This window comes from Panthera pardus, unplaced genomic scaffold (assembly GCF_024362965.1).
Source record: "Panthera pardus isolate Hobbes unplaced genomic scaffold, ASM2436296v1 HiC_scaffold_8, whole genome shotgun sequence".
NCBI lineage: Eukaryota > Metazoa > Chordata > Mammalia > Carnivora > Felidae > Panthera > Panthera pardus.
In genome coordinates this window covers 25863022-26336822 of record NW_026527013.1, presented here as the reverse complement: position 1 = coordinate 26336822, position 473801 = coordinate 25863022, and the positions used below count along the sequence as shown (strand labels likewise).

At 43.1% G+C, this 473801-nt stretch overlaps 5 protein-coding genes, 2 long non-coding RNA genes, 1 other non-coding gene and 2 pseudogenes across 46 annotated transcripts; 3 read left to right on the top strand and 7 right to left on the bottom strand.

The window, feature by feature from the left end:
- Positions 1-1530: 1530 nt before the first annotated feature.
- On the bottom strand, positions 1531-68106 carry ABHD6 (abhydrolase domain containing 6, acylglycerol lipase). 2 transcript variants are annotated; one of them, XM_053898533.1, is made up of 10 exons: positions 67724-68106; positions 43756-43823; positions 35401-35552; positions 22144-22300; positions 19363-19476; positions 17796-17928; positions 13995-14152; positions 10543-10597; positions 10228-10328; positions 1531-2670 (listed from the first exon to the last, which is right to left on the bottom strand). In XM_053898533.1, the coding sequence occupies exons 3-10, from the start codon at positions 35517-35519 to the stop codon at positions 2494-2496; spliced, it is 1014 nt and encodes a 337-aa protein (XP_053754508.1). In that variant the 5' UTR covers positions 35520-35552; positions 43756-43823; positions 67724-68106; the 3' UTR covers positions 1531-2493. The 2 variants fall into 2 exon arrangements, with proteins under 2 accessions (XP_053754508.1, XP_019325497.1); XM_019469952.2 differs by having other exon boundaries at positions 43756-43820; positions 67731-68106.
- A 16106-nt stretch (positions 68107-84212) lies between these two features.
- DNASE1L3 (deoxyribonuclease 1 like 3) lies at positions 84213-105264 on the top strand. The gene is made up of 8 exons (XM_019469955.2): positions 84213-84471; positions 91582-91670; positions 95097-95204; positions 95794-95906; positions 98603-98715; positions 101336-101493; positions 104691-104787; positions 105090-105264. Exons 1-8 carry the CDS (start codon positions 84331-84333, stop codon positions 105201-105203), a joined length of 933 nt encoding a protein of 310 aa, XP_019325500.1. The 5' UTR covers positions 84213-84330; the 3' UTR covers positions 105204-105264.
- A 7538-nt stretch (positions 105265-112802) lies between these two features.
- On the bottom strand, positions 112803-118336 carry LOC109279091 (protein ATP6V1FNB). 2 transcript variants are annotated; one of them, XM_053897716.1, is made up of 3 exons: positions 117230-118336; positions 115870-117125; positions 112803-113530 (listed from the first exon to the last, which is right to left on the bottom strand). In XM_053897716.1, the coding sequence occupies exons 2-3, from the start codon at positions 116375-116377 to the stop codon at positions 113406-113408; spliced, it is 633 nt and encodes a 210-aa protein (XP_053753691.1). In that variant the 5' UTR covers positions 116378-117125; positions 117230-118336; the 3' UTR covers positions 112803-113405. The 2 variants fall into 2 exon arrangements, with proteins under 2 accessions (XP_053753691.1, XP_019325501.2); XM_019469956.2 differs by having other exon boundaries at positions 115870-118336.
- Positions 118337-123725: 5389 nt separating this feature from the next.
- Positions 123726-266809, bottom strand: FLNB (filamin B). 7 transcript variants are annotated; one of them, XM_053897889.1, is made up of 47 exons: positions 266342-266807; positions 209905-210153; positions 206913-207010; positions 204035-204182; positions 196266-196384; positions 195146-195223; positions 193557-193719; positions 192542-192739; positions 189805-189942; positions 188148-188274; positions 186929-187065; positions 185211-185404; positions 183892-184005; positions 183135-183278; positions 182768-182891; positions 182269-182429; positions 180950-181040; positions 180520-180689; positions 175227-175344; positions 172815-173077; positions 170881-171478; positions 170050-170223; positions 168895-169057; positions 168048-168208; positions 164200-164367; positions 162788-162880; positions 161875-161998; positions 160487-160643; positions 159255-159444; positions 157311-157558; positions 154809-154880; positions 153988-154090; positions 153254-153394; positions 149698-149826; positions 148461-148634; positions 147119-147277; positions 146629-146832; positions 145226-145378; positions 144997-145119; positions 141922-142188; positions 140944-141081; positions 139798-139913; positions 135492-135624; positions 133895-134071; positions 128997-129215; positions 127625-127828; positions 123726-125348 (listed from the first exon to the last, which is right to left on the bottom strand). In XM_053897889.1, the coding sequence occupies exons 1-47, from the start codon at positions 266631-266633 to the stop codon at positions 125161-125163; spliced, it is 7902 nt and encodes a 2633-aa protein (XP_053753864.1). In that variant the 5' UTR covers positions 266634-266807; the 3' UTR covers positions 123726-125160. The 7 variants fall into 7 exon arrangements, with proteins under 7 accessions (XP_053753864.1, XP_053753865.1, XP_053753866.1 ...); XM_053897890.1 differs by having other exon boundaries at positions 154842-154880; XM_053897891.1 differs by lacking the exon at positions 154809-154880.
- On the top strand, positions 187259-192972 carry LOC128775636 (uncharacterized). The gene is made up of 2 exons (XR_008420504.1): positions 187259-187371; positions 192675-192972. It is a non-coding gene; the product is annotated as an uncharacterized LOC128775636 (long non-coding RNA).
- Positions 266810-324359: 57550 nt separating the features above from the next.
- SLMAP (sarcolemma associated protein) lies at positions 324360-473087 on the bottom strand. Of its 31 annotated transcripts, none has more exons than XM_019469959.2 (24): positions 472317-473087; positions 408499-408652; positions 393021-393093; positions 387476-387512; positions 385443-385505; positions 381926-382021; positions 381603-381674; positions 380102-380242; positions 378910-379047; positions 377683-377851; positions 377544-377594; positions 377031-377081; positions 372173-372235; positions 359987-360046; positions 354416-354496; positions 354050-354109; positions 341799-341921; positions 340672-340746; positions 338169-338489; positions 337620-337737; positions 334008-334179; positions 329800-329934; positions 327683-327772; positions 324360-326272 (listed from the first exon to the last, which is right to left on the bottom strand). In XM_019469959.2, exons 1-23 carry the CDS (start codon positions 472512-472514, stop codon positions 327689-327691), a joined length of 2535 nt encoding a protein of 844 aa, XP_019325504.1. In that variant the 5' UTR covers positions 472515-473087; the 3' UTR covers positions 324360-326272; positions 327683-327688. The 31 variants fall into 31 exon arrangements, with proteins under 31 accessions (XP_019325504.1, XP_053754039.1, XP_019325502.1 ...); XM_053898064.1 differs by having other exon boundaries at positions 408505-408652; XM_019469957.2 differs by lacking the exon at positions 327683-327772.
- On the bottom strand, positions 401064-403173 carry LOC109279096 (uncharacterized). The gene is made up of 2 exons (XR_002086014.2): positions 401748-403173; positions 401064-401651 (listed from the first exon to the last, which is right to left on the bottom strand). It is a non-coding gene; the product is annotated as an uncharacterized LOC109279096 (long non-coding RNA).
- Positions 403388-405008, bottom strand: LOC109279127 (rab GDP dissociation inhibitor beta-like; annotated as a pseudogene).
- LOC128775616 (pyruvate dehydrogenase E1 component subunit alpha, somatic form, mitochondrial-like) lies at positions 420060-433101 on the top strand (annotated as a pseudogene).
- Positions 459236-459338, bottom strand: LOC128775758 (U6 spliceosomal RNA). The gene has a single exon (XR_008420737.1). It is a non-coding gene; the product is annotated as a U6 spliceosomal RNA (small nuclear RNA).
- Positions 473088-473801: the final 714 nt, after the last annotated feature.

Here is a 473801-nt window from a genome sequence, read left to right as displayed (position 1 = left end):
GGCACCCCAAGATTTTATTTCTGCCCCCCACTCAGGAAGTCCCCCTTAAAATTTCTTGCAGGGCTGGTTTAGTGGTTACAAACTCCTTTAATTTTTGTTTGTCTAGGAAACTTTTAATCTCTCCTTCTATTTTGAATGACAGCCTTGCTGGATAAAGAATTCTTGGCTGCATATTTTTTCAATTTAGCACATTAAATATATCCTGCCACTCCTTTCTGGCCTGCCAAGTTTCTGTGGATAGGTCTGCTGCAAACCTCTTCCCTTGTATCTTAAGAACTTTTTTATCCCCTTGCTGCTTTCATGATTCTTTCCTTGCCTGAGTACTTTGTGAATTTGACTATGATATGCCTTGCTGATGGTCAGTTTTTATTGAATCTTATGGGACTCCTCTGTGCTTCCTGGATTTTGATGTCTGTGTCCTTCCCCAGGTTAGGAAAGTTTTCCACTATGATTTGCTCACATAACCCTTCTACCCCTTTTTCTCTCTCTTCATCTTCTGGGACCCCTATGATTCTGATGTTTTTCCTTTTTAATGAGTCACTGATTTCTCTAATTCTTTAAAAAAATTTTTTTTAACATTTATTCATTTTTGAGAGACAGAGAGAGAGCATGAGCGGGAAAGGGGCAGAGAGAGGGAAACACAGAATCTGAAGCAGGCTCCAGGCTCTGAGCTGTCAGTACAGAGCTCGATGCGGGGCTCAAACTCACAGACTGTGAAATCGTGACCTGAGCCGAAGTCAGACGCTCAACTGACTGAGCCACCCAGGCGCCCCTGATTTCTCTAATTCTTAAATCATGCTCTTTTGCCTTAGTCTCTGAACACTTTCCTCTGAACACTGCCGTTAGCTGCAGCCCACAGGTCTGACACATCACATTTTCATATCTTCTTTTTTTTAAGATCTGTGTTCCACTCTTCTCAATAAATTAAAATATTCAGACCAAGTCCTGCATTCCAACTTAAACTATGAAGTTCATCTCACTTTATTTCTAGAACTACTTGGCTACAGACTCTCTGTAAATAGATTCAGAAGAATGAAGTTCCAGGGATTTTAAGGGCTCCTAAGTGCAACAGACAAGTGTCACAAGGAACAGTTTGATGACTCTTGTCTTTTGTTTTTGATACACAATTTCAGCTGAATAAAAATTGTAGAGGTGCCTGGGTGGCTCAGTTGGTTGGGTGTCTGACTTCGGCTTGAGTCATGATCCCGTGGTCTATGAGTTTGAGCCCCGCATCGGGCTCTGTGCTGACAGCTCAGAGCCTGGAGCCTGCTTCGGATTCTGTGTCTCCCTCTCTCTCTTCCCCTCCCCCACTCGTTCTCTTTCTCTCTCTCTCAAAAATAAATGAACAATAAAAAATTTTGAATAAAAATTGCAAATAAGACTTAAAAGAAAACTAATAACCCATCCAAACCAGGCTTTCCAATGCCTTAGAATAAGCCTTAAAACAAACAAAACAAAACGCCCTTTTTAAAATTGACACGAAATCTGCCAACACTGCACTTAAATAGGAGCTTAGGAATGGAAACTGTCTGCATGTTGCTGATCTAGATTTATTAAATTTATGTCATGTCATTGTGATCACTTTTACAGCTGTTTAGACTTATTTTCAATCACATTACTGTTCACAGAATTCACAGAATTCATTAACAAACTAGTATTTTACACCCAAGGGTCTTCAGTAGCACAGCAAGATAGACACGAGGCCCACGAGGTGCTTTTGTGTGATTATTTAGATACAGATGTCTAGAACATTATTGCTTTATTAGTCCTATTTTTAAAAATAAAAAGTTATTCCCAGGAAACCCACCCTGCCGGGTGCTCTTCACACTGTGACTGTTCTAGGCTCCCTCGTGATGGAGCTGACATGTGGGGACCCATCAAACCACCCACCTGTGTTCCCCACTGCTCTGGCAGGTGGGAGGGCTGGCAGCAGTGGAAACACACCCCTCCTCGCATGTTAATATTTTTCATAGCTTGCTGTTTCCCTCCCTGATCTTGCAGCTGACAAACTGCATTCATATAGGGGTCTCTAACATAAAACTTAAACTAGACATAGACAAGAGGGGCTCAGCAAATGGAGACTAATGCTCCTAAAACAGCCACTGACCATGCAGGGGAGGATGTTGAAGCAACAGAAAAACCTCGAGTCTCAGTCTGTGAGGGATGTTTTGAAAGAAAACGGTCTCGGTGATTAGGGTCCAAGGCAGCCGCTTTGCAACATGAACTTGAAGACTTCTGGGTAGATTTCATGGCTGGGTTTTCTCAATTTTGTTCCATGTGAGTTTCTACATTGTGAAAAATATCTTGGAGATCTGCTCGTGGCTCCCGAAGCTCTGTGGATCTGTCGAGACTGGGGATAGGGGACTGGCTTCCTCAGGGATGCTGGCTCTCTGACCGCGTTTGGGGCAGGATCCCTGAGAAGTGGTGGCCGCATCAGATTTTGGAGATGGGGGCAGATGCTCAGTGCCAAATGCAGGCTGCGGTCGTGGGGCCTCAGTCCAGCTTCTTGTTGTTGCTTGTGTTGTGCACAGAAGCTAAGAAGTCGACAATGAGCTTGGCTGTCTTCCGGGGCCTCTCCATCACCACTGAGTGCCCACAGTTTTCCAGAAGTTCCACCTGGCAGTTGGCAATCGACTTGGCCAGCATGTCTGCCCCAGACACGTCAAGCACCTGTAGGCAGGACGAGAGAGGAAACCAGATAGAAAAGACTCAGATGCCTGAGTACACGCTTTTGGGGAATGGAATGCCACCTGAAGCCTGGCAGGGGTGATTTGTGGGATCAAGTCACTTCGGTGTCGGGGCTTGTGCCCTCTGACAGATATGACTGCATGCCTCATGTTTTCTTCTGCAAGTTGGTGCTAGGAGTTGTGTCACTGCCAGCATTACTAAAGTGGAAATACACAGCCCCTGCCTGGTCTGGTAGGGAAGCCAGACGGGTCAGCAGGCGAGGGTTCTGTTGGGGGAGCATCCTGGGAGCTGAGAGTGCACAAGGGAGGAGGATTCATGGATGATGTGGGACAGGGGGGCACATCATGGCAAGAGCAGGAGACGGCAGTTAGCTTGGTGCTGAGACACAGCATGCAGGGAGTGGGGAGTGCATGGTGGAGAGATGGGGTAGGGAAGAGGGGCCTGTTCCCCCAGCCATGCTTGGGGCTCAGGCCTCCATCTGACAGCAGTGGGGGTCTGTGGGGCTATGTTAGGGATGGACATGATCAGTCCAGCTGTGGGAAAGAGACGTAAACAAGATGCAAGAGGTGAATGTTAATTATCCCAAGCTGGAGATGGGGGAATAGCATCTCTTTGAAGGTCTTCTGGGGGTCCCCAGAGCTGTGTGACTGAAGGCCTTGAAGTTTGTGAATAACGGGGAACGCTCTTCTGATATGAAAGCCACCACTCTCCAGGGCTGAGCCTTTCCCAATAAGGCATTTAATTTCATTGTGCCCTAGGTTACCTGGCCATTTACACCAATCCAGTGTTTCCTCCCCAACACCCTATGTAGTCTCAGATTTGCATTCGTTCCTTTTCATGGCTTTCACCTTCGACTCATCCCACGCAAGAGGACCCCTCCCCTCATCCTCAACACAAAAGCAGGACCCACAAAAAACTCAAGTGCTATCTGTTTTCTTTTTTCCTTAAAAATTTTTTTTAATACTTATTTTTTTTTTTTTTGAAAGAGAGAGACAGAGTGCAAGCTGGGGAGGGGTAGAGAGAGGGAGACACAGAATCTGAAGCAGGCTCCAGGCTCTGAGCTGTCAGCACAGAGCCGGATGTGGGGCTTGAACCCACAGACTGCAAGATCATGACCTGAGCCAAAGTTGACGCTCAACCAACTGAGCCACCCAGGTTCCCCAAGTGCCTTCTGTTTTTGAGCTTCATTTTCATCAATCCAGACCATTAGAACCAAGATTTTCCACCCAGGAAGTGGAGCGACAAGCATCCCTCAGCCAAGGCACAGAGCACAGCAAAGTACCCCCGGGGCCACAAATAGGAGCAGCTAATGGGGAGCTTAGTGAGGGGGGCACCCTGCAGAGGAATCAGACACCTCTGCCTTCCCTTCACTCACAGGTAAGGCTGTCATGGCACCTGTCTGAGCAGAAATAAAGTCCAGATTCTGTGGAAAAATACCCAGAGGAAATGCAAGTGGACTCAACTGGTCAAAGTATGAAAAAGTAGAAACTCCCAACTGAATATCCTACAGAGGGCTCAAAAATACCCACATGAGCCTCTAGCTTTGACCCTGTTATGCTGGTCAAATCCAGCATTCCCCACGGTCACTCAGAGGTACATGCAATAACAGCTGTGTGGACCCTCATGCACGTCTACGGGAACCACACCAGCTGTTTCTTGGGCAAGACATTCATACAGATGGTCAAACAATCTTCTCCATCCCATTTCAGGCCAAGGCCAAAATTAGGGTGAAGAAAGTGAGGCACTGGCCTTGGGCACAAAACCTAAGCAGGCTCCAAAAAACTCAGTCATCAATATGGAGATTATTATTTTTTTAAGTAAGCTCCAGGGTGGAGCCCAACGTGGGGCTCGAACTCAAAACCCTGAGATCAAGAGTTGGATGCTTAACCAGCTGAGCCACTCAGGTGCCCCAAGATGAAGATTATTTTAATGCAGTATTTAAAACAAACATTAATGCAAAAAGATCCATCATGAATAAAATATAAAAATTATAAAGATAGGATCTAACCTTAGTTTGAGCCCTGTCAGGCATGATAATGTAAGTAGACCATAGGCTGCTGGAGGGTAGGGATCCTGTCTGTCTTGGTCCCTGCTATATTCCCAGGGTCTAATATGGTGTCAGGCACATACTAGGTGCTCAATATAAATCTGTTAGCTGACTTAAATGCATAGGCAGTCAGTCAGTGGGTTTGTCCCTTTGCTAGTTTATTTACTTTTTTTAAAATAAGGCATCTTTTTTTTTTTTTTAAGTTTATTTATTTATTTTGAGAGAGCCATAGAGAGGAGAGTGCTAGCAGGGGAGGGGCAGAGAGAGAGGGAGAATCCCAAGCAGGCTCTGTGCTGTCAGCTCAAACCCACGAAACTGTGAGATCATGACCTGAGTCAAGATCAAGAGTCAGATGCTTAACCAACTGAGTCACCCAGGCGCCCCTATTTACTTTCTAACTTGCTCACTCATTCACTGTGTACTCTGGGTCACCTGCATACCAGGCACTGTGCTAGCAGGATGAAGGGACATAAATAGTAATAAACCTTGTGTATCCCCAGAAGGCCCTCCCACTCTGTGGGACTGAACACAGAGGGGAAATACTTAAACTGCTGTGCAGAAATCCTCTCAGGTTTAGTTGTGCAGGCTGTATACTGGCCAAATCCAGGGGGCATGACTGACATAAACAACAATGTGCATAGCTCCCTGCAGTCTACAATACAGCAGCTACAGAACCTACAGGGGTCCAAAGAACAGGGAGACTGCATTCAGCCTGGAAGGGGCTGGCCAGTGACACCAAATTGTTGATGATAGAGGAGGAAAAGAGCCAGATGCTTGGGAAGCAAAAGGCTATGAAATAAAGGGCCCCTAAAGCCTTTGCTATTTGGATTCTGCCCTGGGGATGGTCCATAGAACACACAGAAGATCTGATTGTATTTATAGCAGGCCCATGGAACGTTATGCTCTTTTTTCAGAACAAAACGGACTCGAGTCCTGGAAGAAATTCTGGACCCTAGCCAGAGGCCAACTATCACAGGCAAAGGACATGAGTAATAAACAACTTATTTTTGTGTAACTGGAGAAAGATCACCCTCATATGTATTCACTTAAGCCTCACATTCACCCTAGTAGAAGAGAAACACAGGATTTGGAGTGGCTGAGTGGCTTGCTCAAGGTCACGGGCCAATACAGGGCAAAGGCAGGGCTGGAACCTAGACTTTGCCTAAGCCCAGCAACCTGGTTTCTGCATTGTCCCCTTGTTGGTTCCTGAGAGCCCCAAATAACCTTTGGGGTTTCTAGAATGAAGAAAGGCCTTCATTGTTCTAACTTGATTCTGATTGAATAAGCCCCTGCTGGCCTACTCTGTGTCCTGCTTCTCCCCTCAGATGCACACAAAGCTTCTTTTAGTCCTTTGGCTGCTGCAGAAGAGATCAAGTGAGCCCTCCCTCCTCTCCATGCCCACCTCCCTGCACTATACATCCTTGACACACCTGGCCGATCTGGGATAGCTGCACACTGATGCTATCACCGCTCCCTCCCCCCATGTGCTGGGCACACAGTCCTGGCTTCTCCTTCTAGGAGACCATCCTGACCTTAGAAAGGCTCCATTTCTGGGGCGCCTGGGTGGCTCAGTAGGTTGAGCATCCAACTTCTGTTCAGGTCATGATCTCTAGGCTAGTGGGTTCCAGACCTGCCCAGGGCGCTGTGCTGACAGTTCAGAGCCTGGAGCCTGCTTCGGATTCTGTGTCCCCCTCTCTCTCCACTCCAGCCCTGCTTGTGCTCTCTCTCTGTCTTTCAAAACTGAATAAACATTAAAAAAAAATTAAAAAAAAAAAAAAGAAAGGCTCTATTTCTCATTGCCTCCTCTTCCTTTACATTTTAGAAGAACTCTGAGTTAAGATACAATTTCTAAAGAACAGTTGCAAACAAACAACATAAATCAGTATGGAGGCTCTATTATCGTTTGTGTCCCCCCTAAAATTCATATCTCGAAGTACCAACTTCCAATCCTTCAAAAGGTGACTTTATTTGAAAATAGGGTTGTTGCAAATGTAATTAGTTAAGATGAGGTCATACGGGTGCAGGGTGAACCCCTCACTCAATATGATTGGCCCCCTTACAAAAATTTAAACACAGAGACACACAGGTATAGGGAGAATGCCATGTGAGGATGAAGGCTGACAGCAGGGTGAGATATCTATTAGCCAAGGAACACAAAGATCACCAGCATCCACCAGAAGCTGGGGAAGAGGCATGGTACAGATTCTCCCTGACAGCTCCCAGGAGGAACCAAATTGCTGACAACTTGAACTTGGACTACTAGCTTCTAGAACCCTAAGATAGTCAATTTCTATTGTTTAGGCCACCCAGTTTGTGGTACTTTGTTATGACTATCCCAGCAAACTAATACAGAGCCATCTAATAAAACCTATTAAAACGTTATTATTAAAAAAAAAATTTTTTTAAAGTAAGCTCTATACCCAACGTGGGGCTTAAACTCACAACCCCGACTTCAAGAGTTGCATGTTCTACCGACTGATCCAGCCAGGCACTCCTAACACCTATTAAAATTTTAAAAAGCACTTGTCTTTTGACCCAGTGAGTCCACACCAAAGAATTCACACTTTGCGTATGCTCTCACACTCCACAAACTCATACCTGTACTGATGTTCACTGAGGTACTGTTTAATAGCAAAAAACTAGAAATTATCTAAATGACCATTAGTAGGGCACTAATTATATACACTGTGGCAGAGCCATAAAATGGAGTACTATGCAGCTGTTACAAGAATCACGCAGGGGCACCTGGGTGGCTCAGGCAGTACGTGTCTGACTCTTGATTTCCACTCAGAGCATGATCTCACAGTTCACAAGATCAAGCCCTGTGTTGGGTTCAGTGCTGACAGGGCAGAGCCTGCTTGGGATTCTTTCTCTGCATCTCTCTCTCTGCCCTTCCCCCCACTCACTCTCTCCCTCAAAATAAATACAAAAACTTAAAGAAGAAAAAGAAAAGGGGTGTGTAGGTGGCTCAGATGGTTGAGTATCTGACTTCAGCTAGGTCATGATCTCACAACTTGTGGGTTCAAGCCCCACAGTGGGCTCTGCCCTGACAGCACAGAGCCTGCTTCAGATCCTCTGTTTCCATCTTGCTGCCCCTTTCCTGCGCATTCTCTCTCCCTCCCTCCCTCCCTCCCTCCCTCCCTCTCTCTCTCTCTCTCTCTCTCAAAAACAAACAAACATTAAAAAAAAGAAGAATGTAAACTTTGTTTGGGGCAAGAATCATTCACAGATGGTAAATCTGGGGGGGGGGGGAATGTTTGATGAGGAACAGGATATTTCAAAGTGTCTCCAACAGACTCCTTAACAGTTGCAAGGAGAGAAACAGTAACTCTACAATGAAGAAATGAGACATCTTAACCAGGCAATCAACATTAACATCATGAGGATGGGCAGAAGGACACTGTGTGTCCGAGATGTGAAATCTTACCATGCATGAGCTATTCCAGTGGTGATACAAAACCTGAGTTTAATCATGAGGAAACAGCAAAGTCAAATTAAGGAACATTTCATAAAATAACTGACCTATACTTTTCAAATATCTTAACGTCATGAATGACAAAGGCAGAGTAGGGTATCGGTCCATAATAAAGGAGACTGCAGAGACATAACATTTAATATGTGATCCTGGATTAGATCCTAGTTCAGGGAAGCAAGAGAAGGAGAAGGATTCCATATAGGACCTTGTTGAAACAGCTGATGAATTTGAAATATGGATGGTAGATTAGACAAAGGCATCGCATCAGTGTTAAAATTCCTGAATGTGGGGCGCCTGGGTGGCTCAGTCGGTTAAGCGTCCGACTTCAGCTCAGGTCACGATCTCGTGGTCCGTGAGTTCGAGCCCCGCGTCGGGCTCTGGGCTGATGGCTCAGAGCCTGGGGCCTGTTTCAGATTCTGTGTCTCTCTCTCTCTCTGCCCCTCCCCTGTTCATGCTCTGTCTCTCTCTGTCTCAAAAATAAATAAACGTTAAAAAAAATTAAAAAAAAAAAAATTCCTGAATGTGGGGAGCCCGGGTGGCTCAGTCGGTTAAGCATCTGATTTCAGCTCAGGTCATGATCTCACAATTCATGGGTTTGGGCCCCACATTGAACTTTGTGCTGACAGCACTGAGCCTGCTTCGAATTCTCTGTCTCCCTCTCTCTCTGCCTACCCCTCCCCCCACTTTGTTCTCTCTCTCTCTCAAAAATAAATAAACTTTTTAAAAAATTAAGAAAAAAAAGCAGGATTTAACCACTGGTCTTATCATTTTTGTGTGTGTATAGAAAAACTTATTACTTAAATACATGAATAAAAGTCAGGAAAATAAAAAATATATATATTAAAAAATAGAGCAGTAAATCTGTGTGGGCTGGTATGAAATGATTTCCAAGATACATAAATTCCTACATATATGAAATAATAATGTGCAAAACAGTGCATATAGCATGTGTGAACAACTTACAGATAAAACTTATCTATGTATGTATATGTATGCTTAGCATGGCAGTAAGTAAATAATGGTCCACTGCCTGTTTTTGGAAATAAAGGTTCATTGGAACTCTGCCAGGTCACTTGTCTGCATATTGTCTATGGCTGCTTTTGCACAACAGCAGAGCTCAGTAGTCGCGACACAGATAGTCACAACTAAGTAAAAAATATTTGCTGCTGTCAATGTCTGCCTAAGAAAATTTAAGAAATAAATGTAAGACAGTGAGAACTGCCTCAAGGAAATGGGAATTGGAATGTGGGATGGAAAAGAGATCAAATTTTCATCAGAAACCTTTTGGTATTCTTTTTTTAATGTTTGTTTATTTTTGAGAGCACGTGCGTGTGCGTGGGGGAGGGGCAGAGAGAGCAAGAGGGACAGAAGATCCGAAGTGGGCTCTACACTGAGAGTAGAGAGCCCAATGAAGGGCTAGAAGTCCTGAACCACAAGATCATGACTTGAACCAAAGTTGGACACTTAACAGACTGAGCCACCCAGGTGCCTCTACCTTTTTGTACTCTTTAAATTTTTTTGTAGGGGCGCCTGGGTGGCTCAGTCGGTTAAGCGGCCGACTTCAGCTCAGGCCATGATCTCGCGGTCTGTGAGTTCTAGCCCCACATCAGGCTCTGTGCTGACAGCTCAGAGCCTGGAGCCTGCTTCAGATTCTGTGTCTCCCTCTCTCTGACGCTTCCCTGTTTATGCTCTGTCTCTCCCTGTCTCAAAAATAAATAAACGTTAAAAAAAATTTTTTTTAAATAAATAAAGTTTTTTGTACTATGAGACTACATGGCTTTGATAAAAGTAATCTGTAAAAATGATTTTAAATTGCCTTTCATTTTAAAAGATCAGTGTCATTGCTCTCAACTCAGAGAATGACATCCCTCATAAATATCAGCACCTGACCCAGGCGTGTTCCATCTCTTGCTGGTATCAGAAACCAGCTGATGAGGCTCACTTTATAAATGACCTCTTGTTTTTCCTCAAAGGCCAGTGCAACTGGCACAGGTGGCCCCAGGGACACACTACATACCTGGTCTTGTTTTCCCCAAATGATCTGCGTTGGGACCTTGATCTTGTCCATGTTCTGATGGAGGGAGTATCTTGACTTCTCACTGACGATTTCCAAAAACACTTCAGAAAACGAAAACAAAGTGAGCACACGCTGGGTACCCGCTGCAGAGTTCAGGGACAGGCATTGAGTCCAGGCCACTACTTTCTGTGGCCCCAGAAAACTATCAAAGGGGCCCCAGAAAACTAGCCAAGTCTCAGAAATGGAAACTAGAAGAGCCAGCCACCCATAAAGCTTCATTTGTCAAGAGCAAAAAGCTGAAACGGCACTACTTACGCTTTCGGTAGAAGTTGTTATGAGGGATTCGGACGTCAACAAGGCCTTGCAGGATCTACAGAGAAGTGACCCATAGTTAGAAGGCAGGAGATGATTTGTTTCCTTGGGCCCCCCAGGGCTCTGGGACAGTGAAGGAAATAAAGTCCAGCAATTTACAGCATTGGCATTGTCAAGGTTTTAAGGCCTGGTCCTCCAAATTCCCACAATGTAGTATGCATTGTAATTGACTCAGGGTCATATGATGCTTTTTCCTTTGTAATTAAGGAGGAACGTGGGTAGTACTGGGAAGCCAAAGCATGTAAAAAACACCTGAGATGGGGTCACAGCCACTTCATCTTGAGATTCTCTGCTAAGCTTAAAACACAACCTGGCTGGAGATAACATCAAATAATTGTTTAATAATATCCACATGCAGAACAAGGTCTACTAAAAAAATTTAAACTATTGGGGTTGATGAGCCTCTTGAACAATAAAGAGATAAACTACTGAGAAAATTCTGGGAAGGGTTCCATAGTCCTTTGCTTATTATTCAATGTTATCTTTGTCTTCCTTGCAGAGGGCTGGAGAAGGCTGCAGCAAATGTGGGCAGGCCAGATCTCCTGGACCCGGAATCCTGACCCAGAGACATGCTATGGGCAGAAGGAACACAGTCCTCCTCTTCCTCGTGCCCCAGGAGTTGAAGTAGAGTACAGTCTTCACATTAGCACTGGCACTCATCTACCTGGGAATGGTTCAAGCCCCTTAAATGACTCTATGGAGTCCTGTGTGCTGACTGAAGTGGGAACATCCAGCCAGAACTGCTCTAAACCAACCGTCTGGAGCATGACTAGAACCTGACCATTCTGGAAGTGGAAGCCTAGAGGTTGAGACCAATGGCAAGCTGTCCAACACACTGTCTCAGCATCAGCCATTTTCTTTGCTCTACTATTTATCTTGCCCCCATGTATCTATCCATCTTGCATCCTCCACCCATCCACCTGCTCTACCCATTCTGCCACCCATCCACCTATCTTGCATCTCTGACTCATATGTGCATATATTTATCCGTGCATCCACCTACCCCGCATCTACCCATTCGTCCAACCTCCATCCCTGATTCATGCAGACATCCATCCAACCACCCTGCATCTCTGAATCATACACCAATATATCCATCTATCCTGCATCCACCCATCCATCCACCTTCCATCCCTGCATTCTCCAGGCAACCTCCCATCCATCCATCCTGCACTTTTAATCACCTAAGCATATACAGGCATCAATTCATGTGTCCATCTACTACTCCTCTGCATCTACTAATATGTCCATTCTCCATCTCTGCATTGTCCGGGCATCTTCCCGTCCTCTGGCCCACCTAATCTATACCCAGGACCTATTTGATGCAAGCACTGTGCTAAAGGCTGCGGGGGGGGGGGGGGGGGGGGGGCTGATAAAACAGCCAGTTAAAACAAAATCCTTGATTTTGCTGAGGTTAGAGTGGAAAACACAGGCAAGTAAATAGACAGACATAACAACATGACACAGAAGGCAGAGTGCCTGATGCTCCTTGTCTCCTAGAAGGGAAGACTTTTAGAGCTGCCGCTTACTTTCTCCCAGTGTTTTCATATCCCTGACAACTCAAAATGTGGAATTTTCTTTTTTTTTTTAACATTTATTTATTTCTGAGAGAGAAAAAAAACAAGTGGGGGAGGAGCAGAGAGAGGGGGACAGAGTATGCAAAGTGGGCTCTGTGCTGACAGCAGCAAGCCCAATGATCTGCGAGATCATGACCTGAGCTGAAGTCGGATGCTCAACCGACTGAGCCATCCAGGCACCCCAAAACACGGAATTTCCTAAAGCGCTGTTTGACTACTCTAGGCTGGGAAGAGATCACAGCTGGGAGGGGATCAATGCAAGCTCACAACTAAAAAGAGGATATCAGGGGTAGAACATACCCCAGAAGCAGACTCTGGGTGCTTCTACACCCCTTAACTGAGTCGTGTTCACACCATCTGAACAGAGCCCGTTCCCTCAACTCCTAGGAGGCCCCACCCCAAGGCAGAGTCCAGTTCCTACACTAGAAAAGATTAGTTGCAGTTATGAGACTGAACCACGCATTCTTATCTCTTGGTTCCCACACCCCTTCCCCAGATTCACAGCTTCAATCAGACCGTGACCTGCCACAACATCCTGCTGATGGCTCTAACCAGTCCCTCAGCTCTACCTGTATATCCAATCTGCACCTCCAACTGTCTGCTTGACATCTACACCTGGAGCCCTTACAGACAGCTTGAATAAGTCCATATTGGAGCCTGTCCCCAAGACCCACCCTCCCTCTCTCCTTCCCCTACTCAGAAAATGCTGCCTTTATCCAACTCAAGTACCAGAAATCACTTGTGACTCCTCACTGTCACACATCCTCCACTTCCAATTTGCCATAAGTGCTGTCTGTCCTTCCTCCAAAACATCTCAGGTCTCTAGTCTCCACTGCCACTGCCTTCATCTACACCACTGTCACCTCCCAGGTCACAGGAGGACCCCAATGGTTCTTTGTGTCTGTTTGAGCTCCCCACAGTCCTTCCTAGAACTCCAGGCTCCTTCCCATCACCTGTTGGGTCCTAGGTGATCTAGCCCAGTGGATCTCAAAGCAGTTTCTGCTAGTCCAAGAGGTCAAACTATTTTCATTGTAATGCTAAATATTACTTGCTCTCTTCAATTTCATTCTCTCAAAAGCATTGTTTCTCAGAACCTACTTGTCGAGGGATAGTGTCATCATACTGATTATGAGTGCCTGTAGGTATGTTCTCGTGTTTTGCATTTTCTGAGTTTTACTTTTTGATATGGTAAATGTCAATAGTCAGAACCTCCATAAACAAAAGCTCTTTGGGGGGTTCTTAATAATTCTTAAGAGTGTAAAGCAGTCCTGAAATTAAAAAAAAAAAAAAAAAGGAAAGAAAAGAAAAGAAAAAGAAAAAGAAAAAAAGAAAAGGAAAAAGAAAAAGAAGAAGAAATGTCTGCTGTAGCCCTTGCCTCTCTCCCTCCCTCTCCCTCTGGGCCCCATTCACCCAAGCCTCCTTCCAGTGCCTTAAACTTACTTATGTTTTCCCCATCTCTGCCTACGCTATTTTCTTAAAGAGGTTTATCAAAGTCTCCACTGCCTCCCTGCTTTCAATCACTATACACCAGCTTCATTTCCTCCATAGAACTTACCACAGTTTGTATTTGTTTACTTGTTAGTTGCCTGTCTCCCCGCCACCCCCCTCCAGGCCAGTGTCTGCACAGGTGCCTTCTCGGTCTTATTTCTTCACCATTGCGCCCAAACACAGTGCCTGACATGTCACAGGCACAGTACAGACATGCGCTGAGTGACTAAATAGATGAGTACGAGATGCAAGAACTGTGTGAAGGAAGCCGGCCCTGGACGCCCAAGCCTCTGGCAAAGGGCAGGCAGACTGCTGCTGAGATCACGTTACCTGCTGGGGCACCTTGAAGCGGACATAGGAGCAGAGCTGGAGCATTTCACTCATCTCTTCTGGAGTGGATGGGATCAAGGGGATCTTCTCTATGGCGGCCGAGTCCTGCAGTTCTTTGAGCCGCTGTATAAATTGATTATCAGTTGAGTACTGCAGGCCTGTGGGATTTAAACCAAAACAGCTTGGCAATGTATCTTCCTTCTTACTAATTCCCATTTTAGAAGGAAATCTCCAATAAAGGCCCAGAGCTAATATATTTCAGGTGTTTTTCACCAAATTTCTTTTTCATCAGTACTGCCATCCTTGCTCAAGGTCAAAACCACACTCTGAGAAACACAGAAAAAAAAAAAAATCCTTCAGGATATTTTAGGGACTGGTTACTCAAACTGTGGTCCATGGACCAGCAGCACTGGAAGCCCATAAGAAATGCGGAATCTCAGCCCTTCTCCTAAGACTCTTGAATCAGAATGTGCACTTTAACAAGATGCTGGGGAGGCATATGTATGATAGAGTTTAAGAAGCATTAGTTGATAAGACAACTTGCCTGAGCCCCTGCACATTCATATCGTTAAGGGGAAGGCTGATAAAATACATGAAGGAAAGAAAACACAGGCCTGGAATGACTGACAACTCCTTCCTTTGGCCTGGACCCACTTAGTAATCTCTTTTTTGGGGTCAATACGTATACACAGTGAAAGAGAGACCCCTTCTGAGCTGTCTGCCATGTTGCCCTCCACGCAGTCCCTCCTTGTCCAGATCATTAGGTGTTCACTGAGACTGAACAGCGTTGAGACTGACCATCATTTCCTATCTCCCTGGAGCAAGACACAAGAAAATTCACATGAGCTGATATGCACAGGAGGGCAAAACTAATTTTCACTTCCAACACTGAGCAAATGTCTAGATGTTTAACTTAGCTGACAAGCTACATTTCAGAAAGAAAGGCAGTGACATCAATACTGTGCTGCAGAAATCCACACTTTATAAATCTCCTATATTCAGCAATTCCTTTAAAGCTAGCATGGGCATCATGTGGCTTTTGCGATGCCATGGGGCAGATTACACGATCTATTTCCTTTTACTTTAAAAATAATCCTAGATTAAATGTCATGTGGTATCCTGGACCGGATCCTGGAACAGAAAAAGGACATTAGTGGAAAAACTAATGAGATCCAAATAAAGCCTAGAGTTTAGTTAATAGTACTGTACCAGTGTTGGTTTCTTAGCTGTGACAAATTTACTTTGGTAATGTGAGCCGTTAACAATGGGGGAAGCTGGGTAAAGGGTATATGGGACTCTCTGTACTATCTTTGCAACATTTCTGTAAATTTAAAATGATTTCAAAGCAGGGAGCACCTGGGTGGCTCAGCTGGTTAAGCATCTGACTCCTGAGTTTGGCTCAGGTCATGATCTCACAGTTTGTGAATTTGAGCCCTGCATCAGGCTCTGTGCTGACAGTGTGGAGCCTGCTTGGGATTCTGTTTCCATATCTTTCTGCCCCTCCCCTGCTTGCTCTCTATTTCTCTCTCAAAATAAACTTTAAAAACTTTAAAAAAATGTAATTATTTCAAATTAAAAACAAGTTTATCTTTTCATTTTCACACACAAATAATTTTAAATTTCCAATTGAAACTCAGGTGTCAAACTCTTCTCTGAGTCATACATTCAAAAAAGCCAGTTAGATCTGATCTTCCACAAGCGATCAAAAATCTAATAACTTCCACAGGAGCTGTTTTTCCAGTTCTCAAACTTAATTATAAAAAGCCCAAATGATTTCAGACATGGTGCTTGGGAAAAAGAGAAAAGAAAACCCTTTGGGAGTTTACCTTCAATTTTAATGTCCTCAACAGACCTGAAAATGACTTTGATAACTAAAATATTTTAAAGGTCAATTTAGTTAGGTTTCAGTAGAAGGTTCAACTCATGGTGGGTTCTAGCAGATAAAGGAGGTAGTAGGTAAGAGTCACATAAAAGAAGTAGTGGATGTTAAAGGATTTCCAAAGAAGCCACAGTTCTAGAGTCAGACATCCTAGGATCTCTTCTTATCCTGGCTCCAGCATTAACATAATTTCTTTGTGCCTCAGTGTTCCCACCTATAATACTATCTTGATCTGGATAGTAAATGCACATGTAAAAAGTCATTGAGATGTACACTTAAAATTTGGGTGATTTACTATGTGTAAATCATACTCCAAGAAAGTACCAGAGAGATGGGGGGAGGGAGCAGAAGGAAAAAGAAAGAAAAATTAAGATTTTTTTTCTCTAACACATTACAAATCCAAGTTTGAAGACATATAAGAAAAATGAATTTTAAAAATCTAACTTCAGGGGCGCCTGGCTGACTCAGTTGGTGGAGCATGTGACCCTTGATCTTGCAGTTGTAAGCTCAAGCCCCATGCTGGGTGTAGAAATTACTTAAAAAAATAAAGTCTTTTTTTAACTAAAATCTTTAAAAAAATCCAACTTTAGAATGTAATTTCTGGGGACATATTACAGCTCAAGTTGACATATGCATATATACATTGATTGAAAAACAAAAAATAAGGCTTATTATTTTTTTTATTTTAGAGAGAGAGCACACATGTGTGCCCATGAGCAGGGGAAGGGCTGAGTGACAGAGGGAATCTCAAGCAGGCTCCATGCTCAGCACAGAGCCTGACACAGGGCTTGATCCCATGACCCTAAGATCATGACCTGAGCCAAAATCAAGAGTCAGATGCTCAACTGACTGAGCCATCCAGGCACCCCTGTTTGTTGATTTTTTTAAAAAAATCTTGTTATGTATCAAGATTTCTAAGTTTTCAGCAAAAAAGGAGAAGCATGAGAACAGCACTTTCACCTCATAAGGATATGACAAGAATTAAATCCATATAGGGAACTTAGCTCTTAAGAGCTCAATAAATGTTGGATATTAATATTATTGTTATATTTCAAAGTACTGTATTTAAGTGCTGCAAAGTACTATACACATTTTAATTAACCACCTTGAATTCTTTGTGGAAAAAGGCTGGCTCTACATTTTAAACATTAGCATGTACGACCCAGCAATTTATCCAAGGGATACAGGTATGCTATTTCGAAGGGACACATGCACCCCCATGTTTATAGCAGCACTATCAACAATAGCCAAAGTATGGAAAGAGCCCAAAGGGCCATCGATGGACGAATGGATAAAGAACATGTGGTATATATATATATGCAATGGAGTATTACTCAGCAATCGAAAAGAATGAAGTCTTGCCATTTGCAACTACGTGGATGGAACTGGAGGATATTATGCTAAGTGAAATTAGTCAGAGAAAGACAAAAATCGTATGACTTCACTCATATGAGGACTTTAAGAGACAAAACAGATGAACATAAGGGAACGGAAACAAAAATAATATAAAAACAGGGAGGGGGACAAAACTGAAGAGACTCATAAATATGGAGAACAATCGGAGGGTTAAAGGGAGGGGTTGTGGGAGGGGGCATGGGATAAATGGGTAAGGGGCATTAAGGAATCTATTCCTGAAATCATTGTTGCACTATATGCTAATTAATTTGGATGTAAATTTAAAAAAATAAAAAATAAACAAGTTAATAAAAAAAAAATCTAAAAAAAAAAAAGCATGGTTACGATTATGGTTATACAACTACTGTTTGGTTAGTTATCTTTAAAGCACTGTATATCTCTAAAGTAGATGTTGAAAAAAATGATTCTAAAAGACAGCCATAGCAGACACTGCCATCTGTTCCCTAGAGATTCAGACCCTGCTGTGCTCAAGTCACACATGGGGTTATTTTAGCCTTGTAACTCACCAGCAGGGCATACAAGACTTAGACTGCAGACATCTGAAGGGTAGTAAGCAGCATATACCCCAGCCACATGGCCACCCATGGAGGTACCTATCAGGTGGAAGGGTTTTTTGTTCAGCTTGAGGCATTCTACAAACTAGGAAGAGAAAAGAGAAGGAGGCTTGGTTATATAGCTGTAGTCAACAACAATAGTGATTACATAGCAGAAAACCTCTGTACCTCCTGTGAGGACAGCTGACAAGGTCTATTAATGAAAGGGGGTCTGAAATCTACTGGATCCATTATTCAGACAAGCCTTATGGCATATAATACTCTTTACCTGACACAGGTGATTGAAGGGTCATTTATAAGTATAAAACCAACAAGAATTCTCCTAATTCATGAGCCAGCAAACTTTTTTATAAAGGTCCCAAGAGAAAATATTATTTGCTTTGTGGGTCATATGTTCTCTGTTGCAGCTACTCAACTCTACTGTTGTAGCACAAAAGCAGCCAGAGATAATACGTAAATGAATGAGCAGGGCTGTATTCCAAGAAAACTTAGCTTACAAAAATAGGTGGCAGGCCAAGCACAGTTTGAAGACTCTTGCCCTAATTTAAAGCCCTTTCCATCTATCTAACCATCCATTCATATGACAACCAACCTGTCTATTCAACCATCCAACCATTCAACCAACCATCCACACATCTCAAAATATTTATTGGATATCTATTATGTACAAGGAACTATGGTCAGCTCCTGAGGATACATCAAAGACCCCAAAAGATAAGGTTCCTGACCTCATCAGAATACACAATCTAAAGGGGGGTGGGGTGGGTACAGACATTAAATAAACATCCTCAGGGTACCTGGGGGGCTCAGTCGGTTAGCGCCAACTTCAGTTCAGGTCATGATCTCACAGTTTGTGATTTGAGCCCCGCAGTGGGCTCTGTGCTGACAGCTTGGAGCCTGGAGCCTGCTTCATATTCTGTGTCTCCCTCTCTCTCTGCCCTGCTCCTGTTCACACTCACTCTCTCTCTCAAAAATAAACATTAAAAAAAAAAATCCTCATCTGGGGAAAATATGTACTGTTAATCTGAAACTTACAGACTATTAAATTCTGAACTGGTTCATGAGACTCATGATTTTGAAAACTCAGCCAGAGGGAGGCTGAAGCTAGATGCTAAAATAGAACAAAATGCAAAGAGCACCCTTCCCATCCTCCACAACTAGGCAGAGGGGCTATCATGATATTGTGTCATGTAGGTGGTAAGCAAAAAAACAGACTCTAGGGAAATGATCTTGAGAATTATAAACTCCTTTTTCAAGAGCTAAAAAAAATGTCCATACCATATTTCTTGAGAAACAACTAAAACAGGCTTAAAGGAGAACAATATGCAATAGGTCCTGGCCCTCCACAGCTGACCAATGATACCATTTGGGTGCCATTTTGTTTGTAAATATTTGCAGACAGAATGGATTAGAGACTGGTTACAAGTTAGCATGGAACTCTCTTACCTGCTCTCCAGGCTTGGGCATGTGAGGTGGGGAAGGCCCAGTCTGAGCAATTTTGGTAGAGCTTCCGGCTTACCTGGTGTATCCTCTTTACTTGACCATCTATGGACAGGTCATCCAGGGAGGACCGGGTGGTACCTTCATGTCCCGGCATGTCCACGCAGACCAAGTGCAGGTTCTTTGGAAGGAACTGAGAACACATGGGTGCAGAGAATCAGTATGTGGTGTGCAGGACATGTCTGCCCACTCTTCTAGGGAGGTTGCCCCCACTTACCAAGTGACCTGACAGCCATCCCTGAGGATGGTGAGCCTACGCCACCCAGTGTTTTACCCCAGTAACATCTGATACAAGTACTGCCAGTAACCCTCATAGGGAGCAGAGGCCGCAAAAGATCAATATACAGATGGGAGGGGACTCAGGAGATGTCTGGAAAAGGGGGGCAAAGGTTAAGGTAGTAAGCTGGAATTTCTTGTTTTCTTTAATTTTTTTTAAACGTTTATTTATTTTTGAGACAGAGACAGAGCATGAATGGGGGAGGGTCAGAGAGAGAGGGAGACACAGAATCCGAAGCAGGCTCCAGGCTCTGAGCTGCCAGCACAGAGCCCCGACGCGGGGCTCGAACTCACGGACCGCGAGATCATGACCTGAGCTGAAGTCAGACGCTTAACTGACTGAGCCACCCAGGCGCCCCTCTCACTGTTTCTCGATGCCAATCGGCATCTACTATCTCCTTCTCCTTTCACTCACCCCTTTCACACTTACTCAGTTATGCAGCCACTGACTTGGAACTAAAAAATAAGCCTCTGTTCTCCCAGAACACAGCCAACTGGAGCAGCCCCGGAGCCAACAAAAGCAAAGCTTTCTCTAAGAACCATGACTGTCTGATCACCCTACCTCTGGTTTCAACTTTTTTTGTTTTTTGTTTTTTGCATTAATGTCTAAATCCTGGGAGGATTATTATTCTAAAATACCTTCCATTTATATTTGTGCCACTTTGAACCAGGAAACTGAGAAACATCAGTTACCAATAAACAAATATCCGGTTACATAAAAAACATCTGAGGGGCATCTGGGTGGCTCAGTCAGTTAAGCACCTGACTCTTGATTTCAGGTCAGGTCATGATCTCACGGTTCAAGGGTTTGAGCCCCACATGGAGCTCTGCACTGACAGTGCAAAGCCTGCTTGGGATTCTCCCTCTCCCCCTCTCTCTCTGCCCTTCTCTCTCTTGTGTGCTTATTCCTCATTCTCTCAAAAATAAATAAATAAATACATACATACATACATAAACTTAAAAATAAACAAACAAACATCTGAGTTGGGGCAGGAAGCGAGAGGTTCATTAAGGCATGGGGATGCCTGTCCTTCCAGTGGAATCTGGGGATGAGAACACAAGGAACTACAGGATGTGTGAGCCCTTTCCCCCTCGTGTAGATAATACTTGGAATCATTCAGGTATAGTTCTGCTTGAGGTGGGAGTCTCTCCCAGCCTCCACCTGCACCACCTGGTCCCTCTGACCAATAACGCAAGTTGCCACACCCAAGGAAACCAGGACAGAAGGCGAGCAATGTGGAAAACCAATCTCAGGAAGCTGCTAGATAAAGATGGTTTCTCTAAATGACTCAGGAAAATTAAAAAAAAAAACAAAAACGAAAGTAGAAGGAAGGGAGGAAGGGCAAGGGAGAAAGAGAAAAAGAACAAAAGGGAGAATGAGGGGAAGGAGGAGGAGATACTTGGAGTATAAAAGAATAAATGATTTTGAGGCACCTGGGTGGCTAAGTCGGTCAGGCATCCGACTTCGGCTCAGGTCATGATCTCGCAGTTGGTGAATTTGAGCCCCGCGCCTGGCTCTGTGCTGACAGTTCAGAGCCTGGAGCCTGCTTTGGATTTTGTGTCTCCCTCTCTCTCTGCCCCACCCCCACTTGCACTCTGTCTCTCTCTCTCAAAAATAAATAAACATTGAAAAAGAATAAATGATTTTGTTAACCTGATCTTGATAATCATGACAAATTCTGAGAGGAAGGTGAGTGTCAGAAACCTTAAGAAATATTCATGAGACTTAAGTATTTCTAGGGTACAGATTTTACAAATAACATTCAACTCAGTAAATTTTTTCTGAGAAAAGGATCTGAATAATACAGTTGACCCTCAAACAACACAGGTTTGAACTATGCAGATCCGTTTATACATGGATTTTTTCGATACAGTATAGTAAATGTATTTTCTCTTCCTTATCATTTTCTTAATAACATTTTCTTTTCTCTAGCTTACTTTATTGTAAGAATACAGTATATAATATATATAACATACAAAATATGTATTAATCAACCATTTATGTTATTGGTAAAGGCTTCTGGTCAACAGTAGGTTATTTGTAGTTAAGTTTTGGGGGAGCAAAAAAGTTATACGTGAATTCTTGACTGCATGGTAGGTGGGCTCCCTTAACCCCCATGTTGCTCAAGGGTTACCTGGATACTGAACTTAGCTTTTTTTTTTTTTTTTTAATTTTTTTTTAAGTTTATTTATTTTTGAGACAGAGAGAGACACAGCATGAACGGGGGAGGGTCAGAGAGAGACGGAGACACAGAATCGGAAGCAGGCTCCAGGCTCTGAGCCATCAGCCCAGAGCCCGACGTGGGGCTCGAACTCACGGACCACGAGATCGTGACCTGAGCCAAAGTCGGACGCTCAACTGACTGAGCCACCCAGGCGCCCCCTGAATTAGTTTTAAGATGATTTGAGCCACGGTTCTGGGTTCCCTTTGCTTTCCATCATTGCTGATGACATCACATGCAAATGGACACCCTTTTCTTTATTGAGTGACCCCCTCTTGAGAGAGAAGAATCTAGAACTGCACCTTGACCACACTGAGCCACATATCCTTATGTGCAGAGAATCCATGGAGCATGAGGATGGAAGGTTTGTGCCCCGGCCTGCCCCGGAAGGAATAACAGAACTGATAATCTTCATGGTAAACATAGCAGACCTGCATGCCCAACGTTCTCCGCCAGTACCTGGGGAGGAAACATAAAGGTGAAACAAAACCAGCAAACTCCAGAGAAGTGGTTTTGGAAGGGGCACATGCCCTCTTCCCCATATGTCCCTGGGGTCCCCCACCCTCAGGGAACACTGAGTGAAACCATTCCAGGAAGCACCTTAAATGAATATTCTTGTATGTAATTTTCTAATAACCTCTAACTAGGAGGAGAAAAAAGAGTAAGAGAGTGTTTTCTGAAGAGGCATGATATATAATAACCTCTTGTTGATATTTATATCTTTTTGGCATTTTAAATGGCGGTATGACGAAGGAGTAGGTGGTGAGATCTTTCTAGGTGTCTGATTGGCCTTTCTTTGCCTTGCTTGCTCGAGCTACAGCTGAATTCGAAGTAGCTGGTGGCAAGGTTGGGAAGAACTCCAGAAAGGTCAAGACAAAGGCAGGTTCCTCTCGTAGAGAGCTGGCTTGCAGTTCCTGGTGGGTCATACTCATGGACACCTGAAATCTAGGACGAACAGCCATGGATGTGTGGGCACAGCTGCACCATGTACAATGCAGCCATCCTGGAGTAAGTACGTCACTGCAGAGGGGCTCTGACTGGCAGGAAATGATCAAAAGACTTGAAGGTAAAGCATATTACCACTCATCACTTGCAACTTGCTATTTGTGGAGATGAAGAATTAGACTCTCTCCTTAAGGCTACAATTGCTGGTGGTGGGGTCACATCCACAAATCTCTGATTGGGAAGAAAAGGCAACAGAATACTTGTCCAAGGATGCCTGGATTCCTTATGATCTCAGGACTAAACACTCTTGACAGCTGTCCAGCGTTGGTGAGTCCAGTGGACTCTGTCTCTGTGAAAAACACAATTCTGTTCTTTTGTAATTCTATTTGAGCAAGTAGGAAGTTTAATTAGCTTTCCAACCAACCAAATTTCTGCTTTTGAGTCTTAAGCTTATTTAAGTGTTACTGTGGCTTCAGAGAAGCTATTGATTCTAAAGTATTTTGATAGAGTTGACTGGATTTTATTTAAAAAATTTTTTAATGTTTATTTTTGAGAGAGAGAGAGAGAGACAGAGCACAAGCGGAGAAGAGGCAGAGAGAGAGGGAGACACAGAATCGAAAGTAGGCTCCAGGCTCTGTGCTGTCAGCACAGAGCCCGACGCGGGGCTCAAATTCATGAACTGCCAAGATCATGACCTGAGCTGAAGTTAGATGCTTAACTGACTGAGCCACCCAGGCATCCCTAGAGTTGACAGGATTTTAATTGTGATGTAGAAGTCATAGTAACAAACATTTTGTTTTATACAGACATTATTTCCACTCTGGTGGATAAGCTCAATAAGGGTCATATCCCTCTACCCCAAACATATATACATATACATGTATTAAAATATGCATATTTAAAAATATATATTAACATATATATTTTATATATGTAAGTTGGTTTCTTCCCCCTAGAGATTTTGAGAGTGAGAACGTGACTGTTAAGAACCATCTGCATCGGTCCTCTGGTTTTATTCCTCACAGCATATGGCAGTTGGTTGGAAGCTCAGGTTCTGTTGGTTATGTAAGACTTGGCAGTGCTGGAGTTTGGCCCGAATTTGATTTCAATATGGAATTACCATCAAACAAATGTAACTCTCTGCATGAAGAATCTCGCCGAGATGAAAGATAATTAATTCAATCAGAGATTCACTTTGTGGTATACTTTGCACCAGAGAGGTAGCCAAGTCTTGCAGAAAGCAAACAGCCTAAGCTGATCGGTGGTAACTAACCCTTGGTATAAAATAAAGGACGAAGGGGATGAGGATATACATGCATATTTACTTGCATCTACATACACAAAGCAAGAAAGCATACACAAGACACTATCAAGATGAGTATCTGGAGTGGAGGTGGGATTATAGTGAGAAGTAGGTGGAAAGAGAACAGAGCCAGGAGGGAGACTTTCATTACTTTCCTTTTTCAATGAATGCATTGCCTATTCAAAACGTTAAAAATAACATTGGCTAGCTTAAAAGCTCTTATGACAGAGCAAGCATATGTCAAAATTCTAAACCCTGGCACCATAAGATGAGTTAGTTGGTTCGTTCGTTCATTCATTCATTCATTCAATCATTCATATCCCAGCTCATTCATTTATTAACTAAGTGATCTTTTTAAAAACTTAAATATAGTGTTTTATTAGTTTCACGTGAACAATATAGTGCTTGGACAGTTCGATCCGTTACTCAATGCCTGCCATCTGTCACCACACAACACCACATAACATTATACTGCTTTTATAGTATTCTTGACTATATTCCCTGTGTTGTACTTTTCATCTCTATGATATATTTATTTTGTAACCGGAATGTTGTACATCTTAATCCCCTTCACCTATTTTACCCATCCCCCCCCACTTCCCCTTGGGCAGATACCAGTTTGTTTTCTGTATTTATGATTCTGTTTCTGTTTTCCATTTGTTCGTTTGTTTTGTTTTTTAGATTGCTCACATAAGTGAAATCACATGGTGATTTCTCTTTCTCTGTCTGACTTACTTCACCTAGCATACTACCTTCTAGGTCCATCTACATTGTCACAAATGGCAAAATCTCATTCTTTTTGATGGCTGAGCGATTGATACTCCGTTGCGCGCGCGTGTGCACACACACCCACACCCACACCCACACCCACACACACACACACACACACATATACTTCCAAGGTCCAAACCCTTCATCCTGCAAGTCTCAGACTTACTAGATTACAAGAACCTCTAAAGAAAAGGACTTAAATATTTCTCTTTTTTTTATTGTGGCAAAATATACGTAACGGAAGATTCACCATTTTAACCATACAATTCAATGGCATGAAGTACATTCACAATGTTGCACATCAACCAACACCATTGTCCATTCTAGAACTTTTTCATCATCCCAAATAGAAATGCTATAACCATTAAATAATTACTCCCCATTCCCCTTCTCCCCTCAGCCCCTGATAACCTCTATTCTGCTTTCTGTCTCTATGAATTTGCCTATTTTAGGTACCTCATATAAGCAGAATCATACAAAATTTGTTCTTTTGTGTCTGGCATATTTCACTGAGCATAGTGATTTCAAAGTCCATCCATGTTATAGCATGTGTCAAAATTTCCTTCCTTTTTAAAACTGAGTAATGTTCTCTTTTATATAGGCACCGTATTTTGTTTATCCCTCATCTGTTGATGAATATTTGGGCAGTTTCATTTTTTGGGCTATCGTGAGTAATGCTGCTATGAATGTCAGTATACAAATATCTGTTTGAGTCCCTGCTTTCAATTCTTTGGAGTATATACCCAGAAGAATTGCTGGATCATATGGTAACTCTATGTTTAACTTTTTGAGGAGCCACTAAATTTGTCACAGCAGCTGTACTATTTTACATTTGTACCAGCGATGCACAAGGATTTCTCTATATCCTCACCAACACATGTTATTTTCCGTTTATTTTTTTTCTGAAATAATAGTCACCCTGACAGGTGTGCAGTATCTCACTGTGGTTTTGATTTGCTTTTCCCAAATGACTAGGATGTTACGTATAGATTTCTTTTTATTGAGATATAATTGACATACCATTAAACTCACCCTTTTAAAAGGTACAATTGTTTTTGTTTTTGTTTTTGTTTTTTAAGCATATTCACAAAGTAGTGCAACCATCACCACTCTCTAATTCTGGAACATTTTCACCAAAAAGAAACCAGATTGAACAGTACACTTTAAAATGGGTAGAAAGATGGGGCGCCTGGGTGACTCAGTTAAGTGTCCCACTTCGGTGCAGATCATTATCTCACGGTTCATGCGTTTGAGCATGCATCGGGTCCTGTGCTGACAGCTCAGAGCCCAGAGCCTGTTTCAGATTCTGTGTCTCCCTCTCTCTCTGCCCCTCCCCCACTCATGCTCTGTCTTTCTCTGTCTCAGAAATAAACATTAAAAAAATTAAAATAGGTAGAATGCTAAATTTTATGTTATGTATATTTTACGACAATTAAAAAAAGAAAGAAAGGGGCACCTCGGTGGTTCAGTCAGTTGAGCATCTGACTCTTGATTTCAGCTCAGGTCATGATCTCATGGTTCATGAGCTTGAGCCTCACGTGGGGTTCTGTGCTGATGGTGCCGAGCCTGCTTGGAATTCTCTCTCACTCTCTGCCCCTTTCCCACTCTCTCTCTCTCTCTCTCTCTCTCAAAATAAACTTTATAAAAAGAAAGAAAGAAAGAAAGAAAGAAAGAAAGAAAGAAAGAAAGAAAGAAAAAGAAAATCCATACCAATCAACATTCACTCTCCATTGCCCTCTCCCTACAGCTCATAGCAACTACTAGTTTCCTTCTGGTCTCTTTATATTTACTGTATGGATCTGCTTATTCTGGACATCTCATATTAATGGGGTCATTCAATCTGTGACTTTCTGTGTTTGGCTTATTTCACTTTAGCATAATGTTTTCAAGTTCTTCTGTTATAGAATGTATTCGTACTCCATTCCTTTTTAAGGCTAAATAATATCCCATCACCTGGATGTGCACATTTGTTTATCCAGTCATCAGCTCACGAACATGTGAATTATTTCTACTTTTTAGCCATTAGGAATAATACCACTATGAACATTCACATACAACTTTTTCTGTGGACGTATGTTTTCAGTTCTCATGGGTGTTCTCAGTTCACCAAAGAGTAGAATTGCTGGATCATATGGTAGGGTTTTTTATTATTATTTTCCATTTTTATTACTTATTTTGAGACAGAAAGAGAGAGAGAGAGCACAGGAGTAGGGGAGGGCAGAGAGAGAGGATCCTGAGCTGACAGTGTGGAGCCCGACGCAAGGCTCAAACCCGTGAACTGTGAGATCATGACCTGAGTTGAAATCAAGATTCAGACACTTAACTGACTGAGCCACCCAGGCACCCCATATGGTAGCTTTTTAAAAAAACGCATTTTGAGGAACTGCCAGACTGTTTTCCGAAGTGACTGCACAATTTTACATTCCCACTGGCAGTACCTGAGAGGTCAATTTCTCTAAATCCTTCATTGTTAATTTTTAGAGAAACTTTTAATTGAAATATAAATCATATAGAAATGTGTACATATTTTAAGTGTACAGCCTGATGAATATGCAGAACTGTCTCGAACTACCCAGGCGCCCCATTTGGTAGCTTAAAAAAAATGAACCCAGTATCTGCCACCCAGATTAGGATCTAGAATATGACCAGCAACCCAGATGCCCACCTCAGGTCTTTCCCCATCAGCACCCCCAAAGGTAACCACTACCTCACTTTATCTCTTCAGGAAAGTTTTACTATTTTAGAACTTTGTCATACAATAAGTATTTGTCTGTATCAGATTTCTTTCACTCAGTATTGTGTTTGTATTATAGAATATAGTACTAGGTCTTTCCTTTTCATAGCTGTATAGTATTCCGCTGAATACTCTATGAATAATTTTACAGCTATGCTTTTATTTATTTATCTGTTAAAGTATTTTTTTTAATCTTTATTTATTTTTGAGAGAGAGACAGAGAAACAGAGCATGAGTGGGGAAGGGGCAGAGAGAGAGGGAGACACGGAATCTGAAGCAGGCTCGAGGCTCTGAGCTGTTAGCACAGAGTCCGACACAGGGCTCGAACCCACAAACCATGAGATCATGACCTGAGCCGAAGTCGGACGCTTAACTGACAGAGCCACCCAGGCACCCCTATCTGTTATTATTAATTATTATTAGTATTAATGGAGACTGGTGTTTCCAGTTTGGAGGTATTACAAATGAAACAGATATGGAATATTCTTTTATATGTCTTCTGATCTCTGTCTCTGTGTGTGTATATGTATATATATATGTACACATATATATATATGTGTGTGTATATGTATATATATATGTACACATACACACACACACACACACATACACACTTCTGTTGTATGAAGTGTGAAATGTATGAAATTAGTATGAACTAATTTACACTTTCATCAACAATATGCCAGATTCTTGTTGCTTCACATCCGCACTGGGTTGAATAGTATTCCCCCCAAATTCATGTCTATCTGGAACCTATGGATATGACCTTATTTGGAAACAGGGTCTTTCCAGAAATAATCAAGTTGAGTTAAGGTCATACTGGATTAGGGTTGGGCCCAAGTCCAATATGACTGGTGCCCTTATAAAAAGAAGGAAATTTGGACACAGAAACACACAGAGGGAAGAACACCATGTGAAATACAGAGGCAGACAGTGGAGTGACCCATCTACACATGAAGAACACATCTACAAGTTAGAGAATGCCCAGGATTTCTTACAGTCACCAGCAGCTAGGGATGAGCCACTGAACAGATTCTCCCTCAGAGCCTCCAGAAAGAACCAACGTTGCCAACACCTTGATTTAGTATTTCTAACCTCCAGAACTGCGAGAGAACAAATTCCTGTTGTTTTACATCACCCGGTTTGTGGTCATTTGTCACAGCAGCTCTGGGAAGCTAATACAACATTCTGGCCAATACTTGGAATTATAGTCAGCTTGCTTCACTTCAGCCGTCCTGGTGGCTGTGAAATGGCATCTCATTTTGGTTTTATTAAATTCCCCTTATGGCCAGTGAAGTTGAGCACCATTACATATGTTTACTGGCCATTTTAATACCCCTATTGTGAGGTTTTTCTATGTTTTCTTTTTTAAAAAATATTTATTCATTTATTTTGAGAGAGAGAGAGAGAGAGCACACGAGTGGGGAGGAACAGAGAAAGGGGAAGAGAGAATCCCAAACAGGTTCTGTACTGTCAGTGCAGAGCCTAACGTGGGGCTTGATACCATGAACCCTGAGATCATGACCTGAGTCAAAGTCAACAGATGAACGTGTAACCAACCGAGCCACCCAGGCACCCCATGGTTTTTCTATGCTTTCTTATAAAAGCTTTGTTTCATTTAGATCTATAATCCACCTGGATTTGATTTTTGTGCATGGCACAAGGTTGTAGATGAGGCCGTATTCTTTTTTATTGCTATATTACAAATTACCAAGTTGAGCAGCTTAAAAAAACTCATTTATTAGCTCACAGTTCTATGGGTCAGGAGTGAGCTTACCAGAGTTCTCTCCTGAAGGTATCACAAAGCTGAAATCAAGGCCTCAGCTGGCTCTGATCTAGAAGCTCTGGGAAAGAATCAGCTTCTAAGCTTATTTAGGTTATTAGCAGAATTCAGTTCCTCGTGGTTTAGGACTGAGATCCCTGCTGCCTTGCTGGCTGCCAGCCAGGGGCTGTCTGCTCTCAGAGTCCACTGGCATTCCTTCTCATGGGGCCCTCTCCGACTTCAAACTAGCCATAGCACTGAATCTTTCTCATGCTTTGAACCCCCTCACTTTTTAATGTTTATTTTTGAGAGGCAGAGAGAGAGAGAGAGAGAGAGAGACAGAGCATGAGTGGGGGAGGGGCAGAGAGAGAGGGAGACAGAATCTGAAGCAGGGTCCAGGCTCTGAATTGCTAGCACAGAGCCCAACAGAGGGCTCAAACTTGTGAAGTGCAAGATCATGACCGGAGCCAAAGTCGGATGCTCAACTGACTGAGCCACCCAGGCACCCCTGAACCCCTTCACTTTTATTTTTTTTTTCTTCAATATATGAATTTTATTGTCAAATTGGTTTCCATACAACACCCAGTGCTCATCCCAAAAGGTGCCCTCCTCAATACCCATCACCCACCCACCCCTTCACTTTTAAAGGCTGATATGATTCAATCAGGCCTCATTGGACAATCTCCTTATCTTTAGGTCAATTGTATACAACAGAACTATGGAAATGATTTGCCATCATATTCACAGGTTCTGGGGATTAGAGAGGTAGATCTTTGTGGGGCTGTTGTAATTTTGCCTACCAAAGAGGTCAAGATTAACTTTTTTTCCGGATGGTTATCTAGTTGACACAGCCCCCTTTCCCCACTGCAAAGCAGTGCTACCGTTATCATAATTCAAGAGACTGTATCTATGTGCATCTGTTACTGCGCTCTCCTGTCCCACTGGGTTTTTTTGTCCTTCTTCTTCCTCTTCTTCTTCTTTTTTTTTTTAGAGAGAGACAGAGAGAGAGATCTTGAGCAGAGGAGGGGGGGCCAAGAGAGAGAGATGGTGACAATTTCAAGCAGGCTCCACACTGAGCATGGAGCCCAATGCAGGGCTCAATTCCATGACCCTGGAATCATGACCTGAGATGAAATCAAGATGCTCAACCAACTGAGCCACCCAGATGCCCCTTTCCTTCTTTATGCCCCTTTCCTTCTTTATGCCTTTTTTTTTTTTTTTTTAACATTTATTTATTTTTGAGACAGAGACAGACAGAGCATGAACGGGGGAGGGTCAGAGAGAGAGGGAGACACAGAATCGGAAGCAGGCTCCAGGCTCTGAGCTGTCAGCACAGAGCCCGATGTGGGGCTCGAACTCACGGACCTCGAGATCATGACCTGAGCTGAAGTCGGCCGCTTAACCGACTGAGCCACCCAGGTGCCCCTCATTATGCCTTCTTTACAAAGCCTGGACTTACTGTTGCTTTATAATTAGGTTTGACAGCTGGTCATGTAAATCATCTAGTATTGTTCTTCTTCAAGACTGTCTTGCTTGGGGCACCTCTAGGCTCAGGTGGTTAAGCATCTAACTCTTGGTTGTGGCTCAGGTCATGATCTCACGGTTCCTGAGATCAAGCCTGGTGTCGGACTCTGCGCTGAGAGTGCAAAGCCTGCTCGGGATTCTCTCTCTCCCTTCTCTCTCTCTCTGCCCCTCCCCACTCTCTCTCTCTCTGTCTCTCTCAAAATAAATAAATAAACTTTAAAAAATGTTTATTTATTTTTGAGAGAGGAGGGAGCAGAGAGAGGGGGGGACAGAAGATCCGAAGTGGGCTCTGTACTGACAGCAGGCAGCCCAATGCGGGGCTCAAACTCATGAACCGTGAGATCATGACCCGAACTAAAGTCGGATGCTCAACTAACTGAGCCACCCAGGCACACTGTTAAAAAAATTTTTTTAAAGAAAACAAAGACTCTTGCTCAACTGGCTCTTTACTTTTCTTTATACATTTAAGAAGCAGTTTATTAAACTACACTAAAAAAAAAAAAAACCCCTGCTGGGATTTTAAATGGGTGTACATTGAATCTATATATCATTTCAGGGAAATCTGACATCCCTATGATAGAAAGTCTTTCAACTCACAAATACTGTCTACATCTCCATTACTTTAGGTCTTTCAGAATTTCTCTAGTACTTTGTATTTTTCTGTCCAGAGGCCTTCTACATTGTTCTTTAGATTTATTCTTAAGATAAATTCGGTATTCTATATTTGTTGATACAATGGTGATTAGTATCATTACAATTTTTTTCATTTTCTATTTTTTGTTGCTGTCATATAAGAATATAACTGATTTTTGTTTACTTACCTTATATTTAGCAATCTTGCCAAATATTTATTAATTCCAACAACTTATCTATAGATTCTTTTGTACTTTCTGTGAACACAATCATGTCATCTGCAAACAATGTTAGTTTTCTTTTTCAATTCTTGTCCGTTTTTTTCTCTTATATTTATAATTCCTTATCTTCCTTTCACAACTGAGTTTCTTTGGGAAGTAAAAATCTTTAAAGATCTCTCTCTCCTTCATCCTGTGAACAGTCTTAATATTTGGCCCGATGAAAATAAAAGCTGTCTCTGATGTCACCCACAGTGGCCCCAGCCCCTCTAATTGTGGTCCTCTGCTGACTCAAAGCAAAGCATCTGATGCCTCCTACAGGGGCGACCATGGTCCACATCACTATGTAGACAGGCTCGTCATGCTCCAGGGACACTGAGTCATAGAGAGAGCTGTTCTGAAGACCGGCCATGGTCTACGGGGGATGCCTGTTCCTGTTCCCTAAGGGGCTCAGAAGACCCCAGGGAGAAGTCCAGGAGACAGCCTGCTGTGATGGTTACACCACACCCTCATGGGCATCTGGCAGGGCAGCTTGGGGTGTTTGGGACGCCCAGCTACCTCTACTGCCTGCTGCTCCTGCTCACGTAGTGACCCTGACAATTAACCTGGCTGACCTAGCTCTGCAGAGTGAATCCATCCGTGGTCATTATGGGCACCTGAGCAACTAAAGGCATTTGGAGAAATAACTGTGGTTAAGGAACATAAGTGACTCACGGTAAAGCTGTTCATCCTATGACACCCACTGTGTAAATGTCACCTGCAATGAGGTGAGTTGAAGGAAACAGGCTGTGCATTTTGGTGGGGCGGGAAGAGCAACTCACAGGATTTCCGACAGCTCTCTGCAATGGCATCATGGGTTCTAGTACCATAATCACAACCCCCATGTTCCAACATGACCTGGCATGAACCAAAAGGTTTTCTAGGATTTTCATTCTCTCCAACCAGCTGGGTTTCTTCTTGGCCTGTGTGCCTGAGTACATAAAATAAAGGGCAGCACTGTGTTTGTCCTCTGGCTACAGCTCTAAGCCGAGTGACAGGCATGAGCAGGCTTTAAGATCACATGCCTCTGCACTGTCATTTAATAAGAGACTGAATGTTCAGCTCTGTGGGGCCTCTCAGTGCTTTACTGGTATTATTTGTTAATAAAAATGAATTATTTGCTATATGGCATTATTCGCAATAGCCAAAAAGTGGGAACTACACAAATATCCATTTAAATAGGTAATATGTGTGTAACCATACAATGGACAATTATCCAGCCATAATAATGAATGAAGTACTGATACATGCTACAACATGGATGAAACTTGAAAACATGCTAAGTGAAAGAAATGAGACATTAAGGGCCACAAGCTGTATGATCGCATGTATATGAAATGGCCAAAACAGGCAAATCCAAAGGGACAGAAAACAGTTACAGTTGCCAGGGAATGAAGGGACGGGGAAACTCTGAGTGACTGTGATCAGATACGGGGATTCCTTTTGGGAAGATGAAAATGCTATGCAATTATTTGGTGGTAACAGGTACACAACCCTGTGAATAGATATATATTTTTTTAAGTTTTTATTTTTAATTTTTTTTTAGTAATCTCTATACCCAACGTGGGACTCAAACTTGCGACCCCAAGATCAAGCGTCGCAAGCTGTTCTGACTGAGCCATCCAGGCCCCACAACGCTGCGAATATATTAAAACTACTGAATTATATACACTTTAAAATGGTGATTTTTATGTTATGTGAATTATAACTCAATAAAAAAGTGAATTATTTGCTATGAGGTCAAATGTCAAAATTATTCTGACCGTCTTGACCCTGAAAAGCCCTCTCCTTGAAGGAGTTTGGAGGTTGAGGGACTATGCGGCATGGAGTGGGATTTCTGCACGTGGTGGGTGGAATTAGCCTGTATATAATCACACCTCTGTATGTAGCCATATCCATGGTTACAGGCCACATCACTGAACTGCATTCTCTGCCTTAAGAAAGATGGCATTTGTGTGTGGAGGTCCATGGTGCCTCTGCAGGGCCACAAGGGGTACACGACCCTGGCCTCTCCTCGTCAGGGGCCACATGGGAGCCTTAGTCCCAAAGGAACCCTGCTGTCAATGCTGCAGGGCAATGACACTTAAGTGGCCAGAATCTCAGCTCCGTCATTGCAGAGGTACGTTCCGGATGACCCTCTGAAAGGGTCACCACCACTGCACCCTCCTCCAAGAGGGAGACGGAGAGCACGGGATGAAAAGCTCCCTTCTGTTCAATTAGCTTCTTTTCAAGGATCAGAGCCTGGCTGGCAGGCGGAAAATTCCACACGCTAATGAAACAAAAGGGAGCCGGAAAGGAGAGCAGATAAAGGGCACAAGCTCAACCTCCCTGCATTCTTTTCTCCATGCCTGGAAGGCAATTCTAACCGCCAGGGTCCTGGTTAAATCTCCTTGTGCTTCACTTTTCCCGGCGGCACAGAGAGGAACCAGGTCTATTTCAGTACTGCCTTCGCCAGGGGACACACACCACTGGGGACGAGGGGTGATTTTATTTGGTAAATGGACCACGGCATGAAAAACCACTGAAGCACATCATGAGAAAGCAAATCTCCCTTCACTGTTAATCTTCTGATTCCATCAGTGAGGAAGGCTGTGTTCGGGCTGCCGTATCTTTCACACCTCTCTAGACTTTGTAACAAAGAGAAAGGAGTGGCCGTATTTTTGGCAGAGTAGAATTAAAACACTGTTTAATGACATTGTGCTTATTTAATTTTTTAATATTAATTTACCATTTATGGCAAGTACAGCAAACAGAAATTTCTGCTTTACAGTAGCGATATTGATTTCACTCTTAAATTGATTTAAGGTAAAAAAGAGGGACTTAACTCTAAAGAAAATACAAAAGGAAAGTAGAGATGTTATACAGATAGGACAAGAATCATAAAGATGGTACAAGAATGATAAAAATTTTGGAAACTTCTTTTTCTTTCTGTCACTTTACTAATGAACATGTTTAGAACATATCTAAAACCATTCTGTTCCACCCAGGCCATCTCCTTGGCCCTGGTCTTTCTAATTCATTTTTCAGTGCACATCTCTGCACCTGTCAGGATATCACTGGGTTAGCATCCAATGGCCAAGATGGGGCACTGGGTGGCTCAGTCAATTAAGCGCCCGACTTTGGCTCAGGTCATGATCTCGCAGCTCATGGTTTGAGCCCCTTGTCAGCTCAGAGCTGTGCTGACAGCTCAGAGCCTGGAGCCTGCTTCAGATTCTGTGTCTCCCTCTCTCTCTGCCCCTCCCCCATCACACTCTGTGTCTCTTTCTCTCAAAAATAAATAAACAAAAAAAATTTAAGAATCCAATGACCAAGAAAATATCAAAGGAGCTCCCATAAACATGCACAATTCTTGCCTGCAGACAGAATCAGTGACTTTGGGAGTGAGGGCAGCCTCCCAGGCAAAGATACTATCAGAAACCAGAAAGAATTTACCTGGTGAGGAGTTACCACCAATTCTTCAAGAATACTCCCCAAACTCAAAACAGGACATCTTTGAACTTTTCTGTATGTTTGAAATAGTTCATGGTAAAATGTTGAACCACCACCACCAAAAGGGCAAAAGTCACCACCAGAGAAGATGACACTATTATTATGATACTCTTGAATACTTCAACTATAAAATTAACTTACCAGTAGTAGATCTTTATCAGTGCTGACGGCCAAAGGAGAAATGAGGCTACAAATGCCAGGATGGGGAGGGCCAGCGTCCCACCTGCGATCACAAACATGTTGACCACATCAAGATCCATCCTGCTCTTTAAGGCTGGCAGACACCTGCAGGGCTAAAGAGAGTGACAGCACTGAAACTCTGTCTCAAGAGAAAAGGAGAAAAGGCAAAGTGGAGGAGAGAAGGACCCAGAATGAGGGTTAAGGTCAGGAGGAAACAAAAGCTGACCAAGTGCTTAAAAAATCTAAATAGGCATAACAACTAAATATAATAAGGAATCCTTGAGAGGATCCTGAATTTTTTTTTTAAGCTATAAAGGATGTTGTTAAAACAAATGGGGGAAATCTGAGTAAGGAACAGATATGAGATAGCATTACTGAATCAGTGACACAATTCTTGAGTGTGACGATGAAATTGTGGTTACGTTTATACGTAGAAAATCTTTGCTCTTAGGGCCGCCTGGGTGGCTCAGTCGGTTAAGCGTCCGACTTCGGCTCAGGTCACGATCTCACGGTCCATGAGTTCGAGCCCCGCGTCAGGCTCTGGGCTGATGGCTCGGAGCCTGGAGCCTGCTTCCGATTCTGTGTCTCCCTCTCTCTCTGCCCCTCCCCCATTCATGCTCTGTCTCTCTCTGTCTCAAAAATAAATAAATGTTAAAAAAAAAAAATTAAAAAAAAAAAAAGAAAATCTTTGCTCTTAGGAGACTTCTGCTGAAGTATTAAGGGGTGAAGAATAGTGATATCTGCTACTCATTGTTCATTTCTGCTACTCACTTTTAAAAATTGAGAAGAAAAAAGTCACTGGGGAAGGGGAAAAGAGAGAACATTAAAGCAAATGTGGCAAATGTTAACCTCTGGTGAATCCAGGTGAAGGTTACATGGTAATATTCTTTCAGCTTTTCTATAAGTTTGCAATTTTTAAAAATTAAAAGTTAAGAGATGCCTGGGTGGCTTAGTCAACTAAGCCCTGCATCGGGCTCTGTGCATCGGGCAGTGCACAGCCTGCTTGGGATTTTCTCTCTCCCTCTCTCTACCCCTCCCCCCACAATAAATAAATAAACTTTAAAAATAAATAAATAAAAATTAAAACTTAGGACAGAGAACCCGAAAGACAGAAATGGAAACGATCTATGTGTGCGCGTGAATGCTACTATCACGGAAAGGATGTGTTAACAAATCAGTAACAGTTCATCTAAGGTGGGTAACTAGTAGCTGGGGTTGTAATGCCCGAGGTCGCGAAACCCCCCATAAGAGACCACCAGAGTCGTAAGTCAAAGCCAACCGGCAAGGGTCGTTTATTGCAGGTTCGAACCTGGACCTCCGTGCACTCGTTGCCAGTGACGCTAAGAGGCCCCGATCAGGGTTGGTACAGCGTTTTTATAGACAGAGACAAATAGCATAGGGGAGGTTTCAGATTATGGGGGGTCTGATTAGTTGATTTTAAAGTAAGGACATTTGTTGTTCTCTGATTGGGCGTCCTTTGTCTGTCCTTTGGCGGGAAGGCTTTGTCTGTTACTTGTGGCAGGAGAAAAAAAGGGGAAGGGGGAAGGGGGAAGGGAGAAGGGGGAAGGGGGAAGGGGGAAGGGGAGGAATGTGTTAAGCAAGATTACAGAAGCGAGAAAATGCTGGTTAGTAAGTATTTTCATAATCTTAGGGTATAGCAAACTAAGTCTAGAAAAATTTAACGGTGCTCACATCGAACAATAGGCAAGACATACAAAATTTGAAATTCATTTTCTACAGGGTGTTAGGGATAGAAGGAAAACTTGTTTTTTTAGCATGTACCTTTTTAAACCTTTTGGTTATTTATCACATATATGTATAATAGCCTATTCAAAAATAAGTCCCATACAATAAAAAGTTAAGAGGGAACAAATCAAAACGGTAGAATTTGCATTGTACTTTCTGAGGTCTTCTTGAAGACTAGATGAACACATCTGAAGGCTAGAATGGGAGCACCAGGAGGGCAGGGACTATCGTGTGTCCCCAGCACCGAGAGCAGGTCTGACACAGCACGCAATAAATGGGAGTGACTATTCCAACAAGACTTTGTTAGAAAGAGGCTGCAGGCTCTTTGGCCTGCTGGCAAAAAGTGATCAACCCTTGGTATAGCACACCAGTCCTGTCAAACAGGCAGGACTTTTATTTCATTTTATAGGCTGGGAAAAGTAAGGCACAGAGAGGCTAAGTAACTTGCCCAAAGTCACTCAGCCGGTTGAATCAAGATTACAAAACAAACAGGTTTCTCCTTGGACCCACCCCCTCTGCACCATGCTATACGTCGTCTAATTTTTTTTTTAAATGGCCTTTTTTTCAATCTTCATAAGCTCTCTGCTGTTAAATACCTACACTTGTCATCACTCCTAATTTCTCCATGAAGCTATGGCATCTCCATTTATGTTCTGTCCTCTACAAGGGGTTGGTGAAACAAGCCCCTCACAGTCTAGGGGGAAGTGGAGGAGACAGACGAATATATAGGTGGGTTAGATGGTTCTTAGTCACACGCACAGGCTCTTTGTGGGTACCATGCTGAACCCGCAGGAATGAAAGCCCTCTCAGGGGCAGAAGCACTGTCTGTGTTTCTGATTCAACTGGCCTCTCAGCTTCTCAATCACTATAAACACTTTTCAGCACACTTAAGTCACTGGCCTGCTTTCTCCTAGAACTAGAGCTCCTTGAGAGTCAGGCCAATCCGTATGTTCTTTCTCAGCGCCCCAAGAATAGTACAGGACACAAATACAGTGCAAATGAATGAATGAAAACCTAAGTTACAAAATGGGCTCAGTCCTGTTTGTTTTGGGGACAATCAACCATTCCCAATGATGCTGTAAGAGAGCTGACTTTTTTCTTTCAGTAATTACAAAACTCCCTGGAGGAGTCACCTATTTAACGCAGGGTACAATTTACCATGCTAAAAAGGCCTCACTGTCAAGGGGTAAGCAAATTACTTTCAGACTGAAGAGAATTTTAGAAATCTGTTTGAACATTGGTCACAAAAGAGTCAATGACAATAGGAACTGTCACCTTCAAGAGGACTTTTCCAAATCACACAAAGTCCCTAAAAACTGCTGAGGGTTACTATGAATTCTGATTCCTGAGCTGCAGGAGGTTAATTCGTGATGTTCCTTTCGACTAGGAACTAGAACATTTTATGCCCAAAGCCATTATTTCACTGACCCTGACACTGTGGATGGTAGCCCCAAGGTCTAATCATCAAAAAGAGGCACCACGGCTTTGCCAATGCCTGCTATGGACCTCTCCATCACTTTGGGGGAAAGTTTTATCTGGCTCCACCTCCCATTTAATTGCAGAATGAACTTCAATTAGGAGTTTTTGTAGAGCCTGATTAAAGAAAAAAATTTTTAACATTTTATTTATTTTTGCAAGACAGAGAGAGACAAAGCCTGAGAAGGGAAGGGGCAGAGAGAGAAGGAGACATGGAATCTGAAACAGGCTCCAGGATCAGCACAGAGCCTGACACGGACGGGGCTTGAACCCACGGACCGTGAGATCATGACCAGAGCAGAAGTCAAATGCTTAACCCACTTAGCACCCAGGCACCCCTAGCCTGATGAATTTAGTAAGGCATGGACTTACAGAGAAGCCTGTTGTACACTTTCCCTGAACAGGTCAAATATGGACAGGCCCCGGGTGAAGAAACTAATGCTTGCTTGCTTCCTTCCTTCCTTTTTTAAAAACGTATTTATTTTTGAGAGAGAGAGCATGCATAAGGGGGGATGGGCAGAAAGAGAGGGAGAGAGAGAATCCCAAGCAGTCTCTGTTTTGTTAAAGCAAAATAAATCGTGAGATCATGACCTAAGCCGAAATCAAGAGTCGGACGCTTAACTGACTGAGCCACCCAGGTGCCCCGAAACTAATGCTTTCTGACTCTTCTATACACATAGTATACATAAGGAGGAAGTGATGATCCCTACCTCTGCATCATCCTTCATTTTAAAGAGGACTTGCCCCAGCCTTTCTTTAAAAAGGAAGCTCTCCGGGGCGCCTGGGTGGCGCAGTCGGTTAAGCGTCCGACTTCAGCCAGGTCACGATCTCGCGGTCCGTGAGTTCGAGCCCCGCGTCAGGCTCTGGGCTGATGGCTCGGAGCCTGGAGCCTGTTTCCGATTCTGTGTCTCCCTCTCTCTCTCTGCCCCTCCCCCGTTCATGCTCTGTCTCTCTCTGTCCCAAAAATAAATAAAAAACGTTGAAAAATTTAAAAAAAAAAATAAAAAGGAAGCTCTCCTACCCTGCGGAGGTTTGTTTATAGGATACTCTATTGTACCCAAAGGAGAGTCTGGAGACAGGAAAACTGAAACCTTGTGAACCTGGAACCACCAATGACTGAAAATCAACTAAGGGGTGGAGAGTGGAATTTCCCAAAGGATGGGGCCCATACAATTGATGTTTGCTTGCAAGATGACGTTAGGGAGCAGGAGAATACTGAATAATGCTCAGGGCTACACAGCATTAACTGGGTAACATAACACTGACATGCATACAGAGAAATCAGCTTTCAGTTCTTATTCAGTTCTGTCTAGGTCAAAGAGAAATTCTCAGTATGGTGTTATTAAACACCTCTCTAAGCCTTCCCCTCCTGCAAGCAACAGTAACTAGCTACTTAATAACATGGTTTCTTTGCGTTGATTTTTTTCCCTCCCTCCTCTTCCTTCCTTCCTGCCTTATTTTTTTTTAAGATCTAATATTAAGCCCTTTGTGAATGGGCCAGCATCCCATCTAGCAAGTACAGGGATGCTTTCAATTTATGAAAATTAATTTTTAAAATTAAGTTAAAAGGAGTCAATTTAAAGAAAAATGCAAAGTAGGCAATATATAGGTCTGGTGAAAATCATAATGGTGACACATGAATGGCTCGGGCGCCAACCAGGCTGGGGGGGGGCACATTCCCACTGCCTCTCTACCAGGAAGAGAGCTTGGTTTCCTCAACTATTAAATAAGAACACTCATCCAAATCACCTCTTCTGTCTTCTCCTACTCAGACTTAAAACATTTCTCAAATTATGCCAGGCAATTAAAGAGTAGGATCTGGCTTGCCCCCTCAAGAATCTTACTCCTTGTTACATGTTCCCAGAACCTAAAACAGTACCAGGCAAATATCTGTGGCTTGACAATGCTTATTGCCTGAATTCTTGAAAAAGATTGAAAAAGAGAAAAAAAAATTGCACTCATTTTATGTATCTGTTGTGTGAAAGCAAGGCACCCCAGTGTTAAGGACAATGACCTCCGTGGCCTTGTGGCACAGGGCGAAGAGAAGCTACGTTAGGAAGAGAGCTGTACGTTCTGACACCAGGGAGAGTCACACAGACTCACATCCCAGACTGAGCCTGCCATCCGGCCTCCTCCTGTTAGCATCCAAGCTGTGCATGTAGGGCCTGTATCTCTGAACACAGGGATGAAGACTGATTGGATAGAGGAGACACCAGTGGATCCACATAAACAAACGTTGCACCTCAAAGTCCCTCGTCTGGGGGCTAGGAGTAAGGCATAATGTGTCACGACTGTCTTTTCAAGTTCTCACTGATTTGGAAAACTGGGAATCCTGAGTTCTAACACCTTAATCTCAGGGTATAAAGCAGAATCCCAAGAGAAAACAGAATATGAGACACTTTCAAAGAATCTTGCCTTTCCCTAGATATTTTACTCATACACCATCAAGTCTGACAGACTAAAGTTCTGGTCTCTTCAAAATAATGATTATTGTAACCACTATAGCAACAATAATAATCAGGACCATCACAGCCAAAGATACAAGACTGACAACCTCCACCTATTAAATACCTACTGTAAACCACGCCCCACACAGGCAGTTCATATACATCCTCTCATCTCATCCCTCACAACATTATGAGGTAGAAAGCATTTCTCCCACTTTATTTTTTAATAAATATTTTCTTATTTGTTTATTTATTTATTTATCTATCTATTTATTTATTTATGAGAGTGAGTGGGGGAGGGCAGAGGGAGAGAGAGAATTTGAAGCAGGCTCCACACTCAGCATGGAGCCCGACACAGGACTTGATCCCACAGTCCTGGGATCATGACCTGAGCCAAACTGACTGAGCCACCCAGGAGCCCCTCTCCCACTTTAAAGATGGAGAAACTAAGGCTTAAAGAATTTTAAAGTGCCCCACAGGTCACCTGGCTGGCGAAGAGAATGGTCTTTATTTCAAACCAATCCTACAGATGTCCCTGGTTCATGCTCTGTTGGTTTTCTCTCAGGGTTTTCTGGCTGCAGGATTCACTGTGCATCCACTATGCACAAGGCAGGGGGTCCAGTGTCCCCATTGGCGCTCTTTGCACTTTTCTAGAACTGTTTTAAGAGCAAGTAACATGCTAACTTTATAAGTTACCCGTTAACTTATTACCCTTTTCCTGCTGGTATCTTTTAAAAAACTTCCCAGTGCCGCTTACAATTTTTTCCCTTAATTCAGCAATATGAAAATGTTTTCTCCAATGTTTTCCGTTAGGGAAACACTAAGCTCCTAAAATCTGAATATACTATCCAAGCTCTTAAAGATTGTTGCATCTACCTAATGCTGCTTTCTGAAACTAGGCTCTTGTCAAGATAAACCAATCCCTCAAAACTATCACTAATGATCAACAGTTAGAAAAAATACAAAGATGTTAATTAAGATCCTCTTATGTGGAAGCCCCAGGACTGAGGACACAATAATTCAAGAAACGGTCAGTTCTAACTCTTGTCATACATATCATCTTCATCCTGGAAGAAAATCACACTGAAATTTCCCAACAAGCAGTTAAGCTTGTTGCTTGCTGAGGCATCACTGAAAGTGTGGCATGACCCCCAGGAACACTGCTGTGAGGTGCCCAACTCTGCCCCCCTCAGTCTGGCTTTGCAGCTCTCACAGCCCTGCTGTTGAAACCAGCATGCGGGGCCTGGATTCTGAGATGTTCTCCTCTCTCTCCCCCTAGATATTCCCATGGTGCTCTCCTCACTCTCTCCACTGGATATTCCCATGATGCTCTCCTCACTCTGTCTCCTGATAGTCCCATAATGCTCTCCTCACTGTCTTCCTCGGACAGCTCTCCATCCCTACATCCTCCTCCACCATTCCCTTCTTCAGGGAATTCCAAACTCAACATGCCTGGCCAGTACCCCCTTCCAGACTTTTCCAAAAGCCTTTTGACTACCACATGACTCAGAAGTCCCGCATCTCTCCCCCTTCTCCTGATTCATTCATTTGTGCCCATCCATCTAGCTTCCCAGACTGTGATATGTCCCCCTCCACTCCTGTTAATGCACAGGTGGAGAGGTGCCAGCACTGAAGCCAACTTGTGAGTCTAGACAAACTATGCCATTCAATACATGACTATTTAAATTTAAATTAATTAAATAAAATCCAGAGTTCAGTTCTACACTCACACCTGTCACATTTTAAGTGCACGGTAGCCACACAGGAAAAGGAGCTGTCCATATTGGACACCACAGCTTTAGAGGGTCAATACCCCTGAAAGCCTCTTGCAACCAATTCCTTAGGCCAGTCTGGTTCCACATTTACTAGGAATGTTGGGTGGGAAGAAAAATTCCCACTGGGTGTGAGATACCAGGTGTGAGACAGATCACAGCTCCCTCAGCCACCACACAGGGTCCGGGTCATCCTTTCTTCTTGCTCCCATTCTGTCACATCCCTAACACTAGTTGCCAGGGGAATCTTCACAACTCACATCATGCATTAGGCTGCCCAGGTCTGATGTGAACTCAGACTACTTGATATGATCCCAACCCAACTTCCTGGGCCAACTCCCACATCTCTGCCTGCACCCCAAATAACCAACTCCTGTCCCCATGCCAGCCCCGCACAGCCTCATGCTTTGTCTTTCCCCAGGCTGCCCCCTTCATGTAGAACACTCCCATGTCCTGGCTGCCAGATGAACCTCTCTGCCTCTCTGCCTTTGGGGCTGATTCGAGTATCACACTCCCCAGGTGTGCATCTTGGTTCCCAAAGGCTGAGTTCTTCTAGACCTCCAAGCTTCGCACCCTGCTCCTGGCACACTCTGAGAACTGTCCATAGGGGGCTTCTGGGTATGTATCTAGCCTGCAGGTGCCCAATCTCCTCCCCCCAGACCACTGAACCAGAGAAATCACCACTGCCGGTTGGCCTGGAGACGGGTTTTTTGGGGGCTTATAGAGGAGCCTCAGGCTCCTTAAGAGCTGCCTTTTTTCTTTCTTTCTTTCTTTCTTTCTTTCTTTCTTTCTTTCTTTCTTTCTTTCTTTCTTCCTTCCTTCCTTCCTTTCTTTCTTTCTTTTTTAAAGCAACAGTGTTAAAAAGCCATACTCACTCTTCAAAGAACACAGCCTTCTTTCCCAACTGCTCCTGGCTCTGGCAGAAGCTGAAAATGAGATTCTGGAATCACAAGAAAGAAAATGACAAAGCATTAAATCGTAATGAGAAGGTGAATGAATTGCTAACAGCCACAAAATTGCTGGCTTCACCAGAGACTGAGGTGGGGGTGGTGCGATGGCTCGCATGGCCTTCTCTCCTCCTGGGCACGGGCACAGGTGTGGCTTCATAGCCCACCTTGTGTTTGGCTCACCTACCCCAATTAAGAAACCAGCACAAAGGGCAGGGCACAGCAGATAATGGGCCAGGCCTAGGAAGGCATGAAGGAAGTCAAAGAAGAAATGTGCAGTGACAGGACAGAGCTGGGAGTGAGCTGGTGACTCCTGGACTGCAGTGGGGAGAAAGGCAAGAAGCCGGGTATGTGTGGGTGGGGGTGGGGGGTGGGGGGGACAGGCACACTCAGGTGAAAGGGGGCTCTGAGACCTACAAACGTAACTAAGACCCCCAAACAAAGACTGAAACTTGCCTTCTCCATTCGTCATTAGGGTTTACCTAAAAGTTGTACTTAGGAAGGAATGAGAAGGGGTGCCCGGCTGGCTCCATTGGTAGAGCATGTAACTCTTGATCTCGGGGTTCAAAGTTCGAGCCCCACACTGGGTATAGAATTTATTTAAACATTTTTTAATTAAAAAAAAAGAGGGGTGTCTGACTGGCTCAGTTGGTAGAGCATGCAACTCTTAATCTCAGGGTTCTGAGTTCAAGCCCCAAGTTGGGCATAGAGCTTACTTAAAAAATAACATAACACAACATAACAACATAACACAGAATAAAGAAAGGAATGAGAAGGTGGCAGCCAGGAACAAATGAGGATAATGTTTCTACCAGAGTGGCTGCTAGAGGGACCCCACAGCTCAAAACCAGGGCTGGATAGGGAGACACAGTGCCAAGGCACCATGGCAGAAGAATGAGGAGCCCAGCAAGGGAAGGTAAATCCACAAAACCCCTGAATTATTTCAGAGGAGTCAAAGAGTTAAACCTAAAAAAGTAAAATAAAACCATGGAAGTTCTGTAAGACAACATAAGAACTCTGTTTGAAAATATCTCAGCAGGGAAAGTCTAAGTAAGATAGAAGGTCCAGAGGCCATAACGAAAAGATTAACATGTTCACTGCATAAACATGTTTTCAATGTCCACATGGAAAGATACACCATGACCAAGATCAAGATTTGTCAATACATACTCAGACACAACAGACTAATTTCCTGAATGTACAAAAGGTTCCTAAAAATCAAAACAACAACAAAATCCAATAGGAAAATGGGCAAATGATCTGAGTAGATAATTTATCAGAAAGTAAACACAAATGACTTTCGAACATATAAAAAGACCCTCAAGCTCATTTATAATAAGAGAAATGCAGATTAAATTGACAAGCTAATGGCAGTCTTAATTTTTTAAAGTGGTATCTTTTTTTTTTTTTAAGTTTACTTATTGATTTTGAGAGAGAGCACACAAGGGAGGGCAGAGAGAGAGGGAGAGAGAATCCCAAGCAGGTTCCACACTGTCAGCACAGAGCCCGATGCTGGGCTCAAACTCACAAACTGTGAGATCATGACCCAAGCCAAAGTCAGCCACTTAACCAACTGAGCCACCCAGGCAACAATGGCAATCTTTATTTACCGTACCAGCAAAAAACAAAAAGTTTAGTAACAGTCTATGTTGCAGAGACTGTGGGCAAATAGATGCTCTATACAATGTACCAATTTATATTCCCATGAACAAACTCTATGCATGGCAATTTGTTAAAATCTGTGACATTGTAAAACGCACATACCTTCAACCTAAGAATCTCTTCTAAGAGTTTATGTTTGTACCTAGTGTATGAAATCATGTTTGTGGAAGGTTACATGTCACGGTAGAATCTATCATGGCAAAGGAGTGAAATTAACTCATGCCCACTTATAGGGCATCTGTTAAGTAAACAATGGTATAGCTTTATAAGGAAGTATTATGTATAGCCATTAAATACAAACAAAATTAAACATAAGCCATTAAAATAATGAGGCAGTTCTATTTGTCTTTATGAGTAATGACCTCCAAGGTTCATTCTTTTTTAAGATTTTAAAAAATTTATGTTTTTATTTTGAGAGAGAGAAAGGGAGGGAGAGCATGAGCAGGGGAAGGGCAGAGAGGGAGGGAGTGAGAGAATCCCAAGCAGGCTCCACAGTCAGCAAAGAGCCCGATGCAGGGCTTGATCTCACGAACTGTGACCTGAGCTGAAACCAAGAGTCAGACACTTAATCCACTGAGTCACCCAGGTGTCCCCCAAGATTCACTGTTAACTCAAAAAAAAAAAAAAAAAAAAGCAACACCAAAAAACAAGAAACAGCAGAGAATGGATAGAATAATACCTTTTGCATTAAAGGAGACAGAAAGAAAGAGAGGAGAGGGAGGGAGAAGGATACACAGGAAACTGGTTATCATGGCTGCATCTTGTATCTTTTGACCTTTTTTTAGAGACAGAGAAGGAGCAGAGGAAGAGAGGGAGAGGGAGGGAGGGAGGGAGAGGGGGGGAGAGAGAGAGAGAGAGAGAGAGAGAGAGAGAGAGAGAGAGAGAGAATATCTCAAGCAGGCTCCATGCTCACCAAGGAGCTCAACACGGGCATGATCCCATGGCCCAGGATCACAACCTGAGCGGAAATCCAGAGTCGAACGCTGGACCGACTGAGCCACCCAGGTGGCCCCCTGTTATATCTTTTGAATTACTATCATGTGCATGTGTAAGGCTTTCTCTATTTAATTACAAAATATAATATAAAGTCCTAAAATAGAATGGTCTATCCTGCATTGTCCAATACCGTTGCCACTAGCCACATGTGGCTGTTTAAATTGATCAAAATTAAATACAATGTAGAATTCAGTTCCTCAGGTGCACTAGTCACATTTCACCTGCTCAAGAGCTACATGTAGCTAATGGCCACCACCCTGGGCAGGAAGCATAGAGAACACTTTCATTAGCACAAAAACTTCTTCTGGCCAGTTCTGGACTCTAAGCTAATTAAAAGGCCCACAAGCAGGGGCACCTGGGTGTTTCAGTTGGTTAAGTATCCGACTTTGGCTCAGGTCATGAGCTCACGGTTCATAAGCTCAAGGCCTGTGTCAGGTGAACTTGAGAACCATTCCGGGCTCCACACTCTCTCTCCTCTCTCTCTACACCTTGTGGGATTCTCTCTCTCTCTCTGCTCCTCACTCACTCCCACTCTCTATCTCTCTCAAAAATAAATAAATAAGTAAGATACAGGAGTTCAATTTATTTAAAAAAAAAAAAAAAAAGGCCCATGAGAGAGAGAACGACCAAACCTTAATTGTTTCACATGATAAGGGAAGAAACAAATACAAATATGAAGGCCGGTAGCCTGCCTCCCTCTCTCTCTCTCTCCACAAGCTACACAGGCTGCCTACTAAGATAACAAAGACTGGGAGAGCTGCTGCCTTGTGTGACTATCCAAAGGTTAAGTCAGTTTGACAGGAACTTCAGTCCTCCTTGATCAAGTCCAGCATTCTAAGACAAAAGATAAGGATTTCCATTCTGGAACCATACATGTGCATAAACTGGAAATGCATATCTCCTTTGTGGCTCTGAGAGAGGTACTGATAAGAGGAGAACTCTGTCTCTCTAGGTTCCAAAGTGCTAGCAACTGGTTCCCCCTGGGTGTTCTGGCTCAAGAACCAGCCAAGCCCACAACTCCCTCCCCAGCTTCTACCAGCTAAGGCAGCTTGTCAGGCAAGGAAATTCAGCCTAGCCTGGCTGGTCCTGTGGGCAGGGAATCAGAGAACCAGATAATCCTGTTACCGGATTGCCTGGAGAAGGGGACACAGTCAGTGGGGAGAAAGTTATGCAGTTCAATCAGGACTTCTGCTGGAAGGGAAGTAGCTCATGTGTCTTGCAGCTGTCTTCTAAAAAATTGTATCAGTCAAGGGGCGCCTGGGTGGCGCAGTCGGTTAAGCGTCCGACTTCAGCCAGGTCACGATCTCGCGGTCCGTGAGTTCGAGCCCCGCGTCAGGCTCTGGGCTGATGGCTCGGAGCCTGGAGCCTGCTTCCGATTCTGTGTCTCCCTCTCTCTCTGCCCCTCCCCCATTCATGCTCTGTCTCTCTCTGTCTCAAAAATAAATGTTAAAAAAAAAAAATTAAAAAAAAAAAAAAGAAAATCTTTGCTCTTAGGAGACTTCTGCTGAAGTATTAAGGGGTGAAGAATAGTGATATCTGCTACTCATTGTTCATTTCTGCTACTCACTTTTAAAAATTGAGAAGAAAAAAGTCACTGGGGAAGGGGAAAAGAGAGAACATTAAAGCAAATGTGGCAAATGTTAACCTCTGGTGAATCCAGGTGAAGGTTACATGGTAATATTCTTTCAGCTTTTCTATAAGTTTGCAATTTTTAAAAATTAAAAGTTAAGAGATGCCTGGGTGGCTTAGTCAACTAAGCCCTGCATAGGGCTCTGTGCATCGGGCAGTGCACAGCCTGCTTGGGATTTTCTCTCTCCCTCTCTCTACCCCTCCCCCCACAATAAATAAATAAACTTTAAAAATAAATAAATAAAAATTAAAACTTAGGACAGAGAACCTGAAAGACAGAAATGGAAACGATCTATGTGTGCGCGTGAATGCTACTATCACGGAAAGGATGTGTTAACAAATCAGTAACAGTTCATCTAAGGTGGGTAACTAGTAGCTGGGGTTGTAATGCCCGAGGTCGCGAAACCCCCCATAAGAGACCACCAGAGTCGTAAGTCAAAGCCAACCGGCAAGGGTCGTTTATTGCAGGTTCGAACCTGGACCTCCGTGCACTCGTTGCCAGTGACGCTAAGAGGCTCCGATCAGGGTTGGTACAGCGTTTTTATAGACAGAGACAAATAGCATAGGGGAGGTTTCAGATTATGGGGGGTCTGATTAGTTGATTTTAAAGTAAGGACATTTGTTGTTCTCTGATTGGGCGTCCTTTGTCTGTCCTTTGGCGGGAAGGCTTTGTCTGTTACTTGTGGCAGGAGAAAAAAAGGGGAAGGGGGAAGGGGGAAGGGGGAAGGGGGAAGGGAGAAGGGGGAAGGGGGAAGGGGAGGAATGTGTTAAGCAAGATTACAGAAGCGAGAAAATGCTGGTTAGTAAGTATTTTCATAATCTTAGGGTATAGCAAACTAAGTCTAGAAAAATTTAACGGTGCTCACATCGAACAATAGGCAAGACATACAAAATTTGAAATTCATTTTCTACAGGGTGTTAGGGATAGAAGGAAAACTTGTTTTTTTAGCATGTACCTTTTTAAACCTTTTGGTTATTTATCACATATATGTATAATAGCCTATTCAAAAATAAGTCCCATACAATAAAAAGTTAAGAGGGAACAAATCAAAACGGTAGAATTTGCATTGTACTTTCTGAGGTCTTCTTGAAGACTAGATGAACACATCTGAAGGCTAGAATGGGAGCACCAGGAGGGCAGGGACTATCGTGTGTCCCCAGCACCGAGAGCAGGTCTGACACAGCACGCAATAAATGGGAGTGACCATTCCAACAAGACTTTGTTAGAAAGAGGCTGCAGGCTCTTTGGCCTGCTGGCAAAAAGTGATCAACCCTTGGTATAGCACACCAGTCCTGTCAAACAGGCAGGACTTTTATTTCATTTTATAGGCTGGGAAAAGTAAGGCACAGAGAGGCTAAGTAACTTGCCCAAAGTCACTCAGCCGGTTGAATCAAGATTACAAAACAAACAGGTTTCTCCTTGGACCCACCCCCTCTGCACCATGCTATACGTCGTCTAATTTTTTTTTTAAATGGCCTTTTTTTCAATCTTCATAAGCTCTCTGCTGTTAAATACCTACACTTGTCATCACTCCTAATTTCTCCATGAAGCTATGGCATCTCCATTTATGTTCTGTCCTCTACAAGGGGTTGGTGAAACAAGCCCCTCACAGTCTAGGGGGAAGTGGAGGAGACAGACGAATATATAGGTGGGTTAGATGGTTCTTAGTCACACGCACAGGCTCTTTGTGGGTACCATGCTGAACCCGCAGGAATGAAAGCCCTCTCAGGGGCAGAAGCACTGTCTGTGTTTCTGATTCAACTGGCCTCTCAGCTTCTCAATCACTATAAACACTTTTCAGCACACTTAAGTCACTGGCCTGCTTTCTCCTAGAACTAGAGCTCCTTGAGAGTCAGGCCAATCCGTATGTTCTTTCTCAGCGCCCCAAGAATAGTACAGGACACAAATACGGTGCAAATGAATGAATGAAAAGCTAAGTTACAAAATGGGCTCAGTCCGGTTTGTTTTGGGGACAATCAACCATTCCCAATGATGCTGTAAGAGAGCTGACTTTTTTCTTTCAGTAATTACAAAACTCCCTGGAGGAGTCACCTATTTAACGCAGGGTACAATTTACCGTGCTAAAAAGGCCTCACTGTCAAGGGGTAAGCAAATTACTTTCAGACTGAAGAGAATTTTAGAAATCTGTTTGAACATTGGTCACAAAAGAGTCAATGACAATAGGAACTGTCACCTTCAAGAGGACTTTTCCAAATCACACAAAGTCCCTAAAAACTGCTGAGGGTTACTATGAATTCTGATTCCTGAGCTGCAGGAGGTTAATTCGTGATGTTCCTTTCGACTAGGAACTAGAACATTTTATGCCCAAAGCCATTATTTCACTGACCCTGACACTGTGGATGGTAGCCCCAAGGTCTAATCATCAAAAAGAGGCACCACGGCTTTGCCAATGCCTGCTATGGACCTCTCCATCACTTTGGGGGAAAGTTTTATCTGGCTCCACCTCCCATTTAATTGCAGAATGAACTTCAATTAGGAGTTTTTGTAGAGCCTGATTAAAGAAAAAAATTTTTAACATTTTATTTATTTTTGCAAGACAGAGAGAGACAAAGCCTGAGAAGGGAAGGGGCAGAGAGAGAAGGAGACATGGAATCTGAAACAGGCTCCAGGATCAGCACAGAGCCTGACACGGACGGGGCTTGAACCCACGGACCGTGAGATCATGACCAGAGCAGAAGTCAAATGCTTAACCCACTTAGCACCCAGGCACCCCTAGCCTGATGAATTTAGTAAGGCATGGACTTACAGAGAAGCCTGTTGTACACTTTCCCTGAACAGGTCAAATATGGACAGGCCCCGGGTGAAGAAACTAATGCTTGCTTGCTTCCTTCCTTCCTTTTTTAAAAACGTATTTATTTTTGAGAGAGAGAGCATGCATAAGGGGGGATGGGCAGAAAGAGAGGGAGAGAGAGAATCCCAAGCAGTCTCTGTTTTGTTAAAGCAAAATAAATCGTGAGATCATGACCTAAGCCGAAATCAAGAGTCGGACGCTTAACTGACTGAGCCACCCAGGTGCCCCGAAACTAATGCTTTCTGACTCTTCTATACACATAGTATACATAAGGAGGAAGTGATGATCCCTACCTCTGCATCATCCTTCATTTTAAAGAGGACTTGCCCCAGCCTTTCTTTAAAAAGGAAGCTCTCCGGGGCGCCTGGGTGGCGCAGTCGGTTAAGCGTCCGACTTCAGCCAGGTCACGATCTCGCGGTCCGTGAGTTCGAGCCCCGCGTCAGGCTCTGGGCTGATGGCTCGGAGCCTGGAGCCTGTTTCCGATTCTGTGTCTCCCTCTCTCTCTCTGCCCCTCCCCCGTTCATGCTCTGTCTCTCTCTGTCCCAAAAATAAATAAAAAACGTTGAAAAATTTAAAAAAAAAAATAAAAAGGAAGCTCTCCTACCCTGCGGAGGTTTGTTTATAGGATACTCTATTGTACCCAAAGGAGAGTCTGGAGACAGGAAAACTGAAACCTTGTGAACCTGGAACCACCAATGACTGAAAATCAACTAAGGGGTGGAGAGTGGAATTTCCCAAAGGATGGGGCCCATACAATTGATGTTTGCTTGCAAGATGACGTTAGGGAGCAGGAGAATACTGAATAATGCTCAGGGCTACACAGCATTAACTGGGTAACATAACACTGACATGCATACAGAGAAATCAGCTTTCAGTTCTTATTCAGTTCTGTCTAGGTCAAAGAGAAATTCTCAGTATGGTGTTATTAAACACCTCTCTAAGCCTTCCCCTCCTGCAAGCAACAGTAACTAGCTACTTAATAACATGGTTTCTTTGCGTTGATTTTTTTCCCTCCCTCCTCTTCCTTCCTTCCTGCCTTATTTTTTTTTAAGATCTAATATTAAGCCCTTTGTGAATGGGCCAGCATCCCATCTAGCAAGTACAGGGATGCTTTCAATTTATGAAAATTAATTTTTAAAATTAAGTTAAAAGGAGTCAATTTAAAGAAAAATGCAAAGTAGGCAATATATAGGTCTGGTGAAAATCATAATGGTGACACATGAATGGCTCGGGCGCCAACCAGGCTGGGGGGGGGCACATTCCCACTGCCTCTCTACCAGGAAGAGAGCTTGGTTTCCTCAACTATTAAATAAGAACACTCATCCAAATCACCTCTTCTGTCTTCTCCTACTCAGACTTAAAACATTTCTCAAATTATGCCAGGCAATTAAAGAGTAGGATCTGGCTTGCCCCCTCAAGAATCTTACTCCTTGTTACATGTTCCCAGAACCTAAAACAGTACCAGGCAAATATCTGTGGCTTGACAATGCTTATTGCCTGAATTCTTGAAAAAGATTGAAAAAGAGAAAAAAAAATTGCACTCATTTTATGTATCTGTTGTGTGAAAGCAAGGCACCCCAGTGTTAAGGACAATGACCTCCGTGGCCTTGTGGCACAGGGCGAAGAGAAGCTACGTTAGGAAGAGAGCTGTACGTTCTGACACCAGGGAGAGTCACACAGGCTCACATCCCAGACTGAGCCTGCCATCCGGCCTCCTCCTGTTAGCATCCAAGCTGTGCATGTAGGGCCTGTATCTCTGAACACAGGGATGAAGACTGATTGGATAGAGGAGACACCAGTGGATCCACATAAACAAACGTTGCACCTCAAAGTCCCTCGTCTGGGGGCTAGGAGTAAGGCATAATGTGTCACGACTGTCTTTTCAAGTTCTCACTGATTTGGAAAACTGGGAATCCTGAGTTCTAACACCTTAATCTCAGGGTATAAAGCAGAATCCCAAGAGAAAACAGAATATGAGACACTTTCAAAGAATCTTGCCTTTCCCTAGATATTTTACTCATACACCATCAAGTCTGACAGACTAAAGTTCTGGTCTCTTCAAAATAATGATTATTGTAACCACTATAGCAACAATAATAATCAGGACCATCACAGCCAAAGATACAAGACTGACAACCTCCACCTATTAAATACCTACTGTAAACCACGCCCCACACAGGCAGTTCATATACATCCTCTCATCTCATCCCTCACAACATTATGAGGTAGAAAGCATTTCTCCCACTTTATTTTTTAATAAATATTTTCTTATTTGTTTATTTATTTATTTATCTATCTATTTATTTATTTATGAGAGTGAGTGGGGGAGGGCAGAGGGAGAGAGAGAATTTGAAGCAGGCTCCACACTCAGCATGGAGCCCGACACAGGACTTGATCCCACAGTCCTGGGATCATGACCTGAGCCAAACCGACTGAGCCACCCAGGAGCCCCTCTCCCACTTTAAAGATGGAGAAACTAAGGCTTAAAGAATTTTAAAGTGCCCCACAGGTCACCTGGCTGGCGAAGAGAATGGTCTTTATTTCAAACCAATCCTACAGATGTCCCTGGTTCATGCTCTGTTGGTTTTCTCTCAGGGTTTTCTGGCTGCAGGATTCACTGTGCATCCACTATGCACAAGGCAGGGGGTCCAGTGTCCCCATTGGCGCTCTTTGCACTTTTCTAGAACTGTTTTAAGAGCAAGTAACATGCTAACTTTATAAGTTACCCGTTAACTTATTACCCTTTTCCTGCTGGTATCTTTTAAAAAACTTCCCAGTGCCGCTTACAATTTTTTCCCTTAATTCAGCAATATGAAAATGTTTTCTCCAATGTTTTCCGTTAGGGAAACACTAAGCTCCTAAAATCTGAATATACTATCCAAGCTCTTAAAGATTGTTGCATCTACCTAATGCTGCTTTCTGAAACTAGGCTCTTGTCAAGATAAACCAATCCCTCAAAACTATCACTAATGATCAACAGTTAGAAAAAATACAAAGATGTTAATTAAGATCCTCTTATGTGGAAGCCCCAGGACTGAGGACACAATAATTCAAGAAACGGTCAGTTCTAACTCTTGTCATACATATCATCTTCATCCTGGAAGAAAATCACACTGAAATTTCCCAACAAGCAGTTAAGCTTGCTGAGGCATCACTGAAAGTGTGGCATGACCCCCAGGAACACTGCTGTGAGGTGCCCAACTCTGCCCCCCTCAGTCTGGCTTTGCAGCTCTCACAGCCCTGCTGTTGAAACCAGCATGCGGGGCCTGGATTCTGAGATGTTCTCCTCTCTCTCCCCCTAGATATTCCCATGGTGCTCTCCTCACTCTCTCCACTGGATATTCCCATGATGCTCTCCTCACTCTGTCTCCTGATAGTCCCATAATGCTCTCCTCACTGTCTTCCTCGGACAGCTCTCCATCCCTACATCCTCCTCCACCATTCCCTTCTTCAGGGAATTCCAAACTCAACATGCCTGGCCAGTACCCCCTTCCAGACTTTTCCAAAAGCCTTTTGACTACCACATGACTCAGAAGTCCCGCATCTCTCCCCCTTCTCCTGATTCATTCATTTGTGCCCATCCATCTAGCTTCCCAGACTGTGATATGTCCCCCTCCACTCCTGTTAATGCACAGGTGGAGAGGTGCCAGCACTGAAGCCAACTTGTGAGTCTAGACAAACTATGCCATTCAATACATGACTATTTAAATTTAAATTAATTAAATAAAATCCAGAGTTCAGTTCTACACTCACACCTGTCACATTTTAAGTGCACGGTAGCCACACAGGAAAAGGAGCTGTCCATATTGGACACCACAGCTTTAGAGGGTCAATACCCCTGAAAGCCTCTTGCAACCAATTCCTTAGGCCAGTCTGGTTCCACATTTACTAGGAATGTTGGGTGGGAAGAAAAATTCCCACTGGGTGTGAGATACCAGGTGTGAGACAGATCACAGCTCCCTCAGCCACCACACAGGGTCCGGGTCATCCTTTCTTCTTGCTCCCATTCTGTCACATCCCTAACACTAGTTGCCAGGGGAATCTTCACAACTCACATCATGCATTAGGCTGCCCAGGTCTGATGTGAACTCAGACTACTTGATATGATCCTAACCCAACTTCCTGGGCCAACTCCCACATCTCTGCCTGCACCCCAAATAACCAACTCCTGTCCCCATGCCAGCCCCGCACAGCCTCATGCTTTGTCTTTCCCCAGGCTGCCCCCTTCATGTAGAACACTCCCATGTCCTGGCTGCCAGATGAACCTCTCTGCCTCTCTGCCTTTGGGGCTGATTCGAGTATCACACTCCCCAGGTGTGCATCTTGGTTCCCAAAGGCTGAGTTCTTCTAGACCTCCAAGCTTCGCACCCTGCTCCTGGCACACTCTGAGAACTGTCCATAGGGGGCTTCTGGGTATGTATCTAGCCTGCAGGTGCCCAATCTCCTCCCCCCAGACCACTGAACCAGAGAAATCACCACTGCCGGTTGGCCTGGAGACGGGTTTTTTGGGGGCTTATAGAGGAGCCTCAGGCTCCTTAAGAGCTGCCTTTTTTCTTTCTTTCTTTCTTTCTTTCTTTCTTTCTTTCTTTCTTTCTTTCTTTCTTTCTTCCTTCCTTCCTTCCTTCCTTCCTTCCTTTCTTTCTTTCTTTTTTAAAGCAACAGTGTTAAAAAGCCATACTCACTCTTCAAAGAACACAGCCTTCTTTCCCAACTGCTCCTGGCTCTGGCAGAAGCTGAAAATGAGATTCTGGAATCACAAGAAAGAAAATGACAAAGCATTAAATCGTAATGAGAAGGTGAATGAATTGCTAACAGCCACAAAATTGCTGGCTTCACCAGAGACTGAGGTGGGGGTGGTGCGATGGCTCGCATGGCCTTCTCTCCTCCTGGGCACGGGCACAGGTGTGGCTTCATAGCCCACCTTGTGTTTGGCTCACCTACCCCAATTAAGAAACCAGCACAAAGGGCAGGGCACAGCAGATAATGGGCCAGGCCTAGGAAGGCATGAAGGAAGTCAAAGAAGAAATGTGCAGTGACAGGACAGAGCTGGGAGTGAGCTGGTGACTCCTGGACTGCAGTGGGGAGAAAGGCAAGAAGCCGGGTATGTGTGGGTGGGGGTGGGGGTGGGGGGGACAGGCACACTCAGGTGAAAGGGGGCTCTGAGACCTACAAACGTAACTAAGACCCCCAAACAAAGACTGAAACTTGCCTTCTCCATTCGTCATTAGGGTTTACCTAAAAGTTGTACTTAGGAAGGAATGAGAAGGGGTGCCCGGCTGGCTCCATTGGTAGAGCATGTAACTCTTGATCTCGGGGTTCAAAGTTCGAGCCCCACACTGGGTATAGAATTTATTTAAACATTTTTTAATTAAAAAAAAAGAGGGGTGTCTGACTGGCTCAGTTGGTAGAGCATGCAACTCTTAATCTCAGGGTTCTGAGTTCAAGCCCCAAGTTGGGCATAGAGCTTACTTAAAAAATAACATAACACAACATAACAACATAACACAGAATAAAGAAAGGAATGAGAAGGTGGCAGCCAGGGAACAAATGAGGATAATGTTTCTACCAGAGTGGCTGCTAGAGGGACCCCACAGCTCAAAACCAGGGCTGGATAGGGAGACACAGTGCCAAGGCACCATGGCAGAAGAATGAGGAGCCCAGCAAGGGAAGGTAAATCCACAAAACCCCTGAATTATTTCAGAGGAGTCAAAGAGTTAAACCTAAAAAAGTAAAATAAAACCATGGAAGTTCTGTAAGACAACATAAGAACTCTGTTTGAAAATATCTCAGCAGGGAAAGTCTAAGTAAGATAGAAGGTCCAGAGGCCATAACGAAAAGATTAACATGTTCACTGCATAAACATGTTTTCAATGTCCACATGGAAAGATACACCATGACCAAGATCAAGATTTGTCAATACATACTCAGACACAACAGACTAATTTCCTGAATGTACAAAAGGTTCCTAAAAATCAAAACAACAACAAAATCCAATAGGAAAATGGGCAAATGATCTGAGTAGATAATTTATCAGAAAGTAAACACAAATGACTTTCGAACATATAAAAAGACCCTCAAGCTCATTTATAATAAGAGAAATGCAGATTAAATTGACAAGCTAATGGCAGTCTTAATTTTTTAAAGTGGTATCTTTTTTTTTTTTTAAGTTTACTTATTGATTTTGAGAGAGAGCACACAAGGGAGGGCAGAGAGAGAGGGAGAGAGAATCCCAAGCAGGTTCCACACTGTCAGCACAGAGCCCGATGCTGGGCTCAAACTCACAAACTGTGAGATCATGACCCAAGCCAAAGTCAGCCACTTAACCAACTGAGCCACCCAGGCAACAATGGCAATCTTTATTTACCGTACCAGCAAAAAACAAAAAGTTTAGTAACAGTCTATGTTGCAGAGACTGTGGGCAAATAGATGCTCTATACAATGTACCAATTTATATTCCCATGAACAAACTCTATGCATGGCAATTTGTTAAAATCTGTGACATTGTAAAACGCACATACCTTCAACCTAAGAATCTCTTCTAAGAGTTTATGTTTGTACCTAGTGTATGAAATCATGTTTGTGGAAGGTTACATGTCACGGTAGAATCTATCATGGCAAAGGAGTGAAATTAACTCATGCCCACTTATAGGGCATCTGTTAAGTAAACAATGGTATAGCTTTATAAGGAAGTATTATGTATAGCCATTAAATACAAACAAAATTAAACATAAGCCATTAAAATAATGAGGCAGTTCTATTTGTCTTTATGAGTAATGACCTCCAAGGTTCATTCTTTTTTAAGATTTTAAAAAATTTATGTTTTTATTTTGAGAGAGAGAAAGGGAGGGAGAGCATGAGCAGGGGAAGGGCAGAGAGGGAGGGAGTGAGAGAATCCCAAGCAGGCTCCACAGTCAGCAAAGAGCCCGATGCAGGGCTTGATCTCACGAACTGTGACCTGAGCTGAAACCAAGAGTCAGACACTTAATCCACTGAGTCACCCAGGTGTCCCCCAAGATTCACTGTTAACTCAAAAAAAAAAAAAAAAAAAGCAACACCAAAAAACAAGAAACAGCAGAGAATGGATAGAATAATACCTTTTGCATTAAAGGAGACAGAAAGAAAGAGAGGAGAGGGAGGGAGAAGGATACACAGGAAACTGGTTATCATGGCTGCATCTTGTATCTTTTGACCTTTTTTTAGAGACAGAGAAGGAGCAGAGGAAGAGAGGGAGAGGGAGGGAGAGGGGGAGAGAGAGAGAGAGAGAGAGAGAGAGAGAGAGAGAGAGAGAGAGAGAGAGAGAATATCTCAAGCAGGCTCCATGCTCACCAAGGAGCTCAACACGGGCATGATCCCATGGCCCAGGATCACAACCTGAGCGGAAATCCAGAGTCGAACGCTGGACCGACTGAGCCACCCAGGTGGCCCCCTGTTATATCTTTTGAATTACTATCATGTGCATGTGTAAGGCTTTCTCTATTTAATTACAAAATATAATATAAAGTCCTAAAATAGAATGGTCTATCCTGCATTGTCCAATACCGTTGCCACTAGCCACATGTGGCTGTTTAAATTGATCAAAATTAAATACAATGTAGAATTCAGTTCCTCAGGTGCACTAGTCACATTTCACCTGCTCAAGAGCTACATGTAGCTAATGGCCACCACCCTGGGCAGGAAGCATAGAGAACACTTTCATTAGCACAAAAACTTCTTCTGGCCAGTTCTGGACTCTAAGCTAATTAAAAGGCCCACAAGCAGGGGCACCTGGGTGTTTCAGTTGGTTAAGTATCCGACTTTGGCTCAGGTCATGAGCTCACGGTTCATAAGCTCAAGGCCTGTGTCAGGTGAACTTGAGAACCATTCCGGGCTCCACACTCTCTCTCCTTTCTCTCTACACCTTGTGGGATTCTCTCTCTCTCTCTGCTCCTCACTCACTCCCACTCTCTATCTCTCTCAAAAATAAATAAATAAGTAAGATACAGGAGTTCAATTTATTTAAAAAAAAAAAAAAAAAAGGCCCATGAGAGAGAGAACGACCAAACCTTAATTGTTTCACATGATAAGGGAAGAAACAAATACAAATATGAAGGCCGGTAGCCTGCCTCCCTCTCTCTCTCTCTCCACAAGCTACACAGGCTGCCTACTAAGATAACAAAGACTGGGAGAGCTGCTGCCTTGTGTGACTATCCAAAGGTTAAGTCAGTTTGACAGGAACTTCAGTCCTCCTTGATCAAGTCCAGCATTCTAAGACAAAAGATAAGGATTTCCATTCTGGAACCATACATGTGCATAAACTGGAAATGCATATCTCCTTTGTGGCTCTGAGAGAGGTACTGATAAGAGGAGAACTCTGTCTCTCTAGGTTCCAAAGTGCTAGCAACTGGTTCCCCCTGGGTGTTCTGGCTCAAGAACCAGCCAAGCCCACAACTCCCTCCCCAGCTTCTACCAGCTAAGGCAGCTTGTCAGGCAAGGAAATTCAGCCTAGCCTGGCTGGTCCTGTGGGCAGGGAATCAGAGAACCAGATAATCCTGTTATCCCGATTGCCTGGAGAAGGGGACACAGTCAGTGGGGAGAAAGTTATGCAGTTCAATCAGGACTTCTGCTGGAAGGGAAGTAGCTCATGTGTCTTGCAGCTGTCTTCTAAAAAATTGTATCAGTAAAGAAACAAGCAATAAAATATGCAACGTATGCCCTGACCTAGCCTAGCATCTTCAAAACACCACTGCTCGGGTTAAGATGTAGACTATGGTGATCGTTTGAAATAACTGCCTGCCAAGAAAGCCCAGGGGCGCCTGGGTGGTTCAGTCGTTAAGCATCCAACTTGGGTTCAGGTCATGATCTCATGGTTGCAGGTTTGAGCCCTGCGTCAGGCTCTGTGCTGACAGCCTGGAGCCTGCTTCAGGTTTCGTGTCTCCCTCTCTCTCTGCCCCTCCCCCACTTGCATTCTGTCTCTGTCTCTTAAAAATGAATAAACGTTAAAAAAAAATTTTTTTTTTTTAATGTTTACTTATTTTTGAGAGAGACAGAAAGCATGAGCAGGGGAGAGGCAGAGAGAGAAGGAGCCACAGAATCTGAAGCAGGATCCAGGCTCTGAGCTATGAGCACAGAGCCCAACATGGGGCTCGAACTCACAAACTGTGAGATCATGACCTGAGCCGAAGTTGGACGCTTAACGGACTGAGCCACCCAGGCGCCCCCAAAACTTTTGTTTTAAACAAGAAACCCTACAGAAATACAAGACAGTCTCCTGCTGGATAAAAGAGCCAAAGTTACTTGACCTTTGATCTCCAAAGATCCCAAAGACTTCAGGCTCTCAGGGAGTCCAGAACAAATTTTTATTCCAGCACTTCTCTTACAGATTAGTGCAAATGCATGCACTGTCATCAGCTGAGGTCACCTCTCAAAGGTAAAGTGCTAGAAAGAGCACCGCTTAAGTGACTATCTTCCACATGACTGAAAAGAATTAAAATAGCCTTCTATATGGGTATGCAATAGCAGAGGGCCTAAAATAGAACCTCAGCACCCCAAAGAAAAACATTCTCCCATTGTGGAATCTGTGATTGGAAATAAAAGGAAAAGCAAGGAGATTAAAGAGGGTTTTGTCACTTCTAAAGGAGGTGAAGTTGGTCGACAGCATTTTCTAACTGCAGGAACAAAGTCGGAGTTCCACAAAAAGGAGCCCTGTTATCAACAGCCAGGAGGTTTTTTTTTTTTTTTTTTTTTTAATCAGGACAAGACTTCTGGCTCCCAGCAGAGGCCCAGCATTCAGGGCCCTTTGTGAGCTGGTCCCCACCTTCTTTCTAGCCAGAATCTCCTTCCGAAGGACATCTCTGTAACCCAGTAGAATCAGCATCAGAAAAAGGGACGTGGTGAAACCACGTGGGAGAGTTCACAGTTAAGAGGAAAACAGTTCTGTTTAGAACTTAATCCACATTAAAAAAAAACCCCAAATCAAATGTATTTTAAAAGCAATAGTAAACATTAAACAAAATTAGGTCATAACTGCAATCCTGTGCTAATTCTTAGAACAAAGAATAAATCTCACGTGGATCATTTTAAAGCCTGATAAATCCTTCCAGTTAACATTTGGTGACCAGGGCTATTGCAAAAAGGACATTTTTGCAAACATACCCAATTGATCTCTCAAGGGCTTACTTGTTTGATTTTCAAGGCTCTTTCCCCTTTTCTTCATCAGGTGTCACACTGCCAGATCCTCATCTATTACTGCCTTGACATGTCATTCCAGCAGTTCTCCAACATTGCTTGCTTTCATTTCATGAAGTCTTGCCTCTCTCACAAGAGTTACAATTTCAGTGTTTGTCCTGTATGTATTTGCAAAACATCCTACGAGCTGGGAGAGATGACCAAGATGTAGATGGTCCCAGAGCCTGGCTTGAATACAGAGGCAGGGGTGATAGAGTGGAGGCTCAGTCTGAACGTCGCAAGTTCATTACTGAATATTTTCCTACTATGATGACTTCCGCTTCTCCTCTATAATCTGGAAACCACAGGGAATCAGATACCAGAAATGCTGATACTCTGACCCTCTGGATGACCGCACCTGAACCGGTTTTTTATTTTTCTCTATTTCCCCCAATCTCTCCACCTGGAGGATGCCCATGACTTACCCCGATCTTTTCCTTCACGAATCTTTCTGGCAGAGCTAGGAGTTATCTCCTTCAGTGTACCTGCCCTTGGTCCCCCAGTCATTAGGAACCTCCATGCCTCAGACATTTTGTCGGAATACTCGTCTCTTATGGCCCTGGGGATGTGTGTCTTTTATCACAGTACCCGTGAGAACACTCACTGTGCCCTCCACGAGGCTGCAAGTCTTCAACACGAGTCTTACTACATCTCTGCACCTTGCCACAGCACTTGAGGACACACTGCCTTGCCTGTGGCAGGCACTTCGTAAATAAGGATAAGCCAGGAGGTCACAAATCAACAGGGCTGTCCACCAGTGCCACTGCAGGCCACTCTTTCACTCTGTTCCTCATGGTCACCAACAAAATGAACAATCTTCGCAGTGCTGAGTTTTAGAGGCCTTTCCCAGATGGGAGGCTGGGGCTCAGAGAGGTTAAGCAAGCTGCCCAATGTCACACAGCTCTTTCTCTGCCTCCATCCCATTCCACCAGTGGCTCCCAGTGGTCCTCAGCACGATTCACACGGCTACATAGGATTTCATACCTCCCCGTCTCTCAAGCATCATCCTCTCCTGTCACACACCCCCCCTGTCTCTGAGTGAGCTATAATCCCTGACATGCCATGCTCTTTCATACCTCCACGGCTCTGGCACGCATGACACCCTCTCCCCCATGTGCCTTTTCTCCCCCCTGCCTGGTGAGCTCCAGCTCGTCCTACAAGTCTTGGCTGGGAAGCACAGCCCCAGTCTGTAAATGCTCCTCGGGGGATTCAGTTCTGCAGTTCTACAGCCTGGGTTCAAATCTCTGCTCCGCTACCCACCAGCTGTGTGACCTTGGCGAATCAGCTGACCTCCTACAGCCCCTGTGAAAGGACAAAATGAGAGGATGCGTGGAGACTGCCCCAAGCAGTGACGGGCAGATACCAAGTGCTCACTCTGTACAGCCGGGAAGACCCTGCCTGCCCTCCCACGCCTGGGGAGGCAGCCCTGACACCCCTCCATCCCCTCCAGTGCCACTCAGATGCGGGAGTCAGTGGGCGTGTCTGTGCTGCTGTCTTGATACTCCCAGAGTCTAGCCCATTGCTCCATTCCCAAAATTCATCACACACAAGGCTCGAATCTTGTTTGGGGTATATCACAAAGTAAACATCCAACGCCAACAGCCACAGAGCCACAGCTTCTGGAAAATAGCCCAAGGCAAAGGCTGCTATTACTTTATATAATTGCTTCACAAAAAGAAGAGGATCCCAACCTGCAGCAGTGTAAGAACCTCTCCCCACGTCATCCGCAGACTGCCCTGTGCCCCTGAATCAGCAGTTTCCTTGGTGCAGCCCCAAACGCATCCAACGACAGGCAGTGACACCCTACGTGGCTTCTGGGATCGGAAAGCCTGGAATACGATCCAGAGGGTTTCTGAGGGCCCAGTTTAGGAGCATATCTTGACCTTCTTTCAAGAGACAACTACATCCAAGGTCAGATAGGACTTTGGTTTGCAAAAATTGTGTCTAGATCAGGGTTTCTCAGCTGTGGCACAACTGACATTTTGGGCCAGCCAGGTCTTTGTTGTGGGAGGCTGTCCTATGTATTGTAGGATATTTAGCAGAATCTGGGACCTCTACCCACTCGAAGCCACCCCTAAGTCGTGACAAGAAAAAATGTCTCCAGACACTGCCAAATGCACCCTTGGGGACAAAGCTGTCCTCAACCGAGAGCCCTTTTGGAGGAAGTGAACCCACTGACCTCCAACCCTGGATTTATTGCTAAAGTAAATCAATAAGGAGCATTCTTAGCCACTTACTATATCTACCTTGAAACACTGTCTTCCAGTCCTCAGGGATTTTTTTTCTTTTAAGTTCACAGTCTTGAAGGCCTGGCTGCACAGACTCCCCCAGGTAGCATTTTAAAAATATAGATTCTGGGAAACCATCCCCAGAGATTCAGATTCATTTGGCCTGGGGCAGAGGCTGGACATGGGTATTTTTAAAAAATTCCCTAGGTGGGGGCGCCTGGATGGTTAGGTTGGCTAAGTCTCCCACTCTTGATTTTGGCTCAGGTCATGATCTCACGGGTGTGAGATCGAGTCCTGCTTCAGGCTGACCAGGATTCTCTCTCTCCCCCTCTCTCTCTCTGCCCCTCCCTTGCTCCTGTGCATGTGAGTTGCATGTGCTCTCTCTCACTCTCAAAATAAAATAAAATAATTTAAAATTCCCTAGGCCATTCTAACATGCAGCCAGGATGGAGAAACACTGCTAGAAGACATTTCATTTGATTCCGTCTTCTCCCTAATCCTTTGAATCTGGCAGGGTTAAACGACAGTGAACCAGAAAGTGAAAATGAGGCTAAGGGGATTTAAGTATCATCCTAATTCTTTTTTTTTTTTTTTTATAAATTTTTTTTTTTTTTAACGTTTATTTATTTTTGGGACAGAGAGAGACAGAGCATGAACGGGGGAGGGGCAGAAAGAGAGGGAGACACAGAATCGGAAACAGGCTCCAGGCTCTGAGCCATCAGCCCAGAGCCCGACGCGGGGCTCGAACTCACGGACCGCGAGATCGTGACCCGAGCTGAAGTCGGACGCTTAACCGACTGAGCCACCCAGGCGCCCCAAGTATCATCCTAATTCTTGACAATGAAATATCCTCGGCACATTCCATTTCTTGGTCCCCAAGTGACTTGCCAGAAAGAATGGAACTTAACCCTGTTCGCCCATGGCCTTTTTGATATAAACAGCGCCATCCTGCAAAACTTTCTGGAAAGATGGAAATGTTCTCCATCTGCTCTACCTAATACAGTCACTATTGAGCACTTGAAATATGGCTAGTGTGACTTAAGAGAATTTTTAAATTTATTTAATTTGAAGTTGATAGCCACCATGTTGACAGTATGAAAAGTATTTATGTCCCTACAGGGTCACAGAGATAAAGTCCTATAGCCTGCTAAATGCCACAGAACCATGAAAACTTACAAAAATGTATGCCTTAAAATATCTAAGCGCAACAGTCTTGAAATTATCAAAGGCAATCCTAACTTATGCCAATAATCAAATTAGGAGAAATTTTAACGATTTTTTTTTCAACCCGCCGAGCCGGTTTTCCAGCATATTCCAAACACTTAGCTTTGAGGGAGACATTCCTGGTCCTTTTCTTTTGAACACTCATCACTGTAAAAATTGACCTAGTCACCAAAACAATCAGGCATTGGTAAAGAATATGACTGGTAGGGAAGCAGATTTCTACTCTGAGCTGCTTACTAGGAAAAAACACTCACTGTTATTTTCCTTCTCTCCCTAATCCAAAGCAAATCTTTGATTCAAACCTTTTGCCCCAAAGATAAGTCTGAACCAACACATAGTGCAAACCCATGTAACCTCTAAGAACGAGTGTTTTATCTTCCTATCAGTAGTTTCACAATTACTTACAATTGCATGAACTGTATTCACACGTTTACTCTAGATATGTGCAGCCTCACAGAACTCAAAGCTCAGATTTTTAAAGCTAAAAAACAGAAAAGGCCATTCTTTTTACCAAAGCAATGGACGGTGTAGTGTCGAAGAAAGCTTCAGAGGCCTTTCTGACCACACACACAAGATGCTTATCTCAGGGTGCCTGGCTGGCTCAGTCGGTGGGGCATGTGACTCTTGATCCTGGGGTTGTGGGTTCAAGCCCCCTTTGGGTGTAGAGATGATTTAAAAATTAAAATCTTAAAAAAAAAAAATGCTTACCTCTTCTTGGTTGGGACTCCTCTGGCCCACCTCTAAGCAGAGTCAATATGAGCCAGTCAGTAACGACTGAATACATTTCCAGTAATTCAAAGTGGTAGCCAACACTGTCTCACTCTCCATAATAGCTGGTGCTTACTGAGTGCTTACCACATGCTGGACCTTGTGCTTTATCTAAATCTTACCATTGCCTTCTGAAACAGGTGCCATTACCAGAAGCTAAGACTCAGAGAGGTTAGATAATAGGCCCATGGCCACACAGGTAGCAGTGGTAGCAGTGGGATTTGGACCCAAGTTTCTCTGGGGGGAATCCTCTGGGTCATGAACAAAAACAAACCTGTAATTATAATGTTAGGTACCATGCTGAGCCATTCTCCCTGTGATCAGGCTGTAGCTCAATGAAGGGAGTTTGGTGTTGCAGGGTTCAGAAATTCTGAGTCTATCCTTACTTTGGAAACCATGTCATAACTCTCCCCACCCCCCACCCCCACCCCGGATCTCTCTTTCTCTCTCTCTCTCCCCTTTTGTCCTGGGGCTTCACCAGGCAGATGGGAAAAAGGGTCTTGAGGAACGCTTCTGATCCCGCCAGCATAGCTGCCCCAGAGAGCATAGGCAGACACATGCAGACAGAACTTTCCAAATGCCATCATGAAGGTGGAAGGCAGTAGGATCCCAGTTATAAGATCCCAGGGGAGAAAGGAATCACTTTCAGTTGGGGCCAGGGGAGGAATCAGAGGTGTGTTCCTGGAGGGGACCGGTGAGCTGGAGCTAAGGTAAGATTTAGACTTCATAGATTCCAGGGAGGGCATTCCCAGAGGAGGGAAGAGCTTAAGCAAAGGCAGCAGGTCACCTGCCTGGATTATAGCACAGGAGGCAGGGGGTGGGGGAGGGGGGAATCAGGATACAAAGAGGGAACAGAATCTCCAGGGGCCTAGGCTGATGGGCTGGGGCAGTACTGGGAACCCAGGAAGTGAGGACTGACCATCCCAGGACATGTTTAGCATCCCAGCCCTGGTACTTCTTAGCTGTATGGCCTCCAGCACGTCCCTTCTCTTTGGGCATCAGTCTCCTTGAGGAGGACACCCAGGACCCCTCGTTGGTCTGAGAAAATATTTTTAGAAAAATAAATTGGCGCTAAGAACATAGATTATTAATTTCTCTTATTTCTGACTTCCTATGTTATAAAAATGTTGATAAGAATTTATTAGTTACGGTTGGGTAAAAATAAGTCTAGTGGTTCAGAATGGGGGCTTTGAGGTCAGATCCACTGTGCCCTGGGAAGGGGGCACATTCTTCCTCTGAGAAATGGGCATAACATTGGTACCTACCTCTGGGAGCTGTTGGGAGAAGTAAGGCAGGTAATCCTCTAAAGGTGCTTAGCACATGATCTGGCAGCCAGTACTTATTCCACGTCAGCTATTATTTATAATAACTTAACTCCCAGCCAGGTAGAGCCAGCCATTAGGGTTTTCTGAACAGGTGAGAGGTGAGGCAAATGCTGGTCTCCAGTCCAAGCTGAAACCTGTTCTTAATCAACCAAACCTCGGAGCACAAAAAGGGCTCAAGGTACATATCCCTGGATGCACAGCCTCTAGACCCTCTGGCACCCTCTTCCTCTCTCCCTATCTCTCTTGTCAACTTGGCCTCCTCCACTCATCTGCATGTGCTCTGCCCTGCAGCCAGCGTTACACAATCCGAATTTCCAAGGCTGCCAAGAAGCCAGTGAAAGTGTAGGCGGGGGATGCTGGGGGTTGCCGGGGGTTGCCGGGCGGCACCGGGCTGTTGGGATGGTTGTACCAGCATCTTGACTCAAGGGTTGCTGGGAGGAGAGGGCATGAGGCCAGGGTAACTGGGGTGGGCTGAGGAAAAGTGAGCTGAAAAGCTGCTGGGGGTAGGTATTGGCTGGGGGAGAGAGGTCCCGAGGGGCGCAGATATCTGGGGACCGGACGGGGGTTGGCGCCATTAGCTGGGAGGTCGAGCTGCAGCCTTTCCTCGGGAAGTGAGAGGAACGAGGGTGCAGGAGCCTCCAAACCATCCAGCCACCCGGAGGGACGCAGAAAGACTGGTGCCGGAGCCAGCGGTGGGAGGCGGAACAGAAAAAGGGTGCAGGTCCCCGACCCAGCCTCACCTCGTCCCTGGGCTTAGGGCAGCAGGCAGCCTGGGAAGTGGGGGCATCTGGGATTCGGGGAATGTCAAACCTATCCAGGCACTGGAGGGGAGCGTGCAGGGGCTAATGCCGGAGCGAGAGAACGGAGTAGAAACAGAGGTGCAGGTTCCCGACCCATTTCGCCCCGTGCGCCGCTTGCGGGGCGGCCTGGCAGCCTTGCAACGAAAAGTGGAGGGCAGGTCACAGGGCCGGGGCGGGGCGGCGGGGGGGGGAGCCCCCGGATACCCTCGCTTTCAGGTGCGCACCCCCCGCCCGGCCCGCCGGCGCTCACCTGACCTCAGGCGCACGGATAGTGCCGCGGGATCCAGAGGCCAGTCCTCGTCCCCCAGCCGCGCTCGCGTCCGGCAGCTGCGCTCGTGCCCGCGTCGCTCGGTTCCCCGCGCCCGGCTCAGCCGGACGCCTTAAAGGCGCGCCGCGCCGGCCTGAGTCAGCCGACGGAAAAGCCGGCTCCGCCTTCGTCGCCCCTGGCGCAGCTCCGCGGCCGCAGCGTCCGGTCTACCCTAAGCTCCTCTGCGCCCCAGCTCAGAGCGTTAAACCCGGAGGGGCGAGTTAGTGGCTTCCACAACCCGACCTTGGCAACCTGTCTCCAAGCACTTAAGAGCCCAGGCCCCAGTGCCAGCGGCTATTGCTCTCCGCGCTCAGCGCTAAGTGCCGAGGGCAGAACCCGGCCGCCCCGCCCCGCCCCTAAACAGCTCACTTAGGGCAAAGGCTGCGGACTGGGACCCAAGGAGCCACAGTTCCACAAGGCACCGCCAGAGTTCGTCGAGGCGTTGTTTCATTTACTGAGCAGCTACTATGTGCCTAGTGCTACTGGGCACGTGGCTCCAAAGTGACTCTGGCTGGATCTCTGCCCCCCAAAGGCTCAGAAAGATAGGCACAGGCTCACAGGCAAGCCAAGCAACACTGCCTTACACATGTCGTCTCATTTAATACTGTAAGGTACGCGTTGTGATTGGCTTCCTTTCTCAGAAGAAAGGTGAGCCGCTTGCCCATGGGTTCAACCTATAAAGGACAGGATTGGGAATTCAAACCCTGCACCTGGTTCCAAAGCTGGGGGGGCGGGGGAGAGGGTGGGACACAAAATAGTAACCTTGGAAAGGCTTTCATCCACTGCTGGTTGAATCCCCACTATGGTCATTTCTTCTTTTTAAGGACAGTTAAACCTAATTAGGCAAATAAAAAATTAGGAGGGGAGCATAAAAGTTATCACCCATTAAATTCAAATGGTGTTGTTTGACTAGCTTATCTACCACAAAGCCTGGATTTTTGAGCATCTGGCCTCAGTTTACCACTGCACCCTCATCTAGTATTCTGAGGGTGCCCAAGCTGAATTCTACCACTTTGGCCTTTGAATGGGCTGTTCCCTCCACCAAGAACTCTTCTTTTTCTTCTTGGCCTGACTACTTCCTCTTGACTGTGCCTCAATTTATTTATTTTTTCTATGCCTCCATTTAGATGTCACTTCCTCCAGCAGGCCCACACTGCACTAGGGACTTCTTCCATCAGAGTGTTTATTCATTCATATAATAAAATCTTACTGAGCACTTACTATGTGCTGAGCAGTGTGTGAGGGGTGGGGGTGAGGAGTGGTATCTTCTGCTGCCCTGAATGAAGGCTTCCTTGTCTGCCTCTTGCTCCAGACCTAGGTGGGACCAGTGCCCAGCAGGACTCTCTTGGTATTTAACTCCACCACAAAGGCAGCCTCCCTCCTGCCAAACCCTCCAGACTGGCAGAACCTGGTTGAGTTGGGCAGGTCCTGGTTTTTAAGAATGGGTCATGGACAAAAAGCTTCAGAGATGTGGCAAAGGAACATCTCTGAGGCCACTGGTAACTACCTTGTAAAATCTGCCTCTGTTAGTATGCTGGAATCCATCCAGAGTTAGGGACAATCTCCCTGGCTTGGGCTGAAGCATCTTCCTCTAAGACATTGGCCATCTCATCATTCAGATTTCAAGAGTTACATTCGACATGCTTCATGGAATTGTTCTCAGAGCTTCAGGGATAGTGTACTCATCAAAGAGTAAGTTGCTCAGGATTCTCATGGATCATGATTAACCAAATATGGTGATTTGGGAGACCTATCTGAAGAAATTAATCAGAAGACAACAGAGTGATATGACATGAAAAATATGAAAACAAGATATTACAAAATATGCAGAATAGACTGAGCAGATCTAAAATCCATTTAAGCAGCATCAAAGGAGGAGAGGCCAGGGGCGCCTGGGTGGCTCAGTCGGTTAAGCGGCCGACTTCGGCTCAGGTCATGATCTCACGGTCCGTGAGTTCGAGCCCCGCGTCAGGCTCTGTGCTGACAGCTCAGAGCCTGGAGCCTGTTTCAGATTCTGTGTCTCCCTCTCTCTGACCCTCCCCCATTCATGCTCTGTCTCTCTCTGTCTCAAAAATAAATAAACGTTTACAAAAATTCAAAAAAGGAGGAGAGGCCATATTTGAGGTGGTAAAGGGTAAGAATTTCTAGAGCAGAAAAAAGACACGAATCCCCAGTTTTAGGAAGCATAACACATCCTAAGCAAGATAAATAATAGGAAATCCACACCAAGAGACATTGTAGTGAAACTGCAGGATACTAAAAACAAAAAAGGCCTGGCTGTCTCAGTGGGTGGAACATGCGACTCTTGGTCTCAGGGTTGTGAATTCGAGCCCAATGATGGGTGTAGAGATTACTTAAAAATAAAATCTTTTTAAAAATAATTTATTCATCCATTTTTAGAGAGAGAGAGAGAGAGAGAGCACACATGTGTGTACATGTGAGCAGAGTAAGGGCAGAGAGAGAGGAGAGAGAATCCTAAGCGGGCTCCACACTGTCAATCTGCACTGTCAGCACAGAGTCCCACATGAGGCTCAAACCCACAAACCTGAGATCATGACCTAAGCCGAAATTAAGAGTTGGTTAAGCATCCAGGCTCTTGATTTTGGGTCAGGTCATGAGACCAAGCCCTGTGTTGGGCTCCATGCTGAGCATGGAACCTGCTTGGGATTCTCCTCTCCCTTTCTCTCTGCCCTTCCCCAACTTGCCTGCTCTCTCTCTCTTAAAATAAATAAAAATCTTTAAAAAAATAAAAATAAATAAAAATAAAAACAAAGAACTTAAAAGCAGCTAGAGATAAAAAAGACAGATTATTCCCCAGAAAAGGAATTAGATTTCCTGCAGATTACTGAATGGCAACATAGGAAACTCAAAGGCATTGAATAATATCTCCAAAGACCTGAGAATTGGATCCTTAGCCTTTCAGGAATAAGGGTTAAATACAAATAAAGTGAATTTACAACTGGAAGACTTGACAAACTGAACTTCTAAGATATACCTCAGAAAGAAGAAAAAAAAGACCCAATTAAGAACTGAAATGAAAGAAGGCATACTGAGTGAGGAAATTGGTAAATAGAGTGAATCTAAACAAAATTGTCAGTACAAAACAATAATGATGACATAATGCATAATCCATAAGTTTATTTTTAATTTTTAATTTTTTTATTTTTTTAGAGAGAGAAAGAGCAGAGGAGTGGGGCAGAGGGAAAGAGAGAGAATCCCAAACAGGCACAACACTCAGTGCAGAAATTAAGAGTCGGACACTCAACCAACTGAGCCACCCAGGCACCCCCATAATCTGTATGTTTACACAAGGTCAGAACTAAAATAAGAGACAACAATAAATTAGGAATGAGGTGGTAAAAAAAAAAAAAATAGTGTTCCAGTGCTTTTGCATTGGTGTGGGAAGGGAATTAAGATAGTAATTTTGGCTTTATTAATTATGTGTGGTACATTGTCAATGGTATTCACTAAAGTAATATAAATAACATGTATAACTTTCAAACTGGGGGGGGGGGGAATTACATAAGCCAATAAACAAATGCCAACCAACCCAAAGAATTGTAGAAAAAGTAAGATTCCTCCCCCCAAAAAAGATAATTTTTAAAAAGTCCAGATTTACTAATAATCATAGCAAATTAACTAAACTCATCAATTAAAAGTCAGAAATTGTCAACTTGGATGTTACAAAAATCCAAGAGGTGCTGTTTCAAGAGGCACTCCAAAAAATATAGGAATTTGGGAAGGTTAAAAGTAAACGTGTGGAAAATGATACACCTCACAAACAGTATCCAAAAGAAACACCACCACTGTGTTATGGTGACTGACTAACAAAAATCATTAAGGATGGAAAGTGACACTACATAGTGATAACAAGTTCAATTCACCAGCAAATTCTATCAGTTGTCAACTATAGAAAACATGAATCTTATTAGAGAAATTGATGAAATATTTAGTCAAAGGAAAAACTAAAGCCTGATGATTCTAGAAGTGAGTCTAAACTTTCAAGACATATATCATATTACTCTCTCATAAGCCCTTCTAGAAAATAGAAAATGAGAGAACACATCCCAATTCACCCTATTATACCAGTCTAAATTCCATACCAAACAAGATCAGACCAATATTACTCCTAAATCCCTCAAAAACATAGAAGTAAAAATCCTAAATAAAATATTAGTAAATTGAGTCCAGCAATACATAAAAAGGATGATGTATCATTACCAAGACAGGTTTATTCTAGGAATGTCAGGATAGTTTAACATTAGGAAATCTATTCCTATAGTTAACCACATCAATATATTAAAAGGGAACCATAAGATCATCCCAATGTTTGCAAAATTTTAAAATTCAACAGTCTTTCTTGGTAATAACTGATAGGAAACTAGGAAGAGAACTTCCTTGATCAGGTTAAAAGGCAGCCACCAAAATTAAAAACCTACAACAATTATCATTTTCAATAATGAAAAGTTAGAAATGCTTCCTTCAAAATCAGAAATGATTCTAATCAAAATCTCAACAGGGCTTTTCAATAATTAATTAGGAACGAGGTGGTAAAAAAAAAAATTACGAGTTGGTAAAAAAGAAAATTATGAGCTGATTCTAAGATTCATATGGAAGAGCAAAGGTCCAAGAAAAGTAAAAATATTTGCAATGAAGAAGAAAAATTAGATATCAAGACTTGTTATAAAAGTATAGTTATTAGGACAGTGTGTATTCATGTAGGGATAGATAAAAACACTAATGAAACAGTATAAAAATCACAGAAAAAGAAGCACCTTGGTGTCTCAGTTGGTTAAGCATCCGACTCTTGATCTCAGCTAAGGTCTTGATCTCACAGCCCAGAACTGGACTCCATGCTGGGCATGAAGCCTACTCAAAAAAAAAAAAAAAAAAAAAAAAAAAAAAAATCACAGAAACAGATCCACATACATAAGGAAACGTGACTTATGAGGGAGGTGACATTTCAGATCACTGGCGAAAGGAGGGACAATTCGGTAAAAATGCTAGGACAATTGATTATTCATATAGAAAAACATGGAATTTAACAACCCACCCCTCTCCAAATTAATTCAAGATAAATTAAAGACTTTAATATAAGAAGCGAAACTAAACTTTTAGAAGGACAACGTAGGAGAATACCTTCAGGGTCTTGCCAACACTTGGAACCATCAGACTGACTGCTTCTAATCTAGTAGGTCTGAAGGGGTATCTCATTGTGATCTTAATCTTTACGCGTATCATTAATGGGCTTGAGCAATTACTCATATATTTGTTTGCCATTGTGTTTCCGTGTCTGTGAAATATCTGTTTGTGTCATTTCCCCATCTTCCTAATTGTCTGTGTCTTAATGGTTTGTAGTTATATGTGCTGCAAAGCCCAGTTTGTGGCATATCTTTTCACTTTCTTTAGTGCTTTTGGACAAACATTAATTTTGTCAAACTATCCTTTGTGTTTAGTGCTTTTTATGTCCTGTTTAAGAAATCCTTTCCTACCTCACCTAAACCACACTGACTGAGGTTAGGGGAGATAGCAGTACCCCAAGGACACTGGGGATACAGGTACCAAATTGGGACTGATGGCTGGGCTAGCCAGGTAGCAGGTGAGCAAACACGAGCTCCAAGTGTCTGAGTCACTGGAACAACTCTCAGGTGAAGACAGTGGATCCGGGTCCAGCTCTGCCACTTACAAGCTATCTGTCTGTGTAAACCTGAGTTTCGCCATCTATACGTAGGAGGTGATGACGAACAATTGATGATGGTACCAACCTCACAGGGCTGCAGACAAGATCAAGCTGAATAGTGTATTTACAGGTTAGCACCAGACCTGGCACAGAGGACGTGTGCATAATATCAGCCATCAGCATCAGTGTGGTTCATACACCAAGCATTTACTGGGCTCGCCCAGTTCTGAGAGGGGCTTAGAAACCATCTTTGAATAGTCAAGGATCAGTTGCGGAACAGACATTATGAAGCCTCCAGCGTGAACCGAGAATCAATGGCTGAAGGCTACTAACGTGTGTGTGTGTGTGTTTAGCACATAGTTCTTCTTGCTAAGAAAACACATATTTCTTAAGGTCCTCACAGGTTTCATTTCAGCATCCACATCACTCATGACACTGTCCTGAGACCTGTCCCTCTTAGCTGTCCCTGGTGTCTCTCCTGGGGCCCTTAAGCATCCCACCAGGTAGCCACTTAGATATAAACATCTTAATGACACTTTCAAAGATGTATGTTACATTATGCCATCTAAATCACGATGCCCTCTAATCTAATTTATCAAAAGGATAATGCTTCTTCATTTGTTTTTATCTTGTCTCCTTTCTGAGCTGTGAGGTCATGCAGGGAGCTGGATCACACATCCATGTGGATGGATTATAGTTTGGTCACCCTTCAGGCAGTGGTTCCTGATGCCCCAGTTGGGGTTGTAGGGACTGGAGGTACTGGGTACCCAATGGGACTGGAGCAGGAGGTACCAAGTTTGGTCATCTCTTCCCAGTGGCACACAAGTGGCTGGAAACAGGCCAAAGAGCCAGAGGTGGAAAGGACAATGGGAGGAAGTAGAGAGGTGTGGGGCAGACAAAGCAAAGGGGAGAACACAGCTGTGGGGAATAGACTGTCATCTACTCCTTTGTGTCAGTTCTCAAGTGGATTGTTCTCATTTAAAAACATAGGATGAGCAGATGTTAATTAACAGGTAGTGAACACTTCTTCATTCCCTACCCTGTCCTGGGCATTGTGCTTTTCATGCACTATCCCATTTGTTTTCATCTTTACAACAGTGTGCAGTGTGGATATTATGACTTCCACCATTTAACAGACAAGGAAACTGGGCTCAAGGTTAGGTAACTTGCCCAAGCTTGTGTAGCCAGCAAGTGATGCAGTAGAGACAGACCTGTCTCCAAATCTGTGCTCTTAACCACAGTACTCAATGAACACCTTCTACACTTGCACATGACTCACATTTTGCAGGCTGCTGTGGAGACTCCACCAAAGTCTTGAATGATAGAATGGGCGTTGGTGGAAGCTCAGGAAATTGTTACTGAGGGTCTTTTTCTTAAGAAATCCACCACATTTGAGTGATGGCAGCTCTCCGCTGCTATGGCTACATGTAAACGCAGCTTGGCTGGATCTGATTGGGTCTCCATGGAAACATGACTTCCACTGACTACTGCTGCCAGAGGAGTCTCCTTCCAGTCTCTGAGAATTCATCTCAAACATCGTTCGAGACTTCATCTGCACCACATTTATACATGAGACCACTGAGGCAGTGCAGAGTGATGGCCGGGAACACAGGATTTGCTCTCTGACAGGCCTGACTCTTCATTTACCAAGTATACACTTCTGACAAGTTGCTTCCTTTCTTTGGGTCCCAGTTTACACCTCTATAAAATAGGGGTAATATAGTACTTACTTCATAAATTTATTCTAACCATTACTAAATTCTTTCTTTAAAATTGTTTTTAAATGTTTATTTTTGAGAGAGAGACAGAGACAGAGAGAGACAGAGAGAGCAGGGGAGGGGCAGAGAGAGAGAAGGAGACACAGAATCCGAAGCAGGCTCCAGGCTCTGAGCTGTCAGCACAGAGCCCAACGCGGGGCTCGAACTCACGGACTGCAAGATCATGACCTGAGCCGAAGTTGGACACTCAACCGACTGAGCCACCCAACTGAGCCACCCAGGCACCCTAACCGTTACTAAATTCTTAAACAAAATAAATGTTGACTATTGTTATTACTCTCCCACTTGCTCATTCTCTTCCTGCTGCCCTTGTTCCCAGCTAAACTAGGGTAACCAATTCATCCCAGTTTGCTCAGGACTTTCTCTGTGTTTGCACCAAAAGCCCCCCTCAGTTTTGGGCGAACTGGGAGGGTTGGTCACCCTTCCTGACTCTGCAGTCAGAGAGGTCATAATGGTCCAGAGAAAATGGTGGCCAATGGGGCTCAAAGAGGTTCGAGTCCAAGATTTACATTGGTAATTCATATTCATAATTGTTTTTTGGCCACTGGATACACAATGAAGACTCAGAGGCACAGAAACCAAAGGCAAGTCCAATTAACTATCTAATTTTGAGTCCCCAAGAGCAAGAGCTGCCTTATTCATCTCTGTATCTCCCTCCACATTTAGTATGCTAACTGTTAAATGAGTGAATAACAAATCCCCTAAAACACCCATGATGCAAAATGATCCCCGGTTCCAGGCTGGGACTTACTTGTGGCAACAAATCTCTAGGGCTGAATTCTTAAGGTCATGTCTTAGGAATGACACTGGCCTGCACGTAAATCTGGTTCTTGGCTGACTTCGGAGCAGGCTCTGCCTGTAGAGGAGAAATGTCATCCTGCAGTAGGATTCCTGCATCAAGAATCATTTATGAGTCACTGGTTGAAGATTGACACCACCTGGGTGGCTCAGTCAGTTAAGTGCTCAGCTTATGATCTTGTGGTTTGTGAGTTCGAGCCCCATATCAGGCTCTGTGCTGACAGCTCAGAGCTTGGAACCTGTTTTGGATTTTGTGTCTCCCTCTCTCTCTGCCTCTCCCCTGCCCACACTCTGTCTGTCTCTGCCAAAAATAAATAAACATTTAAAAAACTTTTTTAAAAGATTGACACCTGCTCATAGCTGCACTCCTCGCCCTGTCTTTGGGACTGATGTAATTTTCAGTGGATTTGTAAATAATTGTCCAATGGGCGATGACTCAGGAGGGATATCTGCCCCTGGAGAACACCACACCCCCTACTGAGGTCCCCTACTCACAGCATGGGGTATCTCCCAAGTTCTCATGCTCCTTATGTGTGGGGTAAGCTGGAGAGTTCAGAATATGGGGGAGAAAACATCCCAGCTTGCTGGGAGTCTAGGGGGTGGGACATGGATTGTTCTCAGTGTTCTGAGCTGGAATACTGGCAGGGCCTTGTCAGTGCTACATACCAGAGAAGAAATGGTATAGGGGACCAACTAAGTGCTCATACTCTGGTGTCAAACAGTCCCAGCTTGGTAGCTCCGAGAGCTGGTGCACGCGACACCCTCTCTGAGGCTAGTTTCCTCATGTGTAAAATGAAGATAATAGTAGTACTTGGATGGTAGTGAGACTTAATGGACCTTGTACATGAAAAGAAGATGGACAATATGGGGCCTAATAAAGCTCAACACCTGTACTGCTATTATTGTTTTATTGTGATCCAACATAAGCACCAGTTACAAGGAGAGAATAGTGCCCAAATCAACAAACACAGAGAGGCGTGTCAAACAGCAAGCACTCAATAAATGTTAGCGACTGTTATTAAGAGCTTTTAAATCACAATCTACTTCCTGTGTCTGAGTCACCTGACTTCCCTGTGACTACCAGGAGATGCTTATTTAAGAACTTCTGTGAAACACCTAAGCAGTATTCCCACTCAGAATGCATCACCTGAATAATCATGAGGAAGCCTCAGACAAACCCAAACTTAGGGAAAGCCAACAAAATAGCTAGCCTGCACACCTCAAAAATGCCAAGAATATAAAAGACAAAGGCTTAGGAATTTTACAGGTCAGATTAGAGGGCGTCAAGGACATAGGACTGCTAAGTACAATGCATAGGCGTGGATTGGATCCTGCACTAGAAAGAAAAAATTGCTATAAAGGACATTATTAGAGTAATTGGTAAAATTTGAACAAGGTCTGTAGATTAGGTAATAATATTGTATTGTTGCTAAACCTTCTGGTTTTGATGTGTTAATTGCCTTGCAGTTATATAAACGAATTACTTGTCCTTAAGAAATCACTTGAAAGTATTTAAGGATAAAGGATCCTAATGTCTCTAACTTACTCTTGAACGGTTGAGGGAAAAAAAATCTGTATGTATAAAAACTAATGAAAAATTTCATTAGTAATGAAATTTGCATTTCATTACTAATGAAATAATGAAAAACTAATGAAAAAATGTTCATCGGTGAACCTGGATGAAGGGGATACATGAGTTTTCAAGCTATTTTTGCAACTTTTATGCATATTTGAAATTATTTATAAATAAAAATTAAAGCATAATTAACTAAAATGAAAGAAACTTGGCACCAAACCCTTAGAAGAAGAAGAAATTGTGCAGTTAGGCAAGCAGCCAGCTCCCTGCTCAAGACCCACCAGTCAGCAGCTGTGAGAAGCCTTCCACCTCTTGGTCCTGTTTCCTCACTCCCCTCTCATGGTCAGCCTGGAAGGGCCAATTTTACACTAACAGGTAGCTTTAGAATCGGCCACAGAAGCAGGGAAAAGTCCTTGGGCTTGTTCGTGCGTGTGGCAAGGAGAGAAAGGCAATGGATCCAGCGCAGTGCAGTGGCCAGGGGGAAGCGTTGGGGTGATGGGGCTCCAATGGCATCGTGTGGCCTGCCCGCAGCCTTAGGTGTCTCAAAACAGCAGGATGAAAAGCGCTGAGGTACCAGAAGAGACTGTTCTAGCAGTGAGATGCTGCTCTAAGGAGGAAAGATGAACGTGGCTCCCCAGGAGAGGAGCAGTGCTCGCTATCAGCCAGAAGAGGGCGCTGTCTTCTCCCGTGTCATTCTCTGAATTAACAGGCATTGCGCTCTGAGTGTGCCCACAGTGTTTTTCAGATCTGCAGATCGCAGGAGCAGGACTAGGATGAGGTGAATAAGGCGGGATCATGAAAGTGAGGGTTGGATTCCGTCTTCATTTAATATTTGATACTTTGTTCATAGTGGATGCTCTGCGTTAGTTTTGCTTACTCAAGATTAATTAATTAGTGAAAATATTGCAATAAAATATGATTTATCTTGATTACTGAGTTGTCTGTCACCCCCTTAAATGCCTGAGACCAGGGCATCATTCTCCTCCTTCTGGTCCCACCCTGGGAGATAGAACCCATTAATTGCAAATACCACTGGCTCAGAGTTTGCAATTGTTCAGATGATGTCTGGAGTTAATGGGCCTTTTTGTACCATAAAGAAAGGGTGCCTAAGGGAATTAATCCCAACACCTGAATTCCTCCTTTTATGTCGCTTCACAGTCACTTTACAGGCTGGGGCCTGACTTCATTATCTCTAAACCTCAACATTCTCATCTGTAAAATGGGGATAACAGTCCCTTCTTTGTACAGTTTATTCTAAAGGCAGAGTATCACCCCAGCTGAGTACTTCCTAAGGGCCAGACACTGCTGAGTCTGGCCTTTATTTATAAACTCACAAGATGGTCACAGCTTTACAATGTAAGAGCTATTATATCCCCATTTTTTACTATTTTTTTGTTTTCAACTTATTTTTGAGAGAAAGATCGTGAGAGAGGGAGGGGCAAAGAGAGAGGGGGACAGAGGAGCCAATTGAAGCAGACTCTGCACTCACAGCAGGGTATGAACCCATGAACCGTGGGATCATGACCTGAGCCGAAGTCGGACATTTACACTGCTCCCAGCTCTGCTCCAGAGATCTGCTCCAGCTATATGAGAACTTAGTACTCAGTGCTTCCTGAAAGGCAGACGCTATGCGCAGGTGGCTGCTGTATTTCTTTTGTCTCGGTGGTCTGGGGCTTCCCTTGGTTATCCAGGGACCTGAGTTCCCTGGATCAGTGTCCTCACAAGCTGGTCGAGAAGCTGGGCTCTGGAGTCAATCAGAGCACCATATCATTCATTCAACAATGATTTACTGAGCACCTGCTACATGCCAGTCCTGTCCTGGGCAGTGCAGACACACGTAGGTGTCCTTGTCCCCGCAGAGGTGTGTAGGGGGAGACAGACAACACACAGCCCATAGATAACCATACATTATGATACATGCCATGAAGCAAAAGACACAGGCCCCATGGAAGAGAATAAAAGGGAAGACATTGATGGGCTGGGGGGCTCTGGCAAGGTTTCTCTGACAGAGTGGCATTTAAGCTGAGACCTGGAGCGGGGAGGAAGGAAGGGCAGCATGGGTGGAGCGAACAGCTGTGCAAAGGCTCTGAGGTGGGAACTGAAAGCCTCTAGGTGTGAAGGGAGGCCAGGGGAGGAAGAAGGGAAAAGAACAGTGTTACTTTGAAGAGGTAGAGGTAAGTAGAGGCCACAAGAATCAGCTTGGTCTTTAGGTCAAATAAAGGGCCTTTGAAGGGTTCTAATCAGAGCAGTGACTGAGCCCTGAGCCCTGTTCTTCAGAAAGTAAAGGACTTGTTTGAGGTCCAGGAACAGCCTTGTGTGGAAGAACCTGTGTGAGGTCAAAACCCAGAGCCTGCTTCATCATTTGTAAATCATCATACAAAGGTGAGGTGTGTCACGATTAAGCAAATTTAAATAAGGCGCCTCCCCTCACAGTTGGGGTGAGGGAAGCTGACTGAAATGTGATAACCAGAGCAATTTGCATGCACTACAAGACTATTGCTAGGGCTCATTTATTACTAGAGAAAGAGTGACATTAGTCACTGGAAACACCTGTTTGGGTCATGCGGCTTATCCCCCCGCCAGGAGTGGGGACTTTCCCACAAGCCCCTTGGTTTTTTTTTGCTACTTTTGTTACTTTCTGTTACTCAGCCTGTACACGTTCACTCCTCCTGAAGTCTCCACCTTGCCTTCCATCTTTTTCCCAGTGTTATTGCCCCACACTGACTCCTGTCCCATCAGGGTCCATGGTGGATGGCTGTGGCTCCCAGTGATGTTTGGGACCATGTGTCTGACCTCCTGATCCTCATTTCTACCCATTCATATGACATGCATGGGACCCTTCAGTAGGGGCTTATTAACAAAGATGAGGGTGTAAGGCTTTGAGGGGACCTGATTGTCCCTGCCACATTAGGACGGTATTTCCCAAGGCAGACGTTGTTCGAGATATTGAAAGGAATTATATGAAGAAAAAGTTTCTGTGGACAATAAAGTCAGGACGCCCTGTTTCAGTACAGTGAAGCAGCTTTCCTTATTGCAGAACTTTTCAGAACATTTAAGATGCTAATGTGCGTTATAAATCTCCAAGAAGAAGTAATACATATTTGTCCTTTTTCCTAGAAGCATCTTATAGACTAGTGGTTGAAAGTACATGCCCCAGGAAATGTCATCCATAGCCACTAAGTGGTAGTAGGAAGGACACTTCAAACTGTGCATCGTTGGTCAGGCCAGGGTCTGCCTTTCCTTCTGGGCTCCGGGCTCTAGGCTCCTGGAAGGAACTGTCTCAAACTCCCAATTCCCAGCACAGGATGGACAAGTGTGGGGTTTCTCCTTTCCTTGAGCCTGCAGTACAGCCTGGTCACTCCAACCCTTCCATGTTATCAGTGACTCTTGAGGCCAGTTGAAAGCTGCCTTTCCTTGGCTCAGTTGCACAAAGACAGAAAACATGTTGCCACCGGCATTGTTTAAACGGTTTAAAAAAAAAATAAAAAGCTGTTTAGTACTTTTTTTTTCCTTTTTAAGTACTAAACAAACAAACAATACCCAAGTGTCTACAGTAAAAAGTGAAAGTCCTACTTTGGTCACCTTCCCATCTCTCACCTACAGTGTTTGCTCCTTATTAAGATTTTTGCTGTGCCTGGTTTGGCGGGGGAAAGGCCGGTCTGGAGTCCGAGTGACTCAGTTCATGACCCAGCTCCAATGGGCTAGCTGTGTATCTTTGGGCCCAAACCTCAGTTTGCTCATCTATAAAATGGAGGAAGCATAGCTTAAGGGCTTAGAGGAGTATTGAGTGATATGAAACACAGAAAGCACTCCGCCAAGCCCCTGTACCCAGTTGGCTTCAGTTAAACTTGAGGCTTACAATTTTCTTTCCAGAATCCAGGTACTTTTTTTTTTTTCTAAGTCCGATTCCACGCAGTGAATGTGCTGATTACCGAATGGGGTCAATGTTTTCTGACTGTTCAGGTGATTTTTTTTAAGTCCTTAAGGGCAGTTTCTATATGCAGAAACCACTCTTCAGAGGTTTACTTTATTTTTCAAATTAATATTCAAATGATCAAAGTTAAAAATTCAAACACAGATTAGTTGACTCACATCCTAAGATTAGCTTACTTTTTTAAAATATTTTATTTTTAAGTAATCTCTGCACCCACCATGGGGCTCGAACGAACCAACCCCAAGATCAAGAGTCACATGCACCATAGACTGAGCCAGCCAGGCACTCCCAGGTAACTTACTTTTGATACTAGCAACTAAACATTATTCCAGGACCCTGACAGGATTGTTATTGTCTTAGAAAATGTCGTCCTTGGGGCACCTGGGTGGCTCAGCCGGTTAAGTGTCCAACTTTGGCTCAGGTCATGATCTCGTGGTTTGTGGGTTCCAGCCCCATGTGCAGATAGCTCAGAGCCTGGAACCTGCTTTGGATTCTGTGTCTCCCTCTTTCTCTGCCCTTCCCCCACTCACACTCTGTCTCTCTGTCTCTCAAAAATAAATAAACATTTTTTGGGGCGCCTGGGTGGCTCAGTCGGTTAAGCGTCTGACTTCGGCTCAGGTCACGATCTTGCAGTCCGTGAGTTCGAGCCCCGTGTCGGGCTCTGGGCTGATGGCTCGGAGCCTGGAGCCTGCTTCTGATTCTGTGTCTCCCTCTCTCTCTGCCCCTCCCCCGTTCATGCTCTGTCTCTCTCTCTGTCTCAAAAATAAATAAATGTTAAAAAATTTTTTTTTTAATAAAAAAAATAAACATTTTTTTAAATGTCATGCTTTTAAGTTCAGCTTATAAAATTTCTTATTCTTTTCATAAGCCCAGGTAGGATTGCCAGATAAAACAGAAGATAGGATGCCCAATTAAATCTGAATGATTTAAAAGTCACATTTACCTAGTGTTTTTATTTGCTAAATCTAACCAACCCTATATTCGGCAAACTTAATTACTTTTAAGGGGTCATAGATCCATTTTCAAACATTTTACACTTCTTTTATAAATTTAATATACTCCATTTCCTTGAAAACTTCTTCAGTTGTCTGAACTAATGAAAAAGCCATCTTTTAAAATACTAATTCTTTTTTTTAAGATTTTTTTATTTTTAAGGAGTCTTTACACCCAATACGGGGCTCGAACCCATAATCCTGAGATCAAGTGTTGCACACTCCACCAACTAAGCCAGCCAGGTGACCCTAAATATTAAGTAATTTTAATTAATTAAACTTATGGAAACATAGTTAACCCCAAATTCTCATACAGGTTTCAGAACGGTGCATACGGTTAGTAGGAAACCCTTAGTAAGGTTTCAATTTAAAGTCACGAATCTGGATCCATCCCCCTAATTGCACATTTTACGTTGGAATTAAAAAATTGTCGGTTAAACGGGCCAAAATCTCTCACGTTACACGTTCATAAAATGTACGCATGTACAGAGTCCTTCTTAAAAGTCACAAAAAGCATGTACCACACTTAATTCTAAATCTTCTTCTCGTTGTAATATGCCTATTTGCCAGGCAATCACCACCATTTCCCCTAGAGATTTAAGGAGGCCTGTTATAGGCTCTAGAGAGCTTTGTCTCACCAGGAGCTCAGGAAACCATTATTTCCCTCCATGTGCTCTTTGGGGCTATCTCCTTAGCCTGCCTGGGCATGGTTGGTCAGAGATTTTGGCCAGGATGCTGACTGGATGTATGTTAGTTCTATATCTGCACCTCTCTCTGTGGCTACAGCCACCCGCCCATCACTTCAAAGAGGGGGTTGTCCAGAGATCCCAATGCTGGCTTCCAATTCTCATTACCCACCTTCTTCACAGAAGAATTTTCCTTGCCCAAGTCTGCAAAGCTCACTGGGGCTTACAACTTGATTGGATTTTGCATTTCAGATCTTCTGTCTCCGTGCCCACATCTCCAAAACTCATTTTACTTAGGTCAAAATCCTACAGCTCTTACAAAGCCTTCCTTTCCTGGGTCATACAGCTCTTACAAACATTAAAGCAATATCTGGTTGAATTGTGGATCTTTCTAGGAGCTTTAACTGGCTCTTCATCCTTAAAGTCCAAGCACATTTTCCTGACCCGTTCTAGCAGGCTAGTAGTTGCTGTTCTTGGGAACACACTGCCAGCATGCGGTGTATTAAACTGTATACAGTAAAACTGCCTTAAAAAATTATGTAACTCAAACTAGACTTGACCTTAACAACGCCCATCGGGGCGATTAGAGAGTTGGAGCCTGGGTGTGTCCAGGGACAGCTGGCTGCCAAATCCCAGTGAGGACAGAAAGCCTGGCAGGATTTCCCTCCAGCCCCCGCTTCACTGCCCCCTCACAGAAGGCTTCTGCACCCCAGCTGCCCTCCGGGGTAGATGGCTTCCGAATTATCAATTCTCAGGGAAAGAAGGCAGATGGCATGCCACCACAGGACAGATGACCGGATGTCACAGCTGGCTCCCAGTTGGGATATGAGTGACTTTGCGGAGGATGGTGCCCAAATTACGCAGGCCGATTTCCTCACCAGAGTGACAAAAACAGGGGCTCCTCAAAGACTAGCCCCTTTTCTCCATTTCCTTGGGGAATGAAACCCATGATCTTCAGTTCCTCAGAGAAGTGAAAGTAGCAACAAGGAATCCAGTAATTCCTGTTATCTGCAGGCTTTATAAGTCAGCTGAGCCTGAAGTAGTGGCCTAGAGCCCGCACACCAGACACCGCTGCCCTCTCTCTGAAGCCAGAGGAACATCAGGATGCCTCAGCCGCCCACCTTCCTCCTGCTTCTCCTCCTTTCCACCGGCAGTGCCCTGGCCCTGAGGCTCTGCTCCTTTAATGTGAGGTCCTTTGGGGAAGCCAAGAAGGAAAACAAGAATGCCATGGATGTCATCGTGAAGGTGAGACCTTTTCCTGTCGGAAAGAGCGCCGGACCACCCTCGCGCCCTCTCTGATGCGTTCAGACTTTAAGAGACTCAGGAGATGTTCCACTCAAGTTAGTCGCTGGGGTGAAGGTAGCAGCCGCCTTGGCATTTTGTCACAATAATGGCAGCAGTAATTCCAGTAACCACATCACCTCTCTGGGCTTCATGTCATCATCTGAACGTGAGGGTAATGCCAGTACCTCCCTGTAGGACGGTTTTGGGGAATGCTTGAGTTGGCACATGTGAAGCCCCTAAAACAGTATCTGGCTCCCGGTTACTGAACGCCCCTGTCAGGCACTGCAAATATGTGATTTCCTTTCATCACCCTTAAAAAGGAGGATTTTTATCCCCACGAAGAGATGAACAACAAAAGGTGAAGTGACCTCATATAGGTGGTGGGTGGGTAGGTGGAGGGGAGCTGGGAGGCCAGCCCAGCCTGGTCTTTTTACCCATCAATGCAGCACAGATTTTTTCTGCTAACTCTTTTCTCTCTTCTTTTCTTTCTTTCTTTCTTTTTTTTTTTTTCATTCTGTTTTGTTGCTTTTCGTTTTTCTCTTTTCTTTCTCTTTTTCTTTCTTTCTTTCTCTTTCTTTCTTTCTTACTCTCCTCCCTTTATTTCTTTCCTTCCTTCTCCCTCCATCTTTCTTTCTTTCTTTCTTTCTTTCTTTCTTTCTTTCTTTCTTTCTTTCTTTCTTCTTTTTTTCTTTCTTTCTTTCTCTCTACACCCCTCTCTTCTTCCTTCTTCACTGCCCACCTCATCAACCTTTTCCCAACTATCAATTCTTATCTTTCTCTCCACTTAGATAAGACTTCCCTTGCACAGGGCGCCTGGGTGGCTCAGCCAGTTAAGTGTCTGACTTTGGCTCAGGTCATGATCTCATGGTTTGTGGGTTCAAGCCCTCTGTCAGGCTCTGCACTGAGCCTGGAGCCTGCTTCGGATTCTGTGTCTCCCTCTCTCTCTGCCCCTCCCCTGCTTGTGTTCTCTCTCTCTTCCAAAAATAAATAAATAGACCATTAAAAAATTTACATATATGTGTATATATATATGTGTGTGTGTACATACATATGTATACACACACATATATATACATATATATGCATATATACATACACACACACACACACACACACACACACACACACACATATATATATAAAAGACTTCCCGTGGGTATTATGACCAATGTCTGGAGATGCTGCTCACATTTCTTTAGAGTTGCTTGACTCTCTTTACCCTACAGGTTAATTTATTTTTGATGATGCTGGGAGCTGAAACCTTTCCCAGGGCTCTGTCTGGGTATTATCACCTTAGAAACCCCTGGAGGCACCAGGGTATGGTGGGAACACCAGGAGCTCTGGGGTCAGATCCCACCAGGCAGCTGTGTGAGCAAGCCCGGGAATTCCCTTCTCCTCGCTGAGCCCCTGGGCCTTTCTGAAAGTGGGCCTTACACAACCTGTAGCACCAGTTGGCCTAGAGAAATCAAGGTAGAGCCCGTGAGTGGGCAGGTGATCTCACACAGAGCTGCCACTATTGGCATTAATACACAAAGTGGATTAGAGCAAGGACTGGCATGCTCTGCTCTTACTTACATGGTCCTCTCCCTGGTTGGCCCTGCCCTTTGGACAGCACCCAACGCCTTCCAGAGATTGTTGTTCAGCCAGAAGAGCCATGCCAAGCCTGTGGGAGCCGAGACTCCCTGGCTCAACAGGAAACTTTGACATACGAGGAAACTATTTTCCCTGCTTCCTCACACAAGGGCCCGTGGAACCCGGGTACCGACTGTGTTCCCATTACCTTCCTCACTTATTCTATCCAGGCAATGTCATCAGAGTCTTAAGAGAACAAAAGACTATCTTTTGTTCCTTGGTGATTCCATTATTGGGGGCTTATACTCAGCACCTCCCCTGAGCGGCTGTGTCCTACAGGGCTGACGGATGGACAGCCATCACACCAAACGCCAAGCATGGGAAAAGTCTTTGTCAAGGACTCCTTACTTTCCCCCATTGTTGCAAGACCATCCTGTAATCAGAGGTCATCCCCAAATACCTCCAGAGCCATTGAGAGCACAAACAATAAAACCCAAACCCAGGCATTCAGGAAAGTAATATTTACAGGGGCTAATGTCTAAGTACCTACTATAGGCCAGGAATTTTATATCCTTTGTTTTTTTAATGTTTATGTTTATTCATTTATTTTTGAGAGAGAGACAGCACAATCAGGGGAGGGGCAGAGACAGAGGGAGACACAAAATCTGAAGCAGGTTCCAGGCTCTGAGCTGTCAGCACAGAGCCCAACGTGGGGCTTGAACCCATGAACCATGAGCTCATGACCTGAGCTGAAGTCAGATTCTTAACTGGCTGAACCACCTAGGTATTCCCAGGAATGTTATATTCTTATTATGACATAGGTGGCATTGCCCGCACTTTGTAATCCAGAAAACAGAGACTCAGAAAGAAGTGACTTACCCAGGATTCCATAGCTGTTAAGGGGAAGGATCAAGTCCAAACATATGACCCAACCATATTCGTGGAGGTGCGTTTTCCACTCTTCCATACTGGATTTATCACTTCAGAGACGAGCCCAGTTTCATCACGCTGTTGTCATTATGACCTTCATCAGGGAGGCTGGAGAGTGAGGGAGGCCTGCCGTCATCATCTTGGGTTTGCTGGCTGGCACCATGGGCAGTTTTCCAGATGCCAAACCCTGCCTGCTTCTGTCTGCTTCTTCAGTTTGTGTCCTTAAAGAGCGAAGTCTGTTCAGCCAACAAACACTCGGTGAAGGTAGACCACGTGCCAGCTGCTCTGAGGCACGCACTGGGGATAAGATGGTGGACATGGGAGGCATTGTCTCCCACAGCACATGATAATTATGATTTCAGGATTGCTTACTGTATGCCGGGTCCTTCACACTTAGTATCCAAGTTCAGCCTCATAGCCCCGCTGGTTGCATTTTGTAGACGAGACAACTGGAATTCAGAGAGGAGGAGTACATTGTCCTGGGCGTCATGGAGCAAGTGAGCAAAAGAACAAGGGCTTGGACCCAGGCCTAACTGACCCTCTCTGGGCTCTTTCCCCACCATGCTGGTTGCTCCCTGTTCAGAGGCACAAAAAAAGGTTTAATAGGCTTCTCTGGCCCCAGAGTGTTCATAGAGTTCTCCAGAGTGTCCCTTCCCTTCCCCCCAGCCCCACTCACCACACCACTTGCTGGGAGCCCCTCACTACTTGCCATGCTCAATCCCTACTCCCTCCCTCTGTGAACAGCAGCCTCAGGAAAATCTTGAGTTTCAGGCTTGGGAGGGCCTTCTGGGGGCCCTCACCTTTGGAGCCTCATTCTGAGGAGATGGAGCCCGGGGGGATCTATTTTTCCCGGCCTGAAATTGGGGCAGAGAAAACACACATCAGTGGTGGATTTGAAAACTGAGGAAAATGCTCACAATGTCATGTGAGATTTAAAAAAAAAAAAAAAGACCCAAACCGTGTAATAAATATTGCCACTGTTTGCTGAGCGTCTTTTCTGTGCCAGGGACTAGACTGAATGTATTATTTCCATCATGTCCTTTAATCTCTATGGCAACCCCATAAGAGGGTACTGTCCCAGTTTACAGATAAGGAATCTGGCGGTTCAAGGAACATTCGTGACTTGCTCAAGATCACACAGCTGGTGAGCGATAGAGTCAAGACATGAATCCAAGGCCATTTGATTCGATGCCTATATTTTCAACTAACAGGCTAGTTATTCTGATGCCATTTTGTAAATATGTGTAAGTATAGAAATCACATGAGAAGTGTCTGAGTGGTGGCTTTACAGGTCATCAGGTGATTTTTTATAGTCTTTTACATTTTCCAAATTTTCTACAATAAGCAACATTATTTTTATAATTAGAAAATTATAACAAAATTATTGTTTTAAGTTTATTTATCTTGAGAGAGAGGAGTAAAGAGAGGGAGAGAATCCCAAGCAGGCTCTCTGCTGTCAGTAAACTCTGATGCGGGGCTCAATCTCACAAACCTCGAGATCATTACCTGAGCCAAGATCAAGGAGATGTGGGGCTCCAGAGCGTTTGTTATTGAGGCAAAAGGGTTGTAAACAGGGAATCTAAAAGCTCAACCCTTCAGGGGCGCCTGGGTGGCTCAGTTGTTTGAGTATCCAACTCTTGATTTCGGCTCAGGTCATGATCCCAGAGTTACGGGATTGGGCTCCAAGCTAGACATGGAGCCTGCTTGGGATTCTCTCTCTCTCCCTCTCTCTGTCCCTCACCCCCACTCAAGCACACACTTGCGCTCTCTCTCTCTCTCTCAGAAACAAAACAAAACAAAACGAAAAAATAAAAGCTCAACCCTTCTGCTCAGAAAAGGGAGTCTGAACTCTGGCCCATTTTTGTCCCGCGGCAATGGGTTACATTCAAAAGGGACCTTGGTCTCCGAGGAGGAGCAATCAGGGGATGTGGGGATCTCCTCCGTTGTTGAACATAGTGGTCAAGCAGGGCTCTGCAGTGGATGATCCCATTATTCACATTCACAGGGTGTTCGCATTACTTAACTGCACTGAGGCAGAGTCCTCAATTATACTATGGGGATAACAAGACGGCCAACATCCAAGGACTATTATAAAAATTTAATGAGTTGATGACAAGAGCTAACACTTATAAAGCCAGGCACCACATGAGGCACTTTATGTAAGACAATTTATTTAACTTATGTTAAATAGACTCTCACCTGTCACTTTTTTTTTTTTTTTTTTTGAGAAAGAGAGAGTGAGGGTGCAGGGGCGGGGCAGAGAGAGAGGGATAGAGAGCATGAGCGAGGGGGCCCTTGGGGGGCGGGGCAGAGAAAGAGAATCCCAAGCAGGCTCCATGCTTGGTGTGGAGTAGCTCAGTGTGGAGCTTGAAGCAGGGCTCAGTCCCATGAGCTGTGAGATCATGACCTGAGCCAAAATCAAGAGTCAGACACTTAACCGACTGAGCCACCCAGGCGCCCCATCATCTGTCATATCTTAATAAATATTGGCCATCATCTCCTCTCCCATAATTACTTTATCCTCAAGCAGTTTCCTTTTTTTAATAACACTTTAATTTTTTAAAATTAGAAAGGTATCATTTTTTAAGTTAAAAAATTTTAATTTCTAACTTAATTTTATTAAGTTAAAAATGGTCATTATGGACTACTTTGAACATATAGAAGCATATAAAGAAGAAAAAAAATATCAGCTGTTACCCTATCACTTGAAGATAAGAGCTATTGGCATTTAGGGCATTTTATGGGCATTTTTCTATGCAAAAATAAATACATAAAACTGCATCTGGGGGTGCCTGGGTGGCTCAGTTGGTTAAGCGTCTAACTTCAGTTCAGGTCATGATCTCATGGTTCGTGGACTTGAACATGTGTTCACAGCTGTCAGCTGTGAGCTGGCTTCGGATTCTGTGTCTCCCTCTCTCTCTGCCCCTCCCCCGTTCACACTGTGTCTCTCTCTGTCTCTCAAAAATAAATAACTGTTAAAAAAAAATTAAAAACTGCATCTGTTTTGCAGCATGGAGACTGCCCTGTATCACCAGTTTTGTATTCTGCTTTTATATTGGAAGTATTTCACATGTTGTTAATATTCTTTTAAAACATGACTTTTAATGCTACATAATGTCCTATGCCATGTTTACAACATCTTGCATTTAATGCTTTTCTATTTGGGGATACTTAGGTTGTTTCCAAGTTTTTGTTGTGCTATTGCAATGCCTCTTCCTCTTTGATCTGTACAAGTAATAATAATAGCGATAATAATTTCATGTGTGGCTCCAAATGCCTAGCACTGTTCTAAGGACCCGTTTAATCCTCCAGCAACCTTGTGAGGGAATAACTGTCATCATTCCAATTTATAGATGAAGAAACTGAGGTGCAGAGAAGTAGTAGATATTTCTTTATAATAGAAGACCTTCCTCAAAGGGGGAAAACTAGGCCAAAGAGTAAGTACATACTCCAAGACTTTTGATACATACTTTAAAGTGCCTTCCAGAAAGGTCTGACAGAGACCAGTGACTAAATCAGCAAGGTGGCTCGGTGGCAGGACCCAGCTCTCCCTGATGTTTTAACAGCATGGTAGGCTTTGTAGTCACAAGAACCCGAATTCAAATCCTGACTCTACCATCTATACTGGCTGTGTGACTTCAAACTTTTCACTCAAACACTCTGAGCCTGGTTTTCTCCTGAGGTTAGTGAGCCAATAATCATAGTTCTCTCACAGTGTTGGTGAGGCTTATGGTAGGCTCACAATAAATGTTAGCCCTTGTAATTTTTATTATTATTATTTTGTTGCCAGGTGAACTGGGGAGACCCATATCCATACTGGCACCTCTCACATACTAAGAGCTTAAGAAATATTTATTATTATTATTATTATTATGGTGATTATTCAAGCAAAAAAAAAAAAAAAACAAGATATAGGACATGTGATCATAGGCTCTGGATTCAGATTGCCTAGATTTGCATTCTGCCTTGGCCATTTTCTAGCTGAGTGACTTTGGATAGTTTACTCGGTTTTCCTGGAGCCCCAGGCTCCTCATCTTTAAAACGGACATAACTGAAAAGAAATAAACATTAAAAGGTGTGGGGGGGGGGGCTCCTGGGTGGCTCAGTCAGTGGTGAGTTCGATCCCCACGTTGGGTGTAGAGATTACTTAAAAATAAATTATTTTTAATGTTTTATTTTATTTTTGAGACAGAGAGAGACAGAACATGAACAGGAGAGGGGCAGAGAGAGAGGGAGACACAGAATCACAAGCAGGCTCCAGGCTCTGAGCTGTCAGCACAGAGCCCAACGCAGGGCTTGAACTCACGAACCGTGAGATCACAACCTGAGCCAAAGTTGGATGCTTAACCGACTGAGCCACCCAGGCACCCCTAAAAATAAATTTTTTAATCAAATAAAATAGACATCAAAATACGACCTGCCTCACAAAGTTCTTCACTTATTTCAGTGATAAAATTCATTACTTTAACAAAGCACCAATCCTATACCTAAAACATAGTAAGTGCCCAATAAAAGATTTTATTACTTGCAGTAAATGGCCTGAAACACCTGGGAATTCTGTCTTCACAGGTCATCAAACGTTGTGATATCATACTCCTGATGGAAATCAAGGACAGCAACAACATTATCTGTCCCATGCTGATGGACAGACTAAATGGGTAAAGACGGGGCTCCTGGACCCTCTGCAGACTCAAGGTCAACTGCAAGGACACCTGAAAAGCCTCAGGAATTGAACCAAGGGTGAAAGCCAGCACTCACCCTGACTACCAAGTCACATGACCAACACTGCCCACACTTCCAACTCCATTAGCCAAAGTCCTGAGAACTTTCAACCAGCTAGTTTTAATATGATAAAGTAAAATAGAGGGAACAAATGAGGAGCCAGGACAGAGAGAGAAACAAAAGAGACAAGGGGCTGAGCTTAGAACTACTGTTATAAAAAAAAGGTTGAGTGCAAATATGAAGCTATGGTATGCCCGCAGGCTGGAATATGATGTAGCCGTTAAAAATCATGATCACTACAGAATAGCTTAGAGCTAAATATTCCAGCATGGAAAGATGGCTGCAGTATATTGAAAACAGCAGGTTCAGAACCTTAGGTAGAGTAGCCCATTTTAGTAATCACATTACACTATACATGAATAAGCATGTGTTTGAGTTTGCATGAGCCTAGAGGAAAGACTGGAAGAATGTGCCCAAACCATTAATAGTGGTTACTTCTGGGCCAGGGGAGTGGGTGTGATTGGAGGACCATTGTGGAGGCAGTCAGTGAAGAAATGCAGGATATTTACTTTTTATTTTATATATTTCTATATGATTTGAATAGCTTACAAAAAGCCTGATTTTACAACTTCAAAAAAAAAAAAAACCCAAAAGATAATGTCCTCAAATATTTTTAAATTACGTTGGATTATATTTGTGATTTATATTCTTTCTCAAAGAATAATCAGCAAACCCACCCACCTGAAAATCATCCCAATGTGAGTTTTAAAGGCATATTCAAGGGGCACCGGGGTGGCTCAATTGGTTGGGCAACCGACTCTTGATTTCGGCTTAGACCACGATCTCCCGGTTTGTGAGTGTCAGCCCCGCATTGGGTTCCACACTGTCACAGTGCAAAGCCTGCTTGGGAATCTCTGTCTCTCTCCCTCTCTCTCTGCCCCTCCTGTGCACTCTCTCTCTCTCCCAAAATAAATAAATAAACTTAAAATTTTTATTTTTTTTTAATATTTTGTTAATGTTTATTCACTTTTTGAGAGACAGAGACAGAGTGCAAGCAGGGCAGGGGCAGAGAGAGAGGGAGACACAGAATCCGAAGCAGGCTCCAAGCTCTGAGCTGTTAGCACAGAGCCTGACACGGGGCTCGAACCTACAAACTGTGAGATCACGACTTGAACCAAAGTTGGACACTTAACCAACTGAGCCACCCTGGTACCCCTGTTATTATTATTATTTTTTAAATAAATGAATGGTCAATCCAGCCTCATTCAGCCTGGGAGGAAATCTTGGACACTCTCCTTCACACAGAGGGTCCCCTGGGCTAGTTCCCCCTTCTCCGGGGCTCATATTCTCATCTGGAAATATGGAGTTGGGCTGAGCTTCTCCATTCAGCCTCAGCAGCTCTTCTCTTTCCAGATCTGATCTTTGATGATGGAAAAGGGAGTTTAGTGAAAGGGTCAGGCGCCTACACTCAACTCAGACCACTTGTGTTTGGATTTTGACTCTGCTATGACTTCGGGCAAGTTACTCACCCTCTTTGCACCTCATTTTCCCTGTGTATAAAATGGGACTGGTAATGGAACCCATCTTCCCGGAATGTGGTGCTGATTAAATCCTGCATATAAGTGTTTGGGCTGTGCCTGGTCTGTAGCAGTGACCAGTCAGGGCTGGTGGTGTCTATTACTAGTAAAAGGAAGCAAATTATGATGACAAATGATGGTCCCAAGGGCCGCATGTAACAGCTGCCATCGGTGCCCTAACTACATGCCAGGCATCCAGTTAATCAATTTACGTGTGCTATTTCATTCACTCCCACAACAGCTTTGTGGGGTGGGTACTATTACTGTTTCCCTTATAGCTGAGGGAACTGAGGAACAGAGAGAAGAGACTTGCCCAAGTTCACCCAGCCAGTAAATCGTGGAGCTTACCTTTGAACCTGGGTCATTTCTGACTCCAAAGCTGGTGCTCTATTCTGAACCTCCTGAGCTTTCCTTAGAGGGACTCTGGTCAGTTTTCAGAAGTACGAGGGGACAGGGGCTCTATGCCCCTCCCCACAGCCAGCCTGGATTGAGTCTTCCCACCCCAACTTGCCTCAGTTGTCCCAGCCCCCCTAGACCATGCCACTGACTCCAGGCAGAAGCAGGCCTGTTTGTCCCCTTATCCCTCGTAAGCCAACAGGAGCCTTAGTCACCTCACAGCTGAGTCACGGCAAGAATTTTGCCAACCCAAAATTTGGTAGGCTAGATTCAGAACAAGGTCAACTTTCCCAAACTGGAAGCCCGGTGGAATCCAACGTCCACATTCCTCAGGCCCCAGTAGCCAGACCTGCCTTAGAATATGTATCTAGTGGCACCTTGATGGTTCAGTTGGTGAAATGTCTGACTCTTGATTTCGGTTCAGGTCATGATCTCATGGTTCGTGGGATCAAGCCCCAAGTTGGGCTCTGCACTGACACTGAGGAGCCTACTTAGGATTCTCTCTCTCTTTCTCTCTCTCTTAAGATAGATAAACTTAAAAAAAAAAAAAAAGAATATGTACCTAAAGTCCTAGGAATTTCTGTAGGGCCTAGGTTGGGCCCTAAATGCTCCTTCTGCTACTAAACCTGAGAATATGCTATAGCTTAGACATGCCCTAGATCTTTCTGTGGGCAAATGGGTTAGACCGTGCCAGGCACTGCCCAGGGTGAGTTATCAGCAGGTTTGGCAAACACATGGAGAGTCAAGTTTCCCTGGTGTAAATGAGGGGTAGAGGTAATGGGACTTCACATTTGTATCGCCAGCCCCCAGAACATAAACAATAGCTGGTCTGAAATCATAGTTCTAAGACTTGTGAGAAAATGCTTGAGGGTTTTCAGAGCAGGAGTGAATGTCCAATGAAAACGTTACTAGGAATTCTGCATATGATAAATGTTCAGCAGTAGTGCATGGACAGGGTGACCTGATAAGGTTTCCTCCACCAGGAAGTATGAGGTCAGTCCCAGCCATGAGCCAGAGTGAGATATGGAGCAGATTCTGGCCTAAAGCTTCTATGGTCTCAATAATGTCCCACAGGTGCAGGGCAAAGGGTGTGGATTTGGAGTATGTAGGATCTGAGTTCAAATCCCAGCTCTACACCTGCAAACTATACAAGGTGGGTAACAACAGTACCCATCTTCTAAGGGTAAGAGTTAATGGCTGTCAAGATCCTGGAAGATGTCACATTCCCAGTCAATGGTGGCCCTTCTTATTAGACCCCAAGGTTATGATGAACGGTAACCCTTCTCCATGATGCCATTGGTGATATGGATACAGAGTGAAGATAGGGGAACATGCAATAGGGGGATGTTTATTTTTTAAGATGCATAATGTAAAATCTCTGCATTTTAGAAATTCAAGAAATTCAAGAAATTCAAGAAAAGGCATAATGTACAACTATGTGATTAGCTCTCGCCTTGGAAGAAACACATATAAAGAGCAGTATGCCTTTCTCTACAAGTGAGTATAGCCTATGCTTCCTGGAATGTGGTTCACTTATAAATGATGACTGTGAATTGAATCAAAATGCTTATCTTTTCTTCAAAACCAAATGTTGACCTCTAACCAGTTCTCAATATTGATCAAAATAATTGCTGTCAAATTGACTCTGAAGCAAAGCGTTACCTCTTCAAACTAAAGAGTACAAGCAGCTTCCTAACACCTAATTTGTTGGTTGAGTCAGTGACTGCCTGGTCAGGAGGGTCAGGAGTTCTTTATCCTCCCTCATCAAGTCCTGGCCCAGGGATGGAAACCTGAGTTGCCCAGCATGGCTGTCTCTGAAACTTCAGAGTTTTGTCTTCTTCCTACAGTAATTTGTTCTAAGTCTGAGCATTAACTTATGGGTGCCCCAGGTAAGTGGTACTGCTCAGATCTCCAGCTTTCAAAGGGTCCTGGCCATGGAGAAGAGTAGATGGAGCCTTGTTCTCGGGTGAAAGATCCCTTGCAGGGCAAGAGCCTGCCTGGGGGGCTAATGAAGCCATGTCTCTGCTTCTTGAATGAAGATGTCAACTGACTCAGCTGGAAGTGCTTCCTATTTTTTCTCCCCTAGGGAAAAGCTACTGTCTGTGAAGAAACGCTACCTCTACCATGACTATCAGGCTGGAGACACAGATGTATTTTCCAGGGAACCCTTTGTGGTCTGGTTCCAGTCACGCTACACCGGTGAGACCTAAGGCGCCAGTTGTGAATAACCTCCCTGTGATCCCATGAATGGACAATAGCCCCAGATGTGAGCGGGGGTCCCAGGGTTTATGCAGCATTGTTAGGGAGGCATCAAACTTGAGATGGCCATTGAGAACGTCTGATACTTCAGTGTTAGGGATGCAGCCTGGCTTCTCAGAATGCCAAGACCTCCTCCCTTAGAATGCACCTGAAGTCAGTGGTAACTCCACTCTTGTTGGAGCAGTTAGGCTGATGGAAATTATTTACTGCAATTCTTGAGTTGCAGTCAAGCATAGCTTCGTTCTGAAAAATCGCAGTGGTGGCCAGCAGAAATGAACCCCAAACTAAAGTCTCCCTCTGCCTCTAGTAATGACATGGCAAAGTCCTCCAAGGACTGGGTATAGAGGGGAAATCCAAATGATTGCTCCCTTAACTTTGACAACAACTACACTTATATAAGCCACTAACAAGTATTGATCCCTGATTAGTGCCAGGTTCCTGCAACCTTGCAACACCCTGCAGGTTAAGACCTAGGATTGTCTCCACTTTTACATTTGAAGAAGCCAAGGTTCGAATAGGTGGAGTCACTTGTCCAAGGTCACCCAGCAGCTCTTGACATGAATGAGCAGGGCTGTAACCCAAGCCACTATCTTGGGAGCACATACTCTTAACCACAGTGCATCTTGAAATGGAAAGTCAAGAATTAATTTGATTTGCAGATTGAAGCTATATAGAATCCAATATCTTTTCAGGACCTACTACGTGCCATGGTCTGTTCCAGGCACTGACCAAGGCAGACAAAACCCCTGCCCTAGTGAAGTTATGTTGTAGTAGGCAAGACAGATAATGACCAAATAAATAAATGTATGTGAGCATGTACCCCCAAATTTATACTACACAAATATAAACACCCTGAACGATGAAGTTAACTATTCCCACCCTGGCTAATTAGTACTTCAGGAAAACCAACATGGAAGAAAGGTGGAGGAATTTCCAGTAGAAGAAGAGAAGGATCTGGGGGCTATTTAGGACAGAAATGCACGTCAGAGAGCATGTGTAATAGCTTCATCGTGCACACAATTCACACTTAGCTGACCAGAGCAGTGTTTGGAGAGCACCCTGCCCCCCGCCCCAAGTGATTATTTCTTCTCCGAGAGAGTCTTCAGCTACACACAGCTAAACATTGCTAAACAAACCTGTTTGTCTTGGGCCTCCACCTTTTCACCCTTCTCTATCTCTCCTCCCCTAGGATGGCACTTCAGCCATGCCCTGTTTAGAGTTTTTTTTAATTTATTTATTTTGAGAGAGCGAGGGGGAGGGGCATGGATGGGGAAGGCAGAGAGACCTAGAGACAGAATCCCAAGCAGGCTCTGCTCTGTGCTGGCAGCGCAGAGCCCAACGCAGGGCTTGAACTCAAAAACCATGAGATCATGGCCTGAGCTGAGACCAAGAGTTGGACGCTTAACCGACTGAGCCACCCAGGCGCCCTCTTGTTTGGAATTTTCTATCTTGTACAAGGAAACATTATGTCCCCTGTATTTGAGATTAAAGATAGAGTTAGCCATTCATCTATCTTTTTTCCCTTTTATTCATTTACTCATTCATTCATTCATGTATTCAATCAACAGTTTTGAGCATCTCCCATGTGCCAGGTGCTGTGCTAGGTGCTGGAGCCAAGAGGGTGAGCAAGACAGAACTCAGGTTCCAGTGGGCCAAACTCAGAAGCACAGCAAGTAATCTCAGGGCACAAAGGAAATAAAAGCAGGGTGCATTCCATAGTGGGGTGAGGGACCAACCCAATTTAGGTGACATTGGGTTGTGACCTGAAGAAGCCAGTCACAGAAGACTGGGGAAAGGGCCATTCTGAGGGGAGGTGCCAGTAAGCTCAGAGGTGGAAAGGAGTTGGGATGTGTAGGGAGACCAGAGAGAGGATGGGGGGTGGAGTGGAGGCCTGAGAAGAGTGAGAAATAAGGCTGGTGGGTACGTGCAGGGTCCTGGAGACAGGCTGCAGGCTCTGAGTCCTGACTTTCCATTGTGTGACCTGAGCAGTGATTCCCAACAGCCCCTAGCTCCCGAGTAGGCCTGGGGACCCAGGCACAGGACGAGGGAAAGCTGGGGGAAGAGGCATTCAGAGCACAACAGCTCCATTGCCAGGTGGGCGAGGCTCAGTTCCAAGGCTCCCTCTGTCCCTCCTGGTGGGGGGAGGTTTTCAGATATTTCACAAAAGGCCACTTTCTTTTTTAAATAATGTTTGGGTTTTTTTTTTTTCCTGATTACAAAAGAAGCATAAACTAACAAGCCTCCTTTTTTTTTTTTTAATTAGAAAAAAGTTTATTCTTTAGTACAAAAGCCAAACAGGCTTGACTTATTAGTTTTTAAAAAGTAGAGAATATAATTTTTCAAAAAATGAGAAAATAAAAACACCCACAATACCAGCAAGCAGTACTGTCTACTGGCTTTCTCTTAGCTCTGCAGGTGAGTGGGAGAAAAGAGGCTTTCATGTACTGAAAATGCCGGCCTAATCGTCCTAAGAACAGTCATATCTCAGCCACCGGCTGGACCCTCTAGAAATGAGGGGACCCAGACAATGCAGGCTGGGCCTTCTAGGGGGACAGTCTGTTTCCCTTCAGCAGTGTTCATGGAACCTTCCTCTGTTCAGGGAAGTGTGTGACCTCTGCCTCTTTCCTGTTCCTCAGTTGTCAAAGACTTCGTGATTGTCCCCCTGCACACCACCCCTGAGACCTCCGTTAAAGAGATTGATGAGCTGGCTGATGTCTACACGGATATGAAACGTCGCTGGAAGGCGGAGGTGATGACCCTCTGTGTCTGTTGAATTCCTGTCTAGCAGAGGCAGAATGTGGTTCTGGGGAGGGATGAGGGACTCCCCAGGAGGGTGGGGGGTGGGGCAGGACCTGTGCAGACCCCCACTATTTTAGAGCCTCACCTCTGCCTTAAATACCCCTCTTGCTAAATTTGCCTGGGTACTGTCCACGTGGGTCTCAGCAATTCGTACACTGCTCCCCTAATAATGGCTGCCCAAAATCACTGGGTGAATAGCTATTGCCAGGCCACACTGAGGCTGAACATGCACAGGTTGATTTAATCCTCCCAATAACTCCATGAAGTAACTACCTTTCTCATTCTCACTCTGCAATGAGAACAGTGAGACACAGAGGGATCAAGAGTCCTTCACTGCAGGTGATGACTCTCAAATTGGTTCATGAAAGGAAGAGCAATTTATTGGTTTATGTGACTAAAATGTCCAGAAGTAGTTCAGGCATAGCTGGATCCAGGGCTCAGACAAAGTAATCAGGGCTTGGCTTGTCTGTTTCTTTCCATCTCTTTGCCTTCCTTTCCTCTGGGTGGGCTCCACCCTTGGGAAGGGAAGATGGCCACCAGCAGCTTCCAGACCCAGTGGTCTGAGACAGATTTTCTGTGTCACAATACAATAAGTTTCTCAGGATTGGGTCCCGTTGGCCCTGATTGGGTCATTCATCCATCCCTGAACCAACCACTGCGATCAGCTCTGGTTAAGAAGCTCTGATTTGTTAAATCAGTGTGAGCTTCAGCCCAATCTCACAGACTGGGGTGAAGGAGGAAAGTAGTTTCCCAAATAATCAAGGGGTGCTATTCTCACAGAAAGGGAATACATCCACCATCCGTCTCGGCCTCATCTGGAAAACGGGGATGTCACCCGCTGTGGCTATGAGGGCCTGTGAAAGCTCTTGGCAAATATGGAAGTGTTCCAGAGGGCTCTTCCTCATTCCTCTTTCCTCCTTTTGGGATGTGATTCCAGTGACCTCCCCTTCCCCCCTCCTCAGTTCCACTGTTCAAACTGCAAAATGAGTCAAGGAAAGTGTGGACACAGAGCTAGGACATGGAGAGCACCAGTGTGTAATTCATTGCTTATTTGTAAAAAGCAAGACAAGAGAAAGACTCATCCATTCCTAAAATTCTGAATTCATTCATTCACACAACAAGAATTTACTGAGCATCCATTACATGTCAGGCACTAGGGAGACATCGGTGGCACAAGAGTGAACAAGAAGGCCGTCTTGTGCTGAGGACCCTTCAGTGAGACAGATCAGGATTTAATTCTTGACTTTACCACTTGAGCGCATAAGTTGAGTGGCCTAGAACTTGTCACTTTATCCCTCTATCCTGTTTCCCTTCTACCTTCTAGTGTTTATTGTGAGATTTAATTTAAACTTTATGAAACATTTAATGCTTGGCCTGACAGGCGGTACATGCTCAGCAAATCATGCCTATAACAATAGGAGCTGGTGGTCACTCGGGTTAAGGATGACATTCTGACCTCGGCCGCGCCCATCAATCTCAGGGAAAACCATGGTCTCTGAGGTCAAAATAAAATGTTTTTGAAGAAAACTCTAAAGTCAGCAACAGCCCCAAACAACAGCACTGGCAAGGAAACCTGACGCTTCCTCTGGATTGAGGAATATTAAAATCCTGTTCCAAGAGCTCTGAAGGGAAAAACACTTCTAAGACAGGAGGTTCTGCTGGTGGCCTCTGGGCAGGGGTGGACAACTCACTCTGTCACCTCCTTCCTTTCAGGCTCTTCCTACTTCCTCAGTAGACAGAATTTCCACAGGAGTGAGTTCCCAACTTCCAAACAATAGGACAGAAAAGCAGGGTGCCAAAGGTGTCAAATTAGCCACCCAAATTCATCTGTCCTGCTCGGAAACAAAAGGCGTTGGTACATCCATATGTTTATCCTCTACAGTAGTTTGAGCCAGAGAGATTTGAGGGAGATAAATGAGCTGGATTCTTTGATCCCCACCTAACTCCGCAAGCTGAATTAGAGGGACACAATGACTAAGAACAGGAGGGAAGGGCCACAGCAAACATCCTCCTTCCCAGTGAGAACACCTTCCCTTGTACGTTCTCCCCTGACAAATACTCATCAAAACTGTGACTCAGTTTTAAACTCTAAAAAAAAAAAAGAAAGAAAAAGACCTTGTATTACTTTGCCAAGTGCAGCCAAAGACTGGGTGACTTAAACAACAGAAATGTATACCCTCACAGCCCTAGAAGCTGGATGTCTAAGGTCAAGGTGTCAACAGGCTTGGTTTCTCCTGAGGCTTCTGTCCAAGGTCTTCCGTCCATGTCTCTCTGTGTCCCAATCTCTTTTTATGAGGACACCGGCCATATTGGATTAGGGGCCACCCCTATAACCTCATTTTACCTTAGTCACCTCTTTGAAGGCCTTTCTCCAGATACAGTCACATTCTAAGGTATCGTGTGTTAGGACTTCAATATACGAATTTGTAGGGGTGGGGGGAGGGCACAATTTAGCCATAACAGACCCCGTTGTTTGCTGAGTATGGGAGGTGGGGCCATTGCTAGCAGTTCTGAACAAAAGCATTGGCAATAATACATACAAGGTGACGGTTCCAAATAACGTCTTTCAGAATTTCATTTTCATGGGTGACTTCAACGCCGGCTGTAGCTATGTGCCCAAGAAGGCCTGGAAGAACATCCGCTTGAGGACTGACCCCGGGTTTGTTTGGCTGATAGGGGACCAAGAGGACACCACAGTCAAGGAGAGCACCAACTGTGCATATGACAGGTAGGAGGCACCTGCCTGACTCCAGCTAGCCCATCCAGTGCTTGGTATGCATCAGGAAAGGTGCCTTTCTCTGGGCGGAGGAAGAACCTGGCTTGCAGCGCTGAGTCAATTAGACTTCAGGCCCGGCCATTGGGTACTTGTGCAGTGTGCAAACTTCATGGCCGTGTCCGGGAGCCCTGAGCATTGCAGCTTAACTGTGGCTAGTGCAGGCTTTGGTGTGAGACAGGTCTGGATTCAAATCCTGCCTCTACCATTTCATGTATCTGTGCATATGTCTGTGTCTTTGCTTCCTCATCTGTAAAATGGAGATTGCAGTCATGCCTCATTCATGGAGCCACGATGAGGATTAGATGAAGTAGTATATGTCTTCTCACACAATGCCTGGCATATGGTAAGCGTTCCATACATTCACCGGCTGTTAATTATTTCATCACAAAGACATACCACAATGCATTCACTCAAATCCCCTGTCATTGGGCTTAGGTTATTACCAAGAGTTTCCTGGTAGAAGCACTGCTGAAGTGAACATTCTATACATGTACTTTGTGCATATATTTATGAATTCCTCAGGGTAAAACTAAAAATGAGACAAGTAAAAAGGTATTTACTTTTTTTTTTTTTTTTTTTTTTTTTGAGAGAGAGGGTACAAGTGAGAGAAGGAGAGGGAGAGAGAGAGAGAGCAGCAGGGCTCACCTGGAGCGAGGCTCAAACTTATGAGCTGTGAGATCATGAGTCAAAGTCAGAGGCTTAACCTACTGAGTCACCCAGGCACCCAGCGTACTTACTTTTTTAAAACTTTTGCTACAGGGGTGCCTGGGTGGCTCAGTCAGTTAACCCTCTGACTTTGGTTCAGGTCATGATCTCACAGGTTCGTGGGTTCAGGTCATGATCTCACAGTTTGTGGGTTCGAGCCCTGCATCAGGCTCTGTACTAACAGCTCGGAGCCTGGAACCTGCTTCAGATTCTGTCTCTGTCTTTTCTCTGCCCCTCCCTGCTTGTGCTCAGTCTCTCAAAAATAAATAAAATGTTAAAAAAGAAATTAAAAAAAAAACTTCTGTTACATATTCCTAAATGCAAACACATACCTGTAAGTAATAGCATTCTAGGGGCTCCCGGTAGGCTCAGTGAGTAGAGCACTCGGCTCTTGATCCCGGGGTGTGAGTTCAAGCCCCATACTGGGTGTAGAGATTGAATGAAAAAAAAAAAAAAGTAAATGATAACATTCTCTCACAGTTGTAACATCTCCCTGGGGAATTTCAATCAGCTCTCACTTTTGTTTCTTAAACTGAGACGTGGGGAAGGCCCTTGAATTGTGTGCATGTTCATGATCTCCCCACCCACAGCAGAGACCGCAGGCTGGGAAATCCGCTGTGACCGCAGTTCCCAGAGTTCAGCCTGCCTCCGAGGAAGCAGGAGACGGCTTCTGCCAGAAGACAGCTGTTCTCACTTCTCTAGTTTTGAGGTCTGGCTTTCATTTCCATCCATGACCTCCTTTGTTCCTCTCGGAGCTTTCAGGGCTGGTGTGTCCTTTGCAGAAGTCACTGCTCCAGCTCTCAAGAGTGGAAACAGCCCTAGCACTGGGGAAAGCGGAATCAAGGCAGGAGGGTTACAAGAGGGCGAGCTCGCAGGTGCCTGCCTCCTCTCTCTCACTTTGACCACTTGCCAACAAAGCTGGTTGGAGTAGGCCACTCACCCACCAGCCTGTTCACCCACCAGCCTGTTCACCCACCTGCCTACTCACATGCAGTTGTGCATTGACCGTGGGCAGGTCAAGAACCTTCTGCACCCCTGACCAACAAGAGGGAGGTGATTGAAAATAATGAAGCAGAGAACAGTGAATCACAGGGAAAGATGTTCACGTAAGATTGGGTGGGGTGGGGGGACAGGTTAAAAAAAGATGTTTACTGAAAGAACCTCAGTTTTATACACATATATGCCAAAGGATGGCAGGATTACATGTGCTTTTTTTTTTTTTTAATTTCTCATTTTGCTGCTCTGAATTTTCTATGTTTTCCGTACAAGCGTATATCTTTTAGGGTTTTTTAAAAAGGCATATAAATTTCTGACAAGGAGAGTAAAATGAAATGGTCTCAATTCCAGTCTCTGTTCCGTGTTCAGATATTTATTGAACACCTCCCATGAGCTGTGCTCTGCTGGACACAAAAGATGTCAAGAGCTGGCCTGTGCCACGCCTTGGGAAAGACTTCAACGGCCTGCACACATATAGAGGAGTCAGAAATGGGGGTCTTAACGATGTTGCTCTCTACTCTCTGGGTCTGAAGGATGGCTCTAAGAAATCTCCGGCCGAAGGTGAAGAGTTCACTTGGGGACTGAATTCAAAGTTAACCCCGGTGGTATGGTAGCAAACACAGGAAACCAAGTCACAGGTCGGACACAGGGAAAGCTTGGTGGAGAGGCATGAACTGGCAGTGTGACTCACCTTGTCCTTGTTCAGTCAGTGGGTTGGAGCCATGCAGACCCCGACTCATCACTCCACCTGGGATACATTAGAGTCCATGTTTCCCAGACTCATTTAGCTACCATGTTCCCGGTGTTTGTTATCACCGCAAAGCAACCATACTATGGTTTTTGTCTGTATTTGTCTTTAAGTCCATTCATTTCTAATGAAATAAATTGATTTTTAAAGGAAATTTCATGTTAAGGTGAGAAACAATATCCTTTGTTGTAAATTGAAAATAGCGAAAAATAAGCCCTGTGAAAATCAAACCATGTTAAATTCTGCCTTAGTTCTCTCGCTTGCAGAATGCTTGGTGACTCCAGCCTGCTCTGTCTTGGTCAAAATGGGAGCTTAGGGGGTTATTAAAGATAAGCCGGTACCTTTCTCTATAATCAAATCAAGAAAAGTGAAAAATAACTGTGAAGGGAAAAATATTCTCACTATGCAAGTCATCGGTACGTGGTGTGGTGTCCACGTATCATTTATAATCTTCTCCTCCACCATCAGGGCTAACTGCCCACACAGGGAAACACTGTTTTGGAGCCCATGGGGCCACGGCAGGGCTTGGTCCCATTTCCCAGTCTGAGGCATTGTCCTAAGGGTCACCAGGTCTGCACTTTGAACATCACTCGGAAGAGCCAGGCTGCTCAGTCCATTCCAGATGTCAAACAGGAAATTTGGTTGGTCTCAGAAATCAACAAGGTGGATTAATGTGACTGTCTTCCCTCCCCTTCTCCAGGATCGTGCTTCGAGGACAAGAGATCATCAGCTTTGTTGTTCATGGATCAAACAGAACCTTTGACTTCCAGAAAGCTTATGGGTTGACCAAAGAGGAGGTACAGCTGCCATCTTGTCTTTCTGTGCCACTGTCCTGGGAAGATGAGTTGGTGTCACCCTTTGAGGTCACCACTGGAGACACAACACTGGGCCATTGGACCTTGAGTCTCAAAGCCCATGATTCTGTGACTTGAAGACCTGTCTCAATTTCTGATTGAGCTGGTCCAGGGATGATGCTCACCAGTGTGTGTTCTGTTGGGTGACTTTAGGCCTTTTGTCTTCCCACTTTGAACCTGAATTTGTTCAGCACTAAAATGAGAGTCTCCTAATCCCCAAATTTATCTCCTTTTTCTCTTTATAGGCCTTGGATGTCAGCGACCACTTTCCAGTTGAATTTAAACTACAATCTTCAAGGGTCTTCGCCACCAACAAAAAATCTCTCTCTCCAAGGAAGAAAAAGACCCGTCGCTCCTAGATACAAGAATGCCATTTTATTAACCATTTCTTGCTTCTAAATAAAACAGCTTTAACAGGTATGAACTTCTGCCTGCACTCAGGAAACAAGTCTGGTCCAACTGCTTTCATTTTTCAACTTGAATTTAATCTGACTTGAGTCAAATTGGGAGGACAGTCTTCTCTTACCCTTCTTGGGCTCCTACCTCCCCTGACTTACCTAAAAGGAAACTGGAGTCTTTTGCAGTCCAAAAGGACAGTCCCAAGAAAGGCCAAGGCCCCAACTGTACCCTAGGATTTGGGCAATTATCTGTTTGAGGAATCTGTTCCCTCCCGTTCGAGGTCAGGATGGTGATCATGTCTCAGGGGGATGAAGAATGAAGGCCATCCCACCTGGCCTCCCTGCCTCCAAATTGTCCTCCAACTCAGCAAGCCCAGTAACCACCAGTGCCATCCTTTGAAATTCCATTCTGACCACAGCCCACTTGCATTCCCAGCCTTGCTTCGATACCCTGCAGGGGCTCCCACCACCATCTGGAGAGAGCCCAGAGTTTTTGGATGCCCACAAGGGTCTGTATTTTCTGGTGTAACACATCAGCCTCACCTTCATCCCATCTTGCACCCTGTGTCCAGCAGGACTGGCCCTTCCCTGCATGGCCCCAAGCCTCCCTCCTCCTGGGCTTTGAGTAGGCCGGTTGGCTGGCAGAGACTCAGGGTTTTGTTATCATTCTACAACCAAAGAGTTACAGAGGAGTCCTGCCAGCACCATTTTGCCTGTATCCATGGTGACCATTCTTGTTTGTTTCACTTCGCTTTCCCTTACATTGCTTCTTTTGTTCAAGTGGTACCTGAACATGGCTAAATATATGAGCAGTATCAAAGAATAAGCAGAGACAAGAAATGCTGCCCCGGGACCTCACCCACTCGTTTCCTGTCTCAGAAGCAACCCCTCTTACCAGTTTATGCATCCTTCCAAGAGAGTCTATGCATAAATAAGCACCATATGTAACCTTGAAACATAGAGTATATTATGCATGGTCCTACTTCTCGCTGATTTTCCTTAATATATCAGAGACGATGTGACTTTTGATATAAGAAAAAGAGACCATAAGCCTGAGTTTTGAGATTTGGTTGCATCTGACTGACAGAATTAAATCAAAAGGGTTCCGCTTATATGGGAAAACCATTTTCCCCCAAATTTCGTTGGAATGGTGGGGGGGAGGTGGTAAGGTTGTAAAGTTCCTGTCACCTCCTCTTGTGAGCAGGGCTCACTGACCCAGGAAGACATCCAATTTCCAAGGTCCCAAATGGTCAAGCAGGCAATTCCCAAATGAGCTTACTCTGGAGGAGATGATGATCCTTTCATTCCAGAGGCCAGCGGCATGGCTGGGACAAGAGCCCTGTGCTCGGTGGGGGAGGCAGGGGAAGGTGGACCAGACCAACCACTGTCCTGTCCACTGCTCCGGCTGGTCCTTCCCACCCTGTGACCTCCTTGGTTACAGGACATCCCTCCGTCTCTGCATTGGAGCAGCTTACTGGAGCCATGGGCACCTGCTGGCTCTGGGGCCACTCTGCCCGGCAAGAGGAGGCAGAGTGGGGCTTCTTCTTACTGGTCACAACTTAACAGGGCCATAGACATGCTCCCATCCCTTTGGGTCACCTGGCCTGACTGGGTCAAGGAACTCTTGTGCCTTTTAGGGGAAGGAAGCTACACCTTGGTGGTACACAACCTTTCAGCTTTGGCTTTATCCAGAGGGTTTGAAACTGGTGTGTCCCAGAATCCCAGGGGACCTGTCGCCATGCTGATGCCTAGGCTCCAGGCCCCCAGAGGCTGTCTCAGAAGGTCTGGGGTGGGGCCCAAAAGCCTGCATTTTTGAGAGGCTCCCAGAAGACCTGAGGATAAGACTTTTCTTTCATTAGTTATTGAGAAACCAGATCTTAAACTCACTCTCCTGGCCCTGCTTAGTGAGAAGAGGGTAACATGAGGAGGGGATAGGCTCACTTTGGAGCCATAATCTGTACCACCTACGAGCTCTGGGATGCTGAGGAGGCCACTTGCCTTCAGTCCCCTGATGTGATCAACCTCAGAGGTGAAGTTTCAGTAAGATAATGAATGTAAAACACTGAATGTGTGCCTCACACTTAGCAAGCCCTTGACAAGTGGAGGCTATATTTTTATTAGCAGGACTTGCTCCGTCAAAGGGTGGCTCACTTTAAGTCTTTGGGTACATATGTCTCTCATTTAATTACTTTGAATTTTTGCTATATGAGGAATCAGACCAAGGTTCCATTTCTTTATCTTTGATCACAAAAAGTATTTCAGCAAGTGAGTCTTGAGAAATTGAGATGCCCCTCTTCCATTCCTATTATTTTCTCTTTCTTATCAACATCCCCTTCCTGCCTCAAACACAGCAGCATTTCTTTCATGCTCTTCATCCTGTCTCTGTGGGCTGGGGGCCAGAGGGTGGAGGGAGTTTCTTCAGTTCAGCAGCCCTGGCTCATATCTTTCCCTTGGGCTGGAGAAGGCAAGTATAAGGACAGTTGTCAAACCAGGAAAATAAAAGGAGACAGAGTTTTTGTGTCATTAATTAAACTCAGACGGCACTACTGTGCCATCTTGGAGAAGGCAATAGTCTTCACATAATTATCCTTAAAAGAAAATATTTTTTGAACCAAAAGTAGTAGACATTGGGTAGTAGGATTGTTGTAATTTTTCTTTTAGAAACACTTCCAGATGGAAACACCTAACTTACAGAGTTAGGGAGCGATTTTTGCTGGTACAAATTGGGGATTAAAAAATTGACAGTGTTGGGGCGCCTGGGTGGCGCAGTCGGTTAAGCGTCCGACTTCAGCCAGGCCACGATCTCGCATTCTGTGAGTTCGAGCCCCGCGTCAGGCTCTGGGCTGATGGCTCGGAGCCTGGAGCCTGTTTCCGATTCTGTGTCTCCCTCTCTCTCTGCCCCTCCCCCGTTCATGCTCTGTCTCTCTCTGTCCCAAAAATAAAATAAAAAACGTTGAAAAAAATTAAAAAAAAAAAAATAAATAAAAAATTGACAGTGCTTCCTAGTACATTCACGTTTCTCAAACAATGTTTGAAGGATATAAAATGGGATGGGACCAGGGATACGAGAACTAAAATTCAGTTAAAGAGGGGCACCTGGGTGGCTCAGTCAGTTAAGTGTCCGACCTGATTTCTGTTCAGGTCATGATCTCATGGTTGGTAAGATGGAGCCTTGCATCAGGCTCTGTGCTGACAGAGCAGAGCCTGCTTGGGATTCTCTCTCTCCTTCTCTCTCTGCCCCTCCCCTGATCACACTGGCATACTCTATCAATAGAAATAAACATTTGAAAAAAAATTTAAAAAAATCAGCTACAGAAAGGTAAACCTCACTGTGGTTGCTTGAATTTGCCCTCCACCGTCCTGCCCCAGAAGTTTATACATAATGTTTCTCAGCCTAAAGCTCCCCTCCCCTTTGCCCCTCTTCCCTGCAAACACAATGTCCCTGTCTCCATAGGCCTAAGGCTTTCATAGCCTTCAAATCTCCATGCAAATCTCCTTTCTCTGAGATGAATGCTGCAGACACACACACACACACACACACACACACACACACATGCACACACACACTTTTCCCAAGTATCTGCTCATGAGGTAGGAACATGGGCTTGCACATATTCTCCAGCTGGCCCAGATTCCAGCTGATTGGTACAAGTCCATGTTCCTATTTCATGAGTTCGCCAATGGCAGGGGAAAATCTATGTTTATCATTTGCAAAAACTCCTTCTGCTGATACACTCTTCTCTAGGAAACTCTTAAACTTCCCCCATCAAATATCCTGAAGTTTCGTTTTATTTTTTTGACATATTTTGAGATGTTAAATTTTTTTTAATGTTTATTTATTTTTGAGAGAGACAGAGACAGAATGCAAGTGGGTTAGGGGCAGAGAGAGAGAGACACACACACAGAATCCAAAGCAGGCTCCAGGCTCAGAGCTGTCAGCACAGAGCCCCATGTGGGGCTCCAATTCAAGAGCTGTGAGATCATAACGTGAGCCGAAGTCAGACACCCAACCGACTGAGCCACCCAGGCACCCCTGAGATATTTTAATAGTTTCATGGAGGTTAGAAAATATCCTTGGGGCACCTGGGTGGTTTAGTCAGTTAAGAGTCCGATTTTGGCTCCGGTCATGATCTCATGGCTCATGGGTTCGAGCCCCACATTGGGCTCTGTGCTGACAGCTCAGAGCCTGGAGTCTGCTTCAGATTCTGGGTCTCCCTCTCTCCCTGACCTTCCCCTGCTTGCTTTCTCTCTTTCTCTCAAAAATAAATAAACATCAAAAAAAGAAAATATCCTTAAAGAAGATAATAATAATAATAATAGCTACTACCATTGACTAGGGCTTGCTGTAAGAAGTCATGCCATGCACTCTCTCACTAAATTCCAACCATGGCACCAAAAAGGTGGGGTCTGTTGTTATCTCCATTTTATAAATGAGGAAACTGAGGCCCAGAGAAGTTAAACAACTGCCCATGGTCACACAGCCGGTAAGTAGTGGAGTCCAGCATGACTCTTCCATGAGGCACAGTAGGCACAGAGCCTAGGGTTTGTAATACATTTTTTAAATAATTTTTTAAAGTTTATTTTACTTATTTGGAGAGAGAGAGAGAGAGAGAGAGAGCACAAGAGGGGCAGAGAGAGAGGGAGACAGAGAATCCCAAGCAGGCTCTGCCAGCATGGAGCCCGATGTGGGGGTCGAACTCATGAACCGTGAGTGAGATCATGACCTCAACTGAAATCAAGAGTCAGTCACTTAACTGACTGAGCCACCCAGGCTCCCTAGGGTTCATAATACTTTTGAGGGCCATGGAAATGTTTTCTTTCAGAAGAAGGAATAAGATAAAATTTTAGGTTGAAGTAAAAACCTTAATACATAATATTAATATATTTGTATTTATACCAACATAGTTATAAAATATACTTTTTAATATTTTTTGTGGAAGAAGGGATGCATGAAGGCAAAATGCCTAGGGACCATGAAAGTCATAATGTGGCTCTGCTGGAGTGAAAAACTTAGTTTAGGTCAGTCCGTCTTAAAAGTTTAGGTTTTCACTAGGCCAGTCTAACCCCATTTTACAGGTGAGGAAATTGAGGTCCAAGGCCACACAAAGGAATGGCAGAGCCTAGCATAGAACGTAGGTTTCCAGCAGGTCAACCAGGGTGCTCTGTGGTTAGACAGCACCACCTGGTGGTCTTTCTGGGTACTTCCCTTAGTCAAAGGACCCTAAACACAGGGTAACAGACTCAGATATCCCCAGGAAGCAGCCACACAGTCTACCCTTGGGCTCCACACTCAGCAGGAGGGGAGCCAGGACAAGGAGATTTCTTGTTGGTTGGTTGGTTCAGGTTGTCATCAGAATTCACACATTCCTGGCCCCTCACCCCTCTCTCAGGATAAGAATTATCCCTCAGAGTTAATATTCATAAAGTGCTTAGACCAGCCCTGTTCCGTAGGGATATCATGTGAGCCAATATGTAATTTGAAATCTAATAGCCACATGTAAAAAAGCAAACTTAATTTTGGTAATATATCTTATTTAACCCAGGGGTCAGTAAATGACAAGCTATAGGTCAAATCTAGCCCACTGTCTATTTTTTTGAGAGAGAGGGAGAGAGAGGGAGGGAGAGAAAGAAAACAGCGAGAGGCAGAGAGACAGAGATAAAACCCCCCAGGAGGGAGGGAGAGAGGGAGGGTGGGAGGGGGAGAGGGAGGGGGAGAGGGAGAGGGAGGGGGAGAGGGAGAGGGAGAGGGAGAGGGAGGGAGGGGGAGAGAGAGAGAGAGAGAGAGAGAGAGAGAGAGAGAGAGAGAGGAACGGGACTCACCTGAAGCAGGGCTCGTGTTCACTGGAAGCAGGGCTTGAGCTCACCTGATGTGAGACTTGAATACACCTGATGTGGGACTCAAACTCAGAAACCGTGAGATCATGACCTGAGTGAAGTCAGATGCTTAATGACTGAGTCACCCAGGTGCCTCTGCCTATTTTTTTTAAATAAAGTTTTATTAACACATAGCCATGCCTATTCATTTATGTATTATTTATGGCTGCTTTTACACCACAACTGCAGAGTTGAGTAGCTTGGAGCTGAGACTAGATGGCCCACAAATGGAAAATACTTACAACTAGTCCTTTCCAGAGAAAGTCTGCCAATCCCTGGTTTAACCCAGCATGGACAAAGTTGGTCATTTCAACATGTAATTCAATATAAAAATTATTAATGAGATACGTTTCATGTTTTATCTTATCAAATCTTCAAAGTTTGGTGTGTCTTTTATACTCACAGCTCATTTCAATTTGGGTGAGACACATTTCAAATGCTCAATGGACACATTTCAAATGCTCAATGGACACATTTCAAATGCTCAATGGACACATTTCAAATGCTCAAATGGTAGCTTATAGCTACCAAATGACATAGTGCAGCCTTAGAAAAATGCATGCAAATATCATATTGGTGTTCATTAAATACGTTCATAAATAAATGTCCCAGAAGAAATAGGCCCTAACACCCTGGGACATCCACTGTGTGGAACGAACCTCTTTTCCATGCCTCTAGAATGATGCTAGTTACATAGTATCATCCTTGAGAGACTTGAGAAAATCGTCACTTAAACCATTTTTGGAAGGGCTAATCTAGTTACAAAATTCCAACTGAGAAAGGCTGCCCTGGCGGTGGCCTATCCTCTTCTAAGCAGCTTGCAGACTTGCTGCTGACAGAGATCATCATCATAATTAATATAATTCATGGACAGAGGCACTTGCTAGGCATTTTCTGAGCATTGTTTCATTTAATGACAGAAATAATGGTGACTCCCTCAGGAAGCCTGTCCCAAGACCTCACGCTGGCTTCAGGGCCTCCTCTGTGCCCCAAAGGTGCCCCCCACCCCCACACTGCCCCATCCCAACCATCCTCACCCTGTGCTGTGAGCCACATCTGGCTTCTTATTCCCCAAGAGCCCAGGCTGAACCTGACCTTCAGGAGCTGCTAGATCAATGGATGTTACAGTCAATCAAATGGCCCTAGAGGAATCCAGAGGTCCTTTGGTATTTGATTAAATTCAGCAGGCAATTGCCAAGCACCTCTGGTGTGCAAGGCTGCGGTGCAAGTTCCAGCAGAATCGCACGCACACATTGGCCCTTGCTCACACTCTCTGCCTCTTGCTCTTTTGCACTCAAGTACTGTCCCAAAGTTGATGAGGGAAACCCAGGCAAATGAGCTCAAATTGGAGCTTTAAGTGGCCTAGCTCTTCTGTGAAGTTTCAGGGTAAGAGGCAGACCGGGAGAGATACAACTCTCCCAGCCTTCACACATCTAGAAGTCATAGGATATGTTCTCACCAACAGAATGTAACAGGAAGTAACATTTGTCAGTTTCAGGCCAAGGCAGTTAAGAGTGGGCGTGCTGTCTGCGGACTCTCCATCTCTCTTCCCTGGTCCCCAGTTGGATGTAGAAGGACTCAGGGAAGGACTCCAAGGCCCTAGGAGATGGCAGAGCCACCTTATGGGACAGGCCTGGATCCCCAGATCCGTGTGTGGCAGGTGGCCGGTTGAACATCAGACTGCACTGTGTTGTAAGAAATATATCTTTACTGGTTAAAGCAAGTGGGATGTAGTGGCTGTTTGTTACAGCAGCAAAGCAAACCTGACCCATGCAGGCTCTTTGTGGGGTGGGTGGTGAGAGAAACAGCAAGTCAACATGGAAACCACTTCTTCCCTAAACTGTGGGATACACAGGGACCAAGCAATTCTGCTGTGGGTCCCTTTGATAAAATGAAGAGCAAGTAAAGACTGGGAGAGAGTCCCCTCCTCCACTTAGCACCATAATAAGATCTTAGTGAGCCCCTCCCCTGCCCCCCCCACCCCCACCCCCACCACTCTGCTGCTGGAGCACGTGGGAGACCCCACTGTTTCCCCCCAGGAGAGCAGCTAGCACCCTACACGTTGCTGGTGATGGAGGGTTTGGGGGCTCTGCAAGGAGCTGATTCTCTGAGGACATACAAGAGGCAGCAGGTGGGCCACCGTGAATCCCGGAGGGGTGCCCAAGGTAGACAGGAGACAGGGCTGGACACAACAGAGGGAGGGTGGCTGGGGCTGGCAGCATCTCTGCTCGGCAGGGTCCACACAGACGATAGGAAGAAGCAGGAGCAGCTTCTGAACCCCCAGCGAGTTCACATTAGCTGGTCTGTTCGCCGTGGAAAATGGAAGACACCGCTTTTGATGTAAAAGGTCTTTGTGATGGGCTGGCGCCTGGCATAAGTCGGAGCCCTGGTGTCCTTCATGGCACCTGTGTCCCCTGGAACACAGCAAAGGCCTGCCTGAGGGGGGGCCGCCGTTCCTCCCACCAGCCCTAGCCCAACCCAAAGGGCGGAGAGTCAGCAGGGACCCCCTGCCACGACTGCTTGGGTTAAAATAGTGAAATACTTGTGTACAGTTAGGAGTAGTGGCTGCCCCTTGCGCTCCCAGATCCCTGCCTTAGCTCTCCCATTCCTTCTCAGGGTCTGGTACCTATATGCCACACCTGGCATAGCGTGGGAGCCTCAAGATCCTGCCCAGGATCTGCCCTGATGGGTGGCTCTCAGGTCGTTGTGATTGTTAACTCGTTTGACCCCATCCCTACCCCCAGCTTACTTACCCTTCATCACATTTCTCCCTTTAGTCTAGTGATAGCCCATCCATCCCAGCACTTCAGAGTAAGAACCCCCAGGGTCCTGGCCAAGGCTGCACTAGCTCCCCAAATGCCCACAGGCTGCAGGTCCTATCTGCTGAATTAAGAAGGAGAAGGACAGGGACAAGGAGAATACCAGTTACCATTTGTTGAACACTTCCTATGCGCCAGGCGCTAGAAGGATACTTTCTGTGTGTAAAAGGGCATTCGGGGTTGACCCACTGGGGCCCAGACAATGTCTTCAACTCCTCTTCCCCAAGCTGTTTCCACCCCCAGGATGACGCAGCTCCTGTCTGTAACTGGGCTGGGGAGTGGGGAGAGATGCTCAGCACAAGTTCGGTCATTATTCCTCATCCGTCCCCCAACTGGTTGGGTTAGGGGCATGAGGCCAGAAGCTTACAGAATGTTCCAGAGATTCTAGGAGCAACTATCTGGGACCTTGACCACAACCACTATGGAGGCAAACAGTCTTCCTGTCTTTGCCCTGAACCTAGCACTGCCCTAGTACACAGGGGGCATCCAGAACCATCCAGAACCCCTGGCTCTGATGTTTAGGTTGCTGGATAAAGTACAGGATGGTCAGTTACATTTGAGTTTCAGATAAATGATGAATAATTTTTCAGTAGAGGTATGTTCCATGCCGTATCTAAGACATGCTTCTGCTAAAACATTACTGTTTGCCTGAAACTCAAATAACCGGGCATCCTGTAGTTTATAATTTGCTCCATCTGGTGGCTCTATGCCTGGCAGTGGCTTCACAGGCAGAGGGCATAAATCTGTGGGCTGGAGGAAGAGAGGAGGAGCAGAGAGGACCCATGTGGTGTCTAAGCTGAGACTCACTCTGTGGGCCCAGAGGGTCAGGCCCCTACTCAGAAGAATCTGATGGAATAAAATGCCTTAGAACTCTGTTCAAACCCCTCCCAGCAGGCCTTCCCTGACCACCTGTCTACCACAGGAGCCCCCTCAGTCCCCACTCTTTGTATAGCCTCAACACTCACGTTCTCTGACATATCCTCAGGGACAAAAAGTGCCTCACATATTCAGGTGCTCACTAAACCTTTGCTGAATGACTGAATGAATAAATGAATGAATGAACAAACCAGAATCCAAACCTGGGCCTCCTAATTTCAAACTGAGTCACTCTTTCATGCTTGTTCATTCCCTAGCTCATTTTGGGGCAGAGCTGGGATTCAGTGACTCCAGATCTCCCTGCCTGGGCTGTCCCGAAAGAAAGGATCACATATTGAATGAATGAATGTCTGCCCTGTACCCACCTCATGGGGCTTCTGTGAGGAAAATTTCTGTTCAAGGTGCTTTCCCGTTTGATTTCCCCAAAACTCTGTGACATAGGAAGGAGGTACTGGTGTATTCCCATTTTTCAGATTTGGAAACTAAGGCCCAGAGATGTTAAAGTTCTTGCTTGAGCTCACACAACTCTCAGGTGAAGGACCAGGATTTGGACTTGTACTTCCTGATTCCAAACCAAGGCCTCATTTCCTAGTCCACATTTATTCATTTGTTTATTCGTTCCACCATCACAGCTCCCCCAAGATGGGAGCTGGCAGGGCATTAATAAAATTAACTAAGAAGTCCTGGAACCCACAGGGCTCATTAGGCCAGCTGGATACTCAAGGAATGGCGACTCAGCGGGCCTGGTGCTTTTATAGGCTCAAAAAGCTGTAGAAGTGCAAGGGCGCACTCAAATCTGCCTGGAGGGTTTCAGAGGACTTCCTGGAGGAGGTGACATGTGAAAGTTAGCCAGCAGAGGAAGAGGCAGGAGGCACATTCCAGGTGGAGAGATGAAAATGTGCAAAGGTCAGGAGGTGTGAAGGCGTGTGGCCTTCTGGGAGAAGGGGGAGCCAGAGGGACGTGCTTGTGCTTGTGAGGGGTGAGGAAGGACAGGGCTGGGGAGGAAGACCGGGCCTGCCTACAAAGGCCTGGAGTGGCAAGATGGTGGTGGCCCTTACCCACGTGCCAGCCGTACTCCCAGGATGACAGGATCGGGTACAGAAACTTCTCCTCAGGCTTCTGGCGATGCCGCTCCCGGAGGTACAAGGCCCGGCCTTGGCCATCGTGAGAGAGGCCTTGGAAGAACAACTGCAGGGTCCTGGGGGGAACCTGCCTCATTTCTAGGCCCTCTGGCTTGGGCTGGACTGACGGCCCTTGAGTTGCTCTTTGGGCCTCCCAGACTTTGTTTCCCTTGGGCGACGGGCCCTGGACACCCCCTCCCCCAGACAGCTGATCCCTGACCCCCTTGGACTCTGGCCACCTGACCTGTACCTCCTTGCTCTCAGGGGAGCTGGTGGCAGCCAAGGCTGAGCCGAAGGGGGCCCGCTGGACCCGCTTCCTGGGCGTGGGCCCCCCCTTTAGGTACTTGTGGCCATAGTGGATCTTCCAGGCGACCCGGGCTGCGGCCTCCTTCCGGATGCACTCTTGCCAGCAGGCTTGGTTCTGGGTGGTGCACAGATCCCTCATGGCAGTGAGGGGGAAGGAGAGGAGAGGGAGGAACCATTCTGCCCCATAGCCCTTCTTAGGCCTGTGTTTGCTCTGCTGGTGTCCATCTCCAAGGATACGTGCAGCCAATGAGGGCTGGGTTGCCAAGGCTGGAGAGGAGGGGCTGGGCCACGTCAGGGGAGGGGGACTAGGGCCACTCACCAGCAATAGGACAGACCAGGCTGGGAAAGGGAGCAGAGGCTGGCCACAACCTACCCAGGGTGCCTGGCAGGAGGCTGTATTCTACCCCAGAGGACTCTTTCCCCCTCATACCCAGAGGGTCCCCGGGAGCTGCACGGGGTACCATAGGCTCTATTCTATTCAGCACACCTACTATGCACAGGCACCCAAGGAGGTCCAAAGAAGGCCCAGTGTCCACCCTCAGGAAGCTCTGGACATTTGGCCGGGGGGTTGCCATGGAAACTCTGGACCCCAGCTCCTCAGGCACAGCTCTGACACTTGATAGCTTCCTGGCATCATTTGAACATCGGAATGACAGCGGGAATTACTTTTAGTATTAAGAGAAAAGCATTAGACCGGGGTGTAAGAACTTGGGACGGTGCCTGCCTGGAGGAAGCGCTCCATGAATGTCACCTGCTGTTTAACAAGGTACTTGTTTCACAAGTACCTGCTAGGTGCCAGCTGCTGGGCTGAGTTCTGTCTGCCTTAAACCATGTTCTTCAGTTGCTGGAGCTCTCGTTAACCTCCTTTCCAGATGGGGGGTGGAGGCCTGCAGAAACAACGTGCCAGCCCTAGGGTGCACCGCTGGGGTGTGCAGGCGCCTACTCTGTGCCGGGCCGTGGGCTGGAGGCGTTACCCAGTGATCCCACTCACTGGAATCCTCACAGTGACTTCCTGGCAGGCTCTCTTCCATCACTTTTGCAGATGAGGAAACTGAGGCTCAGCAACGTTCATCTGGTTGCACTCCAAATGAATTGACTCCAAAACCCACACCCATTTGAGACAGACACAAAATTCTGCCATAGAATGTGACAGCATCATGCGAGAGGCACAGGGAGCGGGGCACGGGCAGAGGAGGACCCGCCAGTCACCCCGCAGCACCATAAAGTCAGCCTCCAGGATCCTCACACGCTCTGCCTCTCCTACCAGCGTGCTGCAGACATGAGTACCGGTGAGAAGGATGTTACCCATAATGCCCCAGGGCCACTCACCTTTCCACTCTGCTCAGTATGCTCTCATTTATTCATTCAACCAACATTCATTTGCTCTTGACCCTGTTGCCAGGCAGAGCCAGGTACTAAAGGTAGATGAGGAGGAACAGAGTCCACTTGCTTCCCGTCCTCAGGGTTTCGCAGTCAGCAGGGGAGACAGACTCATAACCAGGGGAGCAGGGAGTTGGGAAGACGATCAGGGAAGGCTTCCTGGAGGAGGTGCCCTTTGCTGGAGACCTGAACCGTGAACACGAGGTAACCAAAGACTAGGGGCAGAATGTTGCAGGCTGGGACTCCCCCAAAGTAAGAAAGCGTTCGGCTGTCTAGACTGTCCTCTGTCCCTCAGTCTTCCCAGGGGTAAATCGAGGGCAATGAAGAAGTTTGTGGCATTTGGGAAGATTAAGAGCCAGCTGATTAAGTAGGACAGCCTGAGCCTGGCATATCTCCTCTGGAGCATTCACAACAGTCATCAGTTAATTGTGCAATCACCTTTTTAATCAAAGGTGTCTGAACAGGCCGTAAACACCAACCGTGCTTTCAGTACTGAAGGCGTTTCTGTGTGCCAGAAGCTGCAAGTGAACAAAGCTGACAAAATGTCCCTCCCTCACAGAGCTTGTGCTTTCTGTGTCCTGTCCTGCTCAACCCTGCATCTGTTACCTCCAGAGCACCTCTAGGGGTACTGTCTGGTATACAGTTGGTGCTCAGAAAAAGTGCTCAAGGAAAGGAGGAATAGGCAGACTTCACATTGGTTCTGTTGCCCTGCGGCGTGCGCGGGAAGGACAGAGGGAGGAAAGTCAGAGGAATTGCGGGGTGGGGTGGGGTGGGAGGACGGGGCAGAGGTGGGTGTGCCCCTTCCTGGCTTCCTAGACCCGGTGCCTTCCAGACCACAGGGTTGTCTCCCCAGCCGCAGTTCGCGTGTCCGAGGCGACCCCTGGCGGTCACCACAGTGACGACAGTCGGAGCGGCTATTCTTGACAACAGGCTCTGGCAAGACAGGGGCTGTGCAGCGGGTGGACAGTCACCCCCTAGAGGGTAGTGGGGGGTGGAAGGGTATAAAGGAGACTCTAAAGTACTTCCTTCCAATGGATTCAAGGACAGCCATTCGCCCACAAAGACAGTGCCCACCTGCTAGCCAGGCCCTTGCATGCACAGCACGGCTTCATGGCCTCCTAGATTCAGGCTTTCTGGGTTTTATCATGGCCTTGACCATTACTACCTGTGTGGTGTTGCACAGGTCACATAACCTCTCTGAGCCCTGGGAAATGCCCCTGTAAAAAAGGGGGATAATCATAAGACTTGGTGCCTAGGATTAGTGTTACTTAATTACACTTTATTTTCTCTAGATTTACTCATTCAAACCCATCCAGTAACCTCTGGGAAGGTGTGGGGGCAGCCCCAGACGGGCCTCTGGTCTAGGACTCTGCTAAGGGAGAAGGGTCACTGAAGCCTGGAAACCAGGGGAGGCTGGGAGGTGAGCGGGGGCCCTCCCTGGTGCACCCGACTCACATAGTTCTCCTCTCACCTTTCTGACCACTATCCCAGGCCACCAAAGACCCCCTCTGCTCCTAGTGCTGCCATTGGCCATGCCATCCACTCCCACTGATGACTCCCAACCCACTTTCCAGTGCTGGGCTCTGTCCCCAGGCCAAGTGCCTCTCCTATTTGTACTTACTTGTGTCCTTAAAGTAGCCCCTCCTGGATTTAAGCTCTCTGCACAGAAGAACCCTCTTGAACACCTTTCACCAGTAGTAGTAATTTTATGAATTCTTATCATGTACTAGACACTAATATGTTCTTTACATTCATTTTGTCAGTTAACCCTCAGGGTGCGAGTCACCCTGCCTGCCTCAGAACACTGTATGGGGTAGGTTCTATTACCCCATTTCACTGGAGAGAAAACAGAGGCTGTGAGTTCTTTGAGAGTAAATGATCTGCTAGAGGTCAGGGCAGGGTGGGATTTGAACCTGCTGGCCAAGCTTTGAACCACCATGCTTAACAAATTCCCCATGAGCCCCTTTCCCCTCATTGAGGTACCCCTTTCACTTTGCCTGGGGGAGCCGAGTCTCCCCAACACACTCAGGCAGCTCCTCTTCCAGCAGCTCTGGGTGGGGAAGGATTTGGCCTGTCAGTTGGAGGATGGTTGTACTGGGAGATCTTTCTGGAGGTTAATCTTAGAAAGGAAGTTTTCTACTTTCCCATTGTACGGATGAGGGCACTGAGACAGAGAGGTTTCTTGGAGGAGGTGCCCTTTGAGATCTGAACTATGAATGTGAATTGGCCAGGCAAAGAGTAGAGGAAGAATGTTCCAGATTGGGTCTCCCAGTCTGCAGGGCAAGAAATGGTAAGGCTATCTAGACTGCTCTCTGTGCCTCAGTTTTCCCAGCTGTGAAATGAGGACTATAAAGAAGTTTGGGATATTTGGGGAGATTAAGAGCCAGCTGGTGTCTGAGCCAGTAAGCCGCAGACCTGGGATTGGTGTCTGGACTTGAACCTGCAGCACCTGACCCACTGCTTTCTGAGTGTTTCTCACACACCAGGATACTCTGCTGCCACAACGCCCAATGCCGGAGGCTGGCATTTCCGGGGCATGGCGCTGCTTCCAAGATTTCCTCTTTCTCAGGGACCACCCCACCAGCGTTCAGCATCAGCTTTGCTCTAAGAACGTCAGTGGCGACTGGGAGAGGCATCCTGATGTCTTGGGAAGGCGGTGGTTATGGCAGAGGGAGTTATGTGGTCAGTACAAGGCTCCAAGACTCTTTCATCTTTGAGCTTTGTCCTTGGGGAGATAAGCAAGTCTGAAACACGTAACACCCTTGGGTGTGAGCCACAGGCCAGGCTCGTAAATCCCCTATCTCCTGCCTGCCTGCTTTGGAGAGCTCTTGAGGGAGAGAGAAGGGGCGTGGGGTGGGCCACCCTAAATTCCTTGCATGTGAGTTGGTCCCCTGTGGGCTCAGGGACCCAGACAAAAGACTTATCACAAAGCAAAAAGGATCCCTTTGTTTAAGAGATTCCTCCCACCATGTTTGGTCAGCATCCTTAGGACAAAGCTGGAGCGAAAACATCCAATTCGGGCTTGCCTTGAGCGATAGGACATTTTTACTCCCTCTTCAAGTTATGATTTGCTATTGTGAGGAGGAAAAAATTTAGCCAAACAAGATGTGCTTCTTTCTGGGAGAGAGTTTTCATTAGTGAAATGCCCTGATTACAAAGCCCCTTCCCCCTCCAAGTTAATGGGGATTTGAAAAGATTCCATTCCTCTCCTAGACCTTGCTTCCATCATGCTGAGCATTAAGCCCAAAGAGCACTTAATGAGTTTGTTCCCCATTTTAAAGTACAAACTTGGGTGTGTGTGTGAGGGGGCGACAAGGATCAAGCCCTCATTTTGCCATTTACGTTTATTCTGCTAATTTTTAAGGCTGTGCAATTTTTCGGGGAAATTAAATCCTGACTCATTTTACACCAAACTCATCGAGAGGTGGCTTTCAAGGCCCCTTTGAAGTCTTAAGACCAGACATACGGTTAAGGGCCCACGTGCCCATAAGTGTATTGGAAACAGACATGTTAATAAAATGTTTCCTTTTTGGCAGCAGGGAGAGGAGGCTTGAGGAGGGCTGCCAAGGGTTGCCAGGGGAAAGTGGATGAGGAAGAGGCAGGCATCGGGGCTGAGAAGGGGACAAGGCCTTCACTGGGTTGAGGTTTCTGCAGGTCAACTGTCAGTGCTGTCTGCTCTAACCACTAAAGACTGACGGCCCAGTCAGCTCCTGACAGGAAAGGGGCAGAATCAACAGGTGAAAGTCAGAAAGGGCCCGGTACCTGTTCGAGGTCGAGTTTCAAAGTCATCGAGGCGTTTGCACAAACAACAGCCCGTTGCCACGGCAGCAAGTCCAGGTGCAATAAGAGTGCCCTGTGGCTCTGGCCATTGACCAACAGAGAGGTGCACAGCACGTGAGTTGTGTGGGATGTAATGGGTGGGACCCGCCGGGGCAGCACCAGGTGCGGCCTTGTATGAGGAGTTGGTCACAGAGAGCAGTAGCGAAGACTCACAGCCCCCAGTGAGATTTCACGTGATCCTCACAATGAAAGGGGAGGCAACCTCCCCAAGGCCACACAGCCACTGAATGGCTGAGCCAGTGTTCAAACTCCACCTGATGCCAAAGTTCAGCAGTTAACATATAAATGCTGCCTCCCCAGCAGAAACCAGCCGGACTTCACCGTCTGTCCCCCTGTGCTCCTCTGCGGGTAAGGTCAGCATCACTAGGCAGAGTCTGGACAACCCCCAAAGCCCACCACCCCCGTGGGAGTTCGGGAGCAGTTATTCCCAACACAGGCCCACAGATAAGGGCGCCCCCTCCAAAAGGAGAGGCAAAAGAAGACCTTTCCTCCAACCTTCCTCCCACCTCTCAGAGGGAAACAGGCCTCCGTCCTGGTCAAAAATGAGGTGCCAGTGATGAGGGAGCTTGGGGGCAAGCTGAGAGCAAAATACAGTTCTGCCCCCCCACCCTGCTGCCCCCGGTGGAATATGTGTGATATTCCTCAGACACTCCTGGCTACCCAAGAACAAAGGAAAGGGGTTTAAGTGCTTGCCATGGTGATGTGGGAAACCAAGGCAAATGAAAAACTAAATTCCCTTACTGCCTGCAGCCCACTGACAGTTCCTTGAGATGGTAGAGTGACCTTCCTCTAGGAGCTCAGCTGGATGATGACACTATGCCAGGAGCGAAAGAGAATCTTAGCTTAACATTATCCCAACCCCGAGGATCCTGTAAGACTACTTCCTTTATCTCAACTGCCCCAAGATATATGCTGGCAATCATACTCCAAGCTTATGGCCCCCAGTATACATCTGAAGAGTCTCATGACTGAGGTTTTATTAAATGGCAATAAATGGTATTTCCGAAGCAACTGCTAGCCCCTCAAGGTCCTGGAAACCTTCCTTCCAGAATTCCTTAGAGACATACTCTGTCCCTGACCCCCTCCCAACCTGAGGGTATATAATGAGTTACGCATCACAACCCCAGTGCAGCTCTTTCTACCCATGGGTCCTGTCTCCATGCTTTAATAAAATCGCCTTTTTGCACCAAAGATGTCTTCAAGAATTCTCTCTTGGCCGTCGGCTCCGGATCCCACAAGCCCATCACCACAAAACTTCATCAGCAGGAAGAAACCCACCAAAGGATCCAGTGTTCCTTCCCTGCTTTTCCCTTCACTCCTCACCCCCAATGGAAGGCTGGGGGGCCGAGCAGGGTCTTCCAGGGGCTTATCTGGGGGCTCCTGGTGCCATTCCTTCTGTGTTCCTGCTCCCAGAGGTATAACCAGGGAGGTGGGGCTCCCACACTGGGGAGAGAAAGGCCAGGGCCTAGGGTGAGCCCCACATGAGCCTTGACACCACGAACATGTCCATACAGCACCAGAGCTGGTATCCACACTGTAAAGTGGTGTCACAGGAGTGCCGTGAGGGTGAGCAGGAGGTCAGGGGCTAGGTATCCCAGGCATAAAGTCAGGCACAAGCTCCTCCTAGCAGAAGCAGCAGGGAGAGGAAGACACTAACACCAAACACAAACCCTTTTGTCCAAGGGCAGTCGGGACAACAGATGACAGAGCTTCTTGTTTGAGTGAAATCCCTGAGATGACGGTTTTCTCGTGTCATCAGGAAAAAGGCTTTCTTTCCTAGAGGCTGTGTTGGTGTCGAGACCCAGTGTGCCCCTTCCCCAGTGCCCTCACTGCCAGGCCCAGCCTGTCTGTCTGGCCTCTCCTGATGAGATATTCCCAGCAGGGCTCACAAAGAAGCAAGCCACCCCCTGCAAAAAGAGGCAAGGCTTGGGGCGCCTGGGTGGCTCAGCTGGTTAAGTGTCCGACTCTTGATCTCGGCTCAGGTCACGATCTCCCAGATCTCCCCCTTGTGAGTTCAAGCCCCGCATTGGGCTCTGCGCCGACAGCATGGAGCCTGCTTGGGATTCTCTCTCTTGCTCTCTCTACCCCTCCCCAACTTCCATGCGCCCCCCCCCCCAACCCCACCAAAATAAATAGATACACCTTTACAAAAAGGCACGTTGAAACAAGTTGTTAATCTGTGTCCTTTCCACCAGGGGTTGGCAAGAGCTGGTCAGAGACTCAAACCTTTTATTCAGAAACACCACCCTCCAAGAACACTAAGGAAGCCTGACAGAGCAAACATTTAATAAGTTATAAGATACAATTTACAGTTGGCTTTTGATTCCAGTTTTGCTTCCACATCCCAGTTTCCAAAACCTGTGGCCCTTTCACATTAGGCTTCAGGCTCCTCTGGTTTCTAACAGGGGGGCTATTGCCAACACTTGCCCCCAGCTGCTACATCCTGGTGACTGTCCCCCACCTCGCTCCCTGTCCCACCCACGGAGGCACTTGTGACAACAGCAGCCACTTCCTTAGGACCAAATCAACAAAGTCTGCCTGCCCAGACCACACCACCCATCCGGGCCCTGAAGTCAGGCAGTGTTCCCCAAACGCTTTAACTTTATTCCAAAACCAGCTCAGATCTGCAGGAAGGGGTGCAAAATGCCTTACACCCCATTTTTGGAGCTTTGCACCTGCACAATGCTGTCTAAACAGCCTCGGATGTGATCAGGGCCAAAATGAATACAAAGCCACCGAGAGCTGCGTAGCTGTCCTATTTCTGCCCAATGGTGAAAGACCACCGAGGAGCCACCACCGCCCTTCCCATCTCCCCCGCAAAGGTCAGCAGGAGTTTCATTCTTTCCTTCTATAATTATTTTCCAGAAGTGATCCCAGGGTTGACTGGAGGTGGGTGGGGAGTGTCGTGTCCTGTGACAGGCCTCTGTATCTGAGGGCGCTGACACAGTGACCCACCTGTGGTAATTTCCAACGTGTTGGCAAGACTCATCAGACTGACAAACAGCTGGAGTGTGTGGTTAAGCCACTGCAGAGTTTCCTTGGACCCAGCGACTTTAGTGGCCTTTAAAGACAAAAGCAAAAACGTGGCTGCCAAGATGGGCACATGTTACAACTTTGCAGGAAAATAAACACTCAGCATAATGGGAGGAGAGGCACGAGGAAGCATTGAGGCCAGCGCACTCGCTGCCCTTGGCCAAGTGTGGAAAGGCCACGGATGGGCGTGGGGGTGGAGGTGAAGAGTGCTGAAACGATGGCATCTGCCTAAGAGCCTTGTATGTGACACGGGCACTGGGAGAGATGAAGCTGGTTTTAAGTCTTCTTTTCTAAATGACAGCCTACGCTAGGTCGCCTCTTTCCCCTCGTCCCTCCCCACCAGTCTCGTTTCATTTTGTGTCACAAACTGGCAAGCCAATTTCATTTTCCAGAAACGTCAGTCTTGCGGGTGATCTGTGCCCCCAAGAGGTCCGATTTGAACCGAGTGTACATGGAAATCTTCTCAGCCCATTGAATGAGTTTGCATTTCTTAAAATTCCCCAACACGTCCCTAAGGAGTCAAGTCTAGGACTTATTTCTGAAGGCACTTTTTTCAGGATGGGGGTTCAGACCCACAAACAGGCTGGAGGAAACTTTGTATAAAACAAGTTACAAACAAGCAACAAAAGCAACCACCAGAACTCCTCCCAGGATTTGATGAGAACTGTTTTAAGGCACTGTGACGTGGAAGGGGCTGCCGGGGATGTGTTCCTCTCCCCACTTCACGGCCAGAACATAATCCCCCTTCTCCTTGACAACGTATGTGACATTGTATTGTTGGTTGCCCACATGCTTCATGGAGACCTCTTCGCAGGGGGTGGTTGGTCCATGGACACCAATCAGCAGCATGTTGGAACCTGGGAGGCAGCGAAAGGTGGTTACTCTGTCAGGATGCATCACAGAAGGCAGAGGAAGGGGAGGGGATATGGGAGCCAAAGGAAAGGTACCAGTGGCAATTATGAGCATAAATTCATAGAGCACAATGGCCTGGGTTCAAATCCTGCCCAGCTGGGTGACTTCCTAGCTGGGTGACCTTGGATGTGGAACTTTACCTCTCTCTGCCTTAGCTTGCCCATCTGTAAACAGATGCTAGCACCTACCCCATGGGCTTGTTGTGAGGTTTACAGTAGTTAGATGTGAAGCCCTTAGCTTGTAGCAAGGGCTACAGAAGTGATGGCTACTCTGATCTCATTTATTCTCATAAAAAACTTAAGGAAGGTGCCTTTATTACTCCCATTTTAAATAATAAGAAACTGACTTTTAGAAAGAGACTTCTAAACTTTTCCGGGATCACATGGCTAAATTTGGGGAAGGAAGGAAGGAAGGAAGGAAGGAAGGAAGGAAGGAAGGAGAGAGGGAGGAAGGAAGGGAAGGAAGGAGGGAGGGAGAGAGGGAGCAAGGAAGGAAGGGAGGGAGGGAGAGAGGGAACAAGGAAGGGAAGGAGGGAGAGAGGGAGAGAGGGAGAGAGGGAGGAAGGAAGGGAGGGAGGGAGGGAGGAAGGAAGGAAGGGAAGGAGGGAGGGAGGGAGGAAGGAAGGGAGGGAGGAAGGAAGGGAGGGAGGGAAAGAGGGAGGAAGGAAGGGAGGGAGGGAGGGAGAGAGGGAGGAAGAAGGGAGGGAGGGAGAGAGGGAGGAAGGAAGGGAGGGAGGGAAAGAGGCAGAGAGGGAGGAAGGAAGGGAGGGAGGGAGAGAGGGAGGAAGGAAGGAAGAAGGGAGGGAGGGAGAGAGGGAGGAAGAGAGGGAGGGAGAGAGGGAGGAAGAGAGGGAGGGAGAGAGGGAGGAAGAAGGGAGGAAGGGAGGGAGAGAGGGAGGAGGGAAGGGAGGGAGGGAAAGAGAGAGGAAGGGAGGGAGGAGGAAGGGAGGGAGAGAGGGAGGAAGAAGGGAGGAAGGGAGGGAGAGAGGGAGGAAGAAGGGAGGAAGGGAGGGAGAGAGGGAGGAGGGAAGGGAGGGAGGGAAAGAGGGAGGAAGGGAGGGAGAGAGGGAAGAGGAAGGGAGGGAGGGAAAGAGGGAGGAAGGAAGAAGGGAGGGAGGGAGAGAGGGAACAAGGAAGGGAAGGAGGGAGAGAGGGGGGAAGGAAGGAAGGGAAGGAGGGAGGGAGGGATGAAGGAAGGGAGGGAGGGAGGAAGGAAGGGAGGGAGGGAAAGAGGGAGGAAGGAAGGGAGGGAGGGAGGGAGGAAGGAAGGAAGGGAGGGAGGAAGGAAGGAAGGGAGGGAGGGAGGGAGGAAGGGAGGGAGGGAGAGAGGGAGAGAGGGAGGGAGGGAGGGAGAGAGGGAGAGAGGGAAGAAGGAAGGAGGGAGGGAGAGAGGAGGAAGGAAGGAAGAAGGGAGGGAGGGAGGGAGAGAGGGAGGAAGGAAGGAAGAAGGGAGGGAGGGAGGGAGAGAGGGAGGAAGGAAGGAAGAAGGGAGGGAGGGAGAGAGGGAGGAAGAGAGGGAGGGAGAGAGGGAGGGAGAGAGGGAGGAAGAGAGGGAGGGAGAGAGGGAGGAAGAGAGGGAGGGAGAGAGGGAGGAAGAGAGGGAGGAAGAGAGGGAGGAAGAGAGGGAGGAAGAAGGGAGGAAGGGAGGGAGAGAGGGAGGAGGGAAGGGAGGGAGAGAAAGAGGGAGAAAGGGAGGGAGGAGGAAGGGAGGAAGAGAGGGAGGAGGGAAGGGGAGGGAGGGAGGGAGAGAGGGAGGAAGGAAGAAGGGAGGGAGGGAAGGAGAGAGGGAGGAGGAAGGGAGGAGGGAGGAGGGAGGAGGGAGGAGGGAGGAGGGAGTAGTAGAGCCAAGTTTCCAGCCCAGATGTGCTAGAAGCCAGAACTCAGGCAACTAATCACTGACACCCAAATAAATATCCAAGTTCAAACTGCAGTTAAAGCAATTATCGGCACAGAAGGAGCCAGATCATTGATTCAGTTTGCCCATCTGTAATGGGGATAATGCCACCCTTCCTGTCTATCTTGAGAGCATCTGAAAGAATCAAGAGGCAACAGAGAGGAAAATCATTTAAAAACACTAAGTGCAGGACAATGGGGTGATGAACAAGGTTACTTCCAAGTGGCTGGGTGGCAGGGGTAGGTGGGCACTGCAGGGAAGACCCAAGTCAGCACAGGGTGCCTGGCCTGCCTCCACCCCGACCCTTGAGCGGGACCGGGCTACCTACCGGCTTTGCTGCAGTCCACCAAGAAGGAGCTCTTCTGGCCCACAAAGGCCTTCGAGAGCCCTGCCCCCTTGGAGGTCACCTTGCTGGCGTCCGAGGAGGCCTTGGGGATGGCGCTATAGCAGGTCTCTGTGGATGACCTGGTCACCGACTCCACCAGAATAGATGAGGTCTCGTTGGCTGAGCCAGGGCTGACCAGACGCTGGCCTAGGACGTGGAAGGGAGGGAGGGAGAAGTGAACGGCCAGAGCAAGTGGGTCCTCTCAGCTGGAAGAGGTGAGCACCCCAGGCAGAAGCCCCAGGAAAGTCCACGCACCCCAACAGCTGGATCCAAAAGCCACCACGTCCTCATCTCACCCCAACACCTGAATCTAAACATCACCATTTCCCCATCTCACACCCACAGTGTCCTCCAAATCCCAGAAATTCCTCCCACATAGCCTCCTGCCACCCGGCAGGATTCACTTCTTTCCATTTATATAGATATAAAATACTCTATGTATAAGCAATGTGAAAGCAACATTACCCGCTGGGGAGAACATATAACAAAATACCAAAAATGGTTCTCTCTGCGTGTGAGAGGATGATTTTTCTATCCGAATCTTCTAATTTTTCTGCAATGAATCTATACTATGCCTATAACCGTGAACCAAGTAGAGACACGCAGAAGGGATTTACCGCAACATTTACGGTGATTACCTTGGGCCCTGGGCTGTAGGGTGGTTTTGACTCGTATTTTTTCTAGCGTTCTGAAGGACCACATTTTTATAAACTTAATAAAACCTTTGATTATTTTAAAGATAAAGGTTAGATGAGGCACCTGGGTGGCTCAGTCGGTTAAGCATCCAACTTCGGCTCAGGTCATGATCTCATGGCTCGTGAGTTCAAACCCCATGTCGGGCTCTGTGCTGACGGCTCAGAGCCTGGAGCCTGCTTCAAATTCTGTGTCTCCCTCTCTCTGCCCCTCCCACGTTCACGCCCTCTCTCTCTTTCTCAAAAATAAACAATCATTAAAAAAAATTTTTTTTTAAATAAATAAAAGTAAAAGAAATAAAGGAATTTTTCAGGTCTCGAAGATTTCAAATATGTAAATATTTCTTTTCTGTCAAAAACAGAAAATATGATTTTTCAACTTCTACACTCCTACTCTGCCAACTTATTTTGTAGCAGGCTGACGCCAGTACCTACCCCACGGGCTTCTAAAGGTGTTTACCCCCCTGAATGTGTCCTATCATTTCTTTATATTCAAGAGTCAACGTTAGATTCAACGTATCTAAAATTACCCAAAGTTTCTAGTATCAAGTAACTCTGTTGACAATCTGACAAGACAAGCTCCACAGAGAAAAAGAGTAACTTCAAAGCTGTTTGCTTGTTACCTGTCACCTTGGCCTTGAAAGGACTGCCCACAATGTGGTTGGGCCCGCCATATTTGACACCAATCAGGTAGTTTCCAGGAGCCATGGGGGTGTACATGACTTTGTACCCTTCTGGGGTTTCCTGGCAATCCATTTTAACCTTGGAGGGTCCTTCAATGGTGACAGATAATGTCCCTGGCCCTGCTCGGGTGGTGTTGATGAAAAATTCAGACTGGATACCTGGGAGAAAGGAAAAGGGAATGTCTTACTGGTTTGGAGGGATGAGGGGGTGTGGTGTGCAGAGCTTTCCCAGGGGCAGAGAAGCAGTGGTGGGGACACACATAGGTTCCCTCACGGGGGCGGGGGGGGGGGGGACAAGGGGGGCGAGTGGCAGGGAAACCCCTGGTACTAGCTCTGAGCTCCTGACACGGAGGGCCTCAGGCCCTGGGGGCGGTAACTCCCTTTCCAAGGCGGAGGCAAGAGTGTGGCTGACATTTCGCCCACTAGCACCAACAGCCAGGACACCCTGTTCTCTCCTCTGGTCACGAGCAGTGGCTGAGAGCAAGAAGCCCGAGCCATCCTTGTGGGTCTGAAGCACTGTTTCAGCTGCCAGGGCCCAGCCCTGCCTCCAGTGGGTGGGGGATGCGTGGGCCCCTCTGACCTTTCCTCTCTCCTCTGCGTGGACTGGAGAAGCTGAGCAGGCCCAGCATCTCCTTCTTCTCCGGCAGGATCCTTGCCCCAGGCTCCATGCTGAAGACCGGGGCAGCTGCTAGGATCTGCCAGCCCCCCACTTTGCCACGAACACCAGCAACAAGAACAGGGCCAAAACCAGCAGCTCCCGCTAACTGAGCTACACTTGCACCACTCAGGCTCCAGATCTCATACTAAGCATCATGTTAGGTGCCCAGTGATTCCTGTTTGACAAATGACAGGGACTCAGGGAGGTTCAGGCACTTGCCAGTCAGCGCTGCAAACCAGCCCGTGTGGCTCTGGAGCCTCTTGACTGGCTGGGGGACCTCCTGCACAGACATCCTGCCTTGTGATGAAAGAAGACCTGAGCCGACCAGTGACCATGCTGGCATTCCTGCCTGAGCCCAATGCCCTGCAAAAGTCCCCACTCCAGCAGGCCCTTTGCAGTCCAGAGAGGGGAGGAGGTGGTGGGTGAGGGCTGCTGGCTACATCGCCCTCTATGGGCCATCCCTGGTACAGCATCCTTTTGCCAGGCATTGCTTTTTCCAGAGCCCTAGATGCCACCCCAGCTGGGAACTATTTTGGTTTAATTATAGCTCCTAAGCCAGAGAAAGAATTATTGTTCTGGCTATCAATAAAACAAAGGCGCTGCTATCATGCAACCCCCAAACACACAAACCCAGCTGCTTCTGGAAGCTCCTGAGGCTCCTGTCCCAGGCGCAACCCCCCCGCCCCCAACTATCTCAACCTTATTTCTGAACTGTAGAGCCAAGAAGCCTCTCATGCAGCAGCTGCAGAGCGAGGCTTTGCGGGGAAGGAAGGGGTGTTGATCAACAAGGGGACGGCATTTCCAGGAAGTAGCTGCAAGGCAATGATAAGGAAAGATATTTTTGAAGTAAAGATGAAAAGACCTGGCTGTAGTGAAGCCCCACCGATTTTAACAAGTTGCTCGGTTCCTGAGAAAGATCCGTGAATCCTGGCTGTGAGGGCTCGGAAAGACAGGGGAGCTGAGGTGGGAAAAGGCAACTAAGGAATCGCAGGGCAAGAGCTACCTGGAACAACCTATCAGGCAGGCTCCTTCATTAATCCCATTTTACAGGAAGGAAGTGAGATTCGGTGAGGTCAAATCTCTTGCGCCAAGTCACACGGCTGGGGAATTGCAGAGCTGGGATGTAAACACAAGATCTGCCCAGCCTGGACCTAAGGCACTTGCCTGAGAGAAGTCAGGAGAAAGAAAATCCACACGCAGGAGTCCCTCTGTCCACTGCCTCCAGCTAGAACCAATACGTACCCCAAACGTCTCGGGCATAGCAGTCCTCCCCCCCAACCCCGCAGATGCACGGCTGAGTTCTTGTGAGTTCAGTGCATGTTTACTGCAGCGCTACTCCATCGTGAAGGTGGGCGAGGGGTCCGGGGAGGGAAGGGGGCTCTTCCGATCCCCCTCGTGCACCCTGCTGATGCTGGAGCCTTTCAGGCTGCTCTCCCAATCCGGAGTGTCTAGAACTCCCTGGTCTAACTCTTGACCTCTCAACTCCTCTGCAACAGAAAGTCCCACCCCAAATTCATCACATTCCCCTGCTCCAAAACCTGCAGAATGGGCCATTTCAAGCTCACGCCAAGAGATACAGCAAGCCTACCCATAAAAACACAGAGAGTTTGCTTTTTTCTGAAGGTCAGGATGCCAGGCCCTCTAGCAGCCAAGCATAGATACCTTTTCATTCCATGCACACTACAGCTGTGTAATCTTGGGATGGATATTTGGGAAAAGGCTTGGGAGCAGGAGGGCTAGAAAAACAAGACGCCCTCCCCTTGACAAGAGCAATATTTACACAGGGTTCAAAACAGGCCTGCTCTGTACCTCTCCCTCCTGGCTGGGAGTTTCCCTGCAAGACGGGCCCCTTCTCTCAGTGGCATCTAGCGCTTGCAAAGCACAGCCTGAAACCCAAGCTCCCGAGAAGGCATGCGAACAGCCAAGAGGAAGCAGGAGAGGCCCGAGCGCAGCAGGTGTGACCCAGCAGGAGGGTGAGGTGGCTGCTGGCAGCTGCAGGAGACCTCAGTGGCTGCTGTGGGACCTGGACCAAGGCATGCATGGTTCCAAAGGCCAGGAGGGCCCCACATAGTCTTTAATGGTGTGTGGTTTGCCGGGGACCAAACGCCTGCACTACTGCCCGGGAAACGTTCCAGGGCAGCTGGGAGAACAGGGGTCCTGGTTTAGGATACCCCACAAATTGGGCCACAGGTGCAGTCACTACCTCTGAGCGAGCCAGCCACTGAGAGAGGCAGCAAAGCACCGGGGTTAAGGGCATAGGCTTTGAGTCATGGACCTGGACTGATTCCTGGTCCTGTGCTCTTTCAGCTAAGTAAGCTTAGGGAGTGACTCAACGTTTCTGAGCCTCACTTTCCTCATCTGTAAAATGTAATGGCTTAGGGTGAAGTGTTACCATGCCTCCTATAAGGGGCAAGCTGCTGGCCCAGAGTTCAGTGTGGAGGCAGACTGGATGGGCCTGGGGAGTCCAGAAGCACTTACACCACCCCTGTGGGTGGTTCTGCCGAGGCTACTGCTTTGACCAGAGTTCTGGGGTGGCATGCCAGCCCGTCAGTCACTCCTGCACCTGGGCAGGGCCCCTTGGCCACTTAAGACACTGGCTCCCTAGGGCTGGATGCCAGGTAACTACAGCCACTCATCCCGTTGCCCAGTGGGAGGCAGGTCTGCTCTAACCCCCTCGCAGCATCGGGGGAGACTAGATCAAAATGCATACACATGAGGGACTCAAGCCTGGGACTGGGCTGCCTTCCAAAGGCCCAAAGTAATACCCAGTGCAGGGGTGCCTGGGTGGCTCTAGTCGGTTAAGCGTCCAACTTCAGCTCAGGTCATGATCTCATGGTTTTTTAATTCAAACGCTGCATCAGGCTCTCTGCTGTCAGCACAGAGCCCGCTCCAAATCCTCTGTCTGCCCCTCCCCTGTTCACGCACTCTCAAAAATAAAAACATGAAAAAAAAAAAGTAACACCTAGTGCAAACTGTGTCCCAGTGAGTCTGTGTCTACGGACATGTCCTGCAGAGAAGTGTGACTGGATAAGCTCCCCATGCTGGCACTCCATACCAGTGACCCACCCAATGCCCACCTGTAGGTTCATGGTATGAACACTAACTGCAACCATTACAAGGTGGGTAGATCTGTGTTTTGACATAGAAAGTTCTTTAAGATGTCAAGTGAGGGACACCCAGGTGGCTCAGTCGGTTAAGCATCCGATTTCAGCTCAGGTCATGATCTCACTGTACGTGAGTTCAAGCCCCGCATCAGGCCCTGTGCTGACAGCTCGGAGCCTGGAGCCTGCTTCGGATTCTGTGTCTCCCTCTCTCTCTGCCCCTCCCCCACTCGCACTCTGTCTCTCTCAAAGATAAATAAACATTAAAAAACAAAAGATGTCAGGCGAAAAATGTTGTACAATATGTGCAACAAGATTGTTTCTGTAAAATAGAAGCAAAACGATATGCTACCTTCTTAACAAATGAACCAGCTAAGCAACCAAGCGACCAAGCATGAGGATGTCAGAAGGTCCTCCCCAGAACTGCCAGTGGTGTTTCCTTTTGTTCTATATGGAGGGAGGGAGAAGCAAGGAGACGGAGCCAGTCCCGTTTCCATATGTCTTAGCTGCCTGTCTCTTCCACAGTCAAACGTGTTCCGTCCATGGCAAAGACTAAAAACAAATCGTAACAAGCCCAAAGAGCTCTAGAGCTCTGCCACCATCTTTTCTCCTTCTCTGTTAGGACCGGAAATTAAAAGGAGGCGGCTATGACAGGTCCTACTGTCGATTCAAGGTTGTTTCTGGGAGCCCAGGGACTGTGTGATGGAACCAATGGTAGGAGACCTCCCAGGAGGCCCATTACACACACTGAGTTCGGTGCAGGCAAAGAAACCCTCAAAAGGAAAAGATGGGGTGCTGCAATCCATCATGATCAGTGTCCCGGCCCTGAAGTCAAGGCACAAGGCCAAGGAAGACAGGCAAAGCATAGCAAACAGTAATGAGGTTGATAACACGGTCATCAAGGCCTTGCTCCGGACTTATTGTGGGCCAAACCACACGTCCCAAAACAACCCTGGAGAGCAAGGGCCCCAAGTGCACATTACTGCAGCTTCCCTGAGGAGAGTGTGGAGAAGGCTTCCCGAAGCTTGATGAGCGCCCGCTGGCTCAATCAGAGACGAGAGGCGGAGGTAGTGTGTTACCTGTGGTGCCCCCCTCGAGCCCCGCGCCATAGGCAGACACCAGGGCAGGGTTCCCCGCCTGTCCAGGCTCCCCGACGCGCACTTTGAAGGGGCTTCCAACCACGTGGCTCCCGTTGAACTTGACATCGATCGTGTGGATGCCATTCTCGTGGGGGATGAAGCGAACGGCATACTTATCTAGGAGAGCGAGCAAAGCACAGGGTAAAGCCGAGGACGCAAACACTACCACGCGAGGTGAGGACGATGGATGGAAGGCCAGCCTGAGATGGTGAATTTTAAACCATAAGACAACAGCTCTACTGGAAGCCTGGCACCCAGTATGTTGCATTTCAAAACCAGATGGGGGCCTATTTCTGTGTCCCTTGTCAACCCTTTGGGAAATGCATCCAAATCTCCAATTCTAGGTTTCATCCTCTCTGGTGTCTGTCTCAGGAGATTGCTTTATGAAAAGCTCACTTGTCACAGAGTTGCTCTACTTGGCCGCTTGAAGGGGAAAAAAGTTGGTTCCAACCGGCATTAATGCTTCTGAATTAAGCTCTAAGCTAGCAGGTGCCCCCCGCCAGGGCAACAGCCAGGTTTTTCACCGTGTGTTTGGGTCACGGCATGTGGCAAAATAATCTGTCAACTGAAATGGACACGGAGAATATCCATCCGCCATGCACCGCCTGAACACCCCTTCCTCCATGAAGCCCTCCCACCTGGGAGGCAGACCTGTTCTCCCCCCAACTCTCCAGATGTCTACCTTCACTGTACATGTGGCAGGGCACACAGCAAATGCCCAATAAAGGCAGTGATCACAGGGTTCCTCCTCAAGCTTCGGGGCCCACATTCACTGTCACTTCCTCTGAGAAGCCCTCTGGGCCTCACCAACAGAAACTATTTTTCTCTCCTGCCCTGATCATTTTTGCCATTTGGTTCTTGGTTCTCCTGTGGCATTGGTGACCACCTGGGGTCCTCTCCAGGGCACTGCAGGCTTCTGGCCAGGTCCCCAGTCCATTCTGAGCCCCTCTTCGAGGGCAGGCATCATGCCTTACCGTCTTGCCAAGTCTCTCACACTTAATACATGTTCCCTGGCAAAACGGCTAGTTAACATTGATTATGTCAGAGAATTCTGTACATCAAGGGAGCAGGCAGGAAAATCTTATGCTATTAAGCATACTAGAGACACAGATTCTTTGAAATTTAAATTTAGGGATGAACCTCAATGCACTTTTCCCTCGGAGTAAAGTGAGATCAAATGGTACTTACTCATGTCATAAGGTCAATAAAGTAATAAAAATCTGTAAGATTTTGTTAAAATATGAGAAAAAAATCACAATTGAATGTAATGTGAAAGGAATCTGAAAAACAACCGAAAATAAAGCAGTATTTGTTTAGAAAAAAGAAATGGAAGGCTAGATCCCAAAGCATCTCCCTGTCCCTGGCAAATGTTTATACCCTGATTTGTAAACAACGCCTGGCAACAACAACAGAAGGGAATCTGAAGGCTGGCTGGCCTCCGTGAGGCTCATTAGTCCTCTGCTGGGGAGCACGTTTGTAGAAATGTGCCTTGGGGAGGTGCAGATGCCAGGACCTGCACGCCCTGCCTCTGGCTTACCTGGCTCGAGCTCAGACACATGACACTCCTCCACGGCTCCTGACGGGCTGTGCACCTTTGCATCAATCTTGCCTTTCGCCCCATTCAACCTTATAGCAAAGGAGGCTGGCTGGTTAACTTTTAATCCCGATTCCTGAGAATTTAATACATTAAACAAGTTACGGCCTTTGGTGTTTGGCCTTTGGTGGCATACACTGACCCGACCCGGGACTCCAGGGGACAGTTCTCATGCAAATAGGCCCAGAAGGTTTATCCTTATAACATGTGACGACAGAAGAGCAGGTGGCTTGTTGCACGCTTCTGGTTTTAAATAGAAGAGAGTAGAGACACTCAGTGGGGTGGTCTAGCGCCTTGATTCGTGCTGGAAGAAACAGTTACTTGATTCGGAGACTCAGTCATCTGGTTAACAAAACTATATAGTTTCTGCATCCCAAACAAGACCTGGACAACCAGAAAACCCAGTGTCTTCCAGGTCAAAAAGGAAGTCCCATCCCCCCCACCCTACCTTTTTAAAGTTTATTTATTTTCACAGAGAGAGAGAGCTCATGAGCGAGCTTGTGAACATGCGCACACAAGTGGGGGAGGGGCAGAGAAAGAGGGAGAGAGAAAGAATCCCAAGCAGGCCCCACACTACCCACGCAGAGCCTCAACTCATGAAAGGTGAGATCATGACCTGAGCCAAAATAGACACTTAAGTGATGCCCCAAGGGCCCCCTTTTAAGAGGAGCCTGGCAGCTGACAAAACCATGTAGTCACCAACATGAACAAAGTTTTACATCATTGCTCTTTTTTATCTCAAGGGTAGGAATGGAGACAACATTTAACAAACTTGTAAAGGGCTATATATGGTTAAGAATCAGCAGGACCTAGGTGACTACCACTTCCTGGCTACGTAAGTTGTTTAACCTTTGAGTCTTGGTTTCCTCATCTGTAAAATGGGCACAATAACCAAATATATACCAGAGAGCTACTGTGAGGATGAAATAAAGTTATGCATTTGAAGCACTCAGCACAGGGCCCGACCTGTACACAGAAAGACTAAAAAATCGTTAAATATTAATAAGCATTTAGAAGTTGTCTGTACCCCGCTGAAAACACAATAGGGAAAAGGATAGCTTTCACTCTTCACTGGGTAAGTTTCCCCCTCCACTCTCTGGGAGGAAGGGATTAGAGATCTAGATGATTAAGATACAGATACATATTTTTAAAGCAGGCTCCACGCCCAGTGCAGAGCCCTGTGTGGGGCTTGAACTCACTACCCTGAGATCAAGACCTGAGCTGAGATCAAGAGTCGGATGCTCAACCGACTGAGCCACCCAGGTGTCCCATATGCTTAAGATATTTTAAGATTGGCCAGTCCTGAACTGCAAAATTTTACAAGTTAGCAGTTTTGATATAAACTTGATTGGACAGCCACTCCTCACTGTGTGATTGAAGAACTTGGGGGGGTCTTGTTAAAATACAGATTCTGATCCAGTAGGTCTGGGGGTCTGAGGACAGCCTGAGAGTCTAGGATTCTTTTTTTTTTTTTTTTTTTTGAGAGAGAGAGAGAGAGAGAAAGAGAACAAGAGGCAGGGAGGAGCAAAGAGAGAGGGAGAGAGAGAATCCCATGCAGGCTTCTCGCTTTTAGCACAGAGCCCAACTTGGGACTTGAGCTCATGAACCATGAGATCGTGACCTGAGCAGAAATCAAGAGTTGGACACTTAACTGACTGAGTTACCCAGGTGCCCCCAGGGTAGTTTTCAAAACTTAGACTGCTGAATGGTACCATTTGTCTTTCCTTTTTTCATAAATGTCTTTTTTTTTAAGTTTATTTATTTTGAGAGAGCGAGAGAGGAAGAGAGAGGATCCCAAGCAGGTTCCTTGCTATTAGCACAGAGCCCAATGCAGGGCTTGAACTCACAAACTGAGATCATGACCTGAGCTGAAATCAAGAGTCAGACACTTGATGGACTGAGCCACCCAGGCGCCTTGAGATTCTAGGATTTTAATAAATTTCCCAAGCGAGGGGCGCCTGGGTGGCTCAGTCGGTTGAGTGTCCGACTTTGGCTCAGGTCATGATCTCACGGTTTGTGGGTTTGAGCCCCGCATCGGGCTTTGTGCTGACAGCTCAGAGCCTGGAGTCTGCTTCGGATTCTGTGTCTCCTTCTCTCTCTGCCCCTCCCCTGCTCTCGCTCTGTCTCTCTGTGTCTCTCTCTCTCTCTCCCTCTCAAAAGTAAGTAAATATTAAAAAAAAAAATTAAAAATAAACAAACAAATAAATAAATAAATTCCCAGGCAATGCCAAGGCTGCTGACCCGGGACCACATCTCTGTAACAAGGCACTGAAATTGCACTGCCTAATTTGGTAGTCACTAGTCACATGTGACTATATATTTTTACATTTAAATCAGTTAAATTAAATAAAGTTAAAGATTTGGTTCCTCAGTTACACTAGCAACACTTCAAGTGCTCAATAGCCACATGTGGCCAGTGGCTACCACATTGCACAGGGGAGATGTGAGACATTTCCATTGTTGTAGAACATCCTATTACACTGTGCTGTGCCAGAGCTTACAGACTGGGGAGCGAGGACTGCACCCAAAATTAAGGAATCTTTGATCACCAGATTGCCCCCAGCCCATCAACCCTTCCTCCACAAAATGTCAGCCGACTCCAATTTTCTAAAAAGTCTTAAAAGCAGGACAAAACAATACATGCCTCTCTTTTCCTAACCAGCACCAGATGTGGGCCTGCAGGCCTCGAGCAAATCTCCGATAAATAATTTACGTATCACTCAGCACCAAGTGACCCAGGAAAAACAGGACAAGCTGACACTCGTCCCTTCTACCGTAGCAGCTAGTTACAAACGCCTGACGGATACACAGCCTGCTGCACACTTACTCAAATATTTATGACCTAATTGTGTTGAGAGGACTCTACAGAAAAGTTTTCTGGAGAAGATTTCTCCAAACCAGGTTTTTGGAAACAGAACCATATACATTACCTGAATCCATTTGCCGCTAAATCCTCAAGAGAGAGATAAACACCTCAGAAGATCTGAAAGAAATCTTCGAGATGCATGAGGGCGGTTCTTTGCCCTCAACAAATGCTGGGTTTATCTCCCTCCATAGGTTTTAGTTAAGTCGGCCACAAAAGGAACTTCTGTTAAGAAGCCTTTAAATGAAACACAAGAAAAACATCTACACCACAGTGACCAGCTAGCACCCTTGGTATGCTCCAGATGAGGCCTCTTCAATCTGTGGACCGTGATTTTTGTTTGGGGGTCAGTCTGGGTTCCCTGATATTTCGAACAACTAGCAATTCCAATTCTCCTCAGGGTAAGGTCAGAATCTGAAATGTAAACCAAATGCATGGAAATAGATCCGATGACATCACCAACCTGAGATACAGGACTGGGTTTTCATTCAGTATTTTTAAGAACCGGGGGTAGCTGAAAGCTAGTTGGAAAGCCCCTTAACCAAAAATCAGATTTTGGGATTGTGGTGTTATTCCTCAACCGAATTGCTTACTCCTGATGCAGACACCTAGTTATTTTTCAATGTCCTGAGCAAAGACCCAAAGGCATCTCTAGTGGTTCTTAGTTTGGTTGCCGGCTCTAATGCATCCTTGAATTCAAGAGCCTATTTAAGACAGTAATCACATGCTACTGTGCCAGGGTGGGGATTAAGGAGGCCACCGTTAAAACCACAGGTTCTGGAGCCACAGAGACCTCACTCTGCCTCATATTAGCTGGCTCCTGGTAGCCATAACCAATCTATACCTTGGCTTTTCCATCTTTAAAATGGGGTCAAGAGAAACCTACTGACCAGGCTGTTGCAAGGATTGAACAAGGTAATACTGATGAAGTTCTTACACAGTGCCTTGCACACTTATAAATAAATCACCATAGTAAAATCAATCACAATTGACTTACTTGACAAAAAGGAAGCCAAAAATAGTAGGCAAAACATCAATGGACTGTTAGTCTTGTGTTTGTTCTGTTTGAAAGCCCTCCTTATCGCTTAACCAATTATTAACAGGCCTCCTTTGTTTCTCTTGAATAACTATTTAAAAAACAAACTTGTTCTCAAACGCTGAGGTGTTCGTTGACTGTGGCTCTGTGTTCACTTGCCCCAACTGTCTCCTGTCCTCAGTGTGGGGGCGGGGGCTGACTCTGCCATGGGAAATCTCCCCTATAAGTTGGCAGCATGTGCGGTCAAACCGGGATGGGCCCTTGACTGAGGGGATTGAAGCGGCCTCCGGAGTCCAGGGCTTCACTGGTCGGCCTGTGGCCAATGAGATGGATGCTTCCTTGCGTCTCACCTGAAGGCTCAGAACAGTGAGGCGGCGGGCGTCGTCGGACGGCGCGATGACTGGCACCAGGTAGGGACTTTCGGGGATGTGCTCATCGTTGAACTTGATGGATACCTCGTAGTTACCTGTGGGGACAGGACAGTCCCATCATTTCAGAGATTCTGCGAAGGTGGTTCCAGAGCAGTCTCTTGCTTCTTTGCTAGGACTGAAATGTCTTCCAAGAGATCCTACCCCCGCTCCGTGGCCATGGCTGGTGGGTTGAGGGCAGGTCACCTGGCTGAAGCCGAGCCAATAGGAGTCTCTTAGTTGGGCAAGGGCAGAGATTCTTAACCTGGGTCCACAGGCCCTCTCCAATGGCCTGTGTATACAGCTCAGGAGACCCATGAAACTTGAATGGGGAAACAAAAATTTTATCTTTATTCTCACTAACTTCGAGCTAAAATGTAGCATTTCCTTTCTTTAGAAATGTCAACAAGAAACCACGGCACATTAGAAGCACTTGTGACTTTGTCACCAACAAAGATCACAGACATTTTTCATCACTTTACAGTTTTACATACAACTTGACATGTCATTTATACTTACCACTATTTTGAAATTGCGGTAGCTAATAGACCATCACCAAATCCTACGATTTAATGTATTAATGAAGATAACCATCTGTTGCTGTGTTACACATTTCTTGAAGATTTTGATAACTACATTTTAGTATAATTGATTTCCTTTATAATCCAATGTATTTTATTCTATATGTTTTAAAACATTATCCTGAGAACAGTCCCCATAGGTTTTATGCCCAGAGGGATCCATGGCACACAAAAGGCCAAGAGCTGCCGCTCAAGGGAGCTCAGATGCTGAGGCCACTCTTTCAGAGAAGCCACAACAGCTAGTGGCCAAGGATGGGTGGAGAAGGCTCGTCCGTGGAAAGAACGACATGGTTGAATGAAAGCCGGAGGCAGAGGGGCCAACAGAGAAGGACAAGAGAACAAGAATTCCTGCCCCTTGGAGGTCTGACATGATTTCTAGGAGATGCTCCCATGCGCCCATAGAGACAAATTCCTCTTTTCATTGAGCTAGCTTGACAGAATTCTGCTCCTTACAATCTAACCATCCCCCTACAAGGAAAACGTCCTCAGCTGGTCCTTGGTTACATACCAGGCTCCTGGGCAATATAAGACACACCGCACGATCCATTTTTATGGTCATCAAACGTAATCTCGGCCTTACTGGGGCCCTCAACGGCAATGGACAAGCCCCCAGCGCCTGCTTCCCGGGTCCAGATGCTGAACTCAGCTGAGATAAAGAAACACCTGGTTAGTGACTGAGCCCCAGATAGGCCCTCTTGCTCAAACGATGCTGGGTTACATGCTGCCTTTTTCTTTAACCCCAAGCAGGGCCCTAAGGGAAGGAATCACTGATGTTTCCCAAGCACCACCCATGAAAACATTAAGTTCATAAGAAACAAGACATCTTTGAACACACCAACTAAGGCAGAAAAAGATGAGAATGTTCCATTTTTGTCCCTGTAGATCTTTCTGCCAGCAACCACCACTACAATAGGTTTTGTAGAATTCTAGTGTGTTCCACGGAATGTTATTGTTGAAGGATGCTCTACAAAGAGCTTTGTCAGTCTGCTCCTCACTCCGACGCCCACACACTCAGTCATGATATAGGCTCCGAGGAGTGCCCCCGTGAGAAACTTGTTTAGCTTTGGGTCAGCGAGCCATTCCCAAACATGTTTAGCCACAGAAGCCTTGTTTAAAAAAGATTTTTTTTAATGTTTATTTATTTTTGAGAGAGACAGACAGACAGAGCGTGAGTGGGGGAGGAGCAGAGAGAGAGAGACACAGAGTCCAAAGCAGGGTCCAGGCTCTGAGCTGTCAGCACAGAGCCTGACACGGGGCTCGAACCCACGAACTGTGAGATCATGACCTGAGCCGAAGTCGGATGCTTAACCAACTGAGCCACCCAGGCGCCCCTACAGAAGCCTTGTTTTAAAGAATGCCCCTTAACAACCACCATCGGAATCACATACACTGAGTCTTTCTCTGGAATAGGGTGAAGGGTGCGGGGTGCTGACACCGCCAGGCCCCTTGTCTTCTACCCAAGTAAAAAGCCTGCCCGAATGCTCACCTGGGACACCTGCTTCTCCTCTCTCCAGGCCGGGGCCTCCCGCACGGACCTTGTGGGCGCCCCCCTCGCCGAGTGGCCCCACCGTGAACTGGAAAGGGCTGCCGGTCACATGCTGGCCGCGGTACTTGACGCTGACTGTGTGAACACCCATCTCCTGGGGCACAAACCGGACGCAGTGCGAGTTCTTCCCCATGGACACAATCTCTGCCTCGGTCACGCGGCCAGAGGGGCTGGTGACATGGGCCGACATGTCACTGCTGTCAATTTCTGAAAGGGGGCAGGAGTTTGGGGAGGTAGAGAGAGCAGGGTTAGGGTGAGGGACCAACACAGAGCAGGACATGCAGGACAGGCAGCAGAGGTTGGCAAGGCGGGTGCAGCCCAGGGGTGTGGGATGCTCAGGCTTTTTCCCATTCAGCCGGGATACCTACCCTCCTGTCTCCCTCAAATCCTGGGAGGCTGTGGCCAGCATGGAGGCAGTAGGGCCCCTCTGGCCACCCAGTGCAGAGAACATTCTAGGGACAGTGACACTTTTTGCCCCACCAAGTACTTTTACAGTCTTCCTGGCTGGAGCTAATTCCACATGGCAGTTTCAAACCAGAGTCTGGGGCTGGCAGTTACAGCATGTAAATAAAAACTACAATAGCTCAGATGTTTCTAAGCCAAAGGTAGTATGTGGCCATCTAGCATGCTTATAGAGGCTCTTCTCCATAGGTGGGTAAGGGTAGAAAACTCCAGACGCATCACCCCGTACTTTCAAGAAGCTTTGGCATTTCTTTTAGGCAACAAGACAAAAATGCATTTAGAGAAAAAAGGTGAACACCTGTTGGTCACAACGGCAAAGGGAAACCATGCGTGAGCAAAGCTTTGAGCAAATCAAATACCAGAGGCCGTGCTTTCAGAAAGTGACATCTCAGGTCACCAACATTGGGAAGCAGACCACGTCTGCTGCACCTGACACGTGCTCATGCCATGCCAGTGACTGTGCCTGCACTGACGTGGTGGAGACAGGTACACCGCATGCTGGGTGACCAAGTAATGCCATCACCTAGAGCCACATGAAGCGCGCTCGCCAGCCCTACACGATCTGGGCTGAGCAGCCATGACTTTGAGCCCTGAGGACAGAGAAAGGAAGGGGGGTTGAGGAGAGGGTCACCCCACATGGCCTGGGTCTGGAAGACATCTGGAAGTTGGTGAGCTGTCCTCTGACAACAGGGGACCATTTAGGTAATGAGAGGAAGAGTGAGTCTCATCCAGAGTCATCTGGTACCAAGTAGCTGATCACAGCAAATAGAAACTGAGCCAGAGAGTCTTTAGATAGAGTAATCGACCACACTAGTTCCTCAGGAAACAAACAGACAAAGGGAACAAGCAGCTGATTTGCACAACGAGAAATGTAAAGCAAATGAAAACACAGTCCATGTCCCTCGTGACCCGAGAAATGAAGCTGGAAACCGGACCCCTTATTTTCCATCAGAATGATCAAAGTGGGAACCAAACACAGTGCCCAGTGCTGGTGGGGGAATGGATAAACGGGTACTGATCCTTTTTCTGGAGGGCAGTCTGCCAAGGTGTAGCAGTTTTTGAAACACATCAGCCCAGTAGTCCCACGCTGGGACATCCATCCGACATGAAGGTAGCCTGAGCACACAGTGGAGAACGTTCGTTCCAGAGCGCCGATTGTTGGAACCCAGGGATGGAAAAGAGTGTACTTGGAATAGGACATCGCATACGATGAAGGATGGTGCATCGGGACAGGGAATGGAATCTCATGTACTCACTAAAAATTGGAAGTATCTTTTTTGACGTGGACTATGGTGTGTAACAAGGACACAAGTATGATCTGAAACGGACCCCACGTGTTCATGAGGCTGGAGGCAATCAGGGTTCCGCTCCGGGCCTCAGATGTGAACCTCAACCTCCCCATCCCCCCGGCTGTTGGGGGATGAGGTGACACTTACTTTCCTCGTTTTTGAACACGTGAACTTTCCGCGATCACAAGGCATTAGCTCTTTCTAATAAGTGATTCTGTGTGGACACTGCAGCAATGAGGCTTTCCCCACATTCTCATGTGACGACTGTGCCTCTGCCCAGGAAGAACCCGCCACCCGCCAATGACTGCTCAGAAGGCAAGGTAAGTAGACATGGGACAAGTTCGGAAAGAGGGGAAATGCAGTGTGGGAGAAACGGCCCCCCTCTCCAGATCACACCATGAGCTTCATCTGAAGACTCTATAGATATTCCGTGCCACAGGATCTGTCCAACAATATAGTGTGTGCCAGCCTCTGGGCAGAGGACCCTCAGAATCTGCACTCACAGTGACGTCTCTTTTTTTTTTTTTTTTTTTTAAATTTTTTTTTCAACATTTTTAATTTATTTTTGGGACAGAGAGAGACAGAGCATGAACGGGGGAGGGGCAGAGAGAGAGGGAGACACAGAATCGGAAACAGGCTCCAGGCTCCGAGCCATCAGCCCAGAGCCTGACGCGGGGCTCGAACTCACGGACCGCGAGATCGTGACCTGGCTGAAGTCGGACGCTTAACCGACTGCGCCACCCAGGCGCCCCTGACGTCTCTTTATAGAAGGAACCCCAGGCCACATTCAGACAGACTGAAGTGTCCGTTTACACAGTTCACGGCCAAAGGGCTGAATGTGGCCCACCCACCCAGTCTCCACTCTCATTTTAGGGATGGAAGGGAAGAACTAACTTTGGGAGGATGCCATAAGGCTGACACTTTTGAAATACTTCCAAATATTGGCATCAGCAGGGTCAGTTCTCTCACTGACCTGACTCTATTCGACAGAGAGTAAATTCAAATCTAAAAGCTTATTTATCTTCCCCCCCCCCATGTGACACAGTAAAGCTATTTTCATTCAGAAGAACAAAAAGGTGGCAGGTAAGCAGATTTTTTTTCCTCAGGTGGGGCTCTGTGAAAACAGTATTAAAAATATAAATAAATACAATACTTACTTACTTAAAAGCAGTCACCCATAGAGGATTTAGTATGTTCTAGGCCACACCCGGATGTGGTTTCTAGTGGCGCCCACCGCCCTGACCCCTAAACAACTCATACTCACCTGGGATTTTCAGGTTCAGGTCACAGATGCTTCCGACAGTGGCAACAGACGGGGCCCGACTGGTACGGGTGATGCTCTCCTTGACTCTTCCCTCTCCGCTGATCTTCACGGTAAACGGGCTCCCTGCAAGAACCAAGAAGACCCTTGTGAGCAGCCCAGATAGGCTGAGGCACAGCATTTACAGAAAACCTAGGTGTTGGACGGGGAGGGCAGAGGGGACCAGACTCACCAGGCACGTGCTCATCAGCAAACTTGGTGGAGACGATGTAAACCCCAGGCACAGTGGGGAAGTAGGAGACCTTGCAGGTGCCATCTTCCAGGTCCTCTGTCTGGATGTCCACTTTGCTGGGGCCTTCCACAGCCAAGGATATACCACCATAACCTGCAACACCGTGGCCCAGAGCTGATGGGACTGCAACTCACTGGGGGTGGGGGAGCTCCATGCATGCAGCAAGGACATCAGGCTCTGGAAATGCAAACCGCTATTTCCAGATGTCAGAAAGACAGTAATGTAGGCAGCCCCAGACAGAGGAGCAGGTTAAAAGCTCTGAGAAATCCTGTAGTGAAAAACCCTGCTGAGCATGGCTTTGACCATAGAACTCTTTTCTCAATGATATCCATTTAATTTTTTAATTTTTTTTAGAGACAGAGAGTGAGCAAGCAAGGGAGAGGGGTGGGTAGTGAGGAGAGAGGAAGCAAGAGAGCGAGAGAGAACTTAAACAGGCTCCATGTTCAGAGCCTGACATGGGGGCTCGAGCCCATGACCCTGGGATCATGACCTGAGCTGAAACTAAGCGTCTGACGCTCAACTGGCTCAGCCACCTGCAGCCTCTCAAGGGTATCTATTAATATCCCACAGAGCACCTGTCCCACAGAAGCCACTGGGAAAGCCACTCTGGCCACACGCTTCCAAGAACGGCATGTATTAATCACCGGCTGTAGGCCTGACAATTTGAATTTTTAAACTGCTCCCAAGGTGCCTCAAATGTCCAGCCAGGGAACCATTAAGACAGCAGATCTGAAGGTTTAACAACCTGAAGAATCAACAAGGAGCATCAACTCACCAGGACCAGAAAGTCTCTAGCCCTCTCCCGTGGGACTGTGACTTTGTCTAGAAGTCACCAATGTGACCATCACTCAAGAAGGCAGAAAATGAAGATACTGTCATGTGGCATAGTTTGGAGAGGGCCAACCAAATTCAAACCATTTTAAAGAGGGTACAGGAAGAGATTCCATATTTCCATGAAAGCATCCCTCAGCTGACACAATCTTGGCCAGCTGGACCAACCTCCTTTGCTTGGGCTGAGTCGAGGAGACCCTGGAAAAGCTGCAGAGAATGGCGGGAGTACACATAATGACAGAGATCTGTGAACTGTTTTGACTCTGGATTCAAATGCCAGAAGCAGATGGGCTGTTAACTCTTAGAAGCCTGTTTCTTCATCTAGAAAACGCATATAATTCCCACTTCACTGAGGCTCATGGGACTTAAATGATAACGCACATATAAGGACCTACATACAGTTAGAGAGATGCTAAGAAAGAAAAGGAAGATGGTAGGATGGAAAAACGAAAAGAAGCAAAAAGATCATTCCCGTGAGCTCTGGGCCTTTTCCTGGGAGCATCCCCACATACCCGCATCCCTTGTGTCCACGATGAATTCAGACATTTCAAAAGTCCGGCCCTCTGACAGGCCACGGCCATAGACTTTGGCTCTGCGTGCATCACCGATCTCAGACTGGACCACCATGATGGACACAGGGCTGTTGGCCACGTGGCTGCCGTTCTTCTTGATGCTGACCAGGTGTTCACCCACCTCCCGGGGGATGAAGGAGATGCCTGTACCAGAGCAAACCTTCGGGTTTGTAAAGTGGGAGAACAGGATGAAGGAGAGGAGGGGGGAGGGAGACACACTCACAAGAAGGGAAGCAGGACTTCCCTCCTGACTCGCCAGCATCCAAGAGCGTGGTCGACATCGCCATGCAGAATCTCACTCAGACTGTTATCACGTGTGACCAGAAGGTTTATCACCTCATACTCTAATGTGCTACCAATTGCCCAGGACCGGACTGGGGCAATGCCCATCTCCCACCCAGCTCCAGCCAGGAAGGTGGCCTGGGCTCACCGATGTGGTTGTTGGGCAGCCTCTTCAGGAGACAGGGCTCGTCACGGCCAGATGGGGCCTTAATGCTGGCCGTCAGGGTGCTGAGGTCGGTCTCGCTGATGTCAAGCAGGAAGTCAGCAGCAGAGCCCAGCTTTACCTGAGAGCACCGTCTGCTGTCATCTGGGAAACAGCCCCCCCCCCCAAATGCGGCTCTTGTTACATGTGGGTCTCCCCAGCTCTCTGGAGCCCTCATTCCACATGCCATTTACAGATGATCAGGTGAGAATTAATTACCCAAAGTTAATTGAAAATACCTGTCTTGAACAATAAGCAGACCTAACCAACAATGAATGATTGCTAATTATGTCTGGTTAAAGGGAACTGGCAGGCACTGGAAATTTGAGTCTTCTCAGACCACTTTTTAAAGGAGTCTTTGCCAGTGGGCGGCACCTGTCACCTGTCTGCCATTGTCTTGGGCATTCCTCAGGTGAGCACTCATCATCTTCTACACAATACTGCTGACTGCTTAATAGGTCTAAACAACTTAGGGATATCCTTAGGGATAGGAACCTCATTTTTCCTATCTCCTTTTTAAATGTTTTTTAAAATATTTTTTTAATGTTTGTTATATTTATTTTTGAGAGAGAGACAGAGAGAGAGAGAGAGAGAGCAGGGGAAGGGCAGAGAGAGAGAGGGAGACACAGAATCTGAAGCAGGCTCCAGGCTCTGAGCTGTCAGCCCAGAGCCCAATGCAGGGCTCAAACCCACAAACCGTGAGATCATGACCTGAGCCGAAGTCGGAAGCTTAACTGATTGAGCCACCCAGGTGCCCCCTCATATCTCCTTTTTAACCCACTGATAGTGTGATATGAACACAGTCAGCACAACAGACATTAGGAGTGTGGGCTTTGAATCAGATAATGTGTATCTGAATCCCAGAATACCCATGTCCGAATTTGGCTAAGCCACTGTCTCTCCAAGCGTCAGTTTTTCCATCTGTAAAATGGAGAGAAAATCTATCTAGTAGTGATGCTGAAGGGCATCTTTGGGTCCATGTAGCCATGTAATAGGTATCTGAATGCCTCTATCTGAGGGCCTGCTATTTGCAGGCTGCAGTCAGACTGGCACAAAAAAAGTGCCCTCCGAATGGCACTGCTTGGTTTTCCTTGGATTACCGGGTAAGGGAGGAATTAGGCCAACCCAACGGTGACTTTACACCCCAATTCCTCCCTAAGGAGTCTGTGTGAAACCTCCATGTAGAGGCCTAGCCTCCTGTTGCTGGTCTGATGGGGAGAGAGGCTGTTAGGACAGCTGTACTTCCCCATACCTCCAGGAAGCCCCCCGGCAAGCCAGGTGACCTTACCTGTGATCTTGGCCGTGAAGGGGCTGCCAGGGATGTGCTTGTCATTGTACTTGACCAGGATGCTATAGTCACCTGGCAGGGTGGGCAGGTAGGTCACTGTGCATGTCCCATCTTTGTTGTCAATGCAGCTGATTTCGGCCTTTGAAGGTCCCTCGATAGCCAAGTCTAGGCCCCCTGTGGATGGGAGGAAGGAAGGAGAACCTTTAGGGAGACAAAGATTCCTTGTTTCAACAGGGATCATACCTCATCCAGGGCAGTCCCCATGTGAGGAACAACAGACTGACACACGCCACAGGAGCCAGAGGCCAGGGGCACGTCAGAACAAAGCAGTTCACGTGGTAAAATTGTCCACTGGAAAGACACTCCACCATCTGATTTCTTCACTACAAATGACCCCGAAGTTCTCTCTATTCTTAAGGATACTTGGGATGTGAAAGGAATAGCATCCTACACACCAATCATGCGTATGGGAGAGTCACACACACACAGCCCTGTTGGTTGGGCACTGGATGCCATCCTGAAAATCCCTGGGTGGGCGCCTGGCTGGCTCAGTCGGTGCAGCATGTGACTCTTGATCTAAGGGGTGTTGAGTTTGAGCCCTGCATCAGGTGTTGAGATTACTTAAATATAAAATCTTAAAAAAAAAAAAAAAAAGAATCACAAATTTAGAAGTCCCACGATGACAATGGTCATAGGCATAGAGCTTTATCTGGAATGGGCGGTAACACATGTAGTCAGTCCGCTTGATATTTGTACATGTGCAAGATAGAACAAATGCAAAACCATCATTTTCCCAAAACATGCTTCAATTTCAGGCAAGTCACATAACACATTTCATATAATCAATATGATTTCGATCAGAACACAGAGGACTTCAGAAGTTCTGTTTTGGGTAAGACAGAGCAGCTGTACATAAGACATTTATGAAAAACGGGGCACCTGGGTGGCTCAGTTGGTTAAGCGTCCGAGTCTTGATTTTGGCTCAGGTCATGATTTCACAGTTCGTGAGGTTGAGCCCCATGGTGGGCTCCACACTAACAGCAAGGAGCCTGCTTGGGATTCTCTCTCTCTCCACCTCCTCTCTGCCCCTCCCCTGCTCCTTAATGCTCTCTCTCTCTCCTCCCAAAAACAAACAAACAAACAAAGAAACAAACAAACAAAAGCTACCCTGGAAATGTGTCCACCTAACTCTCCAAATGGATGGCCAGAAGCATAAAACCACATAACCACACGGTACCTTCTCCTGCATCCTCGGTGACGATGGTGAAGGTGGCAGTTTTGTTGGCCACTCCATACACCAGGCCTGGACCGTATGCAGAAACACTCCCACTGTTCGGGTAGTTCACGTAGAACTGGAGCGGGCTCTCTGGGTTTGCAAAGAACACAAAATTGAGGGGGACTCATGGAGGGACAAATGCATAGCTTGGACAACCAGTGTCTTAACATTCACCTAATAGCAAGCAAGGCTGGTATCTCCTACACAGAGGTAGAAATTGAAAGGAAACTCCAGGGGCACCTGGGTGGCTCAGTTGGTTAAGCATCCGACTTTGGCTCAGGTCATGATCTCATAGTTCGTGAGTTTGAGTCCCGTGTCGTGCTCTGTGCTGACAGCTCAGGGTCTGGAGCCTGCTTCAAATTCTGTCTCCCTCTCTCTCTCTGCCCCTCCCTCACTCTCACTCTGTCTCTCAAAGATAAATAAACATTAAAAAAAAATTAAAAAAAAAAAAAAAAAAGGAGACTCCAGTAGAGTTCACCATGCTGGGACACCCAACAGGTCTACTCGCTGCCTTTTTTTCAATCACTGCACAAGAAAAACAATCCCAAGGTTGCTCCAGTCTAGAGGGGGGCCCAAGCAGGGCAGTGCAGCTCAACTTAACCAATAAGGAGGAAACATCTGGCCATGAGGAAAAATGACCCACTACTGGAGGGAACACAACTGGAAAGGTCTTTTGGGAAGGCCATTTACCATGCTTTCAAAATATAAGGCCCCATGAGGCCCCTAGGAATGTATCCCTAGAAATCTTTCTCCCCACCCTGCTCCCAGTTCTGTACAAGGACTTCATTTCCACAGTGCCCAGATCCAAATTAGGAAAAGGCTGCAGTGTCCAACAATAGGGGGTCAGTTAAAAAAACATTGGTCTACTTGTGCAGTTCATTAAAAACAATGAGGAATGGGGCGCCTGGGTGGCTTAGTCAGTTAAGTGTCCAACTCTTGATTTCAGATCAGGTCATGATCCCAGGGTCATGGGATTGAGTCCCATGTTGGGCTCTGTGCTGACAACACAGAGCCTGCTTAGGATTCCCTCTCTCCTTCTCTCTGCCCCTCCCCCATGGATGTGTGTGCATGAGCGGGCTCTCTCTCTCTCACAAAAATAAACATTAAAAAAAACCAAACAATGAGGGAGATCTGTGTATATTATACTTGAGAGATTATAATGTGTCTCATTATAAAGAGGAAAAGGAAGGGCGCCTGGGTGGTTCAGTTGGTTAAGTATCCGACTCTTGATTTCAGCTTAGGTCATGAACCCAGGGTCATGGGATCAAATCTTGTGTAGGGCTTGTGCTGAGTTCCTGCTTCAGATTCTCTCTCTCTCTTTCTCTCTCTCTCTCTCTCTCTCTCTCTCCCCCCCTCTGCCTCTGCCTCTATCCCCTGGTCATGCTCTCTCATACTCTCTAAAAATAAAAATAAAAAAGAGAAAAAGGCAAGTTGCTATATAATATTAATGCCATTATCTCATTTCCTTGGAAGAACAAATTTATGTATGCATGTAGGTAGGCACAGAGAGAAACATCTGGAAAGATACACACCCCAGCAGTGGAAGTAGAAGGGAATGGGAGAAGACATTTTTTACTTTCTCTACATCTGCATCTTTAGAATATTTAGATAAAAGTAGATAATATGTTTTCACTTTAAACAAACATTATGCACACATGTATGCATGAACCACAACAAACATATCAAGCTAGGAAAAATATTTGTTAACTTCTATCACAAAGGGCTAATCTCTCCAATATTTAATTTGCTCTCAGAAACTGTTATGACAAAGCCAATACAGAATATTGGCCAATGGCCAAATGGAAAAACCTGGCCAAGGAAATAAGTGCTCAGTTCACAGAAAAATACAAATAGTCCTTAAACATACAGAAAGTTGCTCACTCTCATTCACAAGGGAAATACAAATAAAGCAACACCAAAATACTGGTTTTTGAACTGTCAGTGTGGCCAAGATCCAAAAATCTGACAGCCTATTATTCCATTGGCAAACTGGTGGAAAAGCAGGTGCTGGTCTACATTGCTGGTGGGTGTCTGAATTGGGGGAGCCCCACTGAAGGGCAATTTGGCAAGATCGATCAAAATGATAGATGTCTATACCTGTGTCCAGCAATTCCTACCCTGGGAACTAAATCTCACAGATATACCTTCATGAGAGTGAAATGATGGAATAAAGGCCATTCATTGCAGCCTGACTAGCGACAGCAAAAGGGAGAGAAGAACCTGAATGTTCTCCAACGGGGGGAAAGGTGAAATCTATCACGGTTTATCCAAACGGTGCGACATGCTCTATCATTAGGACATGCAAAACTCTCCTGGATATACAGTTAGACTGGAAAGGGCAAGGTCAGAGCCATGTGTAGTGTATGCTACTATTTATGCATAAGTGGGAGAGGGCTTAAGAATCTATATTTCCTGGGGCATCTGGGTGGCTCAGTCAGTTAAACGTCCAACTCTTGATTTCGGCTCAGGTCATGATCTCATGGGTCCTGAGTTCAGGCCCTGCACCAGGCTCTGTGCTGACTGTGCAGAGCCTGCTAGGGATTCAATCTCTCTTTCCCTCCCCCACTTGTGCTCTCTCTCTCTCTCAAGATAAATAAATAACACTAAAAAAAATTTAGGGGCACCTGGGTGGCTTAGTTGGTTGAGCATCCAATTTTAGCTGTCATGATTTCATGGTTTGGGGGTTCGAGCCCCGTGTCGGGCTCTGTGCTGACAGCTTGCTCAGAGCTTGGAGCCTGCTTTGGATTCTGTGTCTCCTTCTCTCTCTGCCCCTCCCCCACTTACACTCTCTGTCTCTCAAAAATAAATAGATGTTAAAAAAATTTTTTTTGAAAAGAATCTGTATTTCCCATTTGTTTATAGAGTCTTAAAAATGTTCTGATATCCAACATAAAAAATTAACAGTAGTCAGGTTCAAGGAGAGGTCAGGTGGCGATACGGGTGGGAAGGAAACTTTTCCCCACATCATTTTTTAAACCATGTGGAGATGTTGCCTACTCAAAATATTAAATTTAAAAATAGAGAACCATTTGAACAATTAAAAAAAAAAAACAAGAATAACACTGTGCTGGTTGATGGACACAAAATCTGAGCTGAATTTCCTTGTCAAGGGCACTGTGAACATAAAGCAGCTTGTTCTCTCTCCCGCCCCCAAACCCCACACTCCATAGGGCTCTGTAGGCCAGGCTGGAAAGTCCCTTCGTGCGCCTCACATTTTTCTCCCAGCTCACCCTGTGGCCACACTCGGCATAGTGACAAAGACAATCATGAAGCTAAGGGCCTGAACTGTGACCCAGGATGCTTAGCTGCATTGTCCCTTCTGGAGAGTGGCTGGATCTGCTGGGGACACGGGCTGTTTGATTTCACAGGGACACCGACACTGCCTTCCCGATCCTGCCACTGAGAACTGTTTCCCACACAGCAGCCAACTGAACGTCTCTGCAAACCTCCCAGACATTCAGGCCCAAGTCTTGTTGTCCTGCGGGGAGTGCTGGCCAAGGTGCCGAGCCTGACTCACCAGGGATGTGGCTGCCCATATATTTGATGTGCATCTCATGCAGCCCGACTTCAGTGGGGGCGTATCTGACGGTGACTGTGCCGTCCTTGTTGTCCACAATCTCAGGCGTGGCCGTCTTCCCAGAAGGCATGTGGACCTCTCCTGTTAGAGCACAGGAAGAGAGAGCCATGAGCCCACCAGCGGCTTCCCCCAGAGAGGATGAGCACAAAGGCCCAGGTGGCCTTCAGAGGCAAGAGCACTCACTGCTGCCTGAAGCATCCAAGATCCACAATGGGAAAACAGAGACACGTTTGCCTTTATTTTGTTCCCTTTTTCTTCTACAAATGCAGCAGGCAACTCAAGTAAAGAGTTTTTTACTTTTGTTCTGACAAATGAGAAGCTCACACAAGACTAGAAAAGACCACAAGGCCAGGAGAATTAGCAGAGTATCAACTCAAAGAGAACGAGGCATTAAAAGGAGGCTAGAAGAGAAAGTTACTCTTGTACAATAGGCTTCAGTGTCAATGTCATATCTGGAAAGGTGCAAGAATAAGAGAAGGCAGGAAAAAAGGAGGGACAGGAACCCGACAGTTGTAACCTCAGGGGCTCATGGACTGATCCCCCCACAGCAAGAAACAGGGGTGCTAGGTTCAGGACCCCAGGTGTTGGGGACAGGTGGAACCACCTCCCAGGCACCCTTCTGGAAAGCTAGTGCAAGCCAGTGAGAACAAAGCAGCTTTCATGACAGTGCTTACCGGTGATTTCTCCTTTTCTGACGGCAAATGGAATGACCAAGTCGAAAGGCTTAAAGCCCAGGCCGTTCATGTCACTCACTGGGACATAGGCCTCCTCGGTTACCTAAAAACAGGAAGCAGTGGTCACTGGGTAAAGTGGACAACCGTGTGGGCCAATGAAACAGCAGAGGGCAGAGAGCAACTGGGAATTTTGCAAGCTAGTGCAGCCGGGGTGTGGGGACGTGGCTGCCCGTACAGGACGGGCTTAGTCTAGCTGCCCCCAGGGCCAGAGCAGGACCTGAAGGACTGGAGAAGTTATGCTGACCAATTGCTAAAAATCACTAGGCAGTTTGCTTGTAAAATTCCCAGCAGTGCTCACGGGACAGTGGAAAAGTAAGAGACAGCAATGTCTGTGAGTCCCAAGAGGCTCCACCTGGAAAGGTTTAGTTGCTTGTGGCCTGGAAAAGAAGGTGCGTTTTAAGTGGCAGAAAGTAGCAGCGGGCGGCTTTCCCCCTGAACAGAAACCAAATGTGCTAGTGGCGGCTGAGAGTCAGCAGGAGGGCTTGAGGATGGCCCGTCTTTCTCTGAACCGCGGAGACAGGCTACACCGAGCGTGATCACAGACATGACGGCTGGAGATTCGTGGAGCGCATACGATGACACGGGTGGGTCTCATTACAGAGGAAGCGGGGATCATTGTGATGGACTGATCAGTGGGGGACAAACCAATGACCAGGACACCCAGAGGGCTGAAGCAATCCCCAGAAGCAGGCTGCAGCTTTTCTGAAATGAAGGCTGAGTAAACACAGAAACGCAAAAAGGAGAAAAAAAAAAAAGTGTACCCAGGGCCTGAATCCGGGGGAACATGCATTTACCGGTGCCTCCTCCACGGCCTCGACTTCCCCATCTGTGGCCTGGTCAGTGGCAAATGGAGATTAGTTGGGAATCACATTGAAGGGACATTGCTACTTAGATGCTACAACCTGAGGCTGGCTTCCTCCCCATCTGCTCCGTCTTGCACAGCAGGGAGCCACTCCCTCCAGCAGGAGCCTACGTTCTTTCTCCCCTTGTGGAGAGCGAGTGGGATCCTTTCTTCAAAGGTCAAATCCACATGCCCTTTGAACCCACGATCCCACCTCTATGAAGCAGGCCTATCGACATGCTAGCAGGCAAGTCCACAGGTAAATGATGTATGCAAGGCGTTTTACCACAGCTGTTGATGGTCATGAGAACATGACCTAACCTAAAACGTCCAACTGGCAGGGAGTCAGGTAAGTAAATTATGTAAACCTGTACACCTGAAGAAGCTACCAAGTCTGATGAATTAATGTGGAAGGGTATGTATGACACCCTGAGGGATGGAAGCAAGTTGCAAAGCAATGTGTATGATGTGACCCCACGCATGAAGTTGATGTGTGTGTTGTGAAAATGGGAAAAATGAACACTAGTCACTTTCGTGGCATGAAACTGGAAAAGTGGTCTTCTGTTATTTGGTAAGGGTCCATGGTCTTAATGTGTTAAAAGTCTTTATAAGCTCATTTTTGCTTTAAACCACAGACTTCATGTTCCAATCGACCTGATAAAGGAGGGATCGTCTTCTACCACAGTCAACACTGAACTGGAAGGCCACCCCCTGGAGGAAGGCCTACACGCCTGCATTTACTCCTTTGTATTTTGGCATCTGTGGAAAGGGGACTTCATTTAGAAAGGCTTCAATTTTTGAAACAGCCCTCTCCCCATCTTCTAGGGCTCTCTTGTAGCTTGGGGCCATGCAGGGGCAAATTGGCCAGGAGAACGATCTTTCAATGGCCACGCTATGGCCTTCAATCCATTCTCAACAGTGATGAGCAGATAAGCTGGCTTCATGATGTATTTAACTGAACCAGCCTGCTGGGCCTCCCTGATACATGAGCTGTGAAGGCAGTACTGTGTGTTCATGTCCTTTTGGCCACAAGTCTGTAGAGAGAGGCAGGGAATCCACATACAAAGAAAGTCTATCTAGGTAAGGCTGGAAAAAGCTTGGAACAGGAGAATAAAGACCCAAACCAGGTACTGTGGGTGACTGCCCTTTTCTGCCTAGCTCATTGCACCAGCAAGGCCCGGGGACCACTCTTCCATGATGCCTATATATTCTAACTCACCAGATAAAACCCGCTACAGACTAAAACGGATTCTTAAAACTGTAACTGGGGCCCTTCTCTGGAAATAAGGATATAAACTCTCTAGCTGCATTTCTTTTCACCCTTTTCTATTGAAGGAGAAAAACACTCCCAAATGAATAGGCTCAAAGTTGACAAGGGCTTACATCCTTGAGACAAAAAGGAGCCTCCAGATTCTTGGCAGAATGTTTACAGATAAACAAATATCTATGGAAAGGGGGAAAAAGGGCTACAATAGATTACAGACTGTTTGGATGGGAGGCGTGGCCTTCTCTTTGGAATGTAGTCTCTTCTCTATCACTACATAAAGTGAAATCGTGAGAAGGGGCTTCGCAGGCTGTGTGGGGCCAAGTCACAGAGGCCTTATAAGAACTTTGTGGTTGAGCACCGCTGTTGCCCGTGGCATCAAAGGACACTGTGTAAGGGGAGACCCACAGCACCTGATGGCTGTCCACAGCAGGCACTCTGGGCTCAGTGAACTTGAGCCTGAGCCTTGTTCCTATACCTCACCTGCAAAAGGGCCAACAATGCTTGGTTTTCTGAAGGTCAAATGAGATTTCTAATATTTTCTTGGCTGAAGAACCTTCATAATCAGAGGAAGGTCCAAAAGTCACTCGCTGAAAATTAAAGAACCTCACCATTCTCTGGCCCAGAGGCCCACATAATGGTTTCCCTTTGCACCAGGTGTTACTATTCAAAAGACATGCTATTTCCTGTACCTATGCAAAATCTGAATCTTTCCAAAACAAAACTGGAGGTACTTTGTGTCCTGGGATACAAGTCAAGTCTGCAGACATAACGGCATCAGGAACCTCTCTCCTCAAGGCCATGGAGATGAGGGAGGAGGAAGGAGGAAGAATAAGCAGAATAAAAAATGTGATGTTTTACTTACAAACATTTTTTGTCAAAGTGTATCTTTCTGAGCTGGGCTTAGGCCAGGATATTGCTTAAGACCCTTAGCATGACAGATACTTTGGTGGCCAATAAGGTTTCTTAAAAACTCTTAGAGCCAAGGGTCTCTGGATTTCTAGAGATTATTCTAGGACTCTATAAGGTCATGACTGCTTAAGAAAAATTTTTTGAAGAAAAAAAAGTGGAAGGGGATGTTCTAGCCAGGATTTAACGAATGGCAGCTGTTACTATTTCTATCCTAGCAGAGTGCTCTAGGGAAGGAATTTTCCTTACCATGACAGTGAAGGGGCTGTTGGGAATATCAACGCCGCCAAAGCGCACATAGATCACATAGGTGCCTGGCTTGGCGGCCGTGTAGAAGATGTCGTAGGTGCCATCCTCGTTCTCGATGACATCAGCCTCAGCCTCGGTGCCGTCTGGGGTCAGAACCGTGCAGGTCACTTTCCCCTTCCCAGCAGTCTTGGCATCAACCACAAAGCCCACTTCCTCGCCGGTTTTCACAGTGGAGGCGATTCCAGGACCTGTAGAAAAGTTCAGGGGAAGAAAATGGAAGCTCTAGCTGTAGACAAGGGCCCTGGAGGCCCGAGAACAAATCTCATATTCATGTGGGTGATTCAAGGTTCAAGCATTCAAGGGTATGGGGATGACAGTCAACTTCCCTAAACAAATATATACTGGGCATTTTCTTAAGGGCAAGTACACACCAAAGTGATCCAAACACGGTCCCTGCTCCCGAGATGTTCCTAACCTAACCTAACAGGCAGGCAGATGTAGGCCAGGCACCAGGAATGACAGCTCAATGTATTGTGGAAACGTGGAGGAGGAGCTAAGTACAGAAAAAATTATCAATTGTTCTTCAGAGAGGAGTCCTGTAGTACATCTCTATAAATAAAGTCCTAAGAACGTATATCCCAGGGTTGCCACATTGACAAAGGGCTTTTTGAGATAAGGGGAATGGCTGAATTCTGAAGGACAGGTACTCTTGGCTAGGGGAGACATAGAACCTCTGTCCCCAAACCATGACTAGTCTCTATCTGTCTGACTTGTGGCACCCCTTCATACAGGATCCACATATCAGGAAGTGTAGAAAAGTGAGCTAACAGCACACTGGCAAAACAATTTAAAAAACCCTCCAAGTGTGTAGAAGCAACAGGGAATGCTAAGAACACGTTGCTCAGACAGTGAGTAGTAGAAGGAAGCCTGGGGCCAGTTTGTGGAAGGCCTTGAATGACAGAGAACTGTGGCCTCCGAGAGCCCCCAGGCTGAGAATATTCTGCTCAGGATTCCGCCCCAGCAAAGGAGGGAATAGGGCCTGGAAAGCAGGGAGTAAGTCCACACCCAGTATCATCACTCCCACAGGTTAGCAAAGGCAATCTAGTCGTACCTGGCACAGCACAGACCTAAGAGGTGGCAAATTGGACTGGCCAGTGTTTCAAAATTTCTCAATTTTTGAGCCCAAAATTGCCAAGTTGAGGAGTTTACAACTTGCTCTAAAAGCCAAAAGTTTTTCCCCATTCAGAACAAGAGAAGATAGGAGAGAAATAGAACACATCCATGGTGGACCTATGTGTGATGTAAAGAGAAGCAAATCTGTTTCATCTCAGAGATGGGGGATTCATGTTGAGGAATCTGGTGCAGTAGCATCAGAGTAGCAAGAGCTGTTCTTAGAAATGGAAGGGCCCATGACGGTCTTCATGTCTTAGAAACTGAAGGAAGTATGATGCTCAAATGTATTCCTGGAGACATTCTGAGAGATACAGGCACAGTCTCCAGTGCTAAGGAAAAAACCTAGATCCTTGAACGCGTTTCTCTAACGCTGACCCGAAATGCTCTTGAATAAATCTTGAATAATTAAACCATCGACTCATGAAAGGGAGGCACACATGTGCAGCTTTTCATGGGAGCCACTATCTCTCAACCAAAGCGCCCACTTCAAAAGTAACATAATAATAGCTTCCATGCGCCTGGCACCGTGCTAAGCATTGTTCGTGCCTGACCTCATCTGACCTTTGCAATAACCCTGCAAAACGATCTCTGATCCTGAGAAGAGTTTCTTGAATTCAAATGTTCTCAGCAAGATCTTCTATCTGAGTCTGACTGAAGCTCAGGGTGGTTGAGCAACCTGCCCTAATCACGTAGCTATTAAGTGGTAGAGACGGGCTAGCCCTTGGCTTTCTGATTCCAAAGCCCACACTCCTGACCTTGACCTGCACTCACCTGTGGCCAGACACTTGCTGGCATCTCCTGTCTGTGTGGCCCGGATGCGGTAGGGAGACAATGGGATGTCATCCCCCCCATAGGTGACCCCAATCATATAGCGTCCGGTCTTGTCAGGGATATAGGTGACAGCATACGTGCCATCTTTATTGTCGTGGACAGTGGCTCTTTTGGGCTTTCCCTCTTGGTCCTGGGAATCACAGAGAAATGCTATTTAAGATGCTGTCATCAAGATGTAGAAACCATTCATGGGAAACCGAAACACATTCTGCTCATTGATTTACACCCCTCTTCAGGAAGAGACAGAATTACTGGCTTAATACAATCTTTTTGGGGGGTGGGGTTAGGGAGAAGAAAGAGTCACAGATCTCTTTAACACCATATGGACATGGTCAATGTTTAGGAATTTTTCGGTCAAGTGAACATGTAGTGATTGAGCTCCGGATCCACTAAAATACAGGGAGACAAGAGGGCTCCTGCACTTGCACCACCACATCCACTCTCTCCCTTTTGTCTTTAGTAAAAGGTGCCCAATTCTTGGCTGGGTGGACTGCTCCCACCTCCTAGCATCCTCTGCTACCAGGTATGGCCATGTGACTTGTGACAAAGTTCCAATAAATGCGAGAGAAGTGGAAGTACACAGAGCTGCTTGAAGTGGCTCATTGACTCGAAAGTCCCCTTTTCCCCTGCTGCTCCTCTTCCTCCTTCCAGCTTGCCATGTGCATCAGAGGGCCCGTGGTCCACGAGGAGGCCTCCAGAAGAAGCCACAGTCAGGACACAGGAGCAGAGAGATGGAGCCTGCTTCTCTGCGGAGCCATATAGCACCCAGGTGGCTTGCCTCCCGGCTTGTTTAAACAGAGGGAATAATCCCATGTTTAAGCCACTCTTGTTTGCCGGGTATATTGTGATACGCAGCAAAGCTTAGTCCTAACTAATCCGATGAGTAATTGAAAACATTTTAAAAGAAAAACAGAGGAACAGATATAATAGAGATCAAAATACATGAGATTCATCCACACGTGGTATTTGGAGCTACCCCTTCAGACCTCTCAGGCAAGCATGTTTGTTCTCTGGCACAATTACTGACTCTCTGGTCGGAAAAAAAAAAACAAAAAACTGTCAAACACTTGCATCAGGCCAGAAATTGGTTATTAAAACCTTATTCTTATCCCTGGCCAGGAAATCAGGTCTTTATTAATAAAGTTGGACCCTAGAAGAGAACTCAAAGTTACCGTTATCTGAACAGCAAGCAGGCCTTCCCCGGCATCTCTGGCATCGATTGCAAACTCCACAGGCAGACTGGCAGGCACACCATAGGAGCTGAGGCCAGGGCCACTGGCAGTCACTTTGCTGGCATCATATGTGGGAAGGACCTTGACCTTAAAGGGACTTGAAAGACACACACACACATCCCCAGTCAGTGTGGATACCATCAACCATCAACCCCTGCTACATCTTTATCTCCCTTACACAGAGACTGGGCTTGAAATGAGGGATTTCTATAGCAGATAAGATAGTGGGTGCCTTAAGTACCTTAGACCCAGCAGAAATTTACAACCATGTAACCATCATATGACAGACTGGCTTTCCCTGAGTGCATTCCATGCGATACACACTAATCCCCAAGTTGATTTGGGAGACAAGGTTAACTCACTGTTGTTATGCTAAGAAAATGGTTACCAAAATGGGAAGGGAATATTGGAATTAAGAGACAATACTGGAACAAATAATTAGAATAATAAAATTAATATTCTATCATCTTCTTTTCTATTTTTAGAATGCTTTAGATGGTGAATTACCTATTAACAAAGTAATACATAAATATAATATATAAATCATGTATTTCTATATACCTAGAGCTATATGTATATTAGGGGTATGGGCAAAATTTTTTCATCTTAAGGAGTAGAAAAAGAAACCTTCAGAGGCTGTTTGGAGAGTGGAAGAATGTAGGAAACATTTCATATTAATATGACTGAGGAATAGGTTTCTATCCAACACCCTCTGGGAATGCTATTGCCAACCAAATCCTCAAAAGAAGTAAAAAAGTAAAAAAAAAAGTAAAGAAGTCAAAAAGTAAAAATCTTTGTCCTAATCAGAAAATTACTTGCAAGGCCACCAGAAAGAAGACTTTGATGAATTAATGCATTCCTTGTTTCTTCAAAGATTCCCAACTCCTTAATTTTAGCTTGTCTTTAAATTAAAGATGGCTGAAAAGAACAAAGTAGGAGGAAACAGGATGCTAAGAAAGGAGCAGACACAAATATCAAGGCTAGTGTATTGATATACCTGTGCAGAGCATGAAGGTTCTCGGTGATACCTGCTGATCTGATGGGTGGATGGATGGGTGGATAGATGGCTGGGTGGGTGAGTGGGTGTGTGGATGGATGGATGGATGGATGGATGGATGGATGGATGGACGGACGGTTGAGTGGATGGATGGATGGTTGGGTGGTTGGATGGGTAGATGGGTAGATAGACCAGTGGGTGGGTGGATAGGTGGATGGACAGATGGATAAATGAATGGATGAGTGGATCACCAAGGCAGTGCTGGTCAATCCTGCAGAGGAGTAGGCTTCAGGCTGGTTTGGACCCTCTTCTGTAAGTGTCAGGAGCTTACCTACGAGGGATCTCTTCATCAGCGTATTTAACCGAGACCATGTAAGGCCCCTCCTGGGATGGGGTGTAGGTCACTGTGTGTGTGCCATCCCCATTGTCCACTATGTTCACCGGCTCCACCAGGCCTGAGAACAGAAATGATAAGTCTGAGGAACTGCTTGGACTCTCCTTCACTCCACCCTGGGCTGAGTTTGAAACAGAATCACATTCATCCCAAACCAATCACATTGGTTTCCACTGATGAGTAACATTAAGGCAGGCAGGCCATAATCAGAGGCCTGAGAAATCACAGGAGACAGGATCCCCAATTCATGGTTGCAGAAATGACCCCAAGAGACACCTTCAGCTTTCTGTTGGCTAAAGTACACTCAGTCAGCCCTTGAGTATAATTAAGGAGACTGCCCGTGCTTGTGCAAAGATGCATGTTGCAGACATGCTCTACCCTTTCAAGCTGGTTAGGCATGCTTGGGATGTGGCAATTTTACTGTACAGCTGAGGAAGGGCCAAAGAGTCCACAATTCTGAACAGAAAAATTAACCAATGGGCTGGCCAGTCAAGACTTATGGCCACCTTTGATCAAAGACCAGTATGGCGCCGGCAGGATGGGCATAGGTGCAGGACAGGTGAGGGTGTCAATCTCATGGGGTGAGGGGACCTTCAAAGTGATGCCTACAGGGGATGGTTAGAGACTATGTTAAAACATAATCAAGGCATGCATTGCGTTGGTAGATTCCAGATCCCAGTTCTGAACGTGAGCATCAAGGATGGGTTAACGGCAGAGTAGGTTAAGCAAAGCATGGTCTACTCAGTAAGCAAAGCAGAGGAGGCAGGAGCAAGGCAATGTGAAGGATGAAGCCAGCAAGAGGCATTCAGGTCACATAAATTAGAGCAGCAGGCAATAGGAAAATGCAAACCTGTCTCCGTAAAGTCACCCTTCGGGTCACCTTTAAAGAACTCTGAAATGGCTTTCAAGGGGCTGCGCCATGACTGGGAATCCACCTCATCAACTAAAATTAAAAGGCTGTTACTTCAGAGTCCTCCATAATAATATAATAGAGGTAGATATCTAAGTAAAGCACCCCCCTCCTCTCTCTCTCTCTCTCTCTCTCTCTCTCTCTCTCTCTCTCACACACACACACACACACACACACACACACACACACACACACACACACAGGTCATACAAGCTCAGTAACTATTAGAATCAGATTCCAGCCCCATGACCTCATTTCCCTCAAACCACGTCTGCCCTGAGCTTCAAAGGGCATAACCTCCTGCTGAACCCCATTAAGGAGAAAGTTCCTCTTCAAAGAAGGAAGCCCCCAATTGCCATTTCTGTGAAGCCAAGAACACATCACTGGGGAAAAATCCAGATAATTTAAGAAATTAAGCAGAGAATGGCACACTTTAAATGCTAGAAGAGGAAATGTGATCGTCTACCAAATAAGGTAAACTTCAATGCACTTCAGGGCTTTGTCCCAAAATGGCCTGCTAGCCTTACTGAACCCCAGTGTTCCAGGCTGCCAACAGGGCAGGCCAAACTGGCAACAAAGGCCATTTCCCAAGAGACCCTCTCCCTCCAGGAAGTTGGGACAATGACAAAGCCATGTGTCACATGGGAGGAGTAGCTGTCATTTCCAGAAATTTGGAGTGTGTTCCACATGGGCACAAAGGCACCTCGAAGAAAATTATCACCTCCAACCCCATTGCCCACCCAAATTCTAGACCAACCCCAGTCACCTCACAAATGCTGAAATGTGTAACCAAGCAGTTTTAACAGTATTACACGGGAGAGCCCAAAGACTACTTGCTTCATCTCACTACTTAAGAAAAATAAAAATTTAAAAAGATATTAAGAGGGGCTCATGGGTGGCTCAGTCAGTTAAGTGTCCAACTTTGGCTCAGGTCATGATCTCACGGTTTGTGGGTTCGAGCCTCGCATTGGGCTCTGTGCTGACAGCTCAGAGCCTGAAGCCTGCTTCTGATTCTGTGTCTCCCTCTCTCTGCCCCTCCCCTGGGGCTCATGGTCTGTCTCTCTCTCTCTCTCAAAAAAAATAAATAAAAAGCATCAAAAAAAATTTTTTTTAATTTAAGAAGACACTCAGAGCCATATTATTAAATAGGGGAAAGACCACTAGAGAAAGAAGAGGTCTGCCTGCTTATTAAGCAGGAGCTTCTCCTGTTTAGAGTATGGAGCAATAAAACAATTTAAGAAATTTAATTTTAAGTTCATGACCAAACTCAAAAGTAAAGTGCCTGCTGTGGCTCACGGCTGCCCCCATCTGGGGCAGGTGAATGTCAGCAGGGGGGCAGGATGCATATTCACCTCGTGGGCCCAGGACCCTCACTTCCAGTGGGGCCAGGCCGGCCTTGCTGCTGTCCACTGTGAAAGACTGCAAGATGCGAGCTCGGACACCGGAGCCCAGTCCGGGGCCAGCAATCTTGACCTTGCTAGGATCCACGACATCTTTCACTGGAACTCTGAAGGGACTGCCTGGAAAACAAGTCACAGGATTCTGAGCACGGGAGCCTTGCCTTGTGTGCACCCAGAATCACACTGCTGCTCTGCATGGGCCCTTGGTGGTTTGGACCTTAGTCAGTTCCCCCCACCTTGCTGTGTGTGCACCCATGTGCATCCACTCCATGCAGACACTGTGCCAGGTGCTGGGCCCAGAGTGGCTAATGGCCCTTGAGGAACCCACAGTGTAGAAGGGCGAGGCACACAAGGCACTGTACTATCACATAACATGTTAAGGGCATGGACAAGCCCTGGTGGGGCACTTAGAAGGCAATGAGTCCAGTCTTCAGGAGGCCAGGGGAAGCTTTCCAGTGACATTGAAGCTGAGACATGAGAGTGAACAGATAGCATCCAGGGAAGCAGATGGAGAGGGGTTTTAAGCTGTGATGGGCATATGCAGAGGACTGGAGGTGAGGGGAAAGACAGGCTATTGAGGAAAATGAAGGAAGACAGCTGAGTGGTGGAAGAAAGAAGTGGAAAGGGCTATAGAGGCAGGGAGGCCTTTTGGCCCACATTCAATATTCTCTCCCCAAACAGCTCCCGAGGGCTTCCTGGAATCCTCCCCCAGCAACGTAGCCTGCTTGGTTCCCTGGTCATTGGGTGAACCCTTGCTTTCTCCCTGTCAGCTGTGGTCCTCTGACTCTTTGAAGGTATTGGTTTTAAAGACCAAGTTAACAGAAAATGCTGCGTGATCAGGATTTGCAAGACGAGCACTGAACAGAGAAGCCAGGGCTGGACCAGGGACCCTCATGGGATTCCCCCACCAAGGGGGACAGAGGAAGACCTCCTCAGAGCTGAGTCAGAAACGGGAGCCCCAATGGCTCTGGAATCATGCCCCCCTCTGGCTTCCAAGTCCATCACCGAGGGGCAGTGATATGCATCTCTTGCTGTGCGCAGAAGTCCTTGTGTTCCCCAAGAAGGCTGGCAAAATTAATGACTTCTAACTGCCACACAAACTCAGGTGTCTCTGCTTTGCATCCCCCACCAAATTTATCTGTTGTAGAATTAGGGGTGGTACATTACAAGATCACACAAAGAACAGAGACCTTGGCTTTTTAGCAATAGCTGGGTTTTGACGGCATCAAAGTTTTCAGCTAGCTGAAATAAATGGCTGACCCTGGCAAAGACAAACATCACCCTCCATGTTTGGGTTTAGGGAAACAAAAGGGAGCTTCAGTTTACAGAGAAACGGCTGAGAATTTCAGTGTCAGCAGGTGATGGCCATCGACTACCCCTGAGGCTGATCTCCAAGTCAGAGCCCCCACTGGAAGGTGTCTGAACTCTGCATGAGAGTAGCCAAGAACTAACAAAATGACTTTAGACCCGAGGTATGAGGTGGCAGATACCAAGCATTACCTGCCCCCCATGCTGTGCCCCAGGCAGACATCAAAAACCAATCACAGCAGCTCTTCTTCCTGATGCCCTTATCTCAGTTGATCCAGTTGATCTAAGAACCACCACCAACCGACCATAGCTGGCCCACCAGAGGAAACTAATAGGCCACAGCGGGTAAACTAATAACTCCACTACAGGTCTGTACCAGGCCAGGAAACACTGGACTATGTTTAACCAATCAGAATTCCCATGAGAGCAAATCAGAAGCTAGCAGGTATGTTTCACAGCTCAACACCATATGAGTTACCTTAGCTAAGCAGCCCAATACTAAGACAACTAACCAACACTTTCCTAAATAACTCTGCCTGGGAAGGGCCTGGGATCTGGGAAAAGCTGGTATTCAGCTCTGAGAGGCAACAGAGAGTCTGAAGCATGAAGACGTACCATCTACCTCTGGTAAGAAAATTCCAAGTGGGTCTCTCTTTATTGTAATTCTCAAAGATGGCTGTCTGCTTCATGCTCATGCATCAGCCACAGGGGTCCAAGCCCGCACCCTCTTCTGCAAGGGGAACTCCAAAGCTGATGGCATCCACCAGACCTTCCCAATAAAGTCAGAACGGTGTTGTTATCTCCACGACCAGGAGATTGTCTTCTCCACTGCTCCCTGCCTGGGTGATGATGTGGATACCTACCACATCATCTCTCCTGAGAACAGCCTTCCATCTGTTCTCTGTACTCTCCTCTACCATCCCCCCAACTGCAGAGCTGCAGAGCTCCAAAAGATACCCAAGGCTCTGCATTCTGTCACTGAGCCCTGTTCTTTCTTTGTAGCAGTTATCAGGAGAAGTCGCATAAACACCAGCCAGGAAGTTCCCGGAGCTCAAGAGCTTTGACTGTCTTGTCCATGACTGAATGCGTCTTGACTAGTGCTTACAGGGATTTAGAAAGCTATGATCAGCTGCAAAGCCAAGTTTGAGGAGAAACTTACCAATTTAAGTTTCTTAAACTCAGAAAGACTTAAGCCTTCAAAGAAAATCTAAGCCTTCATAAAATTAAGGCTTAAATGAACATCTGAGGAGCATTAATTTGAGCTGAATGTCAATGCTTTCAGATCAATGTGAGAGGAAGAGTGAGTTTGAACGTGTGCACACGTTTGCATGTAATAAAGGAGGGAAACATACAGATTCAGGAAACTGTTTGGTCAATGCACACTCCACTTCCCTGGGAGTAAGTCGAAAACCTAAAAGTAAGCTCCTCAGCCTGGTCCTTCCCCTTCCGTCTCACCCTGGCTTATGACTTTTAGGGCAAGAATAATACTGACCAACCCAAGGCTCCTCCTGCCCCAGGAGTCTTGGGGGTAGGGTTCCGACCTCTTTCTCAACATATCTAAGCCAAGGCATAGGCTGACTCAGAGGCAGCCCCTAGAGTCCTTACCTGTGTCCACTCCATACCACAGTCACCTACCCATCTAGATCTGTGTTGAGTGGCAACTGTTTCATTAAATAAGCAGAAGCAGAACCTATGAAAATCCCTCCCCTGGAGCATGAAAGGTGGAGGGCCCTTTGCCACTTAAGTCATGTATTTCCTCATTGTTTCAATCATGTATAGCAGTGGTTCTCAACTAGGGATGATTTTGTCCCCAAATGGATACTTGGCAATATCTAGAGACATTTTTGGTTGTCACAAAATGAAGGGGGGTGGAATGCTACTCAATACCCTACAATGCACAGGACAGCCTTCCCACAACAAAGATTTATCCCACCCCCAATTTTTTATGTAATCATCAACCCAACATGGGACTCAACCTCACAACCCTGAGATCAAGAGCTGCATATACCACCTCCTGAGCCAGCCAGGCACCCAACAAACCCTGTTTTATAGCCAGTGCATATACTACATCATTAAATAGAAAAGAAATTAATAAATAAAAATTTGAGTCTGCATGTCTCTTTTGGCTACCAGGACTGTCAATGAAAAACAGAAAGTAAGAAAACACGCCTAAGGTGCGTAAGAACCAACCATAGAATAAAATGGAGATTTTCAACGTTCTAAAAAAAAAAAAAAAATCAGCTTTCACTTAAATTAGGTCCTCCAACATGTGAGCAACCATTTGCAGTCAAAATGCCAAGTTGATGTGTTCTGCCATGTTACTGGTCCTCCTGGCAGGTGGGATATTCTTGGAGATGCAGCCATAAAGCAAATTCTCCCTTTGCAGTCACTGCAAATATCAGACTCTTTCTCCACTCAGAGATAAGCAAAACAAAACGTGCTTTCACGCGAAATCAATTGTTCTTTGGGTACCTTTCTGAGGGAAGCCTTACCAGGGATGTGGGCTCCTCCGTATGTGATGTTAACGTCATAGTCCCCTGGAGCAAAGGGGACGTACTCAGCGCTGCAGCTACCATCTTTGTTGTCTCTGCAGTTGATCTTCGACTCTGATGGGCCTTCGACAGTTATGCCAAGCCCACCAATTCCTGCCCCTCTGGAAAGTGTGGAGAAGAAAGCACAGTGGTACTAGTGGTTCATGCTAGTCTGCCTATTGTCAAAACTATTTAAAATCCCTCTATAAACGATCCCATGTAGCCAACCTGACTCAACTACTGTGACACCTCTCACACAGAAGATTTCTCAACAGTATAAGACAGATTTAACCTCTCCTTTCCAATGCTTATTCTTCTTTTGATTAAAAAAAAAATTTTTTTTTTTTAATGCTTATCTGGGGCAGGTGGGGAGAGAGAGAGACAGCAGGAGAGGGGCAGAGAGAGAGGGACAGAGTGAGGATCCCAAGCAGGCTCCACGCTGTCAGTGCAGAGCCTGACACAGGGCTCGAACTCACAAACCCATGAGATCATGACTTGAGCTAAAATCAAGAGTCAGATGCCCAAACAACTGAGCTGCCCAGGCGCCCCACAGGAGGCATACTTCTAATATCTCACCTAACTATGAGATTGGCTATATATATTTCTGCATTATCAAGTTAAGGAGCTTCCATCTAGTTCTGCTTTGCTCAGCAATTTTATGACTATCACCAGGAGCTTTCTGGTAACTTTTTGAGTACCAGACTCCATGACACATACGCAGAATACACCCGTAAAACTCAGAGCAGTTGAACTACCTAAACCTACTCTTTTTAGAGAGTCAACACACAGAGCCCAGGACCCTGCTTACCTAGTAACCACGGTGAAGACATTGGGTTTGTTGGTAAAGGCCTCTTTCAACCCAGGTCCTTGGGCTTGAACCCGAGATGGCTGGCAGCCTTCGGTTACAGCCACTTTGAAGGGACTATTTGGGACAGGTACATCATCGTAGGTCACCTCCACTACATGGAGACCTGTTCAAAAACAACAAACAGAAGCATATTTGTACAGGAGTCACCTATTTGTGGGAAATAACACTCTACTGCAGAGTTTCACCTAGTACCCATACCTACCTGCTATACCATGTTATTTGCAACAAGTGGTTAAAGAAATAGTACAACATCGGTATGATTTGATTCTTTTTAAATGCACTTGTTTATTTATGCTTTCTGTTCACCTGACAGACACATAACTCTCCCTCCCTGACACACATATGCACAAGGTCTCTCCTCCAAGCAAATATCACTACATCTGTATTCAAGTTAGTCATCTTAAATGTATTATCCTGATCTGGAAACACTCCATGCAGTCATTAGCCAAGAGACAAAGGGGGAATCCATGAAATAGAATATACATGCATTTACATAAAGAGATTGGAAGTATCTGCACCAAAATATTTATAGGAATCACATATCCAAGTAATGAGGATATATGGTACTTTTAATTTTTTACCTTTTTGTTATTTATCAAATTAAAAAATGTTTTTATTAATGTTTATTTTTGAGAGACAGAGTGTGAGTGGGTGAGGGGCAGAGAGAGAGGGAGACACAGGCTCTCGGCTCTGAGCTGTCAGCACAGAGCCCAGTGCGGGGCTCAAAGCCATGAACCGCAAGATCATGACCTGAGCCAAAGAAGGACGCTTAACTAAGTCACCCAGGTGCCCCTCAAATTTTTAAATAATTTTAATATTCAAGAAATAAATTATGTAAAACAAACTCTACAAATGGGCAATACGCATGACATCACTCATAACCTGCTCGGGTGAGCCTGAGGCTAAACCTGGCCCAAGTGTCAACATATAAGGAGGCATTATAGGGGAGGGAGATTTCCACATGTCCCTGTCACTTTGTACATGCCTCTGTTGAGACAGGCCAGACGCATGAGGCAGGAGTCAACACCAGTCACCAAACGAAATGGCCCAGCACAGCTATGAACAAGGGTCATGTCCAAGGAGAAATCAACTCACCTTTCTCAAAGGGCGTGTACTCCACCTGGTAGGTCCCATCGGCATTGTCTGTGACGAAGCACTCGGTAGAGGCCCCTGAGGGGTTGGCGACATGGGCTTTGATGTGGTCACCCCCAACCTGTGTCAGGGGCCGTGAGTCAACCGTGAAGTCGGTGGTGGCCTCACGAAACACATCTGCAGAGCAATCACACAGATAAGAACGTCACCTATACCTGGGACCCAGGACCAAATCCAAGAACCAAGGTCCTTGCACTTTAGATACGTTAGGTCTAGTTTCAGTGACAGCAGACAACTGTTTTCTCTGACTCTCAAAATCAACAGTATTAATGACCACCTCCCCCTACCACCACCCTGCAAAAGCTGCTTCCTCCCGGGTAGTCCGTGGAAGCCCCAGTGAGAACACAACCACTTGTACACTTTTTGGACAAAGGTGGGATCTGGGAACAGGTTAAAGGACAAAGACAGATCTGCTCTGCAGCAAGTGTGGTATTAGCACCACATCTGAAACCTTTTCAATTCAGTGTCAAAAATGAAAGATCTTGAATTCCCACATAAAAATCAAGGTTTTTAACTCTGCCAGAGAAACAGGAAAATCTGCAGGCAGTGCTGGGCCCTGTTCCCCACAGAGAAACGTGAGGGTCAGGCAGCAGAAATGCCATGTGCCCACTCCTTTGCCATGGTCCTTCTCTTCTGGATGCAGAGAGCACAGGTGAGTGTTTTCTTACACCCCACCTGGCCCCAGTGGGCATATGAGTTCAGAGCTCCACTCAGCTTCTGGGGACCCCTAAGTCCCAAGCTATTTTGCAGCTTCCCTCTCTTTATGAAACCTACCTTTTCCTTCTATTCCTGGCCCAAAGACTTTGACCCTGCTGGTGTCCACAGCGGGCTCCACCTTGACCCTGGCGGGGAAGTGGGGCACGAGCTCGCCTCCATACTTCATGGTCAGTGTGTACATGCCGGCGGTCAGGGGCACATAGGTCACCGCATAGGTGCCGTCTTTGTTGTTTTCAATACAGACTTCAGCTTTCGCTCCCGAGTCTGACACGGCTTCCAGGCCCAGGGCCCCGGGCCCTGCTTCCGAACAGTCAACACTCAGCAGCCCAGCTTCACCCACTTTCCCATGCTGGAGACCTGGCCCCGAAGCCACGACTTTAGAGGGGTCGAAAGGCATTTCAATGTCGGCTTTGAAGGGAGAACCAGGTATATGGACCTCTTCAAAGAGAATGTTGACAAAGTACTCCCCGGGCTTTGTGGGCAGGTAGGAGACAGAGCACGTGCCATCGCCATTGTCAGAGCATTCAATTTTGGCCTCGCATGGGCCTTCCACGGTGAGGCCCAAACCTCCGGTGCCCGCTCCTTTGGTGTCGATGGTGAACTCCGCGGGCTTGCCCACGAGACCACCTTCAAGGCCAGGACCATGGGCCTTCACCTATTTGAACAGAGAATAAAAGTCGAACTGCGCCTGATGCTGGAGTGGCTGCTCGGCCAGCACCACTTCACACCCCAGCCTGCAATCAGGCCTCTCAGCTGAGTGGCCCTTCTCCCTGGGGCCTAACTCATGTCACACAGACCCGAGTTGGAGCCACGGTGCAATCCAGGCTGCAGATGGCTACCAAAGGGAGACACGGCTGCAAGCTCAGTCAACACTGAAAGCTATAGCACCGAGGCGTGGCCCTCTGAAGCCCGGCATGTGACTTCCACTCTGCCATGCCCAGCATTCCCGAACCACAGGGCTGGAGGTGGAGACTAACAAACACACGCGGGGCTGAACGCTTGTAGCATGGTTTTATGGGCCTCCCTGTTGCTTGGAAGGCTACACCTCCCTCAACAAACTCCACATAATAAAAAACTGCAGTGGTGGATACCTGTCCTTCTACATTTGTCCAAACCCATAGAATGTAGACCACCAAGAGTGAACCCTTGTGCAAACTACGGATCTGGGGTGAACAGGATGTCAGCGTAGGTCCGTCAGTTAGAACAAACATAGAACTCTGCTGGGTGATGGTAATAATGGGGAGGCTGTGCACATGCAGGCACAGGAGGTATGAGGGAAATCTCTGTACCCTCCTCTCAATTCTACTAGGAACCTAAAACTGCTCTAAAAACAAAAATCTAATAAAATTTTTAATTTATTTATTAAAAATTTTTTTTTGAAGGTTTATTTTTCAGACAGAGAGAGAGAGAATTTGAACGGGAGAGGGGCAGAGAGAGAGAGAGGGAGAGAAAGAACCCCAAGCAGGCTCTGTGTTGTCAGTGCAGAGCCCGACACAGGGCTTGATCCCACAAACCATGAGATTGTGACCTGGGCCGAGGTCAAGAGTCAGATGCCTAATTGACTGAGCCACCCAGGTGCCCCACTCATATATTTTTATATTGTATTATACAGCTTCTGCAGGGTGAGCTCACTCTGCATGCTGGACGCTGGCCTCCACCCACACTATCTCACCTCACCCATTCAGGCTCACCCGTTATTATGCTAGCAAATGAAGGGCTAGAACCCAGGGACAAGGCCCTCACCGAAGCCTCACCACCAGAGATAGAGAGAGAAGACGAGCAGTGGGAAGGATGGCAAGCTGCCCAGGTGACCCCCCCCCCCTCCCCGGCCAAGGCTGAACTATAGGACAGAAAACTTCCGTCAGTCGTTGAGAATGGACTTTCCTCAGAAAATGATTTTCTAAAGGTCTTTGTCAAGCAGGATCGGTGAAGGACCACAGTGTTATATTTGACAACAGGAGACACATCCTGGTACAAAAACACAAGCTAACCTTGGTGGGATCTGGTGGCAGTGAGGCCTCTACCGTGTAGGGGCTCCCAGGCACGGGGTGTCCATCGTAGGTGACGTCTACAGCGTAGAGCCCCTCCTCGCGAGGGATGAACTTGGCTGTGCTGCTCTCCCGGCCCACCACGGGCGCCACCAGACACGGCACGACCTTCCTCGAGGGGCTCAGGATCGTCACATCCAGCTTCCCCTGGCCTCCTGCCCCGTTTGTGTCAATGGCGAACTCCTGGCCCTTCCCGACTTCGACTCCTGGAAAAGGGGAACATGCCGAAGTGATGAGCTGACCCTTTTCAGCAACAAGAACAACCGAGAGCAAAAAACTGACAGTTCCTTGGACATGAGGTGTTATCTCAGCCCAGGCAACAAGCAGTGGCTGATATCGAGGACAAGAAGCAAGACTGAGTAGGGATAATCAGCATGTACCTGGATAATAACCAGTACAAGAACAATTATTAATTAATGATGATATTGATAACAATGATAGCTGACACGTACTGAATGCACTCTACACCCTGGCACATCATCTCATTTAATTTTTACCACAACCCCATGGGGTATTTGTCAGTGATGGCTTTAACACATGGGAAAACTGAGTCTCAGAGAGGTTAAGGAATGTGTCCAGGGTGACACCCAGCAGACCAGAAAGGTGGGACTCAAACATAAACTTACCTGATCTCACAATGTGATCTGCTGACTGGTAAATTATAATCTGACACTGTCCTCTACTTACTTCAGGTGTTAACTTTATATCAAAACATTCCCATAGGCCAATGTTTTATTTACTAACTCTTGGCAGCAAATTTAGTCCTACAGCCAACAAGGCAAAAGTCACAGAGCTGGCCGGTGCAGGGGCACTGAGGCGAGTCTGAGGAAGTGACTCTCTGTACTGCGCTGATATCTGAAAGTTCTCTGCAAAGCAGGGCCACAGAAAACCCATGTGCTGTATTTGACAAAAACAGGGGAAGGACTTTGAACCCAAAGGAAAGCACTTGGGAGCACAGGGCCTCCGCCACAAGCCAGGGAATTCCTGACTCTGGAGCCTCAGAGCGCCATGGCCCAAAGGCTTTTCTAATCGCCATTGTGCTTTGCCTGGTCTGCAATTGAAGCCCTAAGTGTCTTAGAGAAAAAGCAACAATGAGGAGACACATGAAAAGGACTGGACAGTGACGATTCATATGCTCAGAGCTGGCTGCCCTCCAAGGACAAAGCCAGCATCCATTTCTTGCTTCAGAGACCCCAGAGCTGGGAGGTGGCTCATGTATTTGGGTCACAGGTCAGTGAAGGCGCTCATGAACGGTCCACTGAGACCAAAGAGGCCTGCCTTGGGGGGGTATGCGCTGAGCCCCACGTGACCCTGAAATCAGGTGAATGTGTGCCACCGAGGCATGGCCGGGTTGCAGCCACACAGCAGCTCATGCCAACAAGGGGACATAGGTGTGCGTGTTCTCCTGGATGCAGTGCTGATGTCAAAAGGCAGGCTGAAGACACACGGGTATGGCAGGATAATTTTAATGCAAAATAAACATTGTCAAATGTTTTCTGCTGGCACATATGCACATATAGATGCAGAGGGAAGGTCTGGAAGGATAAAAACTGAACTGAAAACTCTGGTTAACCTAAGGGAGAAAAAAAGGTAGCAGAGTGGAGTTTACTCTCAACTGTGATGTTTTTTAGATGAAAGTGGATTTATGCATTGCTTGTATAAAAAAATAATTCTATGATTACGTGTTGAACTTCTGAAGATGAGTGATAACAACATCAGTGTTCACATTATACTATGGTCTTTACTTTTGTATGTTTGGAATTTTCCCTAATAAAATAAATTGAAACATTTTAAAATAAATGAAATGAGTTTGTACTGATAAGATACCTACCAAGCTAAAGGAATACTGGGATGGGGCTGGAGGGATGTATCATACTTGTGGTTTCTGAGCGCCAGGGAGTTGGCTTTTATGCTAGACTGTCTACCCTCGTGTGGATTCCATGGCCAAGGACAACTAGCACAGTAGAAACTCACCAGAAATCAATGTGTCCCAACTTCTCTATGTAATGAAAGCTTCCCACTGCGAGGCCAGCAGTTACGGAGGCCTGGCTATGTGCCAGCCCCTGAATCAGGAGCTCTTATTTAACTTTCAAAATATTCCTGTGAATGTCAGTATTCTTGATCTCCCCTCCCCGACTCTAAAAATGAGAAGACCGAGGATTGGTGAAGTCACAGAGGTCAGGAGGGTCACAGAGCTATCCTACAGCATGGCCCCAATCCACACCCAAGTCTGTCCCACTGCAAAGTCTCTTAAGGCAGAATGTTTCTCTGCAAACTGTCCTTTGAAGGGAATCTAATTGGCAGCCCCAGTTGATGGTCTTCAGTGACCTGCCCCCCCTTCATCCACACACTTACTGTTTTCCAGCCCATTAATTTTTATCTTGCTCAGATCCAGTGGAGCAGCCACGCCCACGGCAAAAGGGCTTTTAGGGATGGGGTCGCCACCATAGGTAACCAGAACCTGCATATTGCCCTGGAACGAGAGGAAACAGAGTGCACCTTTGGGCACCAACATCTAACTTGCTGTTTAAACCTGCCTTCCAGATCCTTCATTCTTCCAGAGACACAGGGCACTTGACTCCAGTAGATTTAGAGACATCACAGATATAGGGGTGCCTGGGTGACTTAGTCAGTTAAGCGTCCAACTCTTGGTTTTGGCTCAGGTCATGATCTCATGGTTTGTGAGTTCGAGCCCTGCATCAGGCTATGTGCTGACAGCATGGAGTCTGCTTGGGATTCTCTCTCCCCTCTCTCTCTCAGCCCCTCCCCCTCTCACATTCCCTCTCTTCCTCTCTCTCTCAAAAATAAATCAATAAACTTAAAAAAAAAAAAAAAAAGAAAGAAACAGCACAGATACGTTTCTCTAAGCTTCCAGCACCACGGCAAGAACAAGCGAGAAAGATAAAACCAGAGCAGCTTATAACAACAGGGACGACTTAATAAGCCTACTGTGCTCTGTGCTTTTAAGCATTTCCTTGACTCAATCTCCAAACAGTCCAAAGGGGTGGTTTCCCACTGTCATCTCCATTTTTTCAGGAAAGGAAACTATAGCTCAGGGAGGTAGAGTCACATGCCCCAAATCACATACCTGGTAAGTGTGAGAGTCGGACCTCCACCCACAGCACCCAGACCAGTGTCCCAGCTGCTCTGCCACATTACCTCCACCCAGCACACACCTGACTGTGGCCATGGAGAAAGCTGCTGGGTATGGGGGCCTCTAACTGAACAAAATCAGCTTTTTCTACATTCTGGAAATCAATTTCAGGCCACCAGATGGTGAAAGGGATTTGCAGACTGGAGTTATTCTAGGACCACCGTGTAGTCTCGAAACTCCATCTACGTCAAGGAAAGAAAGAAAAGTTGCAAGTGCAGAGGGGACCACATCTGTGGGCTTGGCAGGCCCCTTGCTAGTAGGCCAGGGGTCATGGGAGCACAGTACGACCATATGTGCCACGGATGTTCTCCTCCGGCCAGTCCTGGCCCACTCACATCAGGCTTCCCCTCCCCAGTCAGCTAAGCAACCCCTGCCCCCCCCCCGCCCAACCAAGACTCCATGAAAGCCCATGGCTGTCCCAGTAGATTAAGATCTCCCTCACCTTAAACATCCAGGCATAACATAAGAGGACGTGGAGGAAATCTGGGGGCTCACCAGAATTTAGGCTCTGCTGAAAGCTGTCACTGATCAAGTGTTAAAAGGGTGTAGCTTTTGGCCTATATATATTTTCTCACATTGCTTATAATAATAAAAAAGGGGGGAAGAAGCCAAGAAAGAAATTGATTGCCATCATTGAAGGAGGGAGGATTGATTCTCCAGGATTTATTAGCACTGCAAACACACTAACTGGCCCCCTGCCTCAAGGGTGTAACATTTCGTGGTAAAATGTACACAGGTCAGATCCAACAGAGCTGAGAGCCAGCCCAGGGACAGGAAAGGTCTCCTCTCTGTAATGAGGAAGGCAGGGAGTGATCCATTACTTCAGCCACCATGGCAATTTCACCACACCAGCTCTTCCCAAGCTTCAATGTGCCCACAAGTCCCTAAATCCTTGAGGGCTAGGCCTCACAGCTAACCAGAGGTCATGGAAAAACTTCCTTCCCCACCAGCCCCTATAAGTCTTCTCATTGCGTCTCTGGTGCACCACACGAGGAGGAAAAATCCTCTTTCAATTAAGCCTACCCATCCCATAAAAGAAAGTGTGTTCAGGGGTGCCTGGGTGGCTCAGTTGGTTGAGTGTCCAACTTTAGCCCAGGTCATGATCTCACGGCTTGTGAGTTTAAGCCCCGCATGGGGCTCGCCGCTGTCAGTGCAGAGCCGGCTTTGGATTCTCTGTCCTCACTCTCTGCCTCTCCCCTGCTTATACACTCTCTCTCAAAAATGAATAAACATTAAAAAAAAAAAAAGTGTTCTCATTACCAGTAATAAAACAAAACAAAACAAAACAAAACAAAAACCCAGGAAATTAACTCAACCTCAAATAACTTAACAAGGGGGAGGAAGAGATCTGAAGAGATTTACCACCTGCAAGGGCCTGTAGCATTTTAAGGTTTCCTGTGAGGCCTGGCCAAGGAACAACCAGAGAGAGTAGTGATGTCAGGAATGTGTGAGCAGTGACCACTGGTGCATTTCACAAAGACCTTGCTGACTGCAGGTCAGTTTTATTTTCTCCCCTATGTGCCTCTGAGACCTTAATCCTACCCTGCACAGCACATGAACACAAGACTCTGACTTGCGAGCTCAGGTGAGGACAGGACCAAGTGAGCTCCCCACAGCCCCCTCCTCCAGAGACCTCCAGAACAGGTAGGGCCTGTCATCCTGTGAGGCTCAGTGAACTCACAGGGTCTCCTCAAGGCACCCACTGTAAGTACGTGGAGTTTTTGATTCCCAGTGGCTTCTGACCTAGAAGGTCATGGAGCCGTTGCCACCAGCTTCTCAAAGCACTTGCTCTATGGGAGGGAGTATGGGTGAGAAACTGAAGGCTTTTGGGGACGCAGCCATCCAAAAGCACAGAAGGCAAACTCCCTGGGAGAATATGGCATTGTGTCTTCTCCTTCCTAAGAAATCAAGCCTTTGTCTGACCTTTGGAGGATCCTCAAGCCCCAGTCCAACAAGGACACTCCACCAAGGCAAAAGGAGCTCTGATCACCACCTTCCGACGAGACCATGGCTGGTCTGCTGCAGGGAGGCAACACTCAGAGACCCTGCAGGGGACAGTAGTAGCCCGCAGGTGGCAGGGAGCAGGGAGCCAACAATCAGGTGGGGCCACAGCTCCTCATACAGCACAGCCTGCATTCTGAGGGCGACAGCTCACCCTGGGCTAGAACCCACCGCTGTCTCTTCACACACACCAAACAACTACACTTCTGGAAAGTTCCAGCCTGATATTCCCTAAAACCACCATAAGAAGGTGCACCTGTGGGCCTCAGTCTTCAAAGTGCGCTCCCTGCCTCCATGTTGGGCACGGCCTTCTGGGCTGACCCAGGCTTCTTAACCACATCCAAGGGCACGGCTCAAAAGGCAAGCTTATTTAACCTAATCTGGAGCTGTACGCTGCTCTTCAGAAAAGAGAGATCAAAGGCAAATGAGGATGCTTGGCCCCACTCTTGTGCAAAGTTCTTATGTTGTCTCTGCTTGTGAGAAGAGGCTCTATTTTGTGTATTCACGCTTTAAGGCATAAATCCATGCAGAGAACATAGAGCACCAGGCCCTATGCTCAAGACTGGGAATGGAAAGATATATATGCTTGTATATATATGACATGATATCCCATCCTTGGGGAACTCACAGACCAAGAGAAGAAATACAATCTGTTTCCTTTGCCACAGAGAAATTGGCTAAACTGCAAGTTGCCCAAATAAAGGAATGGCAAACCTTGCTCTAAACACCAAACCGGGACCAGAGAAGAACCATGTGAGCCGTTCACATCGGAGGCAGTGACACACCAAGCCTCTGCCAGGCTCCTTAGACACATGATAGGCAGCATCTGAACAAATAGCTCCAAATGGCCACTGAGCCTGCAATACCCCTCAAACCTACTGTCATCCAGAACTGGATGACTTTGACCTTGGGGTGACTTTGAAGAAGTCTCCCCCTCTAGCCTCCACCCTTGCCCCAACTGGCAGCTGGGGCTTCTAGGGCAACAGGTTCTTAAGTCTCTTCTGAGGGTGCAGGTCAAAACCTGACTCTGTCTTAATGTCTGCAACTTACTTTGTGGCAGCTGAGCCAAAACCCAGAAAGGTTTATACATACAGGATAAAGCAAGAGTCTCAGAATGTTCTAGAAGAGTCTAAGTAAGACCTTGTGACCTTTCCAGTGTGCATGGCCATGTGTTCTGGTACCTTCTCCTAAGCAATGTGGAGAATTGGCAATAAAGATGATGTCAAGCTGGTGCTCCCGATGGTGAGGCTCCCAGCAGCCCTCTGAAGCATCAGTAGGAAAAGAATTACCCATTTAGCACTTAGCAGCCCGCTGAGTAAAGGGTATTCTACCTACGAAAGTATTAATTTTACCACCACTAATAATGAACCCCTCATTAAGGTAAAAACAAAAACCACAGGGAGAACATCTGGAGATAAGAGGCCACATCTATATTGCAGCACATGAGAACTCACCCAGAGGACCCCTCTCACTGCCAGGGAGGCTCTCAGAGTAAAGATTTCATCTCCTAGGATATGTAGCCCCCAGCGCAAGGGGACACCTAAGTCACCCCCCAATCCTCACTGTACCTCTCATTCCTTCCCACGAGACTCTAGGCAGCTCCTCCCTGAGAGGGCCAAGCAAGAGTGATGCTTCTCAGGTGGCGTTTCTGCAGAAAGCATCATCCCTGTTCTCCCACAAAGGGTACCTCACACAGGGGGACTGTTTTCCTCAGGAAAGAAGAAATCTGAGAGGTTTGAATGACCGTGTAGAACACTATGCATAAGTAGTAAAATCCAGGCTTTTTCTGAGGGTTATCTGTTCCTCAGACCCCAGAAGTGTGGCCAGGGAGTGAAATTTTGAACAAGTTAACATGAATGCATACACAGAGAGAGTGTTTCCTTGGTGCTTCCTGCCTAAAATAATCAGAGCCAAGTGGCCTGGATGGTCAGATCCTGTCTGTGTTCCTGAATTTTGTCAAAGGGAACAATCTGGGGCCCTAAATATACTATTTCGGGGCTGAGGAACTAAAGGCTGAATTCTCTTTGAGAGAGACCCACTACACCACCTTGTAAAAGGGCCAGCAAGGAAAAACAGAGTCATGGCCATTCCTTCCCCTGTGAGTAATTAAGAAAAGACTAAAGGAAAGGCAGCTGGTAAGGATGAGCGATGTGTGTGAAATAAGAGGGAGATACTAGGTGCTGAATTCCAAGAGCTCACAGTTTCCCTGCTAAAACCCAAAATGGACGTGGGAGATTGGGATGGGGAGATACGGGCTAGCTTCCTGCTTGTTCTTAGGGAAACCTTCAGGTCCTCCTCATAGAACCAACCAGGCCTTTTGCCAGAACCTCCCAGAGAGGCTCAGAATGACAGGCGTGAGAAGCTGTAGCCCACAGAGGAGCACTACAACAGAGCACAGATCACACCCTTGGTGTCCAAAGTACCCAGCACAGCACTGAGGGGGAAAGGGCCTGGGTGGGGGGCCAGGGGACAAGGGAATGGGAAGAACCCTACCTGCTGGGTGGGTGTGTATTTAACGGTGTGAGAGTAGTCGTAATTGTCGATGATGTCCAAATCCTTCACGGCGTCTCCAGGAAGGGGGCTGCTGAACTGCACATTCAGTGGGGCCTTTCCAGCCCCTTTGGTATAGACAGTGAAGTGGGTCGGTTTCCCATTTTCCACACCTGGAAGGATATACTGCGAAGTGGGGAGACAGGCCTGGTTGGAGTGGTTTCACTTTTACAACCAGTCTGACGGGTTCCTCAGCACTAGCTCTACCAAAGCAGTCAGCGACACGGGCTGGTGCTCGGCCACTGCCAACAGCTTGGGCAGGAGCACTGCCCCGACAGACACCTGCCTTTGGTGGAGAAGAGTCCCTCAAGGTCCCTGGACCAAACATGTCCATTGCCACTGGCCTGTAGAAGGCCTCCGGGAGCCGTCTTACCTGCTTTGCTGAGCCCTGGGCCTTCTGCCTTCACTTTGCTGGCATCATGGGAAGGGTCAACCTTCACTCTGAAAGGGCTGGCGGGGATTTCCTGTAGGGGAGACACTGTCTCAGTAGGAAAGTCCCTGAAGCGTCTGCCAGAGCTTAGCCTTCTGCCCAACATGAAGGGGGAGACCTCTGTGACTCTGGTGGGTGGTGGTGAGCAAACTTCTGTCACCATGGGCCAAGCCTTGCAATCTAGCCTCAGGTAGGGGCCAACAGGTGTCACTTACGAATGCCTGGATCCCTACATCACAGGCTTTGACCTGCTTACTGCACAGCTAAGGGAAGGTTTCCCACAAATGAATCTGAAAACTCTGAGCCTTTAACAACAAAGGTTGAGTACTTAGAATGTAAGAAATACTACCAAGAATAAAACCCAAACAATAACATATGGATGGAGTCACAGGGAAGGAAATGTCCTCCAGGTACAGCTCAGAGCTAAGGTTTGGGGAATGCAAGGAGCTGATCAGAAATAGAATGGCTATAATTCTTCAAAAAGAAAGTTGCAGGGGTGCCTGCATGGCTCAGTCAGTTGAGCATCTGACTTCGGGTCAGGTTGTGATCTCCAGGTTCATGAGTTCGAGCCCCACATCAGGCTCAGTGCTGTCAGAGTGGAGCCTGCTTTGGATCCTCTGTCCCCTTCTCTCTCTGCCCCTCTCCCTCTTGTACCCTCTCTCAAAAATAAACATTTTTTAAAAAACTAAAGAAGAATGTTGCAGATTATCAGAATAAAGGCGGAACAGTTTAACTGGCCGAAGCTAATTCAAGACCAACACCTTCAGGCACCTTCTCTTAAGATTCCAATCTTTACATGAGGTTAATATGAATCATCGGGAGTCCACTATTCCCTATGTTAGGTACCACTTGCCTTATCCTCATGATCACATGTAAATAGGAACTCTATTTGAAAGTTCAAAGCTCCTCTCCCTACAAAAGTTTGAGGGCCAAAACCTTTGCTTCAAAGAGGATGAAGTAGAACACTTCTAGAAGTTCATTACATTTCAGTCAAAAACTTGATGAATGTTTATAACAAACCAGTCTCCTTCCAGAGAGCCCTGCTGTAACCACTGAATGTGCTGTGCCTCACTTTGGTTAGAAAGTAGTAAAAACTTAATTCTGGGGTTATTTTTTTTTCCTTCATGGTTTTAAGGAACCAGAGAGGAAAACTATTAAGCAGAATTCTCAAGACAATGCCCTATTGCTAAAAAAAAAAAAAAAAAAAAAAAAAGGAAATATGCATACAGGTGGCCAGAAAGAACCCAGGCCCAAACACACACCTGAGATGCAAAGAGAACTTTGATAGTGTATCGCCCAGCAGCAGGAGGCACATATTTGACCGTAAACGTGTCGTTGGCGTTGTGAATAATGTCAAAGTCCACGTCTTCCTCATCCTCACTTAACACCCGGGCATCACATTTAATGCCAACGCTGACATCACCTGGAACAGACCAGCTTATGAGCGCACCAGCGTACAAGAAACAGCATGTCCCATGCAATCGCTTCCAGCTCAGCTCACCTAACGCCCCAGAAAATCAATTGGGAAGCTTCCAGTAACAAACCTGACAAAGGGATGGTGCTAAGTCAGGGATTTGGAGACGGGATGGAAGATTAGCAAAGATATGACCAAGAAACTGACACAGAGGCTCATTAGGTGAACAATTACCTATTCAGGTGCACTATTTCTTGGCTCAAAGTTCACTGCTTTTCAAACATTATGAAAAGAATGTTCTTCCTCAAGAAGCAACAATGACTGCACCAGGGGAAGCCCCCTCTCACCTTCCCCAGCCTCGGTACAGTCCACTGTGAAATGAGTAGGCTCATTTGCCTTCAGTCCACTTCGCTCCACACCTGGCCCAAACACCTTGACCTTCTGGGGATGACTACCCTGCCCGATATTGACCTAAAGAGGACATAGGAGAAAGTTATAACCAAGTTTTCCTGCACTTGGATCCAGTGACACGTTGTTAGTTAACATTGTTAGAAATAGTTTTGTTGGACAATCTAGAGTACTCTGCCCTTCAAACTACTCCATCTGTCAAGGTCCATCAAGGATGTATCTCCTTGACCATCCAGCATACAGCCCAGACCTACCACAGGACTTGGCTTTTTCATACAATGGCCAGGATTCTGTCTCACAACCTACCCTGTAGGGGCTGTGAGGGATGTTCACACCTCCCCAGACCACGGCAATGGTGTGCTTGATGGCCTTAACCGGGGTGTACGAGCAGGCATACGTCCCGTCCATTCGGCTCTTCATCTGGATGTCAATGGGCTGGCCTTCCCCATCCTGCAAAAGAGCAGAGGCTAAGAACAGAAACTGGCCCCTCACACTGTCTTCATCAAACAGGGTCACCATGGCTTCCCAAGACAATCAAGTCACCACCCATCCAACAAATCTTCACGGAACAACTACGATATGCCACATTCTCACAATGCAATCACCACAAGTGATAAAATACTGCCTGCTTTTATTTGTTTTTAATAAAAGCAAATGACCCAAAAATAAAGCCATGGCCACTCAATACTTCTTCATTTTAATTCCGGCATTTAAATCCTTGGGCCAAATTCAATTAAGTTAGATAAATATATTTAATAAATTCTTGTTTACAAACCTCCTGTCATGGACTAGGTAGCTTCAGCCACACTGAAGGACATTTACAAGGAAATCTGAAATCAAGCCTTGTTTCCAAGGAATACAAAACCCAAAGATGAGAAAATCACCTTGCTTTACATATTAGAATCTCATTTAATCCTCACATAACCCCATGAGATAAATATTCGTGTTATTCCCAAGGTGTCGATGAGTGAACTGAGGGTCAGATGAACTGAGCAACTTGCCACTATAGTGACAGATCTTGTCACCTGACAGTTATCTGCACAGGTGGCCCCTGGAAACTTACCTGAGCAAATATCTTTAAGGGAGCTTTTCCGGCATCCTTAGGATCCACAGTGAACTCAGCCAGGTTGTTGACAATGCAGCCAGATTTCTCCAAACCTGGTCCGTAAGCTTGGACCTGGAGCAAAGGGCCAATAATAATTCTCTTTCTGTGCCATGCCCCAACAATGCCCCTACATAATGACCAGTGACCACCAGGGAATGAGACAAGAACAAAACAACCCATATCTGGCTTCACAGTACCTACGTAACAGGATGGATATGGAAGAAAAATGCTCTAGCAGGCTGTAACTCAAAAATTATAAATAGTATCTTTAACCTCCCAGGAGGAAGAAAATTCTCAAAACCCAGGCCCCAAACTAGCCTGGGGCTCCTTGCCTTATTCTGAGCTGACATAGAGAACTTCTAGTGACCAGGACATGGACCTCCAGCCATGCCCAGTTTCAGTGTTCTCACTCTGACAGGGGCTCAGAACCTTCACCACAGACATTCCAAAAGTTTGAAGCTCCCAGGGAGGAAAAAAGACCAGCAATTGGCCAAAGAGGGATAGCAACTAGTCCAGACCGACATCAGCCTACAAACAGCTGCCCGGGTGGGCCACAATAGCACACATGGGAGTGTGGAAGCTTCCACCTGGCCGCCAGACTGCCTCAGACTTGATGTTTATCAGCCTCCTCAGAGTTTGACAGAAGCTCTTAGAAACACTGCTCCAATTTAAGAGAAGGGAGCTGGGGAGAAAAAAGCATGTTTAATTTATGAAGAACAGCTTCTGCAGCCCCCTGGATGGGCCAGCCACTGGGCTAAGGACTGTCCTCATGTATGTTAGATCCCCTGAATCATCCCAGAAATCCTAGGAAACAGACGCTACTATCATTCCCATTTTATAGAGAAAGGATCAAGAGTCAGAGGGGGTGCCTGCGTGGCTCAGTTGGTTAAACGTCCAACTTCGGCTCAGGTCATGATCTCACGGTTTGTGAGTTCAAGCCCTGCATCGAGCTCTGTGCTGACAGCTCAGAGCCTGGAGCCTGCTTTGGATCCTGTGTCTCCCTCTCTCTCTGCCAGTCCCCTGCTCAAGCTCTGTTTCTCTCTCTCTCTTAAAAATAAATAAAAACATTTAAAAAAGAGAGAGAGAGAGAGAGAGACATAAGTGACTTGCCCGGCATTAAGAAAGTATTAAGTGGTATTACCAGGGTCCCAGCTCAGACCACTGTCCTTCCTAAACTCTCAATGGCTCCTCTCTGCCATCCCTCAACATGTCTCTGGATACCATAGAGAGGGTAAGGAGCCAGGAAGAGAGCACAGAAACATAACAAATAGACTCACCAGATCTGGGTTGTAGTCTCCTGCAGCTGGATGGATGAAGGCCATGTACGGGCTGTCCTTGATGTCCTCATCATCACACATGATGTGAACGGCATATTCGCCAGGCTCCTTGGGCCAGTACTTGACGTCACATGAGCCATCATTCTGGTCGTCATACTCAATCTTTGCCTGGGAGGGACCTTCGATGGCAAACCCTGGGGGATGGGGTGAGAAGGACCCCTGGTTACATGGTGGAAAGAACCTATTCTATGTTACTACCAACTCACTCCCTCAAACCCAAGTATCAGCCAGAAGACTGAAATCTGTGCCCCTTTCCTACAAAAACAAGCCCACTGAGCCTTTACAAGAGGTGGAAGGGCTGGATTTTATACCATGCTTTTCGTTTTTCTTTTAAACATCATCTAATAAGGAAGGTCAACCAAAACCTTAAATCAATGCCCACCCTTTGCCCCACCAAATCCTCTTCCGGGTTTTCATCTGAAGGAAATAATCAAGGATATGTGTAAACAAAGGTACTAAGTATATGTACTCAGCATTGTGTCTTTAAGAAAACCATGGAAATAACAGGAAAGCCCAATGGTAGACGTATCCATGCAATGGAAGTCCAAAGAAGCCATGGAAAATCAAGACATGGCCTATATTTATCTGAGGTACAAGATACAAAGATTACCCCTAGATATTTTTTGTGGCATATCAATATTTAGGTGTGAATGTACAGAAAAAACGTCTAGAAGGATATGCCAAAAGGTTTAATATCATACCAAAACACTCATTATCCCTCTAGAAGGAAACACTAAAGGTGATTTCTTATTTTTTCTGGTTTGCTTATTTTTACTACCTAAAACACATAGTCACCAAACTATGGCCAGTGGGCCAAACTGACCTAGTACCTGTTTTTGTAAATAAGGCTTTGCTGGAACACAGCCGCATTCCTTCAATTCTATATTTTCTATGGCTGCTTTTGTGCTACAACTGCAGACTTAAACAGTTACAGCCGGGAGAATACGGCCCACAATACTAAAACATTTGCTATCTCATTCTTTATAGAGCAGGTTTGGTGACCACTGATCTAAAGTGATTCTATTTACATCAGATATGTATTTAAAATCGGGGTGCCTGGGTGGCTCAGTCAGTTGAGCATCTGACTCTTGACTTTGGCTCAGGTCATGATATCGCAGTTAGTAGGTTTGAGTCCCACATCAAACTCTGCTCTGACAGTGTACAGCCTGCTTGGGATCATCTCTCTCCCCCTCTCTCTCCCCCTATCTCTGCCTCTCTCTCTCTCTCTCAAAATAAATAAGTAAACTAAAAAATAATAATAAAATAAGTAAAATAAAATATACTGTTATGCTCCAAAGAATATTTATTCCCCAAATTTCAAATTTCAGCAAAATTTATTCATTCATCTAAACTAAGAATTCAGGCAACAATTACTTGCAGAGTGCCTATTATGTTCCAAGCGCTGTTTCAAGCACAACATCTGTAGAAAACCTCTGTCCTTGGAATTAATGAAGAGGCAGAGGGCAACTTGAAGGGCAAGAGGAAAATGAAAATCCCAATCCCACAGCCATATCCAGAGCTGGCCACGGATGGTCAGGAGGCAAGGGGGCTAAGGGTAGTGAAGCTTGGAGGAGGACTCAACTCTCAGCCTGACATTGGGACCAGGCCTCATGTAATCTCAGCTTTCCAGAAGCCGCTGGCCAGCTGCTTCCACCTACCCAAAGACCCCACTTCAGAGCCAACGGACTCTACCACGAAGTCTGCCGACCGCCCGACAATCCCACCGTGGAGGCCAGGGCCCCATGCACGAACTTTCTGCATGCCTGCTTCAGGGCCAACTTGAACTTCAAAGGGGCTAAGAGAAAAGGAACAGAAAAAGCATTAAAGAAGAACAAAGAAGAGACTACAAACAGCCATAAGTTGTTTGCACATATTTTTTCCACTCCTTTTACCTACAGTCCCAATGTCTATCTAGCCAACCCCTTCCTCCACACAGGTGCCCCCACGGTCATTGTTATGTCAACAATATAAAGGACTGTGGCTGCCTCGGGGCACTCAGGTGGCCACTGGGTGGGTAGGCACTCAAGACACACTGCCTTGCAATATCCTTCTGATCATTCACCCTTGAATGTAGACCTCACCAGACTGTGAGCTCTGGATGGTAAGAGACAGCATACTTCTCTAGATCCTGCTTATAAGAAGAAAACTAGGTTGAATAGGCTTTATCTCCTACATGAATGAATATGCTTTAACTTTGATATGGGAGAGTAAAAAAAAAGAAAGTTTGCTTAGAGAGGTGCCTGGCTGGCTCAGTCAGTAGAACACGGGACTCATTTGAGCCCCATGCTGGGGGTGGCGATTGCATAAATAAATAAACTTAAAAAAAAAAGTTTGCTTAGATTCTCAGAACCCTGTAATGCCCAGATATTTCTTAAGGTAAATGGAATTTATTCAGAGTTTAAAGTTGCCCCTAGGAAAGCTGGAAAACACATGAACAGGGGAGGGTAATTGTGATGCCCACAAGACAAAGCTGGAGTCTGCGTCCCTTGGCTCCTGACTGCACTCACGTAGAGAATTTTAATGTAAACCATGGCAGACTTTACCCCCATGGCATTCCTGAACAGAGGCACACATTGAAAGAAAGAGAATCTTAGTTTATATAAGGGTATATAGACACACAGCCCATTTGCTCTCTATTACTGCTCCTTCTGACTTCCCTGCTTCCCCCACCCCCCGCCCTCCACCAGCCCCAAACCACCAGCATTTGATTTAAAGCAAGGCAGCCGAAACCACAGTGACTTTCTGCTGTTTTTGAGAATAGGCCAAATGTCTGTGTGCTGCTATGAGGAAAAAAAAAAAAAGTTTTCAACAAAGCAGATCTCTTTCCCTGGACTAAGCACGCCTCCAGAGAAGACGCAACTCCGGCTGGAGACTCACCTCTTTGGAATGTGGTGTCCCCCCCACGTGATGGCAATGCTGTATTTCCCCGGGGTGCTGGGGTAATACTCAAATGCATAGACTCCATCCAGAAAGCCTTTCTGTTTCACCAGCTCCTCCAGACCCTCTGTGGGAAGAAAGCACACCATCTTTCCAATGCAATTCCAGGCTCAGAACAAGCATCCAAAAGACGAGAGCAGAAAGACAGCAATATCTACAAGACATAAGCCACAGAGGGAAACGAAGTGGGCTGCCTCAGAGTGTGAGACCCTCAAAACCTAGGAGATTAATCCAAGCCTAAAAATAGATCCATTTCTGCCTCAAAGTGTGGGGAAAAGGAAGACTTCCCAGCTAAACGGCATTAGTAGGCTCGCTGAGCTAAAAGAAGGCCACAAGGTCCTGGACCTCCTGGGACTATATTCAGACAAATCTAGTCCTATCTCAATTTTCCTTAACGATCATAGCTAGTAGCTGTCTTAGCCTCTCACAAAACTGAGGAGGGACAGAACCCTTAGGAGTATTTGGCATGAATTTCTGGCATAAATTACTGCCCTCACACATCTTTTTTCAAAGCTGGATGACAAAAGTGAGAAAGTTCCTGTATGCTCTCCACAAGAGGACAGGTTTTAGATGCTGCACCACAAACTCCAGACTGAGCCATCAGGTAGGAACTTGTTTTATGTTGAGCCCTGAGGTTTGGCTGGGAAAGCCACTTAGTCAAGCGAGAATCCAAGGTCAGAGAAAATGCCTCCTTGGCTCCTGTAGCAACAAGCCAGCAAGGAGGGCAGCCCCAGAGTAGGTTGGCTCCAGGTCTGGGCAGTCTAGAACCTTGGCCACCCTTAGAGCACAGCCCTCCTCACAGCTTGGTGCTCTGAGATCAAATATTAACCTCCTGGAGCTCAGAACACTCCTGCCCCAGCCTGTTGGGAACACAGAGGGTGGGAGAAACCTTGGCATAGGAAGTTCACATTCCCACTGAGGGCTGCTACACCTGCAGCCAGCAATGGAGAGCTGCTTATCTGCGGCAGGGGAAAACACAGGCAGAGCAGACACCTGACCTTGTGTCTGCGGTCTCCCTCCCCAAAAAGGGAGGAAGAATGAGTTGCAGAGTGCAACCCACCCCTCCATGAACAGCAGTTATCTACAAAGAAAACTTAATCTTAGGGGAATTTTATTCTCCTTCTATAAGCACTGATCATAGTAATTAGGTACTTGGCATAATTTCATCATCTATAAAATGTAACCTGTAGTGGGAAAATTACTGGCTTTAGAGACTGCGCTTGAATTCCAGCCCAGATGCTTATGAGCTGTGTGACCTTGGGCAAGACCCTTTCTCTTGAGCCTAGGTTTCCTCAAATAAAAAATAAGCCACTTCAGGTTGTCATTCCAAGGAGAGCACTTCTCAAACTCTATTGCATCACTGCTTTTTCTTTTCCCAGAAGCCTTAATATGTGAGGCGGACAAGCTACCACTGTTCCCACCTGTATCCAGGGTAGACGTAACTAATCAACCGATCCCCATGGAGCCCAGATTGCCTCAACTCTTTGACATAGCTCTCTGGGATCAATCAAAACCGGCTGTGGGATGAAATCCATATGCTATGGCTGCAAAGCCAGCCAAAGTCACACCTGAGATGAGGAAACAAAGCAGCACTTACTAGGACCCTTCACAGTCACACCGAGTTCTCCGCTTCCAGCAGCTTTGGTATCAACCTTGAAGTCTGCAGTCTCCCGGATGCGGATGCCTTTGGGCTGCAGGCCTCGGCCACTGGCCCGGCAGGCGTTTGGACTACAGGCTGCAAACACAGTTTTGACATCAATTCAACCTTTCATTCGCTAGAGTTGAGCAAGCCAAGGTAACTTGGAGCCACCCGCCAAGAAAATGTTTGCTCTGCACAGAGCGCCTGTAGCAGTTGCCTGAGGCCAAGGGTCCCGTTCAGGGAACACACCAGGCTAGCAAATAAGGACACAACATAACTTTGTCCAGCCACACCGCAGAGGGACGGTAGGGGCGTGGGGGCGGGGGGGCAGTTACTTTGGCACAGAAAGAAGGAGAAGCACAGCATGCATTTGCTGAGCTCCTGGAACCCGCTGAATCCTGGCATTTATCCTCTCGGTAGTGAAGGAGAGTTAAATCTCATTGCCATACTCAAGGGCCCAGTAATTGGGAAGACCAAACTTTTTCAAGTCTATTTGAAAAATGTAGCACTTGAAAACATCTGACCACGATCCCAACTTCAGATCAGCCATTTCTTAAAGTCGAAATGTGATCGTCTTCCGCATGAAGAGCCAGAGGACAACTCAAAAAGAGACCCATTCAACCCCACCCTGGCCATGGCAGACAAATATTTTAGTGCTGTCACCAGGTAATCAGAATGTGGGTGGCTATAAATGCAACAATTAGCAGTAAACGCCACTCTCCATTTGATTTCTGGATCTAGTTTAAAAAACCTGAAGTCAGATGTCTAAAAATTAAGGACCAAGGTAGTTTCTGGTACTTCTTACATGACAGGCCCACAAAACTACTGTCCCATGGTTGATAAAACGCATCCTTGTACCCTAGGAATTCTTTGCCAACTTGGGCAACCCTTTTATGTATAGAAAAGAGAAAGCAATGGGCAAAATGTCCATTGTTGTTTATTAAGTAGCTTTTCCTTTCCAAATCTGACACTGCACATTTGGTAGTTCTCTATATGCTAGAAGTGAGATCATAGACTCCAGAGGATGAAACTCTTTACTGCATAGAAGGAAGAGAATTCCTCCTCTGGCGCCTCCACCTTGCAATGTTCTCAGCTGGCTATTTGGCAAACAACTGCTTCCCGAAAAGATATACCTATATCCTAGGAGTTGGAGATTATTTTAGCTGGTTTATGGATGAACATAAGTTTTATGGCCACACTTTATGGCAAGTGACACTGGTTTTCCATTGTGAAAATGGGATGAAGATTCTTTTTTTATATGAAATCAGTTAAGTAGTGGAAAGGTGAGTACATCAAAAGAAAAACTCTATCAATTAAATACTAAATAGTACAAGTGATGGATGGATATGCAAGGTGAAAAATGTAGTCCACAAGTGAGAGGGAATCAGAAAACAATATTAGAACAGGAAAGCTGTTAAAAATTCTTTCCTGCATATGTCAAAGAGACTTTTATTTATGAATATGTCAGTCTTGTTTTTTTTCCTTTGTCAAAAGGAGAAAAGTCGGTCATACCAGAAATAAGTCACAACAGGATGACAGGACTTCCCCCGGAGGGTTTTTATGTGTCTTAAAAAAAACAGCCAAACACTCATGGAAATTCTGAACGCGGGTAATAGTCTCAACATCAAAAGGGTAACTGCTCAGTTCATATAAACACTAAATGGAGCTAAAGAGTTTGAAAGAAACCACCAGGTCCTCCACCATTTTGAGATGTCTTAGACATGTTTCAATGTACCTAGAGAGCAGGTTTGGGGTCCAGCTAGACAAGTAACAGTGACCCCCACACTGTCACGTCTTGAGGTCACAAACAGCACAGGCCCAGCTAACGTGTGCAGGTAGCACAGGGAACTGGCATGGAAGTCCCATTCAACCAGCCCTTACCCAGCAAGATGCCTCTGGCCCAGTGCTCTCAGTTAGGAAGCCAACAGCTTCGGGGTCCAGGCTGACCCAGAGGTAGGATTCAGAGAAGAAGCCAGTTCTACGGATGCAGATGCAGAGGACAGAACAGGAAAGGCAAGTATTGGTTAGAAAAGGCAACAGAGTTGGAAAACAAAACAAAACAAAAGAACAACAAAGTCAGAAGGAAAGGGATCTGACGTTAGAGAAAAAAGCATGCCCTGGCTGCAGAAGGGGTTTAGCAGCATGGGTAAGGGGTCAAAAGAAACCTGAGTTCTACTTCTACTGATGCCTAGTCTGTACTCACTGATACTTTATGTTATCCAAACCTCAGTGTCTCCACCTGAAAACTGGAGATAATTTTAGCACCTGAAACACACTGGTTGGTGTGATGATTAGATGCAGTCATGCTGAGTGCCTGACGGCCAGTAAAGGCCAAGCAGTGGAGGCCACAGGGCACCAGTAGTGCCACAGGTGCTAACCTCAGCCACAGACACCAACTGCCCAAATGGCCTCAGTCCTGCATCTCTCAGTGACGACCCTCCGACACGAGTGTTTTGGGGAGGACTGAATGCGTTAATACAAGTGAAGCACTTAGGTCAGCGCACAGCTCACAATAAGATGTTATATTAATATCTTGAGGACAAAGCAAGCCACTTCCCACCAAAGGGGACCTGGCAGAAAGGGGACAGTGCGAGTCTAGTGTGGCCCCCACTACACCCCTGGCCTCGGAGCCCAGCTGTGCACACCGTCAGCCTCAATGCCAGAAGCAGATATATTTGGCCACCCCAGCACTCACCTTCCCCAACCTGTACAACGAAGGGACTCTTGGGAATGGTGTCCCCAGCAAAGGAGACCTTGACCACATGGGGGCCAGGCTGTACTGGTTTGTACACACATCTATACACCTGGTTTCCTTTGTCTTCCACCAGTAATTCCACAGTGTTCTTCCCCTGGGGATCCTCCACTTCAACACCAATGTCACCCACACCGGCACCTAGGAGAGAACAAGCATTCTGTGAGCCCAGGTCACCTTGTCAGAACACTCACTATGGATGAGCTCAGGTACAAGATGGAGACCGAAGGAGACAGGTACTCTGAAGGTCAAAGTCCACGCCAAGACGCAAACAACTGTTTTCTGGTTGGGGGAGGAGGGTCATAAACTTTCCTTTTCTCCCATTCCGTATTTTCTAAGTTTTCTACACTGAAAAGAAAGTGATGTTCCAAGAATCGTGTCTTATCCTCCCCACCTTATCCTTATTCCTCCCCATCAGCCCCCACACTGGCCTTGCATAGAATTTGGTCTAGCAGATGATTCTCAAAACTTAGTTTCTTTGCAACGGTTATTCAAGTCAGAAATGTGTGCAGAAGTTACCTGATAATTAATAACTAAAGTCAAGCTTGAGTGTAAGATCTTAAAGAAGAAAAGCTGTTTTAGAAAAATCTATAAATACATGGGGCACCTGGGTGGCTCAGTCGGTTGAGTGTCCGACTTCAGCTCAGGTCATGATCTCACAGTTCATGAATTCGAGCCCCACATCGGGCCCTGTGCGGACAGCTTGCTCAGAGCCTGGAGCCTGCTTCAGATTCTGTGTCTCCCTCTCTCTCTGCCCCTCCTCTGCTCACTCTCTGTCTCTCAAAAATAAATAAATGTAAAAAAAATTTTTTAGGAAAATCTATAAACATAACCAACACACGTGGAAAAAGGCACTTTTGTTGTTGGTTGTTTGAAAAGACAAAAGGTCAGGCATCCCAAACCTTTGGGGCCCCTGAGAATCATCTCAGACTCCAGAAGAAAGCCTGGTCCACAATACCTGCTGTGTAGATGTCAAAGTAGGTGGGCTTATTGGCGATGTTTCCAGCAGTTTCCAAGCCTGGGCCTTTGGCAGTGACTTTACTGGCATCTCCCTGCGCCTTGTCAACATTCACTTCAAATGGGCTCTTGGAGATGTGCTGTCCTGCAAAGAGGACTGTAACCTGCGGGTGACAGATAGATGAGATATAGTCACTTCTCCCTGCCCAGGGAGACCACCATATGAAGCCACATGCATTAACAATCTTCTCTTCCATCCTCCTAACTATACATACAAAGGTGGCTGGAACCAGAGGCCCTGGTTAAGCAACTTGAATGGGACTCCCACCTGGCTCCATCGGCCACAAGGCTGGGCCTAGGACATCATGCTTTCAGCAAACTAAAAATGCTTACATCAGTTATGGCTAGCCAATATAATAGGATATGAACAAATACTTATACTTGAATCTGTAGATATGGGACCCTTGAAGGCAGCTGCAGAAGGGGCCACTGACCCCCCTAGTGGTACAAGGTATAGTTCCAGGATTTCAAACCCAGAGTCAAAATATTTTTCATGGAACCAAAAATCACTCTCAGATACATAAATTTGAGATACAGTATAGATTTTCATTTAAAATTTGAGTTGGGGGTGCCTGGGTGGTTCAGTCAGTTGGGTGTCCGACTTCAGCTCAGGTCATGATCTCACAGCTCATGGGTTCGAGCCCCGAATCAGGCTCTGTGCTGACAGCTCAGAGCCTGAAGCCTGCTTCAGATTCTGTGTCTCCTCTCTCTCTGCCCCTCCCTGCTCATGCTCTGTGTCTCTCTCTCTTCTCTCAAAAATAAATAAACATTAAAAACAAAATTTAAAAAGTAAAAATAAAAAATAAAATAAAATTTGGGTTGGAGCTCTCATCTTTTAAATTTGAAGGGGCATGGAGTTGGGTTTCATATGAATTGACAGAATTAATTACATCATAAATGCTCCCTTCAAGATTTTTTTTCTCCTAAATTTGTGATATCCTAAAGGTGTAAGAAAAATCTATAGCCATGATTCCAGGTGAATTCACTAACAACCAAGGTAGTAAGTATGGTCCAGGTCTCAAAATATTAGCATGGTACACAGGGATAGGCCCATGTGTGCTGTTGAAGGCTTTCTTTCAAGGAAAGGCACACTCTTGGGTCACCCTACTCTCTTGCAAGGCTCCCTTGGCTCCTGTCCTATAGGCCAACCGGACACCCACTCAAATAGAACTCAAAATGTTGCTGAGACGAAGAACCTGGGGACCAGACCCCCAGCATTTTTCCAGGTGCATGACTGGGACACTGGCTTTGACTACATTCAACTGGCCTTCTCCACACTTAGGCCCCAATACTTATAGATGCTCTGGAGCACCCCAAAGAGGAGTACTTAAGGAAGCATTAAAGATAAAGAACCCACAGCTTAGCATCTATACTCCAGGCATGCAGCTACAACCACTTGTCACCCAGATGGAGTTTAAAAAATCTTAAGACATTGCAAAGAACCTAGTAGAATTCAACCTTCCTAAGAGACACATATTGAAACAAGCCCAGAAGAGCAGTCAAAGCAACAGCCAGAACACCTCATCTTACTTTGTGCAGCCCGGTGACCTTGGGCAGATACTCCACAGAGTATGTCTTGTTCTTGTCACTGTCTGGAGTCACTTGTGCCTAGGACAGAAAATGAGCAATAGTTAGAGAAGGCGATGGGTGTCAGTAAAAGTATGCTATGCCAGCCAAGGCCCTGCCACAAGGTGCCAGGTGAAGACCCTGTCCTGGCGATTTCCTGCACCATCACTTCTAAAGGATGCCCCAGGAAAGAAGCAGCCTAAAGTCACAGAAACAAGGTCACGTAGCCCAAATGTATACCCAAGTCCTAACTCTCCACTGTCTCAGGGCTGGAACTCACTAGATGAGAGGGACCATAAAGCGAGTAACTTAAACCTTTATTGGTCCAGTAATTATTAAGAGTTTATGGGGGCGCCTGGGTGGCTCATCTGGTTAAGCATACAACTTTGGCTCAGGGCATGGTCTCCTGGTTTGTGGGCTCAAGCTTCGCATCAGGCTCTGTGCTGACAGCTTGGAGCCTGGAGCCTGCTTTAGATTCTGTCTCCCTCTCTCTCTGACCTTCCCCTACCCACACTCTGTGTCTGTCTTTCTCTTGGTCTCTCTCTCTCAAAAATAAATAAACATTAAAAAAAGAAAAAAAGAGTATATGAAATGCCAAGCCTAGTGTCAGATACCAAAAATAAATCGGGCACAGTCCCTGCGTCAGTGGGAGAAACAGACAATATACCAGTAAGTGTAGAATTTCAGATGGTGCTAAGCACCAGGAATAAAATCCAGTGTTAAGAAGATAAATAGAAGGAACAGTATGGGCAAAGGCCCTGAGGTAGGAACCAAGGATAGTCAGTCTCGGAAGAGAGTAAAGCAACAGTATGTGGCTGTATTGTACTGCATCAGTATTGTTGTTATTCTGGTCTTGAGCATCTGAAACTTCAATTTACAAGGCCTTTGCTAAATCCAAAGTATCCCTTATTTTATTAAACACTGTGTCCTTGGGTATTGATTTCTATTACGTTTCAAGGCATAGTCCTGAGACAATTACTCTGACTGCTCTAAGCCACAGGATCCTCTTAGAAAATGAATGCACAGTCCCTGGCCCTGTCACAGCCCCAAAAGTTCCATGGAGTGGCAGCGTCTTCCAACATACCTCCTCTTTGTTCCCTTCTGGGTCCTCAACAAACACCATCACGTCTCCTTGCCCGGCACTGATGGTGTCCACAGTGAACTTGGCTGGCTGCTTTACCATGTTTCCAGTAGGCTCGATTCCTGTCAGGTTTACAGAAGCACATTACAAGTTAGGTGGGGGCCTTGACATAGGCCATTACCCACAGTGTTCCCTTGTTCTGTTCCTTCTGCGGGAACTGAGAGATGGGACCCAAGCCTGTAGCTACCATATAAGAACATCTGTGACAAGGATTATCAAACAGGTCAAAAGCCCTAATTTTGTCCTTGTTATTTAAGTGATATCCAATTCTGAAATATTGAGAGAAATTCAGTAGAAGTCTCTACAACTATGAAAAATGAACATAGTAACTACCAGTGGGGTTTGCCCTGAGGGAGGTGACACGGGGGAAGGAGGAATGAGGTATAGGAGAAGAGCTCATTTTTCACTAAAGACAATTCTGTATTGCTTGAAAGGCTTAAAAATTGCATTCAATCATTATTTTTTTAAATAAACTATTTATTTTGAGATGACTGAGCAAAATAATTTGAGATACGCACCTGCAGGTGAAAGAAATAATACCTTTTATCCAGTTCCCCAAATGTTACATTGTACAAAACCCTACTACAGTATCACAAGAGTCCTGAGCTTGACACAGTCAAGACAGAGAACATTTCCATCCCCACAGGGATCCTTCATGTTGCTGCCCTCTCATCGCCATACCCACTCCCTTCCCACCCCACCCTCTTCCCACCCTAACAACCACTAATCTGTTCTCTATCTCTATAATTTTATCATTTCTAGAATGTTATATAAATGAAATCACACATCATGTAATCTTTTGGGGTTGGATTTTTCTACTAAGCATGATTTTCTGTAGATTCATCCAGGTTGGTGCCTGTATCAATAGTTTGTTCTTTTATTGCTGAGTTATATTCCATGATATGAATGTACCACCATTTGTTTAACCATCTACCCACTGAAGGACATTTGGGTTGTTTCCAGTTGTCTATTGCTGATAAAGCTGCTATAAACATTAGTGTACAGGGTTGTATATGAACATAGGCTTTCATTCCTCTGGGATAAATGCCAAGGAGTGCAATTGCTGAGTTGTATGGTAGTTACAAGTTTAGTTCTTTTTAAGAAACTACCCCCACTGTGTTCTAGAGTGCTTGCACCATTTTACATTCCCACCAGCAATGGATGAGTGCTCTAGATCTGCTTTCTCTGCATCTTTGCCAGCATCTGGTATTATCATTACTTTCTATTTTAGCCACTTTGATAGATGTGTAATGGTTTTAGTTTGCATTTCTCTTATGGCCAATGATACTGACCATCTTTTCATGTGCTTCTTTCCCATTTGTACACACCCTTCAGTGAAATGTCTGTTCACATCTTTCGCCCATTTCATAATTGGATTCTTTTTACGACTGAGTTTTGAGAGTTCCTTCTTTATTCTAGATACTAGGTCTTTGTTGGATATGTGGCTCCCAAATATTTTCTCCTGGCCTTAAGTTTGTCTTCTTGTTCTCTTAACTACAAAAAGTTTTAAATTGTTCTAAAAAGTTTTTAAAGTGGGGCACCTGTGTGGCTCAGTCAGTTAAGTATCTGACTTTGGAACAGGTTATAATTTGATAGTTCATGACTACAAGCCCCACATCAAGTGAGCTCAAGCCCCACTTTGGGTGAGCTCAAGCTCCACTTTGGGCTCTGTGCTAACAGTGCAGAGCCTGCATGGGCTTCTCTCTCTGTCTCTCTCTCTTTCTCTCTCTGCCCCTCGTTCACTCACTCTCTTTCTCTAGGAAATAAATAATAAAATAAAATTATAAAATAAAATAATCTAAATAATAAATAAATAGTTTTTAAAAGTAAAGTCCAATCATTGTCTCCACAGCATTTTGAGTTCTGTTTGAGATGGTGTCTACGTGGCCTGCAGGGTGGAGGCTAAGGGCACTTGTCTTCCAAGAGAGTGGAGTCATCCAGGAGTGTGCCTTCACTGTAAGAAAGCTTCAACAACACAGTCCAATCTTCATGTGCCATGCCAAGACTTCAAGGCACAGGCCACACTTCATGACATTTTTTATGTTCTTAATTTTGGTGAAGTCCAACGTATTATATTTTCCCTTTTATGGGAAGGCACAGCGCCTGACAGGGCTGGATCCCAGCTGAGATCATGGCCTGAGTCAGACACTCAACTGAGACACCCAGGCACCCCTTTCTGAGTTCTTATCATGGATTCCTGTTGAATGTTGTCAAATGCTTTTTCTGTATCAATTGATGTGACCCTGTGATTTTCCTTCTTTATGGCCTGTTACGGTAGTAGATTTTTTATTTGATGTTTATTTATTTTGAGAGAGAGAGGGAGAGAGCATGCGTGCATGCACTTGCTTGAACAGAGGGAGTGATGGAGACAGAGGGAGAGACAGAATCCCAAGCAGGCTCTGTGATGTCAGCGCAGAGCCCAAATCATGGCTTGATCTCACCAACCATGAGATCATGACCTGAGCTAAAATCAAGAGTCAGATGCTTAACCATCTGAGCCACCCAGGTGCCCTGGTAGTAGATTGTTTTGACTGATTTTCTAATAGTGTGCCAGCCTTGCATCCCTGGAACAAACTCTGCTTGATCATGCTCAATAATTCTTATCATATATTGCAAACTATTTGCTAATATTCTGTTATATACCTTTAAAAAAAAAGATTGTATTTATTAACCCCAAAGTCATTCCACTTTGCTATTTTCTGCCTTGGGTTCTGGCAGCCTGTTCAATATTTTTAAGATATTTGTAAGATCTACCAACTGCTATTGCTCATTATGTTTTGGGCTTCCAATGATTTTAAGGGGTGCTTTGGTGGCTCAGTTGGCTAAGTGTCCAACTTTGGCTCCAGTCATGATCTCACCATTCGTGAGTTTGAGCCCCCTGTCAGGCTCTGTGCTCACAGATCAGAGCCTGGAGCCTGCTTTGAATTCTGTGTCTCCCTCTCTCTCTCTGCCCCTCCCTGACTCACACTCTGTCTCTCAAAAATGAATAAGCTTCAAAACAATTAAAAAAAAAAAAAAAACGCAAACTGAAGAAGCTACATAGTTGGAATTCATTTTGGCACAGAAAAAAGGCAGGAAAGAAATACCTCGGACTTTGAAGGAAAGAATGGGATTAGCAGTTGGGAAGCAGGGTTTTCAATTTTTATGTTCTACATTCTTCTTTCGCTTAGAATGTATGTAATGATCAGGTCACTTAATGCATAAATACGCACTTAAGATATGCACAAATACCTAGTCCATCTGATTCCAACAGCCTGAGAAATCATTTACTCTGCTACTTACCCAAGGCTGGGCTTGGGTTGGCCCACCTTGGCTAATAACTATGGTTGGTCAGGAGGCTGAACCCCACCCAGCCTCTGTGAACTCTCTCACAGCTGTGCTAACTGTAAGGACACAATCATTCCCCCAGACTCCTCACAAGGGCGCTTAAGGCTTGCTCTGCAGTGAATGCTTTACTCAGAACATGGGTTTCAAGAGAGGTTTCCGCTTAGCTCACGGATGCATGCTTTCAACATACCTAACCCCGCAAGCAAGCCCACCACAAAGATCTGTTTGTGGCTGTAAGTTTGCCTCACTCCAGCCCTCTATCCTTTCAGTGAATGGGTCTCAGTGAGTAAGATCTGTAAGTGCCAACCGGCTGGTAACTGCAATCTGGCCAACGTCCAAGAGATAAAATTAAAAAACAAAACAAAACAAAAACACTCTCAATCCTTTTAGAAACTAGAAGATGAAGTGTTCTCTATACTTTGGTTCACTAGGCAAAAATGAAGCAATGTGGCCACACAAGAGAGAAAGAAAACTGCCCCTGCCCTCGGTCTCACCACAGGACAAAGATAAAATCTTAAGGCTCTACCCATGTGGCCTGATGTGTGGCTCTGTTGCCCAAAACGACACTTGGCCCTCCTACTGATAACAAGAGAAAAAACAGACACAGAATTCTTGTACAATCCACAAATTCCACTTTTAGGTACACACCCAAAAACTGAAAGCGGGGATTCAGATACCTGCACACGCACGTTCACAGCCGTATTATTCACAGTAGCTAAAGGTGGAAGCAATTCACATGTCTGTTGTCGGAAGCATGGATAAAGCATGTGGTATATACGTGGGGTATATACATTGAGCTTTAAAAATGAATGAAATTCTAACACATGCCATGACATGGGTGAACACTGAAAACATTTTACTAAGTGAAGTAAGCCAGGCACAAAAGTACAAATATTTTATGATTCCACTTACATGAGGTACCCAGAGTCGGCAAATTCATAGAGACAGAGGGAGAATGGAGGTTTCCAGGAGATGGGGGAGGGGGAAATGGGGAGCTATAGTTTAACAGGTATAGAGTTTCAGTCTGGAAAGATAAAAACATTCTGGAAATGGATGGTAGAGACAGTTGTACAACACGGTGAATGTACTTGATGTCACTAAATGGTACATTTTAAAACAGTTAACATAGGGAATGTTATCTTATGTATATTTTACCACAACAAAAAAATGCAAAAAATATATACCTATGAATACATACATGTATGTGTGTACATACATATTTTTTTTAAGGTGCGTTTTCTCCACAAGGACAGAAAATGTTAAAAAAGGCAGATCAGGGTGCCTGGATGGCTCAGTTGGTTAAGCATCCGACTTTGGCTCAGGTCATAATCTCGCAGCTCACGAGTTCAAGCTCTGTGCTGACAGGTCAGAGCCTGGAGCCTGCTTCAGATTCTGTGTCTCCCTCTTTCTCTGCCCCTCCCCTACTTGTGCGTGCACGCTCGCTCTCTCTCTCTCTCTCTCTCTCTCTCTCTCTCTCTGAGAAATAAATAAACCTTAAAAAATAAATAAATAAAAAATAAAATAAAATTTTTAAAAGGCAGATCAGGGGCACCTGGCTGGTCAACAGGTAGAACATGCAACTCTTGATCTCAGGGTTGTGAGTTGGAGCTCCCTGTCGGATGATTACTTAAAAATAAAATCTTAAGGGGTGCTTGGGTGGCTTAGTCGGTTGAGCACCCGACTTTGGCTCAGGTCATGATCTTGCAGTCCGTGAGTTCGAGCCCCGCGTCAGGCTCTGGGCTGACGGCTCAGAGCCAGGACCCTGCTTTGGATTCTGTGTCTCCCTCTCTCTGCCCCTCCCCCGCTCATGCTCTGTCTCTCTCTTTCTCTCTCTCTCTGTCAAAAATAAACATTAAAATTTTTTTAAATAATAAAATCTTTAAAAAAAAAAAAAAGCAGATGAAGGAAATGGCAATGACTAGCTACATTCCTGAACTGTAGCAAATAGTCATTTTCTAGAAAACAGCATCGTGAAAGGAAACCGTTTCACATTAACAATGGGGAAACTGGACAGCCAGTGATAAGGTGACCTCAAACAAGCATTTTATGCCTTGATTAAATTCAATCCATTTGACCAATTTTGTCAACAAGAGATTTACTTTGCTGTTTGAAGCTTTTTTGCTATTAAAGAAGCATGACCTTGAAAATCAGAGATTCCTTATTCTAGCCACCACCCTTCATTATGCTTTAGGGAAAGCACTTTTAAAACAAGCATGGACAGGGGCTTATGGGTGGCTCAGTTGGTTGAGCGTCCAACTTCGGCTCAGGTCATGATCTCATGGTTTGTGGGTTCAAACCCCACATCAGGCTCTGTGCTGATGGCTCAGAGCCTGCAGTCTGCTTCAGATTCTGTCTCTGGCTCTCTCTGCCCCTCCCCCGCTTGTGCTCTGTCTCTAAAATACATAAACAGTAAAAAAAACAAAACAAAACAAAAAAAAAAACAAGCACAGACAAGCCAACCTTTAAGTGAATGCACATCCGGAAAGGGCTTCAAACAAAGTGCCCAGTCCCTATACACACAAATGCACAAATGATTGCACAGTGCCACCTCGATGTCAAAAGGAACCTCAAAAGGCAAGTTGGTTTGTTCCAGAACTATCAGGGTCTCTCTGGTGTTCTAAATCATGCTAAACAGATAAGAACCTGACCACTAAGATTGAGAACTGCACACAGCACCACTGCCCTGGCCCTTGGTCACCTTAAGACTAAGCTGACACCAAGTAGGGAAATGATATTTTCAAAGGGAATGAGTGTATGGAACATCTTGTTACAAGACAAGTGCTTTGCACTCTTCAGGAAGTCAATGTTATACATAAAAAAAATTTTTTTAAGGGAAGCTATTCTAGATTTAAAAAGTCTACAGGCACCTGGGTGGCTCAGTCGGTTAAGAGTCCGACACCTGATTTCAGCTCAGGTCACGATCTCATGGTTGTGAGATCAGGTCCCGCACTCAGTGCAGAGCCTCCTTGGAATTCTCTCTCTCCCTCTTTCTCTCTCTTTCCCTCTGCCCCTCCCATGCTCATGCTCTCCTTCTCTCTCTCAAAATAAAAAAAAAACAACAACATTTCTTTAAAAAGAGTCTAAAGAAACAACAAAATTAGTAAGTCAATCTTTTTTAAGTTTATTATTACTTTCTTTGGAGAGACAGCACACACGTGCAGGGAGGGCACAGACAGAGAGAGGGACTGAGAATCTCAAGCAGGCTCTATGCTATCAGTACAAAGCCCAACATGGGGCTCAATCTCATGAAATCTGAGATCATGACCCTAACTGACTAAACCACCGAAGTGCCCCTGTAGTGAATCTTAATCAGATCTTGGTTTATAAAACAGCAAAAACTATGATAGACAATTTTAGGACAATAGGGAAATTTTCACATACACTGGATATTAGTTGATATGAAATTGTTAATTTTCTTACTGTGATAATGAAGACTGGTTATACAAAAGGATGCCCTATTTTTAGGAGAGGCTTGCTGATGTACTGAGTGAACTGTCACAATGCCTACAGTGCATTTTCAAGAATTCGACAACCACACACACACACACACACACACACACACACACACAAAGGGCTCAAGAAAACTATTGTTAGAAGGGTTAGAACCGCAGATTCTAGGAGAGGATATACAAGATATCTTGTGCCTCTAAATGTGATCCCAACTGTAATTACGAAAATTAAGAAATATAATACACTCCTTCCTTTCCCCATAACAAAGGGAGTAAGTTGTAGCTCACGGGGCTAATCTTTACCAGAAACCACCCTGGGCTGAAACACAACAGTTCTTAAAAAGCTGGTGTGCTTGAAGTCAGATGGCAGCCAGAACACCAAATGCCTCAACATGCCTTTACCCCACCATAACATTCTGAGCAGAACACTGTCCTGCAGCCCGCAGTGGCCTCAGTGATCATAAACAGGATGTCTCAGCAAGGAAGTGTCTGTCAGGGGGTCACAATAGCTCCCTCCCCATGTGGAAATCTGAAGCAGCGTGAGCATGACCAAAGGAGAAATGAATCAGCAGCCTGATGACACAGGCACCTGCACCCCCTATCCCCAGCAGATTGGGCCTCTCTGATTTCTCATATGAAAAATGGGAAAATAGTCCTGTCTTCATCCCACGGTTACTGCACTAAAGTCACAATGCAATAAACTCATTCTCCATCACATTAAAGCAGCAACATTTCTTAAAGCCTAGATTCACAAAGCAGAAAAGTTGCTCGTGAACAAATGGACTTTGAGGTAAAAAGCATCTGACAAAGGAGGCCTGGGAGGTCTTCAAGGATCAAGCCTATACATTCTTGATTCTAAGAACCTTCTTCCTGAAGCCACATAATCATGTCTAAGACCAGAGGACAAGTCTCAAACCCAGCAAGACCAGTGCTTACCTCGGCCATAGGCCCTGGCTTTCTTCGGGTTGAGTTTGGGCTTCAGAGGAGCCCCTGGCTTGAGCTTGGCTTTGGGGAACTGGGACAGGTAAGTCATCACCGAGTGCTCATCCACATCGGGGTGAATAATTTCTTCAGGAGTGATGACCTAGAATAACAGCATGGTAGGTGAACACCCAGAGTACATCATTTATAACCGCTAAAGTTTTTGCAAATGTCTCAAGTCAAACACTATAGACATTAAGAAATTGAGTCAGCCTCTAAATTAAGTGAAATTATATCAAATTACATGCCAATGTCAGTGTTTTTAACCTTTTAGAGGTGTCATTATTCGTTTCGGAAGCTGAGGACGCCCTCCAGACAATTTTTTTTATGTTTATTTATTTATTTTGAGAGAGAGAGAGAATGCGTGCACACGTGCACGAGCAGGGAAGGGGCAGAGAGAAAGGGAGAGAGAGAGAATCCCAAGCAGACTCCGCGCTGTCAGTGCAAAGCCCAATGTGGAACCCATGGTTCATGAGATTATGACCTGAGCCGAAATCAAAGAGCCAGACACTTAACCAACTGAGCCACCCGGGAGCCCCTCCTCCAGGCGATTCTATATGTAATTTCCAGAGGTGCACACCCACCCTCCAAAAAAGGCCTGCTCACCCCCTATCCTGGGGAAACTTTCCAGAAGGGGTAAGCTGTGTCAAGTGAGGAGAAAGAAGAAACAAGTATACACAGGATTTGCACATATTACCAAGAAGCACATAAACTGGCCTTTCCCTTTGCTCATCTACCCATTGCCTGCATCTCTATTAACTCTGCTACCAATAAAGAATAGTAATAAAAAAAAAAGAGAGGGGGCGCCTGGGTGGCTCGGTCGGTTGGGCGTCCGACTTCGGCTCAGGTCATGATCTCACGGTCCGTGGGTTCGAGCCCCGCGTCAGGCTCTGTGCTGACGGCTCAGAGCCTGGAGCCTGTTTCAGATTCTGTGTCTCCCTCTCTCTCTGCCCCTCCCCTGCTCATGCTCTGTCTCTCTCTGTCTCAAAAATAAATAAACGTTAAAAAAAAAAATTTAAAATAAAAAAAAAAAAAGAGAGAGAACACAGCAACATATTAGATCTGTGGTCTTGCTACATGCTGAAGCCCTAACCACCCGGGTAATGGTATGGGGAGGTGGGGCCCAAGGGAAGTAAGTGGGTTTAGATGAGGTCATGAGGATAGGGCCCCCAGGATGGGATTAGTGCCCTTATTAAGAGAAGGAAAGACCAGACCTCTCTTTCTTTCCCATGTGAGGGCACAGCAAGAAGCCAGTTGTCTGCAAGTCACAAAGAGGGCCCCTACCAAGAACTGACTCTGCTGGCACCTTGCTCTTGGACTTCTAGCCTCCAGATATGGGAAATAAACTTCCGTTGTTTATACCATCCAATCTATGGTATTTTGTTAGAGCGGCCTGAGCTGATGACAATGGGTTTCAATACATTAAGAGCCGTTAAAAAAAATAGGGAGGAAGTTAATTTCTCCTGACACGTAGCCTAGGAGCAAGATTACTCCCATGCTCGGCAGGTAGCCTCCTTGAAGGCATCACAGCCTCAGGCCTACTACCTGACCTAGTCCTAAACAGTACAAAAAATCTCTCTGCCCCCAGTAAGGGTGCTGAGGAGGTAAGGTAAGGCAGTACTCCTCAGACCAACAGAAGGCTCTGTCTCATGAACCGGGTTAACTAAATGCAGATGAATAACATATATACCCAGCTTCCCTCACCCCAAAGTAACACACACACACACACACACACACACACACACACACACACACACACACACCAGAAAACATACTGATCATTATACTCCAGCAACAGAACAGCTACTTGGGTTTGAACAATTGCCTTCACTCATTCCATAAAATGTCGGATGTGCATTGATTTGACATTTCTTCCAGGCAGCTCCCTCAACAACTATACAGTGCCAACAGCACATGTACGTCAAAAGTAGATGGTTTTAGGTTTAAGAGGAGATGAAAAAGATACCACACCACTTACTGAGGGTGGGAGAGCCAAGAAATGGGCCATGAAGCAGAGACATGATGTCAAAACCAAAGAAATACAGGCAAAATTTTCTATCTCCCAAGGGATCCTATTACAAAATACACTGAACTCGGCTCTGATTACTTAGTCCATAATGTAACCAGTGGTGAGGTCATCCATCCACGGCACTGGCCACCTACAAGTTCTCTTGACCAGGGCTTCAAATATGGGAGTCTTGGTATTTAAATGTCAGGGGGAGTTTTTTAGCCTCCTTGAAAAACCTTAGAAGACAAGACCTCAACTACGTAATGTGGCTACTGTCAATGGTACCCAAGATTTATTCAATTTCCAAGTTCTCTTGTCATATTCCTGTGATAGGATTAGGAGCAATACAAATTCTTCCACAATTTCCAATAATGGTAGGTTATCCTGGTTTAAATTTAAAAAAAAAACTTCTAAGTCCTATGACTTTCCCTAATATACTGAATCTTAAAAAAAACTTCTAAAATATGTAAAAGTGGTCACATATTGGCTATTTCTTACAGTTCAACCTAATCATTAAAGTCTACATTTGCAGTCTTGTATCTCAAAACAGTCTTTGAGATCTTTGGAGCAGAAACACTAGAAAATTTTCCACATGTGACAGAGCACTGTGAAGATTTTTGAATGATCTACAAGCACCTAAATCAATGGGAACCTATTATTGTGGGTAAACTGAGGAAGAGGGGAGAGTGTCATAGGCAATACTCTGAGGGCTGAGGCTGAGGATGTCAGACTGCCTGCCACACCGAAAGAGGCATCCACAGAGTCTCAGAACAAGCTGGAGGATGGAAACAGCCCCATGGGACATGGTGTTGCTTGTATATATACCTGTGGGACACCCAGCCAGTCGTCTGCTTGCTGCATAGCTTCCCGTGCATTGTCCACAGGCTTTCGTGGATCCCAGGATTCCCAGTCTGGACACAGACCTGTTAATATGACACAAAAGATTCTGTTAATATTAACTCACTGAAAAGATTAAAGGAAGCCATGTGCTTAAATTAAACCCCTTTGGTATCTTAATTCAGAGAACAATTTCTTCCTAAAATCACAGTGAACTGTATATTTTAAGGGCAAAAAGTATCCACTCCTCCAGAGTAGAAACTATTCTGAGTCTAAACTGAGAGTTCTCCTTCAGGCTGTTATTTTCTTGCATTAACACAGAGATTATTCATTCCTTGAAGGTGTGATATAAATAAATAAACAAAGCCTATAAAACTATTTGAGCCTGGTGCCTTTTTACAGGGGATTTTCCCCCCCACCACATTTGCACTTCTGTAGTCCAGTCACCAAACGTGTAGGGTTCACGCCAGCTGGATATTCTACAATTTAACTCAAAATTGATACAATCTATGTAGAAATCGTGTAAAATCCCACAGGTTAAGGGCTCAGTCCCATAAGACTGTCCCCTTTCCCCACTTCACCAAATGCAAGTCCAGGTTGTCACTTGGACTTCTCACAGACCATTCTATAAATTGCAGGTTCTCACAATGCCTCCTCAGATTCAATTGTTAACCAGAGTGGATCACAGAACTCAGGAATACCATTTAATTGCTAGATTACTGATTTATTAGAAAAGGCTACAACTCACAGTGCCTGGGTGGTTCAGATGGTTAAGTGTCTAAACCTTGCTTTCAGCTCAGGTCATGATCTCACAGGTTCAAGAGATCAAGCCCTGTATCAAGCTCTGCACTGACAGCATGAAGCCTGCTTGAGATTCTCTCTCTTCTGTCTCTGCCCCTCCCCTGCTGACACATGTGTACACACTCCCTCTCAAAATAAATAAATAAACTTAAAAATTTTTTTTTAAATAAAAGGCTATAACTTGGGATGCCTGGGTGACTCAGTCAGTTGAGCATCTGACTTTGTATCAGGTCATAATCTCGCGGTTTGTGGGTTCGAGCCCCACATCGGGCTTGCTGCTGTCAGCCTGTCAGCACAGAGCCTGCTTTGGATCCTCTGTCCCTCTCTCTTTCTGCCCCTCCCCCACTCTCACTCAAAAAATTAAAAAAAAAATTTCTAATTAAAAAAAAGTTACAACTCAAGAACAACCAGGTGAAAGAGATGCATATGGCAAGATATGGGAAAAGGCGTGTGGAGCTTCCATGCCCTTTCCAGGTGCACCACCCTCCCAGCACCTCCTTGTGTTTACCAACCTGAAAGCTCCCTCAAATGTATAGTTCAAGGAATTTTGTGGAGACCTCAACATGTTGTCATGATTGATTAAATAACTGGCCACTAGTGATTAACTCAACTTCCATCTCCTCTCCTCTAACCTTGGCGGTTAGGAGATAGGGCTAACAGTTGGGACCCTCTAATCACCTGCCCCCATCCTTAGCAGCTGTTTAAAAGTCATCTCATTGGGGCGCCTGGGTGGCTCAGTCGGTTAAGCGTCCGACTTCAGCTCAGGTCATGATCTCGCAGTCCGCGAGTTCGAGCCCCACGTCGGGCTCTGGGCTGATGGCTCAGAGCCTGGAGCTTGCTTCCGATTCTGTGTCTCCCTCTCTCTCTGCCCCTCCCCCGTTCATGCTGTGTCTCTCTCTGTCTCAAAAATAAATAAACGTTAAAAAAAAATTAAAAAATAAAAATAAAAAAAAATAAAATAAAAGTCATCTCATTAACATAAACTCAGGTGTGGTTGAAAGGAACCATTGTCCTGGCTCTTATCACTTAAATTCTAAGGGTTTTTGGAGCTCTGTGCCAGGAAAGGGACAAAGACTAAAATACACGTTTCTTTTATAAGTCACAATATCACAATCCTATTCCTAGATACATCTAAAAAGACTGCACTAGCAACTGTATTCTGTATAATTCAAAAATCCACTTGCCCAAAAGCCCAAACCTAGAATCATCTTAAAAGCCTCTGTAAACAGGAGAAGTATAGGACTGAAGTAAACATCCACAGGTTTAAACTGGTAAAGAGGTATCCTGAAATGTGTCTTTCGGTGGAAGCAAGGAAGAGGGTGCTGGGAAATTAACTAATGCTGAGCTTTGAGTTAGTTTGAGACATCACCAGCTTATAGGCTTTCAAGACAGAATGAGGCCTAGAGTCAGCCTGCCCTCCCTGTCCAACATAGGCTAGCCAGCTCCGCTTGGAGTGTGTCGGGAACCATTAGCTTACTAAAAACTAATGTGACCAGCATATACAGAGTATTCGTAAATGGAAAATATGATTATTAAAGTAAATTTTTTATTAGAAACAATCTTGAGGGTGCATATAAACACAGGCTCTGGTTTTTCTACGGAGTGTGTACCAGCAAACTCTACCCATCAATCTAAACCCTCCAGTGAGGATAATTACTACCTTGGTGTGCACTCAACCACTCAGAAAAGGGGGGAAAGCCTCCAACTGGATCCTGATCAAGCACTATTTCATAGCAACACAGAAAAAAAAGGGTGGAGAACGCCATGTATAGTCACCCAGTGGTTGATAAAAATGGGTACTTTCCACTCAATGGAAGTTTTTAGATTTTCATGCCAAGTCAACTAACAGGGCCACGTGTTTCTGCTGAAGTCAATGGGAAACCAGGCACCAAATGTGGGAAGAGGCAGGACTTTGGAGTCTGAAAGCTAAACATGCTCCAAGAACTACAGGATTCATTGGGGATTTGGGTAAATAACTGAGTTCAATGCTCAAAAAGTCAATGGATACACCTAGAAGGTAAACAGAGCCAGTTTTAGCTCCCTTTGCTCTTACAGGGGGCTAAAACTAGGAGAAGACACCAATCACAGCAAACCCGGCTTTCCCATGAGACAACCAAGGGGCTTTGGGCCCACAAATCTCCATCCTGAAGAGCTGGCTCAGGCAGCCATGGACACTTACCTGGGGCACAGCTGTCTACCAAGGCTCCCAGAGCCTTGCCATCTTGCCAATTCTGGTTAAAGTTGGTGATGGGCAAGTAGGGGATCTTGTTCTGAATCCATCCCAGCAGCCTCTGCTTTGGCGTCTGCTTCTTGGCATCGTCATCCCCTTCGTCCTCCCACACGGGCATGGAGATGGAGTAGTGGAGGATCAGTGTCCACACCAGGCCCAGGATGAGCTTCAGGTTCCCATCCACAATGGCTTTGCTATCTGGGGAGAGAGGCACAGGCGTGGGTTGGCACCTTCCTCTCGGTTGTGAATGAAATCTTCATTTGTCAGAGAACCACACAGAACTACTTCAGCATGAAAGGACTGTAATGTTACAATTTGCTTCAAAATACTTGAGGATGGTAACAGATGAAACTAGATTCCAAAATGTTTACCAGTGTCGTGAAATCATGGGTACATGAGAACGTATTATACTTTTATCTCTACTTTTGCATACGTTGGAAATGTTCTGTAATAAAAAGAGCTTTTAAATTTTAAAGGACTCATTTCAGAAATATGGACAATAAAAAGAGGTGGCTGAATTCCAGGGACAACCATCTGTTTAACTTGATAGTATGTGACCTACCAAATTATATGTGTATGTGTTTATATATATATACATATACATATGTGTGTGTGTGTGTGTGTGTGTGTGTGTGTGTGTGTTTGCTGCCCTGAATTTATATTCTACTATACTTTTCTTTTCACTAATCATTATGTCCTAGAGGTGTAAGAGGCCAGTTTCCCTTCAGATCTCACCATCTCTGGGTGTTATCAATCATTTTCATCTCTGCTCTTCTCTCCAGTTAGTCATTCATAAGATAAAGTCATTAATAGTTAAGCTAATCCAGCTGGGCAAAGTCTCTGTTGCCAGAAGGATAAGTGACCGGCCCAAGGTCCTGGCTCCTCTCTAGTGCTCCCTGAGCTTAACACAACAAGCCATACACCAGCCCCGTCTAGGAATCTTCCAGGAAATCTCCCTGCTGCTGGTTTCTACCTTCTACTCCCTTGGCTTCTCTATGGCCCTCTGTCCTCTTTCCAACCTCTACCTACATCCATCAAAATCCAAACATTACCAATAAAATCTCTCTATCTCTCTCCCTGTCTCCCCCTGCACACACTTCCCCTCCTATCCATCCCCAATCTTTCTCCCCCTCTCCCTTCCTCTCCTGTCTATACCCCCATCTCTCTCCCCCTCACCCACATCCTTCCCCTCCTATTACCCACCCACCCACTCCCCCCTCTCAATTTCCTCCACCCTTTCCCCACCAAACAACCCCTGTTGCACGCCCCTATTCTACCAGGACCCCAAACTGAAAATGTCAGAGCCATCATGGACTCCTCCTTCAAATCTCAGGTTGCCATTTCAACAATGTGTCAATTCCCTTCTCTACCTACATCTCTTGGCAAATCCTTTTCTCCACCTTCCCAATAAATGTGTGGCCCCTCCTCCCCTCTCTCAGAGTCCTCGACAGCCATGAAGCTGAACCATGTTCACATAACCCTACAACTATCTTTCTAGTCAGTACCTCTGTGCTTCCAAATTCACCAATGGTCCCAACTGCCCACAAACTCCTTAGACATACAGCACCCTCAGAACCCCCAAACACAGCCTGCTTTTTCACCCTTGTCACCCCTCCCACCACAGTTCACACTCCAGACTCAGAGACTCCTCATTCCTGGACTACATCCTGCTTTGGACCCCATGGACCTCTCCATGTGTTCTGTATTCCCTCTGGTGGGAAGACCCTTCACCCCCATCCTCCTGTGGGACAAGCCCTGGCTCATCATCCAAGGGCCAGATCCAACAGGTGGCGGCCCTTCACTCCCACCAACATGTGTGTGACTGTGCCAGGGTCCTCTCAAGACAAAAACCATTCACTCCTGAGCCTCCAAGCCCCCATTCCAGGACTGTGAGCACCTGCCATGGAGTGATGAGCCTTCACCATCTTGCAGCTCCCTTCACCCTGTCCCACCCATTCACCCACCCACCACAAACCACCTGAATGTCAGTTAGACACATACCAGATTGCACTTAATGAAACCCAACTACAACCACATGAGAAATATACACACATACTGAGAAGGAGTAAACCCCATGTCACTCAAAACTGAAAGGGTGGAGACTTTTTTTGTTTTTAAATTCACCTGGTTATTGTTAGTCCTCTCACAAGAAAAGATCCTCTTAAAAGGGTGCACCCAAACCCACAGAAACCAAAGGTACTTTTATGGTTGTAGATTCAGTCATAATAAAACTCGATCGTGTAAAACTGTACAGGGTAAAGAGTATCATAAACTGGCTGGTAAGACAATTTATATTTGAGCATTCCTCACTCAATCCTCACTTAGCAATCCTCACTAAGGTGCCCAGAGATTTTCTATGCAATGAATTGTATAAATAATAACTTTTAAACAGGACAGTCCACATAACTCACAGGGCTCAGCGACAAATGAAAATACATGACTTCTCGTCCAAAAAGGATTAAGAATTTCAAGATGGCAACAGCAGAGCATTAAACCAAGCACAGAACCCTTCTGAGAGCAGGGCCCTGTACAGCTGCACAGACTATGTGACCATGAAGCCCCCTCTGCTTCTGAGGTCCTGTGGTCAATAAAGCGATAATCTGCAGAAGACACTTGACCGTGCACAGAACTTGAACATCCGAGGAGTTCATCCCACGGACCATATGTTTCTCCAGCTGGCAGCCCTTGACCATGACGGAATTTTTTTGATAAGATGTCCTGTTATAAGGTTGTCTTTGAAGCGCTACTGATTACTGAGTTACTACCTACCAATCATAAGAAATTCCAGGTCAAACAATTTTCCATGCCAGAGTCCTTTATTTAAACTAAAGGGAGAAGAGCAGTCCTCAGAAGGGGGAAGCACGAGGTGGGGATGAAGTAAAGTATGTGAATGCTTATCGTTAGTCAGCGTACCCGTGCTGGACCAGGCAAGGTCAGGTCTTGCACCAGGCAGGATCTGAACAGGCCAGAAAGTCTCATGCAGCCACAAGTATCAGACTACAAAGTTCAACTTTCCTGAGTTATGTGTTAAGTGCTCTTCAAATGCAAACTTACAGATTTTATCCATAAATCAAAACATGAAACCAGTTTGCTCTATTTTTACCCGGCTTACACATGTTGGTCTGAAGGAATGAGACATGAGTCTTTTTCGAAAAAGATTTCAGGGGAAATATGACCCAGTAAAAGTCTGAGCCAAATTTATGAAAAATACAATGCCCAGAACTTCTGTTTCCAATGAATTCAAGGTGGGTGTCCAAACGGGAAAGCCCCCATTAAGATCTCCTTGGGATAAATGATACTTTTGCTCTGCTATTCTAAGAAGCTGGAGAAAGAACAGTCCTAGTTCCAAAAGTGATTTTGACAGGTGAAGGTTCAAATGCTTTACCGAACTCTTGGAACAATAAAACGATGGCGACTTGCCCAAAATGACTCCCCCTTTCCCACCCACATGAAACAGAAGACTCCCAATGCCTTGAAAATGAAATGCTCCACAGCATTACAGTGTCAATGTCTGACCATCACAACAGACTACAGGATTTTCAAACGTGAGCGTGCTCTGTGATGTTTATGTCGAGTGTAAACATGAAACAGAAATGTAAAAGGAGGAAAGGTCCAGGTCAGCTGGAAGCCTCTCTGGCAGGATTCCACCTCATTGAGAGCCTCTTTCTGGAATAAAATAAGCCAGCGCCCGCCACGCCTGCTGGACCTCCTAGAATCTGCTTAGGTTGTAGTTGGCCTGGAATCTGGCCACAGGTTTCTCCTCCCCAGATCCAACCAATCACAATTCCCATGTAACTGGTCCTGGCTCTGGACAGCACTGACCCTCCAACCGCATACACACCCTCTGGAACTACTTAAAATTATCCAGCATTGCTTCTAAGTGAGGGCAGTGGCTTTTCTTCTTTTTTAATAGCTAGAAAGTTAATTTGAGCTACTGCAAATTCTAGGATGGAATGTTTTCACGTCATTTCTGTACACCGGTTCTCCAGCCCTCCCTGAGTAGCAATCAGGAATGGGCACATTTATGGGGGAGGAAACCAGCTATTTTTAAGCAATCTTTGGAAGCATCTTGGAAACATCTACTGCGTAGACAAGTTCCTCTGAGGAAGGGAGATGGTGATCTTTCTGTCTCTCATACCAGGAGGGCAGGATCCACGCCACCAACTGCATGCTCACCACATTCACTGTGCCCATCTCCTCTCCTATTACTGATTCACCAGGGTGGCATGGTGGGGGTTGGGGGGGGCGGGGAGGAGAGGCCTGAGCAAGCACCGTCCCACATTTCTGCCCTCCTGAGTAAGAACAGCAGGTCATCCAGCAGCCACAATGCAGCAGCTCACTGCTGGGTCAGAAACAGCCAACAAGGGACTTCAGGGATCAAGGAGACGTAGGAGTTTCAGGAAAGCTCCTCCTAGTACGCTTGAGGAAAAGCACCCAGACCATAATCCAACTATGACTTGGTCATCTGGAGAAGAGTCTGTCACCCACTCTGCCTCTGTCCTCCCATCTCTATTACCCTCTGGGAGGCAACGTGGCACAGTGGTTTAAGTACAGGCTATGGAACCAGCCGCTCCTCTAGACAGGTCACTTTGAACCATCCATCCATCCTCTCTGGGCTTTCTGTTTCTTCATTTACCAAATGGGAATGATCCCAGTCAACACCTTCACAGAGCTGTTACTAAGAAGCAGGTGGGTTATAGAACACCATGAGTTGAGCATAATGCCGGGGACAGGGTAGGCACTTCATAATACCTTCCTTCCTCTCCTTACTCATTCACCTCATATCTGAATACCTGCTCTGTGCCCAACACACTTCCCTAGAACCAGAAGCCCAGAAGCCATAATCCCGGTTTTGTAGGTGAGCAGGAAACAGAAGTCAGGGTTAGTCAGGGTAATTCACAATAGTACCTTGCGAATTAAAAGGAGGATGAAATGTTCAATGTGTCACTTCCCTGAGCCATGGAATTCATTAGAAGGGTCATGAGCCTCTGAGGTCCCTGTTCTCCGGTCCCAGGAGGAGGCCGACCTACATGCTGTAGTGAACCCAGGACACATGAGGTAGGTGCAAGGGGGACATTGCAGCTCCAAGTGCTTTAGGAGACCACTATGGCCTGAGATTCCTGCAGACAGAAACCAAGAACTACACAGGAACCCGACTGCTGATAATCGATCAGACCTTATTGAAAGAGAATATGGTATGAAAAGAGGCCCACAAGAGCCAGGGGTCTGGCCCCAACGTGACTTCCCAACTTTACATTTCCCTAGGGTTAACCTTGATCCTTGGCCTCAGCTGGCTTGGCCTGGAACTCTCCCCCCACCTCTCTTGACCTAGATAATGCCTCTTCTATGCCCAACTCTGCAAAACTAGAATAGGTCCCCGGCCAAGTGCCCCCTCAATGCCCTGTGCCCTTCTCTCTCAGTGCAGCTACAGCTGTGCCTGCCTCCTGTGCTCAAAGCGGCAGCACCACAACAGCAGGAACAGGCTGTTTGGCTCCCCCGATCATGGACGCTTGGCTGTTGGCAGGCACGTTCGGCTCCCTGCCCTCTCCTCTCTGGTGCTCTGTGAGAGACAGGGCTGCTTCCCCGCTGAGTGGATGCGAAAGTACACACACAGCCTTTCAGACAGAATTCTAATATGCTCCAGACTGTGTCCACCTCTGAGCCTCCAGCAGGCAATATAGCATGTGGCACAGAAACAAGGCTGGGGAGGTCCCTGAGGCTCTGCAGGCGTGGGCTCGGCACCAGCAGGCTGGCTGCAGAGGCCTGGCCAAGTGATCCGACCCCAGCGTGCCTCAGTCACTTTACCTGTAAACTGGGGATAATGTTGGAACAGGAGAATACAGCTGCTGGGAAGACTGCCTGCCATAACACATTTGCAGCATTCAGACCCCTATACAGTCAGTTGTCATTAAATGCTAATGTTAGTACTATTACTCTTACCACCACTGACTTCAACGTGCTTTTATCAACCTTGAGACAAAAAGAACAAAGGCAGAAGGGAAAAGTGAAAGCTTAACAGTTAAAGGTGGTGACCTCCGCGTAGGCACCGGGGTTTCCTGTCAGCCTTGACTGCTTGGGTGAGCCAACCCAAAGAGCATCCTGTGAAGAAGGGCTGCCCCAAGGTCACCCCACAGTGCAGCACTCGGATCACCTGGGCCCAGGATGCAGGTGGCAGACGGGGCTCACTGGCATCCCAGCTTGGTTTTATGGTTCCTCCCCATCCTGCCTTCTCTTCCAGCCTGCACAAACTGTGGCTGAATTGTTGGCCTCGGTTGCCCAAACAAGAGGGTACCCTCAACTAAAAGAAGGCTAAGTTTACCACCGTCCTCAGTTTCTCAGATGTCACCGTTCCCTTCATCATTAAAGATGACCGTCTCAGTCCGCCGTCCAGAACCAGGGTCCATTTCTGGGGGTGCAACGGTCCTTCCATCCGTACAGCCCGTGATGGACTATGTACACAAGACTGTGCACCTGCCTAGACACCCATGGGCAGGATGAGGGGGCCAGATGCCTTCACCCCTGCTCAGGGCTTCGTACAGGGCCTCAAACCATCAAAAGGCCACACAGACTTACAGCCAGACTTGACAACTCACACTGGTGATGGCTGAAGGGTACTTGTGGTGAAGGCCACAAAAACCCTGCCTCCTCCTCTCCCAGGCATGTGGCTTCCAGCTGGACGGTCCTTCCTAGCCTCCCTTGCAGCTCAGCAGTGTGGTGGCTTCACCAACAGACAGTGAGCAGACAGAAGGGTGCCATCACTTTAGGGCCTTGGGCAGGGGGAGTGCTCCCTCCTACCGCCAGCAAGAGCCCCTGACATTACAGTCACTTAGCTTCAACCTGCGCTCGGGGAGGCCAGGCAAGGTGATAGAAAGAACCTGGGTCCCAGAATAGGGTGCCCTGCCAACCTGAAGACTGAAAAAAGCCACTGGATTTGGGTTTTTTCTCTCTTTGTTACAGCAGCTTACCTATAATAAGAGGATGTTCTGGGCCCTGAAGTCCTGAAGTCACACGGGCCAATTTCTAATCAGTAAGATAAAATACAGACCACGATAAAACAAGGGTGGATTGGAGCACTCTGGTCAGCTGGATTTCCAATCCTTTTTCTTACTCAGGAACTCTCAAGGATGACAAAGGAAGTGTCTGAGTTAACAATTTTTACACTTCACTTCAGGGTTCAGTTAACAAAGAGTTCATTTGGAAGGCCTTTTCATGTTAGTAATTTTTCAAGAGATGACACATAGACCAAAGGTGGCAAATGGCATTAGCATGTGAGGTGAAAACCCTTTCAGGTGTTGAGAAAGATTCTCAGGCCCTATCTGGGGTCAACAAGAAAATAGATTACCAATGTCTGCCACGACCAGGCACAGGGAGTGGAGGCTCAATGAGGAAGAACTGTATAGATTAGCCATGCCTGCTCTGGGCACGGCATGGGGAGCAGTGGCTGGGACTTCTCTGCAACAGAATTGAGCAAACATTGCCAAATCCCTGATTGGAGACTTCTACTATAGGCCCATAACACATTCCTTATACATAACCTCAGACTTCAAATTTCCTACTTTGCCAACTATTCCTTCTGTTTTCTCTCACTTGCTGGACAATTTTTGCCCGGAATAATTGGAACAAATTATTTCATAAATACCTTATTTTTATTTTGGTACAGAGTTTTTGGTGGACATTCAGATCACAGATACTATGCTGGTGTCCTGCTTCATATGTATCCCAAACACCCGATTCTCTGGTTAAGAGGTATCCTTTGTTTAAAAGAGGCATTTGCATCACTCGGTGGGCTTCCAAATGCCACTTTTCAAAAGTTTTTATCACTTCTGGGGATTACTTTATATCCAGCGACAAAGTCATACTGAACCTGAAATGAGACTGGTATATTTGTGGGTCTAGAACTTAGTCTCTTCCAACTAGTATTAGTGGGAAAGTCTTAAAAAGTTAGAACAAGGATTCTAGTCTTGTTATAAAGATTACAGAAAGAAGGGAAAAAGGAAACACGCCCCAAAATGGTCAAAGCAACGTATTCTAAACTAGGTTTTTGACCTCAAAGCCACAGGTCTCCTAAGTGAGTAGTAGGACAAGGGTCCCAGGGACCCCTAAGCGTGAGCAGAGAGTGGAGGAGCCCGGAGTCCAGTCACTGGGAGGTGCTGGTAAACCCCAGTGTGAGCTCAGAAGTTCTCAGCGCGGTGATGTCTGTCCCTGGCCCATAGCTTTTAGGCACAACTGCTCTGAGAACATGTGCAGATCAAATAATAAATGCTGGCTGCGAATGGAGGTCCTTGTCACCTGTGGACTCCAGCTCAGCCTCACCTGAAACACAGCTCACGGCCCAGGCCGGTCCTGTGCACGCAAGTGCAGCCCACAGGGAAACCCTTTGGGGAAAAGCATGAGGGCAGGAGGAACCAGGCCCAGGAAGACTCCTAAGCACCTCCCCCTCCTTACATCAACAGCAACCAAACTGTAACAGCAACTCCAGACTTTTCCAGATCCTTCTTCCAGACCTCTCCCCTGGGCCTGGCCCTGTGCCACATGCATCACCTCATGTAACCCTCACAGCAACCCTAGAAGGGTCGCTTTTATGCTTAATCTCATTTTACAGATGGGAAGACAGAAGCCCGCAGAGGCAATTGTCAAAAGTAACATACAGGAAGAACCCAGATTTAAACCCAGTTCTCTGCTGTCTGAGCCCAAGCCTCCATACTTCTCTAAATACACATTATGCCATGACAGCTGTATAAGGTGAGGGCAACAGGACTCACATTTCACAGATGAGACAGAGTACAGGAAGGGACACACCCCTGGGGCCCACGGCCAGTTAGTGGCGAACTTGGGAGAGGAACCCAGGTGGGGTCTCTGAACCTGCCACTGCCCCAATCATTCCCACAATCCCTAAACTGTCGAGGTTTAGAAATGAAAAATGTGGGCAGAAAGTGACAGCTTACGGCCTAGGAGGTGCAAGCAGAGGTCAGACTTGTATTACTTTAGTCCCTCTGTCTCAGTCATGACTTGGCCTTTACTGCATCCCAGATGCTGACCTACCGCTCAGCATGGGAAATCAGAGAAGATGGCAGAAAACACACCTCTGTCCCCATTTACCCCAACCTAGTGGTCTGTATTTTCCCCAGAAAATAGAAATTAGGGTCACTCACATACTTGAAAGCTCCATTTGTTCTCATACCCAGCAAACACTTCTGCCTACAGAATGCCAGGCCCTGTGCTGGACACAAATTATGCTTTTATGTAAGATAATAAGTTAAATTGGCTTTAAAACACTCCACAAGGAGATGACAACATTATTATAATGAAAACCATCCACCAACCCACTTCTTGCAACCCTGCCCCGGGGAAAGACATTGAAGACTTTTTAAGGGACAAAAGGCAAAAAAATTTCTTTTTTGCCTTTTGTCTCTCATGCTAAGCTGTTTCTTAAAAAACTTTTTTTTTTCCTTTTGTGATTAAAAGGTAAAAAATAATAATGCTGATGAAGAGGACAGGTATTCATCCTTCCACTGCAAACTTGTAGAAGTTGAGCCTTGTTAGAAAAAAGATCAAGGTGGTTTCCTTGGTTTGAAAGGGGAGGAATCAGTTTGCACACACCCCCACCCCCTGCCCCTGCAGCCCACATCATGTTACAACTCCTATAAGCCTGTTATAGAAATGGCAGCCTGCCCAATGATCGTGAAGTCATAAAGTGAACAAAACTCCCAATTTAAAGTCTTGAATAGGAACCAAGCTGAGGGAAATTCCAAATAGTTTATAATAGCTGGCTCCCATCATTACCAACAGAAAAAGGATGAAGTTGGAAGAAAAGAAATTCTCAAAGGACAGACAAAGGGAGGGGCACATTCCCTGCTTTACCTGTATTGACACTTTTCAGACAGTTACCCACTGTCGAATTTGTACCCCCAAATTTGAATCTTCAACCCAAAATTACACGAGGAGGCCTTTGGACACACGTGCCACCTAGCCACAACAGAGCTCTCTCAGCCCAGACCCAGGCTCCTCCTTGTGGGTAGAACTCCACACCACCAACATCCATGGATAAAAAGCGTGGACAAGAGGGCAGGACTGAATCCACTCAGGCAAAGGGGAGCCCACCTGCTAAAAGAATTAGTAGCCAAGAAACCCAGGTGCCAGGGACACTGAGTTAGTCAGTGATGGAGCAGTTAGGGTTCAGAGAAGCCTGGCTCTCCTCCCAAACATGGCTACCATGTCACTTCAGTGGGTCACTTCCCGGGTTTCAGTCTCCTCATCTGTAAGCTGAGAGTCAGAACTGAACTCACAGTGTCAAGCTATTGTGAGATAATGTAGTAAATTGGGTAGCATTCTGCCTGAACCAATCCACCATATCAGCAGAGACCAGTATAGCTACTATTATTATTTCTGCAATATTATAAACACACACAAGTTCAAGAACTAACAGTGTCCCATTAACATCATGAAAGATTCAATGCCATTCAATTCTGGTTCAAGACTGCCTAGAGCCAAATACCCCAGAACTCAGCCTTCTAACACAGACGAGCATTCCATCTGCTAACGACCACAAGAGCCAGCCCCCATCAGGGACCCAGGATTAAGGCTGATAGAATCAAGATGTTCTTTGCTCAGTGAGCTGCCTGAATGAACTGGCAGTTTGCTAAAATCTGCAGGCCACCCCAACTCCTCCAGCAGATTCCTGAGCAGTCTGCAGGGGCCAGCCTGGGCCACTGTTGACAGAAAATTAAATGCAAGGTCAATAAATTCAATATGAAGCACAAAGTATTCAAGAAAGTTCCCTTAAGGGATTCCTTTTTCTAATGGGGGGATGGAGAGGCTTGGATACTAAAGTGATCTTTAACCATGAAAGCAGTTAATTACCATAATATAATGAGGGAATAAAACTGAGAACAACATAAATGCTTCCCCACGAATAAATAGTTAAATAAACTTTCAGAACGTTCAAGGAAGAAAGTAATAGGTGGCTAGGAAAAGAATGAGAAAGATACAGATGTTTGTTCCAATAGGGACAGGGCCATTTGTAGAAAAGTATAGAACATGCAATTCTGTTTTGGAAAAGGCATGACTCTGCATCTGAACAGAAAGATCTGGAAGCATGCAGAGTTGTTGCAAGCAAGCATGTTGTTCACTGGCTCTCTCTCTGGAAAGACGTAGGGTGATTGCAAAAGACAAGCTTTCTTTTTGTTGTTGGGACATGCTCCTGTGTTGTTTGAATTTCTTTTCTTAGTTTGAATTACATGTGTTACTTTTATAATAAATTGTGACACACACCTCCCAAAAGAAAGAAATACAGGAATGTATACGTTAAGGAATTCTTCACTGAACACAGCGGCTTGTCGGGATCTATAGGCACTGATGTGGGAAAACTGACAGGTTTTATCAAACAGTGAAAGCAATGTGTATCATGGGTTCGCACAGGAGTAAAGGGGCGGCCAGGGAATTCTGTAATTGAGTTCATATATGCATAACATACCTTCTGAAAAGACAAGAAACTGTTCACCAACTGCATTTATTTCTGGGTAGAGGAACAGAGAAAGGGGGTGAGGAGGAGTGGGAGGGAGCCGGTCTTATCTTTTTATACTGCATATGATTTACACCATGTTTGATGTTACCTATCAACAAGAAACAGAATACATGAAGGCTTGGCAAGACTGGTCGGCTGTTCTCCTGATCTCCTCTGCTCAGTTCTCACATGGTGGGTCATCCAAATGCTTTACCAGTCCTCAGCCACACACATTCTCCTGGACAAGCAGTCTCCGTGCCTCAGGAGATGGCCTCTGCCATTTCCAAATAGATTGCCAGAGGAGGGGAAGATGTTGTCATTTGGTTGTCTTTGGGCATGCTTACCAACCCAACAACAACAACAAAAATTGAGGCACCTAGGTAGTTCTGTCAGTTGAGCGACTCTTGATTTCAGCTCAGGCCATGATCTCACAGTTCATGAGTTTGAGCCCCACATCGGGCTCTGTGCTGACAGCGTGGAGCCTGCTTGGGATTCTCTCTCTCTGCCCATCCCCCACCTCTCTCTCTCAAAATAAATAAACCTTAAAAAGCAAATCAACCATCCACCTTCCTGATCCCTTCCTACCTCCTTCCCTGGCACCCTAAGAGTATCTTTTCCAAGATGCAAAGACTCAGCCACTCAGTTATACGTGAGGACAGAGGGTCTGGCCTGATGAATGACCCCACCGAATTCTCATTGCTGCCTTAGGAGGTACCCCTGTTAGTCCCATTTTCCAGATTAAAGAAAATGATAAGCAGATAAACTGAGCCCAAAGCCACATAGCTCATAAGTGGTAGAGTAGGATTTGAATTCAGGCCCTCTAACTCCAGAATCTGTTGTTGACTGTTCCACCTGGAGGCCAGGATGGGGCTGCAAAGGAAAAGGCTCATCCACAGACATGGTAATATCACAAAGGCTTTCTAAACTGGCAAAAGCTGGAGAGGAAATAAATGCTAAAGGTTACATCATCCTCCTAAAAGAGATTTATCGCTGTGCCCCTGAACTCTGTCCCAAGATAAATGGCCATGGCAGTAAAATAAACAGACCAAGCACATAGCAGGCCAGCTTCTCTGCTAAAATGGGAACAAGTTCCAACATCCCTAAGGCACACTGTCCAAGTGCAAGGTAAGCAAGTGACACACGCTGAATATCCAAGGCACCACCCTAGTCATGGCTGCCAGTTACTGAAGACACACGGCCCACGGTCAAGTGTCTTCAATACCAGTACTTCATCTAAAGAGTCCTGCACTTGAGTCAGAAGCTGCTTCCTGGCTCAGCAAAACACAAGCTGTGCCTAAACTTGGCCTTGAGGAAGATTTGTCCCTCTGGCCACACTCACAAACCTTGCCCTATCCTCTCACCTCTTGGACAATTTACCAGGGGTTGTGCCCTAGTCACTTTATTCTTAAACTACATGTGAAAATACATTACAGTATAATTTTTAAAAGTAGGTTGTGTAACACCTACTATCATTTTGCATCTTTGAAAAGACTACATTAGACATTAGCTGGTTGTCCGAGACAAATGGCTCCTGTGGTCAAATAAGCCAGGGATATATGGAATCGAACAATTTTAAACTGCTGTAGGACTTCTCAGAGACTTTAATATGCAAATGTATATTGACAATCTCCAGGAGAGTGCTAGGGTGCCACACAACACTTCCCAACTTACTGGACAAGGGAACTTTTTTTAAAAAAATTTTTTTGATGCTTTTTTTAGATTTACATTTTGAGAGAGAGAGAGAGAGAATAAGCGAGGGAAGGGCAGAGAGACGGGGAAAGAGGATCTGAAATGGCTCTGTGCTGACAAGCTGACAGCAGGGAGCCCAATGTGGGGCGCAAACTCACAAATCATGAGATCATGACCTGAGCTAAAGTTGGACGCTCAACCAACTGAGTCACCCAGGTGTCCCTGGACTAGGAAACTTTCTAAAATATTATCTCAAAGGACTCTAATAGTCTCCAGAAGATATTTCAGGTAATTCTACCTTGAATTGCCCTTCCATGCCCTTGCAGATCTTCTACAAACACTTCTGAATGCTCCCATAGGCTTGGAGATTACGTTTTATAAAACTGGTAGATGTGGGGTGAGGGAGACAGACAAGAGATAAAAAAGAAGGACAATATGAAATAAGTCATTAAGGCTTTCTCTAATCTACAACTGTTTCGGTAGCAGTGATTATGAATCCAGAACTTTGTTACTTGGAATCACTGGATTTTGCAGATAAAGGGTAATAAAAGTAGGTTCTCAAAACATTGTTTCTAATGATGAGGGCTACAGGGAAGTACACCCCTTGACCATGATGTTTATGAAATTCTGGTGATAACCAACTCACGTTAAAACTGCACTAAGAAACATCTTATTGTTCCAGGGCAAACTGTAATTCTTAAACACAGGCAATGATTTAGAAGGATCCAGGCCAAAACCAGCCTCCTCCTTTCTGGCTTTGCTTTGGAGCTACTAATGTTGAAATCTTCATCCGCAGCCAATGTGTTGCCAAGTGGGAAGAGTCAGAGACGAAACCTGGTAATTTGGACCATCGCTTAATGCAGTAGAAGGCGGGGGGGGGGGGGTCATCCTGATGGGAGCAACTGCAATATCAAATTATGTGAATGGGAAGAGGGAGGGGACTCCAGAAGCTCCACCCCATGGCCATTTAGCTCTAAACTTCCTATGCTGGGGGGGGGGGGGGGGGTTGGGGGTGGGGGTTGGCAGGGAGAACTTAGTAAAAGTTAGTAAAAATTATTTATATAATAAGTGAAACATATCCAAGTAGCATTCCTAGTACTACTTAAGGATATAATACTCAGAAGCATACCAGTAATAGCAATGAGCCACACAGCTTGAGTGCTAATTAAATCCACTCTCTAAACTGTGTGGTGCTGTATCTGAATCTGAGATTAGTCAACTGTAATCCCAGCATCCTAAGGACAGGGAGCGGGGCTCTGTCCTCAGCATCATTGTGATTCTAGTACCTAACATGATGCTGGTCACATAGTAAAAAGAAGAAAAGCAAAAGGGGGGGTTGGGAGGTGGGGAACCACTGCCCTCTATTACCCAACTAACAACCACCCACTCATCAATACACCAATCAATCAACAATCAACCAGACAAGCTGACCAGACAACCACTATTCCAAAGACCTATCAAACAACCACCAACCTGGTCAACCAACTACCAAACTCGAGTGGACTCATCCTTGACCACGCTCTCCCACCAAATCTCCCCCTTCCCCCAATCCTGCTGGCCACCTCTAAACTGATTCCCAGCCCAGCAGCCCTCAGCTAATGGCAGGTCCCTTTACTGGCCAGTCTGTCTCAGCCCACAGATCAGGAACTCTTAACTCTTCCCAAATCTTTCCACCAGCCCCAGCAGGGACATGCAAAAAACAATTTGAAAGTTGGGAGAGTGGGGGCAGGGGGATGGGGGAATTGGCCCCAAAACAGAAGAAAATTGGAAGAAATTGAAGCTAATAAATGTTTTATTAAATGCCAGCATTTGGCATTATATCTTCCTCCTAATTGCGATCCTAGTCGCGATCCTAATTGCGATCTCTGGTTGACATCTACAGAAATTTCATTACATTTGAGAATGAGTTACAGGTTCATTTTCTCACATCGCAAGAATTCCAAAGTATACTCTGTAATTGCTGAGAAATCAGTCAATTGTAAAATAAAGGAGTTAGTCAGGGCCAAATAATATAACAGAACACAAATATAAGCAAATAAAAGCAAATGTATTTTTTAATCAAATTCTTTTATGACAACACACGCACAAAACACACCTTTTTTTTTTTTTAAGTGTGAGAGATGGGTGTGTTTTATTGTATTTGATAGAATATGCCTAAGACCACAAAACACCCCAGCGAAGTCTGAACTCCTCAGCAGTGCCCCGAGGCCCCCATGGCTGGCCTCTGCCAGTGTCCCCAGCTGGCCGGCCCTCCCTATGCCCTGGCCTGTGCTCCCACTGCCCCTTCTATTCAGAATGCCCCCCTTTCATGTCTTTCACCCTGTGGGTTTCTTAGATTCAGCCTTCAAGATTCAGCCTCCTCTGATACATCCCCTTTCTTCTTGGCCTCATCTTTACATTTCTAAAGACATCTCACAAAGCAGTCAGAAATGGAACTTCCTACATGATCTACTAGGAAGCCAAATGTCCGGGACAGTTAGCAAGACAAGCCACCATCCTCAATTATGTCACAGCCTCCTATGAGGGACCGTCTAAGTCAGGGATTCTTACAGGGGAAGGCAGGACAGGGGGGTAGGGGTGGGGGAGCCTTTGAGCTTGAATAGGAAAAAAGTGAAATCTTTGTCTTTGGTAACCTCTAACTAAAATGTAGCATGCTGTCCCATTATGGAATGGACACCATAAGGGGTGCCTGGGTGGCTCAGTCGGCTAAGCATCTAACTTTGGCTCAGGTCATGATCTTGCAGCTTGTGAGTTCAAGCTCCACGTTGGGCTCTGCTGACAGCTCAGAGCCTGGAGCCCACTTCAGATTCTGTGTCTCCCTCTCTCTCTGCCTCTCCCCTGCACTCTCTCTCTCTCTCGTGTGCACACATTCTCTCTCTCTCTCTCTAATAAATAAACATTTAAAAAATTACCCAAAAAAAAGGCACCATAAAACACAGGTGTATTAGCAGCACCTGTGGTTTTGTCACCAACAATATCTCAAAATACGCTGTATGCTCATCACTACATCAAAATCATGGCAAACGTTACTGGACTAGCTGCTAGATCTTATTAAACATCTAAATACATGTGTGCTTGTTACTGTGTTCAAAAATTTCTCTTTTTTATTTAAATTTTAGTTAGCCAACATACAGTGCAATATTGGTTTCAGGAGTAGAATTCAGTGATCATCACTTACATACAACACTGTGATGCGGTGCTCATCATAACAGTGCCCTACCTAATACCCGTCACCCATGTGGCCCATCCCCCACCCATCTCCCTCCATCAGCCCTGTTTGTTCTCTCTTTTTTTTTTTTTTTAAATAATCTTTGTGCACATAACTGCATTGACTTGCTATGGTTGTTCATTAACTGCTTCCAGTATATATTTTTTTAATGTTTATTTATTTTTGAGAGAAAGAAACAGCACGAGCAGGGGAGGGGCAGAGAGACAGAGAGAGAGAGAGAGAGAGAGAGAGAGAATGAATGAATCCGAAGCAGGCTGCAGGCTCTGAGCCATCAGCACAGAGCCTGATGTGGGGCTCGAATTCACAAACCTTGAGATCATGACCTGAGCCAAAGTCAGACGCTTGACCAACTGAGCCACCCAGGTGCCCCTGTTCTCTATCATTAAGAGTAACTTGTGGTTTGTTTCCCTCTCTCTACTCCCCCCCCTTCCCATGTGTTTTGTTCTTTAAATTCCACATGAGTGAAATCACATGGTATTTGTTTCTCTATTTGACTTATTCACTTAGTGTAATACCTTCTAGCTCCAACCACATCATTGTAAATGGTAAGATTTCATTCTTTTTGATGGCTGTGTAATATTCTGTTGTATATGTGTACCACATCCTTATCCATTCATCAGTTGATGGACATCTGGGCTCTCTCCATAGTTTGGCTATTGTATAAACATCGGGGTGCATGTACACCTTCAAATTTGTATCTTCGTATCCTTTTGGCCAAATACCTAATAGTGCAATTGCTGGAATCGTAGGGTAGTTCTATTTTTAGTTTCTTGGGGAACCTCCACTGTTCTCCTGAGTGGCTGCACTAGTTTGCACTCCCACCAACAGGGCAAGAGGGTTCCTCTTTCTCTGCATCCTTGCCAACACTTGTTTCTTGTGTTGTTGATTTCAGTCATTCTGATAGGTATGAGGCGGTATCTTATCATGGTTTTGATTTTTATTTCCCTGATGATGAGTGATGTTGAGCGTCTTTTCATGTGTTTGTTAGTCATCTGGATGTCTTCTTTGGAAAAGTGTCTATTCACGTCTTCTGCCCATTTCTTAACTGGGTTATTTGGTTTTTGGGTGTTGAGTTTGATAAATTTTTTATAGATTTTGGATACTAACCCTTTATCAGATATGTCGTTTGCAAATATCTTCTTCCATTCTGTAAGCTGCCTTTTAGTTTTGTTGATTGTTTCCTTTGCTGGGCAGAAGCTTATCTTGATGAAGTCCCAATAGTTCACGTTTGTTTTGTTTCCCTTGCCTTCCGCAACGTGTCTACTAAGAAGTTGCTGTGGCCAAGGTCAAAGAGGTTGCTGCCTGTGTTGTCCTCTAGGATTTTGATGGCATCCTGTCTCACATTTAGGCCTTTCATCCATTTAGAATTTATTTTTGTGTGGGGAGTAAGAATGCGGTCCAGTTTCATTCTTCTGCATGTCACCGTCCAGTTTTCCCAACACGTTTTGCTAAAGAGACTGTTTTTTTTTCCATCCGCTATCCTTTCCTGTTTTGTTGAAGATTAGTCGACCACAGAGTTGTGGCAAAATTTTAGTTATAAGCGCATTTCAATATGACTTGTTTCCTTTGTAACCCCATATATATGATCTTATGCACAAGGAGAAGAGCACAGTCTTCAGAAAGCCAATGGAGTCCAAGACACAAAAGTGAAGAATCCTGGCTCCAGGGGGCCTGTCAGTAGAACCTGCAACTCTTGATCTTGGGGTCATGGGTTTGAGCCCCACGTTGGGTGTAGACATTACTTAAAAAAATAAAGTCTTTAAAAAAAATTCCTGGCTCCAATTAATAATTTTTAGAACCAAGAAGGGAAAGGATTTCAGTAATGGACGTTTTGCTAAATGGGCCATAGATTAGTGAAATTGCACCTGTCAGGGCATGGCCTTGGTCATCTCTCATGGGGACCCTTGGAGGTCACTGCGAATAGGTCTCCCAACCAATATAGCCTATCCACCATCCTTGAATTATCCTCTCAGGCCATAAATACAATCATTTATGTTACTCCCGGCATGAACACTTTCTGTTGCTCTCTATGGTCTATGGCAGGGGCCAGCAAACATTTTCCGCAAAGGGCCACACAGCAAATATTTTTGGGTTTACAAGTCGCATGTTGTAACTATTCAAATCTATTATTGTAGTGAGAAAGTGGCTATAGGCAATATGCAAATGAGTGCTTTGTGGCCTGTGTCCCAATAAAACTTTATTTACAAAAACAGGCAGAGGGGGGCGCCTGGGTGGCTCAGTCGGTTAAGCATCCGACTTCAGCTCAGGTCACGATCTCTCGGTCCATGAGTTCGAGCGCCGCGTCAGGCTCTGGGCTGATGGCTCAGAGCCTGGAGCCTGCTTCAGATTCTGTGTCTCCCTCTCTCTCTGCCCCTCCCCCGTTCATGCTCTGTCTCTCTCTCTGTCCCAAAAATAAATAAACGTTAAAAAATTTTTTTTTAAAAAAAAACAGGCAGAGGTTCAGATTTGGCACCACCATTTCATATAAGTTCCTGTGATGATAGAAATGTTTTATATGTACGCCGTCCATAATACTAAACCACACTTCTGAGCACTTGAAATGTGGTTAGTGTGACTAAGATGCTAAATTTAAATGTAATTATTTAATTAATTTAAATTTAACTAGCTACATGTGGCTGGTGGACAGGTCTACACCATCAAACCCAAGCCCTTTTTCATTTCTTTCGAGGTTCCTCGTAACCCGGCCAACATCATAACTGATGGTCCCAGCCTCAGCAAGTACTAAGCACTGAGGCCAGTCAAGCACTAAGCACTGAGGCCAGCCAGCAGGTGATAGATACCAGGAGCTCTCACATTCCTGCATTCACTTCCCACTCCTGGGCCCTGGCGGTTCTGCAGCCCCGAACCTCCTGTCTCCTGAATCTGCCCCTTTAAACTCCACAGTTCACCAGCCCCACCCTTGCCACAGGCCTTCCCTGACAGCCCACATTGCCTCTGAGAGGCAATGTAAGGACTTTCTCCTACAAAACATGCCACAGTGACCTGTGCACTCATTCTCTGGCTTTTTTTCCTTCACTCTAAGGTATGTGAAGACAAAAACACGTCCCTAGCACAGTACCTTTAAAGCTAATAAGCATTCACTAGTTTGTGAAACGAATAGACTTTAATTATAGCTAAGTACTGAATACAAACTGTCTTTTAAAAAATTATTTGGAGGGGCACCTGGGTGGCTCGGTCAGTTGAGCGTCTGACTTCAGCTCAGGTCATGATCTCATGGTTTGTGGGTTTGAGCCCCGCTTCAGGCTCTGTGCTGACGGCTCAGAGCCTGGAGCCTGGAGCCTGCTTCAGATTCTGTGTCTCCCTCTCTCTCTGCCCCTCCCCAGCTTGCACTCTCTCTCTCAAAAATAAATTAAAAAAAATTTTTTTTTTAATTCCTTTAGAAATTAATAGATTTACCTAAAACTGTTTAATCACATTTTTTTAAGGGCTGGAATCTAGATTAAAGTAAAAAGGCCCAGATGGATTTACAATCTACAGTATAGAGGGATGTGACCACTCAGTTAACATCCCATTCTACTACCACAAGATCTCACCCTCCCAAAACCTCAGTTTTCCTCTTCTGTAAAATGGGTCGACAGTGCCTACACCTGGCAGGAATGGAAAACACTTAGCACAGTGCTGAGAGACATACATGTCAGCTTCCTGGTGGATACAAATGCCCCCATGAACACAGGGAGTGGAGGAGGCACACAAACCAGACTCAGCAAGGACACCGGATTCCTGAATCAGCCTTCTGTATAGGTCTCTCTCACAGCAGGAAGGGCATGACCTTTACACAACAGCTGTGCTCCCTAATGTCCTCAGAGCACACAGATCACACCACCCCTACACCCCGTGGGGTGGGTCAGTGCACGACTCAGGCGTCTGCCAGCCCAAGAGCTATACAGCTGTGTGCTGCTGCTCTGGCTGCTCAGAGGACAATCTGCCATCCCCATAAATGTCGTGGCCACCGCACACAAAACAGTCTGGAAACTGATTTTTGCAGCTTCTGGGGCTTCTCTCCACAGAAAAGAGTATCCAGCCAGGGCTCTCGTTATCCTGGTTTTCTGACCGAGGTCCTGTTTCTCCTCTTACTCGGCTGCCTGTCTCACCAGGCTGGGTGCCAAATGATTGGGACATTAACAATCAAATCCACCCTCGGAGGAGAGGAGGGCCAGCAGCACTTATGAGGAAATTCTTTTTAATTTTTTTTAATGTTTATTTTTGAGAGAGACAGAGTATAAGCAGGGGAGGAGCAGAGAAAGAGGGAGACACAGAATCCAAAGCAGGCTCCAGGCTCTGAGCTGTCAGCACAGAGCGCGACACGGGGCTCGAACTCAGGAACTGCAAGATCATGACCTGAGCCGACATCGGATGCTTAACCGACTGAGCCACCCAGGCGCCCCCTGAGGAAATTCTAAAGAGGGGCTAGGACTGTTTTAAACCCAGTTACAGGGGCACTGGGTGGCTCAGTCGGTTAAGTGTCCGACTTCGGCTCAGGTCACCATCTCGCAGTTTGTGAGTCCGAGCCCCACGTCGGGCTCTGTGCTGACAGCTCAGAGCCTGGAGCCTGCTTTGGATTCTGTGTCTCCTTCTCTCTCTGCTCCTCCTCCACTTGTGCTCTGTCTCTCAAAAATAAATAAAGGCAAAAAAAAAAATTGTTTAAGCCCAATTACAAAAATGGCTTTGAATTCCAGCAGCCCTATTGGAAGAAGTTCTTAATTTGAAGGGATCCCATTCACCTCTTGTGCTGGTACTGATATATACGGGATGTTTTATCCTGATCATTATCTATTTTCCTGAGTTATAAAATACACCGTTACAATCAATTCAAATTATATGCAAAATGGGAGTAAAATAAATTGAGCCTCTCCCCACTCACAGGCCACAGGGTTGCTCTGCTGTTAATGGTGGTCATGACCTTGGTCCCACCTCAGGTTTGCTTATCCAAACTTTCTTCTCAAGCCTCAACACCTCTATTGCTCACAGAAATCACTTGAGCTTCAACCCTGACTACATACTGGAATTACCTGAAAAGCTTTAAAAAAAAAAAAAAAAAGAAAGAAAAGGCAGTGGCCCTCTCCCAAAGAAAACAAAACGAGGATTTCTTTGGGGTGGGGACAGGTATCCATAATTTTTAAAGCTTTCGAGTTGGTTCTAAGGGTTCAGAATCATTGTTGACAACCATGAGAATCCACTCACACCAAAAGCCCCACTCGACCTTTTCCTTGACTGGGAATGGACCTGAGGCAGACAGACCCAAAGAGAGGTGAATGGGGAACAAGAAAGGAAATCACGTGCACCCAGGAACTCAGGAACTGGTGCCCAAAGCTATTGCGTCAAGCCTCCTTTCTCACAGATGTGATGAGGCACTTGTCTCGGGGCAATAAAGCCACATTCTAACAAAGAAAAGGATGATTTTGCCAGTCGCTTGGAATAAATGTGCTGCAGTGGGGGACACAGGGCCAGAAGGTCCTCTTGAGAACTATGTTTCAATGTTTCATTTTTTTTATAATCCTTTTTTATTTTTTTATTTTTTTTAAATTTACATCCAAATTAGTTAGCATATAGTGCAACAATGATTTCAGGACTAGATTCCTTAATGCCCCTTACCCATTTAGCCCATCCCCCCTCCCACAACCCCTCCAATAACCCTCTTTTGTTCTCCATATTTAAGAGTCTCTTATGTGTTGTCCCCCACCCTGTTTTTATATTATTTTTGTTTCCCTTCCCTTATGTTCATCTGTTTTGTCTGTTAATGTCCTCATATGAGTGAAGTCATATGATTTTTGTCTTTCTCTGACTAATTTCACTTAGCGTAACACCCTCCAGTTCCATCCACGTAGTTGCAAATGGCAAGATTTCATTCTTTTTGATTGCCGAGTAATACTCCACTGTGTGTGTATATATATATATATATATATATATATATATATATATATACCACATCTTCTTTATCCATTCATCCATCGATGGACATCTGGGCTCTTTCCATACTTTGGCTATTGTTGAAAGTGCTGCTATAAACATGGGGTGCATGTGTCCCTTCAAAACAACACACCTGTATCCCGTGGATAAATGCCTAGTAGTGCAATTGCTGGGTCGTAGGGTAGTTCTATTTTTAGTTTTTTGAAGAACCTCCATACTGTTTTCCAGAGTGGCTGCACCAGCTTGCATTCCCATCAACTTTTCATTTTTAAAGAATATCCATGAATAATGAAAGCTTACACAGAGGACTAAGTGGGTATTGCAGAAGCTGCTCACTGGAGAGGCTTTGCCCTTGGTTCCTAGGGCAACTCCAGGCACACCACTTTTACAGAGGGATCAGAGAGATGGAGAGGGTCCCGAATGATGAATGGCCAGGCATACTCAAAAGCAAAAGTCAGTTGAGGCTCAACTCTTCTGATGACTTCCTCTAAAATGCCCCGTCAACATCAGCCACCTACAGAGTCACAGCTCTGTCGCTGAGCACCCTGCTTATGGTACTTCACGCGACAGGCACCGACAGCATCCCACCTTACAGCTGCCAAAACAGAGGCTTCAAGAGGCTATGCTCTTTGCCCAGGGCCACTGTAGCACTGAGTGGTGGAGACCCAGGGGGACGATGTGGAAGAAAAGGAGGCTTGGGAGGATCTGTCCCAGCCTTGCCATTTTGTGAGCCAACCTGGAGACACACGGTCAATGCTTCTGAATTCTAACGAGACAAGAAAGCCAGATGGGATGCAGGCCAGATCTTCAGAAGCTGAGCTCTGAGGCTCCCGCTTGCTTAGCGGAAGTTTTCACACCTGGTAAAGTGTGCCTGCCATTAGCACTTTGGCTGGGCACAACTGCCCTGGGTAACTACTTAAGTGAAACTTCCAAAAGGCCAGAGAAACCTGAAACCTGCAAAACCTGCAAAACCCAGCCCCTGGGATCAGAAACCCCACCTCTGGAGCCCATCTTTTTCTAGAATGTTTTATGGGAGATTTCAAATAAAATTAAATGGCTTTATTTACCACACTCAGCACTTGATTTAAGTCAGGTCCCCTTCTAGTCCGACAGCCCAGTCATGTACAGTAAATTAGCCTTTAAAAATAAAAAAAAAAAATGTAAAAGCTTGCTCTGTTTCTTCCAATTCACAAGGAAAAAGAGGATTTTTTTTGAGTGTCTAAATCCAGACAACTTGACCCCTTTGCCCAAAGCTCCCCATCCCCAAATGGAGGGACCAGATGGTACCAAGGATGCATTTTCTAGAGCTGCTCTGAGCAGCATAATGAACACTTACCACATTAGCCTCCCTTCCTCCCCAATGTAAGGGGCCCACTCAGAGCTACAAAGCAGTTCTGACACCCCCTTTTACAGCTCCTGGAGTGTTCGCCGAGAACAAGCCAACTTTTCCAGGGCACTGGGCCAACAGTATAATCGCATGCCGCATTAGAAGCTTCTGGTTGTTCATCAGAACCCTGAAACTTGGCTGGGGGCTGCACACAGGCAGGAGGCTCCATCAGGTTTCCTGTCGTAACAAATTCCTCCACACCCCACCTATGAAAATCCATTTCCATTTATTACCAAAACTGGAGCCCTGTCTTTCTAGCTTTTTCCTGAGGCCTGGAAGCTGGCTTTTCCAGCTGATGATGTCACTGACAGGCTTCTGACAATGGCTCCCGAGAGCCTAAACCTCTCGCTAATACCTAGCAAGAGCACATTCCTCATGGGTGAGGTCATGGTTAGCTAATTACTAATCTGGCCCCTACCCCAGTGCCCAAAGCCACAGCATGAAGAGATGTCACTATGGTTTTCTCCTAGGACACTCGGGAAACTGCAAATACTACCTTGCAGCAAACATGAAAACGAGCAGCCAGTGGGACGTAGGGTTGCCAGATTTTGCAAATAAAATACAGAATATCCAGTTAAATATGAATTTAGATAAACAATAATTGTTTAGTGTAAGCATATCCCATTCAATGACTTCATAACAAAGAGAAAATTGCCTGCCACATGTGGCATAGTTCTACTAAAAGTTATTCATTGTTTATCTGAAATTCAAATGTAACTGATTTCTCTGGTAACCATGGGGGACCACAGATGGCTAACTCTCAACTCCTTCATTTTGGGGGACTGTTGAATTATGTGTAGAAAAAATTACTATAAGAAGTAAGGTGGCAGGGGAGAGGGAACAAAAATCCAGAAGGATTCTATACTCATACCACTTCAACACGTGTCCTTACTCTACCTTAAATATGTCAAAACTAGAAATTAGGTGATGCATTTTGAACATGTTTTGTGCAAGAAAATCTACGGGTCTCCAGCCAGTGCACGGTCAGAAAAAAAGTCCTGGTCCTACATGGAAAGATAGGTGATCAGCCACCACACATGGGTTCCACAGGGCAGATTCATACCCTGGCTTTGGAGGAGCGGTGCCTGGCACAGCATAGAAGGTCAGGTAATTCTTGTGGAATGAATCTCCCCGGTTAGAACTTTATTTCTAGAATAATAATGACGCTGAAAGTGGCCAATGCTACTCCTCACTACCACCAGTCAGATTGGGTCTATCAAGCATAGAACAGAATAAATGTATGTAACTTGGTGACCTCATTTCTTAAATTCATGTGGTAAACCAAAACTTTATATGTGAATCTCTGATAATATGGGCTAATACTTATTTGTTGAATAAACAGCAATAAATAAAACCAAGAACATGGGCGTTTGAAAATAATTGGCAAGTAAATGTAGGTTTTAAATTAAAATAGGTTTAATAGGGGCAGCTGGGTGGCTCACTCAATTGAGCATCAGACTCTTAAGCATTGGACTCTTGATTTCAGCTCAGGTCATGATCTCAGGTCATGATCTCAGGTCATGATCTCATGATCTCATGTGGGATCAAGCCACATGTCAGGCTCTGCACTGAGAGCATGGAGCATGCTTGGGATTCTCTCTCTCCCTCTCTCTGCCCCAACCTTCTTTCGCACCCTCTATCTTTCATAAATAAATAAATAAATAAATAAATAAATAAATAAATAAATAAATAAATAAAAATAGGTTTAACCCTTTTAAGGACTCAAAATGCATTCAATCAACATGCATCATGCTTTCAGTGTGCACTAGGCCTTGTGTTAAACATTTCATGCAATCATCTCCTTTCATCTTTCCAACAAACCTAGGAGGCCAAGACCCATTATTATCCCCATTTCACAGACAGGGAAACTGGGGCTAAGACACTTGCCCAAGGCCACAGTGGTGGTGGTGAAAGGTGGAGCCAGGACTTAGAACCAGGTCTTTCTGACTTTCTGTGGGCTTGAATACTCTCCAACTCTTGTTCTTCTACCTCCTGATCAGCACAGTGAAGATTCTGGACTGATTTGTAAGACTGCCAAGCAACCCAACCCTCATAGGTAAAGAGCCCTCATTTGGAAATCTCTCCTCTGCAGCTTCTTAGGGACAGGGGTTTGGGGAAAGGAGAACATACCCTAGAGCATCAACTCCACCAACTTGACATTTTCCAGTGGCTCCCACTCAAATACTCCCTTCTTGGCCACCCAACGCTCTATTTCAATCTAAAAGAATAACTTGTGACATGAAAGAACTACCTGCCCAGCTTAAAAAAGCGGTTTTCTGAAATCTGTGAGATATGTAAGAATCCCAATTGTGGTTCTAGAAGCAACTTCAGAAGGCATTCAAAAATTTAATTGATTTAAAATTTTTTTTCACTTGATTTTTTAAACTGATTTTTTTTTAAAGACACCATACCACCTCTGGCTGTAAGATGTAAATACCTCTCCCGGGAATCATTCAAAATAGGATGGTAAAGCTTCCAAATTTGGGAAAATGTAAAAGCCAATGTTTATAATATAAATGGGAGTCAACCAGCCACTAGCTACATTTAAAAAATAAAAATTACTCACACACACATAATTAATTGCTAATTACATAAGACGCATGTGTTGTCAGCAGGAGATTATAACTCAAGATGATTTCCCCCACAAAATGAGTTGACTGATAGGTGAAAATTGTTGGGGTCCAGGACATTCACGCAATCTCAATGGTTACTTTAAATTATAATAGGAGAGGGCACCAGGCTGGCTCAGTCAGTGGAGCATGTGGCTCTTGATCTCGGGGTTGCAAATTCAAGCCCCACATTAGGCATAGATTACTTAAAAATAAAATCTTTAAAAAAATTACAGGGGCACCTGGGTGCTCAGTCAGTTGAGCATCCGACTTCAGCTCAGATCATGATCTTGCTGTTCGTGGGTTCAGGCCCCCACATGGGGCTCTGTGCTGACAGCTCAGAACCTGGAGCCTGCTTCAGATTCTGTGTCTCCCTCTCTCTCTGCCCCTCCCCTCCTCACACTCTCTCTCTCTCAAAAATGAATGAACGTAAAAAAAATGTTTTTTTAAGAAAATTACAATAGGAGAAAGGCACCATTTTGGGGGGGGTGCTGGCGAACACCGTTGAACCATGAGACGGCACTTAGCATCACTAATAACAGGACAAATTGACATGATGTGCCTCCTGATGAGATGCAATGAGACACATTCATGACTTTCTTCAAAACAGCACTTGCTAAAAATGTTTAATGTGAATTTAATCATGAGGAAGCAAACAAACCCAGAATATGGAATATTCTACAGCCTTGCTACTCAAATGTGGTCTGTAGGTAAGAAGCACTGACATCACCCGGAAGCCTTCTAGAGATGCAGACTCAGACCCAACAGTGTCTTCCAGAATCAGAACGTGCATTTTACAAAGACCCTCCCTGCCACCCTGCATGCCCCCCACACACACACTCCTCACCCTGTAATTCTGGTGCACGTAAAATGTGACAACTGGCCTAGCTTCTTCAAAAAAAAAAAAAAAAAAGCCAATGTCAGAAATGAACAAAAACAAAAAAATGTTAAAGAGGGGGGCTGTTTTAGATTAAAGGATAGGATGAAGTAACTTTGAAACCAAAGTCGACTGAGTAATCTTTAATTATTTCCTTGGTTAAAAAAAAAAAAATGACCATAAAGGACACCTGGGAGCATTTGGGGAAATTTTATACCAGATATTATTGTACCAATGCTAACCTCTTGGGTATGCAGTGACACTGTGGTTAGGAAAATGCCCTTTTTTCTTAGAGACACTTGCTGAAGTATGTGGGAGTGAATAGTCATGACGTGTCCTAAAGACTTTCAAATGATTCAATAAGAGACAGGTGTGTAATGTGTACCCTTAGAGAATGACAAAGGAAACAAATATGGCCAGAAGTTAACAACTGGGGACTCTAGGGTAGCGTTATATGGGAGCTATCCTTTTCTCTCACTGCTGTTCTTTCGTACTGTCTGGAGCACTGAAAAGTTTCCAACAAATTTGGGAAAGGAAAGGAAAACTACATTAATGCTAAAATGTAAATTTTTTAAAATAAGTCAAATATTTGGAAAATAAATATAAGGCAAAAGCTCATTACAACACAGGCTCTCCAGCATCTGTGTTCATTAGCATGTATTAATATTCTTGGCAATACAAGAAAGAACATACTTTCTTCCACAAACCAACTTTTCTCCCAGGTGTCAAAACATTTAAGAAAAGTGGTAACTACTTAGGTACAGGGAGCTTAAGAAAGTCTCCCATTTCATCTCCAAATGTAGAGACTGACTCCCCAGGAAAAAGCTTACCAGGCAAAGGAAAAATAAACCTGAAAATGTTACAGTTTTATTTTCAAATTCGAGCCCTGTATAGGCTTGATTCCCACATTTGGCCACAAAAAGGAATGAAGTGTAGATACAACACGAATGAACCTTGAAAACATTTTACTAAGTGAAAGAAGCCAGTCACACATGTTGCAAGACCACATGTTGTATGGTTCCACTATATGAATGTCCAGAATCAGCAAATCCATACAGACAGAAGTAAACCAGTGGCTGCCGGGGCCTGGGAGGAGGGTAGACTGGGAAGTAACTGCTAATGGGTACAGGGTTTCTTTGGTAGGAGGGGATAAAATGTTCTAAAGTTCTATAATGGGGATGGTGGTACAACTCTGAATATACTAAAAACTGTGCAGTTCAAAGGGTGAATTTTATGATGTGTGAATTGTATCTCAGTAGAGCTGTTTGGTTGGGTATTTTTTGTTGTCTTTGTTCATTTTGTTTTTAAGTCCTATATATCTGTCCAGGCTACAAGCTCTGCCTTATTTTTCCTAGCAGAAGGCGGTTACAGGACTAAGCCCGGAAAATTTCTGTGACCTGGGACCCAGAAGGCCAGGGTTCGAGTCCAGCCACCACAACTCAGTGACCTTGAACACATCCTGTCCCTCTTCTGAGCTTTTATCTTCCAGACTGCAAATTCAAGGCTGGGCCTGAAAGCATTTCAAGGTTCTCCAAGACATTCTGAGAGCCAACTACAAGACCTCTGCTGCTATTTTAAACAGCACAGTTATTGAACTTCTGTGAACTTAATAATAAACTGTCATTCAGTTCAACCAAGATGTGAATTGCGTTATTTCCTTTAGATGATCTTGGGGTTCAATAACATGGCATCTGTACTCATACTTAGCATTTCAACTCCGTTCAGAAGACATAAACATGGGGGAAAAATCATTTTCAACGCTGAGCAAGGATTTTTATAGAAATTTTTCCCCAACACACTTTCAGGATTTCATTTAAGCCAAACTCTACGCCCAAGTGCTAATGCTGAAGGAAAGGCCAGCCAATGACCTATGAATCTGTTAATTAGGGTTTCTCACACCTAGTAAAGGTCAGTATGGCAAAGGGACTCAGCCCATCACCAGGCTCATCCCTACAAACTCATTTCTCATCTTCTGGGCAGCAGAAGCCAGACACTGCAGCCACAATGGACAAAACTCTCTGTAGAGCCAAAGGCAACACGCTGGAAGTAATCAGTGCTGATTAGTGTTTGGGGAAATCCTTGGCCTAAGTGCACTCTTTGATTCAGATTTTCCAGTCAAAGCCATCCCGAGTCATGCTGACTTGGGCCTAGAAGGAGGAAATTCCCATTCATGCCTCTCAGACAGTACCGTTTCCTCTGCAGGAAGGAAGGGCCCATGTAGGAGCAGAGAGTAGAGCTCAGAGAGGTCCCAAGGTGCTGATCCTGGCCATCGCTTCCAGGCAGGAAGCAGGCGTCCATGCAGCTGAGCTGGAACTTCATCCAACATTTTCCTACTTTGGGACAGAGGCCCTTGATGATATTTCTCATCAACAGCTTGGACTTAAAGAAGGCTTCTCAACCAGATAAGGAGAAGCACCTATCTGTCCCTTCTGGACCATCAGCCCACCTCGCATCAACTCCACGAAAGGCTCCACCCATCCAAATTTGTGGTAAAGGGCCCAGTCTCAGCTTCCACAGATAATTGGATTGGGGTGGAACCTCTAAAATGAGCTGAATCTCATTCTCCCTTGAGGTCTCTGTGTATGGCTAGACTGAGTGAAATGCAAACAGCCAGGAGCCACGGGGCAGCCATGTTGTGTGGGGTGTGCTAGCAGGGTCCATCCACAGGGAGGCGGAACAAAACAGACAGCAGGGACACAGACACCAGAGGCAGGCTCCATGGCTTTCCGACTCCTGGTTCTCAGTCCTCCTGAGGCCCCCTGCCGGACTGCCCTCCATCGGTGAACCTGTAATTGTTCATAGGGATCACTGGTTGATTCTGATACCACGGATGGGGGGAGGTGCATAGGACAGGCCCCGCGAAGTTCAGAGCAGGGCATACGATTCAAGGGGCCGAATCAGCAAATCTTGGGACCTGAATAGGAGTGCTGTGCTCGCCACTCTCACTCTCTCCCTTGCCTGGCTGGGCTTAGTTCTGGGATGCCTGAAGGCCCAGAGATGCAGCAGCCACTCTACCACCACATGGAGCCCAAGCGGACAGAGCTAGACATGAGGAGAGATCAAACTCTGATGACCTACCTGTTTGAGCCTCAAGACCCAGCCATGCTTGGGAACTACTGCAGGAACTTCTCTGTTACTGGCCCAAGTGGCTGCTTCTTTTGTCCGTAAGTAGTTTCAGATGGGTTTCCACCACTTGCCTAAATCAATCAATCAATCATCTTGGGGCGCCTGGGTGGCTCAGTTGGTTAAGCGTCCGACTTCACTGCAGGTCATGATCTCACTGTCCATGGGCTCAAGCCCTGCATTGGGCTCTGTGCTGACAGCTCAGAGCCTGGAGCCTGCTTCAGATTGTGTCTCCCTCTCTCTCTGTCCCTCCCCTGTTCGCACTCTCTCAAAAATAAATAAAACATTAAAAACATAAAATGAAAATTAAATTTTAAAAAATCAATCTATATAAAACCTCCCTAACAACAACCAAAAAAAACAACAGCATTTTGCAGTGAAGCTAACTCAAGTAAGTTTCTTTCACTTACAATTAAAAGAATGGTGCCCAATAAATCACCAAAATGACTTATCCGATCTACAAGGGTACAGTTTGAGGCATATTTTCTCAAACTACCCAGCACCGCAGAGAAAAGTCCATGAAATTTCCCAATCCCTTTCCGGTCCATCAGAGCTGACGAGAAGTCCCCCCCTGACCTAGGTCAACAGCACGATGCAGTCCAGTCCTGGGCCTCCGGGATCAATTCCCTCCCAGCACCACACTAAACTGCCATAAGCATCCCCAGCATCACATCACCAGCAGGATGAGGATCTGAGACCTGCTTCGCGCGATGAGTTGGAAGGGAGGATAAATCTACAGACGTTAACACTCCCAAAAGCTGAACAGACAACAAAAACGAATGAGCTCCTCCCACCCACAGTGCCAGGCAAGTCTGAGGTTTACCCTCAGTGTGAATGAGGAGTCCCCGGCCAAGTGGGGAAACCAGGCTGGTATGAATCAGGGACTATCTAGGAGTCTAGAAGATTTGTTCAACCCAGGTTGCAGCAAACCCACACAAACCAAACACGGGAGGCTTTGCTGAGAATGCAAAACTGGCCTGCACCTAAGACAGTCCCTTAAAGGGCAAAGGGATGAATGGGCTCAACTGGGAAACTGGAGAGATGAAATGGTTTACCAAACTGGCCACAGAAAGAATCTCAAGAATGCTAAAATCTCTGAACTCTAATGAATCTCAGAGCTCTCTCTAAAAAAAGAGCTGTGAGGGCACTCGGGGCAACCCAGCTGGGGGAGCCCCTCGTGGGGCTGCCTGACAGTTTAGTTGTGTGGCTGGGACCACCCACAGGCCACAGTCAAGACAGGCTGTAAGGCCTTCTGAGGGACGTTGACAAAGGCAAGCCAACCAAGGGTTCTTGGTGAAATAGCTTTGAGAAGCACAGCCCGCCGACCTGCACAATCACACAACTGCTCTAGCCTCAGCTTGTTAAAACAAGGGTCTGTGGATCCCAAGGCTGTGGTCAAGGCCATTTGGCTCAAGGCACAGATTCAAGGCAAGTATGTTTACGAGCCAAGAACTGGCTAAGATAGCAAAGCAATGGGGTGGATAAGTTACCTATGATTTGGAAACTAAGTTAGGAATGGAAAGGCTGCCTTAGAGCTCCTGGCCTTGCCCCATTGGTGGTGTGGGTTGGGTGGTGGGGAGGGCTGTTCAGGAGAAGCAAGGAGCCCTCCCAGCCGGAGGCCAGCTGGCATCCTAGCCTGACAACATATCCCCTGGCTCAGAGACTAACGAAGCACTGCCTGACACAGATGCACACACCTGACCATTCATGTTTGGAGATCCCTGTTCACATCTTTTTATTTTGCAATAATAACCTGGATGGCTTTTCTTCTGAAAATAAATAATGTAAGCTCATTCTGCGTATAAGTAAGATGATACTGAGTCAAGTTAAATCTTTCTGTCCAGAAAGACATCACACAGAGCTCTGTTGTCCAGAGTCGCCCAGACTGGTGCTAGTCCAGGCTCAGCCCCTTGCTTACCAGCTAGGTGACTGTAAATGGAGCCTCAGTTTCCTTGTCTGGAAAATGGGAATGAACACCATTCCTCAGATCTAGTGTGAAGATAAACTGCGATGAGGCAAAAAAAAAAAAAAAAAGCCACCAAGTTCATACTAGGCACTAGTATGATTATAGTCAGCACTCAATATCTTAATTTTCTATAAGGATCAAACTTTTTTTAAACAAGCATGTACCTATTTTGTGATTTAAAAAAACCAATAAAGATTTAAAGAAAAGAGAAAAGTATCAGATACACCCAACCTCCACCTAAGAAGGATGGAGGGGGAATATGTTTTAAAGAAACTATGTCCTCAGATCTGACTCCTCCCCATCAGGGCTTGCAAGCACAGGCCAGGAAACTGCTTACTCCCCTAAATGAGAAGGCCAACGGCCCCATAAGAGTGGAATGTAAACGGCCACCAGGTTGCTGGCCAAAGGCCAGCTCTTTGGGGTAGCCTGTAACTGTTTACTCACACTCCCCTGCAGTGTCAGTGCTCGTCCTATTTGCTTTTGCTCCCTGGGTCAGGGTGTACTATTATTCAATAAATACTAATCCTGCGGGAGAGCCATAGAGGTTCGATGCTGCAGCCCAGGGCTGGGGGAGTTGTTGCAGTAGTATGCCAAGGATCTGGCCTGCTTCTGCACATATCTTCACAGTGTGGGATTCCACCTTGCTGTAGCGAGCACGTACCACAGTTCAACCACTGCGGCCGAATCCTGAAGTTCCCCACCCGCCAATAAAACATGGTACCCTTCTGGGCAAAAAGGAGTACAGGCAATAAAGTGATTGGCATCCTTCCAAGAGCAAACCAGAGCACTTCTGATTTCTTTGCAAGGAAAAATCCCCAATAAATTCCTATTTGCAGACCCCACGAGGTTAGTTCTGTTCAGTCTAGTGACTGTGGTTCTTGTTCGCCACTCACAACCTGAACTACAACAGGGCAAAGTCTAGCAGATGAGAAAACACGGCGTGAAGAGGCAACCTAGACTCTGTCAGACTAGCTTCCAGGTTAGTTGTTAACCCCTGGCATCAGTGTTCCCATCTGTGAAGCGGGATGTCTGTACCACCATGTTTTCCCTAGATGTTCCCAAAGAACAGAGATCCAGTGCATCATTTTCCATAAGAATTTGCTCAAGGGTAGAATTACTTTTCTACAAGATTTTTTTCATCTATCAAACACTAATCCAGCAAAGCAAAGAAATGAGTCCTTCCTACCAGGCAAGGGCACATGAACTAAACAAAGCCACATGTGCTTCATTTTCCACTCAATGGTTCTGATGATCCTTTTACAATTCTTTTGACGGTACACAAAGGTGTTACATGGGAGGTTGGGATTATAGCATCCAACCCTACAGAGGTCTGTCTCTTCCAGGTGCTGGGCCCCTGCTGAATCAGCACAGCCTTTCCCACAAAGGGGCAGAACAGACAAAGCAGATGAGTTAGGACGATAACTACTAGATTGCGTGCTTCACTAAGAATGAGTTTCTGATTCTAAGCAGGCCTCCTGGTCAGAGTCTTCAACAAACTTTTCAAGAAATTAGTAACACTGCTGTGTTCATTGCTTTTACTGTTATAGCTACCTATTCTTCACGGCCAGTGATGGTGGTTTTCTATTGACAATTGATCGTGTTCTCTAGTTTCCTTGTGAAACACAGAATACAAAAATGCAAAGAAAAAATATTCAGAAAATAAGTCTGGCAGAATCACAATGGTTAAGAAAGGAAAGGAAAGGAAAGGAAAGGAAAGGGAAAAAAAAGAAAAGAAAAGAAGAGAAAAGAAAAAAGAAAAGAAATCATGATGGTAACGTAAGAAAGCCAAAGGGCTTAGAGGCGAGTCTGGTGGAGGGCTATAGTCATAAATAGGATCATGGCCATTTTATAAAGATTATAATTTGTGTGTATACTGCTGTGGGAACAAAAGAGAAGAAATGACTAATGCTACATGGGGGATTTGAAGAGGGCTTCTACACAGGAGAGGCATGTGAACTGGTTCCTGAATGACAAGAAAACATGAGCAGCTAAGCAGAAGGAGGAGCAAGGGCCAACGTATGGGGGTGTGAAGGAGAGCAGCACTGTCAGCAGCGAAGAGTTCAGTACGGTCGATGTGAAAATGAAGCCAACACCCAACACAGGCAGCCCACTGGGCACAATGTGCTTTGTGTAGGCTCTTTGCAGGGCAAGATTCAAACTATCACAGATAAAGGGGAGTTCAAGTTCATATACTTTCATCAAGACAATAAATGGGTTTCATCTCAAGGACCAAATGGCTGCCTGGAGCACCACATTGAAAAGGATTCTAATGCCCAGTCTGGGCTCAGTGGGAAAAAAAACATCAGTGATGTCTGCCATGAAGAGAGAAAAGCGTAGCACGGGTGCCACCTGTTTGTTGGCCCTGATTCTAGATCAATGCTCAAAGTTCACAGATGCGAAAACTGAGGCCCAAAGACACAGCTGATGAACAGCAGAGTCAGAATAAGAACCAGGTGTGCAGACCCCACGCTCTTCCCATTCTGTGCTCCAGGATCCCCTTTTCACCTGAGTCAGAAGCATTTAAGGCTGCGGATTCATTACAAAAAAAAAGCAAATCTGCTCTAAGTCTTGGGTCAATTCATTAAGAGGCTTAAATTTATGGGTCCAAAACAAGTAAGCTTTGTGGAATAAGGGTGCTGGTGAGAAAAGGATGGGCTCATTTGCAAGGGCATCCTTATAGAAAGTTAATCCCAACAAAAGTCTTTCCCATGTTGCCGCCCCAGGCCGAGTATGTTGTGCTGGGCCAGACTTCACGTGTGGTCAACTCACCTGCCCAGTGAATAGATAGGGTGGTCTCCTCTAGCTGGGGCTGTGATGAGGAGCCCCTCTGACTATCCAATGAGGAATTCTTGAAGCTTCCACTTTCCTCCTAACAGAATCTTCCAATCTGGAATAACACTCAAAATGACTGAGGCTGCTGGTTTGTCAGAAATCCAAGCCCCATAACCACGATCTTTTTTTAGTTTTTAATTGGGGAGAGTCACTGTGGCTGAGCTACATTTTCCTCTCCTTCAACACGGACCCTGGAAGGCAAGCAAACCCCCTTTTCTGCACACATTCATTCTTTCTTTCAACTCTTCCTCCTAGAAAGGGGGGTGGAGATGCCTGTTGCTTTTAAGCTGCCATTTTGCACCCTCTTTAGATGGGAATCCAACAAGTCCACAAGACTGAGGATCACAGGTTACCTGGTATTTTGCCATGGAAATTACGCCACTTAAATTTGAAGTCAGATTTTATTTTATGTACAAGTCTAACTAACACCTTTTAATTATATAGACAGCTCTTAAAAATCCTCAAGCATGTTACAGTTTACATGTTGGGTTTTTTTGTTTTGTTTCATTTTGTTTCTTCCTGATCTGCCTGTGAAGTTGAAACGGTAATCTCACTTGGGTGGGGGGATCTCACTTTGAGGGGGTGGGAATCTCATTTGGCAGGGGTGAAGAGGTAATCTCATTTGGGTGAGGAAAGAGGTAATAACCTAAGTTACAGGCTATATAAATACCACAACCAGGGGTGGCTCAGTCAGTTAAGTGTCTGACTTCGGCTCAGGTCAAGATCTCACAGTCTAGAGCCGGCTTCGGATTCTGTTTCTCCCTCTCTCTCTGCCCCTCCATCACTTGTGCCCTTGCTCACTCTAAAATAAATAAACTTAAAAATAAATTTAAAAAAAAATACCATAGCCAGTGAGCCCAGAGTTTCATAAAATTAAGGGGGTTTCTAAAAAACAAATAGCAACCTAGTATAGCAGCGGTCCAGTGTGAGAAGCCTCCCTGGGATCCATCCTTCCAACCTCTTCAATGTCCCAGACTGGGAAGGGGAGAGAGGAGGTAGGACATGTGATCTAGGTTAAGCCAATCCCAACAGTCAAACACCCTGACCAGTGATTGGTTAAGAGGGCAGGTGGCACATGCTGGTCCAATCACAGTAAACCCCAGGGTCTGCCTTCTTCCTCAGAGAGGTGTGGATGTGGGTATGGCTGTGTGGCCAGGAACTGCTACACCAGCCTGTCCATGAGCAGAGATAACAGAAAACAGAATCTAAGAGAAACAGAGACAGGGTTCTGACAACCTCAAAACCTCCGGGTCAAAATGCACCTGCTGCTTGCCCTACCCCTGGACTGTTTAGCTGCAGGAGCCAATGAGCTCCCTTTTTGGAGGAGCCAGGATAAGTTGGGTTTCCTGTGATGTGGAAGCATACACAGACTAACTGATACATTTACTTTCAAAGTCTGTCTCTTCTGCTTCCTGGCTATGCAACAAGTCACTAAACCTCTCAGTGCCTCAGTCTCCCCAACTGTAACACAGAAGTAATACCTACTTCATAGGGCCGTTCGAATTAAGTGACATACTTGATGTAAAGCACCAACCTAGCACAATCCCTGGTACACGACAGATGTTAGCTCACCTACCCCTCCTTGAGTGATGGTTCGTGAGAGACTGTTTTCAAGAAGCACTCACCACTCTACTAGTTAGCCACAGTGTTAGGACTACAGGGCCTTTTCCTACAGGTAAACTAGTTAGAGAATTTGATGACAGCAAGAATGAAAACTTTTGTGGTAGAGGACACAGAAAGAAGAAGTGACCAAAGCCACAGCTGCTTTTACCAACCAGCTTAAAGAATTGTCTTTAAGAAAACATTTCTTGGGACACCTGGGTGGCTAGGTCAGTTAAGCGGCCGACTCTTGATTTCAGCTCAGGTCATGATCTCATGGTTTGTGAGTCTGAGCCCCATGTCAGGCTCTATGCTGACAGTGTGGAGCCTGCTTGGGATTCTCTCTCTCCCTCTCTCTCTGAACTCCCCTGCTCTCTCTGTCTGTCTCTCTTTCTCAAAAATAGTCTGTTAAATAAATAAATAAATAAACAAATAAATAAATAAAATACTTGTAGATACTGTGAAATGATCACCACAGTAGTCTAGCTAACATCTGTTACCATATATGGTAACATATATGTGACAACATATATGTGACAAATTTTCCTATGATAACTTTTAAGATCTAATCTCTTAGAAATTGTCAAATATGCAATATAGTTATTATTAACTATAGTCACCATGCTATACATTATATTCCCATGAGTACTTATTTTATACCTGGAATTTTGTACCTTTTGACTCTCTTCACCCACTTCACCCACCTCCCATACTTCTTATCTCTGAGTTTGGGCTGTTTTTTTGTTTTTTGTTTTTTAAGATTTCACATATAAGTAAGATGAGACAGTATTTGTCTTTCTCTGACTTATTTCATTTACCATAATAATGCCCCCAAGGTCCATCTGTTTTCTCACAAATAACAAAACTTCCTTCTTGTTTATGTTTATGGCTGAATTATATATATACATACACATACACACATACACATATCTCACATTTTCTTTATCCATTCACCCATCAATAGATACTTAGGCTGTTTCTTTGGATAAATACTCAGAAGTGAAATTGCTAGATCATATGGTAGTTCTATTTTTATCTTTTTTAGGAACCTCCATACTGTTTTCCACAGTAGTTGTACCAATTTACAGTCCTAGTAACAGTACCCAATGGTTCCCTCTTCACTGCATCCTTACCAACACTTGCTATCTCTTATCTTTTTGATAATAGCCATTGTAACGGACACAGGGTGATATCTCATTGTGGTTTTGATTTGCATTTCCCTGATTACTGATGTTTGAGCATTTTTCACGTAACTGTTGGCCATCTGCAGGTCTTCTTTGAAAAAATGTCTTATATACTCTCTGCCTATATTCTCTGTCTTATATATTCTCTATATATTTTAAAAAAAATTTTTTTTTAACGTTTATTTATTTTTGAGACAGAGAGAGACAGAGCATGAACAGGGGAGGGTCAGAGAGAGAGGGAGACACAGAATCTGAAACGGGCTCCGGGCTCTGAGCTGTCAGCACAGAGCCCGATGCGGGGCTCGAACTCACAGACCGTGAGATCATGACCTGAGCCGAAGTCGGCCGCTTAACCGACTGAGCCACCCAGGCGCCCCATCTCTCTCTATATTTTTTAACTGTATTGCTTGGACTTCTGCTATTGAGTTGCTGGAATTATTTATTCCATATTTTGGATATTAACCTCTTATCAGATACATGATTTGCAAATATCTTCTCCCATTCCTTAGGTCGCTTTTTCATTTTGTTGATGATTTCCTTTGCTGGGCAGAAGCTTTTTAGTTTAATGAGGTTTTTCTTATTTTTGTTTTTGTTGCCTTCCAATTGTACACTTTTCAATGTGTCATTTGTTGTATGTCAATTATACCCCAATAGAGTAATTTTTTTTAAGAATTCTTTTATTTTTATATAATCTCTGCACCCACTGTGGGGCTCGAATTCACAGCCCCAAGACGAAGAGTCACATACTCTACCTGAGTCAGCCAACAAAGTAATTTTTTTTAACTTTTTAAAATGTTTATTTGTTTTTGAGAGAGAGAGCCTGCGTGTGGGCAGGGGAGGGGCAGAGAGAGGGGGAGCCAGAGGATCTGACACGGGCTCTGCGGTTCAAACCCATGAAATGTGAGATCATGACCTGAGCCGAAGTTGGATGCCTAACCTACTGAGCCACCCTGGTGCCCCGGAGTAATTTTTTAAAAATTAAATGCTTCTGAGCTCATATGTTCAGGTGCCTGGGAAACTAGACAGTAACCACCATACCACAAAATGGACAGACTTGATTTTGGCCACAATGCAAAGGTGTTCTTTGAATGCAACCCTGGTAACACTCAATCCACTGCTGAACCATCCCTTATCTGGACTATTACCCACTTTTAAGGACAATGCAAATATTTCAGCAGTCCCTTGAGGTATTTCCTTGAGAAATATCTCCTTCACTTAGACAAAAAGCCATTGACTGGAAGCTCCCAGAGGCAGATGTCTGAAGCTCTCTCTGCCTTTGAGAAACCCAAGCCTGCCATGTTCACAAGCAACAGGAGGGGCCTTACATTCTAAGGTTATTAGCTCAGGAGTTTCAACACATACTTGGGGAGTGGGAGGGAGAAATCCTGCGAAGCGTGAATGTCTTTTGTCTTAATATCATCCTGACATCTTGAGGATGATCTGTTTTTTTTCTTACAAGTTGGGCCCAAGCTTGTCTTTAAAACAAACAAACAAAATAATAAAGGTAGGATCCTTTTTTCCCCTTCCCTTGGTCAAGTTCATTAATGCACTGTACCAGCATTAAAATAATACACTTTTTTGGAAATATTTCCAACAAATACACACAAAAACAGAGGACAAAAAGAACAGTACAATATCAGCACCATGCAATTGAAGAAATCAAATGTTACAAAGAGTTGAAAGCCCCAGCACACCCCTTCATGGCTGCACACCCCCCACACCCTACAGGCAACCACTATCCAGAGATTGGTGACAGTCATTCCAATGAACATATTTGTATTTCCATTACATATGTAAAACTATATAAACAGTATCAGAGCATATGTATCTTCCTGCAATTTGCTTTTTCTGCTCAACATTGTTTGCAGAACTGATCCAGGGAGATATACTTGGTAATGTCACTGTTGCCTGTGTCTAGATTCTCTTTCTTGGCCCACCTCTAATTTCAGCCACAGTTAGGATGGGCACAAATCACTCTCCAGGGTCCACCTACCAACCCAAGCACTCGCCTTTTCTTTTCCCTTTTTGCACCAGCAGAGCCAGCACGCATGGGCGTCCAGCCTGGAAATCTGAAGAGTGAATGCCTCTATCACTGAAGCTAGTGGATCGCCAGCTTCCTGTCCTCTCAGGAGGGCAGTTCTAGAGGCGTTCTGTACACTTCTCGGGAGGTCCCAGCAGAACTGAGCCACTGCTGCCCACAACAGTGGCCCTGATAACTCACCCTACTACTGGCTTCTCCTCCTTCCCTGTCTCACTCACGGTACCTCTTTCCTGCTTCCTGGGATCACCTCCCCTGAGAAAAGCATCTCCACATGGGTGCAGGTCCTTGTGTCCAGCCCACTCTCAGCAGAACTCAAACTAAGCAGTTCTAATTTATTATTGCTCTGTATCCTGTCTTTATTGGCATAATTTATTTTCAAAGAATATGCCCCTTGGGGCACCTGGGTGGTTCAGTCAAGTAAGCATCAGACTCTTGACTTTGGCTGGAGGTGTAGAGTCTGCTTGGTTGGGATTCTGTCTCTCCTTCTCTCTGCCCCTCCCCCACTCATTCTCTAAATAAATAAACAAACAAACAAACTTTAAAAAATTTTTAAGAAGAAAAGAACCTGGATCCTTGATGACAGAGCACTGGGTCCCACAAACCCATAACCCACCCTGTGCTTGCTGACATGAGTCAATCAATTTCCTTATATGTGAGCCAGTTTGGGGTCCAATTCCTGTGGTTGAAAGGATTCTAACTGCCCCACTGGCCCTCTTGAAGGCTCTTCTCATTGTCCATTTCATTCTGATTTGATCCATACACAGTGTCTTAGGGATCATGGTGCCATTTGTCCCAAATCTCAGATCCTTTCTGAATGTCCTGATGCCAATCAGCATGTTCTAACCAAATCCCAAATCTGATGTCCCCCTTCACTGCACTCACTACCAGCCTAGAGTAGTAAACACCTGAGCCTTTCAATCAGAGAAGTGTGGATTACCTGTTAGCCCTACCTAAACACTTCCCATGTGGCAAGTACTTTACAAAATTTAGCTCATTAAATCTTCACACCCACTCTTTCAGGTAGAAACTATGATTATCCCCAGTTTACAGGTGAGAACACTGTGCACCAAGGCTCCAGAAAAATCATGTAACTCAATCCTAGGTCACACAGTAAGTCCCAGATTCAACCCCAGAGCTGCCTGGCACCCAAGTCCTCCTTTTTTAGAAATTTTTCTTTTTCGTTTTATTTTTTAAAATGTTTACTTTTTTATTTTGAGAGAGAGTGTGTGCATGCATGAGCAGGGGAGGAATAGAGAGGAGAGAATCCCAAACAGGCTCCACGTGATAAGCATAGAGCCCCACACAGGGCTCAATCTCACGAACCATGAGATCATGACCTGAACCAAAACCAAGAGGCAGTTGCTTAACTGACTGAGCCACCCAGGTGCCTCCCAAGTCCTCATTGTTTTGTGTTTTTTTAATGTTTATTTATTTTTGAGAGACAGAGAGAGACAGAGTGAGAGTGGGGAAGGGGCAGAAAGAGGGAGATACAGAATCTGAAGCAGGCTCTAGGCTCTGAGCTGTCAGCACAGAGCCTGACACGGGGCTCAAACTTACAGACTGTGAGATCATGATCTGAGCCAAAGTTGGACACTTAACTGACTGAGCCACCCAGGTGCCCCCCAAGTCCTCATTCTTAACCACAACTTCCCTCCTCCCAGAAACCCAAGAGAAGTAGGTGTTGCCCTCAGCTGGCAGATGGACAGGAAAATCAGACTCAGCCTCAATCCCACTACCTTAAAAAACACCTCTCATTCCTGGACACTAGCTGGAGGCATTTCAAAAGTCCAATCTTGGGGTATATCTTGCTTGCAGAAACTACAGGACATGCTACTCTGAGACCGGGGCGGGGGGTGGGGGGGAACAGTGTCATAAAGAGCAGATCAGGCCATCTTGTTTATATCTATTTACAATGGACATAGACTCCAAAAGAGCTCAAAACTCAAATTAGGCTTTAGGGAATTAAGGTCGGTTACCACCACATAAAGGGTTAAGATGGATCATTCTCTTAACACCATAAGAACAATGACACAACTTTAATATATTCCATTTCTCTAGAATCATTCTGGACTGAAATGGGTTTATTCACTTAAAAAAATTCAAATTATGGGGTGCCTGGGTGGCTCAGTTGGTTAAGCATCCAACTCTTGATTTCAACTCAGGTCATGATCCCACGGTTTGTGAGATCAAGCCCCACATCGGGCATGTACTTATAGCACAGAGCCTGCTTGGGATTCTCTCTCTCTCAGTCAATCAATCAATCAATCAATCAATCAACTTTTTTTAAAAATTCCAAATAAAATTTAATTTTCTAAACAACCTGTATTTGTAAAAGACTCCTATACACATGACAGAACTTAGTTCTGTGATTTTCTTACTGAAACCTTTGTGGCCTGTCCTGCTCTTCATTTACATTAACCTACTTCTAGGATTCCCATTAGATTGTGAGCTTCCCAAGACAGGTGACCAAGCCCCAGTCCCCTCTGTCCTAGCCTCTAGGATCCTGGCACAGATCCTGGCACTCAACGAAGGCTCTACAAGTATGTATCAAACAAAGCATCTATACATTACTATTCTGAGCTATTGGTGACACTCTATCAGTCTCTTTGCATCACTAAGACAACATTACTCTCTTTCCAATTCTTTCTCAATTCTTCTGTGTAGGTCAGGGAGAAAGGCTCAATGTGGTGCTAGGTTACTCTGAACACCCATCTCTGGCTAATTTTCCTTTTTTTAAAAAAATTTTTTACTGTTTATTTTTGAGAGAGAGGCAAAGTGTGAGTGGGGGAGGGGCAGGGAGAGAGAGGGAGACACAGAATCTGAAGCAGATTCCAGGCTCTGAGCTGTCAGCACAGAGCGCGACACAGGACTTGAACTCACAAACCATGAGATCATGACCTGAGCCGAAATCAGACGCTTAACCGACCAAGGCACCCCTAATTTTCCTTTTTAACCAAAAGAGTCGGCCTCCTGCTAACAATAGGCAATAGCGCTAGCCAGAATTTCATAACACTGTTTTGAGTTTATTTACGGTTACCTCGATTTACCTAGTGACACTGCTTTTTTTGTTACAACAGTGACAAAAGTCTCCTTTTCAAATGCACTTGATTTCAAAATGAGTCAACTACGGAGGGGGGGAGGCAGATATTAAGAAAAATGAAATAGAGGCAGCCATGGGACATGGCAAAAATAATGTAAGTGGTTTCTTTACGAATGACTGAAGTTTGGGAGACACAGACTAGTCCAGTTCTCCCCTTTTACAGGCAGGAAAACAAGCTGAGAGACAGAGGCAGGGCCTCTCCAAGGCCCCAGTGATGGTAGAAACGGGCCCAGGTCTGCCCGGGACCCACAGTCGTGCCAAATCCAGCTTGCTCTGGGCCTTTCCCAGGACTACAGACTGGTCTCCGGAAGCAGAGCGGTGAACACCTGCTGATCTTATTGATAACGCCTGATGGTCAACTTTAATAGCTGGTGAAACAAAAGCCATTGTGCAAGTGTTTAAATTTCTGCCCTGTCACATGGAAACAGTGCCCAGGCTGACTAATTTCTTCCCGTCATTAAAACGCAAAGATCTGCATTAGTCATCACTCAAGTAAAACCCCCACAAATTCTACCTCTGGGAAAGGTGTTGGGTGTTCTCTGCCCCTAAAAGAGACAACCTAAAAATGACACTCCCTTAAAAGGCTGCAGTATTAGAAATCTGGCCCAGCCAGGAAAACAGCAGGCAGCTTGTATTCACGGAGAAACTGAAGGAAATAGGCAGCCGCACAAGACACAGATCCCTTCAGCCAGGCAGGACTAAGACTAGTGTACCCCTGAAAAGAACTGGGAATGATGCCCCCCCCACAACCTCCCACATCCTTCTAGACTTAGGAGCCATAGAATTTTCTGGTGCCGATCTCCTCCAGTCACCCCAGTCCAATAACCCTGATGCTATTTGTACAGGGTGTGACCCCAGGATCCCAGTTTCCAAGCACTACTGTAAAAATATTGTCACTAGCTCCATGACATGAATTTGGGCAGTGCTGGGCTTAAGACCACACCCAGGACAGCAAAAATCTTGGCAGGAAGCCCCACCATGATCCCAGGTATCAAAGGGCCAGGACTAGAGGGAGAGGAAACAGTGCCCAGGGCCAAGGCAGAGCCAAGCCTGGCTCAGGGAGGGTAGCTGGTACACACCCCTTTGTTCCAGATTGGAAGCACACACTGAGGCAGTGAGCACAGTCTCATCTGCAGCATGGCCGCTTCCTCTCCATCCTCCTCGACTGAGCCCTGAGAAGGGTGAAGTGGGAGGTGTGGGGCTGCACGGTAATTATGCTGATGCCAGCAACACAAGAGCAGCAGCTGTCATTTACTGATCACTGCCTATGACCAGGAGCGGTGCTAAGGGCTTGAGATGCACATTCTCTTTATACCTTAGAACTCAATAAGGCAGAGCAGTTTATCATCACATTCTGCATCTAGAAGACAGGCTCCTAGAGGCAAAACACTCCCTGGGGTCAGCCAGCTCTCAAGGGGCAGAGCCAAGGCCCACACCCACGAGCATATCACCTGGGCAGTATAACAGCCCCTTCCATGAGAGCAAAACCAGGAAAGAAATGGGAGTGGAGGACATCCTAAGAGACAAAAAGGATTAAAGAAAGAAAGGAGGGGCCAAAAAGCTAATTAAAACAACAGATCCGTTAGCCGTTAGCCAAACAGGACAAAAGGGAAAGTGGGGGAAGACGTCAAGAATAGTTGGCACCTGTTTTCTACCCTTAACCTAAGGAAGCTTGGCCGGAAGACCAGGAAGTGCCTCTGACCCATGGTTCCTGCCCAGCAGCCACTGAAAAACCCAAGTCACCTCTTCTAAAAGCAGCTTATTCAGTATGAGGTACCTTTGACCAATTTCTGGGAGTATTCCCACCCACCTCTCTTCTTCCAAGATAATTAGGTCACTTCTTCCTCCAGTCTGAGGGGGCCACCCCAGGCCAAAGAAGGAGGAGAGAGAAAGGGGAGGAGGAAGGAAAGACCACCATTCATGGGGCACTTATCATCTGCCACATGCTTTATAAAGACTGTATTGTTTAATCTTCAACAACACCAACAGCTGGGGCACTGTTGATAGCCTGGGACATGGAACCTCAGAGAGGTCAAGGAACTTGCCTCAGGTCTCCCAGCCGGCAAATGGCAGGGTCTAACTGACCTGTCCTCTTAAGCACACTCAGGAAGCGGTCTCATTCCAACTCCTTTACCTCGAACAAGGCTAAGACAGGCTGGTGTCCTGAGGGCTGTTGAGAAAATGTTTCAAAACACCAGCCATGCATATAATATTCATACTTCTAAAAGTTCCCAGATGGGCACAGGTGAACCAAGCTGCCCAACTACATTCTGTTCGGCTCATATTTGAGACATTTAAATTGCTAATAGAGCTGAGCAACTAAAAAGTCAATGAATTTCCACGCTGGGCTAACCATGAGAAGAGGGCATAATAGTTACCAAACATAATAACTATTATTAAGAGACCCTGGCAGTCCCAATAAAAGTTGGTCCTAAAAACTTTTAAGAGGCAGAAAGTAAATGAAACACCCCCACTCTGTGGTTGACCAAAACATATTTCTAGACCAAGGGAGACTTGCAAACCATAAGCCTCAACCAAGACCTCCAATTTTAATGCTGGCACAGCTCCGCGGTAATTTGAGGATGAGTCTTGTTACAACCATCAGTATGATCAGAATGATTTCACAAAACGTTTCCGGTCCAGTCTCGTTTTTCCTGAGGAAATGCAATCCCCTTTTCCCATTCTGATCAAAAGGCAGCCATTACCCAAAATTCCCTAAAAGTAGAAAAACATTTGTTAAGGTTTTTCACAACATGTGATATGGTTTTTTTCTTTGTATTTCTCTATGTTCTTGCAACTCTCTTACAATAAGCACAAATGCAACTCTTTTTTAAGCTTACTTACTTATTTTGAGAGAGAGAAAGAGTGCATGTGAGGGAGGGGCAGAGAGAGGGGGAGAGAGAATTCCAAGCAGGCTCTGCACTGTCAGCCCAGAGCCTGACACGGGGCCTGAACCATGAACCCTGAGATCATCACTTGAGCCAAAATCAAGAGTCAGATGCTTAGCCGACTGAGCCACCCAGGCACCCCCCAAAACAACATTTTAATATAAAAAAAAGTATTTAGAAGTGAATTCTGAAGACATGCTGATGATTTTCCTTTGAGGGTTAAAATTTCTCAGACAAGGGTTTGAATCATAGTCTGCCACATATTCAGTGGCTGATCTGGGGCATGCCTCAGTTTCCTCATCTGTATAATGGGGATTACAACAATAACTACATCCCACAGGATTGCAATTAGGCTTCATTTAGCTATCAGTGAAAAGCATTGATCACAATTTCTGGTATTGGTAGGGATTCAATATATATTCATTATTATTAATGAAGCTAGGCTACTATTACTATAGTGATTCTCAGCGGCTTCCATTTATATCCCTTTTCTAAGCCTCGCATGATCACTAGGAAAAGGCTTTATTCTCTAACAGTTGAAGCAAATCATAGACGTTCAGAGAAGGACTATGAAGTGCTGAATTCTTTAAGTTCAGCATCACTGTCCCAAAAATGAGGTGTTCTACTGGGACCCTGGACCCCGAGGTCCACTGCACATAATTCCCACTTCACTACTGGCCCCAAAGGATAAGTATTTTGCATTTTCTGAAAGCAAGTCTCTTGCAAACCAATTAATGTATCAGATTTATTATTCAACCCATCTATGCCTGAAGCTGTGTATTTACCCGATAACTTATTTATTATGTTCCTACTAGGTGCCAAGCTCGGAGCCAAGGAGGTGAACACAGGATTCAACACCTGCCCCTGAATCAGCAGTCATGATCCAGTGGGAGAGCAAAACAGGCAAGTTAGGAGATCTATAGAGCTCAGGAAGCTATGAAATGGTGTGGGCATGGGGTGAGTGGGGAGACGTGGGTGTCCAGGAGAGGGTCTCAAGCCCTCCCACCTCAGATGTGACTTCCCACAGGTGTCAAACAAGAGTGCCAAGGGACAGGAGAGGTAATTGTGGTAAGGGATGCATGCCCGACAGGACACGTAATGTGACACCTGGATCATTTCCTATAAAGGACTCCCGGACAGGAGAGGCATTCCCCAGGTGCCAGCTTGCCTCCTTTGGTGCAGATAAGGAATGTGACATGCCACTGCCTGGGTGCTTGCAAGCCAAGATTCCTAAGGCTCCTCCTCTCAGAACAGACTGGGTGCTGCTCCTGGAGGGCTGGAAGCCCCACGGAGAGGCCCCTCATCCCACCAGCTAGACACCATTGGCCTTCCAGCCTCTGCCTCCGCTGACAAGGAGTCTTATAAACACAACCCAGAACCCTGCTCAGTTAACAGAACCGCCTAGTTACAAAGGCCTTTTTGGGCCTGAGCCCTAAGACCTCAGCACCTTTGGTCCCCTGGAGGGTGGCGCCTAGTACCCCACCCCCATCCCCAACCCCCTGCCTCGGGCCGGCTTTAAGCCACCAAGGGAACAATCACTTTGTTCTTGAAAAGAAACCCCAGGCCCAGCCATGCTCCTAACAGACCGCAGAATGCCAAATAATTCCCGTTTCCCTGGAATATCTGATAAATCACTTCAGGGAGGTACAGAGGAATCAGGGTGATTCACACAAGCAGTGCAGTACCAGCACGATAAGAACTTGATTATTTTCTTGGGGGCGGCAGGGGACATGAAGGAATCTGATTTTAGCAACCGAGAATCTTTTCAGACCCCAGCCTCCACGGGAGGCCTGCCTCTGCCTCGGTCACAAGCAGCGGGGGGCCGAAAGTAACACCATTCTTGTTTGTAGAAGGAAAGCCGACTGCTGCGTGCCTTTTTTAATCTTAAAATCTGAATTTATGGGCCGCAGCAAATTTACATATCCCTGCCACAAATCCCCACCCATTTCCCTATAGCTCAAAAGCCAAAATTCCACACTGTATTCTCGTTATATCTAAACGGAAATTCCAGAGAAGTTGTCTGGCATGGCAAAAGCTGACCAGCCTTATGAAAATACCCAGAAAGGTGACCCATTTAGTCAAAAGAGCTTTCAGATCTCCATGAGAAAAGGAATTCATGCCAGCATAAAGGGCCTTCAGAGAGGGAGAACAGGAGTGTTGTGTTAACGCCCAGACCTTGCAACAAACCAGCCCCTGCGATTTCTGGGGAAGGCTGAGCACTGAGTAGGCCTGCCAGACCGGCTTCCTTTCTTGGGAGTGCTGTAGGAGAAGCCCTTGGGGACACAAGTTCAGCTCTGGAGCAGCTTGGCGGAGCTACGCGACACAGCAAGGCTCCATGAAGATGAGCCAGGAGCTGCTGGCTTGGCATGGGAGCGGGCAGCGGCTTGTGCCAGGGCGGCCAGACTGATAAAGGCGAAATGCCAGCCAGAAAAGAAAGGTTCTGCTCAGCAGCAGGCACAACCCAACACACTCTCCCGCCGGTTAATGTTTAAAGGTGGCAGAAGGAAAGGATGGAGAGTGAGGTCATTTCGGAGAGGGCACGATTGTGCCAATGGTGACTGTCACCAAGGATCTCCCAGCACAGCGAGGTCTCCACAAACCCCACCACTCCCCACCCCCCCCCACCCCCGCAAGTGGTGTGCACCGTGAGCCCCACAGGAGTGCAACCAGGAGAAATTCCAGGGGCACCTCCTCCTCATCTCTGGCCTCTAGGCCTCACAAAGGAAGCCCTGCCTGGCTGCCCAAAGCAGCCTTCAGCGGGTCCCCACTGCAAACCTGCAGTGAAATCACTGCCCCTGGGAACCAAATAAAGGCAGAGGTGCCCCAGAACGGAAAAGAAGGCCCCAAAGCTCTACAGTACTGGAAGAGGCATGGCCAATGGGCCAAAAAAAAGTTCTGTTCCGTAGAAGAGAATTTCAATTTCACATTAATCAAGCTCAAGGAGCATTTCAAACAAAAAACAAAACAAAAAAAAAACAAACAAAAAAAGGACGGAACTAAAGCTGCATGAATTCTCTCACTATAGTGTATCTAGTTTAAGTATGAAACCAAACTTTGAGATGAAAAAAAAATACTTTGCAGTTTAATGCAGGCAAACATCATGCCTGGCATGTGAAGGGAGGCTGATCTGAGCCTCAGTTTTCTCACCTGTAAAGTGGAAATAAACACAAAGCCACTCACTTTGCAGGGTTCATAATGAGGATTAGAAGCAAGTAAGGCAAGGTACTCAGGACATACTTAGCAGATGGCAGCCATAGGAAAATGTTAGATATTATGTGAGAGGATGCATGTGCACACCTCAACACTCAGTACACAAATGTCTTCATCCGTGTGCATCCTTGGAAAAGCCAAGGAATATGCAGGAGGAGGACAAGTGTCCTCCTTACCTATCCATTCTACCTATGCTAGGTTTTGATGATGGGGGAAAGGAGGAGGTCACATGTTCTGTCAAAATAATTCAGACCTATAACCTATAAAGTCAGTCCTGACTAAGTGAAAAACCAAACTGCTTTTTGCTTATAGTACAAGAAAATCTTAACCAAGGACATTCTACTGCACAGAGACTGGTCAAAAGGGGATCAGGGAAGGTAAAAGTTATGTTTGGGTGTAAGTAAACTCCCATCATTTTTTTTTTTTTTATAACTGAACAGCTTGCAGAAGAGTTATGACAACTATCTACAACTTATCAAATGAATGTATTTAAGGCAACTGCTGTAAGGCTCTTGGAAGAAAGGTAGCAACTGCATGGATAGCACAGTATGTTTGGGGATGAAAAAAATCATGACACTAAGTGGACAGAATGAAAATACCCAACAGTTCCATCCTTTAGACCATGTATAACTACTCTCATGTACTGCTTTATCCTTTAGTATATAAAGAGAACCATTTGGTTTTCTAATCATCTTTCCCCAAAACTCTCTCCCTAGAACATGGACTCAATTTCCCAAGAAAAGTGAGCAAGGCACTTAAAAAATACAAGGCCACTTTCCAAGCCCCAGAAGGGGAAAGTGCTGTTGTTTATTATACAGTAACCCGAGCCAATCTGGTGATTATTGAACACGTTTAATGGATAACTAGATTTACAACAGTAATGAAGGATGGCTTCTAGCAGAATGTCATGAAAGGCAATTTTAATCATTATAAGAGCAGGAAATAGCACCCATTTAGACTGAAATGACTCATTCCATTGGGTTTATTCATTTGGTTCAACGTGTTGGGGGAAAGGGACAGAATTATAGATCCACCTCCTTAACTGAGGATAACCAAACATCAAAACTAAATGCAGAATAGCAACAACATGGGGGGCGGGGGGAGGTGAAATGCAGAAATACAAGCCCTCAGGGGGCCTCCAAATAGGGTATACGTACCACAAGGTGCGCAAGATAGTTCATTAGAGCACAGGAAAAATCAGATTTTATATTTGGATTTGTCATCTAAAATGAAGGTAAGTGTTACTAATATTTAATATACAGACTGACAATAATATATGAATATAGCTTATAAATTTGCATATATGAGAAAGGGGGACATTAAAATTTTTTACTGGCAGGAATGACTGGAGTAACAGTCAAGAGGGCCCCAGATCAGATGATCCATTTCAGCTGGGTTCACCTACCCTACACCAAGCATCCTCAAGGAAGATACCTGGCTGGCAGCCTCCTGCCTCAGAAGGCCCTTTGTGAGACAGCTCCTGTCACCTGTGCCACCCCTCTGACCTCCGTGTGACAAACTCTGTGCCTCACTTGGCTAACTGTCTGTTCACCTGCCTAATTCTAGTCAGGGTATAGGCCCCAGCTTAAAGGCCCTCCCTCCAGGGAGCCCTCCAGACTACCCATCCCAGCCTGAGGGAAGGTGCTCCTCTCCCCCACCACCCCCCCCAGAGGGCTTGCCCTCTAGATCTTTACTACCTCCAGAGTGGCCTACCACCGCCACCAACAGTAGCAACTGGGAGGGGCTGGAAGTACAGAATCTCAGCCTTCTCACCTGACCTACTGATCAGACCCACAATTTTACCAAGGTCCCCAGGTGATTTTTGTGTGTGCCTGAAGGTTCGAGGACACTCTCTGGTTACTCCCTCCTCTGCATTGAGCAGTATAGGACGCAAGCTGGGGCCTTGACTCTGATTATCCCTCTGGCCCTAGCACCGGGCCTGGCCCAGAGTTGGTCGTTCCTAGATTTACTGAATAAGGAAAGGAAGAAAGAAAGGATCTTAGGAGGCATCTGCATCAGAAGTTCCAAGCTGGGGGGAAGGAAATATCTGACACACCAGATGACAGCAGTAGGACTGGCCAGAGAGTAGATGGAAAACAAGACAAAGTCCTAGACTTTAAGGGTTCAGAAGCATATTGATATTAATGATAATGCCAGCACTATGCTATAAACTTAGTCACATATAACGCTCTCAGCAACTAAGATAGGAACAACTATTCTCCATTTTACAAATGGGGAAACTGAGGCTCAGAAAGGTTAAGGCAGTGGACCAGAGTTGCACAGCTGTTAGGGAGCAGGGTGGGGCTTAGAATCCTGGCAATATAGCTTCAGACACACGCCCTGAACCCTTCAGCTATATCTACGATAGCCTACTATGTGCTGGCCCAGAGGCCATTTATGGAGAAAGCAGATGACGTGGTACCCCCAGCTCTGAAACCACTGCAGCCAAGGCCCAAAGGCTCTGAGCCTGAGCGTCTGTTGCCCAAGGAGCAAGGCAGCCATCCTCAACTACCCGGTACACCCGCCCCAGCACAAAACCAGGTCCCGGCAAGGAGGGGAGGGGTAGTGCCCAGGAGACATAATCTGGGTCCAAATAGAAGCCCTCCTTTCAGCACAGCCTCTCCAAGAACGAAGGCAGCTGCTGCCCGGCACTCTGGCTCTGCCGTTGCTGGAGGAGCTCCACAGAGCCCAACTGCCATCTGGAAGTGATCTGGCCCAGAGATTCCCGCACGGGGTGAAAGGATGGAATGACCGCCCCAAGCTCCAGTCCAGGTCTCAGAAACAAAGCTGCTATGAATGGGCCTCGGAGGCAGCCACAACATAACCAGGGGTCCTCCCTTCCAAGGAGGCCAGTCCACAGCCCTGTTATAGCAAGCAGCAGTGACACTAGCCAACCAAGCTGGACTCCCCAGTGTGGCCCTGATTTCAAATGTCCTTTAGGCGTGCAAACCCTCCAGCATGGCTGTTGAGAACACTACTGGCCAGTACTTTATTTATTGAGTAAACACTCACACGGCACTTACTATGTGCTGTTCCAAACATTTTTTAAAATATTAACTTGTTTAATTTTTATAACAACCTTTTAAAGAAGGTAGTTGTCATTCCCATTTTGGTGATAAGGAAACCAAGGCACCGAAGTTTCTTAACAGCTACTTAGTGGCAAGTGGGATTTGAACCAAGAATCCTTGCTCTTAACTAAGGTAAGATCCGCATCTCGCACTGTGTTACTTTGTTGCAAATGGCCCAGAACTTGTTAATTCTGACAAAGTAGGCAACTTTGCTACTTTTAAAGCATTCTCTACTACTTTCACCTAAAAAGACACACTTGGCGTTTACCAGGTAGTTCAGGAAAGAATAGAATTCAGGATTATTGTATTTGTATGTTATTTGGGTGGGGGCAGGGCAACAGGAAGGAAAAGGGACTGAGTGCCATGGTGACCCACCACCCTGGAAACTCTGCCCGGTGACCCAAGGTCTTGGGAACACACACCCTGCCTGCTCTGGGGCGCTGGCCTGGCACAGGCACCTTAAGTAAACATTAGGGTCAGACCGCATCCTCTGAAAAGGAAAGAATTCCTTCTTCTAAAGGATCAAACCAAAACACACCACCCAAACTTCCAGGCAGCCTTGATTGTCATTCTTGGGCTGGGAGACCCCTTTTTCTCCAAATTGGCTAAGCAGACCAGCGTCAGAAAGGTTTTTGGAAAAACAAGTAAATAAAACTGCCAGCTCCTGGCAGGCAACTAGAATTATTTATGCTGAGGCCTCACTATGAACTGCCCAAGACAGACCAAGAAACTGAAGAAAATCTTCAACTTTTGGATGCAGCCTAGACTGGGCCCACCTTACAACAAATCACGAATGTGAATAAACAGCCAGAACTGTCTGTCCCTGAATTCTAGGCAGAAAAACCAGTCCTCTGGCAGCTTCTGACCATCTCATGTCTCAGAGCTGGGCGCCTGTATACAACTCTTATGATTCCCAACAATGTACATTGTTGGAAGTTATCCAAAGTATACAAAACCCTGTATCCATTCAAAGATACCTTCCCAGATTATGGACTAAAACACCATCCATTAAGTAGCAGGAAATACCACCACTGCTGCCACCACTCCCCGCCCCCCCCCCAAAAAAAAACCCCAGTGAACACAGGGCAGCCATTCCCTCAACAAGTTCATCTTGATGCTAGATGCAAACTGATTCTGCTCACCTCCTGATGTGACACTCATCTCATGGGACCCTCATCCCAGTTCAGAGGATTCATCCTCTCACCTAAAGCCTTGAGATTCCCTCTTTGCTCAAGACTTTGTTCAAGGCTCAAAGCGTGAGTGTCCAGCTGCTACCCCAACATCCCAGACTTGCAAAACCTGGTGTTTCCGGGGCTCTCCGGCTGGGGGAGAGGGGCTGTATTTCACTCATTTCTGACACTGAAAAGCAGGTCAGTTAAGGGTCAGTTTCACAACTGGGCAGACCCAGCTTCCAGTCACCATTTAGTAGCGGGGTGATCTCCGCAAGTTACTTCACTCCTGTTTCCTCATCTTTAAGTGCAGATAATAATACTAACAACAACCACAGAAATAACAGCAATGACCATTTTCTAAGCACTTAGGCAGAACCAGGGCAAGCCTTGTACCCTCCCAGTGACTTGGTGAAGCAGATGGTTACATAGACAAGGAAACCAAACCTTGAGGATTCCAGGCGGTGATCAATGGGGCGATAAACAGAACACACAGAACACCTAGTGTGTCCCACCAAACTGGAGCCAGGGTCTTTGTCAGCACAATGCAACACAGCCTAAGCAGTGAATACTTGAACTGAAGTCCGAGCTGGACGGGACTTTCTTCTGAAGGGCCATTACCCAGAACAGCCCCGGGAGCAGGGAGAAGAGGCCTCAGGCATCACCCCCATGGGACTTCTGGCACTTGGCAAGTCTCCCTCCAGTCTTCAGAGGCTGGAAAACCTGTTTACTGTGAGATCTTTCTGGAGAGCAACTAGGCAGCCAATGATAGGAGTCATAAATGTGGTCACACTCTGACCCAGGAATGCCACTTGGGGGAATAGGATCCAAGAAATAATTTTAAAATAAAATGAAACAATGTAGTCTGTGGTGGGAACAGGTCCACAGCAAGAAGTTGCCAACAGCCCACAAGTCCACAACCAGAGAAGGGGAGGCTAATTGGGAATGTCAGGACAATGCTATGTCCTAGGTGGGTTCAGAAATGAAAATCATGAGGGTCAACAGGAAAATGTAAGGGACCAGACAAAGTCTAGAATGAGACCCCCAAGTTCAGGGCAGTGACGGGAAGCCACGGCGGAGCCAGCACAGCCTCTGTAAACAGTTGGTAAATTAGGCAGTCCAGGATTTTCTGGTGCTGTGGTTTCATTTGTTTGTTTGTTTTGTTTTGCTTTTTTGAAGAGATTTCATGTCATGTTTGGATACTCCTGATTTACTTTAAGTTTCTTCGCCCATTTAAACAAATACACATTTTTAAAACAAAGAAAAAGCGATCCCAGTTGAGCTCAGCCAGGCCTTGAGATTCCCCAGAAGGAAAGCTGGTTTCTGAAAAGGGGAGAGTTCCAGGATAATTCTGGGGCTCTCCTTCCACAGCTGTAGGAGATGGGACCCCAAAAAAGAGGCAGCCTGTTACACAGCTCTGCAGAGAAGCCACCCTTGATGGGGTGGCTGCCTGGGCCCAGGAAGCAGGAAGCGGCCCTACCTGCCAGGGCAGGTGTGGGGGAAGGGGAGGGAGAGGACAGAGGAGACTCAGCCTAGAGGGAACCCCTTTTGCTCTGGAGAAAGTCCCAGCAGCCACACCCACCCCGTGCAGCCCATCACCCACCACCCTTTCCTCCTATCACAGGAGTCACTATAAGGCCTGGCTTTCTCTGGAAGAGACCCCAGACCCAGGCCTGGGCCAGCTCCTCCAGCAAGAGCCTCACCTGGCAGAAAACACACACACACACACACACACACACACACACACACACACACACACACTATGGGTGCACACACTTTCTCTGCCCATCCACGCTGTGTACACACTACATCCTCTGTACACATAAAAGTGCACACACGCACCCACATAACTACACACCCCTTCCCCCTACAGTCACAGCCCAGGCCCTCAGCAGCCTTGTGGCTTTCCTGGAAGCTTTCAACTACCCCAGGTCCTGGCGGGGACCTGACCCTCATTCTCTCTTCCCAGCGGAGGGGAGCGGAACCTGACACCAACTCCCTCCCCCTTCTCAGGAAGACCCTGGTGTGGGGAAGGCTAGGAGAGGAAGGCAAAGTCTCCTTTCATTGTACCCGTTTCCCTTCCATTCTCAGCGAGACTCTTCCTACTTCCAAGACCTTGGGCAAGTCGATTAACTCTCTGGACCCCCCTCCTTGTCTGTAAAGTAGGTCTAAGAACACCCCAACTCCCAGCTTGTGTAAGGACTGAGAACTTGGAAGGCTGCTGGCACACAGCGCGCACAAGTTTGGGCTCTCCCTACAAAACAGTAGTTACTATACCACTACTGTCCCTAAATGATCACTTCGGCGGCAGAGCTGGCTCACCCCAAGGCACCCAGCCAGAGCTGAGCTGGGAGCAGAGGGAGAGAGGAGGACACACCCCCCCACCCCCCACCCGCAGCTCCCCTTCCCACCTCGGGGCCCACACCCAAGCCAGAGACGGCGGGGGAGGGTAACAGGTCGCCGTCCCCACCTGAGCGGAGAGGCCCCAGGCTCGGAGAACTGTCCCTCCCCAAGTCTCCCGCCAGGCGTCAGAGCCACCGCCCGTTCGTCAGCCGCTGAGCGCACCAGCCTGGGCGCAGCGGGGCGAGCGTTTTGGGGAACATCTGAGTGGGGCCCCACTTCTATGGACCGTGGACCAGAGGTTTCCAGCTCCCCCTCAGGGGCACCGCGGGTGCGGAAAACATGCCACAGCCCCAGCTCTCCCCGTGCAGCCCCAACCCAAGCCCAGGATCCACAGCCCCCCAAGGACGCACAGCGAGGCCATCACACAAAGTCCTAGCCCAGGAAAAGGCACTGGGAAGGAGACCTAGGTCTCCTGCGTCCCCTCTCCCGGGAGGACAACGCACCCCGCTTCAGCGCCCACACCCAGCCCGCGGCTGCTGGGCGCGATAGGGGCGCGCGGCAGGGGGACCCAGGCTTCCCCCCGGCGCACGCGCGGGGGCGGGAGGGTACACCTCGGCGCCCGGCTGGGCCAGGGCACTCACCGATGGACACGAGCTTGATGCTCTCACGGTCCAGGAACTCGAGGGCCACGGACACGTTCTCCAGCTGCATCTGGCGGAAGGTGGGCCGCTGGTGGTACTTGCGGTACATGCGTTTCTGGCTGAGCACCTCGAGCAGCGCGATGAGCCGCAGCCCATCGCTCAGGTCGGTCTGCAGGTTCCCGATGCGTTTGTTCACACACTTGAGGTGCTCGTTGCACCAACGCGTGAAGGTGTTCTGCTGGATCTTCTTCCACGGCGCGTCCTCCGCCAGGTCCTTCTCAGTTACCGGCATCCTGGCGGCGGGGAGAGCGCAAAGCGCAGCGACTGCCCGGGACTGGCGTCGGGAGGCCCAAGGGCCGGGGGAGCGAGAACCGAAGCGGAGCGGGAGCGGGGCTCGAACTCGCTGCTACTAGAGCCGCGGCCGGGACTGCTCTGCAGCCGCCTGCCCCTCGCCGCGCGAGGCGTCTGGACCCGCGCCTGCGCACTGAGCCGACCCGCCCTCGAGGCCCCGCCCCGTCCCAACCCCTCGGCGGGCGTTCCCGGACTACGCTCGCCCCCTGCGGTCCCAAACGTGCACTGCACCCCACGGCCGGCAAGGTGTCCAGGGACCCCGTGCTCGGTGCTCACTACCTAGGCGAAAAGGAAGCCAGTGGGGAGACATTGGCTTAAGAAGAAGGTCACCGGAGTAAGGGGCGTTCAGGATGGGCGGGAGCAGCGGCGTGGGCCATGAGAGAGGGGAGTGCGGGGAGTAAGTAGTACTTGATCCACGTATAGGTTCGGTAAGGTTCAATAAAGGTTTTTATTGACCTTCTGCTGTGTGCCAGACAAAAGTGTTAGGCACTGGAGGACACGGAGAAGGAATGGACACTTTACTATTTGTATCAGTTAAATTCACGTGAATTATAATAGTGTCATCAGTAGCATTTACTGAGTGCCTATTGTGTGGGAGGCCCTCTTAGCACTTGAGAACTAATGGTAAATAAAACAAACATTCCCTGGCTCCTGGGTGGCTTAGTCCTTAAGCGTCCACTCTTGGTTTCACTCTGGTCATGATCTCACAGTTTCTTGGGTTAGAGCCCCACTTTGTTAGTGCAGAACCTACTTGGGATTCTCCCTTTCTCTGCTCCTCCCCACTCTGGATGTCTCTTTCTCTCTCAAAATAAATAAATAAACTTAAAAAAAAATTTTTTTTTAAATAAGACAAACTTATTCCTTGACCTTGAGGAATTCATACAGTAATGGGTGAGAAAAGTACAAATCAACTATCACATACAGCTTAGTAGTAGTAAGAGAAATGAATAATTTGCAGTGCATATCAGTTTACTAATGCTGCTGTAGCAACTTACCAAAACTTTGTCTTTAAAAAGCCACAAATTTATTATCTTGCAGTTCTGTAGCTTAGATATCCCTCATGGGTTTCACTGAACTAAAATCAAGGTGTTGGCAGGATGCATTCCTTACTGTAGGCTTAGGGAAGAATCTGTTTCCTTGCCTTTTCCAACTCCTAGAAACCTCCCTCATTCCTTGGCTGTGGCCTCTTCCTCCATCTTCAAAGCCAGCAACATCAGGCTGAGTCTTTCTCACACCGTCATCTCTCTGGTTCTCCATAGTCACATCTTCCTCTTTTAAAGACCCTTGTGATTCCATCCGGACAGTTGGTTAACCCAGGATATTTTTAGATCAACTGATTAGCAATCTTAATCCCATCTACAGCCTTAATTCCTCTTTGCCATGTAAGTCATATTGACAGGTTCCGGAAATTAGGATTTGGACATCTTTAGGGGCTGTTATTCTGCCTACAAACACCATATATTGAGTACCTGCTGTGTACTCATCCAGGCCCTGCGCTAGGTGCTGGGATATGGCAGAAACTCAGGCCAGACCTCTACTGTCAAGAGCTGAATAATTGTAAAAGTAGCAGCTAGCTTTTCCTGAGTACCTGCTCTGCCCCTATGCTAAGAGCTGTGCTAAACAGTTCCTTGGCTATTGGCCACACCTGACAAGAGTTAACTGGGAGGTTAAGGGACTTGCCCAAGGCATACAGTACAAACAGGACTGGAATGCAGGTGTGCAAGAAAAGCACAGAGTGTCCTGGGGCCAAGAAGAGACCCATAACCCAGGTTTAGGGACAGGGGTCTTCCTGGGGAATCTGAGTTGGGCAGGATGGAGGTCAAGGGCTTCCAGCCTGAGGGTTGCCCAGGAGAAGCCAGCAGATTTGTGGTTGTAACATTTATACAAACAAGTCATTTGCATACAACACTGAAGTGCTTTGTTCAGACAGATTGCCTCACTCACTGGAATGCTCAAAACAGCCGGGGGGGGGGGGGGGGGGGGGTTGAGGGGAGAGTGGATTACCTGGCCCTGGCCCATAGTAGGGACAAAATAGCTATTTGAAGGACCATTCCACTCCTTCAGTGATTAAGTAAAGAGATTTGCTAGAAGTCAGCTGGTATGGACTAGGCAATGCTGGTCTTGAATCTGATTCTAACTCCAAAGTCTGCACTATGTTTAAAGGCCCCCTGAGAACCCTGTTCTCAGTCTGGGTTTTGCCTTTGTTCACACCATCTGAGCACCAAAATCACTAGAGACAGTGTTGGTAACCTTTGCCTCCCTCATACCCAAGTTTCCTGGTTCCCCATGCTTTCTCCACCCAAACTCATCCATCAAAACTTATCAGCAAGTGTCTCACGCCCCAAGGCACCTGCTCCCTGCCAGGGAAGATTGGAGCTAATGGAGAAAGGGGGCTAAGGCCCCCTTTCCCATATAATTGTTTTAATCAGGTCTTGACACAAATAACTAAATAATTCTGCATGTAAAATATCCAGTACAATTCACCAGAGCTGAGACACCCTGTTTCAGGACAAGTCTAGTGATTCTCTCTACCCAGTCAGAAGAAACCAAAGAGTTCTCCAGGGAACAATTCATGGGAGATGAAGGGGACTTGGCAATCACGGTAGAGGTAGAGGTCAGTGGCTTGAGAACTGAGGAGAGGAAGCACACAAAGTCTTCAGATGACTCCTCATCAATATTTGATAAAAGAAAAGGGCTGAACAACTCAGGTAGACATTTCTGCAGGTAGCATTTTAGCCAGTACATTTCATAGTTTTGCCCGACAAGGCCTTCATTTAACAAATACCCAATCCCTGTTTTCTAAATTCTGTCCTAGCCTTCTCTGATCTCTTGGTATAGAACTGTCCAAAGTGGAAGAGTGTAAAGCCCCAAAAAGCCCAGGCTTTGAGTGTGACTTTTGGCTATTCTGGCTTTGTGATCTTGAACAAATAGCCTCTGCAAGCTCCAGTCTTCTGGTCTAGGTAGTGGAGGTAACACACCTCTTCCTAGGGTGCTTCGATAAGGCAAGCAAAACTCTTAGCATAGTCCCTGGCACACAATAAGCACTCTATAAAGGTAGCTGGAAACCAGGCAAAATTAAGAGACCTCACTACCAGTCCCTGAAAAAGCCGGAATTAGCTGCATTTTCCCTAGCATGTCTCTGTAAAAAGCCATGGCTCCCCTCTATGTCCGTTACTCACAGATATGCTGACACCAATCTGCTGCAGCCCCGAGAGATCCCAGTCAGAATAAACCGACTGAGAAAACACAAGCAGAGCCATAACCCCTACAGGTCAGCGTAGACCTGGCAGGACAGCAGCAGATGCACAGACACCCACGAGGAGAAGACTGGCTGAACTTGAGGATAAACACCGGTGGAAGACTGAAGCACTATGAGTCTACTTCTCAACGTTGTACAAGTCGCCGGATCAGCGGGATGGAAGGGGTTCTTCTTTCCAAGCAAGTGTGTGAAAGTTCACCTGATCACCTCCATGCTTTTGCTCAGACAGTTCCCTCTGCCTAGAATGCTCTCATCTCTCCTTTCAACATGGGAAATCCATGCCTGTCCTTTAGTCTTCACTCTCTCTCTCTCTCTCTCTCTCTCTCTCTTTTTTTTAATGTTTATTTTTGAGAGAGAGAGAGAGCGGGGAAGGGGCAGAGGGCGAGGAGGACAGAGGATCCAACGCTGACAGCAGAGAGCATGTTGCGAGGCTCGAACTCAAGAACCGTGAGATCATGACCAGACCCAAAGTCTGATACTTAACCCACCGAGCCACCCAGGAGCTCCTAGTCCCTCACTCTTACAGCCCTTGCAGTCACACCACCTATTTTATGCTAAGGTTTAGTTGCTGTTTTCTGTGCCACTTGTTGAAGGAGGGCAACTGTCACATCTGTCTCCTGGCAGGGTGTAGGCTGGGGTTTAAGACCTAATAGAACTTATACTGTCTAATAAAAATATCATGAGAGCCACATTATAATTTTTTTCCACAATATAATTTTTAATTTTCTAGTAACGCTTAAAAGTTAAATGTCACTTTAAAAGAAACAGGTGAAATTACTTACAATAATATATTTTAACCAATAATAAGATGACCAACTCAGGGCACCTGAGTGCCTCAGTTGGTTAAGCATCAGACTTCAGCTCAGGTCATGATCTCATGATTGTGTGGGTTTGAGCCCCATATCAGGCTCTGTGTTGACAGCATGGAGCCTGCTTAGGATTCTCTCTCTCTCTCTCTCTCTCTCTCTCTCTCTCTGCCCTTCCGCCATCTCTCTCAAAATAAATAAATAAACTTAAAAAAATAAGATGACCAACTGTCCTGATTTGCCCAAGACTAAGGGGTTTCTTGGGTTGCAGGCCTTTCATTTCAGTCCTAAAACCAGGAATGTCTGTGGCAACTAGAACAAGTTGATCACTTTACCCAATATATCTGAAAAGTTATAATTTTCAGATATACAATTAATATTTTTAAATATATTACTGTCTTCGAAGTCTGACATGTGTTTTATACCTACAGCATGTCTTTTTAAAAAAAATATCTGTTTGGGGCGCCTGGGTGGTTCAATCAGTTAAATGACTGACTTCTGCTCAGGTAACGATCTCACAGTTCCGTGAGTTCGAGACCCATGTCAGGCTCTGTGTGGACAACTCAGAGCCTGGAGCCTGCTTCAGATTCTGTGTCTCCCTCTCTTTCTGCCCCTCCCCACACTCAAGCTCTGTCTTTCTCTCTCTCAAAAATAAATATATATTAAAAAAATTTTTTTACTTAAAAATAGTTGTTTATTTAAGTAATCTCTACATCCAACATGGGGCTCAAACTCACGACCCTGAGACCAAGAGTTGCATTCTTCTCCGATGGAGCCGGCCAGGTGCCCTGCTTATAGCATGTCTTAATTCAGACTCGGCACATTGCCAACGCTCAATAGCTGCCTTTAGCTACTGGGGGTTATCATATTGAACAACGCAGGTATAGAGATATACTTGATATTGCAATAAACCAGTTAATAAGCTAGAGACACATAACACTCTTACTAGGGTCCTGATCTTGGAATCCTGCCCCTATGTGTGAAACCCACCTCCACACTTCAGGATCCACAGCTCTGTGAAAGGGGTCCCAGGTGAACCTGGATTCTGTGGTTTCTTGGTGTCCTGGGGTCCACTGCTATGGTAGCATGTCGGAATATTCGTAACAGTAAAAACAGTAAAATAAATAATAATAATAGAAACTTCCTTTTCTTGAGTACTGCCATTTTCTCTTTTTCTTTTTTTTTTTTTTTAACATTTATTCATTTTTAAGAGACAGAGCACAAACAGAGGAGGGTCAGAGAGAGAAACACAGAATCCAAAGCAGGCTCCAGGCTCCAAGCTGCCAGCACAGAGCCTGATGCAGGGCTCAAACCCACCAACCGCGAGATCACGACCTGAGCCAAAGTCAGACGCCTAACCTACTGAGCCACCCAGGCGCCCCTTCTCATTTAATCATTGTAACAACCCCAGGTGATGTTGTTATTATTTCCATTTTACAGGTAAGGAAATTGGGGCTGAGAGAAATAATCATATGCCTAAGGTCACAGAGTGCTAAACTGGATACTAAGTCTAAGGAAGGGCTAAGAAAGACAATAGTCAAGATTAAGAGCAGGGAGCTGGGGTTGCCTGTAACCTACATTAACCATGTACCTTTGGAGGGTTTCTGACAAATGAGAAGCCGTGTGCAAAGCATTTAGCATGTATCTGTGAGAGAGCTACCGCCGTGATTATGATATGACAATGTCTGTTAATGTCATGATTACGCTACGAGTGGACATCAAAGAGCAAAGACTGAAAGTTTCCAAAGGGAACAGAGATGGAGAACGAGGACTTGCAAAATGAACTGACGTCCTCCCCAGTTACATCTTTGCCCCAGGGCGGGGGCCTTCTCAGTTGTAATTTTACACCGAGGTCCACACCCTGCCAGAAAGAAAGAGGAGCAAACTGTACGTGAGAACATTTGCTCTGCCTCCATCCCCTCAAGGAAGAGGAGCTGGTTCTCTCAGCAGCAACTGGAGAGGGAAGAGGGCTCACCCTCCACCCCCAGCCCCTGCTGCAGAGGTCCTGGGGCTACGTGCATGGGTGCTGGGGAAGCAGGTCTTCTCCCAACGGGGTGGCAAAGGCAGTGGCTGTTTGAAGGACCAGCCAGCCCTGCCCTAAGAGAAGCTGGGGGTGCTGGTAGGCAGGATGCTCAGAGAAGGCACCCCGCTCTCCCACTCACCCACTGACTAAGGTGGAGTTCAAAATGGAATGAGCGACGTTCACGAGAGCCATTCTTTCCCGGACTCACTCAACGGGCTACGTGACTGTGATTTTATCGACATTCCCTCCTTGAATCCTATAGCTGTAGTACATGGCCACTTCCCTGATTGCCTGACCACCTCACATCCATGACTTACCTTCTTTAATCTTTGCAAGACTCTGCGAGCTTGATGCTATTATCATCATCCCCGTGTTACAAACAGGGAGACTGAGGCTGCAAATAACAAATTAAGTCACTTGCTCAGGTCCCTCTGGTACTAGGTGTCAGAGTCTGGATTCAAACCCTAGTCTAACCGACTCCAGAGGTCAGTTCTGAGTCTCTGAGCTCTCAGTCCCCCAGAGGCCGCAGCCATGGCCGCCAGAAGCAATTGCCTCACGCTGGTAAAGGAATGAAGGCGGTGGCCACCATCCACTGGACATGTGTGTGTTGTTCATTCAGCAGGGGTGGGAAGACAGGGCCCGCTGAGGGCCTTGATTTCCTCCCTCTGGGCCTTCCCAGTCCAAGGTGGAATTCACTCAGAGAATACCCCACCCCACCCTCCCCAGTCTTGCTGGAATCACACACACACACAAAAAAAAAGCCAGTTTGCAAATGACGGGGCTCTCTTCCCCCACCCAGTTTGGCTTTGGCTTCTTTGGAAGATTTATGTGCGGGACTGGTTTGTTTTTTTTAAAGTGCAGACAAATGCCACAGAGCACTTTTCTGCTGAAGAAAACCCTGTCTAGCCACTGCTCACCTGGCAAACCTAGACTGTCTTCCAACTGGAACAGAACTGCCTTTGTGGCCGGCAGTACAGCTGACAAAGACTTTTCCATCCTTATCTTGCGTACTCCCCTCTCCCCCAATGCTCTGCACGCCAGGATTAGAATTATGACTCTCAGAGCACTCAAGGACAGGGACTGTTTATTTTTATCCGTAGGGTTTAAAAGAGTAGAGGCGTTTGTGACCATTCGCCGAATTGCCAGGGAGGAGGGACTCACCGGCAGCCCAGAAAGGTTAAGTGACCCACTCACGGTCACACAGTTAATATCAGAGCTACGAGTTCAGTGTTAGGTCTTCTGACTCTGCTGTTTATTGCAGCACTGTCTATAACAGCCCAAATGTCTCTCACTGGTGGGTCCCTCACGTCCACTATATATATATAGCCTTGCTTCTCAAAGTATGGCCCCACCAGGAGCTTGGTCAGCACCTGGGAATGTGAGGCACCACCCCAGACCCACTGACTCAGGAGCTGCAGTTTAACACGATCCCCGAGATGATTCCTATGCTCATTACAGTTGATAACTACCACAGCACAGTACATTCATCAGAGGGGTTACTTTGGTACGTTTTACAAAAGAGTGTGATGGACCTACAAAAAGATCTCAGAATGTATTGTTTAGTGGAGAAAAACAAAAGCAAGTTACAGACCAACATGAATTTGTACAATCCAATTTATGTACACATTTTTCATTTTTTTTATAAATGTACTGTTTTAAAGTTTATTTATTTTGAAAGAGAGTGTGTGTGCACAAAAGCAGGGGAAAGGCAGAGAGAGAGGGAGAGAGAATCCCAAGAGTTAACAGCGCAGAGCCTGACATGGGGCTCAAACCCACGAACTGTGAGATCATGACCTGAGCTGAAACCAAGAGTCAGATCCCCAACTGACTGAGGCGCCCAGGCACCCCTATGTACACATTCTTTTAAAATAAAAATAACATAAATATATGTTAATATATGCACTGGGCTATTCAGCCAGGCAGCCTAGTGGGGTGCTGGTCTAGAAGGGGAGGCCAAATAGCGATGGACTAGATCAAAACACGGTGCCAGTTAACTCAGGTTTCCACGCGGGACAGCCCTGCAGGAACCAGTAAGAGAAACAGCATTCTCTGAGGGAAATTAGAACATTCTCTTTCCAACAGTAGGGGCAACTCTTGGCTGTGCCACTAAGCCAGAGTCCAGCTGGGTGACAATTCTCTCAGATCCTTGGTCATGTCAGCTTATCGTTGGTCAGAGCTACGTGCTGCCCCAAGACCTTGTCATCTGTGAGTGTGTCACCTGAGTCACATGCCCTTTAATACAGGCAGCAAGGAGCAGACCGCTTGGACAACTACAATTCCAGGATAATTCCAAATAAGTTAAAAGGTCAGGTTTCCTTCTGTGCATGTAATAAATCCTGTATTTTGAAAAGAAAGAGGAATGATATACTTTATTAACAGAAAATCAGTTTCTCTACATCCTGCCTAACTAAATTTTGAAAAACTGTTTTTAAAATATTAAGTTGAGGGGCGCCTGGGTGGCTTGGTCGGTTGAGTGTCTGACTTCAGCTCAGGTCATGATCTCACAGTCCGTGAGTTCGAGCCCCGTGTCAGGCTCTGTGCTGACAGCTCAGAGCCTGGAGCCTGTTTCAGATTCTGTGTCTCCCTCTCTCTGTGACCCTCCCCCGTTCATGCTCTGTCTCTCTCTGTCTCAAAAATAAATAAAAACGTTTAAAAAAAATTTTTTTTAAATAAAAAAATAAAATAAAATATTAAGTTGAGGGGCTGGCTGTCAGATTATTAGCCTGTGCAGAGCACCTCTGTGTCTCAGTCGGAGTCTATAGGTGGATAAGAAAACAAAGAATGCTGGAAGGACTTACAGGAAACAGTTAATCAGGCAATCACTAGGAGGTGGTATTATAAGAACTCTTACTTTCAGGGCGCCTGGGTGGCTCAGTTGGCTAAGCGACCAACTCTTGATTTCGGCTCAGGTCATGATCTCGCAGTTTGGGGGTTCGAGCTCCAAGTTCAGCTCCGTGCTGGCAGTGAGGGGCCTGCTTGGGATTCTCTCTCTCTCCCTCTCTCTCTCTGCCCCTCCCCCACTCATGCTCTCTATCTGAAAATAAATAAACTTAAACAAAAATAAGAACGTTTACTTTCAACCTTAAGGATTTTCTTTCTACCTCAAATGTGTCTCTAATGTTTTTAAACATATATTGTTGGTGGGAATGTAAAATGGTACTCCCACATTGGAAAGCAGTTTCTTTAAAAAGTTAAACATATAACTACCATATGATTCAGCCATTCCACTCCTAGGAAATCACCCAAGTGAAATGAAAGCATGTGTCTATAAAAACACTTGTACTTGGATGTTCGTACCAGCTTTATTTACCAAAAACTAGACACAACCCAAAGGTCTATTAACAGGTGAATGGATAAACCAACTGTCATGCATCCGTATGTGAACTAATTAGTACTCAGCAATAAAAAGGAAGGACTTATGAATATACATAGCTACACAGCTGAATCTCAAAATAATCCTGCTAAGTGAAAGGAGCCAGACAAAAAAAATATACACATACTGTGTGATTCCACTTACAGAAAATTCTAGAAAGTATAAACTAATACATATATATTTTTTACCTTGAGAGAGAGAGCATTATGAAGGAAGGGCAGAGGGAGAGAGAGAATCCTAAGCAGGCTCCATGCTCAGTGTGGAGCTGGACACAGGGCTTGATCCCACAACTCTGGGATCATGACCTGATCCCAAATCAAGAGTCTGATGCTCAACCGACTGAGCCACCCAGGCGCCCCTGCAAACTAACCAAAATGACAGATCAGTGCGTGCCTGGGCTCTAGGGGGTAGGTGAGGAGAGATGGGAGGGGGAGATTACAAAAGAAAATAAGGAAACTTTTAGGATAGATATGTTCCCCATTTTGATTGCAGTCATAGTTTCATTAATATATACGTGCATGTGTGTATGAGTGTGAAGGTGGGGTGGATGTGTAAACACATCACATTGTAAACTTCAAATATGCGTAGTTTACTGTTAAAAAAAGAAAAAGAAAAGGGGCGCCTGGGTGGCTCAGTCGGTTGAGTGTCAGACTCTTGATTTTGGCTCAGGTCATGATCCCAGGGTCATGGAATCCAGCCCTGCATCGGGCTCTATGTTGGGTGTGGAGCCTGCTTAGTGCTTAGGATTCTCTCTCTCTCTTTCTCTCCTCTGTCCCTCTCCCCTGAACACTCTCTCTCACAAATTAAAAAAAAAAAAAAAGAAGAAGGAAGGAAAGAAAGAAAAGAAAACAAGTCTGTTTAATTTTTATGGACAGAAAAAAGCAATAAGGATTCAAAGGCACACCCACATAAAATGTGTGCTCTTTCACTACATAACATATTTGTCTTCTAAACCTTGTCTCCTCTACCCATCACCACAGAGAATAACTTCAATAAATGTGCTCTTTTATTCAACTTGTTTAAGATTATCTGTTCCATTCTCTCCCCCATGTCCCCCACTAAGCTCAAACTAGGTGGGATCCTGCTGAAATGGAGTCAGATAAGATTTCCTCACCACCCTTGCACCATGATGGCCCGAGCTTCTCCCCATGGAGGTTACAGGCTGTGAGGAATGTGATGACGTGTTTACTTTGGAGCAGACTTTGGCCCATGAATATGCTCTCAGCTCAGACCAGAATCGGCTCCTGATAGGAGATAGGCCCTTCCAAAATATCTGGAGGTCAGTCCTCTCTCCAAAGGCCCTGGGGTAGATCTTTAATAGAGGGGAGGGAAGGGTTAGAGCTAACACAGAGCATTTTTCCCTGGTGTCCCTAGAGCCTAAACTGGGAATGCTGCTGGCTACAGAAACTCATTGAGAAGTATATGAGAACAATTAGAACGTGATTGGCCGAGCTCAGTGAGGTCTCGGAGGGTCCCCTGTTCTCCAAGTATGAGTGGCGTGCACCTTTGTTGGCCTAGACAGTTGACGAGTCATACGGTCGATCCCAAGTTGGTTAGGACCAGAGGGAATCCACTGGGCCAGAGAGCTCTCCAAAACGCAAAACTTCTCTAGTAATAACAATGACAATCAGAACAGAAACTGCCCCATGTACTGAGCAAGTGTTTTATGTCTATTGCCACATGCAATCCTCACATACCTCTATGAGATAGGAACTAAGGCCCAGAGAAGTTAAGCAAGCAGCTCAAAGGCATCCTGTTAGTAGATCTGACTCCAGAGCCCAACTCTGAACCACGGCACCATACTGCCTCCCAGGAAGCTGTGGGAAGTCCATGCATGGCATAGATTCTGGACTCCTACGGGTTCAAATCCCTGTTCAGCCACTGATGAGTTGTGTGGGAATAATAGTAATACCACCTCACATGGCTGTTCTGAGGTGCTTACGAAATCATGAAGGCAACGTGGGCTATGCACATGGCAGCTGAACACGAAGTAGTTGCTGTCATCATCATTAGCATCATCTTTGTCCAGAGAGATCTTCATCCAAAACTTCTAATTTGATCCTACTGAGTCATAGTTACGGACATTCACATGGTTGACTCCCTCACTTCCTCAAGTCTGGACTCAAGTCCCATTCTCTGTGAGGCCTTCACCACCACCCCATAGAAACTGAAACTCTCTTGGCAACTCCCTACCTTCCTTTTCTGCCTTATTTTTCTCCTTGGCACATATCACCTTCTAGTGGATAGTGCATGACCTATATATATATATACTATGTAACCTACTGATCTCATTTGTGTTCTTTCTAAATAATTCATGAAGACCCCACTCTCTAGAACATGTCTGGCACATAGCAGGTGCTCAGTAAATATTTGATGTTGAATGAATGAATGAACCCAGACTTCAGATTCTGCTTCTCTTCAGCCTTATAATTAATCAAGGTACTCAGCTTCCAGGAGCCTCATTTTCCTCAGTGGTCGAAAAAGAGCACTAACATCTGTGTTCCTCAGGGCACTGGCAGAGTCCAAGGGAAGGGCAAAGCTGTGCATGGGAACGAATCAGCTCCAAACACTCCAGAAATGGTTACCGAGTGTTTCTGCTCCATGTCAGACAGGATGCCGGGCACCAGGGGATGCAGACAAGTATCCAAAAGCCCCTGCCCTCCAGGAACCTGTGACCTAGCGCAGCAGACAGACACGTCAACAAATACTTACAACCTAATCAGGTAACAGCTCTGATCCACAGCAACCGTTTATCAAGCTGAGCACTTTGCGTTCACTGTCTCGGGTAACGCTCCGAGTTAGGCACCACTACCAGCTCGTTTTATCGACAAGGAAACTGCAATAAGAAGTTATGAAACAATGGCTTATTCCACACCTAGGTACATACCCAAGGGAAATGAAAATGTGCACACAGGGACTTGTATGCAAAGTTTATAGCAACATGATTCATTCAAGCCAAAAGGCAGGAACAATTCTCAAATATCCATTAATAAGTGAATGGATAAACAAAATGTGGTACATCCATACAACGGAATATAATCCAGCCATAAATAGGAGTCAAAAACTGATACAGGCTACAACTTGGATGAACCTCGAGAACATGCTAAGCAAAAGAAGCCAGACACAAAAGTTGCATCCTGTATGGTTTATGTTATGTGATACGGCCATAATAGGCAGATTAGAGGTTACCAAGGATGGGGTGGGGAGGATGGGGCGTCATTACTTAATAGGCATGGGGTATATGTGAGGTGATGAAAAATTTTTGAAACTAGAGCTGGTTTTTGCACAACACTGTTAACACCCTGTCACTGAATCCTGCGCTTTAAAATGGTTTGTTGTAGGTTGTGTGGATTTCACCTCCATGCAAAAAGAAACCAGGACCAGCATTGTAAGTAGCAAAGGCTGACCTAGGACCAGAACCTGGCCAGTGCCTCAGAGCCTGTGTGCGACCTGAGCTGCAAATCTCAACTTCAGCATTGTATTTTTCAGTCTGGGAACTTCCATCAATTCTTTTTTTATGTTTTCCAGTTTTCTGCTGAAATTCTTATCTAATTTCCTGAATGTACTCCTCACGGTTATTAGAGTCGCACGTCAAGCCTGCAGATTTGTCCAGGTACTACTACCAAGATGGGGGTGTATTCAGATTTTTGTGGCCACAGGCCTCGAGACACCAAAGCCCTGCCAGCTCTGCAGCCTCTCAGCTGCCACAGTCAGCACAGGCCTGCTGGAGAAAAGCGAGTCCCAGTTTCAGGCACCTGTTTCTGGGCCTTTTCCAGGTGCTCCGGGCGGGAGGCTTGACCTGATACCACTCACTTGCCAGGGAGAGAAGCAGGAAGCACCGGACCCCCACCCCACCCCACCCCACCCCCTGCTGCTGCTCTTCTGCCAACAGATACGGGCTTCAAAATTAAAAAGCACAAAAGGAAGGAACGAACGAAGGAATGAGGGAAGGAACGAAGGAGGAAAGGAAAGGAAAGGAAAGGAAAGGAAAGGAAAGGAAAGGAAAGGAAAGGAAAGGAAAGAGGGGGGAAAGGAAGGAGGGAGAAAAGTTAGGTGAAATTGTAGTTTTCAAAGTTGTACCATTTATTTACTTATTCAGGGAATCTTTCTATTTCATTCTAAGAAATACTACACAATATAATTTCTAAAGGAAATGAATTACAAAAACTTCCATTTATTGAGTACTTCTGAAGGGCTTACTGTTTTAAGCATTTTACATGTATTAACTCACTTAGTTCTTATAAAAAGCCTAAGAGCATGTTTTGCTCTCTACCACCACAGTTGAAGAAACCAAGGCCCAGAGAGGTAAAGACATTGGCCCAAGGACACACAGCTTCTACCACATGGAGCAAAGACACTAACCCAGACGTGGCCAAACATTCTTCCTTATGACCTAGGAACAAGGAATGAGTAATTATAATGAATTAGAGTATATAGACTTGAGAGAGCAAGAAAGCCAGAAAAAATGAGGACACCTGATGGAAAAATGGCTAAAGAGAAGGAAGCCATGTTTGGGGGCAAGAAAAGAGTTCTGAGTTTTGTTTGGTGGTCCCCAGCTTTGAGGACAGGTAACTTAACCTCTCAGGCCTCAGTGTCTTCATCTGTAAAATGGGACTGATAATGGCACGGACCCCCTGGGCTGTCCTTGGGACTCTAGTACTCGAATCCCTTTCCTATTCCCCTAAGTGAGGTGGGAGAGCTTCCCTGCTGGGGGAGGTTTGGGTCAGGGAGAGGAAAACAGGGATTCAGCTTCTGGGTGGGGTACACACCTGACTTGAGCAGAGCCCCATCCTTCTTTGGAGGGAACCTTAGATGTGGTTGCCAGGGCCTGCAGGTGGGGAGAACAGAGACAGTGCTTTCCCAGGAGAGAGTGCTTTTCCCCAGTCCCTGTGGTCCTATAGGAAGTGGGGCCCTTACCACGAAGTCACCCCCTCCCCAACCTAAAGACAGTACCAGAGCCCTCAATGCTCAGTCAGTCAATGTGTGTTCACTGATAACACATCTATCAGTCGGGACTCTCCTGGTTGCCAGTTATAGAAACTCAGTTAAAACTCCTAAAGCAAAAAGGAGAATTGAGTGGACCCTGTAACAAGACTGTCTGACATGTCTGGATTCAGGGCCCTAGGTGACACCACCAAGATCAGCCTCACTCCATCCAGGGCCCTGCCTTTCCCTCTGTTGGCTTCCTTCTCAGGCAGGCCCCCCCTGCCATGGTGATAAAGATGCCCCCCACCCCTCAGCCACTCCAGGCTGACCTGCTTTCCCAGAACTTCCAGCAAAAGTCCTGGGCTCATGCTAGCTGGCTCTAGCAACTCCACCCAAATCCCACCGTCAGAGGGATGTGGGCCCCCCACTGGCCAGCGCTGGACTGTGTGCCCACAGGAGGGGGGCTGCCAGCCACTTAGCTGTTGATGGGAACAGGAGTAAACGCCAGGTTTACTGAGCCCTTACTGTGCACGGGACACTGTACCAAGTGCTGCACATGTGGTTAAACCTCACAGAACACTGTGACATAAGTACTATGCGTTATCCCCATCAGGCTGGTGAGGAAACTGAGGCACAGAGAGGTCAAGTGCCTTGCCCCATTCACACACACTCCCGGAGCCCTGACACCACATGGATTCTGTTGTTTCTCCCTCCACCCCTGTCCTCTGTCCGGACTGAATCACTTTAGAACCTCAAATGGCTGAGCTTCCGCCCATCTCCTGGCCTTTGCACGCGCTGCTCCCTCTGCCAGCACCTCCCTTTCCCTCCCCTCCCAGGGACTTCCTTCCTGCCCTCCCGCCTCTGCTGAGGCAGCTCTTGCTGAACACCTCAGACCGACCAGGGCCCTTTGATGTCCTCCAGCCCCAGGTGTCCCCTGCAGTAGGTCGCACCTGCCTGCTGCTTTAAGATGTGCCCTGCCAGGTGACAGTCCCACGAGGTGGCTTCGGCACTGCTGTTGCCAGGAACGCGCCACAGCTGCGCAGCCTCAAAAGTAGCGGCTAAAACAACAGAAATGTGTTCTCTGTCGGTTCTAGAGGCCCAGAAATCCGAAATCAGTCTTGCTGGACTGAGGTTAAGCAGTTGGCAGACCCGGCTCCTCCCAGAAGCTCCAGGGGAGACTCTGTTTCCTTGCTTCTCCCGGCTTCCAGAGGCCACCTACATCCCTAGGCTCATGGCCCGGCCTTCCATCTTCAAAGCCAGTCGTGTGGCATCTTCAAACCTTTCTGTCCCTCTGCTTTGTCGCCAGGTCATCTTCTGTCTGAAAGAGACAGAAAGACACCCTCTTACGAGGATAATTCAGGATGATCTCTCTATCTCAAGATCCTTAACTTAATCACATCTGCAAAGCCTCTGTTGCCATAGAAAGTAACAGGCACGGGTGCTGGATGGGGCCATGCAGAGGGTCTCTTGGTCTGCCTACCACAGGGGTGAAGTGTGAGGGCTTGAGGCCTGGGGTCCTGCTCTTGAACCAGGTGGCTCAACCTCTAACTTGCTGTGTGACCAAGTGATCGAACCCACCACAGAGGGCAGAGGGCAGGAGGTGAGCGAGCACAGAAGTTTGAGGAACCGAAAGCAATTCAGGCTGCTAGTGGATGTGTCATGAGAGGAGTCGTTGGCATCAAGCCACAGCTCTGAGTCGGTTCTGTGTCCGTACAATGGAGACGAGAACGGTTCCTTCCTCACAGCCCTGGCTGTCATGGGATCAAATGAGTCAAAACATGTGAAGTACTGAGCAGGGTGCTTGGCACAGAGAAAGTGCTCGATGAATGTTGGCAGTTCACTACTGTCTTAGTTTGGGTTTCCTCGCAAGCAGACTCTGAATCCAGAACTCCAATGCAAGACATTCTTTTGGGAAATGATCCTTGGAAGCACTGGCAGAGGATGTGGGAGGTGAGACAGGCAAGGAAGGAAGCCCATCCAGGGTTTGTTAATGAGGGGGCCACCCGTGCGAGCCAGGAAGAGCCAGGAGCAGGGGTGTGTGCCTTCAGCGTCACCACCGGGTCTACTGGAGGAGGCAGGGCTGCTGTGACCCTCTGGTCTACCGCATGTGCAGGCAGAGCATGGACTTGTCATGACTGAACTTGGTCATGTTAAGCACGCAGCCAGTGACCAGGTAACCAGAAAGCCATTGGGCAACAAGACTTGGCTGCTGGCAGCTGGAAGTAAATGGCACAGGCTGAAAGGGCATGGGTGGGCCCCAGTGTGTGCTACAGACATCACACAAGGCCATCTCTGCCAACGAGCCTTGATCCTTGGGACTGTCCACAAAGTGGCATCCTTAGAGGGGTGTGGCTCCTTCTGCCTTAGAAATGGGCAGGCCAGGCCTGACGCCTGAGCCTTCTGGGCCCCTCAGAGCAGTTAGGAGAGGCTCTAACTCACCATCATTTACTTTCTCCAAAATGCAGGTGTTGTCCAGGGCAAGCTGACGTGTCAATGTTAACATATCCCCACAGTCCTGGGGGGTGTCTTAACTGCACATGACTGACAGATCAGCTGGGCAGCCCAGGGCCCCAAAGGCTGATCGGAAGATGGTGTCTGTGGATGAATTCCTGGTGGGCACCTCGAGGCCAGAACACCAGTCATGTCTCTGCCTTACCCAGGAGAGCAGAAGGATATGAAAGGCCCAATGGGGGGTCAGACAGCAAGGGCAGAGAGGAAGATGACCTTCTAAATTTTTTTTTTTAACGTTTATTTATTTTTGAGACAGAGAGAGACAGAGCACGAACAGGGGAGGGGCAGAGAGAGAGGGAGACACAGAATCTGAAACAGGCTCCAGGCTCTGAGCTGTCAGCACAAAGCCTGACGCGGGGCTCGAATTCACAGACCTTGAGATCATGACCTGAGCCGAAGTCGGACGCTTAACCAACCAAGCCACCCAGGCGCCCCTGGAAGATGACCTTCTAAAAGAACATGGGCCATGAGGCTGTGTAGTCTTGGGTGAAGGGCAGGGCTATTGAGACTTGTGGAGGTATTTCAGACATGAATAATGCTCAGGCTATGGGGGTGGACATACAAAAGAAAGTGGGGGGAAGTCTCAAGAGGCACTCTGTAGCAGCTGCCACTTAAGGCTGCAAACGCACCTCCCCCCCAGGGGTGAGGGAGGAAGGTCATTGCGCGTTTCAGGGAACCAGCAGTTACCTCATGGGAGAAGCTAGGCCCACAGGAACAATGTTGGTGTGGACATCAGGCCCTGTATCTTCTCAGTCCTCCCCCTGCTCTAAGCCCTGCAGGAGCCCAGCTGACAGGATGTGGCCAACTGCTCAGAGCCTGGGATTCTGGACAGACCTTGACCTCATTTGAGATTCAAAAAGAGGCCTTTTTTGAGGTGCTTTTTCAACCCTGGGACACCCTCCTCCACACCTCCAGGCCCCATGATTTGTAGATATAGCCTCATCTGTCCTCTGAGAGGTAGAAGAGGAGAATTTAGCATTCCCTATTAGTCACCCTGATTCAAGATAGCCTACGGTCAAGGGTCAGAAGGACTGGGCTCTGATTCCAGCTCTGCTATTCACCAGCTGTGTGACCTTGGGCAAGTTATCCGACCTCCGTGAGCCTCCACTACCTTTCTCTCCGTGAATAGTTGTTTTTTTTTTTTAAGTAAACCCTATGCCCAACATGGGGCTCAAACTCACGACCCGAGATCAAGAGTGGCACACCCTACCGACTGACCCGGCCAGGCACCCCTCTTGGTAGATGATTGATTGGAATAGTACCCATCTGATAAAATTGTGATGACTAGACAAGTTAGTTCACATAAACCACTCAGCACAGAGCCCAACATATAGGAAACCATCTCTAGCTAATATCTAATTCTGATACCCAAGCTGTGTTTGCCCAGTACCCTGTCCGCCACCAGAGCAAATCACTTTGCTATAATGGGCTATAACTTTCTGCTCACTTTTCAGACCCTTTTCAGGCCCTTCAGACCCTAGAAACTTCCTGAGCCAACAACTTCGTCTCATTTGTTATTTTTCCCAGCACAGCACACAGATATTTTTTAAATGTTGATTTTGAAAGTATTCCTACTTTATAGACCAGGAAGCTGCAGGTGGAGGGTTTTAGGGACAGATTCATGATTCCCCCAGTAATGGGGGAATCCAATAGACAGAGTCCAGCCCATGCCATCCTGTTCCATCTGCGATTCTTGAGTGCCTTCTGTATATCAGGCCTTGGACTAGGCACAGGGAGAGACCAAGAAAAGCAGCTCTCAGCCCTGTCCTTGACAAGCACATAGTTGGTGCTCAGGAAATAGCTGTTGAATCTACGAATGAAATAAGACAGGGGCGCCTGGGTGGCTCAGTCGGTTGAGCATCTGACTTCAGCTTGGCTCAGGTCATGATCTTGTGGTCCATGAGGTCCAGCCCCTTGTCGGGCTCTGTGCTGACAGTGCAGAGCCTGCTTGGAATTCTCTCTCTCTCCCTCTCTCTCTGCCCCTCCCCCACTTGTACTAGTTCTCTCTCTCTCTCAAAATAAATAAACTTCAAAAAATGAAGTAAGACAAGGAAGTTAGAGCGGAGAGTGGAATAAGAGTCAGTGACATGTATCGAGCTGTATGACCCAGGGCAGGTCTCATGGCAAGTGCACTATAACCTCACTGGGGCCTCACAACACCCTACACGGTAGGTGCTGCTATCATGCTGCTATCATGCCCATTCCACAGACAAGAAGAATAAAGCTCTGGGAGGTGAGGTGACTTCCCGAGGCCATGCTGCTACGGAGAAACATTTGAAGCGGGACTGCAGCTCAAATCTATATTTGAAATTGGCCTCAAATAAATGAGAGACTTTTTAAACGGGGCAAAAATGAGCGTGGGTATTCCAGGCAGAGGGAAGAGCATGGACAAAGGTGTGGAGGGGGGAAAAATGGTCCGGGACTACTGAGGATTCTCTTTTGACACTAATGAGTGAGGAGATCACCTGAGGCTGAGGAAAATAGCTTCGAATGTCAGGCAGAACTCCATGGAGGTTGAAAGGACAGGTTCTACAGCCAGATGCCCCAGCCCAAGCGCTGCACCTGCCGTCTACGTGCCGTGTGACCATGGTCTAGTCACCCAGCCTCTCTCAGCTTTGGCATCCTCATTTCTAAAAAGGAGATAATACCTTTTTCCAAAAAAGACATGTAAATGACCACAGGGTACATGAAAACATGCTCAACATCAGTAATCATCAGGGAAAGGCAATTCAAAGCCACAATGATATGTCCCCTCACATCCTTAGAATGGCTGTCATCAAAAAGACAAGAAATAACAAGTGCTGGCAAGGATGTGGAGAAAAGGGAGCCTTGTGCACTGTTGTGGGATTGTAAATTGGTGCAGCCAATATGGAAAACAGTATGGAGGTTCCTCAAAAGACTAAAAATAGAACTACGATACGATCCAGCATTTCCACTTCTGGGTATTTATCCAAAGTAAACAAAACCACTCTCTTGAAGGGATATTTGCACCCCCACGTTCACTGCAGCATTATTCACAATAGCAGAGACATAGAAACAACCTAAGTGCTCATTGACTGATGATCAGATAAAGAAAATAGGTAATGCAAGATTATTCAGCCATAAAAAAGAATGAAATCCTGCCATTTGCAACAACACGGATGGACCTTGAAGGCATAATGTTAAGTGAAGTAAGTCAGAGAAAGACAAATACTGTATGTTGCTGAACTCGTAGAAACAGAAAGTAGACTGACAGTTGCCAGGGGCAGCGGAAAGAAGGAAATGGGGGAAATGCTGGTGGAAGGATACACACTTTCAGCTATCAGATGAATAAGTTTGGGGGATCTGATGTACAGCATGGTGACTATTAATAATAATGCCATATTATAGGGGCACCTGGGTGGCAGTTAAGTTAGTTAAACATCCAACTCTTGATCTCAGCTCAGGTCATATCTCATGGGTTTGTGGGCTCAAGCGTTGGGCTCTGCGCTGACAGCAGAGAGTCTGCTTGGGATTCTGTCTCTTTCCCTCTCTCTGACCCTCCCCCACTCGCATGCATTCTCTCTCTCTCTCTCTCTCTCTCTCTCTCTCCCAAAATAAATAAACTTTTTAAAAAGGCTATATTATATACTTGAAAGTTGTCAAAAGAGTAGATCTTCAATATTATCACCACAAAAACCAAAATGGTACTTATGTGAGGGGATGCAGGTATTAATTCACCTTATTGTGGTAATCATTCCACAATATACACATGCATCAAAGCATCACATCGTACACCTTACACGTATCTATGTTGTATGTCAATATCTCAATAAAGGTGTGAAAAGGTGGAGATCATAATATCTGCTCACAGGGGCTACTGTGGGATGAAATGAGCTCTTGACCACCCAGCACCTGGCACAGGGCCCAGACTGGGACAAGGGCTTGGTAACTGGGGCTGGTACTGGTCTGTGGGACTTTTCTTGCCCTTTCACGTGGAGTGTCCCTTTTCTCCCCTTTGTCCCCCAAGCCTGGGTCACTCCCACTGGGCACCTTCATGAAACAGCCCTGCACCAAGGCTGGCTTAGTCCCCTCTTCTGTGTTCTTGAAATAGCTCAAGGTTTGGATGTACTCCCCAGAATGAGGAAGAGCATATACTCGTTTCAGCCACAGCTAAATCCCCCTAGCTGGCACAGACTCAGCCACACAGCAAATGTTGGGTGAATAAAGGAAACAGATGAGTGGATGGGTGGAGGGGTGGGTGGATGGGTGGATGGATGAATAAATGGATGGATGAATGAGCAGGTACAAGGCTGAAAGACAGCACTTCATCCTGCAGGCTGTGAGTAGTGCTGGGGTGTAGGGCATCCACAAGTGTGTGGCCTGGAGCCTGACACTTCAGGCCTGAAGAATCTACATCCTGTCCCTGCCCTGGGTGGGGTGTTTGGTGTTTGCTCTACTCTTACTTCCACAATGCAATTAAGTGCAAACACCCTTGGTTCAGGGAGACAGATTCTAGGAAGTCAAACAGCCCTTCTCTCCCTGACCAGAAAAAGAGTGACAGGATCTTGCCATCGACCAGTGGCATCCTCGAGATTGTGCTCTCCAAAGCTCACAGCCCCATCTTTTTATTTTTCTTTTATATATAGCAAAACATTATATTCACAAGTCTTTGTTTTTATCTCAGGGATTTCCAGTTTCCTATGGCCTCTTCTGAACCTTATTCTCCTGAAAAATAGCAACCACCCAATAGAAATCGTATGTACTCTGCTCTTGATTTTCATTTGACATATTACTTTTCCATGATACCAGATACTATTTATTGCTATAACTGCTGGTGGCTGTGGCCAGGCACTTGCTATATAGTAATGCAGTTTTCTTAACCATCCATCCTGGTCAGACAACTGGGTGATTTATACGGTCTCACTAGTCCGAGCTATGCTGTGGTTGGGTGCAGAACAGTGCGGCTGGTGTGTTACCTTTGTGTAAGATAGGTGGAGCAGAGTATATATATTTACCTGTGCATAAAATAAGTCTGGAATGATTCACAAGAAAATAGTGATATTGTTACTTTTGGGGACAGAGATCTGAAGAGACTTTTCACCTGAATCCTTTGGCATCTTTTGCATTTTAAACCAGGAGCATGGATTTTTTTCAAAGATAACTAACATTAAAAAAAGTCAAGGGGTGCCTGGGTGGCTCAGCCGGTTAAGCATCCGACTCCAGCTCAGGTCATGATCTCACGGTCCGTGGGTTCGAGCCCCACGTTGGGCTCTGCGCTGTCAGTCCAGAGCCTGGAGCTTGCTTCAGATTCTGTGTTTCCCTCTCTCTCTGCCCCTCTCCCACTCATGCTCTGTTTCTATTAAAAAATGAATAAACTATAAAAAAATTTTTTTTAAGTAAAAAAATAAAAAGTCAAGGTTGGGGCGCCTGGGTGGCTCAGTCGGTTAAGTGACTCTTGATTTCAACTCAGATCATGATCTCACGGCTCTTGGGATTCTCTCTTTTCCTGTCTCTCTGCCCCTCCCCCTCCTCAAAATAAATAAATAAACTTAAAAAAATCAAGGTTTCCTCCTGGAGGCAGAGCCTCGTTCTGCCCTCTCCCACTTGTGGGTGATGTAGACCTATTGATTCACTTTCAAAGGGTAGAGTTTCATAGGTGAAAAATAGTAACTTCACAGTGGAGCAGGTCAACAGAAACCACCATAACCACAAGTTCAAGGTGAACTTCACCAGTGGTGTCATGTGTGTGTCACAGCCCCTTGATTGGATGTGATAAGAAGGGCACTTCAACTCTGTGGTGTTCTAAAAACCTATAGCCCTGATCTAATTGGGAGAAAACCACCAGAGGAACTCAGACCAGGGGATATTCTAAAGAATAGCTGCCCGTCCTTCTTAGGGTTCTCCAGATGTAAAAGGCAAGAAGAAACTGTCACAGATTCAGTAGGAGACATGACCACTAAATGCCGTGTGCTTCCCTGGATTGAAGCTTGGAACAGAAAGAGAACATTAGTGGAAAAACCAGTGAAGTCCAAATCAAGTCTGGATTTCAGTTCCTAGCAATGTGCCAGAGTCAGTTTCTTGGTTTTGACAAATATACTATGGTAACACAAGACATTAGTAAGGCGAGGAATGATGCTAGTATTATATTAACATTACAAGATGTTAATAATGACGGGAATAATGGGTGAGAGAACTCTATATTATCTTTACAGCTTTTCTGTAAAACTAAAATGATTCCAAAATATACAGCTCACTTAAAAAAAATAAAGATTTCCCAAGTTTTCATGAGGAATAAAACAAAACAAGTAGCCCTACCATAAACCCTTTTTTAGATCTATCTATCTATCTATCTATCTATTTAGAGGGCATGAGTGGGGAAGGAGCACAGAGAGAATGAAAGACAGAAAATCCCAAGCAGTCTCCACACTTTCAACGCAGAGCCTGATGCGGGGCTTGAACCCACAAACTGTGATATCATGACCTTAGCCGAAATCAAGAGTAGGAAGCTTAACCGATAGAGTCACCAAGGTACCCTACCATAAACTTCTTGGAATATAAGTTTGGGTCCCCTTTTTTCTTCTTTGTCTGTGGTCTCAGGAGTACAGTGTGTGGTGAATCAGGGAGGAATGGGGACATTTCCTGAATTTTCATCAGCAGTTCCACTTATAGAGGTCTGATTCGGTCCTGGTGTTTGTCTGAGGTTGGGTGAGGCTGTTTCAACACGAGAAATTGCTGTTACAACATAAATAAAATAAATTCCCTCGATGTTGAAGTTTGAATCATCTGTGTATTCACTTCAGATGGTGTCTGGATTTTTTCTTTGGTGGAAATGGCTCCAGGCTGAGGGGGTGTAGAAGCCAGACTTTTGAAGCCACATGTACTTTTGGCCAGTAAGGTGCCAGCTCAGGTGGGGAGTTTCTCAATTTCAGTTTGCCTAACTGTAAAATGGGATAACTTCTCTCTCCCTCTCTCAAAGAACATGTGAAGGCACTTTGCAAATGGTATGATAGGCTCAAATACAAGACCTCAGATTTTTCTGCTGTGGGCCTGAGGGCAGGATGGAAAGTGAGGGGTTGACGGTGGGGGTGGGTGTAATCCAGAGCAGCTGTCCTCTTTTGCGGTGCTTTTGGGGTGGGGATGGGTCTCAGATTTCATGACACTTGACATCTAGTCCATGTGGGGCATGCATGAAGGGCCAGGGTCAGCTTCATGGGCATATGACCCATGCAGATGACAGGGTTCTGTGCTCAGAAGAGTCCAGGACTTGATTTAATGTTCTACTGTCACAGTCTTGAAAGTCTTCATAATTTCTTTTTTTTTAATGTTTATTTATTTTAGAGAGAGAGTGCACACAAGTGAGGGAGAGGGGCAGAGGGGGATCGAGAGTGAGAGAATCCCAAGCAGGCTCCATGCACAGCCTGGAGCCTGACGTAGGGCTCGATCTCACAACTGCCAGATCACGACCTGAGCCAATATGAAGAGCAGGATGCTTAACCAACTAAGCCACCCAGGTACCCCAGAAATTCTTCATAATTCTGAACCAGGAGCCCCACATTTTCATTTTACACCAGGCCCCGCAAATTATGGAAGCCAGTCCTGCTGATGACACTCACTCAGTGCAGTGTGTGAGGGCTGCAAGCCACCTGGGATTTTGTGGGCAAGGAGAGAAGGAGTAGTGGAGGAGCAAAGAGGAGGCTGAGGCTTCTGGGAAAAAAATTTCAAGGGAAAGAGCCGGGAGAGGAAGCAGGATTGTCAGGAAGCCCTCCTCTACTAGGAACCTTGCCTTTTATTTATTTTTTTTAAATGTATATTTTTGAGAGAGCGCATGCACATGAGCAGGGGAAGGGCAGAGAGAGAGAGGGGGACAGAGGATCCGAGGCAGGCTTTGCGCTGACAGCAGACAGCCAGACGGCAGACAGCCCCATGTGGGGCTCAAACTCACGAACTGACCTGAGTCAAAGTCGGACACTCGACTGACTGAGCCACCCAAGTGCCCTGGCACCTTGCCTTTTAAATTCCTGAGAAACCTTCAGTAGAACTTCCATTGCTGGTGGTGAGATGCATTTGTTTCTGGTGAGAGAGTGGGTCCGTGTCAGGACTGCATCCCACTCCACATCCTGCCACGGGAGGAAGGCCAAGGACACGTATTGGGTGTATGCTGGATACCAGCCGCCATGTTGGAGGTGTTCACCCTGAGAGAAGAACAAACCAATAAAGTGAGCCAAAAGGGCCCCCTCCCACTCTCCTCGATCCCTGGGCTGAGTCTGAGCAGGGGGATCTGTTATTTCTTTGGGTCTCCAAATCCTGGGATTTGGGGAGGCAGGGACAGTAGTTTCTTGTTGAGAACACAAGTCCTATGAGTCCCTGAGGAAGGGAAATCTGGCTAACAGGAAAAGGCGAGGGCTCGGAGCCTGGCCCGGGGCCTCAGCCTTCCGCTTTGTGCTTGAATTCCACTTGGAGGCTGGCCAGCCCCCTTACCTGCCTGCCTTTATCCCAGCACTGCCTCTAGCCATGGCCCACTGGGCCCTGCCAGGCCCGCCTCCACACCTTTGCCCCTGCCTGAAAGCACACCCCTTCCAAAGCACCAGTCGAAATCCTACCTCATGCTCAAGGGCCAAGGGGAGAGAGGGTCACAAGCAGGCCCAGAGTCCGATGATCATGACCTGAGCCAAAATCAAGAGTCAGATGCTCAACTGACTGAGCCACCCAGGTGTCCCCAAAAAGTCCTTTGTTTTTAAATTCTTTAGCTTTCCAGGTAGCTAATATTTACAAAGCATAAACCATGCCCCAGGAATGATGCAAAAGATTAAAATATTTCATTTAAATTTATTTTTTATTTTTTAAATTTATTTTATTTTTTTAAATTTTTAGATAGAGCACAAGCAGAGGAGAGTGGCAGAGCGAGCAAGAAAGAGAATCTTGCAGGCTCCATGCTCAGCGTGGAGACCAGAACAGAGCTCGATCCCACAACCCTGGGATCATGACCTGAGCCAAAATCAGGAGTCAGACACTCAACTGACTGACTTCAGGTGCCCCTGAAGTATTTCAGCAGCCCTGAGTTAGGATCTCATTGTCACCTCCACCTCACAGATGAGAAAGGAGCTCGGCTTATGTAACTTGCTCAGGGTCATACATAGGACATGGCAGAGTGGGGACTTGAACCCAGGTTTGGGCTGCCCTCCTCCCCCAAATGGAAGCAGACAGGTCCCTGCCTACAGCAGGGCCTTGGGGCCCACTGGGCTCTCCTGTCTGAAAGCCAGTCCCTAAATCACAGCCACAGGCTTTGGGAAATTGGAAGAGAAATGGTCCACCTTCTCCCAGGCTCTAAGAATGCGATGAGGTCAGGGTGAGCTGGCCTCCCTCTAGCACCTCCTACCAACCCCCCCTCATCTGTTCCCCCTACCCTCAGGCTAGAAGAGGAAAGCTCTAGCCCCAGGTTTCCAGAAAGGCTGGTTTTCCTGGAAGGCAGGGTGAGGAGGGAGCGGCTTCACTTTCCAGTGAAGAGCAGAGGGCATGTCAGCCCTGGGCCTGGGGAGTCATTGTCCTACTTGGAATCTGGGGGCTGGACATGCTGACGTCATAGGATCCTCCCCTCCAGGCCTGGCCTCCTTAATGGCCTAAGACCACACATAGACCTGGGGTTGGAGCCTGATGGTGGGGGCATCTCATCAACATTTGGGACCCTTTCCCTCCCTAATTTGGAGTTTCTGCAGGTTTTGCATATGGCTATTCTGCTCCCTCTTATCCCTGCCCCAAATCACCTCAACTGGATACCAGGTTCTATAAACAACTTTCTTTGATTAGTTGTTTCACTCAAAAAGACAAAACAAGTTCTGGAGATGGATAGTGGTAATGGTTTCACAATAACGTGAATGAATTCAATTGCCCTGAACTGCACTCAGGAAGGATTAAAATGGTAAATTAAAAAACAAAAAACAAAAAACTGAAAAGTATTCTTTACTACAATTTTATTTTTATTTTTTTTAATGCTTTTATTTATTTTTGAGAGACAGAGCACAAGTGGGGGAGGGGCATAGAGGGAGACACAGAATCCAAAGCAGGCTCCAGGCTCTGAGTTGTCAACACAGAGCCTGATGTGGGGCTCGAACTCACTCACCATTAGATCATGACCTGAGCTAAAGTTAAATGCTTAGCTGACTGAGCCACCCCAGGTACCCCCTTTACTACATTTTTAAAAGACAAAAAAGAAAGTAGAAATTGACACAAGACCTGAATGATGAGAAGAAGCAAGCCATGGGAAGTTTGGTTATAGAGTCTTCTAAGCAGAGGATGACCTGTGCAAAGGCCCTGAGACACAATTAATTATGTCAGTGGTTCTCAGCCCTGGTCATCAGGGAGACCTTAAAAAAACTTCTTTCCTTTCATCTTGTCCCTTTAAAAAAACTTCTAGAGCCCAGCTCCACCCCATAACAATTGAATCAGAACCTCTGGAGGTGGGGCCAAGGCATCAGTATTTTTCTAAACTCTCCAAATGATTCTGACTTGGGGCCAGGAGTCTACCACTGAGTTCCATGGGCAAATTATTAAGTGAAATTATTAAGTTAAAACTATTCCCGGTACCCCTGGTACCTCTTGGAAGTTTTGCTCAGACTCAAGCTGTCAGGTTGTTCAGTCTATCACATACAACTGTACAATGTGGTGCGCTAAAAAAGTAAATTAATGGGGGTGCCTGGGTGGCTCAGTCAGTTAAGCGTCTGACTTTGGCTCAGGTCATGATCTCACGGTTCATAAGCTGGAGCCCTGCATCTGGCTCTGCACTGACAGCACGGAGCCTGCTTGGAATTCTCTCTCTCCTTCTCTCTCTGCTCCTGCCCCTGCTCTCGCTCTCTCTCTCCCTCTCCCTCTCTGTCTCTCTCTCTCACACACACACACACACTCTCTCTCTCTCTCAAAAATAAAGAAATAAACTTAAAAATAAGTGAATGAGACCACAATTTATATAGCTAATCCCACCAAGGGGTGAGATCTATTTCTCCCCCTTAAATCTAGATTTGGCCTTGTGACTTTTGGTAGCCAACAGATCCTTAGCAAAAGTGATACAAGCAGAGGCTGAAAGAGTGCCGGGGCATAGGGGCCTGCCCTCTCTTGTTGCTGGGAACCCTCCCTTACGGCACATGTGAGCAGGCCCAGGCGAGCCTCCCGGAGGAGGAGGAACCACTGGAGAGAGGCCCAGCTGCTGCAGCTGCTCCAGATTAGAAGATCTGACCCACCAACCCACCAAATCACCAAAAATACTGTTGTTGTTTAAAGCCATTAAGCTTTGGGGTGATTTCTTAAGCAGCAAAGGCTACCCTTTGACACACCTACTTTTGATTTTTCCCTAAATGAAGACAGGGGACACCTTTGCCATCAAAATAAAGAATTGTTTCTTCTTGGAGTAACAGAGTTGAAAGTTTCAGAAAGCTATTCCTTTATTGCCCTGAATTGGGTGATGGCACCTGTCGAAGTTTACACTGAGAGAAGCTGGCATGTCCTGGACAAGGCTCCAGGGCCCAGTCCTCTGTCCTTTTGGCCCTGGAAGCATCTTCTCCCTCGCCTGTAACCACTACCTCTCACATCTTTGCTTCCCTTCTTATTAAAGACCAAGGAGATGTAAAAATATCGAATTATTATGCTGTACACCTGAAACTAATACAATGTTATGTCAATTTTATCTCGGTTAAAAAGAAAACCAGGGGTGCCTGGGTGGCTCAGTTGCTTGAGTGTCCAGCTTTTGATTTCAGCTGGGATCATGATCCCAGGGTTGTAGGATCAAGCCCTGCATCGGGCTCTATGCTCAGCGTGGAGCCTACTTAGGATTCTCTCTCTCTCTCTCTCTCTCTCTCTCTCTCTCTCTCTCTCAAATTAAAATAAAATAAAATAACCAAAACCAAGGAGAGCTCTTCTTGATGGCCACCATGTTTTCCAATCTAAGTACCAACAGTATTATTTGGGTTGCCTGGGTGGCTCAGTCAGTTAAGCCTCCAACTCTTGATTTTGGCTCAGGTCATGATCTCATGGTTCATGGGATCAAGCTCTGAGTCAGGCTCTGTACTGACAGTGCAGAGCCTGCTTGGGATTCTCTCTCTCTCCCTCTCTCTCTTCCCCTCCTCTGCTCTCTCTCTCTCTCTCAAAATAAATAAATAAACATTTTTTAAAAAACAGTAAGATTTCAGGGGTGTGTTGGGTGTCACATATGAGTGAAAAAGGTTGCAAGGACACTGGGCCATTAGGAAGATTTATGCAGATGTTGAGAGAGAATATTTGAAATCAGAATAGTTCCAGAAAATTGGAGCTGGGCAGCCACTCTTTTTTTTTTTTTTTTTAATTTTTTTTAGTGTTTATTCGTTTTTGAGAGACAGAGAGAGACAGAGCGTGAGCAGGGGAGGGGCAGAGAGACAGGGAGTCACAGAATCTGAAGCAGGATCCAGGCTCTGAGCTGTCAGCACAGAGCCCAACGTGGGGCTCGAACCCACAGATCTCGAGATCAAGACCTGAGCTGAAGTTGGATGCTTAACCAACTGAGCCACCCAGGCGCCCTTTTTTTTTTTTTTTAATTTTTTGGAGCTGGGCAGCCACTCTTTCAGAATCTTCTAGATGTGGGGAGCATGATTAATTTAGCACATGAGTAGAGACCAGCTCAAGCCCCTTCTTCCTCTCTTAAGCCATTCTAGTTTCTTACCCACCCAAGAGATTTATGCCTTGGCAAGGAGACCCTGTTCAAAACTCTGGTCAACTCCTTTCTGACCAGTGGGGCGTTGGGCTGGAAGCCAGGCAGGAGGATGACTTCACCCACATGGTACTAGTGGGACTTACCCAGTGGCCACCCCATGCCCAGTATCATGTGGAGGCTACTCCTAACCTCTCAAGTGCTCTGGTACCCCAATTCTACAGATGAGGAACATGAGGTCAGAGAGGTGAACGGAATTGCCTCAATTCAAACAGCAGCCAGTATGATAGTACTAATAAAAGTAATAATAGCGGGGCGCCTGGGTGGCACAGTTGGTTAAGCATCTGACTTTTGTTTTCAGCTCAGGTCGCGATCTCATGGTTCGTGGGTTCAAGCCCTGTGCTGACAATGCAGAGCCTGCTTGGGATTCTCTGTCTCCCTCTGTCTCCCTGCCCCTCCCCTGCTTGTTCTCTCCTCTCTCTCTCTCTCAAAATAAATAAACTTTAATGTTTATTTTTTTTTATTTTTGAGACAGAGACACAGTATGAGCAGGGAAGGGGCAGAGAGAGAGGGAGACACAGAACCTGAAGCAGGCTCCAGGCTCCGAGCCGCCAGCACAGAGCCCGACGCAGGGCTTGAACTCACGGAGTGTGAGATCATGACCTGAGCTGAAGTCAGACGCTCAACCGACTGAGCCACCTGGGTGCCCCTAAATAAACTTTTAAAAAGTAATAACAGTAATAATAGCAATTAATAAAGTAATTAAAGCAATTAAAGCAGTATAGTAATAATAGCAATAATGATAGAGTACTAATACATTGTACTGAGTTCTTCTTTGTCAGCTCCTACCTGGTTTATGTGTATTTGCTCATTTAATCCTCACTACAGCCGCAGTGATCGCTTACAACAGCAGCAAACGTTTATGAAGTGCTTTCCGTGGGTCTGACTTAGGCTAGAGGCGCGCCTGCACTGTCTCTTTGAATCCTCACCACCACCCTGGGCAGTAGCTGCCTCTCTGCTGGTTTTCCTCATCTATACAAAAAGGCTTGCTGTGAGGACCGAGTTATTTCTTACACATCACATAGGACAGTGCCAGGCACATATGAAGTGCTCAGTTAGGTATTATTGTCACTACTTGTATTATTAAGGATAATAGCCCCAGGGCGCCTGGGTGGCTTAGCATCTGAGTTCGTCGGCTCAGGTCATGATCTCACAGTTCGTGAGTTCGAGTCCCGCTTTGGGTGAGCCCCACTTCTCTCTCTCTCTCTCTGTCCCTCATGGGATTCTCTCTCTCTCTTTCTCTCCTCCCTTGCTTACTTGTGCCCTCTCTCTCTTAAAAAAGAAAAAAAAAAAAAAAAGGATAATAGCCTCAGACCTGCGTGGCTCATCATATGAAGTTTCTGTCTGTCTAGTCACGGTCCGGCGCGGGGCTCTGCCTTCAGGGGCCCGGGCTCCTGCCCCCGTGTGGCTATGTCTCTGGCAGTTCCCTTGGATGCTCTCAGCGAGCCAGCAGGAGACAGAAGATGATGTGGGTCGCGTGCGGGCTTAGCAGGGGCCAGGCCTGGACGGGGCACTTGGGCTCACTTTCCGGGGGCAGCGGGAGTCACAGGTCACGCACCTCGAGGGGGCTGGGAAACTGGTTCCGGCCAGTGCGCACGAGGCGTGGCCACGCGGGTGGTGGGTGGGTAGCCACACCGCTACCATTTTAACCGTGTTTACAGGTGAAGAACGGAGACCCAGGACCAGTTGGTGGAAGAGCCCGCCCTTGACCCCGGGCCCGTGTGACCCAAGGCTGCCCGCTGACTCGTAGTGCTGGCTGCGGCACACCTGGCCTCTCCCCTTTGCCGCCACTCACGGGCTCCTGCGTCTGCGTCATTTGTCCGGCCATCCTTCCCTCACCCCGAAGGCGGCCTGGCCCTAGATAGAGCCTTTAACGAGCCCCAGCGCCTGGTGTGACAAGAGCCGCGTCTAATGCTCAAGGCAAGGCAGTTCCTCGCAAGGAGCGCCTCACGTGCAGGCCGTCCAGGGGCGGAGGAGAGCCCGAAAGCCCTCACGTCTGTCTCCTGATGGAGGAGAGCAGAAAGCAGCCCCCTGTCACCCTGGGACCTGATGCAGGGCCCCCAGCAGACCCTGAAGGTCACCAGAAATCAGCCATCAGAGTGGATGCCCGTTGACAAGATGAAGACAGAAAAACCTGGAGCGGGGTGGTGGAAATAGAAGTCAGCAGCTGAAATAGAAATGTAACGGGGGCTAACATGTGGTAGGCGTTTACCATGGGCCAGACCCTGTCCGTGGACCACCTCCTCACATCGACCCAAATAATGATGTACTGTTTTTACCCTCATTTCACAGATAGGAAAGCTGAGGCACAAAGGGAGGCCGTGTCACCTGCTGGAAACAGGCAGAGATGGGACTTGAGTCCTGGCGTGTCTGAGGCTAAACCCCCGTGTTCTTCCATACTCCATAGACTGTGCTACCTCCCCAGAGTTGGGGGCTGGGTGCTGGCAGGGTGTAAGAGCCAGGAAGACACTGGCAGGCACTAGACTTTCCCGCCCCCATTCATAATGGAGAGACCCTCAGGCGGAGGGCAGGGGACCTGCCTGGTAGCCCACCTAGAGCAACTTCTTTCTCCCCAGCACCTAAGACACCAATGACTGGGACAGACCTTGGTGTGGGGGTCAGGACACAGGGGTCCACAATCTGGACTCCCCCCCCCCCCCATGAGGGAAAAGATAGACATCCTAAGTGATAGTTTTCTGCCCATTTAATTGGCAACGCTGTTTTTCTTAGCAGCACAGGAAATAAGGATGTGTCCTTATGATCCAAACATTTTGGGGTCAATGACACACAGCATGTCAGGAGCATTGACATACTGAACACTGAGGATAAAAACAGCCAACAAGCCCTGAGCTCTTTCCAGACTTTACATTCTCTATCTAATTATCACCTAGATAATTATCACCTAGATATTATTATGAGTCCCATTTTACCACTGGGGAGACTAAGGCACAGAAGAGTCAAGTAATTTCCTCACAGTCACCCGGCCAGTGAGAGGCACAGCCAAAACTTGGCCAGTAGCCATTTTATACCCGAGCCTGGGTGCCGACCACGGGCCTATGCTGCCTCCCACTCGGTGGGAGTGAAGAAAAACACTGACATTGTCGTTTCCATTTTTAACACCTGTTGGGGTAATGCATCAATCTGCCAACATTTATGGAGCACTTATTGTGTATGGAATGAGCCCCGTGCAGGGGAGTATGGGGAATCCCAGTGAAAAGACCCTAGGCCTTCTAGATGTACCGGATCATTCTAGGTGTACAGAACCTTCACGCACCATACTAACTTAAACATCCATGATGTGGTCACAGAGTATATCAGGGCAAGCTAGATATTTTAAGTACTAGTAGGAGCAGAATGGAGGGGCTCAGCCAGTGGGACAATCCAGTAGAACTTCATGGAGGTGGTAGCTTAGCTTAAATCCATAAACCTCTTCCAGGGCCTCAACCAGGATTCACCAGTGCAGCTGCCTTCCCATGAAAGCAGGAGGCAGATTTCACAGGGAGGTGGTGCCCTTGCCTACAGTCCTCTTTGCCCCTCTGTGGCTGTCCCAGCTGGCACTTCAGCCCAGACCTTGGCCTTGGCCCCTCTCCTGAGCCAAGCAGGCAATGAGTCAGGGGAACACAATGCCTGGAGCCTCCCGAGGGCCAGAAACCCAGCCCAGCTGTCGTGTACTCTCTGGGCAGGGATAGCCATCAAGTCTCAGATCCTGAAGGAGCGGGTGGCTGCCCCATGCCAAGGCCACTGGCTCCTCCGTGGCTGGCCTGCATCCAAGACTGGTCATTTCATGCTGTCTAATGACTGATGTAGCTCGGGGTTCAAGTCCCAGATCAGTCATTTATGAGCACGACATTGGCTTGCTATGCTGAGCCTCAGTTTCTTTTCTAGAATGGAGATGTTAGTAGTACTGACTTCACAGTGTTTCTGGGAGGATGTACAAAACTAAAAGGCAACCAACGGAATGGGAAAAGATATTTGCAAATGACACATCGGACAAAGGGCTAGTATCCAAAATCTATAAAGAGCTCATCAAACTCCACACCCGAAAAACAAATAACCCAGTGAAGAAATGGGCAGAAAACATGAATAGACACTTCTCTAAAGAAGACATCCGGATGGCCAACAGGCACATGAAAAGATGTTCAACGTCGCTCCTTATCAGGGAAATACAAATCTGGGAGGATGTACAGACAAGGCCCGCAGGCCTGGTGCTCAGCACAGTTCCTGGCAACTAGCATCTGGGATTGGGAGCTGGTTGATGGGGCTGGGCACCGTGCTCGTGCCAAGCAGGGTGGGAGATGCCTGCAGGGGCCAGAGTCAACTCTCTGCATGGGGCTCTGCGATGACATCACAGAGCCTGCTTGGGATTCTGTCTCTCTCTCTCTCTCTCTCTCTCTCTCTCTCTCTCTCTCTGCCCCTCCCCCATGGGCACACTCTGTCTCAAAAATAAGTAAACATTAAAAAATGTTTTTTAAAGAAAAAACATTTTTTAATGTTTACTTATTTTTGATAGAGTGAGAGACACAGTGTGAGTGGAGAAGAAACAGAGAGAGAGAGACACAGAATCCAATGCAGGCTCCAGGCTCCGAGCTGTCAGCACAGAGCCCAACGTGGGGCTTAACCTCACGAAATGCCAGATCGTGACCTGAACGGACAGTCAACGGACTGAGCCACCCAGGACCCCTAATTCTTTTTTTTGTTAAGGTTTTTTTTTTTTTTTTTTTTTAGGGAGACAGCGAGCATGAGCAGGGGAGGGCCACAGATGGAGAGAGAGAATCCCAAGCAGGATCCACACAGAGAGCCTGGAGCCCAATGCAGGGCTGGATCCTATGAAATATGAGATCATGCCCTGAGCCAAAACCAAGAGTCAGATACTCAACCGACTGAGCCACACAGGTGCCCCTTAATTTCTTTCTTTTTTTTTTTTTTTTTAAAGTAGATTCCATGCCTAGTGTGGAGCCTAACATGGGGCTTGAACTCACGACCCTGAGATCAAGACCTGAGGCGAGATCAAGAGCCAGTCACTTAAATGACTCCCCTGTCTCCATTTTTCAGAAAGGAAAAAGTACAAAGAGGTGGAGTGCACCCCCAAGTCATGCTGTGGGAAGGGGTGGAGTGAGGCCTGGGGGAGGGTCCTCAGCTGCACCATCAGCCCCCCCTGCCCCCGCCCCCCAGCTCTGACGAAGAATCGGCGGGTGCAGATGACAATGCTCAGGCTGGGACAACTGGCTTGGGTGCTACAATCCACTAACAGCACCCAGGGCTTCTGGCTCCTTATCTAGCGTGTCTGCTGACTCAGCGGTGCTCTGTGGCCATCCCCCCTGAGCAAGAGGTGCTTGTGGCCCTTGCCCACAAATGTCCCTCAGTAACTACTGAGAGGAGGGACAGTGAAACTAGTGTGTGTCCACCACGTTATTTCTTTTCGGCCTCAGAATCCCCGGAAACCCCATTTTATACAGGAGAAATCCAAGCCCAGAGAAGTTAAGAAATCTGCCTGAGGTCACCCAGCTGGGACATAGCAGCATCAGGCTTCCAACCAACCGAAGGGGAAAAACAAGGGAAGAAGGAGCAGGAAACTCTGGGGTTACTGAGTGTGCCCCACACCCCCTCGTCCCTCCACTTCAGTGCTTGCTTCCCCCCTGCCAGTACCCAATGTGCCCTGGAATCAGCGCCCCTCCATCCTGGTACCCTCAAGGGAACTGAAGGGAGGTGGAGCATAGAAAGTGCAGCTCCCAGGTCCCTTAGTCTGCCTGTTCCGTGCTGTCCCCAGGGTCCCCCTGCCGTACCACTTGGGTCTGGCTGCTCATTCGTACACCTGGTGTCAGTTGCCCCTCTTCCCTCTCGTACTTCCCCACCCCCTGCTTCTGCCTCCTGAGAGCCTCACCTCAAGATCTGCTTCTGGGATCGTCTAAACCAGGGTCATCATCTTCTCAACCAGCAGTGGTTTTGCCCCGAGGGCCATCTGGCCGTCTGGCAAGGTCTGGGGACATTATTGATTGTCACATTGAAAGAAGGGGGAGATGCTACTGGCTTCTAGTGGGGAGAGGCCAGAGATGCTACTACATATCCTACAATGCACAGGACGGTCCCAACAATGAAGAAAGATCTGGTCCCAGATGTCAATGGTGCCGAGGTTGAAACACCCTGACTATAAACTAAGACACTGAGTGGTTCCCACCAGGTGATAACCCTCTAGTATCCTAGCCCGATGGGAATGGCCCACCAGAGCCTGGGTGTGCAAAGGCTACATGGGTGGAGGCCTAGCCCCTGGCGTCCTGTGGCTTTGGCCTGGCTCTCCCTCTTCCCCTTCTACCTCCCATCCATTCCGTGTGGTTCCGCTGCTGTCCCGGCCCCACCAGATCCAGTGCCAAGATGGGCAAGCGAGACAAGGCTCGGCCAGTCAGAAAACCCCCTCCCCGGGCCACGCTGATTTGTTCAGGGAGCCATGTGACTCAAGGTGAGCCAGTTAGAATATTCTCTGGGACGTTTCTGCCACCGACTCTCTCTACCAGGGCCAGTGAGCTGGCAGGACACGGGCCCGGGGCGTCCGCGGATGTAGAGAACACGGGCAGACCTGACTGATAAATGCTGACGAGGCAGAGTCTGACAACAAATGGATGGTTCAATGAATGAATCAGAACCTTCCCTGTTTTGGAATTGCTTTCTGTCTTGACTAATAAGGCTCTGTCTCTCCCACTGGGTTGGGAATTTCCTGTTCTTTTATCTCCTCCCCAAGCACCATGCCTCCTCCCCTTCTAAGAGCCTGGTGACACCACCACAGGGTCACCCAACCACTCATTTATGAACTCAGGTTACTCACCTACCGTCTGGCCAGTGGAGAACACCTGACCCAGTGTCTCATCCCATCACACGCATGAGAGAACGGTGTCTGGGAAAGAAACATGTCCACCTCATAGGATTCCCTGGGGCAGTGGTCTTTTCGGGCTCCCTCGGGGTTCATGACACTCCCGATGCCCATCCCCTGCGTTCACATCGCTCTATTTTGGGTTTTCTTTTTTTTTTTTTTAATTTTTTTTTCAACGTTTTTTATTTATTTTTTGGACAGAGAGAGACAGAGCATGAACGGGGGAGGGGCAGAGAGATCGGGAGACACAGAATCGGAAACAGACTCCAGGCTCCGAGCCATCAGCCCAGAGCCTGACGCGGGGCTCGAACTCACGGACCGCGAGATCGTGACCTGGCTGAAGTCGGATGCTTAACTGACTGCGCCACCCAGGCGCCCCAATCTATTTTGGGTTTTCAAGGGAGCTGTGGATGAATTTTGGACTGGGCTTACATCCTGAATCTGCTGCTTCCTGGCTGAGTAAATCTGAGCGGTTCACTTCCTCCCTCTGAGCCTCAGTTTCCTCATATGCAAACTGTGGATACTGACAACGCTAACGCCCAGGGTTGTTATTGGGGGGAATTAAAGGAGATGGTGTAGGCAGAGCCCTTAGTGTCTGGCACTCAGCAGTCAGTCAGCCCTTTGGGGGAATAATAATATTCTGGAAATATTTTCTGTTTGAAAAATAAAGAAGAGACGCCCTGGGCCACCCCTCCTGTCCTACGCCAGCGGGCAAGGAATCCTCCCTCCTCTCTGTGGCCGGCTGTCAGGAGGTGGGTGTGGAGGCCGGACACGCTCCCACCGGGACCTCCCTTCCCTGGCCAGTTGGTGCTTGGCGGTGCAGGGTCTGGCGTGTGCAGCCTCCCCCGACACACCCAGCCCCCCACCCCGTGAGTCAGCCCCACTCCTTAAGGCACAGCAAAACCCGCAAGTCACTTCCTGGCGGCCCCAAACAAAAGCCTAGAACCCACAGTCCAGGAACTGGCCCCTTATCGCTCCTCACACCTGATAAGAAGGGCAACAGGGTCTGAGTCACCACCAGGCGGTAGCTGTTTCATGACTCCCCTGGCCTCAGGCCTGTCCCCAACCCAACCTGGGGGCTCAAGCCCCTCTTCTACCCTCTTCCCCACAGCTGTGCTGCCCTCCAATCTCAACACCAGAAGAAACCGGCTGAAAACTCTGGAGAAGCCGCAGCAGGCCATGCAGTGGCATACTCCTGGAGTTTGTCAGATGGGCAGGCTCTCCCGGGCCCTGGGAGTGGGGCAGGAGACAGGAACAGTGTGAGGAGGGAAGAAGGTGAAGGGAGGGGTGGGCCCTAGCCCTCCTGCGGGAGCACTCCACAGGGAGGAGTTCCAGCTGCAGTCTCCTCAGTGGCCCCCCAGCCTCCCACCCAGCCCCACTCTGGTCCAACTATCCTCCACCCAGCAGCTGGAATCACCCTCTTTTAAGCCACATCTGCTTGCTCCACCCCTGCTGAGAACCCTGCTGTAGCTCCCCACTACCCTGGGAGGAGAGGCCAGGTTTTCTTCAGATTCCCAAAACCTCACTCCTGCCATGCTCCAGATGGGGCTGCTCCCAGTCCCTGGAAAGGAATTTCTCACACTTCTGGGTCTCTGCTCTGGGTCTCTCACACCCAGAGGAGGGGTGGGGGTGGGGGGGGGGGTAGTATCAGAACTTTCTGGGTAGGTGAGTGGAGGTTTGAGGAGAGACTTCTTGGAGGAGGTGGTATTTGACTTTTCCTTGTATTCTGAAAAGAATGAGAGGGGCAGAAGGAGAGGAAGGCAGGTGATTCCCAAATAAGCCAACCGCTCCAATTCACCCAGCTTCCACCTGAGAAAGGAGCCTGGCTTCTTCCTAGGCAGTGGGTTCTAGGGAAAGAGCAGGAAGCTCAGCACTTATCAGCTGTGTGACCTTGGACAAGCATCTATCTCTGATCTCACCTGTAAACTAGGCTGAGGCCACCGGTCAGGGCTGCCAGCGGAGAGGAAAGGCCACAGAGTGTATAAATGCCCAGTAGGTGCTTGAGCCATTTGAGGGGTGAGGGGGTTTTCTCTGGGGCGTCTCTCAGTTGCTTCTCTGGTCTGGGTCAAGGGAAAGGGCCAGGGTCAGGTTGGGGGGGCGCGGGGGACGAGGTCAGGCCAACCCGGATTTTCCAATTGTTCTTGGCTGCATGTTTGATCCTTGCTGGTGGGAGGAAATTCTCTGCACAAAGACAGGAAAGCAGAGGTGCTCTGTGGCAAAGGCAAAGCTCCCAGTGGCGGCTGGTATGATCCGAGGGTCTGCAATACCCAGGGAGCCAGGGGAGGGTGTGAGAGCCAGGAGAGGCTCCCTCTTGTTTTGGAGGCCACGGCTTCCAATTCTGCTCCTCCCCAACGTTTTTTCAAGTTCACAACCATTGACTGAGGACATTCTCCAGAGTGCCTGGAAGACAGTAATCCCTCACTCATTGCGGTTTTAAGGGAATTCATTTTATGTATGTGTGTATATAGAGCAATTTACACGCCACACAACTCACCCACAGTAAGCAGGCTGTATGATTAGTGAGTTTACACAGCAGTTCAACCACCAACACACGCCGAGTTTCAAACACTTCCATCACCTTATTTGCCCATTTACAGTCAACTCCACCTCCAGCCCCAGGCGACCACTGGTCTGCTTTCTGTCTCTATAATTTTGCCTTTTCGATAAATCCCCACCCTACAAAAAAAAAAAAAAAAAGTAAAACCCCAGGAAGAATCTTGCTCTCTTTCTGGCCTGAAAAGGGGGAAGGGTTTAAGGGCAAAATCGATGTGTCCACGCAGAGCCTGGCCCCTCCGGGTGGAACTCAGAGAGTTCCCAGAGAACTGTGGGTCCTACCAGCCCATGTCGTCATTCCACAGACAGTAATCAAAGTGTCAGCAGCAACGGTTACTACTCAGGGCCTGGCCTGGCTGCGTGTCGGCTGCCCCTGGCCCCCACTCAAGAAGAAAGGATAGGTCTGGATGCAGATGATCCCTGAGGACCAGTGTGTGAGACGCTCACTAAGGGCAGACAAGTCTTGCCCCACCCAGCTTGGATGGTGAAGGCCGAAGGTCGGGCTCGGGTGTCTGCTCAGGCCTCTAGCCTGACCTACTGGGCCTGGGGCTGGAGGGGGTGGGGGGCGCTGGTTTCTGGGTCTGGCCAGGCTAGTTCTAGCGGGAAAGGCTCATGTTCCCAACTTTTGCCTCTGGGCCCCAAACCACCCTGCCAAGTTCACTATGGGTTATGAGTGTTCAGAAAGGAACTCACCAGCTGCACGGATTTATAAGTGACCAGGAGACCCAGAGTAAGCAGCCAAAAAAGAGCTCATTCACAAAAGCAAGGCAAGTTTAGAAGTAAGGCTGGGGCCTGGGCTGGCCTTTGCCTACAAATCACCTGGGTAGGTGAAAATTGGGGCGGGGGTTGGAGGGGCGTCTTTGTCCTAATTGGGGACTTACCATGCTTCACAGAGACTGGAGGCAGACTATAAATTTATTTTTCCCTACAATGACGAGGCCCAGGAGGCAAAGGGGATTTTCCTGTGTCTCCAGTAGGGCAGCCTTTCTGACCCAAAGATGAGCAAAGTTGTGAGTCTGTGAGTGTGATCGATTCAAGTAATAATGATGATAATAACGGTAAACATAGATTCACAGCTTCATAGAACTTGTTCTAAGTATTATCTTATGGGGTATGTACCACCATCACTCCCATTTCACAGATGAGGCAACTGAGGCCCAGAGGGGTGAAGAAATGTCGGCAGTCACACACTCCTGGAGGGGTCCGGAGCTGGAAGCTGGCTCTCTTTGTGCCCTGTGCTGTACCGACTTCTGCCACGGACATGCCTTGCCTTTCCCTGAGCCTTGTTAATAGGCCAACACTCAACACTAGAACATCAGAGAGCCAGCAAAGCAGACACCAAAGTTGCCTGTGCCTCTGCTCTTTCCAGTGCTCCTATGAAGCCAGGGGTCTGTGATGCCGAGTAATGAGAACTGAGTTTGGTGAAGTAGTTGTTGCAAGTTGAACTGTGTCTTCCCCCCACCCACTACCACCATGTTCAAACCCTAAACCACCCCCCCGCACCCCCCCTTACCTGCGAATGTGACCTTATTTGGAAATAGGTCCTTTGCAGATATAATCAAGTTAAGATGAGGTCACACAGGATTAGGATGGCTCTGAATCCAATGACTGGTGTCCTTATAAGGAGAGGGAGATTTGGAAACTGCAGACACACATATAAGGAAAAGGCCATGTGAAGACAGAGGCACAGACTGGAGGGATGTGTCTACAAGCCAAGGAATACCAAGGATTGCCAGTAACTACCAGCAGCCCAGGCAGGCATAGAACAGATCCTCCCTTGGAGCGTCTAGAAGAAATGAACCCTGCCGACACCTTAATTTCCGACTTTTGGCCTCATGAACCATGAGAGAATAACTTTCTGTGGTTTTAAGCCCCCCACTCGGTAATTTGCAATGGCCACCCGAAGAAACGAATATAGTCACTCTCTCAAACCTCTTCACCCAGCTTTGACATGTGATCACTCGGGTTGCTTGAGAGTTCTTTTGAAACTTCAACTTTCCACAGCAGACCCAGACCTATTACTGCAGCTTACTCTGCCCACTGGCTGGCATCCCCAGGCTGCACACCCCTCGGTCCCCAGCCCTGGGAAGTTCTGGGCTGAGCCCCCAGCTCCCCACGGATGGCAGTCTACCCAGGTGGTGGCAGAAGGGAAATGGTCCCCTGGCCTTGGTCATTTTTAGCAGCTGGAGGGCCAAGCCAGCCTGGCAACAGAAAGCTGGGAGGTGGAAGAAGGTGAGGGCAGGGATAACCTTTCCAAATGCAGCCACATCTGAGGAGTGAGGCAGAGAAAACACAAGCCCACGCCAGAGGTGCTGGGGGCCGGGGCTCAGTGACACAAAACAGACAGCCGAACGGCCCACCGAGGACAGTGAGGTCATTTTGAGGCTGACTCACTCAGATCGGCAGAGAAGAGCGTGCAAGGAGGAAGTCAGCTTCCCCGGAACAAGAAACCAGTGGGGTGCACAGGGTGGGCCTGGGAGGCGTCGCTTAGCCCTTCATCTCGGTGCTTACCAAGTCTTCGGTAGAAGGCCTGGGTGCTGACGGGTCTCCTTTCTCAGAATGCCTTCAGAGCTGAGGCACGTGGTGGGATGTGGGCGGACTGGCCACCTCAGGTTGCTCATCTGCTCACTGCGTGATCCGGAACAAGAGTCTGGCCATCAGTTGCTTTATTTGGAGGATGACCACCTTTCCCACCAGTTCCCAGGAGGCCTCCAAGGACTCAGGGATGAGGAAGCACCAGCACAGGGACTGGCATGAAACTTGCACATTCATGGGAACAAAAAGTTTTTTCATGTTTATTTATTTTTGAGAGAGAGAGAGAGAGAGAGAGAGAGAACAGGTAGGGAGGTAGGGGAGGGGCAGAGGAAGGGGGGGACAGAGGATCTGAAGTGGGCTCTACACTGACAGCAGAGCCCAATATGGGGCTTCAACTCACGAACCTTGAGATCATGACCTGAAGTGAAGTCGGACGCTAAACCAAATGAGCCTCCCTAAGCTCCCCAGTGCAAAAAATAAATAAATAAATAAAAAGAAAGAAAGAAAAGAAAAAGATTAACATTAAGTCATTTTCAAACGCAACTCCCTTGGCTTTTTGGGATAAATCACTCTGAGCAGGAGGATGGGAGATAAAAGCAACTTAAATTTATTTTGTGTTTTTTTTTTTTCCAAAAATGGAAAATACATTTTAATTTTTAAAAATGACTGCATTCTGGGGCGTCTGGGTGGCTCAGTCAGGTAAGCGTCCAACTTTGGCTCAGGTCATGATCTCACGTTTCTAGAGTTTGAGCCCCACGTCTGGCTCTGTGCTGACAGCTCAGAGCCTGGAGCCTGCTTCTGGTTTTGTGTCTCCCTCTCTCTCCCTGTCCCTAGCTCCCCCCGCCCACCCCGCCATCTCTCTCTCTAAGAATAAATAAACATTAAAAAAATTTTTTTTTAAACTGCATTCCATTAATTCTAAGATGCATTTTTTTTCTTTTTACATTTTAACATCTCAAAAACCCAGATGTGTCTTACTAATTGGTGACAGGTTGTAGCTTAATTGGTAACAGTTTTTCTTTTATGGTACTGTATAAAATAATGGTGCTTTTCAATCAGTGGCATCTTAGCCTTATGAAATGTGGTGCAAAACTGGTCTGTGCTCATTGCATGAAGTTTAGACCCACAGAAGTATACATAAAGGTTTCCTGAATTGTATGCTCCAGAAAACACCGCGCCCTAAGACGGCACACAGTGTAAAGAGCCTGCTGCTCTTTTTGTTCTCTTTAATCGCCAGCAGATCTCCCATGAGCGGTCACCCACACCTCCTCCTCCAGTGCGCCAGAGCCAAATTCATGCTCACCTAAAGCCGGCAACACGTTACAAATTTCGTGATCAGACACCTTCTCCACCCCCTACCCCAGTCCACGTGCTGGCGCCTCCCCTGCTGCCCAGCCCCGTCTGGAGCCCAGTGCCCTGTGCCGACCAGAAGGTGTGGAGCTGAGGGAGTCAATGACTTAAGCTTTAAAAAAAAAAAAAAGAAAAAAGGGTATGTTCTGTGCGGCTTGTAATTTTACTACTTGCAAGTGACAAAAATCAGGGAGGTGTGGGGCCTGAAGAGGGACAGCCGTGGCAAATCAGCAACGCGTGTCTTACACAAGGGCAGGCTTTACTGCCCACGATATGATTTAGCAGATCCATCAGGACCTCACGCTCAGCTCTATGCCCACTTAACCCAAGTGGGAAGAAGGAGGTGTGGAGTTGCATGAGAAGCCCATGTCGACTCTGATGAAAGGTGGTGGCCATCAGGAGCACTGGGCAGGGTAAGGTTCGGAGAACCACATTTTCAAAGGAGAAGGGGAAGGTGGCTCATCCAAGGCCATCTGACAAGTGATTGGCAGAAACAGGTATCCATCGGGTCTAGCCTATCAGCAAGCAAATCTAGGGCTCTGTCCCCTATGCCACATAGCCTCCAAGGGGATGCCCTCCTGCCCCCATCAGCAATGAACAAAATCTGTTCTGCCCTGAGCCTAGCTCCATGGCCTTCTGTAGATTACAAGTGCAGTACAAGACCGCAAGGGGAAGGAGGCGGGAAGCACACCAGCCTGGGGGCCCGCTGGCCATGAATGAGACTTCTGTTCGCCTGCCCTGTGCGTCTGGAATTTTGTATGAAAACAATGAACTGGAAGGAGGTGAAAGCATGTTCCCCAAAGCAAGGCTGCCACACACCCCTCCCTCGCTTTATAAAAGACCTGCTTTGTTTCAAGGAAGGCAAAGGAAAAGCTGGGGGATGTGCTTAGGTTTGGGGGAGTTCAGGAGTTTGGGGTTGACAAGCCAGAGCCTAGGAGGAGGCAGCTATCAGAAAAGTCAGGAGCCCAACCAGAACCTGGGATTTCAGGCTCTAAGGATCTTTGTAACTGCTCTCATATTTGTGTAATGCTTTACACAAACTTGCAAAATGCTTTCTCAGACACTTTCTCAGTAGAGCGAGAGCCTGGGGGAAGGACAAGGAACACTTCAGCCTTCTCTCTTGCTGTCTGGTGGTAGTGGTGTGCCACACACTGCGGTTTTCTGGTTTGTCCCTCACTGTCCCCATCGTTGGGAGTCTGGCAGACTGAGCTGGGGTCCTGGCTTCCCTGCCTGCTAGCTTCAGGACCTCGTGTGAGATAGATGGATTGTGGTGCCAGATGCAAAAGGGAGAGGGACAGTGGCTGCCCAGCAGGGTGGCTGCGAGGATTGAACGAGCCCCCGCAGTAGGGCGCCTGGCTTATGGCAAGAGCTCAGGTGATGGTAGGCCATTAGCTGCATGGCTCGTGACAGTTGGCAGTAAGGCTGGACACATAGCTTGGCCTGAAAGCATCTGGGTATGTTGCCTGGATGGAAGTACCATCCAGAGAAACAGGATGTGAGGTTTCACGGGTGGCCAGCATCACATCAGGCCGGCTGTGGATTGAGTGATGCTCTAGAGAGGAGGGGCCCACAGGGTAGGGCAGCGTGGGGGGCGCTGGTTGACGGAGTCCAAGGAGGTGTCTGGCTGTTCATTTAACTGTGACACACAAGCACCGAGATGAACTGAGGGCCAGATTATATCACTCCTCTTCCTCAACTCTCCCAAGTCCCCACCTCACTCAGAAGAACAGCTACAATCCTTACGGTGGCCTCTAGGGCCCAACACAGTTGGGTCCGCACTACCTTTCTGACCTCCCCTCTGGTCCCTCTCTTCCTTACTCACTCTGCCCTGGCCACACTGAACTCGGCTTGCCCTGAAACATGACAAGCATGCTCCTGCCACAGGGCTCTTGCACATGCTGTACCCTCTGCCAGATATTCATGCAGCTCCCTCCTTTCCTTCAGACTTCTGCTCAAATGCTGCCTTTTCAAAGAGGCCTTCACTGACCACTTGATAGAAAATAGCAACCTGCCAGTGGGGTCCCCATCTGCAGTTCCGTGCTGAATTTTCCTTTAGGTCATTTATCAGACCACGACACACTTTATCATATATCCAAGTTTGTTAACTCTCTCTATCCCCATTAGAGTGTAAGTCCCATGAGGGCAAGGATTTTGTTTGGTTAACTTGCTAGTACTTAGAACTATGCCTAGCTCAAATGGTGCTCAAATGGTTGCTCAAAAAAAAAAATTCTTGAATGAATAAACCACTGTTAAGAGAAGACAGCTAGCTGCCATACGGTGGTATGGCATGAGTCAGTTTTGGTTTCTAGAACTAACATTTGTTGGTAATACTTTGTGTCAGGCATTGAACTAAGCCCTCGACATGCATTAGCTTCTTTAACCAGGTACTATTATTATCCCATGTTATAGATGAGGAAAGTGGGTCTCAAAAGTTGGTCCCCTTACTCAGGTAGTAATGGCAGAGCCAGAAATAGATCTAGTTCTGACAACCCCCAGGTGTGGATTCCTAGCTACACATGACACTTGTTCCATGACACCAGGACTCTGAAAGGATGGACACCAGGACTCCAGTAGACATACAAGTGATCTGTGTCACTTCTTATTTGCCCACATTTATGAATTTTCTTTTGCAATAAGCAGTTATGACTTTTATAATCAGAAAAAGGAAAAGGTTCGGGCGCCTGGGTGGCTCAGTCGGTTAAGCGTCCAACTTCGGCTCAGGTCATGATCTCACGGTTCATGAGTTTGAGCCCCACGTCAGGCTCTGTGCAGACAGCTCGGAGTCTGGAACCTGCTTTGGGTTCTGTGTCTCCCTCCCTCTCTGCCCCTCCCCCACTCACACTCTGTCTCTCTCTGTCTCTCAAAAATAAATAAATGTTAAAAAAAAAAAAAGGAAAAGGAAAAGGTTGATCTACCTGGTCCTCTGTCTACCAGGCATCAGCAAAACCTTGGGGATGCTAAAAAGGGCAGTTGCGCACGGGTCTCCCGGGAGCCTCCGAATCCCCAAATCTCTGGGAACCTGGTTAGGAGCAAGAGGGAGGTGAAAACCCCAGCTACAGGTGATGACGGCAAGAAGACAGCTTCGGTGGTGCCGGGGTGAGGAGTGCAGTGGCCACCAGGGGCAGCAAGAGAAGATGAAAGGTGGAAGACAAACCTTCCTTCACTGGGGCAATGTGCCTCCTGGCCTCTCCTGGACTCTGGCACCACACAGCAAACACATGCCAAGGTCTGAGACTGGCTTGCTTAACTGATGCCACTTCCCCAATCATGCCTGGTTTTGGTGCTGTGATGAGGCTCACATTTTCACCCAGAAAACAACAGGCAGACTTTTCCAAGAAGAGGATTCAGCCCCACCCTGTGGTGTGGGCTTCTGTCACTGCAAGGTCTAGTCAGAAGGAAAGGGACGCTGTAACAGTGCCACTAAATCCTTCAAATTCCCGAGAACCTCCCTCCCCCAACTTCTCAAGTAAACGCCTGTCAGAGCCAAGAAAGCGCATTCCCAGTAAGGAGTAAAAAAGCCAAGTGAACGTCCTTCTTTCTAGAAAATACACACTAAAGCCTACTGGGGGAAAGAAACACGATGGATGAGTTGACTTTCTCAACAGTTCATAAAAAAGTGTGTGTGTGTGTGTGTGTGTGTGTGTGTATACACAAATACATAGAGAGTGAGAACGCAAATGGGGCAGAGTGTAAATAATTGGTAAATCTGGGTGAAGGGTAAATGTGAGTTCCTTGTGCTATTCTTGCAATGTTTCTGTACATCTGAAATCACAAAATAAAAAGTTACAGAGAAAAGGAAGTACACCTGTGCTTAATTAACTAAGGTGCTCGGCTTGGTGTTCAGAGAAGCCAAGCAAAGGGTCCAATTCCTTTTCTTGTGCTTAACTGCTCAGGAACCGGAGAAACTTGTGGTCACCTCATTCTTCATCTCATGGGTCACTCTGAACCCTCTGAAGCTTCCCGGAATGGAAAACATCCTGCTTGGACAAGAGCCTTCATCATAAAGATGCAATAAATGCCCAGCCCGAGGCTGGAATCTTTGCAAGGGACTGGAGAAGATAACACGGAAGGGGAACTTGGGTCCTTCCCCATGGGGATGCAAAAGCAGGGCCAACATGGAGGAAATCTGAAACTCTCAAGACAGGCTTCCCAGGGCCGCAGGGGCTGGAAGGCAGCAAGGGAGAGGGAGGCACAGCCCTGCCATCGGAGCTCACGGCTTAATGTGGGAGAGAAGCTACACTCAGGTAGGAAGGGTAACTCCGGGTTACACTCAGGTAACTCCAGGCATAGGAAGAGGGTCACAGAAAAAGTGCCTCAGGGGCTGAGAGCATGGATGCTGCCCAGGGAATTTTGGAAGGAGGCTGGCAGGGACTGAACAGAAACAGGAATGTCCTGTGGCACTGCCTCATGACAAATTCCCTTTCTGCTTAGGCCAGTTTGCTGGCTCCTCACCACCAAAAGCATGAATCCTCCCTGCAGTGGGGGCAGCCTTTGCATGGTTCGGGTGCACACCCAGGTCCCTCTGCCTCAGCCATTTCTCCCACATGAAATCCCCTTTTCCCGGTGTCGCCCAAACCCAGCTCTTCCCCCAGGGCAGCTCCAGTGTACATGAAAACAATGAAACACTTTCCTACCTTCCCCTTGCAATGCCTTGCTGTTATGGCCCCAGTAAAATCTTTCCCGCCTGTCAAAGCCTGTTTGCAAGTCTTGCCCCCTTCCAATTTCTCAGGCTGCTCTTCAGAGAAGTCATTTGTTCCTGAAACAATGCGAGCCAACAACATGATTTGGTTGTTCAAATATCTAATGCTCCTTCAGTATGCATGGACAGGAAGCTATTTTGTTTGTTTTTAATGTTTATTTTAAGAGAGAGAGAGAGAGCATGAGCAAGGAAAGGGCAGAAAGAAAGAAGGAGAAAGAGAATCCCAAGCAGTTTCCATCCTCAGCACAGAGTCCAACACAGGGCTCAATCTCACGACTTCAAGATCAGGACCTGAGCCAATATGAAGAGTCAAATGCTTAACCCACTGAGCCACCCAGGTGCCCTGACAGGAAGCTGTTTTGAACTGACCAATCCCACCATGCTCAGCAGTTCAGATCCTTCTGAGAACCTTCTTGAAAACACTGAGGCACTGAGCATGGAGGGCAACCTTGTCACTTGAGAAGTGAGGGAGCCAAGCTCATTGGGCCTTGGGCCAGCTTGGAGAGGTGCATTCCAGTAACTGAAGAGCTCTCATGGAAAGAGTTGAGTCCTGGCTAGATCAAAACAAGGACAGATGCAGTTAGAGATTCAAGGACCTAGGATCCAGTGGCAAGGAATACTTGCCATTATAAGATGCTGCCAGATGAGGGAGCTAGAGAAAGGTGGGGAAGCATGTCAAGATTTGTCTTGGCCTCCGTTAGAAAACCCCAAATGTACAACTGTTAGAACAGCCTCCGGTGGTCTAGGGAGACCTGAGAAAAATAAGGGCAACATGCTGAGGTTTTCATAAAGCTAGTCCATTTTCCTTTTTTGATACAGGTCCATAATCCAAAAGGCTCTGAAACCAAGTTTTCTGGTTTGGCACCAAAACTCATTTGGCAGAAAATCCTGTCCTGAACAGACATACAGTTATTTATAGCCTTATTGCACTTACATGCATCTTCACAGTGAAACAAATTGAAGGTCTGACAATGCTAAGTGTCAGCAAAGGTGTAGAAAAACAATATAATTTATTGTGGGTGGGACTGTGAAGATGCACGTAAAACATCTAAAAAAATTTAAAAAGGCAAGTGCGTTTTTAAATTTTTTTAGATGTTTTACATGCATTAAACTTAAAACTTAAAACATTAAGTTTTTAACGTTAATATAGTTGAATTTATTTTTACCTTTATAAGTTGACTCAACACCAAGGTCATAAAATTACTTGTCCCACCCTCTTTTTTCACTAATAATTTGTCTTTAATTTACTTGATGTTAATTATCTTAAATTTTTATTTTTAATTTATTTATTGCCAAGTTAGCACATGTTGCAACAATGATTTCAGGAGTAGATTCCCTAAAGCCCCTTACCTATTTTAGCCCATGGCCCCTCCCACAACCCCTCCAGCAACCCTCTGTTTGTTCTCCATATTTAAGAGTCTTTTATGTTTTGTCCTCCTCCCTGTTTTTATATTACTGTTGCTTCCCCTGTGTTCATCTGTTTTGTATCTTAAATTCCTCATAAGAGTGAAGTCATGTATTTGTCTTTCTCGGACTAAAAATTTTTATTATTTTTTATTTTATTATTTAATGTTTATTTTTGAGAGAGAAAGAGACAGTGAGTGAACACTCAGTGTTCAGTGGCAGAGACAGGGACAGAGGATCCAAAGCGGGTTCCAAGCTGTCGGCACAGAGCCTGACGTGGAGCTTGAACTCACAAACCGTGAAATCATGACCTGAGCTGAAGTTGTACGCTTAACTGACTGAGCCTCCCAGGCACCCCTATTTTTTTTATTTTAGCAGACCGCTTGGGGGGCCGGGCAACAGAGGGAAGGAGAGAATCTTAAGCAGGCTTCACGCTCAGCATAGCGTCCGACGATCCCACCACCCTGGGACCAGGACCTGAGCCAAAATGAAGAGCCCGAGGCTCAACCAGCTGAGCCACACACGCGCCTACACATTTGTTTTGTGTGTGTGTGTGTGTGTGTGTGTGTGTGTGTGTGTGTGCAGATTGTTTTTTTTTTTCTATACAGAAAACCAACTGTCCTCAAACTGTTCATTATTGTTCATTATTTCTCCATGATTTATAATGCAATGAGACCTATATTACAACATACCAAGATTCCACAGTGGCTTTATTTCTGAGCTCTTTTGTTCTGCTGTATGTGGATATCTGTCTCTATCTCTGCTTTAATATTAGCATATAATATTATATGCTAAATCATTATAGCTTTCTTAGAAGCCTTGAAATTTGATGGAGCAAAGTCTGTCCCTTCTCTTTTGCAGAAGTACTTGGTAATTGTTGAAACTTTAAATTTCCTCATAAATATATCAGTTCTTTATGTATGCTGTCAAAGAAAAATCACATTGGAATTACATTTATAAATTAATTTTGGGAGAATTGACATCTTTAAGATACTGAGCCTTGCCCCTTCATGATCATAGCATATTTGTCTATTGATTCAAAGCTTTATTCCAGGTAGTTCGTAGTTTCTGATGTTATCATACATAGGCCCTGTTTTTCTGTTATATTGTAAACCTAGTTGTTACTGGCATTTAGCAACACTAGTGATATTTGTATGCTTATCTTACACTGAGCCACCTTTATTCAATTCTTTTAAGTCCTAATCATTCATGTCTTTAAGTTTTCTGTATAAATCATTAAAAGACCTGAGAATGACATATTTGTGTTTTCCTTTCTGGCCCCTATATTGCATTCTTATCCTGGATACGATTAGCTAATATGATGTCAAGGATTTTGGTAAGAATTAGTATTAAGTCCAATTCTTGACTTGAATAAAAATACTAAAAATGCCCACTCGAATAAAAATGCTACTTAAAAAAAGTGTGATTGCTGTACATTTTAAAACACACTTAAAAAACTATTGTGGGAGGGGCACCTGGGTGGCTCAGTAGGTTGAGCGTCTGACTTCCAGCTCAGCTCATGATCTCACAGCTCGTGAGTTTGAGCCCCGCATCGGGCTCTGTGCTGACAGCTGGAGCCTGGAGCCTGCTTCACATTCTGTGTCTCCCTCTCTCTCTGCCCCTAACCCACTAGCATTCTGTCTCTGTCTCTCTGAAAAATAAACAAATAAACATTAAAAAAATAGACTATTGTGGGAAATTTCAAACATATATAAAAGTAGAGCAAATAGTATAACGAATCCCCATTACCCTTTCCAGTTTTGACAAATCGTGTTAATCTCTTTCTTCTACTTTGAATACTTTTGAAAAGAAGATACTCAGGACTTCCTATATCATATAGCATACATTTTTTTTAAAAGACTATTTTCTAGGGCAATTTTAGGTTCACAGCAAAATTGAGTGGACCATACCATGCCTTTTTTTTTTTTAAACCTTGAGTTTTTTCCCTCTCAGTTTTCAGTCAATTTTATATCCTCATTCTTATTTTCTTCTTTCCCTCTCCCCCATCGTTTCAACCATGCTATGCTATATTTTAGGTATTTGTGTAGGCCACCTTAAAACCTTGAGACAAAGCATTTATTATTGAATAAATGCTTATTCAGTACCTTTCTACTTGGTAATTGATCAAAACTAGGCCCAGCTTTTCTCATTGGAGTTTTTGTGTATACTTTAAATAAGGCCAAAAATCTGTAAAAAACAAAGTCTTCCTCTACCGTCAAATTTACATCCATGGCAAGAGAATGTTTGCTGGGACTAATCGATTTCATTCCAGATCCGTGAGCACACCATCATACTATCCACCAGTGACTACCACTAACAACTAGAAAGTAGTGTTTCAAGTCCACCTTAAGACGATTTCTACTTCCTTTATCCAATGAGTATTTGTTGGGTATTGAATATGTGCTAGGCACTGTACTAAGCTCTAAATGCACCGAAGTGAGTTAAGCCCCAGGAGTCTAGTGGTGGAAGGCAAAGAAGGAAAAAGCAATTACAGCGTAGGGAAGGAGGGGTAAGCTATGAGAGCGGCACCCAGCCCAGAGTTACCATTAAAACCTATTCCCTTAGTTTTTCACATAATGGTTGAAGATGGATATAGTTAGTTTTAAAATATCTACTTTGAGAAATCTTGATAAAAGCTTCTGAACTTAGCTTACAGGTATGACAGTTACCTTGAGGAAGCACAAGCTTGAGAATTCATCACTCAAAGAAATGCATTTCCTAAGTGCTGTCTTGTTTTGGACTTTCTACAACTCATTTAGAATCAATAAAATCAATGTAATGAGGGAAAGATGTAGTTCTTATAAAAGCCTTCTTAATTTGTCTGTTTTGATGCATTTCATAAAGTCTGCTAACAATCTAGGTTTCCTAACGAGAAATTAGGTGAGGAATCAGTCTCCAAACTGGCTCCCAGTGACCCCTGCTGCTTCTTAGTATCCATGCCCTTGATTAACCCTCCCAAATTGTAACTGGGTTAGTCTGTGTAACCAACCAAATATAGCAGAGTGATGGTGTGTCACTTTAGAGATTCAAAAGACTTCTATCACTTGTTCTGGGGAAAAGCCAGCTGCTGTGTCTGAGTGGCCCTATGGTGAGGAACTGAAGCCCTAGGCTAACAGCCACCTGAATGAGCTTAGAAAGGAATCCTCCAGGCCCAGCTTGATTGCAACTTCATGAGACCCTGGTCCAGAACCGTCCAGCTCCTGGGTCCTCAGAAACTGATAAGAAAATTTGCTATTTTGGGGTGCCTTGGTGGCTCAGTTGGTTGAGTGTCTGGCTCAGGTCGTGATCCCAGGGTCATGGGATCAGGGCCTGTGTCAGGCTCTGCACTGAGTGTGGAGCCTGCTTAAGATTCCCTCTCTCTCTCCCTCTCCCTCTCTCTCCCCCCTTCCCTCCCTCCCTCTGCCCCTCTCCCCCACTTGTGCATGGTTTCTAAAATAAAATTTTTTTTAATAAATCTTTAAAAAATAAAAAAAGTAAATAAATGTCTGCTATTTAAGGTGATAAATTTGGGGCTAATTTGTTATAGGACAATGCATAACAAACAAATAGATTTTGAGACCAGAAAAACAAATGTTATTTTAAGTATTCAAAGACAGATAACTTGAGCACATAGAAGGTACTATTTTCTCCAGGTGCTATCAGGGCACTTCATCATCTTCACCGAAAATAAGGGCTTTATGTGGACGCAACACGTATGTAATTCGCCCACCACCTAATTTAAAATAGAAAGCTTTTCTCAGGTGCCTGTGTGTCTCAGTCGGTTGAGTGTCCCAACTTCAGCTCAGGTCATGATCTCATGAGTTCTTGAGTGAGTTCGAGTCCAGCATTGGGCTCTGTGCTCTCAGCACCAAGCCTGCTTTGGATCCTCGTGTCTCCCTCTCTCTCTGTCCCTCCCTCACTCATGCTCTCTCTCTCAAAAATAAACATTAAAAAAAAATATATATATATAAAGCTTTTCTTTTTTCTAAAGTTGCATGACTTAACAAATGGATTCATGGATTCTCTAAGATATAATGGACCTATTCATCATATCATTTTCTCAGAGCAAAAAGGTCCATTCCTTTGATTACAACTTGTACAATGTATCAGACAAATGGATTTGAAGAATCACATCAGATATGCTGGCTATGTAGTATTTGGAGTGATCCTTTTGGTGTGGAAACTCTTACCTATCACTTTAGTTTATTTCTGCAGTCAGAAATCCTACAAATGACCTTGTAAAGTAAACCATTTTATAGTTGCAGAGAGAGAGAAAGAGAGAGAAATGTTCCGAGAAAATGACAGGATAAACATCTCATGGGTTTGTTTTTGTGGGTTTTTTTTTTTTTTTGCATCAAATGTTTATTGAACTCCCCTAAAGACACAGACATGGTGCTAGACACCAGGGATTTGCAAATAAATAAAAACTGGCCTCTGCTGTCAAAGAGGTTTAGACCCAACAGGAAAGGCAGGCATGTAAACAGATAAGAATATGAAGCAAGGCATGGTACAAAAGGTACAAAGGAGGAGTCCAGGAAGAAGTGCCCACCTCTGCCTGGGAGGGTCAGGGACAGGCTCCTGTGTTGGGCACAAACATTCAAATGGAGTGCAGCATTGACCCACAGGTACAATTTGAACATCCATCTCAAACTGCTTGAAACTTAAATATGGTATTGATGAAAATCAGACCATTGTCCAACATTAGGGCTTAAATATTTAGCTGGTGTTGCATGGATTAAAACATGTACATGCTGAAGCACTGATAAGAAAAAAACATCTGGTGTGTTAGGATCAACTAAGAGGGAAATGGGGCTGTGGGGAGGTGTAGAGGTGCCCCCTAGAAGGTGCTGGCTCCCACAGCTCCAGTCATCGATTTTTTAAAAATGTGATTATCTACAAGAAGTGCAAAGTTACAATGTCCAACTTTAAAATGATACCAAATTTAGTTTGTAGAAGCAAAGGTGATCAGCTTTATATATACTGACTTTATAAGGGGAATAAAAATTTGATCAAAAATATCCACATTAACTCTTTACACTTAGTTAAGGAGTACATGGTGGGGAGGGGGTGGGGGGCACTGTGCGATGGGAGTGGTCAAAAAAGCATAGGCTAATTACCTCAGAGCAAGTTTTCAACCAAAATCACAATGGCATAACTATGCAAAGATGTGATAAATAGTGAAGTAATATATGGCAGAAACCTGGGATTCAAGGAGTGGAAATGGCTGAGGTTTTTAATGCCTTTGGTGCTCCTTCCCTGGCTGCTTGAAGAGCCTGGCACCAGGAAGTGTTCCCAGCCTCACAGAAATGGATCCCTGCCATTTAAGAGGGCAGGTATGCTGTTCAAGCAGGTGTGCCTGCTTCAAATTCTATGTGGAACAAGATGATGGGATGACTACACACATAAGAATTCAGGATAAAAAACAAAAAACAAAGAAAAAAGCCCCTGTGGGCTGTGATTTCACTGAGTGAAGGTTTTAATCTCTGCTAAATGAAGTCTGGCTACCTAGATGTACTTGGGCCAATTCAAGAGGCCAGAATGAAAAGATGAAGTGAAGAGTGTCTGAGCCAGTGGAAGAAGCACAACCAGCAAAAGTTCTTTTACTCCCCCACCCCCACCCCCACCCCCACCCCCAGTCCCTTCGGCTTTTCACTTATTTTCAATGTTCTTGTCTTTTTCATAGGCTTGATCTCAGTGTCCTTGCATGATAGGGGTAGTAAATTATGTATTACAAGATCTGGGCTGAAACATGCTTAATCTTTAGGAAGAAATATAGAGCTGCTTAATCTCCTGAATGAGCAGCACTGTAAACACTGTAAACACATGCAGTAAGATATGGTGAACATGTGCTGCCATGTGCAAGGGATTATTGATTAGTGCCTCCATCCAATCCATGCCCCAGCCCATTCATGGAAGATTACTTTCAAAGAACCTGTCTGGTTATGATACTTCACAGGCTTTAAAAAAAAAAGCAGGGGCGGGGGGGGGGGGGGAGGGCGGGGAGCCTGCTTGGCTCAGTAAATTAAGCATCCGACTCTTGATTTGGGCTCAGGTCATGATCTCACGGTTTATGGGTTGGAGCCTGTGTCAGGCTCTGCACTGACAACAGACAGCCTGCTTGGAATTCTCTCCCTCTCTCTCTCTGCCCCTACCCTGTTCATGTGCCTCCTCATTGTCTGAAAATAAATAAACGTTAAAAAAACCTTTATATTAAAAAAACGACAACACTTAACCCTAACCTGTTACTTGGAAGGTAGAGTTCAGACCATTTAACAGGCCAAAATTCCAGGAAAGTAAAAATGCTTTCCAATCACAATGTCTTTTCTAGGAAAATCAGTCTCAGATCTTAATGGTTTTGCAAAGCCAGGTACTTCGAGAAAAACCAGTCCTGTTACCCTGACTTCCTAGAAGGGAAACTCACCTTTGGCTCCATAGCCAGATGTCTCTGGCTTGGGTGGCTGAAAGTGATAGGAAATGTGCGAGGACCTCCTCAACGGTCCCACCGGCTCCTACATCTTCCTCTAGTGAATGGTATTGTAAACGCTGACTTCCTTGCCTTTATTTCCCCTCTACCCCAAAAGCTTTGTGATGAGAGAGGCTAAGTAATGTCAGGACCTAGCAGAGTGCCTCATTCTAGTCACTCAATAAATATTTGCTAAATGAATGGATATAAAACCATCAAAGTCTGGAGATACAAAATGGAGTAGCAAAAAAAGAAGTAATCCTCTTGATTCACAACTCTGTAACAATTACTCTGACTTGGAGTCAAAAATTCTCTGGATTTTTTTCCCCAGATAGGCAAAAAGGCGAAAATGGATGGCTAGCTAAGGCCTCTTCCAGCATTCTACATACACGCATGCACAAAGCATGTTTAAAATTGTATGACTAATTTTGAAATGAATACACCAGAATTCATAAGTGCAAATGAACATTAGTTCCTTTAAATGTAGGTACTTTGATAAGTTAGTTATTCAATTATGAAAACCAATTTGGAATTCTGGAGAATTCTTTTTGTTTCTAATTTAAAGCAAAACCAAATATAGCTTTTTAAAAATTCACAAAAGTAATATATATTTGCTACTAAAAACAAATCAGAAATCATAAAAGGAGAAGATAACCTACCCACAATCATACTGACAAAACCACTACTTAGCTTGAGTGTAAATCTGAGTCCTCTATGAACATATCCTATCTGCCTACATTGTTTCTTTATAAAACCAGCTTTATTCCACACTGGCAACTTCTCGCTTTTACCTTAATATAGTATGAGTATCTTCTCATATACTTTGCAAGCACAGTAATCTATTGGGTGGCAATATCAATTTATTTAACCAATGACCCACTCCTGGATATTTAGGTTATTTACCCATCACTATTACCCCCCCAAAAAAAAAAAAAAAGCTACATTAAATGTCCTGGTAATTACCATTTAGTGCACACATATTATGTTCTCAGAACTTCCAGAAGTGAATTTTTTGAAACAAGGCTGTACATTTGTAACAAAGTTGATTTGTAGGTAGTTTGTATGTAGCAGATCTCCATCTTTTGACAGTAGATATAGCCACTGGAAGGAGCCAAGAGTCAGCTGGGGTAGAATCTGGTGATTACAGTCAGAGATCAAGGGAGGCGATACTATTTTTAGTTGCAAGCCTCTGACTATTCAGCAGTGTGACAGGTTTTCACATGTGACTCAACGTAGCTCTGAAGGCAGTTGCAACAGGAATTCCAAACTGTTGTAAGCTTTGGGCTCATTATCAAACTAAGCATATTACTTCCCAAAGACAAAACCATGAAGGGGACACACAGAGCTAGGTGATGCCACTTTCTCAGGATTCCTAACGCTGCAGTTACATCTCGTTCACATGCACAGAAAGTCTCAATAGTTGGGTCAATTCATTTAAATAGTTGACTGGTTCACTTAAAACTTACATATTGGCAGCTTTTCCAGTGTGACATTCTCATAAACTCTCATTTACCACTTGGATGACACTTCACGTGTATCATCTTTTTAATTTTCATACTACCACTAAACACATAGATATTATTCTCTCCATTTTATACACAAGGAAATAGAGGCTCGGAGAAGATAAGTGATTTGCCCAAGGCAGCAGAGCTGATAAAAGGCAGAGCCAGGATGCCAATAAGGATCTGTTTAGCTTCACCAGCCACATTCCTTTCCTTTTCTGAGCCAGCCATGTAGCACCTCTGAGTAATTCTTCAATGTATCATTACAGGGTTGTTCAATCTTAACTACTACGATTAACATTTCTTAATGACTATCACTACCAGTGAACAATCCTATTCTTTATTTAACCTGGAAGTGAACTGAACGAAACTGGAGGTATTGCTTATGAATAGGCTCATTCATATTCTTAAGAAAAACTGGCAGTAACTACAAAAACCCATTAATTCAATTTGAATAAAGTAAATATTGATACTAGACTTTACATTTAAAGAGACTTGTCTGGCAAGTGAGTCACGTTTTAACAATAACCATAGTAAAAGGGGAAAAATTAGAGCAGCAAGTTAAATAAAAGGCTAATAAAACTTGAAGGCAACAGCTCAGTGTTTTCTTTTAACCCCTGAAGAACACCAAATATATATTACGGTGCATAAAGAGTCATTTCAAGAAACGACTATTAACAATCTAACAGTAGAGTCAACACTAAGAATTTCAATGATATCCAACTCAAAAATGCATAGGGAGAGTAAAGTTATTTTATTAAATCATGCACATCACGTGTGTTAGTGCAAATAGTTTAATCTGTACTCCAGAAATTCTATTGTACTTTATATCTTTACAAAATAGATTTAAAACAATTATTTACTTTAAAAAATGTAATTCTGAAGTTAAGCATTTCAGAACAATATTTGCAATAACCTATATACAAGAGGTACTGGGTACCACTGGCATATTAGCATTCTGTGGTGGAGTGGCTTCCTGCAACAGAAAATGATGAAATGAACTATATGACAGCATTTTCTACAAGTCATTGGTGACTAATTCCTCCATAAATCTAGTGATACTCCCAACAGCAAATCCCAAATAGCTTAAAATATAACCTTTAAAGTATAAACAACGACTGCCAAACATCACAAGGCAAATTATATCCTAAACTTCTATTTCAACACTTGGCTAGGCCTGTGGATGGCCACAGAACATTCGAGCCAATTCACTGACATTCCCTCCCAGTTGCGCTGACTGAAAAATTTAACTAGGTGATACTTTAGGATATTCTATGACCTAAATAAATTTTATTGACATAACTGTGGTGCCGCACAAAACCATAGCTAAACTTTCACTTCTGTGTTTTAAATTTATAACATCAAGCAGTGTTTTTAGGTGCTTCACTGTGCATGGAACACTACTAATCTTGGGAATAATGCTTCTCGTAAACAGAATGTCCCAATTAACAACAGTAAAAAGAAAATAACCATTTGCATACCCGACCAGGAAATCTGTTGGTAGGTAACAACAGCTCACCGTGAACATGAATTAGCTTTGAAATATCATAACCAAATTAAGTCAGTAAAAGCTTATCTAAAGAGATATTAATTCTTTCTTCAATTAAACATGCTTGGAGGAAGAGATGATAGAAAAAAAAATCATGCTTCCTAAAATGCTGTATATGAGAAAGTAACTTGGCTTTTAAAGAAAATATCTCTTTAAATACATGAGGTTTAATAAATTGCATTCCAATTGACTCAACAGTTTGGTTTACTGCACTGAAATTGTAGAATTACTGTTTTTGCTCCCAGAAATACTTCAGTTTGCTCAAGAAAATACACACTCTCATGGAAAGTTTTTCAAAGTTGATGTCCTCCACATCGTCAAGTCACATTAAGGCTGAACAAGCGTGCACATATTCCCCAAATTATCACTAGAACAGAATATTTTCCAAGTGTATTTCTTCTTAAAAAAAAAAAAAAAAAGAAAGAAAAAGAAAGAAAGAAAGAAAATCCACGCAAATAGTTGTCTCTAAGTCTTGTTCCCAATAGCTCAGTGGTTTTATAACAAGTAAAAATGGCGTAAATATGTAAAAAATATATATATATGTGTATATATTTCAAACTGATAGGCACTGAGCACACAGGGCCTCTCTTCCCATGTATGTGTTGGTTGTTTGGTTTGGGTAGTTATCGAATCAGAAAAATGAATTATCTGGCCATTAGAATTCAGAGTAAAATACCCATAAATTTAATGTTATAAATAATTTGGTGTACCAAGAAGCCTACTTTAGGCCACCATAATATTCAGAATCTCAACATACTAATTTAAAAATTACATGAAAAATTGCAAGCAAATTATTGCTTACAGTAGAATAAAGTCACAATTTTATATCCTCTTTATAGATAGATACATTTTATATAAGTTAAAGCAATGACCCTACAGCTGTATTCTTGCACTTCTGCTGTCTTAAGAGGTAAAAAGGAAGAAAATGGTTCTGTTTGTCCCCAGCATGAGTGTGATGCCAGCTTCTAAAGGGAGGACGGTGTACGGACTCAAGAAACGCTCTCATGGAGAAGCTCTGGCCAGACCTGGCACGTACAGCACGATGGCTGTCACCGCAACCAGGGCAGCCAACATGGGCATCCAGGGCCAGGGTTTCTGTGTGGAAAGAAACCGAGAGTCAATATCACATTCTTCCCTCTCTTTTCATACCTACTAACCCCTTGGTTCCAGAGAGTCCTGAATACTTAACAGAATATTAGAAAAACCTTATCTTTGCATAAGAATAAATTTTAAAAAGAGAAGAAAACAGGTGAGGGAGTCAGGTGTGAGGAGAACCATTATAGCAGGAACGCTTTTAGAGGACCATTATGTGGAAGCCACGTATAGCTCAGGAAAGTCTTGAGCAGTTTTCAATTTTGTTACAGTTGAAACCTAACAGTGACCCCTAAGAAACCCTGTGGGCTCAGCCTGCTTTATTTACTCCAGTGTCCAAATATTGCAACTAACTGATGTACACAGATGCCTGGAATATATGTCTGCTTAAAATGTTTATTTCTTCTTCTTCGCTTTTTAATGTTTATTTCTTGATTAAAACCAGATTTCTATGTGGGGATAGTTTTACAGAAGGAGCTGGTGGGTAAGGTGATAGAAAGAAAATGGTCTAAGCTTTGATCCTCTAATTTGAAACCACAGAAGACAAGATCAGATGGGGTTCAAGATGGGGAAGAGCTATTAGGACACTGTCTCTTTGATACTTTTGGTAAAAACCATGTCCAGTGCAGTAATGTCACATGATTATCTCATATGATCTACTAACACGCATGCCTGTTGCAGGCAAGCATGGGCGGGCTGTTCCCTGTTAGCTTTTGGAGGGCTTTATAAGATCACTGTGCTCTGGTTGATAGCTCTATTTTCCACTCATGTTCTAAGAGTCTCACTGAGAAAGTTGGCTTTTAAAGAAATATTCTGATGTTGCAGATCAGGGCTCAGAAAGATACGGGGAGGTTTATCCTCGCATAAGTAAATGCACACTGGGGTTGAGATCATGAGCCACTGGTCCATTATGCTAATCTCATCCTTTTTCATCTTCATAGCCACAGTATAAATACAGGCAAAGGGTTGAAATGAAGAAATTCTACACTACAGAAAAGAAGAGGGAAAGGAGGAGGGGGAAGAAAGCTGGCTGAAAACTTCAAAGAGGCAAACGCTTCATTTCTCATTCAAATCTGATTAAACGTAATTGGGAAGGGGGGTGCTAATATTGCAACAATTCATAGTGTATTCCGGTTTGCTAGAGACAAAGACTCGGTTAAAGGCAGCACATTAACAACTGGTTAGGTTGGAATTAATTCATGGTTAGCATCACTACAAAGGAAACAAGACAAAATGTTATGTGATTAGTTGATTGTTCAGTTCATTTGTATGACACAATACATGGCATACTAAATGAAGGGTTTGCTTCAGGTAACAAAATACCTGTGTGATTCTGCCATGCACTATATTACAAATATGGCACAAACAGGTGACGGGGACAAACAGACAAGGACTCAACAGTAGTGCTTGTACCTTTCTCTACCACAATGGACCGAAACACCAAAACAGGAAAGCCAGGAATAGGCCGATGAATACGGCTGGGACGGGTTGTAATATGGAAGGCTAAAGAAGGGAAGGGATATTAAAATCATTTTATGCTATAAAAAAAAAAAAAATCAGATAAGATGATTTAGACCCCGGGAGGTGGGAAGGAGGGTAGGAAGACTGAGGTAACAGAAGTAATAGCACTCAGGTTTTGAACTGATTTCAAACATTTTAAAGACATCTAATACAATCCAGAATGACGGACTGCGGTATGTAACCACCAGTTTAAAGGGACATCTGGGAGCAATGGGCACTGTGGGTGCCCCTAACACGCTAATGAAATGTAGCATGTTAAGACAGAGCCACGGCGACACTTCAGCGACCAACGCTCTGCTTGACAGTACATTCTTTTTGTTCCGTATTTGGAATCCATTATTTGACAATGTAGTCCCTTGGAAGTGGCTAAAGTTTATTTTATCCCTCCATCAAAACCTTTTTTTAAAACCAAAACTCGCTTGCCTGAGATGGTATTGCTTTCAAGCTTAAAAATAAATGCCCTGTGATGTATCCTTCCTAAACTGAGCAAGAGATCTGACACAATGTGTGATAAACATTTGATATATAAAGACAGGCAGTTGAGTCTCAAGGCTTTCAGTTATGTTACCAGAATAGAATTAATTTTTAAAATTGGATGGAGTTACTGCAATGAGTTTTATTGCAGAGAAAACTTTATTATCATAAGTCTAATATGATAAAAAAAAGGAAATTCACCTTTTAGGCAAATTATTGATACAACTATAAATAATAAAAGCCAGGTTACTTTTGAAAAGGTTCTAAACAGTACAGGGGTATCCATTCTGATTATGCTAGATGTCTTCGTAGGTTAATTTAGTAGAAGGTGGACTGAAATTCCAAATTCAGAAAGATATGATTTAACACAAAAGAGAGAAATAACCAAACCATTATGATCTGATTTCAGAAGAGGTCTGTAATCTACATTTTCAAAATAAATGCAATCAATTTTGCTTAGCATAAAGCCTCCATTCCCAATTTATCAACTTCTCAAAGGCTTCCGCCTAAGCAACAAGACTTTATATTCTAAAAAACTAATAGCAAAGGACAGTTGGACACAACTCATGAACATTTTGTGTGCAACTGCATAATTGAATGGCCATGCAACATCACTCTTTTGTACTTGTGCGGCAAAATTAAGCAGAGTGTTTTCCTCTGTAGGAAGGGTGTGGCTTACACCAGTGCAGTGTCCAAGCCATGACAGGGATTTGAAATAAGTCAGAGCACAACCAACTACACTGAACAGCCACCAGTTAGGTCCCACAAAGGCAATGATCACCGAAACATATAATAACACAACATATATTTAGTATAACATCTTTTTAAAGACTATCTGCCTTTCTAGTAAATGAAAAACAAATTAATATTAAACTCAATTTATGTGAAAACGTTCCAATTTCTCTCTCTCTCTCCCTCCCTCTCTCTCTCACACACACACACACACAGACACACACACACACACACACACACACACACACACACACGGCTTTACAGAAACTCACCAAATATTCCCTAATATTTATAGGAGGTCAAAAAGACGCCAAGCTTTTTGGGAATATGCCTTAGTGAGAACATTATTAGTGTAAAATGAAAACCATAATTAGGTCTCCATTTTTTGGTACAGCCAAGTGCTGAGGAGTTGACATGTACTACTCTTTCTTAGGTGGGTCCCTGGTGGTACAGTGCTTCATTTCCCAGCAGGGGAAATGAAGTGCCAGATGATGGCTTGGTGACAGAACTTCAGATTCATCTGGGGAAAATCTGACAGTTCTTAGGTAGATTATTTTCTTGCAAATAAGGCTCTTCCTCCAGGCATTCCTCAGGCTTTCGTAGGGATACAGGTTAAAGGGGCAAATTTTTACTCAACAATTTGAGAGTACAATGATTCCATCATGGAATTTCATAACGAAAAGCTTAGTTTACATACTACAGGCCTCAGTTTCTCAAATCAGTAATAAAGTCCTCTGAAAACTCTATCTCAGGGCTTTCACCTGCCTCTCAGTCAAAGCTAAGCCAAGTTTGCAAAGACTTACATTATTTCCTTTCTCTCGGAGCAGCTTCAGGTTGTCTTTACATTGTTTGAGCTCATCTGTGATTGATTGTTTTTCCTGCTCAGTCATTTCAAACTTCAACTTCAGTTCTGAGAGTACAGTCTGTGTCTTTTCATACTAAAGGCAAAGAAAAAAGAGTGTGCAGACTCAACTTAAAATGGGTAGGAAGTTATGGTTCTCTTCAGGCTTAATACCAGACCCTGTTTAGCCACCTGCAACACCAAAGTCAAGCCTTTTTGTTTTAAGGAGGATAAGAATCATTTGCACTAATAATAGGAAGTCTTTCATGTTAACTTTATTCTATGTAAGAACTTTCTGGCCCTGGAGTTTAAAAAAAAAAAAAAAAAAGAGAGAGAGAGAGAGAAATCACCATTGTGTCATCTGTTTCTAATATAAAGGGTCACTCTTTCCATTAAGTGAATTAGAGGAGAAAAGTAAAGTAATTTTCAAACTGAGCCAAAAGAAAGGCAAGTGAAGAAAAACTCCAAAGGCTAATTAAATGGTGAGATTAGGAAGTCTGAGTTTATATCCTGGTAACCAATGTCAGCCAAGCTATTTTAGTCTTGAAGTAAAAAGTATTAACTCCCATCAGGCTTTCTTTTACCCAAGCATCACTGGGTATTAAAGTGTTCTGGATAATGAATTTCTAGGCAAATAAAGTAAAGAAATAGATCTAAAGTACTGACCACTATGACTGAGGCATTTCTATCTTTCTACCTAAAACTTATAAGCATCAATAAAAAATTTTTAAGAAGCTGTTCCTGATAAATACTTTTCTATAGTGAAACATGCCACTTCCTGCTCTGAAAACCAGTTCACTGAATATAACTTAATGTTCAGACAGACTTGTGTATCCTATGAACACTGGTGAGGTCAATGCAAGACACAGCATAGTTTGCCCCTACTTTAAATGGCCCAGGAGGCCAGAATTCTAGATTGGTTCTACTTCTAGATACTGCATCTTACATGAAAGCTGGGCTCCCAGTCACAGAACAAAAACCGTTCTGCTGCTGGTTATGCCTTTGTCTCAGCCTCCATTGCCCCACTCTCCCATCTCTGAAGGTTTTAGAAGGAAGACAGACAGACATGGCTGAGTAGAATATAAATATACCATGGGTCCAGCATACCAGAAAGGTTTCTCCTTTTTCCTCCTATATCCCAGAAATTTCTCAATAAAAGACACCTTTACGTGGTGCTTCTGAATAATGCAAATACTTTGGAGTGATTAATTAGGAGCTCGTCATTATGCACTCCAAAGATAAATATGAAGCAGGATGCAAATGTATAAAAACATTAGTCAGAAGAGGTGAGAGCAGGGGGATTAGGGTCAGCAGAGAGATCACCAGTAAATGGGAATAAAGATATGGGTGTAGAGAGGGAGGCAAAATGTGAAGGGAACTCCCTGTTACCTAACAACATTCCCAGAAAAGGCCAGGTAGTATGCCAGACAATGAACCAAGGAGTAAGATTCATGGACTTTATGACAACTTTTTTTGTGGGGTCTGTGGACTTCCTTCCAGAAGGCGGAAGGCTGCTGGCAGGCTGCCAAAGCAAATTTAGCATACCTAGACTAGTCTTTTAGAACATAATCAGTTCTCAATGACCTGATTCTTAACAGTGATTTTGCTGACCTAAATTTTCCCTTACGTTCCTTTTCCACTATTCTTACATCCAGCTTGCCCTTTACACCAAAGCACTTAATCATTTCTCCATTCCAGGGGGTGTGAAGCAGAGTGACAGGAAGGCAGCCAGTCAGGGAGTGCCTGCTGTTTACCTTCAGCCTGTGCAAGGGCTCAGGCCCTTGCTCCACAGCCAGGTGGTGAAGCCAAACAACTTTCCTGAGGCAGTCTTTGCACGACTGACTTGTATACTCAACATTTTATGAATTCTTAAGTTATAGACACCCCTACTAAATTCAAGTATAAAGATGCTTTTAATCAAATATAAAGATAATATACCATTATTTCCTCTTAATACTGAAGATTCAAATTTCCTTTCTTATGTACTTTCTTTTTGGTTAAATGTTCAAATAAAAGTTGCCATGTATATAAAACTTAATTGTTGGAACAAAGGTCACCTTCTGCAGCCTTAGTTTCACACCTGGCTTGGATATCATTTTTGCTCCATCTTGCTTTCTAACTCGAAGGTAAGAAACGAGCTCAGTTCTGAGTAAGAGGGAAATACCACACAATATTACCAACAACACCTTTGGTTCTTCTTCATAAAAATAATCATATCTGGCTTGCTTAGCTTGTAATAGTTTAGCCTGTTACAGTGCTGAAGATACATGATACTGTGCACATTAAGCATGATTCTATGAGAGAAAGGAGAACAAAGGGGAAATGTTGAAAGAGAATATATGTGCATTAGTAAAAAGTAGTAATTCATTTGCAGTGGATTACACAGATAAAAGAATCTCATTAAAGAACATTTTAGTTACAGACTAGTGTCCAATAGTTGACGACAGGACAAACAGAAAGAGAAGCAATTTTACATTACAAAGGAGTGTGATGACTACACATCATTTCACAATGGAAAACACTGAACAAGAAAATAGAAAAGAAACATATTGACAAGTTCAGACATATTTTTAAATGCGCTGCATTTAATGCAATCCAGAGCTGTCAACAATTTAGATGCTGTGACAACATGCCACTGCCATTTGAGGAAGCAGTTAAAGCATTTCTCACTGATTGCTCAGTGACCAAAAACAGGCAAACAAATAATGCAACACAACGGCCAGTGCATTCATAGTAACATACAACAGAGTCATCTTGCAACCACAGCATTCTTCCCAGATTTTGAAAGGACTATGGCATATGGACTGGAAGGGCACAAAGTGCTTACAGTATTAAATACTAGGATATTTACTTTGGCACAAAATTTGTGTTCCAACTAAATGAGATTTCTCCCAAAACGCATACCCTTAGCAAGAAGATAAAAACGACATGTTACAAAATCAATATGGCCACATGTAAATAAAAAATGTTACAGTTTTTTTTCTTTAAGAACAAACATGAAGACAGAAGAACAATAATCATGTCCACGTTCAGGATACTACAAGGAAAGGGAAATGCAAAGAAAAACTGGATTAAACAGATCTTCTAAAAACAATTTTGGGAAAATTTGTTGTTAAAGACAAAGAGTTGTCTTCAACTTCCTTCTCTGTATAATGAATCTTTCACTTAAGAGAGTCTACAGCTGGGGCGCCTGGGTGGCTCACTCAGTTAACTGTCTGACTTTGGCTCAGGTCATGATCTCAAGGCTCGTGAGTTCAAGCCCCGCATCGGGCTCTGTGCTGACAGCTCTGAGCCTGGATCCTGTTTCAGATTCTGTGTCTTCCTCTCTCTCTGCCCCTCCCTACCTCGTGCATGCACTCTCTGTCTCTCTCAAAAATAAATAAACATTGAAGAGAGAGAGAGAGAGAGAGAGAGAGAGAGAGAGAGAGAGTCAGTCTATAACTGGGGTGGGCCCTGACCAGTAGGTCAAGATGCACCAGCCTTCTCTGTCCCCTGGGCTGGCCAGGACTCAATGCAGGGAGGATAAGGTAGCAAGACTGAATGTAGCTCTCATTGCCTCATTGTCAACTTCAAGGTTTTGCTCAGAAAGAGGCTGGGTGAGGTCTCTACTCCAAAATCAAGTCAAGGTTTTAGGCCAAATGATATGAAAAGTGAGCATGCATATTTGGGAAGAAGGGGAAAAAGGGGTGGAGGTGAGGGCGAAGAAAGTAAAAGGTCACAGGATCTGTGTTTGGCTGGCTGGCTATGAGGTGAATTTTAAGTAACTTTCAGGCCAGTTTCACTGAGGGGTTTAGACAGCATTATGGTAAGGCCCCACTTTGTTTTCCAAAAGTATTCCAAATTAAATATGATATTGTCTTTGAAAGATAAACAATGAATTGAGGAATCTGGTACAAAGGGCTTCTCATATAAGTCAACTAACTGGTAGAGAGAAAATTTTAATGTAATTTTGTATATTTGTATTTTTGAGACCAAAGTCTACTAATGAATTCTCTATATATGGACCATGATACACAGCTAGAAATCACCAGGCAGAGATGCTCCAATTATCAACTTTGTGACAGGTAATGGGACTTCTGCTTCCCTTTATTTCTAACTAGCATGAATATCTGATTTGCTTTTGGCTTTAAGTCCAACCATAATTGGGCTCATAATGTCTTTTCGCTTTACCTCTTTCTGTACATCCTTTGCTTGGTTTTCAGCCTTACTGAGAAGAGTTTTTAAACCAGCTGAATCCCGAAGATGCTGTTCTTTCAAAGATCCCACTTGATTCTCAAGCTCTTTCCTAGTCATCTGAAGGATGCTGAGATCACTGGTAAGCTCTAAACTCTGCTTCTGAGAACTGCAACATAAATATTAACAGTTATTCAATTCATGTAGAAACTAGACATAGCAGGAAGTCCAATTTCTTATACATTTCACTAGGAGGGATGGAGTAAATTTTAGAGGAGGAAAAAGTACATAAAAAATAATAAGATACATTCAATAAATAAAAAGCATTATACACTAAAAAATTGCATGTTTAAAGCTGTGTTCTATTTTCAGATTATCAAATATACACAGAGGCTGAAATCTTGAAAGTAGAAGTAGGAGGTGACTAACTGCATGTTTTGTTACATCACATTATATTAATTGTATTATGAAAAGATACAGTGTGGGGCTTCCCCAGGAAAATAGCACACTTTTCAACTATTTATTTACTTAAGTACTGGACAAATAGAAACTTAAAGCTTAGGAGCCACTGTCAATTCAAGTAAAGAAAAAAGACACACCAAATTGGGGAGAAAGCATGAAACAAAGAACCAGGAGGCTGGGTTCTAGACCCTAGCTCTGCCACTATTAAGTTGTAAGATGTTGAGCAAGTCACTTAATTGGTGCAGTTTACTTCTCTGAGCAAGCATTTCCTGAGCTCTTAGATCTGTGCCAGGCACCATGTTACACAGACACAAATAACACAAGGAGAGTCTCAGTGCCCTCCATCGTCAAATAAGAAGATTGAACTCAATAATTTTGGAGGCTGTTTTCCAGCTTAAATTCTATAATTACTTTTATAACTTGATGTAAAAAAATCCAATTTACACACTACAAAAACAGCTTGATAGGCATGAACAGAAATTCTTTGTTCAATTCCTTGTGCATCACAAAAAACAAAAGACCTAAATAGTGTAGCTGTTTGAAAGAATGTGGCTCCCATTTACAACAGAAATAGCTAAAGAAGAATAAAGTTTTCAAAATGACAGTTTTATGCTTCTCAGAATGGATCATAAGATTCAGGCTCATTATTATTAACCAAGGCACTATGGAGCGTAAATCCCATTCTGATTGTATGCCAGGCCAATTCTTAGGGGCGAGTGTGACGTCAGTCCAATATAGCTAGGAACTAAATGACATAGAAGACTCTGTAAAGAAAGTCTAACTTCTAAATGCTCCTTAAATGCTGAGGTGGCTTACCAAATAAATTGAGAGGGCCACTAAACCAGAAAAGCTTAAGAAACAGAATTAATTTGTCTTAAATAGTTTGTGACTTTAGGCAGACAACCTTGACTAATGATATAATATATTCCACCCTTCTGGGACCTAATATTTTTATAAGATGTATGTTTCTAACTCATAAGGAGTTTGTTGCTTTTCGATGCTTCAACAAAATTTGAAGTAATTTAAAAAACAGCACTTAAAAATCTGCCAGATTCTGATTAATTACATCTTAAGAATGAGGGATCAAGTTTAAATCTTTAAAATATCAATAATCCCAAAGCAGGAATAATTTCAGATAATCAATATTAGTAATCAAAGATCAGTATTTCTTCTCTTTTCTTTTCTTTTTTTTTTGAGTAGTCTTCACTCCTAATGTAGAACCCAACATCAGGGGCAGGACCTGAATTGAGATCAAGAGTTGGATGCTTAACCAACTGAGCCACCCAGGAGCCCCAAAGATCAGTATTTCTTGCTTATGATAGAATACCAAACTAAATGGATTCACTAAGATTCCAAATATAAAGAATTTGAACGTGTCTGCCTCCCTTACAATCACTTTATACCAAACAACTTGCCCAAATGTGCTGTTAACACAAACATCAGTTGGTACATACATAAACATTCACATGTGTATAGTTGTGTCTGGGCCTTTATTTTGTCCTGTTCAGATTTTGGAACTGTTTTTACAAAATTTTAGATGTTACAAACATATTTACTCTTTGTTATTAATTATCTCTGAACATTTAAAAAGTATAACACATAAATGTGTATTGCATAGATGTACAAAAGACTGGAAAGATAGGACACTGAAAGAGAAAGAAGTTTTATAGTATTGATAACACATGGTATTGTAAGAAGCCATCTTACAGAATAAATCTACACATCTTGTTCCTTCAATCGTTCTTGATTTTTCAAAATGTATAATCTACTGCAATTGCTACTCTTTATGAGCAGATGAGGCTTACCATTTTCTGATATATCTAGTCCTTTCTTTATTGTTTTCCCTTAAAGTTTATTTTTATGGGAACTTACCTTGATCACTAAGTTTTTGCTAACCTTGATGCTCTTGAGGATATAAACACAAGGTTAACAGGAGAGCAAGGACTCCCATTTATGGTGTATTGTGGGGAGGGAGATGGATTAATTAAGAGTAACTTCAATAATAAACATGTACAGGGGCATCTGGGTGGCTCAGCCGGTTAAGCGTCCAACTTCAGCTCAAATCATGATCTCATGGTTCGTGGGTTCAAGCCCTGCATTGGGCTCTGTGCTGACAGCTGGGAGCCTGGATCCTGCTTCAGATTCTGTGTCTCCCTCTCTCTTGCCCCTCCCCCACTTGCACTCTATGTCTGTCTCTCTCTCAAAAAATAAACATTAAAATTTTTTTAATGTAGTAAACATGTACTACTTTCGCATTCTGAATTAGAACATAAAATTGTTTAAATAAAAATATGGAATGGATCAAATTTTTAACAGATTGATTTTAATTTTTTTTAAATGTTTATTCATTTATGAGAGCCAGAGCACAAGTGGTGGAGGGGTAGAGAGAGAGGGAGATACAGAATCCTAAGCAGGCTCTAGGCTCTGAGTTGTCTACACAGAGCCTGACACAGGGCTCGAACCCACGAACCGTGAGATCATGACCTGAGCGGAAGTCAGACGCTTAACTGACTGAGCCATCTAGGAGCCCCAGGAAGAAATTAACTTTAAACTATACATCAAATGTTGGTGGGGAAGCAGGAGTCCACTAAATTTGCTGGAATAAATTTATTGCCTTCGTTGGTTTGTTTGTAAAGTACTGGATATTAGAAAGACATAATTGATCTTATATATTATTAGTCTTTATATAACTAACTGTGAAATTCAAAAGCTGAATTTGTATCTTTCAATCTTACAAATTCTTTATTATAGTAATCTTCTGATCACCCTTACTAACAGAAGGGATCATTGGTATGAAAGAAAAACAACTTGTATTTGAAATTTTTATCACTTAGTTTACAGGACAAATTCAATCACTGATTATAGATCTTTGCTGTTTGCTTGTTCAGGGCTTTGTATGGGGAGTTGTATTCCATGAATATATATTCCTTGAGTACACCAAAAGGAAAGGACATGTAGGATGAAGGTAGAAGTAAAAATAAAACACTGCTGAAGTATTCAGTTAGTGTGCATAACTTGTCAAATAGCCAAAAAGAGTCTGGCTGAACATTGCTCCCAAAAGGTATTTAAGTATAAAATTTAAATTTAATTTAGATGAAAATTTAAGATAAAGAAATATTTTGAAGCTAAAAAAGAGTTCTTGCGTACTTGTGCAATTCTTTTTCTTGTCGCTGCAGTTCTGATGATAACAAAACATTTTCCTTTTTTAGAGAATGGCATTCGGTTTCCAATACATTCCATTCCTTTCTCAACTTCTCTAGTTCACCTAAAATAGTCCCAAAACGTATTCATTAATATAGGAACATAATTTCCATAATAATTCAGAGGATAAGGGAAATATTTCAGAGAAAAACATACCTTTCCCCCCACCAAATACATGGCTATTTTTTGATTCCTGTTTATTTTGCATCTATACCTCAGGTAAGTCCCATCACCTTGAACTTCAGTAATATTTTCTTCCCATTCACTTTTATATGGCAAATAATTCTAATAGTATTTAAATAAAATATTGTAAAAAATGTCAATTTATTGTAGAACTTGCAGACCTGAAGAATTTTTATAGCCCCAATATAAAAACATCGCTTTATAGTTTTTAGTCCAAGTTGTTGGACTAAAGAGAAAATGGTCCAAATGGTTATTTTGTGCAAATTATCATTGTCAAGAATTAAGAGTTTTATGTAAAATACGTGTACTCACTTTGTAGCCTTGTTGCTTCCTCTCTCTGCTGGTCCTCACACTGCTGACATCGAAGCTGAAAACTATTTTGTAGACTTGTGATTTCTTTCTCATATTCAGACGCTGCTTTCCGCCACCGCTCAAGCTCAGCTCGCACCTTCTTAAGCTCTTCTTGTAATGAGGCAATGTCAGTGTCCCGCTCACAGGCAGCCTTTTCTGCTGCTTGATGAAGGAGTAAAATTTCATCCCGGGCACTAAGCAGTTCATCTCGAGTGCTTGTGATTTCACTGTCCTTCTCCTCCCGGAGATTCTCAATATTGATGTGTAACCTCTGTAGTTGGGCTACAAAAGGATATTTATCTGTCATTTTCTATGTCCAAAGCAATTACAAATAAATGAACTGCCCAAATGAGACTGTAGTTATCACAAACTATACAAGCAATCCATGTTTAATGCAGAAATGTCAAAATACAGAAATACAGAGAGTAAAAAAACCAAAGTGATCTTTTTATTTCTCTCACACAGAGAAAGTTGCTTCTGACATTTGGTATTTATTCTTCTGGATTTTTTATATGTAATTATACACATATAAAAGCAAAAACAGAGAGGGAGTCTAACATATATGGTGTTCTCTATCCTATTGGCGATGAATATCTTTTAATAACAAAAAAGTTACACTGTGACTTCTTTGACTAATCCCTTATTTTAAATATTTTAGGCTGTTCAGTTTTTAATTACTATAAAAAATACTGCTTATAACGCAAGCCTGATTTTTTTCTTAGAGTGAATTCCTAAACACAGAATTTCTTGGTCAGATGGTATGCATTAGTTTGATGTTCTTGATTCAATTTTCTGTCAAATATCAATTCCTTGAAGAAGCTTTCTCTGATGCCTTATCTAAAAATAGCCCTCTCATTCTCTAGCCTACTACTCTGCCTTTATTGGATATCACATTATATATTTGCTTACTGTTTATCTTTTCCACTGACTGTACATCTCTTCCATACTCTATCCTCAGTACTAGCAAACAAACAAGAATTATTGGTTGAATTAATGAACTGACAACATTAATGAATGCTGCCTAATCAAGGAGGTGTATTTTTAAGATTTAGTCTTGTTCCCTCAAGACTTGAACTGGAAACAATCTGTATAAAATACTTGGTTCAGAACTAGAAAACTAGTCTTGGTTACTATAACACAAGAAAACTATAGGTAGAAAAATTCCTTAGGGTAGAAAAGAAGAATAATTAAGAAGAAAGGCTGAGAAAGGGTAAGGCTGCTCCATAAATAAGCATTAAAAAAAATTAGGCCTTTTAAAAAGTTTGCAGGAAGCATTGAGAGGTTAACAGGTTCAAAATCTGAAAAGACATAATGGCCAGAGATGAACAGGACCATACGCTTGCGGATGAAGTCATGAAATACACATACTGGCACTAGGGGGCACTCAATGATGACTAGGTAAGACAACTTTAAGCCAAAAGGCAGCCCTAGTTATAGAATCTTTAGGGAAAATTGCCCATATACAGTACAGAATGGAAATATAAATTGAAATCAGATTTATATAAGCTAATGGATAAAAACATTAAATTATAATGAGCTTAAAGAATTTTCTATTCAAAAAAATATACAATCTATCCCAGAAATTCTAACTTGACCATAATAAAAAAATTTTTAAATAACTCAAATTCCCACTCAAAAATAAAACCCAGAAGACTGCTTTTTCTCAGGGATATTTTAGGGCAAATATCACAGGCCTCAGACAGTGATTTCCTTTTTTTTCTGAACTGAGATTGCTTGACTATTTAATTTCTTCTGACCCTACATCTCAAACTAAAACTTTAAAATAACATTAGTTCTTTCTTTGACAGTGAAGACAAATTAATTTTGCTTTAGGAATTTTACAATAGGATGGGAAAGAAAGGTTTCTTCTAGGGCTCTCACAATTAGAACCTAACAGTACCAGGAACTCTGGTTAGAAGAAAACCTTTGGCAGGCAGGGATCTTTCTGGTCATTTCTGGATAGCCCACACAAAGAGAAAGCAAAATGGTGGGTATGAAGAACAGCTTCTACCAATGAAGGCAGGGCAGGGATCATTGTGCTCTTCCATGTGATACATAATTTTTGTTGTAATTCAAGTGTGTTATGTGTATTAGAAATGATGTCATCAAGCTAGAAGTGCTGATGCACAGAGCAGTTCAAATTGGTGTCCTGTCCAAAGGCCCCCTGTGTAGTAACTCACTACATAACCCTGAAAGTGACAGTTTTGCCAAACCCATGTCTTCACCTATGTTCTTCCCAATCGAAGTATCTACTATTGGAGTACTAGGGGATCTTCTCTTGTATCTTCTTAAAAAAAAAAAAAAAAAAAAAAAAGCCTACCCAGAGGTCTAATTATAGTCTCAGATTCTAGGGACAAACCAAAGACATGAAAAATGGGAATCCTCCCAACTCTTACTTTCCATTCCTTTTGAATCACTACAAACAAACCATAATAATCCCCAATAGCCCTGAGATGTTCCATACCTTGAAGAACCTGTATCTGTTTACTGGACTCCTCAACTTGATTTCGATAGGCTTTTCTTTCTTCTTCCAAAAGAGCTAAAAATAAAATACAGTATATCTAATTTTGTGAGTTAATGGAAGTATTCAGAATTGAGCAGCTGGAAATTTCTAAGAAATTAAATTTTGTTTCTAAGAAGGAAACAAAAGCTAAGGAGTAAGTATTATCAGTATTAGCTGTTAGATAGTTTAAAGATTTTAGGAGCACAAAAGAGTAGTAATAAATCTATTCAATTGAATAGCAGAGTTTTCTAGACCTTGTCTCAACAAGATAATATGTGCTATTTTTTACATGAGAAGCATTCTTGCTAGTTGTTAATCAGCATTTTTGAGCTTGAGTTTTAAAAACAGACTTAAAACCCTTATGTTTACCGTCAAGCACTTGGTAAGTAAGTACTGACTAACAGAAAGTTCTGAGTTCCTCCTGGGGATGTGAATCTTCCTCCAGATCAGGAAGGCCATCTTAGAGAACAGCGAGGACTCCACAGGCCACTTATTTTCTCTTTGTTTTGCTAAGACTTTCTAAGATACTAGTGACTGCAACTAGGTAGTTATTGTGAAAGATACGGAAATGTAAGCTCTGGAGAATAACAGTTATGACTCCACCGGCCTATGACACTATGGATAAGTAAACTACTAGAAAAGAAAGTGGTCGGGACACAGCGAGAGATTCTATACTTTTATCTTGCCTGGTTCCTCCCATTTACTGAAGAATACGCTATAAAATCACAGGGAATGTAAACTTCCCTCATCTTCTACTGAGGAGCCAACATTAGGTGTAACTAAAACTTTGAAAGTGAAATACATGATGTTTTTTCCTTTTGTTGTACTTAATATATAATCAACTGTTAAGATCTTTTATTGGTACAGATCCTTCTTGATCTTCACATCAACAATGTGAACGAAGTAGAGCAACGGGGCCTCTCCCCACTTTATTGATCTGAAATACCAGTTCAGGGAGGGTAAGTGAATGTTCCAAGATCACATATCCAATAACGCTGTGGGTCTGGAACAAGATACCACGCCTCTGGATTCAGTGATATCACATTGCTTCCACGTCCCCTAAAGAATCAAAGTAATCTTGATCTCACCTTGAAGTTCAAAGCATTTTTGTTTACTTGCTCTAGCTAGTTCCTGGGCTTCAATCAATTCCTTGCGCAGATGCTGAATTTCTTGTTTTGCCTCAATTTCTGACTGTGCGCCCTGCAAGTCATCTGACAAAAATATGTTTATTTTAAAAGCAAGAGTCAGTATCACACTATAACCTCTACATCCACGTATTAGCCATCTGTTTCATGTTTAGACATGCACAGTTAAAGAACATAGTACAACTAAGTTAAGTAAAATTTAGAAGCAAATTATATTAAGCATTTTAGTCATTTTGCCCTGGACAAAGAACACAAGTACAGTTAAATATATATTAGTAATTCATAGCAATGGTATTATAAAACATATTAATATATACTAAGTTATACATTTCACTCATGTAGAGCTCATGTAAGGCTTGACATTCAGTAAGATGGGCATAATGCCAGTCTTCTTTATTTTGAAATTGCTTGATAACAAGTCAGTAAAATTTCACTTGGAACTGGAAATGGAAAACAAAAACAAACTTTTCTTCAAGAAAAAGTATTTTAGCATTATTTCCCCAGTTGTGGGAAACATAATAAGAAATCTCCACCGTTCTCACTTTGTCATCAGTATTTCCCCAATGCTACACACACAACAAATACCTGCTCAATAATTAAATGATGTGATCTAAATGATTTTATCAAAATAAATTAGATCCAGCATTACGTCTCAAATATGCCCCGTCCTTTAATGTCTTTCCTCTCGTCACTCTGTTCATCTTTTACCGTATTAAAATTTTTTGCAATTTTTTTAAAGTTTATTTATTTGTGTGTGTGTGTGTGTGTGTGTGTGTGTGTAAGAGAGAGAGAGAGAGAGAGCAGAGACAGAGATAGAGACAGAGAGAGAGAGAGAGAAAGCACATGAGTGTGAACGAAGAGGAGCAGAGAGAGAATCCCAAGCAGGCTCTGTGCTGTCAGAGCAGAACCCGAAACAGGGCTCAATCTCACGATCCTGGGATCATAACCTGAGCTGAAATCAAGAGTTGAATGCTTTAACTGACTGAGTCACCCAGGTGCCCCAAAATTTTCTGCTATTGAACACTGCCTGAAATAAGTATATTATCAGTTAGACCATATTCTTCTAGTGCATTCTATTTGACTATTACTTTGGCTTACAAGTAGCTCAGGCATAACTACTAAAAAAAGAGCCAAGAGGGGCACCTAGCTGGCTTGGTTGGTAAAGCATCGGGGTTGTAAGTTTGAGCCCCAGGTTGGGTATAGAGATTACTTAAAAATAAAATCTTAAAAAAAAAAAAAGCTAAAAATAAAAGTTTACAATATGATTACAGCTGGTCTTAGATGTTACATACCCATATTTTCATACTCCTAGACTATATCCTACTTTTTCCTGCAGGGAAAAGTAATTTTGAGCTTGGTTTCATTTATTCTAGTCAACCTATCAATTCCTCCTTCAAATGGTCTCTTGGTAAAGAGGGAGGCATGTAAACAGAGAGAGATTTTCCAGTTGGCAGGAGCACTGTCACAGCAACTACAAAATTTCTCTTCTAACACCACACATTAGAGTCTGCAAAAGTCCCAGCTGCCCATCTCTGGATTTGTCATTACGTAGGACAGTGTCGTTATTGTCAGGAGTATTTAGGAGGGATGTGTCATGACGCCTGCACGTTATTTTCAAGTGGGTTAGCAAAAAAAAAAAAAAAACACACCAAAAACTACATAAAATCCTTCAGTGGATAATTTCTTAGTTCTCTGTGTGTGTGTGTGTGTTTAAATTTTATTTTTATTTATCTATTTTTTATCTTAAGAAAAAGTTTTTAATATTTATTTTTGAGAGTGTGCATGTGTGCGCGTGCGCACACACACACATACACACACACACACACACACGAGATGGGGGGAGGCAGAGAGTGAAGGGGACAAAGAATCCAAAGTAGGTTCCAGGCTCCAAGCTGTCAGCACAGAGCCCGATATGGGGCTCAAACCCACGAACTATGAGATCATGACCTGAGCTGAAGTTGGATGCTTAACTGACTGAGCCACCCAGGCGCCCCAGTTTATTTATTTGTTTTTCAAATGTTTATTTGAGAGAGAGCACACGAGAGTGGGGAAGGGGCAGAGAGAGAGGGAGACAGAGGATCTGAAGTGAGCCCTGCACTGACAGCAGCAAGCCCAACATGGGGCTCGAACTCAGGAACTGTGAGATCATGACCAGAGCCGAAGTTGGATGTTTAACTGACTGAGCCACCCTGGCACCCCTAAGTTATATTTTATTTATTTTGAGAGAGATAAAGACAGAAAGAGAGGGAGGAGGAGGGGCAGACAGAGAAGGAGAGACAGAATTCCAAACAGGCTCCACAGCCCAACGTGGGGTTCCATCCCAGGAACTGTGAGATCATGACCTGAGCCGCAATCAAGAGCCAGATGCTCAACCAACTGAGCCAACCAGGTGCCACTGTTTGTGTTTTTTTTTTTTTTTAACTTAGCCCTTTTGACATTTGGGGCTGAATAATTCTTTATTCAGGAGGCTGTCCTGTAGATTGTGACATGGGTTTTTGTTTTTGTTTTGTTTTTTGGTGCAAAAAGGTGATTTTATTAAAGCACAGGGACAGGATCCATGGGCAGAAAGAGCTGCCAATTGTGAGATGTTTAGTAGTTTCCCTGGTCCCTATTCATTAGATGCCACTAGCATTCCTTCTGAGTTGTACTAACCAAACGTTTCCATATATTGCCAAACGTCCCTCTGGGAATAAAACTGCTCCACGTTGAGAACTACTGTTCCATCTTAATAATTTGATAACCAAGAACAAACAAATCTATACATAGACTTCTCTTCCACAGAAGCACTGATTAGTACCTCTGAAACTGCTTTTTGTATATTCTAAAAGTGATCAAATAAATACTGTAGATAAAGAGAGCCAGGTTTCTCATCGTTGGAGAATAGAATTAAAGATATGGAAACAGGGAAGACAAAATTAATCCTGTGGTGTAGGGTACGAATTAGAGTATGAACTCAAATAGATCTGAATGTGTAGACAAATGCAGATGTAGAAATAAATACAGGTACGTGAGGCTGTATATATACACATACACATATGTGTGGGCATAAGTATATGTGTACATCTATTTCTTAAATGTCTGCTGAGTGGGCCTAGAAGCAATGAACACACCAAATACTCAGATCTTAGTTTCTAAATACTATTCTCCACTGAAAGAGAACTAGAGCTCTTTGGAGAAATTGTTGATTTCATTGCTAAGGGTAGGAAAGTACAAGATGAACGTAAAACATCTTTTGGGTCAGAAAGTAGGAAAGGGTTCGAAGAATGGTTGGTTCATGTTGAAAAGATACAAGGGGCTCCCACTGGCCAAACATGGGACAATGTGAGCATCAAAATAAATAATGACAAAGAGAGGTTATAAGCCACTGAATAACACATTAGTCCATGATGTCACAATGATGTAAGTAAAGGAAGGAAGGAAAGAAAGAAGGAAGAGAGGGAGGGAAGGGAAGAGAAGAAAATTCTTCCTTATATTAGAAAGCCAGCTGACAAATGTAGAAGGAATGAGAATTAGGAAATTACTATTTGGCAACTATTATAGTAATAATTGATTCAGGCAAGAAGCCTCAGTAGATGCTACCACTAAGTAGATAAAAGTTGAGAAGTAACAGGATATGTATACAAGGTTAACATCACCAGTGACAGAACAATTCAACATCAGTTGTCACTTGATATGATGTCCAATGTTATTACTGAGGAACATTGCACAAATAACCGTGCTTTTCAAAAATGTCAATGTGACGAAACACAAAGACTGAGGAATTGTTCCAGATTAAAGGAGAACAAAGACACATGATACTGAATACAATGTATGACTCAAGATATTCTCTTATAATGACATTATTTTTCTTTATAAAAGACATTATTGACACAACTGACAAGATGTGTGTGAATAAGGTCTGTGAATGTGATCATGTAATATATCCATGTTACTTTCCTAACTGTGAAAGTTACATGGTGGCTATGTAAGAGAAACAGGAAATAAACACTGGAGTATTCAGGAGTAAAGGCTAGCAGGTCTGCAATCTACTCTCAATCGGTCAGGGAGAGAGAGGAAGGTGGATGGAGGAGGGAAGGAGATGGATAAATCAAATCCTGTAAAGTGGTAACAGCAAATGCAGTGAAATGTTAACATTTGGAGAAATCTGGATGAAGAGTACATGGAATTCTTTGTTCTATTCTTATAACTTTTCTTTAAGTCTGAAACTGTATTAAAATAAAAAGTTAAGGTGTGCCTGGGTGGCTCCGTTGGTTAAGCATTTAAGTCTTGATTTCGGCTCAGGTCATGATCTCACGGTTTGTGAGACTGAGCCCCATGTTGAACTCCATGCTGACAGTGTGGAGCCCACTTGGGATTCTCTTCCTCTCCCTCTGCCCCTCCTCCACTCACATGCTTGCTCTCTCTCTCCCTCAATAAATAAATACACTTAAAATTTAAAAAATACTTTACTAAAATAAAAAGTTAAAAGAAGAATTTCTAAAAACACATATCTACATATACATACAAAAAAGAAAAAAATTAAAATAAAGAAAATATGGCAAAACACTAACAACTGTTGAATCATAAATATATGAGTGTTTTTGGTACTCTTCAACTTTTCTTGTGTTTGAAATTTTTCATAATTAAAAAAGATAAGTGAAATTACCAATCCCAATGCTACAATCTTAGAATAAGCACCAATCATTTCTGTCCAAATTCGTGCCCTTAACCTTTCCTGCCCTTCTGCATTCTATCCTACACGGGGATATTAAAGCAATTCTCTTACTTACATCAAGAACCTATATTGACTTTCTTTTGTATCAAGTGCAGACATCTTTATCTGACTTCTAAATTTCTCCACAATCCAGTCATTACTTATTTTCCACTAGTCACTAATATACTCAATCCCTACTAGTCTCCTTAGTAGCTCTGCCTCATGACTACTTTCCTCACACACTTTTGTTCATGCATTCTCTTTTACTCCTCCAAGCCTGCCCATCCTTTAAAGCCCAGGCTGAAGCTTCTGCATCTAACTCCCTGACATCTAACTCCTAGTGCACAGAGGTCTCTTGCCTGATTTCAAGAGCTTGACAGTAAAACCTAAGCAAACTGATAAGCTCTTTACAAGTTCTCTTAATTGTTCAATAGCATTTTCTTTCATTAAATTTTTTTTTTTTAATTTTAGAGAGAGAGTGTGGGAATGGGGAAGGGGCAGAGGGAGACTGAGAAAGAATACCAAGCAGGCTCCACACTCAGCACAGGGTCCAATGTGGGGCTCAATCCTACAACTCTGGGATCATGACCTGAGCCAAAATCAAGACTTAAATCCTCAACCGACGGAGCCACCCAGGCACCCCTAGTTTCATTTTTTAAAGGAGCATGAACCCATATAGATACATAAAAGTTTGGAAGAGACCTACTCATTTCATTTTACAAATGAGGAAATAAAAGTCCAGAGATCTGAAATGGCTTACACATCTGGGAAGTGGTAGAGAGAGGACTAGAATTCTCACTCTAATCCAATTGTCTTTCCATGGTAACTTCTTAGTTATATCGCAGAAATTAGCTTTAATTAGCATCCATTCCTAACAACCAACTCTTATTTTTTCTTCAGAAATAAGAGGGTTCCTATCAGGGATTTCCTTTTAGTAACGCATGTTAAATGCATATATGTTTCACACTTATGCTCCATACTCTATGGAAATACTATATACTCCATCTAATACAATGCTAGACATACAATGGACACTTAACTATCTGATTAATGATATACAAGGTAACCAAAGATTTGCATCTAAAATGTGTAGATTTAAAAAATAAACATAATAATCATATATGAATACAATAACTAGAGAACTATTTCATTTTATAAATGAAGAATCATATATAATCCATCTTTAAGGTCTATTAAAGCAGACAGTTTTTGTCTGCAGCAGAACAATTCCCTTGATCAGTGATGTTGTGAAACAAAACTAATACTTGTTTTTTAAACTAAAAACAATGGAACAGATTTTATGTTAAGTAATTATGTTTCAGAAAACTAAATATAATCTACACATTAATAAATTGTGCTAACAAGGGATTTACTATTTGCAAATTATTTCTTTGTACCACATAGGAAAAAGGATCGGCATTTTAATTAGAGCAAATAAGATGCCATGTATCAAATAATGGACATGTACAAATTCTACATAGTGTTTGATCATAGAAGTTGAAGATACTGATCAAAAATCTTTACAAATTAAATATAATATAATATAATACAATATAATATAATATACACAAAGACTATATTCAAACTAGTCAAGTAAGTACTGTACAGATCCTGTTTACAGAAAACCAAGTGCCAATTTTTTTTATCAAAGACCAATAAGCAAATCTTTTTCTGCTAAGGTTGATAAGTGCACACTGTATTTCATATGGTTATGTGGGAAAATGCATTATTAGTTTACTATGGCTTGGATCCTCTCTCATAGTGCCTTACTTTTGTCACAGGAAGGGATTTTTTGTATGAAGCTACTTTACAATCTTGGGGAAAGTGTTGTGATGAGGACTGGTGGAAAGTGTTTAGCTGAAAATAAGTGAAAGCCTTTCTAAGCCAAATCCATTTTATTTAGATGTGCAAGTCAAGCAGAAATAAATGTTTTTTAGGAACCATGATAAAGTGGAAAGATTAACAGAATCTGTTTTCTCCTTCACATAAATAGTGTATCCTTAGAACTGCCTGGTGTATGTAGTCTGGGCTAGGGGCCAGCTTTTCTTAGACTAAGGCTAAATTCTGTAAAGAGATCCACACCATAGAAGAACCCACGAAATGAATCAGCCCTGGCACACAGAATACAGACAAGATATCCTCAACTGAATTTGGTGTTTTAACTTAGAGGTTTTAAACTTAAATTCTGGAGGTTTGATTTAAAACCTGACCTTTGCTTTAAACATGGTTGAGATACTCCGGATCATGTGGAAAAGGGCCAAATCAAAGCACTTCTTCCCAAGTTCTATTTTGCATGTGTGTGTTGAAGGCTGACGTAGCCTCAACGCCATGATAGTTACCTCATCAACTAACAGAAGTGATCTGGCTGAGGCAGCTGGCCAGGTGAATGCACCCTCTTTCTACTACGACTGCTGTCCCTTTGGAAGGTCTGGCAGTTGCAGGCTTGGTTGATGAGAATAACCATCACAGTGCAGAAAGATCATTTTTCCGTCATAAGTATGTGCAGCCATGTGAGATAGTCCTAGGTGGCACCCTAACTATGAATTTAAGTTTGGCAGCATCCTTTTACTGCCGGTTCTCGCTTCTTTGCCATTCCTTCTGACCAGCCGGGTTCTTGACAACTGGTTCTTTTGCTGGCTCCTCCATCCTCCCCATTGTCCTTTTCTTTCTCCTTAAGTTCTCCCTGCTATAATGGTCCAATTCTCTTATGCAGAAAATTCCCAAACACGTTACCGCCTTTTTTCTGACCAAGTCTTACCTTTCATCACATTTGTGCCACATAGCCTGTGCTCCATTACACTTGTGTTCTTGTACACTTCCCTGTCTCTGACAGATGTTATTCAGACTTTAAACATTATTTCTACTTGTAAATGAAGGCGGTATTTTAAAGAAATGCATGGCTCCTTTTCCCTTCTTGGCATACTCTGACTTATCTTTAACCACCTTATTTAGCGAGCCTATCCTGACTACTGTTCTACCCAAACCCTGCCCTAGCCAGGAAGTTAGCTGTGCTCTCCAAAGTTTCTACCACACCCATTAAAACATTTACTATACTATCAACATATCTCTTTCCTCCATATGACTACAGCCTCCTCATGTGTCGTACCTCTGTATCTCTTGGGTCAATAAATATCTCAGAAATAAGTGAAAATGACTTTCTGGCCCTACTTTCTGTCTTGCACTTCCAACTGCATTTCTGGTTCCTTGGATGACAATACAAAACTGGAGCACCTCTGAATGTGAAAGGAAGCACTTTTAATAATTGTGCTGGGACCATGGGCATAAATGGTTCCAGGCAAACCAGAATCTGTGTTCAGGTCACCCTCTCTGTTCAATGATGCGAACAGGAAGTGATGTTTCAAACTTAAACCATCACTTTCCTCACAGGACATCTCTTCTTCCAGAAATAATATTCTTGTTAATAACACTACCATCCTTTTAGTAACTCAGGGTCAAATGCTGGAATTCTATCTAACTTCCATTTATCTCTCATATTCAGTTCCTTAGGACTACAGATTCAAGGTAAGATTACTGAAGGAAAGATGATAAAGACAAGAACGGGGACCCAAACTGGATTTTGTTCTTTGTTTAAATTTTCACAGCAGGCATTCTAGTTCATACTCTCAATGATTACCTAAGCCTCCTAACTGGTTGCCTTACCTCCAGCCTCTACCTATTCCAGTTCATCCAACAAATCGCCCCAAAATACAGGTCTCTCATATCATTTCTGCACTTAGAAGCTATAGAACTCTGCCAAAAGAATCACTGCAATCTACAAAACACTCAAATGATTATGTGAACAAACTTTAATTGTACTTGTCAAACCCAACCCAAATTATCTAGCTTGTGGTTTCTAATATTCCCTTTGTCTAAGAAGGTATCTCGATCTTCTCCTCTTATAATCATACCCGCTTAAAAAAATCTGTATCTCGATAGATAAGAAAGGTAAGAAAAACAAAAAAGATCTCTAAAAGAAAAACAAAAAAATAAATAACTGTAATGCTATTACCACACTGCAAATAACAAGCAATTCCTTAATATCAAGTATCTAGTCAGTATTAAAGTTTTCCCACTGTCTCAAATTCTTTTTGAGTTGGATTGTATGAAGTTCCAAACAAGGTTCACACACTGCATTTAGTTGACATATCTCTTATATCTCTTTTAATTCATAGGCTTCCCAATCCTCCTTTCCTTTTTATCCACAAACCTTGCAATTTACTTTTGTGTGTCCTAGAAAATTCTCCACATTCTGGATTTCGCTGTTGTATCCCCAGCACCTCATTTAGGTAATGTCCCTAGTTCTTTACACATCCTGCAAGTTGGCAGTTGGATCTAGAATCCCAACCAGATTCAGGACTCAGTTTTTGTCACTGAACAGGCCATATGTGTATGACACACTTTCAGGACCATCTCAAATGATACTTCCTTCATGAGGCTCAAATTGCCTTTCCTGCCCATCTTCCAAGATAAACAAAAAGGAACAAAAAAACTGCCCATTCTTTCTTTCTCTGTCCTTAAACAACCACCAGGAAGCAGCTTATCATCTATACCTCTCCTATCACCAATTGGACTAGAAACTCCTCAAACCCCAAGGACAGTCTTATCAGAGTTTAAAACCACTGAAGTCCCTGGCATAGTTCTTTATATAGAGCAAACTTGCATTAGATACTACTTAGACTGAATTCTGGTTTTCTTTTTACCTTTTTTGGGGAAATGATTAAACATACAGAAACTTGCGGTTCAAGTCACATCTTTGTTTCTCCCTCAAAAATGTCATAAATTGGTTGAAAATAAATTTTCAGGAAAAAGGCACTACTGCTATCCTCATTTTATTTATATCTCATGGTGAATATTTGATCTATTTCATTCTCTTCCTCATACTAGGTGATTAACACGAAAGGTAGCACATTATAATTCTAAATCAAGATTGGCCCTTTTTTTTTTTAGAAGGGAAAGAATAAAATTTAAAAACAGTGGTTCAGGGGTGCCCGGGCGGCTCAGTCAGTTAAGCGTCTGACTTCAGCTCAGGTCATGATCTCACGGTTTGTGGGTTCAAGCCCCGCATTGGGCTCTGTGCTGACAGCTCAGAGCCTAGAGCCTGCTTCAGATTCTATGTCGCCCACTGTCTCTGCCCCCCACCCCCCACTTGCACTCTGTCTCTCAAAAATGAATAAACATTAAAAAAAATTTGAAAAGAAACAAAAACAAGAACAGCGGTTCAAAAAGTCAAGCACAGGGGTTCAAGGAGGAAAAAAAAGGACAACTACTTTGTACTACTTTGTACAACTCTCAAGGTTAACCCTATGGCTTAATAATTGATATTTTTCATTTAAGAGAAAAGTTCCGTCAGCCCACTAAACCTAATCATAGAGATTACAAAGCATAACCACATACAATCAACCATAACCCAAGTGCTTCTAATAGGTGCCAGTGGATATATTATTTTCAAGAAATCATACAAGTCTTACAAAAGAGAAACAATGGAAAAACAACCATTTAGGCTTATCACCACTAACTGCTTCCCCTAAAAGATATAGTAGGAAATAATAGTTTTTAAACCCCATAATCTTATTCAATTAATGAAAAGTTACTCTTTAACACATAGGTCTGCTTTTGTCAATCACCAACATCATTATTAGCAGTGTCTTCATCATGATGCTTAACAGGTTATGTTCCCAGCACCATGGTGAGTGATCTACGTGCATTATATCATTTAATCCTCACAATAAATTTCAATTTGACAAACGAAAAAAACTGAAGCACAAAGCGGGTAAGCAATTTGCCTAAGGACAAATTACAAATAAATGGCGGAGCTGGGACTGAACCCAGAGCTCTCTGACTCAACTTCTTAGGTAGAGTGTGTCACTTTCCTAACGCTCTATGGTTTTATAACTTTGATGTAAGAGGTCTATTGTTAATTCAATCAACAAATAACTGAACATCTGGCATTGTGGTAGGCAACAGGATAAAAGTAAAATATAAAACAGACTGACACATAAAATCACAAGAGCACTAGTAACAGTTGAATATAATTAACACAAGCATAATTGTTACTTATAAATCAATCTGCACTTGGCTGCTGAAAAGATTTCTGGGAGATTTCTATAGTAAAAAAGACCGTAAAACAGCTACTTTTGTATGACAGGTGCTCATTACTCTTGTTTCTCTATGTTCCCACAAAGGCCCAGGGGTTCCGGCAGTTTTTGAGCATCAGTAACAGTTTACACAGCAACAGTATTGCATTTCTGAGAAGAATCAGAAATGCTCCAAGATGAGACTTCTAGACTATGCAAACATTAACTCAGACTTATTACTACAACGCTAGAAAAAAAAGCATGCCTCATCAACACCAAAGGTCACCTGGGAAGAGTGCAGATCAGTAAGAGTGCCAGAAAAGTACTGGAAACTATGATTGTACTGAAAGACAGGTTGACAATTGTGCTGCCTGGGCCAGTAATCCTCAGAGCTTCCCTTAGTAATGGAATTCAGTCAGAGGTACCTCAAAGAGTGATGCGAGCTTTACTATCCAGGGGGAAGAAGAGAGAAGGCCAGGATGCCCAGATTAAGGATCTCTAAAAGAATCTGGGTAATCTCTTTGTTAATTCCTATCACTGACAACTAGGCCAGCAGCAGGGTCATATAGGGTGAAACTAAGGCTTCCTTATATAATCCAAAACCCAGGGTCTGGACTAAGAGATTCCTTAAAAGCCCAGCCAGAAGCATAAGCATCTCTACACAGAGAAACTTCCACAGGCTGTTTTTGCTCATTCCAGACGGTTGCCTACGGTTAGTCCAGTGGGCTGAACTTATATGTCAACTTATCCTGTATACAAAAGGCAATATAAAAGACACTATATGGTGACAATCACAAACTTATCAGTAGGCCACCCAAAGCACTTTATTTTAAAAACACTTCGATAAATGTTGACTTATTTACTATTATTATCAGTCTAAATAAGTAAATATCAAGAAATAAATGTAGTTCTCATTTAGAAGTGATATGAGTGAAAGTTTATTACATGCACTGCTTATCTTAGGCCTACCTAAAATTTCTAGAAGACTGTCCTAAGAACCTGGGGATGTTTACTGGAGGATGAGGGCCAGAAAATGAGGAAATTTACAACTGTTACCATATGACAACAGAGAAAACAGGTAATTCTTTCAAGAACATTAATATTTTCTTCTCTAATTTATGTTAAAGGTGGTAATGAGCTTCTCTCAGCAATATAAAGGTAAACACAAAAAAAACACAGCTGCATTTCATATTCTTACCATTTACCATTCTGCCCTTCATAACCTTGATTGATCCAAATTATTTTACAATTGAAGTATTTTCATTTGAAGCATCGGCACCAACACCAACATTTTAAATTTTAGTTCCTGCTACTTTAGAGAACCTATCTTAATCTTTTAACTAAACTTAAAACTTCACATAAGACATGCAATTTTTTGGTAAATCTGATGCTCTGATTTAAAATGTTATAAAAACATGTTAAAGTACCTTTTAATAGGGACACTTTAGCAAGAGGTTCATTTAGGTCTTGCTCATCCATTTGGGCGTCTGCAGGGGGGGAAAGATAATTACAAACAGTAATCAGCTCTATCATCAAGCTATCACTATCAAAATAAGTAAGTGAAATTTATACAGGTATTGTATTTGGATAGGTGAAAGTAATTTTAACAATATATCCAAGGTTCAAGGGAGTATCTCCACAAACGGAAGGAGACTGCCTTTTCCCCCAAACACAAACTTTGAAATCTCCACTCACATTAACCTGCATACCTAAACTGCTCAGACAGTGATAATAATATCTGTAGATTTGCAAATACTACGTTACAACTCACCTGTAGTGTCGTTACAACTCACCTGTAGTGTCGTCACTACTCTTTTCCTTGCTTGGACTCAGAGTATCCGACAAATCAGATTCCTTTGCTCTTGCCTGGTTTTCTACCAAGAAAAAAAATAAAAGTAGAATCTCATTACAACTATATCAATAAAACCACCTTAGGCTTTGAGAGCTCTAAATCTACTGATATGCAAAATACTTTTAAAATTAACTGAGGTCACTGCCTCTCTTACTTCTTCACCACTCCACTTCAAAATGGAATGCTGGCTATTACACGTGGCTCATATTAAATTATAATGTGGATCGTGTCTGCTGTGCAGAGGGCTGGGGCTTTTGTCAAGGCTGTCCACTGGCCAACTAGAAACAAAAATGAAGCAAGCTTTGCTAAAGTATGCAGAGAACTGCAACAAATATAGCAAAGTTCCAGGACAATGTGGACATTGTTTGAAGATGATGAAAGGAAATGGCTCTCTTATATAAAAACACTAGTTAGGTTGCCTGAGCAATAGTTATACCAAGTTTTGGGGTTATTTGCAAGTGCTGTGCTGCCTGATCCAATGAAGATATCTCAAGCCCTGTTTTCAACAAATTGCTCTCAAAAATCCTAATTATAAGCCCACCAATGTTATTAAAGATGACCGGCAATTAGATCCTTATCTCTAATGGCACATCTGCATGTTCTATGGCGTGCATTTGAATAGCATTTACAGAGATGGTCATTTCCCCGTTCTCCACAAGGCCTCAGCCAAGTTTTATATCCCAGGATTTAGCTATAATTTGGTCTCTGCATTAATTCACACATGAGCTCTGTTTCAGTCAGGCTAGCCTCTTTACAGGGCTGAGACATGCCAGCTCACTACAACCTCTAACTCTTTGCTTGAGTTGATATTTTGCTAAACTCAATGACCATTCTACTTGGCCTATTCATTAAGATGCAGCTTAAGCCCCAATACCTCTAACAAAGTCTTCATTTCTCCATCATGCTGCTCCTTTTTATTGCAGCTTCTCTGTGTCATATGATTTTGTAATTAATCATGTTCTATTTTATATTCTATGTGTATATATGTATCTGATTTCTTTAGTTAGATTATAAATTCCCTGCGCATATGATTATTTTTTTATAATGTTATGCTGTTGGCTATCCTGTTTGTGGTAATACATACCAAACATTTAAATGTGCGTATCTACTTCTAGTACTTCTAAGGAAAAAAGACTTCACATAGTATTATAAGGATGTTCATTGCAGCATTGTTCATTATGGAATGGAAAACATTCAAGATATATTCCTTACTATTAAGTAAAAATAAAGGTTGCTAAAGAACAGTGCATAATATGACCCCATTAAGATTGAAAATAGCTATACATTTAGCTATGAATTTTCAGTTGTGCATATTTATTGAAGTCTAGAAGGATCTACAACAGAGATACTCATGATCATATCTGAAGGTAGGGTCATGGCAGATATTTACTTTCTAACTTCATAATGTCATACATCATTTGAAAAAATTATATTATTTTATAATCAACTAAATCAAGAGATATTTTCCATTTTGAAAGTAATCAGAAACATCCAAAACCATTAATATTAAAATATATTTAATAATATTAGAATGTAACTTATTATGACCATTTCATTAAGAACATCCTTAGAATTGGTGGCTTAATTTGTGAAATAGGTGACAGATTGCAAGAAGACTCTTGCTTCTTTTCTCACCGCCATTTCTAGTCCGAGGCCAACTGCTGAGAGACACAGAGCTTAGATTAGAAGTGAAGTCACTGACCACAGAGGCCCATGGGAATCCAATCTATGACCTCTGGTGCATTCACAGTGTGCTATAGTCAGACATTTCTGAATGTTCTAGTTTTAATCACAAAGTTACAGTCTCAAACAAGGCAGGCTAATACTTCTAATCTATACACAGAAAAGGGATGACTGTGGGAGAATAGAAAAATGACTGTCTTTTGATTTTAAAATTCTTGGCAATTTTATGATCAAGATACTGAGGTAAACCAAGAAGACTATATTTTCAAAAGTATTCTTCTGGCTTAGAAGGAACTCTACCTTATATTAAAGTATTAGCTGGGGAAGTAAAATTAAAGGTGGGACCAAATCTTCCATTAAGATCTTACTAGAATATTAAGTTCCATGAGGGCTGGGATTTTTGTCTGTTTTGTTAACTGCTATCTCCCCATTGCAGAAAACAGTGCACAGTGCATAGTAGGTGCTCCAAAATCAGATGTTTGAAGGCACAAGTCTACTTTGAGTAAGAAGACAAAGTTTTGAGCAAGTCAAATTATGGTCCATCACTGTTATGTCCTGATATTACAATTATTATGTGGAGGCAAACCAAATCTACTCAAGAATGAAACACAGGACACAAAAAAAGAGAAGTAGAGTATCTCCTTCTTTTTAAAACATCCATTCTTTAGCTATGAAGCAGCACCCAACTTTCTAGTATTAGCAAGTCCTGGGGCTCCTGGGTGGCTCAGTTGGTTGCTTCTTGGTTTCAGCTCAGGTCATGATCTTATGGTTCGCGATTGATTCTCTGTCTTGCCCCTCCTTCACTCTCTCTCTCTCAAGATAAATAAACTGAAAGAAAGAAAGAAAGAAAGAAAGAAAGAAAGAAAGAAAGAAAGAAAGAAAGAAAAAGAGAGAGAGAGAGAGAGAGAAAGAAAGAAAGAAAGAAAGAAAGAAAGAACGAACGAACCCTCCTTACTGGTTGATTTTCTGTGCAGTACTTAATCATTAAGATACACACCAATAATATATAGAAGGAAACAGAAGAATAGCTACCAACACCAATATCAAAACTGTTCCCAAACTGGAAAGTCTGCAAGGTGACTATTTTCACTGTATCTCTGAGAAGACATTATGATGGATGGGCAAAACACTGGCCAGAGACCACTTCCTATACCAATGGAACCATTAGTTGGAAAAGAAAGCAAGAAGGGAAGTGAGAACTAAACATTTGTTGAATACCAGAACAATGTTTCTTGCTTTGTGAGCAATATTTCATTAAATTCCCACAATTAAATATTGTCAATTCCACTTTACACATGAGGAAACTGAAGTTTAAAGAGCTAAAGTGAGTTGCCGGAGGGCATACAGCTAGTTAGTGGTAGTACCTGGGGTTGAAACCATCTGTTTTATCTACTAGTATTCTTTCCACTTCCACCCTAAGACTACAGTAAACACACAATGACTACGAGTTGAGTTAGGGTTTAAATAGAAAGCACATGCAACCTATGATTATATTTTGCATTAGATGAAATATCTGAAGGAAACACTTAGACTTGTAACAGCTGGTAATTAGCAATTTCTAACAACTGATATTTTCTTTTTTTTTTTTAACGTTTTTATTTATTTTTAAGAGACAGAAGGAGACAGAGCACAAGCAGGGGAGGAGCATAGAGAGTGGGAGACACTGAATCCGAAGCCGGCTCCAGACTCTGAGCTGTCAGCACAGAGCCAGACTCAAGGCTTGACCCATGAACCGTGAGATCATGACCCGAGCCAAAGTCAGACGCTTAACTGACTGAGTTACCCAGCTGCCCCACAACTGATATTTTCCATGCAGAGAACAAATCCTATCAAAAATGTCACTGATGAGAGAATTTTAAAATAAAACGATTTAGCCAAATCCAAAAGAAATATTTTATAGCCAGATATGAAATTCTTAAAATGTAACTTATTTTATCTAGTTTGTTACAAGGATTAGTGTACCTCTGCACATTAACCGTGAGAAACGCTTGTAAAATGTTGACTGCTGACAAAAAAATCTCTGGGTATGTAAAACTTGTGTCTATATTATCAATTTTAACAGATGTATTTTATTACTTGTGTGGACTTACTTGCTATAATTAATAAATGCCCTTATTATTGGACACTTCCGTTTTCCTCTTTTTGCTTTAAAACATTGATGTAAATACCCTTGCATATCTGTCTAATTTGTTCCTTAACATAAAAACCCAGAAGTGGGATTGCTGGATCAAAATGCATGCTCTTTAAAGCTTTCAGCACATATTTTACGGCCAGGTTTCTTTTTAAAAAAAAAATTTTTTTTAACGTTTATTTATTTTTGAGACAGAGAGAGACAGAGCATGAACGGGGAGGGTCAGAGAGAGAGGGAGACACAGAATGTGAAACAGGCTCCAGGCTCTGAGCTGTCAGCACAGAGCCCGACGCGGGGCTCGAACTCACAGACCGTGAGATCATGACCTGAGCTGAAGTCGGACGCTTAGCCGACTGAGCCACCCAGGCGCCCCTATGGCCAGGTTTCAAAAGCAAATGTAAGGTGGCACAAATCTTTTTCAATAATTACATCATATAATTTCAAGCAAATATATTCTAATTCAGAATGTATTAAATAGAAGCACTAAAGTAGCAAGATATTTTTCTTTAACTAAGAAGCACTGATTTTTTCCCCCTTAGGCTCTCCTTGTACTTCAAGTGCTGGCTATTCAACTCATCTGATTAGGTGCTTCTGTGGTGAAGTAAAAGCTATGTTGAAGTCTGCTCTCATCTCACTTTAATAAGATGAAATAAATTGCCACATGTACTAAAAATAGTTCATTGCTCTGAAACCCAATGCCTGTTTGCCAGAACAATATTAGTGATGCATATTCTATGCATTCTTTCCCCAAATATGGCATCTGTCATGCACAAAATTCAGAACGGAAGCCACCAGATACTTGAAATAACATTCTTCTTTTAAATATTTTTAAAAGTCGAAATGGATTCAGTTACGTTCATAAAACAAAATGTACTGAAGCAGAGTATTTGAAACTTTTATCACTCATTGTTTTAACTGGCCAAAAAGATTGTGAACCTAGTTACAAATTTTATAGCGGTATCTTCTGATGAAAGTCTTAGGTATGATAATGATAATAATGAGCGTATCATACCAAATTTATTTGACCAATTTCCCTAATGCATAAAAGTGACTCGACAATATAATGCTTTAAAACTCACTTTTCTTCTCTGACAATTGTAACAGAAAATAATTAATAGAATAAACTATTTCAATTTATAAGACTCTCATCATAAAATATAAGAAGACCCCACATAATCACTTTTGTTTAAATCAAACTGAGTTGCCGAAAATTAACAAAATATAAATTTCATAAGGAATGTTAAAGGTATAACAATTACAGAAACAGACATGCAAGCATTTTTCACCTGTTTTACATTGTTTCATTAAAAGATTTACATTGTGTTTAATTAAAATTTTATATCAAATGTAACAAATATCAAATACAAAACCTGAAAATAATGCTAGAAGCAAGACAGATCAGAACAAATCTTTTACTACCTAAAGAATCTACTTCAAGCATTAAAAAAAAAAAAAACAAAAAACCCCACACATATATACCCATTTAAAAGTTAAAAAGAAACTTTCTAATTAAGATATCCTTCTTACAACAGAACTCCGACTATTTTATATTATATGATACCATTACTGGATTGCCATTTGGTGAGCTATAAGAAATAAATTGATGGTTAAAATACTATGACCTTGGAAATGTACACTAACATCTATTGTCCGAAAGAATAATTTTCAAAACCCACAGAAAACCCACAGAAAACAAACCTTTTGAAAGCTTTGTTTCTTCTACCACTTTGGTTAGATGCCCCTCGACGATCAGCTTCTCTGCCAAAGAAAATAAACGTTACTATCCAAGCCCAAACCGAGTAGCATTTCCCTGAGCGGGGCAGTGTAACACATTCCATGACCAAATTTAAAGATGATAATATTACTCCCATGACTAGGCTTGTACAAAAACTTGAAGCTGGAAGGAGAACTAAGAAAACTCGAACTATAATTATAACAGCACAATCAGATTAATGCAGAAATCTGGGGGCAGGCGGACAATTTGTCTTTTATTTTCATTAGTTTTTACCTTAGTCAAAAAGCCTAGACCGTTCTAAAAAGGATTCATAACAAATAAACCTTCTTTAAATCAAGGATATGAAGTTGAAATAAAGGAATTCTGAGAAAGTATGTATTTAAATAAAGAATACAAATTAGGTTATGCCAATAGTTTCCCAATTGATACAATTCAGCACAGATGCATATATGACATGCTTCAGTAAAATGAATCATTTTAGAAGAGACAAATATTTAAAGATATTAAAACAAATATTGTTTTGTTTTGTTTCGTTCTATAGGTGATTCTCTGTAAATGTATAATATACAGCTTCTTCATAATTTATTTAAATCCAGATTTTCATATTCTATGCTTCACTGAGAATGGTATCTATTCTAATTATCCCCTTATTTAATCCTGTATGCCAGCTGGTCTCCTTGAATTTACACGTTTGCAGTATATGAAGTCATTTCTCTATTCCTTCACTCTTCAAATCCAATGTAGCTTGGACTCTATACCCACCATCCAACCAACGAAACTGCTCCAAGATTACTATAACCTCCAAAGCCCATGGCTCCTTTTAATAATTTTCATTTTGCACAGGCTCCTTGCAGTATGTGGTACTATTTGCTCCTGCCTCCTTAAAAAATTTTTCTTTAAGTCTAAGTAATAGATTTGGATAATTTTTAAAAGGTAGTCCTACAAGATGTATAATGTAAGCTGTCCTACCCATCTTCTGTCCTACTCTACTCCATTCTTGAATTTCACTTCCTAGAAGCACAACATTGTTTTTGAAGAAGGAACAACGTTTTGAGCGCCTGGGTGGTTCAGTCCAGTCCACTAAGTGTCCAATTCTTTATTTTTGTCTCAGGTCATGATCCCTCAGTCGTGGGGTCGAGCCCCACATCAGGCTCTGTGCTGAGTATGGAACCTGCTTGAGATTCTCTCATTGTCCCTTTCTCTCTTGGCCCCTCTCCCCAGCTCGTGCTCACTCGCTCTCTCTCAAAAATGAATAAACATTAAAATACAATACAATACAATACAATACAATACAATACAATACAATACAATACAATACAATAATATTGTGTTGGGGTTCACAGGTGGCTCAGTTGGTTAAGTGTCTGGCTCTTGATATCAGTTCAGGTCATGATCTCACCACTCATGAGATCAAGCCCCATGCGGGGCTCTGCGCTGACAGCACAGAGCCTGCTTGGGATTCTCTCTCTCTCCTCTCTCTCAAAATAAAGAAATAAACACTTAAAAAAATACCATGTTGAGCATTCAGTGCATCCTTTCAGTTTAGAAGCTCCTATCTTCCATTCTGGGAAATTACCTTCTATTCTAACAAATTCTGTTTCATTTCTTTTCTCCCACTCTCTCCCTTCCTACACTCTGGAAATCTTATTATTCAGATGTTAGATCTTCCTCCTTTGTTTCTTAAATAAAACCTCAAACCAGCTCATGTCTTTTTTGTTATATTTTCTGGAATATTCCCTCTACTTTCTCTTCCAACACTAACTCAAAAAGATATATGCACCCCCGTGTTCATTGCAGCATTATTTACAATAGCCAAATATGGAAACAACCTAAGTGTCCACTGATGCATGAATGGATAAAGAAAATGTGGTGTGTATGTGTATGCACAAATACACACAATGGAATATTACTTAGCCATTAAAAAAATGAAATCTTGCCTTTTGGGGTAATATGGATGGACCTTGAGGGTATTATACTAAGTAAAATAAAGTCAGACAGAGAAAGATAAATACCATATGATCTCACTTACATGTGGAATTAAAAAAAACACACACACACAATCTCATAGATAAGAGAACAGATTGGTTGTTGCAAGGTAGGAGGGGTGGGGGTGAAACGAATGGGTGAAGGGGTTCAAACGTTAAAAAAATGACCTTAAGCATAATAATGCAGAACACAAAACCCTATGTGAAAGGACAGACAGATCTGCCCTCATATAAATTAAAATTTTCTGTATGACCGACCACTCACTAAAACACAGCTAATGGGCCAGTGGCAGACATAGAGAAAATATCTGAAAAATTAACAGATAAAAGGTTATTCATTCATTCATTCATTCATTGAACAATTAATTAGGGGCTACCTACTATGTGCCAGATACTGTCTTATGTGCTGGAAACATCAGAATGAACAAATGACAAGATCCCTGCCTTTCTGGTTCATACATTCTAATGGGGTGAGGAGGGAGAGAGGATAAAGAAATAAACAGTATGTCAGATGGAGGCAATGTAGAAAAATGAAGCATGGAAGAAGGAAAGGGAGTATGGGGATGGCAAGCGAAAATGTGAGGCACTTCAAAAACGAATAAGAAAAGTCAAACACCACAACAGAAAAGGGGCAAAGAATAACAACATTGAATTCACAGGCCAAGAAAAGCAAATGTCCAGTAAACATGTGGAGTTCAGGGTCTACCCACTGAAACAACGCCATGGCCTTATGCACTTATCAGTTCAGCAAACATTCAGTACCAGGAGGGGTGCGTAAAAGAGTAATCTTGTGTCCTTCTGGGGGGAGTGTAAATTGGTATCATTTTATTTTTAGAGGGCAATTTTGACAGCACCTATGCAAATGTTGAAAGGACATGTCCTTTGATCCCACAGCCCCTATTTTATGTATTACCCTGGAAAGAGACAATTGTACAGATTTTCAATGCAGCATTGTCTATATTTATGAAGGGAGTGAAAAATTTTTTTAGTTCTACCAGGAAAAAAAAAGGTGTTAATTAATCTTCAAGATCTCTATCAACAACAAATTCACTTTTAATAGCATTAACTACCTGCTATATTTGCATAACTTCTAAATGTTGATGCCTAGTCTAACTCTCTCTTAGGTCTCAGAACACGTTTGTCTAACTACTTCCCAAACATCTTCACCTAGTGACCCCATGAGAACTTAATCTCACCATGTTTAAAATGGAATTTATTTTCTCTTCCTTTCTCTTGGATTGATTTGGTATCTCTCCTCTCCTCATCCATAGCCCATCATTCACATCTCTAATAAGCTATACTGCAGGTATCTATTGATGTCTACCTTTCCCAACATACTATGAACTCTGAGAAATACACTCATTCCTTCAAATATTTACCGTGTGCCAGGTGCAATACTAAGTACTTCTCATGGATTACCAAGGTAAATGTGATAAATATAGGAATTTAGAGTCTAGTGACAGCAGAAAGTTATCTCATCAATAATTTAATTCCCAACACAATTCTTACATATAAAACAGGTTCCACAAATGTTGTTACATGAATACAGCAAAATAATAATATAAATGCAGACTTTGAAAGGCATTCCAATCTTTCTCTAGTATGTTGAAGATCTAAGTAGCACCTTGTTTAAAAAATTATAAACATACATTAAGAGTAATTTATTACTCGGGGCACCTGGGTGGCTGAGTAGGTTAAGCGCCCGACTTTGGCTCAGGTCATGATCTCACAGTTTGTGGGTTCAAGCCCTGCGTCGGGCTCTGTGCTAACAGCTCACAGCCTGGAGCCTGCTTCAGATTCTGTGTCTCACTCTCTCTCTGACAACCCCCCCCCCCCCCCCCCACTCACACTCTGTCTCTGTCTCTCTCAAGAATAAATAAACATGAAAGAAATTTTTTAAAAAAGGGTAATTTATTACTCAAAATGCTCACCTTTAGGAAAAAATCTGAAGTCCCTACCATGCCTTATAAAGTCTATATTATCTAGCTCAGGGGTCAGCCAACTAAAGCCCCACAGAGCCAAAAACAGCCTGCTGCCTGTTGGGTAAATAAAGTTTTAGAGGAACAAAGCCGAATGTATTCGTGTACATACTGTCCTCGGCTGCTTTCCACTAAAATGGCAGAGTTTAGTAGTTGCAACTGAGAATTTATAGCCTGCAAAGCCTAAAATATTTACTACCTGGCCCTTTATTTAAAAAAAAGAAAAGAAAAGAAAGAAAACATTTTTATTGTTCTAAAAGTGCAGTTTCAGACCAGTTCTAGTTTTCACACAGTTTCTCTCTCACACACTCTTTCCCCAGATACATGTACTCCTCACTTAGCTTAGTCCCAAATCTGTTCAAATTCCCTATGTTACCTTTGTTGCTACCTATTGGCTTACATTCTTTTATTTTTCTTCAGTGGACGTATCACTACTTGACATGTTATTAGTTTATTAGTTTTTGTCTCCTCCAGAGACTGTAAACTCCATGAAGGCAAATCTTTCTTTGTCTTGTTCATTTCTGTACCCCCTACAGCTAAAATAATGCCTGGTATATACATAATAGATGCTTAATAAATATTTGCTGAATGAATGAACTGAATACCTATTTTTAAAGGGATCAAACTTGGAAAAATTATTTGAATGTTTTCATCATTCTAAAAAACTAAGAATTAAATATGCAAAAAGTTTTGCATAGTACTAGTATCTAAGTGCTAAATAATAATTATCTGCTGCTATTGTCACTATTGAAATATTTAAGGTTAGATGATCAAATCTGATGAGTCATTAGTGGCCTATAATCAAATAATTGAGAAAAGGGATACTGTTTTATTTTTTTTTAATGTTTATTTATTTATTCAGAGAGAGAGAGAGAGAGAGAGAGAAGGGAAGGGGCAAAGAGATAGAGAGAGGGAGAGAGAATCCTAAGCAGGCTTTGCACTGAGCAATGTGAGGCTCAATCCCACTCAACCACACGGGGCTCAATCCCAGATCATGATCTGGGCTGAAATCAAGAGTAGGATGCTCAACCAACTGAGCTACTCAGGCACCCTGAAAAGAACACTGTTTTAAAAAAAGCTTCTAATCACTGGTTCTCAAACTTGGAGTGAACACTTCAATTCTTTGGGAGCACTAAAAGTCAGAGGCTACTCAGAGACTCAGACGAGAGCCTCCATATAATGATAAATGCAGGCCTTGAAAGAACTATTTGGCCTGGCACAACTGAAAGATAAAGTACAGGATTTTCTTTCTTTTTAAAAACTCCCTCTTTTTGAGGGACACTCTAGGGAGATAATTATTCTTTTCCCCTCTTTTAAAACCATACTTATTTATTGTGACAAATAACATACAGAGAGGGACACAAAACACAAAAGTACAGGTTAATAATTTTTTTTTTTAAAGCAAATGTCTGTATGACTACAGCTCAAATCAAGAAACATAACCTAACCACAAGGGCGCCTGGGAGCGTCTGACTCTTGGTTTCAGGTAGGGTCATGATCCCAGGATTCTGGGATTATGCTGAGCATGGAACCTGCTCCAGATTCTCTCTCTCTCCCTCTGCCCCTCCCCTGCTGACTTTCTCCCTCCCTCTCTCTCTCTGTCTCAAATACAGAAAAAATAAAACAAAGAAAAGACCCTAACCACAACCCCCTAAAGCTTCCCATGTTTCCCTTTCCAATAAAAACCCCATAAAGGTAACCACTGTCCCGACTTTGTGGTATTTAATTTCTTGCATTTCTTTATAGCCACACTACCCAAATATGCATGTCTAAATAATACACTATAATTTTAGTGTTTTGACCTTCACATAAATGTAATACTACAGTATGTATTGTTTTGTGTCAGGCATCTTTCATCAAATATACCCAGTGTATATTTCTCCATTTGACTGCTGAAGATCTTTTGGGTTATTTCTAATTTTGAACTGTGAATGATGCTGCTGTGAATATTTTTGCATTTGTATCTGACATGCATGGGTAGGCATTTCTGTAGGGAACCTACCAAAGAGCATAACTGATGGGCATAGTAAGTCTGACATTGGAGAACTATCACCTAAGCATTTAATTTAATCGAAAAACATATGATGGCATTGTAGAAACTGTCAGATCTGGTAAAAAACTGATTAGAACAGAACCAAATTTATTTCTTATGGGTGATAAATGTAAATTATGTACTAACTATATTACTATGTGGCACAAAATAAAAATAAAAAACAATGCATTCAAAAGAAGTGCAAAGGGGTCACTTGAGTGGTTCGGTCGGTTAAGCGTCTGACTACAGCTCAGGTCATGATTGTGGTTCGTGGGTTCACACTCCATGTCAGACTCTGTGCTGACAGCTCAGAGCCTAGAGTCTGCTTAGGATTCTGTGTCTTCCTCTCTCTCTGTACCTCCTCCGTTCACGCTCTCTCACTCTCACAAAAATGAATAAACATTAAAAAAAAAAAAGTGCAAAGGGAGCACAGGTGTGCCTAGACTGGATTAAATTCTTCAAGCTGAAGAGCCATTTTCCTCACATGACAGCTACAACCAACTAAAAGCAGAATATAAACTCAAACGGCACTATTCAGATACTGCTGTCAGCTGCCTAGGAATCTTAAGTGACAGAAGAGAAGAGCAGATCAATATAAAAGAACTACATAATCAGCTATTTGTAACTGCCGACCTGGAAAATATATTTAAGTCTGAAAGTTAGGTTTCATTCAAAAAATAATGTTATCACTTGGGTATCAAAATAATGTGCTGGAGACCACATTTTCTAAATGGCATGTGTACTAGTAATTAAAAAGTTAGAGAATCTTTAGATTGTCAGGAACATATGATTTTAACAAGAACAATAAAACTAGGTCAATCAGCTTTCACTGTCTTGTGACTGGGAATAAAAAGGGGAAAAAAGTTACTCCTGCAAGAAAACTCCCACTAACACTCTTTCCAATCTCCCCACCATAAGTTTTCTACCTATTAGTTAGCATATATTTCTGTGTGGCTGGCATTACTAAGAGTACTAGTAAATATGATCTCATTTAATTCTCATAGTAATCCTATGAAGTAGGAACTACCATCCTATTCTGTAAATGAGGAAATTGAGGTTTAAAGAAGTTATACTGCCCATTCATACTGCCAAAGAGGAACCAAAACAGAATTCACATCTAAGATCCTCTGATCCAATTCTAAATATCATAAATGAAAATGAACTACAAGTCACCTAGAAAGTCATTAAAGGGACATACAGCAAAGAAACTGACATTAGAATTAACATCAAACGTAACAAAGTAAAAATGAACAATCAGCATTCAACATCAAACCCACAATTTATTTCCTTCACAGAGTAGCAGTTCACAAAATAGAAATAAAGCTTTAGAACCTAAAGCAGGGGAGGCCTAACCTTAATAGGACAGACTTTTACAAAAGTATTAGTTTTTGCAGCAAAATAAAATTAATTAAAGCAATTCCTGCTATAGAAGATAGTCTGCTTTTTCATAAAAACAGTTCCAGAAGCTACTTGTCCTAAAACCTGAGAATAAAGAACAAAAGAGAAAAAAGTTGAGAATTCATAGATTGAAAGCTAAACAAAATGAACCAATTTAAAGAATACAGACAGTTTTTTAAGAAAGAAGCAATCTACATATCAAAACACTATTGGCATAAATTTAAGACTATCTGCTATGCAGTTATACTGGGAGAAAATCTGGTAGAAATGTTGGAAAGTTAGCTGACTGGGAACATGATTGACACAAATAAACAACAAACAAAAACCCTCCAATATATCCTAGATTGGTCAACTCTAAATACAAAGAAATAAAAAATAAGTGGGGTGCCTGGGTTGCTCAGTTGGTTAAACGTATGACTCTTGATTTCAGCTCAGGTCATGATGCCAGGGTCGTCAGATCAAACCCCATGTCAGGCTCCGTGGTGAACATGGAACCTGCTTAGAATTCTTTCTCTCTCTCTTTCTTTCTCCACCCCGCCCCCCACCCCCTCCCAAGCACCTCCTCTGCTCATGCACGTGCTCTCTCTCAAATTAAAAAAAAAAAAAAAAGAAATTTAGCAACATCTAGTTTAAATTAATAATCTTCCTATAATGGGCACATAAACTACTATGAGCAGGGAACCACACCAAGTGTATTCTACTCTTTGTCATAACTAATCTGCTTTGGCTTAGGGAAATAAAAGTTTAAAAAATGAAAATTAAAAAATCTGTTTTAAGTGGAATATGTAATCAGAATAACCCTGAGATTGTTCAGAGACGCTGATCTCATAGAGTGATGAAAAGTAAACAGTCACGGAAGCAACACTGATTCAATGCATTACTCCAAATAAGGCAATTTTTATATGAGAGCAAAGCCCTAAGAGAAAGAAGAGAATGAGACAAACATACACAGACAGTGACTATAATTTCAAAAGGGGGGTGGGAAGCAGGGAGAGAATTTTTCTTAAATCGGGCAAAAAACTTACATAAGATACAAAATATTAAGAGAATTAGACTTCTGCTTCTAATAATAAAAACCATTAAGTCTCATAGTAACCATGGATTAAGAATACAAAGACATTAAGTTTATTTCAAGGCACTTGTTAACTCAGTCATTAAAAGCAAGATGCCATTTGGGGAGAGGGCAGTTTGTATGTACAAAGCGGACCACAGAAGAAATTTTCTCTGGAACACAGCCGTGATGCCTCTGCCCTCACCCAGACAAACAGTAGCAGAAGAAAGTACAGGCAGTAGGCTGGAGAAAGCTGTCTTTCACTCTATGCCCATGAAGTGAGTCTCCATGTCCTGAGGTTCTCCACCTTTTACCCTTTATCTTTGCACTCAGCATACGCATTAATCAAATGACAGAGCTCATAGGACACATATGAAACAGATACAAGGTGCATAATTTGTTAACTCAGAAAGCACATTTACCAAACACAATAGTCTCAATGTATTTGTCTTTTTCTTTTTTTAAAAGTTTATTCATTTATTTTTGAGAGAGACAGAGACAGAGTGAGAGGGGAAGAAAGAGGGAGAAAGAGAATCCCAAGCTGGCTCCTCTCTGTTAGCACAGAGCCCTATGTGGGGCTCGAACTCACAAAACCAAGAGATCATGACCTAAGCCAAAGCCAACAGACGCTTCGTTGAATGAGCCACCCAGGTGCCCCTCAACTTATTTGTTAAGTTTACACTTTAAACTTTGAGTAACTAAAATTTGCAGAGGGAACAAGGAATGTGGAATTCCGCTTAAATCAAACTTCTTGCCTGAATTCCTTCAGAAGAAAATATTGCTAGAGCTTTTTAGCAAGTTTTATTAAAGTTACTTGTTAATTCTAGATTTTACATGGTATATTTTTACACAGAAAATTACTTCACAGTCCTGGAATTACACAAGGTTATATTTAAATCTGTTCAAAATCCAATCTCTTTGCATGGGATTAAAAGCTTTTCTCCTAAAAGAGAATTAAAAGAAACACAGTCTCTTTTACCATAAAAGGAAAACAAACTGAAATGTGTTCCAACTCATTTAATTTCATCAAAATCACCTTGTAAATGGAAACAGCCAACAACTAAATCATTCTCTTATGGGTTCATATACATAAACTGAAAAACTCTGTTAATATATTAAAAAGACATGAGGAATCCTACAGAAGTGAATTATTTGCTTTCTAATTTTAAATTTAGAATTCACAAGGTGAATTTGGACTATACAACAAGCACAGTAAACAATGAAATCTAGGTACTTAACATCTGCTTTTTAAAAGACCGGAAATAAGGGGTGCCTGGCTGGCTCAGTCAGTAGAGCATGTGACTCTTGATCTCAGGGTTGTAAATCCGAGCCCCATGTTGGGTGTGGAGATTACTTAAAACTAAAAAATCTTTAAAAAGTAAATAAAAGACAGGAAAATAAGACTATGAGGTGTCACTGCTCACAGAATACAAACTTCATGTTCAGGATCATAAATCAGTTCAAGATGTCTATCAATTAAAATAATGGCAAAAAAGTTTGTGTGAGATTATCAAAAAATAATCCAAAATTATTTTGAAAGTTCACCTAAGATTTTAGTTGAATGTGCCTTGCTTGCCATAATACTAATTAAACACCACAATTTCTATACCAGCAGCTTGTCATAAAATAATGAAAATACCCCTTCTGACAACAAATCAAATCAAAGTTAACTCTTACTATGCCAACTCTGAGTATCCAAATTTAAGGAGCCAATATTGGAAATTTCTGAGATACAACGGTATCCTCATTAACCAAGCTCTTGCTACTTGCTACCAAAACTCAGGAACTGGGCAGATTCAGATAATGGACGATACCCCCAGCTATATTCCTAGGGATATACATGAATTTACAGCCCAAACTTCCACTGTTTGCACTTAGGGACCCAATGGATTCAGATATCTAGAAATACTTGTATTTTATTTTTTGTTCTTTGGTTCATTATTTCTTTGCCCACAAGGAAAGCATTTTATATTCTCATTTCTCCCTCTCTATACCACATCTAACGTTTTCCCATGCCACTGCATAGTCCTTGTAAACATAATTTAATTGGCTAATATCCTTATTGAGGGGATTGCTGTAACTTATAACTTCTGCTCTATCTCTGAATGTTTATTGGTCCATTTGCCCCCCGTAACTATGATACAATAAAAATCTCCAAACATCTTTTTCTTAATGTAAAACAAACATCGTTCTGTGTTACAACTACAGCTAAATATTTTACATACACATTTTATAATGTTTTAAATGATTTTTGCAAATTGTAACTTAGTAATAAGCTTTCTTTTTGGATAGTTCTCTGTTCTTGTTTCCTTGGGCTCAAAATATGAGCCCAAAAGTTTAAAATAAAATTAACTTATTAAACAATGGTCACATGTAATAAAACAAAGTATAAGATCCTTCCCCTAAAGATTTATATTTTAAATTTTATATTCTGCTTTTAGTTGGTTTCAGTGGATACCAATTATTTTGCCCCAAATCCCCATGCCAATTTCCCATAAAAGTGAAATTTAGTAATCAGAAGATAACAAAAACATGAACTAATCTTTGCTTTATGAGAAAAATTTAAAGGACAAAGGAATATGCCATATTTATTCATTAATTTTCCCCCAAATAATATTAAACTTATATTCAACATAAAATGGACAAAAATAGAAGCTCTTCTAAAACTACTAAATGAAATTCCAGGTTTCCTTAAGGCATCTCTAAGGAGTATATAACACTGGATCTATTGAGTTTGTGCCTGCTATAATTACCAGGTGTGACCCTGACAACCCCCAAGTGCCCCTGAGATTGGGGCGGGGCGGGGGAGAAGGAAGGGGAAAGAATCACATATGCTTGCATATCCACAGAATGAATTCATTAGCATAAAAACATGGAAAGTCACTCATTTCAAAAAGAGAGCAAACAGGGAGAGGAAAAACAACAAAGTTGTGTGTCTGGTAGGAAAAAGTGTAGATATCATCAGTAAATCTTTATTACACATAGTGACCTTTAATTGTCACCAAGAGGACCAAGAGAATATCACAACCTCATGATTTAAGCAGCCACATGATTTTCAAGTACGAGGAGATTCATGATACTCTGGCTCAGAATTCAGCAGAGGTCTAAATCACCTCAAAAGCTAACCTGTCTATCTTTAAAGTATTATTAACGATAGGCTTCCCAAGGGTAGGCAGTTGATGTCAGAATGTAGGACAATCTATTCCTATTCCTTCCCTAGAAAGCTCCTGCTACCTTAAGGGTCATCTTCAGATCTGAGTACCCAAACTAAATCACTGTTTTCATGGCTTCATTTAATCATTTAAGAAATTTACTTAAGAAATCCAATTCCAAATCTGTGATAGAACTAGAATGTAAATAAAACAGGCTAATGTTACTACGATCTCTTAAGTGTCCACACAGAACGTTTAGGTGCTTGACATTCTATTTCATTCCCTGCTCAACAGCAATTTTTTATTTAAAAGCTTTAAATTTCCTCTTTTTTGTGGGCAATATGAAATCCATCTTTGAAGGCAAATGCCACAGAAATATTTTTGTCTAAAGAGAGAAGCCGAACAGTATGAGAAGTATCGCTGCTGTCTGAAGATGGCCCTCTGTGCACCTTCTACCATAACAAACACATTGAGATCTTCATTTTTCTTCTCATTTTTCAATGTTAGCCCCTGACTTCATTAAAATCAATGTGAAAAATACTCTGTACTCACTCTGGCATTCTATGAATTGATGAATAAAAGTGCAGTCCCCGCCACTCTTTGAAAGCAAGTGCTCTAATAAAGAAAGAAACACCTTTAAGGATATAGTTTGTTGCTGTTTTTGAAAAACAACAGCAAAGATAGGAAAACTGAAATGTATTGACATGAGTAACTCTAAGATTCATAAAAGTTTAATATATTTTTAATATTAATAGCAGACATATTTTAGAGTTAATAAAGCTAAATGACTGAAAATTATAATTATATTCATTAATTTGTACCCTGACTGGTTAGCTTTTAAAGGTGCAGTTTCTACCCAAAGAGCTCAAGAAAACCACAGACATATATTGCTTTAAAAAGCTTCTCTTTTAAAATATACCTTTCTCCATGACATTTAATAAATACCTGTAAATAATTTTTAAATTTTATTATTTGTTCTTACTGAATTAATTGTCAAATAACAATTCTCTAACAGTCCCTCTTCAAAGTTATTCTTAAGAGGCAAAAGATAAATATTTGAAGAATACCACAAAATAATGCCCTAAAATTTAAGAAACTAATGCAACATTTCCAATTTTATACTTTCATTTCACAAATAACCTTGCATTTGAGTCATTTAATCTGTACTTTCTATACTCTCAAAATATTACACTGCTTATCTCTGCCCAAATGATTAAAATCAATATCATGCATATTTTAAAATAAGAGCTTGGAAAATGGTTTTGTTCAGGTCAAACATAATTTGTTTTGTTTTTTTTTTAAGAGTAAAGAGAATCAAAATCTAACAGTAGAGAAAAGCTTCAGCTCTTTTCTTACAATAATCTTTATCTATTTTGACTCAGAGAGCTAACTTCTAAATCTGGATAACATCTTTCAATTATATCTCTGGATTTTTCAAAACTACTAAATAGACTTTGGAAGTTCAGGTGTTAAAAATATATCACAATATGATGACTATCTGGAAGGTGGGAAAGCACTGAAACCTGTGAAAGAGGACATGAGTTAGTACCACTCTGACTGTGAAAGCCTCTTTTCCTTCTCATTTCAACCCATCTCACTCTCATCATCTCAACTTTGAGAAGCAGGCATCTCCTACTCTAATCACTGGTTAGCTTCTCTTGACATCCTTACCAATAGACACCTTCTTTACCTTCATACTCGAATCTATCATTATCTTTTATCTATTTACATGGTACACAGAACTTCCAGTCAATAATTTTATATATATATGTATATGTATGTATATATGTATATATGTGTGTATATATATATATATATATATATATATATATATGTATATGTATATATATGTAACAAATGTGTGTACATAGTTGTACATAATTGCATATAGAGTTATACTATATACAGATAAAATATAGCCCCAAAAGGAAAAAAATGGCTAACTGCAACAGAAATTTTTTTAAAAATCTAGGGGTGCCTGTGTGGCTCAGTCGGTTGAGCATCTAATTCTTGATTTCAGATCAGGCCATGATATCATGGTCGTAGGATCAAGCCCCACATCGGGCTCCACGCTGAGCGTGGAACCTGCTTAAGATTCTCTCTCTCTCCCTCTGCCCTTCTCCCCTGCTTGTGTGTGTGTACTCTCTCTCTCTATATATATATATAATAATAATACAAAAGATAAAAGTTAAAAAAATCTAATAAATAGCACTTGCTGACTGGAGCCAAGAAATCCAAAACAGAAGCCCTCAGTTGAATAGTAATTACCAACATCAAAAGTTGTTTTACATAAATCCTATCTAAGCTATGATAACATTTTCAGAACTCCAACTATACAACATCATGGTTAAATACGAAAACTCATTTGAAACCAAATTTTAACCTAAAGGACCTTATGGAACTTATTTGAAACAAAATTTCAGACTATCAACACAGGACTTTAGATGACATTTATTAATGCGGTACCTCCCAGCATTACTCATCAAGCCTCAAATCACCCTTTTATCTACTCTGATTTTACTATCTGGACTCTACGTTAAAATATTTATTATACTAGTTTAGATACAATGCAAGATTAATATATTATTATATACGTTACACATATATGACTTCTATAAAGGCATTTTCTAAGACACATGAGAGAAAAATCTTTTAGATAGTACATGTAAAGAATTTGGATCATGACACTTTTAATACTTTATGACTTGAATTCAGTTCCTTGGGAATTCACTTTGCCAAAACTATAAAAGATGTCACTGAAAATCCAAAAAAAATGAGATACTTAGGGCGGGGAAGTCAGGGGGCAGGGAAGCAGGGTTGTAAGATCCCAAACAGGGTTGTGGAAATGCAAAGACCAGACAGATACAGAAACATAATAGAGAACTGTGCTACTTAAAATGGCTTTATTTATACACATTAGTTTCCTATAAAATTTGATTTTCTATACTATCTGTGCTGTCCAATACACATGTTCAATACACATGTGGGTACTGAGCCCTGAAAAAATGGCTAGTGTGAATTGAGATGTATTGTAAGTGTAAAATAAATACATACTGGTTTCAAAGACTTACTAAGGAAAAAAGGTTGTGAAATAATTCATTTATAATCTTTAATATTGATTACATGTTGGAAGAATATTTTGGATATAGTAGGTTAAAGTAAATAACATTATTAAAATACATTATTAACACTTTACCTGTTTCTTTTTATATTTTTAATGTGGTTTCCAGAAAATTTTAAATTATGTATGTGGTTCCCATAATATTTCTATTAGACAGTGCTTTTCTATACTAAGATATATTCAAATTACAATTATTAGATAAGACACAAAAAATTTTATAGTATAAAACCTATGCTTGTAGCAGCTACTTTACATTTAAGTAATTTGAAAAATAGTTTACTAGATACATAGTATTAATCTTAACATCTCCAGATATTTTTAAAATATTCTCTTACAACTATACTTGGCTCTCTACTATTTAAAGACTAATTTTAGTTAAAGTCATATCTGATAGCATATTACGGTTATGGATTTTTGGTAATATTGGAATGGTGGATAACTGGTTTACTATTCTATAACAAATGATTCAGAACAAATCCATCTTACTCCCAAAATCCACTGAATGCTAAATCTGGTGTAATGAAGTTTTTGTGCGTATCAAGATATTTACTATTCGGTTTCATTAAAGATACTATTGGTCACCCCCACAACAATTTATCACCACTAAAAAACCAAACATACCAGCACAGGAAAAGTTATAGTAAGAAGTGCTTTAAAGTATCCAAAATACCTTATTCAGTCTTAAATCAAGGAGTTGTCTACAACTATTCTCATCTAACTCAATTGGAATTGACAAAAAAACTTTAGCAGTAATCTGACAACTCTAAATAGTATAAAGATGATTTCGTGTATATTAAAGGGTTCTCTTAACTGAAGGAATAGCATGTCCCCAGCTTGAGTTAACACTAACATTATTAATAAATACATGTGCCAATCAAACTGGTGATTGGAATAAAACGTGTTCATGCCAGAAAGAGGAAAAAAAGGCAAATAATGACAACAAAAAATAAAAATTTATTTAATGATAACAAACTTTTAGAAAATGAGGATTAAGTCATTTTATATATGTTCACTAAATATAGTTAATAAACAGAAATATTAGTAATATTAATAAAATTAGTAATATTAGAATATAAACTACACCTTTAAAAATTCTCAAATCGAAACTCAAACTGGAATTCTAAAATATCGATGTAGTTTATAAAACATATACAGAATAGTCAACAATGATTAATGACAATAATTTCTAATTTAGAGTTTCGAGATTTTTTTGTAGAACATATGTAATATTATTAGGTCTTGAGCTTGCAAGCTCACATATACATGATTACCTAAGCCTATTTTGCCAGTTCCTAATTAAAAACCAAACAAACAAAAACAAGAACAAAAAAAAAGCACCTCCTAACTTTATCAGAATTGGTTGCTGCCCAAGAACTATAAAGATATCCCCTGATACATGAAAAAAAAAAAAAAAAAAATTTAATTAGAAGTTCTGAGTATCGACCTTAACATTTTCCACTTACTTCTATATAAAAGCTAAGATCAGAGGTACACATATTTGTAAACACAGAAAATAATTTTATTCATTCTGCACTTCAAGCGTCTAATGCAGGATCTGGCACATAGTTGGTGCTCAATTAATGCTGGATGGATGGAAAGGGGAGGGTGAATGGGGATCTTCACAACTGAAGGAATGTACAAGTCAATGGGTAAAAAGTACCCCATGCAGTAACAAGAAAACCAATAGTGGCTATACATTTTTGGCAAGAGATAATGCAAGCTATCCAGAAAGAAAGGTCACAGTATCAAGAACTAATAAAGGATTTTTCAGAGAACAGAAATGGCTGGCCTTGCTTTCTCTGATTAAAGAAGGAGATGTACACTATAAAGAAAGTAGCTTCTATGACATATCCAAGAGCTCAGTGGGCTGTTAAGTAAACTCTTGGCCAGGGATGGGGCATGACACAAACATTAAAAATAGAGGCCCCATATTCCCAGGAAGCAGTACTTGATGGAAGAAAATGGTAGTAGAGTTCTTTGAAAAATATATTGGGGGAGAAACCAATTATTATGCTATATGTATAAACCAATGCTAACGTTGAACTTTAGCAGTTTCCTGTTATTTAAATAATTAAAATTTCCATATAACAAGGGATATCTAACCAAAAATCATAGCATTAAGAATTACAAAATAAAGGGAAGCTTTCTTTTAAAAGCTGGGATTTAATGGTCTATGAACAGCATGCTTTTTGTTCCAAAAAGTGAAAACCTTAAAATGCTGATCTCTCTATCCTGCTTGAGGAGTAAAAGGATACCATGAAAGAAAAACATTTAAGTTTTTTACACTACCTTTTTCTGTGCTCCCATTTATTTTAGGTAAGAAGTCATCAACTTGTATCCCTAGGATTAAGACAGTGTATCATTGCCTGATCAAAGAAAGAGTTACTTTAAAACTGGTCTCACGGCATTTTTGTATTCCTATTTGCATTAAGACAGTATAGAACATTTTGAATTTATTTTTGCAAGAAGGGTTCAACGGGCCATTTTCTATCCACTCAGAGAAAAAGCTACAACTGCCTAGAAGCCTTCCAATGAACCTCAAAAGAAAAGAATCCTGCGGTGCTTGTACTTCTCTTATTTAAATATCTCTAAGTAGAGCTTCTCAGACGCACAGATTTCATCTTAAAGCCTAAACAATGGTGCCCACTGGTGGCAATCAAGCATATTTTTATAGAAAATTTTCTAGGAGTGTGGATACATTCCACCTAATACATAGAAAATAAGTACCCAATGAGACAGTAAATACCAAAAGTTCAATGATAAAAATTCAGCTTTAAATAAGAAATTTGGTGACACACCTACCTAAGCTGCTGCATTCTTTAAGAGTTTTCTCCTGAAGATGTTCTAACCGTACTGTAAATAAAAGTCCAAGAAAAAGGTATTTCACAGATAAAAGAAAAAAAAAATCAAATCAAATCAATTTCTGGATTAGCTAACTTACCTTGTAAAGCTGTTAGCCTCTCATTGGTAAAGTCATTATCAGCTTGCAAAGCTTCTATTTTTGCCTGGAGCTCCTGTTCTTTTTCTTCCATTTCATCTATTTTATGTTGTAATTCTTTTTTCTCAGCTTGTCCCTTCTGTTGGATTTCTTCTTGTTTTCCTTCTGCTACCTGTTGAGAAAGAAAAAAAAAAATCAGTTATTTCATAGTCTGAACTTGCTTTTAGAGGCCCAAAGCAGGGCTGCTTTTATTCACATAAACTTCTAACAAGAATATTCAATATTATAGAACATATTTGTAAATGTCAAAATGATGTCAGAAGTAGTCTGCATTGGGGTCATGCTTCTAGGTAACTAGAAAAGAAAACCTTGTAGCAGGCAAGCAGGCCTAATATGTAAAGATAATGGGTCAAAATTTAAAACTCCACAGTTTTCAAGAGGGAAATATATAAAGTTTTCCCCTGAAATTACTATTGTTTAATCAGTTTGTAAGTTCTAAAATGTAACTTACTCTGAAATTTTAAACCAAATTGTGTTCAGTTGAAGGAATGATGATCATAAGCACTTTTCAAAATGACCTCCTTTTAATAAGACCAATCTTTAACACTGTTAGAGGTTCACCAACCACACAGAGGATGCCCTGGTCTTCTCTAAGAAATATTTATCTTCTAGCCACTGAATCATGGTTTGAATGATATAAAGACGGGACTTCACAAACTCAGTTATAACATTTTAAAGGACCATCTAGACATTATGGTCTGGTCTGCCCTTATCCTAAACGTCCTACAGCTAACCTACAGGGAGCTGCAGCTGAGCAGTTAACAGCATCCCTAGAGGCTACAAGGGTCCACTGCAGATCACTCCAAGGTCCCCTCTGGGCTTGTTCCAGCACTAACATCTGCTTTTGGGGCTGCCCAAGGAGAAGCACATTCAAGTTTTCAAAAGGTCTAAATATCTTGGGGTTTGTGGATTTGCATCTACTTCCTGTTATATATTAAAAGATGCCTGTTGTGAAGTACTATTTATTTCCTTCCAAAGGAAATATGTCAGCTTTTACAGTCTTTCAGCTGTCTCTGGCAATGGGGTTTGGGCTAATTGGAAACTTATTTTTACTACAAATTTCAACCATTATAAATTTTATATTGACAACTATTCAGCAATACCTAACATCTTAATCTATCCAGTGTGTTAGGGACAATTAACATATTTTCAGGTTGAGGAAATACATACCTTTAATTTATCAGATAAATCTTTAATCTCATTTACTGCTCCATTATATTTATTGGCTAATTCTCTTAATTCTTCCTGAGTCCGTTCATTCATTTCCTTCAGATGGGTACATTCATCTTCAGTATTACTCAGACTTCGCTGTAATTCAAGTTTACAGATTACTGATTTAGAATAAATGGCGTGTTTTAACTTCAACTTGTAAAAAGTATAATTCTATGGGCTGTTCTAAATTAACCTTCATAGAAGACTGAGCTAAATAACATAAGAATTTTAATTTACTTTAGGTATATACTAAAACAGAAAATACAACAAAAAATTTGAAAAACGAAACAACAGAAAGGGGGCAGGGAGGAAAGGATGTTACTTTTATATAACTACTCTTTTAAAAGGCCACTGAGAATGACTTTTAGCCTTGAAAATATTTTAAGCTTAACAATTCCTGAAAGCAAGTTTAATAATATGCACAATCAACTTAATAAGAAAAATAGAAGACAACCAGCAACTTTCTTGCATGTCAAATTAATGACACGAAAGTGAATCAGTTATTATGAGGCTTTTACAGAAACTATTACTATACTATATGCCATATAGTATGTACTATATATGGTATTTTTATTATTGTATTTAAAATGGGCATTTTAACTAAATCCAGTAACAAATAACTTCTGTAGTAATTGTGCAGTGGTTCAAAGGGATGACCTCCACTATCAACTAGGTCATTTTTAAAGCAATGAGAATCACATTTTGATTGTTCCTAAAAGACCTAGAAAGGACCGTAGAGATATTTTCGCCTTTGACCTCCAAAGTTAGACACAGTTTTCTTCTCTAGAGGATGGGTAAATAAGAATAGCGGTGATGTTCTCCACCTTACAATGACTATCCTCAATTTGAAGAAAAACAAAACTAGGTGACAGGAGATCGATTCCCTGGCACATATCATGGTCCACTGTGTGAAGGCTGAATCCTAAGCAGAATGCAAATTCTAAGACTCCTTGATTACCCTTTTATTTGCCCAGTCACTGACTAGGGACCACAAGCACCAAAACTCACATGGTTATGCTGAAAATCCTTAACAATAAAAACAGCATACTAGTAATATAACACCCAAGTTTAAAATGTCCTAGAATATGAGCGATTTTAGGCTAAAAATTTTTAATCATACTACCAAAGTATATTTGTTAAATTAAAATACCTCAACTTCTGAAAGTTTTCTAACCACTTCAATTTTCTCCTGAAGAACCCGCCTCAGGGACTCTTTGGCTGTCGTCTCATAGTTGTGTTTATCCTCCTGTAATGCTATAAGTTCCTTCCGTAAACTATCTTCTGTTTGATTCTAAGATTAAAAGATACTTATAATTATAACCAAGTTATTGTTTTTAAATATTTATCATTTGAAAAAACAACACATTATCATACTGTTTGAGTTTTATATTAAGGTATCACTAAATCCAAATGATGTTGGCCCTGTATTAACTGAAGCTTGAAGCTGTATTGAAAAGTTTCATTAGTGAATTATGCCTTCACAAATATATTAATTCACATTTACAATTAAAAAAGTCAAAGGAAAATAAGAATTTCTCAAATGTACAAAATGAATTGAGTCTCCAATTTTCATATTCTCTGTAAGCCATAGTATTTCCATTTGTGTACAAAAATGATCTCTTACTTTCAAAGGGGCCCAGCATTTTAACACAATGGTTAAACCAAAAGGAATAAGAGTACCCAGAAGAAAAAGCTGATTCCAGCTCTGAGACAGGAAATATACAAGATGAGTCTGGAACATCTTGTCTAAAATGACAGCAGGAAGCTATGAAAGCCTGCTGAGACTGTACCAAAAGGACTCAGGCACCAAACTGAAAAAGCTATGGTTCACCAAAGATGTGATAATTTGAACAACAATAAGAACAACAAATGGAATAGGTTGAAACACATGAAATATATTTAAATCTAGTTTGGAGAAAAGAAAAACACTTCGTGGTCATTCTTTGGTGGATGACAAAGAACTAATTCGTTATTTTGAAATCCAGTAAATAAAAAGAGAAAATCACTATCCTGCCTTCCCTAAAAAAAAAAAAAAAAAAAAAAAAAAAAAAAGACTTCAGGTAACAAAATAGTTTGAGAGGGGCATAAGAGAAGTATTTATAGAAGTCACCCAGCTATAAATGAAGGAATGACAGCACTAAACCTAACCATTTTTGCAACCCTTAATAATGGATTAGGCAAGGGACATCAAAGATTGCTAATATTTCCGAAAGAAGGACAACTAGACATTATGGTGCCTTTTGGTGAAGGTACACAATACTATTCATGAAGTATTGTTGGCAAAAAAGAGATCAGATCAAATCTCTAGATCAAACTACCAATTTATGGTGTGGGAGGGGAGCTAGAAGAATCGTTAAATAACAGTCTAGGTTGAGGGAAATTATAGAGGACAAATGACCCAGTTTCTCCAGCAAATATCAACTGCGATAGAAAAAAGAGAGTTATACGTGGATATTCAATATACAATTCTGTCCTTACATGTATGTTTGGAATTTCTTATGACAAAAGACTTAAAAGAATGGAGAAAATGTATAAATGTTTTAGAATGTACTCAAAATGACAAAGAAATGAAGCTACACAAAAAACTATGCATTTTAATGCATAATTTATGCTTTTTTCTTTATGAATCCTTACTTGAGATTAATACCTACTTTAGAGCATGCCTGTAATTGGTTTCCCATAACTTCTAACCGTGATAAGAGTCTATCTTCATCTATTAAAGCCTGTTGAAAAAAAATTAAATATAAATAAAATCCCAGGGTAATTAAAAAATAACACATATCAAAATGGTTGCTATCGCCAAAAAAAAAAAAGATGTAAAATCATAAAACTGACCAACATCCACTGTAAAATGCTAAATTTTCAATATTTGGTCATTAGGAAATAACTGCCTTTCCCTGCTAAAAAAATTCAGTTTTGGTTTAATCAACATTTAAGGAATATTAAACTATGAATATAAAGGCATCTGTAATACCTGCCAACTGGTATCTGAAGCCTCTTGGGTGATGGCTAGTAGCCGCTGAAGTGTGGCTAACTTCTGTTCCAACATCTGTTCCCGATGTAAGGCCTCCTAATAATACAAATCACAAAAGAGATTCTAAAGAACTCAGCATGATCCCTTGAAGAGTAATCAATTTTTAGCACATTCTCATCTTATATCCCACTTTGTATCTTACTTTCAAGCCTGATAAATCTCGTAAGATATATATAAACCACATCAGTTTAGCCTCACTTTCTGGTCTGTTAGGGGTACTCTAGCTGCACCTTCCACTGTTAACAGAAAACAAGCCCCCTGTTTTTGTTTTCTTTTTACTCATAATTCGCAAGAGTGACTTTAAAAAGGAAGCATGGCTGGTTCAGTCAGTAGAGCATGACATTTGACCCCGGGGTTGTGGGTTCAAGCCCCAGGTTGGGCATACAGCTTACTTCCTTCCTTCCACACATACATACATAGGAAGAGTGAGTTTAAAAAAAAAAAAAAAAAAAGGAAATCCAGAGTAGAAGAATCCAACAAATGTTCAACCCTGCATTTTATATATATACATATTTTAAAAAATATATACATATCTTTCAGCACTAACTCATTCCAAACTAAGTCAAACAATGTGGTCAGTAGCAAAGATACTTCTTAATGGCTTAGGTGCATGGATATGACATCTAAATTAGAAATGTCTTTTAGTTTTTCCTTTTAAGAATGTTATATATATAAACATATATACTTAAGAAGAGAGAAAGACTGTTTCACTATCATAATCTATTGCATTGTCAGGTGTTCTGATTCTCTGAGACTGTATACCACTTAGCAGCAATCAAATATGCCGAAAATAAGAGTCCACTAATGTAATTAAGGAATCAAGGAGTTATATAACTATTTGGCAGCTCCAAAGGAATATTTTTCCAGAGAAGGACATTGGCAAGCAAACCTTATCTCTAGGTCACTTATTAACATTTGATAGCTGTTAAGAGGGTCTCCTTCACTAGAAGTCAAGGTGAAAATGCTCACACAGCATTCAGCGGTGGTTATGGCACATCTTTAAATTTCACTTTCTTCTATTCCTGTCATTAGCCAAAGAAGAACACTTACTACCCTAATACCTCTGGAGCCACCTCAGCAAAGAAGGGTATGCTTCAAACACATTTCTTGAGATTTAAAGCATGCATTTATTGTTGTCCACATCCTTGATACATAATGATTAGAGAAAATCTGACCTAATTAAGAGTTAGCGGTACTGTTTTTTAATATAATTGTAAAAGTATAGATTAAGGAATCTAACAAAGGCCATAAAACACAACTTACACTTAAAAGAGATGAGCTGCCAAGTTTATTTTAAGCTCTTAAAACATTCCTAATATCCAGGAAATTACATTAATGCTGCAAAAAGTTTTACTTAAACACAAAACCACCAAATAATCACTACTCCCACTAGGTGGTGTAATTTCACCTTTTTTTAACTCAATCCCATTTAGAGTTTCATAATTCCATGAACCACATCCTAATAGAAATCTAATAATATTTCCAGTTCTTTACTTTTAGTTCTAAGGCATAAAACATATCTACTCCAGTTTTTATTCAAAAGTTTTACAGTTTACGTAAGAATTCCAGCAATTCACAAAGATGTATATAGAAAAGATAGCACAATATAATATTCTCTCAAAAATCAGAAAAGAACAATTAAAGACATGCCCACCTATGAATATGCAAAGAACTGACAAAGGTGGAAAAAGTACTGAGTGAGTCAGGACATTAGATCGACAGTCCATGATGACTGGTGAGTATATAGTGTATATAGCCTCGGGAAATCATTTTTATCTAGATGAGCCCCATATTTCTCATGTGAAAAATGGAGGTTAGACCAGATTAATCTCAAAGTTTTCTTCTACTTCTAAAAATAAGAGAGATCTGGGTCAATTAATGTACCTTCCTATTGAGTGGTACACAAATGCTAACATGTATGGCATACACTTTAAGTGCCAGGCGCTGTTCTAAGTGCTTTACATATATTGGTTCATTTACTATTCACAATTCTGTGAGGTAAGTGCTATTATTATACCCATATCACATATTAAGAAAATGAGGCACGCAAAAGGGTTAAACAACTTTCCCAAAAGGTCAGAGGTTAAAGCCACAGATCGAGTCCAGGGAATTCTGGCTATGTTTTGTGCTGTTAGAAATTCTACTTAAATTACAAATGTGTAACAGTGCTTTTCTATGCACCGTTACATAACACCCAGTGGAAGTAAGATGTGATTAGTACTTTGACAATTTTCACAGACTTGTACATTCTTAACTGAGGGAGAACCACTTTTAGTGATTGATTCCTATAAAAGAACGTAGGAGCCAGGATCACTGGTTTGGTCCTATCATTTTTAAAAAGCAGTTGAAGACTTATGAATGTAAAATGAGTCACCCAAAGTTACAGAACTCAGTGGCAGAGCCAAGATAAAAAGTTCAATCTCTAAATTCCTGATCTAGGATTTTTCTTCAATATGCTCCCTCACCAGAATAATAATAGGAACATAATCTAGCCCAAATCTCCCCAAAATCAAGAGGGGACACACAAACACACACACACACTTGTTTCCTTTTTAAAGATTTGAAAGGCTTTTTAAATATGGTATTAACTTCTTCAGGAGCCCACTCGATGTATCTGCCTCATCAAGATATCTTCCAACAGACTCAGCAGCACAGCCCAGTGGTTAAGGGTACAGATTCTGAGGTCTGACTGTCTGGGTTCAAAGCCCAGCTCTACTACACAGTGTGTAATATTGTGTAAATTATTTAACCTTCCAGACCATCAGTTACTCTCTCTATAAAAATGGGAATAAAATATGTACCTTACAGGATTGTTCTGAAGATTAAATGAGTAGAGGCAAAGAGCTAGAGTCTGGCATATAGTAAGTACTATGTAATTATTTGCTATTAAGCAACCAAAATCTCTCCAGGTTTAATTTTCTTTAGAAATCATCTATGGATGGGGGGCCTGGGTGGCTCAGTCAGTTAAGTGTCCGACTTCGGCTCAGGTCATGATCTCATGGTTTGAGGGTTCGAGCCCCGTGTCAGGCTCTGTGCTGACAGCTCAGAGCCTGGAGCCTGCTTCAGATTCTGTGTTTTCCTCTCTCTCTCTGCCCCTCCCATGCTCACACTCTGTCAACCTCTCCCTCTCAAAAAATAAATACACATTAAAAAAAAAATTTTTTTTTAAATCATCTATGGATAAAGAACTATGTTGACACTTCCTCATATTTAAATAACAAAAACTTCTCTTGTACAGAACCCTATCTTTTCTAGACTTAATAATCCTGATTCTTTTATCCTTTCTTCACAAGACCTAATTTTAATCCTTTTTTTTTTTTTTACTTTGAAAAGATATTTCTTTTGTACTTGTAGCCAGCCAATATTTCTTTAGCCTGTATTTGTGAACTAGCAAAATCAAACCTAAGTTGCTTAATTCTACTTTTAAAAACTAAGAATTTTCAAGATTTACTTTTACCTGTAGATACTGAGAAAGCTGGAATAGTTCCTGAGAGTACATACTTGGAGTGTTAGCAGCAACCTAGAAACAAAATGACACAAGTATCAATAGTCACACAAAACATTCATAAAAGACATTAAAGCAAACCAAGTCTTTGAAATGTCTATTTACTGAAGTATGCAAAATAAAAATTATTTTTAAGCTTAACCAGTTCCTTTCATTTTCAAAACATTTCTGTTCCGTGTGTAGAATTTGTAAATGGTGTTATATTTCACTGGCCAGTCTGAGATTTATAAGCAGGGTGGTGGAACAAGTACTACTCATGGAAACATTCCTTGATAAACCAAATCACAAGCACAAGGCAAAGGCAAGACAGCCCTTTCTTAATCCAGAAGTAATAACTCCTAAATCAACAGATCTATATTTTCCCCCTTTAAGATCCATTGTTAAACAGTTCTTCAATATGTCAACAGTCATAATTCATTCTGAGGCAGCCATCTTCAAAATGTTATTTGTATGTGAGGGTATGGGAGAGACAGAACAGGAAATATAATGCTTTGTCCAATGGCCAGAGGCAATGGAAATAGGTTTGTCTCTTTAAAAAAAAAGAAAAGAAAGAAAAGAGGGGCGCCTGGGTGGCTCAGCTGGTTAAGCATCTTAAGCATCCAATTTCAGCTCAGGTCATGATCTTATGGTTTGTGGATTCAAGCCCCGCATCGGACTCAGTGCCGACAGCTCAGAGCCTGGAGCCTGCTTCGGATTCTGTGTCTCCTTCTCTCTCTGTTCCTCCCCAACTCATTCTCTGTCTCTCTGTCTCTCAACAAATGAAAGAAACAAATAAACATTAAAAAAAAAAAATTAGAAAGAAGGAAAGAAAGAAAAAGAGAAAAAGAAAAAGAAAGAGAAAGAAAATAGCTTTGTCTTTTTTTTCTTCTTTAAACTATAGGTAGGTTTAAGAAGAAAAAGATAGTAAATAATAGTATTTAAACTATAAATTGTAGAAAAAATACTTAGAATTCAAGTGTATTAGGAAAAATTACCTTCTATCAGGGTTTCCCCCAAGTGTGGAACATATAACCATGGCATTATTTCTCCGCACACACACCCCCCCCCCCCAACCAAAGAAGGTACTAATAGGCTGCTGTTAACATTTACTCATATCAATACTACTAAGTCTTATGTATTAACTTATTAATGATGTTAATAGCATCATTCCCAATTAAGCTCAGAAAGCATATATTTTTAAATATGCTAACTAGAATTCAGAGACGTGGCATTATTTTTAAAAGTTAGTCTTATATTGGCAAGGTCATTATTTACTTCTGAAATAATTCTTGGTATTGCTGAACTTGATGATTAGCCACTTTTACTTCTAAAAAAGGAATTTAACAGAGAACTTCAGTTTCAGGCAGGCTTTCAGTCTTTATCCACATGGAAGAAAAAAAAATGTAAAATATTTTCCCAATAGTTTAGTTAGTACACTAAGAAAAAACATCTACATTAATGTCAAAAGACATCTTTTTTTTTTGCTATGAAGCAATGATATCTATAGTTTATTACACCATTATTTCTGAGGAAAATACTAACAAGTAATTATCACAAAGTTTCTGACCAAATCAGATTAAATAAAACTGCTTTTCAAGGACAATAAAAGAACAATTCCTGTAAACCCATATTTCTGTTATTTCTATGGGTAGGTATATGTTGGGTGAATATTTGGGTAGAAAGCTTTAATAAATATTTCTAGACATAACTGTATTCCAGAATAAACAGCAGTAACTAACACTTCGTACCTCTGGCTAGGCACAAAACAAGTACTCCTAGTCTATACAACCAGCCATTTATTTGAGATAACAAAAGCTTTTTCCTAAGAAACATCCACCCTAAATTCTCCAGATAGAGGACTGCAATAACCAAATATCTATATACACTGTATGTATTTTGTTACAGAAGAAAAATAAGCTTCTAGGTAAAGCATATTAAAAACAAACAAAAACATTTTGCAAAGCAATATAGCTGAGTTGGTTTGTAAAAAATCATTACTAACTTACTTTGTCAACAGGACTTGGTAATGGAGCATGGATGACACTGAAAAGAAAAATTTAGAATTTTTATCTAATTTCCTGACAACAGAGGAAACAAAGTAGGACAGTACCAGAATATCTTAAACCCCAAAGTTGCTACACTTGCTTTCATATAATTAAAAGAATGTGAATTATTTTTAATCCTTCATAAATACATAGCATTCTTAGAAAACAAGGTAATAAATACACAAATCTACTTTTTACACATAATATATTTTTAAACACAAATTCAAAATTCAAAACGTATTAAATGCCTTTTGAGGATCCACTATTTAACGAGGACTCTGGCGAATTTCTGGGCTCTACAACTTCTACATATCCATTTTTAATTTTGGAATCTGTAAGTTACATTCTTTTAAAATTAAATATTCCTATACACAAAGTCTTAAAAACCAAAGTTCTATTTGAAAGAAAGCTATAATTTGGAAACTTGCTCTAGGAGAAAAATTTTAGCTAGCCAAACAGTATTACTGTTCCTCTCCACCCAGCCCCTTCACACATTAACAAATGAAAGCTTAAATGTAAGTAGGAAACTAAACTCAGTATACCTCTTTAAAGCAGCAAACAGACAGTATAATTGGTACTAATTGCCTCTTCAGCCTTATAAAGTACTGACAGATAGGCAGTATAGTGTATCAGTTAAGTATGCAGGCTCAGAAGCCTGGGTCCGAATTCTGGCTCTACTTACAAGCTGTATAATCTTGGGCAAGTTACCTAAGCACTATAGGTCTCATCTTCCTCCTCTATAAAATGGGGATAATCATAAAAACAAGCCCAGGGGTTACTGTATTAAATGTGTTAATATAAATAAAGAGCTTTAAACAGTACCTTTAACATAGTAGCACTTGATCCTACTACCAGTTCCATGAGAACACAGCAGCTAAGGAAGCCAGGGGCCCTATCTTACAATGCCTGTAAGCTACTGTATGGGGGTTGGGGTGAGTAGAGAAAACACGAAGCAAGGCTGCTACCCACGTCCCCTCCCAGTGGCTAATCACTCCATATCCTAGACGCTACTCTGATAATGGTCACCTTGAAGGTTGACTAGAGGAAAGCTCCTAGATTCAACTGGTTAATTATGTGTAAACTAATGAGAAACTGATCTATGACTTAAAAATAGAAATGACAATTCTAATCCCACTGTAATAACCACAAACATCCTAAGTACTGCTTCAATTCAATTAGTCACAAATACACTAAAATGCTGAATAAAATGGAATATTAAGAACCAGCACACCCTTCCCTTCTGAACACACATGATCCTGTGCAGACTCCCATTGAGATCATATAACCCTTTATATCTTCAATTTCACATGTGTGTTTTTAGGCACTGTGACCAATTTACCTCTGGATGCCCAGAACCTATCACAACGCCCTGGAAAAGCTGGTGCCCAATGAAGGTTTAAAAAATTATGCCAACTTTAGTTTTTCTCTCTACCCCATAAACATGGGATAGATATCTTAAACATAACTTTTGTTTTCTTCACTATACAAGTAATACATATTGATTATGTGTGTGCAGTAAAGCAAGAGAAAATAAGTAAAAACTACCTAATGCCAGCACCCAGAGGTAACCATTTGGGGTATATACCTTTTTCTCTATAGATACGCACATATAGGCAAATGAACTTAAGAAAGTCTAAATAGAAGCAAATAGTACTCATGGTTTTTTAATTCCATTTTTCTTCGTGACCAAAGTACAAAATATTCTGTTCTTATGAACATTTAGTTAGCCAAAGGCTGAAAATCCAGTTAAACATTCCATAAGTAATATGTATTTGTGTGTGTATAGTATGTATTTTACAGAACCTATCTTGGATATAGACGTATTCTGTTTGGATTTTAAGAAAAGTTCATATGGGATATATCTGCAATAAGGGAATGCAGAAAAAGAAAACCATTATTTAGTGTTAGGACTGCGGAATTACAGGCAATTTCTCTGTTATCACTTAAAAATTATTTGTACAGGGGTGCCTGGCTGGCTCAGTCAGTGCAGCATACAACTCTTGATCTCGGGGTCATGAGTTTGAGCCCCATGTTCAGTGTAAAGATTACTTTAAAAAATAATATTTGTGTGATATAATAAAAATCAAGGAAGAAAAAAGAATCTTTTTTTTTTCTTTTGAGAAAGAGAGTGCAAGCAAGGGAAAAGGCCAGAGGGAAAGAGAGAGAATCTTAAGCAGACTCCATGCTCAGTGTGGAGCGTGACACAAGGCTCGATTCCACAACCCTGGGATCATGCCCTGAGCAGAAATCAAGAGTCGGATGCTCAACCAAGGCACCCAGACACCCCAATAACCAGCTTTTTGAGAACTATCTAGTGAAGATCTTAAAAGCATTAAATGCTATGTATACAATGTATCTGAAACTCTAAAATTCTGGTGTACTCAAAAATATCTTGATTGCTATAAAAGATTACAGTCATAGAAACAGTCAATGATTATCATGTGCTTAATATATGCCAGGTACTACACAAAACTTTTAGTGCACAAACTTATTTAATCTTCCTCATAAAATTCCTGCTCCACAAGTACTACTGTTATCTTCATTTTTCATATGAGAAAAGGGAGGCCTGCTCAAGTCACAGAATAGGTGGAGTCTGGCTTTGAAACAGACTATCTGCCTCTAAAGACTATTCTGATCTTCCTCCAGCTCTGGAGAAGTGCCTGTCCCAAATTCGTCTTCTCCAGAAAGTCAGCCAGGTTGTGTACAAAGAAATTGGCAGCAAAATTCTAAATGCTAATATTTAATCACATAAGAAAAACCAAACAATAAGGAAACAAGGACAAAGATGAAAAGCATTGGGGAAACAAGGGCACGGACACAATTCACAACATAGACTGAGAAATTCACATGCCCTACTAGATGGAACCTGAGATTACAGATAACCCTTTATATAACTGCTCAAAGTTTTTAACTCCATAAAGAAAAATCTCATTATCACACAGAAACATCAAGGTTTTTAAGAAGTCACACATCATTAGATGACTAATAGTTATTCTTATTTTTAAAAACTTAACCCTTGACTCATAAGAGCTGAGTCACATTAAAGCTTCCAAAGTAAACTGTATTTTTAATAATTAAACTATAATATAGAATAGGAAACAGATTGTTATGAATTTTAAATGTTTAGGGGCACCTGGGTGGCTTAGTCGGTTAAGCGTCTGACTTCGGCTCAGGTCACGATCTCACAGTGCATGAGTTCGAGCCCTGCATCAGGCTCTGTGCTGACAGCTCAGAGCCTGGAGCCTGCTTCAGATTCTGTGTCTCCCTCTCTCTCTGCCCCTCCCCCACTCCTGCTTGTGCACGCGTGTGCACTCTTGCACGCGCGCTCTCTCTCTCTCTCTCTCAAAAATAAATATTAGGGGCGCCTGGGTGGCTCAGTCGGTTGAGCGTCTGACTTCGGCTCAGGTCATGATCTCGCAGTGAGTTCAAGCCCCGCGTTGGGCTCTGTGCTGACAGTTCAGAGCCTGGAGCCTGTTTCAGATTCTGTATCTCCCTCTCTCTCTGCCCTCCCCAGCTCATGCTCTGTCTCTCTCTCTCTCTCTGGCAAAAATAAATAAACATTAAAAAAAAATTTTAATAATAAATAAATAAATATTTAAAAGATTTATTTAAATAAAATAAAATCTTTAAAAATTTTTGCCTTGCTTCAGATATCCTTAAAGCTAACAAAAATTGGTATCTTCTTTTTTTTAATTTAATTTTATTTTTTTTATATCTGGGATAATTTTGCCAGAGGTTATATAGAGAGAATTCAAATTTTAAAAAAAAATTTTCAATGTTTATTTATTATTGAGAGACAGAGAGAGATAGAGCATGAGCATGGGAGGGGCAGAGAGAGGGGAAGACACAGACTCTGAAGTAGGCTCCATGCTCTGAGCTGTCAGCACAGAGCCTGATGCGGAGCTTGAACTCACAAACTGCAAGATCATGACCTGAGCCGACATCGGATGCTTAACCAACTGAGCCACCTAGGCGCCCCAAAAATTGGTAGCTTCTAACTGAAGCAAAATATATAGTAATTCTAATGAAAGCACAGACTGTCATGGTAATAGGAGAGCCTCTCTGCTTTCTTTTTCATTCTTTCCTCTCACTACTCTACTTTGCCTTCAACTTACTACTTATCTTAACCTCCCATCCTCAGATCTTTGTCTTTGCTTTTGAAGGATAAAAAGTATTATGCTGGGTATAGAAAAAAGCTTCTGGCATATTCAAGGTCTTCCCCTCCAATAAAAAAATGGTTTAATTAATGATTACTACATAATGATAATCTGTGAAAAACTCTAAGATTAAAATGTACTTATGTTTAGATCTTAACATTTACATTTTATGAGTAACTCTTCTCTTTCATATTTGTCTTCCTCTAAGTAATCTTTCCACTGCTTCAGGAAAAAAAAAAATGCAGCATTGGAAAATCCCTCCAAAATTCCCATCAAAATAGGCTACTAACTATATCAACACCCCTCAAGGTCCTAAAAGATGATGACACTGGCATTAACTTCAGAGGGAATTATACTTTAAGAATCCTCTATTAAATGCAGATCAAAATACAGTTATCACTCAGGACACCCGGATGGCTCAGTAGGTTAAGCGCCAGACTTGATTTCAGCTCAGATCATGATCTCAGGGTTCGTGAGTGGAGCCCCACGTCAGGCTCTGTGCTGACAGAGCAGAGCCTGCTTGGGATTGTGTCTCTCCTCTCTTGCTGACCCTCTCCCATTCTCACCCACACGAGTGTGAGCACTCTCTCTCTCAAAATAAATAAATAACCATTAAAAATAATATTTTTAGGGGTGCCTGGATGGCTCAGTTGGTTAAGCATCCAACTCTTGGTTTCAGCTCAGGTCATGATCTCACAGTTTGTGGGTTCAAGCTCTGCATCAGGGCTTGGGATTCTCTCTCCCTCTGTCTTTGCCCCTCCCCTATCTGTACTCTCTCTCTCTCTCTCAAAATAAACTAAATTAAAAAAAAAATTTTTTTTTCATACAGTTATCATTCACCAGTGACTTACATACCCTAAATATTTTAAAAACAACTAATTGGGGTGCCTGGGTGGCTTGGTCGGTTAAGCGTCCGACTTTGGCTCAGGTCATGATCTCACAGTCGGTGGGTTCGAGCCCCGCGTCAGACTCTGTGCTGACAGCTCAGACCCTGGAGGCTGTTTCAGATTCTGTGTGTCTCTCTCTCTCTGCCCCTCCCCTCTTCATGCTCTGTCTCTCTCTGTCTCAAAAATAAATAAACGTTAAAAAAAAAATTTAAAAACAACCAATTATCCATCAAAATATAAACTGTAAAGTTAACTATGGAAACAAAATAACCTGCCTCCTTATACATTATTATTTACTAGAATTGTAAATAACATGAAAAGGAATTAAAATGAAGTATATTATATTGTAAAAGTACTGCACTAATTTTCTACCATTAGAATAATCCTCAAGTGTTAACAGTATACCATCATCTAGAATATTATTAACCAAGGTAGTTGAAACAAAAACTAAATTATACTCACTCTGAGCGGAGCCGGGCTTCCATACCATCTGGTAGAAAAAGTTTTATTGTAGAAACAATACACCCATGGGTAACTGGTTAAAAAAACAAATAAGATGGATAAAGTAATTTTTTAAAAATACAAACATTCACATCTCTCATATTCAAAGATATATTTTATTCTTAAATGTAATAACTTCCAGGAAAGAAAAAAATCTGGTGGTTTAATGACAATGTTTATTCCCCTGGAGAAAGTCCCCTCTATTCATTCTGAATCACAGTCGCAAGGCAGAATTACAGAGAGAATTGTTAAGTCCTAGCCTCCAATGCAGTGACAGTCCATAAAAGGTCAGCTGAATACATGGAAATACAATTGAGGTCAGGAAATGCACTTTCTCTGCCATCTGTTGGCATCAAAACCTAACTCCAACTATTCCCCAATTTAGAAGTTAGCCCTAGTTTCTAGTTCTCCTGTCCTCAACCTGTAACTTCTACCCACGCCTCACAAAACTCTAACATCCTGCATAACACAGCTTGAAATATTCCACTCAATTCCCCATTTGATGAGTGAGAAAACCAAGACCTCAGACAAGTGAGACTGCTTCTTGAACTCTGTTATTAAGTATCAGAGATTTTGGTAGAGCTCAAGTCTGAGGTTTCCAGTTCAGTATCTAAAATTGTGGTTCTGTATTCTTGGTGCTTTTTCTTCCTTCACCCCCAAACATTTTTATATAACATTACAGCACTCACTTTGTAGACAATTTCTTACTGTTGCTTCTTACTTCCTCCTCTTCCTTCTGAAGATTTCAAGAGACAAAACCCCCCAAAAGCAGCATTTATACAGAGCTTCTCTTTTTATATGGGCTTTGTAGAAAAAAACTTTTTTGCTGGTTTAAGGTTGATGGCTTTTTATGTCTCTGTCCTTCAGAGATTACATCTTCCAGGGTTAGGGTTCAAAGGGTTAATTTATTTAGTGTACCAAAATCTAATTTAAAAGCTAATGCATAATATACTGTATATGCATAATTTACTGTATCATGATTAGGGCGGTGGCAATTATAGGACAGTATACATTTGTCAAAACTCAGTGAGTTGTGCTTGTAAAACTGGTGTTGCAAGTAAATTATATTTCAATGAAACTTATTAAGAATAGAGCTAATGCATTTAGGTACAGGTAAATCATTAAGTGCTCAAACCCATGAATCATCAAGATGATCTTATAAACATGGATATTATTCTGACATCTGGAAATACACAGTAAACTTAAGAAATTTAGCATAGTTTACTCAATTTTCATTAACTTATTATTGAAAAGTGCTAACACAAATCAGGAACCATCTATGGGACGGGCTTCTAAACTGCCTAACACAGCAATCACAGCCCTGAAACATTGGGCTCCTTCCTTCCTTTCAGGCCTCATCCTCCATCCTGCTACCAAAAACACCCTGTGTAAGACTAAGCTACCTGCATCTCCAAATCCCTTACTTTTCACAACTCCATGCACTTTACAAGCTGTTCTGTCAGTGATGTCCTTTATCCCTTTGCCTCCATAACCAAATGCCACTTATCCATTCAGCTCAGACATTCTACTTCCTTCACCAAACTCAGTATCTGAGTTAGAGGTCCCCAAAGTCTCCTATATCTACTTCTTATAATACTGAGCACATTGGATTATGAATATTTATCATTTATACAACTATTGTCTCACCAGTTAGAGTCAACTCTGTGACAGGAACAAGGATTGGTTGCTTTTCACTTTTTAAATCCTGTACTAGGGAGAGTTATCTGGTACAAACTAGGCATTTAATAAATGATTACTGAATATGCCAAAGCACATATCTGGTTAATATTTTACAGCTTTAATTACCAGGGGTGAAGACATCTCTTACTTTGAGGACAGTAGGGTTCACCTACACTTTCAAGAACCACCTAACTCCCTCCTTTTCCTGGCAGAACATAGGAAGGGACAGATTCATCCCCAGTTCTATGGCTCTCCCAGAGATTTACTATAAACAGGTTACAATAAATACACGAGCACAATACAAGAAGATCCAAGAGTACTGACACCTGACCAATATATTTATTAAATTGGTAATAAAGTCTAAAAAAATAGGTGCAGTGAGTTAATAGAATAAAACTGCAGTGCCAGAGCTGACAAGCTGTGATATATTACATCAGAATCTCCATTGCTCAGACTTATTTTTTAATTTTTTTTATTACATTTATTTTTGAGAGACAGAGTGAGACAGAGCACGAGTGGGGGCAGGGTGGAGAGAGAAGGAGACACAGAATCTGAAGCAGGCTCCAGGCTCTGAGCTGTCAGCATGAGCCCGATGTGGGGGTCGAACCCACAAACTGTGAGATCATGACCTGAGCCGAAGTTGGATATTTAACCAACTGAGCCACCCAGGCACCCCCCATTGCTCAGATTTATCACCCCAAAGTCCAGCACCTGGACTGACGTACAAATCTGCGAGACGAATCAAGGGCTAATACTGATTGGGTAGCACAGGGTTGGTGTACTACTGAAAGCAATTAAAGATCACGTCTGACTAAGCTGACCATCTAGTCTAGCCAACCCTTCCTTTGAAAAGGTTCTTGTGATACCTAGATGCACAGAACAGTTTTTTTTTAATTTGCAACAGGCAAGTATTTAAAACTACCTGATAAAAATGTTTTGTTCTAACACTTACATTAATCAACTCTACATAGCAGTATTTCCCAAAATGGAGTGTTAGCAGGTGTTAACAAAAAAGGATTTGGGGGTCAGAAAAGTTTGGGAAATACTTGGTAAAAAGAGATGGAAAGAATTTTTTTTTTTTTTTTTACAAGTCTTTCACAGAGCTTAAAGGACTTTTTGTCCATCATGAGGCTCTAAAAGTAAGATGCATTTTCCAAGCTTATTTGACCATTGAGCATCCCTGGCCCCTGTTTTCAGAACACTTAACACAGGAACTAATATTAGGGTATTTTATATATGATATATACAGTATTATAAAAAAATACTTTGGAAAAGTACTGCTGTAAAATATTCTATGAAGTACTTTGTAAACAAATTTCACTCAAAATTCACTCAGAAACATTATTTACCATATTTACAAGATTCAAAGACAAAATTAATTGTAAAACACACAATTTAAAAGTTTCTTGGGCAGACTAAGGAGGCCACAGGATCACTGCCACATTAAATACAAGTACCCATTGCTTTTTAAAAGTTTGTGTTACATTACTTTGCATCTATGAAAAACCTACATTAGTACCTGTTTTCCTAACTGAAAGAAATAACTGGAAAGGATTTTGGCTAATTATGAAAATCAAAGTGTAAGCAGCATTCAGCATTTGTTTTGCAGCAAGCTGTTAACAGAGGTAATAAGAACAGTCCCACAAAGCTCCCTCCCCACAAACTATACTCAGCAGCTCAGTCTTGAGCTGCCATAACTTTGAACTGTGTCTGTGAGCATCTGTACTTAATCTCAGTTTATTTTGTGCATCCATTAGCAAGATATGTCCTAAGGTAACAGAAAAGCCTAAGAGAGGTTACTTTTTGGGTCTGGGAACTCTAAAAACTCTTTCCATATAAATTCATGGTAATTGCTTCTTTACGCCATTTTGAAAAGGTTTCATAGGAATGCTCTTTTTTTTCTGACAGCAAGGGAACCTGTATGCATATGCATTATAAGCTACATGTAAATTTCAGAAATGTTAAAACATGAAAAACAGATGTGTCTGAATCAAAGAAATAAGGTATCTATGGAGAAAAATCTGCAATTACTTGTAGTTGTGAGACTTTATTAAAAATCAAAATGAAGACTACCCAAGCTGTCGTTTGTGGGTTTTTATCTCTAGTATCTTACACAGATTATCTTGCTTTTGAGTTAATACGTTTACTTTAAGGTATGAAGTCAGCCTTTTCTATTGCCTCTTCACACAAACATCACTTAAAAGACCCATGTTCACTGTGATTAGTTTAAAAAGCTGTTTAAGGCCCTGGACTGGGAGACTGAAACTTCTGGGATATGTTGTAGTCTGGTTCTATCTCTATTCCTGCACTGAGTAGGAAGATCAACACTACTCTATATTTGAGTACTTTGAGAGATCTTTTTTTTTTAATGTTTATTTATTTTGAGAGAGAGAGAGAGTGAGGAGAGTGGGGGAAGGGGAGAGGAAGAGAGGGAGAGGGAGGGAGAGAGGGGGAGAGTGAGAGAGACAGAGAGGGAGAGTGACAGAGAGAGAGAGAGAGAGAGAGAGTAAGTGAGAGAATGAGAATCCCAAGCAGGCTCCACACCCAGTGCACAGAGCCTGATGCAGGGCTTGATCCCACAACAGTGAGATCATGACCTGAGCTGATATCAAGAGTCAGATGCTTAACCGAATGAGCCACCCAGACACCCCTTGAAGATCTCTTGAAATGACTGGAAGTAACAGGAAGAAGACCAAAGAAGTATAAGAAACATTTATAAAACCAAGACCTAAATGAGAGGTGTTAACATTTCCAAACTGGAGAATAATTTGTTTAATTGTCTTTTGACTGCAATCTAAGATAAAAGAGTTCCCAAACTTTCATTCCTGAATTTTTCCCTTCATAAAGCTTTCGACTTAAAGATTTTTTTTTAAGTCAGAAAAGAGGTAGGGAAAGTTCGCTGAAGAGACAAGTAACATTAATTCTAAAGAATTTTTTTTTGTATTGATATTCTATCATTCTGTCTTCACTTGTGAGCTGGAGTACAGTAATAAAAAGCTTTCCCTCCTCAACTAATTGTATATACCAGGAATAATTTCTATAGGAAAGGTCGCATACATGGTTTATGCCTTCTCTTTATTTACTTGTTTTCAGAATGGTTTGTCTAGGCTTCCAAGGGGATCAAATCTTTTTGCCTTCTTGTATTATTTAAATTCATGGATTTAAGCACATTTGATATATTTCAATCCACCATAGTTATTATTTGATGTGCAACTGTCCCATCTTTGATAAGCTGGAACTCCATGTTAATTCGAGTTTTCTGACACAATCCTACCAGTCTTAGATAGCTTCACTGCTTTATAATATGACAGAATCTTCTAGGCTCACCCTGTACATTTCCTGCCTAGACTCAGAGTCAGCTGTTTCTCCCAGAAATCCTGTTTTTAGCTATTTATTTGGTGGGAAAAATCCTTTCTCTGTGCATGTGAATTCATTTGCAGCTTTATTTCTCTAGCATACAATGGAGCAATACTTCTTATTGGTTTACTTTTTGATTTATGCACAAGGAGTAGTGGTTCTTTGGCTTTACCTATTTGCTAAATATTCAGTGAGAATCTGCTGGCTACAAAGCAGTATGCTGGTAAAGCCGGGGAAAACCAACATGATTATGACTAGGTCCTTGTCCTCGAGGAGATTTCAATTTATTTTGTAGAGAGAACAAGAAGTATCTAACATAACAACCAAGGGGAACATTTTTCACAAATGCTATAAGAGGTATACTATGGGAATTTGGAATGGACAAGGGCAGGGGAAGGATTTATTAAAAAGGCTAAAAAAAAAAAAAAGATTTCAAAAACTGGAAACGGGGGGCGCCTGGGTGGCTCAGTCGGTTGAGCGTCCGACTTCAGCTCAGGTCGTGATCTCACAGCTCGTGAGTTCGAGCCCCGCGTCGGGCTCTGTGCTGACAGCTCGGAGCCTGGAACCTGCTTCAGATTCTGTGCCTCCCTCTCTCTCTGCCCCAACCCACTCGCATTCTATCTCTGTCTCTCTCAAAAATAAATAAACATCAAAAAAAAAATTAAAAAAAAAAAAAAAAACTGGAAACGGAAGGAAAGGCTGAGAGAACGGCCTGAGCAAAGACACAGAAAGAGTAGGATGTAACAGGTGGAGGAGACTTGAGAGAGCAGGGAAAGAATACATTTCAAGGCCCTCTCGGTGCCAGGCCCCAGGCTAATTACACAATACATGTTAACTACTTACAACAAACCATGCAGATAGTCATTTTTATGTCTTATAATATGACAGATGAGACAGATCAGACAAGGTCAAAGAGGCTAAAGTTAACTTGCTTGAGATCATACCTTCGGCAAGTGGCAGTGCCAGGATTCAAAAGAATCTTTTCTATACACCATCTTACCTCTATTTTAGTTTAACAGCTTAACATATATTCAAGAAAGTAATGGGAAACAAAACAAAAACTCTGAACTGAATCTATATTTTTGAGGGCCTCAAGTGTACAATCAAGCATTTCAGACTTTATTGTACAGTATGGCACAGCCTTCTACAAGGAGAATGCCAAAAGTGTAACAGAAGGATATGTTGGAGGCAATGGATTGGCAGAGTATGGCGGTGAGAAGGGGAGAGCTAGTGTAACACCTGAGGTTGGCAACAGGAGAAACAAGTAGGAGCAGGGAAAGGAGACAAATGACCTGGATGGCACAGCTGCTAGAGGTAAGGAAGAGACAAGATTCAAAAAAAATACCAAGATTCTGAGTGTTTGAGAGAATAATGGAATAATACAAGAAATTGGGAAATCAGTAGAATGTTCTAGTTTGAAGGGGAAATTAAGCTATGTACAGGGTAATTATAAGGGGCTCGAGGACAAGGGAAAGCATATAACACAGCTGCTGCCAGAAACTTAATTGAGCAGGGTTCTTAAACCTAGTTTCCAAAAGAACAACCAAGGCTTTTAAAAAATAGGTATGTTCAGAAGAGACTCATAAATATGGAGAACAAACAGAGGGTTACTGGAGGGGGTGTAGGAGGGGGGATGGGCTAAATGGGTAAGGGGCACTAAGGAATCTACTCCTGAAATCATTGTTGCACTATATGCTAACTAATTTGGATGTAAATTTTAAAAAATAAAAAATAAAATAAAAACAAATAGGTATGTTCAGGGGCACTTGGGTGGCTCAGTCGACTAAGCTGCTGACTCAGTTTCAGCTCAGGTCATGATCTTACAGTTCAGGGGATCAAGCCCCACAGTGAGCTCCTTGCTGACAGCATGGAGCCTGCCTGGGATTCTCTCTCCATCTCTCTCTGCCCCTCCCCTATGCATGCACATTTTCTCTCTCTCTCAAAATAAATAAATAAACTTAAAAAAAATAGGTATGTTCAGTCTCCACACCTTGCAAATCTTCTTCTTAGGACTGAAGAGTGGGATCTAGATATCCACAGTTTTAAAAGTTCTGCGGGTAATTGTGGTGCAGATAATTCCTGGGTCAAGAATCCACTTTTTATTTTATTTATTTTATGTTTTTATTCTTGAGAGAGAGACAGAGTGCGAATAGGGGAGGGGCAGAGAGAGAGGGAGACAAAGGATCCAAAGCAGGCTCCAGGCTCTGAGCTGTTGGTGCACAGCCCAACGTGGGGCTTGAACTCACAGACTGTGAGATCATGACCCGAGCTGAAGTCAGACGCTTAACCAACTGAGCCACTCAGGTACCCTGAGAATCCACTTTTTAAATGAACAAAAGAAGAATGCCATGCCATCAGAAAGATTCTCTTAGTCACCCCAGCAAATCTGGCACAGTCTCTGCTGAATCAGCTTTGTGATTTTCCCTAGCAGCTAGAAAGTGAAGGAAGTAAAGCTTCTGGTGAAAGTTACCAAAAGCTAGGAATGAACAAGGACAGCAAAACTAAGAGTGAAGGGGCAGTCTAGAAGTTAGTAAGAATTGAAATGGCCAATGACAGGTTTGAAAGGACAGGCAGGTAAAGGAGCCTGGGGCTGCAGCTACTGAGAAAGAGAGGTAGACTTAATGGCAAGAGATGGTACAGGTGCCTGGCAAAGGTTTTGTTAATAATAAAAGTACCTGTCCCAGAGATGAGAACTTTGTATACGCTTTACCAACATTCACATTGAACATTATACCATAAACCTTGAGGTAGGTAGTAGTATCAAGAGTCCCATTTTATTAGATGAATAAAGTTTAGATAGGTTAAAGAGAGGTAACTGAGTCACAGCAAAATAAAAAGGGTTGTGGGAAACAAGAAGGTTGCCAGTTTCTGATCCTCATATTAAGCTTCTGGGTTAGGAGGAAGGTTGTCAAAATCTTAGTTGAGATAAGGTGGTAGAAAGAACTTTTGTAACATGGTAGAATAAGATTCATAAGACATTTTAAAATTTATTAACCAGTATGTGCCAGGTTGAGCACGGGGATTCCACAGTGAAGACAGACACACTGCCTGCTCTTGTGCAGCTTACAGTTTAGTGAGGGAGGCAAACACACAGAGGGGAGTGTAGTGTGCAAAAGGGACATGAAAAGGCACCTTTTCCAGCCTAGAAAAGTTTCTAGCCAAAGGAAAAAGCATGTGCAAGGGCTTGAAGACCAGAAAAGACAAGGCCTATTGTGGGGAGTAAAAGTAATTGAGGGCAGTTTGAGCACAATGCAAAAGGAAGGCACCACTGACCTTGCTCATACTAGGCCCCTTGCTCACAGGGGCTTACCCATGAACAGATATTGGTGAAGTAGACCTCGGTGATGAACTGAGTGCAGTTATATGTCAAGTTTACAGAACTAACTGGTCCCAAGCTTTGCAGCAGAGGTTTACTGAAATGTTACATGACCCAGAAAACTCATGCCCTGTCTGAGCAGTTTGTGAGTTTGGGAACAGAGGAATAGCTAGCACTGGGTTCCTAAGGCCCCGATTCCAGGAAAATATGATAGGTTGGCTTTCTCTCTTCCTCACTTCCTTAAAAAAAAAAAAAAAAAAAAACCTGTTAGAATGTCATCCTATTTGTTTACAATATTTTGTATCTTTAGGGAAGGTTATTTGTACAGTACTGACCAGTGAGTTTTCTTCCTGGAGTCACACTATGTGGAAAGCCAAACATCAAAATCAGCTTGTTTTGGAGAGGTTGGAATAGAAGAGACATTAGTATGAATGGGTATGTTCAATGACATCAGGTTCCTATCACCTTTTTAATAAAATTATGATTTTATACACATACATGTATTAAAAAAACCATTTTCATATATTGTCTACTTTTTGAAATTTCCTTTTGTACATACATTATTTTATATATATACATAAATGTCACAGACAGTGGAAGGTTTTTAATTGTAATTTTATTATCCCCACCCTTTTTCATTTGGCTCCATCCTCTTTACTCTTCCTCTCCACCCACTCCAGGACGACTCATAGTAATGACCACACACATCCCTCCGTGTTTTTTTCCCTATGTTCAAACAATCAAATACACATATATGTACACATTTATAGGGATTGGTGAGACTTTAAAAAAAAATTTTTTTTAACATTTATTCATTTTTTTGAGAGAGAGAGAGAGAGAGAGAGAGAGAGAGACAGAGCATGAGCAGGGGAGGGGCAGGGAGAGAGAGAGAGGGAGACACAGAATCTGAAGCGGGCTCCAGGCTCCGAGCTGTCAGCACAGAGCCCGAAGCCAGGCTTCGAACCCACGAACCGCAAGACTGTGACCTGAGCAAAGTCAGCCGCTTAACCAACTGAGCCACCCAGGTGCCCTGAGACTTTTTAAAATAGAAATTATAGCCCGGCTAGCTCAGTCAGTAGAGCATGAGACTCTTAAAATAGAAATTATTAATAGTAATTCTTTTCTCAACAATATATCTTATAGAAATCCCTGCAATTCATATAATCCTAATTTAATCTTTTTAATAGCTACATCACAGGCAATTTTTAAATTATGCTTCCATTGTTTTTCTGTTCCATGCACACTGATGCAAAAAAATCCTTTCATACATCCTTAAAAACTATTTTGTGATTTCATAATTTTATATCCTTATTATAAATGTATTCAAAAGCACTATGTAGTACTGTTTTGCATTAATTCATGCTTTATGTAAATAGAATTGTACCACACACATCCTTCTGTAATTTGCTTGAGATAATGTTTGAAATTTATCCTTATTGATAGTAAATTTACTTCATACATTTTACACCTGTATAATATTTGCGCTATTTTTATTCTATTTTAATTAGAATTCTTACTTTACTTAATTTTTTCTATTCATTCTATTCATTTAAAATTTTTATTAGTAATAACTCCTAAACTTGATCAAATGCCTTTTCTTTTCTTTCTTCTTTTTTTGTTTTTCGTTTTTTGTTTGTTTTGTTTTGTTTTCAGAGTTTGGCTTTGTTTTGCAGTAAAGAAATCATTTGGAGCCATATGGAGCCAGACATCATTGAAGTGAAGTCTATGTGAAATCAATACTGCATTGCAGCTTAGTCTGTTGAAGAAAGAGGAAAGAAGAAAAGAAAAGAGAAAAAAGAAAGGAGGAAAGAGAGGGAGGGAGGAGAAAGGAAGAAAGAAAGAAAGAAAGAAAGAAAAAGAAAAAGAAAAAGAAAAAGAAAAAGAAAAAGAAAAAGAAAAAGAAAAAGAAAAAGAAGAGGGGCGCCTGGGTGGCTCAGTTGGTTGAGCTTCCAACTTCAGTTCAGGTCATGATCTCCCAGTCCGTGGGTTCGAGCCCCACGTCGGGCTCTTTACTGACAGCTCAGAGCCTGGAGCCTACTTCCAATTCTGTCTCCCTCTCTCTCTGCCCCTCCCCTGCTCATGCTCTGTCTCTCTCTGTCAAAAATAAACATTTAAAAAGAATTTTTTCTTACAAAAGAAAAGAAAAGGCCTTACAATACAATATTGATTTCATACACTATACATCAGTTGCCAAAAGTTAAGTTTGTCCTAATTGGTTGATAAAATGTACTGCTGTTAGTCTTCCCCCTAGATGTCATTTTTCTTGTGCTTCATTTCCTCAAAGTCAAACTTGGATTTGGTCATCCTCTTACAGATGTCTTTAATGTCATCACAAGCTGTCTCAAAGTGAGTTGGAGCATCATATGTGCAGGAAATAAAGATATGGCTTTCTGTTCCCAAATCTTTTGGAACAAAGAGGTCAGTGATGCTAACAAATTTCTGTTCAATTGGTTCCAAAAGCTCCAAAGCTGGTCTGATTTCTTTCTCTAGTCCCTCAGTCTCCACCACTGTACTATGGAGATGTACTTCCCTTGTGCTGCCACATTGTGTGTAGAGGAGATCAAGCAGACGTAGATATGTGACTTCCAATTGACTTGGTTCTGGTGAATGATAATCTGGCAGGGGTTGGCATCCCTGGTGTTCTTGATAGGATGGCTGAGGATGCAGATAACTCTGATCAGCTGGCCCACTTTTTCTACCCAGTCTTTTACATAGCTGGGATCACAAATGAGCTGCTTATAGCAAGCAACCTCTTCTTCAGATTTCACACTGATCACTTTTCCATTTTGCAGAATTATCTCTTCAGTGGTTTACTGAAGGTGTAGGTACCACCTACCTACCTGAAGGTGTAGGCACATGTAGGTACCACCATAAATAGCACTAAACCCTGCAAATTCTTATGGCAGTTGTCCAAGGTCATAGAGTGGATAAAAGTATGGGCTTTTGCCATATCTTGCCAGAGACTTACCATAAAGTCTATCTACTAATGGTTTCACAACATGGTTGATCTAAATAGTCATCAGTTCTATCAAGTGCCAGGGCATGGCCAGTAAAATCTATGACATCTTGTCCCAAGTCAAATCTCTTGTCAACCTCTCTCATTGCAGTCTTCTTAAGATCAACACTCTCCAAAGTTCTGGGAAGTGACATTTTTTAAACAGTCCCATTTAGCTAGATGCCAGGGCTTCTGCTTCAGTGGAAGGAATCTTGCAGATTTTTTCCTCCCTTATAGACAAAGTTCCTTTCAGTCACTTTGAAATCCAGATAGCGGGTAACCTCTGTATAAAGCAGGATTTTTTTTTTTTTTAAATTCTTTTAAGTTAATTTTGAGAGAGAAACAGAGAGGGCAAGTGGGGAAGGGGCAGGGAGAAAAGGAGAGAAAGAGAGAATCCCAAGCAGGCACCGCACTGTCAGCACAGAGTAGGGATCAAACCCAGGAACCAAGAGACGACGACCTGAGCCGAAACCAAGAGTCGGACACCTAACTGACAGAGCCACCCAGGTGCCCACGTATAAAGCACCATCTTAACCAGCTAACCATTGGCCATAAGGAACTTAGGAATTAAGACAATATTCCAGTCTCTTCCTCTCCCCATTAATGCTGGTGGTGCTCCTGGTATTTTAAATCTTCTGTAGAAATCTTCCAGAGGTGTTATAGATGTACTTTCTCCTCCTTAATATAGGTTTTTTATCAATGTGAAGAATTTTCTTTTCATTCACTGATGTTACACCTGACAGGATATATTCCATCAGGCCAGTGCCCAGCATGATCACAGTTCACATCTTACTCCTCATTCATGGCAAGGGGAGGGCAGGGACCAACACCCAAGGAAAGGAGAAAGCACAGGGACTCTAGGGGCCAGGGGCTATAAGGCCACCCTAAAGTGATATGGGAAGTGCTCAGGCTCCTCAGAGCCTGACAGGAAAGGGAAGCCAGGGCTAGAGGTAAAATGGAGCTAGAGAGGAGGGAGGCCAGCCACCACCTAAGATGGGAAGAGAAGGATCAAGTGTCTTTTCAGTACCTGCTGGTTATACAGTTATGTGTTTTTTAGTTTTAGTTTGTGGATGATGTTGGTTAGATTTCCCCAATACTGAATCATTTTTGCATTCCTAGAATAAAATCTCCTTTTTTGTTTATTCTAGCTTCATTTCTGAAGTTAATTTACTAATACCTTAATCAGAATTGTTCACCTATTGCCACGAGTAAAATCAGTTCTAGTTTTCTTTTTTTTTTTTTTTTTTACCATATCTTTATCAGAATTTGGCACTAAGGATTTTGACGGTTTTCCACCTTTATGTATGTTTGGATTAAATAACATTAAATTTATCTGTTTTTAAAAGTAAGCTAAAATTCAGCTGTTAAGGCCTATTTCTGGTCAATCCATAATAACTTCCTAGTCTCTTTTAAGGAAATCAATTTACTCAAGTTTTTTACATCTTGGGTAATTTTGCTAGGAAAACAATTTACTCTAGTTTTTTTTTTTCTTCTTTGCCATAGGTTGACATGTAATACTTTCTCAAAATTCTTTTAGTATGTCCTGTATCTGTGTTTATGTATCCTTCCTCATTCCTTATCTTACATATTTTTGCTAGTATTTTTTTTAACCTAGTAAAAGAATCAAGGCTTATGAACTACCTGTTTTATTGTCTGCTGGTTGGTTGGTTGACTTATAAAGAACCAGCATTTGGTTTGTTTATGCCTTCTATAGTTTTTTGCTTATTTCTTAATTTCTGCTTTTTATTTCCCAGCTTCTTTTTCTCATTCTTTTTCTAATTTCTTCTAAATGCCAAGTTCCTTCATTGTCTTTCTTCTTTAGTACAGAAGGAATTTAAAATTATAATTTTTATCTGAGTAAAGGATTTACTGTATTTTGGTATAAAAGTCTCCTTTCCTTCTATATAAAGTTCCCCTTTTGATTTCTTCTTTGATCCAGGGGTTATCCTGTAGTGTTGTATAATTTCAGTAGGATTTTCCAAGTAATATAAAGCTTATCATAGTACTGTTTAGCATGGGACAAAGTCTAACTTTTTTCCTGGCATATGCTTAAACGGGTAGTACTCAACTTAGTGACAAAGCTTATCCTAAGAGGCCATGCATAACATAAGTCAACTTTTTGGAGGCAATAAATAACAAAAGAAACAACATTTTAAATGATGAAGACATCTTCTTAATTTCCTTAAAGTTGACATAAAAGATAGTTAAATTTTCAAAGAAGCCTGCAAGAATCTAATGTTCCTGAAATAATAGTGCAGTAATAATAACCTGAATTTCAGGATTGTCCTCTTAAGCTTCTTACAACATGTCCTAAAGAGTGTTCCTTATGGGAACTCATATGGGAAAGAGGAGTAGGGAGGAGTAGGAAGGAGTTTGGAAAGAGCTACATTCTAGAACAGTCACCCTCGTGGAGATCTGCATATATGTTAGCATACTAAAGACTCTGAGAAGTCCTGTTTACCTTTGGTTAACTAAGCATTTCCTAAATGTATTTGATAACCTCATTCTTTTCTTAATTAACACCATTAATTCTCCTGGGGAAATGCAAGCCAAGAACATACATTCCTTGGAGAAAACACGTAAACAAACTGTCTTCTCTGTGGGTTACTTACAGCTGAGGCTCAGTGTTTGCTGAATGCCTTGGTACCAGAGGTGGTACGATGTGGCAACAGATGGTACCGTGTCCGACACAGCTGTTCTTAGTATGGTCTTAAATAAGTTGAGTTCTCTTAGTAAGGAGGACTCAATACTCTGCATCAAAATATAAACTTTCTTTTTTATTTTACAATTGTAAATGGAAATCCCTAAGACTTTCATTCTACCCAAATCAAAATCAAACATCAAAACCTAACTCCTGAAGGAGACCACCAAAACCCAATAAAAATAAACTTCGGTTGCAACAACCAGTGAAATTATATAAACATATACGCACATGTACACACACAGCAGCAGCATCACCACCCAGCCACCATCATCCATCCCCATGTCTACCGGGCAAAATGTCACAGACTGACGACTCAGGGTATCACCAGATCAAAGTATGTTCAGAGAAGCAAAAGAAGAAACTTGTCAATTGCTTCCACTGTCCGTATTAAACTAAGAGAGTGGAACTGCACACTTTTGGTTCCTATTTATTTAGTTTTGTGATCCAGCCATATAATTTCATGGTCATAAAGTAGGCAGTAAAGCAGGTAGAGCCAGGAAGCTTCAGAATTGTAAAAATAAAGCCAATCTACATTTATTTAGCTAGAGAACTTCTAGTTTCAAACCCTGTGAGACGTGAAATTTTATATCTCCATAGGTAGTATGAACTGCCTACAGAACCCTGATTTTGTTTGAGCCAAAATGTATGCACAACTGGAAGGGTTAAATCATAACTGACCTCTGACAATCACGGAGCTCCTGTTTGCCAGGTATGTAACTTCCCAGGCTTCTTTGTAGCCATAGGTAGCTGTGCATGTGGCCAATGAGACAAGAAGAGTATAAACCTGCTCAGAGGATTCTACAGAAGATTGTTCTTTCAACATAAAAAAAAAAAAAAAAAAAAAAAAAGAGCCACACGGGAAGATATTTTTTCCCAAGGACACTGGCATGAGGAAAATAAGGCATGGGGCCCCAGCCATCCCTCTTTAACCATGAGGTGATAAGCAAAAACATAAGACAAGCAAAGGCGTAAGAAAACAACATGTTAAGGACAGTAGAACGGGAGGGCGGTAAGAACTCTGGATTCCTGACAACATTACTGAGTCAAGTGAACAAAGTCTGAGCTACCCTCCTGACTTGTTAACAATAAATATCCATATGGTTTAAGCTCTTGTTGGATGGGTATGCTGTCACTGCAGCCAACTGTTTCCTAAACTAACACAGGAATGTCCTATATTTTCATACTGTGATGAAATATAAATCACTTATTAACACTTCAGAATTTAAAATTTTAGAAAAGCAGTAGTGGAAGTAAGAGGTTTTTAATTTTTCACTGCATATAATGCTGTATTTAAATTGCTTTTACAAACATGAAATGTTTTACAACATTAAATAGACATTTTTTTTTTTTACTTAAAAAGACAAATAATAGGAAAATCGATCCATACCCGTACCTTTCCGTGTGTTCTCCGTTACATCTACCCCAAACTGGATAATGTCACCAGAAAGAATTTCACATGGTGGACTTTCTTCAGAGCCTCGACTCAATCTCTGGCTATTTATAAAGGTACCGTTACTACTTTTAGTGTCTTGGAGATAAAACTGCAAACAAACAAACAAAAAGAGTCAAAGATTAATACTAATAATTCCAAACCCACTTTAAGAAAAAGGACTTCCAACTCTACAAACTACAACAGGTAGCTTTTCTTCCCCTATCAATTCAAACCTCTTGTTTCAGCTAAGGTTCGCATTTAATATATATGAAATTAGAACCTGGACACCAAGTGATTTAAAATCCAGCTAGGCAAAATGGTGCAATAACTCTGGAAAAGAGTTTATAAAGTCTTCAAAATGTTAAGCAAAAAGTTAGCACATGACTCAGCAATTCTACTCTGAGGTATATACGCAAGAGAACTGAAAACATATGTCACAAAAACTTGTAAATGAATGTTCAGAGCAGCATTATTCATGACAGCCAAAAAGTGAAAACAACCCAAATGTCCATCAACTAATGAACAGGTAAACAAAATGTAATATGTTTATATTATATTATATTATATTATATTATATTATATTATATTATATTATTTGGCAATATAGAATAAATACTGATTCATCCTACAACATGGATGAATCTTTAAAATACTAAACTAAGAAGTTAGTCACAAAAGACTATAGAACTTCATTTATATGAAATATCCAGAATAAGCAAATCCAGAGATAAAAAGCACATTTTTGGTTGTAAGAGGTTGAGGTGTCAGAGGAAAAAGGATAAAGGAGCAGGAGATTAGTGGTATAGAATGACTGCTAATGGGTACAAGGTTTCTTTTTGGGATGATAAAAAAAAATACATGTTATTTTTTAAAAAGCCAGGTAGACAAGATTCTAATTCTATACTTGCATCTCACTCTTTGTAATTTTGTTCCTAGAATATCTGGGTTAAATCAAAGGAAGTGTTTATTTCACAGGCAAGGACAACTGGTTTTAGGTAACACCTAGAATTAACAGCTATCAGCTAGCTAATGTACTTGGTATCAAGAACGACACATCTTCAGTAAACTCTTTGTAGTAAAGCAGACTGGAGACACCAGGAACTCAAATACTAGAATTGGCTACAAAGCTACTACTTCCTGGTCTCCTAAACTTGCCTTTCATCACTTGGGCAATTTCCCTCTTTAAAAAGGGGAGTGAGGGGAGCCTGGGTGGTTCAGTAGGTTAAGCATCCAACTTGAGCTCAGGTCATGATCTCATGGTTTGTCGAGTTCAAGCCCCGCACTGGGCTCTCTGCTGTCAGCAGGGAGCCTGCTTCTGATTCTCTGTCTCCCTCTCTTTCTGCCCCTTCCAGCTCTCTCTCTCTCAAAAAGAAACATTAAAAGAAAAAATTTTAAGGGGAGGGAGGGTGTGTCTGTGTGGCTCTGTCAGTTGAGTGTCCAACTCTTGATTTCGGCTTAGGTCATGATTCCAGGGTTGTAGGATCAAGCCCTGTGTCAGGCTCCATACTGAGCGTGGAGTCTAAAGATATGCTCCCTCTCTCTCTCTCTCTCTCTCTCACTCTCTCTCTCCCGCCCCCTCCTTCTGACCCTCTTCCCTGCTTATGCTCTCCTTCTCTCTAAAATAAAAAAAAATTTTTAATTAATTTAAAATAAATAAATAAATAAATAAATAAATAAATAAATAAATAAATGGTGGGGTGGGGAGCAAGAGGCACAGGAAGCCTACCTATTTATCACCTACCTTTTCTAAAAGAAATTAGAAACAATTGGGATCATGCACAATAGACTTACTAGGAAGAAAACAACCAATAAAAAAAAGATGTACCTTTCTTTTTGCATTTTTCTACACTCTCCAGCCCTGCTTATTCTAGCAACATATTTTCACTGAATTCCTTCCTAAGGAAGAGAGGAAAGAAGAAAACTAATATTTATTAAAATATGTTACACCACCAGGCCCTCATTTAATCTTAACATTAAAGCTATGATATAGATATTACTTCCATTTGTAACTGAGAAAAATGAGGCATAGGCAAGTATCTTCCAAAGGCCACAGAACTAGGAGCAAGGATTCAAATAACAGAACTGAAAGGGCCATCTTTTCCCCATTACCTCGCACTGACCTTTATATTTCATTTATCTTTCACTCCTTCCACAAACTTTTCCAAAATGAAATACAACAACTTGCAGAAAATACGAAAATGACATTCTTTTCATTAATTCTTAGGTGACAATATAAAGGCTACCACGCTGTCTATAAATGACTTATTCTCCATTTGTAATTCAAAAAAGACCAACTGTTACTTTGGCTAGCAGTTCATATATTTAATTACAGACCATTAATAATGAAAATTGTATTGATATGTGACAAGTCCATCTGAAATGGACATGCCTTCCCATTTCACACCAGGGAGAAAAGCACAGGTAATACAGTCAAGTAGGAGTGCTTATCCTCCAAATGTTTCCCACACTGCAACCTACTGTTACACTATATAAGAGAGTTTGGTTTTGTTTTTCAATGAACATATTCTTGGGAAATGTGGCAATATCTGGATTCTAGGTGGCCCATTTGCAGTATCTTGACAGGCCAAATAAAGGGATTATACTAGATTTACAATGTTTTGCAAACTTCAAGTTCTGATCCATTAGCGTGTTACTAAGTCAATTTAGTAGTCTGTGGCTAGCATTTTGATTTAAACTGTATAGAAATAAGAATATATGAAATGAGGTTCAGTACTGTTTAGCAAACTTTAGCAAACAAAAACATGTGTGTGTTTCAACACTTCTTACATAGCTCTTAGGTGACTCTAAAACCACAAATTTTCAAATTAAAAAAACTTGAAGTCAACATTAAACCAGGTTCTTTTCATTTTGACACGCCTGTATTACTGCCCGAAGCACAGCCTCCATTTAGCTTGAACACATATCATTTACAGTAGTTGTTCACCCTCCCTCTGCTCTCAACCTACTAGTGGCTTCCAAACACCTAGAATGAAACCTAACGCTCTTATTACACCCTATAAGGCCCTGCATGATCTTGCTCTCCATTCCCTCTCCAAACTCATTAACTCCCACTATTTTCTATCCTCATCCCTCTCAGCCACACTAACCTCCACTCCTGCCCCTGAGCCTTTGCATTTGTGTATAGCTAGACCACATCAGTCTACTTCCCTGCACAACTATTTTCATTAATATGCTTTAACCTTCTACTCTTGGCTGTTTGAAAAATTGCTATTAAAAATTATGCTTCTGCATCTTCTATGAAACAATCTACTATTATTCAGTCTAAATTGTACAGAAGCTATTCTAGGTGCAGTTTAGGCTCCTGAAGGTATAAAGAGGTTAATTTGTTTGTAAGAGCCTGGGAAGGGACTGTGCTTACAGTCCCTGGATGCATTCCCCATAAGTAGGTATGTTAGCTGATCTTTTGTCACTTTTAAGCCAGAAATATTTTTCTTCTCTATGCTGACAAATCTTCTATCAGGCTTCTTCTTTTTATTCCCTTAAAAGAGATCAGTCTTGGCTACTCTAAAAATTTTTTTCAAATCCTGTTGAAGCTTTAACTATCTTTACTTCCTAGTAGCATAAGGAATGCCCGAGTAGCTCTAGTGTTTGTACTAGCCACCAGGTATTCACTTAGAGCAGGTGTTTAAGGAGCCCTGAATTTATAAAACCCTCTGTAGCTTGTGGCCAAAGTTCAACTTTTCACTGTTTTCAGATTTTATCTCCAATTAACCCCTTGTTTTCCTCTGAATAAATGTTAAGCTCCCTGAAATCAGGCATTGACAGTTGTCTTTAAACTGAGAGGTTCTCCCTGCCCCACCACTTTTCCCTGGTTCTGTTGATTCTGATTGTTGATTCTGTTGTTCCTGATGACACAGGAACTATACTTCACAGGTTGCATAATTTGTTCTTGGCCTTCAGAAAGTTCTTGTTGTTCATTCCATAAACAAATACATTTGCATCACTTTCAACTTTGCTAAAATGTGTAAATACTTTTTTCATTTCCACTATAATGATAAACTGCTTCTTTCTAACCCTTTCTACATTGATAGGTTTTGCAATATCCAACACCAATAGGTCAATAACATTTGCACTCAAACTTCAGAACAAAGCACTATATAGTAGACATGCCATAGCCCAGGGGCCAGAACCTCTAAGCCCATACAGGAGAGTTTTTAAAGTGTGAACACAGAATGGATTATGGATTCTAGATATGGCAGGTACTGCATCATAAAATTTTAATTACCTGAATTAAAATCAAACAGATTGACTAAGATAGCAAACCAAAATCCCACAGAAAATATTTACAACAAAAGTAGGTGATGGGGCACCTGGTGGCTCAGTTGGTTGAGCGTCTAACTTTGGCTCAGGTCATGATCTTGCTGTCTGTGAGTTTGAGCCCCGCATTGGGCTCTGTGCTGACAGCTTGGAGCCTGAAGCCTGCTTCGGATTCTGTGTCTCCCTCTCTCTCTGCCCCTCCCACCCTCCCTCTCTCTTTCTCTCTCAAAAATGAATGTTAAAAAAAGTTTTAAGGAAATTGTTTAAAAAAAAAAAAAAGTAGGTGGCAAGGTATCCACACAAACCTCAAAATAAAAATGAGTGAGGAAAACATCAATAGCCAGCAGACATACATGAAATCTGCATCTGTTCAAAAGGATGCATAAGGAAGCAATGGCGCATTTGAGGGATTTGAGAACATCTAAATAGTCAGTAGGTATGCACTGGACAGTGTGATGGCAATTTGAGAGGAGAAGCTGAAATTGGAAAAGGTTTAGCCCAATCCAATAACAAATGAGCATGACTTAAGTTCTGAAAAAGGCTAGAGCAGCCTGAGTCATATAAATTCTTAAAATCAACCTACCAACCCAAACTGCTTTCCAAGGCAGGGTTCTATAATAAGGAAAGTTGCTGGGTTGAAACCAAAATTGAGCAAGGTAGGGACAAGAGAGACAAGGAAAGAAAAGATCCAAATAAAACTGGAGAAGGGAAAAAGAGCCACCGTATTTTTGAGCATTTTACAAAAACAACAGGAGAGGGAGCTCTGTGACATTAGAAAAGTTCTCCTGAACCATGACTCCCTTCTTAAAGTTCAGGAAAACAAATTTCACATAAAAATGAGCAACAGAAAAATATCAAAGCCCCATCCCAGTTATTTTAAGAAAAATGAGGCTAAAGAACAGAATAACATCCCTACAGATAATGAAAAACAGACCTTGAGATCAAAATTATACAATTTCAAAGCAAGCTAAGAGACATTAATAATTCAAAACATGAAAAAGAAATACAAATCACAATTACAAAACTCCAGAAAAGGTGAAAGAACTCAAAAAATAAGAGAAAAAGAATCATTCTGAAATGAATACAAAATTAGAAGGACACAAGTGACTAAATGTAACAAATAATCCATTAAGAAAAATAAAAGGTAAAAAGAAGGACATTTTTTAAAATTAAAAAAAAAAAAATGAAGAAAGATACATCAGCAAAACAGCAAAGTAGGCAGTTCCACACTCCCATCCCACTTCAAAAACACTGAAAAACAAGGAGAAACTGTCAAAACCAACTTTTTTAGAATTAGAATTCTGGAAAATAGTCTTACAGCAACTAAGTGAACACTGAATCAAGAAAAAGGCAACTTAAAAATGGTAGGACATCTTTGTGGCATTACTTACTCTTGTCCCATACCCTTCCCCAGTACAACAGAAGTCTTTAAGAGATCAACCCGCATTTCTAGTGTGGGACCCTGGTACCTGGTTCCAGAGAGAGCAGAGTAGACTTAAATCACAAATTATTTTGTCTATCTGTTCTAACCTGTCTGGGACTACCTAAAGGACTGATGCAAGGCCCTCACCTCTATTCAGCCTAACTTGCAATTCACCCAAGCTGGAAAAGTAGAGGCTGGCTGAAAAAGTGGGATTTATCCTAAGTGGTTCAATATAAGAAAGTCAATCAACGTAACGTACCATATTAACAGAAAGAAAAAAAAAAAAAACCCACACAATCATCTCAATTGACGCGGAAAAGGCACATGACAAAAACCAATACCCTTTCATGATTAAAAAAAAAAAAAAAGCTAGGATTAGAAAGGAATTTCTTCAACATGATAAAGGACTTTCATGAAAATCCCACAGCTAACATAATACTCAATGGTGAAAGAGTGAAAGCTTTCTTCCTAAGATCAGGAACATGAAAAGGAAGCCTGCTTTCACCACTGCTATGCAATGTGTACTAGAAGTTCTAGCTAGACACAAGAAAAAGAAACAAACGGCCTCCAAATTGGAAAGGAAAAAGTAAACTATGTCTATTCACAGATGGCATGATTCTATATACGGAAAATCCCATAGAACCCACAAGAAAGCTACTAGAGCTAATAAACAAATTCAGCAAAGTTGCAGCTCACAAGATAAACACACAAAAATCAGTTGTGTTTCTACACATCAGCAATGAACAATGCAAAAAAGAAATTAAGAAGGCAATTTCATTTATAATGGCACCTAAATAAAATAACTGGGAATAAATTTAACCAAGAGGTAAAAGACTTACATGTTGAAAACTACAAAATATTAAAGAAACAGAAAGGCATCCCGTATTTGTGGACTGAAAGACTTAATATTGTTAAGGTGTCAACATTAACCAAAGTGATCTACAGATTCAATACAATCCCTATCAAAATTCAAACAGCCTTTCCTGCAAAAATGGAAAAGTCAATCTTCAAATTCATATGGAACTGCAAGGGACCCTAAATAGGCAAAACAATCTTGAATAAGAAGAACAAAGTTGGAGGATTCACACTTCCTGAATTCAAAACTTACTACAAAACTACAGTAATCAAAACAGTGTGGTACAGGCCTAAGTACAGACATACTTAAAGTAAAATTAAGAGTCCAGAAATAAAACTGTACATCGATAAGCAACTGAATTTCAACAAAGGTGCCAAGACCATCCAATAGGAAAATAATAGTCTCTGGACTGTACAACTGGATAACCACATGCAAAAAAAATAAAGCTAATTTATCCCATATACAAAAATTAACTCAAAATGGATCAAAGACCTAAATATAAGAGCTAAAACCATTAAATTCTTTTCATCCATTATTTCTTCAATTTTTTTTTTTTTTTTTTTTTTTTCTGTTCTTTTCTCTCCCATCTCTTTGCCTTCTGGGATTTCCATAACGTGCATGTTGATACACTTGATGATGTCCCTTAGGTACTATTCATTTTTCTTCATCTATTTCTTTCTGGTTCTCAGGGTATTTCAATCACCATATCTTTAAGTTTTTTGATTCCTTCTTTGCCTGCTCAAATATGCTACTAAACCTTCTGCTGATTTTTATTTCAGCTATTTTACTTTTTCTACTTTCTATCTCTCATTGATAGTCTCCATGTGTTTACACATTGTTCCCCTCATTTTCTTTAGTTCTTTGTCTATGTTTTCCTTCAGCATTCTGAGAATGTTAAAATAGTTACAGTCTTTGTCTCTTAAGTCCAATGTTTGAGCTTCTTCAGGGATTTCTTTTTCCTATTAAGGGCCACAATTTCTATGTCTTTGTATGTTCTGTATTTTTGTTGAAAACTGGATACCTTGAATCTTGTAACGTGGTAATTCTAGAAATTAGGTTCTCTCCTCTTTCTACAGATTGCTGTTGTTATTAGATGAAGGATACAGTTGTTGGTTTAGTGACTTTTCCAAACTTTTTTTTAATTTTTTTGCAAAGACTATATTCCTTGTTGTGTGTTGTCACTGAAGTCTCTGATCTATTATTTCTGTGGTCAGCCAGGGTCCTGACAGAAATTTCTTTAAATGCCAGGATCCAATCAGAAAAATGGGGTAGAGGTATTTTGTCTCTTTAAATTTCTTTGGAAGATGCCAGAGAAATCACATTAGCCTGTGGGGTTTGAAACAATGGTCAGTCTCTGTGCTGGTCCCTCAGCAATCAAAAGCAGCAGTCAAAACATAAAACCACAATTTCTTTTTTTTTTTTTTTTTCATTTTTTCTAGTTTTATTTTATTTTATTAAATATAATTTATTGTTGGTTTTCATACAACACCCAGTGCTTATCCCAACAGGTGCCCCCCTGAATCACCCACTTTCCCTTCTCCCCCACCCCCATTAACCCTCAGTTTGTTCTCAGTATTTAAGAGTCTTTACGTAAAACCACAATTTCTGAAGGACAAGCAAGTCACATCAGGAACCATGGGCCACCATACCCACAGCTGATTGTCACAAGGCTGAAGGATAGAAAATTGTAGTCACTGGGGGTGCCTGGGTGGCTCAGTTGGTTGAGTGTCCCACTTCGGCTCAGGTCATGATCTCGTAGTCCATGAGTTTGGGCCCTGCGTCGGGCTCTGTGCTGACGGCTCGGAGCCTGGAGCCTACTTCGGATTCTGTGTCTCCCTCTCTCTCTCTGCCCCTCCCACACTCACACTCTGTCTCTGTCTCTCAATAATAAATAAACATTTTTTTAAAAAGTTTTTAAAGAAAAAAAAAGAAAATGGTAGTCACTGTGTAAAACCCAAAATTCTCAGAAATTTACCAGCTTCTTTCTTCATTAAGCACGCCACTGGATGCTGCAAGTGTATGACTAAAGAATTTCAAAACAATTGCTTCAGAGAGTTCATGCTAGCTTAATAGCTGTCTTGGTGAAGGAACCAATCTTTGGAGCTTCCTTCTCTGCCATTTTCCATGACATCATTCCCATTAGTTCTATTTCAACCTACAAATCTTTTCTTGGGCCAAATCAAACAAATCCCAACCTATAAAAATAGCTACCATCTATTGACTAATTGCTATGTGCAGGTACTTCTGATCCTCACAACAATCCTACCAAGTAGATATTACCATTTCCATTTTATAGATTAAAAAACTGAGGCTCAGGTATATTAAGTAGATTGCCATGGTCTCACAGCTATCACAGATTTGACATTATTCCTTTAAAACCTCCACACTGTCTTCCTCCTCTCCTACTTAGATACACACTCTCTGGTCTTTGAGTACAAACTTATGAAATCCACTTTGTTTATGAAGTTTTCCTGAAGCAATCAGAATAGTAAGGGTCAATTTTAACTCTAACTCCACAATTAAAGCACATCATTTACTTGGCACCTGTCTTGGAGAAACTGCACATCTATAAAACCAAATGCAACCACCTCTACACTGAGAATAAGTTAACAGAGTATGAATTAAGTACCAAAATCCGGAGAGGCTGCTAAGAAGTATAGTTAGGAACAGTCAGTTGCTAAGGAGGCATTTACAAGTGAGGGTGGTGATCTGAATGAAAGGCAAGGCGAAGGAGGAGGTGGAAAAGGAACAGGTATTGCAATACATTTATGTATAATTAATGCCCAGCCCCAGAGGGTAACCAAAGCCAAAGGAAGAAGTGGGGAAATGCAAGAGAAAGTGAAGCTGTAAGAGAGGGTCTTGCACACTATACTAAGGAGTTGAGACTTCTTAAGAGAAACCACTACTAAAGGATTTGATGCAAATATTGTTTTAGGGAGATTATTCTAACAGCTCTGATAATCTAGCAGCTGTGTGTAGGATGATTTGCAGTGGGTGTAACTAGAAATAGGGAGACCCATGACTTATACATTTTTTGCCACCAATAATTTAGTTATTTCTTAGAATACATCATGTCTGTTATATATGAATTTGTTTGTTTATATATTTATATATTTTTTGTTTCTATAACATTCTTGGCTTCCTGACTAGCAAAGAACCACATGTTTCAGAGGCTGAAATTTTTAAGCTGTGCCACTGGAGGGGGAAATACAAAGTTCCATTCATATGCTATAGGAAAACACATGGAAAAGTGGCAAAATGTTCTTCACCAAAATGAAATCTCACACATAAACTAGAATGAACCTGTCCACCCAAAGATCTTGCAAATGTTATGAATTTGCCAAGATTTTTCCCATCTCCAAGTGATATTCCAGACACACTCATTGTACAATAATTTCTTCTTATAGAGACAGCTCACAAAAGAGAAAGAAAACGTATTTCTTCTATCTCTCTACATAGGAACAGAGATAAGATTATGAAGAACAGACACAGAGAAGGTGGGAAGGAGAAATTTTCAAAATTTAATGAGAACAATACAAAACATACAAAATTAAACTACAATGAGCACATCCTTCTGAAATATGCAAATTGTGACAATCCTTCACTGAGAATTCAGGCAAAGTAAATTAGATTACTGAAGCTCAGCAAGATATAAAATAAATATATCATCAGAACATTAGTTCTGAGGTGAGGCTATTGAAAGCCTACACCAAATTCTAATTCGGAGATTAATAACCAATTTCCCACATCCTAAAACAGGTTGACAAGCAAATACTAATTATTTTCTCCTCTCATGGTGTATTAATCACAGCAAGAGGCATTCAACTTTGACTTTGAGGCTCCTGTTTAGGTAATTGGTATTAAAGAACAGATACTGATCCCCAACTCAATTTTTTAAATGCCAAGAAATCTCTAATTACCTCAAAGAATGTCAAATATTTTATTTCAATATTTAAAATAGGTATTTATAAAAAGTATCATGTATTTTAGCATAGTAGAGATAGAACAAGGGGATATTGTGATATTAAAATGTTACCTTAAACCATCCTGAGATCAGCTGAAGCAACAAAGTAATTGCACTTCCACTCTGTATCTCTGATAGTTAAAAACCTCATCCATAGAATAATAGCCTCATTTTCCACAAAAGTAAATCACTGTGATCACATTTGTGGGAAATACTGAACAAGGTACTACATTTAAAGGATGCAGTCTTACATATTATTTAACAATGCATACAACAGGCTCAATCTAAGGACAGCTGATATTCATTTAGATAGTCACTAAGAGATGGGGGAGAGGGAGATACTAAAAAAAAAGTTTCCATTAAAGACTAGCAAAATTGGCAAAATATAGGAATCTAGATCTTACTTAGAAAGAAAAAAGAAAAAAAACTACCCACACATAAAACACTTTATTTGGCAAACAAATTCAATGGAAATGTTAAAAGATACAAATAGTACATCTACTCCCAAAAGAACATTCATAGCTTTTTAAAATGCTTAATAAGGTAATGAAAATAACCACAATGGCCTTTTCCATCCGTTAGGCACAACCACTCAGGCTGGCATATAATCCTACTTTTTTAAGACATTATTTTTAAGTAATAATCTCTACACCCAATGTGGGGCCCAAACTCACAACCCTAAATCAAGAGTCACATGCTCCACCAACTGAGCCAGCCAGGTGCCCAGGCATGTAATTTTAATTTTAAAACATCTTGGTCTTTACTCATGTCTCTTCATTTTTAGTGACAGTTAATTCTTCAAGAGATTTATCTCCTCAAGGTTTTGACAATTCACACATTTGCAACTGAGTGCTTTGGTTATTACGTGAATAAATAGAAATAACAAAGCAACTTATGAAACAATCTTTTTGACTGAGATAGGAAATGATGTTGGAACTAAAGAAAATAAACCCCTCAAGACTGAGTATAACGCAGAGGCTCCCATTTGCTGCCACATGACTCAGATGTTCAAACGCCATCTACCCTCCAAAATCCCTCATGACATCCAAGCTCCTGAGGATGGGTAAGTAATACCCCCAGATAAGAGCTATTCTTTTTTTTTATTTTCTTTTTAAAAAAAAATTTTTTTTAACGTTTATTTATTTTTGAGACAGAGAGAGACAGAGCATGAACAGGGGAGGAGCAGAAAGAGAGGGAGACACAGAATCTGAAACAGGCTCCAGGCTCTGAGCTGTCAGCACAGAGCCCGACGCGGGGCTCGAACTCACGGACCGTGAGATCATGACCTGAGTCGAAGTCAGACGCTTAACCGACCAAGGCACCCAGGCGCCCCGTCTTTTTTTTTTATTTTCAACTGAAATTTATTATCAATTCTACCTCCATTTATGACTTAAACACAAGGCCTAAAATATTTTTCCCTAGGAAACTTTTAGGACCAAAGTGAAGTTTCCTTTGAAAAGGATCATCAGTTTTCCTTCACTACCATGAAAGGTAATATGGCTTATATTCAGAATTCAGCTACATAGAAATTTCACCTACAGAGCAAAGCCAAACCAAGAAGAGTTCACTGTTCAATAATGTCAAAAGCATACCACATAATATATAATAATCACAAGTTTTTGAGTGCTTACCATGCGCTTAGATAAACTACTTTCTGTGCATTCTTTCACTTAATCTTCACACTAATCTTATAGAGATAGATGTTTTATTATCCCTATACTACAGATAAATGAGGACTAAAAATAGTTAAGTAACTTGCCAAAGGGCCTCCCAAGCTAGTAATTGTACAGAGATGAATGTATGAGTACATAACTGAATGGCTGAGGTCAATGAGCGTAAGCATTTTAAACTCTTTGACCTGAACCATTCAGCTATGTACTTAGGTTTGTCTGGCAATTTCATAGCCACTATCTCTAATATTTCTCCCAATCACCCTGTGAAATAAGAATGATTTTGATCATATACATCAGCAAATTGAGGCTGACACACAAGCCAAGTGACCTATCTATACTCACAATGGAGAAAATAAAACAATCAGGTTTTATGATGCCAAATCATCATGAAAGATAAACTTAAAAAATCTCTTTCAAAAATGTGTTTGCTACCTACTGCCATCTACTTGAGAAATAATCCTAATAAATTTGTGTTTCCTAGTTTACGTACCCATGGCAGATTAAAAGAGAACAAATATTTGCTTATGCCAGGGACTTTGCTGGGCACTTTACACACATTACCTCATCTAAACTTCAGAATACTATTATATAAGCAGTTATCCCACATGATCAGACAGGATTAGGAGTTAAATCATATACCCAAAGATTACACAGAAAAGTAAGAACAGCAAACAAGATCTATTAGACTCTTCATCACTATGGCAAATTCCATGAAGATCAGGATCAGTGGCATCCCTTTTTGTCAGTGATATCCCTAGACATTAACAAAATGTCTGCTGAATAAACCAAATAGTATTTTATTTTATTTCATTTCATTTCATTTCATTTCATTTCATTTCATTTCATTTTTGAGAGAGAGAGAGGGAGAGAATCTTAAACAGACTCCATGCCCAACACAGAGCCCAACATGGGGCTCAATCTCAGACTGTGAGATCATGACTTGAGCTGAAATCAAGAGTTAGACATTTAACCAACTGAGCCATCCAGGCACCCCCCCCAAATAGGATTTTAAATGAATATTTCATTGAGTGTAACATTTATAACGCATCATTCCCCCACCATTTCCTGAACACCTCTGGTCAAGAATTCAACCATCAGCCTACTAATAATACAATAAATATGACTATGAGAAGCCACTTAGAGCAAATGCAAAACAGTAGTAATAATAAATACTATTAGTAATAAGTAATACCAATAACCCCATAAGACATCCATTATGTCACCAATTCCTATGAATTATGATTCAGATTCAGAACAATCTCTCAATTCCACCCTGCCTTTCCCTTCCCATTACCGTCCTTCTAACCCAGGTCCATAATCGTTGTCAAGATGAGGACTATGATTCCATACTCTCCACCTTTCACACTGATGCTAAAGTTATTTCCTAAAAATGCAAACTTGATCACTTTGTCTCCCTTTATAAAAGGGCTTTTGTCCCTCTAGTGTCTTCAAAAATCAAATCCAAGAGCTGTGATAACTTTAAAAATGACACCAATCACCCTAACCTGATTTACCATTCTTCCTAAAAACTATCATCCATCCCAGCCTTGCTTTACTAGCAATTCCCTACATAAGCCCCAGGCATCCATGTGTTTGGTTATGCTGTTCTTGGACCCTTGCTTCCACCCACCCACACTCTTTACTTGTTAAAAGCATTCTTTTCTTTCCGAAGCCCAGTTTAAACACTTTAACAAGTAAGATTTATTTCTCAGATAACATTTCTCACTAAGTAAACACCTAAATCAGAGACTCAAGGCTTTATTCTAAGTTAACTCCCAAACCTTGATGTCCAAAACATGCTTGGAACAGCCCTATTATCCTATCTTTTCTAATCTATAACATTCATTGCCTCTTAGGAAGTTCCAATAGGCACAAGTCACAAATGATTTTTTTTAACATAGAACAAAATATAAATGATTCATACTCTACAATGGAAACTAAAAGTTTCGTTTTAACATAGGATAGGCCAAACTGTATTACATCCAAATAACAACATGCTATATAAAACAGAGTATACATTAAGGTTTGAATTCCAGCTCTATCACCTTCTAACTTACTGTGTGACCTTGAGTATTACTTATGTTACTTAACCTCTTTGAGCCACCCTTTAGTTATAAAGATACTTATAAATCGCTATTTATAAATTGAGAATAATATCAGTACCTAGCTCAGAGTGTTTGTTGTAAAGGTTAAATTATGCTAAGCATGTAAAGTACTAAGCAAAATATTTGTACATACTAAACAAATGGCAGCATATATCTACATACATATACACACATATATATGTAAAACATTGTCAACCAGCTAGATCAGTTCTGATACTTATAGAATAATATACCACATTAAATTCTTTCAAGTTATAAATAATAAAAAAATGGAAGCTATTATTAAATCCATAGAATATGCATAAATATGTAATCACTGACTTTCTTCAAAGGAACTGATACAAGATTTTCCTTTATTGGTTAAAGTTCTTAAAAATAAAGTCCTCTGCTGATTAATTAAATAGTAAACAGCTGATAGAGATATAAATAGATCAGTAACAGCTGAACTCTAACACGGTGTTAAAAATAGTATGTCACCGCCCCCAATACACGTGAATATTACCATAAATAACCACAACCTGTGCACAGAACAAAGGCAGCTAAACCTTTGTCTCACAGCACAACTAAAAACTTTTCATGAAAAATATAAAATATATATCACAATATGGACCAGGGATTCCCAAATCAAAGTTAAATCAAAAGGAAAGTACTGCTCTCAAGTATATACATAAATACACTTAGAAAGTATTACATAGATTAGCAATCTACAGTTCATTTAACATTATGAACCAACTTATGAATAAACTAAGCCATGAGATATTCAGCGATGTCATAATTCCATTTCTAAACAAGAGTCCTACTATACTCCTGGCCCTGAGTGACAGGTCTGGAAACCCAGTCAAGTCATAGAATAATGCAAACAGAAGGCCATAACTCACTCAGTTCAAAACTCAAAATGCCACTTGGACACCCTTTAAACTATCAGGGCAGAGACAGAGTTTACTGCATTACACCCTCCTATACTATTTGAATTTTGTTTAAAGGGAAAGAGAGTGAAATGTATGTGAAGGAGTAAATAAGCATCTAATTCTGAAACTCTCAAGAGACCTAAAAGCTCAGGAAGATGGGCAATTAGCAAAGTGGTCAATATCAGTTTGACAAAAATTAAAAATAGTTTGATACCTGGTTCTGGCAAGAATGTGGAGGAATTGCACTCTCATATACTGGGGATGAGAATATAAAGTGCTACAACCTTTTTGGAAAATGATTCAGCAATACCTATGAAGCTTTTTTTTTTAATGGTTGTTTATTTTTGAGAGAGAGACAGGGGGACAAAGCATGTCCATGCGTGAGCAGGGGAGTGGGAGAGAAGGGGGGGTGGGGAGAGAGAGAGAATCCCAAGCAGGCTTCCTGCTGTCAACACAGAGCCTGACACAGGGCTCAATCTCACCAACCATGAAATCATGACCTGAGCTGAAATCAAGAGTCAGAGGCTTAACTGAGCCACCCAGGCACCGCAAAGATTTTTAATGCTTATACTCTTTGACTAATTCCACATCCAGAAATCTAACCTACAGAAACACTGAAATATTCACACACGTGCAATGGCAAATGCATAAGCATGTTCACTAAGCAAGGCTAACAGAAGTTAAAAACTGGAGACAGATAATGTCAAACCAAACTACATATGTGCATCTGATGATATATCAGACATCACAATCACAATATCACAATCATAAAAAATAATGAGGTAGAGTTATTGGTACTGAAATTAAAATATATCAAGATATACAGTAGTCCCTTTACACAGAAAGAATGATATATATGCTAATATACCATTAGAAAACGAAAATCTGAAAGAATGTATACAAAATGTTCACCGTGCTTATCTCCACCAAAAAATATCTTAAATCGGGGTGCCTGGGTGGCTCGGTTGGTTAAGCAACCAACTCTTGATTTTGGCTCAGGTCATGATCTCATGGACGTGGGATGGGGCCGTGCACATTGGGCTCTGTGCTGACAAGTGTGGAGCCTACTTGGGTCTGTCTCTCTCTCTGTCTCTCTCTGTCTCTCTCTCTCTCCCTGCTCACACTAGCATGCTCTCTCTCAAAAATAAACATTTTTTAAAAAAAGAAATCTTAAATACTTTAAAATTAAAAGAGAATATTTTATTCAATAAGCCTAGCAAATTTTCAATTCCACATTCTGGTCATTTAGAGGAAGAGAGCAAGGGGCACCTGGGTGGCTCAATTGGTTAAGGTCTGACTTCAGCTCAGGTCATGATCTCATGGTTCGTGGGTTCGAGCCCCACATTGGGCTCTGTGCTGACAGCTCAGAGCTTGAAGCCTGCTTCGGATTCTGTGTCTCCCTCCGTCTTTCTCTGCCTCTCCTCTGCTCGCACTCTGTCTCTCTCTCTCTCTCTCAAAATAAGTAAATATTTTTAAAAAATTTAGAGGAAGAGAGCGAAAGGAAGATAAAAAGAAAAAAAAGCAAAAGAGGGATACACACTCAACTGCATGACATACAAAAGCAGAATCTGCTAGGAAAAAAAGAGGTAAACATCAAGGGAAATCAAAGAGGAAAGAAGTCCAATAAATTCAAAAGGGCTAGTCATCATCTTGCACATGTGAACAACAGACTTCAGATGTAAAATCACTGACTTTTGAACTGTACTTAAGAGTTTTCACAGCTCACTTCCTTTTTGTTCTTTCAGATTACAAGATTCAATTCTGAACGGAATAGCTTCAACAACCCACCAGAATTCTTTACCTGAGGTAATTCAAACTAAGAGATTTGGTATAACTACGGTCTTCAGGATTCTTGCTCTTAAAAACCAGTTGTAAAACTGAAAAAGCATAAGATTAACCTTTACACAACACAGCACACACAGGAAATGTAATTTATACAACACAAGATTTCCTGACAGATTGGATGTATGAATCTGTATGAATCAACATGAAAGAAAGGAGTCAAGAACAATACCAAAGTTTTTAACCTAAGCAACTTAGAAGGATGTAATTGTGTCTATGTGAGCTGGGAGGGTTAAAGGAGGTAAGGTTTTGTTTTTTGTTTTTTGTGTTTTTTTTAATCTTTTATTGAGGTTGAGGGAGGGGTTAGCAGTTTGGCTTTGGACATATTAAATTTGAGGGAGCTGTTAGACATCATGCGGAAATGTCAAAAAAGCAGTTGGATAAGAACTCAGAGTTCAGGAAAGAAGTCTGGGCTTAACATAAAAATTTGGTTGTCACCAACCACATACAAAGAATGTGAAGTCAAGAGATGGGATGAAATCACCAAGACAGCAAGTACAGACAGACAGGAAGGCCAAGGACAGAGCCTTGGAGCAGTCCAAAATTTACAGGTCAGGGAGAAAAAGACCAAGCAAAAGAAATTTAAAATGTGGCCAGTGAAGTATGAGAAGAACCAAGGGAAAGTGATATGTCCCAAAAGTTACGGGAATGATGTTTTCCAAGAATATGGGAGAAATCAACTACGTCAAATGATGCTGAAAAATCAAGTAAGATAAAAAACAAAAATTGACCACTGGAAAAGCAACTTGGAAGCCACTGATGGCCTTGACAAGAACTGTATAGATATAGCAGCAAATGAAAGCTTGACTGGAATGATTCAAGAGAAAATGAATGAAGAGGAATGAGAAACCACACCTATAGACAAATCTTTTAAGAAGTTTTGCTCTAAAGGGAAGCAAAGAAATGTGCATGCACAGCCAAGAAAACCATCAACCTACTGAATGAGAGAAAACACCTGCAAATCATTAATCTATTAAGGGGTAAATATCCAAAATACATAAAGAACTCATCCAACACAAGACAAAAACAAAAACAAAAAACCAATTTGATTTAAAAATGGGCAGAGGATCACAATAGACACTTTTCCAAAGAAGACATACAGATGTCTAACAAGCACATGAGAAAATGTTCAACATCATTAATCATGAAGGAAATATAAATCAAAACCACAATGAGATATCACCTCACACCTGGTGGAATGACTATTACCAAAAAGATAAGAAATAACAAGTGTTGGCAACGATGTCAAGTAAACAGACTCTTTGTACACTGTTGGTGGGAATGTGAATGGGTTCAGCCACTACATAAAATGGTACGGAGGTTAAAAAAAATACAACTATCATAAGATCTAGCAATTCCACTTCTGAGTATTTACCTGAGGAAAATGAAAACATTAACTCAAGATATATGCACCCTCATGTTTACTGCAGCATTATTTACAATAGCCAAGGTATGGAGACAACCTAAGTGTTCACTGATGGATGAATGGATAAATACACACACACACACACACACACACACACACACACACACACACCATGGAATATTATTTAGCCATTAAAAAATGAAATCTTGCCATTTGTGACAACATAAATTGACCTTGAGGGCATTATGCTAACTGAAATTGAGAGATAGAAAGACAAATACTGTATGATTTCACTTACATGTGGGATCTAAAAATAAACAAAAAAACAAGTTCATAAATACAGAGAACAGACTGGTAGTTACTAAAGGCAGGGGGTGAGGGTAAGAAGAAATGGGTGAAGGGTGTCAAAAGGTACAAAATTCTAGTTATAGTACAGGGATGTGATGTATAGCATGGTGACTATAGTTTATATTACTGTACTGCATATATGAAAGTTGCTATAAGAGTAGACCTTAAAAGTTCTCAACAGAAGAAAAAAATCCTGTAACTATGTATGGTGATGGATGTTAACTAGACTTATGATGATCATCTTACAATATATACAAATAGTGGATCATTATGTTGTATACCTGAAACTCATATAATGTTGTATACCAACATTATATATCAAACTCATATAATGTTGTATATCAATTATGCCTCAATAAAAAAATTTCTATCAAAAAAGATGAGCAATAGCTGGAAGGGAAAGTGAAGTCAAGCTAGTTTTTTTAAAAGAAAAAACATTTTCATATACGAATAAGAATAATCCAGTAGACAAGAAGGGCACTTAGAAGGGCACCCTGAAGATTCAAAAATGACTTCTTAAAGGAACTGTCTATGCTAAATCATGAAGGCTGAGTAAGAGTCAAGATGAGTGGAGAAGGGATTTAAACAGAATGAGCAAACAGAGGTAAGAAACAACATGGGGGGCGGCAGTAGGGGGAGACTGAGGAGAAGGTCTGGCATGTGAAGTATAGCACTGAGGCTCAAGAAGTAAGAAGTCACCAAGCCTTTTAAGACATATCAAGCAGTACAACCTTTATCATATAGATGACAGGGTACTTGCCACTACAGGGTTTAGGCAGGAAAGTACTGAGATCAAATTGACATTGTTTGAGGCGTACTAGATTGAAGGCAGAAAGACCAGTTATGAGGGTACTAAAATAAAGAAATAATAAGATTCTAAACTAGGATCTTAGTAGTGAAAGGGGTTTAGTGATTGATCCTATGTGTTCAGTGTTGAAGAAAGCAGTTTCTAGCGTGGGCTACTGGATGATAATGCCATTATCTATATTTGGAAATATTGGAGGGGGGTGGTGAGTGAATGATTCATTTCAGTTTGGAGTATATTGCTTTTGGAGTCTCTATTGGACATCCAAGTGAGTAAATGTCAGCAGGCAGAGGACAGAAAACTTGGAACTTAGGGCTCAAGATATCTGAAAGGTATCAGCATTTGAGTGGTTACTAATATTGTGATGTATGAAATGATCCAAAAGTAATCACAGGGAAAACAATGACTGAACTTTTAGAAACACTAGCATTTAAGGAGAAATTAATGGAGAAAATGCTTGAAGGAATACCAGATAGGATAGTCAGGTATATGAAAATCAGGAAAAGAAACATCCAAGATGCCAGGGAAATGGCCAAGGGCTAACAATACCTCTCCCAGTGTAAAAAAGAGACACCGTAAGTGACCTGAATAAGCTGGCAGAAATCAGAGCTCAAGATAAGTCAAGTCACCTAACTGACTGGACTTTCCGATTCTGTTGCATTAATTAATCAAAAACTAATAGGATCTACAGTGCCATCCCTTCCTGAGATCCTTAAGTAGTTAAGACAATTTGAGTAGAAATACCTAAAGGGACCAGATACAGTTACACTACTACCTATAGGAAAAGATTATTTACAGTTTTAGTAGAAGAGTATTTATGGTTGCTCTCTGTAAAGGAAATTGACAATATAATTCTTAATAAACCAAAAGTTGCTGGCAAGCATAATAAAATGAATAAGAATTTTTTTGCCTTTTATCATTCCTAACTTCTTGTTACACATTACCTATGACTTCACATAAGCTCAACTAACAATTAAAATCTTACAGCCTTATATAACAAGTATGATAATGTAAAAATCCATAATGTTAGTAATTAGGGGGAAATATTATCAATCCAATAAAAATTTATCAGAAACGGAAAGAATTTCTGAAGTTAGAAGAAAAAAGATAACTTGAAAGGCGCAGGGGGAAAATAAATAAAGCAAGGATCAAGTTCCATTTCTTGATTCAATGAATGTTCTACTTTATCACTTTTTGGCAGACAATTTGTCAAACTGAAAAATCACTTACTGTTGGATGACTGTACTGTAAGTGTACTAACTGGGAGTGACACAAGTGTTTGGTCCCACCCATACAGAAGAACTCCACAAAGAACTTTAAAAAAAAAATCAATAGGAAGCATATTTTCCTGTGAGTGTCTAAAGCAAATTTACTGATATAAATTGTAGACAGAATATGACAGAATTATTTATTCCAAATGAGAAAGTTAATAGCATTTTCGTGGAGTGGGATGGGTAACTCCTAAGGTGTGAGTCATTGGATTAAAGAACAACTGGATCCAGGATTTAGCCAAAGCTGTAAAAGTAGGATTCAGGCTACAGAAGAACAAACATGTGTTCTCTGGTTGGAAAGAAAAAAAGCTGCGTTGAGTTAGTGCCTCCAGAGTTTGAATGAGTCACAGAGACAGAGTGGAGAGGATAGCACAACCAGACTCACCTTCAGCACATGGGGAAAATCTGTACTGTTTTCTTATCTTCTGATGTATTCCCTCCCTTAATAATTTACTATTAAAATTTTTAAATTACATTCAAGAAAGCTAAAATAAAAGTTATTTCCGAATCTACTATTCCAAGGATCTGGATAGGCTTTGCCACATTGCTTTGTACATGAACTAGATCAACATACAAAGCAACATCACTAACACAATCTTTCCATCCAGCGCTATCAATTTTGCTAATTTAATATAACCAACTTGTTAAATATTTATTTCTGTGATCACTAGCAAGAAGGAATGTTTACTTGCTGTATACACTGATCTTGAATGAACTGACTGCTTATATCTTTGGCCTGTTTATCTACAAAAGTCTTGATGGCCTTCTTTTATGTTAAGAAGGACATTTTATGTGTTACATATTTTCACTTTTCTGTCAAAATAAATGCAAATGAAGTCCCATTTCCATTTTTCTCATTTTTCATGGAACCAAAGTTTTCAATGTTTTTTTAGATACCCATTAATTTTAATTGCCTTCACTTGGTTTTAGGTTCTGGTAGTTGCTCATCTACCAATAAATCCTGAAGTGGTTTCCATTATTAGTCATACTACATGTGTTAGAACTTTTCACTTGCCTACTCTAATCATTCCACGTTAACTATTACATCATAGAACTGTGTTCCTTCTCAAATCTAGTGCTATCATCTATTCTTTTAAAGAAACATTTTTGTGGCTAAGTAATGATAAGAAATTTAATGGGTTTCAAGCAACTGTACTCCCAGGTATCTACCCAAGAGAAATCAAAGACAAAAAGAAATGTACACAAATGTTCCTAGCAGCAATAGTTCCTTGTTTATAATAACCAAAAGTTGGAAACAAACCAAATGTCTATCAATTACTGAACAAATAAGATATATCGGCAATAAAAGAGCGTCTGGGTTGCTCAGTTGGTTAAGTGTCTGATTCTTGATTTCGGCTCAGGTTAGGATCTCACAGTTCTTGAGTTGGAGTGCCACACCTGGCTAGGGATTCTCAGTCTCTCTCTCTCTCTCTCTCTCTCTGCCCCTCCCTCACTCACTTGAGCATGCGCCCTCCTTTTCTCAAAAATAAACATTTTTTAAATAAATAAAATGAACTATGATATATTTTACAAGATAGATGAACCTCAAAAACAATGCTGAGCGGAAGAAACCATTCACAAAGGAATTGAATATGATTTTGTTTATTTGTTATTTCCAGAATATGCGAATTTACAGAGACAGAAAGCTGATCCGTGGTTGCCTAAAGCTGGGTGTGGGATAAAGGACTGAATGCAAATGGGCAAAAGGAAACTTTTTGGGTGATGAGAATACTTTACAGCTGGATTATGGTGATGGTAACAAACTACAGATTTACTAAAAATCATTCACTTCAAGTAAACACAACTGACATGTACAATAGGGATATTTTATGGAGTGTAAATTATATGTTAATAAGGCCGTTTTTGAAAAGCCACTGAACAGAGGAAGGATAAGAAGAATAAATACAGGGATGCCTGAGCGGCTCAGTTGGTTAAGTGTCTGACTTCGGCTCAGGTCATGATCTCATGGTTCCTGAGTTTGAGCCCCGCATCAAGCCAGAGCCTGGAGCCTGCTTCGGATTGTGTCGCCCTCTCTCTCTGCCCCTCCCCAACTCGCTCTCACACGCACGCGCTTCTCTCAAAAAACAAAAACAAAAACAAAAACAAAAAAAAACATTAAAAAAAAAATCTAAAAAAAAAAGAATAAATATACACACACCCATATTGACCTTGAAATATAAAAATTTAAGGGGTTCAATTTGTCAATAATAAAAGTAGCAGGAAGTATTTTAAATAACAAATATTTCGTGCTTCCAAGACTGAGAAAAGAAACATTTTCACAAGCTGATCATGGGAGAATAAACTGTCTGGAAAGCAGTTTACCAAGGTATACCAAGGGAGCTTTTAAAATGTGACTTTTGATTCACTTCTGAAAATTTAGCCTAAAGAAGTAATAAAAAAAAAAAATGTGAATAAAGATAGATCTAAGTATAAAGATATTCAGCAAAGCAAAATTTATAATAGTTTCCAAACAATGGTAACTATAACAATGGAAGGATGGTTAAGAAAATTACAGCCCATTCATGAATATCATACAGTCTTATAAAATGTTTGTGGGCCTATGGCCCAGTGTAGAGAATGACATCATCACCACCACTGCAACTATTACCAGGGCCTGCACTCAAGAGGAAGATGCTCTAAGAAAAAGATACCCACCATTTCCTGACTATCACAGCTAGGAGAGTGCTTGCTAGAGACATATCCTGTAACTTTGCAAATGATGCTACATTTGAAATTAAGAAATGTGACCTTCATGGATTAGAAGAGGGCCCTCCTATCATAACAGTGCTCATCAGGGAAGAGGGACTCAAATAGTAGAGAATGATCAGACTCTTCACCAAGAGCATTAACAGAATATTATTCGTGGTTTTTATCGCTCATGAAGTGTCAGGAAGTTTGTGCGGAACTTGAGATTGGATAAATATCATGGATCATCTCATCTCAACCTACTGGGCTTTTGCTTTATTTGTGGCCCTTCTGTCCCAGAAATTTGTAGAGTTTACAGAACAAAGAGAAGCCTGTACTAAAGACAAAGAAGGATCAATGCACATGTATGCCAAGAACTGCTAACTACTGGGGCAATGACATTGTCAGAGCTCAGGTCCCCTGGGAGCCGGTATGGGTCTGGCCTGTAAATACAATGGAAAAGATGAGTTCTGCTTGACTTTATATTTGAAAATTACAATATGACAGTTTTGTGGAAATCAACCTTTATTTTCATCTGTGGGAATAACTGCTGTGGAATGGGAGCATCTGCTGAGAGAGCAACAGCCAGCACTGATTACTACAAGAGAGAAAATTTTATTCCTGGGCTAAGAGCAGATGGAATGTATGTTCTACGTGTCCAGGAAGCAACAAAGATCGTAGCTGCCTATCATAGATCTGTGAAGGGGGTCATGCTGATGTAGCTGCAGACTCACCAATATCCAGGACACAGTATGAGTGATCCCAGAGTCAGTTATCATACACAAGAAGAAATACAAGAAGAGTGACCTCATTATGCTTCTCAAAGATAGAAGAGTAGACAGCAATATAGCCAATGTTGAAGAATTAAAGGACATTGATGTTGAAGTGAAGAAACAAATTGAGAATATGGTCCAGTTTGCAGCAGTTGATTATGAACTAACTTTAGAAGAATTAAGCCATCAATCGGCACCAACAATCCACCTTTTAAAGTTTATGGTGTGAATCAGTGAATCAAGTTTAAGTGGGTCATTTAAGGAAGACTGTAAATTCATCATTATGTCTTCAATGAAACATTCATAGTCAACTTTAAGAGATTTTGTGGTCTCAACTTTAAAAGGGCTAAAACCCATAAAACAAACAAAGCTTTGTGAACGTATTTATGCTATGCTATAAAATTAGGTTTAAAATTTTGGGGAAAAAAATGTAATGGGTTCCAAAGGTTGAGTGATGCAGTGGAAAGCACAATGTCTTCCCTACATCCCACAGTTTCCTAATTTCCCTCCATAGAAGCAGACATGTTACCAGTCTCTTCTATATTAAGAAATGATTTTTTTTAACTGAAACAAACCAATGAATGTTTAAAACTCTAGCTCAAAATGTTTAAAGGAAAAACTCACAAATTCTTACATTCAGAAAAACATGGAGGAAGAAATATAAACACTATGTAATTAACATGACCCAAGTAGCAGATGATACAAAGGTATACATTTGGGAGTTAGGAGGCATTGCGTCAAATCTCTGGGAAGATAGAATAGGAGACTTGACATGTAGGGTAGGAACTCTCTCATATCTGTACTTAGACAAATAACTCATCCTAAAATAAAATCCAATCCTTAAGGCAAGAAGAATTCTTCCCTCCTCTGTCAGTGAGTCACAAAGCTGTCTTGAGCTGATTTTGTCTATCAAATCAGAAGACACAGCACTTTTCTCCTGTCATGGGAATTACATAAATATGTTTTATAAACAAAAGTTATTATAATAAGAGGAATCCTCTAATATGTTTTTAAGTAACAAACTATATTCCATAACTGTGGAGTCAAACTCCTGCCTTTTGCTTCCTGACAATGTTACTCAACTAATTTGTTCTCCAACACAGAAATAATGACCCCTATAGTGGGCTATCTACTGCAGCTATAACCCTGCAGAGAAGGGGAGAGCTTCTAAAGATCTAAGAATAAATGTATTGAAATACAACTTTCATTCTTATCCCTCGCAGGGAAAAAAATAAATAATCATCTTCATTATGACTGCCACCATAAACTGAGGTACCATACAGTGACTTGCTTACAGATGAAAATTTCCAAAGGGATGGAATAGCTGAGTCACTTTAATTAAGTATGTCATATATAGTCAGTGAAAGAAAATGATATAATATTATGAAAGTCATCTATTTCTGTAGTCTGTTAGGAGTTCCAAAATGAATTAACATGGTTGCTGACTCGGAAAGTGATTTTCACATACTCAGATTTCTCTCTTAAACCATTTGGATACATTCTTTTTCTGGGATTAAGTTAAGTAACATCTATGCACCCAGTCATTACTGTAGGTCATGCTCTACCAACAGTTCAGTTGTTTACCTTACAAAATTAGCTTTTACTAGAATGGACTAATTGAGCTGTAACATTCTCTTGGGCTTTATGCTGGTTCCTAAATTTAAAATTGAAACATCAGTTGAAGAAAAGTAGGTACAACCTAACAGCCTATGTAACTTAACTACAACTATATTAAGCTACATGCATTAGTTTCAGAACAAAAAGAATTGGGGAAAAAAAAAAAAAAAAAAAAAACCTCTATAAAATCAAATGAGATTTTTACTGCTGAAAAAGTCTACAAAATACCCTCAACAATAAGATAATTTAGGCCCCAAAGAAGCTGCCTATACTAAACATAAGACATAATAGTAAAGCTGGGGGAGGGAAACGGGGACTTCAAAATACCTAAATAAAAAATGAGCTAAATTTCAAATGACAAATTTAAGAATTGCTCACTTGACTAACAATATTATTGGAAATAAATGACTGCATTAGAAAGAATCTTATATGCCAGTAAAAATAGGTAACATTGATTGAATCCTTCCTATGTGCCAGATTCTATATTAAGTCCTTTACATGTATTATTAACTCATTTGATTCTCACACCCCTCCTATAAGGTATTATTACTATCCCCACATTATAAACAAGAAATCTGAGGCACAGAGAGGTTAAATTACTTGCCAGAAGTCACCAAGTGAATAGGAAGAAGAACCAGGGCATGAACCCACACAGTGATCTCTTAAACTGCAGTCCCTAACTCCCCCCTCTAACCTCCCAACTCTTAACCAGTCTACACACTGTCTTTTTAATTTTAGTTCAATTTCCCATTTCACAGATGAGGAAACTCTGTCCCCCAAGGTAGACAGAAAATTCATTCAAGGCTGAAAACTATTTTTTTAAGTAATCTGCCAGCCCAAAGTGGGGCCTGAACTCACGACCCCAAAATCAAGAGTTGCATGCTCTACTGAGCTAGCCAGGCATCCCGAGGCCTGAGACTATTTAATAACAATACTAGTACTAGGACTCAGGTTTCCTATTTACATTCTGCTTTCCTATTTCACATTGGGCTTTTCCTACTTTCCTGTCATTTTTCCTATTTTACAGTGAGCTTTCCCCATGTTTTGTCTTTTAAAAAAAAATAATTTGGGGGCACCTGGGTGGCCCAGTCAGTTGAGCGTCTGATTCTTGATTTTGGCTCAGGTCATGATCCCAGGGTTGTAGGACCAAGCTCCATGTTGGGCTCTGCGCTCTGTGTAGGGCCTGCCTGGGATTCTCTTTCTCTTTCCGCCTGTCCCTCTCCCCTGCTTGTGTGCGCTCTCTCTCTAAAATAATAAAAATAAACAAATAAATAAATAAAATGATTTGTTTTTCTGTGTATACTTACTGAAGTCAGGAGAGTACAATAAAGTACAGAAGAAAATTAAAATCATTCCTCCTGGCTTCCCAGAATAACCCATGTCAACATTTTAACATACTTCTTTATATGCAATGTAAGACCAACACTCTGCTTACCTACCCCATATTTTCAAAGAAGTTTAGAGACATAATTTATATATAGTTGTATATTTACTTGACTTTTTCATTTACGTCATTATTTTTCATGGTATTAAATATTTTTGAAAATATGACTAGCAAATGGCATTTCATAAATTTCATTAATTTAGACTATATATGGTAAATTCTTGCAATTACTCTGTGATGAAACTGTTATACCTACATCTTTTTGCAACATCGCTGATAATGTTCTAGATTAGGTCCCTAGAAATGACATTACTAAAATTAAAGGGTATGACAATATCTAACAATTACGGGGTTAACACTATTGCCAAATTACTCTAAGCACTTCATAGATATTTGCTTGTTTAATCCTTGCAACAGAGAGAGCAAGGGACCCCATAAGAGAGGGAATGAATGCCTAGAGAATAAGTGACTTGCCCAAGATCATACAGCTAAAAAGTGACAACCAGGATTGTCTACCTCACACCCAGGTAGTGAGGCTCCAGGATCCATGCTCTTAATCACTATGCTGGCCTATTTTACTTACACACTTTTTCAATGTGATGTGAAGTCTCCTAGAAGTTTACTACAAATGTAGAAATATCCTCTCAGGAACCTGTAGTTTTAGTAAGCATCCCAGGAGATTCTAAAATTTGAAAGCCACTATCCTGATCTAAAAATTTTAAAAGAGAACATTTAACGGCACCTGGGTGGCTCAGTCAGTTGAGCTTTCAACGCTTGATTTCAGCTCATGTCATGATGTCATGGCTGTGAGATCAAGCCTGCACTGGGATCTGCACTATCAGTGTTTGGGATCCTCTCTCTCTGCCCCTCCCCTGAATGTTCGTTCTCTCTCTCTCTCTCTCTCTCTCTCTCTCAAAATAAACATTAAATAAATAAATAAATAAATAAGAACATTTAACAAAGCCTTCTCACAAAACCTCTGATAGTTACATTGATGTTTGAAAATGGATGAAAGAACCAAGTAAGAGAGTACTCAAAAATGATTAAAATAAATCTTTATGACCTTGGATTAGGCAATAGCATCTGAGGTATGACATAAAAAGCACAAGTGACCATATAAATGAAGAATTTTAAGATCATTAAAAATTACTTGAGGGGCACCTGGGTGGCGCAGTCGGTTAAGCGTCCGACTTCAGCCAGGTCACGATCTCGCGGTCCGTGAGTTCGAGCCCCGCGTCAGGCTCTGGGCTGATGATGGCTCGGAGCCTGGAGCCTGTTTCCGATTCTGTGTCTCCCTCTCTCTCTGCCCCTCCCCCGTTCATGCTCTGTCTCTCTCTGTCCCAAAAATAAATAAAAAACGTTGAAAAAAAAAAATTTAAAAAAAAAAATTACTTGAAAAATAAAAGGTAAGCTGAACTTCATCAAAATTAAAAACTTCTCTGCTATAAAAGACACCATGAGGACAAATACTATGTTATTCCACTTACATGAGGCACTTAGAATAGGCAAATTTATAGAGCCACACAGTAAAAATAGAGGAGTTATCAGGGACTGGGGTAGAAGAAGAAGGAGAGTTATTGTTTAATGAGTACAGAGTTTCTGTCTGGGGTGATGGAAAAGTTCTGAAAATGAATAAAGGTGATAGTTCCACAGCACTGTGAATGTATTTAATACCAGTGAATTGTACCCTTAAAATACTAAAAAATAGTAAATTTTATGTTATGTATGTTTTACTGTAATAACAAAAAAGGCACCATCAAAACAATCTATAGAATGGAAAAAAAATTTTTGAAATCACTCAGCTGATAAGGGAATTATATCCAGAATATACAACTCAACAATAAAAAGATAAATAACCTAATTTTTAAGTGGGAAAAGGACATGAACATTTCTCCAGAAAAAAAAAACAAAACAAAACATACAAATAGCCAGTAAGTACATGAAAAGATGCTCACAACATTATTAATTAGGGAAATGCAAAACAAAAATCAAAGTGAGGTATCACTTCATACTAGCTGGCTACAATAAAAAAGACAATAACAAGTGTTGACCAGGAAGTAGAGAAATCGAACCTTCAAACACTGCTGGTAGAAATGTTAAATAGTATAGCCACTTTGGAAAACAGTTTGGCGGTTTCTTTAGACATTAAATATGGAGTTATGATATGACCCAGCAATTCTATTCCTAGGTATATAACCAAGAGAGCTGAAAACATAATGTCCACAAAAAAACTTGTACATGTATGTTCACAGCAGTATTACTCATAATAACCAAAAAGTAGAAACAACCCAAACATCCATCAACTGAGTATGTAGTAAAAGTGATAAATGAAATATGGTATATGCCTACAATGGAATATTATTTGGCAATAAAAGGTATAAAGTACAGATACATGCTACAACATGGATGAACCTTGAAAACACCAGAGTGAATGAAAGAAGCCAGACACAAAACTCCACATGTTACATGATTCCATTTATATGAAGTAACTCCTGGATAGGCAAATGTATAGAGGCAGAAAGTAGATTAATGGTTGCCAGAGGCTTGAAGAGGAGGAAATGAACAGTGATTGCTAAATGGGTACAGTTTCTTTGGGGAGCAATAAAAATGTTCTGGAAATAAATAGTGGTAATAGTTGTAAATTTTGTGAGTATACTAAAAACCACTGAAGTGTAAACTTTAAAAAGTTAAAAAATAAACTAAAAATACATTTAAGAAATTCATGATAAGTACATAAATTTTGAAATAAAGCTCTTAGAAGTAGTAATTTAAGACTGTAAATATGTGAATTTTGAGAGAATTAGGGAGGAAACTCGACAGGATAAAGTCTGCACAGACAATGGAAATAAAGATAGAAATGTCAAAACTGTCGAAAAGTTAAGAACTAGAAAAGTACAATGTCAGGCAAACAAAAGTTTTAAAAGTTCTATTAAAAGTCACATTGAGGAAGACAGAAAAGTGAGTTTCAGAGTAGAGAAGAAACAAAAGAAATAACCACCAAAACAAAATCATTCAATGTCTAATATAACATTAGACATTAAATAACTTCTAAGCAGTTCCTTGATGACCTTGAAAAATACTTTAAGTTTACCTGTTAGTAAAGAAGAGGCCAAGATACATATATGATCTAAATTTATAAAATTAAAGGAGATATGTACAAATTTCACCAAATGTGGAGCACTAGTAATTCAGAACAAAACTCAAATTTAACCAGAATACTTTGGGGCCATATGATAGCATTTGCTTTTACACAGCAAATTTATAGGACAAGAGGAACTGAATTATGTTGGATTACCTGTCAACAAATCAGAAACATTCCAATTTGTCCTAAATAGGCTGAGGTAATAATGAAAGATGGATGATGGTACATGCGGGCTAGAATGTTAGCTTCGTAGAGTCAGGGACTTTGTTTTGGTTAGAACAGTGTGGGGCACATAGGAAGTGCTCAGTGATGGCTAAATCAATCAACAGGATTTTGAAATCTGTAGAATACTGTGTTTATGTTTTGGGAATTCACATGTAGATTAAGGAATTCTACACATCTAGAAACGGAATTGTAATGTATGAAAAGCCAGAGATATAGGACTAGAGTTTCAGAGGATGAAAAGAATTTCTCTTTAAATACCACACTGACTAGAGGTAGATGAGTCTATATAACTTGCTTGTGTTGTTAAATACTTAAACATATTCATAAATCTCCTCTATTTTTTACATTGTCAGTATAACAGAAAATATAATGGCTCCATAAACTTCTAAAAAATTAACTATTTAATGGTAAAAATAATTATATATACACATAGAATTCATCATAGACAAATAAAAGGAATACACAATATAGAAAATAAAATCTAAAGACAAAGATAAAATTTAAGTAAAATATAATAGACAAAATCAGTATCTACAAGATCTAAGAAGAAAACATAAAACCATGTTAAAACCTAGACAGTACTAACTCTAGAACAATGAGCACAGAAGACAAAGTTCCCCACCTTGAAAGAATTCAAGATAACAGAAAAGAAAAAAACTATAATGACAATCCCATAACAGAGTTGAGAACAATTTCTAACAATGACCAATTTGGCTAAAGACATCCTACTGTAAAGCATTAGTATTTCATAAAAAGTTTCTATGCCTGTCATATAAATACTAAAATCAATACCAACAAAAGGTATTTACATAAAAATATCACTAACAAGTTTGCATTTAAACATTTAATTAACATAATTATGGCAAAATTTTGTTTCTTAAATCAAAGTACTCTATTGTTAGAATGACAAATGGCACTATTCAGTTATTTCACTTTTCTTTTTAAACAAGATACCTGCAGGCAACAGACATGCAATTAAAGCTGTAGTTCAAATTCAAACAATTCACTTTGAACATACCAAAAAGATATCCCACTAAAATATCCTGTCATACTTCTCACATTTGAATACGATTTTAGATTCACCTCAGTTAAGGACTTTATTTAAAATCTAACATATCTGGGGCACCTAGGCGGCTCAGTCGGTTAAGTGTCCAACTCTTGATTTAGGCTCAGGTCATGATCTCATGCTTCATGAGATGGAGCCCCTCATTGGGCTCTGCACTGACAACATGCAGCCCGCTTGGGGTTCTGCCTCTCTGCCCCTCCCCTATTCATGTGTATGTTCTCTCTCACTCTTTCTCTCTCTCAAAATAAATTAAAAATAAACATTTAAATATTAAAATGTCGGGATGCCTAGGTGGCTCAGTCAGTTGAATGCCCCATTATTGGTTTTGGCTCAGGTCATGATCTCACAGTTCACGGGTTCAAGCCCCATATCGGGCTCTGCACTGACAGTGTGGAGCCTGCTTGGGATTCTCTCTCTTCCTCTCTCTCTGCCCCTCCCCTGCTTATTCTCTCCTTCTCTCTCTCTAAATACGTTAAAAAATAATAATAAAATAATAAAATAAAATCTAAAATATCAAGCAAAATTTAAGATGAAACGCCTTTATAGAGTTTCAACTCTAAAGTTTAGTAAAGAATGTAAACTGGTTCAAGTATGAGAGATCTCTTTTACTAACTGAAATTAACAATTTGTGAGTACTTAATGTAAGCAAATTTAGATGCTATGCCATAAAACTTAAGGTATTTTTTGAGTTTTCCATTGATAGAGTTCATTTGATAATTTTTGAAAATCATATTGAAAATATTGAAATGAACTTTTAAATAGTCATAACATAGGAAATTAATCATACCTAACTTTTATTTTGTTCTCAAACTGTTTTTCAAGACCCTGAGAAATTTACACTCAGTTTCAGGCATGTTATCTTAGAAGGAGAGCTAGATTTACAACAAGGAAGTGACAGTGCAGATTCTGGGTTTTGACATACATGCTGTACAAGAGAAAACATTGTGCAAGTTAAAGACTACTAAGGTTTAGAACTGCAACACACGCTAAATAAAATGTTACATTTTTTTTTTTAAGTAAGGCTGCTGCTATATACTTACATTGGGCCAAAACTCACAAAAAGCCATTCCTCCAAAGTCTTCTTTCCCTGCCCCCCCATCCCACTCAAAATAAATTTTTCCATCCTAGAACCCATATAAAATGTATTTTTAAAATACATTTCAGTACATCTTTATTATCTTTACATTTATGAATAAAACTCTGTGAAATTGAAAATATTTTATTTGATCCCTTTGCTCCAGAATAACTTAATTATGTTTTTCTATTAAATTTAGAGTGAATTTTGAATATTTCTTCTATACTTAAAATCAGATACTTAATTTCTAACTACATACTTCATAAAAACAGTTCCAGGGGTGCCTGGGTGGCTCAGTCGGTTAAGCATCCGACTTCGGCTCAGGTCATAATCTAACGGTATGTGGGTTTGAGCCCCACGTTGGACTCTGTGCTGACACCTCAGAGTCTGGAGACTGCTTCAGATTCTGTGTCTCCCTCTCTCTGTGGCCCTCCCCTGTTCACACTCTGTCTCTCTCTCTCAAAAATAAACATTAAAAAAAAAAAAACCAGTTCCACATACATGACCTCATTTTACATAGTATAAATTCAGAGGAATTATTAGTCTTACATATTTAATTAATAATTTCTATCTTCATTTTTACTTAATGTTGAAACTACATTTTAATCTTTACATATTCAGCATTTACCACAAAAAACAAGAATAAAACTGAAAACTGAAAAACTGAAACTGAAAAACTATTGTAAAATTACATGAAATGAAAATAAGTGACCAAACATAAAATAGAATTTGATAATTTGCAAAATGTATCTCTCACTGCAAAAATATTTAAATTTGATCAGTGTTTCCATTTTTTTTAAATCTTGGTTTATAAGTTCCTATAACCATTCTTTAATAGTTAAGTGTTCATCAGGATAGATACAAAGACATTTAACCCTTTCATTGAATATTATAGGATATGTGCTAAAAATTTAATTTTGGCCAAATATAAAATAACTATCAATCATTCACAGATTAACCAGTCCTTAGAGTGTCTCTCATTCATACACTTTGGACATAGCAAGAGCTGGATATATATCCAGCTATCAGTTACACACACACACACACACACACACACACACACACTTTGCAGACATAATTTTTTTGTACCAAGAGAAATGCAAAGATAAATTCCTAGCTGTAAAACCTCAGAATATCAAAGAGTACTAGAGGGCTGGAGGCATCAAAATTCCAGACTTTAAGATGTATTACAAAGCTGTAATGATCAAGATAGTATGGTACTGGCACAAAAACAGACACATAGATCAATGGAAAATAGAGAACCCAAAAATAGACCCACAAATATATGGCCAACTAATCTTGGACAAAGCAGGAAAGAACATCCAATGGAATAAAGACAGTCTCTTCAGCAAATGGTGTTGGGAAAACTGGACAGCGACATGCAAAAGAATGGACCTGGACCACTTTCTAACACCATACACAAAAATAAGCTCAAAATGGATGAAAGACCTAACCGTAAGACAGGAACCCATCAAAATCCTAGAGGAGAAAGCAGGCAACACCTCTTTGACCTTGGCTGCAGCAACTTCTCACTCAACATGTCTCCGGATGCAAGGGAAACAAAAGCAAAAATGAACTACTGGGGCCTTATCAAGATAAAAAGCTTCTGCACAATGAAGGAAAACAATCAGCAAAACTAAAAGGCAACCGACAGAATGGGAGAAGATATTTGCAAATGACATATCAGATAAAGGGTTAGTATCCAAAATCTATAAAGAGCTTATCAAACTCAACACCCAAAAAACAAATAATCCAGTGAAGAAATGGGCAAAAGACATGAATAGACACTTTCCCAAAGAAGACATCCAGAAGGCTAACAGACACTTGAAAAAATGCTCAACATCACTCATCATCAGGGAAATACAAATCAAAATCACAATGAGAGACCACCTCACACCTATCAGAATGGCTAAAATTAACAACTCAGGCAGCAACAGATGCTGGTGAGGATGTGGAGAAAGAGGAACCCTTTTGCACTGCTGATGGGAATGCAAACTGGTGCAGCCACTCTGGAAAACAGTATGGAGGCTCCTCAAAAAATTAAAAATAGAACTCCCTATGACCCAGCAATTGCTCTACTAGGTATTTATCCAAAGGATACAGGTGTGCTGTTTCAAAGGGGCACATGCACCCCAATGTTTATAGCAGTTTATATAGTTTATATCGATAATAGCCAAAGTACGGAAAGAGCCCAGATGTCCACTGACTGATGAATGAATAAAGAAGATGTGGTGTACATACACACACACACGCGCGCGCGCGCGCACACACACACACACACACACACACAATAGAATATTACTCAGCAATCATAAAGAATGAAATCTTGCTATTTGCAACAACGTGGAACTAGAGTGTATTATGCTAAGCAAAATTAGTCAGAGAAAGACAAATGTCATATGACTTCATTCATATGTGGAATTTAAGATGCAAAACAGATGAACATAAGGGAAGGGAAGCAAAAATAATATAAAAACAGGGAGGGGGGCAAAACATAAGAGACTCTTAAATACAGAGAACTGAGAATTGCTGGAGGGGTTTTAGGTGGGGGAAATGGGCTAAATGGGCAAGGGGTATTAAGGAGGACACTTGGGACGAGCACTGGATGTTATATGTAGGGGATGAATCACTGGATTCTACTCCTGAAATCATTACTGTACTATGTGCTAACTAATTTGAATGTAAATTAATATATACATATTACATTTTATATATATTATATATATAAAAGTACCAGAGAATATCATCCATGCTACTGAATTTCTAATGTGTGGAATTACAAAATTTTAACATTCCCACGCATTTTTGACACCTGGGATTCATGTCCCATTTGCACAAATCGTATTTAATGCAATACGATACCAACATACATTTAAGTCTACTGAAAAATTAATGTGGATAAGGAATGCCTAACCTAGAAGACTTTTCTCACTCCACATCGCACCACCCACCAAAGTCTCCTCAGAATTACCAACAACTAAAACTGGAGAAAAAAAATTACCATCATGGAAATGTACATACACATATCTTTTACATGGTAATCTTTTTTTTTTAATTTTTTTTAATGTTTATTTATTTTTGAGAGAGACAGAGACGGAATGTGAGTGGGTTAGGGACAGAGAGAAAGGGAGACCCAGAATCTGAAGCACGCTCCAGGCTCTGAGCTGTCAGCACAGAGCCCGATGCAGGGCTCGAACTCACGAGCTGTGAGATCATGACCTGAGCCGAAGTCGGACGCTCAACCAACTAAGGCACCCAGGTGCCCCTACATGGTAATATTACCCTCTGCGTCCACTTATTCAAGCACTGTCAGAGCTGTAACACTCACTATTTATAGCCTTTTACCCATTGCCAGTGAGCTTCCATACCTACTACTCCACTAATAGCCCAGCTTTTAATACTTATACTCCCTATAAAGTGACATTTGAGTGCTGTTAATAATTGTCTTCTCAAAAACTCTCCCTTGCCTTGTATCTCACAAACCCAATCTTTCCTGGTCCTCCTTCTCTGGCTGTTCTTCCAACTGTTTTCTTTTTCCCTGCCAGCTATTTCAATGCTGATCATCCCCAGGGTTCTCTAGCCTCTACTTTTCTAGAGATGTACAAACTTCCCTGGGAGTATATTTCCTACACCCTTCACTACTTTGGTTGATGACTCCCAAATCTGTCTCCCTCCATACAGATGATTTTGTTGCACTCCCGTTTGTTTCTAACTGTCCTTTCTACTATATCACTCTACCAGGTCTCCTTGCCTCTAGGCAATATCTTCCACATTATCACCAAGACTGCTCCTCTAAAAACAAAGATCTAACCATGTGATTCTTTTGAAATCTTTTCGAACTCCTCACCACCAGTCCTAAAGGAAAAAAAATAGCATAACATTAAAATCCTTCATGATTTGAGGGGCGTCTGGGTGGCTCAGTTAGTTGAGTGACTGACTTCAGCTCAAGTCATGATCTCACAGTCTGGGGGGTTCAAGGCCTGCATCAGGCTCTGTGCTGACAGTTCAGAGCCTGGAGCCTGCTTCAGATTCTGGGTCTCCCTCTCACTCTGCCCCTCCCATGCTCATGCTTGCTCGCTAGCTCTCTCTCTCTCTCTCTCTCTCTCTCTCTCTCTCAAAAATAAAAACACTAAAAAAAAATTAAAATCCTTCATGATTTGATCCTAAGCTACTTTGTCTGCCTCATCTTCTCTTCCTTCCCCCATATTATGTTACACAAAATCACTAAAAGTTTCTCAAACAAGGGGCATCTGGCTGGCTCAGTTAGTATAGCATGAGACTCTTGATCTCAGAGTGGTGAGTTCAAGCCCCATGTTGGGTGTAGAGATTACTTTTAAAAAACAAAGTTTCTCAAACAAGCTACCTTTGTTTTTTTCCTTCATGCTATTAACTCATGCTATTTATTGATATTGCCTAAAGTGTACTTCCCCCTCATGTGCATGCTAAAATGTTGTTCTTCTTTTAGGACTTGTTTTAGATGTCACTTCTGGTGACATTCTGTTCCCTCCTTCATTGCCTTATTAATCGGTCATCCTAGCCTCAACATTTCTACTGCAGTTCATTTAAATAGCACCTCTCTTAGCAATTATTTCATTGTATTATTGTAATTATCTGTATACATGTCCGTTTATGTAGAATCACTAAAAGCAGGGATCATCTCTTGTCACCCCTGTATCCCTGTCAACTTGCAAATATGCCATACAGTAAATGCTTAATAAAGAGATGCTCAATAAGCAAATGCTATGTAATTTATGTCACTCTCTACCTACTCTAATATTTGACCCCATGAAATCATATATCCCAGAGTTTTATCTGAAAATATGATTAATGTAGATTCAGTCCATGACAAAGCAGATGAATCAGCAAGATAAAGTAGACCGAAGAGATGTTTGGAAAAAAACATTTATGACTAAATCCCATAACTCAATGTCAAATGTCAGAGTTATTCACAAAAGACACTAAGTAGTATATCAATGATACAGTCTTCTATCTGCTTAAAAGAACACTACTTCAAATTATAATTTCTTTATGTCTTACTTTTCTCATCTGAGAAATACAAACCATTTACCTTATGAATATTACAACACTCAAAAGGGAATGAAAAACAACTTTATTTTTGTTAAAATACATTCTTATTTGATAATTCCCACAGGTAGATAATTTTCACTTTGAGTTGGGAAGTAAGCTGAATGTAGTAAAACATATGACTGTGTTCAATTATTCCACTGCCTCTTCCTATATGAACATTAAATTACATTTCCTGCTCAACTTCATCACACTTGGCCATGTGCATTGCTTTGGGCAATAAAATGTGAATAGAAGTGGCATGTGCCATTTCTGAGCAGAAGCATTCACTGTAACTCCATGGCTATGCACAGCTCTTGTCCCTCTACCACCAGAACATGTCCCAGACAGGAGCTGCTCCTCTGGCCTGAATTCCAGAAAGGAGAACAACTGTGGATGGAGCAGCCACCTACTTAAACATGTAACATGAGCAAAAACTAAATCAAGTGAGGTCTTGGGTTGTTCATTACCACAATATAACTAGCATAAACTAACTGATACACTGAATTAGATGCTCCTCCTCTATAATATCGTTAACACCCAGGCATATGCCACGATAATATTATACTACACTCAAAGGTTTTTTATTGTTTTGTTCAAATAGACTTATGATTTCAAGAAGTCAGACATTTGTTTTTTCATCTTTAGCAACGGGTAGAAGACTGATAAATATTTGCTGAAAAAATTATAGAGGTACCTATCATATATTTTCCAATAAATGAAGCTAGTTACTGAAATTTTTGAAAATGTAATATAAAAATAACATATTGCAAAGAAAGGCTGAAGAGATCAAAATAACTTATAGTGTAAAAAGCTGAAGAGATTTCATGGCCATTTGTTACCTGATCTTAGGTAGAGTATCTTAACATTTTCCTAAAAGTTTCCAGCAATATATTTATCAAAGATTCCAATAACACCATTTTAAACATATTCTATTGATAACCAGAAGGTAAGAAGAGAAGTGTAGAAGTCCAAGTTCATGCACTATAAAATCCATGTTTCCTCACAGATCCATAGTTACATATATGTTTTAGACACATATATTTACATATATGTTTAAAACATATATTTTATTTCTAAACAGTTCCTATAGTGATGGCTGACCCAGAAAACTGACAAATAACAATCCAGAAGAACCAACACATTACAAAAATGCACTAATTCAGTAATTTTAAAACATGCTAATACAAAGTCACCTAGCACAGGGGTAAAAAACTTATAACCTCTAATGCCTCTAAGTGCATAATTCTATTAGTAAATATAACCAGGTCATTAAGAAAAGGTTTTTTCCTTTACTCTATTTAAGGTGACAAGGAAATGTTTAATCACTTTAGAAAAATTTCCATCCAAAAAATTATTTGGTTGTAAAAGGTGTACATTTTCAACTCATCAGAAAATCCTGTTTTCTGAAATGACTCATTCCCTGAAGCTATCAAGAAACTATGGCATAATTATAAATGGCATAATCTCTAATCTATTAAAATATATTTGAATTTTAAATTTTATCTAGATGGAGATGTACTTCAAATTCCCTAAACTCAAGTAAACACTTATGTTTGCTAAATCTTGCTAGCATTTTATTCTATACTGGAGTATATTCATTAAAAACCACATACAGTGATAGGAATAGAAATTTTAATATTAAGTTGATATTACAAGTTCTTAATCTTTGTGATTTTCCTAAACACTTGTACAATTTTTATTCTAAAGCACCTAAAACTATAACAACAGTTTGAAAAAAGTTATACGCTCATTTTACAAGTAAACTTCACAATGACAATTATATAGTTTTTTTAATAAAAATTTTTTAATGTTTGAGAGAGAGAGAGAAAGACAGTAGGGGAAGGACACAGAGAGAGGGAGACACAGAATCTGAAGCAGGCTTCAGGCTCTGAACTGTCAGCACAGAGCCCAGTGCGGGTCTCAAACCACCAGATTGTAACCTGAGCCGAAGTGGGAAGTCAGATGCTTAACTGACTGAGCCACCCAGGTACCCCTAAGCAGTTCACAAACATCATTAACCAAAAGTCATACAGGATCTTTTGTATATGGGTTTTTTTCTTGTTTTTAAGTAGGGGCTTTTAGCTGATATCAGCAGTCTAATAGGAAAATAAATGCCAGAGGCACGTGGGTGTCTGTGTCAGTTGAGCGTCTGACTTCCGCTCAGGTCAAGATCTTGAGGTTTGTGAGTTCCAGCCCCATATCGGGCTCCCTGCTGTCAGGTCAGCTTGTCAGCGCAGAGCTTGCTTCAGCTCCTCTGTCCCACTCTCTCTGCCCCTCCCCCACTTGTGCTCTCCCAAAAAATAAATTAAAAAAAAAAAAAAAGGAAAATAAACGCCTATGACAAAAATCACCACCTTATTCTACTTAATGCAGAAATGCATGATTAAGTTAATATATTTTCGCTTCTCAATATTCCCTCAAAATAGCATAGTCATGCAGTCAACATGATCTTCACAGATATTAACAACTTACAGATTTTAAAATGTGAATAATTTAGAAGTATTAAATCATAATCTCTGGGGGATAATTAAATCATAATTTAGGCATCAATGTGTTTTAAAAGCTCCAGACGATTCTAATATGAAGCTGAGGTTACAAACTGTATATTTCTTTCAATGTCCCTACAAAATATTAACTAAAAACTTTTTTCTTTCAATTTAATTCTGGACCAGATTTTAAGGGAGTAGCTTTAAACATTTCCTTAAAATAGTATAGATTTATACTCTTAATCTCCATTTCAACTTCTGGAGATTTTGATTTAAACAGTAATTTTTATCATGCTTATAAAATGTGTCTTAATAAATCAAGTTTTAAAAAGAAAAAAGGGACAGTTTAGCCATTTAAACACTAACACTATTTTTTGCTTTAAATTAAATGATGTCAGATAGCTCAAAGTCACAGTACCAAAGCACTTTTTAAATCACACTATTTAATCAACTGTTTAAATATACGGTCATATTATTAACAAAAAGCTTTCTCATTAAAATAAAAGTTCTGCTGGGGCAGCTGGCAGGCTCAATTACAAGAGCACGGAACTCTTGATCTCAGGTTCATGAGTTCAAGCCCCATGCTGGGTGTAGAGATTACTTAAGTAAATAATTAAGAAAGAAAGAAAGAAAGAAAGAAAGAAAGAAAGAAAGAAAGAAAGAAAGAAAGAAAGAAAGAAAAAGAAAAGTTCTGCCTACAGATGTACAACATCCAAAAAAGACAGGAGATAATCAAAAAATAACTGAAATAACACTGGAAAAGGAGAAACTCTGAAAAGGTTTTGGGTATTTAATTGAAAAAGTCCTCTTTGAACATAACTGATGGCATAGTATTTCCAAAATTTCTCTATCTCAAGAGATACTAGACCAAATCTCCTGAAAATGGAAATATTCTATAGCCAACAAATAAGTAAATATGAGTCTCAAAAGGACATAGTCTGAATCTACCTAAAAGAGCCATGTTGGGGCACTTGGCTGAGTCTGAGTGTCTGAGTCTTGATATCAGCTCAGATCGTGATCTCACAATCATTAGATTGAGCCCTCCATAAAGGCTCTGTGCTGAGCATGGGGCCTGCTTGAGATTCTCCCTCTCTCTCTCTCTCTCTCTGCCCCTCCCCCATGTGTATATATACACGTGTGTTCTCTCCCTCATGAATGAATGAATGAATAAATAAATAAATAAATAGGCCAGGTTAAACATGCTTTCTTTTTAACTTAATAAGTTAATGTTTATTTATTTAGAATAGGTGGTATAGTTTCAAGGTTCCAGAAATACTAAAAAAGGTATATACACTGAAAAGTCTTCCTGTCATCCTTATCTCATAAAGACAGTTTCCACCCTACCGTACTTCCACATAACCAGGTTACTAACTCCTTTATGTATAACCCTTCCAGATTTCTTTATGCATAAACAAATAAATAACAAATATGAATTCTTATTTTGTCTCTTTTGCATAAAAGGTAGATTATTATGTATATTGTGCTATGCCCTGTTTGTTGTTGTGTTGCTTGACAATATATCTCATTCTTTTTAAAGATTCTTCAATGAAGTAGAATCTCAGAAAGTCAGTCCATTTAGTTTTATACTTTATAACTTATAATCCTCTTATGCTCATCCCAATAAAGACACACATAATATAGCTGCAATAAGAAATCTTTGGAATTTAAAAATCTTATGTGACATTGCTATTTTTTTAATGTTTACTTATTTTTGACAGAGATCCCTGAGCAGGGGAGGGGCAAAGAGAGAAGGGGACAGAGGATCCAAAGTGGGCTCTGTGCTGACAGTAGAGAGCCTGATAATAGGGCTCAAAATCACGAACCATAAGATCATGACCTAAGCCAAAGTTGGATGCTTAACCAACTGAACCACCCAGACACCCCCTGACATTATTATAAAGAATTTATTGAAGTATGGAATGCATATAAAGAAGTGAACAAATCAAAAGTGTATATAGCTTGATGAATCACCACTAAGTGAACACACCTTTATAACTAACCACCACCCAGGTCAAGATATAAAACATTACTAACACATCATCTATCTGATTTTTTTAATATTTTATGATCTATTAGTATCTAAGACACATGTTAGAGAAATTTAATAGTACTGACTTCCTAAACTTACATTAGGGATACAGATTATGGGTTTCCTTTTCAGTTGGCTTAACCTGTTATTTATTTTAATGAAATAGTTCATATATACAAAAATAAACAGAAACATAGCAGTAAGAACTAAAGAATATTAAAATAAACTTTCATGTACCTAACACCCAGACTGAGAAGACCACTGCCTCTCCCACAAGGGCAGGCAGTATGGCTTAATAGTTAAGACTGCAGACTCTGGAGCCAGACTGCCTGGGTTTGATTATAGGATTTACTTCTTATTAGCAGAATGATTTGGAGTAGTTAAGATTTTCTGTACCCTTATTTATAAGCTCCTTTATTCAGAAATGAGAACAATAATAGTGCCTGCTTCACAGCACATACTCGTTTAATTATGAGAATTAAATAAGTATATATTTATAAAGTATTTAAAACACTTTACAGTATATATTATGTAAAATTTAGCTATTTTTATATCCATTCTCTGCCTCCCTCTCAAGGAAATATTCATCATTCTATTACTATATAGGAAGTAACATATATATATATGAAAAAGTATCACGATTTCTAAGTTCTATATTAACTGGCATCATAGTCTAAGTATTCCTTTGCAACTTACTTTTCTCATTCAACATTTCTGAGATTCATCTGCATTGATAATGTACAGCTATTGTTTATTCGTGTTCACTCTTGTACAGTAGTCCATGGTATAAATTAACAGAAGTACTTACATATTCATGTTGATGAACATCTGGTTTACTTCCAGTTTTTTGCTATTACAGAAAATACTATGAAAAACTGCTTGAGGGGCATCTGGGTGGCTCAGCTAGTTAAGTGTCCAACTTCAGCTCAGGTCATGATCTCACTACTCATGATTTTGAGTCCCGTATTGGGCTCTGTGCTGACAGCTCAGAGCCTGGAGCCTGTTTCAGATTCTGTCTCCCTCTCTCTCTGTCCCTCCCCAACTTGTGCTCTATCTCTGTCTCTAATATAAACATTAAACATAAAAATTTTAAAAAAGTTCTCTACCTCTTCCTCTGCCCTTTCCTACTTGTGTGCACACATGCTCTTTCTCTTTAAAAAAAAAAAAAAATGCTTGAACATGTCTCCTGATGCAGATATAAAAATGTTTTTGCAGTGTATACACTACACTTAGCTAAAGAACTGCTATCTCATTAGGTATACACAAGCATTATAATAATGTCAAATTGTTTATCAAAATAGTTATATTAGAGCATTACATACTTTTATTAATAAAGAAAGGTCTAAAATCAATTATTTAAGCTTCCAATTTAAGAAACAGAAGAGAATATCAAACAGAAAAAAAGCAGAAAGAAGCATATAATAAAGGTAAGAACATAAATCCATGAAAGAGAAAACAGAAAAATAACAGAAAAAAATATATTTAAAATAATTGAATATTTAACATCAATAAAGTTGAAAAACTTCTGGCTGTAGTAATAAAACAAAAAAAGAGAAAAAAGACACAATACTGGGAATGAGAGAGGTAACATCATTATAGAATCTAGAGATACTGAAAGGGTAATAAGGTAATGTTATGAATAATTTTATGCCAATTGACCCAACAACTTCGATGAAATAGATAAATTTCTTTAAAGACACAAACTATCAAAATTTACTCTACAATAAATAAGTAACCCGAAAAGCTCTGTATCTGTCAAAGAAACTGAATTGATAGTTTAAAACTTTCCACATGCAAAAAAATAAATAAATAAAAATACAAACCTACATGACTTCATTAGTGAATTCTACCAAGTATTTAAGACTAACGTTTCATGAATAGATATGCAAAAATCCTTGACAAAATTTAAGCAGATCACATCTAGTAGCATATTAAAAAAATATAGTATAATCAGGTGGAGTTTATTCCAGGAATGCAAAGTTGACTTAATATTCAAAAGTCAATCAGGGTTTAATTCATCAAATCAATAACAGAGCATGGGAGTTCCTCTACAGTGTCGTCCATACTTGATATCATCCAACTTTTTTTTAAATCAAACTCAACACCCAAAAAACAATTAACCCAATAAAGAAATGGGCAAAAGACATGAATAGACACTTTTCCAAAGAAGACATCCAGATGGCCAACCGACACATGAAAAAATGCTCAACATCACTCATCATCAGGGAAATACAAATCAAAACCATAATGAGAGACTAACCACCTCACACCTGTCAGAATGGCTAAAATTAACAACTCAGGCAACAACAGATATTGGTGAGGATGTGGAGTAAGAGGAACCCTTTTGCACTGCTGGTGGGAATGCAAACTGGTATAGCCACTCTGGAAAACAGGATGGAGGCTCCTCAAAAAATTAAAAATAGAACTACCCTATGACCCAGCAACTGCACTACTAGGTATTTATCCAAAGGATACAGGTGTGCTGTTTCGAAAGGACACATGCACCCCCATGTTTACAGTAGCACTATCAACAATAGCCAAAACATGGAAAGAGCTCAAATGCCCATTGACTGATGAATGGATAAAGAAGATGTGGTGTGTGTGTGTGTGTACACACACACACACACACACACGCAGACACGCACACACACACACCGGAATATTACTCGGCAATAAAAAAGAATGAAATCTTGCCATTTGCAACAACATGGATGGAACTAGAGTGTATTATGTTAAGCAAAATAAGTCTGTCAGAAAAAGACAAATACCACATGATCTCACTCATATGTGGAATTTAAGGCACAAAACAGATGAACATAAGGGAAGGGAAGGAAAAATAATATAAAAACAGAGATGGAGACAATCCATAAAAGACTCTTAAATACACAGAACAAACTGAGGGTTGCTGGAGGGAAGGTGGGTGGGGGGATAGGTTAAATGGGTGATGGGTATTAAAGAGGGCACCTGTTGTGTTGATTACTGGATGTTATATGTAAGTGATGGATGAATCACTAAATTCTACTCCTGAAACTAATATTACACCGTATGCTAACTAGAATTTAAATAAAAACTGGAAACATTAAAAAAACTAAATTAGGGGCGCCTGGGTGGCTCAGTCGGTTGGGCGGCCGACTTCAGCTCAGGTCATGATCTCGCTGTCCGCGAGTTTGAGCCCTGCGTCGGGCTCTGTGCTGACCGCGTAGAGCCTGGAGCCTGTTTTGGATTCTGTGTCTCCCTCTCTCTCTCTGACCCTCCCCCGTTCATGCTCTGTCTCTCTCTGTCTCAAAAATAAATAAACGTTAAAAAAAAATTTTTTTTAAACTAAATTAAATTAAAAACCACAACAAAAATAATAAAGGCAGAAGAATGTTTTTTTTTTTTTTTAAGTTCATTTATTTATTTTGAGAGAGAGAGAGAACAAGTGAAGAAGGGGCAGGGGCGGTGGAGACAGTATCTGAAGCAGGCTCTGTGCTGACAACAGAGAGCCCATCGCAGGGCTTGAACCCACAACCTGTGAGATCACGACCTGAGCCAAAGGTGGACACTCAACAGACTAGTCGAGCCACCCAGGTGCCCCTATCCAACTTTTTAAAGTTTATCCCCCCAGTAATCTGCACACAGCACGGAGCTCAAACTCAGGACCCTGAGATCAAGAGTCTCTTGCCCTACTGACAGAGCCAGCCAGGCACTCCAAAATTATCCAACTTTTTAAATGAGCATAAATGGAACTGAAGGTTTAAGTTTACAATTTCCTAGTTATGCTGAACATCTTGCGTTAGTTTATTGGTCATTCTTATTTCTTCTGTGAAATTCTTATTTGTGTTAACCATTTTTTTTCTCTTGGGTTGTGTCTTTTTTGTTAATTTGAACAAATCCTTTCTATATTCTAGACACTTATCCTTTATACGTGATGTGTTTTACAAATATCTTCCCCTAGTTTTTTTTCCTTCTTCACTTTTTTCATTCTTAATGAAAAAGATAATTTTAATGTATTTGCATTATCAATCTTTTATTTCAATTATGCTTCTTTGTGAATTTTTTATAATATATCCTTCCCTACCCCAAGGTCATAAAGATATTTCACACTCTCTTCCAAGAGGCTTAAAAAAAAAAAAAAAGGGGGCAGAGGCACTTGGGTGGCTCAGTCTGTTAAGCGTCCGATTCTTGATTTCGGCTCAGGTCATAACCTCACAGTTTGTGGGATTGAGCCCTGCGTCTGCACTATTGGCACAGAGCCTGCCTGGGATTCTCTCTCTCATCCCTCTCTGTCCCTCCCCCCATTCTCTCTTTCTCTCTCATTAAATAAACAACATTAAAAATAAATTAAAAAGACAAATTTCTAAAGTTAGTAGTACTTCTAGAATTTCTTTGGAGATGGGACAACTAGGTAGCATTGGCTGAGCATCTGACTTCAGCTCAGGTCATGATCTCACAGCTGGTGGATTCAAACACCATGTCAGGCTCTGTGCTGACAGTTCAGAGCCTGGAGCCTGTTTCAGATTCTGTGTCTCCCTCTCTCTCTGCCCCTCCCCTGCTAGTGCTCTGTCTCTCTCTCAAAAATAAGCAAACAAAAAAAATTTTTTTCAGAATTTCTTTGGAGAAACGTAGTATGTTGGTAATAAGTGTTTTAACCACCTACTAAATACTAGGCATTGCACCTATATTGTAGGGCTACAAAGCAGTAAAGCCTATTACACTTACCTTTAAGAAGAACATAAATTATTTTTATTATTATTATTATTATTATTATTATTATTAAAGAACTAAGGCAGCATAACATAATCAAGTGTTAAGTTTTATGATAAACATGATCAAAGTTCAAAATATTATGAAAAAGAATTAATCAGTGAGAATTGTGCAATCAGTAAAATCCCATGAAGAAGAGCGTTAAACCTTCACTTAATTCTGACTTAGAATAACAACAAACACTAGAATTATCTAAAACATACTGATATTTAAAATAGCCAACAGAGGGGCGCCTGGGTGGCTCAGTCGGTTAAGCGTCCGACTTCAGCTCGGGTCACGATCTCGGGGTCTGTGAGTTGGAGCCCCGCGTCGGGCTCTGGGCTGATGGCTCGGAGCCTGGAGCCTGCTTCCGATTCTGTGTCTCACTCTCTCTCTGCCCCTCCCCCGTTCATGCTCTGTCTCTGTCTCAAAAATAAACTTAAAATAAAATAAAATAAAATAAAATAAAATAAAATAGCCAACAGAGGGGCAAGTGGGTGGCTCAGTTGGTTAAGCGTCCGACTTCAGCCCAGGTCATGATGTCATGGTTCCTGGGTTCAAGCCCCGTGTCGGGCTCTGTGCTGACAACTCAGAGCCTGGAGACTGCTTCATATTCTGTGTCTCCTTCTCTCTCTGCCCCTCCCCTGCTCATGCTCTGCTTCTCTTTCTCTACCTCTCTCTCTCTCTCTCTCAAAAATAAACATAAAAAAAATTTAAAAATAATACTATTTAAATAATATAAATTTTAAAATAATACTATTTAAAAATAGTCAACAGAGGGGCACCAGGGTGGCTCAGTCAGTTAAGCGTCTGATGCTTGATTTCAGCTCAGGTTGTGATCTCCCGGTTCATGGCATCAAGTCCTACATAGAGAGCTCTGCGCTGAAAATGTGGGGCCTGCTTGGGATTCTCTCTCTCCCTCTCTCTTTCTCAAAATAAATAAATAAACATTTTAAAATAATAATAAAAAATAAAATGGCAGCTCTTTCTGCCCACAGGTCCTGTCCCCATGTTTTAATAAAATCACCTTTTGTGCACCTAAATAAATAAATACATATATATATATTTTTTAATGTTTATTTATTTTTGAGACAGAGAGAGACAGAGCATGAATGGGGGAGGGTCAGAGAGAGGGAGACACAGAATCTGAAATGGGCTCCAGGCTCTGAGCTGTCAGCACAGAGCCCGACACGGGACTCGAACTCACGGACCGCGAGATCATGACCTGAGCCGAAGTCGGCCGCTTAACCGACTGAGCCACCCAGGTGCCCCAATAAAATTTAAAAATAAAAAATAAAACAGCCAACAGATAAGGGCGCCTAGATGGCTCAGTGGGCTAAGTGTCCGACTTCAACTAGGGTCATGATGTCATGGTTTTGTGAGTTCAAGCCCCACATCAGGCTCTCTGCTGTGAGCGCTAAACCCACTTCAGATCCTCTGTGTCCCTCTCTCTCTGCCCCTCCCCCACTCATACTGTCTCTCTCAAAAAACAAACATTAAAAAAAAATAGCCAACAGATAAAAACCATAAAGTCTGAATTCATGCAAACTTGCATGTGACAGCAAAATAAAATGGAAAATATAAGTAAAAATGTAAAACATAAATAAACATTATATTGCTTAAGGGCTTTACATAAATCAGATTTACCTAGCCGAACTCTGCACACGACCAGGAAATTCAAAATTCAAACGCAAAAGATAGCTAGCAGGTTAAGTGAGTTGGATAACAGAATTAACTCCTACTATCAGAATATTACATAGTCATAAAACTGGAGCTATGACATTGATTCCAGAAAAGAGAGTACCCTTTCTAGCAAGTCTTTTTAAGTGACTGAACTTAAAAACTTGAAGAGTTTTTTTCCAACCTCAACATTCAGATACAAACACTCTATTTTGTTTTGGGGGAATAATATTTTGAAAGCAAGACTTAAATATCAGAATTCAATACTTTATAAGTGAAGCATAGCAGGTAATAGGTTATCAGTAGGCCTATAACAAAACAGTCATTTCAGAAAATAATTCTTAAAATTTATAATTTACTAGCACACCTAAACCTCTAAACTGGTAAAATGACAAAGCAATAATAACAAAAAGTAATAAAAGTAGGAAGGAATAATGACTAATTTTTACAACACAACCACATAATATTTGAAAGTGCTTTTTAATCACTTTCTCACACATTAACAGTTTACCTATTGTTATATCAGCTTTCCAAACAGTTGCAGCTAAAACAAAGGATAAAATTTTGATTCAATTCTCAAATCAGGTCACTGGTGAGGGAAGTGGGAGGGAAGAATTATTAAAAGTGAGTACAATAAACTTAACTGATGCTTATCTGAAAACTGCCTCCACACAACTGGCAATTATGAACCAAAAACTCAGTTTAGAGCATCAATTTAAAATGGTAAGACTAGCACTACCACATAAGGTTTATGTTTCAAAATGTTTTTCTACTGAAATTCTAATATATGTTCTATCACTTAACACCTGCCTCTGACTTGGACATTCACATGCATTATTTTCTTCATCATTATATTTGTAACTTCATTCATTTTTCATTTAAATATTAAATCTGTATTTCTGGGAATATCAGAAATGGTATTTAAGTGAATTTATTCCAGGGGCGCCTGGCTCAGTCAGTTAAGAGTCCGACTCTTGCTCTCAGCTCAGGTCATGATCCGACCATTGGTGAGATCCAGCCCAGGTTGGTGAGATCGAGCCCCTCGGATCTCTGCACTGACAACGTGGAGCCTGCTTGGGATTCTCTCTCTGACCTTCCTCTCCCCCTCCCTCAGAATAAGTAAACTTAAAAAATAAATACATAAATGGATTTATTCCAGAATTTAAAATGACTGACAAAAGAAATATACCTTAAAATGATGAATACAAGCACAATCTTTTCATGTGCCAAGAGAGAAGCAATCTTGAAAATAAGAGCTCATACCCTGGAACCTTTAAATCTTGTCTACTCACTATACCTATGAATCCAATCTTCACTTTCCAATCACCCTATTATGAAGTCAGCATATTAAAGCAGATGAGGGTTTTATAACCCACTGTAAAACATATCAGTTTAGTTATTAGAGTTACCTGGGAAGATTAAGGGGCAGTTTGGCTTTTTCCAAAGTTGCATGCAAATCCAAGATTCTTACTTCCAAGGTTTGTGCCTTGGTTCCCTCAATGTTTCTGTCCTACTGCTCCAGCAACCTTTGTACCTCTACAGCCTTCCTGAAATGGAACCTGATTTAGGTGAACTCTACCATTTAATAGAAACTATCTGGTCAATCCAGTAGTAGAGCTCCTTAACACACAACTGTCTCCTGACTACCTTTCTGGGCTGATGCCTTTTTATGTAGACCTTTTTGCACCGAGAACATCTGTTATCTTCTACCCTAAATCTTCAGGGTCTAGTTCAAGTCCCCCTTTTTAGACAAACAAGCCTTTACTACCTTAATCATACAGCTCTCTTAATTTCACTTAAAACTTTATTCTTTCCTAATTTGTTCATGGGAGTTAGTTTTGGCTTCCTAATTAAACTATAAGCTCCTCAAAGACTGAAGTAACATCTTTGTTTTTATGTTTTACTATGAACTGCTTCATGAATTTGTGTGTCATCCCTGTACAGGGGCCATGCTAATCTTCTATCATTCTAATTTTAGTATATGAGCTGCCAAAGTGAGCATTTTTTAATTAAAAAAAATTTTTTTATGTTTATTTAAGCAATCTTTACATCCAACATGGGACTTGAACTCATGACCTTGAGATCAAGAGCTGCATGTTCCACCAACTCAACCAGCCAGGCACCCCTGAAGTAATATCTTAATACCTTCATCATGTCCCATTTGCCTAATGCAGAATATGCACTCTCTCACATGTTCCCTGATTGACTGACTAGATTCTCATCATATTACTCATTCAGCTCCTTTCATTTCAAATCTTCAAGTAAGGCAAACCAAGTATGCTACTGATTTTTATTGCTATTACCAGGGAAACTCTACAAACTAGGTAGTATTAGATAATGAATATTAATTATAAGACTATTTGAACTATTTTTACACACAACAATTCTGACACCAAATGCATGGTGTCTTCCAACACCACTCTCCAACTCTCTAATACAAGCCGGATGTCCTACAATTCCATTCTACACTATCTACCTGGAATTAATGTTGGATCCCATAAGTTAAGGGCTCAGTCCCACAAGATTGCATCCAGTTGAGATGCCAGTCAAAAGTCCCAAGTTGTTAGTGATGCTTCCAACCAATCAGCTATAAATTCAGAGGATTCCTAATTCACTCCTCAGTTTTGATAATTCATTAAAACGACTCGCAGTACTCAGGAAAGTGTTTTACTTACTATTACCGGTTTATCATAGAGGATACAACTCAGGAACAGCCAAATGGAAGAGATGGGCAAGGTATGGGGGAAGGGGCTTCTATGCCCCCTCTGTCCTGGTGAGCCACCCTCCCAGTACCTTGTAGTGTTTACCAAACCTAAAGGAGCTACATTGCCTCCCCTCTTGCCAGCAGTGCTCAACTACTCCAAAGACTTGATAGCTCTATTTTCTCCTTCCCAACTGCATTTCCCAGAAAACACCATTCTCTGTTAGGCTTTTCTGCCTCAAACACATACTATTCCCTTGGGCTGGAAAGCCCTGCCCTTTTTTTTTTAAGATCTTATTTTTAACTAATCTCTACACCCAATGTAGGGTTTGAATTTACAACCCCGAGATCAAGAGTCCCACGCTCTACTGAGCCAGCCAGGTGCCCTCAGAATGCCCTGCTCTTTCTTTTATCCAGCTAGCAAAACCCTACTCACTCTTCAAACAGCAATGTAAAACAACTTTCTCTATGAAGTCCTCTTCCTTCCTTCCACATTTTCTGCCCCCATTCTTGGGGGAAGGAACACATCACTCCCTTAGCTACTCAGAAACAATGATTAACAAATATTTCTATTGTTAGACTTATTTGTATTATATTTTTCAGTGCTACTTACTGGGCACTATACCACAATGCAAGCATTAAACAGTCAGATACTTGTTAAAGAATAGGAATGCATAATGGTCACAATCTAAGTTCAACTATAAGTGAATAATTTATTCTAGTCAAGACAACATCATTCATTCTAATAATCTTTTATCTACCCTCTATATGTCTGCATACCCAAAAGATTCACTGATGACACTCCTATGTTTACTGCAGTGTTATTTACAATAGCCAAGATATGGAAGCAACCCAAGTGTCCACTTGACAGATGAATAAAGAAGATGTAGTGTGTATACACACACACACACACACACACACACACACACACATATGCACACAGTGGAATATTACTCAGCCATAAAAAAAGAGAGAGATTTTGCCATCTGTGACAACATGGATAGACCTAGAGGGTATTTTGCTAAGTGAAATAAGCCAGATAGAGAAAGACAAATAGTACATGATTCCACTTACATGTGGAACCAAAAAATAAAAAATAAAAAATAAATAAATAAATAAATAAATAAATGAATAAACAAACAAACAAAAAGCGGAAACAGACCCATATATACAGAGAGCAAACTGATGGTTGCCAGAGGGGAGGAATGTGGAGGGATGGGCAAAATGGATGAAGAGGAGTGGGAGATACAAGCTTCCAGTTATGGAATGAATAGTCACGCAGATAAAAGGTACAGCATAGGGAACATGGTATTGTAACAGCATTGTATGGTGACAGATGGTAATAGGAACGCTTGTGTTCAGCATAGCACAATATATAGAGCAGTACAATCACTATGTTGTACACCTGAAACTAATGCAACATTGTATGCAACTATACTTCAATTAAAAAAAGATTCACTGGTAAATAAATTACCTTACGCTTCCCAGATTCAGACTGGAGCTTTTAAACTGTATCTTTCCACCATTTCCCAACTCCCACATTAAGACCTTGATACTACAACTCGCCAGTAATATCAAAACTGTGCATATTAATAAACATTTCAATATTGGAAACCCTCTCCATCTACTAAAGTTTTTAGAACAAACGTCTACCAATAAGGTACACTAAGGAAGTAGTGACAAATATTAAGCTACATGGCACTTCAAAAGCAGCTCTGCTAATCCCACCCACATTTGAACAGTTGTTCTGCACTCTTCTACTTCCTACACCCTAATCTGTTTTCACTAAGCTATTACTCCATCTAACATTCTTTTTTTTTAGAAGAGCTTTTTTGAGATATAATTCATACGCCACACAATTCACTGATTTAAAGTATACATTTCGGAGTGGTGCAACCATCACCGCAATCAATTTCATAACATTTTCGTCATCTCAAAAAGAAACCCATACCATTTAGCAGTCACTCTCTGTATTAGTCAGGGTTCTTAAGAGAAACAGGACCAATAAATAGGATGTGTGTATATAAACAGAGAGATTTATTTCAAAGAATTGGTTCATGTGACTGTGTGGACTGTCAGGTCCGAAATCTGCAGGGCAGGCCAGCAGGCTAGAGACACAGGGAAGAGTTGCTATTGCAATCTTGAGTATGATGGTTCTATGAAGGCAGAATTCCTTCAGAAGAACCTCAGTTTTTTCTCTTAAGGGCTTCAACTAACTGAATGAGGCCAACCCACATTCTGAAGGATAATCTGCTTCACTCAATATCTACTGATTTAAATGCTAATCACATTTTAAAAGTACCTTCACAGCAATATCTAGACTGGTATTTGACTAAAAACTGGAAACTGTGGCCTAGCCAAGGTGACAAATAAAATTAACCATCACACTCCCTGTTACTCCCAAACCCTGGCAACCACTAATCTACTTTCTCTCTTTGGAATTGCCTATCCTACACATTTCATACAAATAGAATACAACATGTGGCCTTTTGTGTCCAGCTTCTTTCACTTAACATAGTGTTTCCAAGGTTCATCGATGCTGTACTATGTAGAAGTACATAATTCCACTTTACTGTTGAGTAACATTCCATTACATGGTATACCACATTTTATTTATCCATTCATCAGTTGATGGTAAATTTGGGTTCTTCCCACTTTTTTTTATTATTATGAATAATGCTACTATGAACATTCATACAAGATTTTGTATGGACATATGCTTTCATTACTCTTGGGTATATACATAGGAGTAGAATTGCTAGGTTAGATGGCAACTCTATAACATTCCGTTTTACCATGCAAACTGTTTGAAAAAATTCAAAACTACAAATTTTGTTTACTCTACAAGCGTAACTACCATTCCTATACTGGTAACATACAGCATGATCTTGTTTTCCAGACCTTAATTTTTGAAACAGAAGGAACTTTATAACTAGCATCTAATACTATAGTTAATATTTCAAGAAACAATAAAAAAACAAAATAGTCATTTTTTCTGTAATAGATTTACTTATGGGGGGGGTCATACATACACATATACACACACATTCTATTTAAATTTTTTTTAATGTTTATTTTATTCATTTCTGAGACAGAGACAGAGCATGAGTGGGGGAGGGACAGAAAGAGAAAGGGAGACACAGAATCAGAAGCAGGCTCCAGGCTCTGAGCTGTCAGCACAGAGCCCAACGCAGGGCTCGAACTCATAAACCGTGAGATCATGACCTGAGACGAAGTCAGTCACTCAACCGACTGAGCCACCCAGGTGTGCCCCCACACACATTCTATTTAAAACACAACCTCCTGGGGCACCTGGGTGGCTCAGTCAGTTGGGCATCTAACCTCGACTCAGGTCATGATCTCGCAGTTCACAGGTTCAAGCCCCGCGTCAGGCTCTAGGCTGACAGCTCGGCGCATGGAGCCGGCTTCAGATTCCATATCTCCCTCTCCCTTTGCCCCTCCCCTGCTCACGCTCTCTCTCTTTCTCAAAAATAAATAAACATTGAAAAAAAATTGTTTTAATAAATAAAACACAACCTCCAAACATACTAAACTTAGAAATTATCTGATGTAAAAAAAAAAAGTATCATTTTTTTGTTTATTATAGTATCTGAACAGTGATACTCCAGTATCCTTACACATAAAGAGTTGTTTTTATTCAATATGTAAAATATTAAGTGATTAATAAATACTGTTTGAGGAACTAATCTCCAATTAAAACTCTAAACTGATGGGGACACTTGGGTGACTCAGTCAGTTAAGTGTCCAACTTCAGCTCAGGTCATGACCTCAAGGTTCGTGGGTTCAAGCCCCGCATCAGGCTCTGTGCTGACAACTCGGAGCCTGGAGCCTGCTTCAGATTTGGTGTCTCCCTCTCTCTCTGCCCCTCCCCCCCAAAAAAATAAACATTAAAAAAAAAAATACTAAACAGATTTACTATCAAAATATCTAAGAGTTAATAGACAATAAGGTTTTTATTTAATGCATTTTTTTTCTTCTGATCTATTTTTCACTAACAGGCTGGTGATGAGATTAATGATGAAGAGCGCTGAGGTAGCAAGCAACAGAGTGGTCGAAAGTGCACATTCTACAATCAGATGACTGGGGTCTGAATCCTGACTCTACTACCATCTTTGTTACCCTGAACAAATTCCTTCACCTCTCTGAACCTCAGTTTTCTCATCTGTAAACAGGATAATAATACTACCTACTTCAGAAGTTTGTTGTGAGGATTAAATGAGATAATACATATAACTCTTAGCACACCACCTGGTAAATACTCAATAAATGATAGCTATCACTTTTACAGAAGTCTGGATGCTGGTCAGAACTCAGAGCATTTAACATATTTCAGATAAGCCTACCACAATTCACTTAATATCATCAGCTAAAAAGTACATTTTTAAAAAACATTTCTTTTGAGAGAGTGCACGTGCACATGGGTAGAAGAAAGACGGGTGGTGGGGAGTCCCAAGCAGGCTCCATGAGCCCGACACGGGGCTAGATCCCACAAACCACGAGATCACGACCTGAGCCAAAATCAAGAGTCAGAAGCTTAACTGACTGAGCCACCTATAGGTGCCCCAAAAGTATATTTTAAATTATCATCCAATCACTTATGAAAAAAGTAACAGAAAACTATGTTTCTTTACCTACATACCCAAGTAGGTAAATACACAGAAAAAAGTTTTGAAAATTATATACCAAACTAATAATAACAGTTACTTCTGTAGTAGGGAAGGAGGATGGGAGGTACCTATGTTCAGGAGGACATATATATTCTCTATATAGATTCCTATTGCTTGAATTTTTGAGAATGTATTCCTGATATTTGCATAAGTAAAAAATAAGAAGTAACAGCTTAAAAGTCCATATTGGAAATTCATTCTGCTTGGCTCAGCCAGAAAAAATCAGTAGTTATAAATGTAGACAAACCTATAAACCTGAAAGTACTGACAAAACCTTAATACAAGTAAATAAGAAAACAAAGTTTCTTACAGCTTTAAATTAAAATCTAACCCAAATTAAATAATTGACAAAGAATACAGTACTAATCACCAAAAACTTCCATGTTTTCAAATGCCTATACAAACTTTTCAACTTTTCTTCTTTATACCTATCAGCCACACTCCTTAAGGATAAAAGATTTACATGGGAGGCAAGTTTTTCCAAGGCTGTTTCAGTTATTTGCATAAACACCCAAATCCAAATCAGTTGCCTGAATGCAAACCTAAGAAAAAATATATTTACTGCTGGAAGTAATAGAGGTATGTTTAAAAAATACCAGCTGACTCAGAGAAATAATTAACTCAGGTTCACACAGTCTTTGAAAGTCTTGTCATATGATACGATTTCAGTTATGCTCCCAGAAAATTATAACTTAGCCTATTTTTCAAGAGAGCAAAAGGCAAATTTTCATTATAATAACTGTTCAGTCCATAAGATAGTTTAGAATAAATGTCTAGCAGTTGGCTTTCATTTCGGGGGGGGGGGGGGCTGAGGGGAGTAGAGTAGAATGTAGATTCTGGTCCCAACTCCCATAGTTACTAATAGATGACCTTGTACCAGTAACCTCTAAACATCCAACTCCCTTAGGATAAAATGCACCCAGCCTGTAGCTGCTCTACCTACCTCCTAGATACGTGTAAGAGTGTTACACATATCAAGTGAAATAAGAAAGTACTCTGACTATAAAATCCTTAAAACAAAAGTAGTATTTTGCATGAGAATGGATATGTATGTAATACCTCAAAATTAATATCACTAAACACAAGATTATCTATGGTCCCAAAACGCTTAGCAAAGCATCTTGCACACTGCAAATTCTCAATAAGGAATGATTTATACAAAGACTACCTATTGGTAATTGAGTCCATGATCTCAAATTAAGAACTAACTCAAATGACCTTCTGCCCTTTGACCCCCCTCAGGGTTTGTAGAAGTACAGACTGCTCCATTGTTCAGACATCACTCATTCAAACATTTGTGTAGTGCCTATCCCCTTGTTCTCAAGAGCTCACATCTGGCAGGGCAACAGCACATTTGCATTATAGTTATTTTGTTGTCTGTGTCCCATAATGAAATTATATACAAAGTTCTATGGAAGTGTAAAGGAAGCAGCAATTAATTCTTTAGTCAGTGGGAGTTAAGGAAGGTTTCACATTGGAACTGGGCCTCGAGGGATGAAGGGGAAAGGTCATTCTGGAAGACAAAACAGCGGCACTTGTTCTAGGAACAGTGAGCACTGTCACACAGCTACTGCACAGAGTTTGGGGCAAAGGGAAAAAAAGAGTAAGAGAAGATGGAGCTGGAAAAAGGAGAAATGAGAGAGATTTTGAATGGGTTTGTACATCAAGTTAAAAATTAACAGGGCAGCAATTAAGAATTTTGAGGAGACTTGTAAACTGTTCATTCATTTGTAGTGGCAGAGAGAGAAGCACCAGCAGGAGAATCCTTAGAACATTTCCGCAGCTAACAAATGCCATCATTTTTCTTGATTTAAGTAACTGACATAGATTAAGAACCAATCTCAGTCTTTTCACTTAAAAGTCTAAATGACAGACACTCTCCTCCCTATTTACCAAAGAGAATAGATACTAAGCTCTAACATAAATACCACTTGAAAAAAACAAATAGGAGCCTGAGAAGGCAAAGAGTAGATTCAACCTAAGAAGTAAAGTCAAATACCTAAGCAGGAAAAAAAAAAAAAAAAAAAGGTTTCAAGTATATACACCACCCATATTTTTAACAGCTTGGATAGATAAAATGTTTCATTAATTTTCCACTATTGTGAAAAGTGTGAAATGAATCTGTTTTGGATATACAACTTAGCCTTCTAAACATGTTTACATCAACGTGTCTTAAACATAACATTGGTCGATTATAACGCTTTCTCACAAAAACCAGCACCTCTTAATGACATTTTTACTTCTATCAACAAAAAAATCTGGTAAAGCAATACACAAACAAATAAAATCAATGATCTGATATTTTCCAAAAGCTGAGGCCAGGATCTCTGCTGTCATATTTAGATGCGGGGAAGAAGAAATTATCTTGGCTATCAAATTCTGGAGATTCTTCTCTTTCAATGGCTTCCTTGCAATGTCCTTGGAATGTGACATATCACACCTGCTTTTATGCCTTTACTTCAGTAATTCTTCTCACCCAAAACTCCTTCTCCTGGTATTTACATCCGTTATTTACATCTGCCTTACTTTAAGTCCTAAGGTCTATCTCAAATTGTTATCTCATCCATGAATCATCCCTAAAATCTCCAGAATTTACAGAACCTCTCTTTTTGCTCAAGTCGTAATAGGCAAGAATAATATATTTGTCTTTTCTCACTTTCTGGCATTTAATCATTTTTATTCCTACTGTGAGCCTGGTCTATGCCCTTACAAAATGACATCATATCTAAACTGTTACAAAGCCTTGGAATAGCAGAGAAGTTAAGAGCTTGGGTTCTAGACTCTCTAGAGTTAAGAGTCCAAATGCCTACATTCGAATCCTGGCTCTACCATTTAATAGCTATGTGAATTTAGGCAAATTAATCTAATCTAATCTTTCTGTGCCTTAATTTCCTCAAAGGTTAACATGGGAAAAATAAGCACCTATCTTAAATTGTTATTTAAGGATTAACTGTTAACATGTAAAGCAGTTAGAACAGGACATGGTACATAGTTAGTGCACAACAAGTGTTAATTAAGCAGTTACCCATTTGCCCTTGCTCCAGGCCTCCCTACATATTGTTGTTGTATCACTTTTAAATGGTGGTTCCGTTATGTCAGCGCACAGAACTTTCCCTGGTCTCCCACAGTGCATGGATCCATGCCCTTGGTAATTAAGGTACTCCACAACTATCTACTCAGCTTCAGTTACTCAGCATCTACTTTATACAAAATAAGTGACAGATATAAGGCAGACACACCCTCTGTTTCATGGTCTGACAACTAAGTATAAAAAAGAGATACAAACAAAACATCACACAGAATGGATGTTCACCCATAGCTACTCTCCAAAAACACTCTCGAATCCAACAAAATCGATTTCATCAGTGATGGGAAGATGTCAAACTCATTCAAAATTATCTGCTTTTGTCTGTTTTATTTTACTCTCATCTCCTCAAAACACACAAAAACCACCCAAAAAAGGATACCTTTTCTTAGTGTGTAACTATCCATCCCTATTTTAAAGTCGAATTAAAACACCATCACTCTTGCCACTTAAACTTATTTAATACTATCTTGTCTCAATCAACTATTCTCAAAGTGTATAGTCACCCTCTCTATCTAAAACATAGGTTCCTAGAAAGAAGGAGTAACAATCTCTTCCCAGTTTTTGTCGTTTTCTTCCCTCTCATCACTAACACAGATCATGATAGAACAGGTGCTCAAAAATACGCATAGAATTTAAGTAAAAAAGTGAAACTGGAAGTAGAATACTCCTACTACTACCACTTATTACTAATTACTAAGTAAACTAGAGTTAAGAGTGGAAATAGACTACTGTATCAACCACTAGACTATCACTTGTCCATAAAGCCTCAAATCAAGTGGGACCACCGAAATCAGGAGGTAGTCCACTCACTATCCCTTCTATGTAACCACCACATGGTGAGATTTGCTTCTTCAGTGGTACCTTGGAACAATGGAAGGATTAAAAACATTCCATTATCTGCCACCTTATTTCAAGAGCCTGACCTCCAAAAAGAAGTGAAGGATGTACACAGGGCCAGCATCCAAGCAGGGCAAAAACCAACTGCTATACCCCTAAGTAGATGATTTGGGAAAACTTATTAAATTCCACTTTGTCACAAAGCTGTTGCTCTCCAACAAGCAGGTTTTAAGTACCATAACACATTCCACACACTTAGCATTAAAAAAGTATCACCTAGGGGCATCTGGGTGGCTCAGTCGATTAAGGGACCGATACTCGATTTCGGCTCAGGTCACGATCTCACAGTTCATGGGATTGAGCCCAACATCAGGCTCACACACTCTCTCTCAAAATACATAAATAAATAAACATTTTTTAAAAAAGCATCACCTAGATTTCCATGTGCCTATGTTTTCCAAATTTTCTACAACGAACATGTATTACTTGAATAATCAGAAAGCTGCGTGTTTATTACTTTTTCCAGCTCTTTATTTATTTTTGAGAGAGAGAGAGAGAGAGAGCATGCAGGGAGGGGCAGAGAGAAAGGGAAAGAAACCGAATCCCAACCAGGCCCCGCACTGTCAGCACCAAGCGTGATGCAGGGCTCAAACCTACAAACAGTGAGATCATGATCTGAGCCAAAATCAAGAGTCAGATGCTTAACCGACTGAGCCACCCAAATGCCCCATTACTTCCTCCAGCTTTTCATGGGTCTCCCTTAATGGCCAGTGCCAAATGCAAAAGTCACGAGGTAAAAGTCAACCAAAGGGCATATTACTCCAATTTTCCACCTCCCGGGGAAAGTGCCAATTTGAACAAAGTTCTCAACTTCATTTGTTTCAATTTTAAAAATTATTTCTACATATGCCATCACATGAAAGAAAAACAATTGTCATTACCTTCCTAAGACTCCACAGCAATACAGCAAATTGCAAAGAGCTGCCTAAATGGTTCCCTGTTTCCCCACCTTAAACACCCTCCTCCCTAAGTACTGATCTCTTAATAAGGACCCAAAAAGGTGCTCAGTAATTTACATGATTATCTCAATCCTCAAAACAATAGTAGGTACCATTATTATCCCCAGGAGACAAAACTAAAGTTTGAAGACATTTGAAAAATAAAAACTTGGGGGTGCCTGGGTGACTCAGTTGGTTAAACGTCTGACTCTTGATTCTGGCTCAGGTCATGATCTCACGGTTTGAGAGTTCGAGCCCCATGTCAGGCTCTGTGCTGACAGCATGGAGTCTACTTAAAATTCTCTCTCTCTTCCCTTTCCCAGCTCATGTTCGTTCTCGTTCTCTCCCTTTCTCTCTCTCTCTCTCCCCCCCCCAAAAATAAAATAAAATAAAATAAAATAAAATAAAATAAAATAAAATAAAATAAAATAAAAATACAAACTTGCCTAAGGTGATGCTTGCAGAAGAGGGGATTCTGGTGTTGTACAAAGAAATTTGCTGGGAATATATATTAGGCTCAGTGACTTTTGTTAGGAGAAATCCTCAAACAGGAAATTTCACACATAGAAAACAATAAGTAATATTTGGTCGAACTATGGGTTTTCTTTGGACTTGTGTATCTCAGGATATCTGGCACATAATAGGTGCTCAATAAAAATATGTCTGTTCAAACCTAAAATTTAAATAATTCATAAAACAATTTGATCACATGGCAAAATCTGACAGGCTATTTGCTTTAACTAAATTAGTTTGTACAACAATCAATAATTATATCTATGCCTAAAGTAATGACTTCATGTCCTGAAGTGTTTCTAGCTAAAGCAGAAAAAAAGTGAAAATGGAAATAAGCTATACATCTTTTAAAGTTTTTTCTAATTACAAATTCCATTAAAAATTTTAACGTCATCTCAATTTATACAATACTCACTATTGATCTATCCTTAGCCATCTTAAAATAACCTATTGTGAGGGTTTTAGTATAGCCATGAAACACACTGTTCATATAACCACTATTTTTTAAATAAGTAATAGAAAAAATCTGAGTCTCCTTTGAATAGTGTATCAAAGAAGGTGCATTTGCAGATTATGTACTTTAAGGAAACCTGTTATCTGATTAAGTTGGACCTTAGCTTAGACAAAAAGGTAAAGCTGATTAAGTTAGGACACTAGCAGTTAACTGATGTTTGAATTTGATAGCTGGAAAGATGAGTTTTGTGAACACTCACTTTAAATGCTTATGGGTAATCCATGAAGTCTTTTAGGCATCCAAATTTTAGTTTCCAGGGAGAAAAAAAGGGTCTGTTCCATAGGTAAATGAACATCTGGTGTTATACAGAAAAATTAACATATTTTTCAGTTCTCATCCTACACACAGAGTAGGGCATAGGTATTATGCAAGCATAATCTTCTCCTCCTTTCTTTAAAAAATGATTTATATAATAATTCCTTAATTCAGTAGCAACAGAAATAATGTTTTCTCTCTTTTTTTTTTGTTTTGTTTTGTTTTGTTTTTTAGGCTCAGGCTTCTTTCATTCCAAAACCCTACTCTTCAAGACTTAAATTCTTCTTTTAAAAAAGACCTAATCATTTAACTCAGAAAGAGCAAAAAGTCAGGAGGTGAAACCCAAGGTATTCCTATCAGTCTTACATAACTTACTCTAAGTTGGAACTGATACAATAGCTTAACTAAAACCTGAGGTATAAGGACAAAAATCAGTTCTTTAGTATATTCTCCACACACATAAAGAGTTTTAAAAATTAAAAAGGCCTTATTTTTTTTTCTTGCATTCTTAAAATATAAGCACCCACTACAGAATAAATTAGGGCACCAATATAAAATGCAAAAGAGTCACACTTAAAATAAAGAGCATTAAATTCATCCTATCACATCGAGGTAATGCAATTGACAGAACTGGGAAATAATTTCAAATAAATTAATTTCTTAACACTGATTTTTAAAAATCACCTCTGTAAGTATGCATTAAGTATTTTTTATAAGTTCTTGCAGGGAACATCAAAAAGTGATTTTCAAAAGCAATATATGCATGTTCATCCATCTTGCAAACAAAACTGAAAATGTAAAGTTACAGTTATTAGTGCTTAAATGAAATTAGCTTTTAAAATTGCAAATTAAATATGGGTAAATATGTATCAAATCTTTCAAAAATGTAAATTTACACAAACAACTGTCCTTACTAGGAAGACCCTGATCTGCACTCAATTAAAAGCTATGTGTTAACTACATCTCACCACTGAGACACCTGAGCCTCAGTGTAATACCAGCCACAGATTCCCTGCATTGCTTTGGAAACTGCTGCTTGCTTACTAAAGCACTGAACCGCAAATTCGCCTTTCTAAAAAGACTGGAAGCAAGAAGCCAAGTTTCACTATCTAGTTTTCCGAAATGAATTAGGGTTTGCGATTTCACTGGGAATGACCACATTATCAAGATGCCATCGCCCTCCCGAGGCATTTAATTACAGTACCTTCTCTGTTTCCATTCAACCACCTCAACTAAACTTCCAATAGAATCAGACACACAAAAAGTTGCTTCCATGGCCTTGCTGAAAGTCTCCTCTGGGTGCAACGCTGGGATCCTGCATATATTACGCAGAAAGGGCAAAGGGAAACAAAAAGTAAAGATTGTTAGATAACGTGGTGACATTACCTTGCCCGTCTTGTGATCAAACCAGACGAGAGCGTGGTTCCTTGACAGCACTTTGCAATCAAAGGTAGCATTATTCTGAGCTGGTCGACAGCGGGCCACGGAGCGGCCGATTTTAATAGGTTCGTCCAGGTAGACATGGCGCTCCTGAAATGGGTGCGAGTTCGGGCGGCAAGTGAAGATGGCCAAGGCTGACGGCATCGAGGACAGACTGGGGTGTCTCTCCTACCAAGGGACAAAGAGGAGTTCCACCGGATCCGGACTGCCCTTCACAAGCTTATACCCCTATCCCCCCCAAAATTTTAAATTAAAACAAACTGCGCATTGTCTAAGCATAACCAGTGAACATCAACAACTCTTCACTTGAGTAGGAAGACAAGCCAGCGCAAGCCCCATCACCTCCTTTAAAACCCAGCAGCGCCCTGATCAGACAAAGTCCCCGACTGGCAGCTTTCAGTCCATCCTCTTCCCTGGGAAGAAAAGGCTCAAACATCGGTCAGCTCCGGCTAAGAAAACTCCTGGAAGACAGTTCAGGGACTGGAGGTATCCAAGCAGATGAGTCACACACCAATTCTTGTGTTTTGTTTGGGATCGCGGCCGCTTTTCCCCCTCGGTGGCGGAAATGTTGCAGCACTGCAGCATGAAGGAAGGGTCGGTTCCGTGCGGCCAGGAAGGTCCTTTTGGGCCGAAGGAAGGTGTAGCCGAGCACCTCTGGGCAGCCACCGCCCGTCTTCGAGGGCCTCGAGAGTGGAAGGACAGGGGCGAGGGGGTCGGTGAGGGGGTCTAGACGGCCAGCGGGACAGTCTGCATTGCTCTTGCTGCACGGAGGCCACCCGGGAGGTGGCACGGGGTCCCTGGCACGAGCCGAGGCAGCGGTGGCTGGGGTCCTTGGCTCGAGGAACGGGGACAGGCAGAGGCGCGGGCAGCGGCCTAGTGGGGACTCCCGGGCACCTGGCGGGCGTCCCCGCGCCCAGGGCGGGGATCCGGCTCGGCAGGCCGGTGCGGACCGAGCGAGGCGCAACCCCGGGGAGGCTTGGGGGGTCTCGGCCCGCAGGAAGTTGGTCCCTGGACGTCTGAGCTCCTGGCTGCTGCTCAGCACACGGGCAGCCTTCCTTCAGGGTCGCCCCCACGAGGGTCGCATCTCAGGGACGGCAGCCGCAGCTCCCAGCGGACGAGGAGGTGGGGGAGGGAGGCTGGCCCGGAGATTGGGGGAGAGGCCTGGAGGCCCCGGGCTGGGTCCGCCGCAGCCTCCACCACTCGCGGCCGGTGGAACACGCTCAGGCTGTGCCCGACAAGGCAGGAAACTTTCCGACCTGGTGGGGAAAACATCAAAACAAACGGCCGTCAGGCGCCGGTGCCCGCCCGCCTCAGCCCGCACCCCCTTCAACCCGCCCCTTGCCAGTCCCCACGACTGGCCAAGACCTCGGCCGACCTCTCCGCGGACGAGCTGCGGGGATTTAGAGCCCGAACGCCACGACGGGTCCAGCC

Excerpts from the sequence above, each read along its gene's own strand:
- SLMAP (XM_019469957.2), bottom strand. The coding sequence starts at position 472,514 with ATGCCGTCAGCCTTGGCCATCTTCACTTGCCGCCCGAACTCGCACCCA. Across the intron at positions 377,595-377,682 it reads GAGGCTAACAGCTTTACAAG|TACGGTTAGAACATCTTCAG; the intron begins GTAAGTTAGCTA and ends TTTTATTTACAG. Across the intron at positions 340,747-341,798 it reads AAAATGCTTTGAACTTCAAG|CTCTTTTGGAAGAAGAAAGA; the intron begins GTGAGATCAAGA and ends TTTTATTTTTAG.
- DNASE1L3 (XM_019469955.2), top strand. The coding sequence starts at position 84,331 with ATGCCTCAGCCGCCCACCTTCCTCCTGCTTCTCCTCCTTTCCACCGGC. Across the intron at positions 84,472-91,581 it reads CCATGGATGTCATCGTGAAG|GTCATCAAACGTTGTGATAT; the intron begins GTGAGACCTTTT and ends CTGTCTTCACAG. Across the intron at positions 91,671-95,096 it reads CTGATGGACAGACTAAATGG|AAATTCAAGAAATTCAAGAA; the intron begins GTAAAGACGGGG and ends TCTGCATTTTAG.
- FLNB (XM_053897889.1), bottom strand. The coding sequence starts at position 266,633 with ATGCCGGTAACTGAGAAGGACCTGGCGGAGGACGCGCCGTGGAAGAAG. Across the intron at positions 160,644-161,874 it reads GATGAAGAGATCCCTCGTAG|TCCCTTTAAGGTCAAGGTCC; the intron begins GTAAGCTCCTGA and ends GTGTCTTTCAAG. Across the intron at positions 145,379-146,628 it reads CGTGGACACAAGGGATGCGG|GTTATGGTGGTATATCCTTG; the intron begins GTATGTGGGGAT and ends ACGGTGTTGCAG.
- ABHD6 (XM_053898533.1), bottom strand. The coding sequence starts at position 35,519 with ATGGATCTTGATGTGGTCAACATGTTTGTGATCGCAGGTGGGACGCTG. Across the intron at positions 17,929-19,362 it reads AAGTAAAGAGGATACACCAG|TTTGTAGAATGCCTCAAGCT; the intron begins GTAAGCCGGAAG and ends TTCTCTTCCTAG. Across the intron at positions 14,153-17,795 it reads AAGTCTTGTATGCCCTGCTG|GCCTGCAGTACTCAACTGAT; the intron begins GTGAGTTACAAG and ends TAAATCCCACAG.
- LOC109279091 (XM_019469956.2), bottom strand. The coding sequence starts at position 116,377 with ATGAGGGATCTGTGCACCACCCAGAACCAAGCCTGCTGGCAAGAGTGC. Across the intron at positions 113,531-115,869 it reads GGAGTACGGCTGGCACGTGG|GGGACACAGGTGCCATGAAG; the intron begins GTAAGGGCCACC and ends GCTGTGTTCCAG.